We start from the raw sequence: 576,716 nt of genomic DNA on the forward strand, positions 1-576,716 counted from the left end.
TAAAGGCACTCTGTTTACATCTCAAAATTTCTGTGCTTCCATAATTTCTGTGCTATGCAGCAGTGGTGAGGTCCTCACGAGTCCATCACTTTGGCATTAGCATCATCACTCCTCACTTTTCAGCAGAAAAGGAAACTTTTAGGACATACGTTAGGAGTTATGTGGATTGCCTCTCTCCACCAGCAAATTCTCCAACCCACTGATTTTAAGGAGCACAAGTACAAACTGTAGATTATACCTTCTTCCCTTGCCAAAACTGCCACCGGCAGAAAGTCAGTGAGGGGTGAGATGTAGGGTTGGAGATAGTGAGAGAATTTAAGACATACACAAACTCTTTCCTTCAGAAATGCCTGAAGACTTCTTGACATTTTGAGATTCCATAAACATTGACGGAAAATAGAGAAACATGTCCATGTAGACGGTGATGCTATCACCTACAGCAGAGGAATGGTGTCCCAACCCAACTTGTACCTACAGATGCCAAATCTGCTACAGTGCAGAGTGAAGGAGATACATGTCCTAGTCACACCTTATGGCCCCTGCCAGATTGGAAACTCGAAGAAATGGGCTTGAGTATTATAAAATGTGGACAATAAAGAACTTAGAGGGACAGTATAGTAGTATCTACCCAGGTAAAGAGCTAACATGGCCAATGCCATTGCAGAACTTCAATCACGGAGAAATGTACCATCATTTTACACTTCTGCCACTGTAGTAATATTAATATTAAAATAACATTCTTCATTTCTCTATATCATAAGAATCTTAAGGGTATTTCTCTTATTTTCTTCCTGATAAGCAACACGAAACAAGCATATGTGATGCTCATATGACAGAGGGAGTTTTTGAGGAAGGAGGATGAAGTGACATGGAAGAAGGACAGGAGAAGAGGCACAGAAGGATGCTGTCTTCTTCCTGTGATGGAGTAACCCATTCTGCCCATGACTGGGCTCTGTACAAACATTTTCCTGAGCATTATTCTGGAGCTTGCTCTATGATATTACCTACTTATACTGCAACATACAAGTGCGGACTAAGGAAAAAACTTCACACTCCTGTAGCCACAATGCTTGACCCTGATCCTGCCAGCCAAGGTGGCTCAGACCCAGGTCTGGATGCAAGTCATTGCATGTGGGATTTGGTTATAAAGAAAATTTGAATCTGAGATCCCTTTTTGGAAGGATAGACAGTGTATTAATTATTAGGAGACTCATGCTTACATAGCAATACAGCTATGTTTTTAATGTAGAGTTATCAAAATCCAAGTTGAAATGATTACCCAATTTTCAGTCTGTAAAGGAGAAGGGAAAGGATATATGGCCTTGTTTGTGCACAAAATTGGTTTTAAATCAATTAAACTGGTGAAAATCCCTATGTGAACACATTTAAATTGGTTTAGATCTGGCTTGTATTAATTTAACTTCATTCAGTTTTCACCAAATCAATGCAAATGTGTAATTAGCTTAATAGCTCTTGCTCTTCCAGAACAATAGTCTTTCATTCCCAACAATGGGGAGCTGTTCTCATTTCCTACAGATTCCAAAGGCGGCGTTGAGCTTTTATACAATCACATTTGCTAATTCACTATCCTCTCCTTTGACTATGTAAGGGCTGGTTCCATGCATTAGTAACTGAAAGTGACAGGCCGTGAGGGCAGGTGCAAGGTAACCCAGAGAAAGAAGCTTTTTTTTTAAGAAAAGAATGCTCAGAGACAAATACGGAGCAGGTCATTCACTCCAGCTTCTGGGTATTTTTCGAGTGTTGATTTCTCCATCTAATCCCCAATGTTTGTCACTTGTCAAACGATCCCGTGTTGCCCTTTCCCAGGCATTCACTCCTGTCATTAGTCAATGTTGGGCTTAGCTATTTCTTTTCTGCCAATTAAAATAAGCATGTCTTGCCTCAAGATAAAGTCGTGACTCGTGGTTTTGTCTAGGCTGATAACCACTTCTCCTTTGAGATCCTTCCAGCAGAGCTGTGAGATGTCTGCTTTATCATCTTGTATTCGTTCCCCTGAACTGTTGGTGTTTAGGAACATGTTTACGTGAGGACAAATCCTGAAAAGTGCTGTACACTAGATGGAAATTTCCAGTGCTGGCTGACGATAACAGATGTGATTGTAGTTGGCAGCGTCACCAGGTGCTCTTCACTTCACAGGATCCAGCCTTGGACTTTATCAGAGGTTTTTAGAAAGAAAAAACATCTTTCACATAAAAGTAACAGATTACACTTACTAAGTCTCTGCTCTGAACTTCTCTGCATGTTTTCTTTTCTGTAACACACTGTTTCTTAGAGAAAAACGGCAACAACATGGGGAATACATTTTAGGACATTCTTCACGTAACATATTTGATGTCACAACAAGAGGGACTAAATCCAGCGAGTTCATCCCCAGGCCTTGGGAACATCACAAAATTACAAAACCAATGAAGCAGTTTTCAGCTGTACCAAATGCAATCATTATGTGAAATCCTTTTCCATAAATCATCCTGCAGTTATTTTCAATGGCGATTCAATATAAACCTACTTTTCCAACCAGGCATATCCATGGTATGAAACACCGAAGAAAACCATGAAAGCTGCTTTTGTTAATTCACTCTGGAAATATAAATAACTGGGCTAGTAGTCAGTTGCCTTTGACATGGGAGAACTGCTGCAGAAATTAAGATGCCAAAGGATCATCTGAAATATTCAGTAAATTACATACTGCAAGCGCTGATGGAAACCACTCATTCATTGTTTGAAATGACTGGCAAATGAGTTAGTGTCTTGTGGCCAATATTGGCCTTGCCCATCCTGTCTATAAGTTTCTGCAAATTAATGTGTTTTTCTGAACTGCCTATATCGTTGCAACCAGGAAAGTTCAAAAACAAAATCCTATTTCCACTGTGGAAAATACAATTATGTTTCAATTGGAAGTAGACAGTCCATCAGGAAAACATTGAGCAATGTGTGATAGTGTTTCTCTTAAGTGATTCGGTTATTTAATTGTCTTCAAAAATGTTTTTCCCTCATGCAGTTCCCCTATTTAGTATCCTCCATCTTAGATACCTATTAGATCACATGCCATAGCATGCCTAAAGAAAAGGAGAGAACAAACACAGAGAACTTCAGAAAATTGATGATGAGTAAGATCAATTCAGGATTCTTCTGAATTCAAAGACTTGCTTATATAATTATGTTTTTATATATGTTCATACATAAAACATGTTGGTTTTGTTTATATGTTGTATATATGTTGGTTTTTAAAAAACAATTATATATACATACATAAACAAGTAATTGCAGACATGAATGTATTCCACTCTTACTCCAGTTGGAAAGTTAGAACTTCTGTTACAAAATGGTGCCTTGAGACCATGGCTGGTCATCGTGGATTCTCCTTTTCAGGAGCAGAACACACCGGGTGGCATAGGTGTTTGATGCTAGCATAGCACTCTGCTGTGTGCCAGACAATTTCTAATTCTCATTTGTTGCCCCAGAGGTGTACAGGCATTGTCTCTCCCACAAAGGCAGTACATAGAATATACAGTAAATAAATTATTAACTTACACATCAACTTTGTATATAAAACATAGCGCATGCCAGTGTGCTACCTGGTAGGTCTGTCAAGATTTTTTGTGCATATCATTTAAGTAACACAACTGAAGAAGGTTCATTCACTAGCTCATTCCCTAGGAAACAGAAATACTGTTTAATTTTCTGTTACACACAGGCAAATGCAGATGTACACGATCACTTATCCTTCTATCAAGGAAAGGGAGAACAAAGACATCGATTGTATTCTCTAAAACTATATTTCTCAAGTTATTTGCTAAAGATGTCAGTCTTCAGGATGACCTGTAAAAACTAACACAGACCTCTTAAAATTAAAAAAAAAAAAAAAAAAAGAAAGCTTTGGTCCATGCAGGAGGCTGCTCTTGCTCACATATTAAGGTTTTGCTATCACGGTTTTTTGTCAACTGCAAGATTTACAGTAGCCAAAGTTTGCCATTCTAGGTTGAAGATACAACTGATGAACAGTACTGTGACTGCTTGATGACCTTTCTGTACATTCAGTGTAAGTTCAGCACTGGTTTATCTTTGTCAGAATTGTATTATTGTTTTCTGATATGTCTTACAGCACTGATGCCAGCAGAGGACAATGTGACCAGAGTGACAGCACTTTGAAATTTTACCCAAGCCAAATTGAAAGCTATGGTAATTCAAACTTTCTCCTCTTTTATGATCAAATTTAAACTGGATAACACTTACGCCTCCTTGTTGGTTGAGTAAAAAGTGACATCTCCTTCAAAAAGAAAATGGCAAAAACTAATGGGGAAAAAAAACCATTGATTTTGTATGTATGAAAAACATTCACTGGAACCCTGAGTCTTTAGAGAATGTACAATCATCACAGATGGCCCACTTAAGGCTGTTAATGTATAAAGTCTTGCCTGCTGTGCATTACAAGGCTATAATTTTCATCTTGGGGTTCCTATGACTAAACAGCTCAACTCAGCTCTTTCAGTTTATGACATCAGAGAAATCCTCGGTGAAATTATAACCTTGGGAATACCCTGCAGATGCTTTTATTTCTTCTTACAGACTCAGACTACTTATATATCACCACAGAGCAAGTTAGCAGTAAGCAATAAAATGCTGTAATATTTATTTAACGCATGAGAACCATTTCTTTGAGTTACATAGTTCACATTAATGTCAGTAGTTTAACAGAATGTGGTGTTAACTTTTGTGTGTTTTTTTTTCCAGCCCGCTGAGGTCTTTCAATAGAATAAAAGTGATGGCCCGAGTGACTGAGAACACTGGTTTGGGCTACCATCTTGTTAGCCAAGATGCTAATATGAACTGAAAACCTTCTTGGCTGACCACCTATGGACAGCTTCCCTGCCTGCTTAATTTCTGGCTGTGTCTTGATCACAGAATCATAGAATCATTTAGGTTGGAAAAGGCTCTTAAGATCATCGGGTCCAATTGTAATCCTCTCCTTGCTTCCCAGTTGGGCCTGCCCAATGCATGCCACAGACTTTCCCTCTTCCATACTGATTCACTGCTTGAAATGGCAGAGCCGAGATGCTCCATTTCCCATCCTGGTCCCACCTCCTTCCTCTGAAGAGTCTGTTAGAACATGAAGCAAATTGCAATTTCTGTCTACAGAAATTCCAGTTCTGTCTTCTGTTTTGGAATCACTTAGAAACCAATGTAGACTTTCATAAACCCAATTATCTAGATAATAATCTAGATAATAATCTAGATAATTATCTAGATTTTCATAAACCTGAGAATTTTTTATAAGTACTCACTAAGTTTTGAAGATTTCTTCAGTATGTATGTGGGTGATCTGCAACTTGTTTTTTCTGACAACTTGGTATTTATTCATCCGATTGTGACTAGTCACTTCAGTCATATGGGGAAGCTAGCACTCCTCAGTTGGATGACAAGAAGCTTTAAAGCAGAAAAATTGTTATCATAGCTAAGCACCACCCAGCACGCACGTTCCCTGCAAGTCACCTTCTGGGTAATGATGTGCTTGATGATCAAATTGCCAACAATTCCTGCATTTGTGATGGAGCATACAGCAGTGCACTGGTATAAAGAACAGCATGAGACCTACAAACTATCATGCACAGATGTTTTTATTTTCATTATAAACCAGCTCGTTGTTTATTAATGCATAATGTGCTTATGAACTTTCCAGCTGTCCCATCACTAACTGTCATCCTGTAAATCATAGGGCGGAGGAGGAGGCCATGTGAGAACCCTTTCAGTCTGGGATCCTGCACAGTGGCTATTTAATATGCAGAGTTCTGCAGAGATTTTCCTTAATTACACTACAATTGAAATCACATCAAAAGTTGCATCTGTGTGAGGCCTACAGTAAGCTGCTAGAAATCCATAACTCAGAGAAGTCAGAAGTATCAGAGTTTTTTTCCAGTCTGACTATACCTGCCACTTGTCATAACAACATCCTCTTCAGGTCACATTATGTTGTTCATGCCCGGAAACATTTAATGAATTGTTACTGCTAATCTTGAAAAATTGTTGTGTTTTACCCCAAAAAAATGTTAGAACTGACTGTATGGATAATATTAAAACACCATACAGATGAATAGTAAAAAATTTCACCTTACTTTCATAATGCTGCAAGAACTGATTTCAATACAATTTAAAAAATGGTAATTGCTCAATACAAAAAGGCAAACTATGTTTATTATTTTTAAAATCACTTAAATGTTTTTGTTTCTGCTTTTGCTGCTCTGCTTCATGTTTCCATCATTTACAAGAAGCAGAGTACTGATAACAGAAAAACTTATTTTCACGGGAATCTAACTGCAGTGAAATCTCCCAAGAAAACCCAACATCTAGATGAGAGAGGTTTAAAGAAGAAACTTGTAAACTTTTGAGTGCTCCTGTGAATCACTTCACCACATCTTCAGAGGCTTGCTCATGATCTGTTATCAGCATTTGACTTATTTTTGTTTCGTCTTACCTCTTCTTCTATTCCACTGTCCTTTTCCAAGGCATGGGAATCCGGCCTTTGGTATTATTTGATATTAAAACAGATTAACACTGTTTTTCTTCCACAATAGTGCTTTATTTTTCCTTTATTAGTTTTCTTTTATCTCACCAGGTTTGCATGTATAAAGATTTTGTAACACTAGTGAGTACACCAAGGGGTCTTGTCAGTGTTTCCATTATCATTCATAAATCATGATTTTCAAGGTTAATATTTCAACAGTTGTAAATCGCATCTTGCTGAAATGAAGTAGCCTGGATTTGAATCTGTTCTTTTCCTTCTAAAATTGGATTTAACCATTAAATCTCTTCATGTTTGTTTTTTGAATGATAAGAGATGTATTAGTAGACCTCCTCCTCAGGAAGCACTTGTCTGGAATCAGCTCAATAACTTCACTGACCGAGAAAGGAAAGAGCTGGAAAATTATTATTCAAGCTTTATTAGTCTTGATGGTGATAGATGAAACTGGGCTCATGAACAGAAGCAGAAAAATGTAAACTCTGCTCATAAGAGGCCATCCTTTCCAGCAATATTTTTCTGTATTTTAGAATCCACAATGAAGGTCCTCTCCTCTGCCTCACCTGGGTTCAAGTCCAATGTTACCCATGCCATCAGACTGCCCGCGTTCTCCACTGACAACCTGCCTCTCCCATCCTTCTCACTCTCAGTCAACTGTTCTCCTAAGCCTTAATGTCAATGGTTTTGGAACCTACAGTTTCAAAAACATCACCGAAACCTCAAGTTATGTCCCTTTATCACCAGGGCTATCACCTTGTTTCCAGTGTAAGTGCAGAGGACATTTTGTGCTGCTTTTTTACAACTCTTCTTTCTTTCTTTCTATTTCTTTCTTTCTTAAACTGTTTTCTGCCAGAATCCTAATCCTGTAGCCCTCCTGCCAGCCCCCAGCAGGCAACACGCTTTCTGTAGTGCAAGAGGCACACAAGTTCTGTGTTGCCTTCTGACAGGGATGGAGAGACAGTGTCTCTAAAAAATAAAGAACTGCTATTTTAGCACTCGGTCAAGACTTTTTCTGTCATGATTTTTCATCACAGACAGTCTGAATTATTTTCTCCAGTCATCCTGATCCTCTTTCTCTTTGCTGTAACAAGACGTGGAGTATGGATTCCAAACAGTGCTCATCAATGCATCTCAAGAACCATTTTATGACCCTCATATAACACTTTACATGACTGTTTAATTTCCTATTCAAAACAAATTAACTGTTGCGTGCTCTAATCAGGACACAAAGGATCCCAGATCTTGTCTGGAAGTATGTGGGGGTTACTGAGAGGTTGTCCAGATTGATGGTTGTGCCAAGTGTATGACCTTAGGATGAACTTTGACTAAACTTTACTCTTTGTGCACTTGGCAGTCTGTATTTGGAAAGCATCAATTGTCCACATCCAACATATCAAATGTAAGGCATATGCTTTCCACAGACTTGGGCCGTCTTTGTTTTCACAGAAGCCAAAAGCTTTATCAACCTTATTTATATCAGTTATATCAATTATTCCATAACTTTTTCAATATCCTTTAGTATGCATTTATTTCATTAAAATAATATGTCAATGGAGTCATGCTTTCTCACCATTTCCTCTTCTAGATTGTGTATCCTCATCGTCATCACTGTGGCAAGGGTGATAAGAAATAATTGTGCCTTGGACAGTAAATTTCAATGACAGTTTTTCAAGACTACTTTATACTTAAGCTCCATTTAAGCCTCAGTTGTCTCAGAAGCTAAGAATTCCATTAGTGTATTTCTACTTTGATTTGGCACATGTATTGTAGACATCTATAAGTGGGACAATTGCTCTTACTACAAAGCACTTAAAAAAAAAAAAAAATGCTATTATTTGTTAAAGTTTATGATATCACAATGGGTAATTCATGTCAACTTGTCCAAAAAATACTTAGCAGCGATTTTCCATCAGATTATGTTTTCAAAAAGACCTAGCCTCCCAACCAAACCAGAAACTTCCCTCGGTTGTCAATACACCAATTGTCCATCAAAGCAGCTTTTACTGGAAATGAAACAGGGTCACCAATCTTGTTCTTGGAAACAAAAAGACTTATAGATGGTGGTTTAACTTCTACTGTTAATTTTTTAACAGTACACAGAATTATTTTAATTATTTATTTTAAACTTTGCTATGAAAATTATTAACCACTTTTTCCCGTCCTGTTTTTCCCATCCTAAATCAATCAAACAGTTCCTGCTTTGCCTGTTTATGTAAGGCTATTAATGCTGGTCTTCTGAAGAGCCTAGTATGAAGAAAAAGGCAAGGACTATTCTAATCCTAGGACTAACCATTTACGTATTATTTACATACTTTGCATAGATATTTACAGCATAAATATGTATAATTGTACATACACAAAGAAGTCAAAAGCCAGTTAACATTCACTCTGTTTCAAAGACTAGAAAGTGCTGCAGCTGTTGCCAAGTTTTAGACACGGATTGAGCAGCTGGACTGGGTCTCTTAAGAACCCTTTTTTTTTTTCACAAATATTCAGAATAATAAAGCAGAGGTATAATAACTGAGCATGCGCAAGCTATAAATCAGAATGCTTGTAAACTAAGTGTCTACCGTAGTTTTCTAGGCATCAGCTTTTTTAAGGGCCTTTTCAAATCACACCAAGACATCATAAACCAGCAACGCCATTGGGATGGTGGGAGGGATCATGATGAGCAGCGAAGGCTGTATGAGTGGTAAGAGGGGCCAAAGCCCACTTGAGCAACCCAAAAATTCAGACCCATCAGCAACCACTGCAGTCCAAAGGCAGAGTAAACAGCAGGTTTATGGCCTGGACACAACAGGGACCTAATGGTAGGGACCAAAAGCTGTGCTAGGTAGGCCAGAGTTACTTCTCACTTGACTGGTACCACAGGCTGTATCCAGCATGTGAAGGTATGCCTCTACAAAGTCAGAACTGCAAAGAGTTTTTCAAAACACTGTTTCTGAGTCTGTTTCTATATCTGGTTAAAATCAATCATCAATAAGTAAGTGCAAGAAATAAAATTTTCAAAAAGTATGCTAAAGCACGCATTTTAGCTTGCAGATTTTTTTTCCTTAGCTTACTAGATTTATTCTTTACCACAGGTCTGAAAGCATCAGCAAAGCTTGCTTTGCTTTGAGGAATGAGGCTAATTAAAACTATTTTGAAAAATGAGCCCAATTAAAAGCAGGGAAATACTTAAAACATCTCTGCAGTCATAATAATAGTTTGATGGGCTTAAAGTGAAGTTTTACAAAATACATATTGGCCAGAAAAATTTCCACAATTAATCAGCAATGTTGTGGGTATAGTAGTACTAATAGAGCTATAAATATTTGTAGAGAAAAGGGTTGCATGAGCATGAACAACTTAAGAACTCTCAGCCCTTCTTTCATTTATAAAGATCTAAAGCTTACCTAAAATCTGAGTTACCAGAGTTAAGCTCCAGATCTCTGGCAATATTAGACCATGACTCAAGATCAGATTTCTGAACACTTTCGTGCTCTAAGTGGACATAAAAGGAAGAAAAGCTTAGCTCCCAAATGGAGGACCACGACACCAGCAGACTGTCTTCTTGGTCACAGAAGCCATATTTGCCCTGAGACTATTACAAAAAGCCATTTATTTTACCCATTCAGTCTTAGGCAAGACTCAAAAGCTGAACTTCATTTCCTGGGGTTCTGAAAGCTCAATTAAACTTTTTTTTTCTGTCTGGTCTGTTTTTAGATTTACATCTCTAACGAGCTATTTTCTCCTCATCTCCCTACACCATGTAAAATCTAAATTTTACTTCCTTCTGAAACTGCCTCTGCACAAGTGGCCCCATGACCAAGTTGACATTGCTTCTTATTACTCTCACATGTAAATTTGCTGGAGATGACCAGAAAATTGGAGGTGGTTGCCCTCATTAGCTTCCCAGAGTGCCTTCTGGAAGTACAACATGCTCACTCATTCCTGCAAATTGCCACCAATCTCTACAAATATAAGAAAAAATATACATAAATCATGTAAGAAGGAATCATATGGGAATGTAGTTTAAAATCTCTCTGAACTAATTGCCCAAGAAGCTTGAGGTGCTCAAGAAGGGTGATAGAATATTACATCCACAAAGAATTTTTTTCCCTACTTTTTGTGAAGATTATATTTAGGATAAGGACCGCCTGGCAACGGTCAGCTGGATAACAAAAAAGCACTTGCCATGTACACTGACAACTGGAAGCTGCATAGTGAGGAAACACATCGAGCTTGCTTGAAGGAAAGAGAGTAAAGATTGTGCCACACCAAAGCCCGAGATCTGCTCGTACTGGGTGAGTTAGAAAGTGTTCATATATTATTTTTTTTGTGGACAAAGACGACAAAGTGGCTTTGTGGCACAGTGACATGCTGAGACATGCTGAGGGTAGCATCAGGTAATGCAAAGCTCTCTACGGGCTAATTTACAAGGAAAACCCATCCAAAGCTGGCTTGGGTATGTGTAATAGACATACAGAGAATATAAATTATACTGAATAATAGTAGCAGTTCAGTATTAACTATTAGATTAATTATCTTTGATATTAATAATAGACAGTGTCATTAGCAGTGTCTGTCTAGAACCACTCTCTATATGCATCCCAAGGAGAAGAGGCACAAAACCAGAAGCTGACACAGGACAGGTCCACTCAGCCCAACACCTGGAAGTAAGCATCCTCCTCTGCATCTACAGTGATGGCCCCTGGGTTGGCCCCTAATACATACATGGCATGTATTAGGCGTTCCTGTACTAAGTTCATGATGATATTCCACTTTGTCATTTCATTTCATAATATATTCTAAGTAAAAAGCATTTCTAGTCCTACAGTCTTCAGTAAACACCAGTTTAGAGTTTCCTAACTGGTTTTCTTACACGCTGGCCACCTTATCATGACACTAGCTCATTGTTTTATGCAAGATACATTTTCCTGTTAATAAAAATTATAATTGCAATGGCATCAGCAATATATCATTGCAGTTCAGTAACAGAAACATATCAAGCCCATAGCAGCAGAACTATGGATTTTCAGAGAAATCCCCTAAGATTGTACAAATGTTGTTGTTTAGATAGCTACAGGATTTCTTCTGAACAATAAGTGCTTACTTAGTTCTAATGCACACAGGTCATTCTGGTCTGGAGATGTTTGCACTTTTTCCAGTCCCCAAAATGGAGACATTCCCTCAAAAAAGTGAGAATCAAACTTCTGGCACTTCTCAGGCATGCACAAGGACAGCTCGCCAAAGCTCATCTTCCGTGAAATCCCCTTTTGCAAACAAACGAAGAAACAAAAGATTTTGTATTCCCACCACATGTGACATTAGCTTTTCCATCAGTTGCTCCTCCATTGATTAGTTAAACAGACCGATGAATGTCAGGCCATCATCAACACCTGTGATATTTTTTCAAAGTAAATGACACACACGTGTAATCACTTTGCTTGAGCCATACAGTCTTTGAGGAATTTAATTCATCTCCTCTGAAAGCGCAGATACCTCATAGCCAAGGGTTTTCTCATGCTTTTTACCAGCTCAAGCATATTCTTCAAGTAGCCCCATTTAACTTTTTACCTGAGTTGAGGGGTCATTTCAGTTCAATATCCCACACTCATTCCTCAGCTGTGGTTCTTCTTTTCACCTTACACTTCCCTTAAAAAATCCCTTGACTACCCTCTTTGAGGCTGCTTTTCAAAACCTTTCTATACTAAAACTTTAAACTACTGTTAGAAAAATTTATTTCCATCTCACTGCTACTGGCCAGGGAAGTATTCAAATGACATCCAGTTCAATATATAATGATCTTGGAGACTTTTTATCATTAATAAAAGCTGAATTTTGCTTGTCCTTCTTTTTAAGTTCTTGTGGTGGAGCAGCAAGTTTCTAGATCTGTAAAGTTTGCTGTCACAGTCTGCTTTAAATAAAGAGCATTCCCATAAGCACCTTGAGTCTGTAAGACTTGAATTTCTCCTTAGAAATTCACCGTACCTTCCTGGTGAGCAAGTCCTGTATACGCTCTCTCCCCCATCTCAGATCAAAGATAAGTGCACTTGCAGGTTAAAGCGATTGTAACTTTTCACATGCTCTAAGTTTGTGCAAGCTGGAGAGAGGATTCTCCTCTAAAGATACTTGAACCTTCTTTTTTTTCACACCAAAATGAGCAATATGACAGTATTGTGATTTTCAACTCTGGCCACGTAATTGTGTGAGGTGTATAAAACTTAACTCTTCTTTTCACAATGTCAATTCTCTCCCATGGCATTATAACAACTAGGTAAGAAGCATTGCAGACCCGTGCCGGTGATGAAACAGAATTTAATTTAAAAAATTATTTGCTGGAGTAGCAGTAATACGATGTAAAAGCTCCAAATGGATGTTTGTTTTAAATATCACAGGATACTTTTTATATGCTAATGAAAGAGCAAATGTCTCTGAGAGGGAAGAACATGTTTGAGGTTTAAAAAATAAATGAGGAAAACCTTCAGCCTGGGTAATACAAAAATCCACTTCAGTGTCAGCTTATTCACTGTTCATTTCCTAGCAAACCTGTGGCGGGGTTAGAGGGAAGGCTGATTTCACAGTCCACACAAACGTGTTGTAATTAGGGCAGAGTCCCGCTCACTCTTTGTCTGGAAGATCCCTTTTTTTCCACCCCGTAAAAGAACAATCTCAGCTATTAAGCCACAGGCATTAGGGCAACCTGTTATTTTAACACTAGGACTCTGACTCACTGGCACTCAAAATCTGGAACTTTTGGAGTACAATTGCTCAGAGCTGTCACAGTGTTGTGATGTTGGTACTTTCCTGCTCCGAGAGTGCCAAGGCGCAGCGTCGCACCCCTTTGAATTGGCACCACCTCCGGTCTCCTGCCTGCTGAAAAGTGCTTGAGCGTAAGAATAGCTCGTGGACCTCCCCATAACATGTTATCAAGTCAGAGAAGACTTGAAATGCTCTCTCTAATTAGGGTCTGATCCAAACCTACTGGTTTGAGCCAACATGTTTCCACACAGGCTTCAAAAGACCCCCAGATCAGGCTGCAAGTTTGTAGGCATTACATTTTCCCAGATAATTTAAAAATATTATCTGTCTGCCTCATTGTCTCCCTGTTCGAGCTTTAATTTGCCTTTATAGAAGTTTCTCACTTGATCAAGGAAACAGCTCAGGTAGTCTATCATGTTAACACCTACAGGCTAAGTCAGACTGGCCTCCTTGCTGCCCACATCCCAAAGGCTGGACCTTGGAGGCAGATCGTGACGTTACCTAAAAATGGTTGCTCAAAGAGTGAACTAGAAATGTGCTACTGGTAGGAAAGCAGCTGCTTCTGGAAAGTCGCTATCTCACTTCTTGAACCAAGAGGCTAGCTATCATCTACATTTTAGGTACGTACAGCAATTTCGTCACACAATCTGCTCTTTATTCTTCCCAGGGCTAAGCTTCCTTTTAAATAAATTGCGCCTGTGATTTTTGTAGGATATTTTCTCAATTCCAGAAGATATAGAGAGAGAGATATATATATATATGCTAAAATGTTTTATTTTTAAAAATCATTTATCTACAGTATAGTTAAAAAATCTAAGAAGGGCAGCGTAGAAAGATTAGATGTTCCCATCTGAGAAGGAGGTTACGGTGATTGTATCAGGATAATTCCCACTCTTAAAAATTCATTGTATTAAACTATTGTGATGGACTATACACAAAGGTTTTATATAAATTATTATTAATTTGTCTATATATGGGTGGAGTGTAAGAAAAAATGGTTGCCTTTATTTGCCAGAAGGATTCATGGATTTATCCATATTGACTGTTAGGATCATGACAGGTGTCTTTCCTCATAATATAAATCAAAGAATATCATTGTATGTTTTCTACATCCAGACTAAAAATTTACAGCTGAAATAAAAGCTGACTGTTGGAAAGAATTCCAGTTTTCACCAGGAGACGTAAAGAAAACTACTCCTCCTGAGGCATCTCACTTGCTGTTTTCTTTTTAGCATCATTACTGCGCTTTCCTTCCTTATTGCACTGAAGTTCTAAAAAAAGTCCTGCAACCAGCTTTAGTGTTAGGACTTGAGAATATGTAAAGATAAAGTACGTAATCTGTCTTTGATTTGAGCCAGAATATTGCATTGCTGTGCTTTGAAATCATGACTGCATTACAAAACGGACAGTTTTAATAGAAAAATGGCTTTTGAAAACTACCTTTGAAAACACACTGAATAATTCTCTGAGTTGTGGCTGTTTCGCTACCTGAATATTCAGGATAATAGCAAGGAAAACCAGTTTACCTTATTCTCCACACTATTCTCCTTATTCTTTGGAGTGACATTCAGTGGTGATAAAACATGCTTTGTTTTACAGTAAATCTTGTACAAGCACCTTGTGTTTTTCAAACTACTTCCCGTCTGAAGTGACCACTCCAAAACATCTCTTTATTTCAGTCCTGAAGAGGGTACTTAGAAGAGTCCTTGGACCTATACATTATTTCCTCCTAAATGATATATACTACAGACCCTTAAGGCCATTTGATAAAAAGTGCTGCTTCTTTTCTCTCTATATTCCACTCTCTCATCCTCAAGTTAAATAAAAATGTGAGAAACTCCAGATGTTGCTTCTCTGGTTTCTCCTGGAGGGCTCATTGGAGGTTTCAGAGATGCAGTATCTGAGCATGTCAACATGTAATTCAAAAGGCAGAGAGCGATTAATCTTAACACAGACCATCTTTACCCCTAAGTGTTTTTAAGGCACTCACATCAAATAACCATGAACAAAATAAAAAATAGTTTTCAATGGAGTAGTAAATATAATTCTTCTTGCCAATTAATCAGGCTCCACTTGTGCTCCTGATATGACAATGCTATGAATTTTACAGTCAGCAGAGTAGTCTTCTACAAAAAGGATAGCTAAGACATGGATTTCGAATTTATCACTCAAATAAATCCCTAACTGAAACACTTTCTTTTAAAACTCTTCCCATATACACTTCTTACATACCATGAAAAAAGAAAAAGAAAGAAAAATAAGAGATCAAATATATTTCTTTCCCTATACATGTCATCCGTAAGACAGATTTCTCTATAGCAGAACCTTACTAGTAATCCAGGTTTACGTAGACATACATTTTACGCTCTAAGAAAAGCATGAGAAAAGTGTGGTCATCTCTCTCCGGCTTCTAGGAAAGATTAACAGTGGATGCCACAGTATATTACTAGGTCAACTATTTTTACTGTATTTTCAAGAATCCTTTTCCAATCCTACTACACGCTGGAAGAAAATAAACATAAAATTCAGTTAGAAAAAAAAATACGTTTTGTGATTCTTTGTCTTTTCTTCATTTGTATCTGTTCATTTATGCACTGGTAAATGGCATTCAATCATTTGACTTGCGTAGATAGATGCAAGTTAGTGAAGTATCCCTGGGGCACACATAATAGATAGGCTTGAAAGAGGGCAGTGGCCAAAAGGAAATGCCATCATAGACTATGATTTTGCACAGTACTATATTCAACTACATACAGGTGGGGTTGCCAGGTAAAATTGCGTGAAAACTCAACATATTCTGATCAGCTCGAACAAAGGCTTTTGACTTCAGGGTTATACTGAACAGCACTAAATAAATCAGAGAACCATAGAATCATAGAATGGTTAGGGTTGGAAGGGACCTTCAAAGGTCATCTAGTCCAACTCCCCTGCAAGGAGCAGGGACAGCCCCCACTAGATCAGGTTGCTCACAGGCTCATCCAACCTGGCCTTGAATGTTTCCAGGGATGGGGCATCCACCGCCTCTCTGGGCAACCTGTTCCAGTGTTCCACAACTTTCATTGTAGAAAATTTTTTCCTAATATCCAATCTAAATCTACCTCCCTCTATTTCAAAACCATTACCCCTTGCCCTGTCACAACAGGCCCTACTGAACAGTCTCTCCCCATCTTTCCTGTAGGCCCCCTTGAGGTATTGGAAGGTCACTATAAGTTCTCCCTGAAGCCTCCTCTTCTCCAGGCTGAACAGCCCCAACTCTCTCAGCCTGTCCTCACAGAAGAGGTGCTCCAGCCCTCTGATCATCTTCGTGGCCTCCTCTGGACTCGCTCCAACAGCTCCATGTCCTTTTTATGTTGGGGGCTCCAGAACTGGACACAGTATTCCAGGTGGGCTCTCACCAGAGCAGAGTGGAGGGGGAGAATCACCTCCCTCGACCTGCTGGCCACACTGCTCTTGATGCAGCCCAGGATGCGGTTGGCTTTCTCGACCTCAAGGCCACATTACCGGCTCATGTTGAGCTTCTCGTCCACCAGCACTCTGAATTCTTCTCCTCAGGTCTGCTCTCGATCCATTCTCTGCCCAGCCTGGATTTGTGCCTGGGACTGCCACGACCCCCATGCAGGACCTTGCACTTGGCCTGGTTGAACTTCAGGAGGTTGGCACAGGCCCACCTCTCCAGCCTGTCAAGGTCCCTCTGGATGGCATCCCTCCCCTCCAGCGTGTCAACCGCAATACACAACTTGGTGTCATCAGCGAACTTGCTGAGGGTGCACTCTATCCCACTGTCCATGTCTCCGACAAAGATGTTGAACTGGGCCGGGCCCAACATGGACCTCTGAGGAACACCATTCATCATGAGTCTGCACTTGGACATTGAGTCGTTGACCACCACTCTCTGCGTGGGGCCATCCAGCCAATTCCTTATCCATTGAGCAGTCCGTCCATCAAACCCATGTCTCTCTAGTTTAGAGAGAAGGATGTCGTGCAGGACAGTGTCAAATGCCTTGCACAAGTCCAGGCAGATGATATCCGTTGCTCATCCCTTGTCCACCGATGCTGTCACCCCGTCACAGAAGGCCACCAAATTGGTCAGGCACAATCTGCCCTTGGTGAAGCCATGCTGGCTGTCACCAACCACCTCCTTGCTCTCCATGTGCCTTAGCACGGTTTCCAGGAGGATCTGCTCCATGACCTTGCCAGGCACAGAGGTGAGGCTGACCGGCCTGTAGTTGCCCAGGTCCTCCTTGTTCCCCTTTTTAAAAATGGGGGTTATGTTCCCTCTCTTCTAGTCATCGGGGACCTCACCAGATCGCCATGACTTCTCAAATACGATGGCCAACGGCTTGGCAACTTCATCCACCAGTTCCCTCAGGACCCATGGATCCACTTCATGGACTTGTGCACCTTCAGGTTCCTCAGATGTTCCCGAATCTGCTCTTCCAGTACAGTGGGCAGTTCTTCATCCTCCCAGTCCCTGCTTGTGCCTTCCACAGCTTGGGTGGCGAGACAAGAGCCCTTATCGGTGAAGACTGAGGCAAAAAATACTGAGGCAAAATATCTATCCATCACATATAAACAGGAACACTTCCCCACACTCTTCATTTGTACATTAACCTCACTTTTCCACATCAATTTAACATTTTACTCTGGCAGAGGTTTGTTTACTTGTATTTCTTTTAATGTGATTTTCTGGCAACAAAGTTCTGGTTTTGTTTAGTAAACAGGGAGCCTAAGGCGTTAGCTTCTGTAGGAAACTGCTGGAAGTTTCTCCCTTTTGTTCAGTGGACTCAGCTGGGCCAAGCTGGACCCGCTGCTGGCCAAGGCCAAGCCAATTGGTAGCAGAATGTTCCGTGATAATGCGATAATGTATTTAAGAAGGGGAAAACAGAAAAAAAAGGGAGAGAAGATGTGAAGCAGCTGAGCAGGGGCAGAGACGGGGAGGCGCGAGCCTTGTGGGCCTTGCAGGCCTCACCCTCTGGCCTCCCGCCAGGCGGCCAACTGGGCCCAACTCGGCCCGGCCTGACTGCAAGAAGTGGAGAGGAGATGAGAAGTGAATAACATGTAAAAAGGATCCTGAGAGGCATCTGCCAGCCTGTTGTGAGTCAGTGAAGAAGGAGGGGGAGCAGTAATGTGGCTCCTGGCCAAGATTCCCCTGCAGCCTGTGGTGATGACCATGGCGGAGCGGGTTGTCCCCCTGCAGCCCATGGAGGTCCATGGAGGGGCAGAGATTCACCCGCAGCCCGGGGAGGACCCCACGCAGGAGCAGGTGGAGACCTGAAGGAGGCTGTGGCCTGTGGAGGGCCCGCTGGGACAGCTGTTCTAGAGGGACTGCACCCCATGGAAGAGATGAGCCACGCCGGAGCAGTTTCACGAAGGACTGTGGCCCGTGGGAGGGACCTTATGAAGGAGCAGAGGAGGAATGTAAGGAGTTCTTCCCCTGACGACGAAGTAGCAGTGTAAAACAAGGCGTGATGAACTGACCGCAACCCCCGTTCCCTCTTCCCCCGGTGCCGCTCAGGGGGGGAAGGAAGTAGAGATAATGTTAAGCCTGGGAAGAGGGAGGGATGTAGGGAGGTTATCTTGTTCTCTGTCTCATTCTCCTGCTAGTTTTAGAAATAAATGAATAGTTTTCCCCAAGTCGAGTCTGTTTTGCCCATAACGGTAACTTTGAGGATCTCTCCCTGTCCTTATCTCAAACCTCGAGCCGTTTTTCCTTATATCATCTCCCCTTGCTCTCTCGGAGGGTGGAGGGAGTGAGAGAGAGACTGCATAGTCTGGTCCTGATGGGGCTGAACTACGACACTTTGTAACCATTAATTTAAACTGAAGCAATAAAAATTATTATCTACATCAAATACGTTCGAGTGTGATGGATTTTTCTGCTCAGTATGACTACTTACACAATACAGCACTACTTCCCCCAGAATATTGGAACAGGGGCAGTAATAACTCATTACGATCATTTATTTCGAGATTATTTTTACTAAAAAGCTTTTAAGAAGCTTGGAAGTGTAGATTTCTCAACAGTTGAAAGATTGCTGTTTGTATTTAATATTTGTTTGTATGACATAGGAAAAAAGGCCTTTGCCTCTTTCCCTATGGGCAAAAATGACATCAGCAAACTGGCATTATGGCACATCTCTTCAATTTGTGCATTTACAGTGTTGAAATTAAGTGAAAAAAATTTCTTTAGTCAAGTAAGCAAATGCAATTATTTTGTCGGTTCAGCCCTGTATTGCCCCATAAGTAGGCAGTAGGCTTCTGCAAGTGATTTTGCATGGGTTGGTATTGCCGTGATACATGGAGTCTCTGAACCAAGGCTGCAAATTGGCTCTGATGGGACAGTTTTACCCTTGAAGGACAAAGTCTGTCATTTCTTCTGGGATAAGTTGGGTTTTTGTTAGGCATATTAAGGCAGAGGTAGAAGGGGAAAGACAGCACCCTGTCCCAACAAAGCCAACTTGGATATTTGGATGAAATGAAGAACACAGTATTTAAGATATTATTATTATTACATTTGCATTTGATTCCTTGATGCTAAGTCTTTGTTAGTAATGAAATACCTAGATTTTCTGTATCTTCTGAATCCAACATCTGGGGAAAAAAAACTACATAGCCTGCTGGAGATCTCAAGTCCCATTAGTACCGTAAGTCTCTTCTGGCTTCCAGCCTGGACTCAGACCACGTAATTTTAAGCACTATACGAGAGTCTGGTGTAAGAAATCCTGAACGTTTTTCACAGAAGGTGATAAGCACTTCTACAGAGGAACTCAGCTCACATAAGAGCTGTTTTCTGCTAGGGTGTAGATTATTAACTTAGTTGATTTAGGAGGCCATAACTCATTGTTATTAATCTAGGCCTTTCAGTAAATGAATTAATAAAATAGGTTTTCATATAAAAAATCACTCTGGTAGTCTGACTAATCCAATATATTTTCTCAAATTACAGACAGCAGGAAGAGGAAAGAAAATCTCCCCGTGGGTCAACTTCTTCCTTTTTTGGTAGTACCGGTGAGGAAGTTAAGGTGGACTGGTAAAGAAGATAAGATCTTAAGCCAAGAAATGAGAGCCTCTCTGCATCCCACTTTATATTAAGGAAGACTCTTCAATAGGTATCTCAGAAATAAACTGCTAAGTACTATTTAATTCAATTTTTTTACTGAGATATTTTCAAGATACAAGTTTATCCAGTGATTCTGAATGAAATGGAATTGCATATAGACAATGATATTCCAAATATGACTCATTGAGTTGTACCATTTTGGTAGATTTAAAGATTTTAAGAGTGTTTGATATCTCTCTGTTTAACATATTTGGCCATCTAAATAATTAAGGTTGTAAGGAAATGGGTTGACAAAGGTATGAGAGAGCCATTTTTTATGTCACTCTAGTGAAGAATGGGCAAAGATTTGTCAAGTCACCACAGGCTTAAAATTCCACTTTATTCCAGTGATAAAGTCCCTAATTCAAAGCTGTTCCTGTTCATGAATCCAAATCACATGAAGACTTTCAGGACACTCAGCCTTGGAGGATTCATGACTAAAACCTTACAGAAATCCCATGAAATACTAGAAAGTTAAGTTCTCCTCTCAAGAGCTCCCCATTTGAGGTAACTACTAATCCTGTATGATGTCTAACCGTGCCAAGCCATCATGTTGTATGTGAAGGATTTACTAAAGCACTTCAATATATGGTCGGGCTGCATTTTTGTAGGTGGATCAGCGTAAAACTGAGTCCTTGCAGCACTGACAGAGCCAGAAAGCACGGTAGAAATAGTCATGAAGTCGTAACCTCATGGTCAGAACCGCAGGATGACTACGTCTTACACTGTTGGAGGCAATCACAAACCAAAAAATGAGTAATATTCCTGCTCCTCTGCTCCGTGCATCCTCATATCCTATCCCTTACCTATGAGGATTAGTCCTCAGAAAGCCAAACCAGTTAATCGCACAATCCTTAGTTCTTCTATAAAGCTGATAGTATTGATTCATAGCATGGAGTGAACGGGGGTTTTTTCCTGAGAAAAGTGGCAGGTGGTAGATTCAGCCTCAACACATGATCTCCCTTCAGGGAAAGTGGTTCTTACAAAGAGCAGATGGATGCCACGGTGGCTAAAGGCCTGGAACTCAGGTTGCGTCATTATCTAAAAGGGTTTTTTGTTTAAATTTCAGAGCGGTATGATAGGTTAATCAAATCAGCAGGGAAAATCCTGTGGTGGTGCCAGTGGAGGAAAACACAGTAAGTTATTTGATCTAGTAATCATTGTAAAGGGCAGCTCTGGGGACAGTGAGGTGTATTAATATAGAAAGAGGCAGGACAAATCTGCTGGGGCTTACTCAGCTCCTCTCCACATCAGGCGTATTTTGCAAGAGCCAGACACAGGGACAAATGTATCATGTTGGCCTCCGAACCAAGCTGTTGAATTAAAGGTTTAGGAAAGGCAGAAACTATTCACCCATATATGTAGACTCCAAACTAGTGGGAATTCATGGGAAGGCAAGGAAAGGGCTGGAGTTTGTGTTTTTCTTAAGAAACATTGGCCTGTCATTTTTCTGCCTGCATGATCATCTTAGAACCTCCTTCCGCTGCCACACAAATTTCTGTTCACCGGTTTGTTTAACTGCGGAGTGGGAAGCTGACTAACACAAATGAACTCACTGTCTGTGCCGTAACAGAATTAGGAACCTCAATACCCCTCGTGCATTTTAATGAGATTTGTTACTCGATGTTTTGTGGTTGTCCACTTCTCCCCTAGTAGTTCCTAAGGCGGGTGAAAGTGCAAGATCGGCATTTTTTAAGCTCATAAACGCAATGTACGCAGTGCTTAGATGCTAAGGTTGTGGCAGAGCTAGAGAAGTGCTGGAAGAGTGGCAGTTTAACTTTACATCTCATCCTCGCTGACATCTTTGTGAATAAGAGAATGGAAGAAGACACGATATCGCATCTCTAGTTCTGCAGTCCACCCATTCGACAGAAGATGGTCAGGGTACACCGCCAATGTAATATATTTTCTTAAAACACATATTATGTGTTCTACAAGAAAAAGGAACTAAAGGGGTGCTTTATGGGGGTAGTTTCTTTTATTTTGTTTTTCATGGATCTTTTTATACTTACCTCAACTTGTAATAAATGTATTGTCAGTTTATGTACCTCACAATCATAAACATTTGCAGATAGTTAGACTCGACTTTCTGCCATAGATAGGATGTACTTCTAGGAAACACATATGAGTATTTCTTCTGCTGCCTTTTTCATTAACTTTTTTTAAGTCCTGTCTCCCATGAAAAGGCACATACTGATCTCCATACAAAGGCTGAAAGCTCAGCTTCACTGAAGTCGATGTATTAGCCTGGGAGATGCAAGACCAACAGTTTAGTTTCTTAAGCCGTCACAGAATATCAGCGTCATCCTGCACCATTCTCCTTGGGGCTCTGGGTAAACAACATGAGTTCAGGAGCAATGCAGCATCTACAGCACGTAGGTCATGCTGCCTGGCTGTCTGGCCCCATGCTGCCCTGCGCATCCCAGCCAGGAGGCGGGTACCTCACCTCGGTACTTGGCTTGGGGTGACTGACTTCTTCAGTGCAGGCAACATTTCGTACCTCATGGCCACATTCACACCATCTTGGTACACACTCACAAATCACTATCTTGAATATTTAATTTTATGCAAGTAGTTCAGTGTTTACTAAGTGCTAAAAATTGATTTATCCCTAGGTTTTTCCATGGGTTAGTTGACATTTAATACATTTGTTATTGTTGACTGATAGAAGCTTATTTTTCTTGCTTGTTCGGTTTTGTTTATGTTAAACTGACTACCCTTATGAGCAAAGTAAGCATTCTGTAATATTAAAACAAAACAAAACAAAATTAGGAGTGTAAAACCTAAGGGAATCTGAGCTACAAGCAAAGAGCAGCATCCCCTAGCCATTCATAAACTTCCTGGAGCTCAATATTTCGACATGTTACTGCAGCCCAATCTGCCGTGCCCACGAGTCCAGCCTTGCTGGAGCCCTTGCTGCTCTGATTCCATTACTCCACATCTAATGGTTTCTGCACAGCATCAGAAGAAGCAGAGGAGGCAATGCAGTACAGGCTGGAACAGCGAGAACATAACAATTAATTTTCTCTCTCCCTGGTTCTCTCTTCTCACGAGCTGGCATACGCACAAGCAGAAACAGGCAGTCTTTAGACACAATTCACCCTCAGGAACTGCATTTGCAGAGTTATCCCAGCAATTAATTGTGACTCTGCTGTTTGCAAATGCAAAATAATAGAATCCGGAGCTCATTAGTAGACACGTTTGTTCCTGAAGTCAACATTTTGTATTTGTAAGGGATTCTACTTGCACATTTTTGATTCAAACATACACAGGTCCAAAATTCCATGCTGAGTTTTAAAGGTTGTTTCAAATTTGTCAAGACTGCAACGCAAGCATGTCCATAAGTACTGCCTGTCTGAAACGATGCCTAGCACGCCAGCATTAGCTGATTTTGAGATGCAGAGACACTAATAACAGGTACTGCCAACCTAAAACCTCCAAAGAGTTGTTCATTCTCAGTGTGTAGTGATGTTGAAGTCTGGTGATGTTTTAGCCAGAGTTCAGAAACCCAGCTGTGGACAAATAAAAATTACAGGATTAGGATTTTGGTTATGCTCAAATACAATCATAATTTGCTTTCCAAGCTCCTGGGCTAAGAAGTTGGCCGCACTGGTTCAGGAAATAGCTGTAAATTTAGGCTCAGGGTTGTCATCCTGGTGTGAGGGTTTTGTAATATTTCCTAACACAGCAAAGGGAAAGTGAAGCAAATGGCAAGAACATCAACAAAGAGAATGGCCAACTTCTAAGGAAACTTGGTTTCACTGGACTTGTGTCTCATGTGAGAGTCTTTGTCCTTTATAAATGTATTTAGAAATGTATGTAGGGTCACTTGAAGGACTCTGAGTTTCTTAATAGCCCTTGTGTGAAAAAGAGAAGGTGACATGGCCCTACCGATAAAAACGCTAGCAAAGCTGAGCTGAATAAATTTGCTGTTGAAATAAAAACATGTTAATATATGAACTTACTTTCTGTAGTACTGAGTTCCTAGCGAGGCTCTAGGAACAGGACAGGAGCTCTATTAATTGCCTCCTTAAATATCAGAGGTAAAATTCTGCAGCAATCAATTACAAAACTGACATTAACAAGACCAAAATCCCTCACCAGTTCACTCTGTATGTTAGACATTCATATTCTGAAACATAATGTGGAAATAGATTGTAATCATGTAGAAAGATGAAGGTCTGACTTGCAACTCCAAACTAAAATAAGGGTAGATCCTTCCAGTGTGTTGGGTAGACCTGCCCTTAGTTGAAGCAAAAGGACCTCCAGTTAACCGCTTACATTGTTCTTGCTGAAAGTGTTTATTTTGGAGAAAAAGAAAAAGACTTAAATATGACACTGGTTCACAAACAGGCAAATTTTTTTCAGGCTTCCAAAATGTCTATTCTTCATGGGTTGCTACTATGCCAGACTTTGTCTTTGGAAGATAATACTGATTGCTACAAAGTCAGAGAGAGGTGAAAAAAATTGATGTGTCCAGGTTTGGTGCTCACCAGTCCACTACACTGAAGGCTTGCTATGGAAGTTGCTATGTAAATAGTATATGTGCATGCTATAGATATTATTTTCCCGTGTTATAACTTCAAGCAGGGCTGGCTCACCAGTTTGCTTAGGACCAAACCAGAAAACAGGGCACAGAAAACCTTGAATTTGGGCCCAGCCCAGCACTGAATGACCCAGTTCATTCCCATATTTTTTTTTTTATTTCCAGCATCAGCTCCATAGCAGGGTAGGGAGTCCCCTGAAATCTTCATGATATTTAAGAACCATGCTAGGGTAGAAAATGAGCTGTATCCTCTCCAGAGGCTGTTATATCTCCAGTTGCAATTTCTTGAGCGTTCCAATCATTTCCTTTGACTGGGATAGATCTAAAATGGTTTTAAAAAGAAAAGTTAATTTAAGGTAATCAGCAAGTGGGATTCAGAGACAAGTGAAGACAAAGACGTCAGGGAAGGGCATCTAAAACTATAACCTTCCACACACTGAGGCAAATGGCATATTTGAATGAGAATCCTGGAAAATTACTTTCTCAGAACATGAAGAACTAAAAGTAAGTGGGTTCCCCACGTCTAGAGATTTCAGCCATCCCTGAATGGTACAGAGGCTTAAAAAATCTGAAACAGAAGGGCGCCGTGTCTGTGACACAAGATTGCCCATGACACTAGTGTGTTGGTAAAGTTTGGGATTGTCGGGTTTGTCTCTGTTTTTGTTCCTGTTAGAGCTATATTACCTGTAACTACATAAAGGTCTCCAGAGCTTGGAGAATGCAAAACCTGTAGCATAAATGCATGTACACTGAAGGAGGGAAGGTCACTTGAAAATTAAAGATGTCCCAAAATAAAATAAAATTACTCTCTGAAGCAAAAGAATTTGCATATGGAAAAATAAATCAGCAGAAAAAGTAAAAAATAACTGAATAGCAGGTGAATATCAGCAACAGAAATGTTTGCATGTTCATGGAATGAGGATCCCACATTTCTTTTACATATTCCTGAAAACACCCTTCAAGCAAGAAGTAGTAGTTTTCTTTCTTAAATGCAGTCAGCATGGAGATGACCACCTACCGCTACATTTGCGGCACCTCTTCATAGTTTCAGAGACAGGCAGACAGAAAAATTATGACTGGTACCTGGAGTTTACTCATTCTGTGAACTCACTCAGACAACATTCAGCAAATTACCTTCTGCAAGTAAATAGGAAATGAGGATGTTAAAGAATAATTTTTCTAACTCATTACTAAAATTTTCACTGGCAGATTCAGTTTTTATGGTGCATTGGATATAGGGGGGTGGGGGGAAGAGTATATTTTAAAATTTAAAAAACTTCAAAATATTTTGTAAATATGAGTTTTCATCTTGACCAGCCCTAATCACTGACCAATACTTGAGCATAAAAGATCAAGTGGCTGCATACATTCTTGACATTTCTTCTTCAAAACAAATATTTCCATTTCAACATACATTACTTCCACATTGCACTGTTTCTAATAGTATATACCAATTCTGAAATGACTGGAAAACTATTGTAAAATCTGATAACTACAATATGTATTATAGTAATACATATTTCTGTATATCTGTACTCTGGAGTAAACTTTTCTGATAATGTGAAAAATGGGTATGTATTATGTATGTATAAAAAATTAAGTATGAGTGAAAATGAGCAGTATCTTAAATACGTACACATGTTAGAGTGATCTGTTATTTGAAAAGTGATCTGCCAAAAGTTAGCCACTGTACCAAGATTCATGTAAGTAAGTAAGTAAGTTCAAAATTTACTTCTAAACTTGCCATCCTTAAGCTCTGGAGTACAAGTACTTCCCTCAGACAGCAGATTTCACTTGTCTTAGGCTTCACCTGTCTTGGGACGTGGACCTGGAGGGCAGTTACTTCTCTTTATTGGCCAAAAAGGCCCTTACAGCTCGTTTAGTTTTAAATTAGATTGTACATAAAGGGAACCTGAGCCTGTGTAAGTATTTGTGTCTATTTCATTTTGTACATAAAGAGAATCTACAGATGAAGTCCCCCTGTCTCATCAAGTCTACCTTTTCCATCTAGTCCAGGGCTGTCATATAAATATTTCTCTGTGAATATTGGCATATTATCCTATACACCTGTGAAAGCAGGTAAGGTTAACGCAAACTATGTATTTTTCATTTTTATTTGTTTTGCTTCATTCTGAATTGGAGGAGAGACAGCAGACTGTCTTCAACCTGGATGAAACATCACAAAATGGGGCAGAGAGCGATGGATGTACAGAACGGCTAGGGAAGGACCAGTAGGACCTGAAGCGACAAGAACAAAAGGAATGTGAAACACTCAGAAAGCAGAAAGTTGCAGAGGAGAGGAAGAAAAAGAAAGGGATCTACAGGGGCATAAAAAATAGATAAGAGTAATGTAAAGGGAGTGTAGATGAGGAGAAGGAGGAGATGAAGCAGGAGGAAAAAAAAACCCAAATATTGAGAAGGTGGCACAATTGTCTCTCTGACAGGGAGAGATTGAAGACCACAGAGAACTAAAGTCAGAAAGAACCTCAGAGAAACTGGGTGATGTAGGAGTAAACATAGGTGCACACAGGGAAATACCAGACCATGAGAAACCTTTGAAAGGAAAGAAAGCAAAAGGAGAAGGGCATTCAGGAAAAAAAATGCATGAAAGAACAGAAGATGTACGTAAAGCAGAAAGCCAGACTAAATTATTAAAATTACATGTATTTTCAGGAACTGAAGACATAGGTAGAGACAGGTGAGTAGGAAGGAAAGGAAACTGAAGAAAGATAAAAAAGAAAGAGTTATTTTGGGATTACTTCCTAGAAAATTGGGTGCTAAAACTTGATAAAAAAAAAAACATGTAAATATGCATATTTTTGAAGTGAATCTGTCACATTTCAGCACTTGCAGGCTCAAATCCTGCATCCTCACTATGAAACCTCAGGCGTATTCCTGGAGAAGGCTGCTGTTCTGCAGCACCGTCCATCCCATGTCTTATTTAAGTGTCTCTAAGTGATACACGGGAATCCCGTATGGCATTGTTCGGATTGCACAGAAGTCGACCGCATATGGAATGGATGTCATCCAGAGCCTACATCAAGAGAGACACGTGCCGTGATGCTATATTGATGTTGCACCTGATAAACTCGCCCATACTTGTCGCCATGCTTCTCTTCAATTTAGGGAACAGGTGGCTCCACTGTTAGTAGGCACCGTGAGTGAATAAGAGATGATCTAAAGAGACAAGAAAAGAAAATGGGGAGGGAAGGAATTTTAAGTGGTACAAAATAATCTGGAAACCTCAATAGGGGGTTTATACTCATCTTTCTGACCTACTGTGTGGAGATAATTCAGAAGACATATGCTTGTAGGTAAAGACATGCTTAGTATTCTTACAGAAAGGTGTACAGAATAACTATGGATTACAGTTTTAAAAAGGTAATATAGGACTATAATTAAGTGGAATTGTGTTGCAACTGTTATTGTATAATTCCTTAATAACTACACACTTTTTAAGATCTTCATTGCACTAGTGTTTTCCATTAGATGTCTTTTTAAAACATACACAGAAAGTATGAGAGGGTTGTGTGTGTTTCAGAGTGACAGCTTTAATAACTTTGGAATCCATACAAACAGGTAGATCATTATTTCTTCTTTTACTTATGTTTTCTCCTTTAGAAGAAGAACTATTCCATTTTAGTTACATCACAATTTAAAAAATCATGCTTTTTAGAATCATAGAATGGTTTGGGTTGGAAGGGACCTAAAGATCATCCAGTGCAACCCCCTGCAAGGAGCAGGGACATCTCCAACCAGATCAGGTTGCTCAGAGCCCTGTCAACCTGGCCTTGAATGTTTCCAGGGATGGGGCATCAACCACCTCTCTGGGAAACCTAGCCCAGTGGTTCACAGTTTTCATCATAAAAAAATTATTCTTTATATCGACTGAATCTACCTCCTTCTAGTCTAAAGCCATTACTCCTGATCCTATCGCAACAGACTCTGCTAAAGAGTTTCTCCTCGTCCTTTCTGTAGGTCCCTTTTAGGTACTGGAAGGCCGCTATAAGATCTTCCTGGAACCTCCTCTTCTCCAGGCTGAACAGGCCCAACTCTCTCAGCCTGGCCTCACAGCAGAGCTGCTCCAGCCCTCTCATCATCTTTGTGGCCCTCCTCTGGACCTTCTCCAACTGGTCCATGTCCTTCTTGTGTTGGGGGCTCCAGAACTGGACACAGTACTCCAGGTGGGGTCTCACCAGAACAGAGTGGAGGGGCAGAATCACCTCCCTCGACCTGCTGGCCACACTGCTCTCGATGCAGCCCAGGATGCGGTTGGCTTTCTGGCTGCAAGGGCGCATTGCTGGTTCATGTTGAGCTTCTCATCCACCAGCACTCCCAAATTCTTCTCCTCAGGTCTGCTCTCAATCCATTCTCCGCCCAGCCTGGATTTGTACCAGGAATTGCCCCAACCCATGTGGAGGACCTTGCAGTTGGCCTGATTGAACTTCAGGAGGTTGGCACGGGCCCACCTCTCCAGCCTGTCAAGGTCCCTCTGGATGGCATCCCTCCCCTCCAGTGTGTCAACCACACCACACAGCTTGGTTTCATTGGTGAACCTGCTGAGGGTGCACTCTATCCCACTGTTCATGTCGCCGACAAAGATGTTGAACAGGGCCGGGCCCAATACCAACCTCTGAGGAACACCACTCATCACCAGTCTCCACTTGGACGTCAAGCCATTGACCACAACTCTTTGACTGTGGCCATCCAGCCAATTCCTTACCCACAGAGTGGCCAATCTGTCAAACTCATGTCTCTCCAGTTTAGTTGCTCATCCCTTATCCACCAATTTCTTAGTGTTCCCTCACACCTACACGTCAACATGAGCTACAACAAATATTCTGGTGTGAGCTTGTTGTAAAGTCTGGCACCCAGTCAGCTCTGCTTCACATTGTAAAACAGTGTGAAAGATAAGAAAACTACACCTGTGAGTTATGAAATAACAGACTCATTATTTTAATGCCCAAGATTCACGAGTTAGAAGCTGATCTAGCACATCCACCTGCAAAATTTCGTAGGTATCAACTTTTCAGTAAACACGTGTATTTTTCTTTATAATTTGCCCTCATTTCAAATACAGAGAAAAGATATTTGTTCAGTTTTGCACGCATACTGAATGACTTGGGAGAATTTCAAGACCTCTCTTTCTGGTGAGCAGAATGGTTTAAACCAGCCAAATTGCAAAGGAAATTGTATCATGTGTTATTTCCCATGTACCATATCTCCTAGTGCTTGTGTAGGTAAAAAAAAAAAAATACTGGATTTGTTAAAAATCCAAACGTATTCTTTCTTTCCAGGTGAAGGGAGCCTGTGTCTCCCACCTCCCACAATCGTTTTATGCTTTCAGATTGGGTAAGCGTTTCAAAAACTGCAAAACATACATATAACGATGGTATCTACCTCTCCTTTCTTGAAGATGGTGCCCGTGCCTGCACTGTCCCAGCAGAACAAAGCTGTGATAAGGGGGTGTGACTGGGCAGCGGGGTCTGCTCAAGCCCTCACCTCAGGGACCAAGGGGAAAACCTTGGGTTTGACCTGAGAATGAGGATGTGACAGGATCACCATCACTCCTGCTGATGGGTGACCTGCAGCTGAGTTGGCTGTGGCTTTTTTAAGGGTAGAGGTTTCATGCCCAGGTATAATGAATGACAATAACTGAGACTGGAGGCTATGAATAAGTTGATCACCATGACTTGTATCTGAATCTAGCAGGAGGAAAAGCATTCCTTTTGGGGGAGAAAGTCCTTATATCTCTCCTTACATGTCTCCTTGCTTTTAACTGTAAAAATTGTTGTAGGGTAACCAGTGTCAGCCCAGTGATAGCTCATTACCCACCATCTGAGAGCTCGTTATCCAGATTTGGAGGCACAGAAGCACAGAACAGGTTGCCACACTCATCTAAAACAATCATTTCAAAATAATTTGAAAAAATATATGTCTAGCACTCAGCAGTCTTTTCCTACGACAGGTTTTGAAAATAGGTCCTAACCACTTCTTTCCCTCAGATTGTTTCCACTGTATTTTGCTGAGTGGTAAAAAAAAAAAAAAAAAAAAAAAAAAAAAGTGAAAAGAAATATCAGGCCAGGCTTTGAAATTTGTCTCCTCAAGGAATGGTTTCCTCTCTTCTAAAACTAATGTTTGATGAGAAATAAAATGCTGGAGAGTTACTTACAAAGCCTTTTATAAAACACAGGGAAATAGACATTCAGCGGTAATGAGAGGAAAGAAATTGAATATTTTGTGCAAATGTTGGAAGTGATTTGTCTCTCGCAATGGAAATCCTCTCCCTGACAAGAAGCTCGTCGGGAGAAGGAGGTCTGTGCGGCAAGGTGTCTGCAGGTCTCCTTGCAGGGACATCACTGCCCCGTCCAAGGCAGCGGTCAGAGTTTATCCTGCATTTCGGGACATCAACCAGCAACGCTGAGGCACAGGCTGGCCAGGTTCAAACCCAGCTCATCGCAGCTAACTTGCTTTGAGTGGTAACTCATTAACATGCCTGCCCTGAACGCCTGCTTTAGCAGTAGCATTTTTTTCTTAGCTGTCAGGGTTCACTTGCCTTGAAATCCACATTACTATTTACTGCAGTAGAGTTGCTCAATCCATGTGTAGCTTTCCTCCACCATAACCTGCACAGCCCTTCTAGCCATCTCTCCATGAGCTTGCTATAATTTTCTGACCAAGAGTAGGACAGAAAAACGTAAAAAAAAAACCAAAAAATAAAAGGATCAAGTGTTGATACACTGAAAACACTAATGGCAGATTGAAAATGGCTACAGCAAAGAAATGAGAAAATGAAGAGTACATTCATTCCATAAAAACACTTCATTTCTATAATTAAAAAATGAAACTTTTCACCTTTCATTTAGAAATTGCAATTTTCATTAATGAACTAACATGAACAGCATAACACAACATGAAGGAAAATTACTGTTAACATTGAACCACATGCAGAGCACTGCCCAAAGCAGGGTTTCCTGCCTTTGCTGAGTTGAAAAATATCTGAAAAGCCCCCTCCTTCTGTTCCAGCTACACAATTTTTCCCCTTCCCTGACGTTATTTTGGTGTGCCAGTGAGCCAAAACCACAACATTTTGTCCCACTCTGCTGCAGACTCCTCTCCACACATGCCAAGGCTTCGGCAGCCCCATCCGCCCTGGAAGCCAACTGCAAGTCTAATTCTCTTTCGGCCAATGGACCTGAATTGTACCGTGCACCTTCATAGCTAGAGTTGATTATGAAATTTATGGTTTCACTGATTCTTTCTGTGAGCCGTTCCGCAGCTGGTATCCCTTCCCCAGTGTTGTAGGGCCACCCAACCCCGACTACCCAGAGGGCTCTGGATGTGCTTTGAAGCGTGAAGGGCAAAGAGGAGACCAGACTGCCTCTGAAAGTTTTGCAAACACGTCTGAAAACCTGTGGATCTTTGTTTCCAAGGAACATAAAGCTGTCAAGCGTTGCTTGTCTGAAAGTTTCTCTCGACAGGCTTCTCTGACTCATCTGGAGTTGTGATTCTCACAAAATGCTCCACTGGGGAAAAGCGCTTTGTTTTGGATCATGTGTAGCCTAATGCATTTTGTTGTTGTGTTTTCTTTTGCTTGCTTTTATTTCACACAGGTATTTTTTTTTCCTTTCATGAGGATGTCAAGTATATCCGTACTCCAGGGGCCTCTCTGGGGGAGGGAGCCCAAATTTCAGACCTTTGCACCCTGATCCTGGGCTCCCTCCCTGCTGCTTGCTCTGCTCATCCCTGGGAGGCAGCACGGCAGAGGAATCTGAGGGCATGTCAGCAGCAGAAAAAAAAAAAAAGGCTCTTTTTGAACAAGGGGATTGAGCAAGTCTGAACTTGAGCTGTTTGCTAGCTGCCACAAAGCCTGAATAGCCCGCTGGACCAAGGCCAGACCAGCCTCCGCAATTACAGGGCTGGTGATGTGCACAGCCTCACCGGGTACCGATGTACTGATGGCGGCACTGAAAGCACCGCCAATTACATGTCGTCTGCAGGACATCTGATTTGCCATATTTGTGGCCATAACCAAAACTGCCCACATTTTGCCTGATTCTCAATTTGCTAACTCGGATAAAGCTTAGCTTTTATGTTTTAGGCATGCCTCCCACATGATTTCATGTTGCTCTGGCTAGGTTTTGCCGTTATCGTGCTCCCAAAGAGACTTGGAAACATTAGGAAATAATTGAAATAGTAGAGTTTGATAGAATAATGTCTGAAAGTACGTCTATGCTGGTTAAGCTCTGTATCCAACCTTATTCCCCCTCCATTTCTTCCCTTCTATCACTGTCAGACCAAATATCATATCATAAAAAGAATTTTATTAAGTTTTTCCTTTACAGAAAAGATGAGAAAGAAAAAAAGAAAGGAAAAAAAAGAAAAAGAAAGGAAGAAAGGAAGAAAGAAAGAAAGAAAGAAAGAAAGAAAGAAAGAAAGAAAAAGGAAGAAAGGAAGGAAGGAAGGAAGAGAGAAAAGAAAGAAAAAAAAGAAAGTTGAAAGAAAAATAAATTAATGTTTTATGAACTCCTGCCCTGAAGGGTTGTTGAGAAGAGGGAATGTGGTCACCCAGCTCGGCCCTCGTCCCATCGCCTCAGCAACAGCCATCCTCTGGTGCACAGGTCAGCTGGCAGCCGCTCTAACAAGGACCCTCTCCCCGTGGGTGGTCTTGGCTTTGCTGCCGTTTGTACTTTTGTGGCACTTTGATACAGAAACACAAATGCTCCTTTTCTCATCATGTGCTACTTTAGATTTCAAACGTGTCTGAAAGGAGCAGTACGGGGGACCCCCACCTCCCAAAATACTCAGGATCTTGCAAAGCCACACGCATTCTTCTTTTTCTTTTCTCCTTCTTTTTTTTTTTTTTTTTTTTTTTTTTGATTTCAGGACTAAGATTACCCCTTGGCCATTTACCAGACAGACTGTACATTGTATTCACGCTTTTCAGAGTTGTCACCCTCCTGGTATCGCCATGGTACGCTGCATTAGCAATAATATTTACCATCTTGTCAGTCGGTCAGTGGCAACAGGCTTAATGAAACGGGTCGTTTGTTATTCAGCACAAATCACAGTCATTGAGAAATCAAGCTGGGATATGCTTATTTACTGAACTTTTATTATCCCAATGTGCACCGGCTTTTACAATAAAATGTGTAAAACTTGTGAGTTTGAGTAGTGAGCATCAGATGGGGGGAAAAAGAACTATTTATACTGATTCTTTCAAATGAAGCCTTACCCAGTTTTGCCTGTGTAAAAGGGGTGCACATGTAATTTGCTTATTAACAATTTAAGGTCCTTTTTATACGGTTAAAACAAAGTAAATGCGGAATCTGGGTCAGCTGTGTTTTACCTCCGTACCAGTAAACTCAGATTAATTCTGTATTCACTGCTAAGACAGGAGATGTAATATCACAATACTGTTGTGAACCTGAAAAGAGAGATTTATGGGAATGCCAGTGGCAACAAATGCCACCGGAGAGGAAAATGCTTTCTCCCCTCGTAGAATATTTACATCTGGAAAGACATATCACCAATGAAATATTCTCTTCTTCTACCACATCCACTTTCATTTTTAGTAGAAATAAACATAGCACAGGTATTCAAAGGATTGTATCCAGCTCCAAAAGTGCCAGAGGAACTCTCTGAATCTTCTGATGTTTCACCAAACAATGACTTGAGTGTGGTGGCCTTTGTATCTGAGGATTTTTTTTTTTCAGTGTTTTATTTTTCCTCTTTTCTCTTGGAGAATAAAGGAAAAAGAAAAAAAAGAGAGGAAAAAAAAAGCAAAGCAATACAAAACAAACTTGTGGAAAATACTTAGTTTTACTTTATAATTAATGAATGAGGCTAAATGTGGATTAAAAAAATACCCAATGCCACTGAATTTTTTAAAAAGTAAGAAAGAGCCACAGGTGTAGTTTCTTAAGTACAAAAATAGAATTAAGTATCTTAGCCATCCCTTCTGACAGGATCACGTTAGCATGCTTCATAAATTTGTCTTGGTTGATACCTCTGTACAAGACAGCTCTAATAACATGAGTTACCAGATTTTCTCCTATACTCTGGGCTCCACCAACGTCGCCTCGCCAGTAGCAGTCACATCACCACAGTGGCCTGGTTTGTCGGCTATTTTAAAGCATCTGTGAGACTTCTTTCAGGATTGCCATAGGATTAGAGAAATGTCAGAGCACCTTGTGCCACCAGAAAAGCCCTAGGATGTGCATGTCTAAAATGTTCCTTTCCGCCTTCCAAGAGATTTATGCATGCACCCACCCCTGGGCACAACCCTGGAGATGCACACACCAACCCCAGCGGTGTCCAGGGCACCAAAATGACACCTGTACGGTATGGGGCAAAGCAGGAGTGCAAGAGGGGTGGGTTCCCCTCTCCCTCCACCACTTTTGGGACACCACACACTTCCTGAGAAAGGCCCTCAGCAGTGGAAAACTGAAGGATACTCCAGTTCTTCATGAGTCCTGGAAGATGAGTGGTAGTGCCGGTCCGTGGCGGGGTTTCACACCTCATCTCCAGCCCCCTTCCTCCCCACTCCTCCCCAGGATGACCCCTTGGACAATCAGGGCCGCCCGAAATAAAATAATAAAACTATTACTGATCACATTTCTCTTTTTTTTTTTTTCCCATGGTTATGTCGAGGATGGGGATACGGAAAGGGCATGGGGAGGGAGGGAATTTTATCATTGCTGACATTAAAGGGATACAAGAACCACGAGTTTAGCTAAATCATCTGCAAGTGAACTGAAGCACCGCTCGCTTGTTAGGGCGAACATGCAGCAGGAGAGCACGTTGCTGTACGCCGTGCAGCATCGGGAGTTGCTAGGTTACCCCCAGCATCAGGAATTCAGAGAACAATGTACTTACATCTTTTTCAATTTTGAAAAATAAAATAGGTATTGACATAAAATACAGTGCAGCACTGAAGTAATTTCGTAGTGGGGAGATCAGAGGAAAGGAGCCTTTCATCTCAGTGACAGCGGTTTGCTTCTGGTTGTGACTTACGGAGGGCAGCAGCGGGACAGCTCGCCAGGGTGCCCATCTGTGGGAGGATGCTTGCAGCTCCTGCACCCCAGCAACTCCTGCCCCAGCCCCGCATCCCAACGCTGTCGGGCAGCCACTGCTCCCAGCCACATCCACTGGTCCTACGGAAACTCCTGACAGCCCCGGTGATGTATGGGCCCCAAACTGAGGGGAGAAATAAACCACCCTTTCATGATGGAAACAAATCTGACCGGTCTAGTGGAGGCTCTCAGCTTATTGATGTTGTGCCTTGAGCTTTATTATCACTGTTGTTATTATCATCGTTCTCCCGTTCATAGATAATGTCATAATTTACAGTCAGGCATTGTGCAAGCCAGGTGATTGATGTCACTTGGGCATGAATAACCCTTTCTATAGGATTAATAATGGACCTTCAGTGAGAAACAGGGGTGGGGAGGGGGAAGAGTGGGGGAACTCCCTCATAAAAGCCGCCTTTCCTCAGATGCTCTGCTCAAGAGGAACTTCCTCAAGCCTGTGCACTGTGCTCCTCTTGTCCTAAAACAATCGCTTGGTGTGGGAGAAAATCCGATGTCTGCGCAGAGGGAAGAGAGAGGTTCCTGCCAGCCTGTCCCTGCGCGGACGTGAAAGGGCAACTTGGCGGCTTGTGCAGGCGAGCTGTCTTGCACCAGCAGGTCAGGTTGTGGCACGGACTCCACCAGCACGCGAAATGGACTGTGTTTTTCATGTTACAGGTGCACCGCTTCTCAGAAAAACATGAGGGTGGTGCCACTGGACTCTCACGTGGCTGCGATTCTTTAGGGCTCAGATGGGGAAGGACGCAACATCTTTCTTACCCAATCTTACTTTAAAAACCCACATCCGTGTTTCTCTGCTAGCATCATGTTTGTTCCAGTCAACCGCGACGTCTCCCAAAATCAACAGGCTACCATAGAAAGCACATGCACTATACACCCTTCTGTCTGAAGTTGAGTGCACGTCCTTCAGCAGCCCCACCAGCACTTTTGCGTTGGGCAATGATGGAGAACAAAGCAGTCTGCTAGCAGTTAAGCTACACTACAGTTTAACCACAGCTCAAACATCTCATTACCAATTTAGCAGGGCAACTCATAACACAATGGCTGAGATACAGGGAGGGCTAATTTCATTGATGATGTTTTTCACATCCATCTTTTCAAATTATCAGCAGATTTTATATTCTGTAAAAATGAATATGAAGAAAGGTGGCATTTTTGCAGATGGATTCTGATGACACCGTAAATTACAAGGGCAAGCCTCGAAGGGTTTGCAAAACCCCACCACAATCTAAGGGTAAAATTACATTTTATAATTAGTAGAGGATTAATTTCAAAGTGATTAGGACTTTAGCTTCATTTACTGAATCAGTATATATTTTGTTTCTGAAAAACTACATGTGTATTATCTGAATTGTCAAAAACTTGCTCGATTCCTAAAACAGAACTGTATTTACTTACAGAATGGATTCTTCACAGGTAGAAGTTTTAAAATTAGTCCTGTAAGGATACTCTCTCGTTCATAGTGCCAGCTAAAGGCAGAGCTGACTCAACTATGTCTTTCCTGATACCAGTTTTCCTCGCTTGGTCTTAAAAACGAGTCATGGCTGATATCTCAGCACTTCCCAAGACAAAGCTCAGATTCTAGTGCTTAACCATCCTTACGGTCCATTAGGTTTTCCTGATGTTTAATCTCAGTTGAGTTTTATGTGATATGAATTCATAATTGCCTTCTAATTTACAGCAGACCAAAAAAAAAAAAGGTTTATTACTCTTATTTTCCCCAAGCTTTTGGCATGTTTAAAGATTATCAGCTTCCTTTCGGACACCTCGTCATTAAGCTAAGATAATTCTCATTTCCTTCTGCCTTTACTCCTAGCTCACATCCATCCTCTGCACTTATATCCCCTCCCATCACCTCTTTCTTTCTCCCACGCAACTTTGCAAATTACAGTTTCCAGCCAACCTTTAAATACTCTCGGCAGGTCCTCAGCTGAAGAAAATCAGAAGAATCAAGCTGACTTGAGCCAACAGTTACAAGTCCTTATTATTATCGTCTGTAAAGTGGGTGCAAAAATATACACATGCTTGGCAATTTCTTTGAACTACATGGATAAGAAAGCACTGCAAAAGTTGGTGTTCCTATATTTTTTTTCTGCTATCTGTAATCATCACCATCATACTCCACCTCTAGAAGAATTAATCCAAATAGGCATCATTAGACAATGTGAAAATACATTGAAAAACAAAATGAAAAATAAATCCTTATACATGGACTTTGTTTTGGTTAAGTTTACTTTGCTTTTTATTGCCAATATTGTCTACACCCGTTCTTATTAGACAATGCCTTATGCTCCTTTTCTCCTGTGTGTGTCAGATCCCCACCAGCTTTAGTACTGAAGGAGAAAGGTTTGTGTAGATGATTAGACACAGGCAGCAAGACTTGAAGAATCAGCTCCAAATCCCACCTCAAAGTGATGCTGGCATTGAGCAGGGTACATGGGAAAAGCTGTACATTGCCTTAAATTGCTGCTTGCTCACTGGGGCCAGAAGGTAGCCAGCTATAGGATTTGACTTCCCTGCAGTGGAGGGGGTTCTCGTTTTCTTAGTCATCCCAAGACAAAATAAAAATGCACTGCTTTTTTTCACAGTAAAGATGAAGTAGAGTCACATTTGTCTGCCAGATCTTCCCTTGGAATAGCATTGCTGTAAACCTTGCACATTTCGAGGAAGAATAAGGAGGTGATTGGTGACAGTCAAAATGGCTTCAGTAAGGACAAATCGTGCGTGATCAATTTGGTGACATTCTATGATGGAGTTACAGCATCAGCTGACAATGGTTGAGCAACTGACATCATCTACCTGGACGTGTGCAAAACATTTGACACTGTCCCACATGACATCCTTGTCTCTAAACTGGAGAGAAATTATTTGGATAGATGGACCACTCGGTGGATAAGGACTTGGCTGGATGGCCGCACTCAGAGAGTGGTGGTCAACGGCTCAGTGTCCAGGTGGAAACCACTGATGAGTGGCGTTCCTCGGGGGTTGGTATTGGGATAAGCCCTGTTTAACATCTTTGTCGGTGATATGGACAGTGGGATAGAGTGCACCCTCAGCAAGTTTGCTGACGACACCAAGCTGTGAGGTGCCGTTGACATGCTGGAGGGGAGGGATGCCATCCAGAGGGACCTTGACAGGCTGGAGAGGTGGGCCTGTGCCAACCTCCTGAAGTTCAACCAGGCCAAGTGCAAGGTCCTGCACCTGGGTCATGGCAATCCCAGGCACAAATCCAGGCTGGGCGGGGAATGGATTGAGAGCAGCCCTGAGGAGAGGGACTTGGGAGTGATGGTGGACGAGAAGCCCAACATGAGCTGGTAATGTGTGCTGAACGGCAAGAAGCCAACCACACCCTGGGCTGCATCAAGAGGAGTGTGGCCAGCAGGTCGAGGGAGGGGATTCTTCCCCTCTACTCTGCCCTGGTGAGACCCAACCTGGAGTATTTTGTCCAGCTCTGGAGCCCCCAACATAAGAAGGATGTGGAGCTGTTGGAGCGAGTCCAGAGGAGGCCACGAAGATGATCAGAGGGCTGGAGCACCTCTCCTGGGAGGACAGGCTGAGAGAGCTGGGGCTGTTCAGCCTGGAGAAGAGAAGGCTTCAGGGAGAACTTATAGTGGCCTTCCAGTACCTAAAGGGGGCCTACAGGAAAGATGGGGGCAAACTCTTCAGCAAGGTCTACTGTGATAGGATAAGGGATAATGGTTTTAAAATAGAAAGAGTTAGATTCAGACTGGATATAAGAAAGAAGTATTTTACAGCAAGGGTGGTGGGGCACTGGCCCAGGTTTCCCAGAGGGGTGGTGGATGCCCAATCCCTGGAAACATTCCAGGCCAGGTTGGACGGAGCTCTGAGCAACCTGACCTGGTTGGAGATGTCCCTGCTCCTTGCAGGGGGGTTGGACTGAGTGGGCTTTGAAGGTCCCTTCCAACACAAACCATTCTGTGATTCTATTCTATGATTCTAAACATACTAGTATTGGTTGTTAAGACTGACAATTCCTGTCATATAATTCTGGGACACCACACAAAAATAGACAGACAATGAAAACATCTATTTTGAATCCCTTGATATATTACTTACTGAATTTTCTCCATCACTAGCTTAATCTTTCTGTTCATCATATAATAAAAGAAAATTTGAAAACATTTTCTAGAGTATGGAACATCAAATTAGAGCCTGCAGTAGAGAAAGTCAAATTATTTTTTAATTTTAAAATATTTTTATTAAGAACTCAAATTATCTTGCAACATTAAATATTTAACAAGATAGAATGACATCCTCAAGTTTTAAAAGAAAATGGGATTTGTGCTACTTGATTTCTGGGACTTATTTTAAGGGTTTAAAAGTGCCATTCTAGTCTGCATTTCAAAAATAGTACCATGGGATGCATATTTTTCAGCTCTCCATGACTTTCAGATCCAAATCTGATAACTTTTAAAGTAAAAATATTTCTTTATATCTCCTCTTATACATATCTGTTATGTTCCTTATCTGCAAAGTGCTTGACTTGTTCTTTGCAGGAAAGACGTTGTTCAAGGCGGCTAAAGTAAAAGGATTTCATTTTCTTGCACTATGTTGACTACTCATTTTTCTGCCTCTTATTTCCTTAAATATCCATGGTCTGTGAAGCAATCCTACGAATCAATTTAATCTTTGCCACCTGCAAAACATTTACCATGTTTGTAGCCAAGCTGCAGCACTTCGTGTTCTTCTTCAAAGAAGTCTTAGGTGTACAGTGAAGGGTTTGACCACCTGAGGATTAATCAAAGCCTGTGTGGTGCTTGGGGAAAAGTTTATGAGGTGCACAGATCCTCACGGTTTGGTTTTTGCTGTTGCCAGAAGCAACGGATTGCCATTTTCTTCTGGTACAACAGAGAACAAAACACCGACACTAAGTATGCTGGGAAGTCGTCTCCTCCGTGCTTAACTCATCTGTCTTCTCATCCTCCTTTACATAACTCCCATACAAACAAGCTGGTGGCATTTTACCACTGGCAGTTTAAGGGGGAAGTGTTTTTTTCCTGTGATGCAGGAACATTCAAGAGCGAGCCAACAGCCTGGCCCGATGCCTCTCCTCACCCACGCCTGTCACCTGCGCTTGTCTTCCTCCTACAAAAGACCAAACAAGGACATGCCTGAATGCAGTGTTTAGTGAGAGGAGTACAAAATGAATTCCAGCTATCCTATCATAATTGTGAATGACTCATTAACTCCATCCTCTCCAAAGCAAATTGACGCTAAGCTAGAATTAGGACATGTCACAGTATGGATGTGCAGTGAGAGGACTGGAATCACAGAGTGGTTTGGCTTGGAAGGGACCTTCAAAGCCCACCCAGTCCAACCCCCCTGCAAGGAGCAGGGACATCTCCAACCAGATCAGGTTGCTCAGAGCCCCATCCAACCTGGCCTTGGATGTTCCCAGGGATGGGGCATCCACCACCTCTCTGGGCAACCTGGGCCAGTGCTTCACCACCCTCAGTGTAAAAAAATTTTTACTAATATCTAATTTGAATCTACCGCCCTCTATTTTAAAAACATTACTCCTTGTCCTATTGCAACAGGCCCTGATGAAGATTTTAACACAACTTTTTCAATACTGGCCAGTAACGGATGAACAAGAATGTGTTTCGTCTTTTGGCTCCAGGTCCACAAGGAGTAAACAAACACAGCATCTCACCTGGACCACAAGCAGGTTTGAGATGGAGATTTTTTATTTAGAAATGTGATTGAGTTTCCCTTGCAGTTCTAAACTCTCAGCTTTCTCCCTGCGAAAGTCAACTACGAGCGTACCTAGCAGCGACACACATGCTGTGCCTGCTCATAAACCACCTGAATGCAGCCTTTCTGGAGCCAACAATTACAGCACTTCAGTTACTGGAATGTGTCACACTCACTCAGCGTGAGTGCCCTGCAGAGAAGAGCCTAAACACTTGTCTGCATCCATCTGACTAGACAAGGTGTGCATGCAGAATTTGCTCTTTCATTTCGGCTGGAAAGATGGTTTCATAATGCTGTTCGCCAGTTCCTGAAGATTTTTCCAATCCCTTTGCTGTCAGGATTGCGCACATTGTTCCTTCGTTTAAGAGGCGTGTGTTAGCATCACAACTGCGCCAGCATTGCAGTCATACCAGATCCTGTGAAGTGGGCTTTAAGAAAAAAAAAAAACAAACTAGAAAATGTAGGGGGGAAATATACATAAAGATACACAGTGCGGCTCTCCTGTGGTGATTTTATTAAGTTTTTCAAAAGCAATAGAAGATGCTGGATAATAGATGGCCAAACAGTGACTGCAAAGCAGTAATCTATGTGAAGGGTTCTGCTCCTGACATGAGCACTGACAGCATCGCTCCAGCAGTTTAAGCTGAGAATTCAGTTTCACAGGTCAAAACCAAGGATTAGGTTCCTATTCTAATTATACACACTGATGTTTCCCCGTCCCACCCTACGAAAAAATAAACAAGAAGAAATAAACGCAACATCATAACATAAAAAAAACCACAAGCAGGGAAGAGGCAGTTCTGCCATCCTCTGTAGTTTTATTATTTCCAAAGCTTGGCTCTGGATCTCTTCTCAGAGGGTGGGTGAAGGAAAACATCTTCAGGAGATGCTGGAGCAAGAGTGAAAGCCTGAGTCACTTGAGTGACCTCATCGTGCTCCTCAGCTTCAGGGCTGGGTCAGCAGTAGGTATAGCACTTAATCGTAACGGTAGAAGGGGCTCCAGATGGGTTGATCTACCCAAATCCTCTCCTGGGTTTCTGCTTGTGGTGCTGAATCTCGGTGAATCACAGCATCCAAAGTTGCTGGGGAAACGCTAAGCCTCCACATCCCTAAGCCCTCTCTTTGCTGCTAGGCATTGCTGGGCTTGACCTAAGCCAGCATTACTTACTAACGGTGAATGATGTACTTAAACAGGGTGGGAAAGGAAGCTGCTGTGCCGCTGTCCCATCACAAAATGGGGAAAGAGCAGTGGTTGCTGGTGGAGAACATCCTCAGAATGCCTGAGGACTTGTTGGAGGAGCAGCCTGGAGCTCTTTCAGAGGTGTGGTACATTGCAGGCAGGATTTACGGCAATCTGAATTTCTGTAGGGCAATAATGGCCACGTTTTTCTTAAAAATGAAGCATGGGTTGGGAGGGAAGCCATAGGACAGTTTTTGTAAGGAGAAAATATTTAAGATACAGACCAGCAGGTCCTAAACAAGTGATCTGGAAAGAAGAAAGAAGAAGAAAGAAGGAGGGACCAGTAGGGATCCCAGAAGAGGGATGAGTATGAGATGGAGAAGGTTTTAAGAGGAAACATGGGAAGAAGAATCACAACTGGAGTGGGTGGCCAAATGGATGAGTCAAGACACTTGAACCACAGAGACTTTGGAAATCTCGAAGCACAGCAGAAGCTGAGATCAGAAATAAAAAGGGCAGTAAAGCAAATAGAGGGAGACAAGAGGTAGAGATTTCCTTCCAGATGCTGCCAATACTTCTTGCTGGGAGTTAATAAAATGCCAAGCAAAATAAGAGAGACACAGGGGTGGAAAAGAAGGGAAAAGAGGAGAGATGAGATTTTAAAGCAAAAGGTCAGAGGTGGCGAAGAGCTTGTGCAGACGAGAGCAGATAAGAGAGGAGAAAAAGGAGGGCCTGGCCAGGGAGAAGATAGAGCTGGAAGGAGAAACGATCAACCTCACAGCAGAGAGGGCAATGTCAGAAGGGAGGACATCTCCCTGATGTCCTTCCCACAGCAAGAACAGGGGCCAGGAATACTCAAAGCTGGTAAAAAAAATCACAGTGGTTGACACCACGGTAGCACAGGTTCGTGCTCTTCTTCCCCACCACTTTGATATTCCTCAAGGCTTCATGGGTGCTTGTCTTAACCCATTTTTCTTTCCAGCCCTAATCCCTTTCCCTCCCAATCCGGCAGTGACAAAGGCATGTTGAGTATTGTCCCCCGCCATCTGTGCAGCCGGTAGCTGAAAAGGAGAAGGAGCCAATGGAGCTCACACGATGGAGCAGAGGACTTTGCGGATATATTTCCACCTCTTCTGAGCCACCCAGGGATGACAGATAACACTGCCCACCAATCTGAAGCAACTGACATCGTCCACACTGCAGGGGCAGAGGTCTTGGCAACCTCCACCGTGGGAGAGAGGACAAAAAGAAGAAGAAAATGGGCAATAACAGAGGCATGGATCCAGGGATGCTGCAGGAGAGGGAGATTTTTGGAAAGACTTCTGTTGCAGAGAGGCATGAGGTTCTGTTTCTTGAGGTGGGGATGGTGACAAAATCTGCAGCTGTTTTTTCTCAAAAAGCCTTCTGTGAATCTTGACGTTTGTTTGTTCTGTTCTTGGAGAAATACTCTGGTTTTATTCCAGAACTGGAACAGCCTGCAGAGTAACAGGACCTGAATATCACCAGGTTAATCCTGGGGGATTGGGATGCAAGAAAAAGGTTGCACATTTAGAGGATAACGTAAAGTGGCATATTTTTAATAGCTGCTGAAAATGATAGAAAGATTAAACCGTAGGAATTGATATCCACATTCCTGAGCTGATATTGGAGTAAACAGAGGAATTTTATTGTTTTTAAATGTTATTCATTTAGGATGCTGGTTCACATTTCACAAAGCAAACCAGAGATGTAGTTAAACAGATGAGTAAAACGTTAAAATTAAAAACCAGACTACTTTTTCTCTGATTACCTTTTCAAATGGCACAGAGAACTTTACACAAGCGAAAGAAGCCTCTACGTGTAATTCCTGAAGGCAATGGTATTTCCTCAGCTCATCTGGCAGTCCGGTCAGGTACTGCTGAGTCAGCACAGCTCTGGGACTTTCTTTGCTTGTTAAGGCTGCGCACAGGCCTTGAGATGTCGTTATTTCTCTGCTGCGGCATTGCAAGAAAAACCTCTTTTGCTGGTTTAGTACAGCTTAGAAGTGAAGGCTTAAAATTCCTTAGCATCACATTTACCGTCTTTAAATCCAAACCTGAAATGTCGATTCATTTGCAGACGTGGCTTCTCTTTCTTGCTGTGGTATTTTTTTTTCTCCCTGGTTCAGGTACCCTTATGGTTATCCAAGGACTCTAAGACACTGAATTTCATAAAATATTGAAATCTAATTCTCTTTTCTGCAGAGCCCGCATGGAGTTCCAAGCCTGCCATACTAAGCCTTACATCACAGCAGAATTTAAAAACTCTGACTTCCGGAAGATCTGCTATGTGTGTAGTATGCAGGAACGCTTTAGATGCTTCACTGTTTCTGCTGGTTTATCTCACATACTTCGCATTCTTCTTCAAGGGGAGCAAGTGTATTAAGGCCCACCAAAACCGTAGGAGAATACGATTACCCTCTGGAAATTCATGGGCAAGGAGGGGAAGAAATAGTGAAGAAAGTCACATGAGTGAAATAAAGTGTTTTGCACAGAAGATAGCAAATACAAACCAAGCATGAAAAAACTTGGACCAGAAATGTGAAGATAATCACAGAAATAACCTTCTGGGTGGGTTGTCTTATGGAAATCACTGAGAAAACAAACAAACAAACAAAAAAAGCCCAACTGACCCAAGACTTAATAGATATATTCATGGTACGACATCAATTTAAATGTGGTTCAGTATCAGGGTGATGGTCTTAATAATTCCCATCTCATAAAAGGATCCATTCCCATCCTTTTATGTTTCCCTGAGGACAATTGTGCCCTGCTGAACACACGGCTGTCAAATATTGCTGAATTATTGCTAAAAACTGCCAGAATCGGTGGGATGATTTTGGTGAGCATATACAAAAAATATCAACCCAAGTAAGTGACTTCATTCGTGCAATGCCTTCCATCTGAGACAAAAGCAGGGTATCCCTGAACATCATCCCCATCACAAAAAAAAAAAAAATACATTGGGAAGGAGTACTTTGAGACATCTAATCCATCTCTGTGGTTTTTTTGTAGAGACAAGTTCTGACAGGTGTTGATCTCATTTGTTTTTTTTTAAAAAGCCCATGACTGCAAGTCCACAAGTTAAATAGTAATTGTGCTTTATGTCAATACTACATTATAGTTAAAAAGTCCTAATTTCTCTCGTAACCCATAATATGGCCATTTAAAAACAGTAATTCATTGTAGAGATGGAAGATAGTTTCCTTCCTCACTCAGAATTTCTTTTCTCTTAGTTTCCTTTAATTTTGCATCTATCCTTAAGTAAAAGTTTACAGGTCTCTGAAGAATGTGCTGGGAAAATCTCAGGATAAGTACACTCCTCAAAAGCACTAAAAGCTCGCACGTGAGTCTCGCTTCCTCCTTGCAGGAGCTCAAGACAAATTTTCAGACAAAGCTCAATAAATTTTCAGTAATATGTGGGCATCTCTGAATACTCATGTGGCCCTGAAGATGGATGCTAACTCAAGCAGGCATTTTTAAACAGCTTGACTTTTCACTTTAAAGTAACATTGAATTTTCTAACCTGCAAAATCATCTTCATGAAGATGGGTGACAACTCATTTTGATGAAATCGTGCTGGAGGAACTCTGTTGTCGTTTTCTGCACACTTAGGAATAAAACTTGCCCATTAAAAACTGTCACACAAAGCAAATCTTCATTCAACTCCAGTAAGAGAAAGCAGAATGGGAACACCAAACTGGTAGGAGGAATACCTGGAAGGAAGATAGGTTATCAGATGCATTTAGGAGTTTGGTCTGAGTTTGTTGCCGGCTCCTAAATCCCTTTACCCTGCCACTGGAGCTGCTCAGATATTTGAACCTTGAAATCACTGAATGTATTTGAGGATGAGGGGGATGAGGAGCAGAGACTGGGGGGTTTCGTGGAGCGGGTGGAGATAAGTGATGCCTCAGTCACTTGTTCTCTCCTCTTTTCCATAAGGTTACATTTATTTTGCCACAGTTAATGTAAAATACTGTTACTATTTATTATCACTGTGATGAGATCTTACAATCGTATGGAGGAAAATCTTTTAAAATCAGTTTTATACTTACAAACAAAAAAAAAAAGTCTATCTCACAGGAGACATCATAATAGTGAAACCTCACTTTTCTTTCATTTTTTTTCTAAAAATTCATTATTCATTCTTTGCATTAAACTTTTTTCTTCCATTATTTCATCAGCTGCATCTGTAGAAGAAATGTAGAGTGGCAGTAAAACATTAGTTACACTCGCCATTAAAATATATTAATATGGCTATTATTTAATTACAAAAATAACCTAGCACGGAAATGAAAACGTTTATTGAAGAGACCATTTTGAATAATTTTTATTTTAAAAAAAAAAAAAAAAGCACTCCACATTGCATTGCATGTGTGTTAGAATGCAAGGTGCTCCTACAGCCCAACACGAAATGTATTTTCTGGCACAGCATTTGTAATGTAGAGGGATTATTCTCAGGCTCTGGTTGTTATTACAAAAAGTGAAGAAGCAATTGCCAAGATAATGTGTGAAAAACCCAGGTGATGACAAGCAGCTTAGGAAGTAATTATTACCAGATTGGTCCTGCAAGACTTCCCAGGCAAAAAGTGCAAAATACGCCCAAATTCTGCCACGGCAAAGGAGAAAAAGCGGGGGGGGGGGGGGGCGGGAGGGGTGTTAGCTAACCCTTGCCTTGCACCCCTCCCAGGACGTGTCGGCATGCCGACCCGCAGATTGAAAAAAAAAACCCAGAATTTTGAAAATAAAATTTTCCAGGCTATTTAAGGCCGGGAGCTTCCCTGCCCTTCCTCCGCCGGGCATCGGGAGCGGACACAGCCTTCCCCCCTCCACCCCGAGCTCCGCTGGTCCCCGAAACTCAGGGAACGGCCCAAAATTTTCTGCGTTTGGGTTTGGGATGCGCTGGGGAGGGGAGTGACTCCCCACCGCGGCTACCGCCCGGAGGGCTCCACCGGGGAGCGGCTGATTCAGCCACGGAGAGCTGTCTGTGACAAGAAAATGGAAATAAAAAAAAATAAAACCACCACTACCTACCTTCCCGGGGAAGGAAAAAAAAAAAAAAAAAAAAAAAAACAAGAAAAAAGAAAAGAAAAAGAAAGCAAAAAAAAAAAAACCCAACCCACAACAAACCAAACAAAATTAAAACAAAAAAAAAGAGAGAGGAGGAGAGGGATGCGGTGAAGGCATTGACTCGTTTTCCTACCGCATCCCAGAGATTCGGGAGCATCCTCCCACTGCGGAGGGTCGGATCGGTGTCGACCTGACAGCGAAAGTGCAGTGTTTTGGGTTTGGTGGGTTTTTTTTTTTAATTTTATTTAAGTTGGTTTCATTATTTATTTATTTATTTATTTTAAACTCGCTTCAGTTCACTTGAAGGAGCCGCAAACAAAACCTATTTTAATCTGAGGCAGCACGTTAATGGTTGTAAATACGATTTTTTAAAAATTCTGGTTTGCTCTACAGAAGTTTGTTTTGGTTTTTTTTTTTTTTTTACGCAAGCAGATTAAAATAGTTTGGAGTACAAAAAGCCACTCTACGTCGCCTGAATAATTTAACAGTAATAAGCTGTGACCCCCACCCAGCACGGAGCTCTGCTTCGCTGCACGTATCGCGTATCCGTGCTAAATCACCCTTGAGTTACTTATTTGTTTTTCATAATCCTTCCTGTTTAGTAAGCCAGGATGGTTCACAGATACAATTATTCGCTCTGTTGTTGTTAAAAAGGGGATTTGAGACTCAGTGTATGGCTTATAAAAATGTTACTTCAACGAGAAAAATTGTGACATAAAACCTTGTATTTTTCTTACGTAAGTGTGAGCTCTATATTAAATTCAGTAGAAAATACACATGTAAAAGACACTTTACATTTTTTCTTTTTTCTTTTTTTTTTTTCCCCTAAAGAACAAGCTCTCACATAAACTGATCTATCCCTTTCTTCCCAAAAGCCTCTTCAATTATGGTAGATGAATATAATTGAATCATAATTTTTACAGGTTTTTCCAATTTGCTTTCAGTTTAATTACAACATTTTGCAGTATTTCGGAACTGAGGGTTTCAAGCTATTTTGCAAAGATGCCAGGAGGATGCCTAACTTTTTTAGATGGAATGAACACTTTTTTTTTTTTTTTTTGCAATATACATTGTGCTGGCGTAACAAATACAGTTACCTATATTTTTAGATTCATAGCAGAAGTGTAGATTTTTTTAATCGGTCTCCCAATAATAAATAGCACAGACTATAAGATTACAAAAGTATCTGCAAAAATTAGAATGCTGCTTAAAGAATTGCCAACTTTCTTGGTTCAGTCACAAAATACTGATAACTTTACCGTAGTTTTCAGAAAATTACTGATTGAATTAGTAAGGAGGGGTGCATAATTTTTTGATTTTTTTTTTTTTTTCAGAAGAGATGTGTTTGCAAAATAACCCAGAGTACTGGGTCATTTGATTTCATGAAAGCTTTAATTCTTAATCCAAAATAACACTGAATTTCAGTTAATACATTTCTGCAGGGATTTTTTTTTTCAACAGTTGCTTTGCTTTTGTGCATCCATCCCAGCACCTGGGGCTCCCAAATCAGCCGTCGTCTGCTGTGTTTATCAGGACAGATGATACAACGAGCTTGCCTGGGAAAAACCCCGGGCTTTTTGCAGGTAATGGCAATTCCTTTCCCCGGAGAGGAGAGAGTTCAGGGAAAGCTGCTTTCCCGAGCACCGAGCGCTGTGTGAACTCAAAGGAGCTGTGCTGGCATCTCCAGGCCATTGGAGACTTTTTTGTTTCGGGTAAAAGTGCAGCTCGGGGAAGTTCGTGGGAAAGGTCTGTCATGTCAGGATCGCCCGCTCCTGGCAAAGGCTTGGAAGTATTCTGTCGGGAGGGGGTGGATACGTGGCTGCCGGAGTCGAGTGCATTAACACGTTTCATTATTTCGTAATTTTCTCTTGAGAATGAAGGCTCGTTTCATCAATTAGGCAATCAAGGACTGTGTGAGATATGTCCTTGTGGGTGTCAGCAGTCTGAACAACTGTTAGAAACTTTCCTTCCTTCAGCTGGAGAAATACTTTTAGGAAGAAATTTAAAAAAAAAAAAAAAAAAAAAGTTTCCGTGCAGCCTGATTGTGCTAAAATACAGAGTGGTTTATGTTTGTTGCTGTAACTGTAATCCTTTAAAGTTTGAGAGGAAAAGTTTGCAGTGACACAGCCTTTTCCACAAAAAAAAAAAAAAAAAAAAAAAAGATAAATTTAAATAAAGCAAGGCAAGATTTTAACTTTTCTTCAGTTCTGAACAAATCGCACATACCTTTACAAAATGTATATTAACAATATTTTGGTGTGGGTTTTTTTTTTTCAAAAAGACCAAAGATTCTTAACACGAAGGAGGACCCCTTCTTCAGAAATATTCCAAAACTCTGTTGTGGGTCGGTAGGATCTTGATTAACCAGTAACAGTGCAGGCAGCGAGGGTAGTCATCACACAGATTAAATACCAAAATGATTGCTGGAACTCCTATAGCAACTTTGTATGATTTCACGATATTTACGATATTATTATATTATTTATATGTGGTATTTACGATATTATTTATAATTATAATGCTAAAATTATATTTATATAATTATGGTATTATTTGGTATTATGGTCTATTTATATAATTACTGTATTATACTACTATGATTTGGTATTATATTTATAATTAAAATGCCAAAATGATTGCTGGAACTCCTATAGCAATTCTGTATGATTTTATGATTTTTATGATATTATTATATTATATTGTATGTATGATAATATTTATAATTTTAGGATATGAAACTCTCCAGCAAAACTGGGTCCATTCAACCTATGACCTGCCTTCCACAACAGCCGGTGGAGCCTGAGGTACCATGGCTCGCATGATGTCCTCAGCAGCCCTTGGGATGGATCCACTTCAGTGGCAGGGAAGCAGTGGTGCCTCTGTCCGTCTCACTAAATAATTCCCTAAGAAAATTATTTTATCAAAACACAAAGCTTAATGGAAATATTGAAGACCAGATCCTTTTTTTTTTTTTTCCGATGCTTTGCTCTCCTTATAAATAACCTAACAGCTGGGAAATTTACCTGCAGCAATTTTTCTAAGCTGGGAAAATCTCTGTGCAGGGATGGTCCAGGGAGGCTGCTGTGGACGCTCCCGCTTCCTTCAGCAATAAAACAACTTCACATCCGCCTGGGAATCCCCCATCCATATCCCCCACCCAGACGGTTTGTGTTCAGGGCTTTGTCACAGAGCTGGGCACACAAATCCTACCTTCTCACCACCAAGGTGTTCCTTCCAATGTTTTTCTGTAGGAAGGAATTGGGACCAGTCACCTCCCTCACACATGTGGTATGAACCCGTTTGGTTTGGTAGGGGAAGGTTTTGGATAGAGCAATGCACTGTATTGTTAAAAAAAAAATCCACTATTTTGCTAGGCAAGAACTCTCCTGTCTTTCTAGCCTGGTTTGTCCGTGAGAGAAGGAAACCCTCACTCTGTTTGACGATCTGGATGCTGATGCACATCAGGTTCCTTGCAGCGGGCGCTGGCGGAGCTGCGGCCGTCCCTGAAGGGCAGCACCGGGCAGCCCCACACCATCCCACGCGTGCTGGCAAGAAGGTGGGGCACCAAGGACGAGACCTTGGCACAGGCAACCACCCGTGACCCACACACCCCCTCCAGCAAATTATGCACGAGTATCAAATGGCAAAAACAATCCAAAGCAGATGTTTTACTTCTGGAGTAGTTGCTGAGACTTTACTTCCACCCCTGATTTTGCTACGTGGACTGGAACGCTTTGTAGGTGCTCTGGAGACTGTGGGAACATTTCTAGCACCTGCGCTTAGTTCAGATGGGCTTGTTACTTTCCACACCTATGAGCTGCTATTAATTATCATCATCATCATCATCATTATTATTGTTGTTGTTGTTAGTATTAACGAAGGAGAACACTGTTTCTCAAATCCACACCTTCCTAAAAAGCTAACATGTTTTGGCCTCTCACAGGCCAAATGGGATAAAAAGAGAAACTTTGTAGGATCCTCTTGTTAAAATATTGAGTGTTTATCATTACCCTTCTTTTCCAAAGGTCTTTTCTCATATTAGCAGGGCCGTTTATTATTGGCACATACACACAAAATTATCCTTTTACTTTTTCAAGTTAAAATCCACTCCCAGGAAAGCTGCAGGGCTGACAACAAGGGTTGCTGAAATCCTTTATCCGCAGACCAGAGGCCCTGTAAGCTCTCAGCCACCCCCAGGCGCCCACAGCGTAGGAGCAGCATCCCCAGAAGCCAGGAAGCCATTTCCATCCCCACCAGCGAGTCCGAGCAGTCCCATGGCCGGCAGTGGCCTCCAGTCCCATAAACACCCGGTTCCTCACCCCTGTACTGGAGGTGGTAGGTCTGCCCACCACCGTCAGCTTACTGGTGTGGCGTTTATGAGGCTTCGCCTCCAGCAGAAAGCAGGCTGCGAGGATGGGTCCAGCGTATTTCACAGCGATGGCTGGATTTGCAGCCTTGAGCCCTGGGCACCATGTCTTCTGCTGAGCTGGTGACAGCTCTGGGCTTTAAAATGTTTTCTCTGCCCCCAAGCAGTTTGCAAAGCCAAGCTTTCTCTTTGACCTTTCAAGAGACACTGGTGCTACAATACTTTAATTGACATTGATGCTTTCAATACTTGAAAGGAGCTTATAGGAAAAAAAAGGGGACAAACTTTTTAGCAGGGCCTGTTGTGATAGGACGTGGGGTAATGGTTTTAAAATAGAGGGAGATAGATTCAGACTGGATATTGGGAAAAAAATTTTTACAGCAAGGGTGGTGGGACACTGGCCCAGGGTGCCCAGAGAGGTGGTGGATGCCCCATCCCTGGAATCGTTCAAGGCCAGGCTGGACGGGGCTCTGAGCAACCTGATCTGGTTGGGGATGTCCCTGCTTCTTGCAGGGGGGTTGGACTGGATGGCCTTTGAAGGTCCCTTCCCACCCAAACCATTCTATGATTCTATGATTCTACAAGCAAGAACCTAAGCCAAAAAGAGAAAGGACGAGAGGAACCCTCTGTATCTCCATTTCAGTTGGCAGCTGCAGCCCCTTGGCAGCCCCAGGTGATGTGCCATGATTGTGACACAGCCTGGAAAAAGAACCAAAGCCACTTATTTATTCATAATGTCAAACGTTCAAGTCAGCTAAGGAATACTACAACCTGTTTCTGGGATGGTCCTTGCAGCCAGCAGCAAAGTACAGCTACAGCAACAGAAGGCTCACCTCCTCCTCCTCCTCTATTCATTTTTCTAACCATTCTCACTTAGTTCACTCATTGTAGAGCTCACTCGGAGTCTATAGGAATTGTTTCTTAAACCTATGTAAGTGTGTAACGTGCTGAAATTATGGATTCAAAATATATATATAAAAAAAACTTTTTGCTTTGGGAAGTTGGAACTTGTTTGAAATTATTTGGTTAAACAGCCGATTAAAGGTTCAGAAATACAAGGATCTTAATTATTTGATTCTCCCAAAATACCTTTGATTAGTCTGATGCAAAGGCATTTTCAGTTTATTAATTAATCTTACTTAATTATGCTTAGTTAAACATATTCCAATTAAGCATACTTAATTATGCTTTATGTAAAACATGTGAGTAATCCCGTTGCCTTCATCCACGCATACATTTACAGTCAGGCTGTGGGCAGAGGTTATTCCTGCTTACACCTCTGAGACTCTTCGTCCTGAAAATGATGTTGTCGGTGCTTACAGCCTCGTTCCAAAGTCTTTCTCTGGGCAGTACATCCCAAAGCCACTCACAAGGAGCTGGCTGTTAAAATCTATGCAATTTTACATTCTAGGTGCAGCACCAGCTTTGCAGAAGACTTTCCTGTTAGCAAATAACCCAAAGCCACACTTCTCACCTTATTTCCCTCTTAGAATCACAGAATGATTAGGGTTGGAAGGGACCTTCAAAGGTCATCTAGTCCAACCCCCCTGCAAGGAGCAGCTTTTACCTGTATTTATTTTTTTTCATTCTTTATTAAATAAAAGAACTTAGATTCCCACGGCAATAGAGCTCAAGCCAGAGCTCAAGCTGCAAAGACGACCTAAAACGAGGAGCGAGGTAGCTGCCTGCTACATCCACGTCCCCAGCTGTGCAGTCGGGATCTCTCAAAACCAGGCACGGGGTGTTAAACCATCTCCTCTCGGAAGCTGATGGCTTGGTCCTCATGCCGAGAGACACATACACATCATCTGAGCATCACCACCACCAAGGGCGTAAGCACGGCTGGAGGAATGAACCATCTGTCCATCGAATCCTGCTGCTGAGGCCGCAGCTCAGCAACTTCCAGAAGGTATTTCTTCTGCAGAGAGGAATGTGACAAGAAACTGACGTGGACAAAGTCACACGGAGACGTCTGAGGTGGCAGACGGCCTCTGCCTTCAGAGGGGTAGGAAAAGGTGGGCAGTAGGATGGGAAGAGAGAGCACGGCACCAAGAGGTGAGTTATTTTTCTGACTGTGCTTTCCTCCCTGCAGTTATTTCTTCTTTATATACACAACCCTACACGTACAGGAAGGAACCAAGAGCAAGCGCAGTAATAAGCGATGACCGCAGAAGAGCGGCTCGCTATAGTGCCAGAAGGTGCCAGCGACCGCAGCCAAGGGAGGAACAAGGTTTGATGGAAACATTCCTGGAGCAGGCAGATGTTTCCCATATGATAAATGATGCTGCTAAACTAAAAAACAAAACAAAAAAAAACCAAAACACCAGCATGTGATGAAAAGTCGCAGCTGTGAAAGGATAAGGGGTACTCCTTGTGACGTGGAGGGACCCAGACAACAGAGAGAAGACAAACTGGAAAATAATTTTGACAGGAGGAGAAGTGATGGAAGAACATCCCATGAGGTCATAACTTGTATAAGCTGTAAAATCCTGGTTTTGGAGGCTCCGGAGAGGCCCTGAAGAAGAGGAATTGCTCTGACTCGTTGAGGGAAGGATAAAGCTCTGAGGCAAAGCCTGACACAGCCAGAGCAGGACTTTGCAACGCACCTGCCCACCATCCTCCATACAGAGATGGCATGGATTTGGGGGAAGAAAGCACTGATGTTGTAGTAGTTTGCTCTGCCATTACTTGAGATGCGCTTTCTTTGTCCTTGTTGCCGTATCGTGTGAGTTCTCACCTGGCTTCACATCACGTCTCCCATTTCTCGCTAGGACTTGCAGCCCCGTTGTGTCGCGTCGTGATTTGTTGGTGGGAACGCAAAGTCCCAACAGTGAGGGTCCAACCAGCGTGCACGGTGGGCACCTGCTGACTCAACAGCCAAGTCCTTGTTCCCTTCCAGCTGCCAGACCTCTCAGCCTTCACACGGGGATGTGAGTACGCTTTTAGAGGGGCTTTCAGCAGGCACCCACCACCGGCTCAGCTCTGTTGTCACTGAGCTGATAGTTAATCAGCTGCAACGCCTCAAACCTCTTGGGATCTGCAACTCCATGACTGAGATTTCTTTATCTTCTTTTTTCTTCTTTTTTCCTTTTTTCTTTTTGATTTATTTTTCTTCTTCTTTCCTTTTTTGTTATTGTTGTCTTTTTTCTTTTCTTTTTTCTATTTTTCTTTTTTTTTTTTTTTTGCATAAGACTGTGTGTAACTGTGTTTGCCTTACTGCCACTTTTGTCTTTGAACACTGTGCTCCCAGTTAGCCCCAAAAAGGTCAGATATCTCAGAGGCTGCAAATAAAAACTAGATTACCAGTGTCTTACTGCCAGTATTTCAAAATTGTAACTGTTTAGCATAGGGCATATCTGTAATCATGTGTTCTTAATAGAAGTGGTCCAAAGAGGAAACTCTTTAGACTTACTACTATGGGTAGAGCTGGGTGAATGCTGATACAAATTTTAAGTGAAAAATGGTGATTTCTCTCCGCCCCCCCCCCCGCTGGAAAGTTCCCACCAACTTTGAGGGACACAAATTGCTGACACTTCCTTCCAGCCAGTCCCCAAGGAAATAAGGATACATCACAAAACAGACAAAAATAAATCTTGCTCATCGTGAGGATTCAGACCAGGAGGCTTATGATCTTGGGTTTATATTCATTCAGCAGACAAAATGCAATTTGTATCACAGCAAAGAAGATGTTGGATTTCAAAACTCAAAAGCAACCCTTGAAAGGGTCATTCCAGATGTGTAATGCTGAAAAAAAAGAAATCAAGTTTTTGCAGAAAACTTTGTGTAAAATTGTTAGGAAATTTTACTTTTATCTCTGTAATACTAAGTAGGAAATGCACTATTGATAGGATACGTGAATGTTCCTCGTTATGTCAAGGCAGAAGATTTATATTATAAAACCGCAACTTCCAGGCATTCCTGCCTGCCTAGGATGGGCAATTGAGATTGCTAAGCAAATTGAACTATTCTCATGCCGCTTTGCAAAATGAGGAGAAAAATTGAAGCAAAGCAGTTCCTCTACAATACCTAAGACCATTTTGAGTAAGAAAGTAATTCCATGTCCATAAGAGTTTGTAAGAAAGAAACAACTTAGTACGTTTTCCCTTTTTTTTCTTTAAGTGTGCTAAGATTATTTTTTTTTAAATGGCAAACCTTTTCTGATCTCAGTTTCACAACCTGTTTAGTCTTTAAACATGTGAGAGTGAAATGCATCCTTTTTTCCACAGCAAGAAGGTGATGCGCCTTTAACATCACTAGAGTCACCACCACCCCTGGGAAATTTTCATTACAGTAGCATTGCAATTATCTTTTTTCTTTTCACCTGGACCAGGTTCAGGTTATGTGCAGGATGCTGCTGTTGAAGAGGAATGTTGGTATCAGCAGAGAGAACCTTGTGAGCGACAGCACCAACACCCAGAGAGGGGGGGGAAAAAAAGCTAGGCAAGATTACAAGAACATTTATAGGTTGTGCACAGGACCATTCTAAAAGCCCCACAAAACTCACTACCATGCCGCTTGAGTTGCTAACAAATTGAAGCGCTTTACAAAATTTGTAGCTCTTCAAAAATTTTCAATCGCTCTAAAACGCTCATGCTCCAAACCATAAAGTCTTTCTTAACCACTGCAGATGTATATAAGACACATCATCGAAATGACGGTAATCAACTCCTTCAGTCTCAGGTGTGAGATTGTTCCGTATTTTTCTCGTAATTTTTGTTATTCAGCAAGAAAAAAAAAAAAAAAAAAGAAAAGAAAAAGTGGTCATAACAATGCAAGAAAAAAAAATCCCTTTTCTAGATACCTAGAAATTATATAAATTTTATAAAATTAAAAAAATTCACATTTATGTTAAGAAACATTGGCTAAGCTATCATAATCTTTTTTTTTTTTAATATCCACCCCATGAATTAAAAACCCCAAAACATGAAGGAGCTAGACAATCCCCAGAGATTTTCCTTCAGTAGTGAGAGTGTTTTATGGTCAGGAGAAGACGTACACTTGAAGCACGTTAGCACTGGCTACTGAAAATATGTTAACAAATATGTGAATCTTAACTTTTTTTTTTTTTCCTAACTCACACCACACAGCAGAGAGCAGTGTTGAATTGTCTAGGTCAGACATTCATAACAAGGAAGCTGTGTGAATAATGGATATCTCCGTTTAGCCACTAACCCAAAAGAATATTGGTGTGTGGGAGGGGAAATTTCAGAATAACTCGAAAGGACATGAAAATATGGTCAATCTCAATTAGAAAATCAATTACAAACATCTCAAACTCTTGCTTAAAGAAAGATGGGAACAGGATAGTTCAATTTCTGCTTTGAAAAAAACAAAATCAAAACAGTAAGAAGAATGAGCCCCCTGCCAGAGCTGCAAGCAGCGACTTTTTTTTTTTCTTATTTTCATTTCTTTTTTTTTTTTTTTTTTTTTCCCCCCTCCCTCTTTCCTCTTCTGCCATGGCCAACTAAAGTAATCAGATAAACCAGGTCAGCACAAATGAAGAAGGTGAGCCAGCTACGACCTAAGCAGGCAAAGCAGCAATGACTAAGGTAGCTGGGAGGGCATCTGCACCAGAGTTCAGATCTCTGGGGAGCAGCAGCTTCATGCAGCTCTAATCAGTTTTTAAATGTGCTTACACTTGGTTTTTACAAGTGAGTTTAAAACCAATATTTCACACTACTTTTGGAACTATATTTTGCATCCAGCGACACAATAAACTAATTGATATATTGCAATAACTTCAATTAAAGTTTTTTCCCTTTTTCAAATTAGTTAAAATCCATCCCTTTTGATTCAGCAGGGACCAAGTAAGCATCAGTGTGCAGATTCCCTCACAAACCTTCCACCTACACAGTCTGTAAAACACATACATACATCTACCAGAGAAATACCGCTATAAAGGAAACTGCTGACAGAACATGATAATTCACTCCAAGTACAAGAAAAAGCACAGGATGAAGCAGCAGCAGAACAGGAATCCCACAGAAGATTGCACAAAAAAAAAAAAAAAAATAGGCAAAAGTAAATAAATAACATTCCTCACTTAACTGAAGAGTTTAAAACCAGCCCTGTGAAAGGGAAGCACGCGCACTTCCCCAGTCAGATAGATGCCCAAGCTCAAAAGTCACTGGGATAGCAAAGCCAGACCAAGGCCCCCGCGCAGATTGAAGAGCCCACCTTGAGGCAGGCAGGTCTGAACACTTCGCCCGGTAAATCTCCATCTTCGTGATTCCGACCACACAGTGGTCTATTTACCCACCAAACAAACTATTTACATTGCTAATCCAGACTCATTGCAGTTCTGTTTGTTCAGCAGCGGAAACTTAATTTTAAAGCCCTTTTAATTGAATGACCTGCTAGAACTATATTAAAGTGATTTCATTATTTTAAAATTTCCTAAAGGAAAGGTCATTTGCATAGCGATCATTTTTCACATGGAACAGCCGTGGCCATTTTTCAGCATTCAGCTTCTACCTTCCCTTCCTCCCTCACATTCAGTTGTACAACAGGTAGCAGACAGGCTGAAGAGACACTGCAACCATGAAATGTAGTCAAAGAATTTTAAAATAGCATTTAAAACACAGTTTAAAAGTTAATGCTAGATAATCCCACAGCTTCACCTTATTTTTTTCTTGCCCTGGTTGCATGAAAACACTTAAGATCCTCAACGCTGAGTATCCCATGGAAAAGCAGAGGGAATTTTTGAGGAGAAAGTCTATGAAAAGCCTCATGGAGGAAAGGGAGGCAAGTCCCACATGGCTGGGAAGCACATTGGTCCAAGTCAACTGTCTGGGCAGTATTTGCTCGTGCCCTAAGGATTCCACTCGCGCCAAAGTCTTTGTGGAAATACCAAGACACTCAGGTTACGGTTGCAGATACTTCGGCAGGTGGGTTTAAGCCCACCTTCCTCATCCTCTTCACTATAACTTCCCCTCAATCCACTTCAGTCTTCTTCAGTCTTTGATTTTCTCATTTCAACAGCCAAAATGTGCTTCCTCGACACCGATGCTGCCACTCAGCATTTTTGTGTGAGTACAGAGTGATGAAACCTCCAGTAAATAAATATGTTCGGTCTCAACCAGTTGCACTTTCGTCTACAACAGAACACGCTTGGAAACACTTAAGCATCAGCAGACAAAATTTCTCTCAATGTTTTGACAATTTTATTTTTTATTAATTATATGGAGCATTTGTAAGTGAAAGGCTTAGTGTAATCATTTTCTCAGATACCATATCCCTTTCCCAGCAAAGAGCTTGCAAAAAATAAACCCTTTAAACTTTCATGCAGTTGAATCAAAAGAAACAGAAGACGGAAGTAAAAATAGGATTGTAGAGACTAAATAAAATTTGAAGAAAGGTGTTTTGTATAAGCAGCACATGCCCTGACGGCTTCGAAATTTTTTTCTCAGTGTTTTGGAGTGATTTTAACACAACCTAATTTTTTGTTAAAAGGTAGCAATACTACTAAATATACCTAAGCAAATATGCCAACTTTCAGGGCACTTCTTCCCACCCTGCTGAAGAGCTGTTCTGTTTAACAGAGGTCTGCATCAGAGACATCAACAGCTGACTTTGGGCATACTCATTCCTATTTAATGCCTTTCACAGAAGGCTAATTCATTCTTTGCTATAGCTCTGCAGTGAAAAAAAACGCTTACAAGCTTTTTTGTGTTGTTGAGAAGTTAAGAGAACACAGACTGAAAGCATCATATTAATCAAAATCTGGTAAAAATACAGAGAATCCCACTGAAAGCAGCTATTAATTCTGTAACGCGAATACTTTTCTGCGTGTTTGGTATAGATGCGGACGTCAGGAACTTGTGGAGCTGACGGGGATTGGAGGTTTGTACGAAAGGTAGCAAAGCTGGACCTCACACGTTTTCCCGAAAGAATAAATTAATGCTACAGGGTGACTTAAGCGCATTCCAATTCTTGCAACTGTTCTTCTCTATAAATGGTATAAGAAAAGCGACTTCTCTAGTGAAAATAACAAGAGGTGATAAGTAATAGCACTACGGAAGGAGACACGGAACCAGGGCAAGAACAAAGCTGGGTTTCTTTCTGAACAGCAGCACACGACTAAGAGGAAGCATTAAAAAACAAAACAGACAAACAAACAAAAAAAAAAAACGAAAAACAAAAACAAAAAAACCAAAAAAATCGCCAAAAAACCAGCTACAACAGGCAGACAGGAACAAAATGAAGAAAGCTAAGAATAACAAAGGGACAACGGAAATTAGAAGGAAAATTAATAGCTGTCTATTACTTAATAGGGAAATTAATCTAATAAGCTGCTGGAATGCTCCTTAACTTTTTAATTTATTTTTCACAATGACAGGCCAGGATACAGAAAGAAAAGACTACTGGATATTAAGAAAAGTTAGATGCATTTAATCAGGAGTGCTTGAGGAAGGTCACTGGAGTACTTACTGCACCGACCAAAAGCGTCACCAGACAATTATTGACCAGCCCCAAAAAGCTGGACAAACAAGAAGCTTCATGAGGTTGAAGACAGAAAAAATACACTGTCCACTTATAGAAAGTGTGGGGTAACTGGGGTTATTAAACCATCCAACCTGACTTCAATACCCCGATGAAAACTCTGAAGAGATTCCTAATCAATTTGTAAGCTCTGAGAGGGTGAAGAGATAAGGAAAGCCAACACAGATCTGCCAAGGACAGGTCGTGTTAAACCAACCTAATTTCCTTCTCTCGCACAACTGGCCTGATGGGGAAGGGGAACATAAGCGATGCTATCTGTCTGGCCTTTATTAAGGTCCTTGAGGCAATCCAGCACGAAATTTTCAGACTAGAATATACGGACAAAGAGTACGAAGCACATACATGCCAGTTAGGACGTGATGTAGAAAAACTACTATGAGCATCTCACTGTTAGACAGGGAGTACGTCATGGCAGTGGTGTTTATATATATAAACACACACATGTAAATATTTATGTAAGCACGTGTGTGCACGCTCCTATGAAGACAGTATGCTACAATATATTTCTAAGCATCTTGGGGGCTAGACTAGATGACCTCTAAAGGTCCCTTCCCACCCAAATTATTTTATTATTCTATGATCTTAGCATGTTTGTGTAAAAAATACGTCATAAATCTAATTGACTGAAGTCACAATTACTTTGAATTTAAAGTCACTTTGATGCATTGGAGAAATAGTCTAAAATTAATATTTTTTTTTTTAAAAAAAAGGAACACAACAAAGTACCAAACACGACACTTAATAAACACAAAAAAAAAGTATCTATACAAAAATAGAAAATAATTTTCTTGCAACAGTACTGCGTAAAAGGATCTAGGAATTATCAAATATCCAGATCATAACCAGTGTTGCAAAGCTGTTGCCAAAGAAGAGGCAGAGTTAATTGTGAGAAGCATTAATAGGGCTGCCTGATTAACACCTGGGAGGTGATCGTCTGGGAGGGCTGGAAGAACTGGGCTTGTAGTCAAGGGCAGGAGGAAAACAGACCAGGAAGACAGCAGTAGTCTAGGAGTGTATAAAGGGTGAGTAAAAATAGTCTAAATCCGTAACTACAGGTAAGTGGGGGAGTGCACGTGCCCGGTGTCCCTCTTTGTGGGCGAGGAGGAGGAGGCAGGAGTACAGGATGCAGGGAGACATTAAGTGCATGCCTGGGCTGGATGAAGGCGAAACCCCGAGGTAGGGACACAGCGGGCACCTGCGGAGGCTGCTCCGCTGAAAACATCCCCCAGCCAAAAACTGTGCTCTACAGGCTGAAATCTTTCCACAGAGAAAACTAAGGCGTGAAAGAAAAAACAATACATATGAGAAAAAAAAAAAAAAAAAATTACATCTCCAAAGTAGAGATTCTTGACAGTAGCACAGAAGTCTCAATAATATAGCCACCAAAAGGTTAATAATAATGATAATAATAATAATTAGAATAATAATGTCTTAATATTTGTTTTCAAATTTACATTGCCTTTTTCCCTAGATATCAGCAAAACTGTATTTTAAAATCTTTCATCCCTTACAGCTTTTCAAAGGCACTGAAAACTACGCAAGATAAAAAACAGCTACACATAGTTGGGGTTAAAGGAATTAAGTCTGTGCGTGTCCTAGTCACGTGGCAATTCAGCCACAGCAGTGCTAACCCAAAAGTTCCAAAATTCCAATCTTTAGGAAAAAAAAAAAAAAAAAATTAAAGAGTGGTTTAGTTGTTTGTCCCCTGGTACCTTCACTTTTTGCTGATTACTTTTGTATTGTGAGCAGTAACTTGCTCACCCGTAGCAGCTTGTAGGGAGGATGTCTGAAGACAACGCAGTGAATTCACCATTTCAGGCTGTAGTGCATTTACGTGTCTCTCTCTGTTAAAACCACATTTTCTACTATTTTAAACTTATCTACTGTCAGGTTCCAGCCTCTGCTTCCTATTCTGTCTTCCTATATTAGAGTCCTCTATGCAGTTTTTATTCTGCATTAATACCTGAATCTTCCTTTGATACATTTTTATATTTCTCATTAAAATTCTTGGGTTTTTTTTTTCCTAGTCCTTAAATCCTCCACAGCTTTCCCAGGCTTTCACATGAGAAACGAAAAGGCACACCACCTCATCCAGCACTTCTATGGCATTGGTCCCGCTTATCTGGCGTTACACTGTACAATCTCCAACTCACTCCTTTTGTTTTTTTTTAATCTGAGTCACATCCACTCCCCACCTCCCAGACGGATTTCAGCAGCGTGTATCAAACTGCTGAATCACCACGTTGTGCTTTCCTGTGGCAAACAAATCCCTGTGCAGATCAACTGCTTTCTGTATCTTTCATTCTGTAAATTCCAACCCAGATTCCTTGATGTATGACCGTGCTGCGTCCCCCGACATCCCCTTCCCCACTTCTGTGAGCTCCTGCTGCCTGGGAGATAACAGTAACAGCTTGATCCCACTCTGTGAAAAAAAGGACAGGGGAACTGGCAATTCGGACAAGATACAGATATTTGGGCTGAAAGTTTTTTATATTTTACTCCTCTAATCAGTCTTTTGCCAAAAACAGAGTAGGAGTGGAAGAGCATGGGCTAACACAAGGAAGAAAACTTGATTTCAGGACCAAAACTTGCAGGCATGTCCTATTCCCAGTATAACCCAAATGGATAGGAAGCATCTGGACATCTGCGCCCCTAAAAGATCAGATACATCTGACTCCAACTAAGAGCCTGTATGCTTTTCGTTTCTGACATAAGCACAACTGCTTCACACTATACCACATACATCTATAAAAACAAGCATTTCAGGAAATCATAAACTGCTTTCAAATTTGACAGGTGGGAAGCATGTGGGCATGGGGTGGTTATCCAGAATCACCAGAAGTAGCTTATGAATCTCATAACTCAGAGAGGAGGATGCTTTCTTTTCCTTTCAGCTTTCAAGACAGACCGAACTACAAAGTGGCTCCACGCCCCACAAACTGCGAAGTCGCCTTTCCTCCAGACCCAGGGCTGCACCCCTGGGAAAGCAAAGCGCTAACCCCCAAAAACCAGTGTTTCAGAGAGGTCTTTAGACACTCATATTATGAGAAGCAGAAAGTATTGCAGGATTGACTCCAGAACAAGTATAACACATTACTATTTTTTTTTAATGTAGATTTAGAGAGAAACTGAATGTTCCTCCAAGAGTGATCTCCCAGTCTCTGCTGCATCCCTCTTGCAGTCCACCCGTTAATAGCCTGTCTATTGAGCAGGCAAGCAACAATAATTGTCTTATGTCTTCTTTATAAAAATCTGAACCAAACCAGCAACATCTTCATTATTTCCTCAGCCCCGTCCAGACCAGCTAGCACACAACGAGTACCAGACGCTTGCTCTCTTGGCTGGAGCACACTTCCAGGCCTTCCTCCACCACAGAACATACTCTGCTAAAAATTAACATTTCAAAAAGTTAGATAGTCCCTGGGCTGTTACACTGAATCATGCATGCTTCCACCTGACAGTAGAGGTCAGCTTTGCTAGTTTTCCTCACTGAAGGCTTTTTAAATCAGCGGAGCTTTAGAGCGTGAACCTGATGAGTTCAAAAGCAAGACTTTACATCGCCCTGAAAATCAAAAGGCTCACTTCAATTCCAGGAGCACGCTGCCAAGGCTTTCACAGCAGCTTCTCGCTGCAGACAAATGTGAAGAGCTGGAAGAGCAGAGCACACACCTTTGCGGCAACCGGGGCTGTGGCTAGCAGAGGGATGGACGCTTATTCCAGGGAACAGCTCGATTGTCTGAGCTCTGCAGCAACTGAACACTTCACAGGGAGAAGAGATGCTATATGGTCAGTAATAAGTTTTAAAACATATTACTTCTCTTCAAGACAGAAAATACAACTCCTTTTTAAGTGGTTTCCTATCAGGAAGGGTGACAGTCAAGAACAAAGGTGATAAATCCTGTGAGTGTACTGGGAAACTCCACTCACCACGGTGCACAGCCAATCTTTTTCCCAGGAAGTTAAACTGTTCCCAAATTTTAATTCTGAAACATTCAGAAATGAAAACTTTTATATCAAATTTGTAAGTGGTTCTTTGTGGGTTCACTGCTCTTCATGTGAGTAAGACATTACCTCCATTTATACTAGAAAATTTGTTTACTCTGCTGCATCCCAAACATGGAGAGGATAAATTATCTACTCAGTTATTTCTAAAAAAAGATAAACCAAGTTAGGCTAGCACAGAAATTGAGAAAAAAGTTTTTTACCACACATTCCCTGGCAAACCTGGAGATTTTGCACAAGTTGATACAAGTGTGATGTATCATACAAAATAGAAAAAAAAAAAAAAAAAATCACACTGATAGACAATAAACATTTATTGATCTTTGGCATTAGAAATTGTCCTATTTTGGATATGGGAAATACTATATAAAATAATGTAAGGGGTTTTTTTTAAACCTAAAGTACTGTAAAACAGTCTACCCTTTAACAGTGCACAAACGCAAGACATGCAGAGTACATGTAGGGATACTAAAATACTACATGAGCATTGCTGTAGTAGACATTAAATGTCTAACACGGATCGACACTTCACAAAGGCAAGCAAATTGACGGGGCAGTTGATATACAGCAGATATCACAGTCGGTCTTAGATTTGCTGCGGTATTACCATTTGCAATTAATAGATATAAATTTAATTTTAATAACGTGTGCATTATAAAAACAAAGTTAAATTATAACATTTCAACAGAATGAACACAGAAGGAGAAAGCATAATCTTGCTTCACTTTGCAAAACTTACTCATGTTAAAGGAGTCTAGGTGTTTAGATGACAAACCAGTTCTTACTATTTTCACAGTAATAAGATGCTGCCTGATACACGGTAACATTAAGCAACACAAACCCAGCTTCTTAAATGCTCTACAGGAAAAAAAAAGCAATGTAATTTCTTACACATAGTGTAAGGAAATGTTTAGTAAGCTTACTGGAGCAAATTTTCCCTAAGAGTGTACTATATACAGTACAGATTGCTACAGCCACTTTTTTAGAGCTAAAAAGCTCAAAATGCTTTTTATAAGCCCTCCTCAGAGGAAAGCTTCCTTTGGTAGATTTGAATCAGCAACACCACCTCAGCTTACAAGCACTTCATATTTGGAGTGAGTAATTAACTCAAGAGCAGCCACCTGCTGTTTCCTCACTCTAATTTCCCTGCTGAACCAGACCAGGCAGGTTTCACCTTCAGCTCTTGCCGTTGTCCGAGGCAGGGAAGGAGCTGCAAGGTGAGGGTGGTTTTGCTATTCAATACCCTAACAGCGTTCTACAAAACTGGTACGAGGTGTAACTTCTGCCTTTGCTTTCGGAGCCGCTTTGCTCAGCGCCAGCCAGCCACGTTACAATCCAGCTCTCTTGTACTCTTTGTGCCCCAAATCCATGCGGATGTGGGGAACTTCAGTGCAGTCTTTCTGAGCTCAAGCAGAAATACGCACCTGGCTGAAGCCAGCCGCGTGCCTGTGCAACTGGGGCACAACTAACACCCAGGGTGTCACTACAAAACTTTTTCAAAGTCAGCCTTTCCAGGATTGTGTACATCCTTCGCCTCAGTCATGAAAAAAAGAAAACTGAACGCACAGGTGGCAGTGAGGTGTTGTATCACCCGTCAGGCAGTGGGCAAAGCTGCTAGATTATCGTTAAAGAAATAGGAATGGAAAAGATTTATTAAAAAATCTTTTTTTGCCTCTAATGTGTAATAACCCATAAACACACATGGACATTCTATATGCCAAAAACTGTAAGGAAACAATAAATTTATAGCAAACTCCATTTTAAGGGCTAGCAGTCCTTGAATTTTCTTTCCAAAAGTTAACGTTCTATCAGGTAGCAAAATAACTACAAAGGTACACGCAATAAATTTAAAGTATATCTTCTAGAGACCGCCCACGTTTAGGCACTTCAGTCTGCAGTGTAAAAAAAGAATGCAATGTTTCTGTAGGTTGTTTATTATTTGTAGCAATTATATCTAAGTGTCATCCACACCATTAAAAAAAAAAAAAAAAACAAAACACAAACCACAAAACAACAACAAACAACAAATGCCCACAAAACCCCTACCCTAAACAGAGCAAATCCCCAGCTTCTCCGACATCTCCTGCACTCTCCTGTTCACAGATCTCAATGAACCTCTACAGTATAAAGAAAATGACACAATTTGTTTTGAAACAGTAGGTAATGCAACACCAGTCAGGACAGGTCAATGTAATACAAAAACCGTATGACACCATCTCCACTGTGAAGCACGATGGTCTTAACACTCATAAAGCTGTAATGATAAAAATCGTATTTTAACAGTAATTCAGCAATAAGAGGAAGCTAGATTTTACATAAATAACATCAGAGTCTTTCCCATTTGGCAAATAGTGAAATGAAGGGAGAGGAATCTTTTGTTCTTAGGTTTCTTCTAGAGTAGGAAGTATTATGTGCTTTTCACTTAAAATGACAAAAAAAAAAAAAAAAAAAAAAAAAAGACATTAACAGAACAACCGCACTGAATTCATGTGTGTTCCCAGCAACAAAGAGACATATTTAAAGTAAAATATTTACAACCTGGAGGATGTTCCCTGTGCAATCTGTAACAAGTCTACCCTATGAGAAATTTTCAGCTTAAATTATTTAATAGCATCTTTACATTAATACTTGCTCACATAAATGGGAAGACTGAACCACCAGACGACGTTCCCTGCGGTTGCTATTACAGAGTATTTCCCCGCATGTATTCTTCCTAGAAAACCTTACGTACTGAAAACAGGCAAGATTGTTAACAATGGGACAAAGGAAGGATTGAAGACAGGAAAAATAAAAACTGTTTGTTGGCACATCATGACATGGGTATGAACTCTGCTTACGAAATAAAATTTTTGGTCTGTTTTGCTCTGTTTTTTTTTTAATCAAAAATACCATACGTATGCATTCTTGAAGCTTAGAACACATACGGGAAGTGGAGCTATGATGAAGAGAGGAAAAGAGGACAAAGTTGACTACAGCACAAGATATTTTAAGCCAGGTTCTAAAAAATACTTAGCAGCATCATAAAATAAACAGAAATGGCTACTAAGGAGCTGTAAAAAGCTGCTCTCAAAACTCTGCTCAGGTGTGTGTTTGTTTTATGAACAGCAGAGTCATACATAGAGCATGTTGTTAAGGGAAATGCTGCAAATCCGAATAAAGATTCTTGACTTATCTGTGTTCACGCATGGAAAAAGTTTGGCATTTACACGTGCATTTCACACTTCAATATAAAACTGCATACTTGTTAATACTTCAGTCTGGACATCAAGTTTTAAAAAAAAATTAGTGTAGAAGTATTCGACTTCTAGTTGGAGGCACTGGTATTAATTTAAAAAATGAAAAGGTGATCCATGGTATCAGGATTAAAAATAACATCCATTAAAAAACGCCACTGAAATCAAAGTTATAAAAATACATACACACTGGCATGCAAAACAGCGTCCAGTGCAGCACTGCCCTTCTGGCAGTCCACAGTGAGAGACTGGGAAAAGTTAAGTGCAGCATACACAGATGTCAGTAAAAGCAGCCTTGAAGTAACACTCTGGCCTCACGATCTCACCCGCAGAGGAGGATGACCTTTCAGCCGAGCATCAGGAGTGGAGATCAGACATTCCGTCCACCTCTGAGCACGCACTGCCAGAGCCACAAAGCATGGCAGACCTTCCTAAAGAAGTTGCACAGAACTCACTCCAGAGCACAGACTGACTACTCTACATCAGCTTTCATAACTAGATCAGACATTTGGCTTCAATACTTGCAGCCTAGATGCTCTTTAGAGTAAATATCAGTGAGGTCACAATATTGCTTTTAATTTACCATTTGGGATTTAGGACTTAGGCTGCAGCTGCTGAAAATTAACAGTCTTATTTACTGATAATGGTAAACATTCACATTTAAGATTTGATTCAGGAGATAAGTGACCTGCTGTTGTCTTCCTTTATTAAGATTTTGCTCAGCCACAATACAAAGATTTTTCCAAGAGAACACACAATTTTCTTTGGCCTCATTTTCATTCAGTGTTTCCATTTTCACTATGCATTTAACTCTTCCATCTTAACTAAAATATCCTAGTAACTATGTAGTGACAAAATGAACTGTGGGCTTAAGTGTAGCATTTTTGTGGCTAACAAATAAATGCAAAACTTGTGTCGTATGACAAAACATGAAGCACAGCATTTAAAAACTATTCAAAAACTTATCTGGAGAAACAAGCTAATGTTCCAAAGGAAAACAGAGGCCTTTGAAAAATAAAGAGGCATAAGGTTTTTTTTTCCCTTGTAGAGCCTCCAACAGCTTTAAAAGTAGATAATTAAGTTTTCTATACAGTAAATCCAAGACTTGTATTACTATTTAGCTGTAGTTACTGTGACAAAATACAAAAGTTTTAATTGTTCCTTCGAGGCTAGCTGAAGTTTCTGTACTCACTATTTCATACACTGAGGTTATGCTACCTTATTGTTGTGCTGATGTATCTTGGTGGCATTTTTGCTCGTAGATGAGTTTGACCTTACAACCATCTCTACTCACACATCCAGCAGTCCTTGTCATTCAAAGAAGCAGAAGAACAACTGCCATAGAAATTAATTTTCTAAAGCATGTTCTTCTGTACAAGGATGTTCTCTTGTGCCAATACCACCTGGTTTTCCTGTTATTTTATGTGTTGATTGTTACACAAGAGAAGTCTGGAAGAGGAAAAACTGTGCAGCTAAAAATACCTCAAAAACTGGCTAATCCTATAGCTTGAGAAGGTATCCAAAAAGGATGAGTGCTGCTTGAGAACACCGCTTGCACAGTGGAAGAATAGGCTTGTTACAATCCACTCTCCTCTTCCTAATAAATTTCTCTAAGTTCAGAAATAGCTTGTTTGGACTTCCCTGAATTGCTGGGAGACTTGAATTTATCACTAAATGAACACTTTTTCTAAAGGGACTTTCATATTAAAAGTGTAGAGTTTAAACAATCGTTAACAAGTTTTTCTGTACTTCAGCTGGAATTCAAAGTTATTTATCTATTTAAAGGAACTAGTTATTAAAAAAAATGATTAATTTAAACCAAAACAATAAAAATCCGAATACCACACTGAACTAATTTAGCCCAGCCAGTTCTGTGTAGGGAATGCAGGAAAAAAGCTGTGGATAGGAAAAAAAAGCCAAGCTAACAAGTCACATAGACATCTGAATTGAGGAAGGAAGGAAGAAGGAAACATTGATTCTTTGTCAAAGGCACCTTTCCTTCCAAAATCTCTCAAAAATAAAGTAGGTAGTGGGCAAAAAGCAAACCAAAATGTTTAAGAATCCTGAATAAAACCTACTAACCTTTAAGTCATGTTTTACTTGCTTTTCCATTTCTGCAAGATGCTTCTCCCCCAACCCTGGTGCTGACAAAGGTCTCCATGGGAAGAGGGGGGGCGGGGGGGAGAAAAAAAAAAACAACAAACATTTGCCAGCTGCTGTTTTAAAGGAACTTACTAAAGAAGTGAGCAGATCCTCCTTTGAAGCTTACATAATACACATGGAAGTCAAGACTATTAGGGTTGCTATTTTACTTCAAAAGTCAATTTTGAGTATATCAGGTAGTTGTAGGACGCACTGCTCACAACCACAGCAATATGCTCCCTCTAGTTTCACTGTCATCTCACATTTCAAAGGTGTTTATTGCTTACTTTACTTTTTAATAAGCCTCCTTAACTCACGTAAGGATTAAATGGATCCAAAGAAAGATCATCTCCCACTCAGATCAGACTGCTGACCAGAAGGTCAACCACTCAGTTCTGCAGAACAGTGAAACAGCAATGGCCAGCAGCATTGATCTTCACACTACGCAACATCCAGGTGCTTATCTTCACTCTGATCAGTGTGACATCTGAAGAAAAGGACAGCGTGAGCCCTTGCCAAAAGTTCTGCCAAGCTCAGCTACACACACAATTACCTTTGCTAAATGCAGTATTGTATAACTACAGTTCACTTTTACTTAGGAGCTTTCAGAAAAAATACCTATGGCAACAGAAAATTTGTTACTACACATTATTTTAAAGTCTTCTTCAGTATCCAGAGTTTGTTCCTATCTATCAGATTGCAAAATAGGTTACATTTCCTCTATAGTGAGCTTCTTCAGCCAAGATCACCAGAATCAAATGGCACTATATTGTTTTATTTTCCTGAAAAAAAAAAAACATTAACACTGATATCTAACTGTAACTTAAAAGCTGGCCTTATTAATTCTATTAGTAATGATACACCTCAAACTAACAGAAAGGGGGTCCAGTATTGCTGTACCCGTCATATTTTGTCATTCTATTAATTTGAAAGACATTTCTGAGGAATGTTACGAGAGCTGAACCTATTAAGTCAAATATTCTTTAGGCCAATTCACACGGTTAAGCCTTTGTCTCTGTTAGTCATGAAAAGCTGGTGTGGAAAAAAAAAAAAAAAAAAAAAACACCCAAAAAACCAACCTTGCAGCACCAGTAGCACTGAAATACTATACTGCAATGAAACCAGTAGAATCATGCAAGGTATTCCCAGACATCCCAAATGCATGCAGAAGGTATTAGCTGGTGTACACAAATCTTTCCCTAGTATCAGTAAATGCAATTTGACAAACTAATAAATAACTTAAAAGGCATTCAACATAGTAAGACAGTTTATCAACAGCTTAAATTATTGATTTTCTTCATTCACTGACAGCTTGTTTTCCCATACGGTAGGTTTGCTACATGTTAAATATTTGTTAAGCTTTCAATTTATAAATGCTTATTATATCCCAAAGCTGTACACAGATTCAAGAAAGAAAAGAACATAAAAATAGCTAGTATTAGTTAAAAAAAAAGCACTGACCTCTCCAAAGTGTAATATTAACTTATTTAAAAAGCTACTGCATATAAATTCTCATTCTTGCTTTGCAGTTGCACAAAACATCTGAAAAACTGTCATTCTACTTTGTTTCACAATGGTTTTATACTTGGAATATATCCCTCCAGTTAAGCAAAACTTGTACAGTTAATTGCTCCTACTTACTGTAGCTGTTTTATTATATAGAAAATCTGCCTCTGAAGCCAAGAGATATTAGTTGTTACTACATGGCCAAGTTACCACAGATTAAACTGGCAAAAATGGTGATCTGACAGAGCAGAAATTTCAATATTAACAGTTTAAATAGATCTTTTCTTCCAAAATAGTAAGTTCTTTAGTATAGCTAAGTACCTTTGAAGAGGCACCAAAAACAAATAGCCCTTTCAACTGAACTTTCAAAGAAAATTTAATTTTCATTTCAAAGGGATCTTGAAATTACCAGATACACATACATCCCTCTCCCACGGCCCTGTAAGATACATTCAGTAATTTAAAATAAAGATTCCATATTTTATAACTTCATATATATTATATATTTAATATATAATATATATTTATATGTACATCACACAGAAACATACACTCTCAGTCAGCAGGATTAAGCTGTTTTGTTTTGAAATGTTTGATTGGTGTCACTAATCTACTTCTGTTATTTTGTGAATTCAATTGAATGTATCTATTACCTGAAAAGAAGAAATTTAAAAGATCCAAATGGAATCTGTGGATCAACACTAGCACCAATAGAGATGGCCATTACTTCAAAATTACTGCAGGGACTGAATTAATATATTTTTTTTTAATAACTCTCCCCTTACTGCACAAGTATTCCTGCAAAATATTTAGGCAGCAATACTTGTCAGGTCCATACATCTACTCCTGTTAATTTAAAATTTTACACAAATTTCCTTACTGTAATATACAGTATCTCTGTTGTCCTGTTGGATTATTTCATTTTTCATGGAGAAAAGTGATCGATAGCTATCCAACAGAATTTTTTTTTTTTAAATCCCCTCTCTCCTTCTATTTTATGGCTCAGTTTCAAGATTTAATCGATAGGCAGCCACCACCACCATAACCAGTACCTTTCTAACACAGTCCAGTCACTGACTGTTGATGCTTAAAACACAAAGTTTTGAGGTCGTCTTGATGTTTATGGACACCAAGACACTCAGAGGTCATATCTTTTCAGCATGCTCACCATCACGTGCCACATAGTAACATCAGTCAGTCCTGATACTACAATTCAATTAGTTACCTACCATGTGGGTAAGGAAAACAACAAACCCAGTTGTGATTTTACACATTTTAAGAATATTCACCCTGAGAACATAGAGGAAGTGCTTAAAAATATTCTGATATGTTTTCTTCATGATTCTCTTCATAGATAGTTTTCTTCTTTTCTTTTCATCTCCTCTGGGGTACTTGGGTTTGTATCTAGTGTTTGACCTCATATTTGCTTTGTCAGTTGACCTGTTCATGCCACAGTCAGGTACTGGTGATAGAAAAGCCCAAAAAGGCTTGTAGAAAAGAGGCAAGCAGCAATCCACCAGGTGAGGAAAGACAGGAGTCCCCGGAACAGAAGAGGAGTGAAAATATTCTTTAGGTTTCCCAAAGCCATTGTTATTTGTACTACAGTTACTTTCATCTTTCCATCAGCAGGTGGAGACTCAGAAGAAACTGAACTGGGAAGCAGAGTATTTTCTACTGGAGTGTCAGAATTCAGTTCTGGGTAGATGCCCCAAGAATAATTACCTGTTAAGAAGAAATTTATAACAGATTTTTTTAGAATTAAATTCAAGTTCTGTCATTTCTATCACTCTATACCTCATCTTATATGTATTTTTCACACACACAAAAAAAAATCTGAAGTTTTTATAACTTAGCAAATACTAACTATTAATCTGCATGGCTTCCTGATCACACTACTAAGCCATGAGAGTAGGATTCATCCCACCTTTTGATATCCTAACATCTACATGTGATACAGTTGCCTTGGGACCCCTGTCAGTGCTGGGTATGATTCATCTCACCAGATGTAGATGCCTACTCCAGAATGGCATGAATCACAGTCTAATAAAGCCCATCCCTTTCCGCTGACATTTTGCAAAAAGAATGCCATGACTCCATGACAGGCTGTGAAGGACATCACTCACAAAAAAAAAAAAAACAAACCCAAAACAACAGTGACACCAGATCTCCCAATAATTAAATGAACTCCATATCTCACAATTTCTGTTCAAAAAGCCAACTTAAGTTTGAAAAGCTGAAAAAAATTCCTTTAACAGATGCTCATAAGGTTAAATCAACAATGCTTTATACAGCTCACTTTTAAAATACTTTTAAAAAGAAAAATATTTCAACAGAAGTGAACAGATTAATTTGTCGTATTACAGTTTCTCAGAAATAAATCAAACAAATTAGCATATAATTGAAAGATGCCAAAAGCAACAAGAGGAGAGGACAACTTAAACTCCACACATTGTATGTTTTGCTGAAATGACAATGTATTTCAGTATTACAAGTACCCATACATTTTAATTCTTTTTAGTAAGCTGAAAATATAAAAGTCTTGTGTAGAACAGATCACGTTTTTGTTGATCCAATTTTGCTTACCTAGTGTTTTCAAGAGCAGAGTTGTGTGAAGGAGCATTACCAATGGTGCAACATACTGCAGTGCAATTACACAAAGGTAATAGAATACCCGAGCCACCTGGGAAAACAGGAGAGAGTAATTAATGAGTTCTGGCTGATCAAACCTTTATGAACATGTTTAGGAAAAACAAGCAATTTATTTAAAAAACACTTCTGCATTAAAGCTGTTTTCAAAGTTTTCTAGCACATCGGGGCATGTGACATACCTTCAAATGACCAAATGAAAAAATCCCTATAATGAACTATAGTTTCCAGACATTTACAAACCTGAGAGTAAGTGCTGAAAGGAAATAATTAAAATCATCAGTTCTGTTAAAACAATCAATCAATTCTGCTTCTGCAAACTGCATGCCACCATTAAAAGATTCCTATTTCAATATAACAGAATCAAAGCTAAATATATGTTTAATTTTTGAAGTCTCTAGTTATTTACAAACTAAATCCCATTCTACAAACAAAGTAGTGAAAGTACAAAGCCTCATAAAAAGTAAATGAAAGCTTGGTTAATATTGCAGTCTCCTTCCAAAAGCAAGATACTTTTAAGATTTCCAACTGTGAAACAGAAGCTTTTTAAAAACAACGGCAAGATGATTTTTTTTATTAGCAGCTGATCAATAACAGCATTCAAACAGCTTTTATTTCAGGTATACATTATGGTTCATTGAAATCTACTCAGATTTACCCCTCCCCCAGCTCCTAATCTGTTCCATCTTTCAAGATTGTTACATTACGTATTTTATATGACCTATTGACAAAAAAAAAGTCTAGACCAAATAAAGAAGGAAAAAAGGCCATAAAATAAATAGCAAGCAGGCAACGAAATAAAGCTAACTGGATTTGAGAACAGAACAGAATACAGGGCGGCAAAAAAAGATGAAGGTAGACAGGACATTTTTGGAAATAGTACTAAAACCTCAAAGGGCTTAGTGATCAGCAAGCATCAAAAAACTAACATGAAGAAGTAGTTAGACACTAACTTACTAAGAAGTAGTAAGACACTGACAGAAGAAAAAGCACGAGACAAAAAATACTGTAAGATAATTGATGGGATATGATAAAAAGAATAAATTAAGAAGTAATGATCGCTGTTGGATGACAGATAGGAAAGACTTTACTGGCAGAAGTTCCAGAAGATAAAGTAGGCATGGCTAATAAAACAAGAGAAGATTTTAAGAAGGCCATGGCCTTCTTAAAGAGAAATATGGAGATACTGGATAAATGGATTTAGGAAACACCACAGAGAGAAGTCATCATTGTTTTACAGTTGAGATGAAAGCTCCCAAAACGAAAATTGGGCATTCACAGGAATCAGCACAGTTCTGTCCCAACCAGTTGCTTCTACATGTATTTCCCAATGTTTTTTCTGAAGCAAATTGCTTGCCCATTGTGTTTACAAGTAACCACTGTATAGTTCACTTATGACCTTCAGATACTCAATGAAGCCAAGGACAAGACTACAAGTAACAGTGACAATCCTAAGAGAGGAATCTTTGTCTTATGGCATACTTCAATATTCCTTGTGCAATACACCCCAACTCAGCAAGATCATCAGGCAGCACTACCATGCAACACTAGATATGGAAATCTATTTTGCAGGCAACACACCATTCTACAACAAGCTTATGAATTTCCACCTCCTCAGCTGGTTTTTGGTATGTTTTATTACTTCCTTAAAAAAAAAAAGAAAATACCAAAGGCATTTTTCCTTTACCACAGTAAAAAGATGAGCAGACACTTTTGAAACTAGGCTAGAGGACTTGAGGGTAGTCTGACAGAATTAAACATGTCTCATTTTATCCCAAAATATAACCACCTTATCTTAAATTTTGCCTCAATTTAAAAATCACAGTTGGGATTAGGTAACAGTATTTTACTCTTCTATCTAAATTCAACTTCTTTTTCCCCATGTTGCAACTACAGATCACCACTCACTCTGCACACTCCCCAAGATCTATTCACGCTGAAGAGAAACATATTGTATTTGTAAAGAACCATTAATGAAGGGATTTTTTACAACCATTTCCAAATAACTTAAGAAAAGCCATCTGCATAATATGGATGATACATCTCTGCATATTTTGGTTTGCGGAATTTATCTGTCATGGTAATATTTTTATAGGAGATGTAGTTCAGGAAGCTTCATTCAGAAGCTTTTGGTGTCACAGAAGACATAACAAAGTGGAAAAAAAGCATTTCTACAGAAAGAGCACTCCAAATACATAACCTCAGTGCCATCATACTTACCATTTTCTGTAAATCAACCATACTTATCCTGCCAGCTTCCTTTTTCATCTGATCCACGCTCTTCTGGGCTAAATTTAGATAGGCCTGTAGATGATGACGCATCAGAGCCAACCGTAAAGCACACAACAGGATTATAATCCACAACCTCACAGTGTCAAATGTATCTTCTGACATTCTGCGGATAAAAAAAAAAAAAGGTAATGCTGTTTTCCAAAGGTCACCTACTGCTACAGGTATCATCTGTAAAGAAAACTTGAAGCATACTGTAAAAAAACTTAATGCACAATCTACAGTTATGAAGTTCGTGTGCAAGTAATATTCACTTCTGCCCTCTGCTCCTCTCTACTGCTACTTCTCAGTAGCCCTATTACAGCATTAGATCCAAATTAGTATCCATTTGTCTGTAAACAAGAACAGCTCTTAAATGCTTAAATTGAGTACTGAAGACAGGACACTAAAAAACAAGCTTCCTCAAATAATTACAGGTTTTGAGGCACACAGTTCCAGACAGCAAAGTGTACTTCAGTTGCCTTAGATACTCCGTTATAGCACAATCTTCACTTAAAAAATAATCTGAGGAACAAGATGTAAGTAGAAAATACGTATATTTTCAATGTTTTGCGTGATAGTTTAGCGGTCACAGAAACACCTTAGAAGCAAATCTTTGACCTAGAAAGCAATAAAAGTGTCAGCCAATCATATCTATTCTAATACTACTATTTTGAATTATCTAGACTAATAGTCACAATGACAATCACCTATGCTACTGATATAATATTGATTAGATATCACACTTCCTGAAAATTCTTTCCCTTTTTATGTTTTAAATATTTTAGCTATCAATTCCATATGCACATAGATCTTAAGACAAATTGCTTAGGTCAGTTCCCACATCAGTGTATCTCGACTGTCTTCAGTGGAACCACTCCTCTCCTAAGCCAGTATGTAACATAAGAGATTCCAGAAGATAGCAGTGAGGTGGAATTCCACCTCTATGAAAAATAACCCATCACTGTCAAGGAGATCACAGAAGACAGTAGCTTTCTGGGAACCACCATCTTTACATTCAACACCCTGTGACTAATTCTTGTTCTTCTGAAATAACAGAAGCTCTTTAGAGCGCAGCTGCAACTTCCACAATACTTTCAACAACAGACACTATACATTTTAAGTCTTTCACACTTCTATGACTGTCACAGGTCACTACTTAGACTTTGTTCTCAATATCCCAGAAAGAATTTTTAAAGGGAATCTTACAAAGGGACGCTCTCTTTGCCCAAAGGTGGGTTCATAATGTAGTCCTTAGCGATTGGTTTTACCCACAGAAGAACCATAAATAAAGGTGCCAAGAAGTTTATATGTAGCAACGTTCTGAAAGAAGAAAAAAAAAAAAAGGGGAGGGGGGGAAGTTATTAAATACAAACAATTACCATACTGTTGAAACTGGGGGTATAAATTGAAAAGGAGAAATCAAAATTTTAAAATAGTTGGGAGAAAGATACATAAAATTAGTTCTCTATTTTACACGTACGACTTACATTTCAACAAAACAATAATACTCAATACTATGAAATCTCACTGGTTGTGCTCTTAGAATATCTGAAAAGTTGATTTATTCCAAACAATCTAACCAAAGGAGCTACCTGCATTATTCCACATACTAGTAAAAGACAGTTGTTGAAAATTTCCAACGATGGCATAACAAACTGCACTAGCTAGTACAGTTTTAATCTAGACAGTCAGCATCTCAGATGGATAATTTTAGGAAATATGATGCTATTTTACTATTTTTTTTACTTTATTAAAAATGTACTCAGGTTAATTTCTGTTATTTATACAGACCAGGGTAAACAGTTCTTAGAGGTCAGATTTCCCAGTTTAATGACGATTTTCATTTAGGAACCTTGACTAAATGAAACTTGGTACTTACACTCAATTAAAGCTATTCAGACATTAAAAAAAAAAAAAAAAACAAGCACATCTATTCCATTTTAAAAGCATCGTACAAAATGGCACAATTAATGTAAAAGCAGTACTTTTGTGCTCTTTGAGTACAAGACAGACAGCAGAACTTAAAAAGAGGAGATAATTTCAGAAAAAATCCAGAAAACGAATATCCTTATTCATTTCTGAACCCCATACTGCAATCATTTTTCAAAACTGAAATGAAAACAGCTGAAGGCTTCAGTACTGTAGATCTGGTGGTTTTACTATTCCAACACTTCCTCACTAACAGAATCAGCTTTTATATACTTCCACCTCCAACCAGAGTGCTTCTACACTATAGAAAACTGAGGCAATCAAAAGTCATTCTGAAGAACAGAAGACCTTGCTGATTTCAAGCTATCAAGCCTCCTAAAACAATTAAAATGTTTGCATGTTTCAGAAGATGTCATCACACACACATTTAAATCACTGGTTTCAGGTTAAGACATAAGCACTGCTAGTTATTCAGTGTTGCTAGGGAACGCGACAGCATCAAAGAACAGTCCAAAGCATTTCAGTAACTTGTGAAAGCATTTTACCTGAGCTTCTACTTATTTAAGTATCCTACTGAGTTAATGGACTGCAATGTGCCGAAGGGTGGCAAGAATCCCTTTCTGTTTATTTGAGCACAGGGAGAAAGGCTGAAAGACTCTTGAAGCAGGCTCTGGAAAATGAGGGAATGTATACGAAAATGGTACAAACAGATTAAGGATACTCCAAAATACAGGTAGGGAAGGATACCGCTGCTAAAAACAAAACAAAACAAAAAAAAAATCAAACCAGCTATCAAAACTAAAAGGCACACCAGATTGCTTTTATTGTTTATCCAGAAAAACCACAACTTACTCCCTACATAGATGGAAGAATTACATTAATAGTTTTCACCAAATTAGTGAGGTGGTAGTTAATAATTAACCTTTTTTTTCTTTCCCTTTTTTTTTTGGGGGGGGGGGGCCGGGGAGGAAGTCAGTGTTCTCTGTAACTTAAGTCTTCCATTGTGTAATGGAATGGGAAAGGGAGCTTGTCCCTTCTTGCTTTTTCATTTAGTTTGGGGTTTTTTTGGGGAGCTTGGGGGCTGGTGGTTTTTTTGGGCCGCTTTGGGGGTTTTGTTTTTTTTGTTGTTGCTGTTTTCTGTTTGGTTGAGGTTTTTTCCCAGAAGTGGACCATGTACATGACTGCAGAGAAAGGCATTGTTTTCCTGCACCTAAATTAGCTTTCTATCAATGACACATCATCCTCATTTACTACTCCCTGTTAGTCACCGTCAAACAACCGCAAACAATCTACTCATTGACAAAAAGACACCACTAAGGGCAAATATTGATCTCTTCAGGCCAATTAGAACTTATCACTTGGCAATGATTCTGTTTATAATTGTATTATCTAATTACACTGATATCTAAGTTTTAATCCATTTAACATCATTTTTTAATTGTTCCAGCTAAATAGTCAAAGTATTGCTAGACTTTTGAAACAACTTGCCTTGTGCTGCACGAAGTTATCTTCAACAACCAGTTCTAATATCCACTAAACAGTAAATTAGAGGAGATTTATTTTTTTATAACGCCATTCTACTGGATATTAACTACTCTTTTAGTTCTTGATTAATGAACTTCTGTTTCAGAGATTTTCTACTTCTGCCTAGGATCTCATGTGTACAGATCCAGGAAGATGCTGAAAATAAGAGAATACTTACAGAAAAGGCACAAGAAATTTAAAAATACTGAAAACCATAAAAAAAAAAAAAGAAAAAATAAGCAGTTTATTCAGCAAAAAAGAAAAGATTAGGAAGTGCCTCAGTCTACACAGAAACTTAACAGCAGATACAACAAGCCAAGAGCTTGCAGCTGTACCTGCATTCAACTACAATGAGTGCAAGTGTAACAGAGTACTTGGTTATAACTTTACCAAGAATGAAGGACCCACTTTAAACATAGACTTTCAAAAGTCTGTGTTTAAACATGAAGCTGAGCATTTTTAAGGGAAAATAATAACAAAAAAAAAAAGGCAGCTTGAACATAAATAATTTTCATATTAGAAAAGATAATGGTTCTCTTAGGAAAGTGACCAGACTAAACAATCACAGTGGCCTATGCTGCAGACTCTGCCATCAACCTCTATCAAACACCAAAGGTCAAGATCTATGAAAGACAATTGGAGTTTCTCCCTTCAACCAGAGAACACTAAAGAGAAATAGTTAAATCAGAAAAACCAAACTCAAGGATGGCTGAAAATTAAAATATTCCTTTAAACTGGTATTAACACCTGACCCTTACAAAATGTTCTGGGTCACCTCTTCTTTGTATCTTACTCTAAATTTATTAAAGGCATGATGCCCATTTGAAGGTGGGGTAGAAAAATAAAGTCTGTGGCTGCACCTCTACTTCCTGACAGTTATGTTAACTTGCAAAAATGTATGATGGGCAAAAGGAAGCAGCAAGCAGAAACATTCATGGTGGAGCTCTTGCAGGAAGAAAGGAAAGCTCCTTTAATTGAGACTCTAATTACAAGGCAAAGAATGTAACAGACTGGCAGAGCATAGGTTGAGCAGAAAGAGCAGGTGGCAAGTCTGCTCAAGATACAAAAAGCAGGCAGCAACAGAAGTCTTAGTCACTTCCTTCTTCTTGAAACAGTTCGCTTTGTTTATTTTCAGACATTAAAGATTTAAGACTGAGTAGCATATACCTATGTGCACATATTTTCTCTTACTGTGTTATTTTTTCTGTTGCTAAATTCAGAGCATCCAGATGCATTTGAGCCAGTCGCAAGCCAGGGAATGTCAAAAAAGCACCAATAAGTGAACACAGAACAGCCAGGAACAATTTGAAGGTTAGTTTAGACACAGGACCCCTAAAAGAAAAGAAAGGAAATAAGCATTTTCTTGGGGAGGAAGTTCATGGGTAGGGTACTTTCAACTCAACAGTGCCTAACATTTAAACAAAAAAATCAAACAATATTCTACAGTTTGACTCTGAAATACCAGCATTATTACAAACTAATCAGGAGTTAAAATAAAAAGTCACCTATTTATCTTCTAGAAAAACAAAAAATCTAAGCTACTGCCTAGAAGTTTGTTAGTAGAGAAGAACAAAAAAAAAAAAAAAAAAGAGTAATTTTATACTGTAATTAACAACAAATTATGTACCAGAAATAGCTAACAGAATTAATTTAATTATTATGTTTTTAAAAGAGGAACAGATGCATCATAATTTTAACTGGTCAAAGACAAAACGGATATTTAAGTTATACTACTTACATTCTACCTTTATCCATTAAGAAGCTCTACCAAACTGTTACTACTGCAGTTTTTCACAGATTATCTAAAACACACATGTGGCCAATTAACAGGTCTCTTCCAAGTGATTAATATAGTTTGTTTTAATGAACTATGGAGTATTTAAAAAAAAATACACAAATAAATACTCAGGATCAACTGAATTACAGAATTAACAAACACCAGATTATACAAAAAACTAAGTGACATAATTAACACAGATTGAGAAGGAACAAAAACAAATCTAGTGATCCACATGAGTTTCAGGTTCTTTTTTAATCTATGACATGTAAACTACTAAGAGACACCACCATCAACTCAACTGCTGCTGCAAACAATCAAATGAACACTTCACAGGAAAAATAATACAGAAATTAGTAAATTTGCAATAGCTTAGGAAAAGCAAAGTAAAGAAAAGCTAAGAAACACATGGGATTCAGTTAAGGGTTTCCCATGAGTTTATGCATGAATGATGCACTAATTGAGGAAACTTCTGTTCCTCAAAAATAAAGGTTCCGTAGCTTTTACACAACTTGAGAACTTCCAAGCAAGAAATTCAAAGTTGCGCTCTCACAGTGATAACAGACCCCATAATGCATTTTAGAGTAAGCGTGTAAGAAAAGAATTGTAACACAAATCCATCTTACAATATATGAAGGCTGTCTACAACAGCGATTCTGTATTTATGTAACATCACAAGCTACGGCATGTGTCTTTGACAGTCAATACAAAGCCTGGATGTCCTGTAGCAAGCAGGTGTTTCTGCATACTACTACAACCTGAAAACAGGACTGAAAGTCAGAATTTACTCCTAATGTCAACTTTTTATCAAGCTCCATCTATAGCTTTTGCACACTCATCCTCTTGCACACCACAGGAACGGAAAATAACCCCTATCACCTGTTTTAAGCAATCCTTCCAAAGGCAAAGGGAACTACCATGAAAAAAAAGTGTTTATAGTTTTGAACAGCATTTTATGAACTACAACAAAAATGTCAGGGTAGAAACTATGCAGAAGTTACAAAGAAAACACTCATGCAACTGAAGTGACTTGAGAATATTGATAATTATCTTCATCAACCCATCTCTTCACGTTATTCTACAGATTATAAGCACCTACAAGAACAAAACATGCAAGACAAATGCTTGCTAAGAAAATCCAAGTGGTTCAGTTATAAATGAACACATAAAGCAGACAAATGTATTTCCAGAAACTTACTGTGATTCCAAACCCTGCTTTTCAAGAAACTGCATAGCACTGTCTGAGAAATTCGAGAAACCTGCAGAGAGACATATAATATATGTATTTTGTTACAGCAAAAATGCAGAATATCTTTTTTGAGACAAAATGCTAGGTAACAGGTCATCTCTCAAACAAATTTTCACATATCTAGCGTACCTCTTCCATGTACTAATTAGCATGCCATAGTGTAATAAAACTTGATTATTAACATCTCTGATATTTGTACACTTCATGAACATGAATAAAATTAACATTCCTTTTTACAAAGATAAGTACTTTTTTTTTCTCCAGTAAAGGAACTTCATTTTACTATGAAAGGCAAAATGGGCTAAATTTAAAATTGGAAGGCACATACAATTAACAAAATAAACAACCTAGGCAAAGGTTACACTATTTAAAAGAAAGCATGGAAAATACACAGGATATCCTTCAAAATTTGCATTCCAAAGTAGAATTTCTTAGAAGTGTTTGATGTATAGAGTTCACCTTAACACAGATATTATCAAAAACACCTAAAAGACCAGAAATAAAATTTTCAGGCCATGCAATCACTAGAGCTGTTGCAAACACTAAAGGAGTTACCTGATTCCAGTCCGAACTCTAGATAGTTGTCTGTCACAATGAGAATTGCCATCGCTTTCACGAAGAAGAAGAAACCAAAGGTGACACAGACTGATCTTTCACCTCCATCCTCTACTTTGAAATAATGGGTAGTCAATGAAAACAGTACCTTACTACACAAGAAAAAGGTCAAGGAAAATTAATTTTGTAGAAGAACTATATTTAAGAATTATAAAGATGTACTTTGGTCATCTACACCAGGGCTGTTCCATGATGCACATTTTTTTTTTAAAAAGTAAGATGTGCTCAGCCAATTTCAGGTTAAAATTACAAAATACTGTAAAGCATAATAATTACATAATGGGTAACCAGGAAAACCCTACTCTAGAGTGCAGTTTTGATTTAGGCTTACTTATAGCCAATTGCAGCTATATTCATTATCAAACTAGGAGAATTAAACCAAAGTTTAAATGTAAATGATTATATAAATCACAAGTTACATCAAACAAAAAAGATTACTATTTTGACAATCCAAAATACTGAGCTAAATGAAAAATATTGCCTCAAAATATATAACTCAGGATTTATTACATCTTAATTTCAAAATCCAAAATACTGCTTTTGAATGTCACAACTGTGATGCCAGGGGAGTGAATAAACATATTTTTAACCACAGAGGAGCTACACGTGTTCTTCCTGGATGCACAACGCTAAGGTACACATAAAAACAGCAGGAACAGGATGCTCCAACAGGCGCTTCTATCAATAACGAGATAAAATTTCTCAAATATGAGATTTCTGCTCACAGAGAGAGCAGACCTGCCTCACAAGAAACTGTGATAATAATCTAAGCAACAATCCAATGCCATTTATGTGACTGTTTACTAAACAGAAAACATTAAAATATGAAACTTATATTTTTTTTCCTAGACAGTACTAAACGTGATGTTGTTTTGCTGTCTTTGATAGCTGAGAAATCTCAAAAACAAAAACAAAAAAAAACAAAAAAAAAAAAACAAAAAAAAACCCTATCCTATACTGACCTTCGGAAAAAAAAAAAACCAAACAAAACAAACAATCTTAAAAAAACCCCTATGTAGTCCAGTATGATATATTACACACTTTCATGTAACAACAGTGCCACAAATACAGATATCTAAGACATCAACTGCTCTGTTATCAAGCTTTTTAAAAATTGAATATTGTCCTTCTTAACACATTTCTGAACATAATTACCTCCAAAGTTAAACAGTAGATTAGGATAAATTTTTCATTATATATTGTCACCTCTTATTATTTATTCCTGAAACTATCTAGCCATTCAAAGATTTATTTTTCTGTTCTGCTAAAAATAAGAGAGTTCCCTATCCTAGAACTCTTTATCCACATTAGCAACTGTGAAGCTGGTATTGCTCACGCTGCAGTCCAGCGCAACAAGGGAGACATGCAGATGTTCCTGCCCCAGGTTTCAGTGCTGGTAAGCTGAGCATGAGTTGCAACTTGAGCATCTCCCCCAGTCTGGCAGGGGAATATGGCATCTTTCACTGAGCTACCTGAGCCGCACAAATGTTTCAGCACACGCAATATGTGTACAGCTAGCTTAGCTGTGCCTAGCAGAGCTACCATCAATGTAATGCTGTAGTACTGGAACTCAAATGCTAAATTTATGTACTACTCATTTAAGATTAAATTTCTGTTAAAACACACTTGTATAGACTAGATTCATTTCTGGAATTTTTCTGAATATCTACACTATGAACACTAAACAAGTGCTAATAGTAGGTTACTTCACTGAATCTAAACATCTATTTCAGGAAGATACGGCTGAAAAAATGTCCAGTCATGACTTCCAACTTCTCTAAGCTTTTTCTGGTCATTCTGTTAGCCAAATCCTATCACCTCGTAACACACAGCTATGAAACAGAAGAAACATCTATTACCAAAACACAGAACCGTTCTAGATTTAATTCTGGGCATATCATGTTGATTGCCTTCAACTGAAAATACTGAAGCAACCAAATTTTTTTAGAATGTGCCTCCTGGTACTCCAGCCCTCTGCTTTATCACTAACTCTGTAGACTTCACAGGATCATACTGCTTCATCCTGTCAGTTCAGGAACTATACAGGTAATTAAGGAAAGCCCTATTCAGTATTAGAAAACACTGACTTCACAAGGATCTCTACAAAATCACCCACTCCGTGGAGAAGCCTCCAATAAAAGTGAGGTCTATTTAATGCCACAGAAAAAAAAGAAGTAATTAAAAGTTGTGCATAGAGGCAGGAAACTTGTTCTGACTATTTGTTTCCTTTGTATAATTAATAACTGAATGTTCAACTACCTAGTACTGGCTAAGTAATTATACTTTCTATCCTATTATCGCTTTCAAACTATCCAAAAAGGTACAATTGTTTTTGAACAGATTAATTTAAAAACCTAAAATTCAGGCCCTACTGTTTGCAAATACATTAAAAAAATACATTTGTACACAAGTTTCATATTTCCCAGAATTTATTTATTTCTGAAGGCTTGGTCCTATACGTCAGGCCATTCTTCTCTAGGCATTCCCAAATTTGTATATGTTTTCAGAAGTGCCACACGCATTTTAAAGTTTAACTTCTGTAACCTTTCTCTCACCCCAACAAACTAACAGAAGTCCTGAAGAATTTTCTCTCTAAGCTATACTGCCTGTTACCAAAATCTCAAAACAATATTGGTCCCTTAGCCAATACACATTTAGGTACAAAAATGCTAAAGCATACAATGAACTGTTCACAGCTTGTTAAGTAAAATTTAGCTTTTGGCACATCTTTTGCTTTTAATACTACTCTACCTGATCTCACTTCCCTTTCAGTAATGGAAGAAGGCTAGTGAGAAAATACAGCTAATGTGCTTCTAATACACAGGGAACGCTAGGCCTGTTTCAATCTCCTGCAGCTCCAAACGTGCAATTAGATCTCAAGTGGTTCAGCCAGATTCGGACAAAAGTGGAAATGTTGGTTTAGGCTCAATTCGTATAAAAATGGCAGGTGAGAAAGAAACAATAAAAAAAAAGATCCTAATAGCTACTGGCGTGTTCATACTCTAACAAAGCAAGTTTGCACTGCCAGGCAAGCTAATCTTTTTTAACTTCTGCATTTGGTTTTGCCCTGAATTAATGATCAAAGGAAAGCAGTGATTAGGATTGTATTTACATACCACTGTAAGAAAGAATTATTGCGGTGGATTTTCCTACAATATATAATTCACAACTCTGTTTCACCTTGAGTTGCAATCACTGTAGTATTACTTACGTTGGCCACACCTGAGATTTGAAAGATGAAGTCAATGGGGTGTTGCCATAAATAAATTTACGAGCGCATTGTGGCTTAAGTATTTGAAGCTTGTTTGTCCATTAGTTCTATTAACCTCCCCCTCATCCTCAAAATGGGAGTCAAAGGTGTTTGCCTTCATTTCTGATTTCTTATGCAGTAATCACCTCTCTTTCTTTCCCTCTGCCATGATTAAACTAGAATTCCTGACTTTACACAAACAAATAACATAAAGGCTATGCAATAACATAGCTACAGTGTCACTAAAAGGTGCACAGGAGCCAGGCACCAACTCTCCTGTCACTACCTAGCAGACTAGAAAAAACACCTTTTGGACTGTGGATCTGTCCACTGGCAAGTCAAAGGATAAATACTTGGTCTGGAAGCAAGCTAGTGACAGTCTTCTTTTTTTTCCCCATAATGTGAGTCGACTCCCTCTTCTAGCAAGTTCTTACTCATTACAGGGAAAATTGTGGATATCATTTATATTTCAGGTTACTTAGAAAATGAATTCCTGTCCTTATTGTAAAGGTAGAACACATTTTAATAGTTATCAAGTACAGACGAGCATCAAGCATACCCAGAATTGTTAGCCAAATATAACCAAATATTAGATTTCAAGAGTTTACATAACATCAAAAAAACCCACCACCTACCAACCAAAAAAAAATCCCATAACACAGTAAGAATCTCTGTTGAAAAACAGGCATTTATACAGAGGAATCGATTTTGAATATTCAAGTGCTATATCGACCCTAACTTCACATTTGATCTGGTTGTCAGTTTTGAGGGAGCAGAGGAGTTGCAAAAATTAGTTTTCTAACTCAGCTTTCCATAACCCGCACTCTTCCAGGTACTTATTAAATTCCATTGCTTTATCACCCCTCATGTCTTTAAAAGGCAACTTTCCTCCCTAAAGTGTATGTCTGGACTGATATATGGAAAGCAGTTAATTACCACGCAAACGTCCACGTCTGATACTGGCTTTCCCCATAAAAACAAACACAGCAGCTGCTTCTTTCTATGGTTTGATATGCCTATTTCCTAAATACTACGCTTTTGTCTCCCACGATTTCAGAGAGTTCATTTTTTCACAGAACTTCGAAAACGTGCCATCTTGACTCCTACAACTGTCTACACGTATTACTTTCTGTAAACTTTTGTAAGAGTGTCTTGAATGTATTATAAAATTACACATTCACGCATTATCTTCACAACAAATTAGTATACGCATTACTGTACTATTTTGCTCAGTAAGTATCAGATTAAACATACTGAAAACAAAAAGTATGCAGTAAATCACACGTCTTGAAAAGCTGTAAATACTTTCTGTACAGAAATCTAATTCTGATTGCTAAACTGGACAAAAGCAAATTAGTTTAGAATCGCTACATGCTACAGCTGAGCACTAACTATATGTTCACTACATGTATTTTTTTCCACAAACAGTTTGGTATTAATGTTAACAAGTTACTGATATCAGCATATACAAAGAGCATGTACAGCATATACGTTACCCCAAAATGGCACAAGCTTACACGATCTTTTCTCCAAATGCTACACTTTTTTGTATACTGCCAATCAGCAATACAGAGCTTTATATGACTTGTAGAATGATGTAAACTATTTAGAACAGAGTGATTTTAGAAAACAGAAAAAGATACACTGCAAAAGCCAAGACAAGCAAACACCACACCACGCTGATATTCATTTCTTGTGAAGGCTTCACAATACTGTAATAGGCTTCTGTCACCACATACACAACCGTAGCTGCAACAGTGAAATCCACCAACCACTGATACTCCGGAAAATAATGCAATGCTGAAAAATACAAGTTTGCAGATGTTAAAGGTATTTTAAGACCGTTACTGACATACATATATATATGTGTGTGTATTTTTTCAAACATTTCCAATAATTGAGGTCTAGGTATATCAACCAAGCAAAGAGCAATGACAGCAAAAAGCCACAATTTTCTGCTGAACAACCCGAACTTCACTCTTCACTTCTGTTATTCCATACTTTATTACTATTCAAATTTATAAGGTCACAAGATTTTGCTGTTTTATCATCTTGACTGTTAAAAAGCATACTCAATTTAGATCTCAACATCAAGACAGAAAATGGTTTTCCATCTGAGTATAGCTACAGTTCCAGGTAAGAGTTTTGACTCTCTGTTAGAAATTAAAAGTCAATGGCAGTCATTGAAAATACTACATATAATTGTTTCCTCTTTTTCTTTTTTAAAAAATCAACATCTAAGACACTGATGGTCTGTTCTTCAGGATTTTGTTAGTATCTCCTGTACAGCAATAAATCATTGCGTAAATTCCACCACAAAAATTCTGGGGATCATAGTGTGTTGCATGCAGGCTGGGTAATTTATGCAGAAAGAGCTCCCATAGGTTCTGGAAACTGCAAAGAACAATTTGTGACAATAAAGTGCACTCCATCCCTCTCAAACACCTTCCCTACACCTACAGGGTCAAAAAGACACAAAACATTACTGAGCATTTGTCTGTTGACTAAAGCTACCTGATGTCAAACACATGAAATTGGCCAAATTCAGGCATTTCCAAGTCCGACACTTAGTTGAAATATCTGGTTAGATTTAACAAAAGTTTATATACATAACTTAAAAGACAGTTAAACTCTACACTGTTTCTATAAATACTCAAGGAAACACTTAAATGCTACAATTTCAAGCAAATAACGCTAATTGAAACTTGCGAATGCTTTGTTTATTCACATGCCACCTTCAAAAGACTCTGCATGTCTGATAAAGGTATTTTCTACACTGTTTCTGATTATTTAAGCTGAAATATCTCCTGCATAGGACTATGCTCTCTTTCTTTCCTTCTACATTTATGCATAGAACAAATGTATATAAAAGTGCAGATAGGAAAAAAATACGTATCACACATACATGCATATCCATATAGGAGTTTTCTGTAACACAATGCCTAGTTCTGATTAAGGATCAAAATTTACCATTTAAGAAACCAGCAACTTCCAAAATATTTAATGCTGCTTATTTCTGTACTGTCACTTTCTAAGCATTTTAACTCAGTGTTTCGGATGTGTGGCTGAGAGGTCTAGGTTTCAATGCTACAGTACATTTCCTATTTTAGATGAGCAGAAAGTATATGTTTTAACATCTGTCAGTTGTCATTTTCTTGTATAAAGCTATGATCTCTATTTCAAACAGACTATGATGTGATCCGTTCAGTGTTGTGTCATATTGCTATGGATGCTCGATACAACAATAGATGTGCTTTATGCTGGATTTCACCTACTCATTTTGTTCCATAACATTGCCATTAAGATGTCACCCACGGAACAACGAATGAGAATTAACCCTAATTCTTGCCTTCTCATTTATTGTCAGCTGTTCTATTCATTCATTATCTACAAAAACACATTTTTTTCCATCATTCATCACAAATAAACACTTCATAGAAAGAATCAGGATATATTTGAAATAATATATTACCGTCTGCATCGACTTATTCTTACCGATAGTGTCCCTTTCAGTGACAGATTTTGTTTCTAGATGAAGATCGATGTCTTTTGGAATGGTTAGGGGTTTGTTTTCAATATGACCATTATATTTTCTGCAGAAATAAATAAATAAATAGTACACACATTAATATGAAAAAATAAACTTTTTCAATCTATAATGCCACTTCAAATACAAGTAGAGTGCAGACCACTTTTTTTGTCAAATGCAAGTATTTTTCTCTATCTAGCTAAAAGCATTAATTCAAGTTCAAATCTTGAGAAACAATCAGTTATGTCAACGTTTCCTAGCTTTACCTTGGAGGGCTCTGAAATACTCACTGTGGTATGGGTTTAAATAGCTTCTGCAGGCTGTGTCCTGAGCAAGAGCCGGTAGCCAATATTTACTTCAGACCACTGATTTTCTCTGTTCAGGGAGTGACAGGGTGTTCTACTAAGTTCCCAGTCTCAAAAGGTTAGCGAGACAAGTACAGCTACAGAGCACAATATATCCACCCTGCCATACAAACACCCTGAAGAAAAAGCAAAGGTAAACTAGGACTTTTTAATTGAGGTCTAGACCAGGATGCTGAAAGACAGGCGTGTTAAAGCCTCTGGATTAAAAGAAAGTAAAAAAGACAGACTCAGCAGTGTTAATTTATTGAACACTCACTGGGAAATAACAACAAGCAGTAATCTATCTCGAAAGACAGCTGATAAGGGAAAAAAATAAGGAATAAACTTCCCAAAAAAGCATTAGGCCTTTTTGTCACAAGAGGTGCTTAGCAAGTATGTCACACAAGCTGGACTAAGCTAGATCCCTGAAAGATCCATTCTAGTAGCCACCAAAGATAATTTTAAGATAGTTTTCTAATCTAAAAGGGTATGCATCAAAATACTATAGACTTGTTTCAAATCATACCCTGCTTATTAAAATAAGAGAAAAAAAAAAAAATCACAGCATTTCTAGCAATCCTAGAGATCCAGTACAACTTGAAAAGGAACACTCCATCGTGTGCTCTTTGGGGAGAAAGACAAGTCTAAGATTGTAATACAGTGCCAGAGTTCAAAGTTGTGTTCCAGGTTTTAGCCATTGCTGCAAAGCACGACATTGATACACAGGGGCTTCATAAGTTACACGCAGATTCACTTGCTCCTATCATACAGGTGACTACTTGCTTAAACAAACGGAAGGAATACGGCAACCAAAGGTTGATCCTCACCCTGTTAAACCTTCCTGGCTTCCAGCATTAAGCAGCTTGGGGATAATCTGAACCAAGGACTGCATCTTCTGAAACCATAATTTTTCAAAATTCACACAAATCTGCCTAATCCCTTCCTGAACCAGTTTGAAATCTGTTGGGCTGTGTAGTGTCTTGTGGCACCAAGTTCCACAATGTGTGTCCTAAATTGAGAAGTCCTTAAGTCTGCTCTACTAATGTCATTCAGTGGCTCCTTATATAACATAGCAGTAAGTTCACTACTCTCTAACCACCCTTTGCAACACTCCTGTTGCAAAACTCTCCCCCAGCCAATTCCCAAACTAGTTAGCCTCATGCTTCTCCTCCTTGTGTGGAAATCCTTCTTATAGCCACCACTGCTTTTCCAAGATGCTCTTAAAAGAACTTCAACACAGTCAAGTTACATGAAATTGGGCGAGAGATTACCATTACTAACTAGGGTAAAACTTACTGCATCACTAGTAGAAGAAAAAAAAAATTAAAAAAAATTTTAAAAAATCATTAAAGCAGACCAGAAAATGTTTTGTTAGGTTAAAACAAGAACCCCCCCCCCGCCGAAACTTAAAACCCCTAAATGGCTAGAAGGAAACTGTAAACTCTGCCATATTTTAGAATAGCACCTCTGAAATTAGAAGAGAGGTGGATTTTTCCACAAAAAGACATGTTATTGGGATGTAAGCATTAAAAAGAAATTCAGTCAATTGTGAACTTACTTTTAAGGAATATCCCCTCAGCTAATGTGTGAGATGAGAATACAAGCAGAAAGCATTAGTAAATATTATTTTTGCAGGTGATATTAATTCTTAGTATCATCCAAAGCACAAGAATTTGAATGGACAAACTGAACACTGAGGATGGGAATCTAAAGCATTACTCCAAATATTCAGGTGCTCAAGTCTAAATAAGAAGTCCCAAACACTTCCCAGCCGCTTGAGAATCTGCAAGGTTCTGTGTGCTTCCCTCTACCCAATTCTACTCTGGTTTTTCCTACTGCATGCACCTCATACAGGAGTACCATCATCTTAAGGGAGATGAGCACTTTGATAACTGAAGCCATTTCAGTTCAACAAAATTTGGTGTTCCTACACTTTAATTATCCCAGGGGACCCATAATCCCAGAGACACAGTCAGAACATACCCAGGATCACTGACAGCTTTAATTTAAAGCAATTCATAGTAGCTATGGACCTTTCTATTAGCCAGCCAATTTAATATAACACAAAAGATTCTGAAACAGAAGATCTGCCTAATATTCATGTGCTATTATAACCTATAGCATAATATATTGAAGTGTAATACGCATAAAAAAATGGACTACAAGTTCACACTACAGCTGCTTCCACAGTTCATTTTCAAGCAAGTTCCTTGGATCTCCATTCATCATTTCTCTTTTAATTAGTTCAGACTGGAAAAGTATTTAAGTAAGGAGCAGGTACTACATTTTGCAAGAGTATGGGCTTGACAAAGCACATTCGTTATCTTGAAAAGACATGGAAAAAATCAAACAGATTTGTCCTTATTTCTCCTACATCATCTGTTTCACATCTCCTTGTCTCAAAGTAGCACTGCATTCCATTTTGTGTAACGTAACAGTACACCCAAACCAACTCAACAGGAACAACTCCTAGTTTAACCTCCAGTTCTCCAATAACAGCCGCTTCTTTAGAGGACACAGAGGTATATTTACTGACTAAAACGTAAGTGTATTATTCACTCTGTTGTTAAAATAGCACATTAGCAACTTGTTTTCTCTGAAGTTTCATATCCCCCTGTGATTAACATTTAGCCTAGTACAAACAACTACCTACAAATATTACAACTGTATTCTCTTGGTTACATGTTGATATAGTAAGATAACTATATCGATCTTATGACAACTAAATCACACTAACAAATTTTACTTGACATGAAAACATATCGTTCTATTTGAAACATTACATGAAGAAGTTCAGTAACTGAAAAAGGGTGACTTGTGGTACAAATTTCTACTAAATTTCACAGTATATTTTCCAAAGATTATTAAACTTAAGTTTATATGTCAGTACACATTAACATGTCACGTTTCCATGCAGCTGGGAGCATGTAATTGATCTGACAAAAGTGAGAACACACGTTTTGGATGGCAAAAGACTGGCAAGGCTAAGAAAAGGCAAAAAGAGCAAGGTACGATTATTATCTGGCCATGTGATTGTGTTTTTATGTTTAAAGGCTCCTATAGGGGGACTTACAAGTTACAATTCTGTAATTATTTTACTTATGAATATATATAATTGGTTAAATCACAGAATCATAGATTCTTTATGGCTGGAAGAGACCTCTAAGATCATCAAGTCCAACCATCAACCTAACACCACCATGTCCACTAAACCATGTCCCAAAGTGCCATGTCTACATGTTTTTTGAACACCTCCAGCGATTGTGACTTCCTTGGGCAGCCTGTTCCAGTGCCTGACCACTCTTTCAGTAAAGAAATTTTTCCTAATATTCAATCTAAACCTCCCTTGCCACAATTTGAGGCCGTTCTTACTCGTCGTATCACTTGTTACTTGGAAGAAGAGAACAACACCCCCTCCCTACACCCTCCTTTCAGGCAGTTGTAGAGAGCAATGTCGTCTCCTCTCAGCCTCCTCTTCTCCAGACTAAACAATCCCAGTTCCCTCAGCCACTCCTGATAAGACTTGTGCTCCAGACCCTTCATCAGCTTCACTGCCCTTCTCTGGACGCGCTCCAGCAACTCAACGTCCTTGTACTGAGGGGCCCAAAACTGCACACAGTATTTGAGGTGCAGCCTCACCAGTGCCGAGTACAGGGGCACGATCACTTCCCTACTCCTGCTGGCCCCACTGTTCCTGATGCAAGCCAGGATGCTGCTGGCCTTGGCCACCTGGGCACACTGCTGGCTCATGTTCAGCCAGCTGTCAACCAGCACCCCGGGTCCCTTTCTGCCAGGCAGCTTTCCAGCCACTCTTCCCCAAGCCTGCAGCGTTACATGGGGTTGTTGTGACCCAAGTGCAGGACCCGCCACTTGGCCTTGTTGAACCTCATACAGTTCACCTCGGCCCATCAGTCCAGCCTCTCCAGATTGCTCTGCAGAGCCTTTCTACCCTTGAGCAGATCCAACTCTCACCCAGTTTGGTGTCATCTGCAAACTTATTGAAGGAGCACTCAATCCCCTCATCCAGATTGCTATAAAGACATTGAACAGAACTGGCCCCAGCACTGGGCCCTGGGGAACACCACTTGTGACCGGCCACCAACTGGATTTAATTCCGTTCACCAGAACTCTCTGGCCTCACCCATCCAGCCAGTTTTTAACCCATCGCAGGGTACACCTGTCCAAGCCATGAGCCGCCAGCTTCTCTAGGAGAATGCTGTGAGAGATGGTATCAAAGGCTTTGCTGAAGTCCAGGCAGATAACATCCACAGCCTTCCCATCATCCACTAGGTGGGTCACCTGGTCACAGAAGGAGATCAGGTTGGTCAAGCAGGACCTGCCCATGAACCCATGCTGGCCGGGCTTGATCCCCTGGTTGTCATGCTCATGCCAGGTAATCACACTCAGGATGATCTGCCCCATAATCTTCCCCGGCACCGAGGTCAGGCTGACAGGCCTGTAGTTCCCTGGATCCTCCTTCTGGCCCTTCTTGTATGGGCGTCACACTGGCAAGCCTCCAGTCTTCTGGGACCTCCCCTGTTAACCAGGACTGCTGATAAATGATGAAGAGTGGCTTCTTCACCAGCTCCCTCAGTACTCTTGGACAGTTATAAATTGTAATTATAAATGGGTAGTTTTAAATTGTAATGCTAATCACAATTACTTTGTCTCACCTTGTTACAGAAAACTGTTAGATAAAATGAGTTTCTAAATTTGAAAGAATATTGCAGCAAACATGCACAATTATTTAATATTAAAACAGTAACTTAATTCTTTACCCTAAAGTGTGGCAAATAAGGTTGTTAACCATGTAGCTGAAGAACTAGAAGTTACATTACAATGGACAGATTATATGCGCAGTTCGTGGATTAATGCAAGTGTTAAGAATTATAAAGCAGTTCATACTCGAGTAAAAGAAAAAGGACTAAAGGAAACCTCATATGTCACCTAAAAGAAAGCCAGAGGGACTTGTTTGTTTTAAATATAGACAGCTCAGAAATCTTGCATCGATACAGTCAGCTTCACCATCTCAAGATGTCTTGGTTCTTGCCACAGTTGCACTTCTGACTGTTGCAGAACTTCACACCTGAATGTCAGAAATCTGTTTCCAGCTTAAGCTGATGAAGAGCTATCCCATCCCTCTCAGTCATCTTTTTGCTAGGTTAAACAAGCCAAGCTCTTTTAGCCTCCTCTTGCAAGACAGACTTTCTATTTCCTGGATGATCCTGGCAGCCCTCTGTTCACCTGTTCAAGCACAACTTCATTTTTCCTGAACATGAGAGATCAGAACTGTACACAGTAATCCAGATAAAATTCTACACTGGTGCCTTGTCCCAGAGGATTAATATTTCCCTATCGCTTCTGCTAGAAATACCTCACCTTATACATCCTAGGAGTACATTTACCTTTTTCACAGCTGTATAAGACTGGTGGCTCACAGTAATCCTATGTTGAACTAATACAGTCAAATCTTTCTTCTCTTCCTTCAAGATGAAGAGCCTCAGTCCTATAGAAGATTTGCTCTCCTCAGTTTTCATCTAAATGAATACATTCACTAAAAAAAAATTCCTCTCCACCAAATTAGCAATTTCACAGACCAGTTTTGTTAACTGGAAATCATCCAGTTCTGCAGTATTTGGGCATGTTCAACTCTGTTAAACCAAAATAACACAGCTGGGTCCAGAGCTGTAACAATTAATGCAAGCAGAGCAACCCTATGCAACTAGCAGTTTTTAGCTCACACAAAGACAAAAGTTGGCTGGCAAAGTTATTATATGGATCATGCTGGAAAAAAAAAAAAAAAGGGGGGGGTGTGGAAAAAGCTTAAAAAGTATTTACCTATCTTTTTTGCTCTTCCCTCTTTGTTTCCCTGCAAGAATTCGTAGTTCTTCTTCAGTAGGATGCTGATACCACCGTAAACTAAAGAAAAAGAAAATCTCAAGTAAAACAGTATCAGTATTAGCAATTTGGAGTGGTTTTTTTTTAAAAAAAAAAGACTATGTATCACACAGATCTATATGCATATTAGGACAGTGGCCATTTGCAACACTTAAGCAAAATACCCTTGTATGCAAGTATACCAAACCCTGCCTAAATTGAATAATGAAAGGTAAACTTCAGTTCTCTTCAGCATATCAGATGTTTATCCAAAATTAGAAAGCTTTGCCACTTTGTCGTTCAAGTGAAAGCCCTTCACTTCTCAAAATATCAAATTTTCAGGTTATCATCAAATATAGCAAACAAGGTTGTAGCAATATTGGAAAAAGCTCACAAGAATAGTTATACCATTGTAATTACCCATTAGAACCATATTCTAAATGATTTAATAAAGTATAATTATGCCTCTCAAAAAAGCCATAATTTTCCAGAATTTGGAATAGCTATTATCAAATAACCATTACCAGTCTTTTTTCCTAGGCAGAGCAGATCATAACATCAACATTTCTTTCCTAAACACCTCCTCAGCGATATCTTCAACTCCCACTAGAAAAAGTCCTAGAAAAAGGACTATTAAAAAGAACTCCACTAATTTACATGTAGCTGAGCTGCAAGTTTTTCTGCTTTCACAAGTCAATACACCATCCGTTGCTCATTTATTTAAAAGACAAGTAGTGTCAAGGAAATTCTGAAGAGGAAAACCAGATATGGATAAGTCTCTAAGATGGTACATTCTACCTTCATTTCAAAGCATCTAAAAAGTCTTAACAGCTGAAACAAGGCCTTTTCCACATTCAGCAAGGGAGGGTTGCTGTCCACATGCAGGAATGATGTCACTCTGATCTCCATTCTGAAATGCTGAGGCAAAAGAGTCCAAGTATTAAGAGGAAAAGACTTGGGAAATTTATGTGGAAGTAGTTTTATGGAGTGGGATGCCACTATTTGGTGACATGGATTAACACAGAGTAATAGTTAGAGATGATAATGGAATCTGCAACGATCAGTACTTCTCATGCTAAGATAATCTCATCAAGTAGGACCATTCAAATCTACACTGGCAAATTAGCAATCATGTTACATCCAATCTCAAACACATAGCACAGCAAATTTGGAAAATAAACATGAAATCCAAACAACATCAAGCCACTTCACAACAGAATCAGCTGATACTGGGATTTCTTCAAGAGAAAATAATTCAGTACCAGCCAATACTACATCACAGATGTACTGCACGCTGCAAATTTCCCTTGAAGGAATCCACTGCCAGTTCAAAACCTGAAAATGTCAAATACTACAGTCTTTGCACGAACAACGAATTTTGGAGAAGGGAGAAGAGGGGCTTAATTTTGTTTGAGGTTTTTTTCTAAGGCATCAGTAGGAGTGAAAGTTATTTCATTGATTTACTTTTATCATGTGTCTCAGCTAAAAAATTCGCCGTTTGCAAACTTTGCTGCAAAAGAGACTTCGTTAAGACTGAGAATCATACAGAAACCACAGCAACTATCTTTTCATTCATACAGTGGAGATACTAACTTCTTTCTGTCTTTCACACGACCCGGAGAAAGCGGGGGAAAGCAGAGAAGCAGTTGTCTGCTTTGCCATTCACCATCTCCCAGATTTGAACTGGGCATGCTGAGAGTACCACAAGTAGTTCTGCAGTGATGAAAATGACCTGTGTTGGAAAGCTAATTTTTCACTACCTTTAATGTACAGGCAAGAGAAATAGTACCTAACACAGCAGAACAAACAAAATGCTTGTTCTGTGTAACATAGTAACACGAATCAAACACTTTAACTATAATTTGCTTTTAATTACAATAGAGAATTACATTGCAAGTGATTCCTAATTACAACTAATAGGATACAAGACTTCTGGGTTTGCTTAGTTAATAAACCTTACACACCTTGCATTCAAAAAAAAAAATCTCAAAACCAAGAGATCTGGACAAACATTTTCATAAAGGTACAGCTAAAAAAAAAAAAAAGTAGGTAGTATCTGCTTTAGCTTGTATATGTTTAAAACTGAGATCTCACAACTTATTACTTTGTAGCTTTGATATATCCAAGTTAGTCTGAAAAACAACAGCAGCACAGATATGCCCCAGTTAGTTTGAAAGAAGGTCATTAATGAATGCCAACAAAACATCCGTTTTCTCCTGTCTCTTCCTAAGGTGGCCTGAAAACAGAACAACTGAAGTAGCTGAGCAACTTAAAAGCAACATTTTTGTAGATAATGTTTTGTCAGTTAAAAATGCAAAGGCCTGTGCAGATACTTCGGCTGCCAATTCACTCACTTCAGTAACCATGAATATGCAAATTCCGTTCAAGCTCTGAAAAGAGCATTGATTTTTAAAGTTTGTATTTCGTTACAAATTTAAGTAAATAGTTTTTCAACAGTCAATGACAGCTGTTCATTCTGGAAACTAGCAGTTATATATATCTATTCTAACAACTCTTTCGAATTTTGAAATGTCTACATTTCCTTTTAATGGACTTTGAATGTACACATAGAGGCATCCTGAAACCCACCGGCCACTGTCGTGGTTTAACCCTAGTCAGCAACTAAGTACCATGTAGCTGCTTGCTCACCTCCTGCCCCCGACATACACATCCCCGGTGGGACGGGGGAGAGAATCAGAAGGGTAGAAGTAAGAAAAGTTTAATAATTGAAATAAAAATAAACTATAATAGTAACTAAAAATTGTAATGAAAAGGAAAACAAAAGAGAGATACACAAAATCCAAGAAAAACAAGTGATGCAACTACACACTATTCACTGACCAACACCCAGCCAGTCCCTGAGCAGCAATCACGAGTGAAATCAAGAGCAATTCCAGAACCATCTCGAGCAGCGATTTTGGAACAGCAATTTTCTGGGATTTGCCCATAGCCCAGCCTCCGCTTATATACTGGGCATGACGTTTATGGTATGGAATACTTCCTTTCTCCAGTTTGGATCAACTGCACTGTCTATACCCCTCACAGCTTCTTGCACCTGCGCATTAGCAAAACCTGGGAAGCTGAAAAAGTCCTTGATCTCAGAGCAACAAGTAACAACTTCAGTGTATTATCAACATTCTTCACATATCAAATTCCATACTAAATCCAAAACACAGCAGCTACTGGGACGTTAATTAGCTCCACCCCAGCAAAAACCAGGACAAGTCACTTAGGAGTTTCTGGCTTGTCCAGTAATGTGTTCATCCTCCCTCCCATTTGGCAAGGGCTATCTGTAGATATTTCAGACTATCTCACTTAGAAAAGCCTTCCAACCCTTTGTAAGAATGACACTTAAGCCAAGTAACTTAAAAACTAGTTTTGTGAAACAAAGGCTAGTTGACGTATACTGACAAAGGGAAGGAGGAATAGGTGGTAACTTTTCCTAGGAAAGCTGGACTGCTTAAGAGTGTGTCTGCTTGTACCTGTACACTTACGTGTCTATAAAACCCTCTACCACCCCACTCATGCAGGCCTGTCAAAAAATACAGTTGGCTAAGAGACAGCACGAAGGAAAATGGGTTAAACATAAGAGATATTTTCTTAGTTTAACTGACAAACTAACTGTTTTTCTTTCTGTGATTGAAATTCAGATTCTTGTTGCAGTGAAGCTTCTGACTTGTTTTTATTCCTGGGACACATAATTTTTTCTGGCTCTTTACATAATTCTTGTATTCAGGAGGTTATTCACAATGACTGATATTACAATGCACTAAAATAGTTACCAGATAAATAGAAGAACACTGAAAAGCAACAATGAGATTTTCAAGGCTACTAACATGAAAGGCAATAATAAGACTCCCGTTGACTTCAGTTGAAGCAGAATTCCACACGCACAAGGGCAGAAATCCTGCTTTATGTATTTATCAATCTTCAGGTGTGCAAAGATAAATGAGAAAAAGATTATGAAAAATATTTGAACAGCAAATCTTCCTCTATCACTGGTACAAGGCATGCCTTAGAAGAAGGATACAGAAAGTCAAAACCTCACCAGAATGAAGACGACAAGAATAATATTGAGTAATTATTTTAAAAGCGCAATTAAGTATTTAAATTTTGAAATATAAAATAAATAAATCTTTTAAATAGGACATAAAATACAAAAAAGTTATTTGAATAATTGCTGATAAAAGGTAGTAACACACCTTAAAAATAAATAGTATGCAATTTCATACTCATTAATGTAATATCCTTTTTAGAGCAGAAAAAAGGTGATCAATACCCTGCAGATGTGTCACTAATGAAACTTCATACGACAATTAAGAGTATGATTCCTGCTCATATTATTCACCTGACAATTACTGTTTTCTATTATACTTAATCAGTGACACCTAACACGCACCTAAACAACCCTTAGAGTGATTTTTTCATTAGCAAGTATTTGGGTGATGAAATGGGGAAAACTAAAAAGAAAAAAGTTTGTAAGTAATTCTGACACGCAGAGGAAAAGGGCAATGGAAAATTATACGAGAGTGGTTAAGACTCCTACGGAGCACATTATTATTCAAGGATACTCCTTCAGAAATCAGAGAGCAGATACTTGGTATTCTCAAAATTTTAACAATTACAAAAGAAAGTACACTACCTTCTAATCACACAAAGTGTTTTTCTTCCTAAACAAAAAAAACATAGTATCTATGATTGTTTTAATACTGAAGATGCTGACTTATATTCAAAACAGCTACTGGTTTTCATTGTTATTATGGATACAGCCACACAGGGAATGCTCCCCTTGCAACTCATTATGTCTGTTTGATCTATTGTTACAAGGAAGCAGTGTATTGAAATTTATACTAATCCTGTCCTATGAAGTATTACAAAAATATAATTTTTAATAAATATCTAAGCACTCTTTACATGCAAAGCTAATCAGCAGGTAGATTATCAAGAACACTAAGGCAGTGCAGAGAAAAAAAAAAATCTTCCATTCTTCAGTATCTTGTATTCAGTTTAGCTTTTTAATATTAAAGTATGTAGCTTGTGCCCTTCATAATACAAGTGCTAGACAACAGCTAACTTTAATTGTATCAATCATAATAGCAAGAAACAATTCTGTTCTTTTACAACAATACTGTCTTTATACTTGGAGCCTGTAAGTCAGGTGTCACAATGCTACGGTAATAAATTTAAGAATAGTAGATTATTTTTCAATAAAAACAACCTAAATTAGTATGTTTTACTGTTACTACTCTAATGCATAATGGCATTACCATATTCACACGCTGTATAGCAACTGTTTCTTATCTTACCTGCCACTACAGAGAAGCCAACGAGCAAGCGAATAGTGAGGTATGATCTTCTGTATGACACTAGCCATTACCATGGTAACCACCAACTGTACACCTATCACACCCTGTAGAGGAATAAGTTAATAACAAGTCAATATGTGTTTTAGAAAAGTTCTTAAGTACCTTTAAAAAAAAAAAATTAAAACACTTTGCATGGTAGGGATAACATTTTTTAGTTCTGTTTAAGCTAGAAGGGAAAAAAGAAAATACTGTATTAGTTTTCAAGAAATCCCCTGGAACGTGGTATAATCAGTTACATACTGCATTGAAGGGAACACACATTGCCAGGTCATGAGGCCAGTAACATATATCCCGTTTCACGGATTGTAAGGCCACGTGTGGACGTGGCATTTCACAAGGCATTATGGCTTAGAATTACATCACTGATTACAATCTCGGTTTTTGTGGTCTCTTCAGTTCTGACAGGATTTAACAGCTGACACCACACAAATACACCAGAATTAACAATAATTTGCAACACCTGCATCATGAAATTTCAGCCTTTGATTAGTGCACAGCATTCGCTCCTCACTGAACTCCAGGCACAGATGGGGAAGGAAGGGGAGGGCACACAAGAATCAGCATAGCTCACTCTAACATCGAACTCTTGATCAGGATTTGGCACTTCAGCAGAACCAGCAGCAATCTCATTCCCAGTCACTCAGTAAGCTTTAATTCTGACCAGTGGTGGTTGTTAGGTTTTGGGTTTTTTTCACATAAAGCAACTTTAAACTTCTGAAGTTAAATAACAAGGAATGAAATGTTGCGCTGTATTACTTTTATCCTGCTCACAAAATTCTATCAACTAACACTAACATCATTAAAACTCAGCATGAAGCATGTACACCGTATTTCCTCTATTTACATGCAAGATTTTCATGCTTAAAACATCACAAGCAATGGTAAAAAGTATCAAACACAGATATGCAAGAGAAAACCAAATAAGTTATTTCTACTCTTTCAAACTGTTTTTCAGAATACTTTTTCACGGAAAGGAGTGCAGGTGCTCTTCCAATCAGGACACAAAATGCCACATTTACCTAGCAGCACACAAAAGTTCATATTCACTTTCATTCTTAGGTATCAACTTCTGTATATTGCCAGTTACTGACAATATTCTGAAGATAAAATATTCCCCTCTATAGTTACAGAAGTTGGGAATTAAACTCCACTAACCTTGTACTGATGCAATGTGCTATAGAAGGTCAGCAGGCCAAAGTATTTCTACGTAAGGAAGCAGTGCCCAATTAACCATTGGCAAATAAAACACAGATTAGCTCATACTCTTGAGAAACATTTTCTCCAAAATTCCCTGGAGGAAGAAGACTCATCCCTGAAGAACACCTCACTAGCAGCACAGTACGCAATACCGACACTGTTCAAACACATCCTCTCCCACCTAGCATACCTGTTCTCTTGAACGAAATTTAACCACATGTTATTTTTACCAGAAGCTTCTCTCAATGTAAAGACAATCTGTGAAAGGAAAGATCAATTCTTACAGAATGGTGAAACAGCCGAGGTTGGAAGGGATCTCTAGAGATCAGCTAGTCCCACCTTCCCTGCTAAGAACAGGGTCAACTAGAGCAGGTTGCTGAGAGCCATGTGTTCTGTCGGGTTTTGAACATCTCCAAGGACAGAGACTCCACAGCCTCTCTGGGCAACCTGTGCCACTGTTTGACCATCCTCACCTCAAATAGTTTTTTTCTTTCTTATCTTTAAATTGAATATTCTGATTGTGCCCACTGCCTCTGGACCACTGAGAAGAATCTTGCTCCATCTCCTTTATTCCTCCCCATCAGGTATTTATACACATGAATAAGACACCTCCTGAACTTCTCTAGGCTGAAGAGTCCCACATCTCTCGACCTCTCCTCATATGAGAGGTGGTCCAGTCTCTTCACCATCTTTGTGGCTCTACGCTGCATTCTCTCCAGTAAGCCCCCCATCTCTCTTGTACTGGGGAACCCAAAAACACATGCAGCACTCCAGTGTCTCACCAGTGCCAAGAAGAGATGAGCACCTTTGTCAACTTGCTCATGGTTCTCAGCATAACGTAGCCCAAGCTGCTGTTGGCCTTCTTTGCCACAAGAGCTCACTGCTGGCTTGTGGTCAACTTAATGACCTCCAGGACCTTCAGGTCCTTTTCTGCCAAACTGTCTTACAGGTGGACAGCCTCCAGAACATGCTGTCCAGGCTTATTTCTCCTCAAGAATATCGGAATTTCCCTTTGCTGAGCTGCACGAGATTCATGTTGACACATTTTTCCAGTCTGTGAGACAACAGGCAACACAACTAACTGACATAGCAGCCACTTCAAGTTTTGTACCATCTGCAAATTCGCTGAGAGTGCACTCTTTCATCTTCCAAGTCATTAAAGAAGATGCTAAGTAACAGTGGCACCAGCATCAACTCCCAGGGCACATCACTAGTGACGGACCTCCAGATGGACTTTGTGCCACTAATCATGACACTTCGAACTCAGGACCTCAGCCAGTTTTTAGTCCACCTCGCTGCTCACTTACCTAGTCTGTACTTCATCAGTTTGTTTACAAGGATGTTCTGGCAGACAGTGCTGAAAACCTTGCTAAGCGAAGATAAACAATATCTACTTTCCCCCTTGTCAACCAAGCTAGTCATTTCATTGCAGAATGCTATCAAGTTGGTCAAGCATGACTTACCCTTCATAAATTCAAGCTGACTACTCCTAAATCCATCATGTCTTTAATATGTTTGGTTTTAGTTTCTAGGGTTATTTGCTTTATCACCTCCTCCGGGATCAAGGAGAGGCTGACTAGCCTGTAGCTCCCATGTCCTGACTTCTTGAAGACAGAAGTAACGCTTGACTTTTGAACTTCTCAGCAACCTCCTCTGATTGCCATGACCGTTCAAAAAAAAGTCTGAGGGTGGCCAAAGAGAGTGACCTCACAACAACATTGGCCACTCCCTCAGCACTGACTGGTGCATCCCATCAGGACACATGGACTTGCGTACCTACAATTTCTTCAAACGTTCCCTAATATCTGCAAATGTTCTTCCATGGAGGGTAAGCCTTCATTGCTCCAGACCCTCCTACCAGAAGCCTGGGATTTTTGCAGACAAACTTTAGCAGCGAAGATCCAGGCAAAGGCAGCATTACTGTCTTGGCCTTTCCCATGTCCCGGGCCATCAAGTCTCTGCCCAAGTCAGCAGCAGACTCGTGTTCTCCGTCGTAACACATTTGCTGTTGATATACTTGTTGCCATTCATGTTCCACATCAAACTCAACTCCAGATGGGCTTTGGCTTTCCTAACCCCACCCTTGCACACTCAGACAGTTTCTCCATACTCCTCCTGGGTGACCTGATCCCGCTTCCGCCTCTTGCATACTTCCTTGCTATGTTTGAGCTTAGTCATTAGCTCTGTGTTCATCCAGGTACAACAGGATGGATTAGTCTCAAGCTTGGAGGAGGTGATCATTGAAAGTTAACTAGCTTTCCCAGATCCCTCTTCCCTCTAAGACCATATGCCATCAGATTCTTCCAACCTGAGGCCTGATCAGGCCCAAATCCACTCTCCTGAAGTCTAGGATTGTGAACCCACTACTTGCCTTGTTTCTCGCAAGATCCTGAACTCTACCACCTGACGGTCACTGCAGCAAAGGCTGCATAACCTTCACATCACCGACCAGTTCTTCCTTGTTTGTAAGTCTGAGGTCTGGTAGAGTACCTCTCCTCATCAGCTCCTCAGCCACCTGTGTTAGGAAACTGCCATCGAAGCACATAAAAAATTTCCTGTATTGCTTGTGCTCTGCTGTGTTGTCTCTTCAGAAGACACTGGGGTAGCTCAAGTACCCTATAGGACCAGCATCTGGAAACCTGAGGATTCTTCCTATTCTTCCACACCTGCAACAACATCACCCATGCTGTCCTGCCCTCTAGTCCTTACTCACAAGTTCTCAGATGGTTCATTATTCATTCTGTGGTAGACCTTCATGCATCCCCACTCCTCTTCCGCTTAAGAGCAAGTCTCCCTCCTCACTGTCCCACCACCCCTTCTAAAGGGCTTGCATCCATCCATGGCAGCACTCCAATCGTGTGAGTTATCCTATCACATCTTTGTTATCCCAATGAAACCTTAGCTCTGCAACTTCATACAGCCCTCCGTTTTCCCATTTTCTCCCCATGCTGCATGCACTAGCATACAGGCAGGTCAGAGATGCACCACAGTGTGCAGTTTCCCAGAAGAATCATAGAATGTTTTGGGTTGGAAGGGACCTTAAAGATCATCCAGTTCTAACCCCTCTGTCCTAGGCAGGGACACCTTCCACCAGATCAGGCCACCCAAAGACCCATCCAGCCTGGCCTTGAACACTGCCAGGGAGCGTCTTCACACTTCAGTGTGTCTTTTCTATTACTCTTAGGGTTTCCGAGTTGTAAGGGAAAGAAAATGTCTTTTCAACTCAAGGTAAGAGGAGGAAAAACTATGCAAATCAAGGCATTATTTTTTATACAGGGTAGCAGGTTCACTAGCTGAGCTAAAATACTTAAAATCTAACAGACTACTTAAAAGTGTACCTAGAAACCCGTTCCCTTACTAAAGCGAAGGCGGCAAGTTGTAACTGAACCCATTAGGATCATTTTGTCTTAAGCCACTGAATGGCTCTCTGCATCCTCCTCGTCCCCTTTCAGTGGAAAAAATCACCGTACTCACTCCCACAGAAGTTACTGCTGTATTTCTTAAAAAAAGAAATATCTATAAAAATATTTCAGCTTAAAACTGAAAACAACATAGCAAATTTTAAGCCATTAAAAATAATTTTAAAACAACGATATCTCGAGCCTTAATTTTAAATCTGACTTTGTGGTGGAAATATCCTACTGGAATTTTTCTACACTTCAAGCAATTAAAAGCCAGATGTAACCACTCACTTGATCAGCGCATTTTTCTCTTGATTCCTGAAGGTTAGTAATCAACCACGAGCAATATGGTAATAGAATAAAGCTGCCACATGAAATTTAAAAATTATTCTGCATTAATCTTCTTGCAATCAGCCAAGAACACAAGGCACAGGAATACAATAGGTGATATGCTCACTCCAAATAACACGCTATGTGCAAAGCACAACGTTTTGCCAGCTCTATTCTTTTGCCTGCACATGGTTACATGCTACCTAAATGCTTATTAATACACTCTGGAACAATCTACAATATCCAGAACTATCTCATATCTCATAACACATCTTTCCCTCCCTCTCAAACCACGAAATAAAGAATTCATTCGAATTCAGGCTCTGTCTAGATCAAATCTCCCACACACTTTAAGTCCTCCCATTACCACTAATATCAGTCTAAATTCAAAACCACTCATTTCCAGAACACGAACGAAGATATCCTCTACATGCCACATTCTAAATTAGAGGACAGAGAGTTTAGAACGTAGCCAGAAATTCACAACTTAAAAAATCTAGCCCTGCTTAATAGAGTGTAACACATGTTTGAGGGAGAAGATGCTCAAGGGCAAGGTTGACAGTCACATGGGGGCTTGGCGAACTCCGGTGAACTAAACCTGGAACGCATCAGCCCACATAGTCTTTGGTAAAGTAACTGAGCACACAATCATTAACAGGCTTGACTCAAAAGTAATTATTCACCTCTTAAAGATGAGGAACTGCTGCACAGATTAAATACAGTGTCTGTAGTTACAGAACAGTTTGTGGAAAATGACATTATCCAAATCCATTTCATAAGACCTTCATCACTCTCTGATCCCACTCACATCCACAGCTCTATGATGCTTTAGCTTTGCAGCTTGGAATTTGAAATCCAAATTCAAGATACTGGAGAGAGAAGTCGGTATCGCGCTGGTCAGAGACATTTCTGTCAAACTGTATAACGCCAAGAAACTCCCCGCTCAAAGAAAATAAGACTAGCTAAGACAGCTAAGTCACTTTCTCTGCAAAACAAAGGCTGGCAAGCAACCTCGTGGTCAAAGATGAGACTGAAATAGTACAATCATGTAGGGACCACACTGACTAATAAACTGCAGCCTGGCTGTGTTTCTGTGACGGAGGAAGGTTTTTGGTTAGAGGTGTTTTAAAAGTCTAAAGCGCTGTGCTCAGTAAGTATGATATTCTTATTTTTGCTTCTGCAACACAGCACATGTTTTACAAGAAAGCTTTTAACAAATCACAGCAGAGAATGCGTAAGTTCCCTGCAAGAGAAGTGCTAGCAGCTACATTAAAGGGAAGATTGCCAGATTTCTTAAAATTGTGGGAAAAAGAAAAAAAAAAAATGACAGGCCCAAAAGGCAACAGCATAAAGTTGAATAAAGTATAACCTAGACTTTGGTTTTCACAGTTTATACCCTGCGTACCACATACCTGGAGGCACTGTTCCTGATAATTCAGAGAACAAAAAGTAAGAGTGTGTAATTAAGATAAAGGCACAATACTCTTATGTACAAGTTAAGTGTACTTACAATACACCAACAGCTATCTCAGAACAGTGATTAAAAAAAAAAAAAAACAAACAGTTTAAAAGTACTCCTGCCTAAAGGACATTTTTCTTTTCATCACAAGTTGATTTACAGTACATGCAGAGCCAAGATAACCAAGGTCAATCGTTTTACGCCAAGACATCACCCCACTCTCCTCATTTTGACCTTGCCCAAGGTTACTGCCTTACACCAGTAGTAACAGGTTAGGTTTTGCCCTCTTTTTTTCCCTTAACACATACCTAGATATTACAAATAAGTAAAACTTTGCACAGGACTTTGAAACTACTTGTTCTCTAGCAAGAACCATCTCCTCCATGGCAAGATGAGGGCCTTGGGCTGAAACCAACCTTTGTATGCACTGGGACTGCAGCAGCAATACAACTGCACGCCTGAAAAAGCAGCTAGTAGAATTTAACTTACAGCTTCACCTTCAGAAATGCAATGCCAGCTACTTGCTTTCCAAAGCGGTAAGTCTTGTAAAAACAAGACTTTTACACAAGCGCACTGGAGTATTCTACAGACGTTAATTCGGGGCGTATCAATCTCCTTCAACGGTAGCACACAGATATACTAACAAGGTTGTGAATTTCAAGCAAGAAATGGAAAAAAAAGCTTTTATGGTAGTAGTGACCAGCAAGACCTCCAGCAGAAAACAGCAAATACTCTTAGCTTCTGCAATTCTAAAAGCGCAGTGGCATTTGTGACGCCTAGAAGCTAATCCGATATGACCTGTTTGAAATGTCATTTAACTGATGATACGTTATTGCTCTCACTATTAGACGAGAGTTTTCCGTACGAAAAGCTTTCTCCATATGTATACATCCATGTCCAAGCTGCAGCTTGCAAAAGGAAGACAGTGCTCTCCGGAAACATAAAAGCGATTCAAAATTGTTTGCTGAACAGTAGAAAACATCACATGGGATGGCCAAAGAAAAGTGAGCTCACTGTGCAAAATCGTGAAATGAATGCTTCCGGTGAAAAATACTACTTTCACAAAATACCTACAGCCAGAATGATATCCTGTATAGTCGGTAATCCGACGAAGTTCACATCTTACGATTTGCAAAAGTCAGACAATCACAAAGCTAATTTTGGGAAAAAAATCTATGCCGAGACACCCCTTCAAAATTCAGATTTTTTCTTTTTCCATGGCCAAGTTTTCCCTGAATTTGTATTTTCCTACACCTACCACTGTTTACAACACAGCAGAGATGAACAAAAAGATGCATAGAGTGTCATGAGGAACATACAAGGAATGTGGAGCTGCCACCGAACCGCTCGCCTTTGCAGGTTTTTCTCACCCAAAGGTCACTTGTGTCTTGACCACAAGTTCAAGGGAAAGCCACAAACGGCTGGATGGAAGCTGTCACCAGCAGCATGACTCCCTTCAAAATGAGGTATTTTGTTTAAAAGCAAAACTAAATTCCAGTCAGTCTACTGTATTTTACCTGACAGCCTTGCTTCTTTTTCCACAGAGGCTCTCTAAGCACAAAGATTAAAGAACTAGTGACCACCAGGCAAACCAAGTTATTGCTATCGAAATCTCATGACCAGAACAAGGGCATTTATAAAATTGCAGAATTACCATTATTACTGAAGAAGCCAATCTAGAACGTCGGTTGTGAAGAATACCAATACATATCCAATGTAGCATTAAAAGACAAAACTAGTTCAGAAAACTGACCTACTACTAAAGGGAAAAATAGGATTATATTCTGCTATTACTCTTCAAAGATTTTAAAAACCTAGTTTACCCATACTTCTCTAGTTAAGACAAGCAGGAACTACGGAAGCTGTCACTTTCCTGAACACTTGGTTTGTAAATAGCAGGCTTTGCCATTACAGGAATCCTGCCAAGTATAAAAAGTGAAAAGTTTTTAATGCCTCTGCTGAACAGTCTAAAACACCACGGCCTCACACAGCGTTAAGGTACTTGTGGAGAGTTTAAAGTTGTGAGCGTAACTGGCATCGCTACTACACAGACGAGTCCTGGCAGTCCCAACTTGGCAGAATACTGCCAGTGAATTGTTTTGACGACTTGATTTATAAGTGTCTTGATGCAAAAGGAACTGACGGACACTTCAGCCTCCTGTTGCTTTGGAACTGGAGCACAGAGCTTCCAAACAGCAGAGGAGTAGACTATCATCTTTTCACTTTGCTTACGTCATGGAATCACACACAAAGATTATTTGTCCACACTGCCAGCAACTAGCAAAGAAAACTGGACCTGATTTTTCAACCCCATCAGGCACAGAAGCAAGCACTCAGTGGATTTAAATAAGGACCTACACTGAGAGGAAAAGCTGTAGCTGCTTGCAGCTTTCCAAAAGCACCTTCAAATACAGAGCTAGACAACAGCACCCACGCGCTCCTACAAATCACGGGAGTTTCTCAAGACCTTTTGATTAAGTATTCTAACCTCCACAGAAAAGAAAAAGGAGAAAAAAAAAAAAAAAGAATGGAGGAAAAGACATAATGAGAAAAAAAAACTAAACAGTTCCTTGCAGATTTTGAAACATACACTATTAAAAAATACCTTAGTAGAATCCAGTGATCAAATCTTTAAGTATCAGAACATTTAAAAGTCAGATTTTACTCAAGTAGAACACTAACATGCACGCCCTAAGCAATCTGGACAAACACTATGTCATCACAGTTAAAATGACACACTGACACTTATATCTACATGGAAGATAAGTACATGTATTAACGGTACATACAAAATATGTTTTTGTACCCATACTCATGTATCCCTACGGTGCATCATGTGTCTCATAGGTATAAAATAAGGATGTTAAAAGCAGAACCAATGGACTCTGGTGTTTTAAACAGTAACTAAGACCTAAACGCAAAATTCAGCATATCTTGATAGCGAAGGAGGTCCATCCACAAAACACTCAGCCTCCACTATTTAAGCTACACACACCTAACAAGCTTATGCCGTCAGCAGCAATTGCACCAGCCAAACTTTGCTGTCCTGCTGCTACCTGTAACACAGGTTCATTTACTGCGCGTTACACCAAGTGCGGCAAGTTGCGTCCTTGCTAAAACGTGTCGAGAAAAGCAAGACTTTTCCTAAACCAAACATATTTAAACGCTGCCACAGCGTATACCATAGCTGCGCTGCAACTCGGAAGGCCGAACGTGAACTAGTAATGATGAAAACCAAAGCGTCTGCCCAAGGCTTCTAGGAGCACAGCTAATTAAACTATTCGTTTACAGAACTGTCCCGAAGAGCACACAGTCCTGTCTATTTATAAACACGCATCTTAAACCCGACACAGACCGCAAAGCGCAGTGCCTCGCTCTGCTCCTCAGGAAAAGCGGCAGAGAGGGAAGTAAAGAGGTGTCGGTGCGAGGCGCGGCACGTTATTTCCTCAGCGAGCGCTAACAGCAGAGAACAACGCCTCCCCTTTCTTCCACCCCCCCCCCCCGCCAAGGCGCCCCCGAACCCCAGGGCGGCCCGGGGGCGACACGGCCTCCGCGCCGAGACACGCACAACGGGGCGCCGCCAGACCGCCGCTGCTCGGCGAGGGCGGCCATCACCCCGTCCCCTCACCATGGTGCTCCAGCCGGCCCCGCCCGCCGCCGCCGCCGCTCCAGCCGCCCGTCCCGGCCCCGCTCCCAGCACATAAATCTGCCGCCCCTGGCGCCAGGCCCCGCCGGCTCCCGCCCGGCGCACGCCTCGCCGCCGAGGTCACGCCAGGACCCCGCCAGACCGAAGCCCGTTTGAGGTGACCGACACGTTGCCTGCGCGGACGGGGCAGAGGAGAGTAGAGACTGAGCCGCCGTGGACAACCCCGCGCCTGCCGTTCTGCCTCTGAGAACGGAGGGGAAGGCGGTGAAGGGAAACGCCGGTCGGGGCGCAGCGCCCGCCGGTTCCTTTGCGTGAGTCCCTTCAGGCGCCGCAAGGGCAGCCGGCACCGGCGCGACCCCGGACCACGTGACGCCGGAGTCCGCTCCCAGCCCTGACTTCCCTACTCGACCCGGCGGAGTTGGTGTCCACCGGGAGGGAAACGGGGACGAAAGGGGGGAAATTCAGCGGCGTAACGAAGGGAGCGGGGACGGGGAAAGACCACCGGGCGAAAGTACGGGGCGAACGCATGCGCTATGGTCTCTTCTCCCCACCGGGCGGGCAGCCCAACGCGCATGCGCAGGGGTGGAGGGGGGAAGCCGGAAGTGCTGCTGGGGTGGGGGGCGCCGTCCCCTACCCCGCTCGTTAATGGTGGCAGTTAACGGTGATTCCGGAGGGGACCGAGGGCTTAGCGAGCCCTTCCCAAAAGCCCTTCCGCGCCCGGAGGGACCTTCAGGTAGCTCTGACGAGAGCGGGGCCTGCTGCGGCCTCTGCGGGGCACGGCGGTGTCTATATTTTTTTTTTTTATAAAAAATACATACCTGCACCCGTTGGTATCTTGGCAAGCTTTACCTGCCTTTACCAAGAGGGCGTTTCACAGCGGATCTAATTCTCTTTCCACAGACAAATACCTAGGAAAAGATAATTTAGTAACATCTCAACAGCTGTCATGGAGACTTACAAACTGGTGTTTTTAATTGTTCCTTTGAAATATGCGGCAGCTAAATGAAAAACCCGTCAAAACCTGCTCAACATCACAATAAAAGAAAAAAAAAAAAGTAATAGAGCAAACAGACTTCAAAGAAAATCCTCTCAGATACTGGAGATTATAGTACCAAGGACAAAAACAAAGCAATTCCGACGTATTCATTCTAATCAACAAGTCTGGGCTTTCCCAATTTATTAACATTAATTTAGTGACGTTTGTGGCAAACGTAGCATGGTAGAGAAGAGTGCTGCCAATTTACGAAAACCATGCGTTCTAAAGGCTTTCTGTTTACACCGTAAATCATATGTTCCTGGCATGCAGAGATTATTAAGGAAAACTAATAAGTTCTTAAAAAAGCAAAGTTACAACTGAAAAGCATTAATCTTCCTGTTAGTGGAGGAATAGCAAGAGATCAGATACGTTTGGAGACGAGCAGATGCCAGACACATTTAACACTTTTGAATGTAAAGTCTCAAAAGCGTATGCCCTTTAGAGGAAATTCTGACTTACTTGTGGAACTTTTTGGCATGAGATTTCATTGCTGAAAAGATTTTGGTGGCATTTTCTTTAAAAATACAATTGAAATTGATAACAAGCAGAGCTATTTCATCAACTGGAACAAGAATTGCATATTGGTGGCCTTGAACTCTAACAAGCATGGGTTTAGAGCCCTGGCATTTTAAGTCTAGTATTGCTTAAAGGGTATCTAACAAAAACAATCAATATTCAAACAAAACTGTGGCCAAAGTTGTTGTAGTCGCAATGCAAAAATTGATTTTTTTTTAAAGGATTTTTGTAGGCTGAGTAGGACCTTTGCAGCCAGCAAGCCAAAGAAGATTGTCCCGTGTGTTATTGAGTGCTGCTGACATAAACACCGTCTCGCCTCTGCTGCTGCTTTCCAAGACCCTCTCTGCCTCCTACAGCAGCAGCAATTTTAAGAATCGTGGTAGAGCAGACACAGCCTCGCTGCCCGTGCTGCCTGGATACAAGGCTGGGTTAAGCAGAACATGTATGCCTCATTCTTCAGGAAACGGGCAAGGTTCTGCCAAAACACCTAGATGTCTCTAGACCGTCAAATGTGATCTCAGCAGCTTCTCCATTCCCTTTGCTCCACATTGCTGAACTCTCCTTTCCTCCAGGTTACCATTTCCTCCGCTGCATCAAGTGTTCTTTAACCTCCACAGGGAAAAAAAAAATCAATTTTTTTGCATAACATGAAACGTTATATAGCAGCTAGCATGACTTAAACTCTAGTTCAGGTCTAAGCAGATGTAAGCTTGCCAGTTTTGCTGGATGTATGCTGAGATCACATCATTAGGCGTTCAGAAAAAAATTTCTATGTGTGGGAAGGAGCAGGACTCGCAGCTCTGACGAGCTCTGAGAAGTTTTTAATTCCAATCTCTACAAGCTCCTTCCTTAAGCGTGGCATTAGAGCTGATCACTGTCCCACCTTCTTTACGAAGAACATTTCCACTGCTGTGATTCGGGACAAGCTGTTTTCATCAGTGTTTTAAGTGTGTGTGATTGTAAGAGGCTATACCACAGGTGTCATTCTGCTGCCATGGCCACACGAGTGATGACTTCCAGCAAAGAGAGTGAGGGAGACAACATAATCTTAATCAGATTTAGTGAAAAAAAGTATCTGAACAGGGTCCTCAGCCTTCAAAGTTCATCCTGATGTGACAGTTAATTTGTTGTCGAGGATTGTCCTCACTTTTGTGTCCAGCAGACCTTTACATCGTTGGAGCTGTAAAGGACACTTAACAAAGCTGAGGCACAACTGTTTCGCATCTCCAACACAGTTACGTGATGAAATAACTTTGCACTCTCTGATAGAGCTTTGCTCCAGGCAAAGGTAAGCTCCTAAGGAAACAGAGAGGAGGAAAACTTCTCTCAAGGACATTCCCTTTTTCAAGTCAAGTGCTAAGGAGAGTTAATTTCATGGTTATCTGTGGGACAGTGCTTTCCTGTCAGGAGCTGGGGGGATTCAGTGACTCATCATTTGAAAGTGATAAGATGGTAAGAACATTTTTGAAGATGCATTTTATCTCGCAGCGTACCACACGGCAAAAAGCCCAAGATATATTCCTCTGGAAAATGAGCTGGAAGGAGCTGAAAAGCTTAACAGACACTTGAGAAGTCTGTGATGTAATGCTAAAGCAAGGCAACCAAGCTGCTGAAACAAAATTTTAAAGACAATATTTATTTTATTATAATACCATCTACAGTTCCTAGATGACAGGACAGTAAGCAGAAGGTAAGTTTAGATCAACAAAAGCCAAGTCACCTAATTAAAAAAAAAAAAAACAAAAAAAAAAAAACAAACAGAAAGAAGTTACTTAGCAATATTTTAGAGCAAATTGCAGGAAAGAATAAGAGGTCCACTGCCTACAATATGCTGGGATTTGAGTTGCCTAGCGTAAACCAAAACATACAATATACTAGAAGTTTCCTGTGTTCTTCTGAGTCAAGCAGAGAGACGTATTTGAGGAACCTCTTCTTCCAGCTGTGTGATTGTTATTCCACAAAGGATGATTAAGAGCTGCTTGAAGAAATAATGAAGGGAACAACGAGAATGAATGTCATTGCAGTGTGTTCTGTTTATTCTTAACTTGCCAATTTTTGGCACACTTTCCATTTTTGTAAGATGAAGACTCTTAGGAGACTCACTTAAAGGCTAATTCGACACATGAGAGGATATTGAAGAAAAATGGTGGCAAAACCATCAAAATCTGTTTCACAGAGAGCTCATTAGTTTATTTTTTGGAAGACAGCATGGCAAGTTTCCATTGAGATTAAGAGTTCTGAATCTTCTGAGTAAAATAAAAATATTTCCCAGTGTCTTAAAGTAAAAACATTAGCATACCAGATGGGAGGAGGTTTGATTGATGGTTCTTTTGACTTAGGTAGGTGGCTGCTGAGGTTGTTTAAACTAGTTCTGTGGACAGTGAGGCTGAGGAAGGTTGGTTTCCTGCGGATTTCTGTCTCTTGATTGATAGATTAGAAATGCAAGTTTCTATTTTAAGACTTTGTCTGGGATGTTTACGATGTCTCTGGCCTACGCACAGGCAATGTAATTATAATTGAGAAGTTTACAAATTTGCTTGATACCCGACCAGTAGGTTCCAAACTGAGTGAAAAATCATTTACCAGCATACAAGCAGGCAGATTCACACATCCGTATGAGTTTACATAAAACAACACTGTAGGACCGTATATGCCTCGTTTCCATAGGAAATCAGACCCAAAAGAGAACACTTGCATTTGTGGCAGCAGTGTGTTCATTCCACCTGTCTTACCGTGCCGTAAGACAGAAAGTTACGACTACAAAGGCTGTGCATTCATTTTTGTGTGCCTGTTTGTGTGGTCAGTTGCCTCACGGGACCCAGGTCTGACCTGAGTTTTCTAGATGTTAGAAACCTCCAACCCCTCTATCGTACTTTGAAATCCAACTTATTTTAACTATATGTGAAAGTGTGTCTTTTTATATACTGATTCCGTATGCCATGCACACACATGTTCGCATACATGTATATATTTATATAGAAAACTTCTGTTATCTAAAACATGTGCTCTTCCAAGTGGGAACACAACAGACAACAGACTAATCAAACCGTAGTCTCCAAATTTGCCGCTTAAAACAAGGTGCTCCTCATTTTATCTACTGTGTGTCACTTCTGAAGTGATTACTGTTCTGTTCAACTAAGCTAACTTGAAATGTATTTTCAGGTATACACACATATTTCCTTTTTTTTCCTAAAAAAAATCAAGTTACTGAGCAGCAAGTGCCCTCTTGCTGGGCAGTGCAGTAGAGCTAGAAAGGCCTGTGGTGTGTTACAACTTCACTTACCCACTACATGTTAAAAGAATTTAAAAATAAATGTCTCTGACAGTAGTATTTCCTTTTAAAAAGCACTGAGTGGTTTTGATGTTTTCTTCTTTGTACTGTACCTTAAGGTTTCATCTACATTGTTTTAATATACACTAAAGCATTTGAAAAATGAAGTAGTAACTGCAGCAATCAGAATGTAATTATATCAGCTATGGGCCTGTACATGCTGCAGTTCCCCAGAGTAGCATTCGTGTGTAAAAAACCTTGCCATGAGTGAGGGGACTACAAATTGGCAAAGTGTTCTAGGTGTGTAATGCAAAAAAAAAAAAAAGGTCAAGTTCTTTGGTATTTTGGTATTATTAGAGCTAGCAGCAGATGGTGAACGGCGCACTCAACTGTGCATTGCAAGTAGGGAAAAGAGCTCGTGCCGGTTTGCAGGAACTGGACCGCTGAAGGTCTTGCAAGTCAGAAATATAATTTTAAAGTCAATCCTCAGCTTCACAGGGAAGCAGTGTAATGAACAAAGCAACTCCGGTATGTTTGGAGGCTTGGGAGCAAGTTAACAACCTGACAGCATTCTTCAAACGCTCAGCAAAAAGTGCCATAGGCCTCTGCTCGGTGTCTTGGTTCCTCAGGCATCCAGAAATGTGTTCCAAGCTCTTGCAAGTATCATTACAAGCCTTCAGCAGATTCTCTTTGTAAAATTAACAAAAAAAAAAAAAGAAGTAAACCGAACCTTGACACTCCAAGAATATTCTTCTCCTTTACTTCTATGAATCTGATTAAATAAGCAGTGTCCGTAAGGCTCGGGACGGGGAGTCCTCCACCCCCTATTGATACTCGGAGCACATGCCTCTGCGTTCCTCACAAGAGTGATGATTTGTTGAGCTCTAAACCGTGAAAGGGGCCCCACGATGTGTTACTGTGAGTGGGTGGGGACTTGTTCTAGTTACGTGCTGCCAAAGGGGAGACAAGGGTCAGGAGACAAGTTTTCCCCTATCCCAGTCCCTCTGCTAGAAGAGGAGATCGAGGTCAGTGATGAATTTTCTGCTCCTCTGTGCTGTCTGGGCAGGAGACAGGGCTGCGTCCGTCAGCTGTGTACAGAGCAGCAAGGGCTGCATGCACGGAAAACCAAGCAGCCTTGGTTTTTATTTGTCGGCTCTGGCTGCCTTTCCGCCAACAAACCACGTGTGAGATCCTCTCTTCAGAAAAACCCCCACAGGGCCGATGTCGGGAAACCCAACATGCAGTGGGCCCTGGAGAAGTTAGCTGTCGTCGTAGCTGAAAGCACTGCTGCCGCCTAATGAGTGCAAGTTAATAAAATGAAGTGGTAAACCGACACCTGAGTTATGAAGATCTTCCCTCCCTAACGGGAGCTATGCAGTGTCCCATCGATGCTCATTATGTGTTGTTTATACCCGATAGTAAAGTCTTGCCCTGCTTCAGTAGCATTAGCTGGAAATTATGCTCTGTGATCACAGAATAAAAGCTACTGAGGAGGTTTCTTGCCTGGACTTATTTATCTCTGTATTCTTCTGCTCTCTTTCCTCTCTCTCTCCCCCTAAGTCTATCAGAGTGTTATTTACAGGAGGAATTCTTCGCTTGGTTTAAAATAAAAGAAACCTTGAAAACGTCTTGATGCAGGCTGATTATGAAGAAATAGGGATGTTAGCGTAACGGGCCAAATTAATCCCCGATGTAAATCCATTTATTTCGGCACAGCTACACTAAGGATGAATCTGGGTCAAAAAATGTCTGAAATAAATGTAGTTGAGATGTAAGGCTCAAATTAAAAAGTGGAACAGAACAACACATCTGTTGAGTGCTTTCAACTGTGCCCTTGTGTGCCTTATTGTGATTCCGACGTAGCCCTGAGGTAAAAATGTGAAGAACTCTGCCATCCTTCCGTCATGTGAAGTGTCACAGAGGCAGAGCTAGCATTCGTTCTCCGGTATGCAAAGGAGAGATCAATGAGTTTTATAAACTGGCTTTGGGTAAATGATGCTGAAACAGTCAGTGTTTTGGTGTTAACCGGGAACACACAGTTCTGAGTGCCGGGACCCTTGAGTTTTGGGACGTGTTTGAAAAAGCTGAATGTTTTCAATCATGCCCGTGTAGTTCTGTGAGACTAAAAGGGAATAATAAAATAAAAATTGAAACAGATTTGAAAAAAAAATAAAGACAGTTCTGCTGACAAACTCCCTGCTATAGATGTGCTTCCTCTACAATGATTCTTTAAGCCTCCAATGCTATGGAGCACAGGAAAACTCGAACATACTGGAAGTAAGGAAGTTTTTTCATTCTTACACATTTCAGCCTGTTTTCCTAAGGAATTAAACTGTTTGTAATCGCTCTGTGTTTGTGTGTGAGTGTGTGCATTACAGTTTTATCATCGCTTCACCTGGATACTTCAGAGCCTGTGGGCCAATTCCTTCCAAACCTGCCTGAAAGATACCAAGTTCTCACAAGTCTGATGAAAATGTGAAGCCGGTGTCAAGAGGAGACCCTCATTATTGCTACCAGCAAGGGTAGCACTACTCGCCCCTTATTAAAATCTACATGGAAGAGCACGCTAAATGCAGGCAAAGCATCAGCTGGCTCTCATATCTTGTTCAGGCGTTAGCAAATCCAAGCACAGGACACAAGTACAAAGGAGAGGAGGCTTCATTAGCTCTGCTGCTAATGTGATATTTGTACGCGAGCGACTTTGAGCCTGTTGTTTAATAGTACCCTGGAAAAGAAAGTTGTCTGTTTTAAAGTCTTTTTTTTTAGAATTTATGCACTGTCTTCTATGGAATAACTTGTGAAGTGTTCTTCGCAGTTCTTAAAGTCAAGCCTGCACCTGGCCTTGCAGATGCTCAGAAATACACAGAGAGAGAGAGAGAAATACTATATATAGGTGTGTGTATGTATGAAAAGCTCTGAAATACGTCTGTGCATGTGTGTTTATGTACATATGTGTGTGTCTATATTCTATATATGTTTGTTTTTACGGAAAACTAGGCAAAATGCTGCCGCCACCTCCTTAGCTAAAATGCTGAGAATAAGTGTCTTGATTGAGACCTTGCACTTAGGCTCCAGTGAATGCTACTGAGTTGAATCTTTGAAAAGTTACACACTTAGGTGACGAAAAAAATTGATTTATCAAAATGAGTTTATATACCTTTTGTGCAAATACTGGTCTGCAGGCAGAAGGACTGCGTCAGGGAGGTGCTTCTCTTCCCTTCCCTCCCTTTCCCTTCCACCTCCTCTATTCTGGGTAAGTAGAGGAATGGACCTTTGCACAAGTTGGGAGAGATGAATCTAGCATGCCTGTGGCATGAGAGCGCTTGTAAAAGAAAGCGTGTTTCCTCAGTTACAGCTCAAAGACTATGACCGTCAGTGTAAACTGAGAAATAAGTTAAATCTGAGACTTCAAAACCATGAAACTGCTGGCGGCAAAAGCCTTTCAAGAGGAATAATTTTTGCTTCTTACACCTCAATTTCGTGGCACGTATTTGCATCTACGTCCTCTGTTGGTGTAAGCCTGTTGGAAAACAATAGGTTAACAGCAATTCTCTGTTCCAAAACTGCGCATGGCAGCTTAACAGAGAAGGATTCTGATAGGTTTTTTCCTTTGCAGAAAGACTTTGCTGACTATGAGGGGAAAAAGAAGAGCTGAAACAATGCTTAAATAGCCCCTTGGCTTTCAGAATGCTTCTCTATTCACTGCAGCCATTTGAGGCTTTTTTCCCCTCTTTGTGAGTGTTTTATAAATATTTCAAAGCATTTTGATTTGGTTGTCTATGGAGGAAAAGAAAAAAGAAAGAAAAAGCCACAAAAACTAAGTTCCCTACAAAAATGCTTGAACGCAGCCTGGCTGCTGAACAAGGAAGCATTCATAATGGGATATTAGTTCAGAAATAGCTTTGCAAATAGTAACATCAATTATATACAAGTGCAAACAGGCCCAAAAGACAAACAACAAGTGTTTTAGTCATGAAAGTAAACTAACATAATTGTGAATACATTTACATTTACGCAAGCTTACTGTAATCTACCCATGTAAGTTCTGAAGGATTTGTCGTGGCCACGAGGAATGTGAATGCCACCCCCAGCAACCCACAAGTAGCGGATGGAATTATGTCAATTTTAAATTAGGAGGAAATTAGATCACACTATTTCTTCCCTCCTCAAATCTCTGTTCACATCACACAAGCTGTATTTTGAGTCCAGTAGACCCGTCCTCCATTTCAGACTCCAGTATGTGGCATCTTTAGGTGCATAAGTGCTGCAAAGATGTTTACGCTAAGGTCTTTGGGGCACGGGAGAACTTTTTTAGCTTTAAAAGGATGTAAACAGTCTCAGTTCTCTTGGTAAATAGTGCCATGCTGAGAAACCATACTGGAAAAGACAGTATGAAAAGACAGGAGGAAATCAGAGCGTTTTGCCTTTAGATGTGATGGGGAACATGTAGCTGAGACATTCCCTCACACTACTTTTAGTCCTACGTTTTTTCTTTCTGTCTCCATCTCAACAGTATTTTTGATCTCTGCCATATCTGTGTGAATGTTTATGAAACACTTTTGTCGTGTCGTGCATCACTTAGGAAAAAAAAATGATGGAAGCGTTTTTTTTTCAGTAACAGCACTTTCCTGATGCTTCCCTCATACTGAAATATTACAATAGCTTTAGACCTCGCTCTTCCATGTGTCTTTCATTCTAATGTCCTGAAAAAGAGACCTAATAGCTCAGTACTAATTATTAATACAAATCAAACAGTAGTGCTGGGAATTTGGTCATATTCTCTTGTGAGCAGCACGATCTTTAAACTCCCTTCTTTCTTCTGTCATACTCAATCATTGTTTTGGTATAACTTTAAAAAATTAATTTTCTCTAAGAAAATGGATGCAGAGCAAACAGCTGCCTGAATGTTTGACAACGTAGAAAAAGTGAAGATGACGTGCTGCCCTTTTGATATGTCTTTTCAATATTTACTGTCAACTTCAACTAACATTTATATAATATGAATATTTTAAAACAAACTCATTACTACACCCGAGTACTTACTTGAGTAAATACGTTACAACCAGCTCCACCTTCCCGTGTTCCTTCAAATACTAGCTGGTTGTCTGTGCAATGAAAGAGCAGAAAATCAGAAAATAACGGAAAATGAAATTGATGTGATAGCTCTGATTTGGCACATTGCCCCTTCATAGCAATAATTGTTCCTCTTTGTTTACCAGCAGGGTATCTTGGGTATTGCCTTAACGGTCAGAGTTGGCATTTTTAAAATTGTATTATACTTTTCCAGTTTTTATATGAACTTTGGCTGAAGCACTTTGGTGTAAAAATAGGATAAATTCAAGATGCTAGAGGATGGATGCTAGATGCTGGAACAGTGTGATAGTTGTGTGAATGTGTAAGGGTCATGGCTGTGCTTTCAAACTAAGGTTGGTACCCAGAATAAAGATGGAATTATAAATGCTGAAGATCACAGCATGTACCTAAAATGACCTTATGCTCTGGCATCTCTTTTTTCCCATCTTGTCCTCTTCAGGGCTGAATTTTTTGTGGCTAGATGAGAGACAGTGTGGTGTCCCTGGGCTTTTGGGCAGTCGTAGGCACCAAGTCTTGCATCCCCTCCTGCTCGCCCGTCCTTACATCCATACATACAGCTCTGCTGGGAGGTTCCTCACCTGTTTGCTAGCCCAGGTCCTTCTGTCTTTTCCCTGCTGTCTTGCAACCCTTGTCTTGCTGAGTTTTTCTGGTGTGTCCCCTGGTATATATCCCTCTCTGCACTTGACTCACAAGGAAAACCGAGTTGGGTACAATTTCTGTCCACAGTGGCTGACTTCTTAAATTTAGCTTTGGGACTATTGTTTGACTCCAGGCACTGTCAGTTCAATACCCTGTGTTGACTGAAACTCTGACTCTTGCCATGGAATATGCTATTGTTAGCTAGCAATTGTGTTCCCTATGTATCACTGAACCATTTCAACATCAGATCATCTTCGTGTATTCATTATTAGCTCTTCTTGAGCTACGTTGCTTTTTTCAGTCACCTACCTGGTTTATTTGTTTGGCTTGTACTGAATGGACATTCCAACTCATAAAATGTAATGGCTCCGATGGTAACTCATGAAGTACAAGAACACAGCCATACACAGTGAGCGTTTGCTACAAAATCACGTACACAACATAGCTCTAAGGAGTGTCAACAAAGGTTGAGCCATATTGAAATAGTACAGTTAACAGTAGATACTTACATAAACTTTTCAAGGACACTCACTGATCGGGAGCAGGCTCTTCAAGTATTTTTTGTGTGTGTGTGTTTATAATGGGCATTAACCTCTGTCACAATTTTTCCCTCAGTGAAGAAGAAATATACAGCCCTTACTGTGGGACAAGTCAGAAATCCTTAGCTGGATAGAATTCAGCATTTCTGTTTCTACTATTTTCAGCAACTTCTAATTAGTTTATAAGAAGCTTACTGAAAAGTCAAGTAACATTGGATTCAAATCTGATGTCCTCACCTGCGAAGAACAGAGAAAGCAGCACAGAATTATAGAGATACAGATATACAGTTATTGAAATAATCACAGGCTCCTCATTCTGTCCTGACAATGTGTAGCAAAATCAGAGCTCAGATCAACCTAAGAAACTTTATCTGTAGTTTTAACAGTGGTAAGAGACTGTGTGGGCTTCTGTGTAAGAGACACGTACTTGGGAGTTCTCTGCCACCTAACTGCACCTGTTTACAAAAAAAAAAAAAGCCAGAAAATCTTCATGCTCTGGGGAAAACAAAACAAAACCAAAAACATTTTTTAAAAAAGGAAGAGGAGGGGGAAAAAAGATTTTTAAAAAAGTAAAGAAACAAGCCGCAAACTCCTGAAGTAAAGGGAATTTTGGAGTGGGACAAGGTTTTTCATTGTAGGATCTCTGCACAAGGATGGAGACGCAGCTGCAGCACCTGGAGGAAGCAGGGACCCCCCTGCTCGGGGAGCCCAAGAGGGATGATTTGACCTGGGACGTAGCAGAAAGCAGATTAGCAAAGCAAGCAAGCAAACAAACAAACAACAACAGCAAACACACACACAAAAAAAACAAAAAACAAAAACAAAAAACAAAAAAAAAACCAACCCCCAAACCATTAGGCATCCTTTCACGGCAGTAGTCCCGTGCACGGATTGCATGGTCAGGATGCTAGGGTGCCCGAGGCTCCGGGACCCCCGGCTCGGGATGCTCGGAGGAGATGTGACGAATTCGGGAGGGTATCGGTGCTCTGCCAAGGAAAACTTTTGCCGGAGAGATGCCCTACGTCAGCCAGGATTAAAAGTGTCTGAGGACGGTGCCGTCTCCGTGCTGGAAGAAAGCGGATATTGTGAGCAAATCGACTGTCACACACGATTTGACAAATTCTGATTTGCTTTTAGGAAAATGTCTGTTAATCCTATTAGGGGAAGGGAGTGGGGAGAGGCGCGAGTGGGCGAGGAGCGGGCTTGTGGCTGCAGCCCCGGTGGAAATCCGGGATTTTGGGGGTCGCACCTTTCCGCGCTGACACTCCCCACCCACCGCCGCCCCCGCCGACCCAAACCCAGTGAAGGAGATGGCAGGAGGAGTGAGGGGCGGAGGGAAGGGGCGAGGGGAAAGGGAAATTTGGTGTTTCCTTCCGCAAACTTTGCAGGGGATTTCTGGATTCCCCCTGTTCCCCGTCTGGGGGTCGGCTCGGAGCCCTGTCACCTGCCTGCGCCTGCATCCCTGCATCCGCGCATCCGCACATCCTCTCATCCCTGCATCCGCGCGTCCCCGCATCCTCGCTTCCTCGCATCCTGTATCTCCGCATCCCTACATCTGCGCATCCCCGCATCCCCACATCCCTGCGTCCCCGCATCCCTACACGCCCACATCCCTGCATCCCTATATCTCCACATCTCTACATTCCACATCCCCGCAACCCTACAGCCCCGCACCCCCGCATCCCCGCACCGCCCCAACCCCCCCACCCCCCCGATGCCAGTCTGCGGGCAGGTGGGAGGGGATGCGGCGCGGCTCCCGCTGCCTGGTGCCCCTTTCCCAGCACCAAAAATTTGCCTGCGCCGGATTTTCAGCCCCAGGGCGATGCTGCTGGGGCTGCCGGTCGCCGCTTTCCCCTGTCCGTGAGGGTTTGTAACCTCCTGCTGCCAAAACCCCGCCATTTCCCCCTGTTTTGAGTTTATATTATAGTATGTATTGTGTTTATAGTACATGGACGTGTTGGACCCGTTTATTCGGATGGATCTTTGGGGTTTTGCAGTCTCCATCATGCCCTTAATCGTTTTCAAGCAACGTTTTGCTCAAATTTGGAGGGCTTTCTGGGAAGGCAGCTGGGACAACATCTGAAGTTTGGGGGCAGGCAGAGGGGACATCTCAGTAAGGGGTCTCTGGAGGGCTTTCCCGAGAGCCAGGAGGAAGGGGTGGGAGAGGGACACCCCAAACCCGGCTTCCCTTTGGGGTCGGCGGAGGGGCTTTCCCGCTGCCCCTTGGAGATGGACGGGCGCTTTGGGAAAATCCTTGAGAAAAGAGGCGGCTGGCTGCCCACCTTCCTCATAAGGATTCAAATATTACGGTAATTATCGCCGTTGCAGACTTTTATTCAACTTCAGAGGGTGTATATATATATATATAGAATATATATTTATTTATTAATTTTTCACCCGCCTACCATGGAAGACTTGGCTACATTTTATTTACCCCTAAACTGATGCGCGCACTTTTATTTTATTTTGTTTTGTTTTGTTTCACTTTAATTTACTTCTATTTTATTTTGGTTTTATTTTTTTTTTTTCTGTTTTCTTTTCTTTTGCTTTGTATCATTTTATTTTGGTTTGGTTTATTTTCTTTTTGTTTGCTGCTGGCTTGTGCGGCGAAAGGGCTGGTTTTGAACCGGAGGGACATTACCGTTGTCTCGTCAGGCACCGCGATTTGAAAGTGAGCCTGGGCGAGCGCTCTCGCCCGCCCTCGGCAATCAGGCTTCGGGCTCACGAGGCTCTGATTGCAGGAGTCGCCTCATTTGCATTGATGAGGCTGAAGCAGCTGCTGGAGCATACAGAACTGCACCTGACACAATCAGCGAGCGCGGGATTAGCGCAGGGAAGTGGGGAAATCCGCTGCGCTGCGTGGCAATCTCGGCCCCACATTAGAGTCACTCATGCAAAATGACCCAAATTTGCAATGAGCACAATTAGCAATCCAGAGATGCATGTTAATTTAGGGGATGACATTTTCTTGCATTTTACTTATTAACTATAACGATTAGGTGCAGCTTAGTATGCAAGGCTGAGGAAGATGAGCTTTTACTTCCCCCATGAGTCCCCCAGAGCATCCTAACTCCACTCCCTGATATTTAGGACAGGCAAGAAGTTTTGTATTCCCTAACCCAAAGGGTGGTTTGGGTTTTGCTTTGTTTGGTTGGTAGGGTTTTTTTTTTTTTCCTTCTGTTCATTGTTTACACGGATAAAATAGTAGGGGCTCACGTTCATTTTACATTTTTTCCCCTTCCTTTTTCGTTAAGCGGTCGCTCCCGACCTACAGGACAAAATGTTGCCGTGTTGTATTCCCCACCCCTCCCGCAATTGTTCAAACACCTACATCACCCGCTATTCCGTGGAAAAGGGGTGTTTCACCGAAGTTAAACCGCTTGGATGAGAATCTAGCACCCCTGCACCCACCCCTCGCTATCCAAGGATCTTGAATTTACACCAGAAATCAAAATTTGAGGTCTGTTTTCCCATAGCTTTCCTGTATCTAGGTACTGAAATTCTCACTTATCCTCTGGAAAAAATAAATTGGATTTTAAAAAGAAAAAAAAAATTGAATAAGTTGTAATTCGGAGCAAAAGCATGCAGTTCAAAAGCTAAAGCTCCCATTGGAGAACAGAAGATTTAATGAGCTTTTAATGGAATGCGATGCTCAGAGTAGTAAATTATTTGTTAGTTGACGATGCAATCAGCATGCTGATTAAGGTTGCTTGGTTTTTTACTAAACATTATCTGAGTGAAAACGGTTAGTGCTTGTTGTTCTGCTTGAGGGGCTTTCGTGAGGCAAATGGACTTTCAGAACAGAGATTGTCAATAAAGGTGAGTGCTCTCCAGGTGTCGTTTGGATGCGGCGAGAAAAATGCTTCTGATAAATGTTTAAAAGCGTTTTAAACCCACGATGTTCGCCTAGAGCATTTAGAGAAACGGCGGGCCTGGAGAGGCCTTCTGCCAGTCCCTGTGTGTCTCCTGGACCGTGGGTGTTGTGTTCCGTCCTGTGATTTTTATTTTAGCGTTGCCTTCAAAATGCGCGTTTGGACAATGCGGGCAAGTGACAGAATTTGGAGACTCAATCTGCAATAGGAAATAGAAACTACTTAAAGGAGAAATTAGTGCTCCTGGCTAGGTTGGAAGTGTAATCAAAGCTGTTCTAAATCCAGCTGCAGTATTTATGCACTTAAAATTACATGATTTTTTTTTTTTAAATATCAGATGCTGGTGTTTGTTTTTTGTTTTTTGTTTTTGTTTTTTTTTTTTTTTATGAAGGGAAATCCCTTGGGGTTTTTTTTAACTGTGGAACGAGATTTCTTTTTACTTTCGTGGGCTCGAAGAAAAGCAACAAAACCAAACTCCCCTGGCATTCACACCACAATAGGGAGGGTGGTTATTGTTCTTTTATGTACGTTGACTGTAAATATTTAGCCTATTGAATCCTCAGACAAGGCTTGGATTGCACAGATCAATCCACGCACTGGCTGAGAACGCGCCTGTTTTAGGACAATGTTTATCGTTTTGGTCGCTTATCTGCTTTGGTTTTACAGATTTACGAGAGAGAGAACAGCGAATAATAATAATAAAAAAAAAAGAGTTATAGGCTAGAAGCTTCGCATTTTATGTTAAGGACGACAAAGTTCCTCTTCTATAAATCCCAATTAGTTAAATCATCGCGTTATTCACTCACAGTGATCGGATACCTTTAAAATCCAATAAATAACTATCTATGTGTTTTAACTATTCCTGTTTATGACCCAAGAGGTTAAAAGCCTTTGACTGGCATTTGACTTCTGACCTCATATAAATGTTATCTTATCAGTTCCTGCTTGTTAACTTGTATTGAGTGCTTGTCCCTGATGGCTTTTACATAAAGGGGGTTTTATTATATTTCCTATTGAAACTGAACCATTTGCTTTGTTCTTCGTCTGTAGTCTCAGCCCACATAGTAACCTTGTAACCTGACGATTTTTGCTGAATGGACTAAAATCCAAACTATTTACAGTTTATATAAAGCCCTGTTTTTCTCTAAACTCGCTGGATTGAATTTACTGTTTTGTAATATAGATTGGTCCTTTTTTCATTAAGCCTCTGGTCCGACGTTGAGCGTTCTCTTTATTTTATTGCCATCGTTTTTAATAATTGTAGATTTCGGCCAAGAGGAGAGGAGTTATTACGATTATACAAAGACATTTTTTTTCCCCCCTAGATTTGAGAAGCCTCCCTGAAGAAAGCCTAAAGATGTTTTAAATACTCATATATATCTTTCACATCGTATTTTCTCAACTGCTAAAACGATGTATTTCTCGCATACGTCTACCCGCCTTTCCTCTTGAAGAGGTCTCAATTTTGTCTTACACATCCGCCTGTACCTTCGTGTCCTTCTCAGGCACCCAAACTTGCAGATATTGGTACGATGACTCACGACTGCAGTAGGTGTTGCCCCAGACAAACATGCATAACGTTCTGCTGTGTTTGCGTAAACCTAACTGCGTTTAATACGTTTCACTTCCGCTTGCATACGCGGTAGGAGAGCGCAACTCTATTTCCTCCAGCCGATTTGCCAAAGAACATTTTCCATTAATTTTCCTGTAGAAATTGGACTATAATCACAAAGGAAGAATGAAAAGGCAGCCATCTTGTGTGTCAGATTGCATGTTTCCTCCTTGGTCGCAGTCTTTTTTTTTTTTTTTTTTTTTTTTTCTGTCTTATTGCCTTTCACACTAATTAGCCTCGAAGATGGTACCTGATAGGCAAAAAGGTATTTTCATCATCCCGTATCCTACAGAAAAGTTACATTCCCCTTTGGCACTTCAGGCAATTGCTGTCTAGTGGTTACAAGGAATCTACATCTGCCTTTACATTTACTCATACATATGAATGAAACATAATTTTTGCATTCTATGGCGCTTTGTGGAAATCTATTTACAAAAAAAAGCAAATACGTAAGGAAAATACTATTCTTGCGAACGAGATTAATTTGTCTGCAAATTAAGGTGCAGGTATACCATTCAGGAGTGTTAAAATAGGAAATCTTCTGGAAGCTCCCTCTCCCAGATTAACTTCATTTTGGCTAATATTGCTGATATTTATTGAAAGACCTATTTACAGTTTTAGTCGTTCACATTGTCTCTGCGAAAAGTTTAAGAGCTTTGGTTCCTTTTACCGTCGAGTCTATTTCAATATTTCGATCGAATTTCAGGGAAAAAAAAGTATTTAATGCAATTCTTAACTTTGTACTTTAAGTATTGTATAGTTTAAAGATACCGGCTCAAAAATAAAATGTCCCTAAAAAATAAATCTGCTTATTGTAACTTAATAATTTTGCCAACGAGCGTTATTCTTGTTATAGCTTTTTTACAAGAAGGAAACCTAAATTCTGAAGTTCAAAACTCTGCCACCAAAAACGTGAGAATAAAGGTGTGAAGCTATTTGTCAATGAAATAAATGCCGTCAGCAACACCGTCATTAACATGCAGACTGTTCGGTGGAGGATTAGCTGTTACAGACGTTATTGATTACACCACTATTGGCGATTTACTAACAAACTTTCAACAGTGGCTTGGACGCAGCGGGTTTTCATTTGTTTGAAAACTTGCTGGGAAAATGGAAAAATTTCCCCCCTTAAAAAAGAAAAAAAAAAGAAGACTCGAAGTGCAAAATGAAATAGCAACACTAATTAGTGCCTGTTTCATCAGCTCTTTGTAAATGCAAAGCGCGTTGGAGGTGCTAAGTGTTATTAATAACTCTGAGGACGCAGAGAATTCGTGACTCTGGTGTTTCAGAATAATAACCGCCGTGCGTGCCTCAGCGAGCACACACGGAAAAAAAAAAAAAAAAAGGAAACTAAATGCTGCTTAGGAGGAAAACAATTATCACCTCTTCCCCCCGCCCCGAAATAAAGCACCATCCAGCCTGTTTCAGCACAGAAAATGGGCAAAAGCCGTCATCTTTCCGCGCTGCGTTCATCAGGGCTCCCTGAACCTGCACGTGAAACTCCTCCTTTAACCAAAATTAGCCCCGAAAAAAACCCTCGCGTGTGCGCGTCAGCCTTGGCCGGGGGAGTGGGTGCCAGGGGAAGGGGACAATATTTTTATTTCCAGTGCTAGCAAACTAGGTACCTGTCGTATTTTTGTGATAATCGCTGGATGAGGGGGGCTCCGGGGGGGCTTCCTTCTCCCCCCCGCCCCGGATAGGAGCAGATCGCATCCTCTGACAGATTGATTTCCTTGCGTGTAAAGATAATTAACTCATCCTTCTCCTTCTAATGGCATTAGCGCCCATGCCCTGCAGAAGGGTTCGGGTCTTTGTGGCCGGACCCCCAGACCCCACTTTGCCTTGGGGCCTTTCAGACCGGGGGTGGGAGCAGCGGGCGGGGGACCGAGTTTTCGACTCTCGCAGGTCACTGTTTTGGAGCATTTGGGAGCATCTCTCCCAAACACCCCACGGCAAGGGGAAAGTCAAGTTCGGAGAAATCCTGATTTTCGTTTCGTAGCCAAAAAAACCCCAAACCAAAACAAAACAAAAACCCAAACCCTAAAAACCTAAATCCACACTAAGACACATTTGGGCTATTACGGCAGGGCAGCTTCCTTAAAAAAAATATTATTTCAACCACAAAGGCTTTCATTTAGGGCTCGCGATGCCGCGAGAAAAGGGCCCTGCTAGAAATTAGCAGCCTGTCCTGGTATTTGGAGAACAAGAGTGACAACTTATTGGAAGTTCTCAAGGAATCATTTATATTTCACACTCCAGCGGGCAGCTGATTTGAGGTTGTCTGTTAGCATAACAAAGGCTCTGAGCCTGTGAACTTCAGAAACCTTTCGACCTCTTAGCTGCTGGCATGAATAGCCCCCAGCCCTGCCTATAGAGATCTCCCAAAGCTCTCCTGTTCGTGGCTAAATTGTTAATCAGGGTAATTTAATATAGTTTTCAATATGCCCCATCTCTTATTGGGTAAGGTATTCACGGATCTCGCCCCGTTCCCGAAGGAAAAGTTCTCCTTTATTCAAGTGCAAGAGGGGCAGCTGCAGAATCCCAGAGACCCCCACCCCCCAACCTCCGCATCCCCCTCCTTGGGGTGGGAGATGACCCCCCTTAGCATGCTCAGCACCCCAAAAACCAACACCCCGGCTCATGGCGCCTCATTATTGTGCTCCTCACTCCAGCGCAGATGATGACCCCAACATTGAGCCCACACTTGATTCTTTAATGTTCTTGTTGTCATATTTACATATTTCCTCCTAGTCCTCATGTTTCTCAGTGGGCAGCACCTGGGTTTTTCTCCTCTCGGTGTGAGCTGCAGCTCAGCCAGCTCCTTCAAGACGTTTTTGGGAAGAAATGGGGGGATTTATTTTCCTCTCTTGTTACTTGGAGTTTCCTCTCTTTCCTTTCCATTGCTCAGCCTGCAAAAAAAAAGTTGCTGGGACCAAAGTTTCTGCAGAAAAAAAAACTTAGAGAATGACAGGCCCCAACGTTTGAGTGCATAATAATTTTTTTTGTTTCTTTGCAGCATAACTTGGTATTTGGGTGATGGGCATAGATCATACTTCTGGCTACTGTTTGTCAGAATTGGCAAATGACGGGAAAGAAGTCCACGTTATCCATCTGCGATGTGAGCAACGTGGTCACGCGAGGACGCGGTCCAGGCGCTGCCAGATGTGGGACGGCGTGTGGACTCTCCATGTGCCACCCCAATAGCTACTGACGCATGTTGAGACCAACGTTCTCCAAGATATGGTTAGGTGTGCCCGAGTCCTATTTATATCTAAAGGTCCTGGAAAAAAATTTGTTTTTTAAACAAAAGGACAAAACACCATGAATGATAACATGCAACTGTGAAGACGATCAAATCAGAAACACATATTTTCTCTATTTTACTTTCCTAAAGCAGGGATTTTATATCTTTGCATTTTATTTGCATGTTTGACTTCTCTCATTGTATCTGTGGACAGCAGTGACACAGCCAATGTTCTTAATTCCTTTTTTTTTTTTTTTTTTTTTAGAGCTCCACATTTGTGGAGCTCTAAATCATATAGATTTCAGATTTTTCACAGGTTTTTAAAAAATACATAGAACAAGTCTTAATCAATGTAAGTTTGTGCTTCTAATATTTGTCAAATGCCTTTTGAAAGATCAAAAAATTGAAAAAAAAAGGTACTAATTTCAGAGAAATTTGGGAAGTAACCACTGGTTTCTCTTAACTGTGAGAAGGTAAAATGACAGCTTTTTTTTCATTACTTTTCGCTTATTAGTGCTTTATTTTTCTTCGTTAGACTTTTCCTTCATTCCAATCTATTATTCGTAGCTATCATTCAGCTTTCATGTCTCTGTACTTCTCTTAAATTTTCTTTGAGAGAATAATAAACCTGCCAGGGATGTCTTTGCTTAAGGCCCATTAAAAAAAAAAAAGTTTATTTTCACATGTATCCTCCCTCAATATTTTTAGATTCTTAATTAAAATAATTATATTTTGACTGAATGTCAAATTAATTCCATTCTGATTAAAAAATTAGATGGGTTTTGCTGTTGTGGTTTTTTTTTTTTTCCTTCCAGAAATTAAGGAAGGAGTTTTCTGCATATTGGGAGATATTTGCTTATGTTGTTTTTTTCGAAGCTGCCTCCACCTAATGGTACAGTTTGGGCCCATTGTATTGGAAAAAGGATGTATATTTGGGATGGTGTTTGACAGGGGGAATGAACGCAGACACCAGAACAATTATATTACAGTCCCATTGGGAATGCCAGCACCAAATTTAGCCAGACTGATGGGGCACTGTCTAGACGGTCCCTTTTGTGTATCAGCTGTTTTTTCCCTGCTTTATTGTCCGGCTTGAATATATGGCTGGAACCTGCATATGGAGCCCAAACATAACCATTCCTGCAGCCAAAGCTTTGCTGTAAAAAACAAACAAAACCCCCGCAAACCGAATGCATCCCGCAGCCCTGTCGGTGTCAGAACAGTTAGAAAAGCAAACAAACTCTGCTTCTTCTTTTTTTTTTTTCTTTTTTTTTCACCAAATCTGTAGCTTGGCACATGGATGCTTGCAGATAACTACTCTGTAATTAAAAAACGTGATTCAGTGGAATTATCACTCGACATCACAGGTGGATGTGTGGGAAATCCTGGCTGGGGCTCTGCAGCTTTCGGTGGGGAGGGAGCTGGGGGTGATTTCGGGGGGAGCGTTGTTTTAGAGAAGACACAGAGACTGAGGGTAAAAACGTTGCTCTCGTTTCATGTGCTCCACCTCTTCCCAAAAGGAGATGGAAAGTAAATAAAACAAGCAGGTACTGCGAAGAGGCAATTAGGAGCCACTACAGATGTAAATTACAGCCTTTCATTTTTGAAAAGGGCAAAGGATGAAAAGAAGGAATATTTATTAAATGTTTACACTGCAATTAGTAGCGCAGCCTGTTCAGCTTTTCACTGACTGAAGCTGATACTGGAGCTGGAATTAGGCTAAAGACTTGCAGGACCATTTTGTTTTTTCTTTTTTTTTTTTCTTTTTTCTTTTTTTTTTTTTTTGAAGGAGGAAGCATCAGAAACCTATGAGAAAGAAATTGCTACAGAGCTTAGCTTTGTCAATTAAAATGCATCTTGCCACTATGTCACAAGGGGATTTTTTGCCACTAATACCTAAAAGTCACCTCAGCCTGAAACAGCCACCTACAACTAAAAAAATAATTAAAAAAAAAATGTCCCTGTCAAGAGAATATGCTGAAGAAGTTTTAGGAACTGCACCACACACAGTCTGGGAAAATTATGTTGATTTTTCTATACCTGCATATTATTTTCTGAAAATGGCACTCTGCAGGTAGGCACGCCCCGCAGCGATTTTTCTTTGCCTGGGCAAGATGCCTGCTACCTCTCAGGCTGAGCAATAATGGCTCGTTTTTCACTCATCTTACCTCTCTGTGCTCATTGAGTTCTTTTGTTTGTTTTCTTTTGCTTTGGTTTTAAGTTGGAAGCTCATTGGGGAAATCTTTGGTTTTTTTTTTTTTTACATTTTAAAAATTCTAATCGAGTTGAGACTGAGGCGTTGATAATAATGGACCTCTTGATAACATGCTTAATTGCAAAATTCACTCTCTTCCTGCCAAGGACAGTTTTGCCGTGGTCCTTCCACTCCCTTTTACATCTCCTGCTTTTGGAGTGTACCTGTCCCTTGCAGATTTGCTTAAACTTGCCGTGTTCTTAAATTGCCCCATCCCTGGAAACATTCCAGGCCAGGTTGAATGGGGCTCTGAACAACCTGATCTGGTTGGAGATGGCCCTGCTCCTTGCAGAGGGGTTGGACTGGATGGCCTTCAAAGGTCCCTTCCCACCCAAACCATTCTCTGATTCTGTGATTCTATGATGGTGCTACTTCTAAAGCATCCCAGGAAGTCAGGTGTGATGGTTTTACAACCAGGAATCGCATGCCCTTCTGATCAGCTGTGAGGAAATCCTGCAGACATGTCACACCAAGGAATTGGTTCTGTCCTTTCTTGGCCTGGCTCGAGGAGGAGGAAAGGGGCAGAAATATTCAGGACAGCATCTTCTGTCCCTGGAGCGAAGGGCGTTCGCCCCACGGCGTTTCTCACTGTCTGCAGGTGGCCCTTCGCACGGCGGTTTTGGCCAAGGCCTTGCAGGGCTCAGGAGCTGTGTCGAACGGCTTGGGAGCGGGCGTATGGAAAGGGTGACTTCTCACCAAAAACATGGCCGTGAAGGGAGGTGGAGGGCTGGCAAGGAAAACACAGCAATGAGATCACTTTTGCAAATGGAGCACCAGCAGATTAAAGTAATCATCTTAATTGAAATTAGCCTATGAGACTAATAACCACCAACTTACGATCTCCTCTTACTATCACTGTGGCTCTGAGAGCAGCTATGCTGTTCCTATAAAGCACATAAACCCATCTCCCTGCTTGCTACCTCTTATCTCCTCCTTCTCCTTCCATTCCCCCAGCCTGACTGCAAAGACGATGTCTCTGAGGTTGAAAATAAAAGTATAAGAAAGTGGCTACATCTCAGCTGTGTGCACTGCTCTTGACCTGTGAATAAACATCTGCTTCTCTGGTTTTCCAGACCATGAAGCCCCAGCCCTCCCTGCTCCCTCAGGGTCTTACACGAAGTCTCCTGCTGTGGGCAAATTAGATTCTGACCTCAAAAGAAAAAAAAAAAAAAAAAAAAAGTTCGTTTCCAGGTTTTGGTGAACACAGAAGGTTGCACAAACCTGCAGAGTGATGCTTGTTCTTGGTTTGTCAGGCCAGTTAAATGGTTGTGGAGTTACCATTGCAATCACAAGACTCGGAGGCCGGAAGAAAAGACACTGGTTCAGGGTGACCGACAGCCACCTCCATGGATGCTGGGATGGGTACTGCTGGGCGCTACTGGTGCAGAGCCAGACCCTCCCTGCTAAATGGTTCAGCCTCTTCAGGGCAGAGTTAATCAAGCCGGACCCCTGGTCTGTCGTAATTCCATTTTTCCAATCACCCTGTTTGTTTAAGTCAGAATAAAACTATTTAAATCAGTTCATTGTAATCTTCAGTTATTTATAGAAAAAAAATTATCTGCATGTTTGTCAGCTACCTGCTGTGGGCACAGTGTTGCTGGAGGTTTTACTTTGGGGATTACAACACTATTTAAGTTTGTTTTCTTGTTTTCCACATCATGTTTTGATCTCCTACAGGAAATAACTTATTCTCTCTATCTCTTTCCTTCTCCTTAAGATAAAATGCCCACTTTTGGCTACAGTTATTTAAGAGAGTAGTGTAGTTTATCAGTTTGCTTGTTTGGGACTTGAATTTAATTTGTGTTTGGAGACCATATGGCAAAACCATTCCTTTTCTCCCTCTGTGGTGAAAGAAATTCAGGCGATTTTTATCTAAAGATCCTCCATCTAACACTGACTATTTGGGCCAGAATCTGGTCCTCATCGCACTAACATGAAGTTGGGTTATTTCTGTTAAAGCTGATAGAATTACATAACGGTAAAGATGGTACTAGTAAATTAAAATTTACAGTAGAGTGAAATACTTGCAATCCAAAATGACCAGGCCAGGTAATTCAGATCTGAATTTGACCTGTGCTGTCTCCTCCCTGTGCTGAGTTGAACTCAAATTGTCTCTTTGATGTGAGTAGTTGGCTACTACAACAGAGGACTATGAAAAAATACCATGTCTTTTGACAGGGGTCACAAACGGGTTGACGATCAGTCCCCAGTCATTACCAATTATTACCAATCTTTCTCCACAACAAAGACAGTGTTCGCTTTAGACTTTATATAAAAAAAAAAAATTATTGTATGTATAATGGGAACTTCTGCAGTCTAGAAACTAGGAACCATTCATTCAATTTTAGGCTTTTCTTGTTTAAAAGAACATTGGTCACCGCACCAACTGTGGAGTGCGTCACCTGCTTGTAGACTTTCAGCTGTGCGAAGAAGTATTTCCCCTTTGTACCTGTGACTGTGTTTAATTCTGTTAATTTTGTCTATAATATTAATATATTAATATTAATTAATATTAGCAATAGATATTTAAATAGGCATGTGTCTAAAATAGCAAAGAAAATTCAGTGACAATGAATTTGTCATAAAGAATTTCAGTTTTCAATTTCCTAGTTATTATGAATTCAAATGATAGTACCATTATAACTTCTTAGGAACCAAAGATGTATTCTAAACCCAAAAATGTAAAAAATATTATTTAGCCCATTTTTTTTCCCTTTTTTTTCCTTTTTTTTTTTGGTAAGTGTTGTTCTGCAGTTCTCTTGGAAACCACTAAAAAAGATATTTTCTCAGTTATGCATTCTGCACTGTTGAATATACTCCACTTTAAAAGACATCTATGAAACGCCAATTTCTTATGCCCTTTTAAAAAACAACTCACAAGAAGGAGAAAAAAAAACAGACCTGCAGAAAGCAGACACTGTCCAGGACAACAATCCTGAATTAGCAGAGAGATGAACGCGTTATTCAAGTCCTTCCTACAGCTCACGCATTTTTCTGCTTCTGACAGCGGCCATGGGAGCCTACATGGGTCTCGGAAAGAGGAATGTGGGTGGAAGGGAGCTGAGGCTGATTCAGTTCTTGCACCTGCCTTGCTTGGTGCCTTCAGGCAAAACATCTTCGACGCCTTATGAGAAGAAGTTTTTACACTTTTTTTTAAAGAAACTTTGCCTCCTCATTTTATTTTGGCCACCCTGCAGCACAAGGAAAATATAAATCCTCAAAACTGTTTGTTTGGGTTTTTTTTTTTCTACAATAAGAAATAATAAATATTCAAACAATTGAGTTTCTAATCCATTAGACCGCGGTTTGGTCTCCCTTCTTTGGACAATCTGAGAAAAAGAAGTGACCAATGAGTATTTTAAGGCTGGGGAAGCAGAAATTAATTTAAAATACATAATGCACATCTTCCCATAAATATACTTTTACACTGCTGTCAAGGTTTGCTCTAAACAGGTGAAGTCTCCACTTCAGGAAAGATCCCTGTTTCAGGAAGGATATTGAAGGACTTGCTTAACTTTAAGGGAGTCAGTGGGGCTGATGCCTCAGATAAAGCCCATGGGCAGGACATATTTACGTCATTGCTGTAGTGAAATTTGGCATTCCTAACCCCAAAACAGGGTGTTTTTTTTTTCTGATTTTCGCGGACAGCATGGGGCTTTTCAGAACTGGGTTCACAGCCACCAGCACATATCTGGGATATGTGTTTAACTGTCAGTTAAAAACAGTCCTCATTGAGGGGGAAGTCCCTTCCTTGCAAACTTCACAGTTTAATATGAGATACACGAGTTAACAGACAAACAGGTAAAACATGTTAAAAAAAAAACCATAAACAATAATTTAACATGTCCCTTTGATCACCTAACCTTCCTGCTAACTACAGATCCATGTCCTCCATGACTTGTTAAAAAAAATTCAAAACTCCACCACTCAAAAATGAGAAAATTCCCTCTTTCCCCCAGATGTGAGTGATGTCTGTGCATGCCAAAGAAATAGCAAAGGAATTTCTTCTGTGGCTTGCAGATTTTCCACATATCCAAAGATATAATGATTTTAGTATCTGCCTCCTTAACTGAGGATGAAAGTAGGAGTTTTATGTCTGTATAAAAGAGATTTTCCTAAAGGGATTCATCATGTGCTCCTAGCCTTTAAGAAGCACATGGTAAGACTCTCCAGGCAGCATATATTTGAATCCAGAAAAGTTAGGCTTGTACTTTTTGAGGGCTTCATCGCTCTTTCTACACCTGCTGTGTTTTGACTGATAATTATTTAGGGAACTTGACTCTAGAGGCAGAGGCTCTATGAATATATATATATAATTTATATATATATATATAAATATATGAAATATATGAAATATTTTAGCACTGTCTTAGACACTCTGAAAATAGGTTGGTTTTTTTTTTTTTTTTTGTGAGTGCATTGTGCCTATCCAGGATGCAGGATGCAGAGGGACGATGTAAACCTTTCCCCAATGCTCATCTGCAGGGAGCTGCCTTATCACAGCGGAGTCAGTTGTGTGTAATGTGACCACCCACTTTTACATGGATAAAATCTGTATTTGGGGCTGCATCATGTATACTGTGTATTTCAGAGAATATCCAGGGTCCTTCTGTCACTTATTTTATCCAACATTTTCTCTAGTAAGTATTAAAGAGGAGATACTCCTTCTTGTCCTTTGGCTTTCTACAGCCAGTTTTCACTCTGCGTCTTGCGCGATCCTCTTGATTTCTCCTTTCAGATCTGTTTGCCTTTCTGCACGAAATGGGGGTTTTTATTTCTTTATTCTATTCTTATTTTTGTTTTGCTTCTTCCTTCCCCTTCACAGCCCTTAGCATGCAACCCGCAGGTCCAGCGCGAAGGACAAAGGAGCTCTGGCGACTTGCATCTCCGTACAGCTTTCCAAAGCCGTGAGATCACATCTTAAAGAAAATTTCAGTTCAGAGCCTCAGATAAAGCAGAAATTTAAAATTCCAGTCTCGGCAAGAACAGCAAAATTATGTGAGAGCAAATAATTGTAAGAAAGACCACTGTACGTGTCTTGGGTTTGATTGAAAAAAAAAAGGTGCATGAAGTTTGATGCAAAAGTTGAGGCCACGAGAAACCACTGTGATTTTCCAGCTTTACTGGGTTACATTGCGTACGTTAAACCAGAAGTGTTTTAACTCCACTTAGGGAGTGGACAGCATCCTTCCATGCTGAGAATGACCACTTTGGAGTTCAGTAATTTGCACCTAGCTGGAGTGTCTCCCCAGGGAGCTGTATCACAGCCTAACCTTTTTCATTATTTTCATTTTTAGGTTTATCTCCGTACTTAGACAAACTGTAATTTCAAGTGTATGATTATATGGATCCTGCACATTGTAATCCACCTTTTTCCAAAAAAAAAACCCCATGTGATTTGCTTACCAAAAAAACACTCCATTGCGTCAGGGTCATAATTCAGCAACTATTCAAGCAAATGGCTGCTTGAAACTGGACTTGACTGTAATGGAGAGAAAACATGCTCAAAAAAATATGCTCAATGTCTGGCACTGCCAGCTGCTACTCTTCCTCTCTGCAAGCCATCTGATGGCCCAGCGGAAAAGTTAGTGTACAAATCTTCCCTGAGCATCCTCTTCCCTCTGCTTGCTGTTTTGTAGTCCTGGACATCACTTCAGCCCTCAGTAGTGTTCCATCATCTCCTCTCTGTCAGCCAAACTAGCTCACAAAGTTTCATCTCACAGCTCGCCATCCTCCTGGTTGCCCTCAACCAGTTGTCCACAGGGTTACAGAAGGCACCAGCTCAGTGAGACGACTCAAATAAACACACACAGAAACAAGTGCTTGGTTTTTTTAAGTTTTCTTTAACTTTGACTTTAAAGTGGATTTTTTTTTTGAGTTAAAATCTGCTAAAATAAAAAATAAACCCAGAAAATTATTATTTTTTTTTAATCTCCAAGCTGTTCCTCCTCACTCAGTCCCTCCTCTCCCAGTCTCCAGAGAGGCCAGAAGTGTTGGGGGGATTCTATAGATAAAATGCACCTTCATTTCCTTCTCTTCCTCAAATTTCCTTGTTGCATTTCTCCACTACCTTAACAAATGGGACAATTTAAAAAAAAAATAAAATAAAGTTTGTGGTTGAGGTAGAGAACACCAGCCGCATCAGTTCTGTTGTCTTTACTCTTGCTGGGAGGGCTCTTGCCGAAGGCGCATGTGGGCAGGGCGTACGGGGCATCATGCCACGCATGGGACTGGCGTGATCCCACGGCAGCCCCCTCCACCTCAAAAAACCTCACTAGCAAGAAGTTTGCTGAAAATGCAGGAAAAAAAAAAAGGAAGAAGTCTGCTGAAAAGTCACCCAGAAACTCCCTGTCCTCTCTGAGAGGGGTTTGCGCTGGATGGAATAGTGAGGATGACGGTGTCTGCCGGTGCTGCGGTTCCTGTGAATGAAAATTTGTGTAATGTTTGGTGCAACGCTGTGCGTAGGGGTGGGTTTCCTGTCATGAATAAGTGTGTTTCAGTACAGACGTGTAATGGAAGTCGAGCTGTCTACAACTGTCTCTACGTCTCTCAATTTCTCTCTTTCGCTGCTGGAGTATAATTTCACCTCTCTATTTACACTATTACAGTCTCAATTTTATGTCTGTTTTCTAAAAGCGCTTGAATTAGGCTATTTGACATTTCCTCATGCTAACGTGCTCTCATCCAGAGAGAATCCCGTTTTGGAGGAAATATTAATATTTCTGTGAAATAGGAGAACAGAGCAGGGGTGACAGGAAAACACACTAAATAGCAAGCAGCTTTCTTCAGGAGAAGCTTTAATCTGGCGATTACACTAGTCATCCCTGATGTCTGAACGAACAGAATTGCCATGATTAATGGTAATTAATTGTAGGACTGTTATTGCTTTATTTTTTGCCTTCCTGTAGGCTCTGTGGAAGATGCCACCTGAAGGCGTTGCACCCATCCAAGGTGCTTGCAGGTTACGGTGGGCTTATTTGGGATTTACAGCACTGGCCCTTATGCACACACATCCAGGAAATCTGTGTCTCCTTAGGAATAAAACAGGACCTTTGAGATAACTCCAGAATTGTCCTGAAGGGAGATGGTCCGCAGTAGCACTATATGCGTGGTAGGAAAAAAAAAAAAAGGATGGTGTGAAACTGGCAAATGGTGCTGCAAGGTTTTGTGTTAGCTGTGCTCCTTCCACTGCGTTTTTCTAGGTGATATCGTCTCCTGTGGCAAATGCTGCTTTAAATTCCCCTGTGAAGCCTGCAGAGGCAGAGACCCCACCACTTTGTGCAGGAGTCCCCCCTCCTTCCAACACCCTCCAAGTACGATGCCTGATACAGCAAGACCTCCCTAAATGCAGGATTCTGTCCAAACATGTAGGTTTGTTGTTTTTTTTTTTTTTAACTCACAAATTTAGAATTCCCAGACAGACGGTTTTACTGATTTAAAAATTATGAGGATGGATCATGATTATGGGATGAGCAATAGGCACAGAAGTCAGAGCTGCTGTCATGTATGGAACAGAGATGGTATGTTCTCCTACGATTTCAACTGATGACAGAATTACTTTGAGAATATTTATAGCTGGGCTAATTTCTTTTGAGCTCTTTATCACGTTCCTGGAGCACAATAGAAAGCTGATGAGATGAAACCGTTGAGCGGTGTTTTACCATGTGAGATCTAGGTTAAGTTAGAAAAAATGGAAACAAGTTGCCTTGTAGTAGTTTCGATTTATTTTTACAGCAGGTCTGGAATTAGTTTGAACTTGTCATTGCTTTGGCAGGGAAAATAAACATTAAATAAAAGCGAAGTCAATCACATTTCATCATTTGCATTTTTACCATTGAGTGTGTTTACTTGAATTATCATCTTGTAGCAGACATCTCTGCTTGGCTTTGATCTTGCACTACCAAAGGTATTTTACAAGAAAGAATCATTAAAACCCGCCCCCCCACAATTATGACAATTTCTGTAAAGCTCATCAAGTAATATAAGGTGCAGGCTTTTCATTTTAATTTTAATGTGCCATAGTGTAGAAGTAAAAAATAATGAAGTATTTTAAAGAATCCTTAGATTTCACTTCCTCCATAGTACAGCAGCAGGAGACGTGTGCTTAATGTGAAGGATGATGGCAGAACGGGCTAGATTTCCCATCTAGCAGGAAGATTTATAGGTTGGGTGAGATACCAAGTGACAAACCAACTGTGCAATTGAGCTGATAGGAATAAAACACTCTATGCAGCTTGTGAGCTGTTACTACACACTCTTGTGTAAATATGGTTTAGTTCATTGTTACCTCTTCAGATTATGTTTATATACACCTCCAAAGTACAATCTCTGCTTCCTTGTTCGAAATGCCAACGACTGAACCAGCTCTTTTTTTATTTCTATAGATATATTTTCTGTGTTGTCAGAGAACAGGGGAAAATAAGTCTCTCAGGTGACAGATAAGTGGGCCAGAGAAAGGAGTCCCACTAGCAAAACAAAAGCCTGCAAACATCAGCAAAACAAAATTTGCAGTCAGTTAATTAATTAATTGTCCAGTTTTGAATGCTTAGTTGTTTTTAATGGTTGTTGTGACACTGATGTGGCAGTGTGTGAGTACTTGAGAATGAACAGGTAATCCCCACCCTTTTTCCTCTCCTCTTATGAAATATTATAGTTTAGCGTAAAAGCAAAATAGATAACATTAAATTGTCCTTCATGTACTCATGGTTACAAGTGTACATATAATTTTTAATGTGTGTTAGTAGCAAAGATAGTCCCATTCTCCATCACAAATGCCACAAGAGCCTTTGACTGATGCTGTTGTGGAAGTTGCTCTCTCTAGCCGTTTTAAAGGCATTCAAGCACTGAACTGCTTTAAGAGAGGAAAGGTGGGGGTTTGATCCTTAAAATATAAAACATTCAATCCTTAAAATATAAAACATTCAATCATATTGGAAAATACAGGACTTTATAGATGGCTTTTAAATTTGCAACCCGTCAGATGCCAGCTTGGCCAACGGGACATCAGGGGTGGGGATCATTTGACCAAACATAGGCATAGTTCGCTGCAATAATTCTTCTCATGCAAAGGCAGGCATCCAAAATAGGCCATATGAATCACGCTTAGAAAGTGCCTGTTAACGACGAAGGCAGCCTGGGGTGACCGGCTCCTCCCTCGCCACAGATGTCTGGCACTGCCAAGGAGCTTGTCTTGGGTGACCAACTGTACCTGACTCTCTAGCATCCAAAGAGGGACTCATGTTTCTAAGCTCCAGCTAAAATCCAGAAGGGAGGCTGCCGCAGTAAACGGGAGGAAACTGGGATCTCCAGACTGCAATTTGCAATCTCCAAAATGAAGTGTTTCTCCAGCCACTGTGCCTGGGCAAGTTGGCTTGGAAAGACATCCCTCCTCAAATGCTTCCGTAGATCCATAAAACATAAAACATAAAATATTTTCATTGCATTATGGAAGTGGATTTCCACTCCAACTGAAAATATGATCTTTCTGGGCTTGGTTTTCTTTTCTTTTCTTTTTTTTTTTCTTGAATGGCTGCATTGTGTGTGATTACAATAACACATCTGCTCATAAAATGGGCGTGCAAGACTCTGCTGTGAAGAATCAAGGGTATGGGCACTTTTTCAAAGTGGCTGGTAATATATTGCTTGGAACCATCTGACAGATTGCTAATAGGGCACAGCTGTTTTACGTGTTCACGATTCCTCCAACCGCCCTCCACCATGGAGTGGGAGATACAGCATGTACAGCTAAAACATTGCCCGTTTGTTTGTTTCCAGCAGGGGGGAAAAAAAAAAAAAGCCCCAGATGATGCTTTTCAAGACAAACCCTGCAAATAACATTGTGTTTTCTCATAAAGATTGAAGATAGTTATATACACAGCTTCATGTGAAATGAGCATTTTTATTTCCTGCTGTCTTTTATCTTATAGTTTTGCAAAGGCCATGGAACGCATCCTCAGTTATAAGGACATGTGTAGCATCGCCCAGGCACTCATTTCCAAAGATGAACAAAACTGTAATTCTGCTGTTTTGCACAAATCAGATTTGCATATTGTTTCGCTCCTTAACTTTCAGAAATGGCTGTGAGCAAACCAGACAAAATTCCATTCTTCCCTCCTGTTTGTGTTCCTGAAGTCATTAAGGGTAATCCCACGCTGATGAGCACAGTCTAAATACCTAGATAAAGGAGAAATCTTTTGTTAATGTCTATGTAGCAATATACATTATCGTAAACACAGAATTCTCTTCCATGGGTGAGATACTTTAAATAACCTCTCTCTTAAAAGATCATTGATGATTGAGGTAGTGGCCTGGCTGTTTTTGTTCTGTGTTGTATGTGGAGTGTTTATAAAGAGCTGGATCAACAGCTTTGGAATGGAAGCTTTCTCGGTGAATGTAACAAAGGGTCATCCTGTTGATGTGCAGGACTAGTTTTTCTCACAGCAGGTTAACATCTGCTTTCCCACCATTTGGGAAGGAAGACTTGTGATGTTCTCTTCATTTAAGCATCTCAAAGAGTGTCAAAGCATCAGATAAAAGATCAAGTATTTTTTGACACCATTAAAATTGAATCAACAGAGCATTGAGAGGGATGTTTTTTTTCTTTGAGATGCACATTTTAATTATTTCTCCATCTAATGTGTGCTTTTAATATGTTAAGGAGTATCAGAAATATGATTTTTTAAAAATAAGAATATTTGAATATTTAGTTAATAAAGTAGTTCTTGGTGGAGGAAAATAGATTTCTGCTAGTTCCTCCATAAACACTGGCAGTCGAAGATGCCAAACAAGTACATTTTAATGATTCCAGTCATTTGTGCTGGTTAGTATTTTGGTGTTTACGCCCATTAAAATTAACAGCGGCATTTTTACCTGCAAACCTCTTTTCTTTTACATATGGTCGTGGCAATAGATGCATGTAGAGGAAAGCTCATATTGCGTGTAGATTTTGAAAACACGTATTGTGTGCAACTTTGCAACACATGTATGTTATGGGGTGCTGGAAATCCAGCTGTGCCTGGATTCTTCAGTTCTCTAGTACATTTTTGCCAGAACACAAGTGATATTACCCTGCTTTCTCTTTTTTTTTTTTCCCATCCAATTATTTGCATACTCAGGTGATCTTCCTGAGCTGTCTAACAGCAATCAGGTAGCTGGCAAAAAGATTTGTTTCCTCTGACTTTACCTGCCTTGAGGTGAGACATCCAATTTAAGCAAGCTGTTGAGCTGCTCGTGTATTATTCAGATGAAACGATTCCACCCACCTCTTTGGACTCTGACCTCTGGAGGTGCCTCTCTCCAACTGAGACTGCCTAACTCTTAAGCAACACAAATTAGTAGAGATTAATTCTAGCCTAAGGGTCTGGACTCCATCAACTGTGTCTGCAAAACTGTGCATGCAAATGATGTTTATGTGGCCAGGTAAGCAGTCCACTTATCTGGAATGAATAATAAAAGTTTAAGGAAGACCTAAGACTTGGAAACATCTGTGTCCATCTATAAACGTCCTACAAAAGTCCTGTGCTCAGGCCGATGGCCACAGCTGAGTGGAATATACAGAATAATTTCTTTATTTGTTGGGTATATTAATCTGTGTTGAGCTCATTGGTGTCAAACCCTGAGCTGGCATCTTTAAGTTTATTCAAGGTACCACTGTTCTGAACCCACTGCCCTCACTGGCATGAGGTAGTGCTCTCTTGTCTTGTGGCTTCACCAGTGATTTACAAAATGCAAGTTGACTGCAAAACCCTCTGATTTGGACTGCAAACAGGTGACATCTACTCTACATGGAGGTAACTGTCAAAAGGAAATCAAGGTTGTTGTTGCAGTGCTGAATTAAAATGATAAATGCTGTTAAATTTCCCAGCATTTTCACTTAATTTTTCCAGCTTTTTCACTCAGGGTTTTGGAAGATGGAGAGTTGGAAGATGCTGCCTCATCAGACCCAAACCTTTTCACAAGAGAGCACATGGAGTCTAACGGTGTCAGTATTCCCAACGGAGCTTCAGCTGGGTTAACTCAGCTACAGAGAAGCATAAAGAGCAGAAGAGCTGGCATCCCAAAGAAGTGCAAATTGACAAAACATTAGAGAATTAAGGACCAGGAAGAGAAAACTATTAAAACAGTAAGAATACATTGAATAGGTTCATGGTGGTAGGTTCAACACAGATTGATGGATATTATTTTTGATGGTGCACGGTTTTGCTAAGGAACTTCATACTGAGGAGTATTGGGTGTGCTAAAAATACATTTAAATCAAGGGGAAAAGTCATTGAGTGAAAAAAATTATAATTACATATGCGAGGATGCAACCTCTTGGTCAGGTTGTTCCTCAACCACAAGGTGCTGATAAAATGTTAATACAAATTGTCCAGTTCTTATCCTATTTCCTACATACCTGCTATTGGCCTTAATTGGAGACAGGATAGAAGGCCAGATGGACCTTGGATAAGACTCGGTAGAAGCTGTTTTCCTGTCCTTAAGGCACAAAGTTGGTGAAATTCACCTTGAGATACTAGACAGCTGGTTGAAACAATTTATCTGAGATCTTGGAGAAGGCAAGAAGAATGAAGATTGGTGACTCCTATGCAGTTCAAATATCAACATTCACCATTTCTCTAGAAAAACCATCAAAGTACCACAGAGGCTGTGGTTTCAGTGCAGGATCAAGCAGGAGACAAAAATTAGTTGCACAGAGGCAGAAACACAGTAGGGTAAGGAATCACATAAGCTACCTTTTTAATAGTCCTTTTAAAAGTTTATTAATGTTTCTGCTTTCTTCCCTCTAGTGAATTTGCCTTCCTTCACCACTCATCCTGCAGGATTTGTATTTTGAGTTCAAGGTAGACCACCCCTGCAGCTCCTTGAGGGGTGTATTAAAGAGAGAGCTTGAGAGCTTGTGGTTTTTTTTTTTTAATTACTGCAGTGGAAAATGAAGAAGAATGCTAAGAAATAATTAAAGAGTTATATTAATTGAAGATATTCAATAAAAAAGGAAAGAACTATCCTCTGCTTTTTTTTTCTTCCCTCTACTATTTAAGATCTCTGATTTGATTGGTAATCCATGATGGTGAAAAGATTGACACAAAACCACACTCCTTCCAGCAGCACAGTCAATTCCAATGTGGTTGGATATCTGTGATTTCTTGCTCTTCCAAGAATAATCAGGGCAAAGTTTGAATTCTGTATGTTGCATGCTGCGGTTTAGAAACTGAGATGAGCATTGTCCTTGAGTGGTGGGCACTGGAGTCCACATATTGACTTGCAAAGCTAGTTAGACCAGCCTGCTTTCTTTTAAGTAGATCAATATATTGAGTTTCCGAGTATACTCTTCTACAGTTGCTGTCAGAAGACAAAAACGTAAAGATCTAACTGGTGTGAGATGTAGTTAAACTGCAGTTCTGTACTGTTTAAACACATCTTGTTCACCAGTCTGAAGACTGATGAAGCCTGCAATTGTTTTAATATGAACAAGCAGATTCAAGTCTTACCTCCTTAATGTTTAGGCTGAAGGAAGCGCCGTTTTCCTAAGCATTTTGCTATGCAAAGTGCACAGGAACATTTCCATGATATTAGGTAATTCTGAATCAGATTTATTTGTAATTCCAAGTGGAATGGGGACATTTGAGCCTAATGCAACTGTGAGAGTCAACACTAGTGCTGTGTTGGTTTTATTGTTTCCTGCATGTTGTAAAGCAATCAAACAATTCTGCAAATGTTCTTCAAAGAGTACACACAGAACGCCACCTCATTAAACCTCTCCTTGGCGTTCATTCCATTTCCCACTTCAAATTGCTCCATTTAGTCACAAAATGACCTTTTGTAGCAGTGAAATTTTATTAACTCTTGAATCCACTGGCACAGAGGTCAAAATAACAGTAGAAAGGCAAAAAGAAAAAGGAGTGGTTTGGGGCTAACTCATACGGTGGAGTGGCATGAAGTAAGTTCTACGGCTGAGTGATTGCACATTGCTTGAGATTGGTGGTATTGCCTTCATCCTCCTAGCAGGCTAATGAGTAGGGTTGTAGATCCATACACATTGATCTTCTGGCTTTCTGTGGAATAAACCAAGACTAATTTTGCCCTCAAACACTCTTACTGTATGCATACACTTAAGGTCCAAATGTGCTTTTTGCCTTTTTGCTTTCTTTTGAGCGATATCCATTACAAATCTGGAGACAGATTCACTTATCCCATGAATTATTCCTTGCTCAGCGCTATGTTGGCATCAGCTTGAGTGTTTTGAAGTCAGGGAAAAGACTTGGAGTTAATGAGGAGTAGGGTGGTTGTCCATGGGCAGATTTTCCTTTTTTTCCCGACTGTGACCTGCAATTTGTCTGATTTCCTCAGCAGTTCCTTCCATGGAAACGTAGCTGGACCTGGTTCAGTGCACCAGCCACTAATTCCACTCGTTAATTCAAGGGTAAGAAAGCAAGGCTGTCAAGACTGATATCCGCTGAAAGGCTACGCTGCTCTGCTTTTCTCTGAAATGAGCACTGAGCAGAGTTTAGCTCCGCCCTGGCCGTGAAGAAGTGATACCAAAGGCACCTCGTATTCCACCGCTGCTACCACGCGGGTTTGAACACTGCTCTTTCCAAAAGTTGTGATACATAGAAATAAATTTGCAGATCTCAGAACCATTTGTACTATAAACAGTGATGAACATATTGTGGTCATATATTGTGTGGTCCCAAGTGTTAAAAAAACCTTTATTTAAAATTGAGTAGTGCTGTGCTATTTTTAATTCTGTCGCTACAGGATGGCGCTGCACAGAACTTTAGACTTTATCCAGTCACCATAATACTCAGATTAAAAGAGATCAAGATCAAAAAGAGGAGCCTTTTAATCAGCTCAACCTCCTGAAAGGCCTAGAAATGGGAATTTAAAAGAATTTTAAAATTTTAATTAGGAGTCCAAATAAAGAGATGTGTTTAAGCAATATGAACTGTTTATTTTATTGGAAAATTGTGAAGGACATATACATTAATTACATCAAAAGTTAAATTGTATTAGTGGAAAAAGTGTTCTGAGTAGCCAGCAGGACACAGCATGAAAAATGACCAGGGGCTGTGTTACACAAACACACCCACATACAGAGCTAAGCTCAGTTTTATAACGTTTGTCTGGTGCAATTTCAACAAATATTTTATCCACAAAGGATCTACAGCATTTCTAAAAAGCTAAATGCTATACTTATAAAATTAATGTAAAATAGCAATGAAAATTACAAGTGAGTTGAAACTTTTAAGGCTTTTCTCGTTTAATTTTGCCTTTTGTTTAATATAAAGCTATAATGTTATTTCTGAGCATAAGAAACACAAGGATAAAGCAAGAAGTTTTGAAAAAAAACCAGTAATTTCATAGAGAAGATGAAGATAGAGAGTTCTCTAAGAAACTTCTAAAGAATGAAATACACATAAACACGTTTCATAGAAACAAACTTTTTAATTTTAAGATATAATTTCTAAGTATTAGAAAATAGGAAAATCAGGGATTAGGTACTGATTATAGCGTTTCCTGGTTCACCTCCATTTCAGAATTATGCCTGACTGTAAATCAGCCTTTTTCTGAAGTCTATATGTGTTTAGAATGCAACAATGTCACTAACTCATTTGACCATTAGAGCCCATGGTGCTGAAAGCAATGAAGCAAGAAAGTAAGTAAATAGGAATTTAATAGAAAACCTGCATTTCCATGGTGCTAGAGGTAAATAATGAAAGAGTGCAAGTAAAAGTTACTGTTAAGTCCCACCTGAAATAAAGAAATAAGTCAGTAAACAAACAAACAAATAAATATTTTTAATGCAGCGGTTGTACATGCATCTCAAGGGTATTTTGAACCTTTTTAATCTTCCATTTAGTTTAACTCCGTATCAGCTCAATAGACTTGCTCCTACTCAAAGAACGCGGTCAAGCACTCAGACCTGCACAGATTAATGCACGTGTTAACGCATATTCCCGCGGATGCACTTAAATTAGCAGTCTTTGAGCACTCTCCATGTTCTCCCTGCACAGCTCTGACTTCAGGACTCAAGGGCTGTACTCCAGCGTGAAGAAACACGCACCTTACATTTTTTGAGGATACCAGGAACAGTGCATGTGCTAAACCTGCCTTACTGGATTTGTTCAAAAGCTAGGGATGGTTGGTGAATCTTTGAAGAAAAATTAGAAATAAACTGAGAGTCAGGTTTTTACTTATTTTACATTCTGGTAGTGCCTTCTTGGAAGGATTTTCTTTATGCCATGTGCTGTCCAAAAGCAGAACTGTCCCTGCCCCCAAAGCAGTGCAAACTGCACATCTCACTATAAAATTTATCAATAAATACTGCCTTCAAAATATTCCATGATCCATGTAAAGACCAAGGTTTTTTTTTTTTCTGCTGCTAACATATTTTCTTTCCAAAACGTTCAGTACTGTAGATGTATTTCCCAGTAATTCGTCTTAAGTGCTTTTATGGAATGCAGCTAAGACAGCTAATCTGCAAAACGAAACAAAGCAAAACAAAGTTAGCATTAACTCTTTATTACAAGATGAATACGACAAAGTAAACTGCTTTACTCCATAGAGGTCAAACAAAATGATCCATGGCTAGGGTGTTATCTTACTGCACTCACTTTCCACTTCAGATATTAAGAGAAGCGAACAAAAAAGAATTGTTTCTAAGATGAGGAAAACATTTTCTGATGGTGGTGGCAGTCACATCAACATTTTAGTAGGTAGTCATTTGTATAAATACTTAAGAAAAAGATACACAAAAGAGGGTGGAAGTGCACTGTGTTTTAATTCATTTAAAAAAAAAAAGCCAAAATAAGAGAATTCAGAATTACAAACTTTGACCGTGGTGCTATTGATTAAATTCTCCAGTTATTTTTTTTTTAATTCAGAAATTAATTTAATTCAAATATATTTTAGCAATGGGAAATGTCTCCGTGAAATGATATAGTAGCTTTTGCAGAACTAATGGCCTCTTTCAGAGCAATGGTGGAACACGATGCAATTTTTAGCACAGATCAACTACACCCATATGAGTTTTCTTAGCCCTTCTTTAGCAGGAGGCAGCCAGTGGCCAGGAGTGCAGGCACCTCGTAGCCTTAAGAGGATGTTTTTGTCTGGAGACTGCTCCGTGGAGGAGGGATACCTCAGTATTAATGGAGCCTTCTTAATGATATATCTGGTACTGCCCACTGAAGGTTCAAGAGAAAAGTAGTGGTCCCCTTCAAGTTTGGGTAAAATTGCGTTCTTCTGAGAACTGCATTGAGACTATTCTGAATTCCTAATGACTGATCTTTCCTGGCTGCCCAGCGTTGTACATCACACCCACCAATCCCGCAGGTAAAGAGGAACGTTCCTGTAATCCAGATAAGTTAAAGTGAAATCAGGACCTGTTCTCTTTTGATCTTCCATAATTTCTTGCCAGGTTGATAGTCCCATAATTTACTTTTTCTAACTTCCCTCTAAGATCTGGAAGCAAAGAGTTCCACTTCTCTACTAGCAGGATTTTAATGGACAACGTTCTTCCTTCCCACCTTACACAGCTGTGACGCGGGTTTGCCCATCCTAAGCATCTGGCGATACATGGCTTTGTCAAGGAGAGAGAATAAAATGCACAGCCCCAAAACTGGATGGATTTCTCAACAGCGTTGCACAGCTCCATTGAAGGGTAGACTGCAGGTAGATGGCGTGGGTTGTGTCTTAGTATCAGCCAGACAGTCTCGTTTAGAGGGTGGTATGTATTTCTTCCTTATAACTTGTCCCACCGGAAAATGTCCGGTCCCTGGTTCTCGGTAGCATAGGAGTATGGGAAGGCTGCACTGCTCCAAATGGCGTGAGGCACCTGAGGCACTGTTTTACACAGTGATGCTTTTTTTTTCAGAAAAAAAAACCCAACACTTTAAACAACAGGAATTAATAGTTAAGTATGTTAGAGAGCTATCTTTTACTTGTCTCATTAAAACTACCGGTTAGTTTTATTAATTTGTGATTGCAAACATCTGCCTATGGAAGCTCCATCTGAAATGCTCTCATTTCATACACTGCATTGATCCAGATATTTATCAGCCTCATTTGCAGCAGAGCTTTTGGAAGCATAAGTCTGCAAAACTGTTCTTGATTTATTCATGTTTCTGACACACAATTTATCATTTTTGAATTTTTACAACTTTCAATGAAAAAGCTTGACAACAGAACTGAGCCAAAATTTTTAAGTTTATCTTGATGCCAGGAGTCACAAGCTTTGTGTGATTTTTATCTCAAACAAGAAATCAGTGAAGCTGGCTATCTGCAAATATCAGTGAGTGCAGCCTAGCCTCCTTGCTCATTGCAGAACATAAAACCAGCCAAAGTCTGATTGGTTTTGATATTAATTCTATGGCAAACTGACCACAATTTTCCTTGCTTTTTCACTTTCTAACACTTGTCTCTGTAAAATAACAGTTCCCATCCTTATGCAGTGTATACTGACTTGCTAACATCATTTAAACCAGGCTATGGAAAACAAGCATTTACTTCCCAGAAATTGTTAAAATGCCATTACAATTTGTATTTAAATGTATACATTACCTAAAGAGTAATTATGTTCATGTGAGACAATGATGGTGATGATGATGGTGATAAGATTGAGCAGCAGATGTGTGAACATAAATGCCTGCCGCCTTATTTTAAACATCAAATGAGTTAAATGGAAGCTTAAGTATCTTTTTGGGATCGTTTTGTTAAGTCGATATAAATAATTCTTTAAATTGTATTCTCCATTTGAAGATAACAGTAAATTATAGTCAGCAGCACTGACATCATTACTTCAGAGGCAACTAATTGAGAATGCATTAGGTAAGATGTGTGTTAAAATGCATGAGCAACAGAACAGTTTAAAATTTGGTGCCTCTCATCAAATCCTGTATGTACTCAACATGCCTGTTCTCAACAGAGTCTACTGCAGTACAGCCAAGGGTCGTCCTCACATCTGCACTCTCTTGGGCTTCGTCAAGCTTCACCCATCTCACAAGATATTCAGGAAAACATCTGTTGGGCTGAACATGACAAAAAAACAGTGGTGGAGTCAGTGGTACCTGCCACCTGTTATTTGTTGTGTTTTATTGGGTAACCCAACAGGAGTACAGGAACCGCGTGCCTGTGTCCCACCTTCACCTTACTGAGCTTTATCCCTTCCTGCAGCCTCTCAGGACATGGCCTAACTACCCGATGCCCTAGGGCAGGACAGTCTTTCCATCCACTTCATCCGAACTGCTGTATTCTGCATAAAACCGTTCCGACTCGCGGGGCTGGGAAGGACACGGCAGCTGTTCAGGCACTGGATGAGGAAGAGGGAAGGGCTCAGGCAATGAAGGGCAGACCTGAGGGCAGACCTGAGGGCAGACCTCAGCTGCTGTGACTCCTTGATATGAAACACCCAACAGTGATGAGAAGAGAGGAGGGAAGAGGCAGGGTGCCACAGAGGTCTCTCCATACATGGTGTAGGAAGATGATTTGCATTGCTCAGCATCCCCAGTTCTGCTAGGCATAGCTGAAGGTCAAGCTTTGCATCCTGGGACCCAAAACTGCTTTGGAGGTATGGATTAATAGGACGGCTGCATCACAGCTAGAGCAAGAGCTGGTACGTCTTTCTTCAGTAAAAGAACACAAATGAAACTAGAAAATGGCAGGAATGGGCTCTTGAAGAGAGATTGTAGCTCTTCATTAGGCCAAGAGGAAAAGGCCTCAAGTTGCAGCAGGGGAGGTTTAGGCTGGATATTAGGAAACACTTCTTTACTGAAAGAGTGGTCAGGCACTGGAACAGGCTGCCCAAGGAAGTGGTGGAGTCACCACCCCTGGAGGTGTTCAAAGAACGTGTAGACGGGGCGCTTCAGGATGTGGTTTAGTAGGTATGGTGGTGTTAGGTTGTTGGTTGGACTTGATCTTAGAGGTCTTTTCCAATCTTAAAGATTCTATGATTCTGTGATTACCCTCTGTTCTCTGCCATGACCCTTCCTCAGCAGTTTGGCAGCCATGACATGGAGAAAAAGCTGTGTTTCCACACAGGCTGTGATGGATAGCCCTAGTTTGAAGAAGCTACACCAGCTCTAATGTATTATAAAATAATTTTTAATTTATTAGAAGAAGAAAAGATCAAGGATAGTTTCCAGTAACCTTAACCACTTTATTGGTATTAAATCATATTAAGTTGCTCTTATTTTCTTGTATTTAGCATTTTCTTCTGGATGTTTATTCTGATTCGCCTTGGCCTCCTGCCAGATGCACATCAAGTGTCAAGAGTCAGTTCTAAACTCCATTTCTCCTGCAAAAAATGAAGAGAGATAATTATATTTTAAGAGCACTGTATGGAAAAAAAAAAAAAAGTACCTGTAATTTACTCCTATGGGCAGGTACAGAGCAAAACAACAATTTTAAATAGACATATAATGTGAGCTGCTTGAATAGACCATGTATATGCATAGCTTTCATACAGCTGGAAAAGAGCATGTGGATTACAAAGCATGCAATGGCTTACAGTGAAGAATTTTGAACCTGATGCTGCAGAAGACAACATGCCCAACGTGGGACATGAAGACAGCCCAGGGAGCTCAGTACCCTGCAGGCTGTGAGTCTGAGACACAAATTTTTGTACATTGGCTTAGCCTAATATTTATTTTCAGACTAATGCAAATAACACCTGCGTGTCATGTAACTATGAAGCCTTGTGTTGGAAGGTGATAAATAAGAATAACTCAACTGAACTTAGATAGAGTCACAGCTGTAAGAGCAGGAGTGTGCGTGCTTGTTTATATATACCAATATCATTGATTACTTCACTGACCTTCCAGGGGAGATGTTGGGTCTTGCAGTCCCCAGGTGATGTATTGATTCTTTAGAAGTTAATCAGTGGGTTAAATATATTCTGCAAGCTTTATAATTAACTATATTTTAGACTTACTATTGTAAAACATTACAACTTGGGCTAGTATTCAGAACACACTCAGAACACATGCAGATAAAGCAATTAGCCACTTTAGAAGTGGCTTATTGGTGACAGTGTCCATGTTAATTAAACTAATAAAGAACACATGCAGGGCCAGGTCAGGACTAAATTTTCCTTATGAGGGTGCAGTAAATGGGGCATACAGTTAAACAACATCAATACTAATTGATTAATACATTCTAAAAGTCCAGTGGAAATGAGGTGAATTTGCTGATTTTAAAATTAGACTGGTTATAAATAATCTGAGATGGTTTTAGCTGCCTAATTTTAGGCAACAAAATTGAAATACTTTGTCCTATCACTTTTAAGTGATACAATTAGTATGTGCAAATTAACTAAAATTTCCTATATCCTAACTGAATGAGTCACATCCTTGGTTTTTTTTGCAATGAATTCTTCTCCAAGTACCATCAGCCAAATTAAAAATATAACTAAGCACTTTTAGAAATTTTTCCTAATTTTGTCTCTACAAAATGTAACTTTAGTATAATAAAACTATGTGTTGAAAAAAAGAAAAAGAATTCTTAGGTATTTCAAATTGCTTTTCTTACTGAAACAAAAAAGAGAACATGGGCACAGTGAAAAATTTTGAAAAATATGTAAATTTTTAAAGTAAACAAAAATTGCACATAACTCTCATTTAAGCATTTGAAAATGGAAAAAGAACCATTTTACTAGCAACAATGTGAACTTAAATACAGATATAGTAAGTCTTCATGAAACTTCTTGAAAGGTTGAAACTGGCTTTTGGGGTTTTTTCATATGAACGTTACTTTGATATCCTGTTTAGTCAATTTTTTTTAGGGTCTTATTTGCACTATACAGTGAAACTGATGTTGACTGTGCATGTTTTGTGTCTCTAAGACCATTACAAGATATTCAAAATGTGCTACATCTTCTAAACAAAAATCTTCAACTTTTACATAAATACAGAGAGATTTTGGCAAAATGTTAAAGGTATAATGCCACCAGATGTAAGAACATAAGATTTCACCTCATATGAACTTTAGAAGTAGTGAAGGCTTTGCAATGTCTTTCACAATTTGACCATTAAAGCAAAAAAAAAAAAAAGACCTGACAACCAAACAAACGTATTTCTGAAGCAGATGTCCTGTCCCAATCTGTTTTGAGTAGCACTGCAGCCGTGGTTATCTCTTCCTTCTCTAAGACATACGTCGTTAATGGGAACAGCCCCAATTCATTGTTTTCCAGGTTTGTCTATGAGTATCCTCTCCAGCAGCCAACCATGTAGCTATCAGATTAGCACGGTGCAAAATTCATACAATGACACTGCTTTTTGAGTACCCTTACGTTGAGGAAATACTTTGGCCAAGCACACTGGAAACTTTAATAGTGAAAAAAAAAAAACACTTTGGTCAATCTCTGGTAGTTTTTAGACACCCTGGAAACACTCTGACCCCTGTGCATCAGCTGAAACACGTTGTCCTCTTCACGTTTCCATTCCAATATCTACTTTAAATGCTTTTGGATGCTTATCTGAATTAAATAGAATCTAGAAATCTTTTTTACAATGTACCTATTTCTAGCAGTCCAGTTTGTGCCCAGAGCTAATATCGACAATTTAATTTATAGTACTGTCTTATGACTTATGTTTCTAATCAACAATGTCAACAGCAGAGCCCTGTTCAACAAAATCCTCTTTAGACTGCTCCCAGTTTTGAAATGAGATCACTGACTCTGTCTAGCAGATTCAGTAATATCATCCCACAAACAAAATGTAAGCTGAAAATCTGTTTTACATATTTCCTTCTTAATATGATATTTGATTCAGTTTTATACTGCGATTACACAGTTGTTCTAAAACTGCAACTGCATAATTGCAACTAATAAGCCAAGTTTTATAATTTTTTTATGTTTTCTTGGCACACAAATTCTACAGATGTGCATACAAACAACAGCTAAATTAACATCTGACCTCTGGAAAATAAATTTATTTTGTTCTTTTGCCTTTTGAACACATAATACTATCTGAGGACTTGTAAAACAATTTATCTAATGCGATGTCATCAAACAAAATAATATGCACCATTTACCATATTTTCTGTTTATTGACTATAATTCACAGTAAATAACAAATGCTCACACAGAACCTTGTCAATAGGATGTATTTGAGTAAAACTTTCATAAGTCACTCTAATGGACAAGCAGTAATGGTTTTAAAATAGAGGGGGGTAGATTTAGATTGGATATTAGGAAAAAAGTTTTTACAATGAGCATTTTTAAAAAGGGGAATAAGGAAGACCCAGGTAACTACAGGCCGGTCAGCCTCACCTCTGTGCCTGGCAAGGTCATGGAGCAGATTCTCCTGGAAACCATGCTAAGGCACATGGAGAGCAAGGAGGTGGTTGGTGACAGCCAACGTGGCTTCACCAAGGGCAGATCGTGCCTGACCAATTTGGTGGCCTTCTGTGACGGGGTGACGGCATCGGTGGACAAGGGACGAGCAACTGACATCATCTACCTGGAATTGTGCAAAGCTTTTGACACTGTCCCGCACGACATCCTTCTCTCTAAACTAGAGAGACATGGGTTTGATGGACGGACCACTCGGTGGATAAGGAGTTGGCTGGATGGCCACACTCAGAGAGTGGTGGTCAACGGCTCAATGTCCATGTGGAGACTGGTCACGAGTGGCGTCCCTCAGGGGTTGATACTGGGCCCGGCCCTGTTCAACATCTTTGTCAGCGACATGGGCAGTGGGATAGAGTGCACCCTCAGCAAGTTCGCCGATGACACCAAGTTGTGTGGTGCCGTCGACACGCTGGAAGGGAGGGAAGCCATCCAGAGGGACCTTGACAGGCTGGAGAGGTGGGCCCGTGCCAACCTCCTGAAGTTCAACCAGGCCAAGTGCAAGGTCCTGCACCTGGGTCATGGCAATCCCAGGCACAAATCCAGGCTGGGCGGGGAATGGATTGAGAGCAGCCCTGAGGAGAAGGACTTGGGAGTGCTGGTGGATGAGAAGCTTAACATGAGCAGGCAATGCGCCCTTGCGGCCCAGAAGGCCAACCGCATCCTGGGCTGCATCAAGAGGAGCGTGGCCAGCAGGTCGAGGGAGGTGATTCTCCCCCTCTACTCTGCCCTGGTGAGACACCACCTGGAGTACTGTGTCCAGTTCTGGAGCCCCCAACACAAGAAGGACATGGACCAGTTGGAGAAGGTCCAGAGGAGGGCCACAAAGATGATAAAAGGGCTGGAGCACCTCTCTTATGAGGACAGGCTGAGAGAGCTGGGGCTGTTCAGCCTGGAGAAGAGGAGGCTCCGGGGAGACCTGATAGCGGTCTTCCAGTACCTCAAGGGGAACTACAGGAAAGATGGGGAAAGGCTGTTTAGTAGAGCCTGTTGCAATAGGACGAGAGGTAATGGTTTTAAAATAGAGGGGGGTAGATTTAGATTAGAAATTAGGAAAAATTTTTTACGATGCGAGTTATAGAACACTGGAACAGGTTGCCCAGAAAGGTGGTGGGTGCCCCATCCCTGGAAACGTTCAAGGCCAGGTTGGATGGGGCTCTGAGCAACCTGATCTGGTTGGAGATGTCCCTGCTCCTTGCAGGGGGGTTGGACTAGATGACCGTTGAAGGTCCCTTCCAACCTTAACCATTCTATGATTCTATGATTCTATAATGCAGTTGATAAGAGTGAGAAATTCCACTATTTATAAAGTGTTATTGCTCAGCCATCCTGGTGGCTGACATCCTGAGGAAACAATCCGTAAAAATATATTTTGATGGGGAAAACTGTAGGCCATGCAAGTTCTTTCTATAATTATTATTTTTCTGAACGTTGTTCACAACACTAACAAAAAAATACAAGTTTATCACCCACTTCTTTATCTTTATCACTCTCACTGCCCTACCTCACTTCTAGACAATACAAAGAATATTTGTGTTATTTTATGCACAGAACAGATAAATTTTCCCCTATTCTTGCATTTGGATTGTAATCCCTAAAACTTCTCCGTACTTAATGTGAATTTCTATGTGGAAGTTACCTCACTTACTCTTCAAGGTATTTATTTGACTTCTTAATGTAACCTCAATATGTTACTTCAATAAAGGTTGGAGGGGTTTTTTAACAGATTATAAAACAATTGGTTTGCAATGGAATGGCTGCGGGACATCCGATGCAGATCATGGAAACTGCATTGAAGCCCGTGGCTCTGCACTGCTGGAGTGTTGTAGCACTGCACAAGGACAGCACGATGCTGCAGACAGAGAATAACCGGTCAAGCAAGGACAGGTAACGGGAGACGTGGAAATTCAGACTGGGGCTAATGTGTCTCTCCCTGTGAGTTAGTATCTATCTGATGTTCATGGCTGTGATGTTTGCAATGGCATTCTGAAACTGGATTTTGCGGTCCACAGTCCTTTGCTGCCTGTATGGTCTCGCATGAACAGCAGGTGCACAGAGGAACCGCGAGAAAACTGCTTTGCCATGAATATCCTTAGACCTGGTTTTGGGGAATTTGGCCTCAAAGTTCATATAAATTCCATACCGTGTTATCTTTCCTTAAAATAGGTTTCATTTTCTCAAAGTATTTTTGAGATGTCTGTTATAAATTTTAGTTTGTAACTTCTTCCACTCCTCCTTTAATTTACTGCCTTCTTTTTGATGGGTTTCCTACCTACATTTCAATCTTACTGTACTATCATTGTGCAAGCACACTAAGGATATCTGATTTCAGGATGAATAAATATAGCTTATAAAATCAACCCTTCTTGCAGTTGAACTTGCTAAAAAAATAAGTATTTTTTGAAAAATTTTGCTGAAAATAGAATCATAGAATTATGGAATGGTTTGGGTTGGAAGGGACCTTCAAAGGTCATGTAGTCCAACCCCCCCTGCAAGGAGCAGGGACATCTCCAACCAGATCAGGTTGCTCAGAGCCCCGGCCAACCTGGCCTTGGATGTTTCCAGGGATGGGGCATCCACCACCTCTCTGGGCAACCTGGGCCAGGGTTCCACCACCTTGATTGGAAATTTTTTTTTCCTAATATCTAATCTGGATCTGCCTCCCTCTATTTTGAAACCAATACCCTTTGTCCTATTGCAACAGGCCCTACTGAAGATTTCCTCCTAATCTTTCAAAATAAAATAAAAGAACATATATCTGCAAGGTGTGCGAAAGAATTCTGGGTAATTCACCTGTGCCGTAAAAGATTTTAAAATATCCCAGCTCAGCTATAGGAACACAACAATTCCCCCAAATGCGTTGGAACTGCACACTTTGTATCAAATAACAAAAAAGCTTCATATGCCTGTTACAGTGAAAACAGAACTAGGAAAGCAGATATCATCATAGCCACTTGTTGGAAAGTTGCTGCCAGTTTAGTTAACATCCTCTGCCTTGTTCAGCTGTCTCCTCTCCAACCTGAGAGTAATCTTAAAAGCATGAGATCTGTACACTCGTTTAATCAGAATCCCAAATCCACTCTAGCCAAAATAAATATTTTCTTAGATTAGGTGGAAAAATACCTGGAAGCAAATCCTCCAAGGGTTGATGATCACCCTGGCCAACCTACTTCTGGCCATTTCTGAATGTGGAGACAGGAAATCCAAAACGACACGTATGCTCGGAGGATTAATCTGCATTTTACACATTCTGAACTGACTCAAGTAAGGGACTTCACCAAAGTAGCGAGTAAGACAAATTATCATTGTCTCCGGCTAGATCACTGGCAGGTTGTAATATTCCTTGCCTGCCTCTAAGTGGCAACAGGTATAGCGTTCTTCCCTGCAGTTCCCAAAAGAGACACGTTCCTCTCTAACAGTAAAAATCAAATAAATCACTCAGGGTTTCTTCCGTCTGCCTAAATCCCGATCAATCAGCATAAAGGAGTGACATATTGCAACCAGGTTGCTCTTACAGAAGTCAGAATGGGTCATCAGAGATGAATGATTAGTGAAACTACTTGTCTGTGAAACTTATGCTATTGTATGAAATATTTATGTGCTAATACCAGAGCGACCAACACTGTCCAAAGCCAGTCGATCCCATTCCTTTCTCCTTGTATTACGGGGAAGACAGACCCCTGCTTTGATGTGGTCTTTATTTTTGCTCTGTTTTTAAGAGTTTTCTCTGACATTTCTGCACAACAGCATCATATCAATATTTTGAAGAAGGGAGAACAGTGATGGACTGAAAAGCCTGACCTGAAAAAGGAGAAAGGTACTGTAAAGAGGAGTGTCTGCACCATTGTTTGGTGGGAATTTGGCACCAATATCTCTTCCAGCTGAAGGCATCTGCAGAAGCAGCTGTTTAACCAGCAGCTGTTTTCTTCTTTGCGCAGATAACCAATTAGTGTGTTGAGAGTGGGATAGAAAATGAGAGAAAACTCATAGAAAAAATTTCTTATTAAAGTTTATTTTGTTTTGCTTTTATTTTGAAAACCAGTAAGAAGATACTCCTTGCAGTCCAAGGGGTGTTTTCTATATAATTTTCAGAGCTGCCACACCCTAATTCTCATTTTTCGGTGTACAGTGATGGGCTGGTCTCAGCTAAGGCTTACTGATTGTTTCAGGACATCACCTCCAATTTTCATGAATCAAGCGACAGATTCAAGTAACACAATATTAAAGCAGAAAACTTTCTTTATCCTATGATCAGAATATAGATAACATATTAGCCTCATGCTTTAGACATGAGCTTAAATACTAATGTGTCTGGAAAATACAATAAACTTGGAGGACATCTGATGTGTTAAATCAAAATATTTTGTCATTTAAATCTATGAATGCTGAGAAACCTATACTAGAATTTAGCCTACCGCGTTATTTATTAGGAGACTAGAGAAAGATAAATATTTTTCTTGAGCCTACTGCTAGTTAAGAAACTCTTCCTTTATTGCATAGATTTACTTGCACAGAATTAATTTGCTTTAACTTTTCAAGGTGCTTTTTCTAAATCTTTAAAGTGTACAACCTTTGTCAAGGAAATGGTAACATAATCAAGAGCAACAGTAAGTAAAACAAGGGCTTATAAAGAATTGAATTTTCATTTTATATCTCAGTTCTACCACATACACATAATTTGCATCTCAGTCATATCAATCTAACATATCAATGGCACAGCAAACACAAATGCACTGAGAGAATGCTTGGATTTATAAATATAAATAGGCAATTACATTACTAATCCACTGGATCATATAACGTTCAAAATATTTGGCATGAGAATGAAAAATAGTAAAGGACCTGTAACACCTTTCAAGAAAAGATAAAAATTACAGAATGATCCAATTTAATACCCTTTAAAGTGGATATTCTTAACAATTCAGGCTTGACGCTGTTGAATCACTTTCCTGTATTGCGAACTCCTGGAGGAACTGCAAAGTTTTATCTCTCCTAGTACGTTCACCATTCAATTCTCCTTACAAATAGAATCTATTTAAAGAAAGCATTGAAATAGCCCAAATACATTACCGTGAAAAACTATCATATGCCCCCATAAACTTTATGTTTTATCTTTTGAAAAGCTACTGCTATTTAATAAGATTTAGCCTCTTACTTTTAATCTCCTATTGCAGGAGCAAGGAAAAGACCTACTCCTGCTCCGGCACGTTGCAATGTTGTCATGGATACACAAGTATGGTCCATCACTTCCACCAGTAAACAAACAAGATTCTCAAAGAGTGCTCAAAAGGATTTACTAGCTCTGTAGTATTGTTAGCTGCACAGGGCTTTAAATAAGCAAATGGTTTGTAGCTTTAGAATAATATAGAGGGCTGTGCGAGGGCATGCGTACATGATACATCTTCCTTTAGAAATACCAAAGTGTAAATGTTATGCTGTGTAACTTTACTCTCCTCACTTTTAAATTCAGTTTATCTTTGCCTTTTGTTTTTCAGAAGACATTTGTAGATTACACAAGGGATCATTCTCTAATGTGGCAGGTAACTTGGGGCAATCACCTACAACTGCCTAAACAAATGAGTTACATCTTGATGTATACGAATAATAAAATGTAGTTTGTCCATTTTTACAGGGAAAAGTAATTTTAATGTGGCAGCATGGTGTTTGGTGGTATTCTCATTTTCTTTACGAAAACAGCGCTCTCTCTCAACCCAGAGACTACAAACATGAAATTCAGTCTTATCAGCACATCTGTCAACAGCTACAACAGACACGGCTTGATTCTTACAAATCAGCATCTTATGTTGATGAAGGGAGGTAGATTAAATGTCCTACGCTTGCGTTCCAAGAAGGAAAAGCACACACAGTTAAGAATACTACATTTATCATAGTATATTAAGCTTCACAACAGTAAAAGTCTCAGCTAGGGACTACAATTTATCAGGGAAATGAAAATAGAAATGTAAAATAAAATTGGATAAAAAATTCAGGTCTAAAAACTCTAAACCAACAAACTGTTAATACTTTGAAAGATAATTTACTGAAAAATAACATCATTGTCATTTACACAGAGTTTAAAAAAGTAGTTACAGCTTTCTTCTCTTGCTCAAAACACCGGCGCTATATGACGACACATTCAGGCACACATATGCTAAGTGTATGACTGGGATGTTCTGTTGAGTTTAATTGCTGACTGTCCTGGTTTTGTTTCTGTAGGAAACTGCTGGAAGTCGCTCCCCCTTTGTTCAGTGGACTGGACCGGGCCTAGGCTGTACCTGCTGCTGGCCAAGGCTGAGCCAATTGGTAGCAGAATGTTCCGTGATAACGCCTCTGCGATAATGTATTTAAGAAGGGGAAAACAGGAAAAAAAAAAAGAGAGAAAATGTGAAGCAGCTGAGTAGGGGCAGAGAGGGGGAGGCGCGAGCCTTGTGGGCCTTGCAGGCCTCACCCTCTGGCCTCCCGCCGGGCAGCTGACTGGGCCCAACTCGGCCCGGCCCGGCTGCAAGAAGTGGAGAGGGGATGAGAAGTGAACAAGATGTAAAAAGGATCCTGAGAGGCCTCTGCCAGCCTGTTGTGAGGAACGGCTGCAGACGCCAAGGTCAGTGAAGAAGGAGGGGGAGGAGTAACGCGGCTCCTGGCCAAGATTCCCCTGCAGCCTGTGGTGACGACCATGGTGGAGCAGGTTGTCCCCCTGCAGCCCATGGAGCCCATGGAGGGGCAGAGATCCACCTGCAGCCCGTGGAGGACCCCGTACCGGGGCAGGTGGAGTCCTGAAGGAGGCTGTGGCCCATGGAGGGCCCGCTGGGACAGCCGTTCTGGAGCGACTGCACCCGTGGAAGAGATGACCCACGCCGGAGCAGTTTCACGAAGGACTGTGGCCCGTGGGAGGGACCCCACACTGGAGCAGAGGAGGAATGTGAGGAGTTCTTTCCCCAACGATGAAGCAGCGGCATAAAACAACGCGTGATGAACTGACCCCGTTCCCTCTCCCCCCGGTGCCGCTCGCGGGGGGAAGGTAGTAGAGATAATGTTAAGCCTGGGAAGAGGGAGGGGTGGGGGGAGGTTATCTTGTTCCCTGTCTCATTCTCCTGCTAGTTTTAGAAATGAATGAGTATTTTTCCCCAAGTCGAGTCTGTTTTGTCCGTGACGGTAACTTTAAGGATTTCTCCCTGTCCTTATCTCAAACCTCGAGCCGTTTTTCCTTATATCATCTCCCCCTGTTCTCTCGGAGGGTGGGGGGAGTGAGAGAGAGACTGCGTAGTCTGGTCCTGATCGGGGCTGAACTACGACATTGGCATATCTTTCCTGATTAGCCTGAGTAAACCTAATTTAAGGCTAGACAGAACAAATAAGTAATGATGAATAATTTATTTGATAAACTTAACCATTCTTTCATCTCTTGTCATATCTGTGTGCAGATTGCAAGATAGGTTTGGGGTTGGTTTTTTTTCCTACTCTATGAACTTCATTATCAATATTCAAATCCTGCATTAGACTAAGCAGTTGCCTTTGGTCGGAAAAGTCATAAACCTCTGTACTTGTTCTTGTATTTTTGGAGCTAAGTTTTGAGTAATCACTCTGGCCTCTGCCCAACAAAGCATCTACCTTCAAAGGTGATTGATTTCATTGAGGGTTAGGGAAGTAACCATCAAGGGTCTGGCCCAAAGTACTTTACCTTCAAGTACATGTATGTTCCTGCTAAGGTCAGGAGTGTCCAACACCTCCATCAAGAGAGGGTACTCAAGAGTTTCTAGCAAACAGACTACTTTCCAGAATATTAAATTTGCTGTCCACAAATATTTTGCCTTTGCCACTCAACTGCTACAATATTTACTGAAAGCAAGCACAGGGAGGACACGAGCCCAGCAAAAGCAAATTCATGTCGTGAATGGATATTTGTGATTTTGAGTGTTTGCTTTGATTGGTTGCCCTTTGCTACTTAAAAGATGGCACCATCAAGCCCCCTGTGTTGCTTGCAACAGCCATTCGAGCTCCTTAGGGCAAGAACATTTCTTCTCTGTTCAGAAAGCACATGGCACACTGGGATGCTCAATGAAATAAATAGCAAATTATAACAATTAGTGCAATCTTTTCTTTCAGTAGTAATTCCTGAATGTGACAGAACTCCCATTGCAGTCAGATCCATAAGGTTTGCTGGTGCAAGTAAAGGCGATGGGATCACACCCAGCTGTTGTAGGCCATTTGGGGCTGAAAAATACAAATATCTTGAGTTCCTAATCTGCATGTTTCTAGACTTGAAGCCCCATTTACAATCTTTTTTTTTTTAAAAATTGGTGACGGCATCCAGAGTGCTCTTGCAGAAAAGCAGCAGTAAATGTCAATTTACTAATTTATTCCCAAATTAAAGATGAAGTCATGAGGTTTTTTTTAAAGGAAAGAAAAGAATCGGAGAAAAAAAAGACCACTGTGGCTTCTAAGAGAGAGTAAAGTATAAAGATATCCCTCGGAAATTAATCTTCTTTTTAGATTGCTGCTTTGCAGGCCTAAATACAGGTAAGATTTCCATCTTTTGCAAAATAACACCACTGTCGGTGAGCAGGCACTGTTCCTCCTTCCTCAGACAGCAAGTATGCTCTGCAAAGCTGCTTTTCAAACTGTGCATCCAGTGCCGAAAGAGTTAATTTAAATTTGATAACAAATGGCTCTGCTTTTGAAATGAATGTAGCCTGGCAACTTCAGCTGAGAACCCTTCATAGGGCCTCAATTATGTATGCAGCTTCGCTGAGAAATAGTTTCACACATCTGACCCAAGGCCCATGAAGCTGATGCCATGAAATAAAACTGTACATAGGCGACGGTTCATTTCTGTACAACCTCCGCGTTTCTGTACTCCCCCCACCCCGAGTGCACACATGAAAAACACACAAAACCTCTAATTCTGGACCAGTTTCTTGCATTTCTTGCATCGTCTCATCCACTACCCTCTGAATACAAATTTAACATGTACGATCTTTGTTCCAGCATTTAACCTGTGTGCTTGTTTTGGTTTTTTTTTAAGGAATTTCCAGCCACTCTGCAGAGCTGCCCTCGTCAAAACCTCCGTGTGAAACCAGAGAGACAGACAGCGGTTTAAACACCCACACCATTTCATTTTTTTTTTTTCCTCCCCCCACCAAAATGGCTGCTTTGTCTGTGTGCATACACCAATAGCAAATGTCTTTCTGTTATTGTACAGCCAATTTGATGTGTCAAGCATTCATATGCTAATGCTGGTACAGTTTGTCACTTTTTCCACAGATAAATTGTAAGGAATGTTACGGACTGTGAAACATAGGAATAAACAGCTTTTATTTCAGAAGTGATAAATTACTTTCCATTCAAATAATGTGCAACACATGCTACTGACCATTATTGTTTCTATCCATTGCAAGTTTGCCTTCTGTTTTTCTTTCATAGAACGGCTGAAATATATTTAGCAGATATATCCAGAGTTGATGCAAATGATTTAATTTCCTTAAATTGCTTTGCACTTTTATGATGTGAGTTAATTTTTGCTCAGTTTTCACCAGCAATGAAAGTTTTGCTGTGGGTACAGACAGTGTTTTCCCACACAGAGCATTCATAATTTTTTAAAGCTTACAATAGGGTGGATTTGAAGACTGGGATATTTCCTCTTATTTGTTAACAAATATGCCATGGTAGGCATTCATGGAATCCATTATTTAGGAATCCTGCTGGCAAAGGATTCCCTAAACATAGCATAAAGCTAGGAACAGAAGAAAATAATAGCCAACATCTTTTTGTTTTGCCACAAGATCAACATTTATTCAAAACCTGAAAAGACTAGTAGTTAAGAAAGATCATTTATATTTTCTACCTGACATAAAATAGGACTGTTTTCAGTGTCCATGTTTTATAAATATGGAATGAGTATTTGGCATAGGTAAAATAAACTCACCTATTAAGCAAAGACTTTTTTTAGAAACATAAAAATCGGTTTGCACTTCTACTGATTGAAAGTGCGTGCGTTTACATAACATAGCCAAGGATTATATCTGTGCCCTCAATTCAGACATGAAAATGCGTTTATATAATTATGTCGTTGTACAGTCAATCCATAAAAGTAAGGAAATTCAAAGTTAAACCTATAAGTCCAGGCAAATGCCACTGATTTCATTAGCCACTGGCAGATATCTGTGCCACCCCACGGAAGTCCGCCTGTCTTCTCATTTGAGTCACTGCACTCTGCACCAGCCCAGGGAGGAGAGCAAGGTCATCTACAAATAAATGCCATACCTGGGAGTTGTGCGTGTTTGGGCTGTTCCTTGCCTCTGTAGAGGTGGAAGGTAAAACATCAATGCCAGCTGAACTCATGAACCATCGGGCCACTGCAGACAAATGGTAACAAGGAGTCAGGCAGTGCAAAATGTAAGGCCCTCAACATAGCATCAGCTCGTCTATAACTTGTAGTCCTCTACATTTATGATGCATATTTAACCAAAAGAGTACCTCTGTGTCGGGTTATTTATTTGGATTACAAAACAGTGTGAAATCCTACAAATACATAACACGTACAAGCAAGTGTTTGGTGGACCTTGGGGCAGTAAAGCTTGATTTATAAAATGCATGAACTTTCTTATTTTAAATATGCTTAATTAAGGTTGCACTGACCTTGGGGATCAGTTACTTCGTGAGAGAAGTTAAGGGTTCTGGGACGAGTTGGTTAGTGTGGTACTCGAAGAGAGATGTTTCATGTCTTACTTCAAGCAAAAGTTAAATCCACAGTCATGAAAACTACAAGAGTGACAAGACATGGGGATGAAAACCTTTGCTGATTGGCTGGCATCACTTCGTAACAAAGTGAGCATCATCCTCACAGAACATCAGCGCCCAGTTAGCATCTGTGACAAAAATGTACATTTCTGGAGAGATGCACCCACGCGCACATTCAGCTCTGCACAAGCGTAGATTCTCAGTGTTAGCTTTCCTGCTATGCCTTGTGCACACCGTGCATTTTCTAAATGCTGCTGGTCTTGCTGATGTCCTCTAGGTCTTGCCTGGGAGAAAAGTTGGGTCTTGCAACTTCCTTTTACAAAGCAATTGTGCCGATGCGCCGAGATGTCAAACTGAAAAATGAATTAACCAGGCTGCCTCTAATCTCCTCTGAGAATTTCTACAGGTGTATGAAATGACGCTTGAAGCACGAAAGAAATGTCACAATGTCAGGGCCCCACTTTTTCTGAGCAGAATAAGGGGGAAACTGAAGAGAAAAGGACATTTGCAATTTTATTGCCCGACCACATTCTGCTGTAACGGCCTCAGAGCCGATCCTCGCTGCCCTAGGAGGGCTGATAACTCATTATTCATCCCATGCGCTCGCAGGCGAGCGTACAGCTGCCTATTAAAGAGCCCAGTTCTGCAAACACTTCTCCACTTGCTTGGCTTTAAGTATGCAAGTAACCCTATTGGGGTGAACTGTCAGCAACTAATTCTTGGAGCGCTGACATCTCAAGACTAATATGAGAACAAGAATCAAAATCCTAATGCCTTGAAGGCTGGTGAAAACCAGCTTTCACCATAGTTTTATCTAGTTTGCTCTTAGAAGTTTCCTTTTATATTTTAATTTCTTCAGTCAGGAAAAAAACATAAAAACATGTAAAAAAAGAATAAAATGTCAAAATTCAGCATGAACATTGCTCCATTAAAAAGAAAAAAACAACCCAGAATAGAAATCAGTCAAAGGCTTTTTCCTCAAGTGTGGTATAAAAAAAAATAAATTAAAATAATGAAATTTACATTAATCATGACAATTCTTATCTAAACCATGAGAAAAATTTTGTTTCCTTTTTAATAAGATAACTTCTTCCAGGCCTCAGCCAAAAAAAAATAATGCTTGCAAAAGCAAATAAATCTGCATAGTAAAAGCTGATCAGTCCTTTAAATAGCAGTTACAAGTACTAAGAATACGCATTTGGAAATACCAAAATCTACAGTGTTGTGTGGCAGCTATGCGCAATGAGTTTCTATTTTTAAAATATTTACAGAATGATCAGGAAAATATGCAAGTTCTTCGAAAAGAACTTCTAAGTGTGTTGGAGGAAAACTTGGGGTTTCTGCATCCCAGTTAGGATGGATGGATGCTAACTGGGATCCAGTGAGGAAAACCACAGTAGGGATAAAAAGAATGGGGACCATCTCCCATAAGATGTAGATTTTTATCAGTGCCTGACTACAGAAGACAGACACTAAAATTCGTAATTATGACAATTAAAAAAAGTTAATCTGCTGAGAGTTGCTTTCAGGAAATGTGGAATCAAAGTTTACTTCAAAATGTTTAAGCTGATAGATAGTGGATGCTAATTAGACAAAAGGCGATGAGCAGGTCAAGGAGAAGAAGATGTACACAAGATTACAATTAGTGTACTGTACATCTTTGTGAAATTTCCATCTAAAGCCTGACAACAGATGTGTTACAAGCTGTCTTTTCTTTTTTTTTTTAAGATGAAATGCCATAGTCAATTAAGTTTTTCACAAATGACAGAATGCGATGGACTCACATATGTGAGTAATCCCCTCTGCTCACCCCTCTGAGGGTGCAGAAGGCTCCATCTGCAGTGGGTGCAGGTGCTGAGACTCCATGGAAATGGCATATTTGGAGAAGTGAGGGAAGCAGCACAGAGGCTCAGGTGCCAGTGTGGTCCTCTCTCAGGGATTATGGGGGCAGCACCAGACCATAAGATGGCAGGACGTCTTACGTCACCAAAACACATCTGGTGAGCTGCCTCCTCACCCCAGTTGTGCAGCAGGAGCCATGTCTCTTCAGGGCATCGGAGGAACCGGGAGAATTTTTGTGACCCAAAATCTTCTTTTCCTCATAAGATATTCCACTTTCCTGGGCTGTGTCTCTTAATCAGGATTTGGCCTTTTAAATTTCAAGCTCAACATAAAATTCAGAAAGTATATTACTGTTGTGATTGTGTTTGCAATTGCAATTGCTATTATGATTATGATCACTGCTATTGACCCAGAGCTTGAGGCTGGCGTGACTCATCAGGTCACAGCACTCCAGCCTCCTGAGCATCACCGGCATCACAGACAGCATCACCCTGTTCTTGCCACAGCAAGGCTGGAGTTCAGCATGACACCGAGGTCTTTTCCTGTCACTACTAACTAGGGTGCAGACCCATTACTTTGCAGGCAGAGCTTGCTTTCTACGTGCAACTTTCATACATCTGCATTGAAACGTCAGAACAGACTCCACTTATTAAGTGAAGCACACCACTTTATTTGATTGTCCTCATCAGTGTTTATTACGTCACCAGCGATTTACAGTTACAGCCATATCATCATGTTAAAATGTTGACAAGCACTAGCAGTGCATCTTGTCCCAGCAGAAAATCCCTATTTTCACACTCCTATTTTTAGAACCACCCGTTAGCCAATTCTAAACCCATTTACCACTCATTCATTTGGGGTTGCTGGGGTTGAGAACAGTTCTTGTTTTACATGGCGTAATCGTAGTAGTGTTATTCAGAAGTTAAGTCTGTTTGACAAAATTAATTTCCCTTAATCACTAGTGAGCTGTCCTTTAACTCCCTGTTAAATGATTCCCAAAGCAGATTTTTTTTTTTTTCTCACTAACTCAAGTTACTTGGGTGGGACCACTTGCCCTTTCTGAATATTGGCACAGCAATGTTCTCCCAGTCTTCTGGCATTTCCTTGCTATTTTGAGGTTTATTAAAAATTAACGTCAGTGAATGAGTGCTCTCCCCAGTCAAGTCTTTTAGGACTCTTGGGTAAAAGTCATTCAAACCTACTGGCAGATGTTGTTTAACATCTGTTAATTGACTGGAAAGCACTTATTAACCTCATTAAAGGATATTCTTATGTAATAAGAATGTCCTTATTGTTTTGAAATGGAGAACAGAAATAATTGTCCTGGTTTGTCTGTCTACTAATAGGTTTATCACAACTATTTGTTAATAGAATTCCCATATTTGTAGGATCTGTTTTGTTCCCAGTGTATTTTTTTAAAAATTTAGAGACCTGTCTCCGTCTTTTTCAAATGATTGTATCTGTTTCTTTATTTTCTGTAAAGATACCATGAATCTCTTTTTGGTGTCTTAAACTTTTTGGTTACTTACACAAAAATTCTCTTTCGCACTTATTGTATTCTTTGTTACCCCACTGTAGCATATTTTTGTAATTTTTTTTTATTTATTTCTGTATCCTACCTTCACTTCTCTGCTTAGTGGCCAAAAAATAGTGTTGTCTATTTTTCTAGTGTAATCACAATTTTTGGCTGTCTTAAAAATTCATCTTATAGAGTCCTTAATGTTCATTCACACTTTTAATTCTAAACATTTCTCTCCAACCTGTCCTTACATTTTCTCTGCCCATGAGACTTTAGATTTGAAAGCTTGATGTATGTGCCATGTTACTACTTGAACATTTCCTCCTTTTACTCACACTAAATGCAATCAAGTCAAAATCACTGATTCTTGGACAGCAACCAACTTGCAATGATTAAATCTTTCTTTTGTCCATCACACTGAGAACTAGAGTAGGGTTATTTACTATTAGACACTTTATCTGTGGAGACAGGCAACGATCATCTCTAATTTTTAGCAGAACTGTCAGTATGCTGTTGAGGCATCTACTTCGTGTGGCCCATGGCAAGTCATAAGGCACCTACATTTTTCTTACTGTCGGTTTTTCTATTTGTCACTTTTACAAGTCAAGTTATTAATGGATTTTTAAACTGTTGATGAAAATTTTAATTTTATCAAGATGTAAGCATTAACAGTAATGGTTACAGTAGAAGCAGTAGCTAGTGATAGAAATGCCATAGATAATAATGGTTTTCTGGAACTGGTTAGGAATCAGCTCTAATTGTTAGGTGAAAATTAAATAAAGTAGAACATGCAAAAAATACTTTTAAAAGCATTACATTTTACTTAAAACTTCTAGATAGCTGTTATATAACACCATCTATGAATTCAATTTTTCCACTTAATTATGTAAAATGGAACTAATAACTTCAGTTTTTGTCAATTTTTTTTTCCCTTGTAATTTCATGTTATCTATTTAAATACAATTACACCTTGTCCCGAGTTCCGATCTCCGCTGGGCTTTCAAATTCCTACTTCATGCAATTAGCACCTTATCTGCTAATACACAAGTCAGCCGCCTGAGTTTGCACTTTATTTGCAAATATAGTAGTTAACCTCTATCTCAAATCTCATTTATCACTTAATCAAGCACCATTTTTGTTTGCTGTTGACACCACCTTTCAAAAGCAATAGTTTAATATACAGTCTTTAAACCTGAAACAGTGAATACAAGGTTGTTTCAGGATCAGTTCCACGTGTCAGCTCTGTGAGATACTTGATCTTCCATAAATTACTAACGTATATAAAAAACAGGCAAAGTGATCTGTATTAATGCAGCAATACTCTGTCCTCAGCAACAATGGTTTCGTTATAAGTAAGGTCTCAATTAAAAGCAAATAATTTGAGAGCAAGGTGTACTGAGAGATTGTTAATGGACTGCAGCCATCAGGCCTTTCTTCTTCTTGCTTAACGAAAAAAAAAAAAAAAAAAAAAAAAAAGCACAGGTTTGGGGTGTTAATTACAAAACATGAGAAACGTACAGCTAGTTGACTTGAGGTAAGAGTTCCCATTCAAAATACAAAAAAGAAAAAAGAAAAGGAAGACAGATATGGCTGTTGATGACCTTAGAAATTCATTCAGCTGTATACAGATTTTATAACTCAAACACGTCATGAAAATCACGTTTTTGGTGGACTTCAGACATCGTGTGAATGCCACGTGTGACAGAAGCAATGGAAGAGAGGATGTTAGAGTGGGAAATGAGAAATACTGAACCTCTGGGTCTCCTGTGGAGAAATCATTCTCCTTGAAACGTGACCACTGTTGCCAGCTCCCTCACTGCCCTGTAGCATCTAAAGATGCTACCTTAACGATAGCTAAGACCTCTTAGATTACTTGTGTTTGCCTTTAATTTCATAACCTAAGATATTTGTCATACTTTCAAATTAAAAAAAAACAAAACAAAACAAATTGTATTGTATACATGAAGGACGAATACGAAAGAGCCAGACTCATGATTCCAGACTCCTAGTATTGCCTTTTCCTTTGCTAAACTCTCCTTGTCAGTATTTCACTACTGGAATATGAAATCATCCATGTAATGTTTATAAATTACTGGCAAAATTAGTAGCTCAGTGTCTCCGAGTGAAAATATAAACAATCTTAACTCACTTCCCTCCATTACTTCTCAGGAGTATTCACACATTAGACATTAGGCATTTAATTTAGATGATATAAATCAGCCCCAAAGACATTTAACTCTTTCCATTGGCTACAGGACCATCTTGGTTCTCCCATTCTGATGGGAGATGCGTTGATTCACATTGGAGCCTAATGCCCTATGCAACATTTTCTCCAGCATCCACCAACAATCAGCCCCAGAACCTCTGCCTTTTCGTTTTTTTGGTTTTGTTTTTGTTTTTTTTTTCACAATACCTGGATTCCTCTCAGAGTCTTATTACTTTGTGTGTGCATGTGTGTCCTGCTTGATTTGAATACATGTGACTCAGTTGTTATGATTGGCTCCTGATTTTATTGTATTGGTTGAACTTTGGGGAGGTAGGAAGGGAGGAATAGTTTATGTTAAAAAAAAAAAAAATAATGGGATCCAGTTAGAATATTCTAATTGAGTTCAATACTCAGGCCAATTTGGGACTAATCCCATGTCCCTACCACAGCCCACAGTGGTTTTTTTTTTAATCTAAATTGGTCTTCTGAAACTAGGCACCAATGGAAGGGCTTGCGGTACGCAACTGCTATAGCCCACCATGATGTTGAGCAAACAGTTTGTTGGGACTCAAAATCCCCTTGCAGACCTGACATGGCCTAAAGGAAGAGAGCAGCACAGGGAAATAATGAGAGCTTCATTTTATTTTTGCACTAGCACTGCTGCTGTGGGAATAGTGATAGTTCAGCTTGGCAAAGACAGAAGATGACTATCAGCTCCTGCTTGGCAACCGCTCTTACTATAAACAGTGACAGATTGCTTTTCAATCAATTATCAGTCTTGTTACTAGAGAGGAGCTAATAAAAGCGTGTATGTAGCATATTTGTGTATGGGAAAGTTAAGTGTTTTTTTTTTTACTATATGTGAAATAGGATTATATTTTTGAGGGTGCTTACTTAGTTCACTGACTGGTCTTATAAGGTGCTTTCCTGTGTTTCCATGCGGTTGGTTCTTTATTTTTTCTCAAAACGAAAAACAACCTCTCCCTTGATGATTTCCAAGTTTATCTTCTTTTGCTTAGCAGCTGTTACTGCTGTTGGAGTACGCATGTGTCCTAGAAGAAGACTGTTAGAGATCATCCTCAAATAAATGGAATATGGGGCCATGCAAGATGTATCTTACAACAGCAGATGTATCTGCCAAGTCATTCCTCAGTGAAGCCCTTGTTTATTTGTATTTACTCAATAGAGAGAACATTTTTGTACAGGATGTCTCAATACTTGCTATTTATAACATGAACAGCTTCTGGCAAACACATCTATGCTGTCACATCATCAAGTAACTATCGCCCCAGCCAAAACCAATGATGATATTCCCAACTTAAGTGCCACATAGCCGCAGATCTCGTCCAGGGAGGAAGCAGACAGACCCTGCAATGTGTGATTAATACTATTGATGTGAAAAAGGCCACAACTGAGTGGTCAAGTCAGCATTCCATTGAAGTTATTGTAGAACCTCACTCCTTTAGAGTGGTGTTGTGACAATTTTGGTGTAGAAAAATCTATTCAACATAACATCAGTATGAAATTTTACTTTGTAAAGACTAATTTTGAGAAAGAAAATAAAAACTTTTTTTTTTTCCCCCCAAGTCTTTTCTTTCTGGAGCTTAGTTTTACAATATTTCCTCTATTCTATTCATATTTGAATTTTATTATTCTGTTTAATAAAAAGTACAGATTCATTCCTATGTTCTTGTCCATAGATGGCAATGGAAGGGCAGAAGGATGGATTACACACCACTAACCCATTAAAATAGACATCTCTTTTTCCATTGTTTGCATGTGGAGTCTTTATCAAACTGCAGTGTGAACTAAAACTTCATGAGCCCAATGTCCAAGTTAAAGACATGGGGATGCAGGAGGGTGGTTTAAATCTAGCCTAATCTAAGCTAAAGCATCCTACATAGCTTAATTTGGTCTCTACTGGCAGAAAGCCTGGATGCTCATGAGCAAAGCCAATGTGTAACAAGCTCCAAAAAACCATGTTGTAAGAATGGTTAGTGTAATGTAATCTCTGGATGTGATGCCGTATCTGTGGGTATTAAAATATTTATGAAGTGGAGGTCATTGTTTATTTATATATAATTTTATCTATAATTTTCTTATCCAAATGGTTTCCAGACACTGGAGTGCTGCAGGGGAAGGGGAAGGAAGGAAAGAAGGGAAAATAATGTAATTTTGCTGTATTTGTCTTGATCTGATCTTATTTTTCCCATATGTACAGTGTGTATGCTTTTCTTATTATAGAATATACAGCTCAATTGCAAATTCTGTATGGAAAATAATTTATTTACATTTAATTGCATTTCTTAGTTCCCATATAATGACATATAATGAAACAGGTCTGGAGTTGCAACCAAAATGTGCAGGAACTGTGGAGGGACCAGTAAGGTAGGTAGAGAAATTCCTCTCCAGAACAACTCCACGACATGTCTCGCCACTGCTGTCCTCAGTTTTCAGCCACTGGGAAAGAGAATTATCACATACGGCGCAAGAAAGTCACACTGGTCACATGCAGGAAAAAATGAAGAGGAGCCTCCCAGCACTTTCGCTCTTTTTACTACGCACCTCCATGATAAAGGAATCAGGAGAAACAAGTGAGAAGGAAAGACCAAAAGCAAAAAAAGAGACGTTTCAGAGAGAGTGTGTGTATCTTTTCAGTCTTATTTCTTCAGCTCTTAAAGCGTTGTCAGAAAACCATGTCATTTTAGTTCTTCGTGTATTTATAAAATTACATGTTTTCCTTTAAAAACTCCTTTTGAAATTGAACCTTCTTTTTCAGTGGAAATCTCAGTTCTGCTGCTTGCTGCCCAGTAGTCATGATTAACTGACAGAAGGAATTACCTGGAAAAATTAAGTGGTTCTTTTCTTCTGTTGGCAGCAGCTTTAAAAACTTGGGCACGTGCTTGCTATAGGCAATCTAGATTCTGTCTTTCTGAAAAAAATTCAAGTTTTTCTACCACAGATAACCTAGAAATGGAGCTGCTCAGTCTACCCTGGCAATACGCCTGTATCATACAGGCACAGGTCAGATTTGGTGTGCTGAACTTCTCTGCAGTTACACGTTATTTGCCTTTGAACTCCTTTCCTTGTGGTATATGGATGGTAATACATGTATGATAACAAATTAAGATAGCAAATTATCTTGCCATCTCTACTATTTTGTGTATCTAGGACAAATAAGCCTGTCATCACAGGTCAAACAAAAGACCTGTCCCTGAAAAAAACCTGTGTTTCTCCAGAAAATGTCTTAGAATCAGCCCTGATGATCCCTGACATTTTGTGAGCCTGCACTACTCCCTTTAGGTGGTACCAGACAAAGGAACTAAAAAAAATATTTTATTTATTTGTGAGACAAAAGAGAGAACTTTGTCCTTCCAAGAAAATCTATAATTATTCCAAATTTCCTCTGTTTCATGCTTCACTTTTTTCCCTATTCTCTGGCCAAAATACCGCTCACCTCGCTGGATTGTATTTCAGAGATTTCTTTCCATCCCTGTGTAGTGATACGACTTTTCTGCATCAGTTCAGTGAGAACGGGAAATCTGCTTCCTGAAGTGAGAGGAGAGACGCGGGCCTGCTGTGGTTGGGGATGAGACGCATTCCCCAGAACTTCTGGGCTGCATCTGGAGCTAAATGGGCCTCATTGTTTTCTTCAGCGATGGCCAACTGATATCTACAGCCCCCATTAACCTGACACTACTGTACGTGCAATTATCCCATGGGAGTAGGAGTTATCCTCTGGTCTGTACATGGCCAGGGGACGCAAGGCGATCTCCATGCAGCACTTGAACTGCGGTGTAGGCAAAGGTTATAGTGTGTAATCTATCCGTATTGATCGTACCCGTATAGATTTTGACTAAGAGCCTGTTTTGTGATGTGCCTAACTCCCATGACCGGGCTGGAGTTGAACAATATTTCAGGGACTACTAAGAGAAGTGCATTCCTGGAAACCAAGCGATTATGTGAAAAGAAAAAAAAAATTGGAAACCACCAGAAAAAGACATCCCTGTTTTTGTTTTCAAAAATTGAGATTTTCTGTTCTTTATGACTGGAAGGAAAATATGGATAATGTGACCTGGATACAATCTAATGACTTGAACTTCAGACAGAAAATAAATTAAATTACATTTTTTATTCCAAAACAATCTTTAAAAAGAGATCTGAGGAGATTCAGGGGGAGTTGTTTCCTGGTTTTCAAGGTGTCCATTGACGTTGTTGACATATTTTCTCATCTCTCCAATTTCGCAGAGACTACAGGAGGATTTTCAGATTCTGCTGTGGATTTCAAGAAAAACTTCTCCAGTTGATGGAGAAAGATGACTCAGTTTTAAAAATGTGTCCTGGGTTTAAGTCACCTCCCATCTCCAAGGGGGAAAAAACAAATAAACAAAGAAAAAACCTCAACCAAAACTCCCAGTCTGAAACCTTCCTCCTTTTTCCCCTCAAAGGAGGGAAAAAAAACATAATTTCAAACTAGCTTTACTTGGTTTAAAGCACTTTTATACACACAATGCTGTGGATACAACAGCAGAAGACAGAGACACCTTTATAGTGTTCAGGGACAGGATGGTACTGACTTTTCCTTAAGAATCAAATGTGAAGACCTGTAGGGTCAGACCTCCTGTGCCTGGTGGCCTGGACTGACCCACAGACCTGCAGCAGGCTGGCCATGGTAGTGCTGCAGGTGAGGAGAACTAGCCGGGACCCACCATGAGCAGTCTCCATGACCACCTTTTTTTCACATACAAAATTAGGTCTAAGTTTCACAGTCACCTGGACAAAACTGAACTTCATCACTCAGTGACAGCACCAGATCAAAGGAAAGCGTGTAGTTATTGCACAGCTCATCAGAGAGCTCTGAAAAGCTGAGATTGCTCTTCAGAGAAGGTAAAAGGAACTGTGATTTTGGTCTGCTCAGCCCCAGCACTGACAGTCCTCAATGACCAGACTCTTCATCACAGAAGCAGTGGACATCTTGGCTTTTCAGGACATGAACACAAGCAAACCAAGCAGGGGTGGCTGCTGTTTGCTTCTCCAGCAGCCTCCTGCCCCATTTCTCCTGGAATTAGAGCTGGCTGATCACATCTATGTTGTTCTCAGAGATCTTCAGAAGACTTTGGGAAACTTCAGAGCAGCAGTGCCCAGACAAATTTGGGTAGGTAACCTGAAACTTCAGGTTTTCCTGTTACAGCATCAGTGGACAAGGGACAACTAACTGTTGCCTACCTGGACTTGTGCAAAGCATTTGACACTGTCCTGCATGGTATTGTTGTCTCTAAACTGGAGAGATATGGTTTTGACGGATGGACCATTTGCTGGATAAGGAGTTGGCTGGACAGCCACTCTCCAAGAGCTGTGGTCAATGGCTCGATATCCAAATGGAGAACGTTGATGAGTGGTGTTCCTCAGGGGTCATTATTGGGCCAGGCCCTGTTCAACATCTTTGTCGGTGACATGGACAGTGGGATAGAGTGCACCCCCAGCAAGTTTGCTGACAACACCAAGTTGTGTGGTGCAGTCGACTTGCTGGAGGGAAGGGATGCCATCCAGAGGGACCTGGACTGGCTGGAGAGGTGGGCCCACGAGAACCTCATGAAGTTCAACCAGGCCAAGTGCAAGGTCCTACATCTAGGCTGGGGCAATCCCAGACACAAATATAGGCTGGGCAGAGAACAGATTGACAGCAGCCCTGAGGAGAAGGACTTGGGGATGCTGGTGGATGAGAAACTCAACATGAGCTGACAATGTGCACTTGCAGCCCAGAAAGCCAACCACATCCTGGGCTGCATCAAAAGCAGTATGGCCAGCAGGTCAAGGGAAAGGATTTCCCCCTCTACTCTGCCCTGGTGAGACCCCACCTGGAGCACCGTGTCGAGCTCTGGACCCCCAACATAAGACGGACGTGGACCTGTTGGAGAGGGTCCAGAGGAGGCCACGAAGATGATCAGAGGGCTGGAGCATCTCTCCTGTCAGGACAGGCTGAGAGAGCTGGGGCTGTTCAGCCTGGAGAAGAGGAGGCTCTGGGGAGACCTTTGAGTGGCCTTCCAGTGCTTAAAGGGGGCCTACAGGAAAGAAGGGGAGAGACTCTTCAGCAGGGCCTGTTGTGATAGGACAAGGGTTTTAAATGGAGGGATATAGATTCAGACTGGACATAAGGAAAAAAATTTTACAATTAGAGTTGTGGAACACTGGCCTAGGTTGCCCAGAGAGGTGGAGGATGCCCCATCCCTGGAAACATTCAAGGTCAGGTTGGATGAGGCTCTGAGCAACCTGATCTGGTTGGAGATGTCCCTGCTCCTCGCAGGGGGGTTGGAATAGATGGCCTTTGAAGGTCCCTTACAACCCAAACCTTTCTGTGATTCTACGACTTTATGCCCAGAAGCAACACAAACTTCTAGGAAAGAAGTATCTCCTGCCCCCAGGCAACATTCTGGCTGGGTATTGCATAAGGATAAGTGCTTTTACAAATATTTCCTTTCCAATGCTGATGGTAGATCTGATCTGAACATTGAGATTGACAGTGTGTAGGTCAAAGAGTCTGACAATTCATCCTGCTGCCCTCCTGCACTATCTGTGAAGCTTATGCCAGCAGAACGGCAAAAACTTGAATCTACCAAGCAAGAAAAAAAAAAAAAGAAAACAGAAAAACTAAATGTGCTGTTGGTGAAGGAAAATATGGTGATTATGATGTCCTAGACAGGTTTGTTACAGATCAGATCAGAAACTTAATGAAATCAATGAAAATATTTTCATTGATGTTGGTGGGATTTGGATGATGGCCAAATGATTTCAGGAAGATCAGAGAGGAGATGGAACAATATATGTGCCTACCACATATAATTGCCTAACATAGTTGCAGCATGTAAGATTCATACAATATAGCATGTAGAGTTTGGAATTTTATCAGTATCAGGGAGGAAAATGATAATAACAAGCAACCTTATTTTGCTTGAAAAAAATTGTGTAACAAAAACATCTTAATTCATTTCACCATGTTTCTAACAGCCTGTAACACAGATTAAGCACAAAAGCAAACACACAACAAAACAACCATTGTATGTCTAGAGTAGCATGTAAACTAAGCTGTTGCTACACTGTTAGTGTTATTTACCTTCCATTTCCTGACATAATACAACAAATAAATATTTCTCTAATTCCATCTTGACTAACAGTATTCAGACAAAGTGCCATAAAGCCGATTTGTACACACGTAAGCCTTCGCAAACAATGTTTAGGTCTTCATAAAATTCTGCTACTTGACTACAGCAATACTGAGCAAGGTAAAGGAGAGTAAGGGGATACATAAGGGCTTAGGACTGAAACGAATAGTGCAATTACACCCTCACAAAACAAAATCTCCATTTGTGAGTTCTGCCTTGCATTGGATTTCAGAAGGTCCAACTTCCAGTGAAAGATATTAAAGATGAAACTATCTCCAGACTTAGCTTTATTCCTATGTGGGGAGTTAGATATCTCCAAAACACGCACCCGGATTACTTCCTCAGTTCATAAAGCAAGGGAATGCCTTTCCTCTGACCTTGCTTTATCTATTATTTAAAAAGGAGCTTTTGACTGAAATACAGAGGATCAAATATTTTAGTAAAGCATCTGGTTACATTCTTAACAATAAAGAGTATTGAAGCTAGTTCTCAACAGAGACATGGTCTAATCACTTTCCTCCCCCCTTCCCTTTATAAAAATCTAAAGAACAGTAAACATTTGGAAAAATAAAGAAGAGTAGACAAACTAAGGAGGATGAGAGGAAGCAACAACAAAAAGAAATACGTTTCATATAATTAACAAAGTTATCCTCCTGAGAGATTTTTAACTAGTTAAAGATAAATCTTTCCTCTGTTAAACACCACTTTTATTTTTGACAGAATACAGATTCTTTTTTAGTTCGACAGAGAAATGGACCCAATCTCAATCACCTGAAAATGCTAGGTGATCAGAAAGATTAGAAAATAAGTTGCTTTGTGGTAGGCATGATCACTCATAACACCTTTAAACTAAATACTTTCTCAATTCATGCAAAATATTGCAAGCAGAAAAACTTTGAGAATTTAAAAGATTATAAGAACTGCTAAGATTAGCCTATTCACATGAACTTCAATAAAAAGCTATTTTGAATAGAAAGGAAAATTGTAGTTTCTGTATTTTTTACATAATAGAGAAATGCTGTTATATGAAGAAACAGAAGCGGCTATTCATATCAAATTAACAGTTAACTTTATTTTTAAAAGTTCTATATTCCATCAAAAGGGAAACAAAACTTTAAATTTTGCAACTAAAAACTTCACCTTGAAGCAATTCTGTTATAAGAGGCACAGAGACTTCACCGTATGCCCTGGACTGCATGAATTACCTTGCAGCAAAACAACAAATTGAGTTGTCTACCATGTAGGTGATACTTCTATTGCTTTCTTTTTATTTTAACAACTGCTTGGAGGACGGAGAAAGAAGAGAAGTTAAAAATACTCTGTTCTACATGGCTTGAAGAGTTATTGCAAGTTAAACATTATTTGAAGAAAGTATCTTATCAAAAGTATGAAAAAGATTTCAAGATTTTTTTTATTTTTGACTTTCTTATATTTCCATGGGGAAACATGAACCAATACAGGAAATGTCAAAAAGTAGGCAATTTTATGAGATTTAAGAGTAGCAATAGGTCCAATTTTATTAAGTTCATTGGTGTAAGTTTACCAAGATTTCTGATGAAAGGTTGTCTTTTCAAAGATTCTTTGTTCGGAAAAAATAGTGGGTTTATAACACACTATCTTGGACATAATATAGCACCTTTGTAGATTGTAGTATTATTACCTACATATTGAAACTTTGATTTCTTTTTCATAGCTTGACAGTAATGCTCCATTTTTATATTATTCCTGGTATTTCACAGAATTTGTTTCCTGGAGCTGCCAGACAACAAGTTTTTCATACCAAAAAGCTAAGGTGGCTCAGGCATGAGTTAAAGATTTATTTTTCAGTTAAAAGGCAGAAAATGCTTACAAAATAAGTACAGAAACTCTACAGGGAATGGTTCCCTTCCATATACCTTTGTCCAATCCCATCTCAATTTAGACTTGTGCATCTTGAATTGCATCCATGAACAAGCACTTAATAGATTTAGTCAAGTTTTGTTTGTGATCCTTGAAAGCTTTTTGCTTGTTCTGTTTTTCTACAGGTTTGTTTTATCTCCTATCATGCCATTCTGTGTATTTCACGTTCATTTCTAGTTCACTGAGACAAATGGTAAGGTCAGTCACATGGTGGCCATTGCACCAGAGCTCTCATTTCCCTCACTGTTTGAGCCAGGCTGGCTCACAAAGAAGCTCACCTCAGTTTCTCAGAAAAAGAGAAGTTGCAGTTCATCTGAATTTTCTAATATAACTGGACCCTCTCCCTGCTTTTCATTTTAGTCAATCTTAAAAAGGCACTTACTCTGCAATTTCCACAAGAGAAGACAAAAATAATCACCTTCCCTCATGCCAAATTTATTCCCATTTTTGTGTCATTTCCCATATCAGTATGCTATAATCTTATTGTTACTGATACCAGCTAATAGAAAGGATTATTTTTCATGCATTGTAGGTCAATAAGCATGCTGTCACTTCTAAGAAAGCAAACAAAAAATACATAAATGTAGAAAAATACATCTTCATGCATCTCCAGTCCCTAAAGCAAATTCCTCCTTGAGGCAAATCTATCCTCATCCATGTGGCTGGTGTGCCTCTGCTGTACAGAGGTCTAGAGGACTCCTTATTTTCTTCAGTAATGCATTTGTTTATGTTTTATACTTGACATGACCTAAGTTTCTCTAACCACTTTTCCAGAGGGCACTCCTTGTGATATTTCACAGACAGATCGCTGAAGCCATGTGAGTCAAGGGCTGCTCCTGCCCGACCTGCCCTCTGAAGGGATGTTGTCATCCTTGGCAGGCTGGATAAATACAACAGTTTTTTCACCTACACGTTCCTCACTTTTCACAATTCCTTCTTCCCTTTTCAAAGAGAAAGATGCCCGGTAGGCCAGCACCTTTTGTTCTTTCTCCTCTTCCTTGCGTGAGGAAGCTCTAATGCCCATGTGATTCTTGAACTGGATCTAAGACCTTTTGACAGATGTACCCTCTGTCTTCAGCACCCACCAGAGCAGGCTGATGTGAAAAAGCTGAGACTCATATAGAAAACCTAAGTTATGTGTGCGTTTTTGCTCTGGTGGAATGCAGAAAAAACGAGATCATGTTCTTATTAGTTATAAATATGGCAACGTTGTCATAACTGAGCAAAAATATTAATATAAGAGGCTTGTCCCACAAATCTGGCTACAGTGGTTCTGAGCTCTACACTACCATTTGCCATTTCTTGTTCATAGGGGTGGTTGGGTAGAGAGGGATCATGACCAGGCAGGTAAGGCAGGGAAAAATATGTAATTATTGCCCTGATCTTTATGCAGTGCAGTGGTTCCCATGGGACACACAGAGGTCATTGAGACCATCTTCAGGCTAATCTAAGTAATATAAAAAGGTATTTGAGCCCCCAGACAGTGTGTAAGTGAGGGTGCGCTGCAGGTTGCCTCACCTTTTATTCTAAATTTGCATTTGCTGCAGTTACGGAACTGCAGTTGAGGAGAAGCTGAAATAGGAAGTGCAATTCAAAAGCATGGCCTTGAAAGAGGCACTAGCCTGGTAGTAAACAAGTCCTACTCAATGAGGAAAGAAAATGGGTTGGAGACATAAAGCCTGCTTCATGAGAGGGAGAGACAGACAACATTTGGATATCTTTTAATTATTTCTTATTTTCTTCTTTATTTTTTCTTGAGTAAACAGCCAGCCTGCCAGAGGAGTTAATCCCAAAGAGGGTCAAGGTGATCAGATATTGAAGTGCTCCGTACCAAGGTGAGAATCCTGTCCAGGAGAGGAGCAGGAGAAGTTGCTGTCAACAGCTCAGACAGTCCTCTGGAAGCGCCGTTCATCTTCTCCACCAACTGCTGCCCAGCCTCTTCTCTATCGAGAGCATACCGTGTGCCTGAAGATGAGAGCAGGACAAGGGCACAAAACCATCAGGTTTTAATAGAGCAAAGGTGCTAGGAAAGGAGATAAGAGCATAGAAATAGGGAAGAACAGGAGTGGGCATGATGGAAAAAGAAGGGGAGAGAAGAACTTGTTGAGTCCTCCAGTGGAGTCAAGAACAGAGAGACACGAAGCTGCAGAAAAGACTGTAAAATCAGCACTTGATCAGGGAACAGAAGCACAGTTATTTTACAAATATAACAAATACAACATTTGAAAACATACGCAGAAGAGGGAAATCACTTAGTACCTGTCTTCTTAATTCTATGGCCAAAGACCATAAGAACATGAGACTTCAGAGATGGAAGATAAAGTAGTGTTTGTGGTCTTAGAGGAGGCAAATACTAACGATGAAAAAGAAAGATCAAGAGTTTATCTTGTGAAAAAAAAAAAAAAACAAAGCTGTAGACAAGAATCCCAGTAGAAGTAACACTGTCAGAAGTAAAGAGCAGAATGCACTGCAGAAATGAGAAACACTGCCAACTTGTAAGTCTTGGAAAGAGCACAACCTTGGGGTGGAGGTCAACAGAGAAAAGGGATTTGGTGTGAAAGATCACAGAGAAGGATCAGTTCCAAGTAGAGATGAGGTTGAAAGCACGTTACTGCAGTAAGATGTGAGAACCAATGAACTATTTTAGGACAAATGATAAGACAAGGAATAGGAGATGAGAGGCAGCTGACTTGATGATTAAAACCAACGGAGGAGAGCTTGGGGGACTTGAAATACAAATAAAGAGGGTGTGAGCAGTTAAAGTCAAAGGGGACATACAATAAAAGATGTGTAGTGACAGCAGTCACAGTGGAATATAATCAAAACAACTAAAATTCAGCTTTTACAAAATTGTATTGTCTGATTGCTTTTGCAATAAACATTTTCATTAAAGTAATTTATTTATGTTAAATGAAGCTCATAGTATCTTACTCTAACTTCACAGACAGGCAGCTGGGACAGAAAAGTTGACAGAGAGATTTGGGGTGGGATTGGAAAATGGCTGGCTGAAGAACCAAGCACATTGGCCTGGAACCCTCAATTTTTTTAGAACTGCCAAAGAGCTTACCCTTGTTAAATGAATGTAATTTAAAAATATGTGGGTTTGTTTTGATATTTTAAATGTATGTTAATTTTTAACAGAGCCTTTAAAATTAGTCTTATTCTAGGATTTTAATTCGATGCTAAAGTCAGTTCTAGTATGAGTCACAGAATCATAGAGAAGTCTAGGTTGGAAAGGGCTTCTAGAGATTGTCTAGTCCAACCTTTTAGGCCTTGGATTAGGTTATCCAGGGCCTTGTCAAGCCAAGACATGAATACTTCAAGCAAAGTAGACTCTACCACTTCCCTGGGCAAACTGTTCCAGTATTTAAGAGTGCTCTTAGTGAGGTTTTCCCTATATTCAGACAGCGTTTCCCCTGCAGCACCTTGTGCCACTTGCCTCTTGTCCTGTCACCATGCATCATTGTGAAGCGAGGACAGCTTCTGCTCTATAACAACCTTTTAGAGACAAGATTACCTTGATCCCCTGAGCCTTAGCATCCCCAGGCTGAACAAACCCAATTCCTTCAACCTTTCCCCGTATGTCAAGTTCCACAGTGCTCGGGTCACCTTGTTGTCCCCAGATTGGACCCGCTCCAATTTTCCACTGCCCATCTTGAAACTTTTAAGAATTGTTTCGCAATGTGAAAATGTGAACAGATTGTCTCCTGTGAGTTGATGAAAGAGGGACACCTTTATGTGTTAATCCTACTGATGCTTTTCAACATCTCCAGTAGGCATCTGCTTTATCTTCCTGTCATCAGCTGTGATAATCTATAGCTCCTCCATGTCCTTTCAGAGTCTTTTCTCCTCCACCATCACAAGACACGCAGTTTTCCTGCCACAATAGTTCCCCTTAGTGTTTACTCACATCATCCTGCCCCATTCTTTACTGAGCTTTGTTTTGGATGATGTTCAGGCAAGAGGTAACATGTGCTGACTTCACCCATAATGGATGACACATCGGCTTCCTTATTTCCTAAAGGGTACAGAGTCCTCCTTTTCTTTGCAGAGGACTGTTTACTTTAAGAGTTTGGAGGAATAAGATGTATTATGCTTGGGAGGAGATTCCTTTCTGAGAACATCCTTTATTGGATAGGCATACAAAGGCTGGTGATCCACGAGAGTCAGAAAGTAAAAGGTTAAAGGTGAAAGTGAGAGAAAACAGGAATAGTCAACTTCTAGACAGAAAGCACTGTCTGCCTTCAGAGCAAGTAAGAGAAATTGTCATCAAGGGACCAAAACAATAATTCAAGAAATGTGATGTCACAGGGTATCTGTGTCTATGGTATTAATGATGCTTATGATTTATTGCTCTTACCGATGACCTAAAGAATATGCAGAAACCAGGGCAAAAATAAAAGTCAGAAAATGGCAGATGGGGGCTTATTCTAGGGTAATATTCAACAAGACTTTTTTTATCTTTCATGATTTTCAGAGCTGAGATTTAGAAGTAAAAAGCTGTTCTCTGGGTACTTGGGCAGACTTTGAACTGAAATAGGTTTTCTTCACAGCTTTTGGGCTTCTTTGTTCAACAGAGGCTGTTGCAGCTAAAACTAAGCACAAAACGTAATCCCAATACATTCACAGTGCTGTTTCCCAAGACAATTAAATGTATTTGCTCACCAGCTTTGGCACAATTTTAATCCAGATATTTAATCTAGGTTCATCACAAGGGTGACAGCCCACAGAGGAAACAAGTAGTGATCTGGAGCTGGATAATAAAACAGAATAACTTGGAAATGTGCAACTGTGTAGATCAGGAATGAGAAAATTTAATTTAAGATAGGAAGAACTGAAAGACTATACAGACATCCTCCTTCCTTATAAATGTGAGCCCTTACAGGGAGAATTACACTGCTTTAGTAGGCACATCAGGTCGGAGATCTTCAATGCAGAGAACGTGGCACTGGTACCTAATACTGTGACCTTAAAAAAGGTGACTAAAAGCTGCTGAAAATGGAGGATACACAAGCCCACATACTGTCACCAAACTCCAAAAGAGGCAATGGACTGGAAGGCTGCTCTGAAGGAAAAGAGAGACCACTGATGGCCTGGAACTCAGCAGAAGAGAATTTTCCTGGGGTGTGGAAAAAGGTAATGCAGGATTCCAGGTGGCTGCACAGAGGACAAGAATAGGGTTTTTCTGGATTTCAGGAAAAAAAAAAAAAACATGGAGAAAAAAAAGGAGAATCATCTGAGAGAACAGGCTCTGAGGGAGAAGGGTAGGTAGCAGAAAAATTTAAGAAGGCTGAAGGTATAAAGAGGGAAGGAATATATTTAGTGCTAATAAGAGTGGAAAAGAAATAAAATTATCATTTTTTCCCTCCGAAAACCATGAAGAAGCAAATTGTGACCCCTTTTCCTGAAGAATGGTTATTTACAGCAGCAACTTTTCCATTGAAATTTTATGTTACCACTCAGCATGAGTAAAGATGGCAAAATTAGACCTCTTCTTCCACCAACAGTAACTACATGTACATCAATATTTTTCTAGATTCAATCTGCAAACCTGCAACTGCTGTGCAGTATGTGTTTGGGGGTGAATAGGGCTGTGCTGGGGAAACTATGGAAAGATTTGGTGCATATGAAAACATCTCAGGACTGATGGTGGAAGAGGAATGAACATTCTTCAAAGAAAGGGGAGCTAGCTGAAATCTGTGGTCTAGAAGCTCACAACGTAGCAGAAGATAGAGGGTAGGGTACGCTGGAGATACGAGCCTGAGATTCAGAGCTAGACTTCTGCAAGGATCAAGAATATTTGGCCGTGCCCTTGGGTCGGATCCGTCTAACGTTCTCAGCAAATTACGTAATATGACCTATCACAACAAATCACCAAAGACTGCTAGTTTTCCCACCTAACATTGCAGTTACATAAAGCTCAGCTCAGTGAAACCAGCACCAGAAAATGGAACAAATATGCTTTCGTGAGCCTCCTAGCTGTAAAAACCTAGCTATGGTGGGATTCTGCTGTCCTACAAAGGCACATTAGGATGCATGAACGTGTTGACACGTTGACTGTGCTCGTGCTGACACATCCTGAAAAGGGTATGTCATCTGAGATTTTAGCTCCTCTTGCTGGTTATTTGCATACCGCTGTCTGAGGCTACTAGGAGCCTGTGTGCATTCTACATATTTGCTGAAATAAACAACAAGGATAAGGCTTCTCAGATGAGTAGTCAATGGGGACTTCACTGACTACATGAGATTTTACATATTTTGCAGCAAATTCAGAGTTCTAAAACCAAAACATCGCTCACAGGGTCACTGGGTAGATTTGTGACTTCATCCGAGGAACCTGGGGTCCATAAACCAGTGAATGGATCAATCTCATCCATATGCAGGTTTAGGTTTCCACTTTTCCAGGAATATTCTCAATGATAGTGCCTCGTAAACAATTGTAACACAAGTGTTACTCAATACAAGTCACTGGTATGTATCAGAATTTGCATTATTTATAACTTTCTTAATTAAATATCAAACCATTTCAATTTAACATCAAAAGTTAAATCACTTATAGAAAACAATGCAAGATTTTTCTTGAATGCAGTATATCTTCCAATTAAGTAGAAGGAGTCTCACACACTGATACAGCAAAAGAAATCTGACTTCATAATACAACCTTTACCTCACTGAACATTAATAACACTTGACAAAAGTCTATGAGCCTGATTCAAGTCTTGGGTAACATGTATTAAATCATACATAATTCTGCTAACTTACACCAGGGTAAAAATCTCTCAAACATACAAAAGGAGCAAAACTGCATGCAAAGCGCTACTGCAAACAGAATTGAGTAGAAATTTGATCTCTTGAGAGATTTTGATATGCAATGCTATTTCCTAAGTAATCTTAAGAAATTTTTGATGAAAATCATAAACCCAACCTGCCATGCTGTCTGTCCCACTAGAAGCTTTCATCCCTGAAACAAAATGAACTGAATGAAAATTTTCCACAAATGAAAAATAGTTGAAAGTGTTCACAGTTATTTTATATTTTTTCAAAATAATACATTGGGAGAAAAATGAAGATGAAAATTTTTGCTTATTCTAGAAAACAAACTCAGTGAGTTTACGGATAACTTGACCGTAGTGTTCTCTTAAAGTGCATGAACAAGAAGATTGATGATGATGATGAATGTATTTACTTCCTCATCTCACATACTGTATGAAATGACTTCAGAAAACACTATTTATTCCTAGATACTGTGCTGCTTTCAAAATCCATTCCTGCCTATTTTGTATCTGATATTCAAATGTCAAGGAAATACTTTCCTGGATTGTATGGATCAAATCTGATGTACAGCAGTTCATGAGTGGAACGTCAATAACATGGAAAGTCTACCAGTCAAACATGAACCGTGTATGCGATGCGTGTGTGGAGCTATAGAATTGTAAACAATTTCCTCCACAGAGGGAGCAAAGTAGACTGATATTCTTTGTAAATTTTAGCTGTATAATATGGCTTTGAAATTTTTCTTTGTCTTTAAAAGTGTTTTCCCAAATAAAAAATCAAAACTGAATCCTGCTGATCTGCCCTATGTTCATTCTGGTGTAAATCAGATGTAATCCCCTCAAAGTGTAGTTACACCATACTGGAACTGATTAAAGGAAGACTGAATCAGTTCTAAACTATTTTTTCTTTATCAGTGTGGAAAGGGCATTTGTGGAAAACCAATAAATTCACATCAGTGAATAAATATTAACAGAAAAAAATAAAATATTTTTAAGTATTTCTAAATATTTGTGATAAACTATTTCCATTCAAAATTATCTTATTTTTTAAATAATTCTGCATGGAAAAATGAATCTATTCCAGTTTCAGCTGCAAGTTTCTCATGGGAATGGGAGCTGATACAATAAATAGAAGCAGCTTATTGTTGTTGCTCTCCAGTCTTTGACTTGCGTTACTAGAGCTGTTTCTCTGAGCTCATCCCTCAATGCTCACGGTTAATAATTTTTCAATTCAGAGAAATTGTTGAGGCTTCTTTTCCAGTTTTGTGTTTCTTTGTAATGTGCATTAGCTCAACTAGCTGAGAAATGTCTTGAAATATATTTTGGAGGGAAAAACAAAGCAGAACGAGTTATTACTGAAATTATTTCCTCCCTCCCCCAGCAAAAAAAAAAGTCTCAGGCTCAGTGAAAGACTGAAAAAAAATGCACATGAATCAATTATGAAAAAGAGAAAGTTTCTTTCAATGAGGAAAAGCTGATTGGAATTAAGATAGGCTTTGTTCATATCTGCAAGGTACAAGGAGAGGACTTTTCAGTGGAACAGAAAGGGGGGATTTGGGAGAGTTTGGCTGCTTAACGCTATAGTGCTTCAGAGTCCATGTGAAAATTTGCTGCTAGCTATTAATCATCATTGTGCCCCTGCAAAGAAGCTGTTACAATGATGACTATATGTCATTATATTCCCACTGTAAGTAACGAATCAGAGAGCTGGGAAAGTTGGATAAGAGCGGCTGGCAAACTTTTAAGCGGTAGAATCTATTTAAATAAATTTACATTGCATTTGCTACTTTTCGCTGTTATGGGAATCATACTTTAAAATGAAACAATATGCTGTGTTCCTGGGCCCTGGTCTTTTATTCTCCTGTCTCTGAGCCTACTTTCCAGGTCAGCCTTTGCCAGCGCTGACAGCACGCTTTTCTCATAGCCTCTCCTTCTCATAGCCTTTGGTTGCTTTCAAGTTCAATTTAGCACAATGAAGTTGTTATGCATGACAGTTTGGAGAGCAGAATAGGTGGTGTCTGAGCCCGCTGTGTCGCTACAAAGTGGGCTCATTCTCCGCAAGCCAGCTCAGTTACTGAAACCTTGCTGGTGGGACACTGCAGTGGACTTCCAGACGTTCCCATCCTGACGAAAACAATTAGCTTCAAACTGCAAGAAGCCGCGGGGTCGCCCTTTCTTTCAGTGAGACCGCGCCATTTAATATGCTGCAGTGGATTTCAAATTCGTGTTGATTTATCCTGTTGTACTCTTCTTTTATGGTCTTTATTTACAGATGTGTAAAGAAACAGGGAAAGTTTGAGTCTCACACGGTTCAAGAGCTTCACTAGAAATCTAAACCATTGTTTTATGTTTATTTTATAAAGAAATAGAGTTGAAACATGTCAGGCTTAATTCCATTAGGCTGAACTGCCTAAAAGAGAGCCCTGAGGTTCCTCGAACAGAACCTGAAAGTGTCTCTTCTGCTAACCATCAGCAACAAGCCAAACAATAAACAACCCCAAAACCTTCAAGATGCCAACATGGTCGTATGCTACAAGAATACCAAAAAGATACCAAAAAGAGCTAAAAATCATTTACAAATGGCGAATTACTCAAATATTAAGAATTATTTCATGTTGACTCTGTGTTGAGTCAAAGCTTGAGTGCCACAAATCGCTTGTCTATGCCCGGCACTGCTCAGCATGTCTGGTCTTGTTCATCACTAATGACATCGTGGGCCGCCAAATTCAATAATACAACACAGTTACTACACCTACAGGATAAATATTACTTTATTTTTACACGAACTTAGCTATTATCACAATGATAGCTTTCTTTTTTTTCTTATCAGGCACTACTAGCATTGCCATGACAAAGCAAGTCAGTTCCACGCTACTTGACTGTAGGCTGTTAACAGATGCACTCAGTTTCTCAGATTCCCCAGTAGAAAAGAATCAGTTGTCTCAATTATGGATCTTGCTAATTACCAGGTAAACCCATCAAATAATTCTCATTCTAGATTAAAAATTAGCTCACTGAGTATTTCAGAGATCCTTCCATGACAGACTGCAGTATTAGAATAGTAATCAGCTCCCACCCGCTTTGCCTCTTCCCTCCCCACCTACCCCGTTCCTTTTTTTTTCTTTTTTTTTTTTTAATCTGCAAGAGTAAAATATTATCTACATTCCTTCTTTACAAGCTGCTTGATTTGGCTCTGTGCTACTGAAAGGTAAAATGAAATTATACCAGCAAGTCTTTTATATCTTAAAAATGATTTCGGTTTATGTAAAGAAGCAGATAATGTAATTAAAATGCCTAGTTTTGAGCAACACAAAATGCACCTATTACAACAGCAAAAATGTTGCAATCTGGTCTAATTGCAGTTTGAGTTTCAGAAGGTTGATTTTTACTACTGCTAATTAACCTTCCTCCAACAATATATGAGTATGACTTGGTGTAATTAGCAGGCTATAATAAAAATTAAAATAATCAGTACCAAATTTAAGGCCAGTTGTAGACTCTTTAGCCAAAAAAAAGGAGAGGGAATTGGAATACTTAGTTCGTGATACAATTTATACCAATGTGTCAGACCACCAGAGCTATTTTTAAACTGTTACATACAGAAATTTTCACTGTCATTCATTCACAAAAGGCCAAACACTATTTCTGCAATATTGCTGCAGCTAAAAACTTCCTTTCTTATTGAATGTCCTCGTGTGAAGAATGTGTGATATACTATGGTATCTACTCCTTATTTAAGAAGTAGAGGAGTGCAAATGAGTTGTGTCAGTGAGGAGTCAAGTTAAACTGTAAAATAAAATGATGCATGATTCAGTCTTTAAAATCACAAGAAGAATCTTTGCTTGACATATTTTATCCAAACAATATGACTTTGTCGTACTTCTTCAGACATCACTGGTGCAGGTCTTACTGATTTTATCAGTTGCAGATTTAGGTCTACAAAATGGAAAAAAAGCCATTGAAGTACAAGGTTTTGCAGGACAAAATGGAACACAAAAAGAAAAGAAAACATGAAGAACCAGAAGAGCAACACAGCCTTGAAACCAGCTTAATCCCAACACACAATCACTACAAATCAGGAATGCCATAAGCAAGAATGTACATGGTCATGTCAATCAAAAACCAGAAAATATGTCTCATGAGGCTGGGATGTTAGGAGTTGTTCGTGAACCTGAAAGCTTCCCTGTTTTTTATTCAGCATATCAGTTGGGTTAACAAAGGATTTTACTTCTATAAACCTGTTTAAGGGTTTTGGAAAATTTTACTCCTAAGTAATCTGATGATTCAAAAATGAATTATTGCAACACCTGTTGATGCCAATAGGAATCCCTGGTTTTACAGCCCACCCAAAACAGGCAAAATCAGCCTCAGAAGCCTACTTTTACGTTTTTGGTTTTTACTAGCATGGTCTTGTAATTCATCCAGAAATACAGATGCGGATGCTAGAAGAACACCCACACGTACACTGGTTAAGTACAGTGTATTGCTGGCAGTATATTTGTGTTTACACATACACGCATGCAAAGCAGCGGAAAATCTGTTATGCAGATAACCTCGCTGTACTACAGTGGTGCTCTCTGCTGCTGCTGCTGTTGTTCTATTATTTCACAGTGATTTAGCACTGCTTTCTCTTTTCTTAATTTTCCCAACAAACACAGCACAAAGAGTAGTCAGAGCAGATTTATCCGGGTCCAAGCCCATTGCTCACTCCAGAGTACCTTGGACCAGAAGAACGGCACTGCCTAAATCATCTCCTGCAAGCAGAGCCAGCTGGTGTTTCCTTCTCTTTGGGACTCAGAGTGGGGTTCCTTGTGATGAATAAAAATCTTCAGGAAACTGTTGGTTTTTTTTTTTCTGTTGCCTGCTTCAGAGTGGGTTTGGGGGTGGATGAAGCATGAAATATCACTTTGGCAATGTATTAGTATCCTCACAAGAATATGCTATTTATATCTGGACTTTTAAGGATCCAGGCTATACTGCAACCCATAAAACTGGAAGCTACCCAGAAACACACCTCACTCAGGTTAAACCCTAATGTCTGGCAAGACTGACTTGTTGAAGTTGACTAACTCCTTCTGGAGCAATGGGAATTCAGTCAATTCAGACATCAGCTTTCTTGCAAGCTGCAGGACATCCTTGGCTTCATCTGTACACCAAGATACATTGGTTTAAAGAAAACTGGAAGTGGAGAAAAGGCTCAGGTAAACCTTTTCAATTGTACTGGTGTACTGTGTGACGTGAAGTCAAGGCTTATGCACTTGTAAGAATATGGTAATGAACTCGAGAACCTTCGGATGCGTGGTCATGGCTGAATACAGGAACTGTTTCGCTGCCTTCAACATACACAGGAAAGATTACACAGACTAAGTGGGGTGAAATAGCCTCAATTTTATTTATAAGCACCACAAAGGAACCATCTACTACCAGATATTGTATCTCTAAGGAACAGCTGTTTTAGCTTTCAGCTGCATTGGTTTTTGACAAGGTAAAGCTGGATCTCTCTCTGAGCCATAGCACTCAAAGGAGTTAGGCCTCTGGCTACCAGGTGTGTCCTGCAGTGGCTGTGAAGGAAGCAAAAAGCTTGTCAACCACAGCCAGATCTTTCTGGCCACCTCTCAGAAAACCTCTCCTGACCTCCTGCTAAGGCAGGTTACCAGGTGTCCCACCTGGCGATGTTAAAAGCTGCTAATTGACCCAGTGACGATGGACAGGTTGAGTCTGCAGCTTTCCACTGGAGATCTAGATTAAATGAAAAAGCCCCACGTAAGATCCAGCAGGTAAAGTGTAAAGCCAGCCAGAGGTAGGTGGGACCCTCAGTGGAGGCAGGTTGGTGGAACCTCTCCTGGAGGTAACCATTGCCCTTTCACGCCATCACCTGAACATCAGTTGTTAACTACACGACAAAATGTGCTTTCATGGGCCGAATACAGTGCTCCACCATCACCAGCGATGCACAACCTTCTGCTTGCACAGCCCAGTGCACGCCCTTATCAGGCCGGTTCGGACAGTTGGCATGTAACTGGAGACGGTTTTCAGCTGGTGCCTATTCATTGGTTTCTGTCAAACTAATTTGGCTGTCTCAGGCTGGTTCCCAACGGACAGGTGTCTGTATCAGAGAAAGATGGCAACAATTGACACTAATTGGCACCCCAGTCAGCCGTCTCAGCATCTTCTCAGCCTTTGGAGGTAGTCCCTCCCCATCAGACGAGGCACGTCAGTGGGAAGTGTGCTCTGCTGCAGCCTCTGCTGCACCAGCCCCTGTGACAAAGAAGCTCAAGCAGTACAGGGGAAAGCAGGCAGGAAAGAAATATAATGAAATAGCTTTGTATGGTAAAAACTTGTGTTTTTGAGCAGAGCGTTTAGCAACAAATAGCTTTTTATATGCAACTAATGCAAGGGCAAAGGTTACTGTGGTGGTGAGGTCTGGCTGTACACATTTTGAGTCTTTGGTAAAGCTCAAGACAAACACCGAAATAAATATCTCCTAAGCAAGTTGAAAGAAAACAAACTTTCCTCCAGCATCATTGTGAAAACAGCAGTAAAAGGAGTTTTAATGTTTCCTCTAGCACATGGTGCCAGGCCTCGCTTATTTTGTATTTTATCCTCTGCACTTTGGTTTCCCAAAATAAAGTTTTAAATTAAAGAACAGTGCTTACAGGTAAAGCACATTTTTGGAATAAAGAACCATCAACGGTCTTTGTAGGGCTTGTGCAGGAAAGCAGTTAATAAAGATGCAGATTGGTGTTTTCTGTATCAGCATACTTTACTTACAAATCTCAGTTAAGAATCACAACTTAAGTTGTCTTCCAAAGTTTGGCAAGCTTCAGTGGATTCATTAGTGAGTTTTTCTTTAGGACCAACGAAGCTCAAAGAGCCCCTAACAATGGAGCTAATCACTGTGTCTTCCCTGACCCAAGCTTATGTTTTCCCCTTTTTCACCACAGGCTCTATTTCTGAGCAATTGGATTTCTGAACAAATAAATATCTGCCTTTTTTGCCTCGCTTGCGTCTTTTGTGTATATTTTTTATTTGCAGCCGCCTGTATTTAAACCGGCATGGTAAATGGCGGGATTCTTCAGGTAATCTTTCATTGGACACAGATGGCCTGGCATTAAAATGCAGAAAACGTTACCGCAATTACAGAACACTGTGCAAAACTTTAAAAAGACATAGCTAAATGTTTGGGCTAAACAAGCAAGCTCACGTTGTTAGAAGCGGCGTTGGGCGAGCCGCAATTTCAATGGCCCCGCTAATGAATAAACGTGAGACTCTATCAACAGTCCCGAACAAGCGCCCAGTTTGTGTGCGCAGTGAGTGCAATGGTATCAATTGACTGGCTCTTTGTGGCCGCTATAAAGTACCCTTGAACGTGTCAATGGAGGGAAGGCATGCGAACAATGAAGCCGTGACAGATGAATGTCAGCGGCGACCTTGAACCTCAACCGGTCCCACCGTCCCGGTGACTCCAGCTGCAGCGCAGACATGCGCGGATGGACAGACGGACCTTCAGCACTGCCTATCACTTCCCCTGCCCCGTCTCCCTCCACTGAAATGACAATTTCACCATGCGGCCAGACCCTGTTAATAAGTGCCGGGGAGTGTTCACTTATTAGCAATGTTGCTAACAATATGTTCAGCATCCTAATCAGGCCCTGGCTGGCATTTGCACAACAGAAAACAGAAAGCAAAACCAAAGCTAGTCGTCGCTGAGCAAATGATGCCTATTAGTATCCCCAGCTGAAGGAGGCATGAGATGCTCCATTGCAAAACAAGCGTTTTTCTTCTTTATTTCAGTGAGGCATTTTGGAAACCATGTATTTTATTGAGGTAAATAGCACATGACCGGTTAAAAAACTGTGAGGAAGAAACAACCAGCATCTGGCATGCAGTATATTCTAATGGAAAACAACAGAATTTTCCTAAAGATCAGCCTTGTGGGTTACACAGTATGTGTTAGATATACACAGACAGACGTGCACAGTACACAGCAGAGACCTGCAAAGCTTTTTGTGGCAAAGCATGTTGGTATAGACCAGCAACGGCGTCCCTTTGCTGTAGGTAAACACTCTGGCATCCCCAACAACGGATCGGATTTGGCCACTCCCACATTCCCATCCCTTCCTGGAGGGATGTCAGGACAAATGCCCGTACTGGGGAAGGCAGAGTCCTCCTTCAGCTCCTCATTCTGATCTCACGTGGTTACACTAATGGCATGGCAAACTACACTGTAAGGCAGGAGGGGCTAATACACAACAAGCAGGGCTCTTCTGTTTGAATATTAGTTATATTGATAAACTGAATATTAGTTTATCAATAAACGGGTATCAGGAAGAAGTTTTCATGGTGCAGAACACAGACATTTCTCCTTTCTCAAGCACCTGGCTGATCACACCAAGCCCACTGAGCAGTCACACAGCACGTCTGTAAGCTTATAATTTAGTATTAATTTAAAACCAAGTCTGTTTTTGGTTTACTGTGGCAACGCTGTCTGATTTTGGTCTCAGCCTTTACATATGGCAGACAGCAACAGAGGATAGTTTTTGAGGAGATGGTATAAAAGCACACAACTCAAAATGAATCTCAGGTCATGACCAGTTTTTGGCTGGGACCAGATATTCCATAAAGTAAGAAGTAATGGGGGAATTTTTGCTGACTGGTATGGAGAGTAATCCAATCTCCTCTTTAGCTCTGGGCATAGAGAAAAAAAAAACAATAATGAGGAACTATACTACCTAAAAAATCCAGACTTGTTTGAAAAAAAAAAAGCCTTTTTAGGTTTTGTATGTTTTTTTCTTTAGATTCCTGTGGATATTTTTTTCAGTGAAGCACCAAAGCCAAAATCAAAAAAACATTTTATGTTTAATTGTTTTTTTTTCCCTGGCTGCAATCTTTGCATTAAAAATGGAAAAGACTGACTCAGTTAATAAACATTGTTGGTCTTCATTCTCAGTGACACATTCTGGGAAAATGGATTAATGCTTTTCTAAAAATTCTAATTTTTAAAATACTTTCAGTGCTTGAAAAAATGTATTTTAACAGAACATTATCATAAACCATATAATATCTGTGATTTGACAGAAATATTTAATTTATGGGGTGAAATAAGTACCTTAAATTCTGATCTTTCCTGACTATAAGCAACACAAGCTGGCTTGCCATTTGCCTGCTAAGTCTACAATAGTACGGCTGTTAAGAAAAAGAGGATTTGTTAAATGAGGGTGTTGTCAATAGGTCAACTGGAGTCTATACTGCAAGGAAAAGAATTCACAAATATTGCAGAATAAGCAAATTGTGCAAAATTGTCACATGGTGATCAGGGCAAACGCTTAGTCAAAATGAAACCAAATTCTAATGAGCCATTGCTTTTCTATGTGCATGAAGTAACCAGTCAGCCTGGTGATTTTCTCCCTTGTATAAACACCAGAAAGCAGGATGGCAGTAAGTACAACCAGAAGAATTCCCTAAAATCCATAACAGCAGCCCCCACAAAGTGGAAATAAGGAAGGCTCAAGGCTAGGAAATCACACAAGGCTCCACAGAACACTTTCTAGAGAATTCCTCAAGGAATTGATAACTTATCAGTATTAGCTTCCATCCTCAGTTTCTGTGCTGTTTTCCAAATGGCCTTGGGAGGTGCTCATCACGACAGCAGGAGAAGCTTTGACAGCGTCACTTCTAAGCCGTTCATTATATTGTACATCCACAGGACTCTGTGCCAGAGCAGTTTTCACGTGTCGCAGGTTGGAAGGTTCTGCTGGATCCATCCCATTCCCTCTGCATAGGCTAGTTTGTTCCCTTAGAGAAGAAAATGCAGAACCTTATGGCACTCTCAAGGTTTTCTCTCTCTTAAGTAAATCTATTTGTGAAGAAAATACTGTCATTGTATACTTTTATCTGATAGTAATTTCATGTGCAGAGTTGGCACAAAAGTGAGGCGAGTAAAGCCAAATCTGTAAATTATTTTATTATCTAGTGAGAAAGATTTCAGTTGGCTTTATCTACTAGCAGAAAGTCTGGGAAATAATAATAAAAGTTGGTTGTGGTTTACCACGTATGGGTAAGAGCTGTTCTCAGCTCCCGCACACGATCACCTTGCACCTCCCCAGCAGGCACAGGGATGCAGGGAGCGAGGGGTAATTTACTACTGGAATATGTCGCCTACAGATTGCTACTCTCTGTAGATGAGCAAATTTAAAAAATAGCGACTCCCTAGAAGTCTGTCCGGCATGAATCCATGCACAGTTCTTACTGCTGAGGGATGGCTGTGCAAGCAGTCAAGCCCTAAAAGAAGAGGACTCTGCCAACAGAAACGCACACGTCTGTTCCCTTGTAAAATGAGTAACTCAGTGAGCTACCCAGTGGCTTTTCCTGCACCAATACCTTAGCAGGATTTTTATTCTTTTTAAGGGGCACTAGCACTTTTCATAAAAGAGAGATTACATTATTAGAACACAATAAAGCGAACACTTAGGAATATAGGTAACTTTCATCACATAAGTAGTCCCACGGAAGTCAACAAAGCTTTGTGTGCTTCGCTGTTTGCAATTCCGGGCCCTTGGTGCTATCTCTTTTTATTTTGAGCCATTGAGGTTTATGTGAATTATGTTCACCTAGAAATATATTATCTAAAGATTTTTTTATATTTATATCGACACTTACGATATACAGTGACGGTATAAATTTTATGAATGCCAGAGAGTAAAGTGCCTTTTCCAAATATACTGGCATTCATCATGAACTGACATCTCTGCAAACTGCTTCTGTTTCTCCCATGTTCACATTTATTGTGTCAGGGCTTAGTCCTGCGAATTACTTACCTCACTAACTTTATCCATGGAAGGATTCTCACAGCCGTCCGAGGGCCCATCCTTACCAAAACTTGTATGTGTGAGCACCCTCCTTACAGGAGAGAGCTTTCTGAGTAATAATTTCCACTTGAGGGACTTTCACATGACACTTAAAACTAAGAATAGACTCCTCCATTAAAATGTGTCGCAATCTTTCATTGGGAAGATACTTGAGGAAATAAACAGACAAATAAAATAAGAATTAACCGGCACAGCATGCAGGTAGCTAAATTAAATTTTAAACACAGGAAGATTTAGGAATGAAATTCAGGCTAATAGGTCACTGCAATGACTACAGCTGGAGCATTCATTTTTGTTAGCCCACGTACAGGCGCACTCAGCAGATTTGATTTACCGCAAATGTATGTGGGCATGTCTGAAAATATACCAGCCTTCACGAAAGAGTAAAGAAGCATTTTTCATGCACTAGTATGGCAGGTTACCTAGAAAAACCTTATAAGGCTGCAAAATATTTCGCCTAGATCCAGAACACTTAGCAGGGCAAAGTACGTGATGGTGCACAAGCAGCTGAGCACGAGACTCACCCCGATCCACTCACAGGATAAATCTGGTTTGCACCAACAGCTTTAGGTTAGGAGCGACTGCCCGGGCACACTCCGTACGTGGGGCATTCTGGCCACAGCATCCATACCAATGAGAACCAGACGACACCTCCCAACTAATTCTCATTGCTCCGTGGTTTTACGTGAGAAGCACGGTGAAGAACGCAACCTGGCAGCAGCCTTTGTTTCACGGCTGTTTTGTGCACTCAAGAGGGCAGGCAGTTTTCAGTAGGAGCACAGGGATGCTTGTGGAGGACTTTCACAGAACGTGATGCATCAGAGTTAATAATTGCACGTGGTGTAGGTCTGCGCAAGATTTGGGCCATGTCATGCTTCTAACAGAGAGATATTGCACAACTGTGTTTTTATAAATCACAAGTATAAGAGAGGATGAGGAGCTGAAATCAGCAAAAAATATTATTACAGTACATACATTGCTCAGAATATTAAACAATGTATGTATCACTACATTTGCAGTAAATATTTTTAAAATAAGCATACATGTCATAATTTTAAATCCACTTTTAAATGGGCTTTGTGGCAAAGCTGGACTGGACAATTGGACAGCAGATAAATTCCCTGGGACTTGTATCTTCTCTCCACCCTCACGCAGTTGCAGTGCACAATGCACGAAGACGATGCTCTTGGGAGGCAGCCTGGGATTCAACAGCACGGTCTCAGGCTACCTAAAGGAAGGGTGGCCAAGGGTCTCCTGATAAAGAGGGTTTTCTTTGGCCCTTTCGTACCAAAAAGAGCAGCCACATGCATCTATGGCACTTCTCCAGAAAGAAAAGTGCCTCCCAATTAGACTTCAAAGTCCCGAGATTTGCACCACCCAACTGAGTGCCTCATTGTATTCCCCTGCAGATGAAGGGATGCCTGGCAGCGCGCAAGTGAGAAAGGGCTGGCTGCAGAGTGAATACCAGGGACCCGACGGGAGCATCAGGGGCTGAACAGCTGGGCATGGCTGAGGGAACGGGGAAAACCAGAAGGCGACCGCAAAAAAACGAGAGACCGAAGGACGGAGAGCAACTTCAACAGGAGGGGTGCGGGAGAAAATACAATGGGAGGAAAAGAAGAGGGGAGGTGGGGCAAAATGAAGAAAATGAGAGGCAGGGAATGAGGGGAGCACCTCTGAAGGTAAAGTGTATGCAAGACTGACAAAAAAAAAAACCAGCAACGGAGAGCAAGAGGAAAAAGCGAAGTAACGGAAAATAATAAATTACATCTGTGAAAATTAATAGAAACTTAATAAAAAGCTGAATGATACACACGAAGCTGTGGGGATAGACACGTCTGTGGCACAGCTGAGTGTTTAGTGCTAATTTTACAAGAAAGCTGAACAACAAAATTGAAGACACTGCTGGAAAACAGAAGGTCTAGATACAGGCCACATTGCTATTTAGACTTCTTCATCAGCGCAAAATTTGAAGGGGAGTGGGAAGTAAAGATATTGTGCCCTCCAGTATTTTATGTCCCTCTCTGTAAATTTCTAAACCAACCTTGACAGGATTGACTTTTATTCTTAGCTCATAAAGAGTGATTGTTTTGCCTGAGGAATACACCAAAAAGCAGGTATTTCTGAAATATCCGCCACAGGCAGAAACACAGAATTTCTTCAAGGGACTGCTAAACCTCTCTACTTTGGATGTCAATTAGTATAATCTTTGCTCTGTAAAATACATAGCTGATGCTTTTAGAGTTTGCCACCTGCTCCTGCTTTGCGTTGGCTTGAGCGAAGCTCATCAGACGTGGACAGACGCCACTCAAATCTGCCCACGGGCTGTTTCCCCTCCTTCATCAGGTGCTTCATCTGCCCTGTGCAGTAGGCTGGGCTGATAAACAGACCTCTTCTGGCTAAGACCAGTATTATCCTGTTCCCAAGACATCTTCCCAAGCATCCTTGGTGTTGACCAGCTCTACACCCACATGTACGGTGATCCTATCCCATCTCACAGCACAACCATGTGTCTTAGTCATTACTCACATGAGGACCTCTAACATAACGCACAGGCGTTAACAAATTAAACAGTCTGATAGTCTTGTGAGGTAATAAATGTTACATTTATTTCACTGGGCATGAATCTGATTAATCTGATTTAATTTGGCCTCATAAGGCAGACACTTCTTCACAAATAAGTCTCTGGCAGGGCTGAGAACAAAACCTAGGTCCTACGTCTTTGTTGAATGATTTTCCTTATTCTTATTCTAAGGGAAGCAAAAAATCTACATGGTCTGTACTTGGGAGAAAATCATTTGTTGCAATAAAGATGGCACATTTTGGAAAACCCGTTCTCAACACTTACAGCAAAATGTTGCTCAAAAACCCACCAAAAACCAGGGCAAGAAAGTTCTGTTCCTTTTCTCTCCCACTCAGCAAAGCAGTTGAACTTGTGTGTGTCTCCAACTTTGGGAACGTACTTTAAATTTATCCTGCTCGCGAGTTCACGTCAGATTAGCCGCAAGGATCTTGCAGGATTGCTCCAGTGATTTTGTTAGGATTTTTAATATTCCTTTCAGATTCTAATTCTGCAATATGCACTCACCTTTCATGTCATGGACTAAATAAGGAGTGCTGGTGAAGACTATTCACAGGAGTACTACAGAAATAAGTAAAAAATGGCATATTCAAAATCTTATTAAACGACCCATTGTAACCAACACAGTAATATTTTATCTTAGCAGCTTTTCATTCTGCTTTATTTATTATCTTTACTAGTAAAGGAGAAATGAAAACACAAACTTTATAAGTTGTTGCTGGAGGTGTTTTTGCTTAAGCTTTGTAAGAATGATTCTGTTGCTTTATATTATGTGTGATACTTTCCTGTACATTATTCAATTTATATAGTAGCAGTGTAGTAATACATGAAAAACATAAAATGTTACTTACAGATGCAAAAATGTTGAGGATACTGCATGTATTTATATGCATATTTATACATAATATAGTAAGACAGATAGGTATGTATATATGTGTGTGTATATTTATATATGTACTTGGATTCTACATATAGACATGTACATGACTACATAGTATAGTAAGCATGTGTATAGGTATGTATATATGTGTTTGTATATACATTTACTTTCTTTTTTAAAAAAATCTCATTTTTAAAGCACTTTCAGAAAGATCTTCTTGCCTTCAAATAAAGCAGAGATAGAAGGGAGAAAGTATTCAAATATTTATTTTGAAAACATTTCAATAATCTCCTCAAAGAATTTCGCATATGCAATGTAATTTTTCTCAAATGCTACTTAAAGCATAAAATATACAGTGATTTGGGCTAATAACCCCTGGAATTTGAAGGCTGCAGTGCTGCTGACTGTCCAGCAACACAGTTTTCAAAAAGTGGCTATCCTAATATTCTTTCTGTAGATCTGTCACCAACAATCACTTTCTAAACATAAAAAATACATAGGTGACAGCACTATATACAGGCACCACACAGGATATTTAATTTATATATGATATTAATGTCTGTTATGATCTCATGATACACCTGTAATAGCTGGCATCTGCTAAACAGTATTTTCAGGTGCTGTTTTTACCGGTATTATAATTGTATATGTAACCAGAAACTCTTCAAGAGACAAATAATCGCCTATGAAATAGGGCATCTGTACTTCGCATAATTCTCACGTACACATTATTCCATTAGTTATAGTTGTAACAATATATTTAACCGTCTGGTAACTGATAACAAATTTAGATTCTGTTATTACAAAGCTCACTTGTTTTTGTAAGGAAAAATATGATCTCATAGTTGCAAATTGCGCTAATATTGACCTTATGCTATTGTACAGCATTACTGGCTTTTAGTGACATCATTTAACCGTTTTGCCCTTCCTTGAAAATAACTAAAGGTCTGCTGCTTAGTTTAACAACAACAACAACAACAAAATCATAATCATATATCTTTGGTACTGAATGAGCAGCTTCAGAAAAATAGCATGAAATCACAACAGTTGGCTTCTGACTAGTAAACACAGTGCCAAAAAATATCATTAGGATTATCACTACAAGCAGTGGGGTTTTTTGCCTGTAGTCTCTCTGAATCTGCAGAAGCATTTCTCAAATAAAGACATTTCATTTCGTTAGGTCTTAAATCATAAAAACCTGACAAAACACTAGGCCATTATGTGTTGAAAAGATAATGCCAGTCCTCAGAGTAGAAAGGTACTTTTTAATTTTTGTGAAATAAAATAAAAATAATGATGCGCGATAACGACACTAACAATTGGAAAATCTAAATAAGGTGTGCATTCACTGAGATCCCAGGGGGTGGAGTCCTCGTGAAATAGGTCTTGTTTTTGCAATTCAAATGCCTCATAAGCACTTTTTCTTCTTCTCACCTAGGCAGGAGTAAGCCAGTATTTGGGAATAAATATACTGAAAGCAAAGTTTTGGTAAATGTAACATAAAACTGGTATTTTAGCCTGTCAGGGACTTGGTGTTACATGCCAGCTTTCATAAAACTATGTATTGTTATATACTTCAAATATTTACGCATTTTTCTTCTATAGCAGAGCATACTTGGGAAGAAGCTGAACTTTGCAAGCAATTGTGAAGTCATCCTAGCACAAAATTTGGCTGTCCAAAGCAGAAAATAAAAAGTGGGGGTTTTTTTTTGCAAAATTCCTGTTTAAAAATCAGATGCTTCTCCATACAAAATACTGTGTACATCATTCTGTGTCATTGTCTTCTAGCAATGGGCTACCTTCATCAAACACACACCTGAGGTTTCAAAGAGAGGCATTTATTATGGATCTCTCTTGTACAGGGTTCTACGCATGCCTTGCAACTCAACAAACAGATTATTCAATTAAGCATTTCTTGTTTTCTTTAGAGTGTTAACTTTTAAAATATACTCAACCAGTACCCTATGGTTGACATGGCATAAACGACGAGAAGATTCGTGTTGGGTCTAGGCACTGCACACTCTTCTGTAGATGACTGATTACTAACAACAATTAAAATAATTGTAGCATCATGCCTGTCAAACTTCCCGGCCACTTTCAGGCAAATATTTGCAGGTGTCTACACAAGAAACACCTGAGAACTATCTCCAGCATTCAACTTCTTTTCACATATACTCGGCAGGAAAACATTAAATCACTGACACTGAAGTAGAAATATTTCTATGTACATGGATATCTACCTATATCTTCATAGAGGTATGCATATACCTTATGAGTGCAAACATTTAAATAACCTCCAGCCTCCAAATTATCTATTGATACAAATTTAGCAAAAAATTTTCTGTGTATTTTCCCCCAATTCATTGTTCTGGAGATATACATTCAAGCACGCAAGCTCACACAGGTTTAAATGCACCTTTACATTAAAGCACGCCTAATGCAAGGCCAAATCCTGAGTCCTTGCTGAGGATGCAACCCTGCAAGCTACTTTACACAGATTTCCATTGCTTAATGCTAACTTTCCCCTGCAGGAAATGTAGTTTACAGGACTGTAGATCAGGGCCTTTGTTCTTCATACTGCAAACACAAAATTCCCATTGGATCCAGCAGAAATGGGATATGCAAAAGGTTTTTGGGTTGGAACCCTGACTAAGGCCACCTTTGTTTTGAATGCAGAAGGATGAAGTGGGACTGGAGGACCAGCTTGTGAGCCCCGTGCTCATGGTGAGCACAAGAAGCGCTGCTGAAATCATCAGAGCTACTGATGGAGAGCATCGTTCGGGGAGGAGAGCTCGTAGCCTGGTCTTACGAGTAACTCAGGGCCACCACAGGCTGGCATTGGTCCTGAAGAATACGTTTTGTTTAACAACACAAAAAGACTCATGCGATTATTCATCCAAAAGCATGCAATTGTATTAGTAGAGTGTGTAAGTGAAGACTTTGGACAAGAGCAGTGCAATATTGTTAATATCAATGTTTTCAAAGTACAAGTTTGTGGGTTTGGATGGTGGCCGTTGACAGAGCTGCTGCAAACACCATTTTTGACAATCACAATTTGCTGGCTTACAACTACATGGTCATTGCAAGATGTCCAAAAAACCCCACAGAAAACACCACCACGCCCACTTCACTCTCTGCCCCTTAAAAAAAATCAAACAAATGAAACACCCTATGCAGCAGTGCCTCCATGGCAGCATCTCGTTGGGGGCAAACAAATGCACGTGTTAACGAGGCCTAATCTTCCCTTTTGTGTTTGTTTCTTCATTAGGGCTCTAACGGCGCTTCTGCCCCCGCACTGAAGGTTTGATGAGAAGATGGGATGACAGGCTTGGCTTCTCCCCATGCAGCTGGCACCTCCGATGCTGAAAGCCGGAGCCTGCTGCAGCGGGATGAGGAGAGGTTCCTCCGGAGCGCGGCCTGACTGTCGGTTTCCCACCCGCCTCCCAGAGCCTGGATCCCTCCCCGAAGCCCCTTAATGAGAAGTGGAGGACAATGCCAGTATTGTTGTTTCTGTTCAGGATCTAGTGGAAAGAACAATCGCTGTTTACCCAAGCATCCGCGCCGCCCAAACCCTGCCGATAATTACTTCTAGAGTCTCTGATTAACTCTGCTCTCCGCTTTTGGCACAAAAAGCTATTGAGCCAGGGGCAGGACAAGCTTTCTGTCTCTCCTGGTCTTTTAGCAGTTTGCTTGAATGTTGCCTGGGCGTCGTCTTGGGTGCAAAAGTGAAGATGCACTCAAATCCACGCCGGGGTCACTGGCATCGGGCGAGCAGATGAGGAACCATTTCCCAGTACAGTGCTGGAAATGCAACACTTCTCCCCCCAAAAAAAAGAAGATTTTGAAAAAGCACTCCTCCGATTTCTCATTCCCGGTTTTCTTTACAACAATCAGTAATAAAAAAGACCCTTCTAATTAGCGCGGGCATCTCTCAGTGGTTTATCCTCACTAAATTTCTGCGGCTAAGCATGCAGCACAAAACCACTAGCGAATCATAAGCATTGCAGGAGCAGCACCAGGGACTTTGTTTTGTTTTTGTAAACCAAGCAAAATGGAACTGTTGCTGAGTCTATTTCTAGGATGCTGGTGATAATTTTAGCCTGTGAAACCACCCAGTCTTTCCTCACCCACCTCCCTTCGTAGCCCGCCCATGCAGTCTGCTGCTAGCACTATGCAAAACACCGTCATGAATATGCGTAATTATGGAGATTCATGGTAATTTTTCAGGGTTATCCAATGTGACGTTTATAGGACAGCAGCATACATCAATTTAAATGAGAGTGACAAATATCTTACCCTTTTTATTTCTATAGTATTTTTAATATCTCCATGGTCTCTCCTGGGAGCAGTGTGAACTGGTAGGAATTTGAACAAAATATTTTAAAAATCAAAAACTTTACCGGCATGCTAATTTTTAAAGCTTCATGTTTTTAATGTGTGTGTAGTGTATGTGCATGCATGCAAGATTATCTTGCCCTAGTGCCAATTACTTACGTGATACGAACCAAAGTCTTTCTGTAGATATTTTACATGTTATTATTCCATTACCTACAGATAACAATGGAGAATAAAATGTGTCTTGTATGGGGCTGCTTTCTGAAAATCAGTTTGATCTGTCTAATTACTTCAATAATCTGATTACCCACCTGACAGAGCGATTTAGCAAGCTTTTATTCTCTTTTTTATTTCAAGCATAGACTTTTAAAACGATGACATTAAATGATTCGCTGTTAACTATGGCAAACTTCAATTATGTTCCAGGTCTGTTGTACCTCCTAGATGTTTGGATACCTTGTTTATTAAAGAAAATCGGGATCTAGTCTAAAAATGTCCTATTCCTAAGGATTACTAACTATGACCATTTTTCTTATTCATATGTTGAGTGGCTAGCACATCTGCTAGACCTTCACGTTCACGACGTGATTTTATTCGAGATCAGTAAAGTTGCTTGTAGATGGAGGTGCAATGCACTGCGAGGCCTCAAAAATATCACTTCTCAATCAGTAAGACTGACAAGTCATATTTTATCAGTAAGATTGAGAAGTCTAGTTTTTTTTTTACAAAAAACAAAATAGTAAAATTGCAAAAAATACACCATTACTGGATATTGTTATAGAGTTAATTAATTTGAAAAAAAAAAAAATCTGTGGTGTTTACACTGCTACATGCCTCAAAATATTCAGAAAACATGCAGCATCATTATTGTATGAATTCTCCAGTCTTAACAGAAATTATTCTATGGTTATGTAGAACATATAACAGAAAAAAAAATGTTGCAGGGCACATTAAAGAGAAAACACAGCACTGCCATTGTAATTGTATATGTTCTTACTAGAACCTATTTGCTCTTCATAAAATTTAAGAATACATTTCAGTGTGTCTCTTAAATACATAAAAACACCACTGCATTTGCACTTAGTAAAATAGGAATTTTTTTGTTTATACATCAATTTTTTAAGCTATTTTGTGTGGTATTTTTAATGGACATAAGATCAATCATGTCCTCCATGTGTAACAAGGCAGTGGAAGAGGAGCTCACTGAAAGTCTTGTGTTTCATTATCTTGTGAGATTTCAAATTTAATTGGGGAAATTAGCCAGAAGGTAACGAAACAGTGTGGGAAGCCTTCACTTTTTGTAACGGAAGGGTGCCAAATCTAGTGTTTTATATTTAATTGATTCAAGAGATTGTTTATGCATACATACAGTGTAAACCTGACAGTGACACACTGCAAATATCACTTACACCCATGCTGCTGCCTATGAAAAGAGTGCAAAAGGCTGCACCCAAACACCCAAGGTGCGCGGGTGTGCACACGTGGCTGGACGTGCGCGTGGGTGCACATGCATCCCATCTACATGAAACGAAGTGGCCCCCAAGCACGGCATTTCTTAAATGGCTGAAATTTATAATCTCTCAGAGCATCCGTGAAGATCCAATGAATGTCTTGAAATGCTTTTAATGTATATACGCACAGACTTAAGTGTTTTCTCTGTTTGTGTTGAGTGTGCATTTGTCATTTGGCAACCAGAGGAGAAGCGATGAAGGTTTACCCCCACCAGCCCCGTGTTCACAAAGTGTCTAGGCCTGGAGACCCCCACACAGCCACTGAGAGATGTCCCCCCCAAGGACAGTCAGTGCCTTACAGACAAGGGGCCAAAATAAACATCAGGGTGTAGTTTCTGTTTGATCTAAATCATCACAATCTCAGGGAACGACATATTGTAGGGCTTCATCCCTATGTGCTCTCAGCGTGTGTTTTTAACGTTCGCAAAGCCTGAATCTTGCGGGATCAGCCTTGAGGCTGAGCTTGTGTTTGTCCTCTGTTCTTGTTATTCAGACCAAGCCGAGTTTCAAAAGCTCTTCAGCCAAGATGTGAGATTTGGGAGCCATGTTTAAGTGGATAGGCCTGCTAAGGCCCTCATCCGGCAAGCCACGAAGCAGCGCACAGGAGGCATCGACACCTCCCATCCAAGTTACTGGGAGAGACATCTGGAGAGCAGCACCTTGAGAAAATCATAACGTATTCCTTTAAATTAGCGACAAGTCAAAGCGTCAGAGTTCTTGTGACAAGTGAAGGCCTGGTTTATTTAAAATTGTATTAAAATACTGAGTTAGGGGGTTTTATCACTACCAGCTAGACTGGAGTGCTAAGCTTTACTAAAGTATTTTACAAAGCAATTAGGTGACGAAAACGGGCTAGTGCTATGTCATAAATTCACTACATGCATCCTCACACGTAACAGTTTCTTGCATTTTTCAAGCTGCTTGAAAAATAATAATTGTTGCATACAGCAGGTAGAAAACTGCATCTCCCTGCATGAAGACAGAAAGGTGTAAAATCTTTCTTATGTAGTTTTTTCAAGGAGTGATGTAATTTGCCTTTAAAATAATGATTTATAATTTTATTTATGGGAAGTAAACTTCTGGAATGAAATGGACGCATTTTCCAAATGCCAAGCAGTGAATGGGAAAGATATTTTCTTTTGAATTGCTGAGGAGCAGAACATAATTTGGTGGCAAGCATCTGTCTGCTAATCACGTAAGGTGAATTTATAAGAAATACAGGAAAGATATTTATTTACTGTTGCCACTAAGCCAGCCTTTATTTGTCTTAGAAGGTTTTTCATCTAAGAGCGGAAAACAAACTTTCCTTCAAGAGGCCTGTGAACCGAATAACAAATGTCAGGTCTAAATCCCGTATGGAAATCAGTCGGGTTTAATCCTGGATATTCTTCGGGATGCAAATGAGAGTGGGAGGTTCCCCCCATCCTGCTGTCATCAGGGCAGCCAATTTACAGGCACGGGCGCACACCGTACGTGCTTACGGGCTCTCCCGTACCCTCCCCCTCGCCCCAAGACTTGGTCTCAGCTGCCTGCCTTTCACAGAAAACCACAGACCAAGGAAACATATCCGTAATAGCGCCCTGTAAATTAACTTGACATTTGATGCAGGAGGAAAAAAAAAAAAAAAAAAAAAGAACTAAAAGCTTACAAAAGACATGGAAAACAAAAGCCACTCAGGACCCGCACTACATACAGTGTGGATCTGAGAGATGTGGAAGGTGGTTATTCTCTCAGAAGCAACACGCTCAGCCCTCCTCGTCTTTGTTAAGACAACTCAGTCACTCTTTGTTAAAGCCACAGCATCCGTCAAATAAACAAAAAAAAATACCCTATCCTTCCACAAAACTGCTACCACAGAGCCAAGGAATATCGAGGAAGTGCTTTGCTAGCTATGGGCTTGGCTACATCTTACATCCCTCAATCTGTAATTTAAAAAAAAAAATGCTGATGTTAAAAGATAAAATGGAACTATTAATATTAATTTACTACTAATAAGGCGTGCTACATAACTAAGATATAAATAATTTAAGGCTAGTATTTTATGATTTACAAGCAGCCTGTTAAACATGTGAGGCGTGCAAACACTGCTGTATCTTGAAAATAATATTAAAGTAAACATTTCATTTTTCTCTGTACTTGGAGCTACAAACCTTTTTTCCTCCTTTTTATTTTTTTCTTTCCGTTAAAAAGTACTTGAATCAAAGACAAACTATTGATGGAATATTAACCGCTTCTCTGACTCTGCTTGCGATATTGATAGCAGTAGGATACAGAGAGACGGAGCATATTTAAGCTATTAGACATGCAGGAATGTTATTATGCTTTATTGTGTCTGCCTGTCCCCACCTCCCTTCCTCTCCCCGCCACCTCTCCCTCCCTCCTGTCTTTCACACACACATACATACATACATACATATACATACGAACACACACACGCACGCTCCCCCCTCTGCGGAGCTGGCAATACTGCATCTCACAAATGTCTGGCCTTATGGTTTACAAGCCAAGGAGCGTACCGGTAAAATGCATAATCTTAGCATCCCTGCCTCTTGGTATTCATGGATTTATTTACAAGTCCCTGTGTTCTACTTTTTTTTTTTTTTTTTCCTGTTTCTACAGTTAATCTCACTGGCATGCCTGTATTCTTGTGGGAATTTCAAATAAGAATCAAGATATAACTGGCAAATATTCTGTAACGCAGTCTGCTTTTCCATAATTCAGCTGTTTGTTTGGGTTTTTTTTAAAGAGACAATTTTAAGAGGTTTATGGACTTGCAGATATATGAAGAGTACTTTGATTGGCATTTTTAGTACTTCAACTACTTAAGGTTCTGTTTGTGTAAAATGGCTGTAATAAAATGAATTTATGTACACATATATGCATGTGTATATGTAAATGCATTTGAAATGGAAAAGTTCGTAAATACTTGTCAACTGTGCTGATTAAGCCCCACACTCTGACATTGGCAGTGTTAAGATTTTTCACAAAAGAGTGAAAATGCTGAAGGAAGAGTTATTCATTTTACTTTTTCTTTTGGTAGCAAGGGATAAGAAAAAAGGATTTAACTAGTTCAAAGGAAGTCATTCATACTCAGCTAGTTTTCACTCCTTTAAGAAAGCCTTTCATTAGCACATTTTACAACTGCCAAATGGACATTTCCATCTTGTAAACAGAGGGATAGAGTACATTTCATCAATGATTTATTTTCTAAATATTTACAAAGAGTGGCTTGATTCTGCATGTTTTTGCAGTAACAAGTAACTACACTTACCTGAGTAAACCTCTTAATATCAATGGATTACTCATACAAGTAGGTTTTTTTTTTGTAAGTAAATTTGCTGAATCAGACTCTAAAATAAAAAATAATAATAATAATAATTTGCATTCCATTTACTCTTTTGGTATATTTTTCCCTTTTTAGTTTTTAACTTGAGCTCCACTTATGAAGAAATAATTGACAATTAATACTTTTCCAAAAGCTGATATAAATTACTTTTACCAGTAATTTACTTTTACAATAATAAAAAATAACACAATATGTACTTATTATATGTAGTACTTATTTTTCCCCCTTTTTTATCTGAAGCAATGAGATATTCCTCATAAATTCACCATAAGTAAAAGACTATTGCTCTTAATGTGGGCACGCACTCCACGTTATTAAAGAGTCAATTTGCAGTCAGATGCAAAACAATTCACATTAACATTATTCTACCTGAGGTTTGAGGTTTTGTTTTCTTCTGTAAGTAACCGTAGTGTTTTTGCAAGACGTTTCCTCAGTAGTAAAGCAATTTAGAGTGGAGGATATTTTTAGACTACATTCATTTAAAGGAGGGGGAGGGAAAAGCCGTGCAGTAAGATATACATGTATTTGTAATTCATACTGTTGCTGTGCTTCTATTGTACTCTGAGCTTCCATCATGGCTGAGATGGGGAGCTGGCATCCAGACAGTGCAGCAGGGCAAGGAAAAAAAAAAAAGAATCTTCACCGAAAACACAAATAGTGGGGTTTCTCCCCCTCCTCCATTATCCCTGGTAATTATCGCCATGCTTCTGCTATTTTAAAAAATAAGAGTAAGCAGCTGTAGGCTAGGAAGGTATATCTGGACAGTCTGTTAAATAATGTTATTAATCCTTTTGGTCCAAAACAGAGATCTTTTCATTCTGGTCTTTCAAGAGCCTCAGTCTACACATTCAAAAAGATGACAGAAAAATGAACTGGACTGCGCAAGCATTAATCATTTAAATTCTCTACTCCTAGCTCATTATACTGATGGCCATATTTTACATCTTCCCCTCCCCCACCATACTTTTGCTGATTTCACCTCATTTGCATGGCCTTATTATGCATATAGCCTTTGTTCTTCTGCTATAGAGTACAGCACAGTGACAAAGCAAAACCTACATACAGAGATAACCTTTTCTCTTCTTTAAAATTGTTCCATCCATCCGATATTAGCATTTGATCTATCAGTATAATTCAACGTTAAATCAGATGTACGCTCCCGCTTATAAAACACACTAACAGATTTACTATTGTCTAAGAAAATGAAAAGTCAACTTCTAAACTGCCTCCGAAAATCTTTTGCTTTAATAATACATCCAGGGTTTCTGTTGATAACATTTTAAGCAAATGCATTGGCAGTAGGTAACAATTAAGAAGTACCGGTTTATTTATGACAAGTGAGATATCTGCTCTATATGTAACTATATGGATTTTGATAAGGTTTTATTATAAAATACTGAATTTGGCAGATAAGGCTCAGCATGGACAACCAGCCTTCAATTCCAAGAGTTCCTTCTTGCCTCGCATCTTAAAACAAAGAGACCGGATTCCCTAAGTGTGTTATTACTTTCTGGTTGTTCTTACGCTGTACCAAGTGTATTTTGATGCTATGGAAATTTGAGGCTGATTCATCCAGCTTTATCCACTGATTTCAGTGGATCTGCTGACCAGGGGAAAGGTTTCAGAAACAGTTCCTTGATTTCTGTCCAAAAGTAGGTGATAGAGGGTTTAACGTTGTTCCCTTGAAGGGGAGAGGTAAACTCCCACTGGCTGCAAAAGGAACACAACTGGGCACACCTTGAGAGAAGCAGGAAGTAATTTAAAAAAAAAAAAAGAAAGAAAGAAAAAGGAAAAAAAAAGTCTTTGACTTCAGTAGAATTTTAGGATGTAAAAGGAAGGAATAATTTGACTGCTTCACCTTTATCTTGCATGATACCAAGTACTTTCCCTTCTGTGAGATTCTTATTTGGGAGATTAACCATTTGTTTAACTTCTAAGATCCTATGGAAATAAATAAATTAATAAAATACAACATCATTAGACTTCTTTCTAAACAAGAATGATTCTAGTAGTACCAAATTGTTGTAATGCCACCATCATCACCTTCCTGGTAGAAACTAGAAGACAAAAAGGTATTTTTTTTTCTCAAAGGAGGGTGTTCGCATGCTAGTCTTAAAGAACACAATGCTGTCCTCATCACCTTGTTTCAGAGCAGAAGAATTGGTTACACCTTATCAATATGATGTGGCATAAATAGCTCCATAATTCAAGAGAGGAAACATCCTTGGCATTACCTGTAAGGATTTGTCTGTGCCTTCCTAGGAGCTGCCACAACTACTCAATTAAGTGCATGCTTTTAAATAAAAGAATGAGCTGTGTAGTGCTTTTAATTGTTGCTTTCACTTTGTTCCAAATATTTCTTGCACCAATTAACCAGGTCACCTTTCATATGCAGGAAGAGGCAGTTGTTTCTGTTCTTATGGCATTTATTTTTGTATGGGGCACAGTCCATAAAAACTGGAAGATACAGTCTAGGAACATGCACGTGGAGGCTCAGAGTTGTCAAAGCATCACACAAACTACCAAATCCTCAGTGAGGTGTGGACACACACCTGTGCCAATGCCCCTTGTGCTGTCTTGCCCAAACAAAAATCATGTTCTCCATGCACCAGTTTCACAGAGGTTATGAATTATATTCAGAAAATCTAGGCCTAAAGTCTTTGTCTTGGCAAGCATGTCATTATGCTACCTCCATGCCTCGCTATATGTGTGGCTGGTGGAGCAGCTGTCGACAGAAAACATCATACTGAACAGGCAGCCAACAAACCGTCCTCTTCTGCAGAGGACAAGAGCTCCTTCTTACTGGCTGTCTCATATGAGTCCTCACCAAGAACCAAGAGGTGACCCTCAACATGACCTGCTTCGCTTGATGTCTCTCTGGGAAGTCTATGCATGTTCATCATCCTACCATAAAACGCTATTTTTACAGAACTTCAGCCTGAGATGCCTAAGAATCTCTTCTAGATCTTACCCTAGACATTTTTCCTATGCAGGAGAAATAAAATCAAACTCAAGTGTTACTGCCAGAGCTTGCAGGAGTGGGTTTCCAACCAAATAAAGTCAGCAGATCAGTGAATATGTAAGTAGGCGGAGAAGAATCCAGCCTACAATAACTTAAATATAGTGATACTTGCTCATCTTCATCTAGTGAGGGATACCCGGACCTTATCCTCAACAGACTTCCTATGGAAAACCCTTGGTACAAAAAAAAAAACGGCAAAGCAATGAGGTGCCTTGGTATTGTTCTCAGTGGTTGAGGATGCCAGTCTACCACATGAGCTTTCCACCAGTGAATGTCCAACTCCTAGACTTTGAAAGAGACATCCTCCAGAGTTTCAAAGGTCAATCCGTAGACCATAGCGAAATGTATGACTTACGCAGCCTTTCGCAGTGGTGCTGTTTCACACAAATGCACTGTTCAGGACAGCACATCTGCAAGTTTAGGAGGACCAAGCTCCTGGGAACGGTATCGACAGGGTGCTTTCCCTTCGTAGACACTTATGAAGCTGACAGAAATGAGTCAGTTGAGGAAGATTTTTAAAGAAAATGTGGCTATGAGTCATCACACTCTTCCAGGCTGGAAATTTTTAAAATAAACCAGAGATGAGGGAAACAAGCCTAAAAGTAACCCATTTACATACCTTGCCTTCTCATACACATACCCATCACAAACTTACGAGACACAGAAAGCAACCGCCCCTTCCAGTAGACATGCAATTACGAAGAGTTTCCTAGAAGACTGTCAGGTTTGGGAATATAGAAACAGAGGAAAATATAAAATCTGTAACAATACACCCACTTGGGGCATCATCTGTTTGGGAAATACTATATATGTCTACAATGCTTAACACATTGGGTAGCGCCACTACAAAACAAGCAGTGAGTTACAGAGGTAAAGAGTTGTGCCCAAGGTGGTGTCATCTTTCCTTGCAGGGATTTGAAGGCGACTAGAGATGTTAGTACAGTTCATACAGCCCAGAGTGCAAGGGTGTTGAGTAGAGCAGAGTATAAACAAGAGATAATAAATGTATATATATATATATTATATCTAATATAAATAAATATATTTGCAAATTATCTTAGGTCACCTTTGATATACTAGTTAGGTAGTTACTCGATAAATAGCTGTAATAATTTTTTCTAAAATAATTATTTCTAAATCAATAACCTTATTTGGCTACATAAGTAACATAAGATATTTCTTGTCTCTGACTGGGCTGATGCTACTTTTGGAATGAGGCTTTTAACACTCATGACTATGAATGAAAGGTTTTTGTTTCATGAGTGTTTAGTAGCATTTGCTTAAAATTTTCTGTTACAGTGACTGTTTCCTCCAGCAAACCACTTTCTTAGAATGTTTACAGACAGAAGACTGGAGCCAATTACAGTGAATCACTCAAAATATGAAAAGCATTTATTTACAGTGATGCGAGGTATTCACCAGCCTCTAACACAGAAGGTAGGTAAGAGCTGTAGGCAGTGGAAGTCACCTCTGAAGCTTCCAGCAGCTTGCAAACAGGGAGATAAATCTGTTTGGGTTGGTTTTGGCTTATTCATAGGATTCTCTACTTGGACTGGCTGACCTGCTCTGGGATTGTTCTGTTTGTCCATTTTTGGAGACACAGCCTTGCAGTCACTTTCATCCTACCTTATGTTGTTGCTGATAGTAGGTGGAAGCAATGCTTAAGTTTTAGCTGTCAAAATCTGATCTGTGTTTTTATATGTACAAATATTCATCCAGATACACACATTTTCATGTTACTATTATAAGCAAATAAACGCATTTTCTCAATTTCTGAAATTTGCCAAAAAAAAAAAATTGGCACTGTACAACGTATTAGAAAAGAACATTGTATAAAAGCAAATTATATTGTTTTGGTACAAGTAGATGCTAACATTTTTCTAAAGGCAGAAGTAGGCATTTTTATTCACAAAATGTTGCTGTTTCCCTATAGCGATGCATAAATGGTAGCCTGGTATTAGCCTGGATTCAAACTGAGCCTTCAGCATTTCCACTCTAATTTTTCGGAAGTTCAAATTGATGGTGGCTGAGTGATCAACAAAAAAAACATGGTGCCACAATACTTAGAATGCTAAATGGATTTGGAATTAGTAAACATCCATCAATGACTTTCTTACTGCTTTAGCTTTACACCATATCTTGAACAGGATATATAAGCAACACAAACTTTTTAACTATTTGATAAAAAGATTTTAGTACAGAGAATATGCTAGTACTGAAAAGAGCATCTCTGGAAATAAGAACCCATCTTGCAGTCTTCAGACAGAGCTCTCCAAGGGTCTTCTTGCCAGTCCATGCTTTAAAATGTACCATATTCTGTGGTCTCCTAGTTTTATTTCCATATATACATATATATATATTTTTACAGCACTCCCACTGTGGCAAAGGGAGTTATACATAGCATCTAAAGAAAAAAAAAACAAACACCAACAAAAGCTTTAAACAGTTGATTTACGAAAGGAAAGCACATGTAGGTGTGATTCAGGAAACAAAAGTTCTGTTCTGATTTCTTTTCCACTGCCCTCAGAAGAATTCCGCTCACTTTATTGCTTGTATTTCTCAGTAGGATACTCCCTTCACAGTTAGCCAACAAACAGCCACTTTGCAAATAAAATTCCCATAGGGTTACAATTCTTGTAGGGCTCCAGGGCTACCAAGCCCACCCCAGCCCCAGACGCAGAGCCCAGCAGCCCCCTACTCTATTTCACTGTCTCTGCCTTGGTGACGACATACGTCTCATCTCTCCCTCCCAGAGCTGCCCGCGTACAGGAAAGCGTCTGACCTCAGTTATCGGTTACTCCGTTGGCTCAAATGAAAGAAACCCATGCTACGGCTTTGAAGATCTTACCTTCAAACTCCACTGATTGAATAAGTGAGAAAAACAGTATGTGACAGTACCAGAACAGCTTCAAATGAAGCTTTAATTCTTACACTTCCAAAATTTCAAAAGCTCAACTGCACAATTTTCTTCCAGTGAAATTTTTGGTACATTGACTTACTACAGAACTCCCAAACTTAAAACTTTCCAAGTTCTTCCTGCAAGGAGAAGGGCTTGCCTTTTTATCTTTGCCATATATACTCCAATGCATGACACTTTTTTTTTTCTGTAAAATGATGACAAAAGGAGTGCCTGTCCAAGTAACGTGTAGATCCTAAAAGAACTGTTACACCATTTACAACTCATTGTACTGATCAGTTAATTAAAAATGAAGAGTGTTCATTATGTGAAATAATAGATAGAGAAGCGATCTGGGTTCACTGCTGACATGTATTTTACAATTTGCTTTCATCCTGGTTACTAAAACCTACCCCTTTCGGCACAGGAAAGGCCATTTCATCACAGGGCCATTTTGTTTCATAAAGAAGCATTAAAAGCAGCAAGCGGGAGGTTGTAGTGGTGATGGTGGCAGAAGAGTGGAAGATGATGTCAAAAGAGCTTTGCTCAGGATCTTTACTTTTAAATAATAGTGGTAATAATAATAAAGTAGCCTTATCTGGGACACATTCAGATCTCCCTATATGTGCCTATCACAAATTCACCACCAAACTGACCTATCTGGCAGAGCCAGAAGAGATGTCAGAACAATGAGTTACACAGATTAAGCTAGCCTGCATCTAGCCAGCCTAAATTCCACCTAAATCTTTGTACTTGACCTTATTATTGGCCACCTCTAGGTCTCACCTCTGCAGAGAAAGTCAAAACTAGGCCCCAGCACCAGGAATGGGCAGTTCATGGGTGAGGGCACTCACTCCTCAACCCTGCTCAACTTGCAAAGCAATATTCCAGACTCATTAGGCTAGAGAGAAAAAAAAGTTAGGAGCAGCATCAGCTGCTCCTGTAAGTATTTTATATTATTTTTAAAAGTAAAAAAATACCTGTTGGTATTACATCAAAAAATCTCTACTCTTCAAAAGAGGAACAGACACCACATCAACTCCAGCCACCTTACTGATCCAAGTCAGCCCACCTGAAAAGAAAATTTGCCCTATCCAAACTCTTTTGCAGGGGTAAAGCAACCTAGATGCTGTTGGTTAGCTCGGTGATTTTCACTGCAACCTCAACAGTTAAGATGGGACCACATCAGCCTTCAGATGAATCTTCATCAAAGCTTTGCTGGCTAAAAGAGTGGCATAGCATTGCAAGGCGATTTGCACTCCTGTGTACACCACACTCTTAAATTAAGGTATTTACTGGTTTCCAAGAGGCTAAATTTTTATAGGAAATTGTCTTTTACCATGTTCTAGATATGCCACTGTTTCCATTGGTTTTAACTTGTACCAGAAAAGACCTGAGTTGCATATACTTAAGAATATACTAAGGTGAGTAACAACATCAGAATCAGCCTGAGATCTCATTAATGCTTTTACAGAGTGGTGCTACAATTAAAAACGCTGGAGAGATTAAGCACTTTGTGCCATTTTAAATTAAGCAAGAAATTGACAGGTCATTCATGTTACAGAATTAATGTACACTTTAAGAAAGCACCTAAAAACAACATAAGCATTTTATTTACTTCCAGAATTAGAGACCACTAAAAATTAGACGGAGATGTGCATATACATGTATAGAAACACTTACATAATTATGTGTGTAAGTAATGCCTCTTAATGAGAACCCTCTATAGTACTGTGACATATTTTGACTTGGCAGCAAGTATGCAACTGAGACAATTCTTAGGAAATGAGGCAGCATTCGTCTTTAAGAGATGTTAAGACACTATAAATCTCACAACTGTGTTCTAGTGCACAAGACACTTGTTAACGTTACAGTAACTTGTATACATGGGTTTTGACAACTGAAAAACATAAATGAAAAACTTGTGAAAAATACCTTTGTTCAAGCTTTTTCTTAAAATGTGTTTGATTTTTGTCATCTGCATTTTTGGAGTTAGAATTTCTTTATTATTAAGAAACTAGATTTTCAACTGCCTGTTTACCAAGCTCCCACTGAAATCAGGTCAAACCTTTGAAGTAAATGGGATTACTGAACATGAAGGATTTGTGCATTGTTTGCAACGCGTTTAGGGATACTTTAATATGTTATCTGACAATAATCTGAGTGCCCTGATGCAGGTTTTTCAGCTTGCATAAACAGCAGAAACATTTGAAGGTTATTCCTCCTACCTAAAGAGGTAGCAGATGCATAATATACCTATAATATCATTAAAATCATACCGACTTTGTCTTACTGAAATTATTAACAGAAGCAGTGAGTATTTCATTTTGTACTACAGACATCTTAACAACCATTCATTATCCTTTACTGTTGTCAACACAACCAATTTTTTAAATACTCTAAAGGGAGAAACAATTAGTGAAAGTTATTACATAATAATTAATATCTTTCCGAGACCAGACTGTAATCTAAAGTGAAGAGGGCATACATAATTTATGTAACCTCGAGGAAGCAGGATGAGACGGATACACCTCAGACCTGGGCATATTTCCTTTTTAGCTACAACCATTTAAGGAAAACATTTCAAAAGATCATTCCACAGTAAGTAAATTAGTTTTCGTGCATATTGCTCGGCAAATCATACTCGCTTTATTCATGTGTGTACGTCCCAACAGGGCTGATTCTGCCCTCATTTTGTGCCAAGCTCCCCCTAATACAAAATGATTGCAAAAAAAAACCTCTCCTGGTGTACACCAGCTTAAAGGAAAGCAGAATTTTAGTGTTTTCTCATAGGAGTCTTAGGCCTGAGAAGTATCAAGCCATATAACATTAACTGTCCACATTCTTATTTTAAATTGTCTGATTTTCCTCTGCTGGAATCTCTCAGATTGTAAAGTCTCTACAAATTAACCAAAAATGACAGCACTCTTGTATTTGCCATTGTGCTGTGTATTGTTAGGTAAATAACTAGTTAGTCAACCTTCAAGAAGGTGCTTCACCATGGCAGAAGTCTGGGCTATTATTGTTAATAAAACCTACCCATCACTTAGAGAAGCTTTTGGCTCCACCACCTAAATAACCCTCAGAAAGGACTTTATGTTTATCACGCCTCATAGAGTGATGATGTCCTCAGGTCTACCCATTCTCCTGGTTTTTTTTTTTTTTTTTTTTGGCTCCAGGCGTGTGGAACTTTTGCCAGGGTTGACATTGTGAATGCGCAGTCAGCTGGACATACATCACTTTGGATTTCTTGCCTTTCAGCGGTATTACCTCAGATTGGTAGAGAAGACCTCATGCTGGTCTAATTCCAGGAATAATTCCAAACAGGCATCTCGGCCATTCTCCTTGGGAAGACAGGTCACTAGCCATACACTGCTCTGAAACACAGAATTATTAAAGTGTATTAGAAAGAGTTGTTTGTTGTAAAGCATGCTCATTTTTCTACCTTAAAAAAAAAACTTTAAAGGACAAAACCTCCTCTCTTTGATTCTACGTGCAATACACCGATGCAGATGTGCACTCATCTACCAAGAGAAGATGAATAATTCATTTTACAGGTAGCATGACACAGACATAATTACATGATAATGTTCTGGGTATTTTGCTCTTTAACATTCTTGTCACGACAGATTTATTTATACGGGAGCAAAAGGACAAATGAAGTAGCACTATCAAGCTCCCTAAGTATACGAACAGCACTGGAACCCCCCTGGTTTCAACCCCATTTCTGGTAATATTTTGCACTTGACCTCTAGTAAACTCTTTGCCTCTGTGTATACCCCTATGCCTGTGAAATGGGAATAAAAAGATAATTTACTCTTTGCCACAGTGACTGATTGTGAAGCTTATTACCTCAAAGCAGGTATACTGTTGTAAGGCATTATGCAATAGGTATTGCTATTAGCACAGGTTCATGCAAGAAATCTCTTTTAGAAATATATCTGCTGGGCATAAAATTAGCTTAGAACATGAGTAATTTAGAAGATATTTTTGCAGGAGAGAGCAGCATCCGTTTAGCTCAGATTTTTTTGTATAGATCTTGATACCATTTTATGAGCTGAAGTCCCAAACTACCTGTATCTAACCAAAGAGATGAGAATAAATTATTTTTCAAGTGCAAGGATACAAGCAATTTATATATTCTACACTGAAACTGTCCCATTGTGTCTTGAGTGCACGGCTGAGCTCTATCTTCCTTGGTCATTTCCATGGCCCAGGGGACAGTTCGCAGCCTGATTTTGGTCTGAAGCAGTCTCATTGCTCCATCACCAGAAAGCATCACACATAGGATGGTGGCTGCCTTTAGCACTAGACCTAAAATATCAATAGTCTTGCAGACATCCCCTGCAGAACTGGGGGAAAGGGTTGAAGACTTTGGATCAGGCATGTGGGCACCCAGCTTCCAGTAGTGTGTCCATCTGATGGCACCAAAACTCCTTTCCACATTCGACTGTGTCCACCCCACAGACATAAAGCAGGATCACATCAAGACATACTCCAAAGCACGACACCTAAATAAAAGAAGGGAGCAGGCTGCTGAACTGAGCCTGCAAACTAGCTTTGTTGTTTCAGTGCAAAATACTCAGGTGTGATGAAAGGCCACAAAGTCTGGTAGATACACTCTACTCCTAGGCAAAGTTTCAGTTTTCCTGTGATTTAGAAAAATCCCTTACTTCAATTTCCTCATCTGGAAAGCAAGAATGATACCTTCCTCTGGAGAGAAGTTGAAGAAGCAAACAGAAAAGCTGACATAGGAGAGCTAAGAATAGTTAATATCTATACTTTTGGTGTACTAAGGACAGATTTGTATGTGAGTAGCAACTTTATTCAGGAAAGCACTTTATGCTTTTGGTCCATTGCAGCATTTTTAACACATGAAAGTATGGAATCACATATATATGTAAGATTGATTGTTTTTTCCTGCTTTGTAGATGCAACAGTGTCCTTTCTCCTCTTGTACTTTTAATTTTCCCCTTTCCTTGTAACTGCTCAAGTTAGTTAGATTAGCTCCATTCACCTGTACTGGATCAGCACACACAGAATCAAAAATATTACATTAATTGTGGTCCAGCATTGAGCATTAGAAAAACATACTAATGAGATGTAAATATGTAGGAAAATTTAGGGTTGAGAAATATCCTTTTCAGAGTTTGAGTTAATCTAAGTGATGTGAAAGACTACATCTTTTCCAGCAGTCATTAGGTAAAATTATCAGGGCATTAATATTGCATTTGAATATTGCCTTAACATAGTAAGTGTAGGCTTTGTATGAAAAAACACTTCCGATACAAGCAGTGATTAATTATTTCATGGCTGCAGTTAGCACAAGTTGCAACTCTGAAGTTGTGACAAAGTTCAGGTTGTCTAAAGAAAAGAGAGATTGAAAAACATTTACCATTTATAACTTCAAGGCAGTACTGTTCATACCTCAAGACATTCAGTGAAGCTAGGTAAAATACCTCTTTTCAAATTTCAAAGACAGATAAGTGCAATATAGGCAAAGACATCCACTCGAGATATTGCCATTCTCTGAAGTTAAGTAAATTTGTTTTGCATTTTAAAAGTATGTAAGTATATAAAGTACAAAAGCATATTTTTGTAGAAAACATTCCTTAAAAGTGCTTTGCTAACCATTTTTAAAACATACTCATTGCTGGCTTTTTTTTTTTTTTACCTTAAAAAATCAATCGCATCCAAAAACTGTCTCACGCTAATCCTTCACCATATCAATTTGTCTCTCTGTGAGATTAAAGTTTCCTACCCGTTGGCTCTGCCTTTCAGGTTGCAATGCAAGACATGTTTGCCGCCTGCATCTGCAGAACTGCCGTAAGAATAACGTATTGTAGGTTCCTGACGTCGCTGTTTCGTAGGGTCACCTCCCCTGTTTCAGTTCAGCGGCACAGCTAAGGCGCGTGAAGGTAAGCACGTGGGTTAGGCCCTGAGCCAGAAAAATGTTAGCACAGGGGCTGGGAACTGAACCCATGCAGAACCCCACTTGAGGGGAACCAGACCACAGAAACCTGCCATTGCTGGAGCCAAAGTGTTTACGGGACAGACACCTTCGAAAGCAATTAAAAGGCAAAACACTTCAGCTCTGCTTGCAAAACAATCCATTAAACAAATGAACAAAAAATCTATTTTCTCCATTTTACTTGGTTTCCCCGTACTGCCATTTAAAATAATAACAAAGCAATAAGATTGCTTCCTTTATCCTCTGTCACTCAAAATGGGAAACAGCCAACTGTATTTTATATTGAAAAACAATGAGGCATTCAACAGGAGCACCCCAAACTAACTATTTGGAAAACAGCTTGGAAATACAGGTTATATCACAGAGATGGTATTCTGCTATTTTGCTATGTTTATCTTTCTTACATAATCCCTACCAATAAATCAGTCTACACAGAGTACTTTCTGACAGCAGGCTTCACAAACCTGCTCCAGTATCCTCCCTCCGAAAATAAATTATTGTCTCATTGGAGTAAACGCATCTTCAGGCTGAGCTGCGATGGGGTTACACCTGTGCAAGGGCTATCTGTAGTGATGCGCAGTGTGACTAAAAGGCTTCGTAAGGGGAATTCAACAAACAGGACCTCGGTGCTGTGATATCTGTGTTTAATGTTATGCATGTGAGTCACCTAACTACCCTGAAGGGGACTCTTGCGTGCATAAGCATTTGCAAAATAGAAAATGACATATTTTTGATGCACAAGAAGGACCAGAATTGAGTTTATGTCTCAATCTCTTATAGCTGTTTGGGGTTTTTTTTTTCCACTGATTCATGTGATGCTATTCCTAGTCTTTAGTCTAATGACTTAAACTGTATAACCAAGACAACAGAGCTGATTTGGGTTCATTCTCTCTACCAAAAACAAAATTTAAAAAAAAAAAAGAGAGAGAGAGACAAAATGAAATTGGGACTATTCAGTCAATCAGCTGATACATATGGTTAAGACATTTCAAAGCTGACCATTTATATATTTATATATATAAGAGTAATGGGTCTATGTATACACATTCACATATGTACACATTAGCTGGGTATATGCCAGATTCCAAAATGCAGGAATTTCTTTCTTGTGTAAAGGAGAGAATGATACATACAAAACCGCTTATTCCACTTACTGGCAGGACTTAAGAGATTCATCTTTTAATGACATGCATAGGTGATTCCCGTGCTATGTACCTAATTAAGAAAATTAAGTTTCTAATAACTTTTCCTTAGAGTATGAAAATTTATTTTTTGAAAAGTTAAATTCCTACTATGACTTCAAACTTCTGAAAACACAGTGCAGTCAAAATCAATATTTTCCCACAGAGTGCCAGGCTTTTTAAACTACGTGTTTATAAAGCTCCTCGACTAAACATGAGAACAATTCTTAAAACTTGATTAAGGTCACCCAAAAAGACTATTTTATTAACAATTTTACCTGCAAGTGCCATGTTACACATCCCAGCAAGACAGAAATGATAAATAATCTGGAACTGCATCTATTAGAAATGCAAGCTTGTAATTTTTAAGACAGACTTTTTTTTTTTTTTTAAAAAAGAGTATTTTCCGTACCAAAGGAAAAAACTTTCCCATTTTGATGAAGACATTAAAACAGCCCTGTCCAGGCTGCTTATCAAGGGGCACTCCAACGCCAGTAGGTTCAGGAGAGAGTTACATGACTCATATCTCCATCCCCAGGCCCCTTCAGCATCCTCCTGTATGTCAACACCCTGCTGCTGCTGCTGCAGACACTGAGCCTCCTTTGCAGCTCGTTCTTGCGCTGACAGCAGCCTCAGGCCCTCGCTGAGCTCCTTGTCTCCACATTTCCATCGCCTTGCAACAGCCCAGCTCCCGGTGAGCCCCGTTACCCAGGAGATCCGGCCGTCATGCGCCACGCATCCTCTTCTGCCGTGCCCACTCCGAACAGTACCCCTTGTACTTTCTGGCTGGGTGCATCCTTGATTTTCCCCTCCCTCTGCACAGCTCCTCTCTGCGTAAGCACGACCAGCTCCCTCCCGTGCACTGGGTAACGACCCGCAGTACACGATGCAACTGCACATGGCCCTTCCCAGGTGTCGGCGATGTGACAATTGCTCCACCGACCACGACCACGGCATGCTGTGATTAGATGCCAGCCTGGCCCAGCAGTGACACATGAGGACCGCTTTTATTAGCAACGCAAACCCTCCCAGCAATTCCGTTGAGTTATCAACATTGACTCTCATTTTAAGTATTTTTTGTTCTTCCTCCCAGATTCTGTGCCAAAACACCCCTCCTTTTCATTCCAGCTTTCCAAAATGCATTTTCCAGATGGCACTGCAAAAACTCAAATAATCCCTTCAAGCATCCGTGCCACTTTCTGCAACTTTGCTTGTCTGCTAACTCTGAAAATGCAAGAAAAGTGATCTTAAAACCCTGAAAATAAAGTCTCAACTCCTAGTCACATGACTGATCTTATTTTTTTACTATTATTTCTACAGTAATATTAACAGCAAAACAAGCATAGATAATTGCTGTGAGGAAAAAAAACAAGCATTAATGTATTAATTTCCCAGAAAGGTGGTGGAAGCCCCATCCTGGAAATGTTCAAGGCCAGGCTGGATGAGGCTCTGAGCAACCTGATCTGGTTGGAGATGTCCCTGCTCCTTGCAGGGGGGTTGGACTGGATGGCCTTTGAAGGTCCCTTCCAACCCAAACCATTCTGTGATTCTATAATGCTTGAAAATCTGGCTTCTAGAAGTTCTGTGTTGTTCCATTTATTTCAGCAGCAAGAAGGAGTGCTTATCATTTCTGAAAATACGGATTATAGCAGACAAGAAGTTTGAAGTAAGATTTTCAATGCAATTTGGTGGAGGGAAAAAAAAAGAAAAAACAAAACGCTGTGCTATCTTTGGCTTCCCACTGACTGTCATCAAATCACAGGCTTGAGAAGTACGATATCTTTTCTGTGTAGGATGGAAGACACTAAAAATCTCATCAATTGTGTGTTCTCTAGCCCAAAACTTCAGTAGCAAAATATTACGAAGTTGCAAATAACATTAAAATTGAATTACCGCATGGGAAAAGTTTATAATAGCAAGTAGGTCCTGCAAAAGCACAGACTGCACCAAGGAAACCAGAATAAAATACTAAAAGTTGTAAGCAGTAGGCTAGGAAAAGAGCTGTTCATTGATACAAGGATGTGTACTTATCTGTAGTCAAACAGAGCGCTCATATTTCACAAACTAAGGAAAGTTGGGCCATGTCAGTGGCTGAGATAAGAGGTGATACCAGAGGTTGTTTTTCTGCATCAGCAGCTGGCATGCTTCTGCATAAGCCAGCATTAAATTAAACACTCAAGTGAGCAGTCAGTTGCACTACTTTGCCAGAAATATGTCTTTGCTGAGAACAAAACCCGGGTCCCATCACTCTGTTGGTTAAAAAAACCATAACAATGAATTGTATGAAAGTCATCACCCAGTATGGATTTGAGTTTTCCTATCCATCCAGTATTTACATGAATTATAAGCTTAAAATTCATATTTTTATTTTGTGACAGTACGTTTTACATCACACAAATTTTCCCATCACAGAGTCCATTGCAAATTCTGACTTGGATTTTGCAATTGCTCACAGGACCCCACAGCTGGGAGACCAGCCCCTATTCTGATCCGCTTACTAGACTCAAACATCTTTGGGGAGGGTAAAAAACAATCAATGTTTAATCTGATAAAGTGAAAAAAAAAAAATGGCCCTTTCTGCTGTTTCAGGCTCCTTCAGGCTGGAGGAGAATAACTCTTCATTGGCTGAAAATGAAATCCTGCGCGAAGGGTCTGAGCGCTGGATAGACCCATTCCCGTAAGAAGGCGGCGATTGCCTACAGCTGAGTAGTAGGATCTAGCACGTGAAGAAATACAACCAAGAATGGATGCGAAGAAAATAAAAAGATGTAATCTAACTGGCAACGGAGAGTGTGTGCGTGCATGGGATTTTCTCTCTTTGTGGCTACGCTTCTCATTTTTCAAAGAAATAATATCAATCTATTTAAAATAGGCCTGAGAAATTTGAGATAAATGGAGGAATACAATCTCACCTCAATTAAGAGTTTGTAGAAAGGCAGTAAGGTAGCTAGGAATGATGGCAAGAAAGGTTTCTCTGTTCTATATACAAGGATATCATCGCACTTTAAGTTTATATGAAAATTTTAATAGAAATTATATATATATATATATAAAACCCATATAATATAAATTTTCCATAGGCTCAAAGAAAGATAAGTAACAAAGGTGCTAAGGTGCACGATTTTACCAAATTCACTCTTAAGTAATCATTATTTTGCTGGAGGCTGATTTATAACTGGGGGGATTTGGCAAAAATATCAAAGCACAAGATCCTAAAAATAATAAAATGTTAAAACAATTATTATTTTTTTCATTAACTGAACAAAGTACAAAATTGTATATTTTGTTAACCTTTGTTTCATAGTCAAAGGACATAGCGGAATTCTGCTATACAAATAGCTGTAAAACAAATTGTTTTCTCTTGTAATAACAGAGGACTTTTTCACTGAAGTGTTAAGTGATGATAATTTAAAGATGTTACTGATAGGGTGGGGGAGCCATAAGAGTGCATAGGCCTCTGTCCAGAGATAACACAACACAGGCCTGAGGCAAATCACAGAAGAAAATTTAGATATCAGTGAAACAAATAAATGTCTTCTTGTAAAATTGAGAGATACTTATGTCAGGTCAAATAAAAAAAAAAACCAAAAAACCCGAGACAGTTCCCAAAGGAGTTGCAGAAAGTAATGAAAGATAGCAACAGAACTAGGGCTAAAAACAGGAGATGTTCTTCCCAGATTTGTTTCCATGCAAGATCAGAAAGAAAATGGAAAATAGGTGGAGTTTTTTTTTTTTTTTCTGATAAATCAAATGAGAATGGCTCTTGTCTGAGCTTCCCCTCTTCTCACTCATTCAACCCAGCACCACTGGATACGTCATTAATACTTCTTCCGCCTTACTTTCATCAAACAACCTCTCACAGCAAAGCAGGATCACCTTCAGATTCAATATGCACACGAGCCCTAAAACTCTGAGGATACTTCCAACAGAGAGCAATATATATAGAGAGAGAGATAGATTATATATATACTTATATATATACACTTATCTAGCAAACAGCTGACACAGCTTATAAAAAGGCACCCATAAAACTTGAGCAAATAACCGTTAATTTGCAGATACAGCCCAGACCGACTGCAAATACTTCTACAGTTCATGTCAAACAGGTTAGTCATCACTAGGCTTCAGCACCCTAAATCATTCTTCGCGCCTATTTTTTTTTCAGCTGAGCAGTATTTGTACAGGGGAATTCCTGCTCCACTCAAAATGCAGTTTGAGCTCCACTCAAAAATGAAGTTTTCCCCTAATTAATTTCTATTTATTAATTTATTTGAGGCCCAAGCTACACTGGATGTTGAAGTACAAAGACTATTGAAAATTGCAGAATTTTTTTTCCCCATTGATAAACCAAATGGATAAACCTAATACTACTACCATTTTTCTACTAAGAATGCATCATTTCTTTCTTAAATGAGGCACTGTACTTCCAAGCAAACATCATCTTTTCCCAGACAAGTTTACTTTTCCTACAATCTCAACTCAAATTCACAAACAGGATAAAACGGGAGGACAGATGCAAACCTCACAGCAAAAATTAAATAACTGCGGTTATTTAGCAAAAGTGAGTTTACCTCAGGGTGGATTATTTCAATGTTTATAACTTGGAAAATAAATATACTTCCAAACATTGAAACAGATCACCCACATTTATTTAATCTTAATGCCAAAAACTGGAGTTTAGCCAGAGATCCTGCTAAGGAGAAGGTGGGTGTTTCATAACTCCACTCGCGGAGGATGCTCTATGCAAAAAGAGAGGAGGAGACAGAAAAACTCAGACAGGGAAGGGAGCAGACAGCCAGGGCACCAAGGATAACATCATTAGGAGAAAAGAGAGGGCAGAGGCAGGTCAAATGTCTAGGTCATACAAGGTAGGACAATGTTATGGAGAGGTTTGAACACAAAGGCAAAAGGCTTGAATTTAACCAGGAGATGCTGAATTTGGGAGACGTGTGACACTTTGCGGGACATGCACAGCATCTTGCAGAATCGTGTTTGAGGACTAAATTTTCGTCACTTGCAGGATATGGTGCATTACTAACAACTGCAGAATTAGATTCCAAGTGTTTGTGAATGTATCTGGAAAGCTGATACAGTGTGATTGTCAGATCATTATCGTTAAATAAAAGTATCTGAATGAAATGAAGAAAAGGAAAATGTAAGCTGAACAAAAGGAAAATGTTCCTAATGGTGAATTCTATCAGACCGTTGAAAACTTTCCCAGGGGAAATAGCGGACTGCTGTTCTTTGCAAGACAAAACTCTGGAGAATATACTTTAAGGAACAATCCCACAGTGGCATAGAAAAGTATTAGATGACCCATCAGGTCTTTACCATCTTGATTTCTGTGGAACTGAATAGAGCCAGAGCAACAGAGCAGCAGTAAGAAGCCACAAATACGATGTTAGCAAAGAACTTTACTCCATTAATGTTGGTGTGACCTGTGAAAATGTAGGTAGGTAAGTCTGTGTTACCGTGGCAGAGGTGGAAGTACCACAAATGCTAATATTGGTACTTTTGCAAATATTCATTCATACAGATGTCCTAGTCCAGAACAAACGACACATCTGTTCTGAAAATCCCTAGTCCTGTGAAATAAGAAACGATGGCTCATAATACGTGTGACATAACAAGATAGTAAGATAATACCACACACCCTGTAACCCAAGTATTGAATCAGAATATAAGGCATTTGCATAAAAGTACAATCAAATGTTTGACAGTAATCCACTGCATTAACTTTCTCTCTGCAAAATACTGTTTTACATTGAGGGTGACCCTGAGGAAAAAAGCCCTAATAAAAACCCCATCTAATTACTAAATACATTTTTTTTGTCTTGAGTACTTTTTGTTTAATTTTGAAAATTAGTTTCTCACAGAATACCATGAAAAAAAATATTTAAAAATATTTCTGTGTTAATTAATATCAATAAAAATAGTCAATCATGTGATACAAAATGAAGCAACAGAGAAGTCTTGGTGCAAAGCCCAGTAACTTGAATAATGTTATTTCTGGATCTGCAGGTTTGCAAGCAGAAGCCTCCGACAGAAAAGTGTAAAAAGCAGCACTGCTAAGCTGCATTTCATTACTGTCACTGTCCTGATCTATGAAAGGAAAGTTGCACTCTATCTTCCGCCCTCCAAAAATAAAAACCTACGGTCTCGTAGGCAGCAATGAAGTGGCTACACAGAACTATTATCAGCCTGTTCTTCAGTGTTAGATTTTTATTTTGATAACGCTCTTCCCTAGAATAGTGTGAGGGAGGTGAAGTAAAACTCATTTGGTCCCATGCCTGCTCTCGAAACAACAAGGGTAGGAGCAGGGAAGGGTTATGATCAATAGCCAGGACAAAAAATGTCACACAAACCGTGCAAGGGTCTGATTGCTATTACAGCTGGAAACCTCCACAGTGGCACCGTGTGTGCCATTCAGCCCGCCTTGGCCTTTTGTATGACTGCTTACACAGGTATTTTCTGAAAGCACCTTGAAGAACATTTCAGGGATCTCCCCTGTGAGGGGATGCAGCTGCCATCACCATGTGGCACTGCTGTGTATAGCGCATCTGAAAACTGAGGCTAGCAATCTGTATTTAATGGGACAAGTCCAGCTCTCTTCCACAGTGACTGAATTTAATTTTCAACACTTTCTTTTAATCAGAGGTTTGCAGATAGCATTGCAGTGCCCTCTTGATTTGCTGCATTTGATTCGGCAAGCATTATTTTTCCCCCTCACAGATTTTATGCTTAGATTCTGCATAGTGACATAGAAGCATGGGAAAAAATAACTTAAAAAAGACAGCCAGACTAAACGTTTTTAACACAGATTTTCTTATTGCTGTTATCTTAATCGAAGGTATTATTCATGATCCCAATACAGTCCCATAATAACAGCCTCTGTAGGGCAAAATTATTACAGAAACATGCTGTCAGTTTTAGTTTCTGAATTCCCTTATTGTCGGAATCTTATATTTTTATTTCAAAATACATACTATGTTTTTAAAGGGTACGTTTTTTTCCCTAAGAAGAAATGTTTAATCCCTATGCATATAGCAAAACTAAAGGCCAGAAACGGAGTCAGAGCGGTTGAAAGAAGGTAAATAGCATATTCTAGTACAACACCTGTTGTTGTCTCCTTCCATCTCTCATCACATAAGTGATAATGCTTCAGAAGAACATCTTGCATTCAATAAAAATTATACAACAACCTGAAAGGTCCTTGGCTTATACTGAGGGTGACTTAGCCTCTGTGGCGAAACGTGTTTCTGAAACTCTCCTTCCACTTCTTGATGCTGAGCAAACACTAACTCTTAACATTCACATCAAAATGAAATTAATTATTTTGGACAAGAAAGGATAGTGAATGTAGGTAAAACAGGGTTAACAGATTTTTTTTTGAATGTTAAAGATATTTTACTTCACTTTTTTTCTGTTACGTGACAGGGGAAAAAAAAAGGAAAAAAAAATTCACATCCCATCAAAACATCAATGCAATACCAAGCCCAAGCAGAACTTTGGTCAGGCATGATTTGTCCTTAGTCAAGCTATGTTGTTTGTCACGAATCGCCTCCTTATTTCCTTAGCACAGTTTCCAGGAGGATCTGCTCCATGATCTTTCCAGGCACAGAGGTGAGACTTACTGGCCTGTAGTTCCCCAGGTCTTCCTTATTTTCCTTTTTAAAAACAAGGACTATGTTTCCCCTTTCCCAGTCAGTGGGAACTTCACTGGACTGCCAAGACTTCTCAAATATGACGGATAATGGCTCGGCAACTTTCTCTGCCAGTTCCCTCAGGACATGTGGTTGCATCTTATCAAGTCCCATGGACTTGTGTATCTTCAGGTTCCTCAGATGGTCTTGAACCCACTCTTCTCCTACAGTGGGCAGTTCTTCATTCTCCCAGTCACTGCCTTTGCCTTCTCTGACTTGGGCAATGTGGCTAGAGCACCAGTGAAGACAGAGGCATAAAAGTGGTTGAGTACCTCAGCCTTCTCCACGTCCTGGGCAACCAACTCTCCTGTTTCCTTCCAGAGAGGGTCCACATTCTCCCTGGTCTTCCTTTTATCCCTGATGTACCTATAGAAGCTTTTCTTGCTGCCCCTGGCCAGATTTAGTTCCATCGGGGCTTTAGCGCTCCTTACCTGATCCCTGGCTGCCCAGACAATCTCTCTGTATTTCTCCCAGGATACCTGTCCTTGCTTCCTCTCTCTGTAGGCTTCCTTTTTGTTTTTCAGTTGGTCCAGGAGCTCCTTTTTCATCCATGCAGGCCTCCTGGTGTTTTTACTCAACTTCCTCTTCATTGGGGATGCATCAGGAGGTGATCCCTGAACATCAACCAGCTTTCTTGGGCCCCTCTTCCCTCCAGGGCTGTATCTCATTATATTCTGCACAGCAGATCTCTGAAGAGGCCAAAGTCTACTCTCCTGAAGTCCAGGGCAGACAGCTTGCTGCACACCCTCCTCGCTGCCCCAAGGATCCTGAACTCTACCATCTCATTGTCACTGCAGCCAAGGCTGCCCTTAAGTTCCCATTCCCCCTTGTTGGGAGAACAAGGTCCAGCATAGCACCTCTCCTCGCTGGTTCCTCTGTCACTTGCAAAAGCAAGTTATCATCCATGCATTGCAGGAACCTTCTGGATTGCTTATGTGCTGCTGCATTGTCCCTCCAACAGATATCGGGGTAGTTGAAGTCCCCTATGATGACCAGGGCTTCTGAACATGTCTACAGAGGGCCTCATCCACTTGGTCTTCCTGGTCAGGTGGCCTGCAGCAGACTCCCACTGTAATGTCACCTGTCCCTGCCCTCCCTTTGGTCCTGACCCATAAGGTCTCAGTCAGCTCCTCGTCCATCCCCAAGTAGAGTTCCATGCATGCCAGCTGGTCACTGACACAGAGCGTGACACCCGCTTCTCATCTCCCCTGCCTGTCCTTCCTAAAGAGCCTCTGTTCCTCCATTCCAACACTCCAGTCATAGGAGCCATCCCACATCCCCCGTCTCCATGATGATAGTAAGAATCATAGCCCTGCCAGCGTGCACACATCTCTAATGCCTCATTATTATTCCCCATGCTACGTGTGTTTGCACAGAGGCATTAAAGTTAGGCGCCTGATGAATTCTACTTGCTGGCTGGATCATCTGGAATTCCTTTGGTCTGCTCTTTAGGTGGTCTCCTGATGACCTGTGAACCTTCTCCAGGCTCTGGGCATCTGTTGCTGGCACTGGTGCCACACTGACAGTAGTGGAATGGATTGAGGTTCTCCTCTCCCGGCAATATTAGTTTAAAGCCCTCTTCACCAGCTTGACAAGCCTATGGCCAAAAATGCTCTTCCCCTTCTCTGATAGATGGACCTCACCAACCCCCAGTAGACTAGGTTTCTCAAAGCGAGTCCCATGGTCTAAGGAGTCAAACCCCTGGCTGTGGCACCATTCCTGTAACCATTGGGTGATTAGCCAGGTTCAGCTGGCCCTTTCAGGCCCCTTCCCTTTGACCGGGAGGATAGATGAAAAGATTACCTGCACGCCAGAGTCCTCAATCATTGTTCCCAGGGCCCTGTAGTCCTTCATGATACTCCTAAGGCTGTTCCTGGCTGTGTCACTGGTGCTCGCGTGAAACATCAGCAGTGGATAATAGTCTATCGGCTGTATGAGGTTTGGTAGTCTCTCGGTGACACCCCTGATACGAGCCCCTGGTAAGCAGCACACCTCTCTAGAGATCAAATGGGTGCCTCCAGAAGAGTTGCCCACTACTATCACCTGTCACCTTTTCTTAGTTGCGCTCGTCATTATACAGGGATCGGGTTTGGCTGCTCCAGCATCTCTCCTGATGCACTGGGTATTTCCTCCTTGGTCTACAGAGTGGTGAAGCAGTTCTGCAAGGACACCTCAGGTTTTGGGGGAAGTCTCTTCCTTCTGCTGGCCCTTGCTGTTGCAAGCTTCCATTCTTCTGCATTGTTGGCTCTCCTTCCTTCCGCATGTGTTGGTGGAGGAGTTTTTGGCTGTTTGGCCGTAGGCTGTTGGCCCAGTGCAGACTGCACCTGGGACCAAGCATCCAACTCCCTCTCAGCCTCCCTGATGCTCCGCAGTCTCCTCACCAGCTCCTGCACCTCAACCGTCCACCTCAGGAGCTCCTCCACCTGGGCACACCTGGAGGCAGGGCCACCACCTGTCCCTGCCCTAGGAGAAGGGTCCAGGCACTTCCTGCAGTCCAAGGTCTGCACCGCAGCCTCTCCCTTCAGCAGCTCCGTCTGCACGGAAGCATCGGCCACCACTGTGGTAGCCGGTGCAGATGCCCCAGCCAGAGCTGCAGCCTTTGCCCTCAGGCGAGTGCCCATCATTCTGCCTTGAGGGTCAGGCAGGAGGAGTGCCCTGAAACTCTGAGACATGACTTTGGAATTTAAGTCTAATTAAGAAATAGCAAGAAACAACATCCTAAAACTAGTGTTGGGATGGCAATAACGTCCTATTTGAGTGCATAGGCAGACGTGATTAATAAAGCTTAGGTTTATATATATTTTTATTGGAACTGAATTTTTAAAGATTCTAGAGGACTGTAACAGAATGTTAAGAAAAGCCTTTTATGACATTGCTACCGATTCATTACACTATTTTGATAACAAAAGAGCTGAAATGATTTAGGCCACCTTTAAAATCTCCATATTCTGTAGCTTCAGAACGCATATGCACATGCTGAGGTGATCTTGAGATGTTTTATACTACGCAGGGTTGTAAATTTGTCTCACCTTTTTACTGCGTCTATGATGGCCAGGCGTACATAAAACACACTGTAGTTTTGGTCTTGTGGTTCTTGTCACAATTGGAAAAGTCTTTAAATAATGATTCCGGCAACATACAGGTTTTCCTATTCGCATAAAGAAGGGTGTGATTTTCACATATTTATGCCAGGCTGTTTATTAAAGGTGCTAAACCAATTTGGAGTTGTTGGCTGGTGCGACAGATAACGATATAACCTCATGGCACAAGCGTTTTAGGCTGAGATACTTTTCGCTAACTTAAGAGGAAGATCATCCACCAGTACTTGAATAAGAAGAGTAAGAAAGTCAAAAGGTGCATGGAAGAAAGAGGCAAAAGTGCTTCACTGAGTCTCAAGGAGAGAGGAAAATACGTATTGAAAGACATAAAGGAAAGAGCTATGTGAAAATCAGACCAAAAAATCCTCAAAACAGTAAAAGAAGATAAATGCAAAAGGCTTGCAGGAGTCTTCCTCTGCCTCAAAAAAAAGAGCAGGTTAAATTTTACAGAGAAGGACCACAGATGCATAGCGTACATGAAATTTTACAGAAGAAGTGGCTCTATGCTTTTGCAGTGCTCTTACAGGTAAAAAGAAAGCTTCATTTTAAAATTTCAGCAGAATATTTGATCTATGAAATGGTCACATTAAAGAGACATGCCTTGAAAATATCCTACGGAAACGTTTCAGTTGCATTTGCTGAGGTTTAAAACACAGCAGCCCTAAAATTATAAAATTATTGATGTCCTATAAAATTCTTACGTTTGAGATATCTTCAATTTTCACAACTGAAGGACCACATTGGTTTATGCACTTTACATTAATATAATTTTTGTACTGTTTTTTTTTTCTCACACAAACCCTTTAATCACAACCCTAATGAATTTTTAACTATTGCTGTCCCAGATGCAATTTCCATTAGTTTGTGGGAGTTATGTATCCAATGGAAAAAAGAATGGGAATTGATACCCTGCATCAGATCCTGACTCTGTGGCTGGACAACATTATTTACACAGAAAAAAAAAAAAATTTACACACAAGAACGGACAATAATGAAGTTGCCAGACCAGAAGAAAAGTTTTTTCTTTTACTTGCAGATTAGTTATCTGTACAGCGTATAACCTCTCATATAACATAACTGTCACTACTCAAGATATCCACAGCATACCTAATACTTTGCTGCAATATCGCCCTGGTTATCACCCATGAAAGTGAGTTTCACACATCAGTTATGTAGCCTAACCTGAGACATACCATTTCCTCTCCTTTGGTTTAAAATGTTCCTTCCAGTTTTGACCATGATCTCATTAATTAAGTGTAGATTGCCTTAGTTTCTAGAGCAGGAGTTACTAAATAACGCCTGTGGCTTAGTGTTTTATTGTTTAGACTGTAAATACTACACACACTTTGAAAAAATGCCAGTTGTTACTGGATGTGTCCTATGATTTAAATAGACGATGAAATCTCTTCCTGAAACTTGCTGTTTGCAACTTCATGGGACATACTGTTTTATTCTTGCAACCATATACAGGTTATTTAAAAGAGCAGTTAAAACGCCAATAGTAGAGAAATGGGATACATCAGCATTGCTTTGGAGTTTGTGTGTCTGTAAGTTACCTTAAGACAACATTAATGGATAGGCAGAATTGACATTTTCTTACATGTAAATCAAGGGAATATAATCATGAAGCCAGAAAAGTAACTGCTGAAATAGTGAGTTACAGGGAGTACAAACTGCAGTTCACTCCAAAACAATTAATCTGTATCTACAGGTAAAACTTTAATATCAGAAGCATTGCAAACTGTGACTGAAAGCGACAATATAAAAAAAATTTAGATCAACATTTATGTAAATAATACAAAAACAGTGCAAAATACATATTCATAGCTTTACAAACAAAGACTTGGGTGCTTGTTTCAGAAAAATGTTAAGATGGCCATATGCATTTCAGTAAGCACCACTTATTTCAGTCCCCAGTGAACCCACATTTATTCAATAAATATATTGTGTTTTCCTCAATTTCTTTGCTCAAAATCATTCACTCCAAAATATGGAATTCTAAAAGCTGTGCTTGGAAAACATCTCTGACTCTCAGCTGCGTTTACATCGTCATTCTGTAATCCCAGTTCATTGCCAATTGGGTTAGCTGCCATTTTTATTTACCAGAGCATTTTCTGGGCACTCTCCTTACGTCTGCGATGTAAAACCACTGTAAGCCTAATGCCCGTACCACTGACACTCTCCTCTGAAGGACATTTTTTGTTATCTCAAAATCTATAGCACAGTTCTATTCAGGATTTTAAATCTCACTTCTCCTTTTCCTCCAGAATCAAATAATTTTGCCTCCTATCTTCAAAATGGTTGCTTTCGTACTTTCCAAGACTGTTGGTGGGGTTGGTTGTTTGTTTATTTTCTGTAAAACATTGTGTTTGGTTAAAAAATTTGGCTCCTTTCTGCATAGCAAGGACTTGTGCTTATCTTACTAAAGCAAAGACATCTTCCGGCATAAGCCTTTTATCAACATCTATGCCACCACTGAAATATCTTCCAGGTTATTTCCATAGTTCAGTCACTACTCGTATGCTTGGAAGCCCACCTCAGCCAGCCACGGACATCTGAACATTTACTGTCTTCATTAGTAGGTATCAACGCCAAGAAAAAAAAAAACACTTAGCCAGCATGATAATAATTTGTAGAAAAAAATTACAAACATTTTTCCATGCAGGACAAGTGTCGCATAGGTGACAGTTGCCTACCAGAATTTGGTTTTGTTGAGAAGCTCCATACTATGAAACTTAGCTCTTTGGGAGCCCAGCAGAGATTGATGGTGGATAAGCAGACCTGCAGTGCAGCTAGCGAATTCTCTTTACAAAGCTGCCGCTTCAAAAGTATCTAGGATTACAATAATCACGGTGTTAAAGAGGTACTTTGTTATTCCATCACTAGATGGAAAATACTAAAAAAAAAACCAAAACAACAAACCAACAATCAAAAAACCATTCCCAGTTAACCTAACTGAAACAAATGAGGCTTAGGGAGGAACAGAACTTGCCTCTGCTGCTGCGTCCATATCCTGTCTTCTGCATTTTACCCTGCAAATTTTCATTATGGAAACACTCATGACTGTGTAGACTTTGCTGTGTTTTGTTCTCTGACACAATTTTGTTCCCTGTTATATACTATACATATATATATTTATTTTTTACCTAAAGCCATGGCTATACTAAGTGGAAAAGACATCATGTCAAATCACTTATCTTATTGATAAATTAGTTAAGGCTTGTGCAATGTTGTGAATACACCATGTTGTAAATGCGCTAAGTATTTTTTTTAGCTGTTCCTATAGCTCTAAACAATACTATTTTTGTTTCTTGTGGAGGTTGCACGTAGTCCTACAAAGTCAGTGTGATTCCATCACTTTATTTTGAGAAAATCAGAAAGATGCATCCTCTGTGTTTTAGGCTTTCATACATTATGCCCATGAATGTCACAGCCTCTGCATGCCTAAGGCCACATCTGTCAACGGCAGACCCATTTTTAGCAGAGCATGCTAGCATATATAGTACAGGAATGAGTCTATACGAGATCTCTGTGAGAAGAAATGAACTGCCATTCCTGAGCTGAAAAAAAGAGTCAATATTTTTATCCATCCCTCCCCTCCCCCAATACCTCCTCAAATTCAAGGACACATTATTTTAAAGAGTTTACATTTACATATGAATTATAAACCGATAACTTATAGGAAATATGTAAGTTAGGTAGGCATACAGAACACGACATGAATGTTGAAATTCGTATCTTTAAGAGTAAACCTAAGTGCCCAGGCACGTCGCCTTTACAAGCATAAATAAATCTTATGTGAATATACCCTACAAGCTTTTACTTACACTGCTATAAATCTAAAGTAACTCCTCTGACCTTACTAGCTCTACTCAAGATGTACCCCTTATACAGATGAGATTGGAATCCGGCCTTTTAACCTCAATGAAACTCCGTGCACAAGTAATATCATACCATTAAAGTCAAGATGGCTGAATCAGGTCCTCCCTGTAAGACACCATCACTAGGGAAATGTTGAGACAGTGAATTTTTAGATGAATGTTTAGATCCCTAATTAGGCTTAGTTAAGTCAGCAGCAGTCTTAATTATTTACCAGGAGTGTCCATGGACAGAATACTGAATTTAGAGTAACTCTGGGGGAATAGTTCTCAAAGTCTGCTTAGTTAAGAAAACTAACGGCAGTTTTCTTCTGATCTGCTGGTACTCTATCACCTTCGCCCCAACAACATTCATCTAGTCTTTAAAATACATGTTGGAACACAGAACAAGGTTAAAGGCAATGCTCTGTCTTTGAGGCCTTCCTCAGGCTGAAGAAGAAACAGAAAAATGTCAGTTTTCAGCTTATGGCCTGAAGAAGACCCAACAGCCAAAACATCACCTTTAACTCAGATTCTATTTTTGAGTCTCATTTGCTATCAACTCTGCTTTCATTTTCCAGCTTTCATACCGCTGACACACTATCAGTACTTCCACTTATTCTATTTTTATGAGGCATCGGGCTCTTTCTTTCAGAGGAATCTCACAGTGATCCTGATCAGACAACTGATTTTTCAGCAGAACCTCCGATTAGAGAATTCTAGTTAAAAAAAACATGGCACAATCTGACCCAAAATGAGTGATAAAGTCTTTGAGAAAAGCAAGAAATGAGTGATAACTTAATGCAAAATGGGATCTTTTAGATGAGCTCCTAAAAGTCGAACACTAAAGCATATGCATTGTCTTCATTTTTTGACTAAACACTTCCCAGTTATATAAGGAAAAAGAATCAGAGTTTCAGTGGACTGAAAAACAGAAAAAACAACTCATGTCAATTATCTATTAAGAGATTTTTGCCACATTTGATCCCATACATTTCCTGCTTAGTAAAAAATGCAATTATCAATAAGTATTCCTTATTTTTTTTTATTATTATTATTATTATTATTATTATTACTATTATTATTTTAGAGAGATAATTAACATTTATAAATGTTCATAAAACATACTTCTCTTTTCATACAACTCTTACACCAGCAGTACATTGACAATATCACATTTACTGGCATTTATATTTGTATTGCATGATGCAGTATCTTTCCATTAACTACCATAAAATACTGCCTTGTTTGAAGTACTATTTTGGTTTTGATTTAGAATTTGTAAACTAGATATCTATGTTGATTTTGGTATATTCCAGTTTCATCTTTAAGATTACTTTTTAAATTGTAACAACTGTTGATACTTCTGAAAGTTACAAAACTCACAATAATCAAACTATTAACTTTTTATTTTCCACCTTACTAGATTAAATACAATGCAAGAACCGCTAGAATACCTAACCCATTGCATAAAAAGATGAATTTGGAAATTCAGCTTTGATACAAAACATATCCAAAACAATATATTTTGAAAATTTATGCTTAAATTCTAACCTGGAGCATCTATAATTTTAAATTACCTCTATGCTTGACACCGAAGAAAAAATTCACAAAGTGTTATGATCCAAACAGAAAAATAATTCTTATCCTTAACTTAGGCTAGTACATTTTAGCCTTAGGTGAACATGTTTCTGACAATATTTTTCACTTTATTAAGTTAGTCAATCAAGCAGATAAGCAGGATTTGGGTTTTGGTTTTTTTTTTTAATTGAGGGGCGGTTTTTTTGTAATTTAAGTTCATAAGTTTTTAATGACTAAAAGTAGCCATATTTAATAGCCAATTCCAATAGGAATTTCAGAACTGCAATTATAAAATCTAGGGACTCTGCTCTTCGTGCCAAAGTCCAGTGCAGGGAAAACCAAATGTTCTCAACAGAGGCATTCAGACTCAAAACTAATGCAGGAATTTAGGTCTGCATTACTAGCTGTATAGAATAATAGGTGAGATTTTAGAAATGCAGGCTTGTGTTCCCAGAAATCATTGCTAAAATTGATGACGATTACTGTGACTAAAATCACTTTTTAAAATAAACAGAGACTTGATCTTGGTTGTTCGTTTGTCTAGGCTGGGCATCTGCCAACTTTCTGAGCTGGAGAATCAAGAGGATTGCTTAAATTACTCATTGTCATAGTAGAAAGAATCTTGCTCTTCATTACTCAGACACATTTTACCTACACTAGTCATTGATCTAGATTTAATTTCTATTGTCCAAACCGATAAAAGTGATGTTTGAAGTGGATATGTAAGTTGGGGAAATGAAAAACAGTAGCAAAATAGCTCTTAGCTTTTTGCTAAACCTGGGCAAGAATACATCTGCACAAAGAAATTAAGGCTGAAGTCACATTTTGTAGGTTCTCTCTAGATGAAGATAATGCTTTATTGGGTTTAGCAGTTATAACTCAGGGTAAGCTAGTTATGTTAGTTAGCATGCTCAGTTATTATTTAAATTTCTGTAATTTTCAACTCCTGTTGATTTTTTTTCTTTTGTTTAAACCCACACCTGATTCTTTTCTCTGTGAGAAATGAAAGTAGCTTCTGTTCTCCAGAACACAAATGCAACTGTAAAATAATCTACATTCAGAAATTTGTTACAAAAAGTCAGTTTCCCATTATCTCTTATTTCACCATCTTAAAATCTAATTGCAACAGTAAGTATTCCCATATTCAAATCTTGCATTATGCTTCCTTAAAAGTCTTGTAGTTCTGTTGGGGTTTTCTTCCTTTATGCACCAGGTTTGTTTTCAGCGTGCAGGCACTTGCAGCTATGCAACTCCAATCACGCGTCTAGAACTTGGCTGGACAGGAGATGGTATTGCACCACTCATATATGAGAAAAGGAATCCTGCCTTCCACACCCACAAAGCAATATTAGAACACAGAGAGATATAATTCTGTAACAATAGACCCAAACATTTTATTGTTGTTTTTTTTTTTCCAGAAGAAAATAAAAACATTTCAGAAAACATGAAAGTCTTCATTAGCTTTTTTCCCCCCATCAACTTTGTTCTCAAACACTTCCATTCCTATATTCTTCTCTTTTGGCCTCATTTAACAAAGACACAGCAGATGCCCTCAGTGAAAACAAGAATCCTCAGTAAGAGGCAGATTAGAACCACACATAGCAAATACCCAGTATATCTGTACTGATACCCTGCAGCTCAAAATGCAGGTTCTGTGCTTGGTTGCTTTATCATCAGTGTTGCAAGAGTTTAGATGTCCACACAGCACCTTTCAGTTTGAGGAGAAAGGATTGCACTGCTCGCTAGTAAGCGACCGAAAGATAATATTTACAAAAAGCAAATTACTTACAAATCTTGTCATTTAAAATATGTCCAGGACCAGTTTATTTACATACAGAACTCAAGCGTACAATAACAATCATAAATACAAAGTAGGATTGTCTGAGTATTTTTATGTTACGTCTAGTAAATTAAAGCTTAAGAGTATTTCCTTCTTAGTCTGGCAAGGATTTACTCTACTGCGCAATAATTTTTATCTCCCTGCTGTGTTTAGGATAAAGGGTTCAGCACCTGGAAAGGAAGAGGAATTATAAACTTGATTCTATCATACCACAACACCACTCCCTGCCCCTGTGATGAGCACCCCAGCTAAGCCCTCGCAGGCTGACGGGAGATTTGGCCATCCAGCAACACAGCTGATTGATCGGCCACCGTGTTCGTATTTGTTCATATTCATATAAATCCGTTCAAGGTGATCCCATCGGAAGACTGAGATTTTCTGATGGGAAGTAGAAGCCTACCCCAGCTCCTCCGCTGGCACTCAACTGCAAATCTCCCACCCATCTACTTTCCTAATCTTCTCCACCAGTTTTTTGGTTGTCACTTCCCTCACTATTAAAGCTCAGAAAGGAATAACAGAGTTTCAGACATAGCTTGTTCTGTCAGAAATTCCTGATGTCCTACAGTACATTTCACTGATTGCTAGATTTGGGTCAGGAAGGAAATCTCCTTGAGGGCACACTGACTGTCTTGAGATTGTACTTTATTGTTCTTTCCCCTGCATTTGAGAAGGAAATTGAAGGCCTTTGAGCTGCTGAGTGTCTACTACAAGGTGTTGAACAGTCTCAGCTTCCATTAAAATTAAAATGAGCATATCACAGAAGGCACTTAGCTTTTTGCAGAGTTGTATCTTTGCAGGGTCCTGAGGGGAGGGGGGAAAAAACCTCACCTGGCCAAAGCATGAAAGTTTAAAAAAATTCAGTATCTACCTAACCTATGTACACCATGTTGGCTGGGTCCTTTTCCCTTCAGTACAGATTTAAAAAAAAAAAAAAAAAAAAAAAAAGGAACCCTTGTAATCATATATAAAGAATTTATTTTTACTTAATTTAAGAATGTGCTTATGAAGATGTAAAATCTAAAATACATCAAAAAGCAACTAGCATTAAACTGTCAAACTCAGGAATAAGGTAGTCTCATGCAGCACGAGACTGACTCTTTCCTTAAGAAAACTTCTTTCTTGATTCTTGTTTTTGAAGATGAACCTCCTGGATAAACTTGTCATAAGAGTTATGCCGATATAGGCTTTGTATGAAGGTCTGCTGAACGGTGTGCTTGACTCCATGGCAGGAAGATTCAGCACTTATTTGCTTTGATATTTAACTTCCTGAAAACGTTGTCACTCTTATCCTGAAATCCAGTTTCAGTTGTGATCCTTACTGAAAAGATGATCACATAAGCTTAAACGGAAACTCCTGAAAACCACCACTGTAAGTCTGAAGTACTACAAAACCCCTTTCCCAGCTGCCTGGAAGTGAGGTGTGCTCTACAACACCTTTGGGTTAAGAGTTCTCCCCGTCTGCTCCACTAAATTTCCTGAAATTCAACAGAAAAATTATCCTCTGCAGATTTACTTCATTTAATTTTTCATATTTTGCTAAAATAAGTGACATCAGGGCTTTCCAAAAGTTAATGGCCTATCCAAGAATTACTGCACATAAATATTTGAATTTAATTTTATCTTTAACTAAACCAATAACTAAAGGACAGTGCATTGCCTTCAAAATTAAGATTCATCTAACACCTCTTGATGTCATTCAGAAGATCTCCAGGCTTAAAAGATGCTGCTCTGGAATGAATTTCAGGATAAGATGCTTTGAGGAGCTTTAAGAATATTTTTGATCAACTGAGCCACTGACACACAAGTTTGGCTTCTGTCAGCTTTAGTATATTTGAAACTTACTGAAGATGATCTATTTAATTAGCAATCACCAAGGCAAATCAGGAGTTTTTCTTTCTGTGCATACTTAATCTAACAGCAGCCCTTGGACTGAACAACACTGACCCTGCGGCTTCCTCATTTTACAGGAAGTTGGACAACTGTTTCTCCTACGCCAAAATATGGCATCCATGAGGATGAATATTTAGCTCTCTATAGTTCTGTTACAGAATCTCCTGAAATGCTGCAAATGTGAACTTTTAATTCAAAAGTCAAAGACGTCTCTTCTTAAAATGTGCCTTAGTTACTGAAATCAGCTGACTTCTCAAAATAAGTAAAAAGTTTGTGAGCAATTGATTAAAATCTATTTTCCTTTCCCAGTTGCCCTGCTTTCAACTCCTTCACTCTTCTAATGTCACCATGCTACTAGCTGTCAAGCTGTTGTAGGACTCCCTTTCACTGAAGATAAGCCAGTTGTCACCTAAATGTGCAGCTAAGATGAAAAAAAAAGAAAAAATCAGTTGCCAGTATGAGGAAGAATAAAACACATCACTTCAGAGCAAAGTCCAACTGGCTCTTAAGCAGTGCTGAGTATGCTCTTGGTTCATCTATACTTCAAGGTCACATCTAAACAGAAGACTGATTTTCACAAAATAATCACACCGGATGTTCACTGGTTAAAGCATATTGAACACCTGCATTCAAAAACAACACCGAACGTTAGCTCTTCTTTAAATATCCCTGTATAAATAAACTCAGAGTTAGATACCTGCAGTACCAGCTCAGCTGTGCCCGTTACTGACTCAAGCTGATAGCAACCGACAAATTTCCCAGTGGAAGTATGAGTATTTAGATTCTTCATGGAGAACAGAATTTGTAATTAAAAAAAAAATAAAATTAAAGAACAACAATTCTCTCAGGCCTTCTTAAAATATAGAAAATAATTATTTTAAAATACATATATAGTTCTGCGAAGTAAGGTGCGCTCTCAAGTTCTTGTGAAAGACAATGTTTACACAGTTGAGAGATTTCCCTGCTTAAAAAAAAAAAATTTAAAAATCCAAGCAGTCAGCCTCACAATAAAATGTACCTTATTTTAAGATGAATGAATAAACATTTAGGAAGGATTTGACATGTGAAGTGCCCTCTCTCCATATACCTATGACTGTAAATCGTATACAGAAACATATACACATACACATACTCACATACACACATCCACACACTACATGCTATGATACAGATGCTGTATTACCTGGAATGTCTTTGGAAATAAAGATAGGAAAATGGTTTTATTTTCATCCTGATTTATAAGTCAAGATCAAGAGATTGGAATATTTCCTGGTTTTTTTCTATTTTAGAATAGTCTGTAATTATATATTTTATTTAGTTACTACTTGAAATTTACTTTGTATGGAGTGTTTTAAATCATAATCATTCAAAAAGAGATCAGAATCTCTTCCCACATCACAGCCAGTTAAGGTAGAATTGATGTTATTTCCTTCAATAGGTTTTCTGCCTTTGTGAAAAAAAAAAACCTTAATTATTTATTTGGTGAAATATTGATTAAACTATAGCTAATCCTTCTACAATCCACCCCAAACTTATTGTACAGAAAGGTTCATTATTAATTTATGCACACGTTATACCTAGCTTGAAGGGAGACAATGTGGCAAAAACACAAATCATATCATTTGGTTAAATTTATTCAAGAAAAGGGAAAAGATACCTCTTTATTTAAGAATTAAGTTTCAGACCTTAGCATTTTAGAGCAGCAGTTTCAGAACTCTACAAGCTTTGTTGCAACAATCAATTTCTAGCCACACTCACAATATATTAAATACAGTTTCATCTGGAATTTTGGCTAGATCTATGAAAAATAAATATCATAAATACATAGCAGAATGAGTTTTCATAGCCAAATTGTAATAAATTTGATTTCTTACTGTAATTGCTGTATAGATATGCTCAATTAGCGCACAAAGTTTACTCTTAGCTTTGCAATGCTTTACATTCTGACTGGCTGAAGAGTTTCCCATTTTCTTAATCACTGCACAGCTGTTTCTCTTTAAGGCACATACCCTACAAATCCATTCCTGATGTTTGGCAGAGAGGTAACCAACCAGAGAAGCAGGACGTACGTATCGGCTATGCAGTTATCTTTCGATAATCATCCTTCTACCATCACTTGCCATACTTGTTCTTAGGTTGGCTCTGCAATACAAACTTTTCAAGCTGTCAGCCTCAGCTTATCACTTACTTAAATAATGCAAAAACACATGAAGGAGGAATCCTTCTTCTGTTCTTGTTGCAATGAAAGGAAAAAAATAGACAAAACAGGGCTGATAAAACTGGGGAGAAAAAAAAAAGTGCTCAATTCTGATCTCTTTGTAAATTGTGGCAAATCCGAATTAATTCTATTAACCATCGCTGGAAACAGCCAAAGTCAAAAGGTTTGACCTGGTTTGTAAAGGCTGAGTTCTAGCACTGATGCCCCCACTGCAGCCTGCTCTTCTCTTACACTGAGTTACCCTCAAGGACAGCAAAGCTCTCATCCTAAGTGCAGCAGCTGTGTGTTTGCTCTCCATGTTTACTTCCAACAGCAAGCATGGGAAAAGGTCTAAGAACACAGAAACAAGGAGAAGTGGAGTGGGGAGGAGCTCTCAGTCACACATCCTCAATGAAGGCTATATCTACAGCAGCATCAACCCTTTGTGGCATCTAATCCATGCCAACATCCAGCTGGGGTCATGCAACTTGGCACGGCAATATTGGAGCACACAAGACCATGTGAGAAAACACAGACACAGCCCCTAGACTCGAGGTTAGACCCAGGTCTCCCAGGTGCATGCCCACACCCTTAAATTGAAGAGCCACACTCCTTCATCCTCCCTCCCTCTCTGCCCCACTGAGCTACCAGTTATTTCTCCAAGCAGTGGCACAGCTTCACCCATCACTCTCCTTAACCTCTCCTTAGATGAGCTAGAAAACTGAGCTTTTAAAAATAAACAAAGTTCCTTCAATAGCTTCCAATGACTTGAAAAATTCTTCCCAACTGTTCTCCAAATGTTTTTCATGGTTTTGTTGTCTCATGTCTTATTTTTCCTTTTTTTTTCCTCTAGTTGTCCTTATTTCATAAACTAATAATATAGTAATGCACTAAACTATTTCTTCTACGTACTTAGTCTCAACATGGATTTAAGGCTAAAGCATATTCTTGAACATTGGTCTTCTCAGGAAGAGACGATCCACTGACTCTGTCAAGTCTAGTCATTATTGAAAATTGTAAGGAAAAAAAAAAGGTAAATTGGAGTTAGGGTGGATAGTTTATATTTTTTTCCTTTTCTTTCATATTTTTAATTTTTATTATTTTAATAATTGTTTTGAAAGTTCACATTTTTTCTCTCTAATTTTAGCAAACAAAGACATAAAGAAATTCTACACTGGGATAAACTCTCTCTATATATATTTATCTGTATAATATACAATATATGTCGTTCACATATACATACATATTTCTGTATACATACATATGTAACTACAAACTGTGCACAGCAATGATGCATGCCAATAAGGCACCCAAAACAACTCAGAAACATCAAATCAGCTCTCAGGCCACGCTGTAAAATGGCTTGAATTTGGCAGCCTGGACGATATTCTTATTGAACAAGGTGGCTGAACGCCCACGCCACATTCAAAAAAAACTTAAGGATTAAATCAGGACGGATGCCTCTATAACTAACTTGGCCTGGTATTCTGCCAGCGTCTGTTTAGAGACAATAATTTATAAATTATTTGAGCCTCAATCACTTTGACTTCCTACGGACATTTATAAAGAGATCTTGATCTCGCACAAGCTCAAGCATCGCTCATTGACTTCAACGGAAAGATGCAAGAGTCTTTAAAGGACAATGCAAATTCTCTAGCACATGGACATTAAAAATTACATGGTTTTAACCACTGTATTTATAAACATATGATGTGTTGCTACAGCCCACAGTATAGCGATGTGTAATATGAAATATTTGTTCTTCACCTGTTCACAGAAAGGAGTAATTCAGATACTGTCTTACGGGAAACGGTGAAAAAGGCAAAGGCAGTACATATCTATCTATGTCAAATAAATGGAAGGAATGTGCCTCTATCTAATATAATTATACCTTTGGGATCTTCAGCATAAGGCTGTGCATCTTAAACCAACCATTTTCATTTCTGATTTTTAAATTTATATTTCAAGCCAGTGTTTGTATTCCTATTACTCCCACGACGGTAGCCGAGCAGCAAACACTGTCACGATAGGTCTCTATCACGTGTGCTTCTCAAAACCAGTGTGCAAATGAACTATCCAGATTTACCTTCAGAAAATATTTTATTTGAAGATTTAACTCTAGGCAAAAGAATCACCTGGAATCAAATGACTATATAACCATAAAAAATTGAAGATGAAAAAAAGATCTGAGAGCTGATCTAGTCAATCCTCTTAAGTACGCAGGATTGTAACCTGCAATGGGTTCTCTGGAGTATTCTCCACTCTGAGTTTAAATGACTCCAGCAACAGAGTCACCATTATTTCCTTTGAATCCATCCCACCGTCCACCTCCTTACCAGGAATTTTTCCAGATATCCAGACAGCGAGCTCTTGTGCTCAGTTTTCTCTCTTTCACCTTTTCTAGGAACACAGACCGTCACATCGGCACTGCTCTAACACTACATTCTGTTTTGGGTTATATTGGCCAGGTTTTGATCAACACTACAGAAAATTGTGGACATGTACAAAGAATGACTCGTTGGCACCATGCAAGCCTTCGGTAGCTGGGCTTACTCCCCACCCAAACACCCATGCATATTTGCTTCTGGCTATCAGTTAGCTCAGTCATTTCTCCCAAACTTTCCTCCTGAATCAATCCCTCCACTCTGTCATGTTTAACAGTTTTCCCCTTTTGTCTTTGACTCTCATCAGTTTGAGTCATTACAGGTTTGGTTTTTTAGCAACGTGCTGTATTCTAAGTAGGCTAATATTGTCCTGTGGAAATGATGGCTTCCCAACATTATGCTTTTAAATATATGGCATAAAAGGCATTGCTGCTAATTCTTTTTTTAATCATATTTTAACCTTGTCATTAATTTGTTGTCCACTTTCACTCCTAGATGTCTTCCTATTACTTAGTATCTATTTCCACTGAATATTTATTTGATTTTCTCACAAGTGTTCATTACCTTTTTTTTTCCATGTTAAGTCTTATATTTTTATTTCCAGGCAGTATTGCTAACCTGCCTTATTCTTTCACTTTTCCCACAAGAATTAATAGCATCTCCAGATACAGTAACTTCAGTTGTTTCATTTGCATTCCCCAAATTATTAGTAAATATGTACATTCAGATTATAAATTCAATATTCATAGAATAGATAATAAAGTTCCTTAAAATCACTAAAGTGTGTGCAATTATTTAAGCTTTTGAGAGGAAAACAATTGCTGTTTTTTTTAATTATTAGAACATTAAAATTGCATATTCCTTCCTTCATTTTTAGGTGAACTCATCGTATTGCACCTGAGAATTCAAATATCCTGTGGTCTTTAACATTCTGTGCAACTGATGGCTAGTTACCAGCAGGATTGGACTGCACCTGGGGGAGCAAAACTATGGGGGATGAAAACGTGGAAAGAACCGGTCAAAATTCAGTTTAAAACTCAAAATACAGGAGCTTGTATCCAGCAATGAGAAATGTTAATTTTGTGTACGATACGCCCAACTTAAAGCCTCGGTTTGTTTTAGGAGCTCTTATTTATAGGCGCTGGCTCGTTTAAAAGACACCATAGGTAATTAACGACTACACAAAAACAGGGAGCTTACAGGACTGGGCTCAATACATGACTAATAGTTTGTGAAAAACATTTTGATTTGGCAGGTATTTTGGCCTACATTCCTACAGATACTTGAATACGTGCTGCTTGTGGAAACAGTCACTAAATACACGGAGATTTTTTATTTGTTCTAAAGTGAGGGTTTTAAACTAAATTAAGAAATTAAGCAATTTAGGTGTTAAACATAGTATCTTACGTTCATTGTGTGTACAGTAAGGGACGTGTCTGCCTACTGTACATTATCAGCAAAACGTGCTCAAATGGCTGACTTTCATTTACATTAACTGGCACATCTTTTTTCCCTCAGTGATATTCTTCTTGTTTCGCAGATGTTGAGAGGTACAAACAAGACTAATTAATATTTCTCAGCCAAATGCTTCAAAATTGTGTACTTTCAAAGTGACAGAAATATTTAATTTCACGAATGTATCCCAAATACTTCAAAATGAAGTATTTCACTGGGAGAATTTACATGTTTCAGCATCATCTGTCACCAGTGTTTAGAATGGGAGTGGTATCTTTCAAATGCAGCATTTGCAAGTCACCACTTGTCATTAAATGTAACTGTATGTTCAAGAGGTTTGTGATAATAGCCTTTAATTAAACTGGAGACTGTTAGAGGGATTCTGTTGCCCTTTGAAGTTCTTAATTATTAGTTGTATCCAGCCTTTTACGGCACACTTACGGCTAAATTAAATAATTAAAATATACCTCCAAGAGAAATATAAAGACTTTACATGTTTTAATTAAATTTCTGAATTTCAAGGTTTTAAAAATAATGACTTATGTTTCGATTTTCCTGCATGGGCATACTAGAATGCTACATACATTAAACAAGAAATCGGTAGCTTTTTATGGGAATAATCGCTAAGCATGACGCATGTAAATGAGCTATTTTCTATGCATGGCTGGCAAAAGTGCTAATTAAATAGTTGGTATTCAAGGCTATGCTCGTTCATTGTTTAGTGACATACAAATCCAGCGATGTGTGCCAGCAGACATTTTAAGTTGAATGTTTTCTCCTCTACGCTCTTTGTCATGAAATGGTGGCACCATGATGAGAACACTGGTGTAAGCAAAACACTGAAATACGCTTTAATAACGTTTTAACCATGTAGCGACACTAGTCTAGTTTTCTAATGAATTTTTAATTTCTTTCTTCTTATAAGGATGTTACGAGTTATCGCTGATGCATATTAAATCATATACATGAGTCATTTTCTCACCAAATTTGCATAAAATGGCTAAATGCTAATGCACCAAATGAGGCTTACTATATATGGTACAGTAAATATGCCCTTACAGGTTTTCTGCAATCAATCTCCTGTATTTCATTAGCAGCCAGATAAAGGTCCGTTCTGAAAAGGGAAAAGAAAAAACTACTGTGTGTACACTGCGAACTTATGATGCCGCTGATGATTCCTCCGTGATGATTAGAACCCGGTCTAGAATTAGAATTCGCACGAGACTGAAAATAAAGTTCCTTGGCAAGTGCAGCTAAATGGTCCCCTTGAAAGCAGCCTAGTGCTGCTAACAGCCACCAGGCAGTTCATTGAGACTTTCCACGTTTAGCACTGAGCGCCACCTTTAAAATCCACGTAGCCCATCATTTTAATTTTGCAGTGCTTGATATATCTCTAAGACTCCCTGCTAAATCTATAGCCACCAGACTCTTGCCATTTCTCAGCACAAGTTAAAAATGCTCTTATTGTTACATACACTCACCTTCCACCCGCATTAACCGTTCCCTTCTTGTCTTTCTTCTCATAGAAATTACATATATTGGCCCACATATATTTGAATAAATAGCACAATCACAGTAAGAATGGCATCACTGTTGCCAATTTTATTAATCCAAACAAAAAATCTTACACTGAATGATGGAAACTTTGTTCTGTCTCTCCTTTTCGACATCTGGAGCATTTTTGTACCTGGTGAAAAAAAAGTGCTACTTAAAAATAAATGTATGCTTTGCCCTACAGTTATTTTGAATTAGTCTTGATGAATAATTAAGTAATGCATAATATATTATTTAGATGCCATGGTCTTAAGAATTTGAGTGGTATTTCAACTACAATTATAGTAATTTATTTATCAGTGAAAAATTTACATAATCACACTTCAAAATCCAGTGGACTGGAGAGATATCAGAAGGACACCCAGGAATGCGCGTAATGACTCTGGGCATTAGATTAACTTAATAATGTAGTGATGTGCAAGATGTTATAATATCTAACATTTTTAAATGATGAAAGCTAAATATTGTTTTCTCTTTTCAGATTTACTTTAAGGAAGAGATAAATTTTAAACACAGGATAAGAATTAGACCATTCTGTAGGAAATAAAGTATTGTTCCGACTAGAACGGAAAAAAACTTAAATATAATTTGCAGTAAAGTCTTGGAGTCTCTCCTCTTCAGCTACCAGAGGAAACATTGATTTTATTACAATGTCGTTAAATGGTTACTTGATTTTGTGCAGTTATTTTAGGTGATCCTGTAGGTCATCAGTGGTAAAGGGCAGCACAGGGAAAAAAAAAAATTGTTTCTGTTTTGGTATCGTAGACAGACTGGTGACAGAAGTAAGTCACTCCTGGTAACCGTACCACACCACGGATCTTCCCTCAGCCCAGGAAGTCTTTTTGAGGCAAATGAGGTAGAGTTTACAGGTACAATAGAGGGTAGCGAACTCAATTCATGACAACGCACGTGCAGATTCAGATCATACGTTTTCCAGACTCAAACTTACATGCAGAGACACATAGGCACCCACAAGTGTTCACATGCCAGTTCTGTCCATTTATATGCTTCTAAAACAAAAAGAGGCCATACAAACCCCAATTTATGCCATGGGAGAACTATGGGAATTTAGAGGAAGGCATAAAATTAATTCATGTTTTTTCCCAACAATATATTTATGCCCACTGGTAAAATATTGATACCTCATTAAATCCTCAGTACTCAGCTGAACAGTAACCCATATAACATATGCTTACACCAATTACCACCACAGAGAAGGAGTTTTTAACGGTCTGTTTTGAAGTAACTTTTTAATATAGAAAAATAAGTGCTGAATTAACTCTGGCTCCGTTTCAGCCCATATCACCACCAGGTTATACTTTCCTGTGCACCTACAGCAAATTCTGAGATGCTACAACAGCAATTTTTTTTTTTTTTTGTGCCAGCTGAAGACAATAATCCATACTTTATACAAAAGAGTGCTAATTTTACATTTTTCTGAGGTACCACAACTGCTGCTGAGTTAGAGAGGTGAGAATAAATTGCATATGTGTGATCCTGCCTTCACTGTGCAGGTTTTCAGTTACTGACGCAAGCTTCCTCATACAAGGTTATTGTGTGTTAGATTCCAACTACGTTAAACTATTACCGTTATTCTCATGATAATGATATTATTTTATAACACCCCAAACTCTTGTTTCCTAAAGATAATATTCTACTTGACAATAAGAGCGGAGCATTTTTTATGTTAATGTCCCTTTCAGGGAACTGACATTATTAACAGAATAAACGCAACTTACTTGAAAAGACATCTCCTTGGAAAAAAAAAAATCAGATTTAAAAAAACAATTATATGCCCATTTTCTTTGGCACAGAGATTATTCTGAAGTTAAAATGATCCCACCAAAATGCTGGTTCTATTTGAGCCTGAAGATAGACTGACCAAGCTGTGACCCAAAGCACAGGACTTTGATTTTCCCCAACAAACTCCTCTTGAACTCTAAAAAAGACAAATTACCAGCCATTTCCCACAGTCATTTGTTTATGAAGTTCATTTTGACCTAGATTCTACTTTTTCCATGCCGATGTACAAGGTAGAGGTCAAAAGGCCAAGCAGAAGGTGGTTTCTTATTACAATCTCCCATGTGTTGGCAGTTTCCTGACTTTCTTTATCACATGGGTCTGCTGATCCTGCTCACTGCTGGATCCTCACTTGCATGCCACATGGCTTTCAGTGCCATCAAAGCCGTAATAGTCTACAAATCATTAAGGAAATGAAGAAGACCTATGTTCTTATCACACCCTGCGCTTCAGCGTAGATATTTAAACCATCAGTGCTTCGGAGGCGTAAACACCCGTTCACCTTTTCTTTCCAACCTTACGTTCCTCAGATTTCTGTAAGAGCTGAAGGAACTGAAAGAGATGGCAACAAAGCATCCATATCTGGAGGAGCAAGGTCGGTTTCACCCTGAACTCTATGCATCTTGTGATTGTTCCTATACTAAATATGTATTTACCACCCTAGTATAAAACACTTCAGCAATACGTCCTTATGGTGTAGCCCAGGCACGCAAATTTCAAAGGCAAGTGGTTACAGGTATAAAAATGACCCAGATCCCTGTTGTGATGGGTATCATCCATGGGTACCAAATGTCTAGGGTACCGCAGGGTCCTTTCTGAAATGCTGCTCCTTTAGTTAAAAGGTGCTGGGAGCATCCATAAGCAAGGCACTCAAACTCATAACGGGGTCCAAAAACAGGCCTACCCTTATGGTGCCGACATGGGGATGACCACTTTCGATGGGGTGCTGCCCCATCTTGCCAGGAAATCAGTTAACACAGACAACGGTCCAGCACAGAGGACAAAAAAAAAAAAGAAAATGGAAAAAAACAAAGGACACAAGCCCTGGCAACAGCCGGGCCCTCCTAAGTGCATTTCCAATGCCATGGTGAGGGGCATGGGGCGACGGCCGTGGCAGGTGGGCTGACCTCAACCAGACAGCGCTGCGCAGCTGAGATGCCATCACCAGCCCCTCGCAGCGCGATTTCTCCCTAATCCTCCCTGCAACTCACAACAAGTTTAAATGTCCACACATGATGTTATTAACTGGCTTCAGTAACCACTTAAGATCCAGCTTTATTTTTTTTCCTCTTTTTTTTTTTTTTGAGCCTCCCCCAGCACATGACCACACCGGGTCATCACGGGTAATAACATAATAACTCAATAATAACTCAATTATAACTCAATAATAACCCAATAATTCGGCAACGGGGTACCTGGGCAGGCAGGGGAGGGGAGGTGGGTGCTGCGAGAGGCGGCTCCTCGTTCGGCGGGCGGAGCTAATTAGCGACCACCGGTAACGACAATTAACAGTTGCCGGTAGCCAGGCAGCCCCGGGGCCGGAGGGGACGGGATAGCCGGGGGCCGGGGGGGGGCGGGGGGGGACACAGGCCCTGCACCGACGGGGAGAGGGCCCGGCCCCCGTCCCGCCGGGTCCAGGCCGCGGGGGCGGAGCTGCCGCCTCCGGTCTCCCGGGAAACACCAATCAGCGCCGAGGGAAGGCGGGGCCTGGCGGGCGACAGACCAACCGCAGGCTCCCGTCGGCTCCCGCGGCGGCGGGCGGCCGCCATGTTGGTGGGGTACCGGCCAGGGGCTGGCCTGTGTGTCGGGAACCGGCCTGGGCCTCTGCGGCTGGGGCTGGGCCCGGCCCGGCGGAGATTCGGCTGAGGGAGCCGTGGAGGGGGCGGCTTGGGGGAGGCCTCACGCCCGGCGCAGCCTCCTTGTTGACAGAGGGATTCCCCCCTCGCCCCCCACGAGTGGAGGGTGCGGGGCCAAGGCCGAGACAGGGGCCGTTTCCTTCCGTGGGGCAGGGGTCAGGGATGAGGCCTCCCCCTCTGCCCGCTGTGCACAGGACGTGGGGGGAACCCTCACCGCTTCCCGAGCAAACCAGGCTGTAATGGTAAATTTTTCCTGTTATTGCCGTTGGATAAGGGACAAGAGCCAAATTCACAAAGCCAAATTATAGTTATTTATTGACCTCTTCTGCTTCCAGTCGAAATTATACAGAAGCACGAGTGGGCAGCCATGAACCCAGTCTCTGGGTGGAACTTAACGAGGACAAGTACTGCTGGGTTTGGCTCATTCATAGTTTAGCATTAATTCTAGGGAATTAGGGGGGAAAATAGATTTTTTTTTTTTTTAGCATTACCTTAAAAGATACAGACTGAACACCCCATTCCCTTTTCCCTGTATCACATATGGATCTCAAATTTACAGGTCAGCAGCCTGGCGTGAGGCTCAGTCCTGCTCCCAGCCAAGCCTGCCGCACAAGTTTGTCCACGTCAGACTCTGACCCTGGCAGGTAATCTCTGCACCAGTTTTACACCACACAGTATGAATGTATATGCATACATATGTGCCTTAATATTTATAATTACACACAAGCAAGAGCTTCAGGGAGTGTGACACAGATTGCTGTTGAGGGACAACAGCCAAGCCAAAGGGCTTCTTTCTCCTCCTCTCCCATTCCCTCCCAGAAAGGCCTGTAGAAAATTCCCTAATTTTTACCTCATGCACTTGCTATTTAGTTAGGAAATTTAATTGTCAAAGTCTAACGTGTTCTTTCTTCTAACTTAAAATAATAGAGGAGGTAAGGGGTAATTAATCTACTCACCCCAGAGTGAGCAATCTATGTAAGTGGTGTACGTTTTAGAAATCTAAATGGTCTTTTTTCTGTCGTGTGTCTGTGGGACAGCTACGCACCCACCCCACCCCCACCCCCTTCTGGAGTTAGCCAACAGCAATCAGAACACAACTTTCAATTCACGGTGGAAGGGCGGGATCTGCCCTAACGGACAGCGCGCCTTTGGCTTCTCCGCAAAATGAGATATTTCGCAACGTCTGTTTTAATTGAAACAGAAATAATGAGTCCACCCTATGCTAATGCATATTAATGGCAACTTCAGGGAAGCGGGGAGATGCACTCATGAATATGCCCATTCATACAGGCAGCCCTTTCTGCTGGGTTTGTATGGCGGGCAGGGGACTGGCGAAGGCCTGGCTTCTCTTTCTACCTCCGCAGGCAGGGTTTACGCACCTGCCTGTGCTGCCCTGCTTCTGCGCCGAGCCCAGACAGCCCCAGCTGCCCGTCACTCACAAGTGGTTGGATCAGAAAGTCAGAAAACATCATTTTTCCGACACCAACGCCTGCCCAGCCACCGCGCCAACTGTTTGCCCGTGCCACGCGCTGGCATCCCCAGCATCCAGTGCTGCCTGCCTGATGGTCGTGCTGGGAAAGGCAGCAGGTGGGGCAGCCAAAGGGCTGCGTTACTCGTTTTGCAGTTCTGTGCCGGGAACTGTGCAGAGCTTTATGAAACACAGAGAGAATCGCAGTCACTTAGATTTAAAACACAGACATTCTAATAAAGCACATACAACTGCTCCCTCACCTCGTCTTTGAACTGTTTCTTACTCTGTGCATGAATGCTAAACAGAGGACTAAAATGAGTAGCACACGTAACAGAAACCATTATCAAGGAAAGGGAAAAAAAATAATAAAAACTGAAAGAACTGGAAACATGCCTTCTAGTACCTGGGTCTACACTGGGATGCCCTGATGGATGTCCTCCAGCACCTGCAGAAATACATTTCCCACTGCTTTGCTTATCAGTTTCAGCCTTATTTCTGCTAAACATGCAAGAAGACGTCTTCCCCCGGACTCAGAAGAAGCGACCCGCGTACTATGGAGTGCACTTACTAACATTTTGTCAGTCCCAAGCTGGAGAGTTGCAATAGTTGCTGAATACAAGCTTGCTCGCACAGTGTATTTTCTTAATTGCATAAGAAGCAGTTTGGTAACTTGAACTTCTCAGGAAACAAGTAGCCAGCTCTATGGGCTGAACCCCCGTTCCCATAAGAAAATTAAAATGTTTGTCTGGCTAGAATAACTTGTAAATGAACTCATTTTTTTTTTCCCTCTGCTTCTTTTTGTGTTTCGTGCATTGTAGATCCTAGCAATGATATTAGTTCTAGTGTGGGAAAATATTATAATTGAGATCTGGTAAGTTATTTGCAGACTTCAACTTTTTCTTTACACTGTGCTGACATTTAGTACAGCCCCGGTGAGGAAAACAATGCTGCCATTCATGGCTCTAGACGTAGATTTCAATCGACTTAAGCGGGCACAATGAAACTTGGTCATTCACTGGTTACCCATATTGTGTTCTCAAATTTTCTCTCAGCAAAAGTATAATGACTCAGTATTGTATGGTTGCATAGACAAGGGCTCAGAACAAGAGACACTAGTTTTGTCTGACGGTGTGAGAAAGTTGTGAAGGGATCTTTTCTTCCAGATGGTGTTAAATTCAGCTGCCTTTTTAACATTGGCCTTGCACAGCAATCTGCTGCTCCCTTTTCACAAAGAAGGAGCCCGGCTCCCAGCTAGTTAACATGCATACTCACGCAACCCGCAACTTCACTCCAACTGTTTTACAATGCGCTGGTATGCTAAATAAACTCGATATGGTCTCTCCCAGCCCTAAAACTAGCCTCCAAAGATCTGCTCCACTGCTATTTACACTTTTTTTTTTTTCCTCCCTGTCGCATAAAGCTGTATATGGTTTGATTTTTTTTTTTTTTCCCCCCACAAGTTTTGAGGGAACGGCACCTGTCAGAGAGATAATCCTAGGAAGCGTTACTTGCTGCGTGAGCCTCTCAAAGCCTAAACTCGGAGGGCGTGCTGCCACATTTCCACACGCTCCCTTTTCCCAAAGCCAGAAGTTAGGACAAAAGTGGGGAGAAACGGGGCGCTTTGCTGCTGAAGCAGTGAAGGAGTAACAGTATATTCGTTATAATAGCCGAAAGCATTTTATTGATCAATAGTCGTGTAACATTGGCAAGCTACAAAACGGTTTAATATGACAAGGGCCAACGGGCGGTTTATAACCCTGGTGCCTTTCTCGGATGTTTTCCTTCACAAATTTACATCAAAGACCAAGGCGCAAGCAACGGCTTAAGTGAATTGACCCCACTGAATGCCTGAGTAAACAATGGGCTTTCCCAGAAAACAGCTTATTGCCTTAATTGAAGCTCTTTGAGGGAGAAAACCCGCGCGTTTTGCCGTGTAAATGCTAATTGCGGCGGGCAGCGGCTGTAGGTGCGGGGCACCCCCGGGCGGCCCCGCGTGTCGATAAACACGGGGCCCACTCACCGCTGCCTGCGGCCGGAAAGCTTTGGCACGCGTGGCGCGGCCAAAAAGTTGTAGATTTTGTTTGGGTTTTTGTTGTTGGTTTTTTTTTTTTTTTTTTTTTTTTTTAATCTCAAAACCAGCGTGGCCGGCGTCCCGCGCCGGCAGCAAATTTTGAGGGCAAACTTTGTTTTTAATTGACAGCACGCCCGCTGGTCCCTTTCTCTCCCCGTGTGCGAAGGCGAATATTCCTACTATAAGCCCCGAAACCTGTGTTTTTTATCAGCAGTCCTATTACAAAGTTAAAAAAAAAAAAAAAAAAAAAAGCACCGAGCAGAAGGTCTGATGGAGACGGCGAGGCCCCGTTCCCTTATCTCTGCTCTGATTTTATGCTGTTTTGGAGAGGTTTGCAGCAGAGGATCGCAGGCCAGCCTGCCTCAGGGAGGGCGTTTAGGTCAAATCCCAAGGAAAACGTTACTCGTGGCGACCCAATCCCGCTCGGTTTCACCCCAGGACGTGCCTGAGCCGCCCTGACTGTGAAGACGAGCGGCACCCGAACTGGTGTTTATTTAAAACTGGGGGGTGGGGCGGGGGGCTGTTTGCGACCCCCGCCACGCCTGCCCTACCCTTTTTCCGCACCCCTCCGCGGAACTTGCGCCCGGGAGAGCGTCCCCATCCCCGGTCTCCCGCCGAGGAGCCGGGGGTGGGAAACGCCCGGAGCTTTGGCGAGGTGGAGGGGTGTGTGGAAGGCGGCGTGGTGCCATCGCTGGGCTCCCCTCCCTCCCCCCCCCACGACAGCCCCCGCCGGGCTGTCCGTCCGTCCGTCTGTCCGTCTGTCTGCCTGTCACGGGCGCTGCCACTTGCCCCGAGCGTGGGAATGGGAGCGCCCAGCCGTTCACATCTCCTGCGCGCCGTTTAACGGAATCAATTAGGCAAGACAGACCCTCCGCTTACCCCCACACCCCTCCTTCTTCTCCTCCTTTCTTTTTTTTTTTTTTTTTTTTGTCAGGTCTATATACGTCCTAATTATTTCGGTTTGGGATGCCAGAGCTGTTTCCCGGATAGATCTGATCATCCTTGAACAAAAAGAGAGGAGTCGCACACGTGGGTTTTGGAGTAAATGTCACTTTCATTTCCAATGCTGGGCGCAGAGTAAGACACAGAACATTTTTTAACACTTTGACAAGGGGGGAGGCGATCTCGTCTCCATCATGTCTTTCTGCTTCAGTAGCTTCCTCAAGGAAACCCTCTCGGAACAGAGAAGCATCTGTGCTCGCGTTTTGAATAGAAGAATAAAAATCGGCCATCACTTTTTTTTTTTCCATCTTTGTGCAGCTCCGCCGAGTTCTCAGTAGATATAAATTATTAAGCTTGCCTGCACTTCAGTGTAAACTTTTCCTGAAAGCCCGCTTTCATATTATTTGAAATAAACCCCGATGCTTTGTCTCAGATGCACACAGACAGATTTTGGGTTGGCTTGTTGTTTTGGGTTTTTTTTGTGGTGGTTTGTTTTTTCTTTTTTTTCTTCCCTCAGTTCAGTCCACAGTGTTTCATCACCACCACCGTCATCTTCAGCATCACCAACCACCACTTCCTATTTTTAAGGCCATTTCATTGCAAGGAGTCACTTTGCAAAATGAAACTCAGCGTTTCCAAATAGCTTTCTAAGAGAGAAAAAAAAAAAAAAAAAACAAACTCAAAACAATATCCTCTCAGCCCAGGTGGCTGGTCTGGGTTTGTCTTTACTTGTTTACCCAACAGCAAGAGTTGCAGATGCATTGTTTACCGTCCCTGCCAGCTCCTCTGTCTGTCTGTCCGTCCGGTGCCATCTGACAACTTCGTGTTTTGGAGCGGCTATGCCATTTGGTTTCCTCCACGCCCACCTTCGGCTGCAAAAACGCCAGATTTCGCAGGCGTTCCTGACCTTTCTCGGTTTTTACTCTCTCTGGCGGTAGCCTTGCATTTTCACGCGCTGTACGATGATCTTGAAGGAGTTTTTACTTTCGGTTATCTAGCTTTATGAAGACCAAAACACTCATACAGCTAGATAACCAAAGATAACAACTCGCTTCCCTCAAAGCTTTTTTTTTTTTAATTATTATTATTTTTTCAGTCCTTGCTAGAAATCCAGATTCTTTCTAGCAAACAGGCGTGTTGTTTCCTCCGAGAGTGTAAAATATTCATCCTTTTATGCAACCGTGCCCCGGTTTGTGTGTCTCTGCGTATCTGCGGCTAGTAACATCCAAAAGAGATCTGTTGCCTTCAAAGTTTATTCCGAACTTTTTTTTTTTTTTTTTCCCTTTCAGCCCGTGATCACCGTCAGCGGCGGCCAACAATTCGTCTGTTAATACCCGAAAATAAAACCAGCTATTAAGGCGCGTCAAGCTGCGTGGAGGGTGAGAAAGCATCCATCCCTTCGCAGGCCTCTATTTGCATTGTAAATCGCTTCGTTTCTCACGAAAGGCTCTTTAGCCTCTATAAAGATGTAAAGCCATCGGCAATTTCCAGCGCGGTGCGAGGAGGAGGAAGGAAGCAAAAAAAAAAAAAAAATTCCCATTTCGGTAGAAAGTGACAAGATGCTTCGAGGACGCGGCTCCTGATCCCTTTCGGTTATGCACGGCGGAGAGGTTTTTACCAAATGGTGGCGGCTTGGTTGCAAATATTGCGTGCGTGTATGGGGTTTTTAATTTTTTAGGGGTTTTTTTTTTTTTTTTTTTTGAGGGGTTGTGGGTGGGTGGGGGGGAGGGAAGATCCTGGCTTTCTCGGGGCTCCTAGAGCTGGGGAGGAGAAGGCGGAGGCGGTCTCGCCGGCTTGCTGCTGCCCCCGGTCTGAAAGAAGGAGAAAAGGGCCATCACTGGAGGGGCTGGCACTGCCGAAAAGCGGGCCAGCCCGGCAAGGTCAGAGGTCCTGGACCGCGGGGAGACCGAGGGGGTGATGATGTCATCACCAGAAACCTCAAGTACAGGCGGCTACCGGTACGCGCGGGGGCCTGGCCCCGCATCCTCCTCCTCCTCCTCCTCCTCCTCCTCCTCCTCCTCCTGCGCTGCCGGCGGCGGGGGGACCCGCCCGCCCGGTGCCCAGCGGCGGGATGAAGGCTCGCTCGGAGGACGGACAGAAGCCCCTTCCAGACCCAGGGAGCGCCCCTGCCCTCGTCTCCCTCCCCCTCAGTCCCCCCGCGCCCCGGCAGCCCCCGCTCCTGCAGAGGGATGCGGGGCGCTTCGCTGTGGCCTTGCCTTCCGCGGCCGCGGACCGGCTCTGCGCTACGCAGTGAGTCGATGTGTAATTACAGTGACCATTTGCTCTGCGCTGTCCATGTGTGTGCGTGGTTTGTTTTTTTCTTTTTCTCTTTTTTTTTTTTTTTTTTTTTCTTAAATGGCTCCGCATCTCGGTGCTGTGTCACTCCTACAGAGATTTGCAGGTATTTACACCGGGATGGCTCTGCAAGGCGTTTTCCCTCTTTCGGCAAAGCTGCGAGCAGCAGTCTCGGTGTATGTTACAGCATTTGTACCCCTCCTCCCCTCTCCCTTCATCCCTGCATCCCTCCATCCTTCCATCCTTGCATCCCTCCATCCCTCCCAGCCTGCCTGTGCCTCTGTGTTAGGATGCAACACAGGTGGACGATGCAGCAATATTTATCTAAGGCCATCTATCATCTGGCGAAATGCCTTAATAAAAACGCTGGTTTATCGTTTATTTTTATTAACCTCATACTTAGAGCGGAGAAATGCGTGCTGACGTTGTTCGAGGAACCGATGGAGGCAAGTCTTTCTAAACTGCCAGAATGCCTTATGCACAGTTTTAGGATTTCAGTCTTTGCCTCCCTCCCCCCTCCCACCCCCCCAAAAAGAACATTATACCTTGAATTATTTAACAGCATCATTTGTATAGAATTTTTCAAAGTCCAGAGTGCAAACATGAAAGGTCTCCCGAGCATACGCGGTACGATGGGTCTTCTCACCGAGATCTACCATATTTGCTGCTGAAATCACTAAACGCGCTCCCGCATGCTGCAGTCGGTGTAGGATGCACGCTGGAAAATTCAGCACAGGCAGGATGTGGACTGCCCTTGCGCTCAAGGAATGACGACTTAAAATTCATGCTGCTGCCGCTCTTGCAAGGGGCAAAAATAAACCATAACACACCGAGCTCGGTGTGACCCGTGGCCACAGCATGCCACGCTGCATTTAAATACGCGCGTTTGTGAGTTAACCTGCGTTCGCATATGTTGCTGGGTTTGGGGGGGACGGAATGTTTAAATCTGTGGAGCTAAGCTGAAGTTGCTGCTGCTGTGTATCGGCTACACGGCCCGCTTGCGTGATACAGCGTGCGTGTGCATCCGGAACCGTGTGTACATGTGTCAGCCTGGGTGCGTGTGTATGTGTTTGTGTCCAGATGTCTGTGTAGGTGTACGTGGTCACACTGTAAAATGACAGCTGTCTCAACCAGTCCATTTTTATCACAAGTTAGTATGACAAAAGCATGAAAATGGGGAAGCAACCCCATTTGCCAGACAAGGCCCCAAATTCAGAAGTAACGTGTATACACTGCTTGTTTGCCAAACCTCAAATTCAGCAGCGATATTACTAACGAGGCTGCTTGCTCCTGCTTTCAGACTCTCTCTCTTTGAAACTAAGCATTTGTTTTTGTAAACAGGTATCAGATACCATGGCGTAGGGGGACGCTACGATTTACCACCTGTGCTCAGTACCTGAGAGACGGAGGAGCTAATTGTGCCTGTGCCCTTTGTGGAAAACACACAGCCTGGCACAAAACCGGTTAGAATTCTTAGAATTCTGCGTTATTAGTCACCGAGCTTCTTCATTACCTCCAGGCTGTGCAGGCACAACAGGGACGACCAAACCAGACATCTGATGCATCCAGAGACACGCGATCATCGTGACATTATGTAAAATTCTAATGAGCTTTTCTGAATTGGCAGATAGACAGAAAGATGATGTGGTTGGTTTTTTTTCTTTTTCTTTTTCTTTTTTTTTTTTTTTTTTCTGGCAGGAGCTAGAGGCAGCAGTGCATGTGTTGCACTTGGCAGGCTTGTGAGCTGGTGCATCGAATTATTTCAGTAAGGGGCACGAAACTGCAAGTGCTCCTTGTGGGGATGCGTGCGTACATCTGTGCTTGTACAGGTATGTGTATATATAACAAACGTTAACACAGATGCGTACACACGTTAATCCATGCCTGTAAAACATGTCTCTGGATTCACAGTTCAACGCAAGGCGTGTTGCTGCAAAATGGTACATTTCAAAGATGCAAGATACATCCCTAAAACAGAGCCATGACCACCTCACCTACGCACTGACCTGGGAAGTCACTGCCACGCTCCCGTCGCGTTTTGTGGGTTCACCATTGCAGCCCAAATAAGTCAGAAGAGCAAAGATGATGACCATGACCTAGCTGCTCATTATCCGTACCGCTAATTATGTTTTCTAACTCTCTGACATCTAGCAGGGCTGCGAAACCGACCAGTGTCCTGTAAGACTTGCTCAAAAGTATTTCCTTATCCTGATTCTCACAAGAATACGTGCAGAGGTTTTAAAATGCGTTTCCGAGACTGCAGTCTTGTCTGGCACGTGGAAAGTTCAAGCAATACGCAGTTCTGAAATTGCTGCCAAAACCATCGTCTAGATTGCCAAAAGCAGCTGTTAACACTGCCTGCTTTCTTCCCATTTACATAATTGTATAAAACCTATTTATTCCAAAATCACTGTGGGAATGGTCTGTGTATTGGGAGACGGGTAATCCAAACGTGTACTTTTTCCTCCTGCCTCCCTAATAAATTCTCCACTAATGGCCTGTAGATTAGTATGTGATTGCCATGCTTGTTTTCTAATCTTTTTATAGGTCTCCAGATGGCTGTGACGTAAAGAAGAAACATCCTGCATGGATTTCTTAAGAATAAACAACCTCCACCAGCTTTAAAGAGGAAGGAAAGCCTATGGTTCCCTAGTTATCGCAATCAGAGCCCCGTCCTGATGCCAGCATCCCCACCTCCAGACAGCAGACACACAGCAGGCCCCCCCTCCACATGCCACCTAAGGAGGGTGTAGCATCACACAAATCCCCTTTTTGCACTAAATTACAGCAGAATTCACATAGATGTAAACTGCGGCACGCTGGTACAGCCCAGGCCAGCTTTTCCCGCAGAGCATCCCTGTCCTCCCAGCCAGGTAAGTCACTCAGCTGGCTCCCCATCCCATAAAGATACCTCATCGCCCCTTTTGTGGCCAAAATTTCAATTTACAGGCGACTGCAGATTACACTTCTGCTATGTTAAACGTATGGTATGCAAAGGGATATGATATCTAGCACAAGTCCGAACCACGAAAGAAAAATAAAAAACCCAGACTATCGAGAATTCAAAGTCCCGGGGGGGGTGGGGGGGGGAATTAAACCGTCAAACAGTCAGTAATTACACGTGGAAACACTGCGTGCTGCTAAATAACATGTATTCGTATCAGCAGGTAATGCATATCATACCGTCTGGCCTTTATTAAAGAAACAAAAAATTTTAAAATTACCGTTTCTTGTGATTGTCGCGCCCTGGGGTCTGTCTGCGTTGTCTACATCTGAAAAATATCCGGGGGGTGGGGGGGAAATCAAAGGATAATAATTTAAACACTTTCAGTGTTTGGTTCTTGTTAATGAAATACGTGCGAACAGGTAAAACCTAGGTGTGTTCAGAGAGCGCTGAGTACATTAACTTTTGAGATTATTGGATAAATCATTGAAACGCTTGGCTCCAGATTAAACGGGGAAATAACTGCAACTAGCCACATTTCCTGCAGATGACCTGATGTGACACAAAACAGAGATGAGTAATGCGCGCCAGTCCCTGCAGGGTTAACTGCGGTAATCAATATTTACAGGAAATAATAGGAATAATATAATTTATTACAAAAAAAAAATCTGCATGGTGATTTTTAAAGAGCTATGCTTAAAAATGAGGGTGTTATTTGGGCTGCTGATCAGAAGCGGCGGGAGCTAGGGAGGCAGGTAGAGGATTTGCATACTCTGAGCTGCCAGTTGCTTAATAAAGGATGGAGGCTCCACCTAGCCTTCAGCTCAAAACGTGCAAAACTCGTTAGCCCGGCGTTTCCCCGATGGATTTCCCGGCTCTCCCAGACGGCCGCTGTCCCGGTGCCGGGATCCTGGGAAGGCGAGCTCTGCTTGGGAGCGGGGATGGGGTCGGCAAACGCAAGGCGAGCCCCTTGTTGTCATTGCATCCTATGGGGGACACCGGCCTCAGCTGAAAACCCCGCGTTGTTGTTAATATTGTTATTAATTTCCCAGGCAGCGACCGAGTTCTGTTTGAGGGTGAAGCGGTTGGCACCCGTTTCGGGGATCCGCGCTGGACCGGAGCCGCGGAGGGATGCTGCCGGGGATTTTTGGTGGGAAGGATGTAGTGGGGCATCCCTGGACGAGCTCCCCCCGCCCCGATGACACGCGGGGCCGGGTTCCATGGGCCCTCCGGGGGCTCCAGATCGGCCGCCCCTTCTCCGACTCCCCCAAGTGTGCTCTCCTGAGCAGGGCAGGGCCGGTTCTTCCCCCCACCTCTTTTTCTCTTTTTCCCTCTATTTTTTTTTCTTTTCTCCTCCCTTACTTCTTTTTTTTTCTTTTTTTTTTTTAATTTTTAAAATTGTCTTTGTCTTTTTCTTTTTTTTTCTTTTAATTTCTTTTTCTTTTTAATTTCTCTTCCTTTTCCTCTTCTTTTTTTCTTTTTAATTTATTTTTTTCTCTTTTTTATTTTTTCTTTTTCCCCCCTTTTCCTTTTCCCCCTTCTTTTAAAAATCTCTTTTATTTTCTTTATTTTTTTTTTAACCTGGAACACGTAGAGGCTACAGGAGTTGGTTCCTATACCGCAGCCCTATGAGTTTCTTCCCGCGCCTGCACACTCCCGAGGGCACCCAGGCCTTGCCGAAAAACCTCCCCGAAAATCTTCAGCTCTCCTTTCGCTGCCGGCCTGCTGTGTAATTAACAGTCCTGGCACCTAACTGCTCCCCCCCACTCCACGACCAACAGGTTTTTTAACACAAAATCGGCTCACCGGCCTAAGCCGCCGTGTCAAGCCCTAACCCCTGCCTTGTTAACCAAATTTCTCTGGCCGGGGGCGAGTGGAAGTGGCCGGAGCCCCCACGGAGGCGACCGGATCCGGCTGCCAGGAGCCTGGGGCTCAGCATCCCCAGTTTTGTAGGGAATCCAGGGTTCGTCTATTCCACACACTCCCCACCACACAAACACCCGGCGATACTTACATTTCCTGGTCTTTTTCAGAGAAATGTTTCACCCCAGGTCGAGGGGGTGAGCCGATACTCCAGTGGCAAACAAAGATCCCCACGGACGAGCCCCCTCGGAGCCTCCCACGTCTCCAGAAATTCACATTTCCCCCTCGCCATCCCTGTTTAAAAGTGCCGCTTAGCTCCACGGTATCGTTCTTGTGCGAATGGCTCTAAAAGAGCGAGAAATCTTCCATCCAGGAAAAAAAAAAAAAACAAAACAAAACAGAGAGAGAGAGAAATGCAGAAAGTTGGCTTGGGTTTGGCTTTTTTTGTTTGTTTGTTTGTTTTCCTTTTTCCATATTGCTTCCAGCGCCCCGGAGTAGAAAGTGAAGTGTTGTATGCCAGGCTCTGCAAGTTTTTTTTTTTTTTTTTTGGGGAGGGGGGGGGTGGCCAAGGTCTAGTCCAGCCCTCTCTGCTGAGGAGGACGTGCTCTGAAATTCAACCAATTTCCCCAACGCTTTTGTTGCTGATGAACTGAAGCCCTATTGTTCATCCATTGCCACGGTCTTTTTCAGTTCCTACTATAGGTTATGCGTTGCCAGAGATAATGAATTTGCACCAAAACCTCTCACAGTCCCATTCTGACAGACGGAACAAATTAGAAATGTCTACTCTAAAGAAAAGCAACGGCTACCTTTTCCTAGAGAAGAAGGAAAGCGCACGTTTCTGTGGAAACTTAAAAAATATTGCAGCAAAGGGTCGAGTTTCCTGAGGTGTTTTTCTCCAGCTAACTTCTGCAGAACAATTTCTTCAGAGTCTTGATTTTTTTTTGGGGGGGGAGGCACTGCAACTTTGGTCCAAACCCACCAGCCGGGCAACAACGGGGGATTAAAAAAAAAAAAATAGAAAAAAAAAATCACAGCGCTGAGAAAAAAAAAAAAGCTCTCTTCCCATCCCTGCTGTCATGCAAACTTGTAGCGTGACCTCTAGTCGCTGGAAGGAGGCTGTCCTAAAGCGCTGCCGGTTCCTCCTGCCCTCTCTCCATCGCTCCGGGTATGGAAATCGCTTGAAAACGGGCCTCCAAGACACCCCCCCCCCCCCGGGAGGGGTTTTAGGGCGCGGGAAGGGGAAGTAGAGGGTGGGCTGGGAGAAGTTTGGGTGTGCTCCGGAGTGGGAGGTGTGCTGGGATGGAGAGATGGGGCAGGGATGGAGGGAGGAGGGATGGAGGATGCAGGAGGGATGCAGGAGGGATGAAGGGAGGTGGTACACGACGAGGGGACGGCAGGATGGCTCTGCTCTGCCCCTGCCCGGTGTGTATATATATATATATATTTTTTTTTTTTTTTTTTAAAGTAAAGGGTGTGGGTGTCGTTCTGGCCGCCCACTCTGGGGAGGCTTTACAAGACTTCCCAGCCCCGCGTGGGCAGGTGTCAAGGAGCGTGGGTACTGCGAGGGGTGGGGGTGTGTGGGGGGGCGAGAGGTAGGGGCGGGCGGGAGGAGGAGCGACGCTCAAAAATGAATTTATATACACATCCTGCACCTTTGCACATATATGTGTACGTGTGTGTGTGTGTATATATACATGTATGTATGGTGCCTGGTGGGTGTCCCGGTCGGAGCCGTCCCCGGGCGTGGATTTCGGCAGGGAGAGGGAGACAGGCGGACAGACCGCCGCAGCCCCCGGCACCCGGGCGTCCCCCTGCCCGCACGGCCCCCGGGGACCCGACGGACAAAGAGAGCTCTGTGAGGACCGAAAGGCGAGCCCGGAGAGAAGGGAGGGGAAAAAAAAAAAAAAGAAAGAAAAGGAAAGAGAAGGAAAGAAAAGAAAAAAAAAAAAAGAAATTATTTATAAAATTCTGCGCAGCTACCCCGGCCAGAAATACATCCGCGTTTCCACTCTCTGGCGTGGCCACTGAAGTTTAGCTAAGATGCTTCAACGGGGAGGCAGCCGGTTTGCTGCAGGTTCGGGGGAGATGCTCTGGAGCATCATACAGCAGGCTGAGAAATAAATAAATCACCACCGCCGGGAGAAAAGGAGGGAAGATCGGGTCCTGACAGAGAACACCCCCAGCTGCCCGGCCGTCGGTGACATTTCAGCCCGTGCTAAAAGTTCTCCGAGCATCATCACGCACCGCCGGGTGTGCAAAGGGAGAGAGGGGGCAGGCCAAACCGCTCCCCTCACCTCTGTACCGGTCACTTTCCGCCGCCAGACACCCAGTACCGTCTTGTACAGCTTCTCCTCCAGATGATGGGGAGAGGAGGGGAGGGGAGAGAAATCACCGCAAAGCCAGGAGCAGTGATTTTTTATTAGGAAAAATAAAAAAAAAAAAAGCTGGGATGCTTGACCCCTGCCTGTGTCATTCAGTATTTTGGGGAGAGAAGAGGAGGATTTAATTTTTTTTTTTTTTTAATGGCACGGAGTTTCCTATTTCCTGCTCGCTGCCTGATGAAGAGAAACAGCAAATAACATCCCATTAAAAAAAAAAAAATATATATTTGCAGGAGAGTGCTCGGCGGCGCTCCGGGGAGGTGGGCTTTGTTTTGGGCAAGGGGCTGCTACCAGAGCGCATTTCATCGGACAGGGGCGCGGAGAAGCGCCGAAGAGCGCGGACTGATTCTGTGCTGAGCCCCCAGCCCCGCCGTTCTCCCCCGCCCCCGCTTCACGTACGCGGTTCAGCGGTGAGGTCACGTCCAATGACGTCAGCTCGGGGCGTGCTGTGCGTCCGGCTGTATTTACATACATCAGGGAAATTAGGGCAATAATAATAATAATAATAAAAAAAAAGGAATATGCAAATCCCACTGCTCGGAGAAGAAACGGCGGATTCCCGAAGCGATCCTCCCGTAATCGCGGAAGATCCTGATTAACGGAACAAAAAATCAGGCCTCCCATCTCCTTCCAACCATCATCATCATCATCCTCAGAACGAGCACCCCCAAAAACAGCGGCGCGGGCTGGGCTGCGGGGCGGGATCCGGTCTCCATCGCCATTCTCCTCCTCCGGCTGCGGCGTCTAATATTTTTAATACTGATGCATATGTAAAGGTATATTTGCATTTTTTTTTTTCAATTTACTGAAAGTTACAGGCTATCGCTTTTCCTTTGATCCCTCTTGTCTCTCTCTCTTTTCTCTCTCTCTCTCTTTTTTTTTTTAATTACCCTCCCCCTTTCCTTTTTTTCCTGTTCCCCCGGTTTTATTTTGGCGAGGCTCTGCTATGTCTATGTTTTCACATTCGCGTCTCCTCCATGCTCCTGCTCGTACACAAAACACGCCGAACGCTAATTTCACGAGGTGTACGAGGTGCTTATTGGGTCTCAGGAGGAGCGGAGCATCTCACGGCCCTGCTCAGCTGCCGCACAGATAGCTCGAAACTGGGAGTTTGATCGCCTAATTAACTTCATATTAGGAAAAAAAAAAAACAAACAAGAAAGAAATCAGCCCCCCCCCAACGTTTTCAGGTATAAGGCGGTATAGATAATGCGTGTTTTGGGGACCGTTTCAAAAGATTTTCAAATTTTTTTTTTCGTCGCTCTATTACGGCCTGCACGCGCACTTAACGTCTGCCGTGATTTCAGGAAGCTTTTATTTCAAAATATTCTCTTAAAATATGCAGACCCCGGTACGGAGAGCTTCCTCCGAGGAAGACATTTTGTATGTTCTGCCCTAAGTGCTACGTTATTTCATGTGTTACGTTTCATTTTGACCCGTGCAGCTTTAACCCACTACCTATTTATTTACAGAAAAAGCATTTTAAAATTATTGATTTTAAAACACTGCCAATAGCGTTACATTTGCTTTATCCGAAAACCCACAGGCCTTGAATGATATCACAAAAGGTGTTAGCACATTCCGGTTTACCTGAGTGGGGAAATTCTCACAATGAAGAAGAGTAGCTTAAATCTGATTAATATTAGAAGATTATTCGTTTGTTGTGTGCTTTTTTTTTTTTAGTCCTGGCATGGTATGTTTTTGAACGAGCAACATTGTTCTGTAAAATAACAACACCCACCTATATATACACACATATTCTTTTTTTTTTCCTTAAAAAAAATCTTCCTCCTTTTTTAAATAAGTCAAAGTGCAAGCATAGATGATTAATTACACTACGAATGGCTCACCTGCATGAACGCACAGGGTAGAAGTTATCCCTCCCCAAAGACTGTCATGCATGTTTTTTTTGTTGTTGTTGTTGTTGTTTGTTTGCTTTGTTTTGGGGTTTTTGTGGATTTTTTTTTTTTTTAATAAAGACCAGAATGCCATGCTCGGTCTGTGGTACCGAGTGCCTGTTTCTCCATGTGTACACTTTATTTCTTTGCCCTTCCTTGCCGTTATTTCCAGCTCTACCTCTCTCTCCCGTTTCGCAAGCCCTGCACCCATACGTCACCCAATAAAAAGTGGTCAGATGGCTACAGGCAAAAGGGGAAAAAAAAAAAAAAAAAAAAGAAGAAGAAAACAAGCTCCAAACGGAAACCGACACCGTCACCCGTTAGGTTAGCTCTTACCTCACCTCATACAGCAACGATTCATTAGGAAAGCACCATTTTCGCACGTTTTTACCCACTGCGGGCCCGCGGACGCCGACCCATCGTCCCCCCAGCCCCCAGCCTTTAATTCGCGCACGTGCAGCCCTCTAGACCCTCATTAGCGTACGCGGAGGGGACCGCGGGGGCCTACGCCTGTTGGCGGGTCTGTCCGTCCGTCTGTCTGTCCGCATCCGCGCTCCATCTGCGCCCCCCACCCCCGCCCCGCCCCCGACGGCCGCCTCCCTCCCTTCTTCACTCCGACGGGATGGGGCGTGGGGTGTTGGGGGGGTCCGCAGCCCCTACCCCAACCGGAGCAGGGGCAGGGCTGGGGAGGTGGGGGGAGCAGCTTGAACTTGACCCCGACCGGTGGGGTAGGGACAATAAATACCGCCCGCGCCTCCCGCGCACGCGTTACCGAATATCAGCCTTTTACAGCCAAAAATACTGGCGCAGGGAATTCCGCTGCGCATGCCTGCGGCTCAGCCGGGGTGTCCAACACGGCAGCGAAGTTGGCTAAATTTGCGGATTTCGGCCCATGGTCGTTAAATAAATACTGAACACATCAAAGCGCTGACATCGCTCGGTTTGGGGTGGGCTACAGCCGCCGAGATGAGGTGGGGCGCGGGGTTGGAAAGGCATAAATGCATGAAATAGATCCACTATTTTTCCCCACTCTTATCTTTTTTTTTTTTCCCGAATGCTTTTAATACTTAGATTCCTCCGAACCCAGTATTCAGCATTTTTTACACTTAGATTTCCTCCCTCGTCTCCGCAGCCCTCCCAGTTCGCTTTCTTATCCAACCGTAAATCACCAGAAATGCGCCGATACCATCTGCACGTGAACACACACGTTTTGGCATTATTTACAAGTTACTCCAGAGGAGTGGAGATGCGGGTATAGAGGAACGTGTGGTTTTTTTTTTTCTTCTTTTTTTTTTTTTTCTTTCTGCAAGATTTAAAAACTGAAACTAGAATGGCAAACATATATTATTAGGTGAAGAAACTGGAATCTGGCAGAAGAAAAATAATTTTTCATTTTTCAATAAGAAAAAAAAAAAGATGAATTTAGAGTTTTCTGCCTACATATTAAAAAAAAAAATTCCTTACACGAAGCTTCCAGTATGGATACACCGCGCGGTACACCTTCCTTGGATATAATGAAGAAAACCCCAAAGCCGTGCCCTTGTCTCTGATCAACGACGTCTCCCCTGAGCAGAGGCAGGAAGGTAAAGACCCGGAGGAGCGGCGGGGGAAGCCGGGCCGAGAGCTGTGGTGCTTTCACACAAATTAAAAAAAAAAAATCGTTCAGCGCTGAGATTTCCGGGGAGGGGCGTACGGCGAGCCCCCTGTCAGGGGGTTCGGTGGGTACGCGGGACGCAGCCGAGGTTCCCAGCACCCTGGGTTTGGGCTTCCAGCTCCAACGACCCCCAATTTTTTTTTTTTTTCCCCCCATAATCGGCTTGCCCCCTGGCATGCAACAACCCGTTAATAAAGGCGAGATTCCAAATGCACGGTTGTGTCGCTGTTTTCCGTCAGTGCGGCCTCACGGACGGGAGCGAACCCACAGCTTTTTTTTTTTTCTTCTTTTTTTTTTTTTTTGTTTTTAATTTCGGTGGCAGCGGGGGGACAGCGACACCTACCGGTGCCGCCGAAGGCAGGGACGGGGACGGGACCCCGGCCCCGCTGTCGCACGGCTCCTTCCGACGGGAGCCGGGGCCGCTGTCCCCAAATCCTACCCCTCAGCACCACAACCTGGGCTCTGAACCACCAAAACAACAACAACAACAAAAGCTATAAAAAATAATAATAATTTTTAAAAAAGCATCCCGCGGGTGATGGGCAGCACTTCGCCGGGGAGGGGATCTTCCACGCACAAGAGGGGGAGTTGTACCCTGTCCCACCCTCTCCCCCCCCCCCCCGGCTTCCCGTGGAAATTGCCAGGATTAAAACCGGATCTCGCTCCGTGGGTTTATAAAAAACTGGGTTTACGAACCACGAAGGCGGCTGCAACTTCCCGGGGAACGGGATCTTTTCCACACATTCCTCCCTGCAAAACGGCCCCCGTTCTGTACTTAATTTGTACCGGTACTGCATGGAAAGACTTTTTTTTTTTTTTTTTTTTTTTTCTCTTCCTCGCAAGCGCTTGCTACCTGACCACAGGAAGCTTTTGCCTTTCCCTGATTCTCCCTTCCTCTTTTTAAGAAGAAGAACGGAAATGAAAGGTTTGACGTTACCGAAGGGCAGGTTTTTTTTCCAGCAGGAATGGCGGGGAGCTGGGTTGTCAGGAGGGGGATGCGCTTCCCAGAAGTTGGAGGATACGTTTGATTGGATTAACCGCCGCTTCTTTCCCCCCCTCCCCTTTTTTCTTTTTTTTTTTTTTTTGTTATTTCGGTAGTTCATTAGCCGAGCTTCCGCCAAGACAGTGTGCTGCGGTAACTGATTTTCCCAGCTTTCTTTCTAGGAATTTTGTCCCGCATCTCAACGGTCGGAGAAATGGACAACCTGGCTCTTTCGGGGGACGTTTCTTCTGCACCTGCAGGACTTCTATTTCATTTTGTCAAAAAAAAAAAAAAAATCAAACCCAACAACGTGCGAGGAAAGGCTGCGGGCGCACCATCATCAAATATTGATATAAAATTAATAACAATATATTCTGGCTGCTGTATGCAGTTGTAAAAGCGCGCGTGGCACCGGCGCAGGTTTTGGAGACCCAGGCGAGCAGACGAAACTTGGCTGTAAAATCAGAGTATTAATTAAATTATCCACCCCCTCAAAAAAAAGAAAAAAAGCATGATAAGCTCCAGGTGTTCTTAGCAAAGCTGCCTCTGCTGAAGGGCCTGGTGTTAGCTCAGCAGTGTGCTCGCTCGGAGGGGCGGGGGGCGGGGGGGAGTGTGGAAAAATAGGGATATAGGGATTCCCTGCCCCTTACTGGGTACCAGGGAGCAGCGCTTTTTGGACAACCCCAGCCCCTGCTCAGCCCCAGGGCAGACACGCGGAGCCCCTTCCCCCGACCGAGCATCGCAACGCTCCCCTCAATTTATTTTGATTTCTCCCCGGGGGAGGGGTGGGGGGAGGGCATGGCAGTTGCCCGGTCTGTCCCCCTCCCACCTCGGGGTGAGGGTGCCCCACGCGTGTCCCCTCCAGGTGATGCCGCCCCCTCGTCCGGGAGCTTCTCTTCGCGTACACATTTCCCACCCACTTCAAGAAATCCGGGGTGGGGGGGGAGGCGGAACTGGGGGGAGGAGGGAGCGGGGCGGCCACGGGTGCTGCCCCGCGCCGGGCTCCTTCGTGTCCTCCCCCTCCCCTTCGGCCCGGCGTTTCCCACCCCCTCACCTCCCCCTCCACCCATATCAGCGTGGGACGGGGTTGCCCTGAACCCCCTCCCCCGACACTTCCAGACACAGCGATTGCTCCTCCCGTTCCTGGGCTGAGGATTTATTTGGCCATTTCCCCCCCGAAATATTCATTAAAAAAAAAAAAACCCACGACTGTATCGACACCCGTCGGGGGTGACGCAGCCACAACGCGCTCGCGGACCACCCGCCCCCGATGTTTGTAATTGCTGCATCCACCACGATTTGCCAGCCATTTGCACGCCACCACTCCAAGCCTTCTCCCCTCCGCCGCGCAAATGACAGCAAAATACACCTTTTTTTTTTTTTTTTTTTTTGGCTAAAAGCTGACTGGGGCGGAGCACAGCACATCAGCAAGGCTGCGGTGTCTGCAGGGTTATGCAAGTTTCGTGTTTATACAGAGTGAAAAAAAAAAAAAAAACAGCAAAACCCGGTATTTGCCAAGGGGTTTGGGGCTTTTTACACCTTATATACACTATATCCTAATAGGCGAAACAATGTAATGTGAGATCGATATCGAAATAATAATAAAAAAAATAGTAAGAATTACGTTATATTTTAAAACAGCACTAAAGTAAAAATAAATCATTGATGCTTTAGGATGAACAAAAGAAAAAGTATTGTAAGCATTCTACATTATGTTCAGGAATTCATGCTTCAGTTTCATACCGATTTTGATGTTATTTGAAATTATTAATATAATAATCACAAACAGTTAAGTCAGACTAATCCTAAAAGTACTATTTTTTAAATTGTTAAAATAAAATTATTCCAATAACGTCGTTCATTCTAGCGAGCACGGAAACGTTTTCCTTTTAATTTACTTATTTTTAGAACAGAAATTAAAACACGTTAGAACTGACTTGCTTTCAAATCAGATTTGCTGACATTACAGCAACTGCCTGCATTTTCCTGCTGGAATGTGCCACTACCTGAAGCACGTAAAAACGAAAAAGGAAGTTCCTAGTTCCTGAAATTGCCTTTTTTTTTTTTTTTTTTTGGCTTGCTATAACCACTGTTGATGATACATGTGCTCACTTTCTCGTATGGACCATCCGTTCTCTGCTGTGTGCATCTTTCCAAACGCACTCATACCCAAGTTTACTCTTTTTCAGAACACTTCCTAGATACACTGACAACCCCACAGTGCTTTTTTTTTTTTTTTTAATAGGGGCACTCGAAAATTGTTTTTGACTTCAAAAATCAGCCCAGCTCTTTCTGGGCAGGGCAGCTCCAGCAACTTTAGGCATCGGTTGCTGTCGAGCTCTAAGAATTCCAGCGGGGAAAAAAAAAAATAGTGGATTTTTAAGCATGGAACCATCACCAAATCGGTTCTAAACCCATCGCAATGAGTGCAATTGATTTTAAAGGGGCAGAACTTGGCCCAGGTGGTCAAGTTACAAGGGTACATGGCTGTTTGTAGCTCCCAAACTCATCTCGTGGTAAACTTACACATATATATATGGCAGGTAAATACAAGGTATTCGGCTTTTTCAAAGGAATTTAAGTGGGGCGGAGGGGGATCTGCTTAAGTTAAAATCGTTTATTCTCAAATTTATTAGATTGTTGCAGTAATGCAGCTTCATGGAGCATAATTATCAGAAGAAAAAGTCTTGCCAAGAAGTTGACAACATTCAAATGAGGATAAAACATTTTAAATCCTGCCTAAATATTCCGGCGAAGAGAAAGGCTTTAATTCTATTTCCTCTGTCATTTTGTCTCCCCGAAACTCTCCTTGTGAGTGGCACACTTGTTTCTCTGAGCAAAAAACCAGGCCACTCCGGAAGCCGTCTGTCCGTCTGCACCGGGACGGGGGTGCTGGGTGGCACCCCGTGAGGAGAATTCGGATTTAAACAGGACACATTCCTCTTCACTGGACTAAACTGCTTCAGGGACTTCCAAAGTATAAAACGGGGCGGGGGGGTGGGGTGTTCTTTCTTTCTTTTCTTTCTTTTTTCTTTTTTTTTTTTTTTTTTTTGTTATTTGGACAAGTTAGGGCAGATCCCAGCCCCGCAGCTGGTGCGCAAGCCAAACTTCCATCATGCGAGGGGAGACTTTTCCCTGGGAAAAAAACTGAGTGCACTCTCAAAAACGGGGATAGAAAATTCGCTGCGTTCTTTGGAAGTAAATATTTTATTACTTTGTTTTTTTTTTTTTTTTTTTTTTTAAGTCAGAGTGGAGTGTTGTTACAGAAATGTGCTTAAGTAATGAAACGAGAACGCGCCCCGGCTGTGCCGGCGGGTACCGATCTGCGTCCAGCGGCTCTGTCTCCCTGGAGGAAAATTAAGAGTTAGAAGAATTGCCTCCATCCCTCTTTAAAAAAATTTTTTTTTTTTTTTGGAAGGCAGCGATGCTTTCCAGACAGATTTCAGGGGATCATTTTCCCCAAATGACAGCAGAGATTTTCAGGAGTCAGCTATGTTCCTGCGCTTTTTTTTTTTTTACCCCCAGGAAAGAGGTGTGTGTTGGTGTTTTTGGGGGATTCTTTGGTGTTTTTTTGTTGTTGTTGTTTGTTTGTTGGCTTGATTTGTTTGCTTGTTGGGTTTTTTGTTTGTTTGGTTGGTTTTTTTGTTGCTTCTTCTTTCACTTCCTCAAATGAAAAACTAGACTAGCTGAACGCCATAGGGGGTTCGAGGGGGGAAATAACCACCCCCATCACCTTAAGGAGCGGTTAACCCCTGGGGTGCCGTGACCGCGGACCCTCCCGAGGGTCGGGATCAGTTCCGCAGCCCCCTCCTCTGTTCACGACCCGCACCGCACTGCCGAGATTTCGTGACCCCTGTGGCAGCTCCCCGCTCGGCACGTCACTTTTATCTCCAGAAAAAAAAAAACCCCAAAACAAAACACCTTTTATTATTATTATATTTTTTTAACTCAGAAAGTGGGAAAATACGGGAAGCAGGTGCACAGCTTCCAGAGTTGGGGGGAAAAGTCTCTTTGCTTTGGGTGGGTTTGGCAGCGCGACCCAGAGCAGACACCCGCGCAGAGCGGTGGGACCCCTCCTCCCCGCCGCCCACAGAAAACTTCAGGAGAGTGAAACCACCGGCCTTCAGGAAAAACAAACAAACAAACAAAAAAAGCACTTTTCTGTCCTCTGGCCGTGTTAACATCGGTTTTTCATGGCGATTTAGGTGTTTCTGCCCGGTTTCAAGCGGCTCTGAGCGGGACGGTGCCTGACCCCTGTACGCGCCTCTCGCCCCTCGGAGGGATACGTGTGATAAATACGTAATAACAACAATAATAGCATATTTCATTGTAATTATTATAATTACTGTTATTATCACTAATAACCAGCACCATTACTATTAAAAGAAAGGACAAAGAAACCAACCTGCGGAGCGGACTGCTCTCCCCAGCACGGACGGACGGACAGAAGGGGAGGGAGGGTCAGGCCCCACCGGGACCCCCCCTCAATTTCGCCTCAGGGGTTGGGACCACTGGGTGAGACCCCCCCCTCCGTTGGGTGCGCGGAGCGGCCGTTAACGGCTGCGATAACCCCGAAAAAGGTGGGGTGGGGGGAAGGTGGGAGGGGCGGGGGGGGGATTCGGGAATAGGGTGGGGGTGGGGGGGGGGTGTTGCGGAGCGCTGCTGCCCCCTGGCGGCGCGGAGCGGCACAGCCCCGCTCCGCACCCGCGGAGCTGCGCGCAGCCGGAGGCAGCGGCGGGGTTAAGGCCGCCCCCACCTCGCACCACTTCCGTCCTCTTCCAGCTTCCTCGGGGCTTCCGCACCTGCCAAAGGGAGAAATTTGGGGAAATAGCAGGAAAAATAATAGTGGAATAAAAAAGGCACGCGGGGGACAAACGGACCCTTACCCTTTGCCCGTGGCCCTCCTGCGCGTGGAAAAATAATGAAAAATCAGAATGGGCCAAAAGATAAAGAAAAGAAGACTTTCTGCTTTTTAAGAGTTGCCCGAAACTTCGTAAAACCCACCGGCAAAGGTGTCAGGGCGGCTGGGATGCGGGATGGGGGCCGGTCCCGCCGGAGCAGCCCCGGGGCCAAAGGGGAAAAAAGGACGGAAGTCGGGAAACGGCGAGGCAGGGTGGGTGCGAGGGGGCGAGGAAGAGTGGGCAGACGTCTTTGGGAAGAGCGGCAGCATGAGGCCGAGGAGAGGAGTCCGGGTGCGGAGGCAGGGACGCGGCCGAAAAAGACGTGAAATGAGTGTGAAAAATCAGCCGGAGTGGGGAAAAATAAAGCTGTACGGTTTCCTCCTCCCCCACACCCCTTTCTTCTTTTATCTATTTATCTATTTATTTATTTTTCGAGGCTCTCCACGGGGCTGTCTGTCGTGGGGATGCAGCGTCAGCGCACAATTTGTTGAAAATTTTGTTTGGGGGGGAAAAAAAAAAAAAAGCCGATTTGAGGGATCGAGCGACGCTTCCAATACCCTGCGATGCCATTTAGAACGGGGAGCGCTGGAGAGGAAAGTTCACTCCCTGGACAGGGAGTTTCTGCTGCCTGGCCTTGCTTCCCACGCAGCCCTCCTCCTGCTTTGCTTGTGATTACTCACCCCAAAACACGTGAAAGAGGAAGCTCAAAACAGATGGAAGTAACACAAAGTATTTTTTTTTTCCCCGCTGTGTCCAGAGCAGTAGAGGTAAATGTCAGCTGCTAGAGGCTGAAAGGCTTTATTAGGGCTTGGAGCTACCTTCCCTCTTCTCCATTCTTAGACATAGCTTTGAAGATTTCCAGGTTTTCTATATGTTTAGAATAAAATTAAGCTGTTAGGCTGCAATATATATATTTACTGTCTCTGCCTGAGTCACTGCAACACATAAAAATACCACTACTGTTGATTTTGGTATATATTAAATTACGAATCAAATAAATTAAAATGTTATGGGGTACAAATATGAAATACCAAAGTTAAGTTTATGATTCCTTTTCTTTCCATTAATTTAATTAAGCTTTTATGTTTTGGGCTGTTTATCTTTTAGAAATGTTGAGCAATACTGAGATTATGTTGTTTTTTTTTTTAATTTTATGATTAAAATGCAGAGCCAGAATGCATTTAGCTTTGCTGCCCCTTACAGATACCACGCCATGATTCTTTTTTTTGTGGCATTTTGGCATCCTGAGAGCTTCAATTTTTGACCCAGAGGTGACCTTGTAAGATTGCTGCTTCTCTTAATGCAGCAAGGCCTCTTGGCTTGGGGCATAAGCAATTGTAAGATTTCCACTAAATTTCCCAAAAGCAAGCGCGGATCTACAGTTCTTGAAGTGCAATCCACAACACCCACTAGAGATGAGAAATGCAGACCGGACCGTAAGTGTAAGGATTTAAAAATTACTGCATGCACTTTGCAAACATTTACAAGATTTAAACATTTATTAAGCACACATTTGAAAAATTCAGGTCATGTATTTCGTAATTTTCCAAAGCGGCTGAAAGCAGCAGCTTGTCTCTGAGGATGATGCCTGACGGGAAACTGAGAGTCTCTCGGACAGACTGACTCACACCACCTTATTTCAGCTGTGAAGAGGCGAACACTTTTGCTGACAGAATTATCTTCATTCGGAGAAGGAAGTATTTTAAACAAAATTACAATTACATTGTCTTTTCTACTCTCTGATACTTGATACAGTTCAGATTTACAAACATTTTTGTGGCCAAAACCGAGCAATTAGTCACTCTCTGGAGTATCAGACGAGTATTCCTGTAAATATCACCTTTTTGGCTGCACCAGGTGAAATAATATTGATCGAATTTCCAGAAGAGATTAACTGAAACAAGCACCTGCCCTTAGAAAATAGAGATTTCTTATTTTAAAAACATTTTAAACAACAAACTGATAATGCTTTCAATCCCCTAAGTGACCGCTTGCCTCCCTCACTGCCCCGAAGAACAACCCAGCCTTTAAAACTGGAGGAGAAGAATGCAATTAAGTAAAGAGCAACAAAAATGTAAAACTCTAGTTGCTGTTTTTGCTCACAAAGGGAAGAGAGCTAGACAGAAAATAAGCATTATGTTACTGTTAGTATTTTTTTCCTAGTAAGAAATTCAGGCACTATGGTTATAGGCAGCAGGGGTTTACAGGCCTGGCAGAGAAGTAGGCCGAGCGAGCTGTGGGCATTTCTTCCCTTCAGCAGCAAAAATAAATGTTCCAATGAAGTATGTAGCACATGTTTTTTTTTTTCCTAATACCTAACAATTACCAACTGGTTTGTGATAAGAAAACAGTTGCAGTGTGAGATCTTGGTTTGGGTGCAAACCCTCTGCACCAGGCTGCCAAAAGAGGGACATGGTGTGTTGACCCATGTTTCCTCCTGACGTCCTTTTACATTTTCCGTTCTTCTCAGATGCTGCTGATGGGCGGGTTTTCTGATGAAAAGTAACTGTTGTCGTTCCCCTATAAAACCTTCCTTCCCTCAGCATATTGCACTTGTGGCAAAGGCAGCTTTTTGCTGCTTCCCACCATATTGTAGCCATTCAACAGCACCAACAACCCCTCGCTGAATTGTCCAAACACTGATTCTCACATTTGCTGCTGCTGGGTTATTGTAACGCGTTTGTTTAGTGTTCAACATGGGATTTCCTTCCTGTTGCCCACAGCTTGTCTGGGAGGCAGAGGTGATGCAGACGTTGTGGCCCAAGTAAATCACAATCGCCGTCCTTGGATCATCACCTTTCTGCCCTCTTACGTGAAGAACTGTGTTTCTTCAGCGAACTGCTCACACCCTCCCTCCTCACCTTCACCCGTCCCAATTAATTTAGTCTACGTTCGTCTTGCCCACTCTGCTGACTCTACCTTCAGTCACTGACAGGTTTCTCCTCGAGAATTCTTGACCACTATTACACACTCCCTCATCTGCCTCTGTCTTAAATACTGCATCCTGCCTTCTTTATAAACCCTGTCTCTCAGGATGCTACACCTTCTGTCCATTTCCTGCTCAGCAGATCCTTATTTAATATTTATTTCCAGCTACACTCAACCTGATGATCTCTTAGTGCTAAGATGTTAAGACCATCTTTAGCAGCATAAAGTGCGTAATATCCTTAACTTATCCTGCCACTAAACTTGCTTTTTTTTTTTTTTTCCCAGCAAATGAAGTGAAAAACACTGTTCCCTATTAGTTGCACACAAAGAAAAATAGCAATTTTCTTCAGTGATACATCAATAACAGGACAAAGCTCACCAAATTTGTGTGGAGTAGAGTAATAGAAACAGTACTGAGTCAGGTTTGGTTTTCTGGCTTACCTTTTATATTTAGGTAGTAAGTTTAGTTGACCGTATGAAATGAACAATAAGATCTTGACTTTTGATCATGAGATCACAGATGGAGAGAGAAGACAAACCCCACCTCATATGATATCACTCTCCGTGACCTTGCTTCTTTGTAAAAAAGAAGGATGAGAAGCATACATATGAAGTGTTAAAATTGCCACTCTCCAGTATGGTTACTGAAGGCTCTCTGTCGTAATTTGCCATTTTGAGGAACACGTCAAATTCAATATGGCTCCTGGACTAACTGCTGTGCCTTGAAGTCCACTGACATCGTCGTTTTCTCAAGGAAAATGTGCTTGCAGAAGGTAAGCTGGGGTGATGCACCTGCGCATTTTGCAGCACGAGGGAAAACACGTCACTTTCCTAATCCGTCCTCTAGCTGATGGAAAACAGAGGCTGCATCACGACTACCACCTTTCGAGCATCAGGCAATGCAAAGAGCCATCTGTTTGTCCTGCCATGAGGAGCTCCCTTAACACGATGTTCCAAGTCATCTTTTCAGTGATTTATTGATGAATGTTGCAGTCTCACCCCTCAGGAATTGCAGTACTCCCAGATACAAAGTCTCCCAGTTGGTTTGATAAACAACAAATTCAGACCACAAGTTGCAGGAGAGAGTCAAAACACAGGCAGGGTTAGTGAATGTCGTACCTAAGGCTTTCTTTAGGAAAGCTTTCACTCCTCACGCTCATTTCTTCAAAATCCAAGCTTTTGTGACCGGCAAAATCAGCTCTGGAGATTTATACTTCAGCCAACACATCATCTATCACCCACCTTTGTTTTATCATCGATTTCTGTAGGCTGAAGACAGTCTTTTTTGATGGTACTATTGTGCAAGTGCTCTTAGGGGGGAAAAAAAAAGTAATTTTTTCCTTCTTTTCTACTGTGTGCTGCTTGTTCTCCAGCCTTGCACAAAATCTAAACTGTTGACACATTTCATTAGTTATTTATCGAACAGCACACTCGGGCAATTTTGAATAGCTTTGCTTGTCTGCTATGCTTTTGGGACCATATTTATTGCCTACTGTGTCAACAAAGACACACCAAAAAAATCTCACCCATGACACATTTTGAAATGAGTTATTTTTCTAGGACAGCATTATGCTCCCTGGGATGAAAAAATTGATGCTTTGCTTTGAAAGTCTGTGGTTTCAGCCACAGACTTTCAGGTCTTTTCAGCCTCAGAACAATGATGACACTGACGGCAAATAGCAGAAGAGTGGCTGTTGCAAAACTCAGCACTGTTCCTGTGATATATATATTTATATAGTTCTGAGGCTTAGATTATATATATTTAAAGTACGTCAGGTGTGTGATTGAAGCTACTCAGGACTGGTTTTCAGAAAGATTTTGACTTGTTGTGAATGACAATTAACTTTCATTTCTCAAAAAGTGTACTTTACTGCCAGTAACAGCTCTTTTTGCACTAAACAAAGTACAAAGAAGAGTTCTGAATTCCTCATGATAACGTTTCTATCTTCCTCTATAGTCCTGAATTTTTTTTTTTGGAATGTCATGTTATTCAGGACAAATTAAATAATGAATTTAACATCAGTCTGAGACAGCATAAAGAAGAAACTAATGGTTGAATTAATCAAGAAGAAACTTGAAGGATGGCAATGCAACTAGTGCCAATTCACAGTTTTGTGAAAATAGTTTTAATCAAAGAAACGTGACTTCAGTTTTTATGAGATAACTGATCTGAGTTCTGCACAGTGATGTTTGGTTTAGCAACGCATGACAAACTGACTGAAGACTATTGGGCTATCAATTAGGAAGTGGTCAATCAGTAGACCTCAAAAAGTTGGTGTCAGTGGAAAAAACTGTCAAAAAAGTGTCTTCCTGACAGGATTCCCATTGATCAATTGATGACTGTTCTTTCCAATATTTTATTAACTATCTGAAACAAAACAAAAAATCAGAGCTGGCAATATTTGCAGATGATAAAAGCTTTGAACAAGAGACAAATAATGCTAGTTATAGGGGAGTCATACAGCGTATTCTAGATTTGTGGGTAATTTGGGTCAATCAAATGCAAAAAGTCATGCGTCATGGGACAACAATTGCAGCCACCTGCAGAGTGGTGGTTCTCTAGAAAAGCTTGTAGAGGTTCAGAATCTGCAGGCAGATCAACGGTAATTCTCATCTTGAGACTACCGAAAAAAGAATAATCTGTTCTCAAAAAGGTGATAAAGAATTAGCGTGTACAAGAAGACCATTCTGCCCTTTTGTACAGCTCAGGAATGCGAGTCACAACCTGGATGCTCTCTCCAGTTAACACATTCTTATGTCCACCTTTTAAAATGGAAGCTGAAAATTGGAGAGCATGCCTAAAAAGTATTTGAATGCTGGGGAAAACAAAGGTCTGAGTTAGGCACATAAATATATACCTGCCAATCAAAAAAAAAAAAACCAAACTTGCATACATGACATAAGTGAGGTTTACAGGGAGAAAGGTACTGAAGAAGTCTTCCTTGCGGGAAGGAAAACCAACACAGATGAAAAGCTGTGTTTGTCAAGAGCAGCCGTGTCTTTAATGGACAGAGGACATCACCTGCACAAGGGAAGAGAAGAGCTCTCCAAGCCCTGCTGTCCTGCCTCAGAGACGTATTTTAGCACATTAGTCAGCTCAGCGTAGGGCGTCATGTGAAAATCTACAGCCCACAAGACCCAACTTACCAGCTGAGATGATCTCAGTTTGGTCTGGTTTTCTAGCCTGAGTGGATTCTTAAACTACCTAACTTTAAACACTTAGTTTAGGAGGCTATTCCCTGTAGGTACTCAATAGTCACTGGAGGGAGACAGAGTCCTTTGTGAGAGTATTTAGGAACTATTTTCAGGAAGAGTCTTCCTTTTTTTTTACAGCTGTATAGGGTGTCCTAAAAGAGAACAATTTCCTGATGCTGGTGTTAAGGCAGGGGTGGCGTGATGCTGGTGTTTGTATGTTGCCCCTCCATCTTGTGCTCATCGTCAGATGGAGACACCTGGAGAGCAGCACTTACCTAGGCAGGGAGGGGAATAGGACACCCCAAAATTGCTGTCCCAAGCATCTCAGAAAGCAGAATGGTCTCCAAGAGCAGAGTCTAGAAGCAGGTGGGATTTCCAGTGCAGTGTCTGTGCAGAAGCAAATAAAGACAGCGTAATCAAAGGGCTAAACTCTCCTCCGGAACAGCGGTGGATGACAACATGAATGGCGTGCCTGGTTATTTGGATGCCAGCTCCACAGCATACATTTCTGGGACAGGAGCGTCAGACAGCCGGCCTGCGAAGCTCAGTTTCATCTGTCTCTGTTGTTTGGGAGGGAGAGATGGCACTCTGCTGCAGGAAATAGGAGCCAAAGTGGGGGAAGAAGTGGGCTGCAAGAAACCAGCTTTTCTTAATGCAAAAGCAAGACGTACAGTCATGTTCCCGTAAAAGCAAAAATTCCAGCTGCCAAACCACACGCTCCTCTATACAGCAAGGAAAATCAAAACATATGTACACCTATAGAGAAAAATTCCTGTGTTTTCGGTGTACAACACACTTCTCCCTCTCCAAGCACCCTTTACTTTGTGCAACTGTGAAATAATGATCTCCAGTAGTTGCCCCCTTCCTCCTCACTGAATCATTCGTGTTCAAAACACAATGACCAAACTGCAATCCGCAGTGTGGGATGGAGCCCACACAGTACCCCGGGCAGCCTGATGACCATTCCAGTGCCAATGACACAAGCTGGTGGAAATACTGTCCATAGCTAAACCACAGCTGGTGAGCTGCCCAGTAAATACGTGACCCAGTAACACCAGCTCCCATCCTGCTCCATCCGAGACCCACTGCTCAGGTCCAGGTTCAACAGTGGTCTACAAGGTGGTGATGAAAAGGCTAAAAGAAGGTGGGACTGGAAAGAAATCACCTCTTTGGATTTCCTCTAGACCATCTCCCTCAAGATCTCTCTTCAATATATGCTGCTGCTTTCCAAAATTGAACATACTTGGAGAGAACAGTCTTGTCATCTTCTTTTAGACTTTCTTCACTCTCTTTTCTTCATCTTTATCAAGATCAATCAAGGCCAGACTGGACAGGGCTTTGAGCGACCTGGTCTGGTGGAAGATATCCCTGCTTCTTGCAGGGAGGTTGGAACAAAATCATAGAATGGTTAGGGTTGGAAGGGACCTTCAAAGGTCATCTAGTCCAACCCCCCTGCAAGGAGCAGGGACATCCCTGACTAGGTCAGGTTGCTCAGAGCCTCATCCAGCCTGGCCTTGAACGTTTCCAGAGATGGGGCCTCCACCACCTTTCTGGGCAACGTGTTCCAGTGTTCTATAACTCACATCGTAAAAAATTTTTTCCTGATTTCTAATCTAAATCTACCCCCCTCTATTTTAAAACCATTACCTCTCGTCCTATCGCAACAGGCCCTACTAAACAGCCTTTCCCCATCTTTCTTGTAGGCCCCCTTGAGGTACTGGAAGACCGCTATCAGGTCTCCCCGGAGCCTCCTCTTCTCCAGGCTGAACAGCCCCAGCTCTCTCAGCCTGTCCTCACAGGAGAGGTGCTCCAGCCCTTTTATCATCTTCGTGGCCCTCCTCTGGACTTTCTCCAACTTCTCCAACCAAGTCCTTCTTGTGCTGGGGGCTCCAGAACTGGACACAGTACTCCAGGTGGGGTCTCACCAGAGCAGAGTAGAGGGGGAGAATCACCTCCCTCGACCTGCTGGCCACGCTTCTCTTGATGCAGCCCAGGATGCGGTTGGCTTTCTGGGCCGCAAGGGCGCATTGCCTGCTCATGTTGAGCTTCTCATCCACCAGCACTCCCAAGTCCTTCTCCTCAGGGCTGCTCTCAATCCATTCCCCGCCCAGCCTGGATTTGTGCCTGGGATTGCCATGACCCAGGTGCAGGACCTTGCACTTGGCCTGGTTGAACTTCATGAGGTTGGCACGGGCCCACCTCTCCAGCCTGTCAAGGTCCCTCTGGATGGCATCCCTCCCTTCCAGCGTGTTGACGGCACCACACAACTTGGTGTCGTCGGCGAACTTGCTGAGGGTGCACTCTATCCCACTGTCCATGTCGCCGACAAAGATGTTGAACAGGGCCGGGCCCAGCACGGACCCCTGAGGGACGCCACTCGTGACCGGTCTCCACATGGACATTGAGCCGTTGACCACCACTCTCTGAGTGCGGCCATCCAGCCAACTCCTTATCCACCGAGTGGTCCGTCCATCAAACCCATGTCTCTCTAGTTTAGAGAGAAGGATGTCGTGCGGGACAGTGTCAAAAGCTTTGCACAAGTCCAGGTAGATGATGTCTGTTGCTCGTCCCTTGTCCACCGATGCTGTCACCCCGTCATAGAAGGCCACCAGATTGGTCAGGCACAATCTGCCCTTGGTGAAGCCATGTTGGCTGTCACCAACCACCTCCTTGCTCTCCACATGCCTTAGCACGGTTTCCAGGAGAATCTGCTCCATGACCTTGCCAGGCACAGAGGTGAGGCTGACCGGCCTGGAGTTACCTGGGTCTTCCTTATTCCGCTTTTTAAAAATTGGGGTTATGTTCCCTCTCTTCTAGTCATCGGGGACCTCACCAGACCGCCACGACTTCTCAAATACGATAGCCAGTGGCTTGGCAATTTCATCCGCCAGTTCCCTCAGGACCCGAGGATGGATCTCATCAGGACCCATGGACTTGTGCACCTTCAGGTTCCTTAGATGATCCCGAACCTGCTCTTCGAGTGCAGTGGGTGGTTCTTCATTCTCGCAGTCCCTGCTTGCACCTTCTACAGCTTGGGTGGTGGGACAGGAACTCTTGTTGGTGAAGACTGAGGCACAAAAGTCATTGAGAACCTCAGCCTTCTCCATGTCCTGGGTAACCAGGACACCAGTTCTCTTCTGGAGGGGGCCTACATTTACCCTGGACTTTCTTTTGTCCCCTACGTACCTATAAAAGCTCTTCCTGTTACATTTTATATCCCTGGCCAGATTAAGTTCTGCCAGGGCTTTGGCCTTCCTTACCTTATCCCTGGCCACTCGTGCAGCCTCTTTGTAGTCCTCCCAGGCTACCTGTCCCCACTTCCACCCTCTATAGGCTTCCTTTTTCACTTTCAGTTGGTCCAGGAGCTCCTTGCTCATCCACGCCGGCCTCCTGGCCTTTTTGCCCGACTTGTTTTTCATCGGGATGCACCTCTGCTGAGCTTGGAGGAGGTGCTCCTTGAATATGGACCAACTTTCCTGGGCCCCTCTTCCCTCCAGGGCCGCCTCCCATGGCACTTGGCCCATCAGGTCCCTGAAGAGGCCGAAGTCCGCCTTCCTGAAGTCTAGGGCAGAGAGCTTGCCATGTAGTTTCCTTGCTGCCCTGTGGATCTTGAATGGTCTTTAAGGTCCTTTCCAACTCAAACCATTCTACGATTCTGTGACTCAGACTTCCCAATTTGGATTTATTTTTTGACTACCTTATTTTTGCTTATATAGAAACCTGTCAGACCCTGTCATCTCTCCCTCCGCATCAGAGGACAGCAGAAAAATGCCACTGCAGTACCTGTAATACAAACCTGTGTTGTGCTGTGGCCCAGCATCACCCCAAGGAAACACACACAGCCATATGCTCTCAGTTTCTGCTTACAGCGATGGTAATTCAGGTTGTTAGTTGATTGTTTTATTTCATGGCATAAAATAATACAAGCAGGTGAACATCCTTATAGATTTTCCCTCTGGCCAGTTTTTTTTTTTGGATACGGATTGCCTGGTATGTTGTCTTAAAACCACTCCCTCAACTAACACTATAGAGGTAAAGCAGAGGCTGATCATAAACTTCTACCTGCTACTGATCATAAACTTCTACCTGCTACTGATTTTAAGCAAAGATAGAGCTTTTGTATTAAGCCCATAAAGTTTTCTAAACTCCAACATCCACTGTCACAAGTCTCCTGACGAAGAAAAGGAGCAGGGATGGGCAGAGGAAGGGGCAGATCCCGCTTTGCTGGCACGGCTTAAGCTAACGCAGCAAAGCCGGCAGACCCCAAGGGAGATGCCTGGGTGCTGCTAAGCAGAGCGCGTTTTTACCTGCCTGCAGCAATGGCCAGGACCCCGCTGAGGGTTAGGGAAGCGCCTTTGGGCAGACAGGTCCTGTTCCAAAGCCTGTGAAAAGCAGCTGGTGCCCTTCCAACACCTTCAGTCAGCTCCAGCTTGAGACATGTGCTGTGGATCTGCCTGGCCAGTTCGAGCAAATTGGTTGTACAGCTGTGCAGGGGTGCCTTGACAAAACACTTTGATCAGAATCTCATTCCGTATTTCTTCGTCTGTGAAGCTGGACTGATAGTCACGCAAGTGATGACAAGCCACCAAGTCTTTCTGCCCCTTTGCAGAGGTGGAAGAAGCCAATTCCACCAGCGGAGAGGTTTCTCCATCCCAGTGTGCAAGCCATGGTGAATATGACATCCTCCCTCACCATGAACATGGTGTGTATGTTTACACTTGTCTTGTTGCTTACTTGGGGATTTCCAGTTGAAAAGGTCCTGAATGGATCAGGAGTCTGACACAGGAGAACACCGAGACACAGACAGAATGGCTGGGAGGAATTGTGGAATATTTATTATTTTAAATTTAAATAGTAATTAAGGTGAAAAAATTGCCTAGACAAGGCTCTAGACATCTAACACATAGTTAATAACAACATAAAGTCCCAGCAGCGAAAATAATGATTTGAAGCAGTGTCTGAGCCAGCCAGTTACAAAAGCTTTGTTGCAGTCCCACATCACTCCAGGAAGAATATTCCCATTGCTCTTCAAAAAAACCTTACTGAGCAGATGTCTTCTGCAGCATGCCCAGAAGAGCGACAGCCCTAAATCATACAGATTACACAACAGAGAGGAGGTTTAGATGATCTGTGCAACCTTAACTGTTAACATAACACCTGTATGCCCCGGCTTGGTGTGCCTTTGTAAACTCCCAGGTTTTTAACGAAGACTTTAAAAAGCATTTCTGTCCTGTTGTCTGTCTATTCACTAACTGTGTTATTATAGTAAAAATTCTAATCTCCTAGCATTCATAAAAAATACTTTGGAATTAAAGGGAGACAGGGTATCAAAAGGAGTAGCAAAAAAAAAAATTGTCTTTAAAAGCATTGCAAAGCTCTTTTGAACCTTTTTAGGGACAGGAATTTTTTTTTTTTTTTTTTACTAAAAAGGCAAAATTCAGAAGTTTGGTAGACAGTTTTTGTCTTCTGTACCACAGAGGCAGGTAGATGCTGCAAAACCGAGATCCAAAGACTTTGTAGACTGTCATACAGACACTTTGGAGATGGCCTATCCGCTGACAGAGCACTGGCACAGTAGGGAGATCTGGATGGTAAGTCCTGGTGTAAAGTCTAAGTCTCACAGCACTTACATAGGGGATCTATGTGAGATCTGGATAATCTCTGACAGATCTCCTCTGCTTGACCTGTTCTCGGTCACTTCTACTGCGCCTGCCTTTCAGCAGAGGTCTCTGTGGATGCTCACCCCGTCATCGGCTGCCTGACCCTCGGTGTCACTGCACAGCTCTTATTTCTAGCTACGAAGACTGAGCCGTGTGATTTAATGCTGTCACCACTTCGTGTACGAGCTGTTCTCCAGGAACACTACGTGATGAAGGCCACGTGCGTCTCCATCACGTGAGTGCCCTCCAGAGCAGGGTGAGCTGCTTTCTTTTGCTCTGGGCACTGTGAGGACAGGATGAGATTTTTCCACGTTGTAGCCTCAGAGAGCAGTTTTACACTGTGAATTACATCCAATCCTGCTTAGCCTGTATTCAGGGACAAAAAATCTCAGGGAAATAAAGTCTCCCAGGAGTGAGGCTGAGCCAAGGTGCTGCTGTGCAAATGTGATGTGGCCTGTGCATCCCTTTCTGTCTGACATTCATCCCCTTCTCTCTTGCATTCACCGGCTAAAGGGCTGTTAAACTTGGCACAGCAAGTGAAACAGAGGAGTGGGACCACTTGCTGATGGAGAGCGTGGTTGCATCTGTTCCAAAAAAATCAGAGGAAATTCAGGGAGGTGAAGTATGAGGTTTCTTTAAACTACCTGGATCCAGCCCAATGAGCAGAATTGGCTTTTCTGATAAGGAGCTGGAGTAACTGCTTGGAGTTACTGGCTGACAAAGAGCAAGATCAAAGGAAATCCAAAAACCTAGGAGATGGAAAGGAAGGGTCTTTCTGAAGCCTCCCTAAGTCTAATACTCCGCATGTCCAAAAAATAGGGCAGAAAAACTGTGTAGGAGAGACTGGTACTTCTCTCTATTGGCAAAATTAGCTTCCGTTTAATCTAGTAGGCTGGAGAAATCTGCTGCCATTCAGAAGGTGGGAAGAGAAAAGGTCTGGTTAATGCTGTCTCTTCAGCAGCTATTCATAGATTGTTTGAAGGAGACTGATGTTAGCGTTAGCAGAAAAACTATCCAGGCTTAGCTATGTGGCCTGACCCCATCTGGCAGCTGAACTTCAAAGTTTCTCAGAAACAGCAGTCAGTCTGTTTAGCTTTGTTGGAGGAAATCAGTGCAAGTGGGCAGCTCACACTCCCACAGCTACAAAAACTTCTATGGTAAGAGACTATATTGGTTAAAAAAGATCTAGAGGGTTAGCCCTAGTTTGAGGAAGCTTTACTGTCTTTTATATAGCATTATCTTTCCGTGTGTGGCAAACAGGCCAAATAATTATGATGCAAACTGATTCTCCATAGGATACATGTATTATTGTGTTCTTTCTTCCAGCTTCTGACTAGGGAAAAGTAATTTCTCAGTTAGTAAGGAACCAGAGGGGGATTTTATAACTTAACACTGAACAAAACTTCCGGTACAGAAGCCTAATTGATGCTTGTTCTGTGCAGCCACAGTGGCCTAGAAGCTGAGTCCTGATATCCTCAAAGAAGTGTGAGAGCCTTGGCTGAGCTGAGCCTTCAGGTGACGCTGTCTGACTTTTTCTTACTGTGAGCATCCTCACCAGTGTTATCTCTCAAGCAAGGTTTTCTCAAAATGTTAATTCCAAAACACAAGAAAACTTTAAGTAGCAGACTATCAGCTGTGCAGGAGGAGATACTAAGCAAGAGTAGAGGAATTAACTCACTGCTCTCCCTGTACCTTGTGGTCTTCATTACTGGTCTTGTGCTCCACCTCAGCAGCCTTTGATGGCCTCTTGCACTGTACAATCTTCAGAAGATTCCCCTCAGCCTCCTAGGAAATGTTCCTTCCCTCTCTCTCTTTAGTCTTTCCTGGGGGAGGAGATTTCTTGCCATGATTAGTACCCTACTCCTGCTCAGCCTGTGATTATACATCACTCCAGAAACTCCCTGCTCATTTTTTTTTTCCCAGGGAAGGCTCTGTCACTGTGTTTTTCCAGAGGGCTTTGCCTGCCTAAAATAGCAAGAGCTGTGGTAAAGCAAACTGGTTGCCTTCCCAGACACAGCCTTTCAAACAAAGCATACTGCACCACACAGTAAACTGCAAAGAGATAAAACACCCCCTTCACAAGGTGTATCTCCTGTAGGATATAGACACAGCAGCAGAAGAGAGAGCCCAGCCAAGGAAATCATCTTATTCAAGAAAATGACTTAACTGTATAAAAAACTTGCAGAAGTCTCAGAATGATAAGCAGTTGATTACAGTTTCTGTGTTTCTTTGTTCAAGACCCTCATTCAGCTGTTATTCAGCCTGTGATTTCCAATTAGGGTCTGCTTACACAGTGTGTAAGTAAAATCAGACGAATTGTTGTCCCTGAGGAGGTGAACACCTCCCTCGTTATCCTGGCTGGAAGCGGGAGTCTTGATCTGATCTGAGGAGGGGCGGCTGTGCCGGCCTGATTCATACCCCCCTGCATGAACACGAGGGACGGAGCGGATTAGTGGTTCTAATTACTATTAATCACTCAGGAATGGACAGGCCAAAAGTGCTGAACCCAAAGTAAAAAGTGTGATCCAAGTGCTCCTGAGCAGCCTCATAGAGGAGCAGCAAAGCTCTCACTTATGCAAAGATGTCCTCAAGCCAGTGCGTATTTTCACAAACCATTTATTCACCATGAAGTCTTCTTGCATGTGTAGACACAAATTTAAACAGCAATGTGTAGACTGACCACCAATCCTCAGCTTAAATTTTCTGATTAAAACTATTTATCTCACTAGAAACACAGGATTAGCTCTCCTTCTACCACCATAGAATTCTGCCCTAAATTCTGCTAAGTCATATAGAAATATCACCAGAAATATTAAAAAGGAACATATTGACACCTTGTATATGTGGGATGTTATAAAAAAAAAAAGAAGAAATCACGACAAGTCAGGAGAAACTTGAGATATGACTTTGCATAAGGCAATCTTCTGAAAAATAAAACCATACAGATATGCTATTACATTAAATCATCTCTCTTTTCTGTCCTGCACCTTAAAATATGTCAGAAGGAGATAAGCAACCCCTGAGGTCCAGCGTAAAATAAATGTGCTTCAGAGTCTTCCTTCTAGCCAGAGCACATCTAAGGCAGTACAGCAGAAACAGGATGAGGGAAGAAAAGAGATTTTCCTCCTTTTCCTGTTATCCATCAGCAAGGGGAGAGAGGCACAGCTGAATGTTTGTTGTGGCGTTGCCTTCACTGACTATGCAAGTTGCTGGAGCACCTGTTTTCTGGGGCTTTCCCTTTTTTTTTTTACCTTTCTGTAAAACAGCAGTTCAGTCGGCACTGTGTTTCAAAGCTGCTGTTCATCTCACAGTTTTCTGAAGCAGAAAGAATTCTGTTTTCTCTGAGCCACACCAACACAATGATGGAATTCTGTGTGTGTCATGTTAGACATGTTAGAATAATAAGAACTAGAGAGAGGAAATGCTAGGTATTTAATAGACTGACTCGGGAATTTATGTAGCTGGTATTTAACAGGTGAGAGGCTCAGAAAGGCCAGCAGAGGGAAGAAATGTCAATGAAAAACTCACGAGGTGATTGATACGTATCTGTTGCATGTTGGAAGAAGAAAAGACCCCCAGATTGTACCAAACTGTAATATACATTTCATTCTGCAGGAATAGAGTGAATCAGGCACAAACGCTTACTTGGGAAAACCTCTCCTGTGTTTTTAGGAGGCAGGCAGTGCATTTCCTCTGCTAAACTCAAAAGTTAAGAAAATGGTAGCCTAGTGCCTCAGAAGTTCTCGCCTGTATCATAGTGCTGTGTTTGCTGATCAGCCATCTTTGTCCTTCTGAAAACCTGGACTAAAGCCATGCTGCTCTTTCTCTTTTCCTTTACCTTTAAAAGGGGATTAGAAGTCATCGCACGGGTAACTCCCACTGCCTGATCTGCAGGTTGACTCCAGCTCTGCAAACTCCCAACGAATTGCTATTTACACTTGTGAGCGACGCTGACACAGCCATGTGAAAAGCTAGGCCAGCATTAGCCTTACAACTATTTAAATGTAACTTCTATTTTTTAACTGTTCGAATTTAGAGCAGCTGAGATTTTAAACAGACTTCGAAAAGATGGCACTGAAATGATGTTTGCAGACTGTTTACTCTTCTCATATGATTTTTCATTTGTCCAACTGCCTTCTTCTATCTATCTTCTATCTTGAGACAAAGTCTGTTTTTTCTGCAAGAATCAAATTACTTGATACACTGAATTGTTCAGCGAATATTCAAAGGGTATAAATAGATAATAAGTGATTGCAGGAGGCTGTGTTTGATAAGGGCTCAGCCTCTGCCTCTACATGCTAGGGTAATACAAGATAGATTTTAAAAAATGATTGTTATATTTACACTGCATCTGTCATAAGCATTTCTCATGAGCTGCTAAATTACTCTCACTGAATTATTTCATGGTTAGACTATTAATAAACTTGACTACTTCAGAGTCTCAGAGATATAAAAACATTTTCAGAAACTCCTAAAATACCTCAGTCTACATTCAAAGGTATTAGAGGCAGTACAAACCACCATCTGACAGCCCGTGAGTTTGATCTGTGTAACGTACCTGTGGATTTTTGCTCAGGAGTTTCTGTACTTGTGGATGAAGTTGCCAAGCCATTATCCATCATATTTGAGAAGTCTCAGCAGCCCAGTGAGGTTCCCACTGACTGGAAAAGGGGAAACATAACCTCCATTTTTAAAAAGGAAAATAAGGAAGACCCAGGGAACTACAGGCCAGTCAGTCTCACCTCTGTGCCTGGCAAGGTCACGGAGCAGATTCTCCTGGAAACTGTGCTAAGGGACGTGGAAAATAAGGAGTTGATCGGTGACAGCCAACACGGCTTCACTAAGGGCAAATTGCACCTGACAAATTTGGTGGCCTTCTGTGACGGGGTTACAGCATCAGTTGACAAGGGTTGAGCAACTGATGTCATCTACCTGGACTTGTGCAAAGCTTTTGACACTGTCATGCATGACATCCTTGTCTCTAAATCGGAGAGACATGGATTTGACAGAGGGACCACTCGGTGGATAAGGAGTTGGCTGGATGACCACACTCAGAGAGTGGTGGTCAACAACTCGATGTCCAAGTGGAGACTGGTCATGAGTGGTGTTCCTCAGGAGTCTGTGTTGGGCCTGGCCCTGTTTAACATCTTTGTCGGAGACATGGGCAGTGGGATAGAGTGCACCCTCAGCAAGTTCACTGAAAACAGCGAGCTGTGTGGTGCAGTCAACACACTGGAAGGAAGGGATGCCATCCAGAGGGACCTTGACAGGCTGGAGAGGTGGGCTTCTGAGAACCTCATGAAGTTCAACCAGGCCAACTGCAAGGTCCGGCATGTAGGTTGGGGCAATCCCAGGCACAAATCCAGGCTGGGTGGAGAATGGATTGAGAGCAGCCCTGAGGAGAAGCACTCAGGGGTGTTGGTTGATGAGAAGCTCAACATGAGCTGGGAATGTGTGCTTGCAGCCCAGAAAGCCAACGACATCCTGGGCTGCATCAAAAGGAGTGTGGCCAGCAGGTCGAGGGAGGTGATTCTCCCCTCTAGTCTGCTCTGGTGAGACCCCAAGTGCAGCACTAAGTCCAGTTCCGGAGCCCCCACCATCAGAAGGACGTGGATCTGTTGGAGCGAGTCCAGAGGAGACCATGAAGATGACTGGAAGGCTGAAGCACCTCTCCTATGAGGACAGGCTGAGAGAGTTGCCATAGGATGGGGGTAATAGTTTTAAAATAGAGGAAGATAGATTCAGACTGGATAAAAGGAAATTTTTTTTTAGGATGACAGTGGTGAGACACTGTCCCAGATTGCCCAGAGAGGTGGTGGATGTCCCACCCCTGGAAACATTCAAGGCCAAGCTGGATGGGGCTCTGAGCAACCTGATCTGGTTGGAGATGTCCCTGCTCCTTGCAGGGGGGTTGGACTGGATGGCCTTAAAAGATCCCTTACAACCCAAACTATTCTGTTTGTACTAGATTATAGAACACAAAGTGTGCCCAGCGATGGCTTATCCAGTATACCCATTTGCACACTGGTCCCATGGACTGCTTGCAAAAACAATCTTAAGTCCCAACATGAGCAAATGGAATACAGTTCCTGATAATGCTGTTCTGTGGAATTTCCTGTGCAGCTGGGTACTCCGACAGTGAACAAAGATTTCACTATTTATCCTGTGTGTCTATGTGTTTTCTTAATGAAAGTTTGATGCCTAATACTGGCATATTTACCTATGCAAGCATTTTTTTTTTTCATGGTGGGAGCAGTCCCAGTGCATTAGCTGGCACTTTGCAGACAACTACGAACCCATCTTTTGAGCAAAGTTCTGGTGCTTCGTTGAACAGCAGGTATGTGAAATTACAGGCTCAGGTCTGTATTTGTGTCACCTCTCTGTTTTCATTTCCCGCCCCCATACTTACACACTGATACCATCTCATTCCTGTACGTGCACATTAACTCCATCAATCATGCATCCTTGACTGTACTCGTGTGTCTGTAATTTATGCAGTTATTCATTTTCCCTGGCTGTTGTGGAATAAATAAACAGGTGCATGTTTACACTTAAGTCAACTGGGTGTGCCTCACAATATTGAAAAAGCAAAGCCATCCTAAGTGGAAAGGCCTGACAGTTTTGGTTCTTAGCCTATCATGCATGCTGACTGGTTAATTCGTACTGTATTAATTTCTAATACTCTAAAATCAATACATATAGTCTGAAAAAAAAGGGTTTGCAGGCATGTTGTTGTTTAGCCCTGCTTGAGACCAAGCTATGCAGCCTCTCACTCACTCCCCCAACCCTCTGAGGGAACTGGGAGAGATAAAACAAAAAGGCTCGAGGTTTGAGATAAGGACAGGGAGAGATGATTGAAGTTACTGTTAGGGGCAAACCAGACTCAGCTTGGGGAAAACTTCATTTTCTTAATATTAGTAAAACCAAAGCAGTATAATGTGGAAGAGAATAAAATAACTTCTCCACACCCCTCCCTCTTCCTAAGTCTAAATTCATTTCAATTATCTCTACCTCCTTCCCTCCCCAAGCGGCACAGTGGGGAAGAGGGAATGGGGTTGCGGTCAGTTCATCACGCGTTGTTTCATGCCACTGCTTCCTCCTCGGGGGAAGAACTCCTCACATTCCTCCCCTGCTCCAGCCTGCAGTCCCTCCCACGGGCCACAGTCCTTCGTGAAACTGCTCCGGCGTGGGTCATCTCTTCCACGGGGTGCAGTCCCTCCAGAACAGCTGTCCCAGCGGGGCCTCCACGGGCCACAGCCTCCTTCAGGCCTCCACCTGCTCCGGCGTGGGGTCCTCCATGGGCTGCAGGGGGACAACCTGTTCCGCCATGGCCGTCACTGTGGGCTGCAGGGGAATCTTGGCCAGGAGCCGCGTTACTGCTTCCTCTTCTTCTTCACTGACCTTGGCGTCTGCAGCCGTTCCTCGCAACAGGAAAAATTCTTCGCAACAAACTGCCAGATGCCTCTCAGAATCTCCTCACATCATCCATCTCATCTCCTCTCCACTTCTTGCAGCTGGGCCGGGCCGAGTCGGGCCCAGTCATCTGCCTGGTGAGAGGCCAGAGGGTGAGGCCTGCAAGGCCCGCAAGGCTCATGCCTCCCCCTTTGGCCCCGCTCAGCTGCTTCACATCTTCTTTACTTTTTTTTTTTCCTCCTTCTTCAATGCATTATTGCAGAGGCGTTATCAGGGAACGTTCTGCTACCAATTGGTTTGCCCTTGGCCAGCAGCGGGCCTGCCCTAGGCCCGGCCGAGTCCACTGAATAAAGGGGAGCGACTTCCAGCAGTTTCCTACAGAAGCTGCCACCTTAGGCCCCCCCTCACTAAACAAAATCAACAGGAGAAAAGAAGGATGGTTATATTATATGATATCTAGACACAAGAGGTGCCATATGGGAACAGATCAAAAGTCCATTTATATCTCATTATCTTCTCCCTAATAGTGTTCTGTAGGGGATTTTCAATGGGAAGAACATAAAAAAAAGGCATATATGAATTCTCCCCTAGAGTACCTCTCATTTTCCAGAAATAAACTGTGTAAAATCTTCCCTTACTCTAGCTGGGAACTGTAAGTGTATTATTATGCTTAACAGGAGAAATGGAGCAATGTCCTGTTAACTTATCTAACCCCTTATGAAGTTACCCAGGCTTTCAGCTTCTACGACATTTTATGCCTGTAAGTCCTGCTACTTTATAACATGTAATGTGGTCATCATATGTCCTTGTGAACCCGCTGTCTGATGGTTTCTTTGGACATCTGTCACTTCCTCGATTTTTGAGAGAAAGCACAAAGTAGTTTCCTGTAGATCTGCTGTCTCCGTACCATCCACATAAAGATATACTCTTTCATTCACTTTTTTCCAAGTTGAAAACTCATATTTTCTGTAATTTCTCCTTTCAAGCAGCTTTGACCCCAGCTCATCTTATCCTATATTCTTTTTTGAGGCGGAGCAATGTGTATTAGATCAGGGTTTCCCACTGTAAGAACACATCTGCAAAGGATGGCATAATGATATTTTCTAGCTCTCAGTTCTCTTCCAAAACAATTCTAACGTAGTGTAAAAAGTTGCAAAAAAGTGACTTGGGGCTCTGCCAAGGAGAGATAAATTTACTTCAGATGACTAAGTGCCATATGTATTATATTTTCACAAGCTTAGCTTTGAAGGTGTAGAGTGTTGCTGTGAGGCAACAGCCGCAGTGCAATCTCCTCCCAGTTTATGTCTTCAGCTTTGCTAAGTGGAAGTTCAGTATCCATAGTCTGAGACCACTGCTGTAAACCAGGCTACTTGTCCTTGGCTACTGACTATGAACTAGGCATACTCAGCCCAGGAACCTCTTTTCAGCTTTTCCAAGTCAACAAACACATAATACAATCAATCATAATTAGAGGAAGTGATGTTTTTCCTGATAAATGTCAAAGGGTTGCATTTCAAGCACCATTCTTTTGAGATATAGTCAGATATGTAGGCATAGAAAGGTAGAACTTTTACTTGTTTTCTTTTTTTTTTTATTATGAAATTCCTTGTTTTTGTGATGGTTTCAATGCAACTTGGTAAAAAATGCAACAGATACTGCATTTCTAACTGTTAATTTTGGTGGTCTGCGTGCTGTACCTTGGCTTGTCAACTCTTTGTAGTCAGACTCCAGGTGCTTTTCCTTGATTCCTCCTTTTGAGTTTTGGTGATACAACCCACTTTTCTCACAGTATGCTGTGTTTTCACTGTAAGACTGCACAATGTATCCTCAACAACTCTTGTAAATACAGAAAATAATTACCTATGCAATGTATTGTCATAACAAAATTATGATTTACACCAATTATGTTTATCATGCAAATATAGTACCTTTAAGTTTTTCCCACACAGTGAAATGTTCTCTTACATTACTTCTTGTCTTCAAAGAAATGAAACCTTCACAGCTAAAGGTGATCAACCACGGCCCCCCGGAATGAGGCAATATGTTTTCTAGCCTAAAACAACGTCTGTGTCATTGTCCAGAGAAGTACAAACAGATAATTGAAACCGAAAACTCTAGGCAGGCTACGAAGGAATCACAAATAGAAGCACAAAGACAGAACAGGGTAGAAAGGACAATTAGAACGGCACACTTCGCAGCTTTTGGAAGCAATGTACTCGTTTCAAACTGATCATTCGCACAAGCATCCTTGTGTTAGCTTCGAATTATCTCTAGCAATTAAGGTGAGGCAGCATGGAACCAAAGCATGATTCGAAATCTGCTGTAAGAGGAGGAAGAAATACCACACAACTGTTAGCCTTAATGCCTGCTAACAACAGCTGAAATTGTCTTGGACATGTTTACATGAACTGTGGAGAACGCAGCATAGATTTACCTACTGAATGCTATGAATACTCAGTGTAAAATGTCAAGTGCAGTGTATGAATACAAAATAAACATAGTCTGAGTTTGCTACAGCTAAACAGTTTGAGCTTCCCAAAATCAGGGACTCCAGAAAACTGTAGGTGGGAACATTCATGGAGCAGGTAAAGCTTTACTGCATTGGTCTGCAGTGGTAAATTTCCACTGAATTAATAAGGAACAGGCTATGTTTGTCACTAGGTCTCATAATTTTAAAATCATTCCTCCTTCTGGACCCTCTCACCACCAGTATTTCCCTGTGGAAACATAGGCGTTGCATTTGAGGAAGGGTTAGGTGTGAACAGGTCACACTGACAACAAGCAAAGGTATAAACAGAACCAGCAGTCTGGGCTCTCTTTGGTTAGACATACACAACAGCTGTCTCAGCATAGTTTTTCAGTTCTAAAAAGCTGCCATGATGATTTTTGCTCCAGAAAAAAAGGAAAATCTTTGGAGGGATAGTAAACACTTTGGATGGACAAAGTAGATGACTTACTTAGTTATCTTAGACCACACACTTTACCATTACTCTTCAGAATAACATATGTGAGCCTGAAGTGAGAAAAATTACTGAAACTGAGAAACTGCAGACCTCCCCACTTCTATCGCAACACACGATTTTAACAACTAATTAAGAATACAGGTCACAGATTCTAAAGCAAAGTAATCAGTATGTGTATGGCTTTTTTTCCCTGGAATAATAAATAAGAAAACAGAGTATATAACAGGCTCAATTTGCTAAGGAATTCATTTTCCCGTGCAGGTGTAGCATTATCAATATTAATCATAGAGATGACTGATTGCAGGAGCAAGTACTCCCAGATACAAACTCCCCAAGATTTCTGAGAGTATGACACTTTGACTCCACTTCCAGAAATATTTTCATTATCCTTGCCAATGATGACAAAAAAATATTTACTTGAGAAAAACATATTATGTAATAAAACCAATGACATTTAATCTTCATTTTAGCATCTAGTTATTATACTGTGTCCAACACTGTCATTAAAAGCAACAGGTAAATAACAGAGCAGCTGTTTTCTTTCATAAACAGATTTAGAAACTAGGCCTTGTAATGCTATTTTTGAAATTGCCATGTTCACCAAGCACCTTAAGTTATTAATAGCTTGTCTGCCTCTGGCATGAAAAAAACATCTCGTTGAATTAAAGTGATCCTTGTGTTCTTGGACTCCAAACCTATAAATGTTAGCAGGGAAAAAAATTAAACAACAACAACAAAAGTACACAAAAAGGGAATAGATTAATTCTGACGCAGTCCCTATGAAGTTATCATGTTAAAGAATATATATAAAACACAGACACAACGATACATGATTTTGATACAGAACATGCTTTTTTTTTTGGTAGGGTTTTTGCATGGTTCTCTGCACAGGGAGAAATTGCAGGACTTGTATATACAGGATCCTGGATTCTCTGTCAGGGACTAAGCACCTAAAAGCCGGGCATTATCTCACCTAGTTCCTCTGCTCAGACATCAGGGCCAGATTCAGACAGCCTCGTTCAAAATGGCACTAACTTCCAGAGCAGAAATGCAGTTTCTCTAACTTGGTGGGATGATGTGCGGTGGGACGCTAACATTTGGGAGGCACAGAGATGCTCAAGGCACCACAAAAAGGTACTTAACTTTCTAAGCAAGCACAAGCGACAGGCAGAGGGACCTTGAGGCGACTGCTGGTTGTTAAAGTGCTGATTCTTTCATGTGTTACAGTGCAAAACAGTGAAAATGGAACATTATTTAAATTAATTTAAAAAAATGCACCACAGACACCATATCACTAAGAAAGCCAGTAACTTTACTGATTTGTCTGCAAAATACAAATTATACCTTATTTCCAGCAGGAGAATCTTTTGAAATTTTCCCATTTTTGTTCACTACAGACAGCTGAATTAAGTCCCTTGAGATACACAGATGTGGTTTAACTTAGTTATAACATCTTGTCATCTAGTGGCGACAAAGTCCAGCTTATGCCGCTGTGAGCCTTTACTTTAATATTTGTTGCAAATGCTTGTATGCTCCCATTTACAAGCTATTTTGTTATCACCATTGTTTTATGGAAGCAAATCCCCATGAAAGAGAAGAAAAAAAAAAAAAAAAAAAAAAAGGATACAACAAACCATCTGAAGCAATCCAAGTGTAATGCCTGCGGTAACCCAGGTCTGATATTAGTTACTCCACAAAAGACTCTGGTACTGCATTTTTAAATTTTTTTTATTTTTTTTTTAAATGAGTTACTTAACTGACCTTTTTTTGAATCAAACTGAGGTACGGATCAGTCTGAGGTATGAGCAGGGAAGGTAGAAATGCAACACCTGATTATGAAACTAATCGAACAGATACTTTAGATGCAGAAGGTCTGTGGCTCAAAGCTTGGATTGCTCCACATCTTTGGTTAAAATATATTAACAAAAGCCTTTTATTACATCTACAGTCTGAAGCATTCTAACAGACACCAATGTTCCATCAGTCCTTCAAGAGACCTGTAGTGGCAGGAAATTAATGCCATATAACTGACGACATCACAGCAGATGGCACAAACAGGAACAGATGAAGTATGCCATGTTTAGGCAACAGCCTTTATTGAGGTTTCAAGTGGCTTTTAAAAAATTACAAAGCATTTACCTTCAAGGCGAAGGAAGAAGGAAAACAAAACAGCTCTGTTAGGACTATAGATAAAAGAGGTTATATAGGATAACACATACAATACAAAAGGGTTGACATCCTTGAAAACAGTCTATGAGTTCTTTTATTCTTACGCTAGCTTTACCTGAAAAAGATCTGAGGACAACAGATATTTTTATATTATTCATTAAAAACTGCTAAATTCCTCTTCTGGGAAAAATATAAGCCATTTTGTTATAAAACACAACTTTTGAAAAACACTGAAATGACAGAAGCTTTACTGCGAATGGCTCAATGCGTACAATATACAGGTTGTGCAGGTAGGGTATATCATATAATTGTCACCAGCAATTAAACACTAACTGACAACACCTTTTAATAGAGGTTAGCTTAGCTATAACGATACTTGCAGATGTCTAGAATGCCACTTCAGGTGTTTGAACTTACAATTAAGAATGTTGCCTAAAACATTATATAGCATGAGTTAAGGTAAAGTAAATGTTAATACTCTTTCAGGGCTCTGCCCCAAACTCCTTAAATACAAAGGAATCACACAATAAACCCAAATTAGCTTTGCAAATACAATAAATGGTAAGGTACAGATAAAGGAACAAGAAAGGTAGACAGTTATAGTTTACAGAAAGTGACTTCACAATCAAAGTTGTGCTTCTTATCATTAGATCAGTTTGCAAATATGCATTATCCCCCACAATTTTGCCAGTATCAGTTTGTTGCCCTCTGCAGCAGGAACAAGAGGGACGACTGGCATTTATTTTCACGTGATTCTGTTCTACTTGTGTTTATACAAAAATCACTGTCAGAGTTAATATAAATTGCCCAGGCAATACTTTTCACGCTACTTTCTGCTTAGTTAGTTGCAGTAATATATTACACTGCATCTTCGTTAAATACGGTATCTTTCCTTTTTCATGCGTTGCTGAGGCAAATCGCAAGGTAAACTATTAATATGGCTATTCTTCATATATCAATAGACCAAATCCCCTTCCCCACTGACAAGTTTCTACTACAATACTGATAAAATTGTATTTTTTTCTTGAAATTACAAGGTACATTTGTGATCTATTTGCATATTTTTGACACACCAAAGTTTAAAATTCTCAGAAGAGAATATGAGTATAGGTTCGTCTGAAGGTGAAGAAAGTGGTTTCAAAAACAGGTTTTTTTTTTGTGTGTTTTAAAATTAATTATGGGCCCCATTTTATCTTTTTTTTTTTGTTTGTTTTGCTTTGTTTTTAGTTTTTTTTGGGTTTTTTTTTTTTAAACATGCGTATCTTTTTCTTTACCCTGCAGATTGCTGCACGAATAAGATGGACGCATTAGTAGCACAGTATTCTGCTTAAAGAGCTTCCAGATTATGCACTAGCCCCTGCACAGCTGAGAGTGCCTGTAAGGCAGGCTTCTATAAAGTCATTATAAGTGAAAAGCGTATGTCCTAATGCACACTGTAGTCTGTTCATCATTCTCTACTACAGCGAGGTACACTTGATCCTTGAGCAGTGCACAGCAACTGCATGTATAGGTGGGAAATTGAGTGTGGATTTCCCTTAACAAAATACTCTGCGTCGATACTTAGCTGTCGCAGCTATATCCTTCATCATAGTGTCAGTGTATGTAGGTGAGAGCTGGAAGGACTCTTGGAAAAAGGAGAAATATTACAGTTTTACTATGGCACTAACATTTTGCTTAAACACTTTTTTCTATTCAACAGAAAGGTTAAACTGAAACATTTCAATATACCATTTTCTTCTAATAAACATGAGGGACGAAGAGGGACTTACAGAAATGATACATTCCCTCTGGTCAAGCTAGTTTAGCCAAAGGAACAATATGAGGCAGGAGAAAAATGTGGATGCCGTATGCTGAAGCAAATCTTTCTAGGGTGCAAATGCACAGGGAGCGTTGTTCAACAACGTGCCCACTGTGAGATGACGTGACCGCTGAGGTCCGTGAGGACCAGGGACCTGGTGGCCAACATTGGCTGGGTAAGATCAATCGACTTTTGAATGGCCCTTAAACTGATGACATCTCTAAGAGTTTTAAATCTGTGAGAGAGGGGAGTAATCTTCACAACAGGCATGTTCGTGCCGATCCCTCCCTTTAACTCTCCCTACTGTGTCTGCAAATATTCACCTGCACTCACGCAACTGACAGCCGTTAGAGCTGTACATCCCATCCCGACAGCCAGAATACCAGCTTCATTAATGAGAAAGGGCCGAGTTATGCCACTTCGTCATTTAATCCATGGAAAACAACAAGATACGCAGGACGTTAAGTAATAGAAGGGCCCTTAACTTGTTACAATGCACAAAACAGCATGAAAGAACTAATCAGTATATACAATGGATCGCAGTTCACCCAACTGATTGTAAAATGCTGTATTAAAATGATTTAAGTTGTTACACCATGGGTAAATTCTAACTTTTTACAGATCAGTCTCTCAACAGCTGACTTCGATCTGTAAAACGTATACCCAGTAAAAGAAAACTGAAAGAAAATAGTTAAATGTGCAACTGCACAAATATAATTCCCCACTATTAAGATAACAAAAACTTTTGCTATTACCATAATTATTATATATATTAGAAAGCTATACACAAGCATGTTAATTTCACAGATTTTTTTTTTTTAAAGATTCTTAATATTTTATATAATTAGAAATACACATTTCAAAAACAAAACTTCTGCAAAGAGAAAACAGTTATCTTGGTTAGCAAAGCATGGAGTTCTTCATGGCTTAGGGTAGTGCTTTCTATACAAAAAGTCCTTTTTGTTTGTTTCTTCAGGACTGTTTAAAAGATCAGCGAAGCTATCAAGGAAAAAAGAACACATTTTGGCTTAAGGAAACTACAAAAGCCACAAATGCTTTGCAAACTCTGTCTTACTTTTTAATATGAAAATAAGCAAAATGTAATGTACATATTTTTTATATTTTTTTTTTATTTAATAAGTGATGCAGACCCAGAATTTTTAAAATTAAATATGTTAGCAGTCGAACTCAACATTTTTCCAAGTATGGTCCTCTTTAAACGTTTTGATCCTTTTTAACTGAGTGCCATACTCTAATGATATGCCTGCATGTTTCTGAGCATTTTCGGTCCGTTAGGTGACCCAATCTCCTTCTAGCATCAATTCACGGCCACCCAACCGCTGGGTCTGTCAAAACATCTGTACATTTTCTATATGTTGCATAACAGCTGCTTTCTCTCTCAGTAAAGATCTGCCATTTCTGGCAAATGTTTTCCTTTTGTCTATTTACATGTAAATAACGTTGAACCTGCAACATGACACTATCTATTGTAACATACATTTTGCAAGGGAGCACAACAGTGAAAAGAAGTTAGCCTTAAAATCTATTTTGTACAAGTGTTCTGTTGTACAACTCAAGTGCTAAGCTTATCTCAGCATTTCTGTTTATCCTTATACTGTATCACTGAGGCAATTTAAAAGTACTTTTACAAAACAGAGTACCTGACTTTTTTTTTTTTTCCACACACGGCACATATAATGCATATCGACCCCCCCTCCCCCATTAAGGTATAGCACACACACACTGCAAGAAAAAAAAAAAAAACAAAAAACTAATAGGTAATAATGTTATCATGTTGCCCATCCTTCAGACAGCCGCATGCGCTTGACAGAGGGGCTTTCCCTTTCGTCCGGCGAAGGTCTGGTGAGTCCAATGGGGGAGTGGAATTCGTTCCGGTGGTCTTCTCGGTCACTTCCATCGTAGGAACTGCTACAGCTGCTCAAACTGTCAACGGGAGATCTCCCCGCCTCATGGCGCGTGTGCTGTGGGTATCTCGAGGGTGTGGTGGTACGATCTCTAGGAGGAGAAACAGGTTCTGACTTGATGTTGAGGCTTTGAGTAGAAGGCAGGGAGAGATTTGTACTCTGAGATAAATGAGTGCTAGTGCAAGCTCTGTAGGAGGAAAGGAAACCCAGTTACAGACGGAGGAGGCATGGAGCCCCCAGATATGCACAAACACTCACACAAAACACCAGTGTAAAGGCTCGCGCGGGACCAGGGCGTGCAGAGAGCACAAGGGCTGTTTTCTGGGCAGAATTCACAAATTCGGAGAGACGAAAGCATGGCAACAAATGTGGCGGGCTTAAGCGGGATGCCCCCTCGGTTTAAAAGGAGGTCTCACTTTCCGTCTCTCTCTCCTCTTTTTGACTCAAATGTCATAACAAATTTTGGAAGGCGAGCCTTTGCACTGTTGGAACCACCTGCAGGTTTCTTTATCACTAAAGCTTGTGTGTGTGTATGCACCGGCTGAGACAGGGGAGGCACGGGCTTTCTGCTGGGATTAATCCAATTAGTTCGAATGCAGCCAAGTATTTTTACTGCTGCTCATTCTGGCAAGTGACTTCAGGCACAAAACAGAAACAAAAATTTGGGCCTTTTTTATACCTTTCAGAATAGAGTTGAAATTACTGGTCCTAGGATTGACATTAACAAAATACCACCGGCAGGGCAGGATTTAGATATGATTTTATGGTTTAAATCTATGAATTCATAACTCAATCCCAGATGTTTTTGAATAAACTAGCAAAGAGAAGCTGAAGAGTAGTGGAAGATGTCAGAGGATTGTACTGTTTGCCCGTAGGAGAGCTCAGCTCAGAGGATGCTCCAAGCATCAAGAGAAACTGCTATGCTAAAACTTTTTCAAAGGCAAGCTAGATCACTACTCTAAGTTCATTTTTTTCTTCTGTGCCTTTTTTGTTGGCAGGTAGTGGCAACGAGAAGCTGAAACAGGCAGGGAGGAGAGCGAATACTGAGAATGCGCTTTATTTCTATGGGAAAAATGAGATCACTTGCATCTGCAGGATGTTTTGTACAAAAGCACCACCTCCTGGTAAAACCTGACTTTTCTCTTCACTATTAAAATAGAGTTCTGAACGTGCAGTTCACATTATGTTCCACTTCAGGGAGTGTTTGCTGGGCTGAAGTTGGTCTCTAACCCCAGAGACACAGTTTCAAGGTTTCTAGCAAGGGGAGACTGAAGGCTGTAGGGCCAACAGACCACTTGGCCTCGGAAAGTTTTAAACCCAAAGGGATGTGCAGGCATTTTTACTGCAAGCAGAAGAAATATTGAGATTTGCAAGTAATTTTTAAAGGTGTAGAAGAAACAATTAAGTTTAGATGTGGTCTATTCATTTATCGAAACATTACACTTTCCTTGATGTCTCATTAACTGGGACTTGAGCTTTACTTAAACAACATTTACTGTAACTCTGATGAAAGGCAAAATGCTGTTTTCTTTGCTTCTGACAGATTTACAGTGGAACTATATGGCTTCAATATTGAATGATATCAGCTGCTTTTATCAGGAATTATTGCGGTCTTTAATAATGGATGGATCTTGTTAGAAACCAGAAAACAGGATGTTCTACCTCAAATTGCTTTTATCTATCCTTCATTCCTATTGAGATGAGTGTAGCAACATTTGCAGCAATCCCTTTCATCAGTCACAGAGTTAGTGAGTAATAGGCTTCACACTAGCAAATGTAGGGAATTTTTTTTTTGCAAAGAGGACATCTTCTTTGCTTCTGTAACTATTAAATTAGCACGTATAAGAAACTGTAAATATCAGACTTTGTCATTCCAATTTAGTGAAATATTCCACTCTTTTCCTGAGAACTTGTTGAAAAGAATCCAACAAGAATAAAAAATATATATTCCTGGGTTTGTGTTTTGGTTTTTTTTTTTTTTTTTTTTTTGCTTTTCATTTCCAGTGACTTTATTTTTCAGTTGCTTAGGAGATGCTAGGACTTCACCTGGGAAAACAGGCTGTCACTTTAGCATGTATGATAAGATTACATATGATTTTAGATCCCAAGCTTATAGCTAAACCTGAAAGTCCTGTAATAGAGGATGGTAGAGCCTGGGGATTTGATTTAGAAGTGTTTGATATGAGCAGATGACAGGTGACTTTGCAAAGCTGAGGACAGCTAAAAACCCATGCCAGTTAAAAACAACAATATTCAGTCAAATTTGTTCACATGGAGCATACTTGCATTTTATTGTGTGACAGCCCCCAAAGGAACCAATCTAGAGGGGCGAGCTGCATTTTCTACAAAACAGAGCTAGTATCACTACACTGAAAGCTGCTTTTTTTTTAACAGTGTTTCAGAAGCGAGTATGAGAACGCATCTCTATAAACTCTTCTTTAGAATCCTTGTCATTCTTCAGCAGGGTTATGTAAATACCTGCCATACAAATTTGTGGCAGTTTTAAAAATGCTACAGGTTGATCTGCATTTTGGATATTTTTGTAAACTGAAAAAAGGTTCACAAGTCATTTTGTCTGCTCAGGACTAAATTTGTGTGGTTTAAAATAATATAAATAAATTAAGGTAATTATTTTCTGTCATCATTTTTTTTCTTTTTAAATATAGCCTTTTTCTGCTAAAACTATTTCTGAATTTTAATATGTTTTTGATGACTATAATTTACATCATTACTTCATTAACATTTTCTGAAACATTTTTAGAAGAGTCCCTTGTAAGCTAAAATGGTCAATTACAAGGGAAACTTACTGTTAGACACAGATGTGAATGGTGAAATAGTACATACTTAGGTGCAGTCTTTAGACACCTGTATTCTAAACAGAGGATTGATCTCTATTTAGAATAGAAGCTGTATTATAAAAAATGAGAATTCTGTCTCCTACAAAATAATTTATCTTTGTGTATGCGTGCATATGAGTGTAGAAACAGCTGTTTGTATATGTATCAATGTATATTTTACACTGTTGCTTCACAGAATTATGTAATTTTGGTCCAGGTATGCTCTATTTTCATAATTTGAAACCTATACTAAGTTCACTGAAAAACAAACAGGTTCTGAATATGTAAAATCCACAGAGAAAATAGAGCAAGTTACTTCAAAGGCTTGTGTATAACTATAAGCACTCAGTAAGTGCCATGCAGTCCACTCATGTTGACGTAATCACCTTTTTCCATATATTATATGAAAATATTTCATTTTCTGGGGACAATGAAGAAAATTAATATTTTACACAACAGCTCCTATTGGCACTAGTATAGAGAAAATGTGGTTCATTCAGAATACAACAGCCACATGGGAGAAATGCTGGTTCCTGTCTGGGTTCAACACCGAGCAACTACACAGCGTTGCCGTGTAAAAGATGGGAAGCAAGTCAGGGTGCAAGGAGCTTGCAAGTGCAAGCTTAGTCCTTGCTGATGCCAGTGACACAGGTTTTGTACGTGTCTCCGTCTACTTGAACCTCCAGGTGGTCTGGAAGCTCATCACGCACAGACAGACGTGCAGGTCTGAGTAGGTGATGAGTGAGGACAGGAACATGCACCAGATAGATAGTTAGGTTTTTACACAGGGAGAAAGTGGTCTGGTAAAGGAAGAAAGAGCCTTTTATTTATATTTATTTATAAACTTTTATTTTATGCCCACACTTGCTTCTCTAAATTAGTTTATTTCCTCACTTAATATAATTTTCCCCTATAAATACATATAAGGAAGCAGTGAAAATTAACTGCAAAATTTAGTTATGTAACTGTAGTTATGTGCTAGTCTGTAACTAGGAGAATAGAGGATATTTCTGACTTGCTGGCAATGCCACCTTCCTCCCTCCTCTCTATTTTTCTTTCAGATAAAAAGCAAAGTTGTATTTTTGTATTTTTTGATCAATGTAAAAGCAGAATAAGAATTTCTGTCTCAAGATATTTTGATTAGCTCTCATACGTTAAAGTCTACACTTTAAAAATAAGTTTCTAAACAAATAATAATATGAAACTGAATCACTGGAACATCTTATTTGCAATGATAGCATAAGAAAAAAGACTCAGTCCTAAATATATGAGGCTTTTACTCAAAACAAGGAAGCTGGCAGAACTGAGACAAAGTCACAAAACATGATGCCCCTGCATCTACGTTTTTCAGTAAAAATGATTCAATGGAGAATATTTGCCCATATCTAGCTATGGCTATTACCTAACCAAAATTAATCATTGCTAAGTAATAAGCTTGCTGTGAAAGAGTCACAGAACAAGTCAACAGTATGTATGGATTTGGACCATTTTTTTTGTTTGAGTGGGTAGAAGTTTGGAGAAACTTATTTTACATAAGTAGTTATCTATACTGAAGATTCTTCAGATGAAATATCCTGACTACATTTCTCTGCTTGCATTTATCTTTTAGGAAAGCCAAAATTTCACCTGTGGATGACACTTAAGGAAGAAAAGATTCTCTTTTAGGCTGGGAAATATGCATGAAAGAGAACATTTTCCATATAATGGACTTGAGTCTAAAAAATTTAGATAATTTATTTCAAAGTTTGGAATTGACTTCCCTTCTGGTTAGCAGCAGTTAACTTCTGGTAGACTCTTTGGTCCATATTAAATCAGCAGTCACCTGCTCTGTAACAGACATTGCAGCAATATTCAGACAAAATCACAAAGTTTGGGGAGGAACTGATTGTTGATAGAATTTGTGTGTATTTTTTCCAGATGTAGAGCTAGTTAAAAGATTGTGAAAGTACTATTTTGCTTTTTAACTTAGAAAATTAAAAAGCCTGACTTGTTTTAATGTCCCTATCATATCAAAACAGGCTCTACATTGTTTTCCTATTCACTAGGCTTAGCAAAAGGCCAAAAGCTGTGCAGACAGGGAAAACGAATTACTCCCGCGTCCTGAGGTATCTGCCCTCAAGCCCACTGGAACTCGTATGGTTGCAGAGTGAACATGAAGAGTTAGAGTAAGGTGTACAGATCTCCTCCAATTACCTTAAAGATGGTTCTGACAGCACTCCTGAAATTGTTGGGGACTTATGGAGCAAGCTAATATGTCCAATCATAGCCTATTCTATTACTAACCATATTTTTCTGCCGTGCATTGAGGAAGCAGAGCTGGTTTTCACTTTCAGGCTTCCGTGAAAAACAAAACCTGCTGGAGAACTAGGACATCTCTTCCAGTAACTCTGTTTTCTCACAGGTCTTTACAGCCTACTGTTACCAAGAAACACCTCACAGCTCCCAAACCTTTGTGCTATACAACCTCGCTCAGTACAGGAAATTGGATTGTCAAACGCTTTCTAGATGTATTTTGTCAAATGCCTGGGGACAACTATAACTTTGTGTGATTGTTTTAATCTTCCTGTAAAGTCTACCTCAGATTGACACAGACTGAATATGTTCTGTATAATTTCAAGTTTTTAAAATAACCCAAAAGTTAGCACAGGTGCTTTTGCATGTAGAATTCAGTGACTAAAACAAAATAAATGCTTATGATTTTCTGCACAGATAGAAGACTTCTCCAGAACTATCAAAGAAGTAGCTTTCATAGCTGAATTCATGTACAAATCACTGAAAGAATAATAATAAAAGTAGCAACTCAGAATGTATTCCACTAGTCATAGCCATTACAGTTCGACATTCTGTGACATGAATTAGAAACAGATGACGATGTGTGACATATCTGAAAAGGCATGTAGTTAGTTTAGGATTTAATTTATTCTTTTTTTTGGTTAACCAAATAGCCTTATTACATTCTTTGGTACACCACTGAAAACAATCAGCTTATTGTAAAGCTATACATTGATATGTAACATGTGAGTTTTCAATTTATTTGAGACTTTATGTCTTTAGTTGTACAATTAGCCTGAATGTTGCCCCAGAAACAGTGCAAACTCAAAAAGAAAATAGAAGAGATGTAAAGGAAAGGTATTAAGATTATTTTTACTAGCACAGTAACTATTTCAGTTGTATGTTTTTGGGTAGTTAGTATCTATATATGCTTATTTATAGAGAAATGAGGTTTAAAAAGTTTGTTTCCTCTGGAACACTTGTATAGCTGTCCCTTAAAAACCCAAACTGTCCGTACACGGTAAAGAAATTACAGTAAGTTACAAAATGTGGTCAGATAAATTAGAAGGAGAATTTTGAAGCATTTATAGCATTAAATAGTTTCACATTATGGTAACCACCTTGCAAAAAAATTAGTGCATATGTGCAACACCTCTTTCTGGAAAAAATGAGTTTACTTTTCAAATACATGTCAATTAAATTTCTCCTCATAAATACACTCAAATTCCTTTCACTTCTATTTTTATAAGGAAAACTTTTAAAATACAAAGATGTCTAGTCATACCTTAGGCTCTACGTGGTGTGCAGTGAGTGCCTATGGCCTTACTCAATAGAAATGGCAGATACTAGTATTTTTGAAAATCATACCCTTAAAGTTCACTTCAGTGAGTCAATAGGTTGCTTTTTCAATAATGAATTAGGTGACTTTCCTGTGTGAATTTCTGCACTTTTAAAAATCCTGAAATGACTGAGCAGTGTGCCTCACTAGCCTTGAATAAATGTATTGAAATTAGCCACTAGAGGGCAAGAAATCCTCCTCAACACAGGCAAATCACAAAGAGTTTTGTGGGCTTATGGTTCTTAGGCCTAATTATGTTATTTGCTTGTAGAAAATGTCTTTTTTTTTTCCAAACAAACCAAACTTGAATGCCAGAGCTGAGCAGACGGGAGTATGGGATTGTTATATAGGGTTAAGGCGTTATCTCAGGTCAAATCTCATTATGTCACTCTTGATTAAAAATATTGAGAAAATTTTCAAGTTTATTGTACACGTTTGTACTATAGTAACTGGAAATAAAAAGCATAAATGACAAAATACAGCAACAGCACAATATAAGTGTTTCATCTGCTCTTTAGTCGTGAAATAAAATTGCATTTAAAGAAATTAAGAATAGAAAATGAACAGTAGTCTTTACTGCACTACCAAGAAAATACCATAGACACAGAATATTTCATTTTAGCTACCTAGCAAACTTTTAATGAAATACACAGTTCCAGTTTTGGGAAATGGAGATCATACACATAGCAAGTATGAGCTGATACGTTGTCTTGATATATTTCAGATTTGAAATTACTGGGGAGATGGAAGTCACTGTAGAACAATAAAGTAAAGGAAACGCTGCTTACCCCAATTGACTGAGGGCAGACGGTGGCATGTTATGTAGGTGTTGCTGTTGCCAGCCAGTCACAGAACCAAGATGGAGAGCACTGGCTGTATTAAACCCAGAGAGAGATGATATATCTGCACTACTCAGAGAATATTCTAGGTTGGAAAACAGAAAAGACAATAATTAAAAGAGAATTAAAGAGGAAGCAATTAAACAATAACTAGCATCATAATTTTCATGTCGCTTTATAAGCCTTTTAATTTTAATTAGACCAATCACATTAAGCTGCAGCAGAAAAGGTAGGCCTTCCTCTTCCCTCAACTCATTAACTTGCAAGCAAATAATGCACTAATAATTATTCTGTAATTTAGCAGGGCATTTCTGGATCTGGAAGATCCAAAGGTTTCTTAGCCTCTATATCCACTATAACTACAGGTGCATTCTCACAGGGTCGAAGACTTGAAGAACATAATAATATTTCCGTCACAGTCTTCCTCACGGAACTCAGCAGGCAGCCTGCCTCTGCCCATTGCATGTCTTCTCTGAGAGCATTGGGTCTGTGCGCCGGCGTGCTCTATACAGCAGCAACGTGCAATGGGAAGTGGGCAGGACCTCTTGAAGCTTCATTTCTAGTGTTTCCCAGGGAACTATGTGATATCCCACAAAGTTTTTGAACTCCACTTTGAAGCTAGTGGAGCTGCTTGCTCCCACTACCCACATGACTTTAGGAGGGTGCACTCAACTACGTGAAATTACCTGTGGTATTAAGAGACCTAAGAAATGTCTTAAAGTTACATTTTTTATTAAATGAATGAAAGCTAACAAAGTGGTTTTCCGTTTGAACGAAATAGCTAACTTTTAAATAGGTACGTCTCAAGTTAATGACAGATACGGGATAAGTAAATGCAGTTGCAAAAGCATATCAGCTATAAATTTTTCACTTTCTCCCAGTGAATATTAGCTAATTCATTAGTACTGAGACAGACATTCGTCAGCATCTTGCTCCCTCCCCCACCCTTTACATCTTGCACCCATACTTACCAGTACCATATGTTGTTGAGATGGCTGATGGGTATCCTCCCATCCCTTGCCCTGGTAGAGTAGGAGTTGCTACGGAAACCACTGGAGTAGCCAATGACTGAGCAGACTGGGAGTTATTTATCCTCTGATTCTTTTAAAGTAAGTAAAATAAACATATTATTGACTAGTTTTAAGTCAGTTGAGTGTATTAGCTTTCTGGGTATGTTTTGTGTATGAGAAACACAGGCTTGGCACAAATTTCTAGAAATTAATCATTTAACATGTGGCTTTTATGAACTCTGCCAACCCTATCATTTACAAGCCTTCAAGAGACCAGTTGTCACCATAGTAACCCATTACATCAGTATCTCCTAGGTAACTGAACTAGTAACAAGTAAGATTGCTTTTATTGCAATAGATAGAAGAACAGATCGTGTGAAAAACTAATGAAATATGTAAACTCTATTCCCACTGTTTTCCTTTTCACTCAAATGAAAAAAGAAAGAAAGAAACAAAGAAAAAAACCACAGCAAAAGAAAACATCCCAAACCCAATCCTGCTGGATTTTATGCCTTGAAAGTGAGGGGCACCCCGAGATTGCTGAACAGTGAGCTCTTACCAGCAGATGGTGCTCTGACTACTTCATTTTTGTGCAATAAACCAAACTTCAAGAGCATTAGGTAGCACAGCAGTTACGCGTTTATCTTTTAACTCCAGGGCACTAAGATGTTGCACTGTAAAAATTGCACTAGAGAACTCTAATCCTGCGAGTGGCAGGATAAAATGACCAGAGAGCCACCAAAAAAAAAAAAGTCATAAGGCTGCACCATCTTCAACAGCATAAGTTTACAGGCTCTCAAAGCACCAGCAACAAAAAAAAGCTTTATTCTAGCATGCACAATTTGAATATGTGCAACTGCACTTGGCCTTCCATGTTGCTAGATTTCAAAAATTATGATGACCTTTTTGTTCTCAAAATAGTTATGGTAAGGTTTTCCATTTTATTTCAACCAACACTTCACCTACACAAATATCAATCATACAAAAGAAAGGATTTTCTTTTCCTCATTATTAAGATGAACGTCACTACCACTTACCAGAAGCAGATCAACATCCTCAGACTGAGTGCATAGGAAAGGAGCATTAAAAATTAGTGAATATAAATATTTACCAGGATGCAGATTTCTTGTCTAGGGAATAGCTTCACCTGACAGAGGCAGCACATTAAACACTATTCTAAGCATAGCTTGGAAAAATAACATTTCATAGGTCTCCTCTTTGTCCTTCTTATGGGATGTTTGTTTCAACTGTGAGGACAATCTATCCAGTTTTCAGAACCAGACTTTCTCTAAGAATTCATTATTTCCTCCACAGCCCCAGTGGCTGCAGACTGTGTTGCTATTCCTGGTTTCAGGAGACCTGACCATTCACAGAATCCCTTGGAAAGTATCAGTTTTAAGGACCTTGGAATAAATTATTTGATGCAGACAGCTTGTCACTGCCTTGGTCAACTTTGAGCACTGCTCTCTAGGAGACTATTTGTTACTTATCCTCTCAGAAGGCAGCATCACATTTATGGGGGGGTTTAGTTTGGTGTTCAAAGTTAATTTATCATGTGTCAAGCTAAAGTAGCCAACTTGGAAGTTGTTTTAATAGTCTCTGTTACATAATGGAAAAATGTGTTTATAGTGTCACTTAAATTTACCATCAAGATCCTTTTTAAATTAAGCTCACTTTTAAAACACTCATACAAGATTTACTTGCAAACGCTAACTGACTGCGGGAAGGGAACTACAAGATCCACACACGACACCTTCACGATTCAACCTTCTAAGATAATAGCCTGCCTAAATGTCATTAATCCTGGCAGGAGATATAGCAATTTCATGCTCCTTTTTATCTGCTCTGCCTATTTACTACCTCTTATCATTTTAAAATTTGGAGCCCAGAGTGATAGAGTTCAAATTAATTTATTTGTAGTTAATCTGCCATCTGCTGAGAGTCTGTGTGGCTAAATATTTAAGAAAAACATAGTAGGTTAGGAATACTCAGGGTTAAATTCAGCCTTTATAAAAAATTCAGGAAAGGCTCTTCCAGCTACTAGGAAAGAGAGTGCAGAAGTTTAGACCCTGCAGGACACAGTTTCTATTTTGCAACTCCATAGAAAAAAAGGAGGAAGTAAATATGACTTCATAAAAACAAGCGAACAGGCTCTGCCTATATCCTCAGCTCGATGCTGAGCTTTAAGGTTAGACAGACCGAACAAGCAAGAACGTGGAATGTCATTTAGCTGATTTTAGTTGCATGAGGAGGCCTTGAAATTCCTAAATATCTCTTATCTGAAAGATAAAAAAAAAAGCTTTGAAAATGCATTACCACTGATGGCATTGTATTCTTGCTGCCAGGTGGAATAAGCACACGGAGATCTGGTTTACGGTTGTTCATTCCCAAATTCATCGGAGGCGGAGATTTTGCTTGCATATTCTTGTTCAAGTTGCCAGGTGAGACCAGCAGACCTGGTGAGTTGCGGGGATTGCCATATCCATTTCCTGTTTAGGTTAAAAAAAAAAAAGAAACAAAAGGAAAAGCAAAAAGAGAGAGAATAATTATATACTCCAATGTATTTCTTAAGACTGAACGCTAAAAGTGTCAGATGAAAAAATTCAAGGTAAATACCTGTGCCACATAATGAAAATACAACACATATCTTATTTGGAAGAATTGGTCTTAAAATGCTTTCTCTCCTGGCAGCGGACATCTCTGTGCTGTACTGAAATTAACCTGATTATAGGATTCTGTTCACAGCAGTATGGTATATACTGGGATGGTATATATGGTATATAGCACAATATACTGCGCGGTCAAAGCAGCCAAGATCTAACATTTGCCTTTCACGAGAATCAGGAAAAGTTAGACAATCTTACAGCTTAAAAAAAAAAAAAAAGTCAAAGCTATGCTGTGTTTTCTCAACAACTACAGAGAATTCTGCCTTGCCTGACTCAGCCCTTTCCAGGTCAGGATTTTGTTTTGTTTTTAAACAAAGGATGAGTATAGCAAGGCTATAATTTCCAGAAAAGGCAGGGGGAGGACTAGGAAGACTCTTAAATGTTTTTGGCTCTCTTTCACCACGCTTTTTGGACCTGATTCTGTCAACACGAAAGTCAATGGGAGCAAGAGCATGACCTTATTTGGGAAATACCACCGTATCTTTCATCTTCATCTCTCTGCAGGCCCCAGGACAATTCTGACAGGCAAGTGCTCCTTTTTCAGAAACGGGTTCCCTTGCTACCACTACGTAGTAATGACAGCTGTATATCCGTAACGTTGCTGACCTCCCATTCCAATAAAAACGAGACCTTCCTATTTCATCCACCTGATTTCTCCTCTATCCTCACAAAGTCCAAGGAAAAAGAGGAGTTTTTAGTGTAGCCTTGAAATTCTGTCTGCACGGTCTTGAGAGAGGTACAGACACTGCTCAGTAATAGAGAGGGAATAGTATGAAAACTAGTGCAGAAAGAGAAAATTTTCACAGATAAATACTAAGAAAACAAATGCTAGGGGAGACTTTCTGTTCTGGGTTCATTGTTTGTACACATTGTGACACACAACCTAGAAATAGTGTGGGAAGATGAGCTGGTGAATGTTCGATGTCCTGGACCTGCAAACTCCCTTTGTAATCCCACAGTCAGTGAAGAACTCAGCATCTCACCTTTTCTTTTCACAGGGGGAATGGAGTTTACAGCCCTAAAGGACATACATGGATAAATAAATTTGATAAAGTCCATGAGGTGGGCATAAAATGACAGTACATGAGAGTGAATCTGTCTTCTACTTAGGATAATGAAGTGTGTCCAAGCGTGACTAACATTATGTCGTGTTTTTAATCCACAAGCACATCAGCTAACTGTATTTACCAGATCAGCAAATCCATAGGCAAAAAAAAAAAAAATTTCAAAGGCTATTAAATACAAAAACAACCCTTCAAGCTCTGGAAGACCCTGAGCTGTGGACACTAGGCTTAGGACACAGGAAAAGCATCACAAAGTGATTGACTTCCACATTCTGAGGTACCTTCAGTCATAAGTCTGATCTGGCTTGTTTATTCTCATGCTTTTTATTATTATGATCTCCCAAGCTTTTGCAAAAAGGAATTAGGATGAAAAGTTAGAAGCACTCAGATCACTTCAGAGATTTTGTATTAAAATATATTTCATAGTTAATCTTGTTGTTTATTTCCTTAATAATATCTTGCACACAGTGAGATAAAATGAGTTAATGAAAAAAAGTGTATTTTACACATATCAAGCTAAAATAGCAGAACACTGTCAAGAATTTACCATTTTCTGTCAGTAGGCTTTTTTTTTTAAGTGAACAATTGTTCTCAATGTGTATTTTCTACATATTATGCTCTTATTAATGCTATGTGTTACTAGTGGCAGCGAAATTAGAAGGAGCATTTTGAATATACAGTATTTTCTTCTACAAACTACAGCGCCTTTTAACAGTTGAACTTTGACAAACTCTGCACGGAAAAGCAGTAATGACGTGGAGAAGCGATCAACCAAATAAACTGAGGCAAAAGTAGAGTTTCTCTGGTGCTGGTTTCATTCAGGGGCTATTTTACCAACAGGAAGTAAAACTGCCTTGTGAAATCTGTTGTATGACAAGTGTTTGCTCAGAAAATGAAGCTGTTTGAAGAAGCAGTGCATTTCTATTTTGGCTTCACAATGTAAAACCGAAGATATTTAACAAAACTGCATGCACTGTAATTTGTATGTTTTTTCTATGGTTGTGATTTTCAGAAAACAGAAACCCTTACAGGAAGGAACGCTAATTTTCTACAGAAGATTTACTTAATATAAATTTCTATTAAAAATTAAGAGAAAGAATGCACTTGTATCAAACTTTACTCTTCAGAAACTTTCATCTGACCTTTATATTATTTACCTACTGAAGTAAAATATCTTCAACAGTGATAACATTTCTTACATTTATATTTTTAGACCACCAAATTATTTTCAAGAACTGCTGCTATCTTCTCTTTACCAGCATATTTCTGCTGTTCATGGCATATTATGCCAGCTAGCATTTTGGAGCCATATAATAACCATTCCTCTTTCCAGCCACCAAATTGTTATTCTTTGCTATATTGTGGATTCAGGAATGTAAGACTGTGGACCTTAAACCAATGATACCGAAACCCATCATTTGAAAATCAATGATGAATGCATGCATGCGGTTTACCGTTAAGAAGAGTCTGCATTTAAACCAGCTCTTTAAACCGTATCCTCTTTACTCAGAAAGCTGCGGCCTGCTCTGAGGCAGCTGTCCCACCTTCAGATAAATCCACTGAAGAGAATGGCCTCATTTACATTCAGAAGCAAAAAAATGTATAAGACTTCTAATATACAAATTAAACCTTCCTTCATCCTATACTTTAAAATTACACTCTGCCTGGACAATTATCAATTTAGATGTGACTGTACGCAGAACATCGCATTCCACTACCCACTTGAAAGCGCAAAAATTATATGTCGTGTATGAATGGATTTCCTGATTATAGATTATAAGAAAATGAAAAACAGATGGATTTTAGAGCAAGTTGGCTTTACATTTTCATTTGGTTAAAAGCCATATTTTTGCTGGAATAGAACATTTTAAAACATTACGGATATAACTTGTAATGTATAATGAAAATAAAAACAGTAGATGCACAAGTTTTAAAGGGTGTATGTCAGAATTCGTAAATTTACAGCATTTTCAATTCAAGAAGTTTTCAGAGAAAATTATTTTTCCTCATGCTGTTTGTTATACTGACTTGAAAAAGTACAAATATTTTACACAGAAAAGAGCTTGTTTCTAGACAGAGCTAGTGGAGCAGCACGTGTCAAGGGATGCAGTGCCAGACTTTGTATTTGGACGAATGGCAGGATATAGAGAGAAATGCTTTCTGAGCATAGAATGCTCTTCTTGGGCATGCTCCCACATTCTTCATTTAGGCACAAGTGCCACTGACTTTAGAAGGAATTCTGTCCAAGTACTGACTGCATGAATATCACTTTTTAAAAACATCCAGAAAAGTTTTTTTAAATTTTTTTTTTGTGGACCATTAGTCAGTCAGTCAAGAAGAATTATTTTAAAAAAATTGTTTACTCATGGAAAACTATGATTTGAACTATGTAACACATCCACATACTATTATCTTAAAAGGTCACTTCCATGTTTTAAAATTTAAGGGTATAGGTAGGGCACAAGTTTATTCAGGATAAGACAGAGAGCAAAGTTTACGTATCTTCTTTCATCCCCCATTAGTAACATCTGCACCTTACATGTAGTTTTGGTCGTTGGTGTGATAGTGGTTGCAAAGTGGCTACAGTTCTTGAAATTTATAGACTTAGGGCAATAATTCTGTATGGAGCATTTAAGCCAGGAAACTTTCTATGAGTTGGTAACACAAATGAGGAGAGAATAACTTATTTCCATATCTCTCAACATTCTTGAACAGCATTGTCATGATTCAAAGTCTTTAAGTCTTGAAAAATGGGAAAATTTTTGTATTTTGATTTCTTGAAGTTTTAAATCTGTCAGGTACTGACTTCTTTCTTTTTAATTTGTGATTTCAAAGATATAAAAATATACTGAAGCAAAAATCCTCTATGATAGTCCTAGAAGAACGAAGAACACGACACACATTTTATATACCCTTTTTTGATCTCTCTTTCATTTACTGTAATGCTTTTCACTGACCATATGGGTTGAGAATTTAGGAATCTTTAGGAACCTGGGATGTCTACCTCCCACAAATTTTAATAGGAAAAGAGCTTTCAAATTCTTGAAGGATTTTCAATAAATATTAATGGTCATTTCAAGTTTCCAACAAGTGTATGATCTTACTTGTGGAAATAATCATAATCCTTCCATGAAGAATACGTACATTCCATTTCGTGTTTCTTACTGGGTGATGTTAAGTGTACATCCCATGTCTATGACATTATGACCGACCACCAACCCTCTTGAAAAGAATGTTAAATTTAGACTGAATCTATATAAACATGCGAGCCGACTGTGCTACAATCTACATCCACTTCAAAATATATTTATATGTGAAAGAATCTATGCAGTAATAGAAATTTGGCTAAATTGACATGCAGTTTTGTACTCTTCACTCAGTTAATTTTCCCACTTTCTGGAGGAATGTTAATTGTTCCTAGTAGTAATTAGAAGGCAATGAAAGAGTTTCTTTTAAGTCTTTAAGTCTAAAGCTATGTAAAGGGCTCTAATGGCACTACAGATCTCCTGTGCCGGCAAAAAAGACAATATCTAGGAATCACTAAAATACTGCTAATACTGTATGTAGTTTAGGTGTACATGGAGGGCTATCTGCAGTGGGACTGCACAAAGCTGAAGGTTATACTCTGCATCCCATTTGATGATTCTGGGTGTTAGTGAGATCTCATTTTGGAAATAGGCAAATCTCCACTGCTTCCACTGCAGCAGAGGTAAGTGTTCTCATCAAATTTCCCAAGGGAAACTGTGCATATGATTTGCTTATATTTCTAGCATATGATGAAGAGAGTGACTTCTCTGTTCTGTGGCTCGTGTTTTTCAGTTTTGCTATGTCCCTGGGCTGGCTGAAGTACTTAGGCTCAGATCCTACATACTGGGGTAGCGGTCTTACTGCTAAATCTTGTGCTTAGGGTCATTAACAGTCCTCTAACTAGTCTTATTGTTCCCCTCACTGGTCCTGATCCAGATCCTGCCCATGGGCTGACATCCTGGCCCATCCCCATCCCCATGGAAATGCCTGAACCTCGGGGCTGGGTATGTCCCTGGCTGCCTCCTCGCCGGCTCTGCTCTATGACTAAGGCAGTGGAATGGGTCCTGGCTGCAAAGCCCTGCCCTGCCACCCCGAAAAACCTCCACTGCTCCCAGTCCCCAGCAGCCCCTAGCCCCCAGGGTGTCCTTGTGGCATGTTCCTCATCGTGAATGAATGAAAAACCAACTCTTCCTCTTCAAATCTCCATGCTGAGTACTGCCAGCTACCTTAATGAACTGTTCACATGGATGAAGTAGTCAAAATTCTTTCTAACCATTAGGCTAGTGCCATATAAAATTTGGAACATCCTTACAGTCTACTCTACATGGAGTATTTGCAGGTGCACACAACTATTGCTGAGAAGGGGCACATGTATGCCATTCTGCACCAGCTGGGCTCAGATTTCCTTCAGGATAGAGACGATGCTTCTCAGGCAGGAGCTGAAAGTAAAGATGTGGCTCCCTGGCCAGTTGACAATGTGGAACACATTGCAAAACACATTTCAGGAAATCTAAGGACATGCCATGAATCTAGGAGGCTAGAAATCTGAGATGCTTTTTCAGCCAAATGGAGAAATAGATGAGTTTCTTTAGATGTAGAAGGAAAGACCATGAGAACAGAAACCTGACCTGTGTATCACAGACCATTACACTTCATGCAAATACTTTACTGCTGAGTCAAGTGCATAACTAAGTACACGGCAAACCAACCCGATCACCACCACTGCACTTATGTTGTGTTGCTATAATAAGATCTGTATTTGAATGCCTTTAAAGTAGTTCTTGCACTAAGTATTCTCCCACTCTAGTTCAGGAGTTCACACCTTAATAAAATAAATGTAAATGTGGCACCTGACTGTCTACGGAATTAGCCTGTGGCTACCCACATAAGCGACTGTGAGGAACCCTTCAAAACGTTTCTCATTGCAATTAGGTTTCTGAGCTGCAGGCGGGTGTTTCAGCACATCTCTGGACTCCCTGCTTGTAGCCTTTGGAACAGGGGGAAATCACACAGGCAGTGAGGGTCTGCTGCAAATTATACACGGAGAGGAGGGATACTGCTCTTCCTTCGTCAAGGATGATCATCCTTATTCCTCCTTTTTCTGCTCAGCAAAGAAACAGAGCAACAGATGATCCAACTCCAGGTCCTGTTTGTGTTTTTTACATTTTTCAGTACAATTACTATGATCAGCATCCTTATATTCTTATACTGTCTGATCATAGCATCTTAGTATTTGCTTTCATAGTTCTTTAATGGCACCTCATTTTATGAATCTCATAGCATATAGTTTTAATGCAGAAACCCTATATTTCCTGTATCTTTACTTCAGATTGTATTGATTCATTTATTTCCACTTCCACAATACTATGTTGTTCTAATATGGTTGTTTATCAATAGCTATGCTCATCTCAGAACCCACATATTTCAAATTATCTTGTTTTGCTCGAAGCTTCACCTAATGAGCACAGTAACTAAGTTGCAATTATTGAGAAGAATCACGAAAGGAAATTACACAGTGGTCTTCAGTTTTCTGCTTTATATATATTAGTCTGCAGTTCAAAGAGGTGGGCAATTGCACAATGAGCAACATCAAAAATCAAGAGTGGTTTTCAATGGTGCTCATTTACCTTGCATAACAGCTTTTCCAAAAATCTTGCAGTAACTGGCATAGGCCTGATCTCTTAACATCTGCATCTCCAAAATGTGTTTTCAGGACTTATCTGGCCTCTTATGAGTGTAAGTTAATTGTTATTCCAGTAAAGCAATTAAATAATGCATATTAGGAGCATGACTCCTCCTTCATCTTGTATGCTGGCTGAAAAGGTGCTCCATTCTAGTCCTGTTTAGGTAAAAAACAAACAGTATTTCTTCTGACACCTGCGCTAGTGTAGGAAGAAAGGAAGAAAACCTCACTTGTGTCAGAGAGAAAACTATATTAATGAAAAATACAATCTTTTCTGAAGATATGTAGGAGAAAGATATGAGCCTGGGAAAAGCAGAGGACTTATCTCTCCTCCTGACTGCTTGAGTGAGAGCCTTTGGCAAATCATCTGCTTTTAACGAATTATTTGCTGATAACAAATAATTTCCTCTTTTGGGTATTTGAAATCAATTATATTTTTTGCAAAAAAATGCTTTTTTAAGGAAAAATATTTCAAGACAAGAAATAATTCTAGTTTTATACTGAACACATTATTTTAAAATGTACTTTTTTTTGCTCCCCTAAATGAATTTTAGAAATAACTGTTAATGTTTTTTTTTCATAAACATATAGCTAAAGTTAAATTGTTGATTTTTGCTAAATGTACAATTACTGAAAAATGAAGAATGCATAATTTAGAATGCAATGTCAGGAAAATTTCAGGACTACATATATTAAACACAAATGGTAAACACGTATATTTAAACTTACCAATGTTATTAGAACAGATGTGCACACAAAAGGAAAGTGTTTTGCAAATACGTTATACTACTTAGATCTGTTTTGAAATTTAAGCAGATGCAAAGAAAAGATCAGTAACTAACCCATCCCTGTCTCCTCTGGCTTCTATTTCTGGGAGACTGTTCCAAGTGTTATCAAAAGGAAAATCAGCTTGCAAGAGATTTGGAAAAGAAATGGAATTTATGGATTGAATATCTTAATTGGGGAATCATGTTAAAAGTTAAAGGGCAGGAGTTATATTAACTTAATACTGCCAGGAGCTTCCGCGTGTGGCTGCAGTCCCAGTTTCAAGAGGTTAAAAGCACTTCTTGCTTTCTTTTTCAGAGCAAAGTCATTGCTGCATTCCAGCTCCAGGAGGCATCAACTGGCTCTTTCAGGACTCAGGAAAGGCATGAAATCCAGACGTTTGCTAATTTGCAGTGCCTTCTTATATTTTCAGAATCTGAACAAGAATATGGATTGCAGTGCATAACAGAAGACAGAGTGGTGTCTTAATGAGCAAGAATGCACAGACAAAAAAAACCTGTGAAATCCCTGTCTCACTGAAGTAAAGCATAAAATTCTCCCAGATTTCACTAGGTAAAGGATTTTATCTAAAAAATCCAAATTATTCTTGAGGAACATTTGAAATTGCTTGTCATAAAGGAAGTCAATCACGCCTGTCTTTGAAATCCCACTTACAAAGAACCACAGTTTGTATGACTCACTTAATTGTTCATTACATGTGAACTTAAGGCTTTCTCTGTTTCAATCCTTTCAAGTTGTCTTTTTATAAACACAAATATTGAGACACTGTTGATTAGAGAGATGATGAGGCAGAATAGCTAAATAAATTTACTAAGTCAACACTTACACAATTCATAGAAACCCAATAAAGGCCACATTTTCACAGATTTTCATTGTGGTCTGCTCAGAATGAGCTTATGTGGATTTCTTCATCAGTAAAAGGTCATATAACTTAGCTGAAAATACACGCATCCAACCTTTACATATGCAAAGATTTTTTTTTTTTTTTAGTTTTTACATGGACAGTACCATCTGTCCTTTCAAATTTATTCTCAAAGTTTCACTGCTGTGATTTTTACCTGTAGGAAAGGAATCTAAACAAGCTGTATAAATCAGATCAGTCACTTTTAGGGCAGAAATAGGACTTAATTTTGGAAAGGCCTGTGTTGACTGCCTATGCAGATATAGAATTCAGGTACTCTTATATATAAAACACTGAAAAAAAAAAGTATATATCCTCCTTATATATAAAGCTTGGAAAAAGAACACTTAATGGCATCATGTGAGTGGAAAAAGGGAAGAGAAAAGGAAAGCTGTTATGTTTTTCATTTCTCATCCCTCTCCGTGGCTTTAAGCCAATCTGCCAATTTGTGAATCCTTATTGTTTGGATTTGGCACTATTGCGTCACGAGCTCTGTTATGAATGACTGCATGTTCTTTCTTTCGGACTGTAAACTTCCTTGGACAGGAATTATTGTTTACTATACTTTTGTACCACATCTTGCTCAACCTTTGGATCAGCGGTCCGATCCACGGCAGGGCAACTGCACTGATCGAGTAGTAAGGGAAGGGCAGTGACTTGCGCTCTCCCTGACAAACCCGGTCCTAACATGTTGCCCATAAACTGTGGTTTGGGATCATTGTCCTACGCTTACTTGTTTATTTAACATATTCCACACTTGTAGCCTGAGAATGACCTTCTTCTGACTATGACAAGCATGATTTCAGGGCACAGTGGAGAATATTTGTGCAACCTTTTATTTTATTTTTTTTTAATTTTTAGTATTGGTTTGCTTATTTATATTTGTAGTTTCAAAAAACACTAATGCAACTACGTGTCTTTGAAATCCTTGCTTATTTTTGGTACTGCTTGTAGGCTTATTTGGGCAGATTGCTTCTTTTTGGTAAATCACTCTTTGTTTTTTTAGAAGCTACAATCCAGATTGCCTCTACCCTGAAGGCTTACAAATTAAAAACCCCTACTATTACATATATTACCATGTGGTTTGAAATACTAGTAGAATATATAATGCATTCACCCACAGCCAGTACATGGCCAAGAAAAGAAAAGGGATAGGAAAGCACTAGCAAATTATTACATTGGCTGGCAGATCCAGGACCTCAGCCCTCAGAAAATGAGAAGGCAACTGTTAACTCATGGTTAATTTCCAGAAGGAAATGACTAGCTGCTGATTTATAGGTAAATAGGGGATTCAGTTATTAAAAAGGCATGGCAAGAATTTTTCAAAATGCACTACTGATATTTTCAGTTTCTAACGATTTTAAATAACAGGTAGTTTGAGGATGCTTGATTTAAAGAGAACAAGCGCACTTAGTCCCTCTGACAGCTTCTGTACAGTCCCGAGTACTTTTGAATAACATGCTCCTTCAGTTCAACATCAATCTCAAGATGGGGGCAGTACAGAAATCAAATGGTGAAACAAACAAATTACAGCAAGTGAATAAACAATTTAAGTATATTTTTTTTATTATACTCATCTTGGATTTAAAACTTGAGATTGAGTTTTTCTTTCTACATTATTATTTAAAGTGGTTTAAAATGTAAAGAAATTCTGTTGATTTAAAAAGGCTTCTTCCATTCAAAAGAAAACTTAATTATAAAATACAAAATGTCCTAATCTGATAACCATATAAAAATGAAAAATATAACTCAATCTAAAAATATAATTCGGTTTGAGAATCAGAAGTTTAACGTACAGCCACAAAGAAAGACATGCCACAATAGTGTGGTATTTTGATTTGAAAACAATTTAGATATTTTTAAAGTTTTAATCTTTTATCAGGCTTTCAACATAAATATCCAGCCACTGAATAAAACTTGAGTTCAGACAATTTACAGTACTAAAACTTTGTAGACGTTGTTTATTTCTGGTCAAGTTACTGTTTAGTCCTTTTGTTAATGACTATGCTACATAAAATCTAAAAGAACTTCAAACAGTCTATCATGTAAACAGGTAACATGTCACTTAGTCTTCATATTAGTTCTGAGGTAAGCTAGGATGGTTTTAGAGCGTACCAATTTTGGTCCGAAAAGTTCTTGTTCTCTCTTTCCATCAAAAGCCTCTGGTTCGTGAGAACAGTGCCAAAGACATTGCTGTATTTATAATTTAGCAGCTATACTAAACGTGAAGTTCACTCCAAATTTGTTGGTAGTTGCTACTGTCACATGATAGAAACTATTCAATCAGTGTTTGGCTAAGAACAAATTTACTTTAACGAATCTGAGATAACCTTGGTTTAACTTAAAAATGCCACGGATGGTATTTAGTTGTGTAGAATAATAAAGAAGCAGTCAGCTTTTAAAAGTTCTATTTATGTCTTGGGTTGACTCCCAAGGTAAATTGTGGATGACTTCAGGGTTATTACTTGAAATAATCCAACCCAACAAAATAACATACTTCTCAAAACACAGACTTAACTAATCTTTTTCCATTTCTGATATTGCAGTTATAATGCAATTTGTTATAATGCAATTTGCTGAAGTAGTGCAGAAACCCGAGGCCTGGTGTTAGTAAAGTAGTTTCATTATATAATGGCAGAAATGAAACTCTTTAGACTCTTCTTCTTGGAGTATGTTATTTTGAATATATGCTATTTTTGGACACGGCTGAAAAAATGCAAATTCATAATGTTCTAATTTGGCCAGAAAGATGAACCTTAACAGATTAAACCACATGATCATGCTACCGGCTTCTGAGATGCCAAATAGAAGAAAACACAGAGGTCTCTGTTTCTTGTGAAGAATGATGAACAAAGAGAACTTTTGATGTTTATTCTTCTGCACCCTAAAGAAAGAAGACTGTCCAAAATAGTGCCATTGTAGAATGATGCAACTAAGACAGAGGATTCAACCTTATAGTGACCTTTTCTTCTTCCTTCAGCCCTGTATCGAATTCTTCCTACTGCTCTGCATTTAAGAGATTTAGAAAACACTTCTTTAATGGTGTTTAAAGCTCTTATTGCCAGATAAAGAACAAAGACTATTCATACGATTAAATATTTATGATGCATTCCTAGCAGTGCCCCTCATACAGACGCCCCTCAAATCAATTGCCTACTCCAAATTTACGTTGCTTGAGAGCTTAATGCATCACACTGCGTGCAGGAAATACAAATTCTTAATTTGTGAGTAAATAATCAAGCTATCCCTCTTCCTATGCTTATATATGCTTTTAATATATTTCCAAGGAAAAAAAATATATTTACAAAGAATATAAATTTTCAACTGGCATATTGATATACAGATTTTATTAAGCTCAAGGATTATTAAGCCAAATGTGTGTGCAGACGAAGTTTTATTTTCATACGTGCCGCTTTTGAAATAAAACATTGCCTTCTTTACAACTTGCTTCCCAGCCTCTTTTTAAAGGAAGAGGGAAACCAGTAAGGAGGCAATGATATTTCTTAATAAGCCAGTAGAGGGAGCCCGTTAATAGGGCAATCAGTTTCCAACCAATTTCCCACCCGAGTCCCTCCGCTGCCATTCCTGAAGTTTCTGCTACGCATGAGGTTAAAGTGAGATGAAATGCAAACATCGCCAGAACGAATCTTTCTTTAGCTGTGTTTCGCTGGCTAACAGAAGATAATTACCCAAACTCTACTTTTTTATCATGCTTTCTTTTTTTTTTGAGAACAAAGGAGACGAACAGCTAAGTTCCCATGGTCTGCCTTTCCTACTCCTAAATTAATACAAAATGACCCCTCAGAGCTTCAGCATGCATTAAAGCGCCCTCCTGATAGAATGCCATTTCAATTTTACCACAAATGCATCACACAAACATCTGTGACTCATCTATGTGTGAAGATAAAAGGAGGGGGGGCGGTGGTCTAACGCAGGCTGAGAAGAGCCAAGAAATAAAAGATCACTATATCCAGAACTTCTTTATAAGTAGTTTTTTTGAGACAATGTCAGAATTGGCATATATATCAGCCTCAGTTTATAGTGCAGAAAATGGATCTTCCAACTATTTTTCCATACAGTTCCTTCTGAGAGCAGTTAACCCAGCAGAATTGGATGTGCTCCATGTTTTACCACTCAGCTTATTTTCTTCAAACATATGTGTTTACTTCTCCAACTGAAACAGTAATCTTGCCATTGTCTTTTGTAATCCCTATTTGTAATAACGCAACACTGCTAACAAACCACCGAGTTTGCTGAGCAAAGGGGACGACTCTGACAACATCGTTTTGATAACACGGACCTCAGCAAGCACAGCTCTCGTTAGTTCCATGGGAGCAGGACTAAAGGGGCTAATCTTTTTTCTCTGCACGGGTATTTTGAAAATCCTTTCCCTGTTGTGTACCAAAGCACTTAAGCAAATACATAAAACTAAGCTTAAGTTAATTACTGATTATTTAAGTAAATGCTAACAGATTTTGCTGACTAGCAATGGTCTTAGAGCAGAGGCTTGAAATCAAATCTGTGCTCAGTAGATTGAAGTCTAACGAGCAACTCAATATTGAAATCTTTACTCAAGCTTAAATTCATAAAATTGAACCCCAATTCCACTAAAGTCGATGGAAAAACTCCCTATGTTTTAAAAAGGATCAGGGTTTCTGACACTGTCTTCAGTAGGAGTTTTCCCTGAACGGGGCTATGCAATGGACCCAAATATTTTTACGGAGAGGCTAATGTGAATGAAAACAGACATTTGTATCTGTGGAATTCGGTAAGGTGCAAGATTTTTGACATTGCTAAAAACAAGCCTCTTCCTACTAATAAGAGAAGCACAAATATAAACTCCCAACCCCCCAGCTGGGGGAAATAAACTGATGCCGACCACTTTCTGATGTCCCACCTCCAATGTGGAGCTATTTTAGGACTCAACCTTTGAAGGAAGTCCCTTGTTCACTTAGAAAAATAAATACAAATTCTTTTCTCTTTACCTGCACTGGTGCCTGCACCGGTTGTGAGGTCCCCACCCATCAGGCCACCTAGGAGGTTGAAATGAAATACTACAAATGAGCACAGTAAATTATAACAGGCAAACATTCAAAACATTTTTTTTTTCTGACTTCAAACAGCCTGCACCAGTACCCACCACCGTTTTCCTCTGACTTCAACAGGCATCGGGTCAGACCCATAGCCATAAAATCGTAATGTTTCATGTTAACTATATGAGATGTTTGCCTTTCAAGGACAAACAAAATACGTCGTGCACAACATTTCATTATTTTCATACTTCCACAGCATATGAAAAATCAATTATATTTGAAAGTTATGTATAGTAGTCCTTCATTTTAAAACTATATTTAGTTCTGTATGAGTCAGAAAAGCAACGGCTTCCACACAGGATTGGGAGGAAGAGACTGAAAGTTCCTGGCCGAGAACGTAACTCGGAAGGTATAATATATATTTACACAGCTTTTCATTTTAATTTCCTCAGCCTTTCATAGACACTCACTCTAAGGATTTTTAAAACTTCTCTCTGCATTTGAGGACCTCAGATGGTTCTTTGAACCCGGTGTACTTAAGGATCTTGACGTTGCTTCAGCCAGACAGATTGAGTGAACTTAATCCCCATTTATCCTGTTCAGAGGTGAGCCCTCATCGTCACCAGAGCAAAGCACAGCGTCCTGCTACACAATGCACTCAGGTACACAGCTTAACTAACATTTACCCATCAAGGAACTTATGAATGCATAAATAATAATAAATTCTGCATTTAGCCTCTGGACTGATGGTTTAGGTAACGAGTGTCCTATTTCACTTGCTTCAAGTTGTTTGCGTTGGCTACATTTTCTCCCCCGCCCCTGAAGTTTCATGGTATAGTGAGTTCTTGCATGAATTAAGAAGACAAGCTGCCTTTTTATGAAACAGCAAATTGTCTGCCCTTTCATCCTTTATTGATTTCCTTTAATCTTAATTCAGCTTTTTCTAGAACTGTTTTTTTTTTTTTTTTTTTCTCTTCTTTTGATTTTTTCAACACAACAATTCTGGACAAATTGTTATGACGGGTAAAAGCAGAGTTCTTGTTTCTCAGCGCACAGTTTAAAGTGACCTAAGGCACAAAAGCAGCTGATATAAGAGCATTTAAAGGGATGGGACTGAACAGAGCCTACCTGTGTTACCTGCACTCGGAGGCCGATGTGTCACGCCAGGAGACATGCTGTTTCTTTGCAAAGAAGGATGAGCCAGCGGCAGAAGGTTGGGGTTTCCCAGTGAGCTGACTGGGTTACTGTACACCAAACTGTTGTGGTTGGACACTGGGATAGAAACTGGCATCTCAAAGTTTGGTGGTGGAACAGCCTGTACAAGCAAAAAAAGGAAACAAAGACGAGAATAGTACAGAAGCACAACAGCCTTCAAGTACAGTTACTCTATATTTAGTTCAAATATTTTGTAGTTTGTCGTTAAAATATTTACGCTCGCCCTCCCTTCCCCAAGAGTCAAGGGAAGAGTTTCAAAAGAGTTACCAAGGCTTTTAAATATGATTTTTCAAACCATGATCCATCTTCCTTTAATGCAGCTTGTGCATTTACTTTGTAAGAACTGGAAAGATTTTTTCTTGGTTTTTTTTTTTTTTTTTGAACAAAACCTTACTTTATGAAGCTTAATTTTCTTTTTCTTTTGTTCTGCAAAGTCATAATTGCTCACCTGTGATATCTTAATCTAGTGTCACAGATGACTGCGAGATCAAAGGTACGTGATTATGATGACTTCATCACATAGAGAAAAATTAGAAGGGGTGGAATGCAAAAGGGAAAGCTTTAATTTCAGCTTATGTTGCTTTAGCAACCAGAATGATCTCAAACCATGTTAAAGGCACCAACACAGTAAATAACTTTTTTTTTTTAAAGTTTCTATCTTAGTTTGGAGGGCTTAAAAGAAACAAAGTTCTACTCAGGGACAGGTAGCAAATACAAGAACTTTAGATACACACCAGTCTGGGTTCTGTGTGGTTTTGGGGATTATTATTATGTTTTTTTAGGGGGGTGGTGGTCTTTGCTGATGGCTTTTCAATATACCGTTTTCATCCTTTAAGGCAGGGTCCTCTCCTGAGTCAGGATCCTTTGCAAGAATCCCTTCCAAAAAAGAACCAAGTTATGGACCACTCTGACAGAGGGTGTGAGGAGATGCAGTACCTGATTCTCTTTATGCTCTTAGAAAGCCCAACACAGGTTTTCTTGGTTGGTTGGTGGGTCTGTAGGTTGGGGTTTTCTTGGGTGGCAATTGCCTGAGTTTCTCTAAAATTTATGACTCTGGTGGCATTCAAATACATTAGAACTCTATATTTAATTACTTGTTTTTAAAATAATTAATTTCTTGCCTTTGAGAATGGAAGGAAAACTTTTTCAGAATTACCTGACAGCTTTTTAAATATTCAAATATCTGAATGCAAATGAAGCACCCCTTAATTTGCCATTTAAAAACCTTATAAGCTTCAAGAGCCTAAACTAATAAAAAAATTCTTTTAACTAGCCTTGTAACATTTTCAGAGGGAGGAAATCACAGATTTTAATTTTGCTGTTGGCAGCTGATAGTTTTGGTAAGCCTTCAAGAACTTAGGAGTATGGTGAGAGTGGGACACATAATCTGCCGTGTCAGGCAGCAGAGGCACCCTGACCTTGTGCCACCCACACGTTTCTTCTTGGGCTGGCCGGAGCTGCTGCCTGTGCCCTGCGTATTACAGTGCTGGCCATCAAATTACAGTTATCCCTTAAGGGTTTTTTTGTTTTTTTTTTTTTGACTTCTCGTCTTTCTAGGGGCAGACATAATTTTGCTCTAAATATAGAGGAATCATTTTCCTTAACCACTGAAACACACAGTAAGATTTTAGTTCAGGGTATGATGTGAAGGATACATTACACAAATGCTTCAGGACTTATTTCAAGGCGTTAATTTAGCTCTGAAACCCTCTACATAGCCTGTGGCCTGTTTTTTTTTTGGCGAGAGGTTGGCCATAGCGTAATGGCTGAGATCAGGCAGGGCACTCGAAGGGATGGACCTGCCAGCATTGCTTCCCAGCCAGAGGGATGCATGTGGTGACTCGCTTTGCTTCACCACGAAGCTGAAGTGCACCCCAAGGGCTGTATTTTCTGTAGAGCTGATTGGTTTAAGTACAGGTGGGAAGGAGAGGAGAGGTGTCTTGGGAATCTTTGTGTTCAGCGCGTGAGGAGCAAAACCACGCGTGCTGCTAGGTCTGTGTAGGCAACCTGAAACATACTGATATTTGTGTCTCATAAGTGGAAAAAGGAGACTGATTGTCACCTGCTGGGAAGCACTTTGCACAAATGTCTTCTTCACCTCTGTCATGAGATCTGTGAAATCTGCCCACTGAGCCTGGGTAGACACCAATATTGCCTCTATTTTCCTAAATCCAATCTCTGTTGAGTTATCTAAACTACAAATGCAAGTCTGAAGGTCTTGTCAGTCCTCAACAGGCTTGTCTGCTTTCATCATTATGCTCTGTTTTCCTTCCACATACAAACCAAACCCTTCAAGATCTGGAATCTTCTTTTTCTATGTTAGCACAGCACAAAAGAGCCCCAGTCTTGGTTGCTCTTGCAGCTGCCAGTCTCACACTCATCATGGAAACATACCAACCTTGCTCAGTTACTTAGCTTCCACTTTATAATTTTAAAGAAATTTTTAAAAATTAGTTAAGCACATTATTTTCTTAATTTCTGTAGTAATGGTTTCATTTTCAGCATTTTACCTACTGGCTGGATATATTTACACTTATTTACAGAGTATTTCATAGCCAGTTTTATCAGGGCAAAATCAGTTTACTCTCTGCTTTGCAGCCTAGCACAAGCTATGTCTGGAATACAGCAGTTTTTATTTCTTCTCCTCAGTAGTCAAAGGTTAGAGAGAGAAGTTTGGCAGGATAAGTGTCAGGATTAAACAGTAAGTCTCTAGCTATGGTTTTGCTCTGGTTGCCCAAATTCTGTTACCATCTCACATGTCCTTCACCAAGAACTGCAACCTACTGCAGATTCCCCAGTCATTCTCGGCGGTAAGTCACGGGGCGTATCTATTCCGGCTTGGCCTGATCGACTTTAAAGTTTATGATGTACTTGTGTAATATCTATATTAGTAAATTAAACTTGGCCAGGAACTGAGGTCATCTGAGGCCACAGAGCAGCCCATGTCCATACTATTAAGCTTTCTCGACCTTAAAAACATCATGACTACACATAAACTGACAATTGGGAATTGTTCCTGGCCTGGGCTAACAACCAAACTGAGCTAAGAAATCGTCTAGGCGAGCGTTATTTGGCTGGCGCCAAAAGCATGCCAGGGACTGATCAAACTGTTCAGAGCCGAGATAAGCATCTCCTGCAGCCGCGGTACGTTCTTTGCCATTTGCTGATTTACTAGCTTAGATGCAGCCTTACTCTAACGTGTACACAGCTTGTCACATTTTGCTTTTTTTTTTTTGCTTTTTTTTCCTGTTTTTTCTCCTTTGGACACCATCGCCAAAGAGGGCAGATGGCTCACCTCAGAAGATACCGCCAGTGCACAGCACACGCTGTGCTAGGTGTGCGCTCCACAACCTGTGGTATGTTGTGCAAAGAAAAGTGTTGGGGCCTCAAAACTCTTGGAAATTAATGGACCAAGCATTCTCTGGTAAAAATTATTTTTATTCTTCCCATGTTCGACCAGGCCTTCATTTATTAAGAGACAGAGATACTTAGAGCTCCTTTCTGTCTCCTCTGCTTTCATGACTCTTATAAGAACTACAAATAAATGTCTAATTATTATCAGATGTTTCAGAACAATATAAATACTTATCCCCAGAAAATTATCTGAGGAAACATTATTGGCCTTAGCTGTTAGGAGCAAAAGCTAATTTTGTTTTCTTTTGGCAGCAGCTTTATTCTATTACCAGACCAGGCATAGGCATTGCATTGTTTAATATATTTTGTAAGTAATGATTTAATGACTTGACTTGGTGACTATTTGTTCCATTTGCTTTCTTCCTCCCAACATTCTTGGCTACCTTTGATGAACACAAGTAAATGAATATAAGTTCCCTGAAGTTATACTGATTTGCACAATTAAGGATATTATTTTATATGATATGATATCTGTAAATGAAAAAATATGTATGATATTTACAAATTTCCATTATGGACTAGTTTTGAGCTCAATTTTGCCCATTACATCTTGGCTTACACCAAGAGAAGGAGCTCTTGTTGCATTACGGGAGAACATCTATTGATTCTTTCTTTGTGGTAAGCAGCTTTGTGGAGCACACAGACCTTAAACTCTGTGTGCGAATTATTCAAAGAAGGGATATCCTGTCTCACATGAACAGAAACATTAATGTTTTGTAGTTCTGTATCTCTGAAGCATCTCTGAAGATGATAATACACTGCACCTTGTAACATCCCTGCAAGGTAGGAAGTTACATTATACCCAAAATACCGCTCAGGAAACCAAGTTAATCACTAGGGTAATAGCTGAAGTAGGACTATATTTGACATCAAATGCTTAAATTTAATGAAAGCAACCAGAAAGAAAGTCCATTAATTTTGGGGAGGACAAAAGTGATGTGCCATGTGTGAATTACCGGTATTGTTTCTAATTCCTAGAACTTTCCTAGTTTTATAGAAAAGATGATTTTTCCCAAATGCTTGTTGAGGTAAAGAAATTGATAGAACTCATGACCACAGGAATGAGTTTTTTCCAAGTTTTTTTTTTTTTCATGTTTTAAGATTTCATATGGTTAGAACGTGGGCTGCTTTGTTGGAACAAAGACAGGTAGCACAAGAGAAACAGAAGATCTGAAGGACCATCCCAAACACAATTTTTAAGGTGGAAAAGTAGCTTGGTTAAATACTCTCTGATTGAAAATTCCATCCCTTTGATTTGAACAAGCCAAAAATCATCCTTGAAAGAGGAAAGGAATGGCAATTGGTGTGATTTTGATGTGAAAAAGCACTAGTCAAGCGTTCCACTTTATAACAGTCACCCTAAATGTTGCAGCCATCGTTTACCAAACTGAGTTCTATCCTGAGAACCAAAATTCATGGTGACAGCTTAGAGCTTTTTTTTTTTTTCCTGAGAAAAACAACTATGCAAAGGAAGCAAATAAAAAGGGAGGTAACAAAAGATGGAATATATATGTATTTCTCTCTGATATTTTATATACATGTTGGGTATTCTTAACCAGCCATTCCAAATACTAATTTATCAAATTTGGTGCCATTCTGGTCTCAGGGAAAAATCTTTATTATTTGAATTTTCTGGCAAAAATAAGTTTTCCATGATGTGAGCACTTCTTCAAATTTTAATTAACTCGTGTGAAAATCTTTCTGCTGAGAATTAATGGAAAGAACACTTGCATTGCATGAGACAGAATCTGAGCATCCTTAAGAGGTATCCTCACCTCAGGTATCAGATTTTGTACACACAATTGGCTAGCATTACAGAAGATACGTTGCTTATTCTGGGTATATAGACATCATTTTTGGCAGCTAACCATACAGCCTACACATGGGAATGAGGAATGAACACATCCAAATGATGTCTTTTAGGAGCAAGCAGTTGCCTATGCAAATTCAGATGCTTCTTCAGACCGGGGCAAATCTCTGGTTTGCTACTTTCTCTCCCATAGACATTTCGAAGAAGGGATAAATATAACCTCCAAACCTCCATGTTCTTTTTGTCGGCTTTATAAATGCAATATTAAACGTAATGACCAAGTATTCTCCCCTTGTATGTCTTGTGCAAACAAAATAGCACATGCAGAGTTATTTCTCTTAGATATCTGGCAAGGCATATGACTGATGGTTAGAAATTTCGACTTGGTTAAAACAAAATTTAGCTTATGTTAAAGCATTAAAGAAATGCTGATGAAGTCAAAGCAAATTCTCTGATAAAGCTGTAAAATCACCCCAACACACAAACATGTCTGAATCCTACCATTAGGCTCTCATGCAGTCTGTTTCTCTGCAGCGAGCAAATAGCTGTAACCCTTCAGTGCTGCAACCGAGTTTAGCAGAGGCGCTTGAGAACTGAAGTGACACGCACAGAACGCACAAATTACTATATATAAAGGAATTTCAGTTCTACATCGTTTTTTCTATATCACCACAGAAAGTGTTCTGTGGGTTTGCTAGCCTGTCCACAAAGAAAGATTTCCATTGTTATTTTTTAGAAATAATTTGGGCGAGTGGTGTGGTGAAACAGTTCTGTAAATCAACTGAATATAATGTATATATGTATATTTCACTTCCTTCTGTAGGTTTCACCTATAGTAGGCTTTGTCTGTGTCTCAGAGGTAGAGACTTGGAAGAAAAATACATCGTGTGAAATTTTCTGACCACAGTGTTTAATTATATATCGGGCTATTAAAGCCCGTTTCCAGCTGAAATACTTTCCTTAATAAGCCAGAACTGAAAGGGTTATGGTTTGTTACTGCAGCAGTTATCAGCAGACAGCCATCGAACCTTTGGTACTTACAGGTATTTTATGGCTCTTGATCATATTATCAAATTCTTCATTAATTTTTTTGTATTTTTCTTCAGTGCGTGGGGTGAGAGCGTAAGAGGAGTCAGGATCGGGGCTTTCACAACCTTTGTTTTCTTTCTTGTTCAATGCCTGCCAGGTTCAGAGAAATATCAAAAAGTAAAAAAAATGAAAGGGAGCTCAGAGTACTTACACATAATCTTTGCCTGCTGATCATTAGATCAATATCTTCATTAATTTTTCTGTACTTGTCCTCAGACTCAGGGCTGTGACCTACTGAATCGTCTGCATCGGGGTCTGGACTGTCACAGCCATTAAGTCCTTTCTTTCTCAACGTCTGAAATACATAATTTGGAAAGTTCAATCCTTGACACAGGCTGCAAGAAAGACTCAGCAGTGTTACAGTTACACAAACTGCCCGGCACTGGAAGGTTTTACATTATGCTTTAAGGAAAGAACGTGACTAGAGATCCACCACGCCAATGCTCTGGCTCTCCAATTACGAGTGGCAAGAGAGGACCATACAGACCTCTTTCTTCTGAAATGGAACCAGTTAATAAAGAATAAGGCTGGCAATCCGGCAAAGTGCCTGTGCTCCCCCTCCCACCATATCCCACAGCATTAAGGGGTTAAGATACCCATGCAGAACACAATTTATTTTAACATATTTATCCATCTGAAATGAATGAGCGTTAAAAGCAAAGGATGCATACAGTCTACAGTGGAACATCCTAGTGTTTTCCTTTTCTTTACAGAAAGATTCAGGAGGAAGAAATGAAAAAAAAAAAACCTGCAACAAATTTAGGAATTCATGTTCTTCACAGAAGAAGAGTAGCTAAATTGAATTCTTCCTTTGAATTGGACATAAGGGATGACATGAACAATGCCCTGCCATTCCTAAGTGTGATTTTGATGGGACAAGGGGGAGGACACACTTGCTAATGTGGCTGTGAACTACCGCTTAAGAGCTTCTAGACATGGTGTTTACTTTTTATCGACTCTGGTTACAGTGCTACAAATGCACAGCGCTGAAGCTTAATGTACAGGGAAAAGCACTGCTAAAACAGATGCTTAGTGAAAAGTCAAAATAGATGAATTTCAGGTTCAGCAGCTCAAGTCAACCCTCACAACCATGATCATTATTACCAAGATCAATAACGGAGATGAAAAAGCTTAAAAACAGAGTGAAATCAGTAGCTAATAATCCAGAATTTTTGCCTGGCCTCAAATAGGTTTTAACTGATCTACCTCGACAGGTCACCAAAGAACAGTCATGGGCTTTGTTAAGGTAAAAGAATGAGAGAAGCAAGCCTTTGCGGACTGTCCAAGTACAAGCAATAGTACACAAAGTCAGTATTTGTAAGGTTTCTCAAATTTAGCTTCAGGAATGTCTCAGTCAAAAACTCTTCAAAGAGTCCTTTGGGTGTCTACAAACTTTATTAGACAGCTTGTACTTCTGAGTTGAAACCTGGCTAAACAATATCAGTTACAACGTGTAGATCATATAGCACTCTTGTGTTAGTAACCGGCTCTGCTTGTGCTGTGTGCTAGTGTGGGATGCTCTGATTTCTTTTTGCCTGCTCAGAATGGCTGCCTCTCATCTGACCTTTTTGCTTCTTCTGGAAAAGTACATTTCCTCATTATTTTCTTTACGGCCATGGTCAGTTCACCATCGTTAAAGCCCTCAAGAATTATAATGTCCTACCATTTTCTGTACCATTCTATATATTGATCAAAAATTAGACCTCATTTTCTGCATTTTACCTTAGACTCAAGAAGCTATACAGTTGTTCTCCCTGTGGATACCCAACCCCTAAACCTCACATTTTCACCAAGTCAGCAAAGTGATGGTGATCCACCCTGATAGAGCTGAGCCTTCCAAACTCATGTTGTGCACCTCTGAAAGAGATTTAGGCAGCTGTGGAAGGCTGGCTCAGTGTAGATCTTTATTTTCAAAATTCTTATCTATAAAGACTTCACATCTAACCCCACGAGCTGCTACTGACACACAGACAAAATTATTAATCGATTGGAATCAAACCTTAAGAAGCTCAAACCACCTGAATGATTCCCTACATTTCTTCTTCACTCCCTCTTCTCTCTCTTTTATCTTTAAAATGTTAAATAGCAGAAGAGAGATAGTAATGTATGATTTCTATTTCTCCTAGCTTGAAACAAGCCAATTATAAAGAAGGTTTTGCAATCAGCTGTTGCTTGATAGATTTAATAGATACAATATGATATACTAGAAGCAAAATTTCTCTTTTACAAATGAATAACTGATCTCAACGAACGTTCTTCTCTTCACAAAAGTACAAAACAGTTGCCCTTTGAATAGTTAAAATATTCCGTTTCCAAGATCCATTGGATCAAGCTGTCCAGACATGGACAGATCAGGACCCTTGGGACCTTTTCCTGAGCTCGTCTGAGTCCCTGATGGAGTCCTGCTGATTCACATGGAGTCTCTGAGGAACGGCGCTGATGTGAATGGGACTGGATGGCATCCTCAATGCCAAGCTTTGGGATGACAGTCCAGCTCCTCTATTTACAAATGGCAATGACCTTTTTTTTTCCCAGAGGCCAAGACAGCTGCAGCTGAATGGGCATAGGTGATAGAAGGGAGCTGCACAATCGTTATCCTACCAGACAACCCAGATGAAAAGTAATATGAAAAGACCAGAGGGGAAATGTTTTGCAGCCTTTTTGAATCTTTTCCTCTCCCATCCTTCCCAGATCCTTGTCTGCTGCATTCACAAGACCGTGCCTGGGTGAAGGAAGATGCACCTTGTCCTCAGCACACTCCCAGTGCCCTAAAGCTCTGTGACTGTCTCCTTAGCACTCACATGAAGCAGCCACTTCTGTGGTTCAGGAATGCACTGCCATCTTTTGATGTTCAGAGGAGGAAAGGCAATGTAACCCAATGAATGTCTTGCAGCAGTCTCCAAAAAGAGACAGGATTTCATCCCAACATACTAATGTTTTTATTTTCATATGTATTAATTTTTATTTTCATAACCTTAGAAAGCAGGTTGCTGCCACACCAGGTAGAGAAGAAATTATCTCTATTTTCACCAGAAAAACCAAAGACCAAATTCAGTAAAATCATGTTGGTATTCTACTCAAAATTAACTTGAGCTCTAAAGAGTAGAGGCAAACCTTTTCCTTGCAAAACCCATCAATCCAGTGCGTTTGGCTAGCACCTCGGCTGACATGGCTAGTCAAGCTCACTGATGCAGTGCACTTCTTCCCTGCCCACCCTCCAGCAAAAAAAAAAAAACCAAACCCAAACAACCTAACGAAAGAACATGCTTCAGTGAGTTGGGGTAAGGTCAGGCAACAGAAATTTCCACAAGTGTGCTGCAGTCAGAGGCACAGCTCCTAGCTTTGTGAGTGCTGGAGCTAATGCCTGGTTCCCTACGAATGGCATTTTGGGGTAAAGTGCAGTATCCAGAGGAGTTTCCCTGTGGCTGGGTCTCTCGGGGCTTCCCTTCCTCCCTACCCATCCTTCCACCGATTCTTTCTCACTTCTGTGTACAAGGACTGATGTTGCAATGCTGCCTTCAGCTGGGAGTCTTTCTGGGAATAATTTCTGGTTCTTTTTCAGCACAAGAACATATAATTTTCATGAAACTTGCTGGAATTTCATTGTCTGTGAGACCCCTGCCTTTGCACCAGATTTGGTTGGCAGTGAATAAAAAATGAAGAAGTTGTAAGGGAAAAGTCAGCAGAGCAGACTGATAGACGGCACGGGCACGTGATCGCACACACTGACACTCTTCTCTGGAGAGGCGAGCAGGCTGAAAGTGGCACACTTATCCTCTGCCTGGTATTCAGGACAAATATAATGATCCTGAACATCTTAGCATTATCTTTGGCTTCTCAGAGTTCAAGCTGTTCTGTTCTGTTCTGGAACAGTTTTCCCTGTTCTTTTTGCGTTGCTTGTTATTCTACTCTCCTCCACGTCATTAGCTACCACGTTGTACCTCTCACAAGGGTCCTTCATTGTGGTGCTTTGACACATCCAGTACCTGTTGGAACAGCACAACTTAAAGTGGCACTGACCGATATCTAACTGATCCATCTTTATTCACAACGTCTTCTGGACTCCATGTCCGTTCTTCCCCTCTTCTCCTCTGCTCCGTGTCACCTCTGGAAAGCAGAGGCTTATTCTGGACATTGGAGAAGAATGGAGTCCTTAGGAACACCACTGGTTTTCAGCAGGCGAGAGTCTCTGACCCAGTCTTGCAGTGATTTAGAATCCATTTTTCTTACCACGTTAATCTGTCACAGCCTCTTGCAAACCTTGGAAAATGGCCAGACCTATCGCATCCTCCTAGAGATTAGCTAGTTTCCAAAGATTTAATGACTATTCAGGGAATTTTTAAGAGGATAAAATTACACAATTGTATACTGCATTGCATTCTAGAGAACTCCAAGCCAGATTTCAGTTATTTTTAAAGAAAATAAGCCATTTTTGAACTACGGAAGCCCTACTTTTTCCAAGCAATTAAGCAAGTAATTATATTGGACACCAATAACCTAAAATCAGCCAAGGCATTTGAAAAACAAAATGGTTAAAGGGAAACAACCTCTGGCTGAAATCTCATATGCCTGCAATTTAGCCTAAATCCTGCTCTATAAATCTCAGAGGAGAAGTGCTGACTTAGTGACATACTGGCTGCTGTTAAATGAAGTATAAACAACTATTTACTTTCATTTCATGCAAAATTTATCATCACTACAAAAGCATCCAGACAAAAGAAAATATGGCACTACCAGCCAGGTCAGATTTTATCAAGGCAATGAAAATTATCGCAATTTGAAGGCTTCTGAAGAGGAGAAGCCTTCAATTTTCATAATCTTGTATCTGTTTCTGCAGTATTATTATCTTCTTTTAGTATTGCTTTAACAGGAAGAGTGGAGAAGGTTAGAAATATATATATATTTTTTAATCCTATCCTTTAGTTTGCTTATGTTTGTAGAGAGGTATCTCCTTTCTTCTTAGCAGGTTCATCTGCTGTGGAGCTGCTCCCCACTAAGAACGGAGAAGCCACAGATCTTTGGGCTTGGAAATGCTCACAGTATAGCTCCTGAAACAAAAAGGCCAGGTTGGTTGGTAAGTTCCCCAAAAGGTTCAGACCAGCCCACTTTGTCTGTTCCATTTCGCTATCCTCTGCAACAAAGACCTAACTATTGCAAGGTTAATCACCGTCTTCATTTGTGTAACGAAAAGTGCGATCTCACTGGCTCTTCATCTGTAATCAAAATTTACAGTATGGAAAAAATTCAGAATTAAAAGTCTACTTCTACACATTTTCCCATCTGTTATGTTGTCTAGAAGCCACCATAATGATCTCTAACTGATAACCCTGCTAGCGACCATGACAACCCACAGAGTTGTAATTTGGTAAATTATATTCCACTGTCAGAAGACAAAACCCACAAGTGCCCTCCATTTTCCACTATCACTTTCTTTCCTGTATCTGGATGGGCTAAATCTTTTAGCCGCAAATGAAAAAATGGTTTGGCCTCTTTTTTTGCTCACTGGAGCCACATATCTGTGTGGCAAGGCAGACAATAGACAATTACAAAGGAATGATATGCTATTGTGTTCAACTGCTTCATTATTTATAGCCATTCCAAGGAACCCAGCCAAATTTATGGAGGCCCCCCCCAAAAAAAGCTGAAAATATTTAAATCATGGGCCCCATTCATTTAAGCATCACTTTGCTCTCTGTGCAACAGAAACACTAAAGTTAGAAAGTGTTGAGTGAAGATAGCCTTCGCTCTTCTCTTGCACACGTATATAATGATGAAATTTTATGATGAAATTGCACGATACAATGTATGGTGCAATCAAGTAATGAAAGATTCTAGTGAGATGAAAAACACAAAGAGGAAGAGATAGGTTGCTATGGGAACCGTCCATCTGAATTCCCTGACTTCTGTGTAACTAAAATCTCAAATTTTATGTTCCATTAATGTACAGTTCTTAGATTTTTACATTTAATAATGAACATAAACTAGTATGCTGGTACTAATGTACTTTAATTGCATGTTTAGAAGAATCAGATAAAACATTATTACACTTACTGTTATCTTACAAGCTCCAGACAAAAAAAAATGTGTACCAGTAACAGAGAAAAATGGAACATTTCTTACTTCTTTTGTATAAATCATAAAATGCTTTTGTGGTTTACACTCTTTTTGAAACAAGCTACAGGGCTTATATAATAGCTGAACTTCTATAACCACATGTTAACCTTTTTGTCACTATTTTATTTTCACCGAAGTTTCAAAGAAAAAAAAAAATTTCCATTGTCTGGTCCCATACGTCTGCCTTCTTCAAACGAATACACATAAGTGTGCTTTTCACCACAATACGCCAAACCCTCCGCTTGCATTTGCCTCTCGTTTTTGCATGCCAAGTGATTATTCTCTCCTCCCTTCAAGTACCTTCTCTAATCACACCTCTTGTGAAATCAAACAATGCCGGCACCCTTTGCCAGTAACATCTGCTTCTCCTTGCTTACAAATGATGGACCAGTGCATTGTGAATGTCGAGATGTGCGTGCTGCAGGCTTGTCGGGACACCCGGTTTCTATCTGCTTACAGAGGTCAGTCTCCTCTTCCACTCACGCTCTTGATGTGTGCCAAGGCGTGTCTACAATATTTTGTAATACCTATATAAAACCAAATAAATCCATGGTTTGTTTTTTTTTTTTCTGAAGAGGCAGTGGGACAGTGAGGTTTTTGTTTCTTTCCTCCCCATAGCTGTGCGATGTAGCTGTTGTAAGGCAGCGTAGCCCCGAGTTGGGGTGATGCACGGCCGTCTGGGGATGCAGCCGGTTCGCTCTGATCTTGCAGCCCGTATCGGACCAGCCAGTCTCACCGCCTCTCCCGCTGCCTCCTCGCAGCACATCCTCTGTGCCCGTGTGAGAAAGGACACCTTGCCATCTGGCCGCTGTGCCATCCCGGGTCATGTCATCCCTCCGGAGAGAGGACTGGAGACCGGGAGACGGCAGAGGTTTGCTCTCTAAAAGAAACCAAGCACAATCCCCTTCTTTAACATTCAATCTTAACCACTTGCCAGGGCTTTTCTATTTAGCGTTGACTTAAATCACACAGGGCAACTTTGGCTTTATAAGGATAAACAGAAGAAGGATATCTCAGATTCAGAGATCTCATAGCAGCTAATCTAAACCATGTATCTCTCTGGATTTTCTCAGAAGAAACCAAAGCAAATCGCACGAAGACTCCAACATTAAAGCTTTGTATTAAAATTTCTGCCAATGTATGCAACTAAGCTTACACCCTCCTGTGTTCACAGTCATTTCATGGGACATGCAAAGGACTTCTGTCAATGGCTGCACTTGTAAACTGCTTTTTTTTTTTAAAAAAAAATTCAGATCTGAATAATTCCCGAGCTTCTAAGTAAGGCTATTTCCTCATCCTTCAGGATTTTCCCATCTGTTATCGTGGCGCAAAAGGTCTGAAAACCCCACAAATCCCCCTGGGCAGCTGACGTAGGATTCCTACGCCAACCCTTAACGGAGAGGATCGCGTTTCCCTGGCCTTGACAGAGGAGACGGGTGGCAGCACCCGCCGAGCCCAGCCGCCCGGGAATCCATGGGGAGGGGGGAGCAGAGCATCAAGTGACTGGCGACGTTGGCTGGGGCGATGGGACTGCATCCCGGAGGGGAGCGGGTCCCCAGCCCGGCAGCAGCAATGCCATGCATCCCTGCCATCCGCACCTGTCAGCGCCGGCACCTGCTGCCCCATGGCCATAGATGGCTGTCCCCAGGACCACGGCGCTGATTGGGGACGCCCTGCTCCCGGCGGACGACAGCTTGGGGTTAGGGTTTTTTTGGGGGTTGTTTTTTTTTTTTTTTCCTTTCTTCACTCATGCTGCTGCTGTACTTCTCGGCTCTTCTCTGGTCACAGCCGACAGGAACGCAGCATTTGCACTTTACAGATATATATATACATAAATTCATGCATATATAGATCTATACATCTATTTATATATACGCATACACACCCTCTATGAAATCACTTCTGAGCACCTTTTTGTTCAAATCCAGAAGGATTTTTCACAAGTCTTCACTGATAAGCATGACCAGCCTCCATTTGCTGTGATGCTGTACAATACCAGCTTAATATTGCCGGTGTGTTGGATTAGTGAAGGTAAAAAAAGAGAGGTACTTTTCCAGACAAAATTGGCGTTTCTGAAATAATGAATTCATGTGAGAGATTAATTGGAGGTGATAAGATTAGTGACATAAATGCAATGCTGACCTAATTGTGATTACAGCTTCTGACAAAATCACCTCGACAGATATGTAAGATTTAAAAAAAAACCCAAAAAGTCTGCCTTGGAGAAACAAAATTCCTTTTAAACATTAGCAGAAATTTACTTTCAAACGCACCCTTTATAGCAAAAGAGTGTGTTAAAATGAAACTTCTGTGCAGCTGTTTTTCAAACCTGCACTTAGAAAAGACAGTTAAATTCTGCTCTGTTGTGTTAGAAAAACCTGACAGCGTTCGAGAGACTGGCTGTCAGTGCTTCACGCACAAAACCAGCAGATTATTTACTTGGACTGGAGATATTCTCAGGATATTTGTGTTTTAGGGAGGGAATAGTGATCACTCCTTCTTGAGCATCTCGGTGATGATAACCTCTTACCAAGGGTCCAAAGGCCTGGCACAAGCATTGTTTTCAGGTAAGGGAAATACAGAAGATGCAGATAAGGGCAGAAAACTTCAGCTTGCTCTCAGCATCACTCTTTATGCGTGCTACCCTGCCCAAAACATGTGCCTCCTCCTTCAGAATGAAGGTTAGCACCGCAGCCTGATGACAAATACCTCGTTTTCCACCCTCTGTCTTCGAAGGTGGATTTACAGAAAATAGACTTCCATCATTTCTCAATGCTCAGTATCTGTGGATTGATACTGGTCCATTATACCTGTTACTGATTTTTCAAACCAGTTAAAGTCTATGAAGTATTAAAAGGCCAGGTTTTCTCTTTCTTTATCGAGCATATTTAAAATAGAAGACGACACTGGTGAGACACAGTGTCTGATTTGTACTGCCAGACACAGAAAGCATACGAATGGAAAAACAAACTTTACAGTAGTTCAGCAGAATCATCTCAGCTTCTTTAGGGAATATGAGGCCACTTAAAAATAAACACTGTAATCATCAACAGGTTGTTATTTCCCTGCTTCTTTTTATGCTTGTCTATCTATAATCCTTCTCCACTGACTCCAGCCCTTCCAGATGGAGCACTGCCCCCAACATTTTCATTTGTGTCTAATTTAGTCAGACGTATACACAAATACAGGGCTGAAGTCAGATCTCATTTACACTAGTGTAAATCTGTGGCTGGATTTGGAACAGCTGTAAAGACACCGGTTGGGTTATTCTAGATGTACAGTGGCGTTACCAAGCCCGCTACATCAGTGTTACTATCTCTTCAAACATACAGTATTTGAAATATGCAGGTCTTAATATAAATGACTGCAGAAACAATTAACTATTTCGAAGGCAGCTGGCGTTTTTCCACGGTATAAATGGGAACCTTTAGTACTAAATGGCATGTTCAAAATACTTGAGAAATGTGATACAGAGAGCAACACGTATATTTCAGAGAATCTTTTGCCACAAAAACTTCTTACAGAAAGAATGGCTGATAGGAATTATACTTTGCTTGTATTTTTGAGCATTATCTATGTTCTAAAAGCTCCTAAAGAGATGCTGAAATTACGTATTTAAGGACTGCTTCACGCTTAACTGAAATGCAGCCATCCTGTGGTGAATACACTGTCAGCTTGTGTAGCTGCACTAGCCAACGACGTTTTCAGAGCAGAAGTGATAGGTACCTCAGACAAATAAAACCATGACATAGGAGGTAAGTTACTTGGGACGGAATTTTTCCTACACCATGGGGCAACCAACTTCGCCCTTAACTACGGGGCCTGGGAGTCTTTGATGACCACAACATTTTGCTTTTCCGTTTCGTCGGCAACGGAGCACCTCCAGCAGCGCTGAACTGGTGCAGCACTGACTCAGCAGTGAAAATGCCACCCACTGAGACACGAACACCACTTCCTTCAGCACCTGGATTTTCTTTGGAGGTCTCCCATAAAAATCTTGAATGTATCAATGCTCTGAACAGCCCCCCCCCCCCCCCCGCCCCCGAATTTAAACATTTATTTTACAGCAGATCAAATTACAAGGTATTAAAAAAAATGGTTCCAATATGACAATGACCAAATGTTGCTGAATAGCAGTTATTTTTAAAGGAAAAAGAACATTTCCTTTTATTTTTACAGTACCATAATTGTTTTATCCATCAGTAAAAATGCCCAAATCAATATATTTTTTAAAAATGGTGAATTATAATAGAGGTTAGACCTCTGAAACTCTAGCCTCCTGTTTCTTTGCAGGACAGAGGCCTTAAATAGCAACAAAGCAATAACCATCAACTCACTGTTCTGCTGATAGAGCCAAGTTTTCACCAAGGAGAAAGAGAAAGAAGTCCATCCACTACGTTTAGGGTGAGCAAGCACTATTTGAGCAGAAAAATTGGCCCATGATTTTAACTGTGAAAACAGATGACTCAAACGATGCAGACTTTCATACTTGGTTTAAGATGGCTTTGTTTTTTTTTTTTCTGTGAGACCAACAATTTATATAAGTTCTGTTATTTACCAGAAACATTTGTGCAAATTGTATTCTATCTTTAAACAGCTGCTAAAATCTCTAGACTATGACATGCATTTGTCTGCTTACCAAAGTGTCATCTGCTAGAAACAGAGAACTGGGTTTTGTTTTCCCATGGAGAATCCTAGAAGAGTGGCAAGATCCAGCAGAAACTTTGCAAGCTGAAACTTGCCGAGAATGCGATTAAACACTAGCCAAAAAAAAAAAAAAAAAAAAAAAAAAAGTGCAGTCACGAGTTGTACGGAGGAGCTGGATGAAACTCCAGAACAGCATGATTATCCTAGAAAGCCCGTCAATTCAGGCAACTCTGTTTTTCTGAAGCGTAACTTCTTCAAACGTCATTCTGCTCCTAGCACTCCACTCCTCCCTTGAGAGGAGTGAGCACTTCTCACCGAAGGAAAGAACCAGAAATGACAGAATTAGCAAAAAGTGGTCAGATTTTGAAAAGATGCTTGAGAATTTAGGAAGCTTTCCAGGGAATTCTCAGTTTCCATTACTGCAAATTGTGCCATCATGGAGGCAAAAGATTAACATATATAAGATTATCCAAGGGTTAAGCTGCTACTGCACACCCCAAGAAGCTGCAGTTTAACTCCCATTCCTGTTACAACTTTCAGGATGTGCTTTGTTAATTCACTTTTCTATAGTTCTCCCTCTATAGAAAGTTGGATGATAGCAACTACCATTGCAATCAGGGTGCTATAAGAAGGGAAAACCCAAGCAAACTGTAATGTACTCAGTAAGGAGTCTAAATTTAATATAGACAGACCCACACATGCATCTGCAAAAGCTGGCTCTGCAGCCTTGTTGAGTAGAGGCTAAGCTAAACTAACAACATAATGGTCAGTTCCAGCGCTCTGTTTGGGAAGGAAGAAAACTTGAGAAACAGAGCAACCTCGAGTTCTTATCACTGCTTGAGAAAGCAGAACTGGCAGAGGCAGACTCAAGGTCTAGTCAGAAATTTTGACCAGAACTGAGCACAGAGTTTACAGAGATACTAGAAAAATCATGGCTGAGAAGGTAGAATAGAAAAGAAAAGAAAAGGGAAAAAAAAAAAATCTTGATTCAGAAACTAAGAGTCCTTTTTGAAAATTTCAGCTTCTTCCAGAAGCAGCTAAACCAAACTTTAAATGTTAGGGTTTTTCATTGTAAAACTGGATTTCTTTTTTTTTTTTGAACAAAATTATAGTTTTGTAAAGAAGAATTGATATACTGGCCTGCCAAAGCCTTACTGTCTGAGATCTTCAAACCTTTAATCATATGGTACTCCCATACAGAAAATTCTGTGGGCTACAAAAGAAGTTTCTACTTGGGTAGAAACTCTCCTTCTGCATGAGAGCTGGACAAATGGAGCCAGGTTTCAGCTGATTTAACTTCTTCCACGACCTGGTAGAAGTGGGCATGAAGGATGCTGTGACCATGTGTGTGACTGTCTCACTTGGTGAAGACTTTATGGGCTCTGACCAGCTTTGGTGGCTCTGGCCACTGCAGTATAAACCATCACGCAGGGCTGTCTGCTCTGCCCTGCCATCACAGATTACTCACCCCACACCAAAGCCGCAGAGGTGGAGGGGCTGAGGGGTGGGCATGCATTCCCTTCCTCTGACTCTGCTGCGAAGGTGGTAACCTCCAACGGAGGAACGGCAATAAATAGCTTGGGGGTGCTCACATCTCCAGATACCGCAGCTGTTTTCTCAGACAGTCTCACAGAGCCACGTTATATACCAGAAAGGGAGCTTTTCTAACTGGGAATCCAAAACCCAGAGCAGCCCAAAGGGTTGTACTTGTTTTACAGGACTGACCTCCTTTGTGATTTATCACTTCACAATGTTTTGCAACACGGACACAGGTAGTTTTGGAACTGTGTTCCTGAGAAAGAGAAAAATCTGGCCATCTGAGAAAAACGTTCAGAAGTCAGTAACATTCTGACTATTCTTCTAATGAGCTCAGCTTGCGTACAAGGAAAAACCATACTGGATCCCTACCTAATGAGGAACTGAAATCCACAGGTGCACTCTCAGTCCCAAAATCTAGCCGTGCTGAAGCTACTTGGACCAACTACACACTGAACCTGAGAAACAGAGATGGAACAATACCTGAGAGATGGAACAACAGTATTTCCTATCGACATTCTTCTGGCAAGAAAATCGAGCTTATTTACTTACTCCATTATCTTGGGTATCTTCTAAGCCATCTGCAGCCATCAGCCTGCTGCCACAGTAGCAAGAGCTCCTTCCTAAGCTCTGCAGAGCATTTACAACGAAATAAGACAATCAAGAGGAAATGTAAAGAGTATTACATGGAATGATATGGGAATACTTCAGGTTCTTTAACATTTATTTTATGTTTGAGTATGAAAATTCAATTTTAAAATCAATCAGAAGCTGACTGTGACAAAGAAACCAGAGACTGTGGTAAGGCTGAAGACGAGATTACCTTGTGGCTTTGCCTCTTACTATTCGTATATTAAAATAAAAGATCTGGAAAAGAGATCTCGACTGATTTCAACAGGCCCAGGCTTTCACACAGTACTTACAGTAGCAAAAGGGACCAGAAATGTCCGAAATAACCCAAATTTCAGCGAAAATCAGTAATGCTACAAGATCCTTTCCACAAAGAGGCCAATGGGCATATAAGAATTTCTCCAGTTCAGAAGTGCACAATTTTGTTCCTAGTATTTGCAGAGAGGTTTGCAGTCCTGAGGTTTGCCTGGAGCTTCTCAACAACGTGAAACTTTCAAATAAACTGCAGCAAAGCTTACTTGCATTGATTCTGAAGATTGGCAGGATTCCTGTTTCTGCCAGGGTTATGGCAGATCACAAGACTCCAGAATAAAATAGCGGTAGCAGGAATGGATGAGAACTTCTTTTATTCCTGCCGCTGAATTGGTCATGGAGATCAGTAGGAAGCAGACTTAATGGCAGAATGTTTAGTCAGCTCTTTTGCTCCATCACTCTCTGTGAAGGAGGAGGTGGAATTAAGAACATTTCTCCCATGAAAAAGACTGTACAGAAGGAGTAGGAGGATTTCTCAGACTCCTTAATGGGACAGGAATGAAAAATGTAGTCTGTGGGAGAGACACGAGAGATTTTTATAACCCCTGGGGATCCAGTGTTTCACCTCATGTCCAAGCCCAGGAGCATCTTACAGGCTACAGCTGTGAAGCCCTCATAGGCATTAGTGTCAGGTGAGTTTAGTCCTACCAAACAAACTCCTTACTATTGATGCAAGTCAAGTCAGAATTGTCAAAATAAAGTTATCTATGGGGGTCCTAACAGCTCAAGGGTTCTGCTAAAGAAGCTAATTAGGCAGAACCTTCTATACCTGTGAGCATCTGAAAGCTACAAATGAAGACATCTCCAGGACAGAGACACAAAAGCACACCTTTCTAAGCATCCTTTGCAACAGAAGCATTTTTTAAAGTGATAGGGTAGGAACATGGTCAACAAGGAGTGTTCCCTCTTAGCCACATTGCTTTGAGCTTACACTGAAACCATAAAGAGCGGTCCACACCCTGCTGCAATTCCCTTGCTGCGAAGAAGGGCCTTGTGACAGGAAGGGGCTATGGAACAGGTCCAAAAGAGGATTTAGGGACACAGAAAGCTCGATTCGGCAATACTTACTATTTAGGCACCTGACCTCTAGAGTGGAATTCCCACTGAGGAATTAGGATCTGAGGCTTCCTGTGCAGGGCACTGGAAGGGTTTGGTGCTACAGAACGGGATCCAAACCTAGCAGCACGTAAACAGGTTGTGAGTGCCCCAGACCAAGCCAACGGGGTTTTGGAAATCCTACCCCTCATCAGAAGTTACACCGCCTGCCCAGGGCTGCAGAAACACCATCCACCATGCCCTACCAGGCATTGCCCCACGCATACCGTCCCCTCCGGCAGCTGATCTCCAAAGAGCTGAGGAAGAGTCACTCTTCCCTTTTAAGAAAAGGCTGCTGTGGCAGATTTTCTGTACAACAATTAGTGGTTAGAAACCTGCTAAAAAACTGGAAACACAAGTTCTGTTTCTTTTTTTACCTGAATGAGGTCAAATCTGTTGTCTCCTATATCCGTAGGATAGGGATATAGGATTTACTGAACTTCCCATGTTCTATGCAGTTCTAGATAGGTTAAACCTCTGCACTTCCCCGTAATATTTTGGTTTTGTGCATTAACAAACGCAACATTTGTTGGGTGAGGGAAACAGAACTCAACAGGGTACAGAGCTCTGTGGCTTGTTACAGCATTTTTCTTTCAGTGAAGAGTCTGTTGAAATTCAATTTCTGCTCTGGAGCTGGTGTCTGCATTTTACGTTTAATAGGCTCTCAATAAAAAGCAGAAAGAATCCTGTAAGAAAGGAATTAAACTGAAGCCTCTGTCCCTTTGATAGCACACAATCACCAGCAGTATTTTCTGATTTTTTTTCTTGTGAAAAGCTTGATCCTGTATTTGTGCATTGCATTAGGAATTGCTTGCCAGAGATACTTCGTTCATGGAGGACAGAGAGTTCTTTTGGGGCTTAAACTGGGAGAGAACTCTCCATTTTGGCCAAGATTGGGTTAATACTTCTTAAGGACAGATCAGGCCCCTAGGAATCTTCAAGATCAAATAATAAGTCACAAAGTTCATGTGACTCGAGATCAGGCTTCTGGATAACTGACCTTAGTTGCCATTTTTTAAAGTCTATGTTTAGTCACTTCGGTGAAACAACTTCAGATACAGGATGGAAAGTACTGAGGATAATTATGAATTTTTATTCATGAGTTAAACAATATATGTGGGTTGTGCAAAAATTCACTTCTGAGAAGGCAAGCTTCTTTTCACATAGGTTACAAAAATACAGATTAAATGCTAAGGCACATACTCGTAACTGCTGGAGAAAAATGTGTAAAGCTTCCATTTTACTCATCTACGTTTGAACATGCTAGGAGTATGTTATAACCAAGCCTTGGATTACAACAATGAAAGGAAAAATTATGTGGTTTTATGGTTTTTTTTTTTTGTGTTATAGGCATGAATCTATTGTAGTAAACTAAATATACTTTAAACACCACATGCTCCATTAAGAATTGCTTCTTTGTCAAGATTTGGATCTCTTTTCAATCAATCTATAGCAGCTGTGTGTTGTTTAAAGTACTCTTATTGACTCTTTTATAATTTGCCTTCTTTCAACAGCCTGCGTGCTGTAAGATTTGATCAAAGAAATAAACGTATACTTTAACAACCCAAAGTGAAGTGCATGCACACTTTTATAACTCTGCACTATAAAATGTAATTATAGTTGTCTATAGATCACACAGGATGATATAAATAAATGGGTCTGAGATTTTTTTAATGGAAGCCTATCCAATATATCACAGATTTTTCCCTTTAACAGCACTGTCTATCATGCAAAAGCATTAATGAACTCTTTAGAACACAGACGATGCAACATCCTTTAACAGAAGTCTTTACTCCTCCATTAACTGGTAACCATATATAAAGACACCCATAGCAAAATTTAAGTAAGGAAAATGCAACAACCTGAAGTTGTGGATTTATAAATTATTTGTAAAGAAAACATTGATTGAAACTCTGTTTAAAATGCTCTTTTTTAATTCAAAAAACAATGGCTATTTTTGATTTATCTACACTCAACAGTTCTGGACTGTGGACATTAATTCACAGCTTACTGCTAAACTTGTGATTATTAAAAATGTAGAACAATAAAGCATATGTGTTTGAGGTTTTATAGCCCTGCAAATTTGGTAACTTACATTAATTTAAATCATCTTTTATATAAACAAACACATAGAGGCCTCCCTGAATTCAGTGCAAATGGAGTCTAATCAATATGAACTACATAATACATAAAGGGTGGATGCAAATTTTATAGTACACAACTAAATAATTAATTTATACCTTCTTACTGTAAGAAGGAAGAAAAGTCAGCATATTCTGAAGTTTAACAGAACTTCTGCCAGAAGTATGTAAACCGTGGAAAGGCATCTCAAGAACAGACAGCGTTATCGGCGGGCAGTCCATGGAAGGAGAGGTATGGAGATATTTCGCTTCATGCAAAACAGGAGGGTAAGGTATCCTGGCCTGAGCAGAACATTTAAAACACCAGCTCCCTAGCAGGTGGAACGAAGCAGGCAAAAAGCCAGGATTAGACTGACTTTTTGTTATCACCATCCTCTCTGGTGATGAAGGTCCTCTTGCCTGTGTTACTCAGAGAAGGGTCCTCTTGCCTTTGTAACTGCCAACTCCCTGTGGCGTTGGACGTTTTTACTTTTCAGTACAGATACATAAATGCTGTTGATGGTGTGAACTATTTGGGTCCCCATTCTGCCACCCATACTGCAATTGCTTCAGAAATGAAGTCGGGATTCTGCAGATATTTGCAGGAGCGTGCAACTTTCTTCTTGCAAATCCTTTCACTGTCTGAAACAGGACTTCTATGAATCCTTGTAAAAATAAGGCCTATTCTATTGTTGCTTACTACAAAAGGTGATGAAATCAATCAAAATCAGTGTCTGTGCTAGGAACTGTAACCAGAGAGTTTTGAAGTTAGGCAGAAGGCTCACATCAACGACACTAGTCTTTAAATCAGTGATGTAACTAAACCTGAATGGTGGACTTTTTTTTTTACCTAATCTAGGCTCCGTTTACCTAATACAACTACGAGCAGTGGCTAAGGGCCCACATCTGGAAACACTTACACACTAAACAAAACTTTGCTCATGTGTAAGCATATGAAGAACTGTGCATCACTTGCACAGTTTTGCTAGAAACTCAGCGCTGCATAAACTTCAACACTGGTTTGGCAAAGAACAGTTGTCAGCTTATGGGACCCCAATAAAACAAAAAGTTTTGGGGGAAAAGAGGGCAAGGTCAGTAGTTTGCATTAAAGACAGTTGTGAGGTAAGAGAAGATGTGGTATTTCTACACTTGTGGTTTTCAATGCTGTGTAAAAATCCAGGTAAATAACCACATTCTGTATCTACCTTACAAAGCAGGGATGTCTCAACGATGGAAATGAAAAATGGGTTTGCTCACAAAAGCCTTTGTGTCTGGAACGTAGCTATAAGTAGCTCACTATCTAGGTTGAAAATGGTAATGCAGGGTAGTGTGTCCTATTTTTCCATGCTTGCAGTGAAGATACAATACGGGAATTCAGCCTTGGCAATTACTAATACATCACACAGACACAATTACACCCTGTGTACTGCATAAAGTAATCGCTTGTGGTCTGCCTCCATTACAAAGAGCAGTGGGGGGCCAACACGCAAGAAGACAAAATGCTTTACAAGGAGGAAGGAGACCAGAAGAGTCAACGTACCCAAATACAAGGACCTTGATTCTTTTTTGGAGTGATTTAAGTCCCTTTCCATCAATTATCGTCCTTTGTCTCCAGAGTCTTATCACAAGCAGCATTACAGGAACTGAACAAAACAATACTCAGGCTCAAATAACCCTGTGAACTGTGCTGACATTTCCACACCCTGTTGCTGTGTTTGACCAGGTTACTCAGATGTAAAAAAAGGAAAAAAAAAAAACAAACCCAACCAAAAACTCCATACAGAACAACAACAAAGATTCCTGTTTTAAATAACATGCTCAACCCTTCCTGGTGTCTTTTCTGCCGTCTAGCAGATACCTCGCGCGGCAATACCGCGATGGTGATGTGATGTAAAAACCTCTGTAGCAAAAAACAAGATCGACTTTCTCTAATACGACAGCTTTTCAAATGAAAAGTTTCTGCTTTGTGGGGTTCTCAACAGGTTTATTTTTAAGTTAATTAGATCCGGCCCCTTGCCGTTCCCACCTCGTCTGCGCTTTCGGTGAAATTTGAGTTTTAGACAAATGAAGAACTACAAATAAAAATCTTCACTTGTGTATATATGTAGAAGTGCTCTGCAGCTGGAGCTTGATTTCTCACTGAAATAAATCAGCTATCTACTCATTCACTTCTACTGCTCAGAATTAGAGTAATAAATTTTTCTTTCTTACTGATATGTGAAGTTTTCAGGGCACAATTTTAAGTATGAAATCAATGAAAAGCACCTATTTTTTTCATTCATTCACACTAGATATGTGACATTTCATGGTAATTCCTGACAGAACATTGCAGTCGTTGCTCATCTGGAAATAAATTAAAAAACATGTGGAAAGTAAAAAAAAAAAAAAAAAAAAAAGGACCTTAGGAAAGCTAGCTATTTTTGACAGTAAGTTAGCTTCTGTGAAACAAAGCCTTGTCTTTCAGAAAGTGTTTACAATCTATGAGAAAAAAAAAAAAATATCCTTGGGCTAAAATGTTTATTGGCACCTAGAAGTCTGAAGAAAGCAAGTCAGGCCTGTGGTTTTTTGAGGGCACTTTATCATCGCCTGCATTCTCAAAGGGATCTGTGAATGAATAGAGCTGGATTACTCAGCCTTCTATTCCACGCCTATTCCTCTCCATTTTCCTTGGCAAGACAGAGAGCCAAGCTATTTTTAGTTCAGCAGTTTTCTATTTTTAGACAAATATCAGTTAGGAGACATTTGTTAGGAGAAATTTAAAAAAAGAAAAACACAAAAGGGGGAGGGAATGAGGCTTCCCATCTCATATTGTGAAGCAAGCCCTTCAACCTGTAACTCCAGGCGTTTCAGCTGCTTCCAATCTTGGAAAAATAAAGAAAATTCAGAGTTCAGGGATTTAAAAATAAACCTACCCTCTGGCAATCAGACCAAAATACAACAAGCTGTTACTATGTGAAACAGTGACTACAAAAACAAAGAACATTCTCCAATGACTAGATTGGGATAAAACTTTGGAGCTATTAAGTTATAAGAATGTTACACAGACATTTAAGATTTTTCCAGCTTCTCAGCCAGATATATCATGTTTTGGAGAAAAAAAACAGTGATCTGTGAAATAGACCTTGCTCGGAGAAATACAGATTAAAGCTCCCAGTTTGACAAAGAAAGGAGCTATGAACCGAGTTTGAAACACACTTGTATTCTGCACATATTTTTCCCCTTTGTCCTAGCATTTTTACAACAATCCATCCAAAACACTTCCTAAGTTATTAAAATATTTTAAAAATCATTACTAAGAACAAAAGAATAAAAGAAAAATAACGTGGGGACATGAGCAATAGCAAGAACTGACCCTCAGTAAGTAAAATTCAGGAGGTCCAAGCTCCCTCAAAGTACACTCAAAAGCAGCTTTTGCTCTGCCACGTGCTTCACAGTAACTAACTTTGCATCCATTTTACTTTTTTTTCTGTCCCTATTCTCTTTTTTTCCAGGCATGGAAAAATAAGCTATCAGGTGAGCTACTTCACTGTATTTGAGATACATCAGGATTACAAACTATGTTTCACGTTAACCAAATCCTTGTTGCAAACAAATCATCATGGAAAATTTTTCTTTTTTTTTTTTTTTTTTTTGAGAGAGAAAGCAAAACAAAACAACTTATTATGCAACTTTCCCTTAGCTGCATTTTTCATGTAATGGATTAATTTGAAGTATATTAGACAAAAAAAAATAATAGTGTCAGCACCTGACCCTCTACCTTTCTTGTTCTAGGCTGCAAAGCATCTATTACTTGTTAGATGTGCAGCAACAGGATGCTGGAAAGACAAGAGTCAAAAATCTCATGTGGATAAGTGGGAGGAAGGGAATAAATTGCTATCTATTGAACGTAGCAGTGGGACTACTTTGGACAGTCCCACTGACTGGAACACCAGTCCCATTGAGGGACTACTTTGGACAGAACAGACTTGCCTTCCACAGTTTTTCAGCTTTGAAGTTTTTCTTGTGGTCTTGTAATAGCCAATATTTACATAAAGGTCAAATTGATGGAATAGTAAGATTAGGCAAGAATATCAGCTTTTGTTTAAAACAGATATATTTCTAAATTAATTGCTTGAGAAAATGAAATAAAGATTGATAAAGTGGAGAGTTTTTTAGTATTTTTTAAAACAGGATATTCCCCCCCCCCCCCCCCCCGCAAGACCTTTTTGTACTAAGCATAGTTAGGAAAAACACAGAAAAAACTCACATGAGGATATTAGGTTACAAACACACTTTCCAAAGGCTCAAAACTCAGAAGGCAAACAAAGAAAGACCAAAGGAATGTTACAAAAATGTTGAAGATCTTGAAGCTAATCCCATGATTTTGTCATATATGAGGTTAGCAATAATGGTTTGGCTCATATTTACTAAAAATGAAACAAGAAGTAAGCACTTAAAAAGCCTAAATCATCATCCAAAGGAAATTCTTTGGCCTGTTGACCCTGTCCAATCATCTCCTGGCCTGTGGAAACTGGTAAGAGTAGCTGTTTTTATAACAAGCTTGTCTTCAACCAATTTACAGAGGAAATCAATAACGCTATCCCCATTTTACAGATAGGGAAACTGAAGCACTGAAAGGAAATGTGACTTGTCCAAGGTCACACAACAGTATTTGGCAAAGCTATTAATAAAACCCAAGTCTCAGGAGCCCTAGTCCAGGGCAGTATCCAATAGACTGTACTGTCTTTAGATCACCCTGAATAACCTTTCTCACATACAGGCTTACTTTCTATACTGTCCCAGATCTTCAGCCCATGGTAGCTGAAATAATTCCTCTGATTTCCACAGCCGAAGAGTTGACTTGATGTGTATTTCATAGCTTGTTTATCTACAGTATTGTGTTACAATGACATGAAAAGGAAATACGCTTATTAAACAAGCTACAACAGTTGCCTTACTTTTCCTAAAAAGAACACATTTGGAGAGTTACATGAGCTTATTTACTACAAATATACAGATAAGAGTCTTAATTGATATGAAGAGGCTTTCAGAATCTAATTAACCTCCAAGCTAGTCATTAGCTCTGTGACCTTTACAAATAATTGACAGAAGGAATTCTTTTTCCTCTTCATCTTATTCAGAACTTCCACACCAAGCGACTAATCCTACATGTGCCCTAGGACCCACAGCACACCTGTAAGAAGTGACGGGATAACGTGCAGGAAGTCCATCAGCTAAACAGGACTGAGGCATTCCTCTCGGGCACAATATGCTGCCCATGAAGCACATCACACGCGTGCACCTTTTGCTGCCATCCTCATCCACTCCAACCTTCCAGTGTGCCAAAGCTGTACTAACTTTTAACTCTCAAGTCCCTCAGGCCTGTAGGAGATTAAGTGTTACTTCACGCCTACTAACACTCAGTTGCTGGTCACACTAAAAGTGATCAGGTTTTCAATTCAAGCTAGTTCTTCTACAAACCTGCGGAAGTATTCATTGTTACCTATCATCAGTTGCACGTTTTCATTCTATGCGTTTTTTAGAGCAAAATGCTTTTTTTTTTTTAACTAGCACTAACACACACATGCAAAAGCAAAATTCTGAATTCCACCACCCTGAGGGGCTTGGTATTACTTTGTTTCCTATCATCTTGACATTAAGGTCTGTAAAGAGGGCCCTCCTCTGTGTTGTAAAACACAAAGGATGTGCAATCTGCAGGGAGAATTTCACATGTCCACAAGCTGACTTCTTCCCCTTGGGGAAAAATGCTGCTGCAAATGGCACTCGTCTCTCTTGCTCTGTTCGGTTCATTCTCCCTCACCAAATACAGGAGAAGGGGGAAAGGAAAATACTCTGAAAAAATGTCAATTCGCCAGCAGTTACTAGAGTAATGAAGAAACATGACCCTACACAAAACAAGTTAAAAACACAATGCTAGATGCTGATTATCTATGAAAGAGAATCTATAATTTAAAAAAAAAATCTGACATGTTATTTGAATTAGAACTACTTTTTTTTTTTTTTTTTCCCCCATGGCCAACCAGCAACCCATTACAATGCCTAGGCTAATTAAAGTCTCCTAGAGAAGCTCAGGCTAATTCTTGATGAAGTCTTCAGTATCACTAAAAGCAAGACTTCACCCAATGTGAGTTTCTCCAGACTGACCCAATTTCAGTGAGAAAGGAGAAGGAAAAGATGATGGAGGGGCATCAATGAAATGGAAAAGTGATCCTTAACAGAAATACTGAACGAGCAGCTGATAAGACAAGAGACAAAGGAGAGCACAACTTAATGACACTGTCAGGGACAGAAAGACAGAAAAATAAGTATGTACTGGAGTGCAATTGGCAAGAAATTAAGAAGGAGGAAACTGAGGATGAGTTGAAGATGAGGAGAAATGGCCAAAAGATGGTACTTGGTACGAGGGCATCAGATTACAACAAAATTACAAGAGCGAGTGGAGTGGTGGATGAAAAGGCATAGTATGCTTGATAAATATTCAGGTGCTGATATCTTCCTATATGTAAAAGTCTATGTCGAGGACCTTGAACTCCCCCTAACTGTAAAAAAAGGAGAATAAAGAGAAAAAAAAAAGGGAGTAGTTGAAGCCAGATGCCAGTAAAAGATAGAGTCAAAGGCAGACAGCAGGAGAGATAATTCAGAAAAGGAAAAGACACAGGTCATGGAAGAGTTTCTTGTAAGACAAAAGACAGCTGCAAAGATCAGACAGATGTGTGTGCATGCATGCAAAGTAGCAGTTTTAAGTAGCGAACTTCTTTAAAAAATTTATATAAGATTTGGTGGGTGATCAGCATTGATAACATAGAACCTCAGTCAGAAAAGAGAAAAACGGAGGAAGTTTGTGTTGTTCCTCTCTTTTTTCTCTGCCAGTGATTAGTGGTACGGCAGAGGGGAACTGAAGAGGTGGATGTATGTTGGTCAGAAAATGGAAGACGTGTTTAACAGGATGAATTTGACAGGGCTGACCTAGTAGGAGAACTTGAGTTAAAGGCAGTGATCACTGAATTAGAAGAGGAATAGAAGCCAGTTGGAGAAAGAGGGACAGTAAGAGCAGAAGTGTCAAAGAAATTGATGGACTGGGGGCCTCAAAAGAGCTGAAAGATGAAGTGGTTAGTGATTTGTGGAGGAACAATTTATGTGCACACAGAGCAAGGATCAGCGTATCAGACTTGGCATGTAAGAAACAGAATCAAAACCAGGACTTGGCAAAAACTCACCAGAGGTCTGCTAAAGCTGAGAGGGTAGCTGGTGCTTTGACATGAAAGAAGTGACAAGGAAGAAGAGACAGGGAGAGAAAAACCAGGCAGGACGTTTCACCTTAAATCAGCAAAGGCTTGACGGCTTAGCTGAAGAACCACAGATTTCTGTAATATGTTTAGGGTTGTAATTACATTTGCCAAGATGCAAAACACTTCCCTGTATTCCTACTCTGAAATGCGTTCCCTTCAATCTAAGGGTGATGTCCTTTCTGTGTGCCTAAGCGGTGGGTTTACAGTGCTTTGGCACTGGGCTCCCGTCACTCACAGCGGTGTGGCAGTGCAATATCACTGAAATACGTGGTGTTACATCCAATTCTGCTTTACAGAAACAAGGATTGCATTTTAAATAAATGCAAAAATGCATAATTCATTATTATTTCTACTAATATTACTATTAATGTATTACTATTACTTATCTGCTGTAAAACTCTGATGTTTTCTCTTCTCCATTTCCTCATCGCCATATGAAAATTATTGTGTAGTCCTACACAACTGTGCTAATAACGTTAAAGAATAAACTCATGAGGTAAGTCTTTTTTTTTTTGACAGAGCAGATAGGAACTGGATGTATTGTCAAAATTCTAAGGACAGATTGGAACTTTAGTTGTAAAAGCTTGTACTTCTGTACAAAAGACTGTGTACTAAATGCCACAGGATTTTGTAATGAGGGAAAATGTAATCCCATTTTAAAGTAAAGAATTACAAATCTTCTAGTAATTATATCACAGGACTTAAAATGACAGCTGCTGATTGTTGGTGTTTACATACAGCACTTGGAAGTTAGCACAAAGATGAAATTAATCTTTTTTTTTTTCCTCAGTGTCAAAGGAACCCTGCACAGGTTGTGCTATTCCGTAAAACAAGTTACTATACCGAGCAACCACCACGCACTTTTTAACTGCAGCAGAATTGAATGAATGACTGTGGTGTGAGCGGTTTGGTGGGTGAGGACACAAGGGCTTCAGTTTTAAGAGTCCGATTAACTCTAAACAGAAGTCTCAGAATGAATACACTTTTTGCAGAAGTAATACATATAAAACCTCCACACAGATTTTGGTAAGACTCACAATAATTGTCACTGTTGCTTAAAATGGATAAACTTGAGTGCTGAATGCAAATATTTTCTCCTTCATGAGTACATATTGACTTTTAGTTACCTGTGGATGTTGTAAGTATATTTATTGGGTAATAACTGAAACACATTTACCTGGTAGATAATTTCTGTGATTTGAAGAACTCAAATATAAATTTCTGTGATTTGAAGAACTCAAATATACCAAACTGTATGTTAATCAACTCCATTTTGAATGTGGCCACTGGAAAAGGCCATCTCAGTTATATTTATTACATGTAAATAAAATTACTACATGTGTAAAGAAAGTATAAGCTATTTGTTTAAATCACTAAACCAAAAGAGCTCAAAGAATAATAACCGACCTTTACAATTCTCTTAATATTAGCCAGTCATAATGACAGATGTAATCAGGTCATATCCTTTATAAGTTGTTTAGGATCAAGTTGCTTGATTTGCAGTAATACAGGTACTAAAATAAATGTCAAATATTTTTTCCCTTGAAAATAGTGTAATGTTTGTTAGATATATGACACTTGGTGTCTTCTGATGCTTCAAAATAACAAATTATGGCCTGAAGACTAATTACTTCAGAAATGCTAAATACAGTTAATCCCAGTAATTAAACCAAAAACATTTGCTTAATAAAATTAACAGCTTTAGTCAGACCTACATGAAAATTCATGTGGTTTTTCCATTTGAATAGCAGTGGTTTAACTTAAAAGTAGTTAACTAGATATTAGAGACCTACTCTTTTGATTTTCTTTGAATATAGATTGTTCAAAGAAGTTATACGACATTCAAATGACTGATAACACGGTGCTTCCACAACAGAAAAGTAACTAAATAGTTAATATTATGCTGAGTGTGAACAGAAATTGGATTCTAAATTAAAGACCTTTATACGGTTGACAGTTATATTTCAAATTTTCATAAGTCTACCTAAAAAAGTTTTGTTTCTCTAATACTGTGCAGAAATCTGTGAGCACAGCCATGCCCTTTTCTTCTGCTGAAATATAGTTATTGAACAGTCATTTAGTTGAAAATTATCAGATTTAATAATACTGTCTGATTCTCAGCTGCTGTTGATTGCTCTGGAAGAAAATGATTAAAAACTTGTAAGTGTGAAATCTAGCTGTCTGAAAGCGAAAAAAAATGGACTTCTTACAAGGAAAATATGTGTAATGTAGTCAGTTTAACTGATCAATTTAAATATTTAAATGTGTGGCAGATTTATATCCTGTACCTAAAAATATATCCAAACTACACCAAGAGTCAGGCCATTTCTCAGATTGCATGCTTTCACGGGCTCTGTTCCTCTATTGTACTCATAACTGTCATGCCAATTATCAAGTAAAGGCACGATAATAGGAAATCCTTGTTCAAAACCTACTCCCTGCACAAGTACTCCTTTGATCCTGAAACACTACTGGCATTGGCGTGGCTTAAGTATTTTGCATTACAGGCAGAATATTGAAAAACATAACAGAGAAATGATCAAATGACTGAATTCAGGGCTGACAGAACACGTGGAAAACCTATAAACACGCACTTCATTTGGCCTTTTTTTCCTATTGTTAGATTATGAAGTTTAAATAATGTTTATTTCAATTGCCTGCTTTTATTCGTCTCCTTTTAGAGGAGAGAAATGGGATGCCCACCAAATTCTGGGTACAGCCAGAAAATTACATGTCTGCATGCAAAACTGCCTATCAGTCTATCCAAACTGGCCTACTATTTTTGCAGGAAATTGACTTTGTTGGCGCAGAGTGTGCTCTTTCTGAAAATCTTAAAGTCACAACAAAATGGACATTATTTTAAATTTCACATTTTCCCTCAAGTTTCTTGAAAAATCATAGTCCTCATCATCAAAAGTATTAATTCATTGTGAAGCAAGTAATAAATCCCTAACGACTGGCTTACTCCCCTATTCCCACAAGAAAGCCTGCAGGAAGAAGTAAAGATATTACAGGAAACTTTTCCTGCTAAGAATATGCTGGCTTTTTGCCACTAAAAGACGACAGGGCATTATTTTGGGGACAGAATTTTAATTCTGCTGGACAGGACACAGGCTTACCAGATCTAGGTGACAGGAAAGGCTTCATGTCTACACAGGAGATTTGAAATAAGAGAGGAAAAGAGCTGACGGAGAGGAGGAAGAAATTATGTACTTTCCTCTTAGTCTTAACTCACATAAATTTTTGTTCTGCTGTCAGAACCTCACCCTCTGCTAACGGGGGAGAAAATCTGCTGGGAGATCATGATGGAAGCAAACCGGTATCATTCTGTATGTTGACATAAGGACAGACACAAAAGTGATATATATTTCTGGGTCGCAGCCTTTGCCAATCTATGGTGCAGTGACTGTGACACCCTGTACCCAGTGCAACCATGTCCATTATACAGCATTTTCTTCTCCGTCAAGACCATTATTTTATATGTGATTCACACATTTACTTTCTGCTATTGCTAGTCTCACATACGTGACTAACCCAGGTGAAAATTCTAAAGCACCAAAGTCTCATATTAGACAACACACAGATTATTTAAAAAACTGAAACTAACACCTTTAGAAAGATATGAAGTTATGTACGTGTATAGGCCAAGGTATTCAAGAGCACTTATGAGTAAATTTTCACTGATCTTTAAGACAGGACCTCATCCTTCCAATACTTTAAAAAATTATACTGTTAGATGCCCAGTCACTTATGTGCTTTGAAAACAGGAGTTGCATAAATCACATAAGCAATTTTTTAGATATCACTCTGAATGTTTTGCTATTACAACAAAATAATTTAAAGCTTCATTTATTTTGCATGACTTGAATCCTAATGTGATTATAAAGTAAACTGACTTTTCTGCAAATATTAGAAGCTTAAAATTGAAAATCTTAAATTCTAATTAGTAATTTTCAGTGATTGTAAATACAATTTGCCCTATATAATTTTATTTTTAAATAATTACAAGGTGTCTCTAGCATTCTGAAAGTATTGTTTTGATACTGTTATTATCATACCACGATAACAGCATTCTGTGTGAATTAGCTGAAACATTTGTTATTGTGCAGCTTGTGAGTAAACTTTTCTTGCATTTCATTAAAGCTTCTTCCTCTGTAAGTAATCAAAAAGCTAAGCAAGTCAGTTCAATGCCTTAAAGCAGTGATTTTAAGTCTTTTTTTTCCACACCTTTTACAATGTACTTCTCAGTTCCTCCTGAGCGGAGGACATTATAACTTTTGGAATGAGGAGACAAGGCACCCAATGTTTTTTGGACAGCATGTCACTGGGAGTGACCAGGAGACAAGGGGGAGATTTAAGGGGGAGGTAATGGTCAAGGCATGGAGAGGACTAACAAGACAAAGGGACAAAGCAACACAGAAACGTGGATGACAGGGAGCCAGAGATCCCATTGCAAGAGTTTCTGCTGAGCGTCTGAGACTCAGCAGGACTTGTATTTCACAAAAAATGTGGATTCCCTCCAGTCTCTGCTGCCCCATCTCCAAACCCCAAACTAATAGCAGGTTGTCCCTGTTCTGCTCTTCTGCTGCTATGTCACCTCCAGGGTACATTCTGTGACCCGCAAGAAAGACAGTCAGGCCTCTCACTTTGAACACCTCCGCCTGAGAACAAAGCAAAAAAAAGAATCCTCACAGAACACAAAATCATACCTCAACAATATCCGAATTCGTTCGACTCTCATGCGGCTCGTTGTACTCGGTATATTTCAGCAACACTTTGTCCATATCAGTGCTGGCATACTGGAACAGTTTGTTGGTGCTGTTGAAGATGATCAGAGCAATCTCGCAGTCACACAGAACACTCAGCTCATAAGCCTTCTTCATTAACCCAAATTTCCTCTTTGTAAATGTCACCTGGAGAAAAAGAAAAAAAGGTCCATCAAAAATCCCCAAGCTGCTCTGTGTAGTCCCTCATTTTTTTTCAGAAATATAATGTGTGACGGCTGAATTGAACACATTCAGAAGACAAATGCATAAATATAAATACAGTTGCAAACCAGAATATATGTTTGTGTGTACATAGTGAGGAAATATACCTAATTCTCAGTGCACAAAACCCGAGGTACAAAGAGCATGGGACACTAATTAGGAAGCTCTATGAAGCGTTTGTACTGCATCTTTCTCCACAATTTTTAAGTTCATATATTCTTTATACTGCATACATCTTTCCCATCAATGTATTAAAATTGCAACTCAGATTTACAGCTGTAAATAGTTCGGACATGTGGAGTCAATTCTTATTTTTGACCGTGACTGACTTTGATTCCATGCCTCCCAACGCCTGCTAGATTTTTAGTGGAAGACATTATTTCATACAGAATTTAAGATGTGTGAAACAGATACATTGCTCGTATAAACACATTCCCAATGGCTTTGAAGAAATATCTAGTGTTAAAAATTCATGTGAGAAATGAGAAATATAAAACACCAAAGAAAAGCATATAATACTTGACCAGCACAAATATCACTTTTGAAATAAGGTCTTTTCTAAATACAGATGCAGCATACTTCATTTCATTTCAAATTAGATGCTTAGAAATACAAAATGGCATTTTTTAGTAAAAAGGACTTTGGGTCATATTATGCATGAAAAAATAGGGACGTGCTTTTGAGTTCTCAGTAGGCCAGCTAATACCCTGACATCATGCAAAACCTTGGCAGTCTGAAAAATATTGTTACTCTGTACAAAACCATAATTTTCCACAGGGACTGTTTCGACAACGAAAGACCTACACAACAAATAATTTTCTTTTTTTTCTCTTGTTTTCTGCACTAGCTTACAACTTCCAGTAAGAGATGTGACTCAGAATGAGAAACGACCATGAGTGGTTTAAGCTAAGCGTATGGTTGAATTTTTCTCCTTCTTCTGTTTCCTCATATATGCAATTTCCATTAAATGTATACAATGACTGTGATTTTTTTCTTACATATATGTTTTCCTGTAATAAATTTCAGTGACAAGAAATTTTAAGAAGAAAATACAGTTTTGCTAAGCCTATTAATCAAACTTGACATGTATTCAAGGTACTTGATATGTCAAGGGCAGGCACACAAGCAGGTTTACAGGTCTGCCTAATCCTGCACTTGTTGCTAGCATTCCTTAATACCTATGAGCGGTAGCACCTCTGCACTTTAATGCGGAGGCAAGGAGATTCATCCGTACAGGTTCATATGGCTGCTGTTTTATCTTGTCATGCTCCTAATGCAAGCTAATGCTAACTGCGACCCCAGACTACCTTAAAATCCCAGCATGTCAGACCATGGAAAACGTGACCTTTAAGTATTGCTAATCCCTATTTGCTAGTCCATCTCGGAAAGACGAGGCTCTGTGCGCATATTGTGAACATTTATTCTCCCAAATGTATACTGAATATTGTCATTTCAATCTCTTTAGCCTCTGTTAACAAACTTGAAAGATTAAGAAAAGATGGTTTGCCATTAAATGCAATTATTCAAGCATTTTAAAAACACACTGCCTGCAGCACCAGTCTCAAGTATGCATAATTGATAGTAATTTCTTTCTAAATTTGTCTGTCTCAATGGTTTTTGATATTTGGAATGAATAATGAGACAGGTAACAAAACTTCATTCAAATTCTGAAAAAAACCCTACTCTTTCAAATACTCCTTTAATGTTTTCTTTGATTACAGAAAATTGCAATGCATTTGTTGAAACATTTGTATACATAAGCATGTTTCAGAAAAAGCTAAACATACAGAAAATAAAATGTACTAACTCAACATATTTTTCTGCATCTAAAATGCCTTTCAATCAACTTTTTGACCACAGTGCTGTAGGTGGAGTGTCCCTGTACAGTATGGTTTCTGTTGCACAGAAACCTCAGAATTTAGCAAGTTACAGCTTCTTACCATCAAAGTACACCCCAGTACAGAAATATCCTTAAAGCCACTGTTTGTGTTTACTGTTAGGTGCTCCCGAACATTTAGAAAAACCACACAGCTGTGCTGCACAGCACATACTTATTTCATAATACTTATCACCAGAATGATACTAGTTAGAGTTCCTTTTTGTGGAAAGTGAAAAAAAGGAACATATCAGCTAGGTTTTTTTTTTCTTTCTTTAAAATATAATCTTAATTGCTCTGAATTTGATTTGTTTTTAACTCCTTGATCTTTCTAACATTTTTTAAATATATCAGATGATGTTTTCTGCCACTGCTGATAAATACATTTAAAAAATTGTATTTACTACTGTTTCTATGGTGATCTGGAATATTACTTTTCTTTTCAAATATACCATTCATTGTGGCTTATCTTTACATAAATATTATATATATATATATATATTTAAATTTATCATACTTTTACAACAGCTTATACTATGGTTGAACTCTTATTTTCAAATGTATAGTGAAAGATCAGTAACTTCAGGAAAGACTGAGAAAGCTTTTAAGTCATTTAAAAATAATGACCTTTTCATACTTTCTTCTAGGTGTCTACATAAGGAAGATGAATATACTTCTCTTCCATAGGCTAAAATATTTTTATGAGCAGTACAAGTAGACAGCATCTCTATTTCTTAACTTTTTTTGAGTCTCAATTTGTTAATAATTTGTTATGTTAACCATACTCACTCAAACTAAAAGTACCTATTAAATATTGTCTAAGGTAACAGATAATATTCTAGTATTGCAGAAATTTTGCTGAGTGGTAAAAACTAGCATAATTTATATAAAACACTTCATCTCTTTTGTCTAGGTGGAAGGCAGTGTGCAATCTACACTTAAGAATTTTTGCCTACACTTCAACTGACTCAGTGTTGAGAATGAACAAGACACACACAATCCACATGAACATGAGCTTTTGAGTAGCTGTAGCTACAGTACCAAAAAATCCAGGTGGTCACATAGTCTTCTTGTCATATACTGCATTCAAAGTCCTCAGTCGTGATAACATCATATAACAACGGACAATGCCATTTTGTCATTTGACATAAAGAATACTAGTGAGACCGAAATAAAATAAACAGTGAGACAATCTATCAATATATTTTAAAAAGGACACCCAAATAAGTGTATGCATTTAAATTTCTGTTTAATATTTAACTTTTTCAGTGGCAAGAATGAAATCACTACATTTTCTTTCCTGGTGATATCAGTCAATAGATGATTAATTATCTCAGTTGTCTACACCACTGCTAATTTGTAGGTGTTTTCCAGTTCACAATTTTTCTCCTTTTTAGGAGAATGGTAGGTAATTTAGGAAGTCCTTCTCTTTTTGGGATACAATATTTTATAATGACAGTGTGAGAACTGGGGAGAACGAAAGCGGAGTGGAGGGAGGAAGTGGAACAGATAAGAGGCCAGCATTCAACTGTCTTTAAAATCTTTTTAAGTGTGTGTCTATAAAACGCAAGGTTTGAAACACCAACAGTTCCTAAATACTGTTATGAGGTGCTTTTATGTGTAGTTTTACATGTATTGAAAAAAGATCGGTGTGCAGAGTACCACATTTTCCTCTGAAACATATTAAAAAATAACCTAATTTCATCCCTTCATATTAGCTGAAAACCCACTAGTCTATTATTATTTGTCTGAGCACTATGATTATTTTACTTATTTAAAGGTTATTTTTTAAAAATTTAAGAGTCAAATTGCTCTCAAAACAGGAATGGTGGTACTGGAAAGGTAGGTTACTAAAGCCTGCAGCGTTTTTGGATATGAAGCAGCATAAATGCTGATGACTTCATTTGCTGTGAGCAAATCACATGCTGCTTTCAAGTATTGGGAAAACTTAAAAAAAAAAGCCAACAGTGAAGTAGCCAGCTTCCAATTTCCTTGATATAAATCAAGGTGATTTTTTTACGCATTTTGGATGAAAATCTGACAAAAGGTGAAACACACTGTACGTGCTAAAGGAAAGACATTGCCAAAAAAAGGATTGTTAAAAGGACGTTTTCCCACTTCAACCCTAGCACTCCTTCAATGCCATGGAAACACCTCTCAACTAGCTCTTCATGCACAAAGCTGCAAGGTTCTTCTGAGAGATGGTTCCTGGACTCGTTGTTGCATTGTCTGTAAGTGGGGCTGTAGGCAGGATGAATTCAAGTGTGCACGTCACACACTGCGATGTGCTCCACTTAGAGGGTAATTCGGCCCAAAGCAGACTTTCTTGTTTAGTTGCTAGCAGGTAAAAGTTAAACTAAATAAACCAGAAGCTGACGTTGCTTGTGAGCGTAAATTCTTTCATGTGCTGCAATTTACATTTAAGCCTGTATGTAAATGGTAATAGTGGCTACTGGTAATAGTCTTTATTTAGCTAAATTCGTAACAACAATTCTATGCTTCTTATAGATGTTAATACATCAGTGGAGGAACCAAAGCAATCATATATACACTAATTTAATTAATACAGCCTTCAGGATACATTATTTATCTTAGTCACAGTGTAGTCTTTGTATTTTTTTGGTGGGCATTGGTTTGCAATTATTTTGTTTTATTTTATTTTATTTTATTTTATTTTATTTTATTTTATTTTATTTTATTTTATTTTATTTTATTTTATTTCATTCTTTTTTTAAATTCGGGTCCTTCTAGTACCGTTCCTGAAATCTCAAACACTTGGAGAGGCTGAGCCATAACAGCACTCCGTATTTGTAACTAGCAGTCACAGCACATGTGCTATCATTTTATGTTTTCAAAGTAGCAGCCCTGTGATCTTTCAAGCAATTCAGCCCAGCCAGTGGCAGAATATCAGTGTTCCCCTTACTTCTTCCTATCCTGATTATAAAGATATATAGCTGCTGACACAGGAAAATGAGAGAAACGGGGAATTTGCACATAATCCTTCCCATATACATTTCCTGCCATTAAACATGTATGGGTGACTGGTGAAAATCAGGGACTGCTGATGCACAGAAGTATCTGATATAGGCACTGGTCAAGAAGAAATATTGTTCTCTTTGTTCTTATTTCATCTGGAATGTCTAAATTTCTGACACAAGGACTAGAGCAAGCCTGGTAGGCATGATGTATGTAACGAACAGGAGGTTCTACATGAGCAATCTACCTAACTTCAAACATAATGAAGCCACGTTGGCCATGGGTAAACCAAGGGGCTCTTGACTAAAATTTCACTGCCAGGTACCTAATTCTATCATACGCTGAAACCTCAACTACTCGAGAGGCAACAGCTCTTGTCATAATCTCTCTTTCCCTTCCTCCTATCTGATTTTTGTTGAGATCTGTTTGTCATATGAAGAGGCCTGGCTACCACAATCTCTACAGTAAGCCTCTGCGGGACTGGGAAGGAGCATCAGTGCAGGATTCACTCCAGACAAACCTTCCTTTATGCAATAGCTGGGCATGCCTTATTAAATGAAAGACCCTTTAAAGAGTGGTGAAGGACCGTCAGCAGCCTGCTTCCATCTTCTTACAACCCTCCAGCGTAACTCACAGGGATGAGACAGCAGTGATTTATGCTGCTAAAAGAGCTATTGTCCCCGAAAGCCTCAAGCGTATTGAGCTACTACTTGCTGAACAGTCCAGATAAAGAGGACTCCTAAGCAAGACGCCCTAAAATTACAGCTACAACAAATAAAATGTTCACGATTAATCCATATAAAAAAGAAGGCTTTGTACTTGTGTGTTACACCCTATTTTTAGTATATTAGTACATAAATAACAGATCAAATACTTAAAATAGTGATGCTATTCAGTCTGCCTAATCCAACACATAATGGTGGATCTCTCATACGAATTTTTTCATTCCCAGTAAATAAAGAAGGAATAATTGGAAGATGTGTTAATTAACAGATGATACAGCAATGCAGAAATTAGCAGGTTAGGCAGTATCAATGTGCTTCCCACTTCAACTTACAAATTAAGATCTAAAACCAGGCAGGGGTGCAAGCGTAATAATGGTTAATCTCTGATACTTCATTTCCTTTTTTTGAATCGGAGAGATAAAAGTAAGTCCATTATATATAGATGAACAGATACATATGTATTTTAGGAAAAAAATATCATCTCTCTCAAAACCACAGTAGCTAATACAGCATGTAAGAAAGCCAACTTATTTTTTTTCAGCATGCTATCGCCAGTTCTGGCAGGTACAAATAGATGTTTAGGGTAAAAAAACATGTTTACTAGTTCTGTGCTGCTAAAATGTTCGTAAGGTAAAGGTCAAGAATATTTCATTCCCTGCTGAGCAAATGGTCAGGAAGCACATTTGTCTGCATTTCCTGTCATAACAGGAAGAGTGTAACTTCTTCCTCTCCACAATGGCTTCAGTTCTGCTTCCCACCTCCAGCTCTTTCTCCCCCAGGGCTTTCCAAACCATTCCTTGTAAGACAGCGAGGCTGTGCCGGTGTCCGCACTGGTTTTCAGCTCCACTGTGCTGGCAGATGCCTCCTGCACTACTGCACTCTCTTTTCTTAGGCTTCTTGCTCACACTTCAAATTAAAAGTAATTTGACCTAAATATTTACCTTATGCTAATTCACTCTAAATTATGCCCAGAACATACATTTGTAATACAACCACACTTAACCTTAAATATAATACATTCTAGAAATTCACGGTTCAGCTCAGCAGCTCTTAAAACTTCACTTCTCGCATAGTCTGGCGTAAAGTGAAAAGTGCTGCCAAAGTTGTACAGATTACCAGAATTTAGGAGTCATGAAAACTCGGGGTGTATTCTGTGCATACAGAAACCTAACTTTACCTCTGAAAAAAAAAACAGGACCAAGGCCTCACTGTAATGCTGTATTCCAAGCATATGTCTTACTGTGTGCAACTTAGGCAAGAGAAGAAATTCAAATATCTGGAAGATAAAAAGTATGATGTTTAAGATAAAGGTTCATGGAACAGAATGACGCTTAGTTGCAGAGTTAAGCATTTATGTTTTTATACAAAAATCTTTCCCTGTGGGGGATAAAAAAAATTTTCTCAGATCTTGGCTAAAATGAAGATATCCCATGAGGGAAGACTGAAAATACCAGGAAATCGGTGGATAAAAGTTTTCTAGCTAACTTGTGCTCATGTTAGGACTAATATGCAAGGCTCCTTTCTTTCAACAAGGGAGTTTCTGATTCAGCTGATAGTCTCTTAGTCTTTCCTTTTAAATAGAGATGAAATACAGATAAAAATAGATACCCCAGGCTGAAATTAGTTTTGAAACCAGCAGCGTTAGGTATCGAAGTCAGTAGAACAAATCTAGGTCTTCCTGCAAATGGTCATTTCCCTCCAGGATATCAGTCCCCTGCCCCATAACCTCACTTTACTTATCTGCTTTAATTTGTTCTCTATTGAGCTGATAACTGCAGTACGTCTTGGTTTTTAGCTTTACAGATTTGCTGGAATCAAAGAATGGTAAGAAGTCTACGCCTGAAAAAGTTTGCTACTGTTGTACCCCACAGAATTGCACAGACATGATACTTTAAAAAGGGTGTCTTACTATTTAAGCTTCTTAATATTGAAGTATACACTTCCTATAGTATTTAATAACACTTAAGCTCCCAGTACCTCATTACAAATTGAAAGAGATGTTTTAAACAGTATGCAGAATCATTAGCTAAGCTCAACTCAGTTTTAACTGTGAATATGACGACAGCATGCTTCACAAGCAGGAGAAAAAAAAAGCAGAACTAATGAGCAAGTTGATCAGATGGATAAAAAATGGTGGATTGCCATATAAGATCTGATGTTTCTTAATACTAACTAGACAACAGTGGATTAAAAGCAAGAGGGTGTTGCAGTCATTGGGTCAATATTCCCTCTTTCCTGGTCAATGTGTCTCTGGATTTAGCTTACAGACTATGGATTTAATGAGATATTTTCTAAGTGACCTTGTATAATAGTAATATAATATCATTTACGTCATTACACCTATTTGTTTCAGGCCTGGGCAGCCCTGCCTGGACTGCTGCAAAGGCAGTTTCAGATGATCCCAGCCTACAGCAGGCCACAAAAGGTCCTCATTAAAACTAACAAAATCTCTCAAACTGATGAAAGCCAAATAGGAAAACTACAAGGAGCATTCTGAAGCAGATGAATGCAATTTTTCCTTCATGTGTTGACTGTAACATAGCTAGCTGAATTATTTGTTCAGTTGACACATGAAAATAAAGTTCACCCATATTACTGCAAATGCTCTTCCTCTTTTTTTTTTTTTTTTTTTTCCCCCAAATGACCCAGAAGTCTTCATTGTGGATATTCTCCAATCTGCCTGGTCGCAATTTCTGCACAAAGAGCTTGCAGCAGTCAGGAGGTTTCAACATCAGATGTCAGTGCTAATATTTCTGGCTATCGGTTCTATCGGTGGTGCAACTAATACCATGTATGCAGTCTACTTGAATGGGCTGTTGACAAGGCTACCGCAGTCTTATGAGTCTCAGCAACACTAGCAGAGACTCATTCCACATTTATGAAGACTATATTATCCAGTGTTACAATAATAAAAAAGAAAATCTCTGGTCACACTGGCTGCTCACAATAGGATTCTCTTGAGAGTTTTCATTTCCATTTAATATCATGAAGGTAACTAAACTACGCAAATAAATACACATTTAGTCTAGCCCTGGCAGTTATTCATACTCCTTCTCCCTGTGGCTAAAAGCAAAGCAAAAGGGAATTTTTCAGATGAGGTTTTCTGAAACTCTTGCAGCTGAAGACAATTTGTGATCACTCAGGGAAGATTCAGACCTCCTTGCCACCTTTGCCACCACATGGTAATTATGAGGGCCAGGAAAATATAGCCAACTGGCAGCCCACATGAAACAACATGAAATTAACGTCTCCTCCTAGTTAAAAGCCTGAATTCTGCACTCACTGAAGTCAATGACAGAGCTCTTACACAGTCCAGGGTGAAAGGACTGGGACTCTAATGTCTAGGTTGCAGTAGTTTTCCTCTAACTTATCCCAGAATGCCAAAGTTTCAAATAGTTTTTGGAAAAGGGCAGATCATCTCCCCATATTGCACATTTCTATGAGATGGCAGCCAGATATCTGACTCGGGATAGTTTCAACTTACATTTATTACCGGTATGGTTACTAAAGGACAGAAATCCAACTTGCTCAGAAGAAATACTCTGGAAGAGAGGTCAGGACTATTTTTGTCCTTCCCAGTCCACTCACAGGAGCACGTTGAACAGTAGTGGAGTCTCCTACCCCAGCAGACAGTGGTGTGGAAGAAAACAGCTGTTATACTGACAGAACAAGTACTCCATTCAATGGTTAATGTAAATAGTGAGTCAGGACAGTGGGAAAATGAGCGGAAAAGCAAGGACAGAAATTACCTTCCACAGGCCTCGTGAGAACTTAAATCATTTTGCAAAAACTCTTGTTACCCAAACAGATTCACCCTTGCACTAGGAAAGGGCAGAAGAATTAATATTGCTAGATCCCCTATTTTTTCCCCGCATGTGCTGTTCTGCAGAGAATTTATGTGCTTGGAAACAGCTGAAGATGCACCACCCGTGTATATCATGTTCCCGTCTAACATGGCTTGTATTGTGAAACCACACTGAGTTTGAATGTAAGCAACAATAAGGCAGTTTTAAGTCAATAGATTTGCTGCTGTTCTTGCAAACATCTTTTGGTGAGGTAGTAAGAAAGAAAACAGTCTCCATCCATATCATGGTAAACGGAGCTCCAAAAAAGCTTCTGCTGGTATCTTAATTTTATTAATAAAATCTTTCAATTTTTTTTTTTCTTTCCGGTGCAGCCTTTTAATCTTTTCTGTGCATTCAAAGATATTTATGTCATCAAATAAAAAAATAATATAGGAATATAAACCAGTTACTATTTTAAGGTTACTGGAAGTGTGTAAGTTAGAAAACAGATAAACTGATGCAGCTTCACTGAAGCAGCAATAGCTCATGGAATACATTTTAAGAAACAGTAAGGCTTGTGAAAAAGTAAATCTCATAGAAATGGTTAAAGGATCAATCGGCTATCAGTGAAAATAAACTTGTATTTAATCTCATATATATCGCTACAACCAAAAAGCCTAATCCCACAGTTCAAATGAATCAATGGAAATCTTTTCATTGCCTTCACTGAACTTTAAGTCAGGGCACTAAATGCAAAGAGGATAAAATCAGTAGAAACACTTTCTAAATTGTGTTTCAATATATTAGCAGAAATGAGAAGCAGAATCAAGCCAATTTTACTGTGTGGAGTGTAAAGTAATATAAATCTATACCTTTGTCCTCACAGTGACTAATAACCATGATGGACATTATCAAAAGCTTGCAAGATAAACGCTTTCTGCACTAACACTACAGTTGCCAGTATTGTAATATTACAGTTTTATTGATAATTATTAGTTCTGAAAGCTCCTGCTAGAAGCCCTGAAACTCCACTGTGAATGACTTGAAAGACCAGCTGTCTTCATTTTTTAAATTTAGCCCCTTGAAAGGTATCTGACAAAACTGGGGCTAAAGTTCTCCATAAATCCTAAATTTGAGCAAACAAGTTGACACTGAAGCTATTGTATGAATTAATGTTATTAATTGCAAAATTCTGTCGTATCATTTACAAAATAATTCAGGTTCACTTCAAAAAGAAAACACGGCAGTATGGGAGAATTCCAAACAACTAGTGTTGTAATACTTAATGATAAATCCAATTCAATATTTCAAATCCAATTTAAATTCCAAGCTATAAACCAATCAAAATAAATATGGCGATGGCTTTATATTGATAGAACTATTGCTTTTTGGGTTGGCCCACAGCAATAGGCAACCTTCAGGGAAAACACAAAATGTATCCATCGTAAATATAATTTTGCTTTTATACATCATTTTCTGCCATAGAGAACACAAGTGACTACTAAAACTACAAAATTCAAAAATTATTGGAAAGTATATTTAAAGATTATAATTCGTTGTTATGTCTAGGCTGAGTTTTTTATGGCTTTATAAAATCCTTGAAGACTAAAAACATAAATTAAAAAAAAACCCCTTAATATATGAAGAAATACAGAGATCAGATGAATAGAACTAATATATTAATAGTAACTCAGTATCAAGTTCTTTAAAAACAGGTACTGAAGATTACTCCTAAACTGCTGTCACATGTATGAAGAGCACTAATCATAGTGTTAAATAATTTTATGGAGAGTTTCTCAAACTTGTGAATCTCCAGTGCCAAGGAAATATCCACCCGTTTACATAAAATGTAAACAGTAGCAGCTTTTCACTGCCAATTGTTGAATTTTATTTTTCGGAAACCAGGAAAGCAGGTTTTCTAATTTATGACCATATTTTAGCTAGCAGAGATATTGTTGATAATATGTGACAGCTGCTCAGCCATTTTATTTCAAACAGTGGTAATAAATAATTAGCCAGTCCTGCTGGACCTATTTAGCCATAGCATCAGTCACGGAGACTTTGTTTCACAACTACAACATGCCAGTCTTATTGTATGTGGGTTTTAGAATGTGTTGGGCTACTCAAATTCTTTTAAAATTCAGGAAAAGGTGAGATTTTTTATGAAGTAGTGTAATTTTTCCATGAAGGAGGTAAAAATAAAAACACCGCAAACATGTAGAAACAAAAATTATTTGGATCTATGAATGAATGCAATTCCTTCTGCAAATAAACTCCTACTATGACAGTTCACTAAATACAGTACTAAAAGCCCGTATCCTGTAACAACTTGCAGATGTGCTTAACCATGTGTATTACACACCGAAGTCAAAGTGAGTGCAGAGGGAGCTCAAAGCACAGCACACACATCAGTCTTTGTAGAATCAAGGCCTCAAGTAATAAATTCCTAACTATGCATGTTATTAAACTTGAAAAAACTATGTGTGAAGTTTCTATTTCTTTCCAAAAGTACTTTTTCTTTGATAATCTTCCATACATTGTGTATAAGTAGGTATATGTGTATGTACACAAAGGTATTGACTTTTTAATCACTTATGAGAAGAAGTCATTTTAGAAATATAATATGATGTTCAAATACAATATTTTTCCCACTCACCTGTCTGTTACGTTCATCCATAATCCTTGTAATCTGGATCTTTTTTCTCCCCATAGTCCCCGTTTTTTTTTCTCTCCTTCTTCCTTAAAATTACGTATTTTTCCCTTCTCTTTTCTTCCTCTTTCCTGTTTCCTCAAAACAAACCTCCTTCTTCAGCACTTGCACTACTCAGTTCACAGTCCCCTGCATCCGTTCCTGCTAAACACAGAAAGGAAATCAACAGTTATTACAAAATTGATAACTAGATGAAGGTTATAATATGGAGCTGACCAAGCATCCTAATTATAATTTTGTGTACAAGTAAATTATAATAAAAATTTACATTTGCATCTATAAAATAAGTAATGCATACAGAAATAATAATTTAACTCAAAGGCTTCTTTTTGTGAACAAATCTGCCAATATATCAAGAAATTAAGAAAAGGACTGAAATACACATTGCCAAAACTTTAATGGAATTAGGCGTCTCTAGTTTTAAATATCATTCACGGCTCTAAAATGAAAAATTACCTAAATCAGAGAGTTAATGAACCTTTCTGTACCTATGTATGCTAAGTAGGACAGCTAATTCATTTCTGAAGGGAAAACAATCTTGTGTTTTGACAGCAGAGGTGATAATGTCCCTCATTATGCAAATAGGATGGACCTTTATTAAAGTGTTATTTGATATACGAGAGATGTGAACTACTTTAAATCCAAAAATTTTAACCTTATTCTTTAAGAATATAGATTACTGCAAGTATTACTCACGGTACTTGAAGTAAATAGTAGTGCATTTTCCCTCATTTCATTTCAATGTAAATTCTAAAATATTCTGACAAATTATTTATAACTGGCAAACACATACATCTTTCCTTATAAAAATCCTTGCACCAAAACCCAAGCTATATAGGGGACAGATGATAATTTAAGAATGTTTTGAAAAATATTTTCACCGTTTTAGTAATGCACCGATACTAGCTTCCTGAACCTTACAATACTCGTTCTGTCGCAAAACTAAGAACAGTTAGATGCCAGATATAAAAATACATAATGCAGTACACATCCCATATTTCACAAAAATGTCATAAATCACAAAATTAATTCCCATCATATGCAAAGTATTTTTAGCAATAAAAAACTTGACAGAAATATAAGAATATACAGAAATTATGTTCAGTCTAGTACTAAAGTAAAAGATGCAATTTTTTTCCTTTTTAGCCTTCATTTACCATTTTTTTATATTTACATATTTTGAACAGAACAGCACAGAGTTCTTCTCAAGAGAGGAGAGAAAAAAAAATCTGAACAAGATTCATATAAAATGATTTTTACAAGTTTTCCTGTTAGATCTATAGTGTATTAAAAATATTGCATTGTTAATAAAAAATTAGTAATTTTAAAACAGAGGCTGGTGTTTCCTTTTTATTTTAAGCTGGTAGTCTCACAGTCAACCTGATAAAATTCTCACAATATGTTACGTAACACTAAGCCGATGTCCTGGCCATTTAATCCATTATTTGGCTCCGATTCAAAGCTATTGAGGTAGAAAAGCTAGACCTCACTCATTCTGATCTTCAGTTCTCTCCTGATTTTCTTTGCATACATTAAACTTCAAGCTGCTCAAGAGTTTTATTGCTCAAAGGAAAAAAAAAGTTAACAAATAAGCAGTCAGTCTGAGTTTTCTAACTAGCCACTGTGACACAATCAATCTGCTGGGCAAAACAAATTTTCAAATAGAACACTTATCTTTCTGTACATTAAGGCCTTTTTATATTATTTGCTAGGCATAATCCCTAAATCATTACCACAATGCAGAACATGTAACAATTTGTGTTGTCAATATAATAAAGTGTAAAGGCTGCAAAACTTTTTTGCTGCTTTTTACTTATTTGGAAACAGTTCCAAGTTTTCAATGCTCAAAAGGGCACAAAGGCGCTTGAGCATATTTACAACAAAAAAATACAAGTCCAAAACTTTGAAATAAGTTGAGTAAATGTATTTATAAAACTTTTTTTTTTCCAAATGAAGCTAGGAGACAGTCTTATCTGATATTCAGTGTTGACAAACAAACCCAGTCTATATTTAGAAAGTCTTAAATTTCCTCGGACTGGGTTTCTTTCCTGTTTTTCCTACAGTCTTACCTCCGATACAAAGAGCAAGTTAGAATGGTGTTTCCCATGCACATGCAGGACCCAAAGGAGTCTAACGGGCTTTCTCTGCAACAGCAAGCCAGAATGCTAATCCACAGCGAATGCATATGGAACAATTTCCTTTCCTTTCATCCAGCCGAAGCCAGTGGCCGCTATCGGCTCAGGGCACCGCGCCTGCCCAAGCTCCTGTCCGCTGCAAGGTGGAAGGTCAGGGTAGGCAGATGAGAGCAGCGGTGACAGGGTAGCAAGGATGAGAGCTGCTCTGTGGATCGAGATGCTGGCACTGAGTTCAGAAAAAAAAATCACTGAATACTGAGAAAATCTACCAGGAAGGACAGAAACCTTAGTGGAGGAGCAATATGTTGAGTCCCTCCCACACACTTATCAGTTCCACATTTAAGACCAGTCTTCAAAAAACAAAAGCTTTTATAGACAGTTTAAAGCCAGAACACTTAAAACTCCCATGATCTACACAAAATTATCTTCAAGTAATTCATGCAACGCTCGATGAGCAAGATTTTGTTCTTCATTAGCTGCAGTAACCCACTAAGTACACTAGTTTTATTTTAAGAGGAAACATAGGTCTGCAAGAAAATAAAGTTGAAGGGGAGCAAGGATGATTTGGTTATTAAATATTATCATACAATCTGAGAGAACTTGAAGGAGAAGACAGAATGTGTTAGGCCATATGTATCCAACATGCAATTTGCAAAGAAACATTAATTTTTCTTCAACAGGCAGCAGATTAAGTTTTCTTGCACTGACCAAAAAAAACCTGTCTCCTGTTTGCTTTTGGCTTACTAGTCTAATTTCAAATAAAAGCTTTCCAGCTTTTCTAGCAAATTTATTTCCTTTTAAAAAAAATAATTTCTGCTGTTTTTTACTGCCACTAGAAACAAATTGGGAATGCTGTGGTATTCTCTGTCTGTCGTGCTCTTTTACACAGACACACATACCCACACATAGTGCTTCATGTGCTATCCTCCCTGTGTGATTGCCCTGTAGTTCTCTCCATTTCGTTAGCCTATACATTTGCACATGTACGAATATGCAGCATACAGCTGGATCGATTCCAAATCAATTAGATTCAGATGAGTAAATCAAGACATCTGATTCAAGGGCTGGTGACTTCCGAGTCAAACAACGTCAAGAGCCCTGGAAACCAACAAATCCCCATGGCTGCTTTTGGACTTCACCAGTGTTCTCGATACTTTTTGAAAGTTCTTGCAGGATTAAGGATGACGTATTAAGTATTTAAAGTTCACGTTAACTGATGAATTGTATTTCCCTAGCACTAATAAAGCACACTAGCCAGAAAAGTTGTAGGTACTGCAAAACTCAAACAGCACTGCAGGCTTTCATTATCCAAGAGAATCTAAAATAATTCCAGAAGCTTTGTTGAAGTAACTTTCCACATAAAAGAAACCTTCCAGCTTAATGACATGGTTACATGCAAACAAATTGCACTTAAAGAAACACATAGTTACAAGCTATGGTGTTACAGTCTTCAGCATTTTTTCTCTTTGCAAACCCAAATACACACACACACACACACACACAAAAAAACCACAACAAAACAAAAAAAACACCCCAAAACCAAATCAGACTGCTTACAAAAAGAGGAACTTCATTTTTGGCGGGCTTCTGTTCGCTATATGATTTGGCAGAGGCAGAGTCAGCTGACAGAAGATTGATCTGAGCCTTGAGAAGGGAAAGGAGCTAATGATCACTTTGATGGCTCCTGTCTCTGCCGTACACACGGACACGGACATACACACGCGTGTGCACACACACACGCACACACACATGCACACCCACTATTCCTCCTCTGCACCACAGAAGAATCTCGATAGAATGGCAGGAAACACGCACAGAGCGGTCAGGGAAGGATATGATGTCAGCAACCGCGAACAATAAAAGGTGTAAAGGTGCTTCCTTCCCTAAACTGTTCCAGAAGTGCAAAATGGGAACCAAAACTCTCCACTTCCTTCTCCGAGCAGAACTGTCTGAATCTGCTCTGCTGCAACACCCCAGACAGAGACTTCTTTGAACAGTCGCACCAGGGGCAATAAGGAGTATCAAAACAGGAGAGTCAAAATATTTAATTTATAAACAAGAAGGCAGCCAGAGGAAAAAACTAAGTTAAAATGTGCTGGGGTTTAGCATTTTCATGGTTGCTTGACAAAAGAAACAAACCTGCCATAAAGATGTCCCTGTTCCATTAAGCAGCTTGCATTCTGAGTGGATTAATTAGGTTAAAATTAAAGAATTAAACTGATTTTTAAAAATTATCCTAATGTAAGGAAGCAAACAAAAAAATGCTGTCCCTGTTCTCTTACCATTCTTATCTTGATAAATAAAAGTAACTTCAAAGATCTACGAAATATTTATGCAAGCCTTTCTGTTTACTCAAAAGAGTTTTGCATCAGATTCTAAGCAAGAATCTAAATGTAGTGAGTAAGAATACACCAGCTAGTTTTCTGATGAAAAATGAGCTGCACAAGCTGCGACATAACCATGAAAATCCACAGCGGGGAACACATATTCAAATCAAATGGTCACTGAAATGTTTTCTGTAAAAGCTGTAGCTGGCTATGTTCCGTACACAGTCACACAGTGAAGAAACTGCACTGAATAACAACACCGATCATTTTGGGTCCGTCACCTTGATCTGGATAAAGTTGAAAGAAACAGAGAAAAGGGTGACAGTAACGATCACCTTTCATGTTATCTGACTGAGATCAGCTGACGTTAAAGACAGAAGTGGCCCTTCACATTCAGTGTGGTTCGGTTGCATGGTCATTACAGAAGACACAGTTTGGGCCACTAACAGAAAAGTTACGATAAAATTATGTATGTCATCACCAGGGCAAGACATCAGTAAAGCAGAAATGGCATAGCAGTATGGCTATCCAGGCAGAAAGCCACGCAGCAAACGAATCTGAGTCATCTTAAGGTTTCAAACATCTGTCCACAACACCCTGATTTAGAAATTAAACATACCCTAAATTTATGTGTTTTGATCTTACGGCCAGGCTGCCACATGAAAAGACTGGAAGGGAGTTCATTTTAATCTACTAAATTTAACTCTCAAGAGCTACAGGAAGAATAAAACAAACTTTTAAGCCAGAATGGATATAATGAAATGACATGATGAAATACTACGGACTGCTACAGAGAGAGTACATCAAACAGGAAAAGTCTCTACATAAAGAAAGCATACCTACCAAACCTTATTCATCTTTTAATTTATCTAACCAGGTTCCTGATTTATGGCATGAGTTTAATTTATAATGGAGGACAATTCTAGGGCAATGAATTTCTGCATCAATGCAGGAGTAAAATGTTAATAAACTTGCAAACTGCAAAATCCTCCCTGTATTGAAGTTGTTAATTAAAATGTCTAGAGAAAACTTGAATCATTTGATCTGAGGTCACATTTCACTGATCTTACTACTGATTTTGAAAGCATCTGCTGAATTTGTAAGATTCTGTAGTCCAACTGATACTCCATTTATTTATTTATCTGTAAAGGATAGCAGAATCTATTTATTTTTAAGTCTGAGCTTTAGGAAATATGCCTTATTTGCTTTTCACATTTATATTTGAACATATTCTTATTACGCTGACAATGTGGGAATGAATTGCAGAAAACTCCTCTCTTTCAGGCATGTTACTCTCTTATAATCGATATCATTATTTGTATGCCTAGGAGGAGGAGACAGGAGAATATCTAGCATTGTGAATTTTTTTTTTGAATTTGGAGTTAAACACTTCTGAAAACTAGTTGTAAGAATACTTCATCTCCCCTGAATCAGACAGCTGTGGTCACTGTAGCTTACAACTCCACGATGGCACCAAGTGATCTCACAGAGAAAGAACTTACGCAATGTGGGTGGAAGAGTTTCACTTGTTATTGTTTTGCAAAGTTCCCCTGACAAGTTGGGTTTTTTTTGGGCAAACTAAGCATCATTGCCAAAATAGTGGAGAAGATGGTACTTCCTAATAGTAATCCTACTTCATTATGACACAGACCCCGCTTTTGGAAGACTGAGTTATCTAGATGTTGAAGACCTTGTCTGTAGCCACCTACCAAATTCAGCTGATCCATGCCCACATGAAAAGGAAAGGAATGACTTCAGCTTACGTTCCAGAGGATGTGCTGAGAGTCGTCCGTCAGGCACAGTAAAGGGGGGTTTTCTGAACAGTACATACATGTTAAACCAAACACAAGGGTGTGCTGACAAAGATCCATGATAAGAGGCCAAAGGCCTTCCAAGTCATTGTGGAATTTGCCACAGAGGGTGAGTCATTCCTTGCAGCAGTGCACCAAAAAGAGGAAGCAACCACTAGCAATCTAGATGAAAACTGATTGCCTGCAGCCCAGTACAAAGAGATACGTGCCTGCTACGCTTGATGAAAAAAGGAAGACTTGGCTAATTTACAACATTATTGAAGAACAGATGAATATTTGATTTGTAAAGTGAAGAATGTAGACACTAATGCGTATTTTAAGGAAAGCAACCAAGTGAAATACTAGTATACTAAAAAACATACTTGTGAAAAGTTGATTTTAAATCTACAGTGACTACCAGGTGATACTCACTGTCTACCCGTCACCCAGTTGAAAAAAAAGGAAAGCAAATAGTCTGAAGAAAAAGGTTACAAGTTCATGAGAAGGTTCATGATGTACTTTTGGCAGTTAGACAGACATAATGGGAGCCTGACCAATAAATACGGAATAGGATCCTTGAAGTGCTTGGGAGACGGGCTCAAACATAACAGTTTATTGAATCAGACAAGCTAATAATACAATGGAAAAAATAAAGGACTGAAAACTGAATCACCTAATTGGTCTGAAACAGAGACAGTGACTAGGAATGGGAACCTGTCTGAAAGTGGAGCAGGGAAATTGGACTGCTGCAATTTCAGCTAGGAATTTCGATCGTTTTGAGATAATAATTTGACTGGATTGCATTATAGGTAATAGATGTGCAACAAATACTAGGAAAGGTGTTTTACAAATTCAGTCTGTCATTTAAGGAGCTGGAGGAGAGGAGGAGCATTTCAGTGGTGAATGATTTAGCACCTTGTGTGTTGAAAAGGTGTCTTGGAACTACTCTGGCCTTGATTTACCTATTTTTAAAGACATCTTTCATACCGAGTCAGATACTAGTGCTTAGAGTTTGGGAGCAGTCTCCCACAAAAACAGAAAGGACTTTGGAGAGTGTTGGCTTATTACAAGAAAATTCAAAGATCTCTAGAGTTAAGTCATTGCATCACCTGAAAGCAGTCTCTGTTGTGGTTAGATCTAGATTTACAGATTTGTTATTAGTGCTTGTATGTGAGGAAGTCTGTGGTGAGGAACATAAATCCCCACAACGGCTTTTAAGAATCAAAGGACAATTCCAGGTATTATTGGAAAAAGCAATGTACTACAATATCAAATCACAGCCTGAACCTGGGCACAAGTGCTTAGTAATACCAATATCAGTGGCAGACAATTTCAGATTGTCCTCTATTGAAGAAAGTAAGGACTGATTCTCAAAAGGATTTTTTTTTTGTTACCAGAAAAGATTTTTTATTGCTTTCTACTTATAATTTACTGAATTGCAGAAATGCAAGGAAACCTGGTACATGCACTTAGACAAGAGAGCTGGAGACAGCAGCATCTGAGCTATGGTCAATGATCAATCTTGAAGCAACAGACAGAGTAGATGGAGAAGATAATTAAGTTTTGGGTAAAACAGGTGGACTTGTTCGCATCTACACAGACCTGGTCTCCTTGATCTTCATCCAAGAAACTTCAGAGGAATTTTCTGCACTCTGACCCTGGATCCTCCCTTTTCTCATTCAAAAGGCACTGTAATCATGCCAATCTATGTTTAACAACAGGAGCTGACTTCTGCTGTTCTAGGTTTGTGCTGCACCACCACTTCATCTCTGTGAGAAGGAACAGACATCTGGATAGTAGAAACATAATAATCGCATTTTGAAAAGGGATCTCTTACACATTTGCAAATGAAACTTTCCAGGAAATTTTCAGAGAAAAGAGAAAGCTTTTAGGAACAGGAATTTTGTGGCATGAATAAACAGGACAAAACATAATAAGAACCGAAAGTCTCTTTAAAGTACTGAGTAGATAAATGAGTGAGCACTATGTTTGGTTCGAAGACTAAGCTGAAAATTAGGAAGGATCATCTACGGAGGTAGAACAGGGACAAAATTGAGGATAAAAGTGTCATAAAACTGGGAACTCAGTGTAGAAATTAAGATAAAAAACCTGAGATATGAATAATTTCCCCATTAAAAGAAAATGTGTACCTCTGCCAGACAATGGATTCTACAGCAATATTGCAAACGGGTTAGCAAAAATGAATCCTTTCCAACATGACCAACGTGAGTGATGAAAATTGCGAAGGTAAAGCTTGAATGAAAGCAAAACTGTTTTGGGTTAGTGATGGGAAATATCTTGACAGGAAAACTGTAGAAATACGTTAAGGTGATATAACACATTTTCTGGCTGTCAAATGTTGCTCATGGTAAGAGTAACTTCTGTGATCCTATAGACCTGGATGCTTGAATAAAAGACAGCAAAGAATTTTGTTAGGTGTTATTTTGTGAAGGTTTGTGATTTGTGGCAATGGAGAGAAGCTAAAAATTGAGAGACACTGGTAGAGAAGTCAGTTATACAAAACACAAGGAGTAGAATCCTCAAGTAAAACTGACACAGAAATGGCTTCAGAGTTACTGCTAATAGGAAAGGGAACTCAGACATTAATACTTGGTAATGGACATGAATTCTTGGGTCTTGCTACACTGAGAGACAAGAGATCTTTATAAACAAACAGTAACAAAGAATATTTGAGTCACTTGCCAGTTTCCCTGCCCTAATGCAAACGACCTGTAATACCCTGAATTTGGCCTGCTACTCAAGCCAAAAGGCGGCAATGTCTCTTAACCATATGCCCTAGGGTGGTTCAGCTTCCTGAGAGAGAACTGAAGCAATCAAACATGAAAGACTTCAGGCAGGTGTCCCTGAGCCACAGAAATTCCTCAAAATCTGACTAAATCTTGAGAGATCCATGGAAGCTGCATGTGCCAGTGTCTCAAGCTATATAGTTTGCTGTTATTCTATTCAGGCTTGAAAAATTTGGTCCTGTATGGATTGACTAATGCCTTAGAAATTTATTTATTTATCTATTTATTTATTTTTCACCAATATATCTTGTATGATACAGTCAGTCACCCAAAGCAATCACTGACTTGTCAAACGTGGACTGAGTCTTAAGCAAATATGATTTTAAATCCAGAGAATGCAGCTGATTTCTGTGTAGCTACTCCTTTATACTAATGCAAGCATAAGAGCAGATCCATTAGTAGTACTGAAAAAGAAGTTAGGCAAACTTTATAACTAGAGTTAGTGTCTAAACAGATTAACCAAGTTGGATAAAATAAATTGCCTTTATGGTGTACAAGTCCTTCTTTGGATCCTCAGTGTACCCAAAACTCATCCTTTTTATCCGGCTGTAGAAGCTGGTCTAATGAAATACACTACCTCTGCCTAGAAACTATCTCCCATTTGTGGTGTTAGACCACCTGAGGTACAGCTATACTACCACAGAAACAGAAAGCTGGTTTTCCTACAACATAGATCTAAACACATAACTTTTACTTTGAAGTACCTTTATGAGTTTTCTAAAGCAACCTCAGATCAGTAAATCCTTCATCTGGCGATTCATTTCTTAGAGAGGAATGATGAGATATGGAGATGTTCTGCTTCTCTCTTTTGTATACCCAGTCCTAGAAACACACCCTTTCCCCTTTAATTCCTGACCTTCCCAGAAATGTCAAGAATTAAATATAGTTCCTCTGAAATGTAAAGTAGACCCCACAAGATGGTGGAGAGCTGCTGAGCTGCTCACTATTCATTCCTTCTGTGTAGATGTTAATATGATAAATATGAGTATAAAAACAATGACATTCCCTGAACTCAACTGCTTGCCCAGAGACAGCTGCAGGCTTCAAATGAGGAGGAAGAAGTGGGGGGGTGGGGGGGGAGGCAAGGGAAATATATCAATCTTCACAATGACCATGACAGCTGAAAAGTCTACATTAATGCTTCCAATCCTACTCAGACTTTTTTTTTTTTTCCAAGGACAAAAGGAGATGAAATGTATGTCAGGTACATAATAAGGCTAATAAAAAAAATGAAAACACCTGCATTTCACTGAATAGGGGTGAGGAACTGCCTCTGTCTGTGAAATATATGTCTTTTTCTAATGGCAAAGCTCATAAATTAGGACAGGTTGCTGCTTTTAAATATACAAAATGCATACAATTTAAGTAGAAACACATGAACTCAGAATACAGCTGTTCCAAAAAAAAAGGAAAAAAAGAACAGTACAGTGGCAGTATAGCAAAGAAGCACATATATTGTGATTACAAAGACCTGATACCTCTTATAAGCCACATGATGGGAAATAAACCTTGCATGTATATTGTCTGGTGCCTCGTATCGGGAATTTTGCATGTTCAGGATGAGGCATCTGTTAGAAAAATGGAAGGTTCTGACTACCAAGAAACAAAGTACATGGCCATATCTGCTAGTTCTAGCACAGCATCACTCATCTGCAGAAGCTACTTGCTTTCTGCCTCCTGTCTGTATCTTGACAAGAGGCATCTCTCTACACTGGAAGATCCAAACTGGATTCTTACTGGTTTGGAACTAGGAAAAATGCGTAAACAGACATGGCTATAGAAAGGAAAGATAACATGGAATTCACTATGAAGGAAAAAACAGAAAAAGATGCCTTGTGGGAGAAGAAATGGGCAAGATGCCCAAAACAACTGACTTACGTTGTCTGTTGAGGAAGGAATGTTTTGTTGTTCTGGCTTGGTGGAATATCCTACATATTTTTTTTTGTCCTAGGTGGTGGACAAAGGGGCAAGCAATAGATATATTTGTGGTAACAATGTTCATGTGGAAAAAGAGAAAGGGAGAGAATGGAGAAATGTGAGATATACAGCACACAAAGGAGTTATGCTTTGATATGATAAAGAGCTAACAGAGCTGCACTTTAGATACTAAGGATCCATCCTGAATCAGTTACAAAGACACAAATAACCCCATCTAATTTACTGTGCTGTTCAATCACATCGGAGTTCACATCCAGTTTTTGAAAACTGTATCAGGTAACTAATTTGTACTTTCCACATAAGGATTTGTTCTTCTAATTTTTCACAGAATCAGAATCTAATGGCTCTCACCTCAAGACCCGTAAAAGCCAATTTGGTACTGACACGGGAGGTGTTTACCACAGAGGTACACCCACCACGGTCTACAACAACAAAAGCCACAAGCGAGCATTGCACCCTGCCTACTGAACGTCAGCTGTAACCACTCCATTAGCACGTGCAGCTGGATTTATTTATTTCATTTCAGATACAAAACACATTGCATTTGGCAGTAGCCAATGCAAAAAGTCAACATCCTTAACAAATATCAGAAGAAAACAGACACATAAAAAGGGAAATACAGTGCAATTTGTTTGATAGTCTCCTTTCTATCTTGAATGAGCATATTTCTTTTTTTTTCTAAATGGATCATTACCAGCATTACTCAATTTATTATTGTCCTAGAAGCATGCTGAAAAAACAAAACATAATCGATACACAGATACATTAGCTAAATCTTTTTGTGGCCTTGAATGTACATTATGTTTTCTCAGAAATGGCACTTTTCAGCTCTATTGATAGTGCAAGGTGATTTCTGACAAAAAATATTCTTAGAAACAGAGAGCTGCAGCGAAAGTAGCAGGCAGATCAGTGTAAAGAATTGAATCTAAGGTTGGGATTCAAACAAGGCTGAGATCTGTTCCCTTTTCTGCCAAAAATATTTCATGCCACCTTAATTTCTTACTCAGTTCTCTGTTGGAAACCTGGGGATAAGAAACCTGGGGGTCTGTTCAGGCAAATGTTCTGAGAACTAAGTACAGTGAATATTTATTACACAATAGAGAAATTCTGAGGGCTTTCAGTAAATACACTATAATTCTCATCTGGCGTGGTCAGTGAGTATGTAAACAAATAGAGAAGATCATTTAGAGAAAAAGATGTATGAAAGTGATGTGAAGGGCAGGATTATGATCATAAAATATTAATATCTGTGTTTAAAATCACCGATTTCAGAAAGTTATAATTATCTTGTATATCTAAAGCATTTATATACACATGTTGTTCTAGCACTATAGCCCTTTATGCTAATGTATATCTTCTTGAAATAAAGATATTTGACAGTACTGTCATATAAGGCCCAACATGGTACACAGCAGATTCATCAATTTCCTGTTTCTTACCCTCTCTCTCTTACAGCATCCTAATCAACCTAATTAAAGCTTCGTTCATTTGAAACCTCAGATGACAATTTGTTTAACTCTGTCCCACTGTGGTCTTTTTATAAAGAGAATTAAATTTGATCTTCTGACAGCAATTATTAAATGATCCCAACTGGCCCCAATTAAGACACATGGCTCACAGGCCTCAAAATCCAATAAAGTGCCAAGCCCTCTCTTTCACTTGTACATCTTCCTCTACCTTGCTTTATTTTCTTAAAGCCAATTAAGCTCATCTTATTAAGTGGAACTGAATGCCGTTGTGTAGACTAATTCAGGATACAATGCATCAATTTACTTTTACAGACATACTGAAGTAGGGACAACGTGCTAAAAATCATCCTTTTCAAACCCCTCCCCAACTCAAGTCACCTAGCTTTAATGCCTTTCACTGTGCTGCACATGACCTACATATGCTTTTAAAACGCTGCCTACAACGAGCAGTGACTAGAGAAATACATTAAATATCCACGGTACAAGTTTTTTTTGCACTGCTTACAATTTTCCTTACAGTAATGCGTCTCTTCTTCAAGCGTTTCGACTTGGTTATCATCTCTTCATTCCAGAAATTAAAAGTAATTTGACGCTCGTGTAACTTCTGAGGTTAACCTTTTTTACCTTTAATTTCTGCTCTAATTTTTCCACACATGTTCAGCAGTAGGCTGCAAAGAAACGTTCCCATGATTTCACGTGAAAGCAGGTAGCCCCAGGATTTGGAACTCATCGATTGTGCGGTACTCCAGGGAAATAGCTGAATTAAAACCAGCCTCACGAGACCAAAGTAGCTTCCATACACATCTGGCTTTTCTTATTCTAAACTCTAACACCTGCCTGGAAATTTAACCCCCATCTTTTCTCTGAAGAACAAATAGGACAGATTTATCTACTGCCATTTGGTTTAGGTCAAAGCTGAGCCGTGTGATGTTCTGCTAAATTAATTGCAATGTAATTGATATTGTCTGACACAGTTTTTGAAAAGATGATGCTCCATCCATTTTATGACCAGACTTGCTTTTTCTGTATTAAAACATGTAAGATTTCACATTTCTGCACATTCACCCTAAATACAGCTTTGAGCAATAACATATTAAAATACAGCACACATTTTCTATCTCAATATTTCTAAGGAATTGCTGTACAAGATAAGATTATGTGCACAATTATCTTAAAAAGAGTAAGTAACAAGTAAACGAAGCTCAAAGCAATATTACTTCCATTGTGGTGAATATTTTCTGTATTTCTTTGATTTACGTACTGAACAAATGTAAGCACAGGATTCCTTAAACACAAAAAACATAGAAAGACACTAACTTTCAGTGAAATTTTTTCTTTACTAGCAGTAAGATGTGCATGTTTATGTAAGACACAATTAGACACATTTCCTGTCTAGCTGGAAAACATACGTTTCTTTGTAAAAATTTAAAAAAATTAAGGTGATGCCAACCACTTCTCAAAAAGTAAAATAAATTTATTTTTAAAGAATTTGCAAATGTCACATTTAGGAATTTAAAAAATATTTACTTCAAAAGGCAGGCAACAATTTTACTCTGAGAAATGCTATATGACTCTGTAAATTTGGACTTTAATATGCAATAACAGTTGACAGAGAATTTCCAATAGCACACCGAAATTTCTGAAGACTAAAAAAGATTTCTGTATACTGTGCTGCAAATTATTTCTCATTGTATTCTAATAATCCCATACAAGAGGTTAATTTTAGATCATTCTTTTGCTAAAAACAGCAAACCCTGTACCAGATTTAGGGCAAAGAGCTGAAAATATCCTGTGGAAAAAAAAAAAATCTGTACAGAAATCAGATCAACCCAAATCCTGCCATTACTCAGCACTGCAGTGACGTGCAGATGTTTGTAGTGGTTTAAGGAGCCAGCGGGGGCTGGAAACTCTACATACTCAACTCCAACATGATTGCAATTGAACCTCATCAAAGTAAGAGCTCATAATTTGTCACAGAAAACAGCCAATTAACATATGTTAGAAAAAGGCTCCCATAAAGATAATATATGATTAAAGATCCAATGCAGCTGTCACAAATCAAAATTCTGCATTTTAAAAAGAAATATCAGTCTGGGTTTCTGAATGTTTACATCGATAATGGATACTACATTTTAAAAAACTACAGGGCAAAAAAGAGCCCCTAATTATAGTATTTCCTCCAGGTTTGGAGTTACAGCTTAGGGAGATCCGGGTACTAAAGGACTATTTACTGTTCTGACTGTTGTGCTGTAAATAGCTAAGACCCCTGCCAAAACACAACAGTTATTTTGTTTTAGTGCTATTTTAAAAGACAGACCTTCATTGTGAGAGAGGTGGCCTTCATTGATGCACTTTGTTGTCAAGACATTCCTCTGAAAACACAGCATGTCCTTACTGCTACCAAAAAAATACAGTACTGTAAAACTGTGTGCGACCGCCCCAGGGCCAGCGCTGTGATCCGAGCTATTCCGATGCACGGAATTACACGAGGAAAACTGCACTGCAGCTGGTTCCATTATTGCACATTTACACTGGTGAAAATGAAATCTGCATGTAGCCCTCAACTGTCTTTCAAATAAATACATTGATTAAAAAGAGTTTTCACGTATACATGCACGGAAAATGAAGCCTGTTGCTTTGTTAACTCTGATGCTCATTCTGAACAACAATCTTTATTCCTTATATTCTGCACAGCAATATTTTAATTACTGAAGCACTGTGCAATTAAGCTTTATGCATTTTTTTCCTGCCCTTATTTAGGATCCTGTGTGTCAGTCAGTAAAGGCTGAAGCTGTTTGAATAGTACCTTGTTTGTACTTGTGTGCATTTGTGAGCCTGTGTGTCCTTGTCTTGACATCGTGTTGTAAAAGGAAGTGCTTCCTCTTTTTCTCTTTGAAAGAGACCCAAGAAAAACAAAAGTTTTGAAACTTCAGTAGTCTGACTGGACATCAGTCAATGTATTTTTAAAAACACTTTAACTCCTATTCAGTCAAATGTAATTTTATGTTGCTGGATAAAAGTAGGGACAAATTTTAATCAGTGCTAACAGAGAATAACGGAACGGAGATAGCATTCACGAGAAGTGGGATGTGATGATCTTTAAGGGTCTTTTCCCCCCTTCAAACTCCTTCAGTCAGTCAGAAATGCTGTTTCCATTAATACTACAGGCTGTAGTTTGTGTTGTCAACACAAAGTTAACTTTTGTAAAACAGCATTTATTATATCGGTACTGAAGGATCCGTCGACTTTAAAGCTACAGTTTCAAAAGCCTGGAATAGGCAGAGAATTTTGAATATGCTAAAACTTAATATGTCGAGAGGTTGAAAGGAAAACTCTTAAGTGTTTTAAGCTACTCATGTGTGTAAGACTGTCTTAAAAAGATCAAAAGTACTGAACCTTTCTGACTCATTTACACAGAGCAAAAATTCCTAATGTTCTTTAATACAAGGTAAAAATCATTACGAATCACTGTCTCTTTTAAGAAAACACTGTGAATAATGTTAAGGTTATGCTGCCTTTTTTTTTTTTTTTCCTCAGGAGTGTGTTCATTGATTCCCAAGCAATCAGTAACATTTTTGATTAAGATCTCAGAAATAGCTGAAAATCCCAACGCTTCTCTACTATTGAAACTTCACATGTCTTTGACTGTCCCCATCTAATGACAGTAAACTATGCAGCCTCAAGCTAAAGAGATTAATTCCCATTTTGCAATGAATAGACAAAAAGACTGGACAAAATCCATTCTGTATCAACTACATTGCTATGTTTACTACAGAAAATACACTTCTGGCTCTAGAGACAGTTTGAGATGGGAATAATAAAATTAAAAGTGCAAAACAAGTAGTACTTAACCAATGATACAATAAACAAGAGTCAGATGAGAACAATATTTTTTTCTCATACTTTTTTTTTTTTAGAATAAAACTACATGTTTTGGATAGGACTTTAGTCCTGGTCATAAATTTGCTTTAAAAAACTGCTGCTAACAGTAACAGCAAAATAATTAACAGCAAGTTCTTAATCATAAGAAAATATTTTGTCAGAATAATATCCTATTCTGTACACCTAAATCTCCTCTTTGCACAGGTAAAATCAGACAATTTTAAAATTAGATCATGCATAAATTACAAGTAAGTATCAGTCCACTGCTATTAAGCAACCTATTTTCCAATGATAATTATCAAATTGATCTCCTGTTTACTTATCACAATACCTCTAGGTAAAAAATCTCAAGCATTCTTTTTCTTTACTTCAGATTTAACAAATTATGCTGATTAAATACTTTTAAAACATTCATCCTCCTATCTATCCATGTTCTGCAGAAGTGAAAACCATCTGCGTCAGTAATGGCTTCTACTAAATGAAAATGTCGATAGCATGTCATAACCTAATTCAAGATGTTACGGGTTTTTTTTTACAATTATTTTAAAAATCTGATTGTGGAGCTTGGAAACAGTGCTTCCTGAAAGCACTATCCCACTTTCTTGCTTCTGTGCATATGAAAGTTAGCAGCAATTTTTCTGTTTACTTTAGCAATAGTAGCACTGAGTCTTTGGAAAAAAAGTTGCATTAAATGTTCAAGACCACTGTAGTATCAAGGCTGCAGATTCTATATGGTCTTACCCACACATCTTTATGGCATTATGCTGTTTAAATAAAGGAAAAATATGCTGATGCTTCTCAGTCCCTCTGGTGAGTCCACTGGGTGGTTCTGGAGAGGAGAGATGAGTTACCGTGATGTGGAAGCCTCTAAATCCTCACAGGTTACAGCAGTGCTATACAGTAACAAAGCACCATAAAAATAAAGCATAAAACTTGCAAAGTAGAGAACAATAGTAATAATAATAAAAGTAATGACGACTCTGTACCAGCCATGTTAATAGAAAGGTGTTAGTCCTGTATGTTACCCAGAGACGACCACTGAGGAATCAAAGGCTCCATTTTGCAATTTTGCATGAAGCAACTACAGAATACGCTGAATGTGTTCAAGTATGAATTAAGAACTTTAATTACAACTACAGCTTTCGCTGTTAAAGTTTCTAAGTTACTGAAAACTTAAAGGGATCCTTTCAAGTCATTTTAATCATTCAATATTTTCCCATACCAGCTCATGGATTTACTTTTCAACACCAGCAGCCTGAGACAAGAACAAACTGATTTACAGCCCACGTTAGGGGAGCTTGCTGCTCAGTTGTCATTTTTTTTTCTTGGCTCCAGTAGATGGAAGCAACTCTCTTGCTGGGTTTTAAGCTTCGTGTGGTTTTGGCGCTGTTTTTTAGGCCAAAATCTTTATTTTTATATTTATTTTGTTGTCTGTTGATCCTTTGATATTAGATTCCCAAATAATTTGTTCCAGTTCCCAGAGCAGTTTCTTCAGATGACAGCCATGCGTTAGTAAGTCTGTGGGTCCTGCTGAAACCTCTTGCATGGAAAAACAGAGGCTCTAGCAAATCGACATGAGCCTGTTTCTGGAAACCCCACTGCTGCATGGTTCTGTAGAAATAACCACTGAGAAGCAGCATGCAAAAAACTGTCTGTGGTCTGGATTCAGGTGCGTACAGACTGCTGACTGCTGTCAGTCTTACAGTACGATACCTTCTCTGTTAAAAAACCATGGAAACATGACATCCTGCATTCTTCTGCTATTTCGGTTCAGCCACTGCATCGCTTGTTTCCCTTCACCAGTCAAAAATGATGCTGACTGTGACATTCAGCATCATGGCAGGCAGGTGTTAGAAGGATTTCAAATGCAGCATGTTAGGACCACAGGCCACTCTGCTTAACCTGGCTTGTGTGATGAAAAGCAAAAGGAGAGAGTAGGCTCTAAGGGCTCCTTCAAAATTAAGCAGGCTTTGCACCTGCCACAGACAAAGCATATTCCGTATCAAGACAGATATGCATAGAGGAGAGTAGCAATATTTGCCCATTTCCTCAGCCCATAAGCCAGTGCCATGCCATCCTGCCGTATAAGAGGGTGAGATTAGATGTTCATCTTTTTAAAGACTTGTCACCCTCATTAAAGGAGTTGTCAACCACTCTCAACCTGTATGGCATATGGTCACCCTGGTTAAGGAAAGAGACGCTTCCCTGGGTCGCTGCAGTCAAACCAGCACGTGCTGTGATCCTGTTGATTCTCAGAAGATAATCAGGGTCAAGCTAGGCCAGATTTATGCACTGCAAATTCTTTAGGACAGGGATAGTCTTTTCCCATAAGCTTCTATGGTACAAAACAATAACAGGTAAAATAACGGGCCTTCAGTCATAACTGGAACATTTGTTTTTGGAGTCGGGTGAACTAATCACATTCCTTGCTTATATTTTGCCTTCAATGGTTGTATCAAGGCCTATTTCATATTATACAATTAGAAAGCATTTTTATTAGTAGTAATTTTATGATGTCTGAAGTGAGCAAAGTCCAGAAAAGTAACACAGAAAGAAGAAAAATACTTTTAGGAACCTCCTTTCAAATGAATGAAGATTAATGAAGACATGAACATTTTGCATCCAAAACCGCCCAATTAAATTAATATGTACGTTTCCTCTTCTCAGATATAATTTATTGCAACATGGAGTTTTTGGAAATAATATCTTATGGATGACTATAATGCTGCCATGAAAGAAAACAATGGACTGAACCTGAAGGAATGGTAATACTTAATTCTCGAGTGCTGTCTGAATAAACCAAACCTAGCTGATAATATTTTTGTAGCAATCATACGGTTTATGTGGACACAACTAATAGATCAGAGAAATAACAGCTTCATGTCACTCAGGGCAGCTCTTCTCATCACAACAGCAGAAACACGCATTCCTGTAAAAACTTGTAACACCCTGTACTTTTCCCTGCGTTAGTTTGCATACAGAGTGATACAGATCAAACTGGTGGGCATAATTCAGTCTTAAACAGGCCAAGGGGGAAATCATGACATAGTCCCTGGGGTGAGGAGATGCCTCTTCAATTTTTTTTTTTTTTAATTATTATTATTTTTAAATAAGGTTTTCCTTTTTGGAAGTTCTTCCTTTTTGGAAACTGGTTTTATTAATCACCGTTTTCAATTACCCATTTCTGTTTTAAAGTTGTCACAGAAAACATGTATCTTAAGAACAATTGTTTAGTGGTGGTATTTTCAACCAAATTTGTGGGAAATCCGATAGACTTTTTGTGCAGTAGCCTGTTTTTTAATCTACTTTTTAGTAGGCTTATGGCAGTGATTACATTTCATGGCAAACATACCGCTTATTAGTTAACAAATCGATGTCCCAATTTCATATTAACCTGCAGACGTCAAATCTGAGTATTTGGTAGAAAATGGTTAGAATGGCCAACTTCCAGTGGCAGAAGAGTGAGGGGAGGTGGCTAGATTGTGTGATTAGTAAATTGGATCACCAAAATTTACAAAGAAATACAATTTTTGAGCAGAATATTAGAGCTACTCCTCAGAAACAGGGAGTGACAGTCTCCATGAAAAGAGTGTCAGTAATACAAGAATGTATTAACACAAAGCACACACAGGGGACATGAAAGTCCACTCTACACTGCTGGCTGGGCATCATGCAAAAACAGAACAGAAAGTTCTCCACACAAAAAATGCTATATAGGAAGAGAGGAACAAGACTTTTTCTCCTAAGATATGTTTACAGTTTAACCCAGTAAACCCCAGTTTTATATATTGTATATGATTTTTTTTTATACTAGCCAGTTACTAGGTTTTATAGGTGAAACCCAAATTTTCTATACTCTTTTGAGATAGAGAGACCAAAAATGTCTGCCAAGGAAGAAACGACCTCTATTATCAATTTTTCCTACAAGGACTTTTTAGAACAGAAGTTTTCACATTCTGATAATTTAGAAAAGCTTGATCCACAGAAATGTTGCTAACTACCAGGAGACAGATGTACTACCATGTGCTATAATATGACTGAGATGGAGGCACTTTTATTATTGATACTAATAGACAGTGTTTCCTAACACTACTCTGTCACATACGGTACAGCTATTCTTGGTGTAGAGATTTTATTCTCTTGCCAGTGATGGGGGATGAGGTGGTTTAGGTATTGTCCATTTGATTAAATACATTGAGAAATTCCTATTTCTGAAATTTTAATTGCCTACAAATTCTATCACTTGAAAATGATACAAGGCATTTTCTTCTACACATGCATAGCTTCTTACTGAAGTTAGGTAAGCTTCTATGGGTATTAAATTTGCTTGCCTGCTTTCCTGGAATAATGTATGGAATAATGGCTTTTAGCCTTGTTGATCTGAATACTAACATATAAAGAAAAATCCAAACCCACAAAATAAATATTTGTTCCTTCTTGTGTCTCAGATTAAGGCAACATACACGAGGGAACACACTGACACAGGAATAGACAGAAAACATCAGAAACTAAATTTAGATAAGATAGAACGCTAGCCATTAGTAACTCTAAACACTTCCTTAAATTCTGGATAGGCAATGCTTTAGCCTGAAGTCAGGATTTAGAAGGCAGGCTCTGCAATGTACGAAACAACTCTGAACAAATCTGACAAGATGTCAGACACTTGCTGCTTAAATGTCTGCCACGAAAAGCAGACGACACCAGCAGCTTTGGATGTGGTAAAATTCTGCCTGGAATTGGACTGAAAGGGTAGAAGGACCTAAAAGATGCCACAGGTTAGAAGTGTTACTCGTCAGTTCTGGGACTGACACACCAGGCAGAAATAGTAACTTTCAATAGGTACGGACGTTGAGATTAGTTGAGACTAATCTGTGGGGGGAAAAAAAAAGTATATGCACCAATTTAGTTGCTATTTAACCATATAAAAAAAAAAGACAAAAACTTTCAAATTTTAAAGCAGACTGTACTTGAGTGCATTGCTTTTCTCTGGCTGATCGAATTCAACTGTCTTTCAAATGCATCCTTTTAAAAAATTAGTTAAACAAGATAAAGGTGGTGCTGCACCGCAAGCCTGAATTTCTTAGCCTTCTGTTTGCAGAAGTTCCAAGGTCAAATCCTCTTTCCAAGGCTGAGTCTCAGTCCACTTTTGCCAACACTGACTTGGAGTGAATTGTTTAATGTCTGCTACTGGCAGTAAGATACCTCTTAAGCCTGAAATTATAGCCTGTAATTAAACAAATTAATCTTTCATTTTCCAAGGTACAGACTGCAATATTCACTCATATAAAATCATTTATCATTAAATTTAGGAAGGACATTTTAGATTCCAGTTTGCGATTAAATCTGCATGGAGGAATACAGTGATACATTTACTTATAGTTTTATAGAGTTTTTTTTTCCTGTAAATTTTGGCCACATTTAAATGGAAATGCATGGGGTTTTCCACTCGACAGGGTGAAAATAATTGTGGAATATAGTAAGACCTAAAATTAGGTGTAAACAGGGTATAATTTGGGCCTAGTGTCACTGAAAGAAAACCACCTTGTGAAAAATATGATACAATATACCCAGTACATGAAGATCATTACCAAGTAATTACACATATTTTAATCAATATCTATTCTGAGACTGATAAGCATTATAAACTTGAAGACTTTTTAAACTACAGAATTAATATTAACAAAAACAGTCACATTGTTTTTTACTAACTGCATGACTTTTTACGTTTTACTGCAGAATACGGGCCCACTGTCGTGGCTGTGGGCTTTGTTATCTGCGTGGTAGGATGCACGTTATGAAACCAAGAAGTGTGAAGGGTAAATATGTGCATTACGTGGAAATGGTGGCTCATCTCAGCAATGCCCCGCACCTGTGCTGTGACTCCTTTTAATTCTTCCCTGTTCACAGAATAATGATCAGGTACGGTAAGTAATTTAGGTCAACGTTCTTCCTCTCTTCTGCCAGCTAGACAATAATGAAAAAATTCCTACTTTTCATTTTAGGAATTTTTCCCTATAATGGAAAATTTGGTAATACTGTAGTATAACATTTTGCTCTTGCTGTTTCTCAGTGATTCGATCTGAAATTATGAAGCAGGTTCTCTTGACTGTATTATAGCCTGAAGTCTCTGTTCTGACTTTTTGCATCTGTACACGTGCCTTATTTCCCTTTTGCCATCCATAAAAGATAAATGCATTAGTTAGATAAAATGGAAAGACAAGAGGAAAATACTTTGAAAATGTGTAATAATGTTCCAACTTTTGCATATATTTTTAAGGGTAACTGCAGTGTAAATGCATATTCTATCCAGTATCGTGAAGAGGTGAAACTTCCATTAGAAGCAAATACACAGAAATTTAGGTAACAGAAGAGTTTTGATTGTTCACTTACCTAGTGTTCTCCATCTCAGTATCTGAACTCACAGTAATGCCCATGGCATCATTCCTTTTACCTCTACCTTGTCTGTTTGCAGTACTGCATCTCCTTTGATGATGGGGGAAAGTTCATAATTTTAGTTTTTCTTATGTCAATCGACTAAAACTATGTTCCGGCTGTCACCTTGTTCATTCTCATGTAATATTCCAGCGTTAGGTCACTAAACAACACCATCTGAACTTGTCAAAATTAGTAATTAGAAAAAAACACCAGAAGTAGCCTTCAATTCTGCACTCCATCAATTCCCAGGGTACTACAAAAAGGACGGAGATCAAACGAGAAACAGAGAATTGAAGGTCCTGTTTAACTACACTTTGTTTAAATACATTTGTTTGAGATAAGAAAGGAAAAGAAAATACGCATTCCGTTGTTAAAGGGAAAGCTTTTTTTTGTGTGTCTAATATATTAGAGAAATTGTCCAAGAACAGTTCATCCTTGCGGAAAGATGACTTGTGCAAGGCTGCCAAGGTCAGGGTCAGCCTGGGTTATCAGCCATGGGCCGGTGAGTGCCAGGCGAGCAGGCTGAGCTGCCTTGGTTCTCCTTTCTGCGCTCTCTAACGATTTCTAATTGTGTGCTGAGAAACAGGTACCTGAATAACAGTTTCCCTCAATTTAGAGATACACATTGCATTCTGACACACTTCTTTTTCAGTTGTATAAATCCAGACATATGTAGGGCACAAATCCCTGAAGAACAGTGTCCTAAGTATCCAATCAAGAGGGAAAAAGCATATAAAATATTATCATTCTTTAAGGATAATTCTGAGTCAGCTCACTCTATTTTTCTAGTACATATTTGCAACCAGTATTGAAGCACATTATCTGTTACTTAATGTAGCAAAGTGATGCTTTTGATTTACAACAGTGTTTTGGAAAAACAGACTGAAACAGAAGAATGACCTGTGAAACATACCGCATATCCGTACCTGTAATCCATCAATATTCTTGCTGTGAGCACCAGGTATAGCATAACTAAGAACGAGTAGTATGTTCATATTGGTTATTCAATCCCTGAACTGTAAGGGAGCTATTTCTGTACTTTGAATAAAAATAGATTAACACATCTCTTTTACAGTTTTGTATCTAGGGAGAATAAATCATAAAGCAGAAGAATGCATGGTATTCCATGATGCCACAATAAAATTTGCTCCTAAGAAGCAGCGCTATTAAAAACATCACATTCTGCTGGGATTGTGGTTCAAGGCCTAATGATTAACAGTAAGTTACCTTAAAGACTATCCCATAATGAGGATTTGTATATTCCCAGCTTAAAAACACGCAATACTTCTGGATCGTTTCAATAATTATTTGGGCTAAAAAGTTCCTTGGTATTCTCACTTACTGTAATCCATCAGAAGACTACTAAAAATAACAAGATAAAAAAACATGTTAAAAAATCATGTGTTTAGCTGACCTAGCAGAACAAATAGTTTGCACTGAAGTTAAATTTAGAAAGTTCTAAATATAATGAGGTTAACTTCAGGTATGCATGTCAACTTCCTCTATTTCCGTATTTTTTTCCGGAAATAACTAATTTGTAAAATTTTATTTAAGGAAAAAAACCCAAACAGCAACCTTTTTTTTTTTTTCCCATTAAGACTAGCTTTGACTTTGTACTTTGTAGTAATACATACAGTCTAGAAAATGTTCTGAATTCTGATCATTTTAATCAGACTATTTAAGTAACTTGCATACACGGAACACACTTTAAAATTCAAAGGATTTAGAATAATTTATAAGCACATCATCACACCAACCAATCCAGTGAAGGCTCAATGAGGGGGCATTTTACTTGACAAAAATAATTGTGACATCGGTAAAACGTCCAAAAATAGTAAACTTGAACAAATGTGTAAGTCTTTGCAGTACTACGGCTTGTAGCGCCAAACCCACAAGCATGAATGTATACGCCTAATTTAAAACACTTGAATAGTTCACTGAAGGCTGCAGAACTGTTCATGTACCTAAAATTAAGTACATATGTAACGGTTAATATGAATGAAATCGCAGATGTTGTTACTGTATCCCAATGAGAATCTGAAATCAATAAGCACGTTAGAGATGCAAAAGCAAATCCTTGGTGCCGTTCATAAACCTTTGGTGGGTCCAAGGGGCATGCATCTAAATGCAGGCACTGTAGTGGTACTATCAGTGCACGGAACACTAGAGCAATTTGGCAAAAAGTGTCCCAGATGATTCCAGAAGGGAATTCAGGTGTGAAAACCACAATTAATTATTAGACTGAAAAGGCAGACGTCAAGAAAACAGCCGTATGTATTGCACAAAGTACTTTACGAATGCCCACAAGTGTAGGATCCATCTGACCTCGCTAGAGCCATCAACATTTGGCATCTGTTTTAAGCTTCTTCAGACACAGGCTTACATTATCATCAATGGAGAAAATCGTGCAACCTTTTTATGGTTCTATATAAACATAGCTGTAGACATCTCACCATAATCACAGGGACTGTAACAGAAGTAGCAAGACAAACAGACGAGCAAAGAAAGAAGAGGATTCCTCTCCATCTGAAGCTTTGTACAGCTGAAACCTGTACAGACCGCACAATGGGAACAAGAAAGGAATAATTCCTTGTAGGGAAGAGGAATAAAGATTCGAACACAAGTTTGGTTTTATATTAAATGTAATAATGGCCCATGTGTCCCACACAGTAAGCAATTATATCGACATACTGTGTATGTTATCACGGACATGCAACAGGAAACTCATCATTAAGAAGTCACTATCAATAACTACACCACTAACATGCTTAGGTTACTCTACAAATAAGTAAACAAGAAAATTTGAAACAACCACTCCAACAAGAATTACTGACAGCAACCATAATAAATATGGTCTTAATAGGAATTACGCTGAAAAATAATAGGGAAGAAAAAAATAAGTAGCCGAAAATTTAAATTTAATTTTCATGTTTTCTGATAAGTATATATGATTCAAGACAGATTTCCTGGGGGAGTTCCTTAACTGAAGGCCTATCACAGCAAAGGACATAACTTGCCAACCTAAGATGTGATGCTGAGATTCCTAAAATGTGCTATGGGGGTGGTGACATCTGTCAAGATGATATTTGTGGAGGAGTTCTTGAAAATAGCCAGGATCTAAACCATTAAGGATTTCAAAACTAAGAGAGCAAACTTTAAAAATCAAGCAGCTACTTCATAGCAGACAAAGTAAATGAGTTAAGGTACAAGAGGGATGATCAAATTTGCTCAAGACAGGGACGGGAGTGTGTCACCGCATTCTGAACAGGCTGCAAGTGACAGAGCTGAGCTGCTGGAAGCCTTTCTAGGAGGGAATTACAATAATCCTCTCCATCAAGAGGGCATGTGCTGCTGCTATGAGGTCACCACAGGATAAATAAGGGCACTGTCTGCATCAAGCACACCACTAAAAAGACATTTTTCAATCTCATTCGCTGCAGAAATCTCCACAGAGGAGAGGCGCATCAAAATTTTTACTGCAATTTCGTACTGCACTCAAATCCCCCAAATCAGTCTGTAAAAAGAGAGAGCAGTCTCCTAAAGATAAAAAATACACAAATAAGATTTGTGCTTTCGCTGCGGCTGAGGCAGAGGTAGCTGGCAATCCCGCCTGTGTGAAAACAGAGCTACACTTGTGGAATCCCTGGAGTGAGAGGCACACAGCTCCTTATCGCTCAAACCGGGGCGACGTCTTTGATATTCAGCATTCCTACAGTACCCACCGCCAGCACACACACTTTGTGAAATGATTCAGGCTTAGTCTGCCAAACTAAGCTTGAACTTCAGCACTGCTCTGAAGAATCGTCAAATATTTTTACCGTTAATCTGATATTCTGCACAACAAAATAGTCGGCTAGCGCAGGCACGAGGCTTAGCATTTGGTATATGAAGTACTTGATTTCCCCACCCTTGCGCAAACTAAGATTTCCTTGCATTTGTGCATGTTGAGTTGGCCTATAAACCGAAAACTGTATTGTAAGTGATAGCACACAAAACCTCCTTGTGTGCTTAAATAATGAAAATATTAACTATATAGACAATTTAAATGTCGGGGGGTTTTGGTTCATCAAATTGAATTAAGATAATTAATAAAGCATCATTACATACATTTTCTAATACATCTATATAATAGTTACATCTTGAAAGTATGTCAAATTATTCACATTATCTGTGAATTAAAGTATTCAAAATTAAGCACTTAAGCACCAAATGAACGATAACTTTCTTAAAAGAGAAAGCTTATGCCAATGTATACGGTACAGGAAACTTCTAGTAGCATGATTATTAAAAGTAACAGCTTGTACCCCTACAGCCTGACTGAGTTTGAAAGTTCAGAATGGAGTGGAGGAATTAGCTGATGAACTTCTGTCAAGTGTAGCAGTAGCCTTCATGAATAATTCAATATATGCCCCATCCCCTTTATGTCTCAACAGACTAACAGCTGCAGCTCTCAAATGACAAGTGTTATTTTTTTCAGAAGCTTCTGAAAATAGTATACTGATTATAAAATAACGTATATAATAAAATAAAGTTTTCCCTCTCCGCTTTTCACTTCTGACTTACAGTAACTTGTGAAGTTTTACAGCAAAAGGAGGAATTTTCAAATGGGCTTTTTTTTTGAGCTGGTCTAGAGAAGCAGTTCAGAAAAGTATTCAAGTCCTCTGCTAAAGATTTGGTCTTTAACAAAACGACACAATTCACCCAGATTACTGCATCCCCACAACCTCATCCAGAGTAGCTTTGTAAATAAAAGCTAGAAAATTACCGTTTCGTAACATGCATCTTTATCTTGGCTTCATACAAACAGGAAGAAACTTTCTGTTCTGAAGTTTTTGTATGGGAACATTTTCTGTAATGGTCTCTGCTTCATTGTGAAAATTTGGCACTTTAGGATGTCAGGAAATTGAACACGTTTGGTGACTATTCTGATGTGGAATAGAGTTTCTCTTGAGCTAACAAGACTTCAGGAAAAGGGGAGAGAAGCTGAAGGAGGCAGTAACACAAGTTTTCTTGATGACAGTGCAACTGCCTGGACCACCAGTCCAGTTGAGGAGCAGAAATGGCTTTCACAGAATGTCTGTCTTCCCGCACTCCAGCAATTCAGAATAGAAACTGTACAAATCTGCTTACATATTTTTCTATAAAACAAGGTAGGCGAAGAAACCAAAACTCGGCAAACTCTAGACACTCAGATAAAGACCTTCCACTGTCACCAGGCCTTACTGCCTGAAGGAAGGGATTTCTTGGATAAGTTGTTTTTTTTTTTTTTTTTAAAACAATTTGAGTATTTTTCAGCTTTCTGAAAGATTTTTCAGTGGTATTATGTAACAGTGGGTATTTAGGGACGGAAAACATTAGCTTAATGCAATGCTGAAATAGCTACCCACGTAGCTGGTTTCCTGATTTACTGAGAAGCTACCGAGTGCAGCACTTCTGATGGAACGCAGGAGTGGACAAAATCTTTTTGATGATACAGACTGAAATATCAGCTTGCTGCTTTGCATTTTTTTTTTAGAAATATAACTATATAATCTTTCTGTCCACGAGCCAGCTTCTGTTCATAGGAAGTCTGCTCTACGCACAAGAGAAGAAAAACTCTTTACCTTGTATGCCCTATATGGATATACGCCATAAAAATTGGGCAAACATTGAAGATTTTAAGGTGAACTTGTTGCCAAGAGATAAGCTGAAAGGTTTCTTAAACATTTGCTTTACCTTCTTGTAATAAAATGTTTCTCTTCTCAGCTCCAGAAATACCCTGGCTCTTCTTGTTCAACATAACGGCAAGATCCTTCAGGGCTTGAGTTGCCCAATGGGCTTGGTCTGAGCAGGACTTTAATTGGGATGCAAATTATTTAACTGACCATTTGAGTAAGAGCTTTCTTTTGCTTATTTTTTTTTTTTTCAGAATTCAAGTTCTATCTCCTGCCAATGCCTTGTCATAGAAATATAAAGAAAGTAGATTCATATGACAGATTGCAATTTATATTGCTACTTCTAATATACCGAAGAGAGAGCTTTCATTTTATTCCGTAAAATGGATGTTTTCTATATGGTAGGAATCTGCACAACCAGAGAGCTATAATGCACATTATATTTTCAGCTGCTTACATTTCATATTTTAACAGTTGAGTTTTCAAACAAACTAAAACAGAATTATAAGACTTTGGAAACAACAAAGCTATCTGTCTGTTCTTATTTTCACTTTTTCCAGCTAACAGAAATAAAAAATTGGAACAGTTATTGCGATAGTGTATTTGAAAGCTTAATAACACTGCCAATTAAAAAAAATGTTAATATGGTATTAGATAGCTTTGTCAGTTGAGCTCTTTTCAAGATAACTTAGAATTGCTACTACGAAAAGGCAGCTTCCTCCTCAGCTGTTAACATGGTTAATTTTTCTGAATACTATTAAAAACACATTCAAAAATACAATATTTTGTCTTCAAAATAATAAATTCATAATTAAAGCACTATTTGTATTTTTGCCAAGGACAAATTGCAACAGAAATGGAAAGCCATAACAGAATTGACCAGACAATTGATTACTGACATTTTTGTTTGTTGAATATAGTGATTGGATTCAAAATGAATAATTTGTAAGGTATCTCCTGCACCGTATAAATGCACTCAACTTATGAGATTTATGCAGGTGGAGCATGACTGCGTACCACAGTCAAATCTGTGCGCTGTTTAAGAGTCAGTGGTCAACTGTGACTCCAACCAGGCAGTCCCCTTCTCTCCTAGATTGTGGAGAAGTATAATTTCTTCTTGCGTAATATGTTGGTCCCGCATCCTGGGGCAAACAGATAAAAAAGGATAAGAGTATTTTTAAAAAGCAAAAGTTCCCCAAATAAACTGTGCTTTCACTAGGGGCAGTACTAGCTCAAGAAATGCAAGCTATCATTACTGGTGATGAGCCCTGCTCCATGAATAACACATTTTTGGAGCCAGCTCACATCTCAAAAATAGGTTGTCTCTGCTCATGAAAGGTCCACATCCAGGCTGATAGAGGGAAAAAATCTGCTTCATACCACTACGGCGGGTGATCTCCCCATCAGAAACAGGCTATTGGCAAGGCACTGTGAAGTATTTTTAAGTGAAAAAAAGCCTGTGCTGTTCCACCTTGTGAACAGCAAGAAAATGTAATTTTTTTTAGTATTGATTTCACCTTAATTTTCCAGTGTATTATCATACATCAAGCTAACCCCTTTCACGGTATTTTCCAGTTTTTTAAGTTACTTTTAACAGTGTTAGAAAGCATAAAATGCAAACATATACAGGACTTACTGACCTGTTCTCTATAAATACACATATATACCTGTTCTGTATATATAAACAGATATTTTCATACTGTCACTTAAGTAACTATCAATATTTATTCCTGAAACACTACGAGGAGGCTGAAAAAGCTAGTCCCTATTCAACAGAGATGGAAGTAAGGGGAATATAAAGCGAAGTGCCCTACTCTATATAAACTAAAAACAGCAGCATCTCTGGAAAAGCAGCTTCCAGCCTATTGTTTTTCTGCTAATCACTTGATCAGTTTTCCTTATGGATTTTTTTTTTTTTAAGATGGAGGTTATCAGCTCTATATAAAATGAGAAAAAAATCCAATCTTGACTTTACATCTTCTCACTTGCGATACACCTACAGCTAAGATCAGCAGTGATGTCTGGAACTGGTACACTTACAGAATAGAGTTCTATAGAATAAGTCTTCAGCTTTGGAATTTATCATCTGACTTGTCCAATCTGGATGTGTATAAATTGCATCTTATTTACCATGTCAAGTTCCAAGTAGGCTCACGAACTACCAGGCAAAAGGATTTGAGATTCTTGTGCTTAGCATTTGGATCTAAAAGAAATATATTGCTATGCTGAACTGCAGTTCAGTTTGTAGGCTGTTTTTTAACAAAGAAAGTGTAATTAATATGCTTAATTCTAAAAGAAAAAAGTAATTAAAAAAATTAAGATAAATACAGGTTGACATAATGAAAGAGTGTTACATTCCATAGTCCTTTTTTTTTGGTCTTTGGCCTCTTTCCTGACACTTTGTAGAAGTATCAATTCTCGTGAGATAGATCAGGATACAAAATCTACCCTTTTATAAATGTATTAAATTATCCCATTCACTTCTCTCCGCCTGCCTTAATAATGGGTGTGCTGGTCCCGTTGTAATCTTGGTCTAAAAAGCGTAATAGCTAAGTGGAACTATTTCTAGGGTTGAACTGAGCCTAGCAGTTATGCTGAGACCTAGCAAAATAAATCATTTGAGGACCCTGTTTATTCTTATTCTTCTTTTTACATTATGTGTGACAACTGATATACTGAAAATATTTGTCTCTTAGAAATATACATATTAATGATTCGCATCCAGAAATAATTTTGGGACTAATTTTAAAAGTCAGGATTATTTGCAGAAGCCCTAGAAAGATCTAGCCTCTAACAAAAAATAATATTAAAAATATAGTAATGGAACTAGGGGTTACAGTCATCTTCTAATCCAACCTGTCTACAAAACCAAGAAAAAGTTATGTTTGGGATGCTTATATGTATCTTTCCCATTCCCGCATACACATACAAATACAAAACTACATACAAAAAACCACTAAAAAATACTATATTTCTAACTTATAATATAGAAGGACTGTAAATCTAGAACAACAGCAGAAAGACTTTCATTTTTAATAGTAACTGCATATATGTGAATAAAGAGCACCACGTGTTTATGGACTGATTATTTTTATGAGGTCTAACTGTGAAGAGACATTTTGACAGTTTTATTTACAGCGTAAGGCATACCCAGAGGCACGCATGCATAGTTTGAAAACCATATATATTTGTATATAAAGCACACAGATATATATATATGTACATATGTATAAATATATGTACATGATCATAGGAAGTGATTTTACAGAAAAACCACAAGCCTAGCTAACATGGCAGTCTACCACTGTAGCATATTTCTAGATAGCCTTTTTAACATATGTACCCTATCAATAACATAAAATCTGCAATTACGTGAGGCTCAAAAATATGAATTCAGAGTTTTAAATATATAAAGGCACTCCTAAAAATGAAATAGTGTTTAAAACTACGTCCTAAAAAATACAGATAAAATTTCTTTAAATATATTTAATTTATGTTAATGTAAATATGCAGCTATTTCAAATGCAGCCAAGTCACTAAGCTCATTACATTAGTTTTTGGGGAATTAATGGAGATTGCCACTGTTGACAGTTTGGTTTTTTTTTTTTAGCTACAGGTAAACAAGAACCCAGAGACATCAACCCCTTTGAACAAAGCACAACTCAAAGACAGAAGTTAGATCATTAAGGATGAAAATAATAGGATTACAGGCAACATCAGCTTGTAAAACAAATTCTATCCTTTAATAAACATCTAGTGTGCCCATACATATTTAATGTTAACAGTTTTTTAACAGCTTAGGCTGTAACCTTAGTAGTCTAGCATGGAATTTGCTATTGTCATCCCTGCCCTCACTGAGACAGAGGCAGAAAGCAGCAAAGCAATAAGTCAAAGTTATGTATCCCAAATTTGAATTGTTGATTAATTTTCCTCTTGCAAAGACATAATGGGAACACCCCATCACCTCATAAACAGTATTATGCTGGTTAAGACACTTCCCATAACAATTAATTAACATGCCATCTCTTCGTGCTGAACACTGAGAAGAACTGCAAGGCGTTCTTAATAGTAAAACTATCCGCATTTCTTTTCCTTCTACCTTCTTTGTTTAGCTGGTTTGTCCATACTGTCAATGCCTCAAGACAAAGGCTGCCCACGTGTATTTGCACAGCACCATGCACTACAGACCCTAATCTCTCTTAGGACCTGGAGCTGTTACCACAACACAAGAGTATTTGGCAACGTTAACTGTGTTTAAAGGTTTTTATTCTGCAGGCAACAAAGTCCCAGATAGTCAAATTCCACTTTGCTATTCCTATCTACTCAGCCTCTTACTGGACGAGCTGTTTGCACTGGAAGGAAAGCAGCCCCCTTACACAACGTCCTTATGAATACTTCATATATGCGCAGGATGCTGAAGACCCCACAATTTTGGATGATCAGCATTAGAGTATAAAATCTAAAAGAAATATCATAATATTTTCTAAATAAGAGGTGAGAATATTACATTTATTCCAGAATGGCCAGGATAACGGCCACCACTTGAAACTGAGGTCTGTCAACGTATTGTGATGATTTCCTATATACATTACTGGCAAATCCGTATTTTACAGACTAAGAAATAAAAAGAAAGCTAAGATATTAAACAAGTACCCTATGTAACCTGATGCCCAGTAGCATGGATAAACCTCTATGACTGAAGAATATATTGAAAAAATAAAAAGAGCGAATTTATTCTCAGCTACTTTTTAGAAAAGAGAATCCTGTGCAAGTGACTACAGCAGCATGTTCTGTCACATTCTTTCCATAAACTGAGCCCTGTCAGTGACAGCAAAACAGATTGTGTGCATCTGCTGGGAATGAGCCAGATGACAGTGGAAGAAACACACATGGATACCTTGGCACAACAACTAAAGAAGTAGAAGAAAAATGGACAGAAAGAAGCAGAAAGTTCTAAACTTTAATTAAAATGACTCTCTAACAAAAGTGAAGTTATCTAAGAGTCTGTTGCAGACTGTATGCTTTGCTTTAGACGGTAACTTTCCAAAAGCAACTACATATTTATACTCTACACTGTCTTTTTTTACGCCCTGTGGTACTCATATGGCCAGCATTCCCACAGTGTCTGAGTCCCACAGAATTCGCCTCAGGGAAATACCATCCTCGTTCGACAGACAGGGGATTGATGCACTAACAAAGTGAAATCCTCACAGTTATCTAAACCAGGTTCTGGACGAAAGAGTTAAATCCACACTGCCCAAATCCAGGCTGCCATCCTAAACACTAGAATATCCTTCCTGTGCTTAGCTCTGCTTTCTGACAAAAATACTGCTATACCTAAAATTGACATTAAACAAACAGCCTGTGAGTACTCCAGCATTACAGGACCAGTAAGCCTGACAAGTTAAATTAGCACAAATGGTTGCTGCTTGTATCCTGTCAAGTTTTGCTGTTGAATACATGGATTGAGAACCCAAGATGGCTCTAAAAAGTATCAATGAGTTACAGTCTTCAGGACAGAACTGCTGCCACAAATAGTGGTAGCTGTGTATACCCATATAAAAGGAGAACCTGATCTTTACTAATAGTTAAAAAGCACTCCCAGATACTGACTCACCATGGCAGCAGAACTGCATGCTTATGCTCAGGAATGAATTCAGGAATTCTGCCGAGTCTCTAAAATAAGTCTTTTATTTCAGGTGTAAAGTGACTTACACTGTTTCCCTTTTGGTTAACCACTTGAAGATAGACCAAATAGACATGGAAGCGCATTTTTTTTTTTTTTAAAAAAAAAAAAAAGAAAACAGTGTTCCAATTACAAGGACAGACAAACTCTTCTGAATTTTGCACTGATGTTTTACATACTGTTTTACCTTATATATCAGGAATAAGATGTGACTGCCAGCTGAGTAAAGATTATTATAGCACCTAACGGTCCGAGCAGCTCAAGTCAACTATTTGGAGCATCTGGAAGCCTCATGAGGCCAGCGGTCTCAGCCTGTTATGTATTCCATATGCAGTGACTATCTAATATTCTGATGGTACTTCAGAATCACATTAGTAAAACGGAATGATTTGGTATTTATAAAACTCATACGTATCATTACACAGTACAATTAACATCCAGCAGTCAGAAGCTGACATATACTCGCCTAGTCTGAGAAAAGCTCTAGAGCAGCGTATAATGCACCTTCGTGTTCCATTTCACTTCAGGATGTGTGAATGGCAGTCGCACATGTACAGACTTTAACCCCCAAGAGGGCCTTTGAAAACTGCTTAAGTCTGCTTATAATGTTCTTGGCCAAAGAAGTGGCAGGTCTCTACATATCCTTCCCAGTGTGGTCCAGAAGAGAAGATAAGGAGATCTTCTTTTGAAATGTTCTATTCAAATGGTACCTTTGTTTCTAATGAGTCTGGAGAAAGAGTCAGAGCGGAACTGAGAAAAAGAGGTGGATGTTAATTAACAGCATGAATATTAATTCTGTACATAAAGCAGTTTTTAGTAGGTTATCAAGTCAGTGGAGTTTTGCTGGAATTCATGAGCAAAGCACACTTTTATATATTCAGTTACATATGAAATACTGTTAAATAAACATACGAGTATCTGTGGATATAATTTCTCTTTGTGAAATTGGAATTTCCCAAATATAGACAAAACAAAAGAAAAAAGCAGCACATTTTTACAACTTAGAAGCTCTTTCAAGCTCTTGGATAAATACTAGCCAAGACTGAATATCAGCACAACTTTTTAACCAGAGTTGTTATTCTTCTTCATTAATTCAAGCATAATAATGTGGTCAGGAAGTCAGGTTTGGATTCACACCCACATATTCAACAGGCACATTAACTGTACAAGAAACTGGCTGAAGAGGCGTGCGTGCTAGGCCACAAGGTCTTTCCTAAAGGACCACCCAAGCTCTGCTGAAGACGACGGAGAACATGCACATAATGGCTATTTTTGAACTATTTGTTCCCATAAAGGTTTATTAAAGACTCTTAGGTAGCCTGAGCAATTTAATGTACCCCGAAGCTGTACTTCCTGTCTCAACCAACCTATAATCAATCCATTACTCATTTACAGCATGCTCGTTGTCCTCGTATTCAAACACTTCTTCATGTTTCTAACTCCTATCCTACATTTCAGAGCTTTGCTAGGCACGGTATGTCTCAGTTCAAGAAAGAAACTCAAATGAAAGAATGAGGCCACTAAAAATTATGAAAGACTGACACAGAGATATTTAGAAAAGATCTAGTTTCACATAGTTAGGTGAATACACTTGTAAATGTAGACTTAAAACAAAAGGCACTTTATTCTTATATGTTGTATTTTATAAAGTAAAATAAAACTTTTCAGACAATGCAATAGGAAAGATGGTATGGAACTGGTTGTTTAAACTAGTTTTAAGCTATATTACAGAGTAGAAACACAGAAAGGCTTGTATTTTTGAAGAAGAGAGATAAAAGAGCACAAGAGACCAACTCAACAGCTAAGGAACTATGGCATTCCAGTGAAACATGACTCAATTACAACCCCTCATTTGATGAATATTTAATTATCTATAAAAAAATGGGATGGCCTCACATTTGGAAACTGAGAGTAGCTTTCTCCCAGAATATTCTACAGCCAACTGATTAAGGACCTTTCTAGAAAGAGGGAATTGTCTTTTCTGTGAACTGGTCTAAATTAAGGGTAGGAAGTACTTCAAATCAGGTTTCTCAAATCTTGAATTTCTGTTATAAAAGTTAAACCAGTGCTTATAAAGAATTTACAGGCTTAACCTGGGGATGTGGATTCCAGTAGACAACAGGACACAGCAAAGTAAAACCTAAATTCCCCTTTTTTGTGTTGCCCTAAGTCCCTTCTAATTACGTGGATACGTCCTGGCATGCTGAATAGATTTCAGCTTTTACAGCATCTCAGTAAAGTTGCCAGTTTTCATCTGTGTTTTGCCTTTGGAGAACTGAGCCACTGCATAACAGACTTGCACAAAGAAAGTTTGCAGCTGCATTTAAAATTACATTTAGGAGTTCTGAGTCCCTTTCTTATATTGTATGCATCGGACTGTTGTACAGTCTCTGCACTTAATTTGCAGACTGTTTTTACCTTGCATCTGTTGCCTCAGATAAAGTACATCTGTCTTTTTAGGGATGATTATTAATGAATTTTATGTTAAAGATGTACAATATATTTATACATTTTTAAAATCTCCCCTTTTTTTCTAATTTTTGGAATTCATATTGAAAGATTCTGCTCCCTGATCTTCTTGGAAATTGTCACCGATGGGTTGCATGTGGTGCTGGAGACTATTAATAAACTTTTTCAAAATTTGGACCACACTTTGGAACTGAATGTGTTGTATGTTCAATTTTTAATAGAAAACCTGTATTTTAATCTTAGATATCTAGTTGAGATCGCAATATATTCAAAATGTGCTGTGTGAACAGGCACGATAATAGGTATTTATTTAACTGTTCTGATTTTAAGACTTGCATTTAGACCAACATATGAAAATAGAATGCTGATGATCCCTTTTTTTTCCACAAGTATCAGCAGGAGAATCACAAAACTATATGTCTATAGATTCCTTGTGATTTTAAAGAGGCCTTTTTGATATATCTACATTGTACTTTGAACTTAAGTCTATCAAACATGGAAGCTATATTTTAGGATGATGTTTAAATCACAGAGCAATCTTCTGATCCATTAGTGGAACAGCTTCCTCTCTCCGATCACATCTGGAAAACAGTAGAGCGAAAGGACAGAACAAATACTTTCTTCCTGACCATCCTCAAAATTACTTTAATCAGAAATCTGCAGAAGTGCTACTCCATGCCCTGTTTGGGGTACCCAAAGTAGTGACGGTCTCAGGATAGGTTTGCCTTTAATCTTATACAGAAAAATGTGGTACAACATCGTGCTACTGCTTTACAGACGACATTTAGCAACCTATAACAGAAGGCAGCACCAGCAAATCACTGCTTGTCCAGATACATGACAAGCACTGTTCTTCAAAACAGACAATAGTATCTTTCTTTTATGCCATACCTCTTCGCTGCATCAGATATTGCTTCATGTTGTTATTAAGTGACCAAAAAAAAGAAAAAAAAAAAGTTAACTAAAGAACACACTCTGCTTCCATTGAGAAGTCCTGGTGCTCTCAATTAAGTATTTTTCTACAGGATTAGAAGCAACGGGTGGGGGAAAAACTCCTAATAGCATTAAAATGCCATGCAAAAATATCACTTTTTTACTGCTTTCTCTGTATCTGTCATAAGGATTTGCATTATGCCCATCACCACCATACCTTATCCACGATAATTTTTTTTAAAAACATGAAACTGCAGAGAAGATAGCACTCGCTAAGAATGCCTTCAAGATTACTATTCTGTTGAACACCACAGAATGTATGACTGAGCTTGAGACAATATCTACTGGAAGCATAACTGAACTAAATGTAATGTTCTGGATGGGGATTTAAGTACTGGAACTTGTACTGAAGGTAGATTCTCATTTTGTTCTGTCAGTATCAAATTCTGGAAAAACCATGAAAATATTAGTCCAATTTTCAGCTTGTATGCCAAGAATATGATAGGAAATGTAGAAGAATATTCTTCTGTTTCTGTCCTATGCATAATCTTTTTTTTTTTTTATTGCAGTATCGACAATAAAACAGAAATGCCAGATCGTTTTGTTATTCCAGTGAAGATACGCAGATTTTTTTCCTACCAAGGGTATAGATAGGCATTCCCCACTTCTGTACATGTAATTATGGGCAGTTCTGCTTTAATTAGGTACCTTGCCAATCATTCCATCATGTTTCCTTTTAAGAAAAATCTGGAATATTACTTTCCAATTAATATACATTAAAAAAAATGTAATTTTAAATTATTTCCAATTGCTAACAACATGTCACATAAATAAGAGTACTAGTAATACAATAAGCCTGGGTTATATTTTTTTTAACGTGTGCTCCCAAGAACATTAATGAAATTCTGCTTCATCCTATTTTGTTTTAAATGAGTGTACTAGTCCATAGGCTCTCATGAACATTTATGGTCATATTTCTGATCTCTAAAATTTATGTATGTGTGTTTTGGATAAAGCTGTACATGTTGTACGCTACGGCAAGGATGCATTCCCTGGCTCCGTATTCTGACATAAAAAATGTGCCATGTAGAAGTTTGCTAAGTGTGCAGTTTCACACTTATTTCATATAGTGCAGTGGGGTAATAAGCTGGACTTTTCCTCATCCTGCTGCTCTATCAATTCCTTGCCTGTATCTTATACACATAAGCAAGATAAAGGAAAAAACTGACCACTTCTCCAGGATTCTGCGGGCAAAACAGGTTCTCATCAAATACCGCTTCAAAGATCAGCTCCTCATAGGTACAGAACACATTTAATCACTCATTGTTATTATTTTCTTAAGACCGTTGCCCTATGTCTGCAAAAGAAAGGATTATTCATAGCAAGCCAAATGCTATATACTTCAACAGGAAATTTGTTTGAAAACACTCTGCAAGATCACGGTTTTAAGCTCATCTACCATGTACTGTCCACTCTCCTCCATTTGCATACCATCTTACCAAGTGTAGCCACATTCTGTGTAACCTTCCTAAAAGCCTTCCTCCTTTTTTTTTTGCTATTTCTGCCACTTCTCGTATTGAGTATAGGCAGAAGCAACCCTTGGGACACAGATGGACAGAGATAAAGCTGGCCTGAGGGCACTGTGTAGAGAACATACTGTCTCCTGCTGGTTTCACAGAATATCCTCAAATTGTGCTAACTTTTTCTACAAACTGCCCCGGCATTCCCAAGGGTTATGGCAACCCTGGGGAATTCCTGTCAGCACATGTCTGCAGCTAGAATGCCAGGCTGAAGGGGACGCGTGGGCCAGTGTGACGGGACGGTCAGAGAATCTCAGTGTCCTGTCGTTTCTCTGCAACACCCCCCCATCTGTAGGGACAGGTTTTCCACCCAGCTCCCTCGAAATGGTTTAAAACAATCTCTGCTGCGAAGTCTATATGGAATTTTAAAATTAAAAGTGCTGTAGTCTAGCTTCTTACACTGGTGGATATGTTCTGTAACGTTTTAATTTCTGTAATGATCTGACATTAACTAAATTATTTGGATTAAAATAATGCATGGTTATTTCAAATATGATGTCACATCACAATATATTTGTCAGTAGGGGAAAGAATTTATTAGAAATCAAATAAATAGCACATGCTATTGATTTATAGTGACATTACTTGTTATATCACTAAAAGTAATGTTGCACGTGGACAATGTTCTGCATTATGTTTACTTTTGCAGATGTGTTTTATAAACAATTTCACAATCCTCCCTCCTTGTCCTTTGTACATACTTTGCTAATGGCTATTGATTGACTACTTAAAAGCAAATAGTGAAATTTAACTGAGCATGGGTTCCACAAATGGCATGCGTCCTGTATCTATAAAAGCAAACATAAATGTTATTTCTAATTGGTTTACTTAACTGGACATCTTGTGATTCTAGGATGAGAGAGAAAAGACAGTAATGTCTAAGGTGAATTCCTGCACTGGCATTTGGTTAATACAAATTTTCATGATAAACGTCACTTAATCAGTTATACAATTGATGAAATAAGAGTCAGAGAAGACCTGTTAGGTTGGATTCTAAGTTTTCTATCAGCTTTAGAACCTGGGAAAAGGAGGCAGAGGAGCTTTATGCCATCTGTTCCACTCCGTCCCTAATCTGTGGGCTGCCTTATGCTTAACTTAAATGAAGGCAGCAGCTACTGCCTTTCCAGGACCTGCTGTATTGGCCAGGATGTCTGAAGCTCTCTCGGCGCTAACTCTTTTGCAGCCCTCCAATGTCAGGGAAGGTGGCAGGAGGCAGAGATAAGTACATCTGCCCTGCTGAAGCAGGTGACTGCTCAGGCACCTGTTCAAAGAATTACGAAAGGAGCCCAGGCTACAGACCTCACCGGCGTGATTACCGAATCCATCTTGCATGAGAGCTTATTCCGTACAATTTTAAAATAATTTTCAAAGAATTTATCCAGACCTGTATCTAAATAGTTGTTTTGGGGTGGGGGGGAAGGGAGGGAAGAAAAAAGGAAAAATGCTTAGTGGAGTTCTCTTTAGCTGTATTTCAGAATAACAGTCCTACCTTTGAACTGCCTTAAAGATTATTTTTCTCTATGCTTCCCTCTGTTTCCCTTGCAAATTTACTTTCTCTTTGCAAGAGAAGAAGCAATGTGACTATATGAGAAAATTCTATCACTTTTGCATGTTAGCTCTCCTGGCTGAATAGCGGGTGCCATTTGCGTACTTTGAAATACTTTCAAGATGCAAGGAAGTTTAAGGCTAGGATACTATTCGGTGTTTACCGGCTTAAATAAATGACAGATCTCGGAAAGGTATCTGTGCAGTTTAAACCTAATGGTAGAAAAATGTGATATTAACAGGGCTGATGGCAGAACGCAACACTCAGACCTGCATTTTTCATATATTCTAAAACCAAACACTAATTCCCATGATTGAGATCTGCATGTATAGATTTAACTCTCTGTATTCAGTGGGAAGCAATTATTTTATCAGTAAGCAGGGACCTAAATTTACCATAGGTGCATTGAAAAGAAGAAACAAATTTTAATTACCCATATTAACTGGTAGACTTATGATTTTTTAATTGCTAAATAATTTTATTGATCTTTCAAACTTCCTTAGTCGAACAAGTATGTAGGAATTCCACTGCTTTTCTCGAAAGTCTTAGAATAACAGGCTATATTTCCAATGTCATCTTTAAATTGATCTCATACTTTACATAAAGTGTGACACTAAAATGTGCAAAAGTGCACTCAGCTTTGCTGGTTTTTTATCATTATGAGACTGTACCTGACAGTTCAAATACACAGCTGGGGCCCAGAAGTTGTATTTTGTTACACTGATGCTAGGTAACTTTTTGAAAATTACACTCTCCCATCCAAAAAATAAAATATTCTACTGTTGCATGACATGAATCTAATATAACAGAATGTATTTTCAAGCATTCATGAGCTATATGGTCAGACTGAACTTGAAAGAAAAAGACATTATATTTCTGTCTTTTCCACTCCAAGTTCTGCTTCAGTATTTTATGCACACAAATTCCTCTTCAAAAGTACTGATCATCCACATCTACAATCAAAAGTGTAAGGCGCACGTTTTGCACATTTGAAGACTGTCCTAATACAGTTTCCTTGATTACACAGCAGTAAATAAACCAGGAACAATTACAAAACGTAATAACTTAACTGTTCTTTAAGGACTGTAATGAGCGAGCGTGTCTCAGACTAGTATTTTTCATCTTATTTGGCCGTGAGGTACTTCAGGATATTTCAAACATTTCTAGAACTGCATTTATCACCTGTTTCCAAGGGCTTACTTTTCCAAACATTATCCTACCAAAATTTTTTAAATTCCCACTTGAGCCTCGTAACACATTGTAGAGAAGTTAGTGTAAAGCACATCGGAAACAAAAGAAGAAAAAGAAAATGTTCTTTACATAGAACTTAAACTTCTCAAAATACAGCGAGGCAAAGCTAGAATGAAAGAAAATCAAAATATGCTTTCAGTGTCCATTAGGATGAAACATCAAAATTTACAGGAGTTTCCTGTCTGATTATAATAACACACACAAAATTAAATACATAAATATTAATTTTATGTATCACATAAGATGAAGACAATTAAAAAAACAATGTTTACATTTATGGTTGACTCATTAGTGTTTTATTATGTGAAACACTAGGAGGCATCAGTTGGGTGAAAAAAAAAAACGAGTTCTTCTTTTGAAAAATGGTAAGAAATTAGCATAGAAGTTATCAGCTTGAAAGTTTCATAATTCCAAACGTTAAAGTCTGTATGTTATAAGTAAATTATGCAAATAGCTGAAACTCTCTATTTTCACTGATAAATGACATATTTAATAATATAGGGACAACATTTAATTTCCTATTTCCCACCAGAGCACTATGTTCACGTCCGCAGCACAAAGTATAGTTTTACATTACATTACATTTTAAAAAATAACAGAGTAGAGGTAAACTAAGATGACTTATTTGTTCCTCAATATTATAATTTTGATAAATCTGCAAAGCCCTGACACGTTTTATGCACTCTCCTCTGCACATAAGCTCTTAATAATGTAAATGCAGTGAATTTAGTATAGTCCTAGGCACTTTTGAGAACTTTTTATTGCTATGACAGGATATCATCCAGGTAAAAATGTTTTTAAAAAATCCCAGGACAATAATCTAGTACATTTTAAATATATTTCCCAAAAGCGGTGAATTAAACAGCATTTTCAAAAATTTCTATAACAATGCTACAAGTGGGTCTAGCTTTTACTATAAAGACATACAAAATCAGTAATGTCAAAAAAGAGTTTTTCTTCCTTCAAATTGCATTTAACAATGACTAAGCAACAGAGTTACAGTTGTCTTATAAAATAATCAATTGAAATTGAAGTGTGCCTTGCCATGCTGCAGCAATCAGCTTTTATCTCTGCCCAATCAAAATGACATGTGAACTACCTAATCCTTCTTTTGTGAGGCACATAAGACTTTGTTGTCACTGTTGGTTTTGTGAATCGCCTCTATAAGCTGGTCTGATTTCCTAAAGATGACAGATCTTAGTGAATAGACAAGCTCTACTGCACTGCAGTCAATGAGACAGTGAGATTAAAGAGGGGGACTGAAGATACCAGCTTTTAATCACCTGTCCACATGTAACATTGACCACCAGTTCTGAGAAAATTATCTTAAAGCTGGTCAGAGGACCTAAAGAATTCCTATATTTAGAAACAGAAAATTAAGAAATCAAATTTTTCAATTTTTCTCTTGCACCATCTGTTGTATTTGCTGACCAGGGTTCTTCTAAGCCCATTTCATTTCTGAAATAAGATGCAAAAGTGTATTTTCAACCTTTTCAAATACCAGAATATTAACACTACTCTTAAGCTTGAAGTTTTCTAGCTGTTCAAAACTACATATATAATTTTTTTCTATTTTATACCTAAGTCGCTATTGAGCGTAAATGAGGACACAGCAAAATCTCTCTGCTGACATCATATAGCAAAATTTTAAAATCTTAAAATACATCACAAATATAACTGCATTAGTTATTCTTCAAAATGCTGAAGCAGAGACTATAAACTTCTTGAAATGATATAGCACCTTATTTATCTTCATCTTCATAATCAGCGTTTTCAAAAGAATCCCACTACACCTTACTTGGTTTTTTGATAAATTATCGTGTAATTTACAATAATGATGCCCAACAGGTAAAAATCGAGTCTATGTATCAAAACCCAAATGCTTATTCTTTCAAGCACCTAATAGCAGTTAATGACTTCTTGCTCAATGAGACATAGAAATATCCTTAGCTGTCTCTGAAGATGGACTGAACTATTCTGGTGAACAATAAATTAACCTGTTACGGAGAAAAGTAAAATTAAAAGAAATTAAATTGGCAAAAGTATTCTCATCACAAGTCCTGCTCAGTTCCTATGTTTAATCAGTTTCTATGTAGTTACATTTATCTACTGAATAGTGAGCTATCAAAATCTTTCAGCGGTAAACTTTTGGAAAAAGCTTCAGAAAGCTTAATTTCTCTTTGTCTGTAACATTTTTGATGTTTTAAAAATCTGAACCACTTAAGAGAGGCCTCTCTCAGTTTTTGAATATGCACATTGCAGGTACACAGATTGAGAGTGTTTATTAAAAAAATCAGAAAAAAATTCCTGATCCTATATGGAAAGAAAATTCACAGTAAGAAAGTATTTGTATGAATTTTCTTACGACGCTCCAAAACCAGCAGCTCAGGACCATAACTCTAAAAGACTTAATCTCACACACTATTCATTGTTTAGTACCAATGTCTATAAGGCTCTTAAGCCTAAGTTTCCTTTTTCTTAGTCAAGTCATCTTAAGAGGATACAGACATATCTGATTCCTGCATTCATTTAGAGGACATTGAAAGTGACATTCTTTATATCTCTGTCCTAAGAGAGCGATGGGACAGGCAAGAGGTTTAGCTCTCCTAGGGACCCGATCCTGTAAATCGTTATTCCTGTAACTTGTTTATTTTCACACAAGTAGTCTTGGTGTTGTCAGTGGGACTAGTTGTGTAAGTAGTTTGCATGAAAGAAGGTTTTCATGTTCAGGTCCCAGAATTATCTTGTCATACTAGCCATGTAGGGCATATTAGCAAAAATACATATAAACAGCAAGCTTTTAAAATAAAAGGATGTGTATTATAAGGAACATGCAGCCCCTGAATTAAGGGCCATTTTCTTAAGTTTTTCTTCAAAGAATTTGTCCGTTACTTACAAAGGCACTTAAGTGTGAGCAGAGTCTTCAGTATTAGCCTGGGTAGGAATAATGTATTCATTGATAGAGAAAGAATAATAAAACAGACATTTTAATAAAACTGATAAAGTAAAAAGGTCTTGCGAGTTTTTTGACTTGATGTTAGGTACCTAAAATCACGTAACAAAAATAGTTTACAAAATAACAAATCCCCAAAGTGGCAATTTGCCTGAGCGTTTGAACTGGAAATCAGCATGTATGTAATACAGAGGTTAGAACTGTTTCACAGGTGGTTATATTTCCATGCCCTGCCAAGCCTCTAGGGATTAGAGTTATTACACTCCATATAAACATCTTTATTCTTCAAGCACAATACCCGGGAAAGTGCCAATAAAAGAAATCCAGTCACATTTGCATCTAATATAATTGGTTTATCATCCATCTTGTAGTTCTTTTAAAGTAAAGATATGAAACTAGGACATTTGCCATGAAGCTGATCGTCAGATATGTGCTAAGAAAATGCATTTTGTGTCAAGACAATTCTTTTCCGATCACCAGTAAAATACTGGCAAAGTGCCTTTCTCTGCTGAATTCTCTTAAATCTTTAGTCTTAAGTTGTGTATTACAGTCTTTAATGTCAAGATACAGGTATTTGCCAATAATAATAATAATTATATACAGAAAAGAATATAGAACTTTTATAGAAAAGACAATGTTTAGGTACCCACAATGATTCATTAAGTTCTGTTTTGCATTGTGCTGCCTTTTTTCTTTTCTTTTCTTTTCTTTTCTTTTTCTGGGGGAAAAGGAATTATTAATTTGTCCTTATGCTTGTTTTGTTTTTCAGGCTGACAGAAGGTCACACAAAGTTTTATGAGAAATGTTAAGTATTACAGTTACATAATGCACCAATAGTCTTGTAAGTCTCTCATTTACATTAAACTTTATCTTAGGCTGTAAGTAACTGTAATGCAACTAAACCGGCCAGTTTTGTAAGGCTGATTAGCTCTACTCCCTCGTGTTGAAAAAAATATAAAGATTACTCAAAGTACTATGTGAAGAGCAAAGCATACTCTTCCAAAAGAGGTTTGCAGCCTATGACTTAAATTCCCACATCAGTGCAAGGGGTCTTTCCGTCTCATACATAAGTATTCAAGAGAAAGACGCACAAAGTTAAACACTTGCAAGCATGCATTGCCTAAACTCCAGAACTGAAGAGCTTATGATACAATAAAGTTTAAGAGCATTTCACTCCAACTGGATTGCTTCCTTAGTCTGATAAATCAGGGTGCAAGCACTGCAAGGTCACAGTATTCGGTGAACTATTCAAATGAAATAACCTTCGAGCACTTCACAATATCAAGCACACAAATGATGTAAACTAACTTCATCAAAGTTTAAACACTGAAGACACTGATAGATACAAGTCAGCAATAATTTACTATACAGTGATTTAACTACGTTACTTGTCTAAAAAGTTACTTTTAAGCAACTGACAGCGCAATCATACACTTAAAAAGTCTGCAAGCAACCTCAATCCCAGTCCACGCACAATGACTGATACTCTTAAAATGCAATAGGAAACGTATGTAGGGCTTTTGCACCGTGCCCGCTGTATTTTATTCCGATGCTGAATTTCACATGTACTTACATTATAAACATTTAGCTGTTTGGATGATCAGCCTAGTCCTTGAGATATTTTCCTTTCACAGGAAAAAGAAAAAATCCCTTTACTTCTTCCAGCCTTAAATATTCACCACCTGGTTCAACATGCAGCCTCCTTGAATCACACACACAACCTTCAAAGTCAATCCAATAAGCAGCCAGGAGATGTCTGGGGTGTGCGTGTGTGTGTGCAGCGTGTGCGTGTGTGCAGCGTGGAGGAGGAGGAGGAGGAGGAGGAGGAGGAGGAGAAGAAGGAGGAGGAGGAGGAGGAGGAGGAGAAAGTGGCTGAGCTGCTGGTCGGATTAAAAGTAACCGGACTCGTCCTGAAAGCGTCCAGGAAGGAAGTGACAGCAGGCGAATGGGAAAAGGCGAGCAGCTCACAGCCTTTGTAACATCGCGCAGGGGAAGGGGGAGGCGAGGAAGGGGCTCGGGCTGCGCGGCGGCGGAGGTGTCTGTCCTTCCCCGCTCCGCTCCCTCTTCCTCCCTCCTCTTCTCCTTCTGCGGCTCTGTTTCTCCCTCTCTCTCTCTGCCACAATCCCGAACGAATGACTTCTCCTCCCGAGCTGGAGAAATAATCAGTTTCACTCTTGCAAAAAAGGGGCGGGATCAGATCCCGAAAGCGTTTTAATAAAACAAACATAGAGCAGCAGCAGCGGCAGCAGCTCCCTTCCTTGCCCCTCTAGTCTAAACTAGATTGATAAATTACTCCACTACGCTACTTTAATTATGTATATGGTATGCAGAATAAATCACTGAACATCAGCACCTCAATCAAGCACATTTTAAATGATAATTGCATCTTGGGTGAATCAATCTTTCCATTCCTGACATTTTGCTAATTTTAGTTTTACGGTGGGGGGGGTGGTGGTGGTGGTGGTGGGGGGGTGGTGGTGGGGGGGGGGGGGAAGTAACGGCGTATGCCACACGCAAACCTAATGACAACCCGTTATGATGCCGGGGGAAGACAACACGCGTATCGTGTCCCGTCCTCCCCCCCACCCTCTTTCCCGGCGAGGTACAGCGGCGTGAGGGCGGTGGGGTGGGCTGCAAGGGGCTGGGAGGGACCCGCAGCCCGGCTCAGCCCAGGGGCGGGCAGCGCCGGGGCCGCAGCCGGTGGAGCCGGGGTCGGGCCGACCGGTTCCCCCGCAGCGGCGGCACGGACGGAGCCAGCGTGCGGAGAGCTGCGGGGGGTGGGAAACGTCCCTGCTCCCCGCACCTCCCGGGCTGGTTGCGGTCCTTGGGTATCGGTACCCCTCCCCACCACCCCGACCCCCGGGATTTCCTTGCCCCTTTGCCGGGCTCCTTCTGCGGAGCCCTCCGTCCGCTGAGCAGCTGCCCCAACTTCCCAAACTCGTCCGGCAACCCCATCCCGCTGCGGGGGGCTTCTCCTCCCCCCGCCCCGGTGCTACCCATAGCAAAGTTTGGGGCAGCCCCACAGAGGAATAGGGCCGCGTCCCAGCCACGGCCGGCTGCCGAGACGGGCTCCGGTCAGGCTTACCCGCAGAGATGCAGCATCTCCAGCACGCGGTGTAAAAAGACACGGCTCTTTTTTTTTTTTTTTTGTCCCTTTTGGTGTTTTTTTTTTTTTTTAATACGTTCATTCGCTTTTAAAACTGGACTGAAAGGACTGTACTGTACGCGAGCCTGAATCCAAATTAAGCACATGCAATAATTTGTGAGTAAGACCGGACTTTGCAGATACTTCCTTTAATTTCTGCATAAACAGCCAACTTTTACGATCCTTCGAGAGCAGCAGGGGAGTTTGTGAAGGCACAGACTATTATTTTTATGATAGATTAAGGTACTGGGAATAGGAATAGCACACGTGATTAAACCAAACGACTGTATTCAAACAGCAGTGATAAATATATATTTGGTTTAATTTAATACAAGCCCTTTGTCTCGCAGTCTTTTCCCCTATAAACATCTCATTGGGCCACTGACCTACTTCCGAAGTTCTGTATTTGACAGCGAATAAACGCCTTTTCAATTCAACTGTACTTCTTAAAACATGGATGCTCAAAGCATGGTCAGAGCAAAGCCAAGCTAAGGCAGCTCTACCATGCACCCTGCAATTGCTCTCAACTCAGATCCCTAGAGAACACCCTTTAGTGGCTGCAAGTCTCATCACTCTGTCTCGCTGAGGTTCAGATGCAGGGTGGACAACTCTCAACGGACAGAGAGTGAGTTACACGCTCTGAACGGGCCCAGACAACAACAACAACTGTAATACCGATGTGCCTAGAGCCACCAGGCAGCCAGACATGAGCCAAGCACATTGTACGCGGCGGTGAGAGGCACATATGCTCAGCAGTGTCAGCAGCGGAGCCCGAGTAACGTTGGGGAAGAAATACTTTCTCAGCCTCAGGTTTTGGCATGAAGCGCAGCGGGAAAGAAATATGGAACAGTTACATGGGTTGTACCCTTGCTACGCCTCTTCTGCAGACAATTGTGGTCTCCCAGCACGGCACCCAACTATCCAGTAATATTCATGTTTTCTTAGAGGCAAAAATAGAAAACTGTGTTAAGACTTCACACTTTTGTGCTCTAATTGAAAATTACTGTCATCTGCTTTATTTTGCGCAGGATATGTAAGTTTTCAGCTTTCTGGCTAGTTGGTAACGCAGCCCTTCAACTAGCAAGACAGAACACAAGCACTGTCATTTCTTGAAAGTAATTATTAGAGCAGGCAAGTATTTCAGAAAATAAAAGTATACGGCAGCTTAGCACATCTACTACACCTCCGTGTGGGCACTTGTGGCCTAATCTTTAAATAGTTGTGACCTTCACACACTGGAGTACCTCAAAGCCATGCCAAGTTTTTGTCATGAGGACGATTCATCAAATCCATGTAAAGGACACCTCAATTTTTAAAGGGAGGTTCAGATGCTAGATGGACAAACAGACGTAAGGGGAGGGATCAGGCTTTCTCACTCATCTCAGGGTTCGATCAGGCGTGAATTTATGCAGTATCTTCTGAAGTGTTCCGGATTTTTTTATCTCTTTTGCTACATTTAATTTTAAAATCTGGAATAATTTCAAACAGTGAAAAACCTTTGTTCTGGTGTCTGTACTTGTACTGATGCTCCACAAATGCACCATTTTCAAATTTCTCACATGAGACTCAAATCAACTCTTTTTTGCTGTTCAGAGGTCATGCGTAGGTCTGCTGACAAAATTATTTTTTTTCTTAATCCACCACCTGAGGCACGCACTGTTTTAAACAATGAGACATCAGTCAAAATGCAGTAATTAGAAAATCAGATCTCCAAAGTTTTGTCAAAGAGTGAAGTGTGTATCCAAATATCTCTTTCCCTTACAAGTGTGATTATCTCAAGGTAACATGCCTTTGAAGATGATTATCAAAGTCCGTTTTTGTTCTTTTGTGGATGCGGAACGTGTCTTTCCCTTAGGAGAAATGAGATTGCCAGCTTATATCTTTTCATGGCGTTTAAACTGAAAAGCAGTAAGGTTACTATGAAATGATCCACCTCCTTTGCATCTTAACCCTGGGGTGGCTTGGTTTCTATTTTCTGTTTAAAGTTCTGCTCAACCCCACTCCACTCCACGCCTCGCTCTCTTCCACCACCTCCCTATCTCGTAAGAGCAACACAGTATAACACTTCTTCCCATGTCTGGCTGCTTTTAAACTTGGCCCACGCTGGGTGCAGCGCTTGAAGTGAGCTTTACAAAATTATTTTAAAGTGAGCTGGGGCGGTTGCCACAGCAACCCACCCTGAGAGAAATCGAGGCTATAGATTAATCTACCCCACAAGATTATTCAACAGTACTGTATTTGTTCTTCATTCATTCAGAATATTCCCTCAATCCATATGCTTTTATAATGAACAAAAGATGTAAACTCAGATAATTTGGAAGATAATAGGATATATATTCCAGAAGCACTATTTGAAGGCTTTATAAACCACTGTAAAGAGCTGAAATGTACATGATTCTCTGCAAAATCATTTAATTGCAAAAAAAAAATATCTGCAAGGTAGGCACAGCTGACATATGAACTTTAAATAAAATGGCATGCCATTACTAAAACGGTGTTATACACATCAAGGAACGATTACAGAAAGCCTTTGTCACAGGTGTACCTGTAAGTACATAATACAGCAGAGCTTGCTCTCCAGGCTTTGCTTTTAACATTAAATCTGAAAACAATAAATAGTACTTTGTAATATTAAATGCAATAAATATTAAACACTCACCACATACACCCTCTTTATTGTCAAAATCATCCGCCTCCAATGCTTTACTTAGTCTTTCCCATAGTAGTTACTTCACAGTTTACAATTCTTGTTCGGCACCTTAGATGTTTAAAAGCACAAAAGTAGTGTATTATTAAAATGCAAACCTATAGTACTTAAATATATTTAAAGAGATTTATGAAACAATTGCTATAAAAAGAACAAGAGTCTTTACTGATATGCACTTAGGCCTAAAAGGAATATAACTTGTAAGTAACTTGACATTTTCAGAAGCTGTAATAAACTCCATCCGAATCCTACCTCAGGGATGCTGCACTATCAATAAAATTACAAAACTATTGATCTTGGACTGTACTCATCCTCCAATCGGTACTTAGAAAATTATTTATGTTTTTACTTGCATTTCAGAAAACGCAGCTGCCTCCTTGTTTAATAAACGTCAATTTAAAAGTCTGGGCCAAACCCTAAAATGTTAAGGCTTGGCATATGAATTTCTTCCTTAAGGACAGCTGTACGCTGTGCCACCACCCAGAGACACATGTCCTCGGGCCTGCCTCGAAGAAGGCAACACCGGCAGAACCTTTTTTTAACCCAAACGCCCATTTTTCTGTGCACCTGTGGCTGTGGCTAGAGGATCTTCACTGAGACCCTGAGGAACCACTCAGGCTGGAGGGGCCAGAGGGCCTCTGCCCCGACCCCTGCACCCTCCACCTCTCCGAGTTTGGGGCTCCCCTTAATTTTTTTACTGATTTATCTGTAGGGAGCTGGGGTGTCCCGCTCGGTGGGGGTGGCTGGGGCAGGGACAGGGGCACTGAGAGGGACAAGGGCTGCGACACGGCCGCCACCGGCCGCCATCTCCTCGGGCGGCGCGGCCCAACGGTCGCCGGGAGCACACCCCCCCCCCCCCGGCACCCCCACCACCTCAGCCCCCGGCGATGGCGGGGCCCCGTCCCAGCCCCAGCCCCGGTCCCGGTCCCGGTCCCAACTCCGATCCCGGCTCTGCCGCCTCCTCCTCCTCCTCGCCGTTTCCGCGGGAAGCCGCTGAGGCGGGCTGGGAGGCGGGGGGCAGCGGGGGGCGGGAGTGTAAGTTCGGCGGGCGCCGGCTGACGGCGCGGTCCCGGGGGAAGCGGCCGCGATGGCGGTGCCGTTGGGGAGGAGCAGCGAAAGCCGCGTCAGGAGGTGGCTGTTTCAGCGAGGAGGGGAATAGCAAAGGGGTCGGAAGTCCCGGCCGAAGGCTGGAAGCCAGCGGCAGCCCGAACCTTGCCCCGCGTTTCCCCGCAGCCCTGTCCTCTCACTGGGCAGCCTCTCCCCACCTTCGTCCACCTCTCCGACCTTTGGAATAAAAAGAGCATTAACTGGTTTGGGAGGCCGAAGTGCACAGTCCGCCAAGGCCTGCGGGCTTCGGGGTGCAAATCATGGCGGCCGAGGCCCCAGTTGGGTGAGGAAGGCAGGGCCGAGGCCCGGGAGGTTAAAAGCGAGACATGGCCGACGGTGGGGAGGCTGTTGGGTGTCTCGCAGGCCGCGGCGGGAAAAGATAGCGTAAATTGTGTTTCTGCTCTGGATGGAGAGCGTGGAGGTAGACTAATCTGTGGCGTTATCTGTTACTTTCCAGGCTTTCAGAAAGTTGTTTTTTCAACACCCCCTTTTTTTTTTTTTTTTTAGAAAAGCGAGATTTTTTTCCCTGCTCCCTTGCCGATATTTTCAAGGGCCTTTGCAGGGAAGAGGCTGATTGTGGAGGGAAAAAGGCTGCCAAATGCACTGAGTCAACAATGAAAACGGGGTTTGTTTGTTTTGCTAAATTGATCCAGTTCTGGTAATCTGAAGTCTTTCGTTGTTACAAAAGGCAGTTTCTGAAACTGTAGTTTGCAAGTTGATGTTGTCCTCTGAATAGCTTATAAACAGTTGTCCAAAGGTTATTTTTATCTAAGATTTTTTTTGACTGTAATGTTTGTTTTATTTCTTTTTTAACAGTGTTTTAAAACTAGAGATAGGAGGTAACTTCTTCGTAGGCAAATATGTTTTCTTTCAAAGATTAGATATGACTAAAATTGTCCTATAAGTCTAAAAATAGTACTTATTACTTTCTGAATGACAACACAGACTAATATTAGAATCAGATCTGGACCTAGTGATCACCATTCTTTTTGTTTGCCACCCATACTTTTTAGAAGTGGGCTAATATTTAAGGCCTGTCATTTGTTTGCAAATGAGTCTGAATTTGCATCTGAAGGAGAAAACAACTATAGAAATGCTGAATCTTCTGCCTGGTGAGGAACAGGGGATGCTGTGGAGCTCTTGCACTGCATCCACGGTGCCCTGAAGTCTGTTGAAATCCAATGCACCTGATAGGTTTCAAATGAGACCTTAAAATGGAATCTTGGCCCCATGTCAGTGGCCACCCAGATCCTATTTCTTTCTCGGAATTAATCTTTGAATATGCTGTAACTCCAGTTCCTGTACCAGCCACTGTCCCTCTGTAAGACATCCAGATGTCCTCATCATCTGACGATGATGACGTTCCACCAAATGTATATAGTTTATATATACATATATGTATTTTAGGGGAACAACACTTGTCGTCAGTGATCTTACTGAAGCACTTACAGGAAGAATTTAACCTGCTAACCTTTCCCCCATTGAGATTTAGGGATTCAAAAAATGTGAGTCTAGACTTGCATGGAAGAAATGTATCCAGGGTTTTGAAGTTCTTCAGTACTAGTCAGAAATCGGCAAGCAAAACTTCAGTCTCAGACAAACTCAAAAGCTCAGGAACTAGTTTCAGTTCCTGCCTCCCCCAGTCTCTTCTGACATAAAGTTAATTAGGTGAAATTTCAAGTAAATGGGCTTTTTTTTCCTATGCAAAAATATAAAAATAGATCAAATATGAGCTTAGAGTGGAAATTTGGAATCGATTCCCCATCTTAATAGGGTTTAAGTACAGGAATGTATTTGAAGAATAATTTTGGAAATGTTGTCATTTTCATGAACTGCTGTTCATCAGTCTGATTATTCTGCATCTTCATATGCCTCAGAAGCATTAGATTTTTTTTTTTTTTAAAGCAAGGCATTTGGTGGAAATCTAATTTATCGTGGGGTTTAATACAACTGTGTTTCAAGTCTACGTAGATTGTTAAACAGCCTTCACCCCAGAAATACAGCATGTTCGGCTCGGTCGCTAATAACAGAAGAGCATGCTTGTACGTTGGTGACTCTTTGTTCTGAAAGGCCTGTGTCCAAACAGACTGAATCAGAGCAGCTGTGGGGCCGCTTGGATTTACGGAAGGGATCAGGTAGGTTCCTGCCAACTGCAACTGGGAGTCCCTATCTGTAAAATCTTGGTCTGTCTTCTAATATCTCACACAACCTCTAGGCTTGATGCAGAGGAAGATAACTTTGTATTTTGTTGTCAAGTTATGCCACTTTAGAAGGTTTAAACTTCTTCACCATTAGCTGGTCGTTTCAAAAGGAAGTTTCTGGTAGGACAGTTCTCCCTACTTCCCTCCAGGGAAGGAATTACTCCCAGAAAATTAAGTTTCAGAACTAGCATTTTAAGTAAGGACCACCTTTTTAATTCCTGCTACCACATTCGTTTGTCCATGTGATTGTCCCTGACTGAATAGAATCTCCCTGTGATCCCCTTTCATTTTGGGAAAGGGCAGGGAGCAGGGGAAGGATTTTTTTTAGGCTGTGGATTCCTTCTCGTTTCCTGAAATGGAATTGCCTGACTAAGGTATTGTTAACTTTCAGATATTTTGCCAAAAAATGCACAACCCAAAACAAAAAATATAATTGCACCCCCTTTCTAATTGTGTGACACTGAAGCATTTGTCTATCTTGCTCTGCATGATGATACGATACAGAAGCAGACAGCCGTAGATGGCCAGAAAAGGCTTAATTAAGTATTCTGCAGCTGCTGCAAATTAGATCAGCATCTGCATCTGTGTAGACAATGAAATTCATGGTAATTTTGAGGGCCAAGCAAAGTAGAGGTTTGTTTTGGATAAATCCTTAGCCACAGTTCAAACAAAATTTGCATCAAACCTGTTCTAAGGGTAGAAAAGTGTTGGTCAACTTCACCTCCTGTTGGTGAAGGCCGCTATGGTTCCCTGTGCTGGCTACAGATACAGATTCCAGGATACCACATGAGAGGCTGCTGTTGCAGTATTCCCAACTAGAAGAGGAAATGCCTTTTTAGATACTTTTTTTTTTTTTCTTTTTTTTTGAGAAACTCGTTCTCGGGAGTTTTCCAGACTAGACTTTGAGATATATTTTAGATAAGCACCCAGCCTTTTGGCTGTTTGCCTGACAATTTGCCTCTAGTTTAAGTTGCATACCACTACTTTTTGGTACCAGAGTTGGAGTAAATGATAGGCAAATTTTAAAGGTCAGTCATCCTGCCTGTTGTAACGGTGTGTGCTGTATGACACTTGCAGCAGAAATTGAGTCTGGAATACAATAGCAATAGATTTGGTACATGGAGTGAAGGGATAAAGATCTTGTTGGCAGACAGTTTTATGCAGATATGCTTGCATACAGATATCAAGAAGAAAGAGGTTATTCTGTGGACATTTTGAGAAAATGCAGTTTTTAAGTGTAAACTTTTCAGTACTAAACTCATGTTTTTGTTTCGCATTTGAACAGCTCCGAACACAAGCATTGATCCATAAATATGTCTTCTAAGTGCTGCTGTAATAAGAATATTTCTGTTATCAAAACAATCATTAATGTAGAACTTTTATTAGATGTTTTAGAGAGGCCTTTTGAAGGTTGACAGCTCTTGTTGGTAAGTGAAGAAGAACTTGTAACCTCTGTGGCCATAAAATGTAATTGCACAGTAGTTGGGTCAGCTTTTAGATGGCTTGTGCCACTTATGTTTGTCTGTATGAAAACTTCCATGAGCCTCCAGCTGTGATATCATTCCATCCTATGGAAGCACTTAAAAAAGTTGGTATTACCAAGGTTAAAAGCAAACCAAGCCTCAGAGGTCATGTTTAGATACGTAGTTTTGTTAGATGTGTTTAATCTGAAGTTACTGTTGCTGTTGTGTGATCTAGTTTGAGCATCTTCGTGCAGCTGCTGTATGACACGGGCAGATTTAAGTTCCAATTTTTGGTCTGTTACGTTCTGCAAGCCTGCACCAATCACAGCAGGGGGATCTGATTTCAGCAGTGACTTTACAGATAGCTATACTGACACGGTTAAAGGAGAGGAAAGCTGTTTACTCAATCAGAAGTTTCTGAAATTTAGGTGGGTTTTTTTTTTTGGTCAGGCAAGTAAGGACCATACAGAGACAACTTGAGTTCTTTTTTTTATTAACTAGTTAATCTCCAATCAAATGTGCATTGAACCCTCTTGAACTGACCCAACAACTGTGTAACAACCCTCTCCTTTTTTAAACTCTCAGTAACACTTAAATAACTGTTATGGCAGCACTAGTGTTTGTCTTTACCTTTTACATCTACAGCAGTCTGAGAGTCTGTGCTGTAAAGCCCCTTTCTGCTAGTATCTCTGAATGTGACTTAAGTTGTCCCCTTGGCTGTGACTCAGCTAAAGGAGTGAGGGCTGGAGAGCAGGTGCATATTTGGAAGGGAGTTACGAGATTTTCTAGCTCTTAAGTGAGACCAAAGGGTCTTTTGGGGTCTAGATATTCAGGTAGGGTGAGGATAGGGAAAAAGGCATATGGGCAGAAATAATTTAAGAGGGACTGTCACTAATGGGGACAGACAGGTTAAGAATTTCTGGATTAAAGTGCTATTTAATAAGGAGTTCCTGAATCCTTTTTGCAGATTAAACCCAGCAGTTTTGAAACTATTTAAAGAATAGTTTCTCCCAGGAACAAAGGAATGAGTGCTTCTTTGCCCAAAGTGGGAGCCAGTTCCCTCGTAGTTCTGAAGAAGAATACAACCCAAAATCTAATTTCGGTGAGGTTGTATGTGCTTAGGATCCAAAGTGCAATCAAAAGCATAGCGGTTCAGGATTGAATGGTTAATGAAGTCAGTGCAAGGACACATAATTAAATGGATAGCTGTATCTTTCCAAGGGTAGGAACTATCTCCTGATAGACAAGTAGATTATTTCCCAATCTTTTCTGTTTTTCTCAACATTAGTAGACTCTTCATTAATTTTTATAATTATGGCACACGATACTAATTTGTTATTACCAAGCATTCTTCTACAATAATTTCAAATTCAGGAGATGGATTGATACTGGGGAAAGAGCTATTTGCATATAGTTATATTGGATAGAGCATATCCAGCAACCACTTAAGAAGACGAAGAAAAAATAATGAATACTGCAGATATCTTAGCAAAAACTATAGGAACCATCGATTTTATACATTTACATATTATTACTGGTGTTGTAATAAAAGAAAGAGGAGAGAGATGAAAATTACTGGGGGAGAACCCAAACCAAAAACCAAACGACACAGATACAGAAAGGTTTGTTTTTGCTGAATTAATCCTTAGCAGCTAGGCATCATACTATTCAGCTTTTAATTTTTAAATTTTTACCATTTTTTAGGGTACAGTGCAGCAGCTACATTAATGTTAGATAGAACTTCAGATGCTGTGAGTGCAACTTTTAAGTATATATGGAGAACTAGCATTACTATATATGCATTTATGAATGAAGCAGTAATTGCTGTTTCTGTGCAGTTATTTTACATGCTTCCAGCAAACTAGTATACCCTAACTTAAATCTGTATGTTTCTCTTTTGGAAGCTGTATTTGTTGAACTTGATTTAGTATCCAGTGCCTTAAGAGTTATGCATAGAGTGCACTGTTGCTTTTGTCTTTATTAAAATTTTCTTAAGTGATGCTTTCATGACTTGCCTGATAATGCTAGTTGCTTTCAAAGGAACAAAACTCAATTTGACCATGCAGTGAATTGTTAGTGCTTTGATTGGAGAAGACAACTCAGTTAACAGTTTGTGTGTCTGCACATTATGACAAGGAATATGCTGCGAGGCCAGTCCACATTACCGTGTTTATGGTGAGCTGTACAGTGCAGCAGAATTTTTGAAATGGGATAGCAGGGAGGAGCTGCGAGCTGTCGTGGGGAGTGGTATGGGAATGCTGGGGGTGTCTCACAGGGAATGGGCCACGGTGGGGTGCAGGGGTGGGGAGCGGCCGCAGAGCAGTCTGTCTGCAGCCGCTGCAGCAGCTCAGGGGTGGTAAAGCTCCCAGGGAGGCAGTGGCGCTCTGTATGTTGCCAGCAGACTGGCAAGGAGGAGAATTCTTCACGGCTCCCTAATGTGCGTGTGTTCCCTTCATTTTCGGGGAGACAGTCTTAGACCAATAACCAATGAATATTCGAACAAAAAAAGTGAATTAATAAAAGCCCAGGAAGAAAGCTGTATATGTTGTGTAGAATAAGACTTTGATTATTGAATGAAAGGAAAAAATAACAGTAAAATTAAAGTGTATGTATACATACTTATATATATGTACACACACACTTTTATACACAGGTGTATATATATACACACACTTTATAATAGAAACATACAATGGAAAATTTACATGTTTTAAATGCTCATATATGAAGCAATGATTAAGGTAACTCATCCTATTCCCCCCGCCCCCCCCGATTTTTTTTCGTGCAGTTCATCTTATCTTAACTTTTACATGCAACTTCATTGCCTTTAGTGGAAAGTGTCCGGTTTTCACCAGCATAAGTCAAAGGAGAAGAAGGCACAATGTGCTGTGAAAATACCATGTAATACTGTATGAAAAGTCTTCAGTTAACTTTTGAAGAACACAACATAGAGTCACTACATTGTGGTCTTTGCCAAAGCTTTGTGGTTAAATCCCATTTTATATTTACACGCACTATGGAATAACTAATATAGATGCCTTCCTTACACTAAAACTTGGATTTATTGGAAAAGACAAACATGTGGTTGAAAGCTGAGCTAGACTATAGCTTTTCAAAATAAAAGAGATAAAAAGATAGTTGCAGAATAAACTACCCTAGTTTACAAAACAGACAACAAAGCTCTTAGCAAATTGGGAATAGTTGGTACAGAAATAAATTTGTGTACCAGGCATTTTAGGGCTGATTCTGTTTTGAACTGAAATAGTAGTAAAGTTTCAGTGAATTAAATAAGTTTTTTTGATTTCTTAATCTCTCAATAGTTCATTTATAGTAGAAATACTTTAGAATTTCACCTAATGTGCTTGTCTGATGATGAGAAAAACAATAAACAGACCAATAAAGGTCACTCATTTAAGTATAATGGTATAAATTATCTAGTGTGTAGTCTCCACCTTTTACAACATTGAACAATCTTTTTTCTGAAAAAGTAAAACATTTTGTACTGAAGTTTAATTTTAAAAAAATACTCTTTTCCCCAAATGCAGTGAAATACAGACTAACTTAATAGGAATTTCATTAAATTATCCAGGAGTTTGTCACATTATTTACTGGTTTGAGCCTTTAAAATCAATACAGTAAAATGCTGATGAACTTTTAGTATACAGAATTAAAGGCTCTGAACCAAAGGCTGAATGTTTTCCTTGGTTAGTGTAGCACGTACAATGTCTAGTTAACTGTAGGAAATGCCGTTACTATTTACTGTCTTCAGATTTAACAGTGCTTGGTTTTAATGACTGTTTAGGGGATTTGGTTTCCATACATTACAAATGTTATGCATGAAACAGCGATGTTTTACAGGCATTGCTTAGTTCAAAGGCAGCTCAAGTTTTGTGAGTTTTGTGTAGTTTTACATTTCATACTTCATCTGAGAAAATATCGTTCATATTTAGAGGTTTACTTTGACTAGTAATGATTTATTCAGCTGGTCTTTTATTCTCACATACAGTAGGATATCCTGGCAGCAAACAAAATTGTGATTGTTTTCATATAGCGCTTTCCAGAAACAAAAAATGTCTCTGCTGTGCTTTTCCTGTCTCCCAAAGTGAAGAAAATGGACAAGGATTAAGGTCTAATCTATCTCTGCTAGAGGTTGGAGTTCCCTGTCAACTGTATTGGTCCCACACCAAGCAGCCTAGCTGAAAAAAATCACTGATCAGGGATGTTTAAAAGGGCCTCAGGTATTATTATTCAGCCTAATCTTAGACTGTCCTTTGCTGATAAATAATTTATTTTGACATAGGGGGAATATCCACTACAGAAGTAGTCTAACTGTATATTGACGTATGATTCCTTTCTTTCTCCTGTTAGGGTCTTCTATGGTGTGCATGTGAATTGTGAATATGGAATTTGTTTACTCAGAAAGATTCATATGGTCAAGTTTTCTGTCTGTTTACTTGCTTAAATAAATGTTTTCAATTTAGCACAACAATTTGTAATGAATACTGTGAAACAAAGTTAAAAGAATGACTTCTTGAAATAGAAATCATAATAAAAATGCTTTTCTCCCCTCCAAAATATTTATTTTAACATGTGGTCACATTTTCCTACATTTTCACATTAATTGAAATCTTATTGTTCTAGAAAAATAAATCTTTTTTCCCTTCATCTAGTTTCCCAGCTCTTACGCAAATTAAAGAATACACACACGGGCATAATTTGTGGTTTTAAAACAAGGGAAACTGTGTAAATTCATAATGTCTGTAAAAAGCATCATGCCAAGCAGTGCTCTCATGTAGCCTCTGTTTTGTAATTTACCTTTTCACTTTAGTGAAAGGCGAGTTTTGTCTAATAATCCTTTGATTACTGAGTTTTGTAAAATATCCTAAAGATTGTTAATTTAACTCCCTTATTTATTACTAAGTAGTTTTATGTTGACGTTGAGGAGTTTGTAAGGCTCTGGTGTGTTCGCCAAAGCTCCAAATACAAGGAGCAGTCTACAAACAGCACATCCTTTCTATTTATTTGGAAATTACCAGGAAAACTCATTTATTTTAAAGGAGGTGGATGGGGGGGGCACACAGTACATCCCCAGTGCTTTCTGGTGGCTGGTGTTGCTGTATGTAATCCTCTCTGTTCTTTCCATTCAGATTCATAGAAACAGTTTGAAAGAAACTGGCTATAAATATCCACTCACTTTCAAGAAACTTTTCTTGGCAACAGAAGCTAAAATCAAGCACCATATCAAATAAAATGCGAAGCATGCTACAAAGCTTATCTGCTTTCTCTTGAAGAAAGCTTTGTGAGCGTAGCCACGAGCCTGGAGCTGAATCACCCAGCACTGCGGCAAGCAGAACAACTCCAAAGACTTAGGAATAATTTAAAAATTGTTTTCTCTATTAAAACTCACCAGCGCCCTTCGTCTGCTTCTCCAGGAAGTTGTACCCGTCAGCACCTGCTGAGGGCTTCGTTGATCAAACTGGCAGGTAAAAAAATTCCTGTAGAATAAAGCCAGACCAGCTGGCTTTGAAGAGAAACCCCCCAGTTTGGGTTGTCTTTGCCTCACTCACCCTCTCCTCGTCAGCCCTGGGCTTTTTCTCCTTCGGATGTTGACCCGTAGGCTGCGTGATGCGGGCGCGCAAGTGTCTGGCAGGCCAAGGTGCACCTGCTTGTGTCAGTCCCGAGTAAATTTAGCTGTAAAAGGTATCGCTGACAAGCAGACCTTTGTCAGCGCTGGCAAATGAACACAGCGTTGCCGTCCTCCTTCAAAGTACGCTGCGAGTTCAAATGGAAAATAGCAAATCGGTCGTCTCATCCAGGAATCACTTCTTCGAGAAGAAGGAAGGCCAGATTGCTTGCACGTGGCAAAAAACTTTCCTTCTTCACGTATATGTTAAAATTACAGTATTCCAAAAATAATTTCTGAACAAGACAGGGTTTTGTTCTATTAATTGTGGCTGGAAGGAAACTTTTTAAAATGGAAATACAGCACACACATATTTCAATTCAGGTTATTAAACTGTGTTAAGTATTAAAGTTGATTGCCTTTCTTTTCACTAACTCATTGTGCTTTTTTATGCAAAGAAATATTAGAAGACTAAAACCTCTCAAATATGAGGTATTAATCTCATTCCCAAAATTAGAAAGCATGCAGTGTTGAGAGACTGGATGTCAAAATTACATGTTCATAGCACTTATGCGGTGAGAATCTAGGAACAAGCCACTTTTAAAATGGGAGCTAAAGTAAATGGAGACTCTTCTGAGAGAAGCAATCAAAACTTGGTGCTCGTCCTTATTGGATGAAGGTAAGGGTATTTACCATTTATATCTGCCCGATGCTTTTTTTTTTTTTTTTTTTTCTTCCTTCCTGGAAGTTGCTTCTGCTGATTGAAATAGAAAGATGTAATTTGCATCAGTATGTCTTCTCGCAGAGTTAAAAAAAAAGAGTCACCAACATAGTCTTCCCAGGATTGGTAGTAGCATACCTAGATACTCCATTTTCTGCTTGAAAACTATGTCATAAACTTTAAGGAAGAATTTCCAGGGTCTGTATTTTACTACAACACACTGTTTAAGAGGAGCAAAATGTTCCCTCTAAAAAAGTGATGAGAAAAAGTGTGGATCAGGAGCTCTTTGTAAAATAAACAAGGTTCCTATTTACTTACTTGTATAAACAACCACTCACCAAGCTGTATGTCTCTGCAGGGCACCCTTTCAGATAAAAACATGGACCTGATTGGCATCATCCTGTATCCATGGAAATGTTTTAAGTACCTCTCTCTCAATATGTACTTCTCTTATTCAGGGTTTAAAAGCTGAATACCAAATAAGTAAGTGTTTTTATTTAATAATTATACAGGAGGTACTTTGTGGAAGCTTAGTTCTTGGGGTTTGTATTTATCATCATAAAGATCTTCTGTTTTCATCGTACTTGATAAAATCGTGTGTTTCATTTCAAGCCTCCTATCAGCTCTCATTCTTAGATTAAAAACAGTGTTCAAAAAAGTCCTAATGAATGAAAGTTCTTGATCCATTACTGTTTGAAAAACAACGATCATCATTTATATAACCATCAGACTCATGCACTACTCGCATTAAACTAGTCTCTTTTTCTGTCTTTCTGAAAAAAAAATAGGAAAAAATATTAAGAAGTTAGAGACTATTTTGTTTTGGAAACAGTCATACCCACCTATATGACTGCTTAGTGGGTCACAGAAGTTAAGAGCTTAACAATTGTCTTGAAACCAAGCCAAAAACTGAAACTAAAGGAGGTGCTTTAGCACAGAAATAAGTCCAATGCAAAATAATAATTTTCCTATTAAGACATGTCTGCCCCACTATTTAGTTAAAATATCAAAGCACAGAACTAGCAGAAATAAGGGATTTTCTGTCTCGATGTTCCCATGCAGAGAAAGAAGCTTAGGCATGAACTACAATTATTTTCAAAACTATCATTCTGAAGAAGATCGTTTGCAGATCAGATGTAGTTATTTCAATGTTGCCTTGGCTTAAATTCAAAACCCTTTCAGAAGCCCACCTATTAACTGGAACAACTGATGCACACTTTTAATGTAGTTTGATATATGAAGTATGAAAATGAGTGAGTGCTATCCATTAGTTAACATTCTGTATGTATTTTTTAAAAATCATTTCTTGATTTTGTTGGTGGAAAACACCTTTCCACCTGAGCCAGGTTGTAACATTGAAATGCCTTGCTAATTACAACTGCTATCAGGAAAACACATTTCTGTCTAGAAAGATCCAGTAGTTCTCACTGAAATCCAACTGGTTTAGAGTCTTTGTTTGCTAAGTTTGCATCTCTGCATATTATTTTCATTTACTGCTGTTTTTATTTCCCACCTTGTCTTGACAACCTGGTCCCTGCTGAGTGCAGATGGCACAATTGGTCTCTCTGCTGATTAGGCTGGAACAGCCTTTGGTGAAACTCTGTAAAACTTTGCTATCTAATGGAAGTTGTTACCTTTTCATGTGCTCAATTCACTATTTCAGGGTTATTCTTTTATTTAGGTATATGCATTTAAGAAGTATGATTGTGGTGCTGGCCAGCTGAACCTGCCTGACTCTCTGTGAAAGCATCTGTGGGCCAGCCCGTTCTCCCTGCACATTGCCACATGAGACCCAGGATTGTGATTGCTCTCAAGAACTTTCACTCCGAGCCAACTAAGCATATCAGAGAGGTGAAACTTCCAGCCTCCAGGGAAGGATGCAGCACGCATGACAATTTTGTATGTTTCCTGTCCATCATGTGCCTGTCCTTGCTACAAGGTCAAGGTTGCTGGGGTGCGAACTGGGGAGGTGGAAAGGGAGGCTGGTCTCAGCTCAGCCCTCTGAGTGTTCAGCCTGATGTGGACGAGGAAGCTCTGACCTTGTTCACCGTGCTGAACAAATACGATTCCAGTTACGTACCTGAGTGGCAGAATTGCTCTGGTGCACTGCAAAATACAGCGAAGGCTGGGCTTGACCCTGCCACACGGTAAATGGGGGAAAAAAGATTTGCCCTGTTGCCCCGATGGGATGGGGAAAAATCTGATTCTTTCGAGGCACAGATCTTGGGGAAAAGAAAGGGATGAGGAAAATTGATAGTGGTATCACTTGGGCACATAAATCTTCATCTAAGTAATATGTTCTCAGCTTTGTGATTTTAGCTTTTTAATCCAAGATGTCTTTTTTTCCCTAGCATTTGTTAAAAAATCACTTCCAAAATGCTAGAAAGTCAGCCTGAGCATATTGCAGATAAAATCTGTCTCCCTTCTCCATCACGTAAAATAGAGATACAACATTTGGCCTATATTCAGTTTTTCAGGTGCTAAAAAGCTATGACAAAACTGCACAGATCGTATGATAATGGGCATATTATACAACTCTATATCATCATATGCCCAACTTATTATTACTATTTTAGTTTTTCACAGATCACTTTTATAGCACCGTCAACTTACATGTACTTCACAAACATAAAGGCTCAATGCATGCTTTTTTGAATTTATAGATCAAATACAAATAAGCAGGGAAAAAAACGGGAAAACATTTAAGAATACAGCAAAGGTGTAGGCAGTATTGCTGTGAAAGGAAGAGTGAGCTGAGTTGTTTGAAGGCTTTTAAAGATCATCAGCAGACTAAAATGGAGACAAGGAATTCTCCAAGGAGCACCCCCTGTTATTTTGGAGCCATCAGAGTGAAAATCGGCCCTAAATTCTGACCCTTCTGTGCTTGAAACATACACAGCTGAAAGGAAACCTGACTGACTAAAAAGCAGCCGCATTTGAGAAACTGGTACACAACAAAGATGGCTCATATATGGGCTTGAAAAGGGGTGGAAAAGCTGAAAAAGGTGAATTTGGCTGCAGCATTCTGAAGAGTTTGGAGGTAAGGGTGTAGGGCAGAGTTAAGTAAAGTGAAATACCTGTCCCTTTATGTGGGTGTTAAGCGGTGGTGGGAAGCCCCATTTCAAAGCAGCAGAACTTTATTTGGGAAACAAGATACACAATAGAAGTTCCTAAATAAGTAGGTCTGTAACTTAAGAAGCAGAATGGAGTAAATACAGAGAGAGAGGAGGCAGGGAAGGAGTCAGGAGGAAGAGATGGTGTTTAAGTAGGCATAATTCTGTTTGTGACAGTGGCTCTTTGTAGCCAGAGGGAGATGCGTGCCGTGTTGCAGAAACAGTCAGATTTGGCATAAATGCAGCTTAAGGCGGGGAAAAAGATAATTGTAGAATCACAGAATACCAGGTTGGAAGGGACCTTGATCATCTGGTCCAGCCTTTCTTGGAAAAAGCATGTCTCTGGGAGTAGGGAAAAGAGAAAACTTTCGAGTATGCTTCTCTACTTTTCAATTTTTTATGTCCTAAAATGAAAACAACTTTTCAAAAAGGAAAATTAAAAGCACTGAAGAGGAAGGGTAGGCAGGTGAAGGAGGGAGAAGAATCTGACCTTGCAGTGAGTTACTGGTTTTGCTCAAAGACCATGCCTGAGAGCTGTATACACACCTATATGAGCACATCAAATGCCCCTAGATTTAAAAGAAACCGTGGGGAGAAGTTCCTAGTGCAGGCAGAGCAAGCAGCTTATGACATGTGGAAGAATACTGGGTAGCCAGTGTGCTTGTGTAATATAATATTTAAAGCATAGAGGCAGGAAGGGATGGGATGACATGGTAGGGCCCCAACTTGGCGTTTCCTGCGGAGCAGCCTCCGTGCAGCCTAGCGCAGAGCGGAGCCTCCGTCACGTCAGGTTCACATGCCAGTGTTAGATGACAGGCTGATTCAATAAGAGGGTCTGTTCCAGGAACTACAAATACCTAATTCACAACAAACTTCTCTCTTATTAGATTTTGTCAGAGTAGGAAAAAAAAAACAAACCCAAACCCAAGAAGCGGTTCTGGGATGCACGTTAATAGATCGATAGCATTGCACTGAAGGAGGGAAAGCAGTGTGAGCAGCTGCAGTCCTTGGGAACTCAGGTACGTATATGCCATTAATTTAAACACGCTCCAGGATTCTGTCAACGGAGGAAAGAGAGGAGTGCTTCCCCAGGAATGTTTACTGCAGAACAGTTACTCTGATTATAAGTTACTTTAAAGCAATAAATTAATAGTGACCTTCTCTGCCAAAGTATGATTTATTACAGACTGATCTGCTTTTTTTCATATAACTGTTTTACATACTAATTGCCAGTATAGTTGCCCAAGAATTGAAATATAAATATGATAGGGAGTGATTCATAGAGAGTATCAAAGCAAAACCAAAAACCTCAAAATGTTACAAGCTTTTAGAACTAAAACATTTATTGCAAATCAGCAATATGGTGTATTGTCAAATTAATTATTTTAAAAGGAGTATTTATAATAAACATTGGAAAGGATCAGAGGAATAAAGGATTTCGCTAAACATTCCCAGTTTCATCTTCCTGCGAACCATTTTTCATATTTTGCTGCTGTGTCCCAAACTCCTGCAAGCTCCAGTTTTATAAATACGTTCTGTTCAGTAGATAAGAGATTTATTTTGCATTTGTCCTGGTGTCTACAAAAGGTACTTACTAATAAACAAGTAAGTAGGCCCCTGTCTTGTTTTAAGCCTTTCATACGTTTGAAAACTATTATTTTAGGTGGATCTGGTACCAGAACCATATACAAGGTTGCCTAACATTTGTCATTGAGGTTTTTCATTGTTTGTGAGTTGCTGAATTTCAGCCGTTAAGCTTTAAAGTATGTGGTATGTGCATTATCCTGGATTTTCTAGAATGATTCAGCAGTTACTCGAAATGAACAGGAGGAGAGGTATTCTAGATTGCATATGTTAAAAGAACACGTAATGTTGTTTCACTGGGAATCTCTTAACACCTACAGAGTCTGGAAAAATGGAAGAATTTCAGGGACAGCCTTAGGAATGTACCTGACACCTGCCCAAGTGGCATTTCTGCCAAGGAGAAATTCTTCAGGAAAACACCAGGTCGTGTGTCCTCGTCTGAGGCTGCAATTGGGAATCTGGCACCAAAGAGGGGGAGGAAGTGATTAAAAGCTGTTGGCATGCCTGTCTACGGAGAGCCAACTTCGAGCTGCATGGCAACTGATTCTGATATTTGTGATATTTTAAGCAATGGGCATTATATTGTAACAGAATCTGAGGGCTTGCTAAGGTGCATGCTAAACTGTGCATGTTTTGCCTTGTATAGGGGCAGATGTGTCAGCTACTGACCACTCCTCATCTGCTTGGTCTCAAAAGGATGACTATCTAGGTTATTCATTCTCTCTTTACTCCTTTTTCCTGCTTCTTGGAATGATACACGGAACTGACCTCACCTTGGCTTCCTCTCTTCGTCCCACCCTCTCAGCTCTTAGTATGGCTGCAAGCACTGTCCAGCCTTCCAACTAGGAGACAGACAAAATCCTGGTAGGATTCATACATTCTGAAGAACTGAGTTTTGCAGTAGCCACTTGTATGTACAAAAATGTAATTCTAATCCTCTGTTGGGTTTTTTTTGGCATTAATGTACCATATTCATTGAGACTGAGACAAAACTGCTGCCTCTAAGAGCCACTGATTTGGACAATTATCCAAAATCAGATTATAATAAATGGCAGTCTTAGGAATTTTGATTAACCTCTAAATAAATGTTACTTTGGAAAAACCCTGTCAAATGCATTAATGATAAGTTGTGAAGTAGTAGTAATTGCAGGCATGGCATTGTAGATAACGTCGTTAATTGATACCACCCTCTCAAACATGTATAGCACATCAGCTGCCATGAAGCTGGAGTGATTATAATAGTATTTACAACAGTTTAAATACGTCAGATAAGACGTGCAAAATGGAAACTTCGGGTGTTTCCTACGATCAATTCACTTGGTCTTTTAATTACTTGACATTCAGCAAATATTGCTTGGCCATTAACACTTCCAGCTTTCTGGTGAGGTAAGTATATGTTGAGCTGCTCTAATTAGATTTTAAGGGAATGTCGTGTGGTCCAGATTGAAGACTGTAATTAGTCCAGTTAGTCTTTACAGGGTGAAGTAATCAGTCAGGTCCAGGGATCCCCCGGAGAGGAGCAGTGGGTGATGGGCCAGGACTAGGGCCAGAGATGAGGCTAAATCAGTCCATCCAGGGGACAGGGCCAAGGACAGGGCTGGCAACAAAGCAACGACAAAACAGGGAAAGAGCTACCCGTAGCAAAGGTCTAGTGTCCAGAGACTGCTACACTTAAAACATAGCTTGGGCTGATTAAAGCCCTGGACTGAGGATCCGGGGGCATGGGCATGGGGGAGGCTTATCAGGGCCATGACAGCCTGTTAGGGTGATCAGAGCTTTGACAGCTTCTTCCTTTCTCTTTCTCTTATCAATGCTTGCATTCATAGGGTTCACAAAATGCATCTGCCTGGATTACCTTTCCTCATGATGGTCCAAAGGAACAATGGGTTTTGGATGAGTTCAGGTTGAGATTACAAATGGGTGTGGAAAATGTGTCCTTGTCTTGCAGGTGTGTTCATTGAAATGTAGTAGAGATTATGCATACAGACCCTAGGGAAGAATTCCCTGTCTTCAGGTTTTTTTTGGGGGGAGGAGTGCACACATTTGATGAAGAGTCCTCAGTTCATCTTGTCTCAAGCATGACTGCAACCCTCATCAACAAGTTAGGAGAAAATAAGGTATGTGTTGATGATTTGTGGTGAGGCATGGGAACAGGTTGCCCAGAGAAGCTGGGGATGCCCTCTCCCTGGAAGTGTTCAAGGCCAGGTTGGATGGGACTTTGAGTGACCTGGTCTGGTGGAGATGTCCCTGCTGCTTGCAGGGGGTTTGGACTGGATGGGCTTTAAATGTCCCTGGCAACCCAAACCATTCTGTGGTTCTGTGATGCAGCTGCAGCAGCTCCATTGAGCCGGAGGGAGGGTTTTTTTTTAAACAAGTTGAAGGTGTTGTCAGGATGAAAAACTGGGAAGCATGCAAAGGACAGCCAGCACCAGCCAATTCATCATCTCCCAGCAGATGAGTCCCGGTGAAAGGATTAGGTTTTCGGGGAATTTATTTGGTTACAGCATAGATAAAACAACGGTTGCATGACAAAAAGGAAGAAGAAGAAAAGCTGTGTATATGTGTGTTTCTAACTTCAGTAATGGTGGAAAGAGGGTGCCACGTCCCAGGATAGAGCACCAAAAATTGACCTTTCACCTGGGAAACTTCTATACCTGTGGAGAGCAGTTTAATTCCATCGTCATGGAAATCCAGGTATTTTGAGACCTGGATAAAACATGTAGTCTGCTGCTTGGCTGGAGATTTCTAGCCCACTGTGACAAGAGTAGAGATCAGCCATGCCTGAAGTGGACCTTCTGCTCCTGGTTACATGTTTTGCCTGTCTTACCCCTTGGCGTGCTGGGTGGCACACCAGTCACGATTTGTGTATCTCAGCCAGGCTGATCACTTGATACAAGGGCAGTAGGCTGAGAGAAAAGCTATCAAGGACAAATTAGATCTGCTGAAGTATGGCTTGGACATACTTACTTCTGTCACAAGTGAGTTGGGGAGGATAGAGTGACAGATTTCACCCACTTGGTCCCGCAGATGCGAACTTAGAGCTACCAAAGACATGTAAGCATAACTACAAGATCTTCGGGGCGCCCTTCTCTATTCCTGAGGTCACAGGTTATGAAATATAATAAGACATCCTTTTCAGGAAAGAAATAACTTCAGCTTTACTTCCTCCTGTAAACGTTCTGGGCAAAGGCTATGGGTGTAGCTCCTTGAGAAAGGGAGTTGGAATGCTGTTGGGAAAATAAAGCCGAGACTAAAACCTCAGGCTACAGAATGTGCTTTGTAAATGCTGGTGTTTGAAGAAGAATTTGCAGGTTAATGCAATTATTTTGCTGGGTTATTCTGCCAATTTAAGCCAGTTTACTTATGGTATAAATCCTTGAGATCAATTTGTAGCCCTCTAGTTAGGAATACTTCTTGTCCATTATCAAATGAAAACTGCTAGTCTTTAAAATTCCACCATTCTGGCAAGGGTGAAATGCCACTATTTAGCCCATATGTATAGTTAAAATAGTTTGAAATGAGCCCAAGTCCTGTATTTTCTCTAGGTTGCCTTGAATGAGGTTTTGCTAAATATGTATAAAGTAACTTGATGAATTTATTCAAGTAAAAGTTATCTTGCTTCTGAACCACTGCCCCCTCCACCAAATAACAGAAAATTCAAAATCTCCACAAGGAAGCAGAGCTGTTCTATGAGCATTAATATGTTCTTACCACTTTTGTCAATCATATGAATTTGTTTTCCGGTGTTAAAGCCAGCACGAAGGACTACTTTACAGTGAATAAAGTATTCAGTCTTAAGTGCTAAGAACATTTTTTTTTTAAGCTGTATTTTTTCCTTTGAGAGTTGTCTAAGGTTTCATTCCCTGACTTCTTCCTAAAGCTACGGCAACATAAATCAGGCCAGCAGCATACCTGTTTACACAGCTGTGCCAGGGGAATGGTGCAGGAGAGTCACCTTGCCAAGGGAAGGATTGCACCCTGGCAAGGATCAACTCCGTCTCTCATTCCTGACTTCTTTCTCAAGGTTGATGAGTAATAATTTATGTCCTAAGAGCAGAAAATGGGGCAATGCCCCTGTCAGGTCAACTGTGATTTTTGTAGCTGACTGAGAAGTAAACCTCAAGGAAAGGTGTTTTTTTTTTTCTTGTATTTTCTTTTTCTGAGGACAAGGAGACAGCCTCCCGTCTCTTTGGGAATGCTTGAACATAAGATTGCTAATAGGAAACATTATACACGATTCCATCTATATTTTCCCAGTCATTTTCCATGCACCAATCCTCAGCCAACACAACTGGCGTCACTCCCACTGAACAGACACTAATTTACACCAGCTGAGGTCCTGGATCTTATGATACTTTTATATTCATGTACTGTAGTCTGGGAAATGTCAATAAAACACGCAGGTTTTGAAATGGGTAAGATGCATGAGCGGAACATAACTATTTTACTTAAGGACTTGAATCAGAATGGTTACTTATGGCTGACATACTGTGATGTGCTTTCTTTATGACCCTATCTTGTGCTGCGGCTCGCTTGTCCTAAATTCTGCTGCAGTTTTCTATTGCAAAAGATTGAGAATTCAGGCACTGCTGCAAGTAAATTAAAAAAAAAAAATGGAAGTCTTTACCAAAATGATATGATGAATTCAGTATTGTATGGCATTTAATCTTATATTGCATCCTATTGATTTTACGCCAGACTTAATTTTTCATTTTTTAAGCCAGCTGCAGGCTGCAATGTTGGTATCAAGAGTTGTCGGCACAATAAACAGAAGGTTTGGGGAGTAGATGTGGGGAAGATGAAATTTATCAAATTTGGAAAGAATATGAAGATGGTCTGGGAAGTAGAGATTAGGATGAGAAGCAGCTCTGAAACACGTAGTATCATTGACCATTAAAATAATGGCTATCAAGTTTTCTGGTTTAATTAACAATAAAAATCAAGGGGCAGTTCATGCCTGTTAGAGCCATTGTGTTAGGCTGCCTGCAAACTTGGGCATCGGTCTCTGCATGATTTTGTTTTCGGTTAACATCTGGAAGATTTTCTTTGCCACTAAAGGCAAAAAAAAAAACCCCTCCTGTTTTAGTTTTAAAAATGACAGTCTGCATCCTGCAGTGTGCGTCTGCAGCAGTGGGTGGATTCTCTGGCAAATTTAATTGCCACAGAATCACACAGGGCCCTGACTGTTACCAAATGCTGTGTGATAAACAAACACAGAAACTTATTTAACTAAAGTATTCCCTTCGTTTAATACTTAAATGCACTAGAAGTGGCCTTTTGAAAAGTGTAGGTCATGGAACAACAATTGCTATTGGAGTCTCTGGATTGCTTCATTGTTTATTTGACTTGACAGCAGGCTAGCTACAGTTTCACCATTTAGAGCATTTATTTTTATGGTCAAAATGTTTGTACAGTAGCAAAGCAGTTTAGCATCTCTCTGCAACAGGATAGTGCCGTGTTCTGCAGCTGCTCTGGCTTTCTTTAGTTCAGGCTTCACGCAAAGTGGGTGCTTCAGGAGCCTGGCAAACTGTTAAATCAGCGATGTGTTCCCTATTGTGCCAGTAGACTGTACCCACAACGAGGAAACCTTGGGAAGCTCGTTTCAGTATGATTTTCTGGTGTTTCTGGTAGCCCTGAGGGGAGAAGGAGATGCAGCCTGTGATTTCTTCTGAAGATGAAGGTAGAACTCAAAAGCCTCCTGAAGAGAAGAAAAGACAAAGCTATTCATGTGCTGGTGATGTTCTTCTTTGTGTTATACCAAAATGCTTAAGTGAACGTAAGAATTTAGCTAGTAATAGGAACACTTCACATGCATGGAGATGTGGGGCTGTCTGTCATAGACCTTTGGTAGCCTTCTTGTTTTTTGTGTGCACTCACAACATCTTTCTGAGACTAGTAAGCAATAAGTAATAAATCAAAAGGAAAAATAAGGTCTTCTTCTGCTTCCTTTAGTGGACTTTCACTGACATGCTAGGAGAGTATGGGAGGAAGAACAGGGAGAAGGAAGAGAGAAGGTTATATGTAGATGTCTTATTGGCAGGCATCTGATTTTCTCTATATAACACAAGATTCCATGTCCTAGGGAGAGATTCAAACTCCTCTCAAGAGCTTTTGGTAAGCAACTGACAGTTTGAGCAGCAGTGGACATGTTGAGCAGAGGGGGACACGTTTGTGGTGGCCCTTGCCTCTGCTAGCTTTTGGTATCTCTGGGTATAATTTCTCTCTTCAGTGGCAAGAGGACAACTCAGCTAAAGTAGCAGCAAGTACTCACTTAGCTCTTTATGGCTGTCTACAGACACAGCACAACACGTGTCCCAGCTGTGGAGAAGGAGTCCTCATGCTGTTCACAGGAAGGTGGTGAGGTATTGGTTCCATGGGTCCGGATGCCAGGTACCAGCTTGGCCGTAGGTAAATTTTCCCTTGTAACTTCACGATGTGTTCAGGCTGCGTGTGCATGCGAAAAACAATGGTCTGATTTTTTTTTCAGCTGACACTGGATGTTTTTTTTTATTCTGTAAGAGCTCCATAAGATTGGCATTATCCTGTAGTAGTGTCACAGCCTGCAATCGTTTAATGCCGCTTCTTGTAGGGCCAGGATTCCACGCCCAAGTGCATTTAGTAGGTCAGTACAGTAATTTTAAATGTCTTTCTTTCAGTCTTTTGCCATCTTCAATTATACCTTTCCACCCTACTATTTGTGTAATTTTCTTCTGTCTGAAGTCTCTTTACTGTTGTTCTCTATTGCACAGCATGACAAATTACCCATCAAGCCATATCTTTTCAGCCCAGAAATGCGCAGTAACACAGAGTCATGGCATTATCACATGTTGTGCACTTTATTTCCTCACAGTTCATTCAAGTGTGTCACTTTATTTTCCGGCTTCCTTTTGTCATCATGAAGATTAACCGTTTTATTCTTCCTAAACTTTAGGAACAATTAGAAATGCATTACATTGTAAGCTCAGAGCAGCACCTATACAATTCAGTGTAACTTAACGCTTCCCCTGCGTGGCAAAACCATGTCCATGATTCTGAGTCTTTGCGGAAGCCAGGGCTTTCATCCTTATTATACAGCTGAGTAACTTTAGCTGTGGGCAAGAGAATTATTTGTAGCCTCTGGCCACCAACCAAATTAACTGTGAGACACCATTCACTTTGACAGTGTGCACTGGATTCTCTTGGGAGTTATGAAACTCTCCGGGCCTGATGTGTACTGTGCCCACAATCCTTCCCCTCCTTCCTTTTCTCCCCCTCTCCTCTTTAATTCAAGATAAACACCAGTAATTGTACAGCTTGTGCTGAGATGTCTCCCAGGCGTTGCAAGTATGTGTTAGAAAAATCAATTGGAACAGCTCAGAGAGCCAACGGGGCTACGGCTGATACGTATATAAAATGCATCTTTAGACATTGCGATTGAGACAACGAGAGAAAGTTTGTTGTTAACGGCGTCGTTTGGAGCACTGGTCTCTCATTAGTGTTCCACGGGGGCAGTGCAGGAGAGGGGAAAAAAAAGGAGAAAAAACACTTCTGTGAGGCAAACTAGAGGGATTAGAACTACAAGTAGTCAGAAGCAGCACTAAGCCTGAAATTTGGTTGCAGAAAACTTCATATACTTTCAGATTGTTATTAACAAAATGCTGACTGCTTAATACTGCTGGATTTTATGATTAAAAAGAAAAATGCTTATACCTAGGAAAGGCTGAGAATGGAATATAATAAGCAGAAAGTGTCGTGGTGCCAAGTCTGCCAAGAGCCATTGGCAAATCTGTGTTAGTGGTCCAGTAACCTGGAGGGTGGTGGATGCTAAGAGACTGGTCATGAGATGTGCTGGAACAGCTGAATGCTGCCGATAGCTGGTATAGGCACACTTTAGGCACCAGTCCTGGGTGTAAAGTAATCTAGTGCTAAATAAGATTTCTGTCCCAGCCTCTGCAGTATTTTACCATGTACTTGGTAGTATTTACCTATTCTGAGCCTTTCTTGTTGGCTTCTAAAAAATCCCAGGTATCAATTAGCACCACACGTTGTTTAATTATGATTCTTTTTTCAAGCCTGTCTTTACAGGTTCAACGGCAAGATTAGTACAGAAAGAAAAGTGCATGAAGAATTTAGAAAAAGCCTGACTTTAAAATGAAAGACAAAATCTTTTTGCTTCAGTTTTTGCAACTTTTTGTTAAAACTTTCAGAATTGGTTTAAATGGGACTGGAAGCTCTGGCTGTTGCAGTTCATTTATCTTGTAATGTTTTCTAATCAATTTGATTTAGAGTGTCAGGTAGGAGCTGGTAATAGAAAATTCAGCTCCGGTATGTTTCTCCATATATCCCCCTTATGGAAATTTGTTACTGCAGCTGATAAATAGAATTATACAAGCTTTGTCACACGAATCACATTATAAAAGGTTCCAAAAAACTTGACAATGTTGACAGTTGTTTTCAGCAAATGGCTGCTTTACTGTAGCACTGTCAATGTTGATGTCCTTGTGCACATGTAAAAGAGCAATGTGATTAAGGCAAGCTTGTCCATGCTAGATATGAGCCAAGTTTTCAATCTCCTCATGGCACTGAAAGATTGCTCAGCTGTTGCAGATAAGGCAAGAATAGCTAGCAGATTTCTGCCATTTAAAAAAAAAAAAAAACCTTCTCTTTGGGCATGCGTCTATAGGAATTTGTAACATCTGCTACTGACCTTAAGTTCTAGATAAGAGCAGCTCATATTTGTAACTCGCATTGGTATTACTTGGTTTGGATGATGCACTTCCAAAGAGATTACTGAAGTATCTTTGTAAGAAGAGATTTGTCTAGACAGCAGTCAAAAGCATGATATACTTCTGTAAAGTGGCACAGCAGTGAATTATCACCATTCCTCTAGTGCCACTTACTCCTGCAATTTATGTCCACCTTATGTTGAGTTTAATTTGGATAAATAATCTATATTGTCTTCTCTTCCGAGGATATTTCATATTTGTATGTGGAAATCAATGCATGTGCCCTACCTAGAACATCAGTCATCTTTTCAATTTTTTTTTTTTTTTCTCACTATCAGCTAGATGAAAGGAGTGGAAAACTCAGTTCTTTAGCCAAAACTTTGTCAAGGGAAACGGGCCTGAGTTAACACAGTCATATCTTCCATCCCATTGACCCTGAATTCTTTATGTAAGATGTCAAAGCCATGGGACTCAGCAGATTTGTTGTCATGCCTGGGTGTGGAAATAGTGGGAAGAAGCCAATTTCAACAGCATAATCTTATAACAAACCCACGGGGATTTTCTCATATAAATTAGTGCAGACTTTGTTAGTCTAAACATACTCAGATTTCCACTTTGTATCTACTAAAAACTCTTTTGAAAAGCTTGGGTTTCTGACAGAAGCCTGAGGGGGAGGAGGGCATGGATTTTGAGTTGGCTCAGGATGACCAGCTGCATGTTTCCCCAGACAGTCAGTGCAATGCTCCGTGGATCTTGGAACATCATAGATGGGTCTATGCCTCTATGAGATGATATGGGAAAAATCTGTGAACTAAAGCTGTCTGTTAACGACTTTTCTGACGAGTTTGTGCTGTGACAGAGTGTGGTACTAAAGGGCAGCATTCAATAGTCTTTAATTATGAATCTTCTCTCTTCTTGCAACCCTGTGACACGTTTTCTGTTCCCCAACCAAATTCCAAAACAAATATCTTGGATAAAGGCTTCTTCACTAAACAAGCCCAATTCAAGCCCAGAAAGAGATCCAGTCTCTGCACTGAATGAGGCAGGAGTCTGATAGAAGAAGTGGTTTATGGCAAGATACCCAAAAAGCGTGACATAATACCTACAAGGGGAGAAGGACATAATTTGAAGATGCACTTCTGACCTTAATTCTGGTATTTCCCTGTATTTTAAGACTTGATGTATAACATAAACATCTTTATTAAAAATAATCTTATTATGGGAAATCATGGACAGCATTAGCTATGGGCAACACCACCTGTGCATCCTATAATTACCAGGTTTAAAATAAAAGTTATAGCAAGTGTAACATGCAGGGCTTTGCTGTTAACAGAAACCAATATTAGTTTTGCATTTTGCATCATCAGGGTAAAATTAGGTGCGGTAACAAATGCTACATTGCAGTAAGACATTCATTTTTACATCACCTTGTGAAATTGGAGGTGACAATACACTTATTCCCTCCCGCAGACTTACATGGAGATTCATACCCCGATACTCTGGACTCGGAAAGTAGCGGCTTGACTCGTATTTTGTTCTCAGACTCTCCGGTTGAAAACCTAAATCTCATAATTGAAGGGCTGTAATTATCAGCTAGTAAGTCTTTCTATCGGTGGTTATTCTTTAAGGTCAATTAGAGTGAAGAACATTTCAATCTGGACACATCACGGAGGAAAATCTTTCGTGCGGAATTGAGGGAAGGGGAGTGCTTCTCCCTCTGCCTGCCTGCTCTCTGCTTTTGTGTGTTCCTCCGCTGCAGCTGCGCGCATTAGCAGGCTGACTCCACTTTGAAAACCTGAAGCCACATTCTTCAGAACAGTTGCTTGGTGTTGGTCGGATTTCTCTCCAGCCCTTTTTTCCATTTGGAGCCACCGAGGCTGACACATAGTTTCCAAGAACTTCAGCATGTCTTCTGTCTCCGGAGCCGTCTCCTGAATCCCAAATATTTCTCGAGTGGCTAGCAAAAGAATATCCAGATAATCTTCAGCCCAGTGACATGAGCTTTGAGAAGAAAGCCAGATGGGTCTGAAAATGAATTGTAAAGTAATTATTTTGTTTTATGTTCATTGAGTGTCTTTAGCAAGTGTGTACTTCCATTGTTACAGTTAGAGCATTCATGGGATCTAAAGAGACTGTGAAATCCCACTAATTCTAGCACTAATAGCAGCTTTTGTTGGTCAGACTGTAAATGATACTGCACAATGATTCGTTTGAGAAAGCAATAATACAGCTTGAAAAAATAAAAGGTGAGCAAAAAACTAAAACAAAAGAGCTTGCTGCCTTTGCCAAAACAAGACTTTTTCGTTCCTGATCTAGGTTTACTTTTTTCCCCCCTTCTTTAAGCATCCTTTGCGTTATGTGCTAAAAATAAATGCATTCAAGGTTCAAAGTTTAAGGCCAAAATTACTGCCTTTCAGATTCTTTATTATCCTTTCAGGCATCTGAAAAAATTGGTCAAAGCAATACTGCATAATTTGGAAAGTTAACAAAATGTTGTTTATGGAACAAACATGTAAGTAGATGTAATTACAATAACCTTTAAACATATAGTTTCCCTTCAGTTGTCAATTAAACATTTTGAAGAACTGAAATTCTACACATTTTTTTTTTTTGCCTTCTTATCTCTATGAGATGAAGAAGAGAATAGCTTCCAGTGACATGACATGAAGTCCACCTGGGACACTGCCCCCTTTCCAGCAATACGAGTGAGCTTTGGCTCACAACCTCATTTTGTTCTCACTCAAAACATTGCGCCTAGATACCACCGGGAAGAGGAGGACTGAAGATTGACACCCAGCAGCTGTAGATACAAACGTACATTACGATAAATAAGGCCCAGATCCAGTCAGCAGCCTTCTCCAGACACAGCTCCTTTCCAGATCTCTTCTCGACCACAGTCAGCCTAAATTTTACTTTTTTTTTCTTCAATTTCAGTATTACCATGGGCTTTTAATTTCTCATTACTCAGGGCCAAATGGCTAGTGGACATAACATTGATAGCACTGGATAATGGAGAAAAAGTGTGCAAAGAAAAAAAAAAAATTCTTTTCTGACCATACCTGAAAATAGTGAAAGGCAAAATATTCAAGAATTTCTGTCCATAACTAATAATTGAGTCAAATTTCCCTTTCATTTTCTGCTTTCTGTACACTGGATAAGCTAGGTTTCCCAAGCTTTGGGATAAATCTCTTAATGTATTTTGGATGAACTGGTACCCTGCAATACAAACCAAAGGAGAGAAGTCCCTAGAGATGTCTGCACAAGGCTTTCGTAGATGTTCCTCCTCTACAGTTCATTTCCACTGGCAGAAGCCACAGAGACAGTGGAAAAGGAGCTGGGCCACTGCTGGAATTTTGAGCCCAACAAGTAGGATACTTCTCACCAGATAAGGTTTTGAGTCTAAGCTTGTCATTTAAGTTCCTTTCCTAGTGGGTGGTAAGAGACACACATCTCGTCACAATTCCTGTTTGGAAGTGATGAAACTTACCCTACTGGTGCCCACCAGTCCAGCAAGTCTAGATAGCTTCCTTCATGTCTTTAAGTGTACAACATGCTACCAGGTAGGAGCCAGATGAGAAGGATCCAAGCACCAGCCAGGATTATTTCTTTATGCTGTCAATTCATAGAATGGTTTGGGTTGGAGTCGACCTCTGAAGATCATCTAACCCAACCCCTCTGCCATGGGCAGTGACATCTTTCACTAGATTGGATCACTCAAAGCTTCATCCAACCTGGTCTTGAACTCTTCCAGGGGTGGGACATTCATTAAGTGAGCAGCCTTAGGTCATTCTCTGTCCTCAGCCTTCAGGAGCTGGGGAGCAACAGCTGCTGAACTTCAGGAGTAATATGCTGCTGCTGAGTGTGTCTACCTGGGTGTGCAATGTAGATGCTCTCCATGACCCCAGTTTCCTATGCTCAAGTGCTGTTAAGACTTCTGTAATTAAGCCTATCGTGCATTTCTACAGCCAGTACACTTTTCTGTCAGTGCTACTCTTACTTTAAGGCTTAACCATAAGTTAGAAATGCATGACATATTTTGGAGGACATTTTAGGATTTTCGTCACACAGACTGTGCAATGCGCACATGGTAAATAATTGGAATTATTCAGCTAGTTGTGTGCCCCTTCTTCCAGGCCTACGCACAAACGAACGCACACAGACACATAGCTAACGCAGGGTTAGAGACAACCTACATTTCTGCAGCATGGCTGTCTTACCAATTGCAAATGTCTGGGAGAATCAACCTCTGATCTTTTTTTCAGATATAGACTGTCCATCAGGTATATTCATGATTTCATCAAGACTTATTTGTAAATCTATTTCCAGAAAATACCCTTACCACTTGGTGGTATCCACCCAAGAAAAACAAGGCCAGAATAAGCACTTCCTGTGGACCCGAACCCCTTGCACATATATATTTGAACGATATAGACCTAATAACAATTCTTTAAAAAATTATTAGAAAAGGTGGAATTTTTCAAACTTGGCAGCAGCTAATTGGATTATCCAATGTGGAAAAAAAGGAGGATCTGAGGATGTTCTTTTGCACACTGCAGAAAAGTTTTGCACACATTCAAGGAATATTTAAAACATGATAAAATAGATTCGGGTTAAGTGACAAAAATCAATGAATAATGTGACCACTAAATCAATGTCTTGCAGACATGTCATATATTGATTTGCTACTGTATGGATTTTGAGAGCCCTGGACTCCTCATCTTTCCCAAAGTGATCAGGGAAGAGGCGGTAGGCTTTCAGGATGAAGGAGTAGGTTGTTTGGTAGGGTATAAGAAAATGCTCTTTGCAGATCAATAGCATGAGTTTGTGTTTATGTACTGGTGGTGAAAATAACAAAGTAATTGCTAAAAAAATACCTTTATATTTTTAAGATGAAGCTGGATGTAAGGCTCATTTTCCCAAATTCTTTAAAAGCTTGAAAGTACTGAGTTTTAGGCAAAGTTTCAAGATTTTATTTCTCTTGATTGATTCATTTAAATCTTGAAATAACACAAGTTGTGATCCATATCTGAAAATTATTTACTATGGAAAGCAGTGCTTCAGTCCTTGAAGAATGTATCTGCCTTCCACCTGAAGAACTGTGGCTGTGATCAAGCAAAAATATATGAATTAGAAAACAAATATTAAAAAATATGAGTTTTGCAGAGAAAACATGAGTTTTGTGTCTGTATGGATGTGTTTGGTATATTTGTTTTATCTGTCTTTATTTAAATAGTTGTGTAATTAATTGTCTTTCTGGTGCCCAGAAATCTAATTGTTCTTGAAGTGGGAGCTTATTCACAAGAAAATCTTCAGAAGATTTCTTCCTCAGGTAAGGGCAGGTCTGTGTTTGTGGGGAATGGGGTGATTCCAGCCCCACAGGGATGCTCGGAGGAGGTTTTGGCGGGTAGAGCTGCAGAGCACAGGGTGCTGCCAAATTATGCCCCGTGACACTGGTGTTCATCAGAGCCGTGGCAACTCCAGCCTCTGTACTGGCGTGTTGAAGTCCATCTGTTTAACGGCAGGAGGGGTGACGTATGACTTTTTGGGAAAGAAGTCTGCACGTACCCCAGTTTTGCCGGCTGATGTGAAGCGGGGAGAGGTACAGCTGACCTGTGACCGGCGACGGCATGGATGCTGCGATTCCCCTCAGACCGGGGGCTGGTGGTTGCAAAAAGCCTGCTGTGTGCCTTGCCAGCCCAGCCACCACCCCATCGCCTCGGGCTGTTTTTCAGACCAGCTATCCGGTTATGCCCTGCTGTATCAGCTTTGTTAGGAAAAAAAGCTTCGGCTCCAGGAATGGTACTAATAATGATGGTGTAGAGGATAATTTCAATGACACTGTCTTGGCTCTGGTGCATGGTTTCAGGGAAATACATGCAAGCCAGGATTCAGACCATTTTAGGACAAGAGACAAGTCATTTAGCTGACTTACAGCTGATGGAAGAGGAAGGAAAATGCAGTACTGAGTCTTTTGACCTTTGCTGAATCTCTTGCCTCGTCACTACATCTGATACTGACCCCCTCTGCGGGCAACAGAGCTGGCAGGGGTCAATATCACAGAGCACATGTTTTGCCGTCCCTAAAAAATTATTCGGTGCTTTCCTGACCTATGTAAATTGTTCTTTAGCAGCGAACAGCAATGTACCCTATGAACGCCTGAAGCAACGGCAACAACACGGAGTGTTTTTATGCGTTAATAGATGAGTGGGTAATGAGTACCGGGAGGATTATGGTGGAAGAACAAACTTTAATCGTCTCCCTGTGACCTCAGAAAGGAGTATTATGGATATTTTTAACTGCCTTTCTTTCCCCAGCTGTGGCAAGTTGGAGCAGACATTTTCTGAGATTTCAAGCCCTGTCACCCTTTTACTCTCTTGTGTTAATTTTGAAGATGGGGGAGCAGAGCGTGTGCTGACGATGTGCTTTGTCCTGAGTGCTGCTATTACATTCCATCATTGTTAGCCATACGCAGAGCTTGACGTGGGGTGGTGGGTCTCAGTGCACCCAGTTTTGGTAGGGACACTTAGCATCATCTGCCTTCAAGGACTTGCCTTTGTAAGGGTGTGACAACACAAATAGTGCTAACTGAAATGGAAATGATTTTTTATTTCAGTTGTCTGAGAGGTTTGATAATAATTTTTTCCTTTGTTAAAAATGCCATGCTACAAATTTGTCTTTGTTGGCAATTCAGGACCTTGTGCCCTCACTTAAGATTTCAAATCATCAGGCAACTTCGACAAAACTATGAATAATCACACTTAACACTGCTGATTTGGGTAAGATAAGGAATTACATGTCATGCTGAACCTACTTGCTGCTCACAAATTTTTAAGCATAGGCAAAAAACCTTCCAGAACATCTCCATTTATAATAAATCTGTTTTTTTTTCTTCCCTGCAAATCACCATTAAGAAGATGTAATGCATGCACTGTCTTAGTACCTGATATAAAAGTCAGTAAAGCCAATGGAAGTATATCCATGCATTTCACTAGACCGTGGTTTGAAAGAATACTATGGAAAGAGCGTATTTTATGGGTCTGCAACACAAATATCCTTTAGTTTTAATGGATGCTTTGGTGGCCCAAAGTAAGGTGTTTTTGTTAGTCTGCAGGCTAATGCATTTTGTGAATGAGAATGCAATTTAGCCTGTCTGGTAAATCTAAAAAGTGTATTTGAACTGTGGTAGGTAGCACTGGATAGGGAAAAAGGGATTCTGTAGCAACAGCAAAACCTTCATTTTTTTTACATGGCAGTGCTATTCTAATTTAATTTAAGATAATCAGGTGTTTGGTAGAAAACTGGAGTGGAATCAGCCACTTGAAATTACTTTGTCAAAGCCTTTTTTTTTTTTCTGAGAGGATCAGGCAGAGTTTGGAAAGCCAAGAACGAAACCCTGATGGCCCAAGTCTTCAAACACACGTGCCAGCAAAAACAGTTCCAGTGGATCAGGAGCCTTGCTTCCTTCAGTTACGTTACGGAAGATGATAGGCATGTTCAGGACCGGCCCTTGGCATTTAGTTTCTTCTTGCAATCCCAAGTATGAAAAACAACTTAATGTGCCTTTTTGATTTTATTATGGAAATGAGATTGGACACTCTTCATTTGGCACGAAAGGAGTGGCAAGATTCCTTATCTCTCCTGATCTCTGCTCGTGTAAGTGTAGAAATTAGAAATGGAGCCCTGCACACTGTTGCCGGTTGTTTTAGGGCCACCACATTTACGCTTTTAAATGAAAACCTTTAAAAGAGTTATTATAATTATAGACAGCAGCCTTGTTATTTAATTACATCCCAGTGTAGCCTCTGCAACTCAAAAAGTTTACAGGCAGCCTAGGAACTGAGAAGTTAAATGTATTTTAAAATGTGTACACTGTGGTGCTTCTGAATAATTCCTTGCTACTAGTCAGTGCCAGCTCAGAATTTCACACCCTTGAACAGATTGACTGGTTTGGCTTGTGTAATAGGTACCCTGCTATCCTGGACTACTTGGTGGGTGGGTGGAGATGGGTGCTTTTGGAAATGCCAATTGATAGCTAACCATAACAAGTTGGAGCTATGTGTGAGTTGAGAAGGTAGAAGCATCTATCTAAAGTAAAATGGATCTACTGAGATGCTGAGGAGGAATCATGAAACGGGAAAGGATGCTTTGCAAATCAGCCAAGATGTGTTTTTGAGGCCATTTGCAAGGTTTCTGGTGGGGGTTTTGGGGAGCAGCCGTAGGGATGCGTGTGCTGGTTGGATCAAACTGCAGGTAAACCAGCCCTGCAGTGATGACGTGTTGGTGGTCCACTTGTAAGGGAATCGCTCTCTGTGACAGTATTGAATTGCCTGACATCCTTTTGCCTTCTAAGCAGGGAAGAAAGGTACAGAGGAAGTCTAGAAAAGAGGAATTTAAATTCAAAGACTCCATATAACACTCCCATGAAAATACTCATTCTCATCATGTAAGCTGCCAAGAGAAGACTATGGTCTTAAGCATGCTACAACTCATTGAATAAACCTTGGTGGATTTTTGTCTTTCCATTTGGAGAGGAAACAGGCTGGTATCCTGTGTTATATAATGACCAACTTAGTTGAAATTTGGGTTTTTTTTTTTTGCTTTCCGAAAAAGACGTAAAACCAAAATGCATTAATTTTTTATTTAATTCTTACATTGGAAACACTGCTAGCGGCGCTCACTGTTGTGAGCAACACCTTTGTCTTGGAGTTACTGCGCTATTTAGCTGTTGAAAGACTTAAAGACAAGCTTCGCTGTTAGCTTAACGAGCTGACTTCTGTCAAAGTCACCTTAGCCCAACGAGTCTGGTCAGAAACGCCTGCGATCCTCCCGGCTCTGGGGCCGGCGGGCTGCTTGAGATCCTATAGGGCACCGCTGGCAGCACGCGGCGCATTCCTGGGTTTACAGGCCCTGCACGATATTTCAGGCAGCTCTTGTTTCTGCGGCTGTGACCTGTTGCTGAGAGTCAAGCCGCTATGTAAACACGAAGGGCTTCAAACTCGCAGTGTGCCGCTTTCCAGAGCAAGTGGTCATTTGTTCCCGTTTCCCATGACCACATTGCTGCTTGGGTTTGCTGTTCAGAAAAATACATCAATTTGCAGCATTAATGCTAGACGGGGAAGAGAGGTTGGAAATACAGGCTGCATTAGTACGTATTATTAAATGTGCCAAGAGGATAATGTTACCTTATCCCTGGTTTCAGCACTTTAAAACGCTCTCCTTATTAAAATAAAAAATGTTCAAACATTCAACCTTGTGTAGCCAAAATCCAACTTAGGAAAGGCATTATTTAGCTATTAGCAAGACGATCTGACTTTTAAACTTCATCCCTGGTAGCAGTTTCTCCACTGATGCCATTCAAAGTCATTTATTTTTCATTGCATTTATAACTCTATCCAGAAAGAGAAAGGAAAAGCAGTATTGGAGAGTGATTTACATCACGCTGGATTTTACTGCAGCTTGGCATTGTGAATGAATCTTTGGAATACTTGAAAAGTACATAAGGAAAAAGTCAGTTTCTAATTTGCTGAAGAAAATACTCTGACATGGTGATCAGTGAGGTAACCAAAAAATCGTGGCTTAAAAAACGTTCGGAGCGATTGCTGTTTCAGCTGTCCCAGCCCACAAGCTGGTATTAAAACAGATTGGTAGTAAAAAACACTCGCAGCCTTTTTCTACCTGAGAACATTAGCTCTCACTCGGCGGCTGTTACGCAGAATTAATGTCGGCATTTCCAGTCGTGTGCACTAGTACGGCTTTTGTTTGCAGAACCAGAGATTTGCATTTAGCAATAAAACAGGGACGGGTTTGACGTCTTTAATTCACATGTAAATACAAGGCAAACTACTCTGGAGTTAGTGAGGTTTCTTCAGGTTTGTATCGCTGTTGCTAAAAATAGAGTCTGACCATCTATTTTTAGATAACCCAGAGCTGTTATACGCTGAAACCTTGCAACCGTGTTGCCTGCTGTGGTGTCTTCATAAAAAAGCTCGGGCATGTTTGGAAAGACACGATTAATTTTAAAGCAGTTTGGAAACCTTCTTCACATGCAAACATGCCGCAGCCTTAGGAGTCTGTCTGCTGCCGTATCTAATTGCTGATGGATGAAGGTCCTTTCTCTCTGCAGAACCCTTAAGACAAGCCCTGTTTATGACACAGAAATTATTTTTTTTTGGACAACACTTGAAGAGTACCTAAATTTTTAATCTAGCTTATTTTTTAGATGATGGAAGATATGTTGATTTTGCTGATTCTCTTTTGTCCCAGCTGCCTCAAAAGACAGCAAAGTCATTCCTTAGCCAGAAGCAGGAAAACCAGAAGTGCTAGGGACAAAGCTGATGGAAGTATTTTCCCCTTTCAATAGTCTGCCTCGTACAGCAAGAAGAAAGAAGCAAGTGATGCTTGGGGAAGGGACCACCCCTATTCACGGGGGATCCCACCATCCGCGTGTACCCAGACAGAGCCAGTGGTCAGGGCAGCCAAGCTTCCCAGGCCTAGCAATTAAGTATAAAAAGCCCGTCTTTATCCAAACGGGCCGTCTATATTTTGGAAATTTCCACCACACTTCCTTCTGAAGTCCTACTTTTCTTAAAGTGCACAGCAGCATGATCAGCAGTAGTTGTGCTGGGACAGCAGCGGCCGAAAAGTCATCCATGCTGAAGAAGTAGGGCAATCTATTAAGTCAACATGAGTGATCCATGCCCCTGTCAATTTGTTTGCTCTTTTTAGCAGTGGATTGGGATTTTTTAGGATTTTTTTTTTTTTTTTAAATCCTCCAAATTTTCCATTGTGTGTCAGAGATCAGCTGTTGTCAGTGAAAGTTTGACGCGGATGACAGTGGCCGTGGGTGGCACAGCCAGCATTTGGCGTTACCCTGGTGTTACTTGTAATCTGAGAAGACTTTGAGCTTTTAAGACGTTGGTGCCTTTCGATGGGGCTTTGGGCAGACATTCCAGGAATAGTGGGGAAGCTCCAGTGCTGGTCTTGGAAATGGGGCGGGGAGTGGGGGAGAGAGGGGAAAAAAGGGGCAAAATAAAAGAAAAAAAATAAGAAAAGGAGGCTGGAACCTAGTGAAATGCTATTAAATTAGCAGCACCGCAATCACCAGTTTTTCAGAAATCATGAAACAGATCCTCAAAAGTGAGATTGGCTTCGAAATTTAAAAAAACCCAACAATGACCAAAGAAAGAAAGAGAGAGAGAAACCCTATCACATGCGAGTCAAAGACAGAAATGCCAGTGTTTCCTTCCATCCATTCATTGTTTTTTCATTTCTCTTCTATTTTTTCACTTGTTAAGACTCATGATTTTTTCAGTGGTTATAAGAGACCAAGACTTACAAATACCGAATCTAATTGCCTGAGAAAAAGAGTGAGGATTTTATGGAAACCACCAGATATTGTGTGACTGATGATGAAATTTTACCAGCAAATGCTGGCAATACTGATTAGGAAAGGCTTATTATTATATTTACTCAGTTAAAATAATTCAATAAAGTAAGTATTTTGTTTTCTTTGCTTAGTGCTGTATATGATTGAAAGGAATTTTTTTTTATCCTCGGTGTGGTTCTAGCCAAAGTTGTGATTAGCATCTTCTTGTATCATTCAAGCATCGAAGAGAGGGAAATATCAAGTGTTAAAATGTATCCTGCCTTCTGCAGAGGAAATTAAGCAGGCAGAAAAACAAAATTGTGTTACCTACAGCAGAGTAAAATTAAACCACTTTATGTGTGTGGTAACTCTTATATATCTATTATTATATATATCTTATATCTATTAAAAATTGTGATTTTGAAATGTTTTATGCAGATGCTTGTCTTTATATCTTAAAAAGTAATTCTGTCAAAACCACCTAAACTTTAATATGTTGAGGGACATCAAAATATGAGACGTTCAAGACCTCAGAGCTGGCCATCCAGCACATGAAGAAGGGAGGGTTTGCAACACACATGCCAAGTCTGGAGTAAAAGGTGCTCTAAAAGCTTACAGTGTGGGAATTTTGAACAGTATTTTCAGACATATTTTCGTACTTCCTGCTTCTTGAAAAGGGAAGTAAACTGGGAGGAAAGGAAACAAAGGTAAGCCAAAGATATGCTTTTTGGAAATTAATGTAGATAAAATGATATCCCGAATTTAGACTCTTCAGGCAGTAGATTTCCCCACTGAAGTAGATTTTCCTCCTTATGATGCACATCTAGCTAAGGCACCCTCTAGCAAGTATGTGGGAAAAATAAAAACCAAATGAATTCTTGTGTTATTAACATGATAATGAGCACTGTAAGAGTCCGTCATACTTGTGCATCTTCATCAGTAACACAGACAAATTAATTGATGAGAAGACAAGTTATCCCCTCTCCCAGCGGGCAAGGGGAGGTGAAATGGGATCCGAGGGGCTTTGCTTGCAGCCCACCCTTTTGAGGTATGTTGTGTTTTTGGCTGCATCACTGTGCAGAAAACGCCAGAGAAAGCTGGAAAAAGATAATTCTGCTCTGATTACACCGGGCTGTTAGTTCTTAGAAAACAAGTTGGCCAGCTGCCATGGCTTAGTTAATCCTCCAGGGCAATCCCCGTGTGTCCTGCCATACTGGCCCCTACCAATGGGCCCGGTCATGTACACCCACCTTCTCTATTCCCTTTCCACTCCATTGTTCCACGCTCAGAGACACCCATTAACCCCAGATCAAACTGTCCTAGCATGGCTGAGAAAGAGGCAAAGCTCAGACACCGATCAGATATACGCTCTGTACCCCATTACATTAGGGAGGCCCAACATGTTGGTCTGGATGGATATTGTCCCAACACAGCTTCCGAGATGCCTGAAATTGAGAAAATTTGCTTCCTTTTCACTAATCTCTTTCTCCACATGGCACTCATGCTTTTGGCAATTTAGGGGAGCTGTGCTCAGCACCCCGACGGATAGACCCCAGCATGGTCTTGGTTTTGCCTCCCTCTTGCACTGATGACCCTCGTTGTGTTGACCTTGAATCTTCCAGCACAGCTTGCTTCTGGAGGAAACACTGGCAGAAGAAATAGTTATTAAGGAGAAAGAGATGTGAAACAGAAAATAGAGAAAGTAGATTAAATAGTGAGTTTACTTGGATAAAAATATGGCCAAAAACTAGCTTGCTGGGGACATCACTTCCCTGGGTGATACCCTTGGCCTGTGGATGGGAAGAAGGGAGGAACGAGGAACAGCAGTTGTGGCAGCTCTGGACCAGGGGCCAAACATCTCATGGGGCCAAACGATGTCTCCTGGAGGCAGGAGGCATTGGCTGCACCCCTCCACCTCAGTCCTGGCTATGCTGCCAGTTCTGGCTGGTTCAGTCCCAGATCCTGGAACCGAAAAACCATGTTGGCTGGCCGGAGTGGCTCAAAGCAGTGAGCACCAAATACATCAAAGGATGTGGAAGACAATTCAGACTTCCAGCAGTTACTCTACTCATTGTAATAATTTTACAACGTGTCGTTCGCACAGCATTGCCCTGAAGAAAGGCAGCAGTTCTTGCTGTTTTTTACAGTCAGGTCTTCTAAGCCCTGTTAGTTTTCTAGACCCCTATCACAACTGCAGCTAGCTACTGTGAAAAACAACACCTTCTTTTCCTCTTTTCCAGTGGTTTGGGATATGACAAAAAAAAAAAAAAATCCAAAAACAAAAAACCCAGCAAAAACCATCCTGCTAGTAACTGTGACCTACAACTGGAGCTTGTGCCAGAAGCTGAAACCGTGATTTCTTTAAGTTATGAAATGCCTCACATAGCCTAATACCACAGCAGTGACCCTACGGGTTCTTTTCTGAACAAGTTAAAAAAAAAAAAAAATTAAGAAGGGAGGAAAAAAAGAGGGGAGAAAACCAATGCTTTAAGCGTCAAATTACTAAATAATAGAAATGGTATTTTCTGACTTAGATGTTTAAGAAAGGTTCATGAAAGAGAGGAATATTAAGCCAAACATTTGTTTGGCTTTGCTGCAGCCAGCTGCAGGAATGTAAACTTTATTTTCAATGACTTCAGCTCCTAATTTAAAAGCTAGGATTTTTAGCAGTGAGCAAGAGACTATATTTGGCCAAAAAATTCTGCTGGCTTTACTTAGTTACCCGGCACATTCAAAACAATACTCCTTTATCAAAAAACAATATTCTGTTTTATTCGCAGCACATGTAGAAGTTGGACCATCCACCAAATTCCACTTTCTTCTCTTGCAATGTGTCTGTTTCTGGCTAATGAGCTGCGACAGTGCCTGTGCTTCATTTTCAGCAAATTAAATTTATGCCTCGCAGGAATTGTGGTCTGGTCGTGGCACTGCTCCTAGGTATGGGTGGGGTTTGTTTCTTCAAGCAGCTCTCGGTTAGCCGCATGGGTACGTGCTGTCGCACCACACAACAAAATCTTCTCTATAATGATCGGTTTAAGTAGCCATCCACCCCACAAAAGTGGATCCCATTTAATTTACTTTGTGTTTACAGTGCTCCCTTTCAAACTGTATTGTTGGCAGAGATGGGTATTTATACAACTTTTATTTTAAACTATTTATTTAGAGTTGGGACTTTGTCGGATTTATAGTGCGTGTTTAAAACTGAGTTCTAAAAACGTAATATTTCAAAGAGGAGGAAGCAGACAATGAACTTACACACTTGGGAGTCTGTTCTATCGCTGGATGTGACGGGAGCTGTGCGCGCCGCTGGCGAAGGAGTCGGCCCCGTGGAGCAGAGCCTACGCATTTGTGTTTATACAACTGCGCTTGATCGAAACCCGTCAAGATCCCATGCGGTCTTCAGGGTTAACATAAAACCAAGAGGCTGCTGAGAGAAGGTAGATTGTGAATCTTGGATCACTGTGTTCCCGTGGCAGAGGCAGATCTGGTGGGATACTCCGTTGCCCATGAGCAGGCTCAGATCTGCTCAGGGAAATGAAGTAAAAAAAATGAGGTGCACATCAAAGAAGATAAAATGGTTCTTGCTCAGCTGCTGGAAACAGGATTAATCCAAAAATGGCTTTAAAAAAATTCTTATTTCTTCAAAAGCAGCAGGAGAAAACCATCTTCCACTCTCCAGTAAGAGCTTTCAGGCCTGTTGCAGGCCTGTTGCAGGGCAACATTATTTGATCAATAAATTTTTTAAAAGTCTTCATAAAAATGGATATTATAAGCTGAGCTTTTGCTCTCAGTGTCCCAGTTCTCTGTGGCTAGCAGAAAAATGAATGACAGTGTGTATGGGGCACACAGAATACTTTATGTCTACAGGAACAAAAGTTACATTTAATGGAGGCAAAACTTGGCCTAAAAAAATTTGGTTCATCTTTTCATCCTTGTTAAGGATTTGGCTTTTAAGGCTTCTTGCAAGTTACAACAGTGACAACCATAAAATTACTTGACAAACTCATGCTGCTCCCTTTCTCCTGAGATTCCAAAATTAAAACTTCAGTTTTTACAGCATCTCTGTGAAACATCAGGGAAACAGGTGAAATGACATAACCACTCTTTCCTCAGGAGTTCAGTGAGGAAATCAACAGTAGATTTCAGCACTCTTGACTCTGCATCCCGTGGTGTAACTTCTAGGGCTTCAGCCTTTGAAAAGTGTACACTCTCGATGGTATTTACTGCAAGTAGTTTTGTGTAAGTGGGATTATTTGTAGTATGAGAATCGTTTAAAAAGTTCATCAAAAGTTGGAAACAGCCCTGTCAACCTCCTCTCTCTCTTCTCTGGTATTAAATTTAGAGAAATGTCTAAAGAAAATAGTAAAAAAGTCGTAGAAAATAAATATGCACATGCCAACATGCATATCGCTGCATGTGTGTTCATATATATATATATATATATATAAATAAATAAATAAATAAATAAATAGATATATACATAAGAGTGTTAGTTTGAAGCCTCACAGTAATCCCCACTGTGTAACTCCATTATATTCTGCACATTCAAATAACTGTCCTTGATGTCTTCTCGTTATGTAAAGCAGTAGAAACTGAACAACAACAAAAAAATATAGCTAATCAAAGCTGTTCTTTCAAAGGGCCCAACATTTTAGGCTAGTAAGCAGAAATGGGGAGTGAGCTTGGGAAGTGCCGTGTGATCTTTGCAGCACGGGCTATAGAGAGGGGTGGTCACACAGACGGCGTCACTGTTTCTCAACCGCGCGAAACGTCCTGTAACACAGCAATACTGTTTTATCCGGGCTGACAGCGTGCCGAGGGCTGGCGCAGGGGCCCCAGCGATCCGCGCCGGCTCTGCGGCGGGCGCGCGTGGGGACGCAGCCGTGGTTCGCTGCCCTGACGCACCCCAACAACTGCGTCTCTTTCCAGGTGGGCAGTGGGGAGAGTAGGTGAATTTTACTAATGCAGAATACAATTACATAATTACAAATGGCAGTACAGTTCTCTTATTGAAAAATTAGTTAAGGGAAAATTTTATTAAATAATCCATAATTCATAACAAGGTTATAATACTAAAGGTGGTAATATAATCAGTTGATAATTGATCTACATAGGACTTTTCGTTACTTGTTTTCTAGGTCTCTGCAGAGAAGAAAAGTGATATTATCCTGACCACATCATTAGATGCTTTTCAGGAGTTATTTACAGGATGTTCCTGTCTCAGAGCTAGTGCTTACCTCACTTGGATGCTACGGAGTCATGCAGTTAATTTTTATTTCCACATAACTTTGAGAATGCAGAGCCTTTGCAGAAGCACAGAACCTCATTGCTATCAGTTTACCATCATTTACGACCAGCCTTCCTCTTTCTGTGTAAGATAAAATTGTTGCCAGACATACTGCAAAGACGCAAAGAGCGAAATTTGGACGGTGGCATTTTTTCTTTCCAATCACCTTTATCTGTCTAATTATGAAAAGCATCTACATCCCTACTTGTTTCCTCGCACTCCGTTGAGGTCGTGCCAGTGATGCTGTGCAAGGCATTATGAAACGTCAGTAGGGTGGAATCCAATTGCCGGAGCTGTGAGTGGAGTTTCAAGTGGTTGTGGACAAGTGCAGGTGGTCAACACTGAAAAAGTGTCATTGTCAAGCATTTTGCCTCATTTATAAGTGGTACAAGAAAGCCATTACGGCAACGAATCCCTCAGCCCTTACGGCCGTGAAGTGGGGAGGGCACCGCCGAGCAGGTTTACAGGAAATTAATTGTGTGCTGGCAGGCAATTTGTTATAAACTGTGTGGAGGAGGTTGTTTTTTTTTTTTTTTTTCTTTTTTTTTTTTGAATAGGAACGATTCAAATGAAGGTGTTAGTGTAAACTGATTTGTAATAACAGCACAGAGATTTCTGCAAATGTGTATGTGCGCTTCAGTGTTATTTTCAGTTATTTTGCACTCACTCTTCTTCAGGTGGTATAAACTGCGTATGTGAATGTCCTGGTTCTGGCCAGGATAGAGTTAATATTTACCTGAGCTGGGTGGAGAACTGAAGCTGGTAGCCCCTATGGCTGGGATAGTTAACTAATTAGCTAACAGCTGGGGTTAATTTACCCAAATTAGCCAAAGGGCTATTCCGTCCCATCTGACATCATGCTCAGTATATAAGTGAGGAGGGTGCTGAAGGGAGGCTCTGCTAGTTGGAAGAGACTGGATGTGGAGATCTGTTGTGAGCTATTGTACTGTATTTGTGTTCCATCACTGTCTTGTTTTCTTCTGTCATTACTGTTAAATTTACTTTTTGTTCAATCTCAACCCGCGTGTTTGTTTTTTTTTTTTTCTGGTTTTCTTTTGTTTGTCAAATCTCTTCCTATTCTCTTAGAGAGTGGGGGGAGTGAGAGAGAGACTGCGTAGTCTGGTCCCCGTTGGGGCTGAACTACGACAGTGAAATAAAGTTGTGCCTGTAATAATCCCATATTCCTCATAATGGTTTCAGTGGTGACTGCAGAGGGCTTTAAGCTGGGCTGTCCTACAGAAATGGGCCGACGTTGGCTCGTGCTCAAAAATAATATGAAGCTGAATTTGCCATTTTTGCTTGCATTGCCCTGTATGATATAGTACACAATTTAGGACGCTGGCATCTAAAAATAGACCTGGGCTTTTTCCAAGAGAGTCAGAAAGTAGTGCCCCTGTTAAAATGCCTTTCCAGAGTATAAAATAAAGGTAAACATTCAGTAGAGCTCTTTTTGTACATAAATATTTTCTAGTAGAGTCTAAGGGATTTGGTACTCAGAATGACAAAAAAAACCCACCAAAACCGAACCAAAACAAACCCCAGATAAATGAAATTCTGCCTTCCTATTTTATTTCTGGAGAATTTTATAGGGAAACTTTTTACTAAATTCAGGGTTTATTTAAAAGCCAACAAAAACGACGTTTTAAAAGATACCATGCTGCAACAAGAAATAAACAGTTTCCATGTAGACTTTCAATTGTTAAATTATTTTATGTCAAAAGCTAGGAAATGAAATACTTCTAAATATAGTGCATTGGAATTTTCTTATCAGTTAATTTTTTAGAAGCTCTACACTTAAGAGCACCATAGTAACAGCTCTGCAAGCTGATTCTTCATTACAGTTATCCACCGAGAGCTTTGCTGAAGACATTTCCTCTGGGATCAGAGAGACTAAAAATCAATTCTGATAATATTAGAACAAATTTAAAGAGCAAAAAGCCCTAGAAAGTATGTGATGAATAAATAGGGAGATCTTTATTCCCTGTGTAATCTTTTTTTTTTGCCTCTTTTCTTCTTTGTTGTGCTATAAACAAATACTTTCAAGTTGGAAATGTTAACACCTTTTCTTTCCTTCCTTTGGTTTTGTAAAACTGGGGCTGAAATAATTCACTCTGAATTGTGCAAGTATTTAAGGTACACAAGTATCTGAGTTACTGAGCTACTGGTATTTACAAAGTGGACTGTGAGAAGGTCAAAGTAATGAAGACATTGATGACATCTTTGCCAGTCATTTATGGTTTGAACATGTCTGGCCGGTGCACATTTTCCCTCTTGCCTCGAGCCTCTGTTGAGGAGATTTCCCCTTAAAAAAGCCCAAGGGCTGTGACGATGAAGGCAGCACGCTAAGCAGAAGTCCAACTGCAGCTCCAGCCCCCCGGTCTACTGAGGAGGGACCCCATTTTTGGCATGGCTGATGTGACCTCCCTCTGCAGCCCCCTGCTCCAACACCAACAAAGTCTGCCCGGGCGTATCAGTTTAACTTACTGTGCTCATTAAACGAGGCTTAGGCTGTCCTAATTATACGCTATCAACAATTAAGAAAGGTATCGTGTGCCGCAGACCAGCTCCCGGAGGGTGTCACACTCCGTACCGCCTCCTCATCAACTGCAGCTCTCCTTTTGCAGTACAAGGAGCAGCTGTGCTAGGCAGAATAATCTGAATTCTCACATGCACTTTTCCTTTAGGAAACAGTTCACACTGGATAGCATCCCTGGCTCCAGGCACTGCTACACCTGAGTGTGGTTGTACTGGGGGGAAAAAAAAAAACCAAACTAATTTATGAAAATAAAACATTGAGTCGCCATCGTTTGTGACTTTAGGATGAGGTCTTCCATCCTGCCACATATACCGAGTCCAGAATGATGGCCAGAAAAGGCCTGCCAACCTTGAATTTGTCTGGGGGATGCTTAATAACGCATCTCAGCCTGCCTGTGCATCACATATCCAAGGCGCAGCGTCAGCACTTCTGATGGCAGATCTGCAGAAACAGGGAAAGGGATAGTTGTCACTTGCTTCACTTTCTCCAAATTCTTCCTTGCTTCGCCTTTTAACACTGTTTTGGCTGAAGGGAGAATGAGAATGGTCTTCTTGATGAACTCGGTTCAGTCAAGGTCTTTATGCTGTGGTGGCAGGAGCTGGGGCACTGCTGGCTTGGGATGCATGGAGGATGCGACATCCCAGCTGTGGGCATCCTGCTTGCTGAAATCCCGGTGCAATTGTTTCTGGAAGTACAATTGGCTTCAGAGGAAGAACAACCAGGTCCTTTGTATCCCCGCGTGTGAAATCCACATGCCCGCTCTGGCCCTGAGCTGCGGGATAGCTGGGGAGCTGCGAGGGCCAGCTCCCAGGCATCACAGAGCACAAACTTGGTCACATTTGTCAAAAAATTGTTTACAGGTTAACTTTGCAAGCCTAAGCATCACCTGCTGAAGCACTCTACATTTCTGACAAAGCAGATGTTATCTTTCCTGAGGCTTGCCCAAATATGACGTAAAGAAATATTTCCAGTGTTCATCATGCCTTAAAAAACAGGTATCAGCCCAACCCCAGGGAGATGAAGCACAGGGTACAGGGGTTGGAGATGGGTTAGCTGTTTTTAGCAGCGTGGTGCCGAAACCCAAGGGTGCTGTATGTGTTTTGGGATGCTTGTGCCCGAAAAATGCTTGATCCCTTGCGAAGTCAACAGTCCTTGCTCTACTGAATCTGCAGTCAGGTGAAAGACTGATAAAACAAAGAGAATCATTATAAAATCAGTTTGAAGTGCATTTTGTCTTCAGTTCACTGTTTTATGAATTAAAGAATAATGTTGAGATGGTTATCCTCTTAAAGGACTGCAGGAAATGTTGGCTTTTGTGGAGGGACTTGAGTAAAGATGAGCGTGTCGGAGGTGCATGTGCAAGGAGGACGGGATGAAGGAGCAGCAGGAAGGTGCTTTGGGGAGGCAAGGAGGAAGAAAAAGTGAAGGGACTTAGAAAAGGCAGGTTACTCTGTCCCCTTCAAGGGTGGAGAGAGATTCTGAAAGATGAGAAAACCTTTAAAATGACTGCAAGGGTTTTTAAGTGGGTGTATATAAAATTTAGAAAGTAGGAAAAGACCTTAAAGGGAAATTATAGATGCCACACACAAATTTATTTTAACAGTACTTTTTTGCTAGTTGGAGCAGTGAAGAGTAAGATCAGAATTTTAAACCTTCTTGTAACTTGTTGTCTCTGTATAACCTCCTATAAAGAAAGGGCTATTAATTTTTAAAATTTCTGTGCTGCACTTGAAGATATAAGCTATATCTGGTGAGATACTGCCATAATTAAGCAAAAATCCCAATGCATAGCAAGAGTTATACCAGCAGTTCAGGACCAAGATGGCCATGATGCAACAGTGATATGTTGATATGCAAAATCGTATCAACAGTGATATGATTTTTCAGGATATCACTTTGCAGTCCCTCTCATCTGGAGATTTGAAAACACTCAAGTTATTTTAATAAGGAATGAATGAGGCTTCAGAACTTTGCCACGGTATATTGCAGTAAATACTGTGAAACAAATACATGAAAATGAGAAAAAAAGAAACAATAGCAAAAAGTAGAATTGCCCAAAGTCATGGTTCTTTGCACTTTGTTCCATTTTTAGTCCTTGACACAAAAGAAGGTGTTGTAATACCTCATGTGAGCTCGGAGAAATGGTTAAGTAATGTTATTTTGAGACACGTCTTCAGTACATACAACGAAGTACCCTGTGCAATTTTCCAGAATTGTACACAGGGAATTAGTAATTTCTGGGCAGTAAAAACTTACCAGGGGCAGGACGATGTCAGCACTTTCACCACAAAATCATCATTGTTCAGCAGACAGAGAAAATGTTTGAGTCATTTGAGTTTGAGGGAGTGGCAACCATACAAGATGGAAAAAAAAAAAAAGAAAATTTCCAGCCATTTTCTTGGTTAGAAACATTAGTACCAAAGAAAAGGGAAATTTGCCACTTTGACAACTCATCCCATGCTTTTAAAAGCCTTGAAAAGAAAAGGTAGCATTGGTGATCTTCATACTCCAAGCCTACAAGATAGAAAAAGGAGTGCAGCTCCATCATTATGTGATGATGTGGCAATAGTGGGTTATGGCAGATCCCAAAAAGGTTTTGGAACAGGCAACCTTGTGCAGGAGTAGAAGCAGGACAGGATCAAACGAGGGCAGCACATTTCACCTGCGGCTGAAGCACCTCTAACTATGTGCTGGCTCTTATTATCTACATTTAGAAGAATTCTTCTGAAATTGGACACTGCTGGCTGGAGTGGCCTAAAACCATGCAATCATTTTGTGGCTTTTTGCACCGTTGTGGATGGACTATGTTCTCATTTACAGGCAGAGGTTTGGTTGGGATGCCGACTCTGAAGCCAGTTGTGAGCTAGATCTCACCTCCTGGAGCAGTGGAAAATGTGTCGTTTGCTGCTCCTCGGTGATCGTTGTGGGCTTGGCCAAAGACGAATCGCTAGCCACACAGAAGAACACACCAACACATATGGTTGTGTAAGGTCAACTGTGTCCTGCTGGAAGAAGCAAGAGACTTCAGTGTTATGTGATGAGCCAGTGGGACTGAGCAGCACATGCCTCCTCACGGAACAAGGCTGGTATAAAAGGCTAGAGGATAAAATCTACCAAATCCCTTCTAAATAAAGGTGTTGAGCTGTAGCAATACCAAACATCACATGCAAGAAGAAATCTCTGTAAACATATGTATTCTGAAGACAAACATGAACCTTCCATGGGCTGCAAATGAAGCTTCAGGTGCTGTATTTCTATTTTTTCTTGTTGGGTTCCCCCATGAGCTGAGTTATACGGTGTCACACCGATTAGCTTACTGTCCCCATTTAGCTCTCCAATGAGGTGTGAATACTTTAGCACTGATGCACAGTCTGTTTTTGCCGGTGTTTCATCTGCATTTCATCATGCTGGGAGAAGTGAGTCTTCGGGCATTTCTGAAGAGGATAGCCATATTTCCTCATTGTTTTATCGTGAGGCGTGATGTGGTTCCTCTTTCATGCAGTGCCAACCCAGTTTGGGGGAGTCTTGGAGTAAATACGAAGAAGTATTCTGTGTTCTTGTTTGTGAGTTCTTGCTTTGTGCCTCTGGAACTGGCAGGGATACGTGAGCCTGAGCAGAGGCTATGGAATGGGTGCACAGAAGCAGTCAACTTAGGGAAGAAAAACCCTCTTATGATTTTCCACATCTCTAAAGAGAAGGAGCCAGGTTTATCTCTCACACTACTCCTACATTGTTAACGAGGTGACTGAACCCCAGAGAGGAAGATCAGAGGTCGTTAGCAGGTACCATCAGCTTGACCAGACAAACACAACCCACAGACCTTCCTATGGGTAAAGAACACTGCTGTCCCTGAATGCATGGCGTTAAGTGTCTTGGCAAAGAGTTTTGCAAATCTCCCGCATTGTGGTCAGGCTCAGGGTGTAATACCCTGTCTTGGCTAAGCATTCCTTCAGTACCACATAAAATGTGGATTTTATCTTAAAACTCACTATAGGTTAATTTAGAGAAAAAATAAGAGAGTCAGTGTGCGTTCTTTAAACAAACTGATGTGCTCCTGGAGTGCTGCCTGCTCTGTTCTCTTTAAAGAGCATCTCCTAGTCTCTGCTCGTCTCTCGGGGAAGCTCCCCATTCACTAAGCCCTGTCCTTTCAGAGACTAATGCAGCTCAATGATGTCTTAACACAAAAGCTTGCTTTCATCTCAGATCACACACGTACAACTGGGCTAAACCACCATAGTTGATATTACCCTGGTTCTGAAAAGCTGTGCTGGTGTAACATGATCCCTAAATCAATTTAGCCCTAAGCAGGCTGGAAGATCCAGGGCTTCGTTTATCACCCCTGCAAGTAGAATCATAGAATCACAGAATCACAGAATGGTTTGGGTTGGAAAGGACCTTGAAAGCCCACCCAGTCCAACCCCCCTGCAAGGAGCAGGGACATCTCCAACCAGATCAGGTTGCTCAGAGCCCCGGCCAACCTGGCCTTGAACGTTTCCAGGAATGGGGCATCCACCACCTCTCTGGGCAACCTAGGCCAGAGTTCCACCACCCTCAGTGTAAAAACTTTTTCCTAATATCTAATCTGAATCTATCTTCCTTATCTTATTTGCAGTGCTCCTGCAAGTTTGGCATTAGAGCCTCCCTCCCCTGCTCAGAGGTTGATAGCCCCAGCTTTGCTTGTTTCTGGCAGGCTGGGCAGGACAATGATGAGAATAGTCCTGTGTTTGGCGGCTGGACCCGTTCAGCCTTCATGGCTTTTGGCCGCAGACTGTGTGCCGATACTGAGTGGCTTCTTTCTCCAGAAACCCTGTCTCTCCCTGGCATGGGAGCTCCCAAAACGGCCTTCGGCACGTGAGGCATTCGCTCCCTGATGAGGGTATGAAATGAGTAAGTAAGTAAATGAGTAAGTCTACCGTAACAGACCAGTACAAATCACTATGTATGCCTCTTCACTGATTACCATTGCTTTTTGCATGAACAAAAAGATGCACGTTGCATGGGCTGAAAACACGCGTTAATCGAAATTCCTGCAGCCCTTAGTTAACACAGCTGGAGTGACTTGGGTGCTGCATGTGCCTGCTGGCCCCCAGCAGACCTCCCGGCAGGTGATGTGGCTCTGTTTTCCCGTAAGAATTCCGCAGAAACATGTGTTGTGTAATGTAATACTGTGCCGTTCCCTTTCCAAGCCTGTCATTTGCTGTTGTGAGGAGAAAGACTAGTTGCTGTTATACAGTTTAATGCTACTTAATTTATTAGGTAGTAGTAAATATATTTATTTTATTAGCTGGCTTAAAAGAGGAGATGTGCTACGACAGTGGAAATCAGCCCTGCTTTGATAAACGAAGGCCCTTTCCCATTCCCACGTTGCATGCACACCCTCATACACATCTCCTTGAAAAGTGCAGGGATTTCAGGAGTACTGAGGTGTATCCGAAGCCACTGACACCATGAAGGCTAGCCTTAGGGTGAGACTCGAATCCTGCAGGAATGGAAATCTTTAACCATTGCTTAGGTCATGGAAAAAAGATTGAGCCTGGGGCTCTCAGATATCCGTCCCTGTGCACACAACAACTGCATACCTCCTCGCCCTCCCTCCCCTCCCCCTGCCCCAGAGTGACGGCAGCGCAGGCAGTTCCCAGCCCTTGATTCCCGGTATGCCAACATATGTTGGCAGAGCTTCACTTTGCCGAAGTTTAAATTTCTCTTGGGAGCAGGTTTCACTGGTCTGAGAAAGTAACAGGCTGTTCTCTACTTCTACATCTGAGTACGCACCCCTCCTGTACCCTGTGCGTTGGCTCTGGCATCTGTATCATATCCATGGCCATGAGACCCAGCCAAATTTCAGAGCTGCCCTTTGTCCAAGTGCCTGTGCAATTACAGTGTCGTGTTTTCACTTCAAATTTTGGAGTAGGAATGGTAAAAAAACTAAAAGCAGCGAAGGCTTTAATGTGAATATTTGTCTCTGAGTCTTCAGGAAATCCCGTAGCGTGTTAAAGAGTTTTGCCTTTCCAGATCTGTAAAATTGTGCGACTCTCCTCGTGCACTGCAACGGGCAGCATGTACACGTGATAACTACAGGCACAGTTTGGGGTATGGTACCTTGTCCTGCTCCTAGTCAGACTTCACTTCCCAGCTGATCCTGTCCTTACCGTAAGACAGCTCTTCCACTAGACAAGGAACAGCATGCAAAGGTTAAGTGCCAGCTTTTACTCAGGAATGCCCTCCTCCTCCCAGCTGTCTGTGTTCTGTTGTGGTCAATCTCCTTTGGCCTTCCATCTCTTTAAAGTCTATTAAGAAAGTATTTTGTTAAAACGCCACAATTTCTTTCTGGCAATTAGAGAACAGTTGGATTTGCTTTTACTTCTGCTGGAGACTCTGCCTAGAAGCAGTGCATCCCTTACCTGTCTTTCTGGGTGCTTCAGCATCACTTTATTCAAGACCAGTCAGTAACACAGTAATGATGTAGTTTAATAGGTACCTGGATTAGAGCATGGTTCTACCTGGAAAATACCTTTGTGTGCTGTGGCGATGTTGTTTGGTATGATGCAAAGCTAAAATTCACACCCGTGTTGTGTCGTTGTAGGAAAAGAGAGTAGGTTACAAAAGAGAAGGCAGAAAAAGTGCAGAGTCACTTGCTCTTGGAAAGTCTACAGCTACCTCAAATGAAGGATTTAGTTATGCCAACGAGGCTATTTTCTGAAAAACATAGATTAAGTGGGTTCAACAAACTTGGGTAGTCAAAATGAGGCATAGGCAAAAGCCTCAGGCCGGTTTCAGAGGTCTTGTGGCCAGTCAAACACCAGTCAAGACTTGAAAAGCGAAAAAGGAGGGCAGAAAGGGAAGAGAAAGAGATGGCTGTGAAAACTTCAGCAGAGCTCCAAGCCCTGATGAGCGGCTCCCGTGGCCTGCCAGCATTCTGCTTAGGCCATATGAGATTTATTTGGTGCAAGGCCTCCTGCTTCCTCTTGCACATTGAGGACGCGAGGGAAGGCATGGGCAAGGGAAAACATCAGATAAAATCTCGCAGAAGGGTTGAAGCCAGGAGAGGAGCTGTGCTATGCATGCGGTTCGGCCTAAATTATCAGTCTTACAGCTCTTCCTGGGGCAGGGTGCTGATTTCCTAATTCAAATTGGTGATTTGGAATAGTTTCATTGATTTCAGTGGGACTGAGTCTGACCCAGGTTACTCACCCTTCGCAAGCATATCTGAATACATCCCGTGGTGATTCCACCCTTCCTCTTTTATCGGCCTTGTAGAAGGACCTTGTAGACTTTTAGCTTCACCAAACACTTCCAGCATCCCTGGATATACTGTGAAAAACTGTTCAGGCATTTTTGTTACAGCATCCTCTTTTTTTTTTTTTTTTCCCCAGGAGAAATTGGCTGTATTGCAATACAATTTTTTTTTTTTCCCCCTGAAGTAAATAGATATAGTTTATATCTTCTGGCAGGAATAAGGAAGCAAAAATAAAACAAGCCCTCACAATTCTTGGCGAGATGACTCTTCCAGGGTTTGATCCCTTGGCAGAGCTCTGTGGTTTGGCTTTCTCTCTTCTCGTAGTATTGTGTGTGTATGCCTCATTTTCTTTGATTTCATAGCACTATTTATGTTTATCTGCTAACTTTTGTCTCGGTTGCCAGTTCCTTTTTGAGATACTTCATCTACTTGACTATTAAATGCCCTCTTTTCTGTTCAGTTTGGCTACCTCGTTTCCTCGGTGTCCATTCCTCAGGACAAGGCTCTGTACAACCCACCTCTGCTCCTTTCTCCCTCTTTTCTGTCTGTCTCCTTCCCCATTTCTCTTTTTCCCCTGTAACTCTGTCACTCTTTTCTTCTAACTCTGCTTTTTGGAAATCTGTCCTCCTCCAAGAGAAGCTTTTGGACCTTTGGTCTTTTCTCCTAGCTTTTTCTACCTTTCGCTGTTATTAATAATCCTGTTCTTGGTACAATTATTGCCATTTACTTCTGTGTTTTCATAAAAAATTCCAACATATGATTTCATTAGGCATTTTAGTATCCACATCAAAATCAAAATTGCCTTCTTGTCATGCCACTGATTTAGAGGACACTTCCCGAATTTTTAATAAAACTGGAAGTTGCAACAGTATGTCTCCATCTATTTTCATCAGCAAATGAAACATGTATTTTCAGTTAAAGGTTTTTGTAACTGAGAAAGAAATTTTGGTCCAAATCAGAGAATTTGCTGCTTTGACAGTGGAGAAGTTAGGAGACAACTTCTTAGTGTTATGTTGGAGACCTCTGTGGAAGTAGTCCTTCTGGGCTGACTACTGCTTCCTCTGAATTCAGCTATTGATCTCTCCTTGGTTGAATGGGAGCAGTGTTGGGTCCACGGAGTAAGACTTGGAAAATAATTTTCAATACCAGGACTTATAAGTATTTTATAAGTGGCAAGAGTTCACAGCTGCGAGAACCTGCGATGCTGGCCTGTGAATTGAGGCTGCTCTGTGAAGTTGGGAGCTGCGTGGTTCCCAGCTCAGCTGATCATGGAGTGGGGATAGGACAGGGAGTCAGGGATGCTTATCTTATCCGCCTTCACGGTTTGAGCTGTTCCTGCTCATCGTTACTTAGCTCCTAGGGGATGGGAAAAAAAAATCTCATTTAGTAACAACAGTGTCTATCCATGGAAGCACAAGTAATTTAGCAGTGAGTTGCTTTTGCAGAATTGAACCTGAATTTTTAGGACTAATTTATTCTCTGCGCTCCAAAGTGCATTACAAATGTTATTCAGTTTGGTAGACATTGTTCTAAAAGTTATTTTGTCAAATATACTGGATTTAATAGAGCCTAATGGAAACGGTTAAACATATATTTATTTTAATTACTGGAAATTAAAACGAACATCTTAACTTAAACTCTAATTTGGTGTTCTGCCAATTCAAGCAAAGATGAATGAGGCATATTAAAAACGAACACGGTTCTTATTTTTATTGGTTATATGGCCTCCTTTCTCACTACATACATCAGTTAGCAAAGTCTGCTTTCAGCAGTGGAAATTTCATTATCACTTCTAATTCTGGTTTTGTAGCACATTAAAGTTTCCAACAGTTAATGACTCTAGTTTCTTTCTGTGCAGATTTACCTTTCATGAAAGAGCATGGAAGAGGAAAGAAATGACAGTAAGACTGAATTACGAGCTCTCAGAAGCTGAGAACAAGAACTGATTGTATTGTGGAAGCTGAATTCACTGCTCTTGATTAACTCTGGGCAACGGTGATCGCATGCACGAGATTGCTGAAGCAGATGTAGCTCGTGTATTACTCATGCAGGTTAGAAGAGGCAAAAAGAAAACACTTATTCTGGTTTTCAATTCGATATTTTAAGAGTACAACAAACACCACTTTAAAAGTCTGTCAGTTTCTTGAAAACTGATGCCAGGAGTTCCTCACTGTAACTGAAGCTCCTTTCCACCCTTGGACAAAGACCATTGTCCTTCAGACTTCTTTACCAATATTGAACTTTCTTCTTCTCAGCTCTGACTTGTGCCCTCGAGACGAGGTCTCAGGTCCTTTCCACCAGCACTGCTATGCTGTCCATGCCATTGTCACCCTTACGTCTGGTGGTTACTGAAACCAGAACACCTCGGTAATTTATCAGGTATCCGCCTGAGCGACTTAGCATCTCTCTGAGGGTCACTCCATTGCGGGACGACTGCAATCCTATCTCACCGAGGTGTCACAGCTCTTAATTACATCTTCTGCAAAGTGCTTGGAGGTTCCCTGACAAAACTGATTTCAGCATGCAAATACTGCAGCAAAATAAACAAATCTAGATAGCAGAGGTCAGTCCTGTCTGCCTACGTTAACCTAACAGCCTGTGCTTTTCCTCTTCCCTTCACCATTTGCCAAAATAGATACAGTTTGTTTTTCCTTTGATCCCACGGAGTTGACAGTGACTGATTACTTTCAGTTTGTCATCTTGAACCTTCCCACTTCCCTGGTGATGTGACCCATGACACGAGGAAGATCTGTAATCGCAGACAGCTGTCTCTCTGAGCAACGTCCAGATACCACGGGAGAGATATGATGGGACCACACAGAAGTCACTGTCTTGCCAGCATGGTCGCTGGGTCCTGGAGATGGGTTATGAGCAATAACTGTGTGAAGAACAAGGGTTTTTCGATAGCTGTATGAGCCTTAAGATTTTCACAAGGCAGCTCACTACTCTGAAGAGTCTTGTTTTCTCAACAGAATAAGGGTTTCAGGCCATTTTGTATGTAGAAATAAAAAACCTGTCTCCAATAGTGGGGTCCTTGTGTGACATGAACCCTATTTTTGTGATATTTTCACCTCAGTCTGTGCTACTGGCAATGGCAACATTTTTGTGTTTGATCTTCAAAAACTGGAAAACTGCTGAAAATGAGTTTTGTCACTGAAGAGTAGGACTCACTCAGGGCCCAGTGATGTGCTGTACGTACTTCAGAGGTGGCAAGCACATAACCAGGACTGAGGGTGACAACAGGCCCAACAACTGTCAAGATCAGTCAGCCCTGTTATTTTCCACACTTCAAAGATCTTTGCATACTTTGCAGTAGAATAAAACCAAATTATATCTCATAAAGACATATGAAATACAACATCACATCAAATTGTCTGCAGAAGATTTCTCAGAGTTGTCCAGGAGTTTTAAAATACTGAGCATACAGCCACAGTCTAGTTCATGCTGGAAGGGACCTCAGGAGGTCTTCTGTCCCGCCTCCTCCTCAAAACACAGCCAGCTCAGAGATCAGAGGGGAGTGTTCAGGGCTTTTTCCAGTTTCCTCTTGAAAACCTTTGAGACTGGGTACCAGTCAGCCTCCCTGGGCTACCTACCCCACTGCCTGGTGTCCTCATGGGGAGAAAGTGTCTACCTCTATCCAGCCCGAACCCCTCCTATTGTCCTTCACTAAGTACTGTTGTGAAGGACCCATCTCCATCTCCTTGATGGGCCCATGGGCCCAGTGGTCTCCCCCATTCGGTGTCATCTGCAAACTTGGCGGAAGAGCACTCCAGCAACACTTCCAGGACACCGATAAAGATGATAAATGAGACAGGTCCCACAAATATTTGGACAAGCAGTCACCATTGATACCAGTCTGTGATGTCTGTACACCATGTTGTTTGCTTTGAAGAACAAAAGCAGACACTAAGACCTAGAAGAGACTGGCAGACTGGAGATCTCATGGAGAAAAACATAGTGAGACGTGAAATGGTTCTGTGCTGGAGACAGCTCATCCACCAAGATTCATTATCTAACTCAATTAATCCTTAACTTTTGCAGCTCTTGTAATCTGTTGATTTCAATAAGATCTTGATCACGGCCTAACATGTCTGATTAAAAGCAAAGGGACTGAATTTTGTCTTTTTCAGCAGTTTCATGTAAGAAATAGTAGCTAATTAATGGCATCATGTTTCTCACAGAGTTCTCCAGACTCCTTCAGCAAATGTCTGAGTGAAGAGATTTGGGTTTTTAGAAGCTAATCGTTGAACCTGTTGTAAAGGCTCCTGTGACAACGTTATTGACATGTTAAGGACAATTGTCAGCAGGAGTGTTCTGTGGGACAGACTTCTCCAGGAACACTGTCAGCCATAAATAGTACGAAGCTCCTGTGTTGGAGTTTGTCGATGCTCATGCTTGAAGGCCTTCAGGGGCAAGACACAAGGAAGAGTGTTTAACTTTGGTTTTATTGTGTTTTCAATTGTTTTGCTTTGATAAACTCAACTCCGGTAACCACGTTGTTTACATAGCCTTGGCAGCCACAGTGGTTGGTTTACGTAGTATGTTGGTTGTCTGAGCAAGGGTAATTTTTTGTTGTTCTTGGTTGAACCCTGTGAATCAGCTAAAGGCTGGGGAGTGCTGTACAAATCACAAGATGGTGTCAGCAAGTTCTAGATTAATGCTTTACATTATGCAAAATAATGTATTCTGATATAAAATACTTTTACATGTAGAGGAAGTACAGAAATCTTGATTTGTACAGGACATTGTTTGGATGTAGGAGCTGTCTAACCATTCTGTAATGGAAAACCTGATAATATGCAACAAGATCTTGTCCTTCTCCTGAAGAAATACGCTCTCATTATGCAATACATGGAGTAACCTGTATTTTGACCTGAGTGTAATAGGCGTACGTGCATAACAATTTCTGTTCCAAGTTTTGTACATTTTTACATGTATTTTGGAAGAACATTTTGGAAACTTTCCTGTGAAACTCTTAAAGGTCACTTCTAAAACAAGCCACTCAAATGTGCCCATAGGAGTAGCATCATCTGTGTCATCCTACAGCCGTGTAGCACCAGTTTAATTCTGTCGTGTCTGTGTGCAGGTGTAGAAAATCCTCTCCCAGGAGGATTGCATTCACTTCAGAGGTACAACATAAGTTGTGTGCCGCTGCATTTCAGCCATTTGCGTACAATTTCTGCCTGTCCATGTCCAGTAATCCTGCCAGAGCAATTTCTGTGTGTCAGTGTCCAGCAATCCTGCTACAGCTCTGCTTCAACTGGGATGTCAGACATCCAGAAATCCCAGCATCCAGAAATTCTTGAAAAACGTACATAGTTCTCAGCTTTTGGGATAGTGAATGAAATTAGAGGCAAGGAAACTTGGATGGCTCACTACAGCAACCATAGACTGGCTCTTACTGCTGCTGGCAGACATCAAACCTACACGTCCACCTTTTGAATGTGTTGAGACACATCTGAGGTAACTCACTAACTTATAACAGCTGGAATTAAGTTGATTAACTATTTTTAAAAATCCAGCCTTTGGACTTGGTCTTTGGGGTTTTTTGGTCTTGTTAGAAAATAAGACAGTAGATGGATTTGCAAGAGGAATAATAACAAAACCATAAATAAATGCCTAAATATTTCCATGGAATGGCAACTACTTCTTACCCTCTATCAATATTATGGAGATGCAATTAATTGCATCATAGTTTATGTTGTTAAAATTGTATGTTAAATAAGTGACTGACTCTACCTAAAGAATACAGCTTTGAGATGATGCCACAGAATAAAGCAACTAAAGCCTCTTTATTCTGTGGAGGCTGCAAAGACTGCCTACAGGAAAATACTCTCCATGTGGAAGAAATACTTGAGTGACTTTTGCAAAAGCAAGCACTTAAATACAACTTCTTAAAGGGCAAATTACCACCAAGTGCGACTGCCTACCTTGGAGGATTTCTGTTTTCTCTGTCCTAGTGAGGCTTCTATGTATAATTCCTTTTTTTTTTTTCCCTGGTAGGCCAGTTTACGCTGACAGCTCAAAGGCTAAACACATTTGCCTTCCCTCCCACTACTTGATTTGCTTTTCTATCACCACACGCTGCACATGCGAGGTGGAGCGGCCTTTTAACTTCAGAGATCAGCACGATGGGAGAGCAGCGGAAGTCAAACAAACCTTCAAAAACACAAGGGCAGCAAGGCACCCACAAAACTAGCACTTGGATCCAAACTAGATGGGTGGCCAGCTTTATCCCAGACAGTCCATCAACAGCCTAACCACAGGTCAGACCAACTCCAACGCTGCTCGTGCTGTCCTCTGGCATTCACCAAGGAGTCAGATATTTCTGCCCATGGAATTTCCTCCACAGGGATTGCCTTTACAGAGGGAACAGGAAGTCAGTCTCCTAGGGAAAATGTGCACGTATGCCACCTGATGAAAGACTTTACAAAAAAAAAAAAAAAAAAGATGAATCAAACCTACGCTGTTGATTGTATAATCATGGGGAAGTGGGAGTTGGGCTTCCACCTCATTTCACATCAGCCTGAGTTTTCCTAGACTTGAGGAGAAAAAATAATTTAAAAAAAAAGTTTGTCACAGTTTGTTTTCCTGTATAAATTAGCTCAGGTGGGGTTCTGCTAGTTCAGTCCCTGCCCATTAGTTGCCATAAGAATCCAAAAGGTCACTTTTTGAGGCTTGCTCCCTCCAGTTGAACAACTCTTTGTTATTTCTTATTACTGGTGTAAGACAGAGGACCCGGGTACTTTTGGCAGGTGGTGAGCGGTATTGTATTTGTTATGAATGCACATACGAGCTAGAGACTCGTTTGAACCAAAATGGTGGTTAAACAAAAAAAAAGAACAGCCCAGCCCCAAAGATTCTGCAGTCTGAGACAACAGACAATGTGCCCATGTTAATTTAATACGAACTTTAGCATAAATTGTTTGATTCAGTCAATTTAAGCTCTGAAGACTGTCTTAAACAGGCAACCAAGGGCGGCTGGCGAGAATCTTGGTGGGCAGACAAATCCATCCATGTGTAAGCATGCGTGAAGGCGCCTGAAGGTCTTCATAGCAAGGTTTGGGTTGAACCCTTGTTTTAGCTTTTCAGCTATTGCCCAACTTCAGTCTGTACTTTAAAGTGAAAAAATCGAAAACCCAAAGCTAAATGTACCTTGTCTCTTTCCCTTCAGTTGCAGTTTTCCTACCTACTTATGCTTTTGTCTGCTAAATAGAAATGACTGGGTTTGTAATAAGAAAAAGTGTGATTTCCAGCTCTTGATCCAATTTCTTGTTAACAGAATTTTGACTATAAGACACATGTAGGAACTTGGACAAGGTGTGGTTTTAGAGGACCAGCACAGAAAATGTGCTAATAACCAAGATATTCAATTGTGTGTGTGTGAGGTGTGCAGGTAGGTTTCTTAGGATTGGAGGGAGACTGAGTAGAAGAAGTTGGTGAAATTACAGGAGGTTGTATCTTTCACTAAACTGTGCAGGAAAATCTTATATATACGTATGCCTGCGGGTTCCAATCAGCTAAGCTGTGTGTTGTGCCGTTGTGAAGTATCTTCTCTGCTTAACGATGAGAACAAGGCAGGCATTAACTTTTTTTTTGCCACAGAACAAAGTGAAATTCAGTATAATCCCCGTGTTATGGCTCCTGTTTTCTCTAGTTTAATCTACAACACTGGGAATTTGTTATACAACAAGAAACACATTTTAAGAATTGTCACATTTTGTAATTCCTTTTTGTGTTTGGAGCGTCACAAGCATTGTGGCTTCGGTTCAAGCCAACTGCAGCCTGGAAAATGAAATATAATCTAAAAATACCATAAAAATGGAAATTTTTGGCGTTAATCTCGTGTAAGGCTTTTACATTCTGTAGTGAAGCTATCTGAACCTGAAAGAGACTCTGGCTGGAAAATTGAGGATCTTTGCAGTTATTTGTAGCTCCTCTTATCCACCCAGGCTGTACCCATGGGTCCCGTTCATGAAAGGGTCTTTGCGAGGAGACCTTGATCCATCCAAGGACCTATAAAAAAGCCTGCAGAAGCTTTCATGACAGGGTGGCTCTATATGGAAGGAAAGGACAGAGGATTAGCAGCACCAAGGAGGATGAGGGCAAGAATGGCTCAATAGATAAAGGCGACGGTTTAAAATTTGGGCAATCAGGGTTGTGGTTTCTCTCCTACTGCTGGTTTCTGGTGAAGCCCTGGGCATATCTTTTACTTGGTGCCGCAGGTGGTTGACCACGTACTGGGGAGAACAGCCCCAAAGAGAACAACAGCAAGGATATTTGCAAAAAAAAAAAAAAAAAAAAAAAGGAAGGAAGGAGGTGTAGGATAAGCCTATCCCATACCAGATAACAGAGTTCCCAGGGAGGGTAGATATGATCCACCCTCCAGTCCTACACAGATCCTCCAGAAACACTACTCAGCTCCTAGATGTGCCTCTTCAGGACCTCCAGCAGCTTCTGAGGGGCCAAGACCTGGCTGGACACGCTTTCCTATTAGTGACTGGACCCTGGCTGCTAGCATCATGTACGTGAAGTGGAAGAACCAATGGGACCTTCCCTCCCCTCCACTTTCCATTATGCAAAATTCTGTAATTTACACAGGTTGTATGTCAGGGCTGAATAGGGACATATAAAGTTTGCAAATATGCATTAAAAAATTACCATGCTGCCAAAATCATTTGTATTTGTAATACATCTAATACTCTTAAGCAGTGCTGTGGGTGAGCCTGAAAGGCAGAAGTAGTATTTTTATGCTAATATGCTGCAAAATGCCTTAGCAAAATAAGAAAGTCCCTCTGCAGTAGGTGTTTATTTTCCTTGATATGATTTAGAAGATTCTCATGTGACAATCTTTTGTGTTGTATTTGTAAAATGATCTCTATGAGAATAGCAGGCTATTATAATAAATTACAACCCAAAGTTGCTTGAGCAGCAGAAAGCCCCTAACACAGCGCTGCACAATGGAGCACTTAAACAGTTTAGTGCAGCTTTCACGTACATGATTTTAAAGAACTGCTACCAGCCATGTTTGCGGTGCTTTCGGGAAAGCAGGGTGATATTGAGGAGAGAGCTCCTTACCAGCGAGCTTCCTGTCACTGCGTGATCATGTTGCTGTTCCAGCAAATCCAGGTAGGAACATTTTCGAGGAAATGTCGAATACTTCTCCTTTTGCCCAGAAACAGCATAGCTATTTTTAGGGATATTTTCCATTGGCCTGCAGCACATTTCAGTTGCTGTAGCATAATGGAGAGTGGCATATTGTATGTTACGTTGAATTGAGAAAATGACTATGTTGCATCATGTCTGTATTTGGCACTGAAGGATGCTGAGATATTCATATTTCCTCATGCTTGTGCCAATTTGTATGCAACACAGATATATCATAAATAGAATGTAGGGTATAGGATGCATCCTGCACTCGTTTAACCCCGTGACACCTCGGTGGCATATGACTTTTTCGAGGGAGACTGGAATCTATCCCAGTGTGTTCTGGTCAAAGTCTGTTGATGGTGCTTAAATATAAGGCACTTCGGTGCTGTGGAAGGAGCTGTTATTGTAATATATAGGTTATGGGCTCTACCTATACAAATACGTGAGGCTCAAAAATACAACTGTCCAAAAATTATTCTGTCTTTTCAGGGAATTTTCTAATTAATGAGACACATGTTAATGCCCTGCATGTGAAAACACTTGAATGGAAAATGTCAGGTGTGCACCCCAAAATAATCAGGTTCAGATCCTCAGGGTGAACAGGCTGTGCAGTGGGCAGATACAACTCCACGATTGGGAGATGCCTCTGCCCTCAAAAGCACCATACCTGTGTGGGGTGATCTGTACTCATTTCCCTTTGTCCCCATCCATCCCATGACACCCTCTCTGCTGGGGTGTACGTGGGGCAGGACAAGACTCTGCTGCCTCTGTGACACTTGAGAGCGAATGGGCAGATGAGCTCCATGGCCAGGCCGACACAGGAGCCAGATAATCTGATGCAAAATTTCCTGGCGCTGATTTCTTCCTCAAATCTTTTAACATATTTAGGGATGTCAAAAAAAAAAAAAAAAAAAAAAAAGAGTTTTGGGCACTCTGTTTTAATCCATATAGCTCTTACTTGTACAACTAGTATAATATTAAGTCAAATTTATATCACTGACCAAAATGTGGACAATGGAACAGCTGTCTTTGGAGATACAGAAATGGCAGTGACTTTCTATATCTACTTTGTGAGCAAGAGGACTCGGCACTTGGCAGTGATCTATCTCGCCCCTCTTGATGCAAGGCACCAGGATGAGGTTGCCTAGGCATTGAATTCCTGTTAACCCTGAAGATCGGCACTGGGCAGGTAATGGGGGCATCACGAGCTAATATTGTAACTCTGCCATTAGAAACAGGAGATTTTAGTTGTCACATCTGACGTTATTTCAGCCTTCGATACGTGTGTCTCTATTCCCTCAGAAAGCGACACATCTTTTATGTGCAGATCTCAGCAATAACCAAGAAAAGACTTTCTGATTTAAATTGGAAAGATCAGCTTCACTCTGTTTGGCAAGCTGAACGGCATATTAAAGTCACTTTTGATTTAGTCATTTTAAGAGATCTGTCCCTATCACAGTTGTTTTCTTTAGCCCTTGACAGCGAGTTGAGGATGCACTTTGTTTTTACATCTCGTTTAGCTAAAACAGCAAATAAAAATATTTCCAAAAGTTCTTCTAAACTATTTTTCAAGTGAATGAGTTCGTTTAGGCAGTCCAGCCTGCTGAGCTGAGAGATGATATTTTAAAAGGCTCTAAGAAACAGCCTTTGGGACAAATTGGAGCGGAAGCCCCTCATCCACGGCAAGCTCCACGAATGCCAGCGAGGACTTTGCCACCGACTCCAGGTTAGTGTTCGAGTCAGGATGAAATATCAGTGTATTGATATTTAACCATGTAGTCTCAGCTGGTGCAGCTCATTAGGAGGCATAATTTATTCTGTGGAGTGGAGACGTGATTGGGATTTCGTGCCCTCGCATGGTTCCCGTTGCTGCCTGGTGTGTAATCTGATGTTGTACATATCTTCAGAAAATGAAGACAGGAGCCACATTTTTCTTTTTATTTCCTGTCTGTTCAAATGCAGGCTGTAACATGCAGCGCTATCACTGCTCATAACGATCACACTTAATTACGCTTCATGCGCCGAATTTGGGATCTGAATGTCACTCAAGTGCTTCTTGCACACTTTATGATGGATATTTAATCCAAAAAACCTGAAGAAAACAGATCATTTAATTTTCTAATCAGTTTACCAGATACAGGCTGTGAGGCATGGAAATATTTTGAGCATTTTCTATGTTTTTTAATGAAGTGTTACTACAATGAGAGGCGGATGTTACAGCCCAGCTGTTGCTATACGCAGTGGCGGCTGCTGTGTTCTGCACAGAACATCAAGCGCCGGCTCGCGGCGAAGCTCCAGGCCTCCAGCCAAGGACGGCCAACAGCGAAGTGGAGATTGTGCTGGTTCTCCTTTTTTTTTGTTGTTGTTGTTTTTTTTCCTTTTAATTTTTTTTTCTTTTTTTTTCTTTTTTTTTCTTTTTTTATTTTTTTTGTTTTCCATTCCCAGTAGATAAACACCTCAAAAAATTCAGAATTAAAGTTTTGATATTGCTAAAGGAGAAAAAAGGGAAGATGGATGCTTTTTTCTTCTGCCTTTGCAAAGATGTAGGCTGTGGGTTTGTGTCTCCTGGGAGTTCCATGGGTGAAGGAGACCCGCTGGAGTCCCCCTCCATCAAGCAATGTTTGCTTCTCCACCATACTACTCCTTCTGCTGTTTCCTCCTCCCTTCAAATTAATCTTCCAAATTGATGATGTTCTGCGGAGATGCAAGATTTATGTGTTCCCTGAAAGATGCCAACCAAGTTTTTCCTTTCAGTGTGGAGCGTCTGAAATAATGGGGAACATGCTAGCAACATTAAAACGAACGTGCGTCAGATCCCTGGGGGGTGCGGATGCTGTACGGGCAGTGTTTCCTCCAAACATCTGAGAACCAGCATCGTTGTGCTTCCACAGTGTTTCTGAAGCAAAGAAAACAATAGGACATGTCCATAAATCCTTGCACATGAGCGTGAGAAGCCGTAGGACTCAGACTTTAATGGTACCTGACATGGGTAGATGTAACTAGCTCATCATGGTCTTCACTTCCCAGATGGAAAAACACACACACACATTTTTCCCACTGAAATAAATATGTGTGTGGTTTTTATTTTTTTTCTTTCTTTTTTTTTTTTTAATTAATTACATTACAATTAGAAGAATTCTGTGTGGCTACATAAATGTGAAAGTAAAATAAATGCTCTACCTGTCAGAGCCACATACATGCCTTATTTTTTTAGGAGCAGGGTATGTAGTACTTTCAAAGAGCTGTTACTATCTGAAGTGAAAACAGAGAAGTGTCTGTTGGATGTCAGCACCCCAAGGCCTCTCCAGCATGGAGCCAGCTAGCAGGGAACAGCAGAGATTAGAGATCAATTTTGTTTGAAAGGAATTATTTCAAAGCGATTGGATAAAACAGAGAGATGTGTTATAAAATGGCTGAGGTAAATATTTCTTATCCTAGAAGAGAAAACATACTTTTTGTTTGAGTAGCCGTGGCTCAATACTTCATGCTTTGCCCCTGTTGTCATTATATGCGTTTAAAGACACATAATAGATGTACGGCAGTAAAAAACCAGCTTAAGTGGAAAGAAGGAAGCCTGTATTCCACAGGACATTGACTCATTTACATGATTAGGAGTCAGAGCTCATAGGTTTTTATACTTTAAACCAATGCGCAGTGAAACAACCTACAACTGACCTGAAAAGACGGAGTCTGCGGTGTTAAGCATCCCTGGGAGGTGCTGAAGAATTTTGGCTTTCAGCAGTGTCTCTAGGAACTGAGTTCCTTGTGGCTCATCGACATGAAGCCCTGCAGAGACAGGGAAATTCCCTGTCCTTTCCTAACTCGAACCCTGCTTCCCTTATGGTCTTGCACACACAACTAAACATATTGTCCTTCGGTTGTCCCAGAAGGGTGATGTTGGATGTCACAAAGCCCTCTCTAACTTCTAGGTCCTGAGCGGATGCTGCCACACCATTTCCAGTCCCTTATGACACCAGAATTAGGGTGTTGAGAAGAAAAGTAAGCTTCTTCACTTAGTATTAATCTTACAGCTTTTAAATGACCCAACATTGCCTCCTCTTTGCTTTGCATCTTGCAGTATCTCCAGAGTAGCTGTTGGTTTGACCCTACTTTGTAAAATTACTCAGTGTCTGAGGGCAGCGGATGGCCTCTTAAAGAATGAAACATCAATGAGAACAAAATTATCACAGTAATTGCTGGGAGCTCTTATTGTCTTTTTTTGCAAGGTATTTCTTTAATTTATTTTTAACAGAATGAATATTGGGAATCCTTACAATCATTCTGAAGATTAAACTCTGCTCTTCGAAGCTCATAGCTCAGACAACATTTGGCCTGTTGAAACTGTGTAAAATAGATTAATTAATAATTACTCAATGTATTTATTGGAACTGTCATTTTGTCAGACTATACCTTCAATATGCAGTCTAGATACTGATACAGAAGTCCTTCTAGGTGGCACAGGTATTTGCTGTCCATGCTGAAAAATGTAATTACTTTATTAATATGGCAAACCTAAAAATAAGTACTTGAATACTTTCATACGGTGCTGAAATTGAGTCCAGTCACACACAATGTCAAGTGTTTTCTAACTTAATACTTGGGAATTCAGCCAAGAAACTGTGTTTTTCTGCCAGAAGTAGAATAACACACCAAGAATATTTTCAGTACTCAACAGCATTCTTATTAAAAGAACAGAGCCCTTAACAAGGTTTGCATTATTTTGTCTCTCTCTAGGTAATTCAGGTGTTATCTTGAGGTCTGCATATATTTTGCATGCATCTCATGTAAACAGAGACTAATTGCATAACCAATTATTTTTAATCATTCACCAGCTTACATTGTAGTAGGCTCATTTGTTTTTAAGACGTTGCTGATGCTCTGTTCGCCAGATTCAGCTGGGTACGGTCAGGCTATTGCAAAGTGGTGGCAGTGAGTTGGACTCCACAGTTATCCATGAATATGGATGTAAAATACCTTGGATATAGCCGATGTGCAGTAGAGTCTGTTGGCAAATGTCTCCTTGCAGTAGGATTCCGCACGATGCTGCGAACTGTAATAACCGATCCTTATGTGAGATGGCTGCACAATTGCAGGGTTATTATTTTCTCCTTATAAGGATTGCAATTAGTTTCTATTTTTCAAAGCTGAATACTTAAAAATCCTCAGCAATATGTTCACATTGGAATCAGTCATCGGCTTTACTGGAAGCAGAGAGAGACTCAAACTTTAAACACTTGTGGTCCAGTGCTTCTAGAAAGCCCCTGTACACATAAATAAAGTGTTTTTCTCAGCTGAGATAGTAGGGAAGTTTTTCGTCCTTTTTCTTTATTCTGTCAAAATTTCAAAGGATGTCTGCTAATGCTTTCTGAAGAAAATCTATTTAGCCATATCCATATGAAATCTAAATAGTCTTAGGCTTTCAAAGCACTGTACATACCATAAAGAACCCAGATAACATTTTTGCAAGTTTGGTAAAAAATAATAACTTCATTTTACACAGCAGGAAACTGAGGCAAAAATTATGAAGTTACTTGAACAAGCACTGCAAAATAGGAAATTTCAGGCTTGGTAATCCTAGGAATTTTATAGGATAGGTTGTGTGTCTAAAACTGATTTGCTAGTTTTGGGGTGTCACAGTAAAATACGCAGAAATAAATTTCTGAGTCCTTAGTGTATGGTATTTGCTTTACAAGTTATGCACATGGTTAGATAATTTACTGGTTACTTTATGTGGTGCCCTAAGAGCATTCAAAACAAGCGGCAGCAGCTCATGAATGGTATTTATACATTTCCATTCATGACCTCTTGGTGTTATAAGAAAGCAGTTCACAGTTGTATAGCAGTTCACAGATCCCTGCGAAAGTTCCTGATAAAACCTGTAAAACAAGTAATCCAAAGGAAGGCAATCAGTGGAAGCAGATTGTCCTCAAGAGGCACCTGGATTCACGAGAAAGAGATAAAAGAATAACCACAGATGTGTTTCTGATAGTACAGAAATTGGCTGTGTCCACATCTGCTTGCTGGGGGAAGACAGCAAAAGACACAATCTCAGTGTTTGTATTGCACGATAAAATGATAAACAATCCTCCTGAAAAGGGAAAAAAAAAAAAAAGTGAATACATCTGTCTCAGTAACATCAAGTTCATTAAAAAAGCAATGTGGTTATGGTGATGTGAGTGGTAACCTCGTGGAGCACAGTCAGCACAAGAGATGTTCCTCAAAAAAAGAAGTCTCCTGCCGCTGATGGAGAGTAGAGAACAGGCTGGACGTGCCTCTGCTCAGAGCTAGGGCTGGCCACTCTTGTAGTCTGAAGTTCTTGTGTTGGTATAAAATACATTAACCCCACGTTACTTGATTTAATTTTTTCTCCATGACTTCAGCTCCTTCCCAGAACACTGATTTATAATATCCTTCAGGCACACCAGTATTCCTTACACATCCGCAAGAACTTCTTGACCCTCTGGTGTCCCTGGTCCTCAGTTCTCGACTGAACAATGTAGCCTACGGCACGGTCTCACAATGACTGTCACGCTGCCCTGTCTTATGGCTTACATACACCCCTGCTAAAATTGCTGCACCACCACTGGGGGTGAATGAACACGAGATAAGAACTGCGGTTTGACAGTTTCAAAGGAAATGGCATAGGGATTTAATTAGACCCTCTGCGCGCGCCTCGTTGATTCCTACAGAGGTTTTTGTTCTAGTGGAAGCAGATGTGGATGGTAGTGTCAGAGTTAGGATTATTTTGCACGTTTTTATAGATAACTTCAGAAAGAGTAAAAGAGCCAACCATTGGAGGCCCAAACAGCAAACCAAGAAATTGGCTAGTTCAGGAATTAACTGCATGTTGTTTTTTTTTTTTCCATTTTTCTGATGCACAAAAAACGAGAAGCAGAATGCAGCTGCAAGGCTCTCAGGCTGCACTGAAGAGTCATGGCTATGTCTGGTCTCTGTTGGATGGCTCACTGAGTTGTACTGAAGAAGCTGTATAATCTCATCCAGTCGTGACCTGAACATCTTGAGCATCCACAGGATCCAAAGCAAGATGTTCTATCGTTGTTATTTACAGTTGGAAAGAACATAAGGTGGAAGAACCCCAAGATCTACAGAAAACTGGTGAAAATTCTCAGCAGTGTCAATAATCCAACGTCAGCATTTGGAAAGCATGAAAAGCTTTTTTTTTTTTTGCAGCTGTTGCAGCAGACTTGGGTAGAAAGCTGAATGAAGTCGAAATGCAATTCAATGATGCTCCCACAAGGAGCAATGAAAAGTATCTGCTAGTCCCTCATGAAAGGAGGTTCCTTCTGCATCAGTTTCCTCCAGCTAGAGCAACAGAGAGACAAACAGGTAATAAACAAAGCTAGTATAATTATGTTGTTTTCCCTGTGTTTTTGATCTACGTAGAGAATGACAGTTGGGAGCTGCACCTCCATGGGTAGACGAGACATTTCTGCTGGTGACAAGCACAGGTTTCTCAGGCAGTGTTGCCTGTGGCCCCCTGGAAGACTGGTGGAGTCGGGAATTGTGGTCTCCTGGTTCCATTCGTTGAGCAAACTCTGGCATCATTACTGGCAGTGACTTTTAATGCCTGCATCTGACATGAACATGCAGTGTCGGAATAGAATGGCTTCCATCAGGAAAGCGATGGCTAGTGGCCTGCACAAGAAATGATCTCGTGGGGCTTCCAGGTGCCACTTATTTTGAGCTGTTCTTTCCAAAGAAGAGTGAGGAAGTTTTGACACATGTCCTTTGCAATATTCAAGTTCATTTTCTGCACAGGCTGGAGCGTGGGACTGGGCTTGTTTCTGCTGGCTAATCTCTTTTTGGCTGCGGAGTGAGGCATAACGGTTCTTTTACATTCAGCCTTTGGTACCACTGACCATGAGCTGCTGCGGAGAAGTCTGAGAATAAAACTGGGTGACATGATGCATCATCCCTCGTAAATGCCCCAATTACTGTGTGACCACCACAGTTGCTCACTTTTCCCCGTTATTATGACCCTCCGCAGGCACAGATTGCTGTTTCATCCCTGGCTGTTTGCTGTGCAAGAGACTGTCCAAAAGGCGTTGGCTGAAAGCATTAATTCACAGTTTAGAGGGAATGCACGGCTCTCCGCAGATCTGCTCACTCGAGTGAATTCAGCAGTAGGTTCTTGCCAAGCCTGAGCTTTGCAGATCCTCGATGCACGTGCATAAACGAATAAAATTCCTTTTTTTTTTTTTTTTTTTTCAGCAGATGGCTCCTGTGTACAATTCTCAGAGAACCGATTCACATCAAAAGCTTTCCCTGGAACCCGTGGTATGCAGCAGGCCAGTTCACGACAGCGAAGTACAGTGAAAGTTTACATAGCGAAGCTTCGTCTGTGTGATATGTGTCTTGTATTTCCATCCCGTTCCTAACAGGTCACCCTTTGATCTGCTCATGCTGAAAGGTCTCAGCTTTCCTATACAGAAGCTGGTAGAAGGAGAGGTTTTATTGTCTCAGCATGTTTGATTTCCAGGCTCTCACAAAGAGGATGGAGGAAGCAGACCAGATGCTCGTTCGGATATGATGGCTTTGGTATCTTCTTGCTTCCAACACAGCTCTCTTCTCGGGGAGAATATTCAAGCTCCATGCGTGGCTATTCACTTCGTAGCTTTTTCCACCTTGCAGTCTGATTTTCTTTGCGATCATGGTGTTTTGTAAAATCTAGTTTCTCCACGGCCAGCATGTCACATGTGTGTCACATTCCTAACGATAGTGCTAGACAAGAAACTGTGGTGGAGAATAATTAGTGCTCAGACCCCAGCTTCAGTTACTCTGCAGAAAAAACTTCTTTTCTATTACGGTTTATTTTTAAAAATAGACTGCATATACTTTCTTGCCTCCAAATCATCACCCTTCTGCCCTATCTTATGAAGAGTCCTTACTGTGAAGATACTACATGGTATGTTAGAGTTGGTCAGAAGGCTAGTTTTTTCCTTTGTAAAATGGAAGAAGATAGAATGACTCCTGTCAAAATCTGGCAAAATATTTTTTTTCTTTTTCTTTCTATAATTTGCCAGTGATCCTACTATAAATACAATGACTTACTTCTTTGCTCTCTCCTTGACTTCACATGTGTTTAGATAACTTTAGAATTTTTGACCAAGGCTTTGAAAAATGAAGAATTTTAGAAGGAAGTTGATATATTTAATGGAAAATTTTCTGCTAACTCTATTTATATACTTAGAGTTGGTATTTAAAGTTAGCGTTATCTAATATTTAATGCTTTTTTAAAAATAAGAATACACTATTTTCTCCTTTCCCAAGAATGTAGGGCTTCATTTGTGTAAGAATTATCTGAAAATAATGACATTTACTTTGCAATTGCATCATCAAACCGTTCATCAAAAGCAGATACATTTGCTTACTTTGATAGAGTAAGACTGGAAGTTTGTATCACATCTTCATTCCATCAACCTCCTGAACTGAGAGCATCAACAAAGCAGTTTTGTGAATGTTTCTTTTTTTGGCATTCCCTAACTTAATATACAGAGTTGGAAATAAGTTAGGGCAAGACACTGATCTTATGAAGAATTGATCTGCCAAATCTCTGTAGAGTAGAAAAAAATATCAGGAAAATTTAGACTGTTGAAAGCAATTTACTTCACTAAAAGGATTTGAAAATTGTGAATGAAAAGGATCAATAGTAATATGCAGGAAAACAAAACAAAAAAACTTTTGTTTATATGAGCACCATCTATCCAGTGGTGGATTTTCTTAAGTGAAGTGAAATGGCGTCAATCCAAGCAAACTGAGAAAGGATTAAAGTGTTTCTCAATATGTGAGTGCACTGCTTTTCAGGCAGAATTCTTTTTCCTGAACTGCTCAGGCTCTGACTTTTTTTTCTCTTACATGCAGGGCCTGATTCAAAACACCTCCCTGCCAGTGGAAAATCTTTATTAGCTTTGGACTCACAGGATATGTTAGAGGAGGGAGCACCATTGTTTAAATGTTGCTTTGTTCTGACGCTACGTCCATGCATTCACATGGGATAAACGGTATCTCTTGCTTAACAAATCTCCTTCAAAACATTTAAGAGCATCCCTAGTTCAGGCTATCAGTGAATTATAACCCTCCCTGGCTTGACAGATCAGGAAATGCCCTGGGTTGGGTTATCTACTTGATTTTGGCCAGATTATGTTCCTGTCTCACAATTGGTAGGGTCATACCTTGCCCTGTGCTTCATGGAGGGTTTCACCATGGCATCCTTCTTTGTCCTGCAGAATTTAGTAGGATTAAAGCATCTATGTTGCTCTAGTAACTATGAAACTGGGTAAATAAGTAATTTCTGGCTGGTAACAGAACTAGGGAAAAAGTCAAGAAGGGAGTGAAAACAAAATGAAGGGTTTTCTTTTTTTTTCAGTTAAAATTTGGAAAATTTTTATTTGTGAGATTCCCTCATGAGCTGTTTGTTCTAAAGTTAAATGAGTCAACGTGCAATAATTCTCCTTAGCCTTTTAAAAATTCACAATGAAACATATTGCACTTCAGGAGTGTCAGAACAAAACATTTCCAAAATAAATATCTTTCAGTTGGGAAAATGCTGAAATGATTTTTTTCTTAAACTCTAATCTCTTATTTTTCACAGGGAATTCTGAATATTTTTCCATTTAAAAAAATTGACAATGATGATTATTAATATTATATTTTTTTCCTTGTCCCATTGCCATGGAAGGCAATGTTAAGCTGGATCAAAGGAAAGAATTAACACAGACTTGTAATATGTTTACAAATCGTATTTCCTCCCTCCCTTCCTATAAATGGCTGAAACCCACAATTAAATGTAAGGCTTTTGTGGAGTAAAAGCTTATTTTAGTTGCTGATGAGGCAAAAAGTTCATGAGGATGGCAGGACGAACGTGATGTCAGCAGCAGTTCTTGACAGAGTTGCAGAACAGCATTGCTATTTCTGGGTTTTCATTCAGAAGTATGAATGATTGATTGCATTCTACATTGCTTTCCATTTTCATAAATTATTGTAAAATTATATATTAAAGAGTGAGATCTTTAAATGCAGAGGAAAGGCGAAAATGCAGTTGGTTTGGAAATTTAGATTCAGATGGTCTTTCAAGATCTGAAATTTCATGGATTGCTGTTGCCAGTGCGTGTTTTTGTGGCTGACCTGTGTTCACCTCATTTGTTGCATCAGTCATCTCTGCGCAGATTGATGCAGCTGTTTGTCTCATTGTTACCTTGATGAGATTAATTATCTCTGATTATGTTAGACCTCTAAAATATGTATTCTGCCAGTATTGTATAACAGAGGAAGTTAGAATTGTTACCCTTTGAAAACAACTTTGCAACTTGTTGAAAGATACTAATTTTTTAAAGGTAAGACTTAAATGAAAAAAAAAAGTATTTTTTTTTTAAATTTGAAGAACAATTTTTTTCCTCAGTTAAGTATTGTGATGAAAAACATATTTAAATATAATTTAAACTTGCAAACCTTATTGTAAATACCAAACAGCTGATAAAAAGGTGATATTTTGGATTCTTAGGAGTCTGAACACCTAAGTTCTCCTCCCAGAAGTCTTTTTTTTTTTGTACCGCAGTTGTGACAGGTGTTATGAGCCTGAAAAGTTCTGGAGCTGGACCATACATGCAGCCTGAAGGACCCCATTTTATACTGTACATTAGGCGCATGTCAAGCGTGCAGTGCCACATTAGCTCGCAAACAGTAAATCAAGTGAATCTATGATTCAGTCTACAGGGGATTTTGTAAAAGTAACAGCAGTGGTTCACATCTCTTTCCACGCTCAGAGAATCGTCACAGGACTGTAGGTCAAAGATATGTCCCATCAGAGAGATTGTGTCATCCTGATCTTTGACAGCTGAACAGTTGCATTATGGAGATGCTAACCTGAGTTCACACAAATGATGAAGAACCTGCCACTTTGTGAGGTGCCCTCTGCACTCAGATGACCCCGGGAGCTTCTGCTTTTGTCCTTATTTTGCACTGTGTAAGAAAAGGTGGCAGTACAGGTGGCCTGAACCTGGACATCTCCACAAAAGACCTCACTGCATCCATGCCTCTCTGTTCCTGTTGGGGGTCAAATGCCAGCACTGGGCAGGTGTGTTTCACTCTTTCCATCAGGTAGGATTTAGCTAGCTGTATCTGTCTGCATGAGACTCTCTCCTCATCCTCTATTAGCCTTCTTCATGTAGTTCTGCAAATGCTCTTGTTATGAAAACAAATCCATCAGCCACAGTCAGTGGATCCAGTCCTGCTCCTTTGGGAGTCAGGACAGTGTCAATTTTGCAGGAGCAGATATTTCAGTGGGAAATCTCCCCCATGCCCTTATGTACGTAATTCCTCTGATACTGAAAAGTCCAAAGATGTTTTGTGACACTCATCCAAAGCTTTTGACAACTGAGATTCCACTTTTGGGCTAGAAGAAAAGCATGAGGAAAGGTAGGCTGTGGATATATGAAAATGAATAAAATTATTCAAACTGGAATTCAAGTCAAAACACCATGCCAGGGTATTAGCTGAGTGCAACTCACTGGGAAAGGTGCCATCTGATGAATCATCAAAAATTCTTTATGATTCTCTCCTCTATGGTGCTTGGAAGTCACGTTCCCAGCTCTGGTTTGCCAAAAAGAAAGGCTCAGGTCTGGATCTGTATGGTTGGCAACAGTCTTTGAAGTTTGGACCCGGTGACATCGTCACATCTATGTTCATGGATCTTGACAACTAATGTATAGAGTGCAAATTTCTCCACTTCTGAATCCCAAAGGCAAAACAAGAAGCCAGATTAATTCTTGCCATAACCCACCCTGAGTCACAGGAGCACAGTTCCCACCGGCTTGCTGGAGGTTGCCACTTCCATCCTGGGAGCAGCAGTTTGCTTCTTGTGCAAGAACAGGATGCTGAAACATCTGGGGCATACTTGGGTGTTCACACAGTGCTTTCCTACAGTGTCCTTTATTGATTGCATTAACCAGAGTCATTTTAAGGAGCTTTCCAGATGGATAAAGAAGTTACTGGAGGCTGAACCGTGAAGCCTTGACAATCAAGGTCACGATTGCACAGAAGCATTGACTGAAGAGTACATAAAACGCTCGACAAAGAACTTGAATCCTGCATATTTAAATATTCACAGCACCTACAAGTTTTGCTGCTGCTCTGTGAAATACAGCTTCATTTGCCAGTGAATCAGGCTTATAAAAATGGTAATTGTGAAGTGCAGTTGCTAACTGTATCAAGAGAAAAGGGATTTTACATGTAATGGAGATTCTTTTTAATGATAAATTATCTAGCTCCTGGCTACCATGTATGAGCTCTATTAACTGCCAATAAATTGTTCATCGTTAAATCTAGTTCACTCTTCTTAATTAGGCCAAGAGTTTTTTTCCCTTTAAATCTTTTCCTTACTTTAATACGGAAAGATATTTGAAATCCCTATGATCCTAACAGCTGCACCAGACACTACTGTAGAGTCACTTAAGGACTGATGTTACACAACTGAAATCTGGAAAGATATGAAAACCTATACATTATACAAATCAGAATTTGAAACACACAGTTAATAGAAGTGCCTGGTTATAGCTGTAGCAAAATTCTGAGCACACCTCTATTATTCAGTTTAAAAAAACCTCAACAACACACCATAAGCTTGTTGGTTCTAGAAAAGATGGATATGGTTACCTGGTTACTTGAGAAGGATTAAAAGACATGCTGTATTAAAAAATAAGTCAGGAAAATATTAAGCCTATGAACTGCTGGTTAGAGAGCTCTGGGTGACTGCTTCATCCGAACAAAATATTTCATAGAATCACAAAATCACAGAACGGTTTGGGTTGGAAGGGACCTTTAAAGCCCATCCAGTCCAACCCCCCTGCAAGGAGCAGGGACATCTCCAACCAGATCAGGTTGCTCAGAGCCCTGTCCTTGGGACCTGGAATGTTTCCAGGGATGGGGCATCCACCACCTCTCTGGGCAACCTGGGCCAGTATTCCACCATCTCTGTGTAAAAATTTTTTTCCTAATATCTAATCTGAATCTACCTCCCTCTATTTACCCCTATCTCTATTTCAGAGAAATAGAGATAAATTCGTAGAAAGGCAGAGATTACCTTACTGAAACCTACTTCGTGACCGTTCCTAGGGGTGAAATAGATTTCAGTCAGAGTACAAGACTAACTATTCATTTAATTTTCATTGTTAACTTCCATTTGTCAATGCATCCCTACACAATGAATGGCAACCTTTAGTCTTAGCTTAGTCCCACAGATCTCCATGGTGTTTCACCGGTGCGACTGTTTTGTTAGGGATTGTAAACAAGGAACAAGATAAACTGTTGTCTAGAAAAGATAATTAAGATTTATTTTTGCTCTCTATTGTTGGAAAGCTGTGTTTCTTTTCTGCCTTCAGTTGTCCATCTGAAATAATAGGGTAAATGCATGTGTATGTGATGTATGCATTACTGCTCACTTTGCATTGCTAGCCGGCTCTCCGGGTACCATTTAGGGTTTGGACTTAATCAGTCAGCAATTTTCATCCTTCTCCTGCAAGACGTGAATCTTTTCTTCAGGGCAGAGAGAGCGCCGGACTTGAGCGACAGCAATTGCGACTGCAGGGAATCCCAGTTGTCAGAGCTGGAGTTGAGTCAAACTCATGTGACTCTTCCCATGGGATATAGTTAGCAAACCTCCCTGACAGAGGCTGGAGGCAAGAAGAGATCAGATGTGCCGGAGTTAAAATGTGTTTGTGTGCAGGGAGAGATGGCTCCGCTCTATCTGCTGAGCAATTAGGAGCAGTTTAGACAATTGTGCTCCTGTGTTCTGCCCCTCCTGTGAGTGTCCTTTTCTGCAATTTAGCCTATTCCAGCACACTTCACATCAGTGGAAATTTCAGGGCATCGAACGTGTACAGTCCAGACTGAGCAGTGACTAGGAAAAAAAATAATGACTGTAGATTTTAAATATTATTAAAAACATCAGCTCCATGGTAACAAACTTCCGGGGCAGAACAAATGCTTATTTTGATCTGAATAGGTTTTGAAAATTTCTAAAAGCTACATCAAAACACTCAATTTTAACTATTTGCTTTAGTATCAGTATTTTATGTCAATTTATACAAACATACATCTTTCCAGAATAAAATGTAGTACATATAAAGAAAGAATAATTTCTACTCTTTCCCGGTTTGAAGGGGTAGTAAGGAGGCATATATGAATTTGGGTTGATCAAAACAAGAAGTATTTTCTCCAACAAGCTTCCTCTCATTAAGTTTTGTTTGGAGCGTGATACATCAGTGCAGTTTCATCTGGTCCAATAGACATTTATAGAAGCTTGTCCTTCAGATATAGTGAAGTTATTTCAAATTATTTATATTTACTATACCAGTTACAACATATTAACTCTTGTTGAGCATTAGAGACATTTATTTGCACCTTCCCTACTCTCCCCAGAGCTCTTTCCCATTTCTTTCCAAAAAAGCACATTCAAAACATTGCTTTTAAGCGGTCAATTTAAATCAGATAGCAGCAAAAGGCATGTTTCTCCTCCTCTCCCTGCGCAAGCCAGATGCCCTACAGCTCTTATTGTTTCCCAGCAATGTTTTGTCTCAGCGGGTTACAGCATTACAGCAGACTTAATAATCAATAACTAGCCTTCTCACTTCAAAAATATCCTCCGCTCTATTAGATTGGATGTGTTTGATGGAATATTAGGCATATTGGAAAAGTGCCTACAAATCAGAGAGCAACTGGCTTGGAGGACAAATGTAGATTCATTCCTTTTGCTTACCTGCTTTATGTATTTATGTTCCTAGTTTCTTACTACTCGCAATGTATTTCAACTTAATAATAAAAGTATCACTAGTGGATTGTCAGTGATCTTTTAATTGACGTTTAAGTTCAGAATTAAATACCAGCACTTAAACCACATGCAAATCAATGCTCGTGGTTTATCTAACGTATCACTAAACAGGGCAAAGCTAGCTGTGAATAAAAAGGCATACACATTGTCCTAAATCTTATCAACAGATTTATTGCTCCTCTCACCTCCCTCCAAGGTTTCGATAAGACGTAGTCACTTGCATGTGGCAAATTAAGACCACAATAAAGGGCCTATTTTTTTCTCCACATCTTTAATAGCCAAGAAGAGAGTAAAGCATGGATTTAAAATCAGAATTTTGAGTCACCCTTGAACTCCTCCTTTCAAGCAATTGTACACGCAGATAAACACTTGATTAAAGGGAAACCGTTGTGAATTCAATGTAAAATTTTCATCAACTCAGGTTAAAAAAAAATTTTAGTTTAATATATTTTTGGAGTCTGATCTTTCAGTGTGGTAAACAATTTCAAGTCCTGTCCAATCCAATAAATCCTTAGGACATTCAGTTTTACTCAGAATGCACTCAGCATCTTTCAGAATAGTTCCTTGATTTGTAAAATAATTGTGTTTATTTTGCTTCTGTTTCCTTTCTTACTGCAGCAATGGTTTGCTCTTCCAAAATATTTGCTATAAAGTTTATAAATAATTGAACCTCTACTTTTCAAGGATAAAATCATGAGAGAAGGATAAAGTTTTCGATTTCCTGTTCATAAAATATGTTCTCAGCTTTTAATCTTTCAATTTAAATGTGTCTAAGTGATGGCTCAGGTCCTTTATGAGTAATTAGTGCACAATGTAAATTGACAAAGAAATGATATTGAAACTACGCCTTGCTGTAATTAAATATTGCTGCATTAAACAGATCCTGACTGTTTTAAACAGAAACAAAAATCAAGAAGGAGATTGCTGGTCTAGAGAGGGGATCACATGCAGGACAACAACAACTCTGTCTCAACAAGTCACCTGCCACTTAATTTTGCTAATTCTCTGTCTCGGCCTAGCCTCTTCCTCTGGACAGCAGAGCTACCTCAGCTCACTGAAGTGGGGGAAATTAAAAAAGAGAGTGTTGAGGCTAGAAACTGGTCTGCATCTCACAGTGTCCATGTGTTCATCTGCGAAAGCTGAGATGGAAATCGGACATATCCTCACCTCCATGTCTGATCTGAGTAGGACGGCAGTGGTGGTTGGCTCTTGCCTTTCCAGCAGAGCCTGGAAGCCCACATCTCCCTGTCTTAACCAGAGCATTTCTCAGGAAAGGTTTTTTTCCTTTGCTGACATTTCTTGTCTAATTGCAGTGGCAGGATTGAGTTACTGAAACTCTGGATTCACCCAGGACTGATGAATATCAGCGCTTGAGCACAGAGGGATGAAGAAGCTGCTGAGTATTTACATGGACATCTCGCAAGACTACTCCTTCGTCTCTGCCTCTGGGATAATACTGAACATTAAAACAGAGGCCTCCAGAACAAAACCTGTTCTTGTGCAACAAAGCAGGAGATGTTGACTGTCATAGGGCAGGGCCTGGGTCTGAAATTAAGGTGCTGGAGACATGCAGTTAGTCCTCTGTGAAGGGAAGTTGTTGCAAAAGGCAGGCTTAAAAATATAAAACAATGACAAATTTTGTTCCAGGTCATATGAAAAAATAAGGCACACAGTCATGGGGGGTGGGGTGGGTGGAAAAAAAGTAATGTAAAAGTTATTGTTCACACTAGCTCTGTCTAGCCCTGTATAATGTCTTACCCATAAAATAATCTCAGCAAGCGTGGAAACTATTGACAGGTCTGCATTATAGAGCTGTGAACGCCGGAGAGCAGATGCCTGTTAACTCCTGTCAATTTGTAGGGAAAGCAAAGAACAGAAATACAAAAGGAAAATAAAAAGATGATTGGCCTGTAGAGTACGGGAGGCTGCCGCCTCCCTTCACCCAACTCTTCCCTTCCTCTCCTGAATGAACTGTGAAAAGACCTGGAGCTATTATAGAGCTACAAAGAAATAAGGAACTGGTACCAGATGGGACCTCTTGTCTCCATCTTTCTCCAGCCCAAACAATCTGCTGCAGAATTTAGAAGAGAAGGGTGGAGAATCTAATAGTGTCTCAGAGTCGGAAAGATGGCTCTGGCTCGAGCACTGCCAGCCTGTTCTGGAGGAGGATTATTATTATTCTGTGTGCCAAAGGATATGGCTATTTTTCTCTCTCACTCGCTCTTTGCAACAAACATTTGGCTACTATTAGCCAGCTGGCAAATATAAATGAAACATCACGTACCACTTAGTTCGGAGAGTGCCATCCCCGTTTTGCCAGTCGTGCAGCGGTCTGACTGCCAGTGCACATCGCCGCGTGCGCGGCACGGCTCGTGCCTTTATCTGAGAGCGCGTGTGAGAGTGGCAGGGAAATCTGTTGGGGAGAGAGAGAGGAAGTCCATGGCATGGTTACAAGACTTCTTAGGGGAGAATTAGGCCAAGATCTGTCTCGTAAAAGATGGTGGACTGGCTAAATGCTCCTAAAAATCCGTTGCATGTTGCTTGTTTATAGCAAACTCCCTCCTGTATGGTTCCGCAGAAGAAAATGCAGAAATTGCATGTGGGGGGAATGATGTTTACACCTGATGTGGAAATAGATCCTTGGGAGCGGGTATAAACAAGCGTCAGACAGGGAAGCACATTCTGCTCTCAGCTCCACTCAGGGATGAAGCCTGGGTGTAACAGAGAGCAGGATCTGGCCTCATGCCATTGTTCTCCTCCTGCTCTCCAGCTTGCTATCTCACTGCCTCTCTTTTCATATCCTTTTTTTTGTTCCCTTTTTTTTCTGATTTTTCTAAATTTTTTTTTTTCTTTTTTTTACTAGTCAGGTCAAAGATCGATCAATTACTGTTTTTCTTTTACATCTAACCTATCCTTCTTACTTCCCAAATAATTTTCAGGCACAGAGTATGAGACACATTTGTTTCATTGGCAGGCAATATCCCAATGACCTATATTTAGTTGTACGGTAGCCTGGCAAGCTGAGTATTTCAATACTTCTAATTGTCTCCTATCAGAGTTAACATTCAAGACTTGAATATTTGCCTTTGGAACAAACAATGCCGTGTGGTATCATAAAATTGTTCCCAAAGATTTTACAGCAAAACTAAGTAGCTATTTACTTTAAATATGCCAATTAAGCATTACTAATGTACAGTACATTTCTAGGCTAAGGATGATTGATAGTAGCATGCAGTGAAATGTTCTAAAACTGCAGTTGGAAAATGTAAATGTACAAAATGAAAAAAAAAAAAAGTCCTCACCGACTGACAGAACTATTTACATGTTTCAAAACAGTGCTTACAAATTGTTCTTTTATTGTTCTTTAAAGCTTTTTCTACTCTGTTCTTTAACAAGGTGGTAGCCAATGCAGTCTTAGCAAAAGTTCTTTAAGGCCAGAATATTATTTAGTATGTAGTTCTAAAAGACCTTATTGCAGTTTCCTTTATTTAATGGTGATATCATTGATTTGGGTATAGAGTGATGGAGAACAGGGGCATGAAAGAAAATAAGAATTATATTGTGCAAAAATGTCAAGGTTTCCAGGTGTGGGCTTTTTTTTTCCCCTTTTTTTTTTCTTTTATTTTGTATCAAAGCAAAGCAAATAATTTCAATGAGAGACAAAAGAGAATGGATGAAGACACTTCACAGCTCCAGAATGGCCAACAGACCCAAGAATACAGTGTAAGGACTCTTTTTTCCAGAGTCAGTACATTTTTTGAGTTTCAAAATTGACAGGTTTGTGATGTTATAATTCAATTCTCTGACTGTGATGGGGAAAATGGTCTACTTTGGTCGATCCTGAGAACAGTGACTACTGGAACAATAAAAAACACCAAAAAGATATTTCATGGCCTGATTATGGTAGTATGGTACCATTTCAGGTGCAGAGGAAGCTTTTGGGCTACCTTCTGTCTTAAGATGGAGCATAGGATTTTGAGTAAGGTCCTTGTCTCTTGTTTCACTTCCTTTAATCTAGGAGGAATCCAGCATGTGCATTGTTTGCAAAGAAGCATAATTATTCTCCTCCAGGCTGGAGCAATCTGCAGATTTTTGACTAATTGCAGTGGTGAAAAGGCATAACTGTACTTTTTTTTCTCAGAAAAGGATTAATCAGAAAGATGCTGACCATTTCCACCCTTTGCCCCGGAGGTTTATCTTAAAAGCAAATAGTAATCAATCACCTGCCTCTTGCCATATTAGGTAGGTGATTGAAGGGATTAATTAGTATAATTTGCTTTACTGCTGTCAGGACCTGATGCTATATCTGCGCTTGATGCCCTCCATTTTTATTGGTTCTTGAGGCTGGATGGAAATCAAGAGGTGCATTTCTGCTGATTTTAATGAGCTTTGGATCATGTTGCAAAAAATACAGAAATAACAGGCAGCGAAACTCCGATCAGCAAAGAATTCACTTAGCTGGGTGCCCATTTTACCTGATGTATTTATACTGAGTAATTTGACAGCAGTGTGGTATGTGCAGTTGAGCCATACACTGTCATTTCTTACTAACAACGCTCACTGGCTTTGTGAGACAGTGTTAATAAGCACATTTCAGTTTCAAAGGCATCACTTGCATTATTCTTTCGGATTCCAACAGGTACAGCAAATAGACACTTGTTTGTGATGGAAAGGTCTTGACTCAATAAATCGTTAATGCAAAAGTAACTTATTTGTAGAAAGGCCCTTTGGGGCTTCTCTTGAGTATCAAAGTCCAGTAACAACATTTCTAGAAAAAGGAGAAAGTTTTGAACTTGGTGGATAGCTTTCAAGACACGTATTTGTCATTTTCTCCCTTAAGATTTTCTTGTTATTTTTAAAGAACATATTTGAACATTTTCTTATGTTTTCTTGTACTAGAATCTATAGCACTTGCCAACTTTCATGGCAGTTAACAAAGCAAAGTTGCTCCAATGTCTTCTCTCCAGTAGCATTTAAAGCTAGCCGAGAGCATCACGATCAAGAAATCTGATATTGAGGAAAAGTGATCATCCCACCAGCACAATCCATTAGCAGTCACCTGTAACAGCAGCAGCCAAAAATTGTCAAGGCATCTACCAGCCAGGATTATTTCCAGTGACAAAGAATAGCCAGCAACACTTAACTTTCAAAGCTTTCAAAGAACATTGTTTTTTTTTTTTGTTGGGTTTTTTGTTTGTTTGTTTGTTTTTTTGAAACAGCTTGTAATTTCAGGAATAGCATGTTAGCCATTGTAGTGGAGAATGCAAATGGCTATGCAAAACACCTGAACCTTCTGGTCTGAGGTATTTGTGGTCCATTGCTGCTAGCAATATGTTGGTCCCTCTCTTCTCCTTTGTTTCCTTCCCCCTTATTGTGTCAGTTTTTAAGTTACATTATTAAAAATGCATTGTTGTTGTAAACTTCTGAGTTAAAAATACTTCCTGACCTTTCAGCACAGAAGCAGCAACCTGGGTGGTAAGCTGATGCTGAGTTGGACGTGTGCTGGAGGATGAGGAGTCTCTCATGAACCCACCACTACTCTAAGAGCTCTCTACCCACCCCTTCTTGAGAAGGTTGTGCTGATTTGGCTGTTCCAGTGCCTGTGCTCCAAACCAGATCTGTGCAATGATCTGATCTAAAAAAAAAAACAAACAACAAAACCAGTTTTTTTTTTTTTTTTCAAGTGGCCTCAGAGAACCTCTTAGAGCACAGCAAGACCAGTAACTGAATCATCTTTACTGAGGTACACTAGAATCATATTTTACTAGGGTATAATCCTGGCAGGAAAAGGGGATGGAGGAAATACCCACTCTCTGAGTCTGAACTTGTTGACAAAAGGGATCATATTGTAGAAAAAAGGCCTTTTTTTTCTTCCCCAAGTGTTCCACCATTTCATATCTTTTTGAAGTGAGTTGTCACCTTAAGATAGTTTTTGCCATCTCTGATACATTTATTCTTCTGCAAAACATTTGTCATTCTTCTCTCTCCATTGTACTACAGTTGTCACTGTTAAAGGACAGCTACAAATATAATTAAATAACAAACTAAAATGAATCGGCCCTAAGAGCTCTGTTAAAAATGCTGTTGAAGAACCTCAAACTCTTCATAGCCTGGATGGAGAGGAAAGCTCTCTTGGCATGAGGGACATGCAGCTTGTAGAAGCATTTCCTCAACGTCTTACAGAAACAAAGAGGCAGAACAGTGACATCAAAGGGAATGGATTTGTGCTCAAATTTTCATTTCTTAAAAAGAGAGAGATGTTATTTCATTTTTTTTTTTTTGTAGAAGAGTCCCAAAAATTCCACACCAGGTACAGCCAAGGGCTCAGCAGTTGCAAGAAACTGAAACAATATTAGAGGTGTCATTGTCTGGGAACTGAGCTCAAGGTGCTAGGACTGCTTTCTTAGATAAGGAATTGCTCACCTTTAATTGCCTCAAGTTGGGCATCTGAAAACCGGAGCCCTTGACATGATTAGTAAGCGTAGAAAAATTTGGCTCCAGTTCATACATGTGCTTGCAGAAAGCAAACATCAGGCAGAGGTACTGCACCAAAGAGCATGTGTTTTCAGACATTCACCCATATGGCATATCTTTTAGCCTATCTGAAAAGGTTTTAATTGCTCTGTGAACGACTCGGCTGAATACCAGAGTGTGTACGGAGGGTAACATAAAAGAGAATAAGAATGAGGTAGGGACTTGACATACCATGCCAAGATTGCATTCCTCGTTAATGTTGCTACAGGGAGAGGAATTTGTCTTGTTGGCCAAAAGGTGGTGGGGACTAGACAAAATAATTCTATATTTGGAAATTTCTAGTGAACAGAGTGATTGACAATTAGGAGAGAAGGAAAAAAAAATGTGTTGTCTTGGCTCTGTATTTCAGATGTTTTGCTTGGGTCATACAGTTCAGAGTTCAAAAAGTTGGCTTTTGAGAACTCTATGTTCAATCTTCAGCCTTGGAAAATGAAAAAGAATATTTCAATGATACACAGTCAATGCACAGTAGTAGTGGTAATCCTGGAAATATTACTCAGTCGTGCGAAGGCCTAAATCTTGGTCTGCTTCTATTAATGCTGTGTGAAGTCTCTGATAGTCCAAATACCAATATTCTTCAACAACTATTTTATTGTTATTCAAACATATTTATAAAAGTATGTGGTTGTTGTGAGAGCTATAAAAACATGGCTAGTGAAGTCCATGTTTTTGAAGTATTATCCAGTTTTTTTTTAATACTATTCTCACAGTTTAGTGACGTATTCACAGATTCTGGTATGAAAGTACTGGGGATTTGCTGCACTGAGATATCTTATCTTGGCCAACAGAAGAAGTTAAACAAAGGTGGCCATGTTAACTTTAGCTCCATTTGAAAAATGAAGAGAAAAAGAAAAAAAATCCCAACCTCAAAACAGTGTTCTTCAGGCTGAAATGAACTGACAAAATCTAAAACAGTGGCTATTTTGAACTGTGGCACTCAAAACCTTTGCTGTCAAAATCCTTGCAGCCAAGGATTTCTATACAGAGAGCGGTGTTGGCTCTCTGCAAACACTGAAAGAAGGAAATGTTCACCAAAATTCTTAGTGGGCTTACTACAAATGTAGGAAAAATATTATAATTTTAAAATTCCCGTTATCATCTATTAGCTGGCTGTCATCTATATGTCACTCTAAGTATTCCCTCTTCCTCATCTGTGCTCCTAAAGTGGACAGACTGAGCTCTTTCGTGAGTTGCCACCAGCCATCCCAAGATATGTTACCTGCCCAGTTATGATGTTGACGAGGCTTTTTCCTTCGGGATTGCTCAAATTTTCCTGGGCTGAGACATGATGTGTGATAACTGGAAAGACCCCGCGAGGTCTAAGCGCAAGCCCCATCGTCTCAGTGGCTGCGATGGATGTAGAAGTTTACATCTTTTATTTGAAACGCTATAAACTCCTGTCATAGAAGTTAAGGCAAGGAGAGTGAAATTCAGCCTTTCTGCTGCACTGTAGAGGTTAAATTCGTGAATGAAGTGCTGCAGCTATGGATCTGAAGAGAGAACAGCCTTGAAACGAGAGGAATAAATTCAGAGAGGCTGGGATGATTGAATACAAAAGCAGCTGTTTGTCATACAGCAGAGCTTCATCTTGCTGTAGGTGAATGACATCATCATTTGTTTTAACAAATGCAAACATATGTGCAAAATGTGAGCGAACCTTCTCCACGTGATGAAGCGGTTTGGTGTTACACGCATTTTCTGGAGTGAACTTTGTGAACTCTTTCTTAGAAACAAAGTTTTTCTTTATCCCTCCCTAAATATCAATTATTGCAGACATTATAGTCATAATATTTGTTACCTTCACCGTCAGCCTGATGGTGGTTTACACATGTGCGGTCATGGTTTAGACTCCCAAAGATGAGCTCAGATGGTCACAGTGGATGATTTTTTGCCTTCAGAAAGTATGATTGTGGCCCCAGTTATCAGGCTGAAGATGTCTTGATACAGTAATAGGGGAAAACAGTACTCCACAGTTGCTTTGTTTGCAAAAGTTAGATTGCCTTATCCTCGTACTCCCTTAATCTTATGTATCGGTATTATTAAATATTGCTTTTAAAAATATTATTCATTATTATTTAAAAAAAAAATCAGAAGTACCTTATACCAGCAGTCATATACCCCAGTTTATGAAAAGCAATTATAAGGTTTACGTGACAGAGCTAAGCATGCTGCAAATTCTGAATGGTCAACGGTAAGCGCTAATGGAGATGACATACGATGGTTTCCAGCAATGAGATCACAAGGTCAGGTTATTTGGCAAAACTGTAACATCTCGTATCTAGTAGGCAGTGCTGATGATTACAGGTAACTTTCTGAGGACTGGATCTATCTGGTTAGGACTGAATGATGAGACACCTAATAAATACTTGCAACAATAATGGTATTGAGCACTGGTTCCCATGTTCAGCCATTTCTTAAAATGACTTTTATTCTTCAAGGAGAGAAAGTGTGTAGTTTAAGCCAAAAGATCCAAAAGGCAAAAGTGTTTTACTGAATTTTGAGTTCTTATTTCCTTTGAGTACAAGATATGTTGACCATATGTGCTTTGGGTCCTACCTGAATCTCTTCTCATCCATATATCATCGGTTTTAACACAGGATATAGCATGACTGGCAGACAATCTGGAATCAATCTGTTTATCTTTAAAATGCTGCTGAAAAGTTTTAGAAGTTGCAAGGTCCTGAACTGGAAAGAAAATCTTGGATGTAACAACAAAGAAGTATTGGAAAGACAGACAATAACTTCAGAGTCTTCTATCTGGATCCCGTTGTGCAAGAGCATATATGCCATCTTTCAGAAAACCATTTCAGTGGAATAAAGTCTTCCTCATTTATTAATATAACCAGGAATCAACCAGGCAGTTTTTAATTAGCATTGTAATTTTCAAGAAGTGAAAGATGGTTGCTTTATAGACTTCATATGCCGCTCAGAAGGGGCTCCAAACACAGCTGCATTTGTTTATGATATACTGCTATTTTTTAAGAGGATGCATCTGAGATACTGCGTGCACTTGAAGACCTTGTGCTGCATAGCTGGAAAAATTTTATCAAAAGCCATGAATTCAATGTATTGCAATTTTGCTCTCTGATGCTTTTCTAAGCATTAGAAATCATAGGCTGTAGATGGTTTGCAAATAACCACTCTAGAAGAAAGCTTCCACATGTATATTAATAAGAATAATATAAATATTCCACAAATAGATGACTGCTTATTGAGGGGCAAGTATAGGACAAATCTTCTGTGCTTTGTTTGCTCTGCATTTCAGCCGTATCTGACATTTAACTGCAATATTTTGCATTCCTTTATCTCTGATATTCAAGGATCACACACAAATGCTTTACAAACATCAGTGGGTTAAGTCTTGAGACATTTCTGAAAATACAACTTATACGTGCCTGATGTTTATGTCTAGAGTTCATAACTTTTTTACCATTCACATTATCCTACTGTTTTCTGAATTAAATTTATTATCACCCAGACAGGGCTCCTAGTGGACCTTTCTGCTCTCATGTAGTAGGTTCTCCTTGGAATTCTGTGTGTTTTTCATATTTTACATATCTCATTGTTGACTAAAAGAGAAAAATCTTGCCGTCTTTCCTCAACAGCAGCAAGATTATGGATTAGCTTCCCAAAAATTATAATTATAATTATTATTCATAGGGAACATGATCTGATTTCAGGAGCTGCAGACTTCCTATTGATTTCTAGAAGAGAGAGAGCATAACTGAGGGAGAATTTGGCCATAGGTTCCTGAATGAATGAGATGTTCCTTTCCTACTCATACATACTGCACCTTGCAGATGCTGAGTACAAAAAAAGGAACCCAGTTTTTGCTGCCTAGTTTGAAGCCTTTACAAATAAAGTCTTTCAGAATTTTTTTTTAAGGTCAGTTTTTAGGGACATCTAATCCTTTTCTGCTACAACTTGCAAAGGCTGATAAGCTCAAGCTTATTAAAAAAAATCCATTGCCAAGGGGTACCGACAAACAAGGTTGTTGTAAGATGTGAATTTCACCCCCCCTGTTGTTTTCCATCTGAGCCATGTTGAGCATTTTATTGATGAAAGAAATAAGCAAAGGTTTCTGATTTGGCTCATATCCCTTAATTGTCCATAATTATTCAAAGTATCTTAAAGGACTTGTATAACGTAAGTTGGTAGGCCCTCAAGGTGAGCTCAGGGAAGGTTTCCAGGCTGATTTCCGTAAATGCTGTAACTTCTCTGGACTCACAACGGGCTTGGCACTCAAGGTCTAATATCTAAGCCCTCGCTGCGGCTAGCAAGACTTAGCCAGCATTTCTGGCTGGAGCTCCTGGCTGGCTCTTGTGCGCTCCCTCTGAACATGTGGCTTGGTCCTGTGAAGTACTGACTGTTTTCTTCTCCCCTAGAAGTCAACGGAAATTGTTTAAAGTGCCCAGCAGCTCTGAGGATCAAGCCCACAAAAAATGCTATTTTTTGGAGACTGGGTTGCGGTGAGCCCCGCTTTTGTGCTGTGAGTTCATTACTATACATGTTCACATTTCCCCACAATTCCTGCTTAAGCCTGTTTTGAACAGCAAGCCCTCACGTTTTATTTCCTCAATCTGGTGCTAGTTTAGAGACATTTTGTTTTGTCTGGGTTTTTGTTCTTCCCCACAAGGTATGACCTTACTTTCACTAGATAGGAAAGTAAGGACGGCTTCAGGATGCTGCACATCAAAAATTGAATCAGCTAAAGTTCTGCGCGTAAAGTATCCATCCTAAAGCAAAGGGACCGAGATCTTAAATAAAGGCTTTTTTTTTTTTTTATTTTCCATCAACATTTCTATTTTTTAATTTTTTTACATTGCTATTAGTATCATCCCAGGATGCTCTTAAGTTATTTGCTGTCCACTAGCAAAACGGATCACTGCATCTCCTGCTTCAGCGAGGAACTTAAGCACAAGCCTTCCTCTGAGCACATGGTAATTCCCCGTGCAGTCAGTGGGGCCAGTTTTTAAAGTCTGAATCCCTCACTGAATCCTGGTCCAAAACCATCCGGACACTGGGAATACTTTTTCATTTATTTATCCAGTTTCCCTTGAAGGACAAGGAGGATAATTATATATATTAAAAAAAAAAAAAAAAAGGAAATTAACAGAGTAAGAAGCCAAAGTGAGCTTTTTCTTCAAAAAGCAAATTTACAGAAACTTCCATGGAAGGTTATAAAACCTACACTGTTTGCCCAAGAGACTTTTCTAATCACTTAGGTAAACATGGGAGGTAGACTGGGTAAATACATATCTAGGATAGGCTAAATATTGAGGTATTTTAAAGGAATATTTATTGAGTTAAATATATTTATGTATACACACACATATATATTGGTACCTGAAGAATATATATTTTGGTGTACTACCTCAGAGCCATAACAACTCTTAGGTGTTCAAATCTGGCAGTTGGAGGAATCCAGTTTAAAAATCAATACTGAGCAAATCATAACAAAAAGTTTCTGTGAAATTACAGAGTTGCAGTACATGGATGGTAAACTCATCTCAGTTCAGTGACATAAGACTTCATAAATTTGATGGAATTTATCTAAAAATAACATTAGTGACTGTTGTTGATTTGGATGATGCCCATAGAAATAAATTGGCATTATTTGAATATCTGTTTCCTTTGTAATGAGCATATGACATAGCCACTGCCTTAAAATCCAGAGGACAGATGAATGGCTGGCAAAATTTTACTTGATGTGTAATTTCTTGGATTATAAAGTTTAAGAAAGGAAACTTAGAACAAATCACTTGTAAGTGCAACTTTTCCATTTAGAAGAAAACTGAAGTTTCACTTGAAAAAGTGAAATTGATCCTGCAGATGATCTTTAAAATTCTCCATTATGGACACTGGAAACTTACTACATGATATTCACCCAGTTTAAAGTACCCCTGTTGGCAGGCAAACCTCATGGAACTTTGCAGGAAGATATTTTAATTTATGAACTGTAAAACAGATTAAAGAAATAAACACTAAATAAATGTTCTGACAAGTGCCATTGATGGGAAAGCTTCTAGAGGAGCATTAAAAATAAAATCCAAATAGAGATGTAAAAAAAAATGGCAAATATAGAACAGAAAGATAGATATTAAGCCATCACTTGGCACAGGCAAAATGCCTTTAAGTCTTGAATTCCACCCCCCCCCCCGGCTTTTCTCTGGTTATCAGTCCTTTTAAGTGAAGTTGTTACTCAGAGCAGTTTTTACTTAAAATGGGTGAATTAAAATGTAGAAAAAATGATCCAGTTGCCACTTCTGACAGCTGTATATACCATGAGTGAACTGGTGAGACAAGGGAGAAAGCAGATATCAAATCTTTGCTGTTTAGAAGCAGATGGCTGCTAGCAATTTTTATATCACGATTTTTGGCTGCTTTTATCCCAGCCGTATTTTACTTTGTGGCTAGGCTCCCCATTTCCACGTAAGCTTCCTCTGGGAGCCCGAACTGCTGACTCCACATCTACGGACAGAAATGCCACAACGTAAATTAAGTTAAAAAAAAAATTAAAAAAAATTGTTGTGTTTTGGGTGTGGGGTGCCATGACAGATAAAAAGCCACTGTGCAGCTGCCTCGTGTGAAACCGTCCAGCTGAGCACTGATAAAATTTATCACAGGGGCACACATATGAATAAGCAGCTTAGCGAAGCAGCCTGCGGTAAAACGTGCAACAGCTGAATATCTAAGGGGATGCTGTAGCTCGACAACGAAACAGTGGCAAAAAGAGCTAATGACACGGGCTTGTATGGGAGGTAATCTTCTCCTGTGGGCTGTTGGGTTTATTTACCAAGCTCTGTACCGCTGAGACCTGGAGCAGAGGGCAGGATGCCGGGTACTCGAACCCTCCCAAATATCTCACCGTCCTGCTGTGTCTGTGGCACACCATGGGCAACAGTGGGCTGGGACCAGGCAATCTGACGCTGGGCTTTTGTCACTGAACAGTTCACCTCCCGCTCCCTGCATTTATTTACTTATTTATTTTTTAAAGCAACTCCTGAACTTAGCCTAAAAAAGAGGGAAGACTTCTCTGGGTACATCTGACCCAGATGTGGTCAGAATTTCACCCAAACCCCTGATCTTGTGAGGTCATCAGGCACTTCGATAAATTTGGAAAAACTTTAGACTACACTTTAGGTGTAGTTTCTTTCATTAAATGGAAAATACAGGCGTTTCTCTTTCCATCTCCAGCCCGCTGTTTGGGAGGATAAACGCGACACGTGGACACCTGACTCCATCTGCGTATTTTTAGCTTGGTTCTCCCCGGGTCTGGAAGCTGTAAAAAAAAAAAAAAAAATAATCCTCAAAATCAAAGTGAAACATCCTCTTGCTTAAAGAAAAATCAGGATTAAAGGGGCCCTTGGGAACAATGGAGAGCTGGAGGGTTAAGCAATAGCATGAGATGGTTTGCGAGGGATCAGGCATGGATTAGGCGTGATGGGTGACTTGCACAGATTTTGCTCATCTGTATCTGACACTCCCGAAAGTCTGCTGATTCACTCTGGGAAGGACAGGTTCTCCTTTCTCTTCTGCTGGCATTTACAAGCAGCACAAATGAAAATGGTAGTGTTTTACACCTGTGTCGCACATGTGTAAACGACCGTAGGAAGAGCACAGCAGCTGCAAATCAGGTCCAGAGAGCTGAAACGAGAAGAAGCAGAAGGTTCATAAAAGAGCATAAGCTAAAGGCTATTGCCGACGTGGACAAAGAAGAGAGAGAGAAACCGAGAGGAAAAGGTCAAAGGAAGTGAGAGAGACAGATAGGCAGAAACTGGAACCAGGTTCACAACAAAGAAGAGAAAAAAAGTTTTTTTTCTTTAAATTAAACCATTCACAAGCCAAAAGCAGGGACTATTAACATGGAAAAGGGACAAGAACATGAAAAAGGGACAAGAATATTCTCCGCTCCCAGACAAGAAAAAGCTAAAGCCCCCATCAACCAAGCTATTGTACAGGCTACAAGGGATTAAAAAAAAAAAAATCAATTTAAAATGCACTTTTCAGGTATATTATTGCAGGCAGGCAAGTTGTATGAAGGGATTAGACAATATGACCCCCAGAGAGAAAAAAAAAATTGCTCTGGGACGTTCTCTCAGATTTTGCTTGGTGGGCGTGCTGCTAGCACCAAACATTTTTGGGGTGATTGTCACTTTGGTGCCTTACCTGGCCAGTTCAGCCTCTCCTGTGCAACGCATGGTATTTGTTTAGCATCCTCTGTCCCAAACAATGAGCCAGCAAGAGTGGAAGTGCCGATTGACATCATGGGACCAATGCGTCGCAATTAGCGGTGGGGGGACAGCTGCGTGCGTCTGCGGGGTGCGCCGTCCTCTCTCCCCAGCGCGGTTCCCGTCTCACTTTTAACGTGCGAAAGGAGAGATTATTCACCAAGGTGGTAGGCAGATTTCTGTTCTCAGGAACACCGCCATATCATTAATTTTCTGGCAAGTCGGCAAGGGCGGGTTATGTGAATGCAAGTATTTAGCAAGGCTATAAATAAAATTTAAGGAGAGAAAGAGAAAGAAAGAGATGATTTCCTGGAGTTTCCATTGTTACAATACAGATGATGTTAACACTGCACTAGCTTACTGGTAATAACACTTAAAAAAATCCCCTTTTTATGGTTTTTCAACATCTGTCCAGAAAAGTGGAACATAAAATGGGATCCTAAGACTGTAATATAAATTTTCTAATCCTGTCTATAAAACAGGTAGTTGATCTAAAAAAGTGCAAAACATAACTCATGTATTGGTAATCGTCATCCTGTTCTTTTCCCCTGGCTATCGCTACGGGCATAAATATCCGAAAGGAAGGGAAAGAAAAAGAGAGTGGGTGCATCGCGAAGGTTTGTCAGGAGAAAGGTATGATAGATCACCACATTAGTCACATGTAGCAAAGGTATAATTGACGTACGCAAGTTATCGTTACACTTCCATGCTACATATTCTGTACAGGCCTCGTATTTTTATAACCCTCCTGTCTCAGCTGAGAGTCTGGGACACAGAAGAAAACAGGAACGCTCCTCTTTGACAGGGGTTTCTGCCTTGGAAACAGCACCTTAGTGTCTTTGCTGCCCTAAGAAACTCCAGCAAAATAGCTCACATAGAACAGAAAATATAATTTTAAGATCTTGTGCCCTGGGTCCCTCAAAAGTCGTAAATCAAGACTGATTTACATGAGGACACTGTGTTTCCTTTCCCCAACGATGTGAAATACCATTTCTAACTATGCAAAGTTGAGATAAATCAGATTTTAAAACAGGTAGTTTTTCACTATGGGTTAATAATTATTACCAGCTTTGGGGAAGAAAAATGGGCATTTGAAAGGGGAAAAGGGCTGTTTATGTCTTCTGTATGCAATCAAAAAGTGCCGTCTGACTGAAGTTGCTCTGTGATCAGGAATGCTAGAAATAATTCCAACAAAGTCAGGTGGTCAAATTGGCATGATGAGCCCCAAAATTACGTGATGCATTTCTTTAATCACATGGTTCTTCCATTTCTCAGAAAGATATCATCACAGCTTACACAAAGCATTAGTACTGATTTTGAGAGTTAGTTTATTTCATTTGTCCAAACAAGGGTCGGTTGCTTTTACAGAATCTGCTTATATTATCATGTTACCCAGACAAGGTAGAATTTTATTCTGCATAGTGTTGAAAGGCCACACAGGGAAATGATTGTTGGTTTTATTTCAGTGCTGTACATTTTTATTGAATGAATTCAAAGAGGCACTTTTTCCTTCCCTGTTTTGTCAGGGTCACTTTTTTCTCTTGCCTTGAGTAAGTGTAGAGAAGAAGGTGAGGGCTTGAATCTCACTGTCACTTTTGAGTGCAAGCACCAAGGAAATCTTAAATAAAGCACCCTTAAGTGAATTGAGGCAGTTATATAGTAAGTGGGACTCAGGAAAAGAAAAAAAATAATCTCCTGGGAGTTTTTTTTTACTAAAAAGATTTTTTTTTTTTTTTTACTAAAAGATTAATATCTGTATGTATTTAACTTGGTAAAGATGTGAACGTCACATCTGGGATCGCAGAAGGGGTAAGGGTTCAGTCTGCCATTCCCTGGTTACTGGATTTATCCCTGGAAAAGTACTTCCTAGACCATCATGTCTAGGACCTGCTGTCCTTAGACCTAATTATATGTTAGGTCATGCAGTCACTTTAGGAAACGGGTAAAAACATCTGTCTGGAAAGGAGTTCTGTTTGCAGGCTTCTCTACTCCTGAAAGGGTTTGCAGAATTCTCTACTGGTGGGGAATAGTCCTCTGCTTGCGAGCGCACACTTACTCATTGCAGTTTGTACATATGTGCTCTTGGGCCAATGCTGGGTGTAATTAGTGCACCAAAGTCTTTCTCCTGCTGCATTATTTCTAACTGATGAACTCCAGCTGATAGCAGGAATTCCTGCTATTAGCCCCCAAGTTCATGCTGTTGCACTCTGTGTGATTAAATTTCGTCACATTTCTCCATCTTCACTCTTCAAGGTCATCCAGTTCTTTCTCTGCAATGATGCATTGCAAAAGTGCTGGCTTACTGCACTATTTATTGTTAAAATGAGCAGGGTTGTGTTATTTTTTTCTCTTTTTTTTTTTTTTTTTCACACCAGGTTCCAAGCGGAGCCTCCTGCGCAGATCACCTGCTTATCTCACAGCCCTTCGCAGCCTGGTAATATCCTCAGCCCATGCTCCATGAGCAGAATACTTCTGGGAACTGTACTACATTGTTCTCCCTGAGGAAACCCTTTTCATTTGCAGTTTTTGGTAGTTTGAGAACAAAAGGCATCAGCAGGAGACAGAGAGTGACTGGTAAACGGAGAACAATAATTTTCAGGTGTGAAGCCATCCTGGGGATTTTTTTTTAAAGCCTGCTACCTTCCGACATGGATGTCGGCATCATGCGATCCAGATGTTGCCGGCTTCTGTTCAGCACGGCCCTCGTCTGAAGTGGAAGGTGTTAAATTGAAGTCAGGCTGGAAAGAGGGGCAAAGGGGAGCCTGGCAACCCAGAACTGCAGGATGGGAGGCAGATCCAACAGCAGCACCAAGTTCCCTTATTAACGGGGGTCATGTTTTCCTCCTTCGAAGTTAATGCCTTCCTCTCCCTTACAGAGGTGCTGAGGGGCACATCCTCCCTTGAGCCAGGTCCTGGGTGTGCTGGTGTTCATGGTGTTAACGTAACCTTAAATAAAATGAGCTCTGATGAAGCTTCATTGAATCAGAGCTGAGTTTGTTTCAAGTTCTTTGCTTTGTTATTTGTACGTTTGATTTCCTATTTTCATGTTACAAACTCAACATTTCTACATGATGTGCCATGGAGTCCATTTGGAAAATGCCATGTGGTCTCAGACGGGCATTTGGTAGTCTTTAATGCTCTCTCAGTGTTTGCATCCACTGGAATATTATTTTCTATGCAGGAGCTGTGCCTTGGCTTCTACAATACTTTGCCATTAACAGAGAAAGGCACGCCATAAATAACCCTCCAATATGTGCAATAATTAACTTTTAAGACTATCATTAAATCCTTTTAAAGTGGATTGATTAGGTTTCAATTTTGTATGTGTCTTTGGTTTTTGCCTGAGCTGAAGCATTTCTCCAGGCTGCTCTGCAGCTGCCCTGACAGCCATTCAGATTCATCTCGAGCTATTGTAACCTGCTGTTAGCCCATTAGCTGCAATCTGTGGGAGGAGGGCACAAATTGTGTCACTATCCCTTATCAAGGGACCACACAGTTGTTTGCCACTTTGACTCCGTGATGGATAGTTATCTTGAGACGTGACAGGTGTGAGACTGGAAATTTAGAAGGAAACAATGCAGGAGCCCAGTAGCGTTTTGTTATTGACACTTGCTAGATAACAACACAGGGTTAATCAATCTTTTGTGTTGTTCTTAACCCCCTATTTTTTTTTGTCTTCAAGATGCAGTTTTTCTCATCAGACTGACATGGCAGGAAAAAGGTTCAAGTAGATAGCAGGCATTTTTCCTTTACCACATACTGGATGTACAATGTCAAATTCCATGAAAAACACATCTTTGTTTCCTCTGACGGTTTTTAAAAAAATTCTTTGAAAGTGGGTCAGGGGCTGAAGACAGTACAGTTTAAATATCTGAAAGTATCTGTAAGTAGACGTCCTTTCTTTGAAAGAGAAACAGTCTTTTTCCAACTCGATTTTTATTGTCAACAGGTTGTATTGTACGAAATTTAATCGCACAGAGTGCAACAGCATTTATCATTATGTTTCCACAAATTAACTTGCTGTAGCCTGTCTCTTATTATTTCCTCCCCAGATATGAGCAAAGCTAACTGTGATGAAAAAACCAAATGCCCTCAGCATTAAATGACCACACTTACTTAGCTCTGCTCAAAGCACACAGTTAAAGAAAATGCAGATCCAGAACAATTTATGCTGATATTTTAAACCATGTTTGGTTCTCTTATGACCTTCAGAAAATTCAATACTAGTTCAAAATTCATAGAGTCTTAAAAAGTGTTAAAAGTGGTGTTCAGTATCTTTACGAAGTACTGAAAGAATGACAGGAGTTTATGTATAAGCTGATGTTCATGTTGAATAAGAATCTATGGTAAAACTTAGAAAATAGTAAAGCTATAGAAGTTCAAAGAAACATCAATGAACATTGGAGTCCTACTGTACCAGCATGAGTTAAGAGGCATTGGGTCCAAAGGGTTCACAGCTGAAATAGCCAAAATGAAAGATGAGGAGGACATTATTGTAATTTCACAAAAAGGGATAAAATTATATAACAATCTAGACTTTCTTGAGACCTCCAGGGAGGTTGCAGAAGCTGAAGACCAACCACCAAGACGACAGGTATACATCTAATCTACAAGGCATTGGTATTTAATCTTAGTTTTGGATGTATCTAATTCTCTATTTCTTTTTCCTGCATTATTCTTTTATATAAACCAAATTTTTTAGGCAAAGGTTGCTGCTGATGGTAAAGGAAGAACCTGAAGTGTGGCAGCAATGGTCTCAAGTGGTTACACGGTAAGGGACCAGCTTGCTTATACTCATACAATACTGCATATTATATTGACAATATTAAAATATTATCATATGCTTGCTTAGACAATTAAATAGTGAGTTTTGTGCCACAGAACAAAACAAAAAAAAAGAGATAATTGTTCACTTTATTAAGTCTAAGGGACAAGTGCACTGCTCACAGGTCACTTGAAAACCTGCAGACCCAGCACAGCCTGCGCACATGGATGCCCCAGCAATCATCCTGAAGTGTTTTCAGCTGGGGCCAAGGGTGCTGTATGGCAGCCAGGATGCTCTACGCTCCTCCTCAGCTCCCCTTGCACTGTGACACAACAAGATGGTACAAAGGGTAAGGGCACATTCGTTCCCTGCTTCACATTTCCAAGGTCAATCTGGAAGGAAGGGACTGTGGACACAGCTCACTCCTGCCTGCTCATTTCTCTTCAAAAACTTGCGTCTGTGTGGTCAGGTGCCTTCTGCACGGCCGTGCTTGGCAGGGCAGGGTTATGATATACACCATATCAACTTCTTCTGCCTGACAGGCATTCGCACAAGTTTCTTTCATCTCTGCTGTGGGAAATGTTAAGGATGGAGAGTGATACACCACTACAGTTCTGAAATGTCTCTATCAAGTTTCCACATTAGCCTGCCTTCACCACTTCTTTTCCCTTGCCTTCTGAGTTTAAGTGGCTGCCAAAGAAATCTCAGAAAGGTCTCATTAGACTTGAAGCTCCTGTCAGACAGAGCTGGAGGAAAATTTATCACGTGAGCTTCGTATATGAGATTTGAGAAACTTGGTTCTGTCCATCCAAATCACATTCAGATTCTGTGAAGTGAACAGCAATTAATCAAAGGCGGTGCTAGAGGAAATTAAAAATTCTGACGCGCAAGTGTAGCTAGCAAGTCCTCATGCAATGCTTGCCCTTTAGCGATAGCAATTGGCCACCCAGTTCAGCATGGCACGTACAGGCGACATCTGTTCCCGTGTCACAGTGGCTGTCCTGAGCAGAAAGGTACTTTGTGTGCTTTCTAGTTGTCACATGGCTGACATTGTTATTCCATAACCTTACACCCCTGTTCTTGCTCCCCATGCCCCTAAACCTTGGCTCTTGTGTGCTTCTCTGTCTTCTACCCGAACTCCGTAACAGCTGAACGGCACAAATGCCCAGCAGCAACTGGGATTCCTGAGCAAACGCAGTAATAAAATAACATACTTCCAAGATGAAGGAGACATGCAGGTTTCTGGATGCTTGAGTGACAGTTTTCAGTCATCCACAACAGGCAGAATCTGATCTTCTATGAAGAATTACCTTGAGTCAGTTAAATACGGGAGGTTTATCAGGAAAATATTTAAGAAGATGCTCCTGTCACCAGGGTGAGTGATCAAGGTTCATTTCCACTCTAGCTGCAGACTTTCTGTGAAGTGTTGAAACATTGCAGCCCATCTTCTCGAAGGTACGTGAAAACTTACTGAAATCCAGCCGCTTTTCAGACAGAAGGGGAAAAAAAAAGCTTTTCAGAGTGTGTCATTGTTCAAAACAGAGCAAAGGATTGAATTAAATCAGAAATTACCAGGCTGCAGTATACATATTAATCACTGTATCTGAAACACTTTCAAGCAGTACCCAGCATCTACGTGGCGTTGTCTCTTCGCCGTGTAGGCACAACCCGTGGATCAGAAATGGAAGCCTGCGGACCCCAGCATTAAACACAGCTTCCCTGTGCAAAATGAATTAAATACCTGAAAAACCTACACTTTTTGTAGCCTGCTTTTAAAATCCAGATTATTTTATAACATTTCTGCTGGTTGCTATAATATAAACTTTTAGAAAAAAGGAGTGTTTGATATTGTGCTGTGCTCAGTGCATATTATGGTGGGTCTTGATTTTGAGTGGGGCTTGACAGCTGCTGTAATACAAACAAATAATAATAGCTTAAGGATATCAAACAGAGAAGGAGGACAGAATGCCTTTTGTACTTACAAAAAGATGATGTCAATTGATCTAGATTTCAGAAAGCAGTAGAAGAGAAGACAAGTGTAACTTGTTATTGTTAAAAGGTAGAAATCTGTTAGCCTTTGATTTATTCCTAACACTGTTTAGCACATTGTTAAGTACAAAAAGAGTTAGAAGAACATAATATACTGGCGTAGTTGCTAATATTCTTTAGAAAGAGCTAGTAAGGAACAAAAAAGCAAAGGCATGAGAGGATTTTATCTAATACAATCCTTCGCTCAGTGTCGAGCAATGTTCTGTCTAATGCAATGCTTTTCTCCCTGGTTAATCAGAACAGGGTTCAGATGAAATCAAATAATTTGCAGATGAATTGCTAATATGTCCTGTCATGCATGCCCTTCTAACAGCATGTCTTTCTAGCCTGTTGAAATACTTACATCATATGGAGAGACCTGAAAAGTTTGAACATTTTGGTTCGCTGCCAATAAAAATTATTTATCAATGGCACATACTGTGCTAATATATACCACACGAACAGATTTTTCGCTAAGAACGAACATTAGGACAAGACCCTTTCCCTTCCTCTAGTGCATGAAGACAGACTGGGATACTGTGCTCTCTTCTCCAGAAGCTCCAGGAAGAAGCCTCAAATCTATCTTAGGTACTCATGCGGCTCTATTAAACACAGTACCAGGGTACGTATGAGGTTCAAAGTCATTAATCTCACAAGCCTCCTGAGAAGTAGCGCCATGCTGTTCTTGCATTTTATGGATGGAGAATTGAGGTGCAGGAAGTGTTTGTGGGTGGTGTGTAGGTGACGGTAGATGGTAGAGTGTGCTTGCGTGCCTGGAAGGGCAGGTGTCAAATCAGTGACCGTACTATGTCATAGCCTTTCTCCATAAAATATAGTCCCATGTATTTAATATAAAGTACCAGTTTTACTGCAGGACATCTGCTGACTCTGAACCAACCCTTAGCTGTCTCAGCACATTTGCAGTAGTCATCTATTCTTCAAAGTAATTTCTGGAGTAAATACTTGCTCATCAAATTAGGCTCCCGTCTCAAGAATGATCTTTTTCTCCACTGCTCCTGCAGGGAATAGTGTGTAATGAAAAAGGCTTTGTTCCCGTTGGCAGTCAAGCTAACGCCCTCAAAGAAGCTCAGGCAGAGGGAGCTCAAAGTCATCATTAGAATTACAGGCGGATCTCGCTTGGGCTGTGGAGGTCTGCTATCATTACACATCGGTATGCTCCAAAGGTCAGTAAGATCAAAAGATCTGCTCAGCAGCCAATTAATATATTGTTTAATATCAGTGAAAATAGGGAAAAAAAGAAATACAATTAAAATTTCAATAAAGAAAAAGCAAGTGCCTGCAATATAGCCTACAAGGGCCACCCAGGAGGGCTGGGATAATTTGCTATGATAGGATTAATTTACAGTTCTCTTGCTTTTGGGCGGTTTAAGTCTTCAACTTCAATATTTCTTTGGTGCATTATCTGCATTTGCATTTATCATTGGCTTGTACAATGGAGTTTTCACAGGACTTGACATTTTGAAGTCCTAACTTAGGACTTGGTCCAACTGCCTTTGAAGTCAACAAGAAGATTGCCACTAAGTTCAATGAGAAGTTGGATCAGGCTCTATAATCACTATGGACTCATTATAATCTCACAGCTGGTAACAACCGTTTAGAAATGGAGTATAAAAACTGTGATACTGGCAGGATGAGTTCAGTGCAGAGCTGAATCCCTTCAAGTTTAATATAAGTTTAACAATTTAAAGAGATTTTAGAATTAGCTGCTCTCTTTGCACACGAACATCTGACGACTCTTTCCAAAATTTACCAAAAAGGGAAGAGCATCTGCATTTGCACTGCCTGAATCCTTTAACTTTAGCTGCCCTAATCCTTTAACAAAATCCCTTTGTTTCTTTAACTCCAAATCAAAGTAAGAGTGAAATTTTCCTCTATTTCTCTGTTGCCTCAGAAAACAGTTTTCTGCGAAATGGTTGCTTTTCCACTGCTCTGCTAAAATGGCTGCTGCCAGAACTAGGTCTAGGAACATGGCCATTGCAAAAGCTGACTCTTTTCCCATTATATTTCACAGTTTGTACACAAGCAGCAACGCCGTGTTCTCGCTGTGTGAATGCTCAGATTGCTGTGATGAACAAATTGAGGGCAAATCCCTTTGAAATGAATTGATGATTTGCAATAGTTTTGCAAGGCAGCCCGTATGTGTCGCAGTATGATTATAAAGGGGATGTTTCTGCCCAGATTGAGGGATCCCCAGGATTCAGGTGAGGTTGGTATTTTGAGAGGCCTGCCAACACGTGTTTAGATTAACCTAAATGGAACGTACCTTGCTTTTGTGTAATCACTTTCTTTTTTGTCCTTCAGGTATACTTGCAAGTACCAGTACAAAGAGATCTTAAAGCTGAATGAGGAGAAAAGCTTAAAGTGGAAGAAGATGGGCTCTGAAGTGTCTAGGTAACTCACAGACGGCACGTTTACCCACTGAATTTGCGCACGAGAAAATGACGCATACTCAAAACGATGTTTGGTTTTGTGTGTGTTGTTCAGGCTTTGTCCTTTCAAAGCGTATTCTAAAATCTTTACAAAGCCCCAAACTGCTTCCAAAACTGCAGTTTCTTCATAACGGGGGAGATTTCCCAGAAAAGCATGACTCCCTCTTTGAATGAGATGCAAGTGAAATTAAAAAGGCTGCCATTTTCCTTCCAGAAAACATACCCGACAGAAGCCTATGTTAGACATTGGGTATCCAGAGAAGATCTGCAGGTAATTGTAATGATAAAACACTTTGTATTGCCATTATCATTTGCCAATTCTGCTTCTAATGAAGGCCTCAAATGTTGTTGGTCTCAGAGCTGGAAGAAAAATTTCAAAGGATGGTTTTCAATGGTTTTTGGAGCTTCTTCATAGAACAGGCTTCAGGGCACAACCCAAAGTACCCATCCAGTTCCTTCATGGTATGGTAATGATAATTTTTTGCCTTTTTTCTTCTTTTTCTTTTTTTTTTTCCCCTGCTATCCCAGATACCATATTATCTTCCATGCTGTTGGCAAGTAACAACAGTAGATCTTTGTCTCCTATATTTACTTCTCTTCAGGACTGAAATATGTGAAGCTTCAGAACCCATACATACTCACACACAAATCCACATAGAGAAAGACAGAGTAATCCTCCATATCATGCTACAGTAGTAATCTAGCTTAATGCAATCTTGGAGGGTAAGCTAAGCCAGTGAACCATTTCTGCTTTAGTGATGTGGTTTATGTGAAGCACAGCACCCCGGGAGAGAATTATTTCCTTGTAATGCAGCAGTCCATCTATTACTTTGTATATTGAACCAATCAATTGACTTGTTTATGACATACTTCATGTTTGGGGAATCTGAACTTCTGATTCACTTCCAGTCCTTTTAATTACAGTATATTCCTTGAAAACAAGTGCTTTTAATATCCAACTTGAGTGTTTTATAAGCTATGCAAATATTTCATTTGTGATATTTTTTTCTGGTGCTCACAGCCAAAACGTGCTAGTCAATTTTTCAGGAAACTATTTTGTCTCATTGGAAAAACTCATCTTCCCAAAAGTTACTTTTTCCTTTGCAGACTATACATTGTACTTTACTGTAAATTTGATGCTGCATCATATCTTCTTGAGTTTTCTTTATGAAAGAAATAAGGGTATATTATCAGTCTCTGATGTTTAAAAATACGTAAATAAGTTTTCTATCATTTTGACTAAATGAAGAAGTGAGGTCATTTGGTGGTATTTTATACTGAATATGGTGTTTTATCATTGTACAGCTAGGTTAGCTGAGGAAAGACTGGAAATTTCAGCATAAAGATTTTCTGCTCATGTACTACATTTTGAAGAAGTGGATTCACTGCAATTTGGAGGGAGATGCCAGCTTAAGGAAATCAGTTAAAGGAACAAAAATGGGAAATGCTGAATTTAAAATATGGGTACACCACTGGATATCTGAATTTTGACCATCTTTTCTCTAGTACATGCCCACAGATAAACTCTAAAAATGAAACTAGAGAATAACGATAATCATGCCAGAGTAACAGGGACTGTCAAGAAAGGGTCACTCAGAGGTTTGTAGAGGAAAGGGTATTTCTAAGCATCAGGCCCCCAAAAGAAATCCATCTGCAGCCCCAGAAAACCTGAAGTCTCAGACCCGTAGGTGTTAGAGACACTAATACTTGTTAATACATCCAGTTCCCACCACTCCAGTCTCAGCCCTGCCCTGTCTGCTCACCATTGCTCCTAGCCCCTTTCTAATGTTCCAGAGCGGATTCATGGTTCCTACCAAAACAGAAAACAAACCTAAAAAAATCACCTTTGAAGCAACTGCTTGTGCAAAAAAAAAGTGCTGAATGCAGTAGTAATGTAACAGGGGAAAAAAAGAAAGAATGATAATTTAATTTTTCCATTTACAGAAACAATAGGGTGAAAATTCTCTCAAGTACAAATTTTTTAATGTGCACATCCTGAAAAGCTCGGAGCCCTTTAGTTGTGGCACTGTTGTCCTGAGCCCTGGTTGTCCCTCCCTGACTCTCAGGGCCAGGTTGACCTTAGCTGTGCTTACCCATGCAAAAATAACTTGGATGCAGGCCCTCAACAGTCCATCGTAGCCCTTACCTCTTGTTCGTCTGGTATCACCCCCTTCCATTGCTCTTTCTCCTGTCTCCCCCAGTCACGCAACAGGTCTCTTAACACATTCCATTTCTTAGTTTGCAAGGTAACTGTGAGCTATTCCCTCTCCCCATCTCCTAATCACCTAATTATTTTTCTTACCTCATAGATGTCTGTGTATCTGGGGTTGCGCATGGCCATGACGTTGCGTGCCCAACACGCGCGGAGCTGCATCTGGCCCTCGCAAAGGTGCCAGTCGCAGGGGGAGAATTGTGCTAAACCTCACTGCTCCGCTGTAATCGATAGAGAAGCCAATCACAAAGCTCTTCATGTGCCCCTCTTCAGTAAAAAATTTACCCCCAGAGCCACGGCCAATTTTTCTGGTCCGTGAACGCTACTGAATTCATCTGTGTTTTCTAGTGGTGGGTTTCACAGCACTGAACGCTATTCCTCTTTCAACAGAGACATCCTACAGGGTTGAGCTCAGAGCAGAATTACTTTATTTTTCTTTAGTATCTCACATTCAGCCAAAAATTACGCTTCCTTTTCTGATTAAAAATATATTGCAAAAATGATGCCTTATTCGGTATTTTCCTCGTCTCCTGATGTTTTCAGTATCACTGATTTCTGCATTTTACTTTCTTGGTGAATAGTGTACACAGACGCACACACTTACACACACATGCACAGACACTAACTGGTGTTTGCAAGTTGTATCTTCTTTTCCTGGACAGTCTAATTCTTCCAGTTCAGGTGTTAGCACTTAGGTACGTGCTGAAATGCTTTCCTGAATCAGAGCCTGCGTGTTTAACAACGTGGAGTGAAATGGATGGACGTTTTAATGTTTCCTCTTGTATGTGAAATACTCTTTCATCTCCATATATTAGGAACATATTTTTGGGATCGTTCTGAAATAATGCTCTCTTGTTCAAGCCCAAAGCAGAAACACACATCTTGAATCACCCAGTGTGCTTTTCATTTGGAGATGGAGGAGCGGGCACTGACTACGCTTTTGAAGCGGTTTTTTATGGTTGTGGGTGCTTGATATGCATGATTGCACCCACAGCTCGGCGTTCACGCAGTCAGCAGCAAGGACACGTTTCCGAAGAGCATGAGTGAGGTTTTGCTCCCTCCTCCTGAGCGCCTTCGTTCCTGCTCGATCGAGAAGAATGTCGTTTCTCAGAAGACACTCTGAAGAAGGTCGTCAAGCTTGGATTTGTCTGGCTGGTGATTTTTCTTCTCCCTCTTCTTTATAGCTCTACAGGAACAACCTCACACACTGTTGCTGGAAAGTCGCCAGCAGAGTTTTTTTTTTTTTTTTAAAGTTCATTTTTATGATTTGGCTAAATTTCCACCAAAAAAACCCGAACCTGCTAAGTCATTGCTCAGCGCTCCGTGAGTCTACAACAAGATTGTATGCAATAAAAATAGATTGCACCCATTCATGCTGTTAAATACCATGAAAGAAACAGGAGCATTTACAGTATGTTGAAAGGAAAATGCCTTCTCCCACCCATAATAAAATGTGTGAGTTCAGGGTTACTTCCTAATAGGTGTTACTTCCTCTATTTTAATAAAGGTATTTTAACACCTGTATTCCATGCCAAACAGAATTGTCATTTTTTCCACTGATTGGCTTAACCAAATGCTGGAGGTGGTGGGGGGCGGGAGGGGTAGCACGAGCACTCTTCAAACATTGCTGCTTCACGCCAAACACAACTAACGCGCCGAAGGAGGAAGCCAGAGAAAGCAGCAACCACCCTTAATTACAGCCAGACGACTTCCAGTCCAGCAAGGAACGGGGAGGCTTTCAGGATGGAAAAAGGTCAGAAAGCCCATCTAGGTCAGGCAGTCTCTGGCTTTGAATTGGCACTTGTGCTACCCTCACCCACCCCCACAGCCTCGCACACAGACTATTTTTGTTCTACAAATAGTTGCCCAATGTGTGCAGAACACTATTTATACTCGTTGGGACCGCCTCTGTCCTTCATGCTTTTCTCCATACAGAGTGGTGACCTTTGCTAAGTTAAAGACCAAACCTTCTGTGTGTGGGGAGCTCGGTGATTCCTATAGAAGTCAGCAAGAGGCTTTGGAAAAAAAAAAAAAAAATGAAGCTCTCATTGCAGGGGAATTTTGTATTTCCATGGATCAATTTTTCTATTTGCTGGAGCATTTTCTTCATAAAATATCATTGCACTCTCCTTTCACTGGAGGAGGAGTGTAACAGGAAAGTTTATGTAAAGCAGAGTTACTACACTCACGTTACCCAGTTTTTTTTGGGGCAGATCTCACAAACTGGAGTGTCCTGGATTTCCTCAATGCCAGTCCATTTTGCATTCGTATCGATTTCCAGACTGAATCTTGGATCCAGCTGGACTGGGAATGCGAACCCAATCAAATGGTGGCATGAATTTCTTGCGGATTTGTCAAAAGACAACCAGTAGACCTGTGGTCGCGTGAAACAGAGTGCAGGCTCGCTTGAAGAGTTTACAAAGCCTTAGTGGTTCTCACAGCTTCACTCCTCATTCCTGTAACAGAAGATGAAACTACATGTGTTTCCTGTGATTTGGGGTTTGGCAGCAAATGCATCACACGGGATGATGAATGTATGTAGCCTTTGTGTGTGTTTCTAAGCATTTGCTTGGAACTGGAAGGTCATTTTGCTGAGGCAAATTACAAATCCTCTGGAAGAAAGAAAGTAAGAATACTTATGAGCTCAGTCAGATTTCTTTGCAAACTGCACTACAAATGCACTTTTTTTTTTTTATTTCCTGTGTTTGAAAACCAGAATGCAGAACTCCACTGTGTCAGTGTGACCGAAGGCCAGAAGATCAAACAATAATTATCCATAATGCTGCGAGCGCATAAAAAAATGCTCTCTGACCTTTGCGATAGGCCACATCGCAGGGATGAATTTGCTAAACTTACTTAAGCACTCAACTCTAATATTCTTCTGTGCAGACGTAATTTGCCTGAGCTTTTGTTCTGCATGACCATGGGTCAGAGGATGGTGGCCAAAAATTGTCATTAGTGCAACCACAGTTTATTAGTCATATATGACTGGGCTTGTTGCAGGAATTACTGGGGAGAACACCACAACCTGCATCATGCCAAAGGTCAGACCAGTTGACCGTAATGGTCTATCCTGGTTTTAAAATATATTAATCAATTTTCTTGTAGTACTTGTAGTACTTAGACAATAAGCATGACAATAGCCAAACTGCCAAATGCAAGGGTTGGATTGACAGCAGTAGTTTTACCACAAGATACTACACAAATTAAAAAAAAAAAATACAAGAAGTAGAGGGGGCAAAAGGCTTGTGGCGAGTTTGATACTAGCACTCCCTTTATAAAAAGCTCTGGAAGGAAGGCAAAAATATTTTAAGCATCAAAGAGACTGATGAATAGGGATGCCAGGATATTCAAATACGCTTAGAGACAGTATTGTCAGGAGTTGTTTTCCGAGCTATGATACTAAAGATAGTAGGAAACAGCAAAGAAAAGAACACTGTAAAAATGCAAATCTGCTGAATGTTGAATCTATTAATCCGTAACACACTTTCTTCTGAATCATACTTACTCAGATGTACAGGCAACAAAAAGTATTTATAATATTTGCATAATTTCAAACAGCCAGTTCATAAATTATTTATTGGTTGTGGTCAAATGAATGTTAGCGCTTTCGTAATTATCTTTTGTGTGAAAGGTTGCACAGTTTACAGAGACATTTCAATGGCAACTGAAGATCTGTGAGTTCCTTTAATATTATAGAGAAGAAATGGCAGCTAATTGTAAAGTGTCTACACATTTGCTCTTGAAAAGTGGCAAAGCTAAAAGGATTACATTTAATTTGAATCTATTTTAAAAATAATACTTACTTTTGTGTAGAGTCCTAGTAACTCACATAGGACCTCTGTGCTGAGCACTCAGGTATAGTCAAAAGAGGAGCTTTTGACTATAAGCTTGCAAGAGTAATTTTTTTTTTAACATTACAGACCTGCTGGAGGTTTTTCAGTGAAAACAGGCCCTATGTTTGTCATTTTCTGCAATATTATAAATGATTTAGGCTGACTGCTACATAAGCAAAATAGTTTCTACAGAAGGACTACAAGTGTGTAGTCTTGTAGCATCCTCAGGAACAGCAGGGCCTCTTTTCCTCGCAGGATGGATAGACGTGGTGTAAGAGAGGTGATGGAGAAGGACATCCAGCAGTCAGAGCGTATTTAAGCAGAGAAATGGTTAACTGCTAACGGGCCTCAAGCAGAGGCATGGAGCTGGTGGGCATCTCCAGAGCTGCTGTTGGGATCTACTGCCTTATAGACACACACAGATTGGTCACACTTCTCAGTTACTGCTAGTAGTTAATTTAGGTTTAGTACTAAACCAGCTGATGCTTTTAAGTACTTTTTTTTTTTCTAGTTATGAACACATAACAAAGGTGTAAATTTTAGAGACTTACTTTCTTGTTTTCCTTCAAGTGAATGCAGAGAACTTGAATTAAACCAATGTGCCAAATGTTGAAATCTTTGATGTCTACCCTAATCTCCCCCTTATTCTGAAAGGAAGAAAGATTGAGAGAATTTCCTGACATTTGCTAACAACATGGGATTAGAGTGGTTAATTTAATACTCTAAAGAGTAACAATCATACTAAGAAAGATTATTTCTATTGAATAATGGGAGAAGACCTTATGTCATGTAGAGAAATCATGAGGTGGAGGTAAAATGAGCCTTACTTTCACAGTACAGTAAATGAAAATATGAAGGTAAAATTGCCATACATGGCTAATGCACATGTGAATGCCAGGTACAACACTTTGATGAAAAACTGATCAAATCCTCCATAAGCCATCACATCGCTGTGAACCAAAGAGGAAGCACACAATCTGATGACTGCTTGGGGAGTCTTCCAGTCTGAGATGGAGCCCAACTCTGACTTTGGCTGGTTCACAGAAGTCAATGGGAAAAAGACTCCAGTTCTGCTGCGTCTTGGAATAAGGCATCCAGATGCCAATGAGCCTTTGCAGAAAATGGCCTGGGAGCCAACACACAAGCATAAAATATAAAGTAGAACAGAAATCTGAATTAGGTATATGAATTCCTATATGTAGACAGGGAATATGCTTTTCCACTCCAGTTTTTATGGAGAATTTCCTAACTATATCAGATTTGTAGAGCTGACTCATAATGTCATGTGCCTTGGTAAGTTAGACCCAGTTAACTCATGCAATAAGAGAGCTCACTTACTGCCAGCATATAATACGTTGAGTTTATTCTAAGAGGCAAACTCTGCTTGTAGTTAGATGGTATAATTTTTTAAAACTTTGTTTAACAAGGTTATATAAAGTTCTTGGTTAAAGAACTTGGCTTCTTTGAAAAAGTTCAAAATCCACATATAATTTCTTGGAAACGATTAAAAATACTTTGAAAATACATTTAGTATCAGAATACACATGCCATACAACAGACTTTATGAACTTTATACCAAAGTGTAAAATTAATTTGGACACATTTGGCGGGAAATAAGTTTTTATATGTATGGGAATTGATTAAGTAATGCAATGAATGTAGCAGTTGAGTCAGACCTTTGTAAATGAATTAGGAAGATTCCCTCTGCTTTCCTGCAGGAGAAGGCAAAGTTGTTTAATATTTTATGAATGTGAGTGTTTTAAACAGTTTGGAATCATAGAATCATAGAATAGTTAGAGTTGGAAGGGACCTTCAAAGGTCACCTAGTCCAACACCCCTGCAAGGAGCAGGGACATCTCCAACCAGATCAGGTTGCTCAGAGCCCCATCCAGCCTGGCCTTGAACATTTCCAGGGATGGGGCATCCACCACCTCTCTGGGCAACCTGTTCCAGTGTTCTACAACTCACATTGTAAAAAAATTTTTCCTAATATCCAATCTAAATCTACCTCCCTCTATTTTAAAACCATTACCCCTCGTCCTATCACAACAGGAATGGTAAAACCACTCATCAGAGGCTGTGTGAACATTGTGGTGCATCACAGTAATGCATTTGCTGTCAAAAGGGAATTGAACAGAAGTTTTTCTTTGCTACCACTTGCTCTTAAGAGTGTAATGGGCACTCACGCACTCATGCAACTGGCTTAACTTTACTTGTAAATCTTCATGGACAGAGGGATTCTGGAACATTTATTTCAACTCATAACATCAGTATGGACATCTCTTGTGTTTGGGAAGACTTGTTAACTAGGAGATCCTAAAAAACTTGGAGAAAGGTCTTTTTCTTCTCTTTTCCCCAGCTGAAAATGTCAGGGATGGAGTGAAGAGAAGTCAACAGCTTTCCATTCCTGATAGACTCTCTCTAACGAGAAATCCACTGGCATCTGGGAGAAAGGCATCTTGGTGAGGACATGGAGAGAGCGCATAGCTGGAAAAATGCTACAGTATCAGCTGAATTCTGTTTAAGATTTAATTTTCATCGGTGATTGGACAGGATGTTCTGATTAATGGAGCAAAATAAAACCTAGGTCCAAGAAATGGAAAATAATTTCCTATGGAAAAAAAAAGCTTATATTATTCAAAATTTCCTTTTATTAGGTCATTTTCCTCAATGAGCAGAAATAAAACTGCCTAATAAGGAGGAACAATGGGAGATATTAAGTACAATAGAATCAGTGTGGAGGGGATTCGGATATGGAGAAGCCAAGGAAGGAAATGCTGCAGTCCTAAATAGCCATTGAATGCTCTGTTCTCTGGATTGCTTGAGAAAACAATCAGAATGACCATCTGCATATTTCTCTGTTGACCTTCATGTAAAGACACTGGAATTTTAAAAATTAAAAAAGAAAAATGATTATTTTAGAGTTTTCCAGATTTTTTTTTGTTTGTTTTTGAGGAAAGAAGTGGTCTGTCTTTTAGAACGGAATAAAAATTTCCTAAGAATGAGCAAAACTTTAACATGGGAAAAAAAAATCTCTGCCCATAAGTACTTTCAAAATGTTTTTCGTGTTTGTCCAAATATCTTGGAACGAAACCTAGAAATGTTGCTCAGCTTCATTCTCCACTGCCATGCAAATGCTACCACCCGTCTTTACTTGGCACTTTCCCAACAAAAGACACATACTCCTCTGAACACATTTGACTGAAAATGAAGAGGAAGCTGTAGTTCAAAGCTAATTACATCTCGCTAGATCTTCTTTTCTCAGTCATTCATTTCTGCTCACACATGCTACTGCTTAGCAGTCCGCACTGTTCTCGGCCTTCAGCAGAACCATCCTCATTTCTTCCTGCCGTTAGCTCACACCATAAAAATACACACAAGCAGAAAACAGCAATTAACAACTTTAAGCTTTCTTAACTGCACAAATCAATCAATAATGGCTGGCGTGACTGGCAGCATAAAGTATGTTCTTCTTTCCAGCCTTTGAAATGAAAACTATTTTCTTCAGAAACTCCCAGCTTTAGTGGAGTAGATTAGAGAGGCCAAATGGATTAAAGAGTGCGAAAGCCTGGTTCAGATGCGATGTATGACAATGTATTATGCTTCCTCCAGGCTGGTCCAAATTGGTTTAGGTGGTTGATCCAGCAGTCAGAAATACTGTAGCCCTGGAAGAAAGCCATCTGTTTGTGGGTGATTGCATTTTTCTGCTGTGCTTTGAAAGCTGTATTGACTTAAGTTTGCAGCAGACCACACCATCTTCTAAGTCCTGAATGACATGGTACTGTTATATGTCATTCAGCGACTACCCACATCACAGCCTCTATGCGGGGGAATTATTGTAGAATCACAAAATCACAGGATGGTTTGGGTTGGAAGGGACCGTTAAAGCCCACCCAGTCCAACCCCCCTGCCAGGAGCAGGGACATCTCCAACCAGATCAGGTTGCTCAGAGCCCGGTCCAACCTGGCCTTGGATGTTTTCAGGGATGGGGCATCCACCACCTCTCTGGGCAACCTGGGCCAGTGTTCTAATTATCCTTGGCTGGTAAACCCTCCAGTTCCCATCAACGGTTTGAAGTTGAGATGTCAGTTGTATTCAGAAGCTCTCCACAACAGGGTGTGCAATATGGGTGTACACGAGCATTTCACGTGTGCACATTTCATGTGTGCACATCTCATGTGTGCTCATTTCATGTGTGCGTTCAGCTTGCTTTTGTACACCTGACTGCTGGTTACTGAGCGGGCACCATACTTCTCATGTCAGCTTCGTGACATTATTTGAATATGTGAATATTTCTGTGGTATCCCTTTCATCCACAATTAATTAAGTTGCAGACTGTAAGTTAGTATACAGCAGATCTCCAAAACCTTCTGTAACACTCTTTGCTGTATTGCCATGTCTTTGAGCCTCGTGTAATCAGGGATAACAATGCCATAGCAGTGTGGATGCTGTGCTTATAGATTCACAGATTTTTTACCTATTTTTACTGTCTCCACCAGTTTGCAAGACCTAAATGCTGATGGGGGTCCAGGTTAAACAGCATGCTGCTGAAACACGGTGGTTTAGTGCAAGTAGGATGGAAGGATCTGATATTTGAACAGCACTTCAAAGGTGCACACTTTTGGGCATTACTGTTATTCACCAAAAGTATTTGATGAAGATGAGAAAATGAGGAAAGCTGAATGTGGAATTAGAAGGTTGTGAATTAATATGGATATACCTACATTTGTATTTCCCCTGTTTTAATGGATTTGGGGTCAAGTCATCTGTTAAATAAGAGAGGAGAGAGATGAATCTGAGTAAAGGTGCACTCATCTGCATATCAGATCAATTGCAGGAAAATTGTTTTCATTCTTACAATGAATTTTTTTCCATAAATCTCCATTTTCTTCTAATTCCTTAAGTCCACTGAGATACTGCTTTAATTATTCTGCCCTTGGCCATTACTGATCCATTAAACAGTGCCTAACCAGTTTTAAAGATGATATAAGATTGTGGCTTCTTAAGTAGGATATACTACAGCCTGACCAAAAGTCAATGAAGCTGAAGAGAAAAGCTCCCATTACCTTAAGTGGAGATTGAATGGGGTACTTAAGGGGAAATAAAAGCTGAATTGGAAATCCTAGGTGTGATCCTCACACTGCGCTATGGTTTCTAGGCTCTAACTAAGCAATCCAATTACAGATTGTGAGAATACCTCTGTGAGATTGAGGAACCCTTCCCAGTGGCCAGCCTTTAACCTTCACCTTCTGCTTTGGTAGGAAAAGGTGCCTTACAAGACTCCCTGACCCCTACGAGGTGTGAGCAGCAAAACGGCACAGAGTACCAACGCCTTGCAATCAGCTCCCTTATGTGTCTGCTTGTCCCAGACCTTTTCCACACTTTTTTCCAGTGAAATATTTTCAGCCAACTGTTTCATGCACTGAACAATGATCCACCTGTCGACCATGCACATTTGTTCATGGTGGGCCAAACCTATCTTCCCATCACGGCCTGTTGTATCACCTCTTCTGTGTATGTCAGACTGAAAATAGGGTGGCCCAGAATACTGATGCTCCTGCAGCCTCAGAAGACTGCTTATTGTTAAACAGTTTATTTTCTTAAGCAACAAAAAATAAGATTTTCCTCCTATTTGCTCACTTGTGTCTTTAATTTGGACTCTGATTTCGAATGCAGATTTCCTATTCTCCTGGCTTCTTTGCTGGTGGCTGTATTACCCTTCAGTTCAGGCAAAATTCCCAAGCACTTAAAACAAGAGAACAGGTTTTTATGTGCTACTTGTAATTTTTCTGTAGCTTATATTTCTTGCTCATTTTCAGAGTCCTCTTAATGGCTTTTGAGGTGTTGGTCGGGCAAAAACACACTGAGAGTACTGAGCATCCAAGATAGTCTAATAGTTTAGAAGATTCTTTTTAATTCCCATGTCCTAAAGGCAACTGGACTCCCAGTTTGCTCTGTTCTAGGTAGGAACTGCATTTTTGGCTCTAGACAAACAAGAAGAGAGAAAGTTGTAAGCAGTGAATGTGGGGAAATTAACGTTGTTTATTTTCGTGAATGCACATAGCTAAAGTCTTTTAACCGAGCTGACTCTCCAAAAGAAAAGGATGAAAAACTGCTTTTATCAAATCTGAATAGCGCAGTCCTTCAAAAGCTAATGTCCAGACAGGCCCCAGTATAATTTATAGCAGTGCTGTGCTGTAAGGATGGGGCATTTGAGTATCTGCTTAGGCTTCTGCTGTTCACTTCACCACCACCATCTCCACAGCTCCAACCTGAGCCGTCTTCCAACTGGAGACGCTCTGATGCTCTTTGGCACAGGGAGGGATTCAAAAGTACATCCACAAGAAGAGGGAATGCCACTGCAGATCATCCCCAACTTGCCTCTTGAGTTAACAGCAGCGTAGCCATGGCAACATGGATCTCTCCTTAAATTTGCCATCTGAGGATTTACCCAGCATCTCAGGCAGCCTCTGAAGCTGAGCTTCGTGTTGCCACCCAGTACACCACGGTCAGTACCTGAGAAGCTACCCGAGAGGCCGTTAGACATACACAACCCGCTAGAGCGGTCAGGAGTGCAATGTTAAGATACTCCAATTCTTAGGTCATAGAAACAGAGGAGGCAGAATGAGACCCGTTCCTGAGTGAAGCACACGTGTATTTTGTTGCTGGTTTTCTCTTGTGAGAACTGTAAATCTGGAATCCATTTAGTATTGTGTAGAAACCTTTTCAATGACAAGCTGAAAGCACGGTGTTACCGCAGCCCGCTATCCATGCTTTCCCTAGAAACAATTAGAGCCGACAGTCGGAAAATGCTGGGATTCGTATTTCTCATCAAAGAGAGCAGAGCTTTGTGAGTGCTGAAAACATAACCTGGGTCTCTGGTCTGCAAACTGTCAGCTCCAACTCAAGTGAGAAGTTCCCAGGCCCTATCATGGTACGGAAGAAGACATCTCTGTATCAGGAGGACCTCAAACTGTGATAGCAAATGGCATTCCTTTGCTATTCCAGCTGCTGTCCATCTTGTGCATGTGAGAACTGAAGTCCCTCTTGAAGTGACGCCCCTTGGAAAAGGTCGAGGTGCTAGATCATTACCTAAGCAATGATAATCTCAAACCATGCTGTAACTAGCCCGGGATGCTATTTTACTAGACTGAATTACATTGCCATCCAACCTAGGGACACCTTGGCTTTCAGACCATGTTCTGGTTTCAAGACTTTTCCAAAAGCGAAATAATTCCTCCATTTTTTTTTTTTTTTTTGCACAGATTCCACAGTGGCAAGCTCTGTGAGAACAGAAACAGGAAATTTCTTATCACTAAAAATCCTTCTGCAAGGAAATAAAAATCATAGTGCCAGAGGTTTGCTTTACCGTGAACAGTTTATGAACAAGCCTAAAATATAATGAGATTTCAATTAATTATTTGGGATTTATGCAGGAATTACTGGATAAGGCTCTCTCACATGTGTTATGGTCAAACAAGATAATAATAATATATAATCATAATAGTCCATTCCTGGCTTTAAAATTATACACCTCAAAGATATCCATGGGCTAGTATCAGTCAGACAGACAAGTATAAATTCAAAGTACATGTCAGTTATTGTCCAGCTTGAGGCCACACTGCTCTGGGGGGTCATAGGTCTCCAGATTCACTCTTCCTCATCCAGTAGCTAGTGACGAAGGCTGTCTCAGGAAATGCAAAGTCAAGAAAGGAGATCACTATCCAACTGAGCGATGTTTACCCATTTTCTGTAGATACGAGCAGTTAGCATAAGATTGTGGAAAATATCTTGCTCCTGTTTCCGTAGGTTTAGTAAGCCCCCCAAATGTTCAGATGACATATTTTAGACTTCACAGTTCTGAAAATGATAGCTAAAAGATCTGCTGTCTAACAGTTAACGCTATCCGTAATGCCTGATTGCTTTGTTATGAGCTCAGAATTCAATTCCTTATTTCTTAGACACTTTCTTATTCAGACATGGAGTGGACTGAGCACTGTTTCTAGGTGTTATGAAAAAAATTATTTGGATTTTTTTTTTTTTTTAGCTCTGAAGTGAACTTATGGAAACTATGACACTCATCAATGTACATGCTTTAGGTTTTGATTAAACTGCATCAAGGATGCATCTTTCTCATAGGAACCCCTAGTCCTATCAGGCAACTGATAAGGAGGTGTCAGCAGCAAAGACGGATTTCAAGGGCTTGAATTTGGTGTTCAGATTTGGTCTCATCTCCAGTCAGAAGCAAATAATTCAATATCAGAAATGCCTGTAGACTCTGAAAACATTTTGAGATATAATTCGTTGCTTAATGATTAACCAGAAATTGTCTGAGGATTTTTTTTTTTCTTGCAGTCTATTACTAGTAGTAGAAGTAGCTGCTTTAATAGTAGTGCAATATATTATGTTTTGCATCGAAAATTCTAAAATAATTCTCAGACACCAACCAGGCAGTTTCAACCAAACAGTATAAAAGACTGTAGGTCTCAAAGTTCACTTCTTTGGTTGCAGATCAGATTATCTGCGCATCAGATAATACGATTAGGTTATATGTACGGAGGGCTGAATGCAAAATGACGTGTATTCTTAAAAGATGTGCATCTGACTAAAATTTCTGATGTTCCCAGCTTACTAGTGAAATTAAGAAGTTAGATGTGTTTTCATTGTTGTATTTCACTTTGTAGCCTGTTCTGGAGAAGGTGAGAACCGCACGAAGCAGGAAGCTATGTGAAGGTTCTTGTGATACTTTTATCTGTAATTACCTTGAAATATAAAGATCAAACCAAGGAACATATAATTAAAAACCAATCATGACTTCTTTTACTGAAGCAAAAAATGATGTATTGCCTTCCCAGATGTGTTGGAATGGCATTTTGTGCATCAGCAGCAGAAAAAAAAAGGGACAGACAAATAAAAGAAAAAATAGAAGTCCTAGAATAAGAACAAATCTCAGAATAAATTTCTAGAAAAATAATACATTTGGAGCAACCTGAGTGCTGCTCTGACTCTGGTTACCCTGGTTAGTCCCCTGACTTGAGATGCTGAAGCACAGTACCTTTTTTTTTTTCTGTCCCAGCCCATCCTGAACAAGCCTGTGGCCAATGGGAGCCACAGGTTGCATTGCTACTTTCTCTGCGGGCCCCAAATTAGCATTATTTCTTCAATCCCGGATTTCACACGGTGATTACTCTTGATAACAAAGTGGGTGTAATAGATTGACACCCTCATTTTTGCTCTCATATGTCTCTCTATTAGCTGTGATAAACAGCAAGGAGATTTTAAAAATTAAGCACTCTTTAGTAACTAGAATATTAAATGATTCTAATAATACTCTTTATATGTGATTATTTTCCATAATTCCTCTTTTTTTTTTTTTTTCCTAAGACTACTAATTTCCAGATTTAAAATGATTCTGGGTCAGACCGAAAATATTTAGAGTATTTGCTACAGCATTCATGCTGTATTTTTTTTTACTTAAAAATTAGAGTGGATGTTATTTTAATGTATTGTTATTTAAAAAAATGATACCTTTTAAATGTCTTGTATCTCTTGCCTACATTTTAGTGCACAATGACTACCTCAAACAGTGAGGTCAGCGTCAGATCAATGGAAATACAGGGGTTTAAGCTGGCCTCAGACAAATCTCTACAGCTTCTGCTCCTACTTCTTTTCTAGAAAAAGTATAAGCTGAAAAAAATGTCTATCCTCACTTATTCCTTGCGTTCTTCATTGAGGCTGACAAAGATAACACTAACTCTGGTAGCATGGTGAGGTGATATGTAATTTTTAAGGTATAAAAAAAAAATCCCTGTACAATACAAATATTTTTAGTCTTGTTATTTAAATTTTTTTTAATGACACGTAACTTATTCTTAGAGGCTTTCATTGAAGTCCTTCGTATATCCCAAACTTCCCAATGCCTTTAGAAGGAGGTGTGGGTATTATTTTACAGTGGTAAGGAATGATACCCAACCCATTGCTGCAGGATTTGTGTTGTTGTAGATGTACTCCAGTGCTGCTTGGAGTGTAGAGAGAGTTTTCTGTGACACCAGGAATATTTCAGGCCCTTGGTCATCACTTCCTGGGACCTGACATAAGAAGTTTGCTAAGTTTTTGTAGCCTCTACACTAAGCAACCAACCAACCAGCCAACCAACCAGCCAACCAACCAAACAACCAAACAACCAATATGCAAGCAAATAAATAGTAAATCTTAATAGGAGATGGTAAAACTGCAAATGCCTCTTTCCCTCTTCAATGGTTACCACAACAGTCTAAGCAAGGGGCTTCGTTCCTTCTTGCTGCCTTCATAGTGGTGGCATTTGGGAGAACTTCAACCGAATTGGTGTGTCTCTTTTCTATTTTTATCAGTAGTAATTGTTATAATTCTGCAAGAATTTCTATTTCTACATGGTATTCAGACTGTCCAGTAAACGCTAAAATTTAGTATGTAGAGTTCGGGGTTTATTAAAAAATTCACAATACAAGAAATATTTCGTGAACACCATCTCTCTTTCTGCTAAGGGTTTAATGTGACATCCTTCACTAATTATCTCTTTAATGTGACAGATGAATGGCAAATGGTTCTTTATGCATATTCAGAGCTCCTTGAATTATATTGGTTAGTTGTAATCAGCAGATAAGTCTCATGGCATGATTTCTGTCCTTTTCTGACTAAAGACATTTGCTATTAAGAACTTTTGCAAACATCTTTGATACTCAGATTCAGCACTCATGTTCACTTGACTTTTCATACCTCTTCCTGGAATAAGTTTGACTGTCATATAGCACATATTCACAGTACGAATAATCCATGCTGAGAGGACATTTGCTGTCATTCACTTGTGCCTCTGTAACACAAAGCACACTTTTGGGCCTGCTTATAAAAAACCCATCAAAATCATTAGAATTCATCTAGTTAACTGCAGATTCACTGTTCAGAACATCATTCCTCCATGCTAGACGAAACTACAATCATACTCATTTGGCTAAATTCTTTTTTTTGTATGATTTCTACCACAGCAACAGCAAGCTCTCTCTGTTTAGAGAATGAGAGTAAAGTTACCCTATAGGACAGATATTATATTTTAGCTGAGGGCAACATGATGATTCCATCCCAATCTTGTAGGACCATGCACAGCTGTTTGTTTTATTAGCGTAGTTAATTTACAATTCATTCATAAACATTCAAGTTGCCTATTGCACAGATAACAATAATGTTTACCAAAGTCTCCTTCATCGCTTTCCAGCTGAATTAAAATTCTTATTTTAAACTTTCATGCTACTTGATCCATTGTAACGATTTAGAGTAAGGTTTCTATTAGAGAAAAATTTAAACATGATGTTTCATTTAATGTAAAGTCAAATTACGTTTTTACTGCATTACTATATATGGAAAAAGCATACATTACATCTGGCTATAACAACTTCTGCCAGATTTTTTTCTTTACGTTTCCTGTCAGTACTGTGTCTAATATAAATACGAAATAGGTAGATACACAGAAGGATGGATAGATAGGCAGAGGGATTTTAGTGAATAATATTTGAAATCTAGTTATCTGGAGAAAAAGATTTCTGCAAATTTAAAATTTGTATTCCTTCATATATCAAGGACTACAGTCTTTGGGGGGATTTTTGAGGGAGAGGGTGGTGTATGTATTTTTGTGGAATGTAAATAATAGACTTTCTGTATAATGCAACAAATGAAAAAAGGGCAGAAGCCCATGAAATATCAATCTTCTAGAGAGAAGAAACAGGAAAAAAAAATTAAAAAAGAAAAAAGAAAGGAATTTTACAGGACTTAGAAGATTCCTTAGGAATTTAATGAACTGTTCAGAGCTTTAGATAGGAAGATGTTGCAGAGGTGTGGCTGACTGGAAGTAGGATAGGTTGAGGTTACTTTTGACCATGAGAAACTAGGAGTGAAAAGACTGCAGTGGGAATTGCCCAAAGACAGCTACCTAGTTACTAAACTGGAAATGATTTTGCATTATTTTTTTCTGGTTCAGGCAGTCTTTTAAAAATACAATGTGTGAAACAAAAGTCATAAAGAGCTATTTTTCTTGGAAATGTTTAAAATTTTAGATGCAAAAAGAGTCATAATTAAAAATTAAAAATCTATTTAAGAGCAATTTCAAGCAGTCTCAGTTTCAAGCTTTTAATTAATTTATTTATTTATAACTTTATGTTTTTAAACAAGATCATGGACTGGTCTTTGCTAAGAACTAAAGGTGTATCCAAATTCCCCAAAGTAAAATGTTGATTAAATCTTCCTGATGATTTGTGGCTTTGTTGTCCCCTATCATCTGTGCTGTAAATGCAGCAGGCCTTTGGGACAGCAAATAACAGGCTTTCTTTAGCACCCCATGCAAAAAAAAAAAAAAGAAACAGAACAAAAAGGCAATTAAATCCTTAGTTCCAGATCTTGCTTAGGCTACTAGATCAAATGTGAACTTCTTAGTGTGTGATAGAAAGAATTAGTCTTTCTTGGGTAAACTGGCAAAGACCTAAAAGGGACCCAAGAAATATATACTGTTACTAAATTCTCACGTGTCATTTGACCACAAAACAACATGAGCTAAAATGAAAAACATGGTACAGCTACTAAGACACATGAAGAAAAAAAAAAAAGCATAAATTCTACAGTTCCCTACATCAGATATTGATCAAAATATAACAATATATTGGGGAAGAGAAGATGCTTTTTTTTCCCCCTTTCTTCTGTCATTGAAGTAGAAGGCTAGATTAAAAAGAAAAGTTTGCTTTTAAGGGAGAAAAATCAAGGCTTTTCCTTTAAAAGGAACTCGGCCGCTCAGTGTGTCCTCTGGAAAGCAGAGGAGAAAGTCTTCTTGCTGTAGCTGTTTAAACTCAAGGGTCAGATGACTGATAGAGTGCATTGTCTGGAGACTTTCACAGTTCGGGTTAATGCTATCAAACCCTTTAATTACACCAATATACAGCTGATAAGAGGCCCTAATGGCCCTTTCATATCTGTATGGTAACGGGGACGTACACCATATATGGATGTAAGATTGATACCTATACGGCTTCGCTCTGATAACTTGACTTCCTGTCAAATGATGCATTGCAGAAGCTTCTTCCAGCTTCGTCCCTCTTTTTCCTTACTGTTTCATGCTGCTGTGAAAAGTTCCAGATATTCAGGAGTGCCTATAAACATGAAAATATAACAAAGATCTACAGGGAATTAAGGGAAAAATGTGGCTTACTGAAGCATGCTTTTCAGCAACATATTAATCTTTAATCCTTTGTCAACATACCTACCAGACTGCCTCGTCTTTTCTTTCATTTTTTTCCAACTAGTTACAAACTCCGGTACAGAAACTAGTATTTCTAACAGTTTTAACAGAAACAAGTGGTGGCTGCAATACCACTAACTGTATTGTTTACTGCAGTCATGCAATTCCTTAGTGCAGGAGACTGGCCTTATACACGTATTTTATGTCAGTTATCTTCTTTTAGTTCCAGAGAAACTTACAAAAGCAGATCCAATACGTTATTTAGATTCATTTTTTCCACATCGGGAAAGCAGTGGAAAGAGTATGCATTGGACTAAAATATGCCTTATGAATACAAAGGTAACAGCATCATCTCTACTCAGCCTTTGCAGGCTGCTCCCCACCGAGTATATTCATATGGGGTCGGAGGAACTGTGCCTTCCCCTGGGGCAGAGAATTTCACTTACAGAGAGAAAAAAAACCTCTGTACTTTGAAAAAAATGAGATGCCTTTCTGTATATCACAGATGCCACTTGTACATACATGTTGTGCAGCTTTAGTGCTTTTCAAGGGCAATATAACCAGTTCTGTAGGAAACACCAGTGAGACTTCCCGTTGCATCTCACTCGCAAAACCAGTGTGGGAATGGCTTGTCATGCACCTTAAGCTTGAGTTCATCAAAGCACATTCATCCTTTGGCTTCAACAGAGCTCCTTCCATTGCTTTAACAAGCAACGCTGGTGTCCTTAGAGTTAAATATCTGCTGAAGTTCTCCTCTGGTCGGGGTCTTACAGAAGCGTAAAAGCAGACCTGGCACATTGAGTTGTTGTGCAAATGCAACTATTCAGAGGAAACATCCCTGTGAAGATATGTGAAATGGAAGATCTCATCCCCTGCTGAATGATTGTAAGGCTTCTTGCTGGTTGGGGAAGTAGCATGCAAAGCTGCTGGCATGCACATGTAAAGTGAATTATTATTGTATTAAAAACTACTTTCCCCCAAACATTTGTTTCTCATCTGGCATCAAATAGAGTTTAATTGCAAGTTGTTTTATGTCATTTTCAAAAAGATGCACAGGAGGTTCCTAAACTTCCCATGTATACACATCTCATTATATCTCAGTAGGGTTCATGTTTGTACCACCTGCTCACAATTGGGAGCACTTACCCTAATGTCTCTGTTACAAATTTTAGCGCTGGGCTCCTTTTTTGACAATGCAGTTGTAATCTTCATTACATGGTTGTGTAAGGCATTTCCAGGGGGTTATGTTAAGAGGAGAAATATGTGAATTTCAATATTTTCTTTGATTTAAGAAAATACAGCCCAACAATTTTGCTATTTTTATCTAATGAGCAAGAGAGGAGAAGTTATCAGGTTCAAATCTGAAATACAGTTGGTTACCAGCTGTTTACAAAACTGAACAGCAGAGGCATAAAAAAGCAGATTATATATATGGATAAAATAGCAGCTTTCATAGGCTGGCTGTCACTTTCATGAATATTTTCTAGTGCTAATACGAGGTGGGTATAGGCTTTGTATTTTTAGGACAGTTTTGGATACTATGCATGTTAATAATTCCAGGATTTATGTCTGTTTAGCCCATTTGCAGTGTATTGCCAGGATTACTTGTTCGCCTGTGGGCCAGAAGAGTGAGTTAAATCCCACATCAGGACTTGGGCTCAGGGCCAAGGCTAATATTGCAGTGTAATACTAGGAGAGCCGCGTTGTTAGAAGAGCTTTGTCTTGGCTAAGATGTTGAATGAGGGTATCTCCTGCCCTTGGCTCTGATGGCCAACCAACTGGCTATTGAGGACTTCTGAACCCTTTGCAGGAGGACAGTGAGATGTGTCTCTGGATCCCTGGGCACTCAGCAGCATCAGATTGATGGGACCTCCTGCAACACTAATTCTGTTTTATACCCACTGGTGGGAAAATATAACATTATAGTGCAACCAAAGTCTGTATTTTGTTGCATATGGTAATGGTGAACGTGACATGTCTCTTTCTCCCTCTTCCAGCTGCTCACCACAGGGAACTTACCTGTGGGTGTTTCCCTCCTTTCCCCTTCCCAAATCCAGAGGTGTAGAGACAGCATAGAGAGGTGAGCGCTGAATCCAGATCGGTTTTTGGGATGTGTCTACACAGAGCACACAAGCTCTGCCTGCTCTCCAAACCTAGTTTTCTAGCACAACATCCATTGAAAGATACTCATCTCTCCAGAGCATGATCCGAGCAGCTCTGGACCTGTTTGCTTTAGTTTTCCCACCCCAGCTGGAGTGTCCAGGCCATATCTACGCTTTTCCATTGCAGCACGTAGCGCTGCTGCTACTGCTCTGGCAGCGGCAGAGGTCTGGACTTCGATGAGCGTATTCATGTGCAGTTATTCTTTTGACAGGCTGCCCAAATTTTCATGAGGAAGACAAACCACAGCAGATATTTATATCTCAGATATTTATATCTGGGACAAAGGCTCTTCTCCAGCCCACAGGCATTCTCCTTGCCAAACTCCAAACTCTTGTTTCCAAAAGAGGTGTTAAAACTTCTCAAACCTCTCAGCAGAGCTCGCAAGTATCTCTCATAACAGGAAGCATTAAACAACCAAAGTGCAGGAACTGGGACTGACTGCCTCAATAGCAAGCCCTTTAGTCACGAGCTTGTCCCAGATCGAGCACTCTTCTGTCTCCAAATGAAAAACTCCTATGGAAAGTCTTGAAAATTCCTGCAGAAGGCAAATGGATTACCCATGTTCATACAGCTTGGAGAAACTGAAGTGAAAATACAGGATAACACTACATTTTATTTATTTGGTAGCTGATGCAGTTCTTTTGAGTTGCTTTGTAGATGCCTCAAATTTTTTCTTTTTTTTTTGGTAAGAGGCGTGTTTTTGAGACAGGGTTGCATCCTGGAGCAGCTCCCTTGCTGACCACTCCTATGCCTGTTGCAGTCAGCTGGGATTGCCGTGGAAGCTATGGACTTTGCTGTTTTGTCCAGTTTTGACCGTTTTCCGGCACATCGTAACGACTCAAAATTAGAGTTTCTAATCCAACTTTCTCTACACAGTTGTCAGCTTCTTCATGAGCTGATTTACAAACTGATGCTGTGCTGTGTCCAGAAAGCACCATGAAATCCCACCTATTAATGTCTTGTGCTTGTCTAGGCTTTGGACAACTCTATCTTTAACCTAAACCTGTGCAGTCCTAGTAAGAGAAAACATGCTAGACCACCAGTATTAGAGAAAAAAAAATTGCCAATGTTCCCTGAAATTAGCTTATACTTTTCTGTGTCGTGTTATCAGCCCTCCTTATTACTGCCACCAGAGTTATCTGCATGGCCCATGCATTTGTTTTTTTTTTCCTTGCTCCCCCATCCACTTGATGCAGGAGCTATTCCCTATCACCCTTCCTCAAGTGAGGAGTAAGTGGCTGCTGCTCCGTGACCGGCTGGCAGAGATCAGAAGAGGAATGCAGTAGTCCTTTGGGTGGAAAAAATTTGGGTCATCCCACCTCAGAGGTGCTGTTTGAATTAAAGTTGTATGTTCACTGTCATGTGTAAAAGTTCTTGGTGACATAAGAGAAACATATTGTTAATTAATTGCAGTCTGAAACACATGTCAATCAAACGCATTTGCGGCTAGTAATCTCGTGCTAATCACTTTCTCAAACAACACCCTGGTCCATCTGAATTATGTCTAAATTAATCTAAGCAAATCTGTACGTCTTCTTCTTTTAACCTAAAGTAGTAGTAGCCTGTGTTCGCTGTACACAGACAGAGAAACTGTCTTAGACAGCTAAAGAATCATTTGAAATTTTTCACTAGCTATATCAATGTTTTTGGCTTTGAAAAACTTCTTTACCAAAATTGTTTTTTAAAATTTCATGTATTTTTGTACATATCTGGATTGACAGCAGCCCTGAGGAGAAAGACTTGGCTATGCTGGTGGATGAGAAGCTCAACAAGAGCTGGCAATGTGCGCTTGCAGCCCGGAAAGCCAACCACATCCTGGGCTGCACCCCCAGCAGCGTGGACAGCAGGTTGAGGGAGGGGATTCTGCCCTGGTGAGACCCCACCTGCAATACTGTGTCCAGCTCTGGAGCCCCCAACATAAGGAGGACATGGACCTGTTGGAGAAGGTTCAGAGGGGGCCATGAAGATGATCAGAGGGCTGGAGCACCTCTCCTGTGAGGCCAGGCTGAGAGAGCTGGGGCTGTTCAGCCTGGAGAAGAGGAGGCTCCGGGGAGACCTGATAGCGGTCTTCCAGTGCCTAAAGGGGGCTGCAGGAAAGGTGGGGAGAGACTCTTCAGTAGGGCCTGTTGTGATAGGACAAGGGGTGATGGTTTTAAAGTGGAAGAGGGTAGATTTAGGTGATATATAAGGAAAAAGTTCTTTACTGTGAGGGTGGTAAGGCACTGGCACCGGTTGCCTAGAGAAGCTGTGGATGCCTCATCCCTGGAAACATTCCAGGCCAGGTTGGACGGGGCTCTGAATCACCTGGTCTGGTGGAAGGTGTCCCTGCCCAGGGCAGGGAGGTTGGAGCTGGATGATCTTTAAGGTCCCTTCCAACAGAAATCATTCTATGATTCTATAAAAAATACAAAATTAGCATTACAGGGGGTGACCCTTATAGTACCCTTCATCTGAAAAAAACAGAGGAAGGTTTTAAAATTACAAGGAAAAGCTTATGTTGGGGATTAGAGAAATGGGTACTGGAGAACATTCAGAATAATGTTCTGTAAGGTCTGATACATTTCAGCACAGAAGTTCTGGATTTCCAAAATTCATCTTCTGGCTGTTAAAGTTTCAACCATTAGTTGAAATAATTAAAAATTATTATTATAAGGACACCAACTTTATGATATGCAGAGAAACACACATAACTAAGTTACCTGGACATCAGTCTCAACATAAATTTGAGTAAATAAATGTAGTACTTCATTGAAGTAGAGCTGCAATATTTTCTGTATAGGTGATCTGTATGCCACAATGCTTCCTGCTAAACTCTCCTTTTCATTGAAAGTGTCTACAGAATACAATTCCTAGAGAACAACTGAAAAGTGACCTCTGCCTCTATGAAAAGTGAAAATAAGCAAATCAGATCTTTAAAAAATGATAAATACAGGCAAAGAAAATACAGCATTTTGGATAGAGAATTATTTAGCTTTGCCATTATAACTATGGATCAAGCCCAGTCAACCCAGGATCTGCTCTCTTTCTCACGGTCTAGATGGGCTCACGGGCTTACAAATCGATCTCTGAAGACGCTGGGCTCAGCATTCATTTGAAGTTAAATATTCTTCACTTGAGAATCTAGTTTGTCTGAACTAGAAAAACAAATTGTATTTGACTTCAGGACCAATATGGCAGAAATCCCAGAGCTCTCCACCCATATGGTAGGAACATATGTGTTCACTCCAGCTACACTCCCTTATTCTGACTCCACTCGGAAACAACTCTCCTTTCCCCATTCGCTCTCTCCAGGACTGAGCCAAAGCCTATTAAAGTATTTAGAAATGTTTTCACTGATTTCAACAAGCTCTGGATGGTGCCTTCCAGCTCCCAGTCGTTTCTGTCATCATTGCTATAATGACCAGCAGCAGCTTGATACTACTCCCATTGACATCTTCAGGAAATGGCTATTCCAGCTCATCCAGACCCCAAAATCAGATTACTAGAGCACTTTTCAACTTACAAACCTTCTTGCTCAGGGTATCAAATACTGGCAGTGGGTTCATTTGTTTGAAGATCCTCATGTATTTTTGACTTAGCTGCTTTCCTGTATACGTTGAGCAATGCAAATGGGGAAGACTCTCCACTGGTCCAGATGATCCCACGGGCTGTGTGCTGTAACACAGCACACTGGGCAGCAGCGGTCCCCTAATTTCTGGCTCCCTCCATGCCTCTACGCAGTAGGAGCATTGCTACAGGAGATATCTGGTCCTGCAAAGTAACAGCTCAAAAAGCCCTCACTCTCTCAAATCTGCTAATAGTGACTGACGATGGCTAAAATATAGGCGTCATACACCGTGTGAAGGGTTACTGCAGCTGGAGGAGGGCTGTTAAGAAACACTCACTCCTGGTCCTAGAAACCTCAGTTACGGGGTCAACATCAAGAGCTTCGGCAAGATCTCAGCACCTTTGTTGGGCTATACAGGATGATGCTGTGCTTAGTGGGTAGTCTTCCTCTGCCCACACAGGGAAGGGGATTTTGTTCATACTTTGTGTCTAGGCTCTGAAGCTGGATGTCAATATAATCTGACAAATTAGCAGGCAGAACATTTCACTTAGCAGTGTACTCAAAGTTAACAGACTTTCTTTTTTTTTTTTTCTGTTTAAAGAGGTGATCCCAGTGAGTCTTCCTCCACAGGCCTTTCCAATAATATCCTAATACAAAACTAAAAAATGATGAAAGGATAAAAGGATGAAATTTCATCTTTTTCCATAAGTGTCTTCCTGGTTCTCTAACATAACTATGACTTTTGCAAAAGCAGTTGCCTCTTTTCCCCTCACAAAATCTCCAAACTCACCTTCGTGGAGACGCCTCGCCAGCAGGAACCTGAGTGGCAGCTGCATGGCAAGTGATGTTTAGAAGGGCCAGGCTACTGAGGTAGCTCACAAAACCACATGGCAACAAGAGGAAACTTCCCTACAGCATTTACAGTAAAGCTATTAGAGCAGTTTCTGTTTCCAGAGGAAAAGGGACAGAATCTGCGAATGTGATTAAAAATATTTTTTTTTCCATCCCGTGCGTTTCAGAGATTTGGTACCTGGGATTTGGATTTCTCTTTTTTTTTTTTTTTTAATAAAAAGCATAATATTTCCATAACTCACATTTGGAATCATTCCTGGATTTTGGAAGCAAATTATTAAAACTGAGCATATGGAGGTCTTAAAGTAGAACCTTATGGGAGGGGGGAAAAACAGTTGATCAAGACTGTTTTGTAGAGTCTTAAACTAAAATAAAATGCTGCAAAATTCTGGTGAAATAAGATTTGTTCTCTATGTAGCTCTTTTCCATCCTCCATTTTCAAGCTGATTTCACAAAGCAAGTTGAAGATTACATTGGAGCTAAATTCTCCCACCTTCAAGCATTTTCATGCTACTCACAACTTTTAATACTTTCACTATGTTACTTTAGAATATGGAAGATTTAGCTATTTTTGTATTATATTCAGAGAGCCAACAACGACAGTGATACATATATGGGTTTTTTTACATCTTTTACCTTCATGTAAGCCAGAGGATATGGTGCTGAACTACTAGTAGCCTTTGTTGGCTACTAATGTAGCCAAGTAACTGGATGCATGGACCTTGTCTCAGCCCATAAATGACAGCTATTCATTTTAATTGTTGTGAGCTTGGACCACTATAAAGGTTTATGGGCTTTATGGGCATCAGGTCCAGTTCCTCAAGCTGTTTAGGCACGCTTAGGTCCCAGCATGCTCTGAGGATAACTGCATTACAAAGGCTTCCTCTAAGCTTATGTTCTATGTTCTTTTTTTTTTGTGCAAGCTGTGAACATGCACTCATCAAATGCCATGTGATAGTATCAATATTGCTAAGCACAGGCAGAAAACCAGTAGCCTCCAAGGTCTGAATAAATACCCCAAGCCCAGTTTGTGTTCAGTCTGTGTCTTCCATGTAGACGTTGTTAATTGCCTTTGTTGAAGGTTTGTCTACTCCAAATCTACAACTTCAAATCCACCAAGATGGACTCTCTGCACTTCCGTAGGACCACATATGATTTACTAAACATGAACAGTGTTTGCAATGAATGAAGTTTCCGAGGAAAAAAAAGGAAAGCCTGTGTATATTGGCAATAGGTTTACAAGCTTTGGCCTTTGAAGTCCCATTTTTCATCTACATGTGGACTCTCAGATAATGCCCACTCCATCAGTGATCCTGATGTAAGATGGAAAATTTCATGCTGCACTGCTATTACCAGACTAATGTGGCAAAACATTTCTATGAGAGACACAAACACTGCGGGCTACAGCGTAAGCTGCTTGTAATACGTGTGACTCCTTCAGCCTCATTGGATCGAGAGAAGTTTGGATGAACAGAAAACGCAGAAGATGTCTCAAAAAACCCTCCATATTCTGTTAAGAGAGGGGAGTCCCAAGTTCTTTGTCCACCCTAATTTCCATGTGAAGCCCATCTCCATTTAAAGAGTAAAGGGAGAGGTCTCTAACATGTGCTTTAATTGAGCGTTTATTTTATTTTATTGGTGAAAATTGCAACATGTGTGTTCTAGGCATATATTTCTCATTTCTTTAACAAAAAGGCTCATGTGAAAGAAAAAAAGAAATTGGCAGATCAGTATGTCAGCATTTGATTATTCACCTATGCTCATTTATGTAACTAGTGAAATCTGCAGCGTTTTTAAGGGTTCGATTGTCAGTTACACAACTGTCAGTATGTAAGCCTTGGTTAAATTTACGTTATGAATTTGTAATCCTGCGAATAATCAGATGTGCACATACATTTGTATTGTAGGACATAAATGCAATTTCCTCCCCTCCCCAACAGTTCTTTGTGACATCTTTCCAATTTTAATTGATATCACAGCAATCAAAGAAAGACCACAGTGAATCAGCAGTGTTGACAATGTGCCAGGGTGTTTAGAAAATAGGCATAGCTAGGGAAGAAGAACATGTCAAAATACATTTTGAACATATTGGAATATGTTATGAAATAAAATGTGTTTACCTTTTTGAATGACGGTGTTGGGTAGTGCTGGCGACGCTGAGGAGGAGGAGGGGGTGGGTGATGGAGCCCTAGAACTGGACCACGTTCCCGTTTTGTTATGCAAGGTACAAATACGCAAAGGAATATGACACTCTATGACAAATCGCTTCTCTAATTCATTGGACTTGTCAAACAAATTAACTTCAGTAAATCTACTCTGGTGGTAGCAGTGGTGGGAACATTATTGCGATCAAAACGCTGGTGGCTGCTTAAGTTCTGCTGTCATGTAGTTTAACCAGGCTTAGACAAGTTTAGACACCCGAGTGCTAAAAATACAGGAAGATAGTAACATCTGCTGTAAAGTAAAACACTTGGTGATGTTACCACCGGTAGTGATGAACTAAGACATTTGGCGTGGTGAGGGAAAAGGCATCCAAGGCCCACATTGAAACCTCTGAATGCTCAGGCGAAAGGAGCCCTGCAAAAAAGGAAATATCCCAGAAAATGACGAAAGGAATAATGTTCTGAAATATTTCCCAAAGAAACACAGTTATAACATTATTTCTCCACCTGTAAGGTGTCTTTAAAAGTGCCTGAGCCACCGCAGCAATTAAGGATGTTTCTTAATTTTAGGAATTCTCCTTTCATATGAACCACTTGTTGTATTTCCAACCCATCTGCATCAAAGCTTGGTATTTACCATCAGAGATAAAACAGAAGGAAAAAGTTCACGAAATTCTTGTCTTCCAGGCTCTCCTTAAATAACCAGAAATGTCAGCCATTTTATAGCCCAGATAGTCTTTTCCTACATTGAGTAAGGATTAAAAACATCTCTTAAACTCTCTGGTATTTTCAGCAGTTTTCCTGCAGCTTCCTCACGCGTTCATCGGCATAATTTGTCTAGACTGAGTCTGGTTTTAAGAGCTCTTAACCTTTTAATAAACTTTTGTCTTGTTGTTGTCCCCTCTCCCTAATTCATCATCTGTCATATTCTGTAAACTGATCCCCGATTTGGAGACATGAGTACACTGGAATACATACTCTGTCTAACCGGTTGAAAATAGATATGCTAAATAAAACCCATTATTTCTGTAAACAGTGATACATGCTATTACTTCTCACTGTCTCTTTGTCACAGCTATGTTACAGCCATTGTCATTTTTTCTTGCTGTTCTATTTATATAGCTAATGGAAATTATTATATTTTAAAATATTTTGACATTTACATCAGTTTCAGGTATTTTTCACATGATTTTCTCCTCCATCTTGATCCATAGTTTTCTGATGGGGCGTCGTGGGGTTTGGCAAGACGTGCAGATTGTTCATATCCGTATGCCCATTTCTGCATGTCAAAACCGTCCTGAGCTGCTTGGTGAGACGTCCTGAAGAGAGGACGAGGTCTGGAGCAACAAGGACAGCATGGAGGGCGGGCTGTCACTTTGCTGGCTGTGCTGTCTCACTTCTGTGTGAATTAAAATAGTTGTTTGCCTGTGTTATGAATGCTTTTAAGTGATCTATAAGAGGTGAGTGTGGTATATAAGCTTGGCCAATAATGCTTAATACTGGTTTATTGCGCACCTCTATGACTCTAGAAGTCACACTTGGATGCCACCAGCTTCTTTCATCCCAGCTGGGAACACAGAAGGTGAATCTTGCTTTTGCAGTATCAGACATACCGTATACCAACTGTTGTTTTTCTGGGAATGAAAATTGAGTGTGCACCTTCTCACAGACTTAAATATGAATCTTTTTGTGAACAATGAAAGGAAAAAAAATATTGCTTTGCTCTGAGGAACAGACCAAGGCAAGGATGAAAAGGTGACTCCAAGGCAGACAATGGACAGAGAGAAGAGTGAGCCCATTTTCAGTGTTGGAATAGATTGCCAAGGGGTTTGCCACAAAATTTGCCATTACACATGTGAAAATTCTGAATACGCCGTTTATTTCACTGAATTTAAATTTGGGCAGAAATGATTAAAATCTGGGTCTAAGCAGGGCAGTGGGGGAAATTATCAGTACCGGTCTCCGCAGCCAACCTGCTCCATCTCTGAGAAACCACTCAGGGCGTTTAAATACTGGAGTACAAACAACCAAAATAAGTAACAGTATAATTATTTTAGACAAATTAAAAATGTTGCTTTCTCCCTTAGAGCAGCCTGAAAATAGGACGATTCATTGGTTAAATTTTAATGGAACAATCAGAGAGCAGTTAATTCCCCAGCATGGGGTACCCTTGGTGGGCAATTATAGGGTTAGGAATGCTCCGTCTCTGCGTTGACCTGATTGGTGTAAAGTCCCTCGGTAGTTCGCAATGTTTGTTAAGTTGGCGATAGTCTGTACTTGGATATATCCTATTAGCCAAAAATAATAGACAGTTTGGTTGCTAGCTTTAATGTTCATATGTTGCAATCAGCAGGGTTTTTTTTTCCTTTTTATATCAGTGTTTCGGAGGTTAATGTCTGTTATCATCGTTTTAAACTCACTCTTATTCTTATCAGTTATATTTAGTGGCAGATTGCAAGCTTTCCTTATTATCTTGTTAAATCAGTAGGTGAAAGCCTTTCAAGGCATTTCTTTTTAAACATCTTTTATTAATGTTAATATGCCAGATGGGACAAATTAAAATGATTCTGTTCTTCATGCTGCCACTACCCACAATTTTACCACATCATTTGCTGGTTAAGGAAGCATATGAAAATGATAGGTACAGAACTCCTGTAATAAAAGTTCAGAAAATGATAGTCTAGCCTCTCTGGAAAAATGTTTTTTCAGTTAGGTTCATACATTAAAAAGTTGTCATTTCTGTGCATGCAACAGCTTTGATTTTATCATAGCTGAGAAGTTCAAGACTCTTTTGATCAGAACAATGTGGCAATATACCTTCTCTGCACTCATGTTGGAGTCAACAGAAAATTTCAATGTCTTTGCCATCACAATAACACGTGTTATTGGTGCTATCTCTGTGAGCTATGTGGCATCATGTGTTGGTGTCGGTATTCCCACGGACCACACTGAAAATGAACCTGTCCTTGATCTCCTAGGCTGGGGCCCTAAGAAAGGCAAAAGTAAAAATGCTTTTGAAAGCCATCAGTGTATGACTGAATGTTCCTCCCAGGGCAGCCTCATCTAATTTTGTTGATTGGTAAGGCACTCTGGCGACAAAAATTGTAGAATCATGGAATGGTTTGGGTTGGAAGGGACCTTAAAGATCATACAGTTCCACCCCCCCTGCCATGGGCAGGGATGTCTTCCACCAGATCAGGTTGCTCAAAGCCCCATCCAACCTGGCCTTGAACACTTCCAGGCATGGGGCATCCACAGCTTCTCTGGGCAACCTGTGTCAGCGTCTCATCACCTTTTGTGATGTGGTTTTTTTTCAGTACCCACCCACTGATGAAAGCCTAGAATCTCCTCAGAAATAATATTACTGAGTAATTTTAGTAACAATGATAGTGAAGCTCTTTATACAGACAAGATCAACTCATTGATAGGCAGATGTGGTCTTTTTTTAATGCTGCTGAAATGTCCTTATGGGGTAAAAGGTTCCCTTCTCTGATTTCAGTGAGATGAGACATTTACCATCAGGGATCCTTTATTCCAACAGCAGAACTGCAGAGCCCTTATATTCGTGCTTTTCCCTATTGTGACTTCATTCAACACTTTTTGTCATGCAATGTCCAGAACAATAGGGCCTCCTTAGTTTTCATGGAGAGCTCAATAATTGCTTTACATACTCCAATGGTAACATCTGCTATAATCTGACCACAAAATTGGGCCTGGATATAGTCAAATCTATGTCATACAGATGTTTGGGTGTTCCCTGTCAATAGTCAATTCATGATATTTCCTGCACTTGGTCAAGTTTTGCTTAGACAGAGACTGATAAGTTGAGCAGACAATGCTTTGAATGAACATATGCAAGGAGTGTGGAGAAAAGAGCTCTTTCTATGAAGGGAGTGTGGATAGCGTCTAGGGATTAGCCCGTCAATTAATTCTACCGTAAATCTACTTCTAATATTAAAAACAACTCAGTTTCTTTATCTCTCAGTACCAGCTAGAAGGATTTTAGTTTTCTCTATCCACTGCTACTTCAGGCTGCATACTGAATCTGATGTGCATGAAAATCACTTACCATGAACATAATAGAAAATTAAAGTAGTACTGAATTATACTTAGCTGCTAGAATTCAAGTAGGCAATGTTAGGATTTGCCCATTTAAAACATATCTGCATATTATAAATTGCTGTAAACAATTTGTATTTTTATAACAAAACATAGCGTTGTTTAACTTCTGTTCTGGCAATTTCAGGGCTGTTTTTTTTCCCTGTAGTCTTCTTTGTGAGCAACATTAGGGAAAAATAAAAACTGCTATACTTCTTATCACTGCGGATAAATGATATATATATAGATGTATATATATGTATGTGTGCGTATGTGCATGTGTGTGTGTGTATATATATACACACATAATTATACATATATTGTATCTGGCTGTGTGCATCATCTTCCTTTTGGATGGCAGGGATTGTGAGTAAATGTTGGGTGCAAATCAAGGCTGAAGGAAGCCACAGATATAACAGGGTGATCGGAGTTTTAAAAAGGGGAGATAGCAGTTGTGCAAGACTCCATCCAGGCTTTGTGTTTGCCACATGCTTCAGGACTGCAGATAGAAGCACGGAGAGCGGACTAGAAACGCAAAAGGTCCCATCCTGGAAGTGCCTCCCATACTTCCTCAGATGCCGTTAGCCACAGGACATTGTGGCCTTCTCTGTCTTGCATGAGGGAAGAAGAACTAAAGGGGAAATATGCACTTATGTGGTTTATCTCAGTGAATTTTTTCAGAGCAGACTCTGTACCAGTAATGAATACGGGAACAGAGTAATAGAATTACTCTGAATAAAATAAAAAATTGTTTCTTTAGTATTTCCCAATAAATAATTTTCCCCCCAGTGTTTCTTTTGATATTCAGGAAAAGCTTGCTTTCTCCATTTCTTTCCACTCTTTTCTTTCCATATTTATTTGTTTCTGTAAGAAACAGGAGGAGAGCTCGCAAAGTATCCCAAATTGGTATTTTTATAATGGTGTGATCTGCACCAGCTCAGAAATGTTATAAATTACATTGGAATTCCTGTCAATCTCCACCAGTTCTGATAATCCCAAAGCATTTGTCTGAGGAAATGGGATTTCTAAAACTTGTGAAACTTGCTTGCCAGAGCCAGGTAAGCAGTTTTAGACTTAACACTAGTTTATGCTCTGCTGTGAAAGTCTATAGAGATGTTACCATAAACTTCAAAAAACAGGAGAAAATATATAACTTTTGTTAGGCTGCTACCGTGAACCAGTAATATATGAATATGCATAATTTAACTTGCCTGTTTAATCATTAGAGACTCAAAAATGATCTTGAAAGATGAGCTGTCAGATTTGTTTCTCCATATTATATTATCCAGATTATACATGAAATATGAAAATGTTTCAGGTGGAGCACAGACCACTTCTTTAGATATCAGGATATTTGTATATTAAATAGACACAACATCTGATACTGCAAATAGACATGTCTGTATAGAGATTTCAGCTAGAGGAGACCACCATGACCACCTGACCTGCCTAGAGGTGATGGAGTTTCACCACAGAATCCATTCCCAAAGCATACAGAAGACTTGATGAATATCTTTCAAAATATACCTGAGAATATATTCTGAGTCAAAATTTTGACTCAGAAACATCATATGATAGTGAATGTTTCATTCGTTGTACATATTGTTAAAGATTTGGGAAAAAAATGCATCTTCTACCTTGAACATCTTTTAGTGACAGGGGTCTTGTCAAGTCTTTGCTTAGATAGAAAAGCCCTTCCTAACATTTTTTTTTTGTTTTAATGGACTTTGCTCCTTAACCTTCTGTTTGTCAAGCTGGGTAGACCAAGATTCTTCAGCCTTTCATTGAGAGGGGGTTTATGTATGTTTGTTTCTAAATGACAGTGGCACAGAAGTGAATGTTTCTTCTAGGAACCCTCCCACTGAGGCAGACACGTTTCAAAATTCAGCGCCTCGGCGGCTTGACTGCTATGACAGTACAGATGACTTAGCTTGTTGCTGGCTGAGAAGATCTGTCTTAATTAAGATAAAAATAGTAAATTGCCTAAATATTGAGCACATGTAGAAGAATATATAAGTCAATGACTAATAAGTGCTTTTGAAAAGCCTGGATAAATGTTTAAAATGTTTCTTCAATTAAAGTTAGCGCAAAGTCTTGAACCTATAAATAACATTATTAGGATGGGCTTTTCTTTTCTTTTCCTTTTTTCCCCCTCTTTTTTTTTCCTTTCTTTTTTTTTTTCCAGTAGTGGATCTGCTTTATTTAGCATGTTTTCTGGCAAATACAAATACTTGATGCCCAGCACCAGGCTCGAGAGAAGATGAGCATTTGGGATGTTGTAGAGGGTTGACATACTGGAGACATCTTGGCTCTGCAACGGGTTGGGGAGGCAGACGGTTTTTAGCAAGCATCACTCCCATAGTGAAAATGACATCTCCTACATAGTTTATGTAGCAGGTATATACCACCAGAGATCATAACGTGAGGAACTCCGTTATCCTCTGCCTTTGAGAGCCTTGGGCAGTGACCTTCCCATCTGTTCAGCCCACCCCTCACCTTTTGCCTCACCAATATTAAAGGCAGAAAGGTTTTCAGTTGATGTAAGATTTAGCCAAATGCAAACCCTTATGGGCTTCTTAGTGCCATTATGATGCGATTGATCAAGAAACAGGAAATCAGTGGGAGGAGTAGGAATAAATCCTGCCTTAACCAGTGAGAGAAATTAGGGAGGTATACGGAGGTGGACGGAGTGGCGAGAGGAATTATTATTACAAACATTCACCCTCTCTCATGATTTTCACATGTCCACTAAAAATATATTAGATAAGTTGCTTCTACATGTGCTTGGAAGTGTGTGTCAGGAAAATAGGCTTGCACTTTTAAGCAGCATATCACTTCTACGCTTGTGAAACCGTTAGCTTCACAGCATGGCAGGGTTTCTCTTATGCATAAATCCCCCAGATGTATTTATGAGGTGTCCAAAGTTTACACCTGGGAGGTGAATGGAATCCTACCTAATTTTTGCATGGGAGATCACAAAAAATATAAGGAGATCAGAATATTTTCCCCTTTTCTTTGTTATGCGCATGCAAGGAAAATTGAAGCATTGCCCTTAGCGTTTGTGATGACACAGTCGTTCTGCAAGCAACATGCTGTCTAAAGCTGTGTGCATTTTTTTCCAGTTTCGGTTCACACAATCAGGAGTTTCATTTTGAGTTTCATATGAACTAAGAAACTCAAAGCAAAACTCAGCTGGAACACTCTTTTCTTGGTTTATGGTGGAAGGTATGCAAAAACAGAGACAGACATCATTTCCACTCAAAACTAACTTGTTCCAGGTTTGAAATAAATTTAGCTTAGATCAAAACTTAGCACTCAGGTTCAATATAGCTTTTCAGTGAACCTAATTTGATTTTCCTGATTTTTTTTTTAAGCTGAGGGCACTCGGTTGATGACCTAGTAACATCCATATAAGGCTAAAATTCACTTGCATAGCTTTGCAATGTTTCTCTAATATGGCTGTCAAGCAAAACAATAGATATGTGAGAGAATTTTCTTGTACATGGAGAAAAAAAACCATGTCTATTGTAAATGTCTATTGGCTCTTACTTGTTTTGTTCACTTTGAGGAACTGGAATTTTTCATTTGTTCTGACCTCTGCTCCACAACGTACTTAATCTCCATATGCAGAAAATCCAGAAGGAACACCAAGTTTCCTTGACTCATTGTGCAAAAAGGATTTTTACGCCATGATTGTGGCATGAATCGCTGCTGTGCTGCCAGGCTTTAGGATCCACAGAGTAAAAATGGAACAAAAGGTTTCTCTACTACTGCTACCTTGATAAATTTGAAAAGCTGCCTAATTGTTTTATTGCTCTCTGCAATATAAGAATATATGAGAAGTCATTATATTAGATGGGCATAATATATATCCTCAACACCAGTGTACTCCAATTTGCACCACTACGAACACTAATTAAGGGACTGCTAGCATTTGTATATTAAAATTCCATTTACAGCAGCATATAATGCAACATCCAAACCTTGCTCTTTGCTGAAACTGGTCTTCAAGATCTCAGCTGGGAAGTAATTCTCCTCAATGTTTTTTTTTTCAACAGTATTTTTCCTTTACCACTACTTTATAGAAATTTTGAAGCTTTTTAATATATAGAGTTACTACTCTGGATCCTAATGTAAATCTCAATGCTCTCAGTGGAATCACTCTCATTTTGCACCAATGCAAAATTCAGTGACAATCAAAATCCAGGACCTCATGTGTATGCACAGAAGCCAAACACAGAGGTTAACTGGGGAATAAAAATAACACATAGTATAGCTTTAATTACAATGTAAACACAGGAAAAACCCCTAAATCCAGAGACTGATGAATTTATAGCTTCCTGGTTGCCATAATTTTTTTAGCTCTTCTTATTCTCCCAATCAGTTAGATTCTTATATACAAAAACCTTCAAGGAGTACTTCTCGTAGCTTTATCTCAATTTGCTTTTAAGTACAAAAATAAGTAAAAATTAGAGAATAACCAGTATTAAAATTCAGAATCAAAGGAAAAAAAAAAGTCTTTCTTTACTATGTTCTTGGGACAAAATCAAACTTGGCATGTTTCTATGTGCATTTTCCAGTCTCAGTTAATGTTTCCTTTCTTCCCTAAATGATTTTTGCAACTCTGAAATATCTGGGCAATGTTAGGCACAGATGACAACCCACTGAGCAACACTGGATTTCCAGAGGACAGAGGATTTCATTAGGGTCAGATGAAGAATCTCGTACCAAAAAGTCTCATCCTGAGAAGCTTTGTCTTGATATTACCACACTGAAAAAAAATTATAGCTGTACAGAAACAAGGAATATCTGGTCATACTACCTTATGAAGAAAGCTTGAAGCTCCGGTGGTAACATCACCAAGTCTGCCAATGGCTTGAAGCAATAGCCTCTGGGAGAGGCCTATTGCCCAGTGTCTTCTCCAACATTCACAACCTTAACAACATCCAGCATCTCAACAAGTGGCCGAGAACACTCACTCTTCCAGGATGGTAACAACATTTTGCTCCTCTATGGTAGTTAAAGAAAAGAAACAAACCAAAACAAAACCCTCAAAAATCAATAGCACCCCTCCTCCTCCAAAAAAAGCCCAAAACAAACCAAACCCAACCAAGCTAAAAAAAAACCAACAGAAAAACAGGTTGTGATCATAGGTGTGACAGTGCTGCCAGTGAGGAGAGCTGAATTCAGGGACCCGAGCTGGCAAATGCTTGAAGTCTGTGGGAGCGGTACATCGAGCATCTGACAGAAAGTGCACTCTCCTAGCACGATTTCGCCAACAATTGGAGCAGATTGGCAGAACAAGCCAAGCACAATCAGGCAGATGCTCTGGGGGCACAAGCACATGTGTATTAGAATGACAGGCTCCAATAAACCCTAAATAATCAATATCCATTAATCTTTAATTATCTCATCCTGCTGATATAGTAGGAGAGATATATCAAGCAACTGCCTTCCACACGCGTTCATTAGGAATTCAAAGATTTAGTAGCTAGTGGTGATGTTAGGATAATTAGCAGGAAAAAAATGGAAGAAATGTAGGTTGCTATAGCAACATGTTCATCATGATCTACAGCATAAACACCCAGATTAATTTACAAGATGCCAGGTAGATATCTGCTTGGCTGACTAGGGTACACACAGACACCACCTTATTTGCTTTTATTAAGGCTTAATCATCAACATTAGAGCTTTCAAAGTACGTGTGCTATCACTGTCAATCACAGAGGAGCTAGATGCTTTTAGGGACAAATCCAGCAGCGCAGGCTCTTTGCTCCTCTGTCTGCTCTGCAGGGAACGGAGAAGGAGAGCAATCTTCCTCCAAAGACACTCTGAGGCCACTACTGTGGCCCTGGAGTTGTGGTCACTTCTACGGACCATCCACGTGGTATAAGTCATATTGTCCCTCTGTAGAAAGACAAACCAAATCCCATGAACCTTAACGGTATTTTTCCCTGTCAAGATGTTGGGAAAAGAGCCCTCTCCATGAAGCAGCCTTTGGTGGTGAACAAGGGAGGATCACTGTCTTGGTATGTGTGGGGGAATATATACTTTGCATAATCCAAGACTTTGTAAGGCCACTGCCTCATTGAAAAAGTGCATTGTCTTTGGCAAAACTGTGAAGTAGACCACAGTTTGTGGGACAAGCAGCTAATGTCATGCCACGCGCAACAAATCCCGTGGGAAAATGAAAGGAGGAGAGTCCGCACACACTGGGTAACCAAAGCAGAGCTGTCCCTCCAAAGAAATATTCCAATGAAGGTGAAGTTTATAGACATACTGTGAATTAAACAGACAAAAATGAATGTCTAGGATCTCTCTGTCACTGCTTTTCTTCTGCTAGTGAGGGCAACCCTCAAGTTCCAAACTCTTGTTACCACTTGACAGAAAAGACTACTGTTTCCACGCTGCATTTCCAACATTATTCCATCCTCTTCTCCAAGAAAGCGCATGATGGAGAAAATATTTTGGTCAGCGGTAACTGTGCTTAAGGAGCAACACCAAAGGTGCCAAGGTGTGTTAGGAGGAAGCTGGTAAGGAGCTTAATTAGGATTAAATGTACAGCCTCAGCAAAGTTACGTGTGAAGTTCCCCAGAACAAGAATTTGCTGACAAACTCTGTCCACAATAGGGACATTAGGTTTGACAGTTTGACACTGTTTTGCCCTACCTGCTTCACCTGCAGTCACATGTTGCACCAACCACCCTACCCCACCAAGCAAGGATGTGCATTTCTGCTGGCAGTCCCAGCCACCATCCCACGCTGACCCATGCTGCTGCCTCCCCCGTGTCCGTGCAGCTGCTCACGCAGCTGCGGGGAGAGCTGTATTGAGGAACTGGTTCAGCTGCATGACTGCGCGGCTGCACAGAGCTGCGTGGCAGCAGAACGGTGGGCGTTGGGTGGGCACATGTGGAGCCACAAAGGCTGGGGGTAGAACAACTTGAACTGGGTTGAGTGGCATTGCTAGAAGATGTTTCACTGGGAACTGCAGGAGATGCAGTCAAAGCTCTCCTTCTTCACCCCATAGTCCTCACTCCCACCTGTCCATCCACAGGAGATATGTACAGTCCTTCCTTCAGGGTTTGTTTTCTGACACACTCCCCCAAATCCCCAAGCTGCAGGCCACTAAAGGCATCACAGAATACTTTCAACCAGCCAGGAAAGACATAGGAAAGCCAAAAAGCAAGGAGACTTTTTAGCAAATAAAGAACAAAAATAGCAATAGTGGTAGAATACTGGGTAGGTAAATATCATTTATCCTGCTCCTTGCAGGGGAGTTGGACTAGTTGACCTTTGAAGGTCCCTTACAACCCTGACCATTCTATGACTGATTCTACGATTTAACTACTAAAAGAACAGAAGAAATAGAGAATCTGTATTTCTGAAGTAATGTCTCTGTTACAAAACACAAAGCTCACTCTGTGCTGACCACAAAGCTGGTGACACCAACATGGCAATTTGACCATGTTGAAGAAAATTTTTGCCTTTACTTCAAGACCCTTATGATTTAAAGAGAAAAGGCACTGAGGCACAAGGGGAAAAAAAACAACAAACAACAATCACACGAAGCAGAGGACTTGATCTACTGTGAGCGTCTTTCCTCGCTGGGAACGAGCATTGCGATGTAGAAGCTTGAGGCTACATACGGCACGGCCCCACCTGAGTTGCTGAAAAAATGCCATATACACACAAGCTTCCTTTGTAGAAATACATAAACACCTCTATCGCACCAGCATAAGCAGCTAGCTGTATTATGCTGGCCACAGTTTACTTTAACTGTCAATATATTGTGTAGTACCTACTGTGTCCCTTTTTTTCTGGCTATTCTGAATTAAATAAACCAAGACTCAACACATGTCTTAAAACCGCTATAGTTTATTTATAAGGAGAAAGACAGGCCATCAGAATTTCCACAGGAATTTAAAAAATTCATCAGGGAGTCAAAGTCTTTACTTTCTTTCCATTCATATAATTTTGGTTTTGGCTTAACACTTAGCACAATATTCAGTTCAAACGAATATCCTTTGCATTTAAAGTAAACAATGCTTGTTATACAAAGACTTTTAATTTTTCTTCTCCTGCCCTTTGCCATTTTATTTCCTTTTTCCAAAGCTCTACTCATATAACATTATGCCCAATCCATGCCAGAAACAGAATCTGCTTTTCTAATTCAGCTTTTTTTTTTTTCAAAAGACCCAGTTGAAGTCATTCCATTTCAACTTCTTGCCTCTAAATTTTCCCAAACACTTTACTTTTTAAATGGAGTTCTAAATTAGATCTCAAAAAATGGAGAATTAGGAGAAAAAAATAAATATAATTAAAAAGTGATATGTTCTGCTTTGGAAAGTGGAAATAAAATAAATACAGCTCACAGAAAATCAAGGAATGTTTCTCAAACCCTGGTTCTAATCTGAGTCAGGTTCATAATATAAAAGTGAGTTTGATATTTTCTGTCTAATTAATAGTAGAACTTAGCCCACAAGGCTCCCCCCCCACCTAATTAAGATACGTTTTACTTAGCTCTTATTTAGCATTTCGTAAACATTGGGCCAATTTCATCTTTGGGCTAACTTTATTGAAGCCAATGAATAAAGCCAAATATCTAATTAACTGTAAAACTTTGGCAAGTGTACAAGTATTTGGCAAGAAAATATATATTCATCAAACAGTGCTGTGCATATGATGAATTACAGAATTATGTGATAAACTGCCTTTATTATGCCAATAAAACTTTTAGAAATAACTTTTTTCTGAAACAAATTAGACTTTTGGAGAATAGATGACACAGTCGCCTGGATAAAAAGCTATTTCTAAGGGACTTGCCTTATTATAGCTTTGACATCTGTGTGAACACAGCAATTTCAAAGTCTTCTGACAGAATATTTCTATCCTATCAGAGCAACTGAGCTGCAACTACACCACCAATTTGAACCCAGTCCCTGTAGGAGTCAATAAAAGGGTTTATGGTTTCTTTCCTCATGGTATAGATGACTGCTAACAGAACAGGCCTCTACTGACACAATTTTTAGAAATACTACTACATGTAACTGAAGACCAGGTAGTGTAGTATCTGTACGTATTTATTGGTTGGAAGGACATAACTTACAAGGAAAGTATATAGTGAAGACATTTTGGCTAAGCTATATTATGCCAACCTATGGTGAACTACTGTATTTCCTATAAGAAAAGTGTCTCTTTAGCATGTCTTCCACTATCCTTCAAGACCAACAACTAGAAGTAGACTTCACAGGCAGACCAAAAAAGCTGCTCTGAACTATGAGACTGCGCGTGGGAAACTACCTACTGAGCCGTGGGGAAGGTCTTGTGCGGTTGCCGTTTCCCCACCTTACAAAAACTGCAGTGGCTACTGAAAACAGAGAAACTGTGGGCAAAGATATTTGCCTTTTTCTGAAACCTGACCTGTAGAATAGCCGACTTACAAAAACTAAATGGAATAGCGAGTACAGTAATAGAAACCTCTTCACATTTATAAGTACTAATAAATCTTCTGCGTCCAGACAGACTACAAAATCTGTGGTTACTATTTTTAAAGGACTAGTGAAAAGAAAACATATAAATTAAAAAGTATTAGAAGAGGTTTTCCTTCTTTAAACATTTGACATAAATATTTGACAATATTTATTCCATATCTCATGATTTAAATAGAATACATTACTGTTCTTTTGGTGAGTATGTCGGGACAAACTAATATTTTATTGCCTCAGCTTAATTTTATGTCATAATTTGGGCTTTATTATGGACTATATTTACTTATTTTTAAATACTGTTTCTGTATATGAGTATTATCTTGTACTGCTGAAAGGACCGACTGAGACCACTGAGATGGTGGACATCCATGCGCTGGATCTAAGTTAGGCCCCACAGGGTCTTTCCATTGACTTCTCAAGTCCACCCATGCAAATCTTCCAGTACAATAGGCAAATATTTTATTTCTAGCCACCACAAAGAAATATTCTAGGGTACAGCAAAGCTCCATACTTAATAAATATACGAGATTTGCATCTGTTTTGCCATACCGTAATGAGACGTTCCAAGGGATTACTCTTGCCAAACACCTGCTGTTATTTCCCACTGTTTTTTGTGCAACTTTTCCTTAGGGAAAAGACTGAAAATGTCTGCCTGTATTGGCCTGTAGCATCCCCATCCTTGTGTAGAGGATCCTGAGCAGTGAGGTATCATTTGTGTACCTTTGTTACGTATCTTCTGTCCCCAAGTAGCCCCACACAGCTACAGTGAAGCGGGGAGATGGGAGTTGTCTCTAGCAGGGATTACAGAGCTGTGCATCTCTTCAGCTTTTGGGGTGGGACCTGTGTGGCTGCAGTTTGAAGCCAGTCTCAAGTAAAATAGGGTTGGGGGGCTCAGCAGGTGCAAGGGTTACACAGGCATCTCCTCACTGCCCAACCATGGGGCAGGTCTTCATGGGAACTGTGCTGAGAGGTGAGATCATTATACCAAAAATAATAAGATGCAATGCTCTTATCATCCCCTGGAAGTGATGGAGCTGGGCTGCAGCTCTGAAAACTCTCCTAAAAGTCTTAGATTAGAAAATAAGTTATTGTGGTGTCATTTTAGTACAGCTTTTTGTCTTCCCAGACATCACCTGCCATAAAAGTTGGGGTTTTTTTTTGTTTCCTAAGATGATATTGATTTAGGCTTGTTATATATTTTTTCTAGTGCAATTTAAATTCCAACTTAGCATAATAGTTAATAGCAACATTTTTACAATAGTAACATTCTTTGCATATAGATTCCAATATTGAGTGCATATAGCTAAAAGGTATACGTAGATGAGAAGTAAAATGGTGGTAATTTAAACTATCAGCCAGAAAACTGCATTTGAGATCCAGAAGATAAGAGTTTGGCTTTTTTTCGTGCCTGTGAGGCCGTCTCTTTCTGCAGGCAAGAAGAAAAGAAAAGTAGTGATAGCACTGTGATGTGACAGGTATCTTTAAAATATGTTGTACGAGAGTAACTGATTATGACTTAAGTGTCACAAACTATGTTGATGAAGCACAGAAAAAAATCCAAACCAAAACAGAACAAAACAAAGCAAAAAAAAAAAAAATCAGAACTGATAAGGTAGATTCTATAGATCCTAACAAATAGGTCCCAACAGCGAGACTGATGAGGGGGCACACACCCGTGCTTTTGTACTTTCTCAAGGAGGTAAAAATAATTTGGTGGGTTGAGTTTCCCTCAATGGACCGAACAGTGTCTGTGCGATGGGTCTCAGGTAAGGGTCTCTACCTGGTCCTGCTGCTGAAAATCACAGCAGGAGCCAGTTTGCAATCAGCAAGACGTAATTCAGCTGGCAGGTGACATTTGGGATTGATGGGAGGAGAATTGCCGCAGTCCACGCGCTACGTGTCGTCCTGCAACAAGTCAGGTTTCTTAGCGGTGCGTCGGGCAGCAGAATCAATGCTTCACTCTCTTCTCACTTCCCTTTACCGATTCTTTTTTTTTTTTTTTTTACCTTTAGGACCAGCGCCCGTAGCTAAGCTTGCTTTTTTACCCAGCTGAGTTGAACAAGTGTCCACCTCACCCTTAAACATCAACACTTTTTAAAATTGAGCTTAAACAATGCATTTTGTGTATAGCAAGTGATTAAACATTACAGTCCAGTTCTGAGCTCTTTGTTCTTTCCTCTAAATGCTAATTATTAAGGTGTTTATCTGCAAAGAGACAAACAGCTTCTGACTCAACTGTACCTCGTCTTTTTCTCCATCCTGACTGAAATCTTAATTCCATGTTTATGATGTTTGGAATTTTAGCTAATGGCATACAGTAACTACAGACTGTGATTCGTGGAATGATTTGAAGAATAATGACAGAGAAGATAAGTGGCATGTTATCTAGGGCAGATAATGTGCATTTCACCCACAGGTAAAGTACCTGGCAAGCTGCGGAGCGGTACAAATAAATAAATGATAATAATAAGACCGATAATAATAATATCAATAATGGGATAAGAGTCTAAGCACAGATATCTGTATTTTCAGTTGAGAGAAGAAGCAAGAGGCATTTTTCCACAGCTTGCAATTGTGATATTTCACACACACCGTCCCTCTTTTCAACAAACCTGGGCTTTGACAGTAGCAGTTCTGTAGCCCTCTTTTCAATAGGTGACTCACTGCGCTACGTTTTCTTAATGAATGACAAATACAA

General features: G+C 40.1%; 2 protein-coding genes and 2 long non-coding RNA genes across 21 annotated transcripts; 1 reads left to right on the forward strand and 3 right to left on the reverse strand.

Annotated features, from left to right (window-relative positions):
- Positions 1-72,105: 72,105 nt before the first annotated feature.
- Positions 72,106-112,221, reverse strand: TMEM161B (transmembrane protein 161B). 6 transcript variants are annotated; one of them, XM_086770628.1, is made up of 12 exons: positions 112,140-112,221; positions 102,065-102,168; positions 96,720-96,800; positions 90,504-90,601; positions 88,652-88,808; positions 83,699-83,850; positions 83,093-83,153; positions 81,309-81,449; positions 77,871-77,984; positions 76,614-76,788; positions 74,331-74,427; positions 72,106-73,469 (listed from the first exon to the last, which is right to left on the reverse strand). In XM_086770628.1, the coding sequence occupies exons 1-12, from the start codon at positions 112,140-112,142 to the stop codon at positions 73,192-73,194; spliced, it is 1,461 nt and encodes a 486-aa protein (XP_086626754.1). In that variant the 5' UTR covers positions 112,143-112,221; the 3' UTR covers positions 72,106-73,191. The 6 variants fall into 6 exon arrangements, with proteins under 6 accessions (XP_086626754.1, XP_086626755.1, XP_086626757.1 ...); XM_086770629.1 differs by lacking the exon at positions 112,140-112,221 and adding an exon at positions 103,795-103,847; XM_086770631.1 differs by lacking the exon at positions 96,720-96,800.
- Positions 112,222-150,399: 38,178 nt separating this feature from the next.
- LOC147596445 (uncharacterized) lies at positions 150,400-280,541 on the reverse strand. Of its 4 annotated transcripts, none has more exons than XR_015261461.1 (6): positions 280,421-280,541; positions 269,249-269,459; positions 267,515-267,562; positions 222,415-222,521; positions 154,374-154,521; positions 153,140-153,256 (listed from the first exon to the last, which is right to left on the reverse strand). It is a non-coding gene; the product is annotated as an uncharacterized LOC147596445 (long non-coding RNA). The 4 variants fall into 4 exon arrangements; XR_015261462.1 differs by lacking the exon at positions 280,421-280,541 and adding an exon at positions 269,907-270,403; XR_015261460.1 differs by lacking the exons at positions 153,140-153,256; positions 280,421-280,541 and adding an exon at positions 150,400-150,708 and having other exon boundaries at positions 269,249-269,872.
- On the forward strand, positions 263,827-267,367 carry LOC147596446 (uncharacterized). Its single transcript, XR_015261463.1, has 2 exons — positions 263,827-264,245; positions 266,838-267,367. It is a non-coding gene; the product is annotated as an uncharacterized LOC147596446 (long non-coding RNA).
- Positions 280,542-304,366: 23,825 nt separating the features above from the next.
- On the reverse strand, positions 304,367-442,802 carry MEF2C (myocyte enhancer factor 2C). Of its 10 annotated transcripts, XM_086770845.1 has the most exons (12): positions 428,183-428,918; positions 381,701-381,898; positions 369,404-369,607; positions 341,103-341,246; positions 340,904-341,041; positions 334,552-334,738; positions 333,376-333,423; positions 319,580-319,752; positions 318,301-318,324; positions 317,225-317,354; positions 316,203-316,338; positions 304,367-309,154 (listed from the first exon to the last, which is right to left on the reverse strand). In XM_086770845.1, exons 2-12 carry the CDS (start codon positions 381,752-381,754, stop codon positions 308,833-308,835), a joined length of 1,560 nt encoding a protein of 519 aa, XP_086626971.1. In that variant the 5' UTR covers positions 381,755-381,898; positions 428,183-428,918; the 3' UTR covers positions 304,367-308,832. The 10 variants fall into 10 exon arrangements, with proteins under 10 accessions (XP_086626971.1, XP_086626967.1, XP_086626970.1 ...); XM_086770841.1 differs by lacking the exons at positions 318,301-318,324; positions 340,904-341,041; positions 428,183-428,918 and adding exons at positions 432,414-432,512; positions 442,640-442,802; XM_086770844.1 differs by lacking the exons at positions 318,301-318,324; positions 341,103-341,246; positions 428,183-428,918 and adding exons at positions 432,414-432,512; positions 442,640-442,801 and having other exon boundaries at positions 304,367-309,058.
- Positions 442,803-576,716: the final 133,914 nt, after the last annotated feature.

Source organism: Chlamydotis macqueenii, chromosome Z, assembly GCF_036417535.1.
Source record: "Chlamydotis macqueenii isolate bChlMac1 chromosome Z, bChlMac1.mat, whole genome shotgun sequence".
Classification (NCBI taxonomy): domain Eukaryota; kingdom Metazoa; phylum Chordata; class Aves; order Otidiformes; family Otididae; genus Chlamydotis; species Chlamydotis macqueenii.

Excerpts from the sequence above, each read along its gene's own strand:
- TMEM161B (XM_086770628.1), bottom strand. Across the intron at positions 83,851-88,651 it reads CTTGTCTTGGCTTTTGCAGT|TAAGGTACTGTTTTCATTGA; the intron begins GTATCTTTTTCT and ends TTTCTTGTGTAG. Across the intron at positions 81,450-83,092 it reads AAGCAGGGTTTGGAATCACA|GGGTCCTGTGTCTAAACTAA; the intron begins GTAAGTTTCTGG and ends CTTTTCTTTTAG.
- MEF2C (XM_086770845.1), bottom strand. The coding sequence starts at position 381,754 with ATGGGGAGAAAAAAGATCCAGATTACAAGGATTATGGATGAACGTAAC. Across the intron at positions 341,042-341,102 it reads TCAGCAGGCAAAGATTATGT|GCATTGAACAAGAAAGAAAA; the intron begins GTAAGTACTCTG and ends TGAACCTGGCAG. Across the intron at positions 334,739-340,903 it reads TCAAGAGCCATAAAATACCT|GCTGTTCCACCACCAAACTT; the intron begins GTAAGTACCAAA and ends TTGCTTGTACAG.